Source organism: Schistocerca serialis, chromosome 1 (genome assembly GCF_023864345.2).
Source record: "Schistocerca serialis cubense isolate TAMUIC-IGC-003099 chromosome 1, iqSchSeri2.2, whole genome shotgun sequence".
Classification (NCBI taxonomy): Eukaryota; Metazoa; Arthropoda; class Insecta; order Orthoptera; family Acrididae; genus Schistocerca; species Schistocerca serialis.
In genome coordinates this window covers 490,225,463-490,729,618 of record NC_064638.1, presented here as the reverse complement: position 1 = coordinate 490,729,618, position 504,156 = coordinate 490,225,463, and the positions used below count along the sequence as shown (strand labels likewise).

Here is a 504,156-nt window from a genome sequence, read left to right as displayed (position 1 = left end):
TCTCCCAGTGAAATAAATGCCTTAACGTGTGTGATGACTACTTTTGAATTCAACCATTCGATTGTCAGGTTGTGGCGGGTGTCCGGTTTTCATTTGACTGTTCCTTATATATAGATCATCCACCGCAGGAATCGAGAAACTGGACAGTTTTTGCGTATTATCGAAGTTGATACTGGCATCATAGTGCTCCTAGGAATTGCAAGATTTTCTAGAGGGTTTTAAGTTTTTGGTTTAAATTCTTTCTGTAATTTCACATTTGCTAAGATGTGTTGACTTCGTGTGCTCTCGTCCCTATTGCGATTTCTGATAAGCCTCGACAGAAGTGTCTAGAGAAGAAAATGGTGCAGCCGATCATAGAGCTAATGTTTTCATGCAGAGGTCGAATTATTCTGTGGAACGCTAGACTGTATATTCTATGGGATATAGGAACCTGATCCCAAACAATGGGAGTGCAATCATGCGTCAGTTGCCAGTAGTATTTTGAGTTGAAACACTAAAGATGCTGTACGTTTCGTAAGCATAAACTGTAACCGCAGTAGTCGGGGCCCCATACGCCTATCACCGCTAGTTGATATAGGCACCGTTTTCACAGCGGCAGTGAACTTCATTTAATCACAGTTCAGCCAATTAGCACGAAATACTTGTCAATTAAATACAAAAACCTTCCTTATACTATATATTATTGAAAAACAGTTTAAAATCCCTACAGTAGTTCCTGAGATTCTTGAGAGACTACGAATGCAATGTAAGTTTGTAATGGTAAAAAAAAGAATTTTTATGCGATATAATTACAGTTGAATATCAGGAGTTTCCCCTTCACGTGCACTTTGAAACCTTGCTTATTGCCAGATTTCCTGATTCCAGGTCAGCAGAAAGTATCATATAAGTATCGGTAAGTGAGTTTGCGAGTATCAAAATAAGTGACATATACGGCCGTATCTTTCGATTTTATTGGAGTAGAAAATTAAATAATCTACACCGACAAGGGACCTTAGACATCAGTATGTGACACAAATTTCAACTTGATACGTCTACCCGTTCCTTTGTAAAGGGTTTCTTCACTGTCACACAGACCTGCGGCATGCATGTCCAAAGGAACTTTGCATCGTCATCAGAATAATATAGGCACTGCAATATAGTATTTATCTGCTGATACTGGGCAAGCGACTTTCAAGTACAACGTCTGACTTGTACGGGAATATACATAATGGATGTCCGAGTATCGAGTATGGTTGACGCTGTACGGAAGTTTGGGTCTGGCCGTGAGTCGTGCACGGATAGCCTAACAGTAAGGCGACCGCTTGCGATAAGTGGGAAACCCGGATTCGAGTCCCGGTCCGGCACAAATTTTCACTGTCGCCATTCCATTCTACAGCTGATGGTAGTCCCTATTCGCAACTGCGAATTCATTTCATGTGTTTTTTAATGGTTGTGGTCGCCGCAGTGCTTGTTCCTTTGGCCCTTTCGCATCGGAAAGCCACGATCAAGCTGCAGTTCGACGCTACGTACTCTAGATCCAAGGGCCACGAAGTAGAGAGATTTTTACGCGACGTGATACATGTTCACCCGAAAGAGCTGCTAGGTATCCACTTATCTATTGTCTCCAGGTTGTATATCTTAAGTTTGTAACGTCCCCTTAGAAAAATTAATGAACGATTGTGCTGATAAACCTCTTACATTATTTGATTTTCAAACAGCTGAGCAAAACTAAACGTACTCAGACATTCACTAAAGTGACACACAATATTTTTAGCGCAACGCAATCTGACTTTCAATGATCCCTACAAAAGAATGGCCCTGACTAACAATAACCTATACCTTTCATGAATCACTTACCTCACAAAAATCTTCGTTACTCGAACTACTGGAATACAGCGAACGCCATTACTGCCAGCTAAATAAAAGAGTCTAACTACTGAAGTGACTAACTACTGAGAGGCATAGTTAGCAAATGAAAGATTTTGATAAAGAACAAACAATGTATTTACCTTAATAATGTTCAAAAGACATCATATATATGTATCAGTTCATGATATCCAATAATACAAATTTACTGTCTCTGATGGACACACGTCCAGATCATTCGCTCTCAAAACTCCGCCATCTCTCTCCCCACATCCACCACTGCTGGCGCCGCTACGCGCTGCCAACAGCCAACTGCCCAACACTACAATAGCGAACAACAATGCAAACCAGCCACAGACTGCACACAGCACAGCCAGTGATTTTCATACAGAGCGCTACGTGGCGTTACCAATAAAAAAACCTAAACAGCCTACTTACAAGTTCACTGTCGATGAGGTGTGTGACAAACTTCACAGGCGCTCGACGGAAGGTTATAGGTTCTGCCACTCTGACGGAAATGTGGGTGTGGTGACGCTTGAAACTGCTGGACTAGGAATACAAAACGTGCGCGTGTTCGAGCTACCATTTGAAGTTCCAGCGGATCTGGTCACCCTTCTCTTCAACCCTATGGCACAGTCCACGGCCATACGGCCGAAAAGTGGAAGATCTTCGATACTTACCCTGTCCCTAACTCGATGCGACAGGTCCGTATTGAAGTGCACCGCCATATACCTTCGTATCTCACGATCGCTGGTTGCCGGGCGATAATTATTTACAACGGCCAGCCGAGGACCTGCTCCGGATGTGGACAGGCAGGACACGCACCAACGCAATGCCTGCAACGGCCGACCTTGTGACCGAGTGGTGCTAGGCGCTTCAGTCTGGAACCGCGCGACCGCTACGGTAGCAGGTTCGAATCCTTCCTCGGGCAAGGATGTGTGTGATGTCCTCAGGTTAGTTAGGTTTAAGTAGTTCTAAGTTCTAGGGGCTGATGACCTCAGCTGTTAAGTCCCTTAGTGCTCAGAGCCATTTGAACCATCTGCCTGCAACGCAATCTCGTGCAGACGGCCTCAGCTGGTTAGATTCGACCGCCGATAGCGACCTCTGTGCCGATTACGTATGTTGGTGCGGCGAGACGGGAGACTCCAGCTATCTATGACGACCTTTCTATATTGGTACAAGCCTTGGAGACCGCTGCAACAGTTCCTCAGGAGCCCCCACCGTCTTCCAGCGCCGATGCCTCTGCTGCCCTCTCGTCGAGCCTAGGCGCACTGCTACAACGACAAGCCAACGGTGCGGTGGAAGTTGAAGAGCAGGATGCCGCGTCCAGCCCCCTGCCCTGCGCCGGACACAGAGGCGAGACAGCGCAAACAGAAATCGCGGAAGTGTCATAAGAAACGGAGCATATCGACCGACGCAGTGCCGGCCGGTGTAGCCATGCGGTTCTAGACGCTACAGTCTGGAACCGCGCGGCCACTACTGTCGCAGCTTCGAATCCTGCCTCGGGCATGGATGTGTGTGATGTCTTTAGGTTAGTTAAGGTTAAGTAGTTCTAAGTTCTAGGGGACTGATGACCTCAGAAGTTAAGTCCCATAGTGCTCAGCGCCATTTGAAGCATTTTTTGAACCGACGCAGTAGAACGGCGCGAGGCAGCAACGATGGACATCATCCATCGTTGAGGTGCGTCAGTCGATAAACTGATCCGACACGGCCGATACTAACGTACCACACGCTTCGACGTCTTCTCCCGCTACCTGTGGATCTACGCACTGTCGGGATGCTTGAAACTCCGACCCCGGGGATGCACCCACCACTATGTCTGCCTCTAGAGATCCACTGGTACGACATTCCTGGGAGACTCGGTTCAGGAGATGGAGATGCAGGATGCGTTTCAGGAGTCTGACGATACATCGATGCCTTTGGCAGCATCTACGTTGACGGCGACAGACGCCTAGGCCGGCATGACCCACACCCGTCGCTTCCTAGCTCTATGCCCTGAAGACTCTCCACACAGCGACTACTGCCCACCTGTAATACCACGGACAACCCCCGCGACTTACTGGAACAGGCATACCGCCTCGCCACGATCAATGTCAACGGCAGTACTTCTGCTCTCAAAACCCGTATGCTGCAAGATATATTACGAGCTTCGGATCTGGATGTTGTTTTCCTTCAAGAAGTCCGATCAGGACTCTGTATCGATACTGCGGATATGACGCCTACGCTATGCCTTCAGATGTAGGCAGAGGAGGTAAGGCTATTCTGCTGAGGGATGCTGATGTATCCTATTTACCGTCGGCCCGGGGGTCGCACTCACGGTTGGTACAGTACGTCTAGTGAACTTGTATGCTTCTTCCGGCATCGATAGAAGGAGATAACGCCGCAGCTTTTCTGCTGAAGACATAGCACTGCTCTTACAGGGAAATGCCGACCACTTGTTAGTAGTAGGAGATTTCAATTGTGTACTCAGACCATCCGATCAGATGCCGCACTATATCACCTGCCCAGCACTTCAGGCGCTTTTAAAGGCTTTGTCGGAGCCTTGGTTCATACAAAACGGCGACCGAAAGGCATACAGCTACTCTACTAGTCATTCCGCGAGCCGTTTGGATCGAGTCTGCGTCACACGCGGCCTGCGATCGGCAGTTGCCGACGCTGAGATGTGGCCGGCAGCGTTCACGGACCAGTTAGCGTACGTGTGTACTCTCACCTCCCCCCCCCCCCTCCCGCCCTCCAACGTGTCCGACGAAGCAGAGGTCCGTGGCGCCTCAAAGTGGCCCTTCTAGAAGAGGTCAATTGCAGACGCGAAGTTGAGTCCACATGGAGCAGATGCCACTGGCGATTACCCGCTTACGGTCCCGTACTTCAGTGGTGGTTACGGTGTGTCAAACCCGCGTTGTGCCGCACATTAGCCAGCTATGGACGAGTTAGAACGCGCTGGTGTACCGCGACCACTGATTTCTACTACACTGCGCCCCGCGATCTGGCTGTGCAACCGCCGTCGCCGGAACGGCAATCGGCAGAACACCACATGAAGGCACAGTTGCTACGTATCACCGCCGTACGTCTCGCGGGTGTGCGGGTGCGAGCGAGGACCACTGATGATGTTAGTGGAGAACGACATTCCCTCCACCATATCATTCAAGATAGGAGAAGGCGCAAGAGGCAGCTCACTACCGAGACCGAGACGGAGGATGTACGACGAGCTGAAACGCAAATGGACATTGATCGAGAGTTCACACATATACACTTCTCTGCGAGCGAGAGTACAACATGGATGTAGGATGGGAAGTCCTATCTGCAACTTTTGTAGTCCTGTCTTTCTCAGTTGCGTGTAATATTACGGTATATTGATAATTTTTACTTATTGACCGTCTGACAGCAACTGAATAAAACACAATTTTAGTGCCATACGCATTTCGCCTTTATTTTCTGCAAGGCATCATCAGTGGCAGGTTGCGTGGACAATTTCTTACATATTACGCTCCTTTTGCATTTTTGGTGTTGTTGTTCTTCTTACGAACGCAAATTTGCGGTTTTTTCCACATTCCACAGCACTATGCACTGAACGCTTGTTGCAATTGCATTAAAACAAGCGTTCAGTGCATAGTGCTGTGGAATGTGGAAAAAACCGCAAATTTGCGTTCGTAAGAAGAACAACAACACCAAAAATGCAACAGGAGCGTAATATGTAAGAAATTGTCCACGCAACCTGCCACTGATGATGCCTTGCAGAAAATAAAGGCGAAATGCGTATGGCACTAAAATTGTGTTTTATTCAGTTGCTGTCAGACGGTCCATAAGTAAAAATTATCAATATACCGTAATAAGTCCTATCTGACCTACCCGTCTCTCGGAACCCACAAGATGATGCTACGCTCTTGTCGGAGGTGACTTTGGAAGAACTACGAGAGGCTATGTTGCACGGTGCCCCCAACAAAACGCCAGGCCCTGACGGACTCCCTCTTGAATTTTACAAAAGCCTTTTTGATCTTATGGGCCCAGTGTGGGTCAGGATGTACGGACAACGCCTGAACCCCGATTTTCACGTATCATCTGATTTCACTGAGGGTCTCTTGATTCCGGTGCCCAGATCTGGAGGAGACTGTCGCCCACTTGATTTTTGCTCATTGACAATGATAAACACCGACTACAAGCTGTTGACACGCATCCTCCGTGAAAGGCTCAAATCTATGGTAATGGTGGCCATCCACACTGATCAAACCTGCCTCGGAAGCGACAGTAATGTGTTTACGACTTTAAGCACCTATAGAGACGTGGTGGCGCTCAAGCAAACATGTCGCCTCCACGGCGCTCTTGTTGCGCTGGACTTTGACCTTGGGTCGAACGTGGTTTCCTACATGCAGCTATGAAACACATCGGTGTCCTACGCAAGACACCAAGTGATGTGCTTCGTTTGATCCATGGGGCGGTCGCGAGGATTATGGTAAACGGATATCGGTTCGCCCCTGTCCGTGTCAACAGGACCGTCAGAGAGGGTTGTCCTCTTTCTGCCATGTTATTCACCATTGCCCTCGAACTAGCTCTTCACGGACTACGGAGACGCTTGGAAGGTCTTAGCATCCGCTCCGTGACCTTTCGATGTAGCGCGTACGCCGATGATGCGATGCTCTTAGCACGGACAAGTGACGATATATGAACGACGCTTTCCTGGCTCCAAAAGTATGGGGCGGTGGCAGGCTGTGTGATCAACCTCCGGAAATCACGCTACATGGAGGTGGGACGAGGCATCCCTGCAGAGCTGGATGTACCCTGACAAAGGTCCCAATGCTCAAATGTTTAGGGATATCGCTCCATCGAGAAATACAACGTACGGTAGCCTTTATGTATCGTAAGGTCTTACGACGATTCCGCATGTTGGCTCGCCGCCACAAAAAATTCAAATCATTGGACATTTTGCAACGCGCTCAGTACGTCAATGTGTACATGGCTTCTCAACTTAACCATTACGCCTACGTATTACCAATGACAGATACGATGGCTTCCATGATACAGGCAGTGTTTGGACACGTGGTGAACGCTGGTGCAGTTTTAAAGATCCATTTCGTTACTCTTACTTTACTCTTCCACGAAGGAGGTGTTGGACTCACTCACGTCAAGCACAGAGCGATGGCGGTGTACCTTCGCTCAATGCGGAGACCCTGGCTTTCACCAACAGACAGTCTTCATGGCATCCTGATAGCAGAGGTGGCCCCATACACGCTGTGCCCACCGGTACCTGTTGGACATTCATCACCCTCACTATCATGGTTTTCCGTGGAGCACAGCTGGGACTTACACCTGAGACACGGAATCCGACAGCAAAGATATATTATAGTGTTCTCCAACGCTGGAAACTGGCTAACGACATTGTACGACGCAAACCCACGGTCGACTGGACGAGGGTTTGGCGAGCCCACGCGCCTTCCTGTCAACTTTAGTGCGGTCGACATGGTATGTTGCTATGTAGTCACTAAAGACAAAATTCCGACCCGACCAAGGCTACGTGCCATTCACCTAACTGACGACCCTATACGCCCCCGTTGCACGACAGTAGTCACGGACGAACACAGACTGAACTATGGCCCCACACGCGAGTGCTGGAAACTAATCCGCCAGATACTGGCTTCCATGCTACGCCGCCCCTATGTTTCGATTGTGCCGCTGGACCTCATTCATCCCGACGCCGTCTATTTCCCGATGACCCGGATGAATGCGGTCAGTTGGGTACAAGGAATAGCGATGCACTACATGTACCGTGACGGCGAAAAGGAAGTCCTCAAATTGTAGCAAAACATGATCGACGAATTACTGGCTTTAACGAACAGTACGCAATACTGGAACCGTTTTGCTAACTGTTTGGGATCGTCATTCATGGACCCACCGCCCAGCTGTGGTGTGAAACGTGTGAAAAGGAACTGACTTGCAGACGTGATGTTTCCACGATTCTCCTACGGCAACAGGAACAGTTTCTGACTGTGTGCAGCGGCCCCGGACGCTCCGACGATTGATGACTCGTGATGCCCATTGCAATTACGACCATCCCAGCGGGCAAGATGGCCCTTTTTAGTTCGCATTATCGGAATAATTTTTGGCGTATGGGTAATTTGTTTTTGTTGCTTATTATAAAAAAAATTAAAAAGGAAACAGAAAAAAATGTGATGGTGCGCTTCGGTGGTAGGAGGAGAGAGACATCGTGGCCAGGCCTCGGAATTCAACCCCTACCTGCCTTGCCTCCTCCAGCCTGCCGCTGACTGAGCTATTAAAAAAAATTAAAATAAAATAAACTTGATAGGCGGCGGGGTTCGATTTCCGGCCGATGTATTTGTTTTTAATTTATTGTTAAAAATGGTAAGGCGACCGCTCGCAATAAGCGGGAAATACAGATTCGAGTCCCGGTCTGACGTAAATTTTCAGCGTCGTCATTCCCTTGTACAGCTGAAGGTAGTCCTTATTCGCAACTGCGAATTCATATCGTGTGTTTCGTAATGGCTGTGGTGTCCAAAGGAACTCTGCATCGTAATAAGAATAATACAGGCTCTGCAATATCGTAGGTATATTTACGATCGCTCTCCTGCACATCGAGCATTAGGGAACCAGAGCTTCATCGTCAAACTATAGAGATGCCATGTTGCTGTCTTGCTCAGACATACGTATGAGAGAATTGAGATCATCCAGAAAAAAAGAATCTTATAAGTAGTGTCTACAGAATTTTTTAAAAAGAAAACACAGGCATACGTATACTTCCATTCCTGGGGGAAAGCCATACTTTGTTCATCAAAGAGTGGTGACGGTATATCGTCGTCACTCAATAAACGATACCGCTGACCTGCACCTCCGCCATTAGCACTGCCGGACTGACGCTTCATTTTCGCACGAAATTCGACGATAGTAATGGAAGTGAAAAGGGGCTGCTCAGGTCGTCTCATTTGCGTCTAGCACCGCCATGCATGCCCCATCCTGCTCATGCTGATATTGTAATAGTCATCTTGCTCGTATCACGTATTTCATTATCTCGACATACTCTACAAAAGAAAAAGTGCGACTGCGTATTGTTTTTTTATGGTGCGACAGCAGCCAGCACGCATACGCAAATTTAAGAACTCAAATCACCTCATCAGTGTTCTTCTTCAGTCAGCTTGCGGATAATGCATATTTAATCATTTCTACGCTTCCTGCTAGGAAAGCAGTCGGCTGTGCGTGATCTCATATACTCGGCGTTCCTTTTTCTCCAACTAATGCTCCGGCTGTGCACTTAACACGCGGTATCGGAAAGTCGATCGCGGCACAGCGCTCACATGTGGATTCGCGCAGCACGTTCAATATTTATCGTGGTGAGGCCGCCGCGTGCATTGTCAGCGCGGAGCTTGGAGAAGACAGTTCACTTACCACATGAGGAGCCTGCATGGATTCATATATTGGACGATTATCCTTTTACTGTATGCAGGGAGGCCAGCATTGGAATATGGCAGCCTGCAAGACCGTCTCCGATTTAACCGTCATATAGACGAAGTTTCGAAATTATTTTCCTCACTTTTTCAAAAGCAGCATAGGCGATGTATGTTACTTACCTGAAACCTGAAAGTGAGTAGCTGGTAAAAATGCGAAGTGAATAAATAAAAAGCTCTTTTTTTTTAAAAAAAAAGAACGAATTATTTATTGATAATAATCCGAGTCCCAGATCAAGACATTATGCGTGTTTACTTTTCCGGAGATGTGAAAAGTGGCTTAAGCGGAAAGCAAACTTCAGTAAGACACTCGTTGTTTGCATCGATTCGTTCCAACATGTTGCTACCAAACTAAGCACTTCTGGGCTTATCATCTGGCTGCAAAGCATGCAGGAGTTGCGCTTTGTATACATGTAAATGCAACAGTTTGTGTAAAATCTTCATCACCGTGCTGTGAGGTGTACCTGTATCTCTGGGAACAGGAGGTGTCGATTTCTGTGGACTGCTTTGAAATGCTATACGCACGGCATCAACGGTGTCGTCACTCACTCCAGGTCTACGGGCTCTTTGCCTGTCACCAGCCCTGCCATTCTTTTAAACTTTCCATACCATCCTTTCATACTCTTTACATTAACCAGATCTCGACCATAGGCACTGTGGAACTGTCGCTGCATTGTAACAGGCGACCGTCTTTCAAGAAACTACAAAACGTATTGCGATTTCTCCTTGAGACGGCATTGTGACGGCAGCATTCCTAGATTGGGCTGACTGTAACAAGAGATAGAGAAAAGGAGCAGACGCTGTCAGAGCACATGTAGAAGTAAATGAGAACCCCGCTTCGTAGCCTTTCCTTACATGCAGAATGTACAGAATATACGTAGAAAGCGTTACTCCAACCTACTTTGGCTGCGCTGAAACGCTAATCGTTTCCATAGACAAGTACTCGGTGCCCTTCATGCGGATTATATATTTCACGCTTGCTGCTCTCAAATGGAAGCGGCGAACCACAAAAAGTTGAGTAAGGAAACACGGATATTGAAAGCGCCTTTAATATTAAGAAAAAAAACTAACGGAAAGACTGATTTTCCTGAAAGGACGCGGAAAGGAGTGAAAGGAACAGCATCTGTCTCCTTTACACACTCACGCACCCATGGTCTGCAGACTTGTGTTCACAATCGCAGAGCTCAGGGAAATGGTAATAATGACGAGTGTACACTTGGATTTTATTTTATAGCGAATGGTGTTTATGGTGTCTTTCATGCGACGCCCAGTGTCGATGGAAAGCATCGCTTTCTTTTCTGTTATAAATACAGTGATTTTTAAAGTGGAATTTTATATGTCCATTCGGTAGAGTGATCCCAGATTAGTTTAGTGCGATAATTGTTTTATCGATATGTATTAACAGGGACAGTAAAGCTCGAAGAATAACTAGTACTCGAGTAGCGACAGTATTAGCCTGACCCGTGCTGAGGCGCTGCTGGATTGCTGTTTATTCTTCGGGTCAGTACATAGCGATAAAAAGAATATTGTGATAGACTAATCTGGGAGCGCTCTATCGGATGGGCACGTAAAATTCCGATTTAAAAATAATTTTGTTTGTAATGGAAAACAAACCGACACTTTCTGTTGATACGAGGTGTCGAATGAAAGACATAACAGAGCAGTAATTGTTTGCGTAGACTGCAGCTACACAACGCAAAAACGAAATAGGAAATATGTGCCGAAACACCAGAGAAAATACGCCTGACACTCTTAGGAAAGACACTGGGTATACTTCTCAAATTTTCGGAATATGCACCTCAAGTACTAAATTTCTCTGAAATGATATTTCCTGGACGTTATGCTACAGAGGTGCACTACCAAGTTAGCACTGAACAGGCTACACTGTGAAAAAAAAAAATTCAGTGCCCTGAAGGGCTGAGTTCACTGGCACCAGGATATTACACGTGCCGTTGTAGTCTTACTGATATAGTCGTCACGATCAGTGGCGATCACATGGCGCTCAGAAGGACTGATTCTGCAGGCAGTAACTGCGCTGATTTTACAGGTGACCAGTATTTGTAACATTCATCATAGGGTACAACCATGCCCCAGGTACGAGTACGTAATCCGATTGAACAGCTTGAAACATTTGAACGGTGCCGTATTGTGGGCCTGCGGGAAGCTGGATGGATGTACCGGCAAATTGCTGCCTGTGTTGGCCATAACATGTGGGTGGTGTATCATTGGTTTCAGAAGTGGTCTGTAGAACTTTCCCACGCCTAAAGATCCGGTTCTGGCCCCGAAGGGTAGCCGCACGGTCTAGGGCTCCTGGTCACGGGTCGCGCGGCTCCCTCCGTCGGAGGTTAGAGTCCTCCCTCGGGCATGGGTGTGTGTTGTCCTCAGCGTAAGTTAGTTTAAGCCTAGGGACCGATGGCCTCAGTAGTTTGGTCCCATAGGAATTTACCACAAATTTCCAATTCCCCGGTTCTGAACCTTCGCTTAATACAGACGCACGTCAAGATCGAGGCAATGTGCGAGCAGCTGTAGCCTACCGAATATAACCTTGGGACGAAATCCCGGCACATGTTGCGCCTGCTGTGCCATCAGGGACCACTGGGAATCGCCTGCTTGCAGTAGGATTGAGAGCAGGCGTGACTCTGGCCAGGCTACGACACTGCCAATCTTGGCTAGTCTGCTGTCGGAAGCTGACTGGAGGGTGGAAGGCGCTCTGTTCTCTCCAGCGACGAGAGTGGGTTCTGTCTGTCCGTGGACGTGCACACGTCTGGCGTAACCTGGTGAGAGACCTAGTGCAGAGTGCATTCGCCCACAGCACACAGGCTCCATCCCAGGCTTCATCTTGGAACAGGAGGATGGGTAAAGTAACCGGTGGCTACTGGTTGCTTAGTTGCACAGGCTTTTATCCTCGTGCTACTGCTATTTCTTCGATAGGAGGGTGACGTGCTTTTTCAGCAGGACAATGCACGTGCACATAAGGCTACTGCGACGCTGCTCTTCACGGTGTACAACAGCTACCCTGGCCAACAAGATTGCAAGCTCTCTCTTGCAGCGGAACTTATGCCTTCCCCAGAGTCTGCAAGAACCATTACTATATTGCAACAAATGGCGCAGGATGCTTGGGGCAATCTACGCAGGATGGCTTTCGGCACTTTTCTGATCGTTCTCATGCGAGAACACACGCCTGCGTTGCCGCCAGAGAGAGGTACACTGTGTACTGATGCGACTGTTTGGGTACTGTTACTGATCTGAATGCGTTATGATGTATCCTTACAATGTGAATTACCTGCCATCTCAGCTGTCAATAAAACGATGTCATTGAGGCTGTTGCATTTTTTTTCTGGAAATGTATTATTCTATTATTATTAGTTAATTCTCCCAATAAATGGAAATCGTTAAGCAAATAACTCAGTCATTTTTCCTTTAGGTTCTTCTTGTTGTTCCAAAAGGCTCTCATTCTTTCCGAGAAGGCTTGTTTACGTTCTTCCGGCCACTCTTCTCTGTACTGTTTTTGTTTTGCCCACTCTTTAAAACTTCCCAGTTGTCTACTTTGTGTCCGAATATGTCTCTTTCCAAAACGTCGGTTGTTCTTTTATTTGCGTTTTTGAGGTCCTTTCGAACTTGTTCAGCCAAGATGAGTTCTTAAGTGATGTTTCGTGGTCTATTACCCTTTTTGTCAATCGATTTTCTGGTAGTCTGTTGAGATGCCCAAAGAATATCATTCACCTTTTCTTAATGTCAGTTTCGACGTTTGAAAACTTTTCTGTTGTTTTGAATGATGGTTGCCTGTAACCGTCTTAACCGTCTTGGTTACGTCTTGCACCTAAAATTTTCACAATGATTTTTTTCTGTTCTTTTTTGACTTCTTTACGTTTGCGTTTCGCTTGCGTAGCGGGCTGTTAATTTTATGACTGTGTTGTCTGTCTTAACATGGATTATTTATTGTAGAGGTTTTGGACTAATCCCAAGGCTCTTTTTTTACTTTTTCTAGGCGATTTTATTCTGTGATTTTTTCAAGGCCTATTGGTTCGATGATTTCTCCGTGGTATTTAAAGTACGGGACACTGTTGATTTTACCGTAACTTGTCTTCAGTCTCACGATTTTTGCCTTTGAACGTAAGAACGTAGTTTTCTCGAATGAAATTTGTAATCCTGATTTTCCTAACCATCCTTTGAGTATTTCGAGCTGTTTGACGTACTCTCTTCGTCCATCCTAAGTATCGCAAGGTCGTCCACAAACGCGAAGTAGTATTATTATTGTTGTTTGTATTACAATCGTAGATGTCTTTGGCACTTTACAACTGAGAGTAGCGCGAAGCTAAATTTGGGGACGCGGGAGACAGAGGAAACTGCGACGCTCCCCAGAACAGAGCGAGATCCGTTGACAAGCCTTATCGAAAAAATACCGTGATGATGAGACTCGCTCAAGATGGCAGACGTGTGTAGCTGAGCATTATGACGCATCAGATGGAGCCCAGGACCACATGTACCACGAGACATGTGAGTGTACGACGACATGACGTCATCGCTATAGGGGGAGTGTCACGAGGATCGTAACTCCCAGTAAAGATCATTTTGTTAGTACCATTTATATTTCTGCATGTGTAAATTTCCCAACTTTCAAGCCAATAACGTAACATGAAACTTAGAGTTTCGAAAATGGAAAGGCATTTCACATACAAGTATTAGCTGCTCGCCTGAGGGCTAGGCGAGGTTGAAGGGCTTGTGGCCTCACCGGCTGCACAAAACATTCCAGCCAGGTAAAAGCGGCCACCCAAATGCTGACCGTACCTGCTGCCAATAATAAGTCGACACGTTAATCGGTTCACAGAAACTGAGTGAAAAAAGACAGAAAGGGAAAGAATTACCACTCACTAAAGAATAGTAGAAAGATGTTCCAAAATGTAGGCGGAAATAGGCAAAATAGTGAAATTGACCTACATACTAAAAAACAACAAGTGTAGGCGGAAATAGGTAAAACTAGTGAAATTAACCTACGTACTGAAAAACAACAAAAATATCTTGAGGGTCGTATGTGTCACACTCATCTTGTTCCCCCTAACAGAGATACTGAAGGTAGTAGGGTAAGGGCGGCATGACTCCAGTTTTGATATCAAATTGAGAAGCAAATTAATTAAATTGATAATTAATTACACACAACCACGCCACACCCACACCCACGCCCTCTCAGATGACATCATGTGTTTTTCTCAACCTGCACATGGGTCCCCGCACCTTCTCCCTCCCTACCCCTACCCCTCCCGCTTGTCTATTGGCGGGCATTTTGAATTTTGGCTGGAATTTCGAATTTTAGCTTTAGAATTCAATTCTCAATTCAGAGGACGTAGTATTAACGGAAATTGTTTGTAAAACGGGAATATGTGGTAGAAATCGACAAAAAAAAAAAAAAAAAAAAAAGAAATTCAGAGGACGGTAAATCGGTGAATTACGTTCTGAGAAGGACATAATTCGCATTTCGTAGGACATGGATACTCTTGTTTAACTTCCGATCACTTCATCGCTTCATAAACTGCGATCGCAAAGTCATTAAAATACTCCGCGGGGCGCTGCCGGGCGCGAGTGCACTAGAGGTGTGCCAGACTACATCACTTCCCCGCCTCCTTCAATACGCCGCCTCGCGGTACCTTGTGGGGGGTGGGGGAGGGATGGGGGGGGGGGGGGCTCGGTGCATCCTCCACTGGACCGCATTCATGACGGCTGCTGCAGCTGCCTCGCCTCGCGGGACATTGCCGGAGACACCTACCGCCTCCTGCCCTGCTCTGGGGGCTTGAGATGAGAGGTTGCCGAGCCACGTGTGTTCATAACTTTCTGGCAGCCTTAGATGATACAACTCGCACCACATGCGCCGCTTGGGTTGGTGTCTGGCGGTCTGCATGGTGACCACTTGCCTGCCTCCCGCACCCACACTAACAGTCCACTCCACAGCGGGGCGGCAGCCAGCAGTTGGAAATCGGCAGATGAATGTAATGTGGTAGCGGTGGTGGGAAACGGCCAAACTCGGGGCAATTGCCATGTAAGTGTTTTTTTAAAAAAGTTATGAGTTCAAATTGCAACAGTTTAAAATTTGAAAGCAAATTCTAGATTGTGATACATTTTCGCAACAAGCGGTTACAAGAGTTCTTTTTTTTTTTTCATGCTACTTCAACATTCATTGCTGAAATGTTGGAAGAAATAGAACGTCAGCTGGTAGCTGAATGTCGCCAGCAAGCTGACGAGGTTGTGCTACCACCATGTAAGTACATATCAAAATTCTGTGGTGGTAGTCTACATGTTCAGAAAACATCTCTTGAAGTATTCAAATCGTAACAAGTGCTTATAACATTTCTACTGTTGTTCTAGCATTAGAGCAACAGCAGCTGAAAGCTGAAAGTCGCCAGCAAGTTGAAGATGTTGGGCTACCATCATGTAAGTACAAATGGTTCAAATGGCTCTGAGCGCTATAGTACTTATCATCTGAGGTCATCAGTTCCCTAGACTTATAGCTACTTAAACCTAACTAACCTAAGGACATCACACACATCCATGCCCGAGGCAGGATTCGAACCTGCGACCGTAGCAGTCGTGAGGCTCCGGACTGAAGCGCCTAGAACCGCAGGGCCACCGCGACCGGCGTGTAAGTACATCTCCAAATTCCAGATTCTGTGTGATAGTTTACACGCTCAGAAAAGAGCTCTTGACGTATTCATATTGTAACAAGTGTTTATAAAATTTTTGATCTCGCTGTTGAGCATTAGGGCAGCAGCTGACAGATACTGAGCGGCTGCTGGAGGCCGAAATGCAACAAGAACGTAAGTACATTTGTAATACACTCCTGGAAATTAAAATAAGAACACCGTGAATTCATTGTCCCAGGAAGGGGAAACTTTATTGACACATTCCTGGGGTCAGATACATCACATGATCACACTGACAGAACCACAGGCACATAGACACAGGCAACAGAGCATGCACAATGTCGGCACTAGTGCAGTGTATATCCACCTTTCGCAGCAATGCAGGCTGCTATTCTCCCATGGAGACGATCGTAGAGATGCTGGATGTAGTCCTGTGGAACGGCTTGCCATGCCATTTCCACCTGGCGCCTCAGTTGGACCAGCGTTCGTGCTGGACGTGCAGACCGCGTGAGACGACACTTCATCCAGTCCCAAACATACTCAATGGGGGACAGATCCGGAGATCTTGCTGGCCAGGGTAGTTGACTTACACCTTCTAGAGCACGTTGGGTGGCACGGGATACATGCGGACGTGCATTGTCCTGTTGGAACAGCAAGTTGCCTTGCCGGTCTAGGAATGGTAGAACGATGGGTTCGATGACGGTTTGGATGTACCGTGCACTATTCAGTGTCCCCTCGACGATCACCAGTGGTGTACGGCCAGTGTAGGAGATCGCTCCCCACACCATGATGCCGGGTGTTGGCCCTGTGTGCCTCGGTCGTATGCAGTCCTGATTGTGGCGCTCACCTGCACGGCGCCAAACACGCATACGACCATCATTGGCACCAAGGCAGAAGCGACTCTCATCGCTGAAGACGACACGTCTCCATTCGTCCCTCCATTCACGCCTGTCGCGACACCACTGGAGGCGGGCTGCACGATGTTGGGGCGTGAGCGGAAGACGGCCTAACGGTGTGCGGGACCGTAGCCCAGCTTCATGGAGACGGTTGCGAATGGTCCTCGCCGATACCCCAGGAGCAACAGTGTCCCTAATTTGCTGGGAAGTGGCGGTGCGGTCCCCTACGGCACTGCGTAGGATCCTACGGTCTTAGCGTGCATCCGTGCGTCGCTGCGGTCCGGTCCCAGGTCGACGGGCACGTGCACCTTCCGCCGACCACTGGCGACAACATCGATGTACTGTGGAGACCTCACGCCCCACGTGTTGAGCAATTCGGCGGAACGTCCACCCGGCCTCCCGCATGCCCACTATACGCCCTCGCTCAAAGTCCGTCAACTGCACATACGGTTCACGTCCACGCTGTCGCGGCATGCTACCAGTGTTAAAGACTGCGATGGAGCTCCGTATGCCACGGCAAACTGGCTGACACTGACAGCGGCGGTGCACAAATGCTGCGCAGCTAGCGCCATTCGACGGCCAACACCGCGGTTCCTGGTGTGTCCGCTGTACCGTGCGTGTGATCATTGCTTGTACAGCCCTCTCGCAGTGTCCGGAGCAAGTATGGTGGGTCTGACACACCGGTGGCAATGTGTTCTTTTTTCCATTTCCAGGAGTGTATATTGCTGTTAGATTTCTTTTTTGTTTTCTTGTATACACTTATGTGAAGCATATATTATCCATATTTGTGGGCGTTGCCGCGGATCAAGAGCAGGATGAGATTTTAGTAGGGCTATGCGTCGAGAATTTTTTTTGTTTTTGTTTGAGTACACCTCAATATCGGCGACTGCTGCGCGAACAAGTTCTCCACGTACGCGTTCACCACCATTACTCTACCACGCAAACATAGGGGTGCCACTCGTCTGGTGTGAGACGTTCCCGGTGGGGCCCACTGGGGGCCGAACCGCATAATAACCCTGGGTTCGGTGTGGGGCGGCGGTAGTCTTCGTGGGGCTGTGGACCACTGCGGCTGCGGCGGGGACGGAGTCTCTCCGTCGTTTCTAGGTCCCCGGTTAACATACAATACAATACACTACACCTCAATATCTCGCTCTAGGAAATTCAGTACAAACTTTTTGTTGTTGTTATTGTTTACTATAATCAATATCTTGTTGAAGATTGAAACGCGTACGTTTCATATGTTTTCATTACCAGCGATGGCGAGGCATGACAGAATCTCTGATCAGAGAGTTGTTTATCGTTCAGTTGCGAGTTGTACTCAGTCGGAGTGGTGTGTGTGGAGTCGGCGGGCGACGACATGGGTCTCTGGTCAAGGTTCGGGACGAGGTATATTGTTAAATAAGGTAATGAAGCAGCATTGCGCACATCTGATAATGTAATGTATGTTAATTGTAATTAATTTTTTCAAGAAATGCCCCAATAATAATTTTGTATTCAAAGCAATCGTTTTTAAGAAAAGAATCATTCCAATTGAAACAATATTTCCTATGCTTTTCCTCCCAGAATCAATTTATCAGATTAATTATTGCACAGGGCCTAAGGTCAGCGCAGCTGCCCTTATAAAATTTATCAGGTTGATCTTAACGTTAATTTTGTGGGGACTTAACATTTTTGCACATTTTTATTATCATTGAGTTTTATTACTGTGGAAAGCTAACATTTGGCTCTATTTCATTATCATAGACTTTTCTTTTATTTCTGCTAGGAGGTTACGTTTAGCACGATGCCCATTCACATTTAATTATTTTCTTTTATTATATTTGCGGGGAGGTTACACTTGGCGACATCCGGTCCAGGATCGTATTTCTTTGAGAATCTTCTGAAAAGTAGTCAGATATTTGCTCTTATTTGCTTAATATAATTAGCATTTGGCGCAAAGCTTTTACTAATTTTGTGACTTTCTTTCCTCAGATCATCGGCAATTCGTTGTTCTTTGTTGTATTTGTATTTGTTGGATTTTGCATTGTCTTTGTCTTATTTGTGAATAATTGTGACTAGTGTAAAAATGCCGCGAAAGACTATTAATAGTGCATCGCGAGGTATAATGAGTGAAATAACCGAATTAAACAACTTGACCGATAGTACTTGTGACGCGCAGTGTAATGATGACAATCCTCCGTTTACTGACAATCAATACGTACCGACCACTAATAATGATTTTGATCTTTGTGCTGAACAGACGAATTCAATTGTGTCCTCTGTTAAATTGACGACAATTGATGACACGGGGCGTTCTGTTGCAATGAGCGCTGCCCAGCTTAACACAGCCGGTTTGCAAAGTTCACATGACGAACAGACAAATTTTTTTAATGATAACGAGCAGTATAATCAGAATGCGTCGGATTTATTTAATTCCGAGGTAGTATCTAATAGTACACATCCGATAAGCAAACCTTTTCGTGAATCACAGAATGACCAAATGGTCACACAAAACGTGACAATTGCAGGTACACCACTAAACAGCACAGAGAATAGAAATGCTAATTTTGACTTGGAACAAATTATGGCAAGATTGCTACAACAACAATTTATAGAAAATTCCAAACAACAGAATGAAAGGCAAGACAACAATCTCAAACAACTTAGTGAAAGTCTCAAACTTCAAATTAATGAAATTAATGAAAAACAAGATAATAATTTCAAACAACTTAATGAAAATAACGAAGATCTCAAACAACAGCTTAATGAAAATATCGAAAATCTCAAACAACAGCTTAATGAAAAATTAGACAACAATTCCAGACAGCTTAGTGAACAGATTAAAGCCGTTGCCGCCTAGTGTCATGATACTAAGGAACAGTTACGCGAGGAAATTGAGGATTGTTCAAGAAAAAGTAGCGAAGAAATTAGATCTGTTGCTCAAGAATTAAGGGATATGCAAACAGCTACAACAGAAACACTTAGAGAGGAAATTAGTACAGTCGGTAAACAATGCTCTGAAAAAGCTACACAATTACGCGACGAGTTTAAACTAATGACAGCAGAACTTTCGCGCACAATGGATGCAAAGATAGACGCGAAATTCGACCAACAGAACACTCAGATTGACGAACGTTTCAATCACCACATACAAAACAGTGATACGCGTTTCCGCAAATTTATACAGGATCAAAATAAAGTAAAACGTCAAGTCATGGAATCAATCACTGCACAGAGACAGGAAGACAAACGTAAATTGTTCGCGAAAGAAAAAACATACGTAGACAACAATATTGCTACAGTGTCCGACGAAATTAATACCATCAAACAGTCGAACACAGAATTACGTGACGAAATTTCCGATCTTAAATCGAAAACAGACACATACACAACAGACTTTCAGACAGTGATAGACAGACTCGAACAATTAGAACTAACACATGATTCTGATGTCATTAAAGCAGACGTTAAAAAATTGAACGAAACCACACGTAAAATACAAAAACAAATTAATCCTTGTGAGACTAAAACCGATGATCAGGTAAAAATACTGACTGAAAAATATGATGATTTGGCCAGTCGTATTGACGTTATAGAAAGTAATAATGACAGAAAATCAGACGATAATGCACCAGTTTCATTTAATCAAACATCTGAATTCCAAAATCTTCAACAGACAATCGATGAGATCGATTCATCTAATAATACATTACGTAGAAAGTTGTCAAGTTTACAGCAAGAAGTAACAGAGATAAAAAATATTTCAGTTAATAACACATCACAGCAGACGCCACTTTGCGAACATTTGTCAGACTCACGCAGCGCGTATGATTGGGGTAATCTACAGAGAGTACGCGACTTAGATTCCGAACAGTCACAGTCAAACAGATTCCCATACAATCCTGAACCTGTTCCGTCATACAGAGATGATAATTTTGATTACAAACATTTCCTATCAGTGAGAAAATTTAAAGTATTTAAAAATGATAGAACACAGATTCACCCTCTGGATTGGATACAACAATTCAGCTTTGCTTTTCCACCGACTTGGCCTGTAACACATAAATTTGAATTTATTTGCAGTTTTTTGGAAGGCGAACCGGCAACTCGTATGAGACCGATCGCGAGACAATGCTATTCGGTAGAAGAGTTTCAGAATGCTTTTCTGTCAGCGTATTGGTCGAAGACGACACAGCGTGATATTAAAGATCAACTAATTAGTTTACCAAATTATGAGAACACAAATTTTCCCAGTGTCACGCAATTTTTTGAACACATGGTCCAACAAAACCAATACCTAAGTGAACCATACAGTGAATCTGCACTTATTCAATTAGGTATCTCTAAATTACCACGATCATTAAGAGTGTCACTTCTAACGGGTCAGCAAAAGGAAAACATTTCGGCATTCAGAGATCTGTTACAGCTTCTGGAAGTACAGCTATCGGATTATTCCTTTATAAACAAAAATTTTTCATATAATAACCAAGGCCAGCAAACTTACAGTAATAACGATCAACCACGTAATTTCAATAGTAAAAGTAACAGACGCTTTAGGAACGACAACCACCAGAACTTTAATAGCAGACAAAATTTTAATTATCAGTATCGTCAAAATTATCAGCATCAGGAACCATATTTTAGTAACAATAGAGGTTTTTCACAACAACAGCAGCAAAACCAGCCGGTTAGCATACCTAACCAACAATGTAATGCACAAGGTCAACCAAACTTTAATGTTTCGCCGCGTGGACGTATAGTCCCTGGTACAACAAATAGTAACGCACGGCAGCAAGGAAATAACTACGTACAGAAAAGACAGTATTTCAATTCCTATCGTAATGCACCGTATAGAAATGACTATCACGACAGACGTAAAAACAATGAGCATAATTACCAACATACGTTTAATAACAGTCGGTCTTACCAGCAGCAAAATCATCCACAACAACATATTCTCATGAATGAACCCGACAGTAGATACCACCCAGAGCGTAATACGTCTGGAAGAAATAACAGAACAGTTCAAATAGTCGAAATGCCACAACATCCTCCAGAAAATAATAACACGTCAGATAGGATCTGACTAGATACTGTGCAGGTCGCATCTTCCAGTAACACAAGCACTACTTTAGACACGCAGAATGTTGTTTACGAAAATGTTATTACTTTTGACGACATCCGAGACACTCTTTTGCAGGAAAGACCAGTTGTTCAGAAAACCATTTCACATCCTGTCATCGAAATTAAAATTGTTTCATCGAAATTTTCAGCAGTAATCGATTCCGGATCACCTATGTCAGTAATAAATGAAGAAACTTTCAACGAGTGTAACAAAGAGAATATTTATCCTACATTACCATTAGGCAAAACGAAAGTGAAAGGAGCAGTATCGAGTAAAGGAGTAGATGTTAAATTACAGACGCATTTATCATTTTGTATTGCAGGTCATACTTTTCACTCAAATTTTTGGATTGTTCCTTTATTGACAACAGACGTTATTTTAGGTACTAATTTTCTGGTACAACACGACGCAGTTATTGATTTTCAAAATTCTTGTTTAATGTTGAAGGACGAGGATCTACAATTGGCTTTGGAATTTCAGCACTTATTATCTGCAGAAGAACAGACAATTAATCGCACAGAGGTCATTTCCGTATCACGTGGCATAGATTGTAATTCCACATTGTTCACGGATACGTACGTACATAACTATAATACTCCAGACGAAGCCGACTATGACGTTATACACTTGATTTCTGATAAAGTTAAACAGAGCAGTGCAAGTACAGACGACGAACGCACGCAACTACACAAAATTCTTTTACAGCAAGCTCCAGTTTTTGACAATGTTCCTGGTACGATGTCCGGTTTTATGTATGAATTTCAAGTGAAGCAGCATGATACATTTAAAGCCAAGCATTATCCCATTCCATATATTCACAGAGAACAGGTTAAGAAAGAATTGCAGGATATGCTTGACCAAGGAATTATTGAACCGGCAGTTAGTCCGTACATAAACCCGCTACATATTGTTAAGAAAAAAGATGGCTCACTTCGCCTCGTACTTGATTCACGTCACATCAATGACATAATTATTAATGAAACAGATCGACCACAGACACTAGAGGAACTTCTACAGAAATTTCATGGTACGGCTATTTATTCTACATTAGATCTGAAATCGGGATTTTGGCTAATTCAGCTCCATCCGAATTGCAGAAAATACACAGCATTTCTCTGTTTTGGTGACCGTTAAGAATTTTGTAAATTACCATTCGGTTTAACCATTTCTTCTGCAGCTTTTATTCGCGGTTTGAACACAATACTTCCGACAGAACTTAAAGACAGAATCACGACGTACGTAGACGACATTCTTATTGCAGAAGCTAACTGGTCTGAACACAATCTGATTCTTGAACAACTGATGCAAACTTTTCGTGCACAAGGACTCACAGTTAATCTCAGTAAATCGCATTTTGGTAAAACTTCTATAAAATTTCTTGGACACGTAATTTCAGCAGAAGGCATTGCGCCTGATCCGGAAAAACTTCAAGCTTTACGTGACATTACTGTTCCTACAACGAAGAAGCAACTACGCAGTTTTTTGGGCTTAATTAACTTTTTTCGTAAATTTATTCATCACTCTGCTTTAGACACACCTAGATTATGCCAATTGACAGGTAAAAACACTATTTGGTCCTGGGATAAGCAAGCACATTCTGAGTTTATGAGCCTGATACATGCTGTGTTGAATGCACCACTTTTATCGCACCCAAATCTTACCAGAAATTTTTCCATTGCCACCGACAGTTCCAACACTGCTTTAGGCGTACATATTTTTCAGGAAATTGAAGAAGATGGCTCAACAGTAATTAAAAACATCGCATTTGCAAGCCGCATTCTGTCACCTGCTGAACGAAATTATTCCGTTACAGAACTGGAAACATTATGTGTTGTATGGGCTTTTACGAGATTTCGGCATTTTCTTTATGGAAGACATACCACCGTTTACACAGACCATAGAGCAATACAATTTTTACTTTCGGCTAAATTTACACACGACAGACTCAGTAGATGGAAACTTTATCTACAGGAATTTAATTTTACAATTGTTCACATTCCCGGCACACAAAATATTATAGCAGATGCACTATCCCGTTCTCTCAGCAACAATCAGCAAGATATCGCAACCAACTTCTGCAAAGCAAATTTCAGAGTGATGTACATTCAACAAGTTGCATTCGAAAATTTTATTTCGTCGTCATTACAGGACATAGCAAAAGAGCAAAATAAAGACAACGTGTGTAAAGAAATTAAACACCTCTGGCAAGATAGGAATAATGTTACGATTAGAAACCATTACACTGTACGCAATGACATTCTGTTTCGCCGCTCTCATCCTGACAGCAACAGTTGGTTATTATGCATTCCTGACGAGCTTGTTAACAAATTAATCTGGTATACTCATTTAAGTTACACACATTACGGAGCTAGAAAATGTTTTCTTATACTGAGACAGAACTGTTATTTTGCCAACATGGAGAAACGTATACGACGAGTTTTAGCGTCATGTAAAATCTGCCAGAAAGCTAAGTCAGACACAACTTCACATATTCCTCCATTATATCCCATTGTACCTGTTAAATTAAGACATATGGCCGCTGTAGACATTTTTGGTCCGATTCCCAGAACTAATAGAGGTTTCTGCTACATCTTTGTCGCTGTTGAACTCACTTCAAAATTTGTTACTTTCACTCCGTTACGCAAAGCTACTGTTAAAACCGTTTCGAAAGCATTTGTAAAACATTTTCTATTTCATGTAGGGCATGTGTTGAAAGTAATTTCTGACAATGGATCACAATTTCGTTCTGCTATATGGACACGTATATTACGAGCTAGAAACATTTCTCCGATCTATATATCCAAGTACCACGCTTCTTCGAACCCTTGTGAACGATTAATGAAAGAAATTGGTAAACTGTGTAGAATATACTGCCACAAAAGACATACTGATTGGGACACACACATATTCTCATTCCAAGATGTAATTAATTCCATACCAAATGAATCCACTATGCTATCTCCGTCTGTTATACTGAAAAATGTTGAACCACCTAACAAAATTACAGAATTAGTATACTTTCCTACATCTCATCGATTACGACACCACGAAATAATCGACATTGCGCTGAACAATATCAAACGTGCCGCAGAGCGCCGGAGAAGACAGCAAAAACAGGTTTGTACACGCCGTGACTTTCACATTGGACAGAAAATATTAGTATGTACACACTATTTATCCAACAAAGGAAAAGGTAGATGCAATAAATTTGAACTTCTATACGCAGGTCCATATCGGATTCGCAGCATTCCTCACCCCAATGTTGTACACGTCGAAACTTTGAGAACCAGAAAATCCAAAGGCAACCACCATTGGTCAAACATCAAACCTTTTATTGAATGAAGACAATTTATGATTTAACATGCTAAAATGCCATTTGCTAATTTTTATGATCACCTATGCAATTATATTCACATGACTAATTACCAATGATTATTGTATTTTTTCTTGGCAAGTGCCCGGCAAGGTAAGGTTAGCAGGTCGCTCTTCTTGTCTTATACATCAGACCGTGCATATTTTTCCAGATGAAGTTACACATTTTATGACCACTTATGCAATTATATTTATGTGACTACTTATTGATGATTATCGTATTTTTTCTTGGTAAGTGCCCGGCAAGGTAAGGTTAGCAGGTCGCTCTTCTTGTCGTTACATATTAGACTGTGAACATTTTTTCCAGAGAAACTTACGTATCTTATGAATAATTATGCAATGTTATCTAGTGACATATTAATTTTATTAAATTTTCTCTCCATTAAAGTCTTTAATTCTCGCCTCTATTAACTACACAACATACAAGCTGAACACAACGAACGTCACATTTTTTGTCTTTCTTAGGTATATACGATTGTTTCATGTTTTGTTTGTATGCACTATGAAATAGTTAAAATATAGCAAACACCAGTTGACTTTGACTTTTGCCTTATGATATCTCAACATCGTGGCTACTTTACTGTTACATTGTGATACACTGAGTACATTTTTGCCTCTGAACACTATCCATGTTTTTTCATATATTATGTTTTTTGTCATGTTATGCTGTATGCTTAATTATGTTTCCATAAACCAGTCATTATCTAGTGAGTATATGATGTAAATGCAAGATATTAATCTTTGTTAATCAATTTCAGAAAGAAATGATGCGTGAAAGAAATAAATTAAACAAAATGGGAATTTCACCTTCGGAATGAACGAAAGAGAATGCAATACTTCGTGATGAAGAGTAAATGGATCAGGATTAACAAGCATTAACAAGAATATACTATACACATCGTAGAATAGCAGTCTTAACTAAATTTTTTTTTCAGAATACAAGGCGATTGATGCAGGCTGTCAGACAGAACTACACATCTTAGTTTTAGTGATGAAATATGGTAGAAATAAGGAATAGTTGTATAATGAGTAATGAAGTGATTTTTTTGCAGATGATAATGTGAAACGCGTACGTTTCATATGTTCTCATTGCCAGCGATGGCGAGGCATGACAGAATCTCTGACCAGAGAGTTGTTTATCGTTGCTAGTCTGCGCTTGACTGCGCGAGAGTTCAGTTGCGAGTTGTACTCAGTCGGAATGGTGTGTGTGGAGTCGGCGGTCGACGACATGGGTCTCTGGTCAAGGTTCGGGACGAGGTATATTGTTAAATAAGGTAATGAAGCAGCATTGCGCACATCTGATAATGTAATGTATATTAATTGTAATTGATTTTTTCAAGAAATGCCCCAATAATAATTTTGTTTTCAAAGCAATCGTTTTTAAGAAAAGAATCATTCCAATTGAAACAATATTTCCTATGCTTTTCCTCCCAGAATCAATTTATCAGATTAATTATTGCACAGGGCCTAAGGTCAGCGCAGCTGCCCTTATAAAATTAATCAGGTTGATCTTAACGTTAATTTTGTGGGGACTTAACATTTTTGCACATTTTTATTATCATTGAGTTTTATTACTGTGGAAAGCTAACATTTGGCTCTATTTCATTATCATAGACTTTTCTTTTATTTCTGCTGGGAGGTTACGTTTAGCACGATTCACATTTAATTATTTTCTTTTATTATATTTGCTGGGAGGTTACAAGATGACTTCCGTGAGATGAATCAGTGGCTCCACAACAACAACAACAGTTCTGCCGAGGATGAAATACCAGAGTGGGAGCATGAGACCGTGGCTGCTCAAAGGCAGTGTGAGCTCTCTCTTCTGGAAAAAGAGATGGAGATATTTGACTGGGCGAGAGAACTAGCAGGAAGATCGACTGAACTGCTCAATCCTGGGACTAAGAGTGTAAAAGGTGACTGTCATCGTTACATCGTTATTATTGTGGAATGCTGATGTACTTAATTTTTGTTATTTGTTTAGAGCATATATTTAATAAATCTTGAGCATTGTACTTAATTTTCTTCTGTTGTTCGTATGTTACAGAGATGCCACCAACACTGCCACGACAACAGCCTGCAGTGGCACGTTACGGCAGGAAAGGAAGAATGAATTGATAGTTGGTGTCAATAACGATCATCCTCCTTTACCTCCTCTGCATTACTGCAGATGACGTGTCACTGAGCACATTTGTTCTGTGCATGCAGTACACGTGAGGCCCCTCGTTGTTTCCACTGCACTGTGTGGAATACGAAGGTTCTGTTATAGTTTATTAACCTGCTGCCTTCAGGTTGATGTCCCCAGCGCAGAAAACAGCACGCAGGTCGTAGGTTCTGAATCTTGAGGCTGAAACTGACTTTTAGCGAGGTTCTGTTCTGAAATAATGTACCACTTCTTTGGGATGCCACTCGCGTATTTTAATATAGCCACACGAGAAGACTACATGATCTTAATACAACACCTTCTGATACAGCAAAGTACATGATCAAACACAGTATGTAAGAACATGTATCTTTACACTATTTGTGGTACGTGTCTGTGCCTCATGACGACCGGAGTGAATCTTTTAATATTGAATAATGGCAAACACATCCTGCCACAGACATGACTGTAAATCTCGACTGCCTAATACAGAGTGACGAACGGGAACTTAAATAAAAACTGGAAACACATCTTGCGACAGACAACATGTCTGTTCTTCTCGACTGTCTAATCCAGAGTGACGAACAGCCCGAAACACTTCGCGCGCCATACCAGAAAAGTCGTGACCCGAACGCTTCCGAAGTGCTTCGTCTGCAATTTCGTCAGTCTTTTGTTTTTGATTTAAATTGTTTTTAATAATTCTAAAATGACTGATTGATAGTCAGCTGTGCCTCCCACTGCTGGAGGCAGAGCTCCTCAAAGCCCTAGATAATCCGAGACATAATACATATCATCAAATGTAAAACAGTAGTCTGCTGCGAGTTAACTCACCCTCCCAAACAGCAGGGTGCTGCTGAGGAGAAAAGCCTGCACTACATCTGGGGTGATAATGGCGTTGTATGCCGGAGGAATCACCAAGAGGTACCGTGAATCCACCTTGGGTGCTATATTTGCCCGGTTTTACGAGATGGAAGTAAGAGGGTCAGCTAAAGCACGCAGCCAAATACCACACCTCAACCTACATATTCATCTCTATGATCCGTTAAATGCAGGGTCCAGTTTCATCAAACTCCCTGAGGATATAAAGAACAAGCAGGCTTGTAGTAACGTTCAAAATGACAAGGATAACGCCTGCTTCACAGGTAAATTCTGGCTTGCGGAAGAAATTACCATCTGAGTTACCATCCTCAGCATACAACAACATACAATGCACCAAAGAATAAAAATCCCCAGATGTTATAATTTTGATAGTATCGAGTTCCCTGTAAAGATTCAAGACATACAGAAATTTGAAGTACAGTATCTTGGAATATTGGTTCACGTTTATGACCTGAAGAAGAAGCAGAAAACATACTGTAGTTGGACCACTCCATTTTTAGCAATATACAGGTGAGCGTGATCTTTATGTAAACATGCTGCACTTCTCTGAAGGTCATAACCATTATTACATATGGATCAAATACATGTCCTGCCTCCTTTACAGCCAGTTGTCGAAAAAAGAACATAAAAAACACATTTGATTCAGGTGTCTAAACATCTTTTCACAAGAAAAGCATTTAAAAAGGCATATGGAGGACTGAGAATCCAAGGAATCGGTACGTGTTGTTATGCCTTCAGGAGAAAACCAGTTCATTAAATTAAAAAATGCTCACCACCAGGATCAATGTCCATTTGTTGTACACGCAGACTTCGAGTGTCTCCTTTCCACTATCACCCGCTGTGAAGGGAACCCACTTAAACTCACATACCACCTTCAGGTAAAAACACGTATCATGTACGGTGGCGTACCAAATTGCATGTTCATACAATTCAAGTTTTAGCCGCTATAACTCTTACGTCGTGGATAAACCTGCCGTTTGACTGCTTACTCAACTTGAAAAACTCTCAAGGATTGTTCACAGGCTTTACAGCACCAGCATCCCCAAGACCGAATGGGAGGAGGATAAAAAAATTATACAATGATGCGGTTAACTGCATATTTGCGGGCTGCCGTTAGAAAGAAAAGCTGAAACTCCCTGTAGGGACAACTGTCATCTTACAGTAAATTTGCACGGTGCAGCTCTCAATTCATGCAAGTATCAGTTACCACGACACAATCCCGTTTTCTTACATAATTTATGTGGGTATGACGCTCCTAGCTGAGCAATTGGCTAATTTCGGCTGGGGGAAAAAATCTGGTCAATGTGCCGCCTGAGAGTGTTGAGAAATATATTTCATTCACCAAGCGAATGACGACAAAAATTACTCTCCAATTCCTTGACACGCTATGTTTTGTGCAGGCGCCACTTGAGCAACTTTATGATACTCTACATCAGGAGGATATGCATATCACCCGATCTGCATACCTCAATGAGGAAAAGTTTCAGCTTGCATCTAGGAAAGGAGTTTTCCCTTATGAGTTTCTGAACAGTAAGGTGAAATTCGACGAAACCAGGCTACCCGATGTATTTGCATTTACCAGTACTCTCACAGGCGATGCCATGACTAGTGCAGATTATGAGCATGCCGTAAATGTTTGAAGGGAATTCAGCATTCCCAATTTGGGTGAATATGCAAGACTATACATGGAGACTTGCTTGCGGATGTTTTTGAAAAGTTCCAGAGTGTATGCATGGCCAAGTACTCTTTGCACCTTGCCTTTTATTACAAGACACCTAGGTTGTTCTAGAACGCAGTGCTCGAGAAACAGAGGTGTAGCATCGAACTTTTGATATGCTTCTTTTCTTTGAGCTCGGGATTCGTGGTGGACTTCGCCTGTGTGTCCATAGAAACGCCAATGTAAAAAATCGACTTATGGGAGCGGGGTTCAGCGCATCCCTCGATTCAAGCCACATTCTATATTTGGATGTAAATAACTTATACGGGCACGCCATGATGCAGCCATTGCCGGTTGACGAGTTTCAACGTGTGGTCGAAAAAGCATTAGAGGGATTAGGTAGGAAAATGTATGGTCTTGCGGCTGCTTCTGATGTAGGGTATGTGGTGGAGGCAGACCTCATATACTCTGCTAGTATGCATGAAATGACAAGCGACTTGCCGTTATGTCCAGAGCAACAAATTCCGCGAGGAAGCACTACCTCTAAACTGATTACCACGGTTGAACAGTAGCAGAGGTATGTAATTCACTATCATAATCTTCAGAAACGTCTCAGCTTAGGGATGGAGGTAGGTAGAATCCCCCGGGCCACTTCCTTCAAAACGCCCCCTGGCTGAAGCAGTATATTGAATTAAATACCGAAAAGAGGGTGGGCGACCAGTGATTTCGAAAAAGATTTTTACAAATTGATGAATAATTCCATTTTCGGTAAAACCATGTAGATGTAAGAAATGAATGCGATATTTTGGTTAGGCTCACATGGGATGAGCGTTGAGCATAAGAAAGAGCATAGCCAGAGCAAATTTTAGGCAGGTCACTATTTTCAATGAGAACTTTGTTGCTGTGGAGATGTCAAAGTTTCAGTAAAGTTTATGAAACCAATCTATTTGGGTATGCGTATACTGGACATCTTCAAACTCCACATCTACAGCTTCCACTATGAGTTTGCCAAAACTCATTTCGTGGAACCAAAGTTACTTTATATGGATAGAGATGGCTTCAACTATCGGGTGAAGAACTGCGATTCAGATGAAGTAATTAGATGTCACTGTAACGAATTCGACACATTGGGATACACAGCCAGTAATCCTTACGGTATTGTTCCACAAATAGGTAAGAAAAGGGAGGAACTATACTTCCAACTATCTAGTTTCAACTACTTTTCAAGGTCACCGACTATGCACTCTCCCTTTCCGAAATACACGCACATGGAGCATTGTATGTAGGAAATATCTTAGGATTTCTGGTACGTTAACGAATAATACAAGCAACTATTCTAATACAAAATCTTTATTAACTTTCGCATATACAGTTACATACAGAAAACAACTCTTTCCTTATTTTTGTTAAGTGTAGTTTTAATAATGTCCAATTTAATTTTTAACTTATAATTTAAATCCCCATGTGAATCATGAGTTTCTTTCTCCAGCCAGTCATCTGACAAATACAAAGAAGACATGATCTCGAATTCCAGTAGGTATTTAATTTTCGTCCTGTAAAAACCTCTTTTATGGCTCTAACAGTTATGTTCCTTCCAGCAGTTCTTCCAGACGAGAGCATACGGGAATTTTAATACTTCCTCTTATTTCCTGCCTTACACTGTTGTTATAACATTCCACATCTTCCTGGTTGTAGGCTTCCAGTTTTTCTGCTGCACATTCTTGTTGAATTTCGGTATAGAACGTTAAGTTCACAACTTTTGCAAACGAATTACCATTAAAGGTGGTTATTCCGTTGGTTTTAAGCTCTGCAAACAATTGATATGTTGCTAAGTGTACGGCATCAAGCCCACCACATTTCGATACAATGTAACCATCCATTTCAAGCACGTCCGAGGAGGAATGGAGTTTGATAAACAGCTTTTTAGTGTGTCCTTTAACATAATAAACGTGCGCCAATCCGCCGTTTTCGGCCAGTACTCCAACATATGACCACTTACCACTGCTCTTTACAGAAAATATTGTTATCTTGTATTCCCCAGTCGTAGCCAGACTTTTCCGTTCAGTGTGTTTAAAGCCATATGTAAATCTGGCTTGCACATCCGCAACAGCTTCTTCCTTTTCCATTTGCAGCTTGTATTCTTCCTTTTGTGGCAATTGTCTTTTCTGCATACTCCAGTTTTCTTTTCTTTACTTCGACGTCCTCCATACACATTAACTGTACTTAAAGGTGTAATATTTAATGGGGAATAGTTTAAGTCTGCTCGACACATTGGTTCTTTTTCTTCGAACTTGTAATATAACAGTATCTGTGACAACAAGTCCTAATTCTGCAATATCTGTATCAGAACCGGACGTTATTGTGGAGAACGATGTTCTAGGCTGATAAAAATAAGTTTTGTCATGCTTTAACATAACACTTCTGTATAATGCTTATATGCTTGGAGTCAGAGTTAAGAATCGCCACATAGTTTGTTAATAGATAATTAAAACTGTACGCAGACAGAATATAGCTGATGAGCCTTCCTCGGTCTTGTACATCCGTTAATTTTCGGGTATTCTTATCATTCCAGTACAAAACTGCAGAACGTTATTAAACACAACACAGCAACTGTTCTGTACGCTATTTGTTAACTAACGCCACAAGGAAGCAGTTGGCACAGAGTATACGGGGAATGGAAATGAAGTCCCATGCTTCTTGACAGAGCATAGGGGGAACGATGCGGGAGAGGTGGTTTTCCGTTGCCTTCCTCCGACCGTAACGGGGATAAATGATGATGATGAAGAGGACACAACAACACCCGGTCATCTCGTAGCAGGTGAAAATCCCTACTCCCGCCGGGAATCTAACCCGGGAACCCGGACTCGGGAAGCTAGAACGCTACCGCGAGACCACGAGCTGCGGACTGAGTATACGGGAGCACACTGTACATACTTTTTGTTGGCGTATAATACATGTTAACATTCTTGAACAGAGTCGATTCATTCTGTGGTTGTATATTGTAGCCTTCAGCCAGGTAATGCAGTGCTGCTTAGCCAAGAAAGATCTAAAAGTTTCTCGTCGTCGCGTGTCAGGACACTTTATAAAATCTTTAATGTGGTTACTAAAATCTCTGTTCACTCCAGGACTTGTGATTTGACATACAAATTTGTTGTATATCTTTACAGTTGAGCTTAACCACGTTAGACAGTCTATTCCAACTGTCTTATCGTTGTCCACAATCACATTGTTGTTTCCCTGGCGATCGCGTTCCAAGCAGAAGTCGTGGTTTGGCATTAAGTAGTCGCACATCTCCATTTTATTAAAAATTCCATCACAGTCTTGCGTTACGTCCAAACTCAAAAGGTAATAGTCGTCTACATGCAATTGTTGCAACATTCCAGGAAGCTCTTTCATTAGAACATCCATTTTAACGTTAGCTAATTCCACTTTATATGGTATAACAATTTCCTCGAAATAATTTCCAGTGTTTCCTTACCGATTTTTTGTTGCATCCCCCCTTGCTGTCACACTGTTGTTCCCGTATAGGAGAAAAGGTAGCTTCGGCTTGAACCATGTCTCGCAGGGACGAAATTGGAGAAATTACTACGTAGATATTAGTTAAATGAGTTACACATCTCCTTCTTTAACGTTACAGATCGTCCTCCTTCTAACTCTTCCTGACAGTCCACTTGACCACAGATTTTAACCACCATAATGTTATCACGAAACGGTTCTGTAATAGATGTAAGCACATTTACATTCTTCTCGCTAAGTGGTATGCCATTTTCTGTGTAATTTAGTTGCGAATGTCAGTAGCCAGATTATCAGGTTCTGCTGTAATAAGCAAAACCGAAGCGTTCGTCTGTTGGTCTTGTCTTTCTCCCTCATACCTGAGGAATGCTTAGCGCTTTGGAGGAATCCATGTTGACACTTTCAACTACCACGGAAGGCAGATCAGTTTCGGCTGTCAACTGAAATTCGAGAACGTACCTTCTCTGTATTTGTCAAATTACTGACTGGAGAAAGAAACAACTAATTCAGATGTGGATTTAAGTTATAATACTCCGCAGGGGAAACGCATCTCAAAAATCACCTTCAATTGTTTACGAAGTGTGATCTCCTCCGTCACCCTTTTCGCACTGAACGGAGCTCTGCATAGACCTAAGGCGTCTCAGCACCCCTAGGAACCAATCTGTAACACCATGTCGGTGCAATGGGAAACATCGTTCCTTTCGACAATATTGGCAGGGGTCTAGGTGTGCCAGGTGTCTCAAGCCCTGCGCAAGATGAGCAGATGGTGAAAATCTCTCTCGAGTCTAAACCGCGACTAGTTCGAGAACATGAAACTTCCCTATTGCTCACTTTTGATGGATCAATTTAAGGCGTGCAAGATACCACATTCTCCGAACTACACAGGTGCTTTTGCCTCAGCAAAACACATCAAATGGCTCATCGAGCATTCACAACAGCCTCACAACGTCGACGAAAGACCAAATGCTGCAGCCAGATTTGTAACCAAGGTGGGTGCTTCATCCAATTAAGGCAACATAATCTTACTTGTGCTTGCTTGTAGCACGTGGTCGACGTCTTTCATATATGAATGTTTCTTCCATCCCGCGTACTCTCCACCGTCATGAAATCATGTTACAGTTGATATTCGGCTCCAATCCACAAATTTGCCAATAATCCAGTAATCCATATGATCATTTAATTTAGTTATTTGCTTGTTTCATGGATCAGAGTTTTCGCCTGTCGATATGATGTGGATCGAGCCAGTTTTTCAATCGTAGTACACTTTCCCAATGAAAGAAAATGGCAACATTCTCATCATTAATATGACTGACAGTATTTTGTTTGCAAAACATACGCTTTTCCTAAGCTGATTACCTTATTTTAAAATTTATGCCTGAACCTGAAGCTGGTCATGATTAGATAAGAGGCGCCTATCACATGCGCCTTATACTTCAGCAAAGCATTGGACACTCAAGTTCGAAGTTTTACTTGCTAAATTTAGCATGCGAAATTTCTCGCAAAGCGCAGTGCAATGGTTTCGTTCGTACGTGACGTATCGCCACCAATGCGTGCACCATAAAGTCGTCACTGAGGCAGGTAGTATCAGGCGCCCTCACGGTTCGGCATTAGCTCCTGTGCTCTTTTCCTTGTATATCAATAACGTGTCATTAGTTTCTCCTTATTGTAAATAACCCATGTGTGCTGATGACCTCCAGTTGTGTCTACATGCAGAATCAATAAACTTGAAGACAGTTATCGAAAATATGAATACTCACCTGTGTGGACTATGAAAGTGGGAGCAGCAGCAACGGTAGCAGAAGTACTGCCACTATTAGCTTATTTGTTCTTAGTTGGTACTGTTTATTCACGTTGTCTTATATGGCTCTGAGGTCATCAGTCCTCTAGAACTTAGAACTGCTTAAACCTAACGTACCTAAGGATATCACACACATCCATGCCCGAGGCAGGTTTCGAACCTGCGACCGTAGCGGTCGTGCGGTTCCAGACTGAAATGCCTAGAACCGCTCGGCCACCTCGGCTGGCTGTCTCTATATATATCCAACGCATTTTCGATTCTCATAACGTTATTTGTCATTTTAAAAGTATTGTTATTTCTTAGGTAACTAGGAGGCAAAAAAATATGGTATGTGTGAAACCCTGGTACGATGTAAACGAGGGTCTGAAGGCCCCAAACCGAAAAGATTAAATAAATTAATTAATTAAAAGTAAACTAATTATTTTATCTCTACATAAGTTACTATCTCTCCCTTTTTTCTATGTACAGTACTCTTTTCACTCTCCCCGTCTCTCTCCCCCCCCGCCCCCCAACTTTGACTCGCACCTCTCTCACTCCACACTGTCTCTCATCCCTCTCACATCTCTCTCTCTCTCTCTCTCTCTCTCTCTCTCTCTCTGTCTGTCTCTCTCACCTGTCCTTGAACACCTCTCTCTCTCCCGCCTCTGTCTACATCCCTCCCCCTCTTTCTCTCAATCGCCACTCCCACCTGCTCCCTCTACTGACTCACTCACTCGCATACTCATAGACAGGGGATGAGTTTTCTAGCAGATACGATTTAGTTTGTGTTTGAAGTTAATTTTATTATCTATTAGATTCCTTACATCACTGGGTAAATGGTCCAAGGTAAGCACGTATAGCTTTAGAAACAGCGCGCTTGATTGTGAAAGAGGGAAGTGTGCCAAACCTTGATCGAACCTGCACGGCGGGTTAAGGGTCGCTGGTCTGATATACTGTCCGGCCTGAGTGCGGTTTTTAAGCAGTTTTACGTGCTCATTTAGCTAAATGTTTGGCCGGTCCCCAATCTCCGCCTCGGCAAATACGGAATGGAAGCGGATATATAAAATACAGTACAATGAACAAAATTTACAAGATTTACAGAAAAATGTCACACACGACTTTCCCTTCTTAGATCAGACAGCGACTTTGGCGAGAAGATGAGCATCCGGTCACAAAAGCTAAAAATATAAATTTGCCAAATCATAAAACTGCGAGCCCATTAGTTGGGTGGATGCTATTGGAAAGTGATCAGGTAGGCGGTCAAAGATTTTAAGGTCTGAATACCCCATTCATTTTTATGGCACTCTATGGTTGAACGATGAATAGCGTCATTAATTATGAACATCTGCGTTGCTTTCGAATTGTAATCGATTGTTGATAACATACAAGCGAGGCAGTTGCCACTACGCCCAGCAGTTTAAAGAGCTTTCTTCATGATGTTCTGGAGCGCACACCTCAAATTATTTTCATTACATTCTTCTGCGAAACAAAGCCTTTCTTCTTTAATGACGAGCTATTCCAGAATATGATACAATATGACAGTAGTAGATGAAAACAGGAAAGATAACTATTTTACATTTACATCTCCGTGCAACACAGAAGTTTAGATATACAGAAAGACACGTAACATGTGATGTCCAGTTCAATTTATTATCTATATATAGATATAATAACGTAGAACTAGGGGACCCGCGTGAAATTTTCGCACTTTTATAGTTTTAAATAATGACACTGTTTGGAATAAGTGTGGTCGTTGGGATAAGAGTAGTTATGGGAATGCCGCCTTTCTCTCTGAGCAAGCGTTTGAGCTGCTGCCACCCATCTAGAGCGACGCTCCTCACTGACAGCTTCAACTGTTCCTTTCCTTGGCATCGTCATTTATTATTTAGGACAGTAGCCTTTACAACACTCTGTTGTTGACAAAAGTTAATAATTAATGAGCAAATTCAAACACAAAATAAAAGATGTAAAGAAAAATAATTTACTGTTCATGACAGTATTTGACTGTCATCAACTGCCTGTAATTTATCACTGTCGGCTGTGGTATTTACATTTACCTGTTAGAGAAGTTTAATGAGAAATACGAACATAAAGTACAAACAAGTAAATAAATGTGAAATGTATAGGTTAGAACGTAGTTACCTGGTATACCCCTAATATCATAATAACCTCTATCGTAACTATTTTTAATTGCACTTCGTACTATATGCAAGCAGTAGGTAAATCACTATTCAAGGAGACAATTACAAATGTGTTTGTCGTTCCGAGAAAAATATTCGTTTAGAAAAGTCAACTTGTACGACGGGCAGAGATAATGGCGTACTGCAGTGGTCACCGTTAGTATCTATGACAATGCTGTGTACATACTGGCCGGTCCTGTGACCGAGCGGTTCTGGGCGCTTCAGTCTGGGACCGCGCGACCGCTATGGTCGCAGGTTCGAATCCTGCCTCGGGCATGGATGTGCGTGATGTCCTTAGGTTAGTTAGGTTTCAGTAGCTCTAAGTTCTAGGGTGCTGATGACCTCAGACGTTAAGTCCCGTAGTGCTCAGAGCCATTTGAAACTCTTACATTATTTGATACAGAAACAGCTGAGTAAAACTCAACGTACTCAGACAGTTTTCTCTTTACTTATTGTGATCATCACTAAACTGACACATAATATTTTTAGCGCAAAGCAATCTGACTTTCAATAATCCCTACAAAAGAATGGCCCTGACTAACAATAACCTATACCTTTCATGAATCACTTACCTCACAAAAATCTTCGTTATTCGAACTACTGCAATACGTTGTTGTTGTTGCGGTCTTCAGTCCTGAGACTGGTTTGATGCAGCTCTCCATGCTACTCTATCCTGTGCAAGCTTCTTCATCTCCAAGTACCTATTGCAACCTACATCCTTCTGAATCTGCTTGGTGTACTCATCTCTTGGTCTCCCTCTACGATTTTTACCCTCCACGCTGCCCTCCAATACTAAACTGGTGATCCCTTGATGCCTCAGAACATGTCCTACCAACCGATCCCTTCTTCTAGTCAAGTTGTGCCACAAACTTCTCTTCTCCCCAATTCTGTTCAATACCTCCTCATTAGTTATGTGATCTACCCATCTAATCTTCAGCATTCTTCTGTAGCACCACATTTCGAAAGCTTCTATTCTCTTCTCGTCTAAACTATTTATCGTCCATGTTTCACTTCCATACATGGCTACATTCCATACAAATACTTTCAGAAACGACTTCCTGACACTTAAATCTATACTCGATGTTAACAAATTTCTCTTCTTCAGAAACGCTTTCTTTCCCATTGCCAGTCTACATTTTATATCCTCCCTACTTCGACCATCATCAGTTATTTTGCTCCCCAAATAGCAAAACTCCTTCACTACTTTAAGTGCCTCTTTTCCTAATCTAATACCCTCAACATCACCCGACTTAATTCGACTACATTCCATTATCCTCGTTTTGCTTTTGTTGATGTTCATCTTATATCCTCCCTTCAAGACACTGTCCATTCCGTTCAACTGCTCTTCCAAGTCCTTTGCTGTCTCTGACAGAATTACAATGTCATCGGTGAACCTCAAAGTTTTTATTTCTTCTCCATGGATTTTAATACCTACTCCGAATTTTTCTTTTGTTTCCTTCACTGCTTGCTCAATATACAGATTGAATAACATCGGGGAGAGACTACAACCCTGTCTCACTCCCTTCCCAACCACTGCTTCCCTTTCATGCTCCTCAACTCTTATAACTGCCATTTGGTTTCTATACAAATTGTAAATAACCTTTCGCTCCCTGTATTTTACCCCTGCCACCTTCAGAATTTGAAAGAGAGTATTCCAGTCAACATTGTCAAAAGCTTTCTCTAAGTCTACAAATGCTAGAAACGTAGGTTTGCCTTTCCTTAATCTAGCTTCTAAGATAAGCCGTAGGGTCAGTATTGCCTCACGTGTTCCAGTATTTCTACGGAATCCAAACTGATCTTCCCCAAGGTCGGCTTCTACTAGTTTTTCCATTCGTCTGTAAAGAATTCGCGTTAGTATTTTGCATCCGTGACTTATTAAACTGATTGTTCGGTAATTTTCACATCTGCCAACACCTGCTTTCTTTGGGATCGGAATTATTATATTCTTCTTGAAGTGTGAGGGTATTTCGCCTGTCTCATACATGTTGCTCACCAGATGGTATAGTTTTGTCAGGACTGGCTCTCCCAAGGCCGTCAGTAGTTCTAATGGAATGTTGTCTACTCCCGGGGCCTTGTTTCAACTCAGGTCTTTCAGTGCTCTGTCAAACTCTTCAGGCAGTATCATATCTCCCATTTCATGTTCATCTACATCCTCTTCCATTTCCATAATATTGTCCTCAAGTACATCGCCCTTGTATAGACCCTCTATATACTCCTTCCACCTCTCTGCTTTCCCTTTTTTGCTTAGAACTGGGTTTCCATCTGAGCTCTTGATATTCATAAAAGTGGTTCTCTTTTCTCCAAAGGTCTCTTTAATTTTCCTGTAGGCAGTATCTATCCTACCCCTAGTGAGATAAGCCTCTACATCCTTACATTTGTCCTCTAGCCATCTTTGCTTAGACATTTTGCACCTCCTGTCGATCTCGTTTTTGAGACGTTTGTATTCCTTTTTGCCAGCTTCATTTACTGCATTTTCGTCAATTCAATATTTCTTCTGTTACCCAAGGATTTCTACTAACCCTCGTCTTTTTACCTACTTGATCCTCTGCTACCTTCACTACTTCATCCCTCAAAGCTACCCATTCTTCTTCTACTGTATTTCGTTCTCCCATTCCTGCCATTTGTTCCCTTACGCTCTCCCTGAAACTCTGTACACCCTCTGGTTTAGTCAGTTTATCCAGGTCCCATCTCCTTAAATTCCCACCTTTTTGCAGTTTCTTCAGTTTTAATCTGCAGTTCATAACCAATAGATTGTGGTCAGAGTCCACATCTGCCGCTGGAAATGTCTTACAATTTAAAACCTGGTTCCTAAATCTCTGTCTTACCATCATATAATCTATCTGATACCTTTTAGTATCTCCAGGGTTCTTCCATGTATGCAACCTTAGTTCATGATTCTTGAACCAAGTGTTAGCTATGATTAAGTTGTGCTCTGTGCAAAATTCTACCTGGCGGCTTCCTCTTTCATTTCTTAGCCCCAATCCATATTCACCTACTACGTTTCCTTCTCTCCCTTTTCCTACTACCAAATTCCGATCACCCATGACTATTAAATTTTCGTCTCCCTTCACTATCTGAATAATTTCCTTTATTTCATCATACATTTCTTCAATTTCTTCGTCATCTGCATAGCTAGTTGGCATATAAACTTGTACTACTGTAGTAGGCATGGGCTTCGTGTCTATCTTGGCCACAATAATGTGTTCACTATGCTGTTTGTAGTAGCTTACCCACATTCCTATTTTTTTATTCATTATTAAACCTACTCCTGCATTACCCCTATTTGACTTTGTATTTATAACCCTGTATTCGCCTGACCAGAAGTCTTGTTCCTCCTGCCACCGAACTTCACTAATTTCCACTATATCTAACTTTAACCTATCCATTTCTCTTTTTAAATTTTCTAACCTAACTGCCCGATTAAGGGATCTGACATTCCACGCTCCGATCCATAGAACGCCAGTTTTCTTTCTCCTGATAACGACGTCCCCCTGAGTAGTCCCCGCCCGGAGATCCGAATGGGGGACTATTTTACCTCCGGAATATTTTACCCAAGAGGACGCCATCACCATTTAACCATACAGTAAAGCTGCATGCCCTCAGGAAAAATTACGGCTGTAGTTTCCCCTTACTTTCAGCCGTTCGCAGTAGCAGCACAGCAAGGCCGTTTTGGTTAGTGCTACAAGGCCAGATCAGTCAATCATCCAGACTGTTGCCCCTGCAACTACTGAAAAGGCTGCTGCCCCTCTTCAGGAACCACATGTTTGACTGGCCTCTCAACAGATACCCCTCCGTTGTGGCTGCACCTACGGCACAGCTATCTGTGTCACTGAGGCACGCAAGCCTCCCCACCAACGGCAAGGTCCATGGTTAATGGAGGGGGGGGGGGGGGAGCGGTACTGCAATACAGCGCACGGCAATACAGCCAGCTGAATAAAAGATTCTAACAACTGAAGGCACTAACTACTGATAGTCACAATTAGCAAATGAAAGATTTTGATAGAGAACAAACAATGTATTTACCTTAATAATGATGAAAAGTCATCATACACACACACACACACACACACACACACACACACACACACACACACATATATATATATATATATATATATATATAAAACATCCATCTTTACAAATTTCCTTTTTCTGGCAGACACACGTCCAGATCGTCCGTTTATAGTAACATCTAAAAACTCTGGCATCTCTCTCTCCACATCCACCACTGCTGGCAGCTCACCTCCAACTGCACAACGCTACGCACTGTTCACATCCGATTGCCCAACACTACACAAGTGAATATTCCAACAATGAGTCCAACCAGCCACAGACTGCACACAGTGCAGTCAGTGATTTTCATACAGAGCACTACGTGGCGTTACCAACGTAAAACTCGAAACAGCCTACTTACATAACCTCCACACTCCCCACAAATAATTTTAGAAATGGTTTTGGGCAATGGCCACTCACATTTTATAAAAAAAATTTTATAGTAACGCTAATAAATATATCAAATGCACATACTCATTGATACACTGTTGGTCAAAAGCAAAAATTGTCCTCACAGTCCATAAAGACAGTGCTGATCATTTATCACAGTAGTAATCGCAGTTTATTTTCACAAAGTCTGAGCAGTAAAAGAAAATGCACATGGAAGTAGTGGATTTCCATGCAGTCTTGAAGAAGTAGTGTTGTCCTTACAATGGTGAGATAGTGCTGACTCTTGACATGGAGACAGGTAATGGGACACAACAGAGCAAATCCACAGCAGAGTCAGTCGAAGTTTTGTAGAATATTGGTAGGTACATTGAAACGTCCCCTTTTGAACAATTTATACATGACTGTGCTTAAACTGACACACAATATTTTGTTAGCGCAACGCAATCTGACTTTCAATAATCCCTACAAAAGAATGGGCCCTGACTAACATTAAACTATACCTTTCACAAATCACTTACCTCACAAAAATCTTCGCTGCTCAAGCTACTGCAATACAGTGAGCGCCACTACTGCCAGCTAAATAAAAGATTCAAACTATGGAAGGCACTAACTACTGATAGGGATAGTTAGCAAATGAAAGATATTAATAGAGAACAAACAATGTATTTACCTTGATATCATTGTATATAAATATAGCAGTTCATGACAAATTTCAAAACTCCGCCATCTCTCTCCCCACATCCACCACTGCTGGCGGCTCACCTACAACTGCACAACGCTACGCGCTGTTCACATCCAGCTGCCGCTGCCCGGCACTACAATGGCAGACAACAATGCAAACTAGACACAGACTGCACACAGCACAGCCAGTGATTTTCATACAGAGGTGGCGTTACCAATAAAAAACCTAAACAGCCTACTTACATAGCCCCCATGCTCCTCACAAAAATTTTTACAAATTGGTTTGGGCAGTGGCCAATACAGATTTGAAAAAAATTTTTCATAATTACAATAACAAAGAAATCAAATGCACACACTTATTGATACAGTGTTGGTCAAAAGCTAAAATTTTCTCACAGACCATAAAGTCAGTCCTGATCGTTCATCACAGTAAAATAGCGGTGTTTTTCTCAAAGTCTGAGCAGTAAAAGAAAATGCACACAGAAGTAGTGGATTTCCATGCTGTCTTGAAGAAGTAGTGTTGTCCTTCCAATGGAAAGACTGTGCTGACTCTTGACATGCTGACAGGTAATGGGCCACAACAAAGCAAACTCACAGCAGAGTCAATCGAAATTTTGAAGAATATTGGTAGGTCATCACAGAGCAGACCCACTGTAAGTTCTGGTAGAGATTACGGTATTGGTGGGCCACCAGAGGCGCAGACCCACTGCAGTCCTTGTAGAAATAATGGTACTGGTGAGTCAACAAAGACGCAGAACCACTGTAGTCCTTGTAGAGATAATGGTATTGGTGGGCCACCAGAGGTGCAGACCCACTGTAGTCCTTGTAGAGATGATGGTACTGGTGAGTCAGCAAAGACGCAGACCCACTGTAGTCCTTGTAGAGATAATGGTATTGGTGGGCCACCAGAGGTGCAGACCCACTGTAGTCCTTGTAGAAATAATGGTATTGATGGATCATCAAAGATGTAGACCCACTGTAGTCCTTGTAGAGATGACCAGCAGCCATCTGTTGTGACTGAAGAGCCTTGCGGATAATGTAGCAAGTCCATAAACCACCACTTGTGCACTCACAAAGTTTTCGGAACTGTCCTTAGAACCAACAATGCTGTTATCCAGTCCCTTGCTGAATTATTAACACACGTGCAAACACTAACAGTCCCTACTTCTCACATATTGTCCATATACTATGAGCAACAGAAACGTGTGCAGTGAAATGTAACTTACAAGTTAATAATAAGATGAACTGGTGTCAATTACAATTTTATAACATGAGAATACAATTACAAAGGTACAAAATACATAATTAAAGAACATAACAATACAGATAACATTTGTAGTACAGGCTTTACAAAAGAATCGAACTAACATATACATCAGTGGAATTATGACATGAGTACATACATAAAAGATCACAATAACTTTTGAAACATCAACTTCACACATGAGCATTAAAACAAAACAGAATAAATAATGTCTAAGCATATTTACAAGGTAAATAACATATTATTAATGCAAATTATATTTGAGGATAACAGTATTCCTCATCATAGTGAATGTAGCTTAATATTAAAAGAAGAAAAAATTCTATGAAACAGTACACAGAGACAGGAAGAAAACAAATACACAAGGGTACACAAACACATAGTGGGATAACACCAATAGGAAAGGACAGGGTTCGTTTTCAGTGTAACATTTGGTACTGCAGTCCAACCCAAAACTTCATATATCTTTCCTCTTATTTCATCCTTCGTTTCCACCAAAAAAATTCTATCTAAGCATGCTTTCTGTATTTATATGTTCACACATTTCTTACCTCAACATTTATTTCCAAGAAAATCCTACCTAAACCTGTTTTCTGTACTTTTTTTCTTATAACTTCTCAATGCATTTCTTCCAATTCATCGCAACTCATTCTCTTAGAGGCTACCCCCTCTTAAGCTAACTTAAATCTACTGAGCTCAGATGCTAAACTAAGGGACGAGGCAATGCAGCAGCACATAAAACAATTAATATAAACAGCAATGAAAAAAAATGGAAAATCGCAAAGCAAGCTACAGTAAATCTAAATTACCAAGCAATTCAACATTACAACTAATATGAGGCAATGCGCAGCAAACAAAAAAATAAATCTGGCTTAGCAGAGTAACACAAATTAAAGTTCAGTAGCACTATGCCTGGCAAACAGCAGCTTATATCTAAACATGACATAGCTCAAGCAGAAAAAATAGTACACTAAAGATAACAATGCAGATAAGGGAAATGTATAATCACATGTTAATGTCTAAGTAATTAAAGTGGTGCACCACAAGAAGTTATTCTACCAAAAAGTTACCAATTACTTGAAAAGAAAATTATGTATGCAGTTACTGTTACTAGTCCCTTCTTATTGTTCTTTCCTTTCCAAGTGCTCCTTTTTGGAAGAATGTGGATCACAAAATTATTATTTAATAGATCTGTTGACAGAAAGTGTTCACATTAGCAAATGCATTTAATTTTATTTTATGAAACCAATGCTGCAACACAGCTGAAAAACAGATGTCAAATGAAATAAGCAATTATGCAACCCAAAGCATAAAAACGCGAGGATAATGGCCTCCCCTTTTTTTTTCTACCTGTGCCGCTGAAAGGCTAATGGCTTTTTTACGGGCGGCTGTCGCCCAGGTGGGTGCCCGCGACGCATTACGTGCAGGTGGTCACTTAACTTTCTTACGGAAATATTTACGACAGCAATTTTCGCTACAGTGACAGTCTCATATAAAAAATTTCACAGGTCGAGAATTTGCGTTACAAATGTGTAGAAACAAAATCCTATAAATATAACAGCGTCCAAAAAATTTTCGCCAGCATTGTGATACATTGACGCATATACACACATTTCTTAACTCTTAAAGTACGATTCTTGGTTTCCAACAACCTTTTTCACAAATCAGAGTCCCTAATCACTACTCATTATTCCTTACCTTATTCGTCGACACTTCTTCAGTATTTCATCATAAGAAATACGTAGCATAATCAAACTCCTCATATAGCATCAGCTTACTGATCATAAACATACCGCAACAGCATAATACACATAGTTATCATAGTAATACCATAACACCTAAGCCAAACCTCAAAATCGTCGTAGCTTCCCCCAATAATTTCAAAACCTAAAAAAAATTCTCTGCTCATGTCAAAAGTGTCATCTGCCTCAAACGTACTTTAAAAATCGTGATCCCATACCAAATATATCATTCAAAGCTCTCATAATATCACAATGATTCCGAAAAAATATGAACAGTTTACAAAGTACAGACAAAATACAGTTTCATAAGTGTGAAGTTATCCAACTGTGTAATTGCGTAAACATCTGTCACTGACGTAGTAAAAAGAATGTTTGTTTCTCTGTCAAATAATCAGATAGCTGTGTAATTCTGTGTTAGAGAAATATGGTACCGATGTGTAAAGTTGTATAAGCAAATACCATATTAGCTAGGGCTCCTTATGCTTGCCAAACACATGGTACACAAAGTAGGCGTGTACCCCCCTGAGGATTAATGTAATTATACCCTCAGGTGTTACAGATTACAGCAATGGAATGAAATGTATCACGGAAAACTTTCTTTGTAATTCAAAACTCTTTAAAAATAAATGTTTTAAGTACAAAAATTAATGACTCAAATACGTGTACTGTAGCGCTAAATGTGCCTTTTGCTGTAAGATAATCTCTGTGGAAGTGCCGTAGTTATTGTCCTCCAAAAGCTAAGTTCTGCAGAAGTCAATGTACTTACCTCATGATAAACAAAAGTGAAATGCTTTGCGTATAGATATCTTAGTTATTACGCTTATTGCCATGATGAACTGTGCTGTAACGTATTGTTGTGCTACGGAAAAGGCAGTCTCATGTAGCTATACCACAAAAGTTACTACTAAAACATACTTTACTTTGCAGAAGAATTCAAAAAAACTGTGCAGATATAAAGCAGATACAGCACAAAAGCAACAATGTAAATTGTGTCACACATTAGTAGCGTCGTGATATAATTGTGTAGCTGTCAAAGAAACCAAGTGCTAACTCATATTTAATCCCACAAAAAGTACTTGAAATAAAGAATGTCTTTTCAAGTAAACCAAAATGTTACCTGAAAATCTCATTAGCAGTGCCGGTATATGTTCTAAGTATGTGAGCCTGATAGTTGTTACGTAATCAAGCAACTAACAAGCAAGAATGTACAAATACAACACTGTATCGTCTGTTCACTATAACAATGCAATCGTAATTTCTGTTTAAAAATGTTCCCTAGGTTCTAGACTGGATATTTAACTTCAAACATTGTTGCATGTTAACAGTTTCTTAAGTCTGACAAAGCATACTAGAAATGTGAAGTGAAAAGTTTTATGGTAAAGACAAAGTTAAAAAGCAGATTATCTCTCAATAAATGGTTTTACATGTGAAATGTGGTGTAAACCTTTACTCTTCCTAGTACGCAGAGTTTCAACTTCAACCCAATTATCATGTGGTATACGTCGGATTCTGTATGGTCCATTGTAAACTAGAAAGAATTTGTGACTCAAGTGTTTCTTCTTATGTGACAATGAATGAGCTTTAATGAGAACTTTCTGACCAATGTATAATTTCTTTGCATTTGCTTTACCGTGTAATTTTCTCTTTTTGTCTGCTGCAGATTTTATATTTTTAATAGCCAAATCAATTATGTCTTTGTGTCGAAGTTTACGTGTATTCGGGAAAGGTACAAGCTCTCTGATTCTGTTCGGTGGTTCTTCATTCTTCAGTACAAGAGTAGGTGGTAAAGCAGTGGAATCATGATGCATTTCATTCAGCACATTTTGAAATAATTGTAGATATCTGTCCCAATGCTGATGCTTTCTGTGACAATAAAGTCTGCAAAGCTTATTGATTTCTTTCATAATCCGTTCAGACGGGTTGCAATGTGGTGAGTACAATGAAATAAAAACAGGTTTGATTTTATGATTCCGAAGCGTGCGTGACCAAACAGCAGATCTAAATTGTGGTCCGTTATCTGAAATGACTTTAGCAACGTGGCCAACTTCACGTAAGAAATTTTTAACAAAGGCGTTGGATACAGATCGTCCAGTGGCTTTACGTAACGGAGTGAAAGAAACAAATTTTGAAGTAAGTTCAACAGCGACTTGAACGTACGAAAATCCATTGGATGTTTTGACAAGCGGTCCCAAGAGATCAACAGCAGCAAATTCTTTTAATTTACAAGGAATAATAGGAAACAACGGAGCACGATGTGAGACAGTAGATGGTTTCGCCTTTTGACAAAGTTTACAAATAGACGAGACTCTTCGAATTCTTTTTTCCATATTGTTAAAATAACAAGTCGTTCGAAGAATATGATAACATTTTCGTGGACCAAAATGTGCGTAGCTGAAATGAATGTACCAAATGAGCTTATTAACAAAATCGTCAGGAATGCAAAGTACCCATAGCTTGTCATCAACAGTGCAGCGTTTGAACAGTATGTTGTTTCTAACCAGATAATAATGCCGAATCTGTGTGTGTGTCTTTTCATGCCATTTGCTCTTGATGTCTTTCCAAATCGGATCTTTATCTTGTTCATGAGCAATGTCCTTTAAAGATGTGGTGATGAAGTTTTCAAAGGCGACTTTCTGAATGTAAAGAATACTGAAATTTTTCTCGAGGTTGCCTTCTGTGGTACTTTTCTCAAGCCCAGCCGGTGCGCGTGACAGTGCGTCCGCAACAATGTTCTCCTTGCCGGGAATGTAGACTATTGTGAAGCGGAATTCTTGCAGAAACAATGCCCAACGTTTTAACCTGTCATGATTTAATTTTGAAGACATAAGAAATTGTAATGCACGAAGATCACTGTATACTTTTACGTGCTTACCAGAAAGAAAGAAACGGAATTTGTTAAATGCCCAAACGATAGCTAAAGCTTCTAATTCAGTAACGGAATAATTTTTTTCAGATTTTGTTAGCACTCGGCTAGCAAAAGCAATGGTTTTCTGAATGGTAGTGTCATTTTCTATGGCTTCTTGAAATAAATGGGCACCAAGACCAACTTTAGAAGAATCCGTGCTAAGGCAGAAATCTTGTGACAGATCTGGATGAGCTAAGATTGGCGTGTGAAGTAACGCTTCTTTCAAAGAATTGAATTCCAATTGTGCTTGTTCGTCCCAGTTCCAAATAGCATTTTTTCCAGTGAGAGAACAAAGTTTTGGTGTAACAAGAATTTGCATATTCAGAAAACGACGGTAAAAATTTACGAGACCTAGAAAACTGCGGACTTGTCTTTTTGTGGATGGAACTGGAATGGCTCTGATTGCTTCTAACTTTTCAGGATCCGGCTGAATGCCTTCAGAAGAAATAATATGTCCAAAAACTTCACCTTTGTCCTACCGAATTCAGACTTTTCCAAGTTAACTGTAATTCCAGATTCTGCAAAAATACGTAACAAACTGATGAGGATGCGATTATATAGTTCCCATGAAGCTTCTGCTATTAGAATATCGTCCACATATAAGGTGATGTGACGTTTTAAGAACTCAGGTAATATGGAATTTAGCCCGCGAATGAATGCTGCTGAAGAAATGTTCAAACCAAAGGGAAGTTTCCGAAACTGATAACAAACGCCGAAACAAAGGAGAGCTGTGTATTTTCTACATTCTGGATGAAGTTCGATCTGATAAAAGCTGGATCTGAGATCAATGGAAGACAACACTTTTACACCATTAAAATTCTGAAGAAGTTCTTCCAACGTTTGCGGCCTGTCTGTTTCAGGAATAATGATCGTATTGATTTGTCTCGAATCTAAGACAAGCCTGATCGATCCATTTTTCTTCTCAACAACATGTAATGGATTGTTGTAAGAGCTTACTGCAGGCTCAATAATGCCCTCGTCAAGCATAGATTGTATTTCTGTTCTAACACGGTCCCTATAATGTGCTGGAATTACGTATGGTCTAACACAAAATTTAGTATGCTCACGAACACGAAATTGGTATTGAAATCCCTTGATTGTTCCTGTTTTGTGAGTAAAAACTGTGGAATGTTCTTGTAAAATCTCAAAAAGGTCCTGCCTATCAGTGTCATTACAATTCTCAATTGTTTGAATTTTATTCTGAATTAACTCATTAATTTCAAATATGCCGTCGATATCATCCCTGTCAGTTCTTGCAGAGTGATTGTTAGTGTCTAGTTCCGTAGAAAATTCCGAACTGTTGTCCAACAGAAGGTAAAGCCGATTGATTTCTTCGTCATGGTTTGAGAGCCAATCTTCAAATTTCAAAGCTATTGACTTACCTTCCTTCTCTAAACTTATTTCAGCATCGTGAAAGTTTAAGATTGCTTTGAATTCATTCAAAAAGTCTACTCCCAATACAATTTCCGTCGACAATAATGGAACAATAAGAAAGTTCGTAGAGAAGCTGTGGCTTTGACAAAAGAATTCTAAGTTGGTTTGTTGGCGTACATCTACACTTTTTCCAAAGATTGCACCTTGTAATTTAATCTTACGTAACGGAAGTGTGGGGCAATCGTTCGATTTGTTGCATTTGCTAAAGGCTGTTTCACTAATTACTGAGATGGGACTGCCAGAGTCAAGTACTGCCGTAAATTTTACGTCATTTACAGTAATGTGAATCACAGGATATGCAATGATGTTAAGTTTTACGTCTTGTTCCTGGAGTAAGATGTCCCTAATGTCTTCCATTTTTACGTAATTACTAGCTACGGCAGCTGCGTCATCAGTTTCATAAGTACGTTTTGTTGCTGCCAGCGGTGTGAGTCATTGCCTATTGTCTCTTTGTTGGCGCGTGTCGTTATTGGGATTTGGAGACCTAACTTCTACAAATTCACCGTGACGAGAGGGCCCTGCTCTGTTTGAATCCCGCCAGTTCTGATGCAATTCAGGTCTGTCGTTACGATCATATCGTCTGTCGTCATGTCGGTAGATTCCATAGTTTCTTTCTTGTCGGTCACATGGTGGAGAATTTCTCCCTGAATCGTAACTGCGCGCTGGTCCGTTGCGTCTAAAGTTATTCTGTCTCCCTTGATAGTATTTATTTTGGTTCCCATATTGTCTGTTTCTCTTATTGTCTCTGTGATAGTCATTACCACGGAGAGGTGATCTTTCCCTGTAGTTATTACTACTCTGCCAACGGTTGTCATACGGGTGGTGTCTGTTTTGGTCACGATTTGCGTTGTAAGAATAGACCTGTCATGTCCAGTTATTGTTTCTGTCGTCACGGAATTGTGACGGATGTGACCTGTAGTGATTGTTTTCCTGTTTTCGCATCCCGCGACTGTCTGTGTCAATTTCCAGTTCTTGTAACAGTCCCTGAAAAGCCTCAATGTCTTCTTTGCAACGTCCTGCTAAAATAATATGTCGGAAATGTTCAGGTAATTTGATTAAGCAAATGCGGATGAGTTCTGAGGGGCTGTATGGGTTTGAAAGATACTGATTCTTATGCAACATGTCTTCAAAATATTTCATAAGACTGGAAAATTCAGATTGTTCGAAACGTTTCATCATTATGATGCTATGTTTTACTCGGTCTTGTGTGGCTTGAGACCAATATGCTGAGAGGAAGGCATGGTAAAACTCTCCTTCACTGTGGCAATCGTGAATTACCGATCGCATTCTTACAGCTGGTTCATTCTCCAAGTAGCCACACATAAATTCTAATCTGTGTTCTAACGACCAGTTGGGAGGAAAACAATGCGAGAATTGATGGAGCCATGCTTGTGGATGAATGTCGTTCCCAGAATTTTTAAATGTTTTGAATTTACGTGTAGTCATGAACAGCTTATAGTCAAAATCATCATGTCGGCGAGTCGCATATTGGTCATTGTTAGGTCGTGTCGGCCGTTCCATCTCAAAATTCGGTGCATATTGCCAATTTCTTTCATAACTTCCGAAATGCCCTGTGTTATTATTTTGTGGCTGTTCCGTATTTCTGTGTCCCTCTTCCCGTATTGGGGCGCGAGTATCCTCTGAAATACGTAATTCTTGTATTACCTGTGTCAGCTGATCTTGTACTTCCCGGATTTCTCTTTTGTACTGTGTATTGATTTGATTTTGATTCTGTTTGAATTTTCTAATTTGTTCATACTCTTCTGTGTCAGTGAAGGCTACGGGTCTTGTGTCATTCAGATCATCATCTACCTTTGCAGATAAGTTAGTGACCTGATCCGAAAGTTCGGCTACTTTCTCCGATAGTGAAATTATTTCCTCTGTATGTTTTTCTGAACCAAGTTTCAGTGTATCTACTGTGTCCTTTAAGTTTTCCTGTGTTTTTGCAAGTTGCGTAACCGAATCGGTAGATGCAACTGAGTCAATTTTAGCCCACAAGGTCTCATGATTTTCATGAACAATGGTTTGCAGTTCTTTTATGGCTGCTTCGTGATTCTGTAATGCATTTTCATGCCGCGAAAAAATAGGTTGAAAATGCTCACAAATTTGTGTTTTTACGTCATTACAGACTTTTTGACATTTCGATTCAATGTTATGTAACTCAGTAGTTAAATCTTCACGTGTTTGTTCAAGTGTGGTGTCTACCTTTTGAAGATTTTGTTCCATTGTGTCTAACTGTTGCTGTGTTTGTCTCTGGTGTTGTTCCATTGTGTCTAACTTTTTAAGATTTTGTTCCACTGTGTCTAACTTTTTAAGATTTTGTCCCATTTGTCTCTGATTTTGTTCCATTTGTTGCATTAATTGCAATAATAATGTATTAGTGTCTGAATCTGTTTCTCTACGCTTTTCGGCAGTGCATTTGCACCGGCAACATTCACATTTTGACAAGCAGAAAATGTGTCTTGACTTATTTGAGAAAACGGTGATGACCCAAAACCTGAATCTACAGTATTTGCGAAATTGTGTCCTGTCATTTCGGATCCCTGAGGCGAGCTGTTGCCGACCGATCGATCGATAATGCTTCCCAGTTCACTACCTGTTTCAATGTCTACACCATTGTTTCCAGCCCGCTCCATTTCCCTATGCACAATTACCAAATTACTACTTTGAACATCAGTTAATTCATTACTCGGTGGTGCTAACACACTACTTTCATTTTCACTGTCATTTCTCAGTTTACTTTGGAGCCTAGTATTACGTTTTTCAGACGCCATTATTGTCACAGTATTTCACACGACAACACAGAAAAACACAATTTGAAGATCAAAAATAAGAGAACACATTAACATAGCACTGAAAATAATATCTAGTTAATTGCAGCTGCGAAATACTTAGTACAAATCTACATGCATGCCACAACTGTTTTACTGTACAGCAATGAAAGACTGCAACTACAAAGGAGATTTTCTCTACAATTACGCGCTAGCAATAAACAATAGCTACACTAATTACACAAACTACAAGAAAAAATCAGAAGATTCCAGTGAGGTATCCTCGGCTAAGGGTCGACATATGAAACGTCCCCTTTTGAAGAATTTATACGTGACTGTGCTTAAACTGACACACAATATTTTGTTAGCGCAACGCAATCTGACTTTCAATAATCCCTACAAAAGAATGGGCCCTGACTAACATTAAACTATACCTTTCACAAATCACTTACCTCACAAAAATCTTCGCTGCTCAAGCTACTGCAATACAGTGAGCGCCACTACTGCCAGCTAAATAAAAGATTCAAACTATGGAAGGCACTAACTACTGATAGGGATAGTTAGCAAATGAAAGATATTAATAGAGAACAAACAATGTATTTACCTTGATATCATCATATATAAATATAGCAGTTCATGACAAATTTCAAAACTCCGCCATCTCTCTCCCCACATCCACCACTGCTGGCGGCTCACCTCCAACTGCACAACGCTACGCGCTGTTCACATCCAGCTGCTGCTGCTCAACACTACAGTGGCAGACAACAATGCAAACTAGACACAGACTGCACACAGCACAGCCAGTGATTTTCATACAGAGGTGGCGTTACCAATAAAAAACCTAAACAGCCTACTTACAACATCATCACAGAGCAAACCAACTGTAGTCCTGGTAGAGATTGTCGTATTGGTGGGCCATCAGAGGTGCAGACCCACTGCAGTCCTTGTAGAGATAATGGTACTGGTGGGCCACCAAATGTGCAGACCCAATGTAGTCCTTGTAGAGAAGCCATACGTTGCAGCTGTGCAGGTGCACAATCACTATCAAAGAATTTTGCAAATAAAATAGCAAGTCCATAAACCACCACTTGTGCACTCACAAACTTTTTGGAATGTCCTTAGAACCAGCAATGCTGTAAACCAGTCCCTTGCTGAATTAACAACACATGTGCGAGCACTAACAGTCCTTTTTTTTTAGCTTCTCACATATTGTGCATACACTATGACCACCAGAAACGTGTGCAGTGAAATGAAACTTAATTTGAAGAACTGGTATCTATACAACTACAAATATACATCATGAGAATACAATCACAAAGGTACAGAAAACGTCATTAAAGAACATAATACTACAGATAACATTTGTAGTAATACAGGCTTTACAAAAGAGTAGAAATAAACATATACATCAGTGTTACAGGAATTATAACATAAATAAATAAATAAATAAATAAATGAGAATAGCATTAGAAACATTAACTTCACACATGAGCATTAAAACAGAACAGAATAAATAATATCTAAACATCTTTACAAATTAAAGAACATATTATTAATGCAAACTATACTTGAGGATAACAGTATTCCTCATCATTGTGAATGTAGCTTAGTATTATAAGAGAAAAAAAATTCCATGAAAAAGCACACAGACACAGGAAGAACATAGACACACAAGGATACACATATACACATAGCAGAATTACACAAAAGGAAAGGACAGGGTTTGTTTTCAGTATAGCATTTGGTACTGCAGTATTTATAGTATTTGATTTGCAAACAAAACTTTCTTTACTTCTTGGAGATCTCCCTTAGTTCATCATTATTCCCAAAAGTCCAATCTATGCCTGCTTTCTGTATTCTATTCATATCCTCTTTCAAAATAATTCTTCATTATTCACTACCCTATTATTTGGCCAAACCTTTTTCGCATAACTTCTCAATGCATTCTTTCCCCATTCTTCATACTTAGTTTGTTATGTAGTATTGCCCTTCTTAAGCTAACTTAAATCTACTGATCTCAGATATATAAAATTAAGGAACGAAGCAATGCAACAGCACGAACATTAACACAAACAAGAAAGAGAAAAAAAATGCAAAGTGGCAAAGCAAGCAGCAATAAATATAAATTAGCGAAACAAATGCAACATTACAACTATTATGAGTCAATGTGCAGCACCAAGAAAAATAAATCAATAGTAAAACTGGCTTAGCAGAGTAATACAAATTGAAATTCAGTAGAACTATGCCTGGGATACATCAGCAGCAAATGCATTACCTTATACCTAAACATGCAAAGCTGAAGAAGAAAAAATATTACAGTAAAGATAGCCATGTCTAATGCCTATGTCACATCCTAACACTAGAATGATGCATCATGTTACCTTACTTTACCAAACAAGTTATCAAGTCGTTGAAAAAATTATGTATGCAATTCCTGTGATGGGACATGTCTGTTTGTGCTCCCTTTTTATTTTAAGGAAGTAGATCATAAGATTATTATGTAATGCATCTGTAGACACAAAACATTTCTATTAGTACATCTATTAAATTTCATTTTAACCAATGCTGCAGTGCAGCTAGAAACTAGATATTAAACAAAATGAGCAAATATATACATAAAGCAAGGCATGAAACGTCATTCACTAGCCATATGGCGTTTCATAAGGCAGTAAAAAAATCTCTCAACATGTGTAGACATAAAATATTTCTCATCATTGCATTAGGCATTTCAGTAAATATCAGAAAGTACTAGCTCCAGACCATAATCATATGTTTTCAAGTATGTGTGTGTTATATTTGGAATGCTTTCTACAAAGAAACGTCAATAGCAGGCTAATGGGCTCTTTTTTTCTCCACCTGTGCCCCTGAAAGGCAAACACTAATGGCTTTTTTTTTTCAGGCGACTGTCACGCAGCTGGGCACCCACAACACATTACATCAAGGCCACCTACCTTCTTTACTGAAATGTTTACGACAGCAGTTTCTGCTACAGTGAAAGTTTGATACCAATAAAATTTTACAGGTCGAAAAATTACGGTAGAAATGTGTAGAAACGAAATCTCATGAATAACAGTGTTATGATACTCACATTCACGCATGTACACACATCTCATAGCTCTTAAAGTACGATTCTTGATTTCCAACATCCTTTTCACAAATCAGAGTCCCTAGCCACTACTCATTGTTCCTTATCTTATTACACATATACATGTTTGTCGACACTTCTTCAATATTTCATTACAACAAATACATAGCATAATCAAATTCCTAATATAGCATTATCTCATTGATCATAAACATACCTCAACAGCATAATACACATCGTCATCATAATAATATCATCATAGCACATCAATCAAATCTCAAAATCGTCGTAGCTTCCTCCAATAATCCCAAAACCTTTAAAAATTCTCTCTGTTCACTTCAATAGAGACATCTACCTCAAATATACTTCAAAAATCATGATCCCTTGCCAAATACATCATTCAAAGCTTTCATATTATCACTATGGTTCCAAAACAATATGAACAGTTCACAAAGTACAGACAAAATACAATTTCAAAAGTGAGAATTAATGTAACTGTGTTATTACGTAAAATTGTCACTGACATAATGTTGTCCCTCTTAAATGATCAGATAGCTAAGTAATTCTGTCTTAGAAAAATATGGTACTGATGTGTAAAACGGAATAAGCAAATACCATATTAGCTAGGCCTCCTAGCACTTGCCACACGCTTAGTACACAGAGTAAACGTGTACCCCCTGAGGATTAATGTAATTATACTCTCAGGTGATACAGATTACAGCAATGGAATGAAATGTCTCAACGAAAACCTTCTTTGTCTCTTTCTTATTTAAAAAAATCTTTCAAAAAATATGTTTCAAGTACAAAAATTAGTCACTCAAATGCGTTTTCTGTAGCGCTAAACTGTGCGTCTTGCTGTAAGATAATTTCTGTCATCACTTAACTGTAAAAATGTGCCAAGAGTCGTAGTTATCGTCGTCCATAAGCAAAGTTCCGCATGTACTTACCTCATCATAAGCAAAAGTGAAATGCTATGCGTATAGATATCGTAGTTATTACGAACATTACCTTGACCAAGAAAGTACTATACTGTAACGTACTGTTGTGCTACATAAAAGGTTGTCTCATTGTAGCTATACCACAAAAGTTACTACTAAAAACATCTTTTACTTTTCTGAAGAATACAGACAAACTGTTCAGATATAAAACAGATACAGCGTAAAGCAATAATATAAATTGTGTCACTCATTAGTAGCGTCGTGATATAATCATGTAGCTGTCAAACAAATCAAATACTAAGTCATCTGTAATCTCTCAGAAAGTGCTTTAAATAAAGAAGTAAACCAAAATGTTGCATTAAAGTCTCATTAGCAGTATATTTAGCTAAGTATGTAAGCCTTATAGTCTTTACATAATCGTGCAACCAACAAGCAAGAATGTACACACAATAACACTGTGTCGTCTGTTCACTATAACAATGCAGTCGTAATTATTGTCTAAATAAGTTCCCTAGGTTCTTGCCTGGATAGTTAACTTCAAAACATTGTTGCATGTTAAGTGTTCCTAAGTGTAACAAAGCGTACTAGTAATGTGAAGTAGAAATCTTATAGCAACGACTAATTCAGAAAGCATATTATCTCTCAATAAATGGTTTTACATGTGAAATGTGCTGCAATCCTTTACTCTTCCTAGTACGCAGAGTTTCAACTTCAACGCAATTATCATGTGGTATACGTCGGATTCTGTAAGGTCCATTGTAAATCAGAAAGAATTTGTGACTCAAGTGTTTCTTCTTATATGACAATGAATGAGCTTTAACGAGAATTTTCTGACCAATATATAGTTTCTTTGCATTTGCTTTACCGTGTAGTTTTTTCCTTTTATCTGCAGCAGAATTTATATTTTTAATAGCCAAATCTGTTATGTCTTTGTGTCGAAGTTGGGTACGTGTATTCGGAAAAGGTACAAGCCCTCTGATTCTGTTTGGTGGTTCCTCATTCTTCAGTACAAGAATAGGTGGTAAAGCAGTGAAGTCGTGAGGCTTTCATTCAGCACCTTTTGAAACAACTGTAAATATCTGTCCCTATACTGATACTTTCTGTGACAATAAAGTCTGCAAAGCTTATTGATTTCTTTCATAATGCGTTCAGACGGGTTACAATGTGGTGAGTACAATGAAATAAAAACGGGTTTGATTTTATGATTCTGAAGCATGCGTGACCAAACAGCAGTTTTGAATTTGGGGTCCGTTTCCTGAAATGGCTTTAGCAACGTGTCTAACTTCATGTAAGAAATTTTTAACAAAGGCGTTGGATACAGACCGTAATGGAGTGAAAGAAAGAAATTTTGAAGTAAGTTCAGCAGCGACTAGAACGTACGAAAATCCATTCGATGTTCTGACAAGGGGTCCCAACAGGTCAACAGCAGCAAATTCTTTTAATTTAGATGGAGTGATAGGAAACAAAGGAGCAGGATGTGAGATGGTAGATGGTTTAGCCTTTTGAAAACGTTTACAAATAGACAAGACTCATCGAATTCTCTTTTCCATATTGTTAAAATAACAAGTCGTCCGAAGAATATGATAACCTTTTTGGTGGACCAAAATGCGCGTAGCTGAAATGAATGTACCAAAAGAGCTTATTAACAAAATCGTGAGGAATGCAAAGTACCCATAAATTCTCATCAACAGCTCAAAGATTGAAGAGTCTGTTGTTTCTAACCTGATAATAATGCCGAATCTGTGTGTGTCTTTTCATGCCATATACTTTTGATGTCTTTCCACATCGGATCTTTATCTTGTCCATGAGCAATGTCCTTTAAAGATGTGGTGATGAAGTTTTCAAAGGCGACTTTCTGATTGTAAAGAATACTGAAATTATTCTCGAGGTTGCCTTCTGTGTTACTTTTCTCAAGCCCAGCCTGTGCACGTGACAGTGCGTCTGCAAAAATGTTCTCCTTGCCGGTAATGTAGACTATTGTAAAGTGGAATTCTTGCAGAAAAAATGCCCAGCGTTTTAACTTGTCATGATTTAATTTTGAAGACATAAGAAATTGCAATGCACGATGATCACTGTATACTTTTACGTGTTTACCAGAAAGAAAGAAACGGAGTTTGTTAAATGCCCAAACGATAGTTAAAGCTTCTAACTCAGTAACGGAATAATTTTTTTTCAGATTTTGTTAGCACGGGGCTAGCAAAACCAATGGTTTTCTGAACAGTAGTGTCATTTTCTATGGATACTTGAAATAAATGGGCACCAATACCGACTTTAGAAGAATCCGTGCTACTGCAGAAATCTTGTAGCAGATCTGGATGAGGTAGTATTGGCGCGTTAAGTAGCGCTCCTTTCAAAGAATTGAATTCCAACTCTGCCTGTTCGTCCCAGTTCCAAATAGTATCTTTTCCAGTGAGAGATCAAAGTTTTGGTGTAAATAGAATTTGCATATTCAGAAAACGACGGTAAAAATTTACGAGACCTAGAAAACTGTGGACTTGTTTTTTTGTGGATGGAACTGGAATGGCTCTGATTGATTATAACTTTTCAGGATCCAGCTGAAACCCTTCAGAAGAAATAATGTGTCCCAAAAACTTCACCTTTCTCCTACCGAATTCAGACTTTTCCAAGTTAACTGTAATTCAGGTTCTGCAAAAATACGTAACACTCTGTTGAGTATGCGATTATGTTGTTCCCATGAGGCTTCTGCTATTAGAATATCGTCCACATATAAGGTGATATGACGTTTTAAGAACTCAGGTAATATGGAATTTAGCCCACGAATGAATGCTGCCGAAGAAATGTTGAAACCAAAAGAAAGTTTCCGAAATTGATAACAAACGCCGAAACAAAGAAAAGGTGTGTATTTTCTACATTCTGAATGAAGTTCGATCTGATAAAAGCTGGATCTGATATCAATAGAAGACAACACTTTTACACCATTAAAATTTTGAAGAAGTTCTTCCAACGTTTGCGGTCTGTCTGTTTCAGGAATGATGATAATATTGATTTGTCTCGAACCTAAGACAAGCTTGATCGATCAATTTTGTTTCTCAACAACATGTAATGGATTGTTGTATGAGCTTACTGGAGGCTCAATAATGCCCTCGTCCAGCATAGATTGTTTCTCTGTTCTAACACGGTCACTATAATGTGCCGGAGTTACGTATGGTCTAACACAAAATTTAGTATGCTCGCTAACACGAAACTGGTATTGAAATCCCTTGATTGTTCCCGTTTTGTGAGTAATAACTGCGGAATGTTTTTGTAAAATATCAAAATGATCCTGCCTATCAGTGTCATTACAGTTCTCAATTGTTTGAATTTTATTCTGAATGAAGTAATTAGTATCTAATACGTCGTCGATGTCAACCCTGTGAATACTTGCAGACTGATTGTCAGTGTCAAGTTCCGTCGAAAGTTCCGAACTGTTGTCTAACAAGAGGTAAAGCCGATTAATTTCCTCGTCATGGGTTGAGAGCCAATCTTCAAATTTCAAAGCTATTGACTTACCTTCTTTCCCTAAACTTATTTCAGCATCGTGAATGTTCAGGATTGCTTTATATTCATTCAAAAAGTCTACTCCCAATATAATTTCCGTCGACAATAATGGAACAATAAGGAAATTCATAGAAAATCCGTGGTTTTGACAAAAGAATTCTAAGTTGGTTTGTTAGCATACATCTACACTTTTTCCAAAAATTGCACCTAGTAATTTAATCTTACGTAAAGGAAGTGTGGGGCAATTGTTCGAATTGTTGCAATTGCCTAAGTCTGTTTCACTAATTTTTGAAATGGGAGTGCCAGAGTCAAGTACTGCTGTAAATTTTACGTCATTTACTGTAATATGAATTACAGGATATGCAATGTTATTATGTTTTACGTCGTGTTCCTGGAATAAGATGTCCCTAATGTCTTCCATTTTTACGTAATTACTAGCCACGGCAGCTACGTCGTCAGCTTCATAAGTACGTTTTGTGGCTGCCAATGGTGTGAGTCATTGTCTGCTGTCTCTTTGCTAGGTAGCGACACATAAATTCTAATCTGTGCTCTGATGACCAGTTGGGAGGAAAACAAGACAGAATTGATGAAGCCATGGTTGTGGATGAATGTCGTTACCGGAATTCTTAAATGGTTTGAATTTACGTGTAGTAATGAACAGCTTATAGTCAAAGTCATCATGACGGCTAGTCGCATATCGGTCATTGTTACGACGTGTTGGCGGTTCCATCTCAAAATTCGGTGCACCTTGCCAATTTCTTTCATAATTTCCGAAATGCCCTGTGTTATTATTTTGTGGCTTTTCCGTATTTCTAAGTCCCTCTTCCCGTATTGGAGCGCGAGTGTCCTCTGAAATACGTAATTCTTGTATTACTAGTGCCAACTTATCTTGTACTTCCCGGATTTCTCTTTTGCGTTGCATAGCCTCCGTGTGTCTTTCTGAACCAAGTTTCAGAGTATCTACTGTGTCCTTTAAGTTTTCCTAAGTTTTTGCAAGTTGCGTAACCGAATCGGTAGATGCAACTGAGTCAGTTTTAGCCCGCAAGGTGTCGTGATTTTCATGAACAATGATTTGCAGTTCTTTTATGGCTGCTTCGTGGTTCTGTAATGCATTTTCATTCCGTGAAAAAATAGGTTGTAAATGCTCACAAATTTGTGTCTTTACAAACTTTTTGACATTTCGATTCGATTATAAGTAACTCAGCAGTTAAACCTTCACGTGTTTGTTGAAGTGTTTCTTTAATTGAGAATGAGATTTCTTTAATTTGCTTCTGATTTCGTTCCATTTGTTGCTGTGATTGTTTTTGATTTTGTTGTATTTGTTTCTGATTTTGTTTCATTTGTTGCAATAACTACAATAATAATATATCAGTGTCTGGAACCTGTTCCTCTATGCTTTTCAGCAGTGCATTTGCACTGGCAAAATTCGCATTTTGGAAAGCAGAAAATGTGTCTTGGCTTAATTGAGAAAAAGGTGAGGACGCAAAACCTGAATCTACAGTATTTGCAAGATTGTGTCCTGTCGTTTGGGTTCCTGGGGCGAGCTGTTGCCGACCGATCGATCGACAATACTACCCTGTTCACTAGCTGTTTCACTGTCTACACCATTATTTATTGCCTGGTCCATTTCCCTCTGCACAATTACCAAATTACTATTCTGAATATTTGTTAATTCATTACGCGGTGGCGCTAACACACTACTATCATCTTCACTGTCATTTCTCAGTTTACTTTGCAGCCTAGTGTTACGTTTTTCACACGCCATAATTTCATAATATTTCACACGATAGCACAGCAAATCACAATTTGAAGAGCAAAATAAGAAAACACATTAAAATAACACTGAAAATAATATCCAATTAATTGCAAGCGCGGCTGTGAAATACTTGGTGCAAATCTATATGCATACCAGAACTGTTTTACAGTGCAACAATAAAAAAACTACAACTACAAAGGAAATTCTCTCTACGCGCTAGCAATAAACAATAACTACACTAATTACTGAAATTAAAAGAAAAAAAATCAGAAGATTCCAGTCAGGTATCCTCGGCAAAGGGTCGACATATGAAACGTCCGCTTAGAAATATTATGAATGACTGTGCTGGTAAACTTCTACGTTGTTTGATTTTCAAACAGCTGAGCAAAACTGAATGTACTCGGACTGTTCTCTCTTTACTTATTCTGATCATCACAAAACTGACACATAATTCTTTTTTTGTTTTTTGTTTTTGATCAACGCAATCTGACTTTCAACAATCCCTACAAAAAATGGCCCTGATTAACAATAACCTATACCTTTCATGAATCACTTACCTCACAAAAACCTTCGTTACTCGAACTACTGCAATACAGCGAGCGCCAATACTGCCAGCTAAATACTAACTACTGAAGGCACTAACTATTGATAGGAATAGTTAGCTATTGAAAGGTTTGATAGAGAACAAACAATGTATTTACCTTAATAGCGTTCAAAAGTCATAACATATATACACAATTTTGTGACATCCAATTAAACAAATTTCCATTTTTCTGATGGACACACGTCCAGATCGTCCGCTTATAATAACCTCTAAAAACTCTGGCATCTCTCTCCCCACATCCTCCACTGCTGGTGGCTCTCCTCCAACTGGCCAACGCTACTCGCTGTTCACATCCAACACACCAACACTACACAAGCGAATATTGCAACAGTGTGTCCAACCAGCCACAGATTGCACACAACACAGTCAGCGATTTTCATACAGAGCACTCCGTGGCGTTACCAACTCTAAACAGCCTACTTACAATATTATTCAGTTAATAAGTACATTAAAACAAATAAAATGGTATTTGTAATAAGAGAACAAGAAAAGGGAGTCTCTTAGTCGTGATTAATAAGTTAGCAGCTGGAAATACAGGTATGAGGTCGGGCATCTTTGGTGCCCTGCTTGCCTTTGAGAGTTAAAACTCTCTTTTATGTCAAAATTTTTCTAAAGTAGTAAGCTTTAAAAAATCTTTCTAACAGCATCTCATTCGCCTTGTTCGATTGGTACGTGTTGAGAAAAAGGGATGTTGAGTTGAGAAATTATACGTGTGATACTCTGTTTTATTTATTGATTTGCCCTCCTGCATGATTTCTAAAGTTGTGTCCAGGCCTTGTGTTACGCCGAATTGCGTGTATTGTATTTTATGTAAGTTCAGTGGCAGTGCATCTTAAGAGAAACAGTTACAGACTTTTTTTAAAAATGTTTAACTTTTAAGTGTTGAAGTTTATGCTTTTAAGTTTGATTATAATATTTGCATCGTCAGCAAAAAGATTTATGCTTATTAGATATGTGATGGCAGATCATTAATACACTCCTGGAAATTGAAATAAGAACACCGTGAATTCATTGTCCCAGGAAGGGGAAACTTTATTGACACATTCCTGGGGTCAGATACATCACATGATCACACTGACAGAACCACAGGCACATAGACACAGGCAACAGAGCATGCACAATGTCGGCACTAGTACAGTGTATATCCACCTTTCGCAGCAATGCAGGCTGCTCTTCTCCCATGGAGACGATCGTAGAGATGCTGAATGTAGTCCTGTGGAACGGCTTGCCATGCCATTTCCACCTGGCGCCACAGTTGGACCAGCGTTCGTGCTGGACATGCAGACCGCGTGAGACGACGCTTCATCCAGTCCCAAACATGCTCAATAGGGGACAGATCCGGAGATCTTGCTGGCCAGGGTAGTTGACTTACACCTTCTAGAGCACGTTGGGTGGCACGGGATACATGCGGACGTGCATTGTCCTGTTGGAACAGCAAGTTCCCTTGCCGGTCTAGGAATGGTAGAACGATGGGTTCGATGACGGTTTGGACGTACCGTGCACTATTCAGTGTCCCCTCGACGATCACCAGTGGTGTACGGCCAGTGTAGGAGATCGCTCCCCATACCATGATGCCGGGTGTTGGCCCTGTGTGTCTCGGTCGTATGCAGTCCTGATTGTGGCGCTCACCTGCACGGCGCCAAACACGCATATGACATCTTTGGCACCAAGGCAGAAGCGACTCTCATCGCTGAAGACGACACGTCTCCATTCGTCCCTCCATTCACGCCTGTCGCGACACCACTGGAGGCGGGCTGCACGATGTTGGGGCGTGAGCGGAAGACGGCCTAACGGTGTGCGGGACCGTAGCCCAGCTTCATGGAGACGGTTGCGAATGGTCCTCGCCGATACCCCAGGAGCAACAGTGTCCCTAATTTGCTGGGAAGTGGCGGTGCGGTCCCCTACGGCACTGCGTAGGATCCTACGGTCTTAGCGTGCATCCGTGCGTCGCTGCGGTCCGGTCCCAGGTCGACGGGCACGTGCACCTTCCGCCGACCACTGGCGACAACATCGATGTACTGTGGAGACCTCACGCCCCACGTTTTGAGCAATTCGGCGGTACGTCCACCCGGCCTCCCGCATGCCCACTATACGCCCTCGCTCAAAGTCCGTCAACTGCACATACGGTTCACGTCCACGCTGTCGCGGCATGCTACGAGTGTTAAAGACTGCGATGGAGCTCCGTATGCCACGGCAAACTGGCTGACACTGACGGCGGCGGTGCACAAATGCTGCGCAGCTAGCGCCATTCGACGGCCAACACCGCGGTTCCTGGTGTGTCCGCTGTGCCGTGCGTGTGATCATTGCTTGTACAGCCCTCTCGCAGTGTCCGGAGCAAGTATGGTGGGTCTGACACACCGGTGTCAATGTGTTCTTTTTTCCATTTCCAGGAGTGTATATACTTCGCTAGCCACCAAGCGGTGTGTGTCGGAGGGCACAATTCGCGCCGAAGTCATATTCCCCCCCCCCCCCCCCCAACCCTCTGTTCCACTGACGGATCGCACGAGGGAAAAACGAGTATCTGTACGCCTCAGTACGAGCTCTTATTCCCCTTAGCTTTCAATGATGATCATTACGTGATTTGAAAGTTGGTGGTAATAATATATGCTCTACATCCTCGGTGAAGATTGGATTTCGGAATTTAGAGAGCAGCCCCTTCTGTTTAGTGCGTCGTCTATCTGCAAGTGTGTCCCACTTCAAACTTTTTATGAGATTTGTAACGCTCTCGCATTGGCTAAATGTACCAGTCACGAATCTTGCCACTCTTCTTTGGACCTTCTCAATCTCTTGAATCAGACCCAACTGGTAATGGTCCCATACAGACGAACAATACTATAAGACTCGACGGACTAACGTATTGTAAGCTATTTCCTTTGTTGAAGGACTGCTTCGCTTCTCCCAACAAACCGCAATCTAGAGTTCGCCTTACCCGTTACTTGTGTAATCTGATCATTCCATTTGAGATCATTTCGAATAGTCACACCCAGATACTGATCATTTATTTTGAACTCATACATCAATGGGGATTTTCGCCTTGTTATACACAGTAGATTACACTTACTAATATTGAGAGATAACTGCCAGTCATTACACCACGCATTTATTTTCTGCAAATCCTCATTGATTTGTTCACAACTTCCATGTGATACTACTTTCCTGTAGACTACAGCATCATCGGCAAACAGTCTAATAAGGCTGCTGCCAATACCATCAACCAGATCGTTTATGTAAATTGTAAAAAGCAGAGGACCTACGAGTATTACGCTGCCCTGGGGTACACCTGAAGTTACTCTTGTTTCTGTTGAAGTTACCCCGTTTAGCACGACATACTGCTCCCTGTCTGTTAGAAAACTTTCTATCCAACCGCATATATCACTGGATAGACCGTAAGGGCGCACTTTTTGCAGCAAGCGACAGTGCGGAAGTGAGTCGAACGCCTTTCGAAAGTCGAGAAATATGGCATCAACCTGGGAGCCGGTATCTAGAGCCTGTTGTGTATCATGCACAAAGAGGGCCAGCTGTGCCTCGTATGACCGCTGTTTCCTAAAACAGTGATGGTTTCTGCAGATGAGCTTCTCAGAGTCTAGAGTCTGAACACAAAATATGTTCCATGATGCTGCAACAAATCGATGTCAGTGAAATTGGCCGGTAATTATGTGCATCCGACTTTCTACCCTTTTTATACATTGCTATGACCTGGGCCTTCTTCCAGTCCTGTGGAACTTCCCGCCGTTCCAATGATCTCTGATAGATGACGGATAAGAATGGTGCTATATTTGTAGCTTAGCCAACATAAAATCTTATGCCGATACCGTCTGGGACAGAAGCCTTTCTGGCGTCTGAGGATCTTAACTGTTTTACAATCCCACATACACTAAACAATATGTCAGCCATCCTTTCGTTTGTTCGATAATGAAAGGGGGAATGGTACTGCAGTCCTCTATCGTAAACGAGTTTTTGAAAGCTCGGTTTAGAATTTCGGCCTTCTGTTTATCATCATCAGTTACATTACCCGTACTGTCAGCAAGAGAAGGTATTGAATTATTTGTAGCGTTCATAGATTTAACGCACGACGAAAATTTTTTGGGGTTATTTTTAGAATCTGCAGATAAAATATTGCTTTCAAAATCGTTAAAAGAATCTCTCATTGTCCTTCTGACAGCTGCTTGCATTTCGCATAATTTCTGTTTGTCAGTGGGGCAGTGACTGCGTTTAAAACGGCTGTGCAATATTCTCTGCTTTCTCATCAACTCTTTTTTGTACCAGCTGTAAATAAATAGTTGCCACTATTAAAGTTCCAACCCTTGTATATTGCTAATACTAAAACCTTTGGACGTCGGCAGAAATCGTAAAAACGTATGCGGACGCTACATTAAACGCCGAACACGCGAACATGTCCGCATAAATGTGGATGTGTGGTAACCCCCCCTAGAATGTTCTAACACTATCTTTAGGGTACGCCCGAAGGTATTTCACAATATATATAAATGACCTAGTAGATAGTGTTGGAAGTTCCATGCGGCTTTTCACGGATGATACTGTAGTATACAGAGAAGTTGCAGCATTAGAAAATTGCAGTGAAATGCAGAAAGATCTGCAGCGGATAGGCACTTGGTGCAGGGAGTGGCAACTGACCCTTAACATAGACAAATGTAATGTATTGCGAATACATAGAAAGAAGGATCCTTTATTGTATGATTATATGATAGCGGAACAAACACTGGTAGCAGTTACTTCTGTAAAATATCTGGGAGTATGCGTACGGAACGATTTGGAGTGGAATGATCATATAAAATTAATTGTTGGTAAGGCGGGTGCCAGGTTGAGATTCATTGGGAGAGTCCTTAGAAGTCCGCAGCTCGTGGTCGTGCGGTAGCGTTCTCGCTTCCCGCGCCCGGGTTCGATTCCCGGCGGGGTCAGGGATTTTCTCTGCCTCGTGATGACTGGGTGTTGTGTGATGTCCTTAGGTTAGTTAGGTTTAAGTAGTTCTGAGTTCTAGGGGACTGATGACCATAGTGCTCAGAGCCATTTGAACCATTTGAAGTGCTTAGAAAATGTAGTCCATCAACAAAGGAGGTGGCTTACAAAACACTCGTTCGACCTATACTTGAGTGTTGCTCGTCAGTGTGGGATCCGTGCCAGGTTGGGTTGACGGAGAAGATAGAGAAGATCCAGGGAAGAGCGGCGCGTTTCGTCACAAGGTTATTTGGTAAGCGTGATAGCGTTACGGAGATGTTTAGCAAACTCAAGTGGCAGACTCTGCAAGAGAGGCGCTCTGCGTCGCGATGTAGCTTGCTGGCCAGGTTTAGAGAGGGTGCGTTTCTGGATGAGGTATCGAATATATTGCTTCCCCCTACTTATACCTCTCGAGGAGATCACGAATGTAAAATTAGAGAGATTCGAGCGCGCACGGAGGCTTTCCGGCAGTCGTTCTTCCCGCGAACCATACGCGAGTGGAACAGGAAAGGGAGGCAAGGACAGTGGCACGTAAAGTGCCCTCCGCCACACACCGTTGGGTGGCTTGCGGAGTATAAATGTAGATGTAGATAGTACTTCTGAAATTCGCGCTTTCCACGGCTGCTGCCGAAACGTCCCGAGAAGAACCGAGCGCTCGCGCTTGCGCACAGCGCAGGAACAGCAGCGCCGCCACCGGCCGCACTCGCGCACAGCGGTCGCCGCAGCCCGCCGGCAGGCGGCAGCAGCCGCGGCGGCCGCCACGGTGGCCGCCCGCTCGCCGCTCGCCAGCTCGTCGGCGCCGTCGTTTTTTTTTCCTCCGGCAGTACCTCAGTGAGGCTTTCAAGTTTTTTCCCCCGGTTCTCTTTTTGTGGGCGCCGCTCCCTCCCCCCGCGCTGCGCACTTGCCCCCTCTCTGCGCCCTACCGCTGCCTCTGCGGCTGGCGAGTTTTTACCCTTCCTCCCCGCCCCGCGCACTTATATCTCGAGCATGAATCAGACGGCATTCCGCCGGCCGCCGGTGAGTGTGTGATGCGTGTGTGTGCGTGCACATGGACCCGCGCGAGTACATGAGCCCGGGACCCTCGGGTCTGCAGCAGCAGAAGATCCTCGGCCGCAACAACAACGGAACGCGTGAGTACCTCGGCGACAATGTTCCGCGCTGTCCGGCCGCTGTTACGGCTCCTGCGCGGCCGCCGGCGTCTGTTGCGGGCGCCGCTGTCCGAAAGTCCGGAAAAATCCTGCGCTAGTTTGCTCGCCAGGACACGCCTCCCCGGCGCACGCATTTCGTGCGTGCGTGCTCCCTGTGACAGCGCCACACGCCCCTGGCCTCGGTCCCATTATTTTCCGGGCCACGCGCGAATTCCGCGCGAAGCGTTTGTTTACGTGTCTATAAAAGCAGTCTTATCCGACTAACAGCGTGTTCAAACGACACTTCTGACTCTTTTCCATTACAACATATTTTGCTCTCGATGTCTCATGGTGAATAAAATTTTGTGACACGTTCGGTCAAGTGTAAGCAAAATTTTGTTTATATGTATACTGAATTCTTTTCTACTTGTGTCAATACGAAGGATTCTGTTTCCAAACGCATACTGTGACTTACGCACCAAAAATTTTATGTCATCCGTAAAAACGTTCTTATCCCTGTCAACGTGTTCAAATTTCATGAAGACGACGCTCTATTGCGGTTTGTCCTCTGGTTGTTGGCCGCCAACAATACAACATTATTGACGTCTTTTGCAGAAAAATTTTAACAACAGCCGAATTATATGTAATCCGACTTAAAAACGCCGCTATTAGTATAACGTTCTATGGTATGTAGTTCTGATTTCAGGCTACGTTCCTATTGTTGTTGGCACGATTTTCTTAATGTGTAGATGACAGGGTTCACTGTGCACTGCAGTCATTGTAGTACATTCTTCTTAATTTCCAAAACATAAAATTAGTTCTAAATTTTGGATTCGTTCAAACTATTTCAACTTCCGAAGATTAGAGTTCTTGACATTTGCAACTAGATGCAAATACAATTTTGCAGGAATGTAAGAATGCTAATTACTTATGTATTGAATATTGATGCATAAATACCTTTTATCCCATCCAGAAACAAATGGTGCCTTACACTTTCCATTATATTTCAAAAATTATTGTATACTCTCCATTTAGACTTTGCATCTAATGCAATATCATTAGTCTGAAGAAAAAAACGGATAAGAAATGATTACCCACTTCTAGAGGGAGACACGTACCTAGTCTCTAGATCAGGGTTTCCCAAACTGCCTGTGGAACACTGGTTTTCCGTGTGAAGTGAATAGTCCTTTACTAACAACTATTAATAACATGGCGTTTTTTGACGTTTTTCTTTCTTTTTAACATTGTATTAGAATTTCTATGTTATTAATTATGATTTAAGTTTGAAGTAATCACTGAATAAAATAAGTTTTTATCATTTTTCAAAATTATTGATTTAGTAACCTTCGAAAAGGTGTTCCATCAAAATAGCAGGATTCTCAAAGTGTTTCGTGAGTGGAAAAGTTTGGGAATCCCTGCTCAAGAACGTCAGTTACATCCTAGAACGCAGTTCACAGTAAATAGTTGTAATCTTGTCGAACGCTCGTGTTTATTTACATGTAAAAAAGTAGCCGTAGGCGTAAATTACAGGAGATGATACTGAAAACAGTGTATTGAGAATTGTGTTAAATTCCAAATTAACTACTTTTGTGGTTCGTGTATCATGTTCAGGACTTCGGAACATGTTGGAAAATAAGTTTAATATTTTTATGCTAGATTACTGGTACTGACTGGAGTTCGTATTGCGTACACCAGACGTGCGAGAAATAGAGTAATGGGAATGATCACCGAGATCGACCTATTGATATGTAGGCTTACAGAACTAGTCATCATCAGCGATATCTCTTGTTCCAGAAATACTGATGTATTGATTTTGTCACTGTATTGTACGGTTACAATCTGGCCATCCATTATGTGTTGTATCATGTTTTGAGGAACTAGTTAGATTAATTTATGAAAGATGCCGGGGAGTGGGGGTATGGAAGTAAAAGAGGAAGAAGTTATTCTCCGCCAAAGTGATCATTCTGAATCTCGTTGTGAAATACTTTATAGCCTGTTTTACGGACGGCTAGTTCTCCCATGAAGCGTATTTAGAAAATGAGATTGAAAATAATTAATTAATATCTATTGTGAAATGTCGATCTGATCTTCCAAATCTTCGGCCAAGTCATGGCTTCTCCCACTACGATTGACTGATGAAGGCTGCGCCGCTGCTCAGTCGTTAGTTGAAGCAGAGACGCTTGTCCGCAACACGATTAACGCTATTTGGTAGAAATTACTACCAATTCTCCCAGTGTGGAGGCTAATCTACACAACCGTCATTCTGTTATTGCGTTATTTTAATTGAGAAACTTTTTTTAATACGACACATACCGCAAATCAAGCATTCTTTAATTGGTTGCAGCGTAAATGTGAAACTGTGAGGACTTTTAATTTAAAAAATATTTTTGAGAAAAACGATTTTGGTCAGCGCCGCGACCAGAAATAAGTTTTTTTCTCCTCATGTACTCACTTATGTCTACGAACATAAGCGTGTGGCAGAAACGAGCATTTAACGCAACTGCTACAGGCGTTGTACTGGTCAGTTACATTAAAAATCCACTTCAACCACAACAATACACAGCGTGTCCAAGGGGAATGGTCAGTATTCAGGAATTTAATAGGAACGATCATTCGAAGTCAAAACTCTAGCAAACATGGCCTCTGAATTGTACACCTTAAAAGCCGCGAGCACTTCTTCATCTTCGATACTGTGAAACAAATCTCTTCTACTACAAGCTCTTTGTTTTCCATATACTGAAAGGTGTTAGTATGGACCAAACTAAGAAAAAAGTATCCCGTAAACATGGGCTCTAACGTGTATACCTAAGGAGCCGTGAGAACTTTTTCATCTTCGCTTCTGTGAAACTCATCTCTTCCACTGAACAAGTGCTCATAGCTCTTAAGGTATGCACTTTCGTCTGAAAAGGTTGAAAAAAATCAGCCAACCAGTAGCAAGCTTTAGAGAGACCCTGTGTACTAGACAATTTTTGCTTGTTTTGGTGCAGCACTGAAGATGAAGAAGTGCTCATATCTCGTAAGGTATGGATTTTTAGCCCATGTTTACCAGACTATTTTGCTCGGAATGATCGTTCCTGTCACATCCTCGAGTACTGGCCGTTGCTTTTGCGACACGCTGTATATGTGTCGCTCTAAGTCAGACATGAACAGTACATGAGAGTCACATTATTAGTGTTATCTTCACATAACATTCCTCGTCTAAGTCAGATTTACGTGAGAGTCACATTATTAGTGTGATATTCACATAACACTCCATCGGGTAACTAGAGGCTGCGCTCTGACGGCGTGGGAAGGAAAAATTAGTGCCCTCCGTGTGCTCGAAATTTGCCCAAGAATTCACATCATTCACAATTTTTTAAGTACCACAGTTGACTAACTTGGTATAGAAATTTTGGAAGTTAATTTCTGTTATTTTTTCCAAACACAATAAACAAATATCAACTAGAGCGTCCGTTCATTAAAGAAAATCACTTAATCGATTGTAGGATTTGTGCAGCTTTCGAACGTGGTCTAGTATTTGGGTTCGCATCGTGGCCATGCTACTGACTAAAAATACGCCTTCTTTGGGAGTACAGTATCGTATTCTCTTAGCTAACTAAGTTTTCACTACGGGTAAGGCAGCAGCCTACCTGCTCTTGATACGGGTCATGTAGTCGGAACACGGCATCATTTCCTTGCGCTCTAGATGCGTTGGACGAATAAATGCTTTGTGACCTACCTGTATCCCATTTAAACTATGTAGCACATAGATTTATAAAAGAGCTGCAACATATCCCACACATTTGTGGACATATCATTCATTAGGAATAAGCGTTATCATTTTAAATTGTCTATTGGAAGAATATCTACATCGTCAAATACGAATATGGGTGTCAGTTTCTTACGATGTCTCCGATTTGGTACTAGTGCACAATGAACCAATCGTACAACGGAAAATACAGCGAATTCGCTAAATGTCGCGCTACACAGAACAGAGAATTACGAAAGATGGACAGCAATACAGGGCAGGTCTCTTAATAATTTGCTTATAATGTTTACATGAAGAGAATGTTCAGAATGTGTAGGTTGAAATTAGACGCTACCCAAATTGTAGTGAACGGTTTGTCTAAAGCATCCACGTCGTAAATACAAATATAGGCCTCCTTTAAGAAGAGTGATCGAAGACATGTCGATTTTTTCCTATAGTTGTGACAGCAGTGCAACTCAGATGTTGTAAAGGAATGATTATTTCTGTCTATGAATGATTAGCCTTCTACAATGATATGGAACTCTGACATCGTACTCTTTTTAAAGTTATTGGCATTCGGAATGTGTCCAAACATGCTTTTCAACACTGGAAATGTTATACTACAGTTTGTTTTGACGATTCGACAGATACGACAAAAAACTGATTTTAAATCCACATTGTAGTGAAACGAGTAAACAAGAAAAAAATATAAGATAGGGTACACAGCGGCAATCTTCTATAAAAATCCTAGTGGTAACACAATAAGAAATGATAAATCGTTGTTGGTACACGTTTGGGATATATCAATTAAATCTATATGAATGACTATGTATCTAAATTATCACTAAAATGTTCTTTTGTATATCCTGTAACAGCTGTTTCAAAAACTGCTGATAGAGAATCGAATATCTGCGTAGGTCCTTGTACCATCTAGATATAACTGACAACAGTATACAAGATTCAGATTTGGGCATTATGGCCATACGTATAGATACACCAGTATTCAGTCACACACATATAGGAGGTACATACTGACATACATTTGTAGGATGAACTTTACACATCCTGCTCAGTAGTATGTGGTAATATAGTCTGTTAAGTGTAGGGAGCTATATCGAGATGTTGGCACTGTTGACGAACTCGTACAGTGTTTCATAAGTTGTTATATCGTTGGATGCTTAGAAGGTTTGGAAGCTGTCGGTGTACGATGACGATGAGCCCGAAGATTACTTGCAGGTACGTTTACGTTTTACGTGGTCCAAGGATACGTAGGAATATATGGTTTGGATCTTCCTCTCCGCAAACGCATAGAAGAGTGGTGCTTAAGTTCGCCAGACGGACGTGTTTGTTGAACTTCCATTGATTAAATGTCAGCTGTGCTATAACTGTCGTGAAGCTTCTTGATGTTTGTGTTTTATTATACCAAGGTACTCTTGGAATGATAGGACGAATTAGTGTGTAGTGTCTGTCTTTGATTTTAGATGTCCTCGACCACTACTCTTGCCCGTTCGATGACAACGGCCTTCTGAGCATGGGTATCATATCTGTGAGAGGAAATTTGTCAAATTTAATAGCTCCATGTAGAGCTGCTTGCTTTGCTGGGACATTTACTTGTTCATTTCCCGGTATACCAGAGTAGCCTTTCATCCATACCATCACGATGTTGCCATAGTTCCTTCGCACCCAAAACACAATGCCGATTAATTGTAGGAACTACGGGGTTGGTACAACTAGTATTACATAGCATTCCCAATATTACATGCACAGAAAATATAGAGAGAGCCACGAGATGATATTGTGGTGTAAACAGCAGCATCTTGTAAATTTTGCTGAGTTATTTGTGTGCTTTCAGCGAGTTATGTTTTCTGCTAATTCGCCGTAAAATATATATACATACGGAGCCCCGCGTGAGAACGTTTTCTATGATTTCTGGGCGTCCTCTGGTAAGTCAGCTTTCAGAATTTCAGTTTGTTATCGTTATTATCATTTGAAGTTTTTGAACACTTTACTGCTTAGTAACTACAGTGACTAAAGTAGTTTTCCTTCGTCCATCTGGCCCCGATGGAAGCAAACAAATGAAAATGAATGTGGAGCGAGCTATAAACGTTATTTTTCACCTTAATCTCAAATGAACATAAATAAACATTTCGCACTATTTTGTCCTATAGTAGAATTAATGCGAATTTAACAATCAATGTGATGTATTGTATGTGACATTAGGCTGTATTACACTAGCAATGGGAGTTTTTCTATTTTGGGTTTCACTCCTCTTAACGCATTTCCCTTTCTGTGCCAAATGTGTACCGCAGACTTACACCCTTGATACAAACGATTTTACGAACAAAATTTTAAAAAATCTACACAAATTCTGTTTAATATGTTGTGTGTTGGTCATAACTGTGCATTCGTCCGGTGGACGTCAGTGACAGAATATCGTGTATTAATAATTATGTATACCATATCAAGTCTAAATGTCCGTAGCTGCACTGCTAAATACGAAATTATCAGTCAGTTGCGTTTAGAACATTTGAAGCGTCACTTCACTATTAAACTGAGCCGAAGTGAGAGAGGTAGACTAATAAAAACAACCCAAAAGTTTCTTGTGTAACGATGGTTTCGTTTACGAAGATAAAAGACATTTTAAGACTCAGCAGTAATGTATGTGGTTCACAGTAATTATTCAATGCGTATATTCGAAACATTTCTAAAACACACTAAAAAGATCGACAATTTTTGAATTCACGTCTTGCGATGTGGGCAAGAATAATAGTAAAATAGAATCACTAGCATAAGATCTCAGATTTTTATGAATAACAAGAGGTATATATATATATATATATATATATATATATATATATATATATATATATATATATATATATATATATATTGTGAACTCTAAGAACACGGCATGGAACGAAGTGTCTTCACCGATCTGCAACAAAGCATTCCAGTCTTCCTTTAGAACACAGAGTATGGGCTGCTACGATCCTGGTAATCGGTAACGCTATTTTGTGTCACGCTACTAACAATGTCAGTTGTGATCGATTCTCAGATAGAGATAACTCACAGCCAAAGCATTTCATCGATTTGCAAGCGAAATTACAGTTATGTTGAGTAGTCAGCCATTGCAGGATAGGTGATTTATCAAAAATTCTACTCATACGAAATAAATTAATCTCTTTAGAAACAGCCCAACTAACAGCATTTAATTTTTACAGTGCGCTAAAGGCGCAATAGTCTTACATGTGTGTTAAGTTAATTAGATGAATAATATTATATCAGTTACAGCTGCGAAACACAATAGCCCTCAGCCACAGGTCAAGCACCGGTATATCATTTGCGGACCGAATCTTGATCTTGACTATGTAGTGACGACTTGAGTACTTATTTACCACGCATACAGCCCTCACAAACGCTCATTTATTGCAAGACCTAACAATATCACTGAAGTAGGAAACTGTATAGGTTCTGTATGTTAATGAAGTTTGTTTAAACAATCTATGTTTTTCCCTGCTGCCAAATATTCTAAATCTAACCCGTTTCCTAGGTAACAAATTGAAATTCGGGTCATTAGTTAGTTTGGGAATTCCTTTATGTAACAATGGTTTTTCTCTGACTCTTTGAGTTGTTACTCCACTGCTTACGAATATGTTAGCCAATAATAAAATGGTGCTATAGATAGGAACCATTGTATTTTTTCATATACAAAAATGCTGCTGTTTTCGCCAACGTGGCCTATTGCCTTTCACGTGACGGTCTTACCTCTTCAACTGGACGCAGAAGTAAGAGAATAGTAGAAGAACGCCTGTACGTTATCTGAAGAACGTGGGATTCAAGACACACTGTTTCCCTTATACGTTACCAGTAATAAATAGCACGTAAGGACACGAGAAACAACAACAGCGGAATAATTAAAGCACCGTAGCGATTACTTAAAGAATTAACGTATATACAGACGCTGCTGCGAAATATTCGAGATCTAGAAAAACAATGATGATTACGAACAAAGAGCACGAATTTCCGCAACCGCTTTACTACTCAATACGTTCGAATTCGTTTGTACACAGTGTAGTTGCAATGAGGTGAAGCGAAATGTTATAGAAATTAGTAGAAAATAACTCTAAAACCTCTCATCAAATGTTTATCACATCCCTGATTGACGTTCATGAAGAAAGGAGCTCCCTATCCTCGCAGAAAGGCCAAACTTCTTCAATTTTCACTATTTCTTTAATCGCTGCTGCTACAAAACATTTAGGAACTGTGATTTTATCGATATGATTTGGTGTACGGAATATCGTTGCCATCTATCAGTTTTTACGTAAATGACAGAGCTCCTGACAAAATGCGAACTGTTTTGTTACAGGAGCTTAATTTCTACATTCATATAACCATTAAAGCTCTTGTTAGCCACTACTATCTAAAGGGTGTTCTAGATTTTACTACATGTCTTAATCTCTTCATGTAAAACTATCGTATGACTGAAAAGCAAGGCGAAAAACGAATAATACACTTCAGAACACTATTGTTGCCATCAGCAGCTGATTGGCTTACCATCGTAAGTGAAGTACGCTCCACTGAACTTCGTTGTTCTGTGGTATGTGAGACATACCGTACAATACTACTATGTTCTGAACAAATGCTACTGGCTCGGAACATAACCGATCCAGGCCTAAATCGTATACGTAGGTAATTAGCTAGGAAGAATAGTTCTACAGACACAATAATGTAAGCTGAAATTCAATGCATGTTAATAATCCTTTTATAAATCAGTCTTTTTCTTGTTGCAGTGTCATATTTAATGGTCAGTCGCGTTCTACCTTTATACCTTATATTCTTATTCCTTGGATTGTGTTTCTAGAATGATGTACAGTTTTGTATTTACACGTTCTACATAAAGATTGGAAACAGTTCACACCATAATTTTTACATAAAATGTTACTATTAATAACTTGAATACAACGAATTAACGTTCCACAATAATATTTATTAGTTCCTTATAAACCGTTTCCTCTTCTTAGATCATCGTCAGATAACTTAACGTGGAACAGATAGTCTACACAACTTCACCCCGAGAATTCATAGCTGTACAAAAATACTGTACAAAGATATGTGACATTTTATGACTATATCGATACAAAACATAAGCATGTTGTAATACAGTGGATTTGGCAGGAGACTCAACAGCATTTATTTAAGATGCAAAGGAAAGCAACCTCATGAGACACAGTAATACCAGCCAGTTTCCAGTATCTCATATCACATAAACATGCAGCCTTCCACTCCAAGTTGCACCGCCTAGTATCTGTACCCCAAACCAAACCAGATTTTGAAAATAATTAAAGAAATAGCATACAGTAATTATGGTCCTACACTGATTGACAATATACTCAGGAAAATGAAGAGACAGAGGATGATAACAGCCTTCCTTTATCTACCTCAGACAGTACAAAACCACACTGATAGCAAATTGGCCCCTATGCTGTATGCGGGTAGGCCCTCACAGGTTCTTGCCAGGAAACTAAAGTCCAGGAAATATACATAGCTTTTTACAATAGGAATGCTGTTGCCCACCTGTTCAGCAGCAAAGATAACATTCTCTCTACAGGACAGAGTTGAATTTGTAGAATTTCCTGCCGTCTGTGTGACAAATTATATGAAGGTCAATCAGCTAGGGCTATAACCATTACACTGACTGAGCATGAAAGGAATTGGAGACTGAGAAAGAAAGATTCCACCTTTGCTGAACACGCTCTGAATAAATGGCATTCATGTGATGCGAAATGTGACGTCCTCCGTAAAGTAACTAAAGGGAGAAAACAAACATTGCTTGGAATTCTGGCCATTAATAAACACCAAACAAATAATCCAGGCATGGTCGTTAATAACCAAACACAGTTCCACTACTCACCCTTATTAAAGTAGCAGCCAGCTATTACTCCTCTCACTATTAGCTAATAAGCTTGTTATAACTGTTCCACACCCACAGTCCATAGACGTCATTCTTCTTCTCCCTTTTTTCGGTCTGTTCATCACCTTCACCAGTTTTTCCATATGACATAGTGGTCTGTGCCATTACTCACTTGTAGAACATATCTACTTTAAACACTCACTCAGTTTTAATATTGGAATATAAAATTTGTCCAGGGTCTCTTTATTGGTATTGGAACAAGCTTCTATTTTGTATCGATATAGTCATAAAATGTCACATACCTTTGTACAGCATTCTTTGTATAGCTATGAATTTTCGGTGTGACGTTGTGTGGACTATCTGTTCAACATTAAATTTCTGACGATGGCCTAAGAAGCCGAAAGCTGGTTCATAACGAACTAATAATATTATTGTGGAACGTTAATACGTTGTATTCAAGTTATTAATATGTCTACTTTCCTCTAAGAACCGGCGGAATATTCCATAAATTGTATAAAATGTTACTTGTAGTTACTTGGAAACACAGACGAGTGACTAACATTTTATTTATGAAAAAATATAGCATGAACTGCTTCCAAATTACGTATGTTTGCACGACAGCAAAACTGTATCATTTCAGAAAAAAATTCACTTGCTATAGCTTTAATATAAAGAAGCGGAACGTGTCTAATAATTAAATATTAAACTGCGGCAAGAAAAAGTACTTTGATTTATAAAACGTGTTTGTGTAACTGCTGCAAAAAAGGACTACTACATCAAACTTGTCGATAAATGTTGCTTTAGGCAAGTTCAAAACTGAACACATTCAAAGCCAAAAGTCAACGAGAGAATCTCTCGTAACGCGAGGACTACGCAAAGACTCGCCGTGAATTGAGCGCGTGGATTGGAATGGGCTCAACAGGGCGACGCCAAAGCCAGAAACAAGTCTTGCTTTAATCCAGAGTAAGTTACGGGATATCAAACTATTATTCCACAGCTAATATACGCTAGTATAGTTTTTCTTATGTTATTTTTTAAGTAGCCTAAAGCAGGAGCACATTCAGTGAGGTGGACTCTTAAGTTAATGTTACTACATGCAGCTCATTTCTCAGAGGAAGATAAAACACACGCGAAATTCGTGTAAAGCGATAAAAAATCAAGCCAAAGTGGGGATCAGTTGCAAAAATCTAAAAAATTATCAGTTAGGTAATAATCCTGATGGAGATCGGTCTGTAGATAATGAAGAGTCAGCAATGCAAATTTCAAAACTAAACAGTGACTTCAGCTCTTAAAATCATTACTGAGGCGCTGTTTACAGTGCTGTGGACAGACACAAAAAGCTCTAAGTTTCATCTGTGATCACGAAGTTTTATCTTTCTTTGCAAGGCAAACCTCCTAAAAATATATTCTAGAAACCTCCTAAAAATATATTCTAGGCTTTCGAGAAAAGTAATCTTAAATTGAAGTTTATAAATACGTAAAGTACATGTCATACACGGGGAAGGGAGGAATTTTGCTGTACGAAAAATTTATTTTTCTCCTAGGTGCAGAGAAATAGCTGTGTGTATAACGCTTTGTGACCAACACAAAAAAATTTAAAAAAGTTTCGCTCTGGATTTTTCCTGATTGTTAATCAATAATCATTCATTATGTTTGAAATAGTAGGATTTCTGCAAAGGCATCGTGGAATATTTGAGTTCTTAAATAATTTCCCTTTGTGCTCAGATTCATTTGCTTTAAACAAATGATATGATACACAGGTGTGAGAAAACATTGTATGCTAGTGCTGTGAATAAAGTGAAATAGAAAAGGTTCTTCAAACAAGCGGACTAACAATCTCAGGAATTCCTAGCATGTCTTCCACCGGAGGTTAACTGTTGAAGATCATAGTTCCAGTGAATTCGTTCCTTATAATACAGCCATCATGGAAGAGAGGAAAGACAGTACAGTTAATAAGACAGCAATCAAATCATAGGAGCAGATGTAGGAAAGTGTTAGGTCTCCGTATCCAGGTGCATAATTTGAGGTAAGATCTGTTGATTCTTCGTCCTTAAATTTTGGAACAAACTTTTGTTTTCTATTTATGTTTCTATTGTTTACTTGTTAAACGATCCAGTGAGACTACGAAATTATGCCTATGTTTGTTTTAATGTCTTTCTTCAATTAGGATTACATATCGTACATTTTCACTCGCTCCAGCTGTATATGGAATGCCAGGAACATGTAGCAGTATTAGAAGAAACAAATATACAAAGGCCTCTCCTTCGATATGGCACTTAGATTACAGACGTATTCCAGATGTGAATGAACAGGCGGCTCAAGAAACATTATAATGACTGTATAGTACGAACATAGCACGTTAAAAGTTTTCCACGAGTTCAACACACGTGAAATAGCTTTCAGAGAACACGTAAGAATAGAAGGAAGATATTTTCGTCTGCATCTAACGAATATGAGTGATTAAGTTACGTGACTAATATAAGGTTTTGATCGCCACCATTCCGGACGAAAACCTTTATCAAACTCACTTTCAGTTGAAGATTTATTTAGGCAATTTTGAGATTTGAGGAGACATACTAAGCTACACGTGATTCTCAAGGAATCTGCGGTAGTAACTTAACCGTATATATCTTTGAGAGTCAGTCATTCTGGCAGCGAAAAAACATAACTGAACATAGGCCTAAAATCTTGGGACTGTTAAGAGCTGACACCATAGATGCTATTGTCAAGATGCTATTGTCTAAGATGAATAGTAGAAAGAGTGACAGTCATTTTCTCTTTCGATATTAGGATATCGAATTTTGCAGCTGCGTGGAAAGTCAGAATATGTGGATGACGTTTGACAATCTCTTAAATTTTTTTAATGGAAGATGGTCATTAACAAGTGTAGTGTCTATTAAAAGGTTAACCTTGCAGTTTTAACTACATGAGTACAATTTCTATTTTAGTCAGTTACTTTCGAACTTACTCGAGTATAGATATTAATGTTTTGGGAACGTGATTGGACGGGTTGCTGTCATGTTGATTCAAAGGGAAAGTAATAAATCAGATGCTCAGTATTAATTTGGGGTTTGAAGAAATACGTTAATATTTCCACGGATCGAGGCAATAAATGATAAAGATTTGTAACATTACGGATAAAATGGTGTAGAGCGAATAAAGATACTTAAGAAATATCGAAAGTGGCGTGGACAAAAAAGGTGATATTGCTGATAGTCAACGAAGGCAGATCGGTCAATATCTCGAAAACCAAAAGGACATATCAATTTTGGTGTAAATAAGTCTTTCGATTGAATATACATGGAGTATTCTTTATGGTTATTTGCATCATTTCGTGCCGTTTCATGTTCGAGTGTGAGCTGTGCGCACGAATATGGAAAACTGTAACTATACAGTATGTTATTACGTAAGATTTTCGCGTGCAGGAATCTACATCCCTTGTTCATTTCTTTGGAATATCGTGTGTAATCAACGGGAAGAATGTGGCAGTTCATCCTTCCAAAAATCACAATAAATAAAAAAGTAAATAATTTTACTACGCATTTGACGGGACGGGTCAAAGGCCCAATCCGTGAAGGAGAGGAGATGTATTTGACCGTTTTATGTGATCGCTTCTTATGTCTGCTTCTCTCTCACTCTCGATCTGTGTCTACTCCTCGCATGGGTACACACATGCACATACAAACAAAAGCGTTTGAAAACGTGGGTTAGATGGACAAGATATGAGTTTAAATTAATCAGTAGGAATGTTAACAGAATCTTCCATCGGTACTTTGTATAACAATATTATATCTCTCTTGCTTCAGAGACATAGCAACTAGGCTGGCTGAACATGAACCCAGCTGGAGGTTGCAGAATTCTGACTCTGCAATTGCTGAGAATGTACTGCGTGAGGGTCACAACTACCAGACAGTGTCTTATGTACTTCGCTTAGCTTACAAAGACTATAAACTCAACCTGCTGGAAGCCCTGGAAATTAACAAACATCTTGCTCACAGTCCAGATCTAATCCTAAATGACCAGACACAGCTCAACACTTCCCCTCTCCTAAACTTCATACAACCATCTCTGTTGTTCATTACTTCCCACACTGTCTGTTCCTACATATTCCCATTTTCCTTCGTTCATTAAGTTCTTTTGTTTTATTGAAGTTGTCTGCGTAATCCTTGTAGACTGTAGTTTCAATTGTTAAGGCTTTCTTTTAACTGATACTTGTATTACTGTCCATGTTTAACAACTCTCGTAGTTGTCTCATCAAATATTGTTTATATTTTATTTAGTTCATTTATTTAATGCATACTGTTACATAGCCACAGTTTTGAATATAATGTTAATGTTAAAATGCAGTACCACCACACTCTCAAAGATTGCATTTACTGTATGTTCCCTCAAACTCCTCCACATTCTTGCATTTATTTATTTCTGTTTATCTTATTGATATTGCTTAAGTTCCTTCCGTCTTCTGTAGTTACATTGATAAATGTTTCTTCTTTTAATTGGTTTGTGTATTACTGTCCATGTTTTATACCTCCTGATGTAGCCTTGTCAAGTACTAATTTTATTTTATTTTATTAGTTTTGTTTATTAATGAAAACTGTTATGTAGGCATGCTGTTCCTATTTTGTGTTAAAGTTTTTCCTGTCTACTCCATTTTTACTTATTTACTGTTCAATTTTTTACTTTTTGATTCCATTACCACCACACTGTCAAAGATGTTACTTATGGTATGTTTCTGCTTCAGCCTAGACATGTTACTTCTCTTCCAATGTTGTTTTTCAAACATTGTAACTTCTGTGATGACAATACTCAGTAAATGTCTGAAGATGGCCTTGCAAGCCGAAAACCGGTTAACACAATAAAAGTGATATTGTAGAACAAAAGTAACAAATTACGTAACAACTACAGCCAAAGTGGTGCGTGTGACTGTCTGTGACAGTCGCGTTGATGTCTTAATCTGGAACAAATGTAGATCTTTTAACTTCTCGTGCACATCAAACATCACAAAATAACAATGAGAGAGATCAGACCATTATGACGGGAACTGTAAGTCCCTCTGCAAACTTCGACATAAGTAGGCTAGTTTTGCCCTGCAACAGTCATGCTGCAGTACATCAGGGTAGCTGTTTTTGCCTGCCCTACACATGAGTGCACACATGTTAAGACGTGTCCATCATTTAGTAAATGAAGTAAATAAAATTTCACCTCTGCCATAGTATATTTTGTTAATTGTGAAATTAGTTTCCGAGGATTGATCCTCGGTCTTCAGGCACCATGTTAAAGTGCCTGAAGAGGAAGGTCTGATCCTGCGAAACTAGTTGCATAATTCATAAAAGACTTTGTAGCAGAGGCGGGATTTTATTTACTGTATGTAACGTTAAAATGTCGGTCAATATGACTTCCCGTAGATGGTTTATAAGTATTGAACGAATTTGGTTTATAAGTATTGAACGAATTTGGTGGTAAATGTCTCATCACTTACAAAAGAGTGAGAGAAACAGAGGTAGAAGTAAAGACGAAGGCTTCACAAGTAGTGTCCTGCGACGAGAGTGATCCTCGAATACTTTCACTAAACGTCGAAAGACCTGACGTCAATTTCATGTCAGTATTGATGTAGATAATCGCGACACGATGTAGAAGCACAGTATCTGCCTAATCCCAATACAGCAGCAATCTGAATGAAGTCATTCGTTCCTAAATGTCGATACAAGAATGAAACAATAATTGACTAGTCACTTTTTGGTTCACTGCTCATTTCGATGGGTACACAATTGTCAATAAGTGGGTTATTTTGTCTTTTACATCAAGAATTGTAAGTGACACGCAAGTGCATTATTTTCAGCAGCCAGCGATATGTTGAGAAGTTTAACTGACGTCTTGCAGTAATAGTAAGATACGTAAAATCGGTCTAATAGGTGTTATTCTTTTCTATGGAAATATAAAACATTTATTACTGCATTGATTACTTCGTGTTTAACATTTCCAATTGAAGGGGCATGCGTTTCTGGTTACCAACGATGTGACGATAATATTAACTACTGTCTTGCACAAGCGGTGAAATACTGCTTTCCTTTTCATATGTAGTACATATCTATTAACTACATAACGTACTCGTTGTATGTCTCTCTAACGTAGCACATGTTTGTCACTGCACATTCAGCACACTAATATTTTGAAAGATATTATATTAAAAATTAATTTTTATTTTTAATGGAAAGCTGCGTTATGTACGTGTTGGCAGTGTGAACATACAAAGAATTTGTATAACCCATATTACATACGTGGAATGTTTATGACGGAGTATCGTCCGTGTTTGTTCTTACTGTTATGGTCTGTCTTACTGCAATACTGCAGCAATGCTTGGCACTATACTTTGTTAACACTACATACTGGGTGATAAGAAACAGTCCGGAAAACTTGTAAGGGTGTAGCAGGATAAGTTGTCCTGAGAAATAGTTGTTGAGAAAAAAATTCAATACGTTGCGCCATTTCCGAGTTAACTACATTTAAGCTAACCAATCAGACCGTTGCCGCAAATTCAAGCGGCGCGCCAGACACAGACGCCAAACGTCTTTCTCGTTAGGTTTCCTAAAACCGAACAAGAGAACGATACGAAAATTGGACGTAAGACGGTAGTAAGGATCGAAGCAGAGCGAAAGGCTGAGCAGCCCCGTGCACCATCATCTACGCTATGAGAACAACTCACACTAATTGTAAAAAGCGGCCCGCTTGAATTCGCGCGCGCAGCCACCTGATTGGCTAACTTCAGTGCTAATTAACTCGGAAACGGCGCGACGTATCAAGCAGTCTTCCCACAAACACGTCACAGACTTTACGAACTGATGTTTTCTGCATGGTCGTACTGCACCACTTAAGTGGACTGTGCCTTTCAATATAGACTAACCGTTTTGTGTCTAAGTGATCACACTTCGACACCTGACCTGCCGCCCAGGGGAAAATAAGCATTAATGGCTTGTCGCATGTACTTGCAGCTACTAATCAACCTAAAAACACACGACTTGTAATGACTACAATTATTAGTTTGCAAATGACGTAAATATTGATGTAAAGTTGTGCAGTACACAGTCCTCAGTCACAAATAGAAATATCTGCACGTAAACCCGTTACACCCTCTATATATACCACACTTCCCGTGACCCGTCGAAAAGCGATTCAGCTTCCAACAAGCTTGGCGGGGTATGCTGGAAACCACAACCTTCTTTGTTGTATTCTGAACCAGGTGAGCATTGTTGGATGTATGTTAGTTCCAGCGTTGCCGCCACTTGAACGTCACGGCGAAAGAACTGATAATTTACGAATCAACTCGGGGTGGTTTGTGTTGTTGGTTCTTGTAGAGTGTCGTGCAAGGGAGAGTTATGAGAAGTGATCTTCCTGGGCAAATTTACCTAAGCTGCTTTCCTCCCTAGATCCTGCGGAGCAATTTCAACTGGGACAGTTAATGTTAAGATCTGTTCTCAGCAGTTCCATTGTTTCATAAAGCCACCTTGTTCTAGAGGGATGATTTGTTAAATGACTTCTTGTATGCGATTTAGAATAAGCCTTTCTAGGAGTTTATAGATCACACTGAGCAGCGATACAAGAGAGTAGCGAGAAGCATCTTTGCCTGGTTTCAAGATTGTAATTATATTAGACTGACTGAAAAGATTTGATAATTTTCCAAATAGGCTAAGATAATTGGTACAATAGTTACGTTTTTACCTATGTAGTAATTACATGACCAACAACGAGTTGCTGTATCTCCTTTATTCAGCAGTCTTGGAAGAGTGGAATTCAGCGCTTCACGTTTTTGTTCATGTGGCAGAGAAACAATACGTTCCTGTTCGAAAAACTTGTTTTTCTCCGCTATAAGCATGTGTGTTGTGGGGATTTGGAAACAGACTATATATTTTCATTTTTTTTACAGATAGTGAGATGTGACGGTGAAGATTTCCAGGAATCATTTTACAGCGTAGGGTGTACAGAATTATTCATGGTGTTGCAGTATAATGAATATTGCAAAGTACAATTTATGCGGTATTTTCGCATTATTTTGCACGTTCAAATAACGTTACATGTTATGAAAAAGAACAATATGTAGTGAAAGTTTCGGATAATGTTCTTAGTGACTAATACTTTCTTGTGTCTGATGACCTCTTTATGTGTTTCTGGAGACGTTTTGTTTATGAGTCGCTTTGGATTTCACCTTTCCTTTTTATATGTGTTCATCTACAAAAATGTAAACGCAGTGCTTCGCACACCTAGAATACACGAAAGTACCCGCACTGTATGAACATGTGTAGATTTGGCACGAGAGACGACTACGAAAGGCAACGGAAAAGCACCTCCATTATAGTTTAGAGCGCGAGGGCAGGCGGGATTCCCGAGAATGCTCCTCGAGGCAGGCAGAACCAGTATGGGGCACGCTGTTTACCTCCTCTTTAAGAGTCAAGGTCTTTGCCCATGACGTAAATGGCCCCCTGCGACGAGCTGTCCGCATTCTCATCGGACCTTCCCTGAATCGAGCTTCGCATGATCCCTCCCATGTTGCTTGCTCTCAGGTTTCTGTCGACATCATTAAAGACGGGGCGCACTAATTATCTGCTGAAGAGAATTTGTATCAAAGTGCGAGGTTGGATTGAGAAATATGATTACACTCTGCGGAATATAAGAAAATTTTGTTGCGATGTGTGACTTCGGGACTTGTGTTCAATTTCCAGCCAGCTGCAGCTATCAATTATATTATTTAATGGCGAATGTTTTGAGTGATTCATGCCACATACTTCGTAGAATTGCATAAATGCGGATATAATGTAGTGATGAGGCACTTATCTTGAGACATATACAAACTGAAAAATCGCCCATAAGGCCTCTTCTTGGGAAAAAAAAATCGCGACAAATTTCACGATATGGCGATAGAAGTAGGACACAGAACTGGCGATACTGTCGAGATGTAGACACTTTATATATATAAAAATATGATGTCCTAAATGAAGCGTTGCACATTTAAAGAAACTCATATAGACGTATATGCCCATAAAGAGTAACAGCAGCTGCTAATGCGCTAGTAACATCACTACTGAACGCCAGTAAATCCTCAAACACACAGGCATATGCGCACGTTATTTTCAAACACTGATATGAAACGTTGTTTCTTGAAACCTTTTAATAACTCACTTTCTGTTGATAAAATTTTGTTGTCGGATTTCTCCTATACTCGATTTCACAAATAAAAAAGAAATCACAACAATTTCGATAGCTTAGAAATGCGTGCTAATGATATCAAATGGTTCAAATGGCTCTGAGCACTATGGGACTTAACATCTATGGTCATCAGTCCCCTAGAACTTAGAACTACTTAAACCTAACTAACCTAAGGACATCACACAACACCCAGTCATCACGAGGCAGAGAAAATCCCTGACCCCGCCGGGAATCGAACCCGGGAACCCGTGCGCGTGAAGCGAGAGCGCTACCGCACGACCACGAGCTGCGGATACTAATGATATCAAACTCAGAGTATATAATACACATGTTTGGGATGAACGAGAGAGCTAGGGGAGAAATGCCGCTCTGAAAACGTGTCGTGACTCCTGCAGTGGTGTGTTATTGGGGCTCACGATACGCAACTTATTTTTCCCGCGTATTGACGTTTCAGATGGACTTTTCTGCACTGACACTGAGCAAGATACATGTGACTGAAATGACTGTTAAGCTAGAGATTAGGCAGAAGACAATACGTAAATGATTACGACTACAGAACTGTATGCGATTTTTTACTTTGAAAATTGATTACTGTGAACTATAAACACGTCCTGACATGATACCATACGGGGTCGACAGACGTGTCTAGAGAAATTCGAATTCCATCTGAATCTACAAAGCATCAACAGTGACTGCTGGAGGTTTGAGATGAGCAAATTGCCGACCAACCTACTTCAGAGATGTGTGGTGGGTGGCATGTAAGACCAATAAGGGAAGCAGTGGTATTATTCAGTATTCGAAGCTAGGGCATCGTCCTGGTACACCGATGAGCCAAAACATTACGACCACCTGCTTAACAGCTTGTTTGCCTGTCTTTGGAAGGAACTACATCACTGATTCTGCATATCAGGGATCCGACAGTTTGTTGGTAGGTTTGTAGTAGTATGTGAGACTAGATGTCTAGGCACAGGTCACATAACTCGCGTAAACAACGGGCCGCTGATTGCGTACGCAGTGATGGTGTCCGATAGCGACCGAGGTGGACTTCATTGGACTTACATCAGGCGAATCTGGTCACCGAGATGACAACGTGAGTTCACAATAATGCTCCTCAAACCATTGTAGCACGGTCTTGGATGCGAGACAAGGACAATTACACTGCTGAAAGATGACATCGCCGTCGAGGAAGACATCAAGCATGATGGGATGCAAGTGGTTCGCAGTTGTCAGCGAGTCTTAGGTTACCATCATAGGCCCCATGCAAGCGCAGGAGAATGCCTCCCATATCACAATACTCCCAGTAGCCTGCGTCCGTGGCGTGCTGCACGTTTTAGAGCCACCGTTCACCTAGATGACTACGTTTGTCGAGACGACCATCGACCTGAAGTGTCAAAAATGTCATCCATAGGAAGAGCCGACACGTTTCCGTTGATCGACGGTCGAGAATGTACGATGAACGGTGTGGTCCGAAACACTTGTGCGTGCACCAGCATTGTGCTCTTTCGCCAGAAATTCCAGAGGTCACCTTCTATCCTACTTTCCAGAGCACGCAATCCTGCAACCCCCACATTCTGTGAAGAATGGTGGACGTCCAACCATTTAACGCCTAGTGGTGGTTCCTCTTTCCGTAGATGCTCACGGCAGTAGCACGTGAACATTCGACCAGCTTTGCCGTTTCCGAGACACTCGCTCAGAGGCTCTTTATAAAAATGATCTAGCCCACCCTTTGTCAGAGTCGCTTATCTCAACGGATTTCCCATTTGCAGCCCATATCTTCACTAGGGTAACCCCTCATCCGTTTCTGCTTCGCTTACATGCTTTTGTTACCGCGTTACGTGCCCTCAGCGCCACCAGGTGGCATCCATCGTCGCGGTGGGCAGTGGCAATAACTTTTTGGGTGATCATCGTACACAGTATTTGACGTGATCTGATGAGGAAGCGGTACACCAGCCCAAAAATCTCCCTGATGTAGCGATTTCTATTCAGATTACCCTCGGTGCGTGGGAGTGTGCCTCTCCAAACCATGAAACCTCTCCCGAGGTTGCTGCCATACCCGCCGACGATGATCGTCAGGGGTAGTATAGAACCGTAAGTCGTCGCTGAGCACAGTGTGACGCCATTCATTAGCAATCCACTCCAAATGGAACCGCTTGTGGTGCGGTATTAACGCCAGCCTACATACAGGACAGTATTTCCCTACTCTGGCTGCTGTTAGTCTCACGGCAGTGGTGTGGGATGATAGAATGTTGCAGCGAGTTCATTACTTGTTCTCGGATGGCAGCTGCAGATGTGAAGAGGTTAAGATATGCCTGATGCACAATATGGCGATCCTCTCTTGCGGTGATCCTACGTGATCGACCAGAACCTTGGCGACGAGTACGTCTGCTCTCAGGTTCCCATGCAGTCTAACATCGGCCCAACGTCACGTCCGAATGTCCCACAAATCTGGATATTGCACGATTCGACCAGCCGGCCGAATGGAGGCCCACAATGAGTTCCCTTTCAGTGTGTGTGTGATGTGCTGATAGCGCTCATACAAGTTCGCGGCACATCCTTCACGGTAATAACATCTGATGCTGTTCGCCCCTGTATATACTCTGCCAGACCAGGTAACGACACTAATGCGCTCTGGTTTCTGTTGTAACTCTAATTATTTACATGCTCGCTGATGCTATGATTATGTACGAAGTTACATTGACTTCCAACCAGGTTAGAGGTTGAGTGATTCTTGTGAAGCACACGGAGATGCTGCATACCTGTGTGAGGCGCGTTATCAGCACTTCACACAGTTTGAAAATGGACTCGTCGTGGGTCCATTTGGTCGGCTGGTCGAATCATGTAGTAGACAGGTTACGTGGGGCATTCGAATATGACAGTGGCCCGATGTTAGACTACATGGGAACATGAGGGCAGGCTTCACATTTCTTGCAGGCAATGTAGTTGATAGTCAGGTCGCAAAGCGCCAGCATTAGAAAAATACTACGTATAAGTACGTTCATTTCACTGTCTTGCAGCTGGGCATATTGAGCACTTCATTACGACAAGTAACAGATACCGCATGCAACCCTGAGCTGTCGTAACATTACAGAAAATTTACATCCAGTTTCAAATGTTTCATAACAGCAGGTAGCATAAGTCACCAGTTGACGCATAAGCCCACCTCAAATTCTCCGATTTCAGATCAAGTGCTTCGTCAACCATAAGAAAAGAGCAGTAACACACAAAAAAGTAAGAAAGATATCATATTGTATACAAAAGTAGTTCGAAGCGTCTACATTAGCTTCGACAAAATCATCAGACTACAGCAGGGAAAGCTTTAATTAAACGCGGCACTGCTCCATGACCAAGAATTTTTTATGTACATTATGTGGGCTGGTCATCCTCCAGTTAGACACATAGATTATTCCTTATTGCTGATTTAAGCAGGTTTTTCAAAAAAGCGACTGAATAAAGGTCACACTGTAACATGATTGAAGGAAAACAGCAAAATGAACAAAGTAAAACAGCTTCGTTGGTGATACATACAACTGCCTTGTCCTCTGCGGCTCCATGTTGCGTGTGGTGCTCCACGGACGAGCTTCAAGTGACCCAGGACGAAAAGTGCCACATGTTTTCCCACTCAGCCGTGGCCGAAAACACGTCGCCAAATATTAATGAACTTGTAGATGGAGTGTTATCACCATGTCGCAGAACCTCGTCTTCCATTTCAGGAGTTCACACTGTTCGGTGCATACTTGCTCGGAACGTGCCTGTTTCACGTAGCATTCGATGCAGACATTCGAATGTTTGGTGATGTGGAATCCGTCGGTTGGGAAAGCGCTGTCGATACGCTCTCCCCGCAGCTTGTCTATTTTTTTTTCACAGACCCGTATATGATGCATATCAGCCTTTGAGCATATGTAAACCCCTCAATATTCATTGTTGTTGTCATAAAGCGCTGATGTTGTGACTGCATTGATGTGTTTACAAGGAAGCCACCGTTGTTGTCACAAGGCGTTGATTGTTGCGAATGAATCTGTGTGATCCCATACAGACGCCAGAGCCAGGCATCCTTACACAGAGCAATTTAGCAATTTTGGATTTCTGCATACCCCAGTCTGCGATACCGACACAACAGCTTACGTCATTACCACTGACAAAATGTTTCCTAACGTATGTTCGCTATTGAAATTGTTTTGCTGTTCCCTACCTCTTAATTTGAACGAATATTTCCGGAACATCCTGTATACTCCTCAAACCACCATTCGGCGTGTGGCGGAGGGTATTTTCTGTACCAGTGTTTCTGCCCCCTTTTCCTATTCCAGTCGTGTATGGTTTGTGGGAAATACGCTTCCGTGTCGGCTCGAATTCCATTTTATCTTCATTGTCTATTTTCGAGGTATAGGTAGGTCGACACATTGTATTGGTTCACTCTTCTAGGCACGTACGTTCTCGGAACTTTCTAGACCTACATGTACATACATATTGCGTGGCGGAAGGTACCCTGTACCAACTAGTTATTTCTTTTGCTGTTCTACTCGGAAATAGAGCTAGCCGTAATCTTTCTAATATTACCTTCGTGGTCCTTACACTAAATGTACGTTGGCGGCAGTAGAATCGTTCTGCAGTCAGCCTAAAATACGGGTTTTCTCATTTTTCTCAATAGTGCTTCTCGAAAAGAACGTCGTGTTCCCTGCAGTGATTCTCATTGGTGTTCCCGAAGCATCTCCGTAATACTTGCGTGTTGTTCGAACCTACCGGTAACAAATCTAGCAGTCCGCCTCTGAATTCTTCGAGCCTTCCTGTAATCCGACCTGATACGGAACCCGAACACTCGAACAGTGCTCAACAGTGAGTCGCACTAGTCTCCTATATGCGGTCTCCTTTAAAGATGAACCACACTTTTATTAAAATTCTCCCAATAAAGTGAAGTCAACCATTCGCCTTCCCTACTACAGTCCCAACATGCTCGTTCCATTTCATATTGCTTTGAACGCTACGCGTAGATAGGTATTTAATCGACGTGACTACGTCAAGCAGCGCACTACTGGTGATGCACTGGAACATTATAAGTTTGTCTTTCCTACCCACCTTCATTAACTCGTCTTTTTCTACATTTAAAGCTTTAAGAGCAGAGCATACTATGATGCAGAATGCCTCTCTCGTGGTGGCTACCACTGGAGTTGGCTGACCATCTCCGTGAAGCTTTAGCGTCTTATCAAATGAACTTGTAACGAAACGTGCTGCTCTTCATTGGATCTTCTGTTTTTCCTCCGACGGTCTTCACGATTAGGGAAGCAGGGGAAATCAGACTATCTGACAAGAACTTCATTAGAGGTACTGGCTATTCACTTAGTAATCCACGGAAGTGTGCAGTTCATAAAGAACGATAACAGTGGGAGACGTCATAGCTTTATCGCCTGATACGAGGGGTGGCGCTGCAGGCGACGCTGGACGGCAAACAGACACGTAATAAATGGACGCGGTGGTCGCTACCTTACAAGTCATTATGAATACTCTAACCAACCAGACGCCGTCGTCTGGGCATAAAAATGGAAGCTCCACTAGCTGCACGACAGTCAGTCTTAGTCCCTAACAACTATGATGCAGGTGGTCACCGAAAGCTTGGGATTTTATCCGTCAAGCTAACCGAGAACTTGTAATCCTTATTACTTATCGCTTGTACACTTGTTCTAAATTCGGACCCATTATGCTAATCCTTCTGGGTGTTCAATTTTTTAAAATCCCAAGTGTAGTTTTAGTGGTTTTTGAAATTATTTGAGCCTCTTCCTCCGCCGTTACGGCCCACACAGCACTGCACGTTCGCACTCGCCCCGAGCCCGCTCTTTCCGCCGGCTCGCCGTAGCGTCCGGTTTATTTCGAGTTGGCGCACGCGACGGCACTCCTCCGGCACGCCGTTCTTTTTAAAGCCGGCAAAAACGCGCTCGCATTTCCTCCTTCCTCGGCCCCACATCCTTCACGAGCGCCGTACTTTTTCTTCCGGAATAGGTGCGCTGTTTGTATCCCCCTGGCTGCTCCCTCCCAAGAACCCTCCAATTCTTTTTTATTCCGTTCCTGCCGCCGACTCTTTGGCTGCATCTTTCTTCTTCTCTCATTCCTGTCCCACTCTGATGTCGGTCGTTAGTTGTGTTTTATACGGACACTGTCAGCGCCAGGGAAAATAAAACCTTTTTTGGAAAAAAAGCGGAGCCATGTCTGAAAAAGTAACCGCTTCGTGGCTCGAAGCCAGGGTGAGAAAACTGCCGTCTCTGTGTCCTGGGATGGAAGTACTGCCAACACTGTCTGCTGGTCAATAACGCTTGCATCAACTGAGGTGGTCCAGCCCTCGCATTTGGATGCACCAGGGTTCGAATTCCCACTTTCTCTGTGATTTTCTTTCCCTTTCCTCTAAACGAGCTTACACAAAAAAATTCAGTGTTTAGTGGAAGATGAGTTCAGATCTATACTACGAGTATCTGGTAGTGATGAGTGGCTACGTAACAATCCAATGCTCAAACCTCTTTTTTTTTCTGTCTTTGCCCCGCGTCGGCGCAGGGTTGCATGTTTATTAACGGATTTAGCATGCTTAAGGGCTGGCCCTTCCTGTCGTCACCCCGTTAATCCTTCCCCACTCTCCTCTCCAGCGACGGAATACGTGTACCCCAACAGTCTGCGTGTAGTGTTCCTCACGTGAAAGTGAGCGAAAGATTTCTGAATGTTTGCGTTCGTGTAACTCAGGCGGTACTTGGGTACCAGCTCCGTATTCATCTACTGAGATGTGGTAAGCCGCCTAAAAACCACATCCGGTCTGGCCAGCACAGCGACCCACGTCGTTAATCCGCCAGGCGGATTCGATTTGTGACCAGCATATCTCCCCATCCCGGAAGCGGCTCTGTAACACGCACGGCTATCTAGGCGGGTGCGACTATGTACAAAAGCCAATCACAAAATGGAAAATACACCTTCTGTTGGATCCACAACTGACATACAGAGTAACTGATGCATCGCCAATATTCTTAGTTCAATTGTAGATTCTGAAAAGAAAGTAAGTTTAGAATACGAGTGAAGCATGCATGAAGAAATTAATGTTACCACCATAAGCTGCTTTTAGCGAATAATATTTTATTGATGACTAGTTTAGGTACGTAATACCATTTTCAAGTCTACCTAAAAATACGAGGTGCATTCAAGTTCTAAGGCCTCCGATTTTTTTTCTAATTAACTACTCACCCGAAATCGATGAAACTGGCGTTACTTCTCGACGTAATCGCCCTGCAGACGTACACATTTTTCACAACGCTGACGCCATGATTCCATGGCAGCGGCGAAGGCTTCTTTAGGAGTCAGTTTTGACCACTGGAAAATCGCTGAGGCAATAGCAGAACGGCTGGTGAATGTGCGGCCACGGAGAGTGTCTTTCATTGTTGGAAAAAGCCAAAAGTCACTTGGAGCCAGGTCAGGTGAGTAGGGAGCTTGAGGAATCACTTCAAAGTTGTTATCACGAAGAAACTGTTGCGTAACGTTAGCTCGATGTGCGGGTGCGTTGTCTTGGTGAAACAGCACACGCGCAGCCCTTCCCGGACGTTTTTGTTGCAGTGCAGGAAGGAATTTGTTCTTCAAAACATTTTCGTAGGATGCACCTGTTACCGTAGTGCCCTTTGGAACGCAATGGGTAAGGATTACGCCCTCGCTGTCCCAGAACATGGACACCGTCATTTTTTTAGCACTGGCGGTTACCCGAAATTTTTTTGGTGGCGGTGAATCTGTTTGCTTCCATTGAGCTGACTGGCGCTTTGTTTCTGGATTGAAAAATGGCATCCACGTCTCATCCATTGTCACAATCGACGAAAAGAAAGCCTCATACATGCTGTCGTTGCGGTCAACATTGCTTGGCAACATGCCACACGGGCAGCCATGTGGTCATCCGTCAGCATTCGTGGCACCCACCTGGATGACACTTTTCGCATTTTCAGGTCGTCATGCAGGATTGTGTGCACAGAACCCACAGAAATGCCAACTCTGGAGGCGATCTGTTCAACAGTCATTCGGTGATCCCCCAAAACAATTCTCTCCACTTTCTCGATCATGTCGTCAGACAAGCTTGTGAGAGCCCGAGGTTGTTTCGGTTTGTTGTCACACGATGTTCTGCCTTCATTAAACTGTCGCACCCACGAACGCACTTTCGACACATCCATAACTCCATCACCACATGTCTCCTTCAACTGTCGATGAATTTCAATTGGTTTCACACCACGCAAATTCAGAAAACGAATGATTGCACGCTGTTCAAGTAAGAAAAACGTCGCGATTTTAAGTATTTAAAACAGTTCTCATTCTCGCCGTTGGCGGTAAAATTCCATCTGCCGTACGGTGCTGCCATCTCTGGGACGTATTGACAATGAACGCGGCCTCATTTTAAAACAATGCGCATGTTTCTATCTCTTTCCAGTCCGGAGAAAAAAAATCGGAGGCCTTAGAACTTGAATGTACCTCGTACATTCCAACAAAAACATTTTGGTAAGTTAGGTTAACACATAAAACGTCAGATCGAAGTTAACAGTTGTCTTTGTCAAGAAAATTTACGTCAAAACCTTGTGTACTGCTGTCATATGCTCTCCACATCACATTTGAATACAGCTCTGTCACAGTTGTATGACGTCCACAATGGGTCTACATTTAGGTTGAGACCTGTTCATATGTGTTCTTCCAAAGGGTCTCAGAAGATTTTGCAAATTTTCGAAGCGTGTGAATGAACTGCCTCTGCGCGTTGAGTATCCTATATGCGAATTAATTTGGAGATGCCACCACACATAAAGTCCAGAGGACTGTGGTCAGTTGAACGTTTAGAGTATAAAGTGGTCCTCAGGACCTCAAAAATATGCTACAATTTACCGTGTAGTAAGGCTATCAGAAGGTCGAAATCAATTGCGAAATGATTTAGACAAAATATGTGTTGAGTTGGAAAAATGGCAATTGTTTCTTAATAAGGAAAAGTGTGATGTCATAAACATGAGTATAAAAAGAAAACAGTTGAAGTTCGGTTACACAATAAATCAACCGAATTTAAAGGCCGTCAACTGAACTAAATACCTAGAAACTGCAATTACGAATGACTTAAATTGGAACGATCACATAGAAAATGTTGTGGGGAAGGCAAACCAAAGACTGCGCTTTATTGGAAGAACACTTAGAAGATGGAAGACGCAGCGAGTCTACTAAAGAGACTGCTTACACTACGCTTGTTCCTCTGCTAGAGTATTGCTGTGTAGTATGGGATCCTTATCAGATAGGACTGACAGAAAAAGTCCAAAGAAGGACAGCTCGTTTTGTATTATCGCGAAAAAAGGGAGAGAGTGTCATGGACATAATGAGCGAGTTGGTGTGGCAATCATTAAAACAAAGGCGTTTTTCTTTGCGACAGGGTCTTCTCGAGAAATTTCAGTTAGCAACTTTCTCCTCCGAATGTGGAAATTTTTATTGTCGCTAACCTGCGCAGGGAGAAATGATCATTGTAATAAATATTTTTAATGCAATTGTGCTGTTCCTCAAATCCCCGAGACACGATCAGATGTGCATGCCTTCCCCACAGACGAACAGACAATGAAGCCTGGGAGGCCGCGTGCATAATCAGCATCGCAGTGCAGGGAGGGTGCGAGTATTGGCCGTTTACCTGCGCATCGTGCGATGCTGGCTAAAGTTGTCCTCTGCGGCATGTGCTCTGAAACAAAGGCGTCACAGCTGGTGTAACTTCCCATCGCGGGAAATGTTACGTGAGACTCCACGATTTGCTTTACGGTGAATAACAGTTTCGGCAGCGATTACGTAATTATATATTGAATGTTTTGTACTCTAACAATCCATACGTATATATATTTGTCCCACATCTCCTAAACCACTGGGTCAACTAAACGTGGTGCACATATACCTTACTGTCAGACAACAATCGCTGTGAGTATAAGAACCATCTACCTATCATAGTTCAGGAAATACGACGTCGTAAACAAGGAGACGCGTGAAAAACGGCCGTATCATGCATGACGTTTAAGTGTATTACTTTTTTTCACCCGACTCTTTTCGCAACACGTTTTGCAGCAGTATACACATATGCCGCTGAATGTACCCACCAACTCTATTCGTAACATATTTCGCTGACAGTATCCAAATATGCCGGTGAATGTACTTACACAAATATATAATTGTACAATACATAGGTCAAGAGATATGACGTCATAAACATTGAGATACGTGAAAAATGTCGCTTCAGGCATGAAATTTTAATACGTTTTTTCTTCGCCAAAACACTCCTACAGTCGATTCAACATAAAGAAGACCTGACAGCTGGTAGGGCTTTTGACGGCTTTCAAGCACGAAGCGTAAAAGCTTTAGGCGAAAACGATTGCGTCTATAGAGCAATGAGGAGGCGTTGCCAAAGAGATGTTTACAAAATCACGTTGTAGACACGCGAAACAGCTGCGCCCAGCGTACAGAAACTGCCTGGGATCATATTTCTTAATTTAGACACCGTACTTATCCATTTGTGCAATATGCATAGTCCTTTGTACGACTGCTTCATAATTTCAAATGTGTATTTACGAATACATCGAAACGAATTTTCTTCGATACTTCATTTCAAAAGCAGTTTATTTTTTCCTAACAGAAAATTTGCAAAATGAATACCCGGGAAATGCCGAGTTTGTCAGCTAGTACGACTGTAAGTACGTAAGTCCATATTTGATTGACGTAAGCACGTTTAAGTGGTTTTTGGAAATAATACGTTTAGAAACTCTCGCCGATGCGTGGACTGTCTGTTCAGTCTTAAATTACCTGACGATGATCTAGAAAATCGAAAGCTGTTTCACAACAAAATGTAAAATACATATTATCGTGGAACATTAATACTTACTATGTGTTTCAGTGATGCATTCTGTAGGTCTGAAAAGGTTGATTTTCGAAGTTGATCTAAATCGGTAACGCTACTTAATCTTTTTTCATAATGACTCAATCTATGTGTTTTCTTGCTTCTTCTTTTAACGGTAAACATCGGTGCTTAGAGGAACACACACACACACTCACACACACACACACACACACACACACACACACACACACACATATATATATATATATATATATATATATATATATATATATATATATATATAACGATAAACATCGGTGCTTAGAGTAACACACACACAGACACACACATACACACACACACACATATATGTATATATATATATATATATATATATATATGAGCATTGTAAAATTACGGCTTATGTATTTCGCTTCATAGATGTATATACCAAAGTGCCCACAGTTATCAACAGAGCCCTGAGGCTTAATTACTGCTGACAAGATAAATGTTGCTTTAGGTTTTGCCGACGTGTTTGATCTATTACATACGCTTCTGTTTCATGTGAGGAAACTTGTGAATGTCCTTCAGCATTTCCTGCAGCTGCTTGGCGTGAGCTGCAGAACCAGTAGAAGCAAGATCCCCGGTGAAAATAAGTATACCGTGCATGTCACCCCAGTATACCATAAAAGGGTGTTGAAACGAACAGCGGCTTTTTCACCTGTCTGTAGTGCTTTATTTTCGCAGTGTCAGCTGTTGAGAGATAGCTGCATTAGACGCACTTCGATGACAAGAGGCCTCACGAAGTTTAAACATATTTAGACATATACTAATAACATATCACTGAGTTAGGAAAACTACCACTGCCGGAAACAGCCGCTGTGGCTGCCGATTGCCTCGAGTCAAACGTTTATCTAAATTGAGACTAAAAATATTAGTTTTAAATGCGAACATTGCCGATTGGGCTAATCACGACTATTGACGGATATCAATTTAAATTATACACAAATAACCGTAACCAGTCACTTTTATTGAACTTCCCGCTGAAGATATAGTCCTCCAAAACTCTATCCTGAATATAAGTACAACGTAATTCTAAATTACCGTTATAAAATCTTAGGACATGTGGAAAGCGCAACATTAATTGTTTCCGTACTGCATGAACAAATACGTAAATATGTTATTTTGACAATGCGATTTTCTCAGTGTTCTTGTGAATGGAATATTGCTTCCTCTATGATCTGAAGGTGGCCGAAACCAGTAATTTCTATTTGAAATTTTATGTGTTAGTGCCCCACAATAAATTATTTAAAGAAGAATTTTTGCAGCCACATATGTCTCCATCACGACTGAAACGTACTTCTTCTCAAAGGTCGGCAGCAGTTTTACTGTGAATCTGACAGTTATTACATTAAAAAAGCCATTGCGTCCCATGCTGAGGGACGAACGAAATGTATTCACATGTCACATCGTAAACGCTTTTACCTTCCATTTTGCTGAAGAGATGGACCCATCAGCTGATATAATGTTGTTGCATAGAACAGCTATTTATTCTCTCTATTTTGAAAGTAATTCGAAAGCACTGTATTTTAAGATGTTCATTTACATATAACGATCGATTTCGAATCTCTGACTGCTTCATCACTGTCTGCTCTCACATACCCATGCCTTCCAACGTCGGGCCACTCTCCCATCTGAATGCTCCACAAATCTAGATATTGCACGATTTGACCAGTCGGCCAAATGGGGACCCACAATGAGGCCCCTTAGGAACTGGTAACATCGTCTCACATTAGTGAGCGGAATGTCTGTGTCCTCTGCAGTGATCACTCGACATTGACGCTGTTCGCCCCCCTTATACAGGGCGAATCATCTAAAACTTGCTCCGCAAATACTGCGGAAACGGAAAATGCTATTTATGTGTGGTTTTCACAGAATGAGTTGGTAGTAAGCGGTTCGTATTGTCAGCCAATCAACAGATTGTAATAATTCTTATACAGTGTGTTTTTCGTGCAAACAAACACTTTTTTAAATGGAACAATGCCTATTGGCATTAACAAACTAAAAGTAGGGTGAATAAGAATGTCAGCGGTGTTTGTCGCAGGATTATAGTGTGAGTCGTTTACGAGACATCCTATTTTGAAAATTTCCCACACCGACTCCTGTACAATACCTTTGGTAGCACACACTAAAGAACAACACAAAAATGGTTCAAATGGCTCTGAGCACTATGCGACTTAACTGCTGAGGTCATCAGTCGCCTAGAACTTAGAACTAATTAAACCTAACTGACCTAAAGACATCACACACATCCATGCCCGAGGCAGAATTCGCTCCTGCGACCGTAGCGGACGCTCGGTTCCAGACTGTAGCGCCTAGAACCGCACGGCCTCTCCGGCCGGCGAACAACACAAGTACATACCCTAGTTATGTGGATTCCGACTAGTAAGGAGACAATTGACCACGACCCATAGTGTTCAAGTTGGTCACCAGCAGCGGCAATACATGCTTTGAGTCTCGTATGGAACGACTGCTGCACATGTGCTAACATTTCAGCGGAGATGTCCGAACAGACTGCAGTAAACGTCGTTGCATATCATCGGGTGTAGTTGGTATGTCCTTGTAGATAGCGTCCTTCACCATTCCCCACACGAAAAAGTCTACAAGCGTCAAAGTTGGGGAACGGGCCAGCTAAGATACAGGTTCTCCGTGTACAGTCCAACGATCTGGAAATAATTGATGGAGACATGTTGTAATACTTAGTGCACTATCGATGGGACAGCGATCATGTTGGTACCACAGGTTCCCAATAGATTGCAGGAACACGTTCTAGCAACCGTGAAAGATGGTGTGTTAGAAGGCTGCGATACTTACGCGTGTTCAGTATTCCGTCTATGAAAAATGGGCCTATAGATTGATGATTTGCTATCCCATACCACACGTTTACACTATGGACGCTGACTTTCGACATGACGAAGCCAATGGGGATGGTCAACAGACCAATAGTGCATGTTTCGGCGGTTTACCTAGCCACGATTGGTAAATGTGGCTTCATTACTAAACATCATACATCTGGCGTACCTGTCTTAATGCCCACGTACAGAAGTTAACACGATTCTCAAATAGTTTCCAAGCAGCCCTTGATGGAGAGAGATGTAGTAGGGTTGAAACCTATGTCGATGGAGAATGCGTAGGACACGTGGCTGACTCATTATCACTTCCTCATGTGATTGCGCGGAAGCTAACGTGTAGATCAACTGGAAGAGCAGCAAGAACATTAATTTCCCTCTCATCTGTCGTCACTTGTTTTCTTCTATCATGTTTTCTACACTCACACGTAACTGGTTGAAGAGCCTGTGAAATAATTGCCGAGATGTCTATATCTTACCGCATACACCGTACAAGAACGAACTGTATTCTTCCTCCAGTCATACACCATGAGCACGTCGGTTTTTTCCGGGTTGGTAAATCCCATCGTCCACTCAGGATCTTCTGCTTGGAGTGTGATGCACAAACTGACTAACAAGTCGCAATGGACTGAAGGAACACGCAAAGACACTGTAAGCAAACGTAACAACGTCGTACCTAGCAACTATGCAGGTTGAATGGCACAGACAAATGTTGGTCTGGGTACTTTTCAAAATGCGATATTCGTATATGACTCGCAGTAGGATCCTCCAAAATACACCACTGACATTATGATTTACCCTACTTTTAGTTAGTTAATGTCAAGAGGCATTGTTCCATTTAAAAAAGTGCATGTTTGCACAAAAATACAGTTTCTAAGTATCATTGGAATCTGTTAATTGGGTGACAATACGAACCCTCGGGGTTAACAATCTATTTTGTGAAAACCACACATCCATTTCCGCAATATTTGAGTACAAGTCCTGTATACCTCAACAGGCTTGTTAATAACAGTAAACACCAACAACCCCAATAAATTTTTGTGGCCGTTCTACTTCTACCTGTCACAGTGAACTGCAGATATAATGATTTTCATATCCATCAATAGTGTGTGTGTATCTTCTGGGTGTTTTACTTTTTTTGTTCTGTAGTGTTCTTGGTTGTTACGATATATAAGCTGGGAACAGATACTTAAGTCACATACATTGCTCATTCGAGATGTCGCACTGCCTCAAATATTCATTTTTGCCGTTGGTTCCTTATCTCAAAATACCCAGTTTAGGCTTCTGTAACGTCTGCACAGTTTTTACCTAAAGTTTCGAATTCCCCTGTACTTGACGGTACGCTGTTGGACTAGTATCTAGGGTACACCCTCACAGGCTTGCAGAAAATAAAACCAGAAGTATAAACAGCGCTGTGTGTGGAAACATGCCTGCATGCATTTGTGACACAATTGATTCTCTTACTTTTATTCTCCCGAGACTTTTCTCCATAGACATTTGAGGAGGCAGGTCAGAAATCTATGGACGGTTGCGTAGAGAAGACACGCCGTGTGTACAATGTGCTCCAGTAGTCAAAGAATGGACGATCTGAATCCTACCAGGTAGCAACCAGACTCAATTCGGTGGTGGTGGGAAAGAGGCCGTGTTCACTAGTTAAAATCAGATCTGATGTCTGTTATACGATAGTGTTAGGACTTCCAAAAAATGTCTGACACTCTAAAGATAGCGAATTATGTCACACAGCGTCTGTAATATCTTTTCTTATGGTTATCAGTCTTCTAGTGTTATTCTACTTATATATTCTGTAATTTTTCATTGCTTTTGCTTACTACGGACCGCATGGAATAATGTGTTTCCTTACTTTTCTCCTTTCTTTCTTTTCTGTGTTTTTCATTCCTTACCTATGTTATTCCCTTCTTTCTTCTGTCCACATCGCTCCTGTCTTTTTCTTTGTTTTCTCCTGGAAGCCGTCGAAACTTTTTACTTTTGCTCTGCATTTTCCTCTTTCCCCTATGACTTCCCCTGTTATTTCTATTTCTCTAAGGTCTACTTTAACTTCTTTGACCCACGTCACTGATATTTTTGGGCTTCTGCCAAAAAAATTAAAAAGTTTTTTGTTATCCTATCAACATCTAGCAATTTCCGTTGTCAATACAGTATAACTCTTCTCTTCCTCCTTGTGTCTGGTAATTGTTCTGCTTGTCTTAAACTTCTTTATTACTTCTTAATTTCCATTTCCCATTCTCATATTTTGGCCCAATAACTTTCCTGATTATTTTGCTTTCATTCTTTTCTGTTTCGCCTTATTATTTAGCAATAGTTTACAAAGGCATTCTGAATCAGAAAGGCATTCTGGTTTAATGACAGCGTTGTAGCGCTGGAGTTTTGCATTTGTGGAAAAAGAATTCTGTAATTTTTGTTTTTCCTTTTTACTGCTACTGTAAAGAAAGCAGCGAAATTCTCCATTCTTCATAGCAGTTACTGTTGACGTGAGAGGTAAACGAGCATCGCGTGAGAGGTGTAACTGTGTCTCTGCTCTGAAGAGCTCTACAGTTCGCTCCCAAGCGCATCCATAATGGGTCCATTCTGGTCGGCATGACTCAGCTTGAGAGAATTCATAACGGGGCTGATGCTGTAGCAGCCTTTTCCTGAATAACGACCAGTTTATTGTTCCCCACCGTTATTAAGCAGTATCCTCCAACCGGATGCAACAGTTCGTTTCGCCGTTGCACTGGATAGAGGACGTAAAACATAAGGTAGTAGCCGTCCACAGATGTGCCGACCACGAGAGTGAAGCAAATTGCATTGTGCGCTCATCCTACTCCAAACCTGTATGTGTGCTTTCAGTCATATTTTTTGTCACCGCCCGATTTTTCGTTTTTCTGACATATCTATAGCCATGTTTTTTTAGAAGAAAGCTTTGCTAGAATCCTTTGTAATGGGAGCTTGATAGAGACGAAAACCGGAACAAAGTAAACGTATTCAGGCTAAATGGACTGTATCAAGAAAGCACTGAAAATACTTACTCCACAAATAATTGTTAAAAACAAGGCGACTAATCTTTCTGCACTGCACGTTGCATTCTATCCACACGCATCGTAATCAGATCCACCAAAAGTTGCGCTTAACAGACAAGAGCCATGTCTTCGTAAAAAAAGATTTGAACACGTGTGAGCAGCAAATATGTTTCCAGTTTTGCATTTGAACTGTTCCCTTAATTTCAACAATGTGTGGGACAGAATTCGTCCTTTTCTTTTCGTATCATTTTTATCTTTATTCATGAAAAGATAATCACAGAACTCCACCTTAAAAGTATTTTAAAGTATACCTTATAGCTATCTACCAGTAACCTCCGCGCCCCCGTTGATTCTTTAAACAATAAAGCTCCCATTTATAAAACAGTTTCAAAGGTCTGATTACAAATGATTTAATGTGTTAAAATTTTGACTCTAAGCATGTAAAACCTTTGTTGTTGAAGACTCAAATCCCGATTTATGTTGGTTTTACTAGTTTCAGATGATTCGCCCGTAAATTAATGAAAAACTGTAGAAAAGGTTTGAAAATATGCTTAGAGTTTCTGGAAAGTCGCTAACTGCTCTCGTTGTCGAACACGGTATGAGTATTGTCTGGGTAATTTGCTATCCTTTTTAAGCAAAAGCTAGTTTTTCACACATATCAATGTTTATGTCGTCATGTTTATGACGCCTCCTGAACAAGAAATCGTACAATGGTACAGTTTTTCAAGTACATTCTGTAGTATACATGAATACTGTTTCCAAAATATGTGGCGAATAGAATCAGTAGTGAAATAGTAGTTAACTAAAACGTCTTGTACGATGCTGAAGTTTTATTGCATGAGCAGCGAAAACGCAGTAAGCGGTAATTTTTTTTCCTTTCGTCCCTTTGTGAGGTATGTCAGCGAAAAACAGTTTCGTAAAGGTTTGAAAATAAGTGTGAAATTTGCTGCAAGTCACCAATCGTTCTTATTCTCAAAAATTGGATGAATGTAGTCTGGATACTTGCGCGAAGGGAGTTGCACTGCGCCAAGACATGTACATAGTTTTTACCTACAGTACTCGTCTTATCTTTAACAAAATATTATAGTGGGTAATGCGTAGTTTATAAGAGCATTTTGAATTTCTAAATTCGGTCAGTAATTTTAAGAAATACCGAAAATCAAATTTTGTTTACTCTACAAACCGTTACACAGGGACTCTGCAGCTAGGACCAGTTGCCGTGAACCGGGTTATTCGCTTATTAATACAGATATTGTATAGTTGCACATGACGCATCATAGACAAGCCAGAGTCAGGCGATAGCCAACCTTCTCCACTAAAAACCCCGGGAGGTGTCCCTCTTAACTCTTTCTCCCTAAAATTCCGTTGGGCATTGAAGGTATTGTGATCTGTTTTTACACAGACGAATTTTCACAGGTGCTAAAAAAACACTGACAAGAGTTTTTCGTAAACTTTGTATGAACCTTGCTAAGGATGTAGCATGCTATGCTGATCGGCTAGCATACAGGACTTCTCGATGAAACAAATGCAATGATATAATTATTTAGCAAACTCCACACGAATTTAGGGATTTAGGGACTAAAAGTTGATTTAAACCTGTAGACCTTGTGGAGAATTGTGTCAAGTGTCATCCGGCAGTTTATGCAACGCTGAAGGATAGCGGGGGTAGGCGAGGTGGAGTATCTTGACTGAGTGCTAGAGTCCGCGAAGTTTTAAGAATTTTTTGCACCAGTCAGACCATGGACTTCTCCATTTCATATAATTTTCCATCCTGTTGTTGTTATGTAGATACTACAGATGAAAGTTACTGTTGTTAGACACATCTAAAGGCAGATTGATTCAGCTCACCTCGAGAACTACAGAAAAATCCAACTGAAAATGCGTCTTTGCTCAGTAATTTCTTGTCAGTGGAACTACACAGTTATAGCACTGCATTTGTCCACGGAGAACTTCCATTACAGAACAATAAACCACCACTGTTATGCATGGAAAAAAGTTTGAGTGAAATATTAAATTCTTGATAAGATGTAGTTGGACCAAATTTTAATATTTCACGACCACGGCCTCGCCTCCAGCTAAATTGGGAAATTATAAACTGTAAAGTAGGTTACGGAAATACGTATTTCACTATTTCACGAGACTCGTCGAGTGACGTAGAAGTCTCTCATTCGGTATGAGGGGTATTTAAATCCCCGTCCAAACGTTTAAGTTCAATCTCGAGATATTTTCTTTGCTAATACCATTGTACTTTTCCTGTTCTTGTACAATCTGAGCTGAGCTCGTACTCCTTCTCCAATGACCTCGACGTTGATGGTACGCCAAAACATGATTTTTCCTAATTTTTTCCTTTACAATTATTAGTCTAGACGAAAATTTATCGTATATCGTCAACAGATTAACTACACGAACGCATGTCTCCTCTCCTTCTTTGTGTCCAGACCTGTACCGCGATAATTGCCACGCAGCAAAAACAGAGTAAAGTTATGAAAACATGAAAAAAGTAGAGATGAGTGGAGCACTGAAGAAGGGTAGACAGGATCTAAGTTTCAAACAGGAGACTCGGCTGGACAGATTGGCTGGTCGCGGCGGCGTCTTGGACGGGAGCTGCAGCCCGGAAAACACACGCAGCCCAGAAAAAGACGTGACCCGGATCAAAGCACCGGCCGCCACGGCCGTATAAAGCTGTCCCGCAACACCTCCGCCCCTGCTAGCAGCCAGCAAGTCACGTCTCTAGTTTAATTAGTGTGTAAGACTAGGTACCGATGAACTCAGCAGTTTGGTCCCTTAGGAATTCACACACATTTGAACATTTGAATAAACACAACAGGTACAGATAACAGATACTTTAGCCATCAATAACGTATTCTCCTTCGCTAGTTACAACAGTCTGCCAACGTTGGGGTGACTTTTCGATTTCGCGACTGTAGAAATCACGTGGTTTTGAGGCGAAGAACTCGTTGAGCCGCATTCGGAGCGCATTCTCATCTGGAAAGCATGTTCCTTGAATGTTGTTCGATAGAGAGCGGAAAAGCCGAAAATCTGAGGGCGCAAGACCAGGTGGATAAGGTGTGTGAGGAATGACTTCCCAACCCAACTCCTGAATGCGGCCAGGCGTTATCGTGGGATAGCATCACTTCACGCAGTCTTGCAAGTCATTGTTTTTCGATTACGTCTGCGAGACGTCTTAGTTGTTGATAATAAATGTCAGCATTGATGGCTACACCTCGGGGAAGCAATTCGTAGTACAATACACCGTCGGTGTTCAACCATATGCAGAACATTATCTTTTGTGGAGGAGCACAGGTCTCTGTGTGGACAAATGATTCCCCAGACAATGCTAGCGAGACATCTGACAGCAGTAGTGGTAGCAGATCAGGCGACAGGGGCACGGGCGACGACAGGACAATACAGAATAAGGACTAAGAGTAAAGTAGTAGCATAGGCAAGATTTTGTAATAGAACCGCTATACTTCGTTCATCATAAGAATAAACCTGACGTAAGCAAACACGAACGTAATGATTGGTCAGCAGCTGTAACATACGTACACTAGTTGTTACGCTCATGGAAGTAGCTCACACTTACGTATTAGATATCTTTTTACTGCGCTATTGTAAATAAAACTTTAAGATATTCTAATGTATTAACAGTCATCAAAGTTATTCTTAATCATACTTTAGCTATGAAGTTTTGTTTCAAAAATCTTGTACAGTCACAGCCTGTAAAGGCTTTTTGCTTTGATTATCGTGCTGTTAATTGGTACTGGAAAAATGACTGCCGTTGCTTCCTGGCCCGTAGTGAAACAAGCGCATGGGACACGGCTAAAATGCAAGAAACAGACTGTTCTTAACGTTTTTCACGAAGTAACAGAGAAAATCAGCTTTGAAGTTTTGCGAGCAAGAGTGTTTATTATAGTTAAGGTACTTTCGTTTGAGAGTGACGCGTCGTATAATCGGTAGCGTCGCTGCTAGCTGATTGAGTGTCGAGTGGAGTGCGGGTTCGAGACTCGCTGTGTTTTTTTAGATTCTTTTCGTTCATTTCGAATATCTACATCGCATCAAATTCATCAAATATACCGGGCGATCAAAAAGTCAGTATAAATTTGAAAACTGAATAAATCACGGAATAATGTAGATAGAGAGGTACAAATTGACACACGTGCTTCGAATGACATGGGGTTTTATTAGAATCAAAAAAATACGAAAGTTCAAAAAATGTCCGACAGATGCCGCTTCATCTGGTCAGAAAAGCAATAATTAGCATAACAAAGTAAGACAAAGCAAAGATGATGTTCTTTACAGGAAATACTCAATATGTCCACGATCATTCCTCAACAGCAGCTGTAGTCGAGGAACAATGTTGTGAACAGCACTGTAAAGCATGTCTGGAGTTATGGTGAGGCATTGGCGTCGAATGTTGTCTTTCAGCATCCCCAGAGATGTCGGACGATCACGATACACTTGTGACTTCAGGTAACCCCAAAACCAATAATCGCACGGACTGAGGTCTGGGGACCTGGGAGGCCAAGCATGACGAAAGTGGCGGCTGAGCACACATCATCACCAAACGACGCGCGCAAGAGATCTTTCACGCGCCATCTGTCGGAAATTTTGTGAACTTTGTTTTTTCTTTTTTTTTTTGGTTCTAATAAAACCCCATATCATCCCAAGCATGTGTGTCAATTTTTACCTCTCTATCTACATTATTCCGTGGTTTATTAAGTTTTCAAATTTAAACTGACTTTTTGATCACCCTGTATGCTAATGAACCTATATCTAATCATAGTTTTTTATGAAAAATACAAATCTACTTGTTTCTAATTACATATCTCACGCAAAATTCCAGTTTGCATTAGAAATATAAATTCATAATTAATGGAATTTTATAAAAGATTGGTAACAAAAATTATTTAAATTAAGGAAACACTGCAAATAAATTGTTTGGGCAAAAATAAAAAATCAGATACTCGTTATTTGGACTATTTCCATTATTTTATACTGTAGATGTGGTCTCACGTGAACTAGAGTTATAAGCGTCGGAAACACGGAAAATCATAATTTTAAGGCATCGAGCACACCGTAGAAATGCTGCATTTTTGCAGCTGTCACCTTAACATTGCAATCTGAAGCCAACAGAATTGATCTGGAGCCAAGTTAAGGGATTTGTCGAGAGAAATAACAAGACAGTTAAACTGTTAGACATACTGTAACTAGTGTATGACTTCTCTCACACGTCGCTGTCGACGCTGGTGGGATGCAAAACAGCAGGCCATAAAAGAAAAGGAGAAAATCGGGCGCTTGGTTGTCTTCGCGGATTCTGTTGTTGGTCAACTCGTTGCCAACGTAGCGGACGACAGCCCTAGTACTGAAACCGGATATGGTAGGAGCTCAAAGAATAATAGACGACTGACTTCCCTTCAGTGGCTTGGAGTTCTGCATATTCACTGATTGCCCATTATTAGTAACTTGTGACCCAAGAGGCAATGCAAAATGAAACCATAGTGAGAGACTACCTTCCCAAAAGACTCTTTCCAATAGTGACACTTAGGAAACAAAGATGGTAGTAGTAGTAGTATTATTGTCTTTATTCATCCGTAGATCACTTTTTACAAGGCGCACGTAAATGTTGTAAGTGTTAAAGATCGCGAGAAAACTGAAAAAATACTGGTGACACGTGGAAAGTGTGCGTCAAGACAGAGGTAACAGGCATTCGATGCTCCATCTGCAGTTACTGGTTCCATGAAAAGTTCGCAAAAGTGTCTGTAAAATTTATAACGAATGATTCCATGTGAACATGCCAGAACTGCGTCACAGAATCATTTCAGCGCGAAATAAAAAAGGTTATAAGGGACAAAGACCAAATAATAAAGTGCTTCAAAGTGATATGGACGCTTTATACAAGAAGTATAGCACCCTAAGAGAAAAATACGAAAATTTTGAAAAGAAACTGCCACCACAAGATCGCGGACGTTTCAGTGACTGGAACTTAAGCAATGACGGTACTTGGCGCCGACTTATAGTGTCTCACTAAATGCTGTACATAATACTTGTGCAAAATCCGTAAACGTGACAATTAAATTCTCTCCTCTAGAAGTTCAAGAGCTGTACTGCGAAATTAACACTAATGAAAGTATTGTTTCCCCTACATTCAGGTGCGTGAACAATCTAAAGAAAACGCAACAAACAAAGAACATCACTTCAAATTCCTTTCTGAAAATTGCCTCAGTTTGTCGAACAAAAAAAGTGGTAGTACAAATAAACAAAAACTGATCTGTGTTACAAAGAAGAAAAAAACAAAAATCGACGCTTTGGGAGACAGTCACACCAAGGGAATTGCTCAAGAATTACAGGTCAATGGTAAATCATCAACAGTTACAGGTATGATTAAACCAGGTGCAGGTTTCAAAGAAGCGACAAAAAATATCGTGAAATATAACTATGACAGGCAGGACAGTCTCGTAGTTTTTGGTGGTGTAAAAGACGTCTACGAGAATAATGCTTTGAAAATGTATAAACAGCTCTTGAGTCTTGTACTAGTACTGTCAAATACAAGTATTGTACTTGTAAACTTTACCCGTAGGCATGATTTACCCGAACGGTTATGTGTGAATAAGGAAATTCACATAATTAAAGCCTAAACTTAAAAGTTATTGTAGGTTATTCATTAATATGAAATTAATTGACTCAAGCACACTTGATAGAGAACGTTTTACTGATCATGAGCTTCACTTAAACAGTAATGGGAAGGCCAGATTAGGAACCTTAATAAAGGAGCAATTACATGCAATTCCAAAATAACAGTCAGTGAACTGGGGTGGTATGAATTTCCAATAGCAGTAAGACCATCGCCATCAGCACAAATAACAGCAGCATTCCGACCAGCTACCCAAACAACAGTAGCAACAGAGAGACCTACCGCAGAATCGACAATAACAGCAGCAGCAGAACCAACGTCAGTAACAGTAGTTACAACAACAAACCAATCAAAATCATCGGCATTCACCGCAGCAGCACACAGCAGCAGTATTAGTAGCAGCAGTCGTCACATCAGAAGCAGACAGCCACCCTTGCGAAGCCAGGGTTTTTGCTGGCGCCAACCAGTAAACAACACCACATAACTGGGAAACAGTTAAATGTTTGCAAGCAGTGGAATCTACAACAATGTATAAGAAATTTAAATGGAGTAAAAGAGAATGTATTAACAAGTGTAATGACGTAGGGGAGTCATTTCCTTCAAATCAACTAAGTATTACGAGTCTCAATATTCAGTGTCTTAAAAATAACTACCTTGAAGTTGTGATAGCAGGCTAATAGTGACAACATCGACTGCTTATTTGTTATGGAACACTGGTGTAGTAACAATGAATAATAAACAGCGTAAATTTAAGTCAATATTATCTTGCCACTCAGTGCTGTAGACAAACTGCCAAAGATGGAAGTGTATGTATTCATCTAAATCGCAAACTTATGTTCAAATTAAAGCTAAGCCATCAAGTTTTGAAAAGGTTTTTGAAGCAGTAGCTGTTCAGTTGTGTACCTTAAAGACGAAAATAATTATTGCAGCAGTTTACAGATCGCCATCTGGGAACGCAGCTTTCTTAATTGGAAATATTGCTCAAAACTTTTTGTAATGAGAACTCTACCATAATTCTTTGTGGTGACTTTAATATTAATCTCTTGGTCCAAAGTTCCGTAAAAAAACAATTTTCTAGACATTTTAAAAAGCTTCAACGTGTTTCCCCCACATATCAGATCCCACTAGAGCAACACACTCCAGTGAAAGTTTAGTAGACAACATCTTTTCCAGTGTGGTAGCAAATGAAGTGACAGTAACAAATGTAAATATAGGATTATTAGATCATAAATCACTAACCCTTAATCTCACTGTAACTCCTAAGAAAGAAAATATAGTACAAAATGAGTACAAACGATTTTTAGCTACCGAAAATTGTAAACAGTTCAAAACGATCTTCAAAAACGAAGTTTAGTCAGAAGTCTTGGTACAAACAAACACAAACATTTACAATACATTTGCTTCCACCTTAACGAGAAATTTTGAAATGTATTTCCCAAAAAAGCTTATGAGTTACAGATCATCTGAATCCAAGGTGTCAAATTCCTGGATTACACCAGGAATTGAAAAGTCAAGTGCAAAAGTACGATTTTGAAGCTAAAAACATGTCACATTCTGCAGTTTGCTGAGTATGTGAGGTTCAACAAAAAGTAGTAGCAAAAGCAAAATAATTATTCAATGGTAGATTAATAAGGCAGGCAGGTAACATGTGGGAAATTATAAAAAAATGAAACTGGAATACATACTAAATAACAGGAAATGAATAATTAAAATAATGAAAATATCTGTATAGAAAAAGAAGTCATGGCAGACTATGTAAACAATTATTTTGTAAATGTTCACCATACTTTAAGTAGAAATTTTAAGGAACAACCAACAGTGACGGCATCAATGGTAAGTATCAGCACAATGGCAATCCCAACAAATGAACATGAAGTGCTAAAAGCTGTTAAAAGCTTGAATCCAAAATGTCATCTGGGGTGGATGAAGCATCTGTGTCAATAATTAAGAAAACTGCATCATGTATTTTTTAAGCCGATAGTGCACATAATAAACTTGTCTGTTAGTGAAGGGATATTTCCTGATAAACTTAAAATCTCTAAAGTTATAGCACTATACAAAATGGTGACAGACACAAAATAGAAAATTACTGACCTATATCACTCCTCCTGGTTTTTCCAAAAATACTTGAGACAATAACGAAAATCAGGTCACAAAATATCTAGAAAAATATACACTAATGAATAGCGGTCTACATGGTTTTTGAGCAGGGTGCAGTATAGAAACAGCCATCTTCGACTATACAACAGAAATAGTAAGAAATTTGAAGTTAAATAAACATGTTATTGGAATTAATTTAGATTTGTCCAATTTCGATAGTGTGAACCATGAAATACTACTACTACTCTTGTGGAATCCCGTAGCGATTTCTCCCCAGTCAGAACTGTCTCCGGGCTATATTGATTGAATTACAAAGCACAACTTTCAGCATTCTTTTGGTTAGGTATAACAATTGTTAATTTTAAGCATTTCCGTTTGGTAACTTGTTTAAGGTTACAATTATTTAAAGCTGTAACTCCGTTAAAATACTAAGAAACCATATAATCTTCATTTTATGTGCATGTACAGTATAATATTGTGAGAACACGACCTGTCTTACTAAGTAGCAGGTCAAATGTAAATGGCAGCAAATAAAAATAAAACAGGTCCCTAAGGGAGCGATAAGCGGGAGATTCCGCACTACATACTGATTGTTGAAAGTAGGCTTTTGCGGGACAGTAGTAGTCTGTCTGCAGGTGTGTGCCAGTTTGTAAGCACTTCCGCGACGCCCTGTCGTGGGTCAAAAAAGCTGTCACCATTCTTTGTATACGTACGCCATTTTATGTGGTACGGATCCCACACGCTTGGGCAATATTCCAGAAAGAGTCGCGCGAGACTTTTGTAAGAAATCTACTTTGGAGAACGGTATCCTACCATTGAACTAAAATCTGTCAACTGCTTTACTTACGAATGAAACTTTGTGATCGTTCCATTCAATACAAGCACGTATTGTTACGCCCAGGTATTTTTATGAGTTGACTAATTCCAAGTGTAACTTATTCGCCCTGTAGTCATAATATACTATCTTTTTTCGTTTTGTGAAGTGCAAAATTTTGGAGATCTGAATATTTGAAGCAAATTGCTAATCTTTGCACCTTGTTGAAATCATATCGAGATATAACTGAAAGTTTGCACAGCTTATTTCATTATGTATAATTAGCGCATTTGTAAAAAATCTTGGGTTACTATTAATATTGCCTCTTAGGTCATTAACATACGAGGGGAGTGCAATAAGTAATACAACACATTTTTTTCTGAAGGCAGGTTGGTTTTATTCAGGATTCCAATACATCATACTATTCCCCACTCTTCTGGCTACAAAACTCTATTTTTCAATATAATTTCCGTTCAATGCGACGGCCTTACGCCGCCTTACTGGAAGACCTGTATGACAGCATGCTACCAGTCTACTGGTCGACGTCGGAGCGAACATCTTGCTGCATGAATAATCTGTTACTCATTCACGTACTGCTTCCCGCGAAGTGCATCCTTCATTGGACCAGCAGATGGAAGTCGGAACGCGCGAGATCCGCGTTGTAGAGTGAATGAGGAAGACGTTTTGTGAGCTCCTCTCAGATGCGCAGACATGTGTGAGGCCTTGCGTCGTCATGGAGAGCGAGAAATTCATTTGCATTTTTAAGACGATGAACACGCTGAAGTCGTTTCTTCAATTTCCTGAGGATAAACAGCTGTATGCTGCCGGCTGGGACGTGGGTGATCGGGCAGGTTAGCTCGACCTTGTTGCGATGATGACAGACACATCGTGCAACGAGTCACAGTACTTTTATTCGCTGCCAGGTCCCACAGACATTCTGAAAGGGGCTATGAATATCTGCGATGTTCTGGTTTCCCGCCAAAAGAAAATTAGAGTTCTCTGCTTGGAAAGAATCTCTGTTACAGACGCCATTTTGAAGGCTATTTATAGCGCCGCCACCTACCAGAGCTTCGTGAAACTATAGGGGCTGAAACGGGGATATTCCACGATGTCCCACAACAAATTCCGGTCGTAATAGAGAAGTTAGCTCCAGTTAAAATCTGTGGCAACTGGGATGCACCTGTCAGCAGTTGTTCTGAAGTGGCTCTTTACGTCCACCGTAGTTGTCTTCTGCTAGTTCTGTTATTGGCATTACTACCCCGTGAGCCATTGGTAGCACTTCTTAACAATGCCCAAATTATGAAATTGAGGCTCGTTGACATAAGGGCAGATTTGTAGCTCGTAATCAGCAAAATTGTCACTGATTAGCTGAGTGAAACCGGAAACAATTCTAATACCTGAAATATCGTGGCTAACGAACCATTTATTATAGATGAATATTGATACACCGAGAAAACCTTCCACTAGATAACGTCACTGTTGATATTTTACACCGAGTAAGTAAGGAAGGCACGGAAATTTTAAGGTTTGCAGGTTATACTTCGCTTATGGCTGAAAGTAAGAAAAGTAGAAGTTGTATTGAATGGATGAGGCTAGCTACTTAGCACTGACTTTGGATTGTGGAAAAAGTAAAGAAAAGTAAAAGAGCTGAAGGGTTGTAAAAAGACGAAATGTCAAAATTGAGGAGAAATGATAAATGATGAATTCTGTTACACAGGAAATAAGATAATAAAACCAAGCCAAAGTAAGCTTAACATTAAAAATAAATTTCCGCAGACAACGAGAAGTCGTATGAAAGTGCAACATTAATTGCCAGAATGTCACAGATGCAGGAAATGGGAGCATTAAAAAAATCATTGGAGCACTCTTATAGGAAGGAGAGACGGGTAAGTGCAACTCGGTGTAACGAGTCCAGAAATGGTAAAGCGGGCACTGGAAGGAGCAGTAGAGGGTGGTGGTGATTAAGGGGAGTGGAGTAAAGAATGGCGATGACAGTTACAGGGCTAGAAAACATAGATTACATAATGTAGGACATTAAGCGTGGTCAGCAATAGGCTGCACACCAAGAAAGAAGACGTGAAATCAACCAGAAGATAAATTGCCGAAAAATAAATTAAAAACAGAGAGACGAATGCAGTAATTAGTCACGATTGTATTATTCAATACTGAAGGCGTGTCGAGGCTCAATATTCCATCTTCCAGAAAAGGTCATCTAGCAACGCATCGGTGTCAGTGCCCATCTAATCACTGTTTTAATGGCATCGCCTAGCGATGACAAACAGCGGGCCTTGTCTGAACGCTAAAAGAATTTCACTCAATCGGAGCCCGTCACAGATTTTTCAGCTGACGTGTACCTTCAAACGCGTCGTATAGTATTACTAAATTAAGCTAAGACAGTTTAAAGTGTAGAATCTGATATTGTTATGTTACTCTCTTACGTAGCCACGACAAAACTGATCTCTTTCGACCAAGCTATCGAGGCACGTGTTTCAGCCCGAGTGCAAAGCGAAGAGTGAAAGACTCGTTCTAGAAACCAAACCTAAGCCGTGACTTAACATACTGCCCCGTGATATTGTTTCTGCAGAGAGTGTTATCCTAGCAAGGTCTGTAAGACATCTTCTGTAATGTTTGTTAAGTTATAAGAGAGGTAGTGAAGCTGTGAAGAAAGTGCGTCAGTCGTTAATTAATACATCAGTCGGTTAGGCCGTAGCCCGCGAAAGGAAAGGTTCTGGGATCGATTCCCGATTCGGTACACAGTTTTAATCAATCAGGAAGTTTTAAATTAAAGCAATTGTCTCGAACTTAACAGCAGCACTGAGCAGAGCAGAGGTTCATCTGCACAACCAGCCCCATCGCACAGAAGACGTCACGAGCGCGTGTTTTACCGGGAAGGAGTGAGATTAGTGTCCTCGCAGGAAAGTTTCCTTGCAGAGAGGTAGGCTGCCCGTCCCCCGAGTTCCGTCATAGGACGGCTGTGTTCTTTCTGCGTAGAGACAGGCAAAGAAACCAGCGGAGCGAGACTCATCCGTCAACGCGGAGACCTTGTGGGGAGCAGGACCTCTGACAAGGGGCACATCACCCACGTCTGGAAGAATTCCCACGAGCGCGCCGCCTGTATTTGGAGTAGACGACTCAGACGTACGCAAAAAGGCTGCGCAGACGGGCCGGTGCTCCGGCAATTACGCACACGGACGCACGTACGCACAGCTCCGGGATGATCCGCAGCCGTATTTTACACGTGTCGCCGCCGCTGCGGCTCTTATGGGCCACTGTCGTTTTAATTACTCCGTCTGCCACCAAGCGGGCGTCAGCGCATCTTTAAGTTCTTCAGTAGTATCCGTTTTAGGTTCTGTCGTCTGCAGATGCGTCTCTTAACGGTTTCGATGACATTCACCTGTTTCAGTTTTTTTGTACTGATTTTAATTTACCGCTCCACTGCCTTATGAAATATTGCAATCCCAAAGTTCTACCAGCCTCCAAATAACGACTCCTGTGCTAACATTGAACTGTTATGGATAGGTAATTAGGTAATTATAGTAGTGCGTATATATTTTCAACTTACCTTAGAGATAGGGGATGAATCAAAATCGGTTTTCCTCTCCTTTCTTGTTACAAATTTATCCATATTTAGACAAACAGCACAAAAACAATAAACAGTAGCACTTATATTATTTCTTCTGTAAGTAAGACGTGAACTGATTAACAAACCGACAACTGAGCTCAAGCAAGGCCAACAGCTGGTTTTTGCTGAAATAGGGAAGCGCGATATTTCATAGTGTTATGGATGTACAGACAGTTTAAATCTATCGTTGGCGTTGCTGACTATCGACAATGCATATCCCTTTTTCGTCGTATGATTGAAAATCGAAATGTCTTTCAATTTCACTACACAGCAACTAGGTTAGTGTAATTTCAATTAGGCGATAGCTTTCCGGACCCATTCGACTCCCCCCTCCCCTCCCCCCCCCCCCCCGGCCATGTCCTTGCTCTTTATCGCGGGCTACAAAATGCCCCACGAAATTATTTAACAGCAACCCACATATGTGTACGACACACCTCCTCCTCTCCCTCTCTGTGTCAACATCATTCCTCTTCCCGTCTGTCCACCCCATCATCCTACTTCTATCTATCTACCTCTTTCTCCCCAATCTCTCTATCTCTTAATCTCCTCCTCCCCCTCTCTTTGTCAGATTCCCCTCCTTTCTGATCGTATTCTCTCACCTCCCTCTGACCATACCCTCCACCCTTTCTCTGGCTCCTCTCTTCCATTTCCACCTGATCACCACCCCTCTACACTTTCCACCTGCCTCATGGATCTCCCCATCCTCCCCTCTCTCTGTCCATTTTCTCCTCCCCCCCCCCCCCAACCTCACTCTGCTCATCTGATCCTCTGTCCATCTCATTCTATCCTCAGCCATGCTCATCTGCATATCTAGCCCCTGCAATACAATTCAGTAAAGCAGGCCAATAATGCTCCCAAAGCACACCTGTCATATAAGTCAGCCTACATATTGGGGCTCAGAAGACCAATTCTTGCCACTGAGATGTAGGCTGCCCTCAAAGGAGGTTGATTTCGTAGGCCAATACTGTTGCTACACAACATGCCTGTTGTGCAGGGCAGCCTGCATTCCAGTGTTTTTTCGCCTTTTGTTTTCTAAAATATTGTTGGTCATTCTTATTTATTTAGTAGAAGTATTATTCGCAATAGTCGATGGTATCTATTATAAATAATGCATCTGCTGCAATTCTTGTTGCAAGACCAACAAGTGGAAAGGTCCTTTACGTGACTGCCAGTCCATACATGTATTATCTCTTGGTTTTATCAACCACGTTATGTTTCTATCTTGCCAGTAAACAGCTTTTTCAGTGACAGTGAACAGCTTCGAAAATATTTGCACTCCTATTCAAACGAAACGAATCTCGATCTTGAAATCTTTGTAATGAAGTACGTTACTTCAGAGTGATGGTATTAATGCAACACCGAGAATATGGATACTATGCATGTGCAAACTGACGTTAGACCTTATACTTGAACTGTATTCAATTTAAAGGCGAAAATGGGATGAAGATTCTATTGAGTTAACGAATAACTTCTATTAGTGTGTCCGAGGGTTATTCAGAAAGTAGAGTCCGTTCGGGCACTAAATAGAAACCACAGTGAAAATCCGATGAAGCTTTGCCCAGATGTGTTGGGCAGTGTCTGTAGTATACTCGTTGATCGCGGTACGTCTCTCTTTTCAGTTCTCAGCTCATAGTGAGCACGTAAAAATGCCTAGAAAATTGTGTCTTCTTGCCACGTACGATGGCCTGGTGAGAGATTTCGCGCGGTGTCATACAACCCCACATAACGCAACTGTCATGCGTTTCCTTCTTCATGACAATTACGGCTGCACACTGCAGAGGCAATGAGATGCTCCAGGTGCGTTTTCGATGGGAAGAGTTTGAAAATCACCGTACAGCCCGACGTAAACCACTAGCTACGAAGACACCACTTTGGCACAGACAACGAGATGTAGACCAGTGTAGAGAAGTGGCGGAGAGCACAAGCGGCTGCCTTCTATGACGAGGATATAGGAAAGTTGGTACAACGCTACAAAAATGTCTAAGTTGGAGAGACGACTATGTGAAGAAGTAGCTGGAAGGTGTAGTTAACTGTTACACTTGAAATATTTTTTATTTCCATGGTGGTTTCCATTTCGTGACCGAGCAGACCTTACTTTCCGAATATCCCTCGTATCTCAAATCGTTGTACAGCATTAGTTAGTGTCCCCTACAAGCAGTTCACTGCTCAACAATCGACGAGCCCAGAATCTTCTTCGCGATTTTCTCCGCTCTACTTCGAAAATCGCTAACACAATTAATGTAGTTGTTTCAAGCGCGTCCGTTATTGGAGGGAAACTATGTTATTTACGCGCCAAATTCAGCCGGGAACTGACGCTAGAGAGCGCTGAGGTCGCAAATCACGATGAGAAGCACGTTCCGTGAGATGTAGCAGGTCGTTTCCGAGAGTGCAGCAACGACAACGGAAACCACATCTAGTTCGCTTCGCGATGAGAAACTTATTTAAACATTTCTGGTAGTCTAGCAGAGCAGAAAAAATCCAGGTTCAGCTATTAACGATTCCGATTAAACGCGCAGTTTGTCGCGCAGTTTGTGTCGCGCACTGCACGTCGCCGAAAGTGCGTTGATTCTAGACGCGACTGTGAACCGTTTCAAAATGGTTCAAATGGCTCTGAGCACTATGGGACTTGACATCTATGGTCATCAGTCCCCTAGCACTTAGAACTACTTAAACCTAACTAACCTAAGGACAGCACACAACACCCAGTCATCACGAGGCAGAGAAAATCCCTGACCCCGCCGGGAATCGAACCCGGGATCCCGGGCGTGGGAAGCGAGAACGCTACCACACGACCACGAGCTGCGGACTGAACGGTTTCGTTCGAAGTACGAACCTAAAGCCGTCGGCAGGCGGACCGTGCATACGAACGTTAAGCGTTGAGCGTGCTGAGTTTCTGACGTCATAGCCTGGAATAGCACGTTTCCGAACGTACAGAGCAATATCTGACATGTCAGATATTCTGAGCATGCGTCTGAGCGTTGACCAATGAGGTGGCACAATGCCACCTACGTCACACGCACTCCGTCTCCCTTCAGTACAAAGTTGTGAGGCGCCACATTGGCATTCGTTTTAAGCCTATATGTATATTTGCCGTTTCTGAGCACCAGAAAATTGAGAATCACTGGAATATCCGTTGTTAACTGTGTGATTCGTTCCAATACAATAATGAGAAACATCATATTCGTGGCAAAAGTATTATTGTAACTTGAGTATTATGAGAGTAGGCTACTTGAAGGCAGCGACACACTGAAGATCTACCCGAAACGCATTGTTCTTGGTACAGTTTGTTATAATTATATTGCAATTAGTAACATATCTACGATTAAGGTTTTCTCCATGAGTTAACATACTATGATCAGACAATAATTATCTGTTATTGGTGTAGCGTAATAACTAGCCTCACTACCACGACTGCACGGTCCGTGTGCCGACGGCTTAAGGAGCGTTTCATGTTTCGGTTATTGCATGTTACAGGCTTTTACTCTGTTGTGAAGGTATCTTTCACAGGAATAATTTTGCGTATTGCCGCTTCCAGATTTTTTCTCCCAACATTCGCGTTTTTATTGGGTTCTGATACTTTATTATTGGTTTAGTATAAGTATATACTATAATATTTGATGTTATGTAAATATAAGTTCACCTTTTTTTGAGGGGTGACTTTGTTCGATTGGCTTAATCTACAGGACAGCTTGCGCTACTCGTATAAAGATATTTTGGTCCTTTTCCTTTTCCGCTTCGTAATTCACATGTTGGAAAGATTCTGCTACTGGGTAGGAACAGTGATCAAGTAAGACTGACCTTGGGGTTTTATTAAAATCTGGGAAGAATGAAATAATGTTTATCTTATGCGGAGAAATATTCCAAATTTGTACCGCACTGTCTACAATGGCACTTTTATAAGCCTGTGTCCTTATTGATTGGACATGGTATTTTCCTTTTCGTGGACGATGGAGGAAATGTGCGTTTTAATGGAGCCAACGTGGGAATTTTACGCGCGCCCATTGAGTAAACAGTGTGATTTACGAACTTGAAACATCCCTCAACTGCCGCTGGAGTGCGTTGCGATCGCGTATACCACGTTGGGGCCCAGGTACCGTCGCATCGTTCCTGAGCGTTCAGCAGCACGTTGAACTTGGCACGCTCAAAGTTAACGTTCGACTGCACGGTCCGTGTGCCGAAGGCTTAAGGAGCGTTTCATGTTTCGATTATTGCATGTTACAGGCTTTTACTCTGTTGTGAAGGTATCTTTCACAGGAATAAAAGTAAGTGGGTTAACTAACCGAATATATCGTAAGTGCGCAGATGAATGCCCCATTAAGCTACGTTCGTGATGATGTCGTACGCTGTGGCCAATCGGCAGGCAGAGGCAGTGTGTGGCACCATAGAGTAAATATCTCAGGAGTGAGCATTCACATGCGCAGAACAGATTTTGTGTTGTCAACATACATTGCCGGCGTGGTCACGTGTTCTCGGGACGTCGTGTGTTTGTCCGTATAGCGCCCTGTATATTTAGAATGTCACTACATCCCTAATTCAAACGGATTCATTTCGTACGTGTCGTAGATTATGTATATATGTTGCGCAGACATTTTAACAGTATCCATTTGATACCGGGAATAAACCAGCTACGTAACTTTTAAGGGCAAATGATATTACATCCTGCTTCTTTGCGATAGGTGTCACAGTTCAGATGCACTCGATTTTTGGTAGTTTTCGGTACGATACGGCACTTTTTAGTATCACAGAGCCTGACGTACAGTATTGCAGTGATAGTCTTGCAAAACGACTTGACAGTACGCTAGTACTTTTGCAAGTGTCCGAAAAACACCGAATTTGCCACACATTAGCGATTATATCCCTGCTAATTCGTCCTTTTTCCTGCTATTTCTGCGTATTTATTTTCTCGTTTTTGCGACCTAAAGCACAATTTTTCTTACTGGTGACACTTTGAAGTATTTATTTAACGCATTTTACGTACTTGCTCCCAGTTTATTAAATAAATAGTAGACTGAGTAATCTATATACATAATCGACAAGTCACTGATAAATGCATGGAGGATAGTATTTGCTGAAACAACTAACCATTCCCTTTCCTGTTCCACTAGCAAGTTTACGAGAGGAAGCGATTGTTTGTAAGCTTTTGTACGAGCCGTAATATCTATTGTATAGTCATAAAATCGTAGAAAAATAGGTCTACAGAATCAAGCATTAATTATAATGCGTCTCGAAATTTTTAAACATATACAGTGTCTCTTACTAATATGAGTACTATAATTTGAGCTACATGGTGTGTACCCATGAAAAGTTACTATCCCTCCTTTCATATATTTTTCTTTGCATCCGTAGCAACAACAGTAATTCACCATCGCTATTACACTATCAGCAAACGGTGAAACACAACAAAAACTCTTGATATTATAAACTTCAAACGGTGCAGAAAGCACACACGCACAGCGAAGTCCCGAAAACACGTGACAGTCCTGGTTTAATGTTGACAACATGCGCAGAACGCAATGCTCACTCCAGAGATGGCACACGTGGATCTGCGCCTGACCGCCGGAAGCGGCCGCCTGCGGCCAGTGGTGGGACAGCGCGGCGCTGAGTTTTTGCGCCGCTGGCAGTGGCGCTGCAGCGTATTTCCGGTTTCCGCGGACGCCTGCAGTAAATCTCGGCCAGCGCTGGCCAGTGCGGCGCAGCTACAGGTGGCCACGCCCGCGTGCCTGCCCCCTAATCCGTCAGCGCTGTCGGCCGCTGTGCTGACGAGGCGCTCCACTATTCCGCGAGTACTGGCGCTTCTCACTGTGGCCCACCGTACTGGACATATGAGGGTCAACAGGTATCCGTCACTCGCACAGATGTCACGGGAGAACAGGTGTGGCCACCAGTTTCAGCAATCGGGGCTAAGCGTTCGTCACCAGTATTTGACAGGGTAGGAAATGAGACGTGGCGGGAAGTTCTTGCACATTAGATAGTGGGGCTGTGTCCTTGGTTAAATAGCAAACATTTTTACAAGTCCCATTATAATGACACAGCTCCCTCGGGTCGACCTAACACATTCCGTTTCTTTTTTTCCCCGCTACGAATTGCTCTCCTGTGCCAACCTCTTCGTCTTAGAGTAGCACTTTCACCGTACGTCCATAGTTGTTTGTTGGGTGAATATGCCGGCCGCGGTGGTCTCGCGCTTCTAGGCGCTCAGTCCGGAACTGCGCGACTGCTACGGTCGCAGGTTCGAATCCTGCCTCGGGCATGGATGTGTGTGATGTCCTTAGGTTAGTTAGGTTTAATTAGTTCTAAGTTTTAGGGGACTGATGACCTAAGATGTTAAGTCTCATAGTGCTCAGAACCATTTGAACCATTTTGTTGGGTGAATTTCACCCTCTGTTTTCCTCTAGTAACATGGATGTAATTGCCGGCCGCGGTGGCCGAGCGGTTCTAGGCGCTTCAGTCCGGAACCGCGCGACTGCTACGGTCGCAGCCGGCTGCAGTGACCGAGCGGTTCTAGGCGCTTCAGTTGGAACCGCTCGACTGCTACGGACGCAGGTTCGAATGCTGCCTCGGGCATGGTTGTGTGTGATGTCCTTAGGTTAGTTAGGTTTAAGTAGTTCTAAATTCTAGAGGACTGATGACCTCAGATGTTGAGTCCCATAGTGCTCAGAGCCATTTGAACCATTTTTTTGCTACGGTCTCAGCTTCGAATCCTGCCTCGGGCATGGATGTGTGTGACGTCATTAGGTTAGTTAGGTTTAAGTAGTTCTAAGTTCTAGGGGACTAATGACCTCAGATGTTAAGTTCAAATGGTTCAAATGGCTCTGAGCACTGTGGGACTAAACATCTGAGGTCATCAGCCCCCTAGAACTTAGAACTTCTTAAACCTAACTAACCTAAGGTCATCACACACATGCATGCCCGAGGCAGGATTCGAACCTTGCGACCGTAGCGGTCGCGCGATTCCAGGCTGAAGCGCCTAGGACCGCGCGGCCTTTCCGGCCGGCAGATGTTAAGTTCCATAGTGCTCAGAGCCCTGGAAGTAATTCCTTAAACATATCCTATCATTCTGTCCCTCCTTCTTGTCAGTGTTTTCTACCTGTTCATTTCTTCTCTGATTCTTCCAATAACGTCCTCATTCCTTACCCTACCAGTTCACCTAATTTTCAGCATTCATCTGCAGCACCACATCTAAAATGCTTCCTTTCTCTTCTGTTCCAGTTTTCCCACAGTTCATTTGTCACTACCATACAGTGCTGTGCTGGAAACGTACATTATCAGAAATTTCTCACTAAAAATTAACGCCGTTGTTGATACTAGTGGACTTCATTTGGCCAGGAATACCTCTTTGCTTCTACTAGTCTGCTTTTTGTGTCCTTGTTTCATGTGTCATAGATTATTTTGTTTCCATGGCAGCAGAGCTCAACTTCGTGTACTTCGTGATCACCAATTTTGCTGTTAATTTTCTCGCTCCTCTCACATTTGCTATTTCTCATTACTTTCATGTTCCTTCAATTGACTCTTAATCCACAATCTGTATTCATTATATCAGGAGCAGCCAAGAATTCGGCTTGTGGGCCGCACGGGGGCACGAGTGCCAAGTTGCTCAGCCTGGCTGGCACGTTTCCCCCACCACCACGCCACGCTGTCTGAGTGTATGGAGTGGGAAGAGGGGAAAACTGAGACCGTGTCTCATTTAAATGGCAGGCCAGGCGCACTGCATACTACTTGGTTTTATCACAAACAAAACAATTATTCAGTTAGATCCAACATGGATAAAATAACATTATTTAATCATTTTTGCTGCGCTGAAGACATAATTTTCATCTGATGCAAACTGTCGGCATACGGACAAATGGAGACCGTTTCAAATACTTTCGCACTCAAGTTCCCACGTAACCATAAGTTACTTAGTTTCTTAATCGAAAAAGGGTCTTCCACGCAAATATGTCGATCAAAATTCTGTAGTACCAGTGCTTTAGCAGCCTCACTATGAAGACTTGGAAGCTTTACCTAAGAAAAGCAATGTAAACGTCCTGGGCAGTTTTAACGTAAAAATATTTGTTATTAAAAATGGAATTAATCTTTCAGGTTAATCAATTACTCTGTTATTAAAAATGGAGTTAGCTTTGCGATTAATCAGTTACATCTGCACATGTGCAGGGGTACTTTTCACTGAAATGACAAACAGTCTCGAAAACAACTCGAAAATAGATGTAAGATTTACAGTGTCCTCAAAACCCTTATAAAACTGTCCTTGTAATTCTTTCAAGGCCACACTTCATCTTCAGACCTCGTGTTTTCTTTAACGCCAATTGACTTAGGAACCTGGACTGTCGTTGTCTGAATGTGTCCCTTCCATAACACCGATTGTTTTTTAAACGCATCCCCATTAAATCAGAAATAAGTTACCTTGTAGCGTCTTATTGCGGTCAGAGTGCAAACAAATCCACTTAAAATGCGAAGTCTGTAATCCATTCCGAGTGTTCTAATTTTCGTTTGTGCACTCCTTTTTCCTTCATAAATTCAACAATAGGGAAATCGTTTCAACCAACAACTTGACTTAACCAACATAGTTTACAGTAATAAGTAAAATCTCTGTACTCTTCCTTCAGTTCCATCGAAAACTGTTTCAACAGACAATGAAATAATGATTACGATTTCAGAAATTTTACTGTTCGTACCAACAATTTCTTCATGTGCTCCATGCCTGGAATTGTAGCATCAAGTGTTTATTGATGTACAGAAGAATGAATCCCGCCTGTCGATCGTTGTAATTTTTGGTCTTTCATTGTCAAAAATGGTTCAAATGGCTCTGAGCACTATGGGACTTAACTTCTGAGGCCATCAGTCCCCTAGAACGTAGAACTACTTAAACTTACTTAACCTAAGGACATCACACACACATCCAAGCCCGAGGCAGGATTCGAACCTGCGACCGTAGAGGTCGCGCGGTTCCAGACTGTAGCGCCTAGAAACGCTCGGCCACTCTGGTCGGCTCTTTCATTGTCAACTAAATCTTTAAATTCTTTCTGCATGGTATTGTAATGATGTTTCATAACAAATATGCAGTACCCGTCAGTTATGCGAACTGAGAATTATCATCTCTCTCTTCTGTTATTCCCATTAATTTTAATGGGTTGCGACGATAGGTCGTTAGACTGTCTCTTTTTATCCAAACAGTAATAGGGCCTGTGGACGTCCTTCATAACACGAACAAAGCACTGACACCACGAGTCTGCCGAACTGAGAGAGTTGTGCCGACTGAAAAATTCCGCATGAAACGTGGCGCTGTTGCGCGTACTTCACGAGAGGGACCGAGCGAAGCTGAGTGGCCGGTGCTTGAGCAGCCCGCGGCGCGCACACTGCACTCGTCAAGTTTGGCACGCCGCGGCTGGCGTTCCATTCAACAGATCCTATAATCCTTCTTCACCTTCACTGAGGATAGCAAAGTCATCAGCGAATCTTATCACAGGTGCCCTTTCATCCTCAACTTTAATCCCATTCTTGAACCTTTCTTTTATTTCTGTCATTGCTGCTTCGATGTAAGGCCTGAACTGTAGCATCGACATACTGCATCCCTGTCTTACATCATTTTTAATCCTTGAATTTCATTCTTGGTCTTCCAATCTTATTGTTCACTCCTGCTTCGTGTACATATTGTCTATTACCCCTTTTACACTATAGCTTACCCCTATTATTTCTCAGAATCTTGAACATCTTATTCCATTTTCACAGTCGAACGATTTTTCCATGTCGATAAATCCTGTGAGAATTTCTTGATTTTTCTGCAGTCTTCCTTCCATTATCAAGCGCAACGTCTGAATTTACTCTCTGGTGGCTGGCATATTTTTTCCACCCTGCCTCTAAACCTGAGGTCGCACTTCATCAACAATATAAAACAGGGATGAGCATCGGATGCAATAGATACGCCGCTTTTCGTAACACCAACTACTTATTTATGTAACAGTACTCTTAACTTTGGTGAAGATATTCACGACATTGGCAGTTCTATGGTTTTTTCCTCCTCAACTATACGGTTTTTTCTTCTTTAAAAAAACTGTGTTACTTTCAGCCGAGCTATCAGTCTTTGAGGACAATACATGCATCGCTGATTCAATGGTAGTTAAAGGAACATATTTGTACTCATCGTGTATGCCTCTTTCACTTTCAGAGAGACCGAGTGTATTTATAATGCCAGAGGCAGCGCCAGAGCACTGTGTTCCGTAGAAACGCATTCAGCGTATATTCCTCCATTTTTAAGTTTAAATGTAAAGACTTTTCGTATTCCCGTACGTTACACATGCAGTGGGTATCAGTGACACATGGTGTAGCTAAACAATGAGACTCAAACCTCCGACACCGAAAACCGTGTAGTAACGACGTAGAACGGTTTCGCAGCAATTACGCGGATTCCATATCGTGGCAGTTTTAAGTGGGGAGCGTTTTGATCTGCTGTTTCTTAAGGTACTGGTAGAGGACGGGCCGGTACCATGGCGTTTACAGCACTGCCAACCTTCGCCGAATGCCTCGTGTGTCTTCTACTCTTCTTTGTTTTGCTTTGTGTTGTGCTTTGCTAGTTGTTGCTTCTCTTATTTTTAATAAGATGAAGACGGTGCTCCAGGTCCGTCACGTGGCTCGGACTCGATTCGGGCGACCCCTAAAAGGATAAGGAGCTTCGTAATAAGAAGTCGTGGTCACAGAATATTGGAGTGCTGCGAGATGGAAAAGGAGAGCAAAAGCTCTTACACCATATTGCTCAGGACCACAGAAGATTTGCCGCGTAAACCGGAGCCTAGATAACATTAGAAATTTTGCCGGCTCTGCTCCAGTGAATAGCCTTGAACTTCCGGAACGGAAAAGGCAGTTTCACTTACAATTTGTACAGCAAAAGTCACAAATGTACTATAGATGAACAGCGTATGTGGAGAGGAGCTCCAATTCCTGTCCTGGTCACCAACCTTACACCCAAAATGAAGATCGTAGAGTTACTTTACAAGGGGTCAAGTATCTGTTCCTGCAATTTCAGAGCGATAACAAAAAGTAGTTTATACAAGTACGAGGCGTTTCTTTTGAATCAACGCAAAACAGACACCACAACCGTTCACGAATATAGATCAAGAAACGTTCACTCTCAATGCTGAGATGAAAATTGCAACAAACGCAACGCTTTTCTACGTCGTTAAGCACGGTTTATTAAAACACCTTCATTTCCTGTAAATTTTTGAGCTGAGCGCCATACGTGGTAGTCCTTTGTACATATTTCCATTTTTTCAGCAGTTACATCTGGAGAATTTTTTAGATAAACCGGAGGAAAATAGCCAAGGATTTAGAAAATAGAGGACACCATGCCACTAGAAAACTGAGCCACTTGTGGAAAACTGATTTCATTTCCGAACCCGGCACCAACGACACAGCAATGAACACCATTGTCGTTCTTTATAGCAAAAATCCGTTGACTGACCAAAGAATATCAATAACGACATGTTTAACTGTCTTGTTGCTGCAGGAAATGGATTGAAATGTGTGGAATTACATCATAAGGAAATTATGGCGAAAGTCCATATTACACAGCGTAGGAAATTGACATAGTTCCTGTCACAGAAAATTATAGTCATTCGGAAACAATGTATTTGCAGTTACAGTCTTGTTAATTGCAATGTCGTTTATTTAAAAAAGATGGATAGTTCTTTCCCGTACAACTATTTTCTGTGTTGTGCACCAGCAGGGGATTTATAATTTTTTTATCTTTTTTTAAATCTGTTTTATATGTTTAGCCAGAAACTTTCGTGGGTAGCATCGATGAAACCTATTCATCAACTTTTTTACGAGTTACGCTATAAATTTAATGTTGTATGGGTTAAAAGAAAAGCGAATATCGAGTTTAGCAACCGTGAGTAAGTGTCCTTTTTTGCTACATTAAGCTATGTGAAGATCGTCAATTATCTTCGTGAAAAAATCAGAGCTTTATTTCTGTTGGATGTGTTTACGCACAGGTAATAATATTACACGGCCGTTAGTCTAGCCGCAAACGGCTAGTAGCAGCTTGACACGAGTTGATCGTGGGTTATGGTACAACGCTTGAAGTAGTAAGGGGAAAAACAATGCTTTTTTTTTCCTTCAGAAAATGTGTGACCGAAGGAAACCCTAAAGTCGCACGCAACTCTGAGCCTTTGAAAGAACTGTTTTGCATACAAATTCCCTCATAACTGGCACGGGACTCGAATGCTTTTTGTGTAACTGTTGTTTCTGTAACTGACATTGCTGCTTTCTAACCCTCACATGCGTAACACGTTTTCATGTTACTGCCGATGTTTTAAAAATGCGCTTAAGAGTATATAGTTTGCAAACAAAAGCAATGATCATGGCCATCTTCTGTACTGAAGCGTCTGAATGTTCTAAATTACTGCGACATGACACACTGCCGTAAACACAAGCATGCCTAATATGCAAGACAGTTACTGGTACTGTGCACAGTATTACGATATCTATCTAATTACACTCATTGTTTGCAATCCTTGTCTCTGCGTCTGATTACGATCCCAGTGCAAGATAAACAAAGCATATGAGTCGTCTATGAAATATGCGCTTCAAGCAAATATGTAGCTTTTGAAAAAAATCCTCCAGAGATTTACCTCTGGTAACTCTAGTGTATCTGTTTCGATTTTTGGCGAGAGTATAAAATGGACGGTTGAATTCGAGAACAGTGAGTTTTCTCTACTGAAACTTTATCGTACTTACGTTATTCCATTACACACTCAATGAAATGCCAGGTTACCTACTATTATACAATTTCATTGAACAAAAATATGTACACTATTAGCCAGCATTAAAAATGGTGTAATTCCATACACCATAGCCCTGCCCAAGATTTTTCTTTAAGGATTTATCTTATTTGCAAAGCGTATACTGGAACTGTATATCTATCACTGCATATTTACCGATAAACTCCCTAAGTCCTACAACTAGTGCGCTAAAATTTGGCCAGAGTTGTTCATTATGAAAGATGCGAAATAACTAAGGTTAATGTGGTATTCCTCTTCCCTCCAGATTTAACCAACAGTATCTCACTGTGATTAACTCTTGTTAAGTCACAACATAATTGCGCATAATTGCAACTGATTTAGGAGGGAAGTTTGAGTTCTACCACCTGTGTACACAGGAAAATCAAGCTTAAAGTCGGAGTTTGGAAACTATTTTTAAATTTATTGCTGGACTCATCATCAGATTGCTAGCGTAATGAAATGTTGTCCACGTATTGTTGGTGGTAGTTTCTGATACATGATGATGTACATAAACCATTATTTCGAGGAATATAACATCTTCAAGGTGTTGGCATTACTCATAGAAATATCCAGCAGTGGAGAAGGAAAATTGGGGAAGAGGGGGGGGGGGGGGGGAGGGCGGAAGGAGGAATGATTATATTCATTTGTTTCTTCAATTTCGTGCACTACAAATGAAAACGCAAGCCACAAGGAATTATTGATAATGAGATTATTGGGGTGGGGAAAGACTTTTGTGAAAAGAAAGGTTCTCAAAATGTGAGACATAGTTAGTAACCATTTTGTACATATGCGCCTCCTTATTAGACTGCAGAGACTCATGGGGATTTTATTACATCTGCTATTATAACTGGTTGAGCTTGCTAACAGATAACATTAAAGTAATCATAAAATCAAACATCTTTTCACGAAACTCAATGAGATAGCAATACACTCCTGTTAGGAAGGTATCGTAAACACTGTACTGCACTTTATTACAGCGAATAAGCAGTTACGAGTGATATGTTGAGGAAACAATTTTCGAACAAGATTCAAGTGGAAGCCAATAAATTTTCTTATCATCATGAAATATACACATTGTAATAATTGCTAATTATGTTGCAATTGCAACGTTCGCGTTCGTCTCATCATCGGGACATCAAGAAGATAATTGGACACAACATAAACTTGAGTATGTGGACTAGATGGTTCCTAAGGTAACAGTGTGTAGGAAAGGGAAAAAAAAAAACTATATACAAAACCTAGAAACAAAAAGTTCATTTAACTTTTGCACAGGCTCCGACTTTCTGTATAGTGTTTTGCTATTTATTGCAGCATTTTATCGCACTAAATGACAGATAATGATAGTGCTTCTCGAAGTAGTGACTGCAGATTACATGCGAAATACCGGGCGAGCGTTCTTTGGCGGCTACTTCTGGCCAGTATTTCTTACAGCGATTACCCTCCTTTTTTAGCTTCTAGTTATTGGACGTAACTGTAGGGGAAATATATGCAAACCGGTGCATACGTAACTGATTTTACGTGCGGACAACGATGACAACATATCGAAAAAAGCATATTAATTCAGTGCAGCCAAAGATATTTGTAATTTGGATCTGGTACGGTCGTCAGAAAAGAGTGAGTGCACAAGTTTTCCGCCCCATAACTTCTTTTTACAGGTTTTGTAGTACGTAAGATTTCTCACCAATAGCAAAATCGGATAAGACGCGTTTTCTTGACCGTGAAGTGATGCTATAACTTTGTCCGAGAATGTATGTGCGTTGTGGGTATGAGACTCTTAAACGTTGAAGAGTTTACGTTGATTTTTCACACTCTTCACATGCATTGCTACTGTCTTGCTCTAGAAATGTCCTGAAAGTACAAAAAAGTTACGAATTTTGTATTATATTATGAACAATAATTATTAGAAAACTCTGTCAGTTAACTGAGAGTAGTAAATTACTTTTACCCGACGTTACTGTAATTTTTGTTATTTTATAGTAGAATGCCTGTGTTTACCCTCCGGAATCGGCTTAACCACGTTCTTTTTTGCGCTGAAGGAGCCAGAGCGGTCAGCTTCAGGCTGTTGTGCGGTAGAAAAGATTCTTTGGTGACTTTCTGGAGGCGCTATCGCCTTTCTTCGACCTGTGATTGATGCATTGAATAAGTAAAAGCAAACTGTGAGTGCTTATGATGATAACCTGTATGTTATAATTGGTGAGTATGGAGTGGAATTAAATCCAGACCTGGAACATTACGTATTCCTCTCGAGTAGCACTAAGGAATACGCCGTGTGTAAGGTCCTTATAGAATGGATTAGTAGTGTCACCCCATCAGTCACTGCGGGCAGATTTGGTACCTAATGGAGGACAAACTGCTAGTTATCACATGCTCATCCACTTGCTGGCCAAAGTCTTTCGATCAAAATTTCTTCTACCAACAGAATTCGAGCTGACTAACTCCCTTGTTACCGATGTTTAACGTCCTTGACTACAGAGGTCCATTAGTTTACGTCGCTCGACGACAAGTTTCCCAAGGTAACTTGCTTCACTTGTGTCAGCTAATCAAAGAGCAAAAGATATTTTGAGAAAAGCTATGCTTTGAGAAACAACCAAATAAGTAAAGAAATTGGATACACGATTCATTAAAGCTGCTTACAGTAATTACGCCTGGTGAACTATAGATAGTTCTCAGTACTATGCTCCATAGGCGAGGTGGCTCATTCGGTCATGTGTAATGACGTGTGACCTAAAGATAGCAATCTCATTGTCGCTTGTGAATAAATTTCCATCACCTGTACGTGACCCGCAAAGCTAGATTAAGTCTCAAACCTCTCTTCAGAGTCTCAAGGAGTGAAGGTGTGTGTGACAGTTGATGGTGCTCCCTTCGTCATTTGGGACACTAAATCTACGGAAACTGGCACCAAACAACGGATGCTCAACATACGGAAGAGGATTTTCTGCTGCATAATGGCGCATTTTCCGTGAGCCCACATTCTGAGACAGATACAAGCAGGCTCCATCTGAAGAAATGAAATATAATGCACCCAAATTCCCTAACCACTTATTTCAGGGACCACCGGCACAACTGAATACTCACCGGCTGATCAACAAGCTTTTAACTCATGCACAACAAAACATTTATAAGACAGAGGTGCAAGTCCTTTTTAAGAGTGTTCTCACTGACGAGCCATCATTGTCACAGGCGCAACAAAACGGCGCTGCATTTGTGTAAATCTTTTATACAGGCTATCTTTCAATTGAGCAACGGTTTCTGGTGCTCGACTGGTTTTCTAATGACTAGTTTTCTAATGACTTTGCTTGTTAGGTCACTTTGTTACGATATGTCGAAGAAAAATTTCGGGCCATTTTCACTTTGGTCCACCTTTCATTACATTGGTTTCCGCCAGCGTAGCCACAGCCTCGTCAGAAGTCGGGACAGTAGCAGCCGTGTGGGTCTATACTACAACATCTGTGTCTCCTTCTCATAAATTCCACACGTTATCACAAATGGAAACTCAATTTTTGCTAGAGTGCCATTATTTGCCACTATGTTTTCGGTGTGTAATTTAATAAATGAATTAAAATACAACAATACTTGTTAAATGTCTTGGTGTCTTCGAGCGTTTCCGGTGACTCCTGGCTACCGTCTCCTCAAATACTGCCTTGTTGCTAACCATGTCTCACTATTCACACTTCATATTGCACCATGAGCGTTGGCAGGACCCACACCTTGGTTCAGAGCACAGAGCAAGAATCTGGCGAATGCCGCGGAGACCCGAACGTACGGGAGCTAGCCTGGATGCAGCGTTCGCCCTTGGTCCAACTGAGGCGTTTTACTCTCATCGTGTTTCCTTCTTTTCTCTTCGTTGCCTTTTCTTTTCTTGTTCTGTGTGGAGTGGCGCGCCAGGAATGTGTAACTCCCGTCTCACGCGGCAATAGTATCGATCGGGCAGGCAGTGTTTCTTCGTCGTGGGTTGGGGAACGATGGGGATGGAGGTGGGGGGTGGGGGGGGGGAGAAGGGAGGCAGCTCGGCGTAGCTTAGAAGGAGGGTGCTATGTGGGCCTGCCGAGGGGCACACCCTATCTCATGACAGCGCCCGGCTTAATATCGGACTCCTAGATTATTCACAAATTCTCCGCTTCTATCCTTCAACCCTTCCTTGATATGACGAAAAAAAGAGGAAATCTTAAAATGATCACCCAAGACCAGCGCTCCTTGAAACCGAGAGCACTGAACGACTTCCAAAGTACTTTACTCTTTCAGACTTTTTAGATACTTTTTCTCGCGGGTACAAAATAATAAAAAGAAAGCAATTTATCTTTTAGTAAATGTTTGTTTCGTTATTCTGTGAGCGTATAATCCGAAACTGCTAAAAGCGACATAATTAGGGTTTTATATCTTCAGCCGTAAAAGTTTTACATACTTATCGTCAAATAATTAACATGCTAAATCAATTGAGGAATCATACATTTGAAGTTATTTCATACGGGAGCTCGATCCTTTTAAAGAATCGGGGATGGGGTGTTCCTGGTTGTAAAATAATCACACATCAAATATGTTCGAAGACTCTTTATTTACCCTTGTACTGGATAACAAATAGTAATCTTATGTAATAAAGTGGACGAAGGTTAACGTCTCATATACGATTCAGTAAAAACTAACAGCTCCATCCGTTGAGATTTAGAGGCGCACCAGGGAGGCTTCTCCGTCATAAATGCGCAGTAAATAGCGAAAATATCTTCATAGTGGACAGGAATGGAAACCTCTGTTCTGACAGAGCGACTTATCTGATAATCTGTGTAGTAAAGCAGGGCTGGCGGCGGGGGGCTTGATGTGGCATTTACTGCAGCCCGCGACATTTACGGCCGGACAGTTATCGCGCAAACAAGTTCCATCGGACGGCCCGCTCTCTTGACAGACAATCGCGTTGCCTCTCGCACGCCCTGTACTGTGGCTCGGGAACACGTGCTGAGTTCAAAGGACAGCGGCTTACGAGTAGCTACTTAGAGGTGAGATGGAATTTGGTACAGTCGAGCTGGATTGCGTCACAGAACGGGACAACTACCAGCAAAGAAATTGACGTTTGTTTTGGCGTTCACAATACTGACTAACAAGGGAAGAGCACAAGACTCCCATACATACATATATACAACGAATGCGATGCGCTTCTCAAGACAGGGACTCGAACCTTTCGTGGACGGTTGGTCTAAAGGCGTTATATATTACTCACTCCGTCCGAACATGTCTCGGAAAACCCTAACGGTACTGACCGAACGCCGTGTCATGCTCAGCCTACAGGTGTCACTGGATGCGGATATGGAGGGGCGTGTGGTCAGCACACCGCTCTCCCGGCCGTTGTCAGTTTTCGTGACCAGAGCCGCTACTTCTCAATCAAGTAGCTCCTCAATTTGCCTCACAGGGGCTGTGTGCAGTCCGCTCGCCAACAGCGCTCGACAGACCGGACGGTCGCCTATCCAAGTGCTAGCCAAGCCCGACAGCGCTTAACTTCGTTGATCTGACGGAAATTATACACTCCTGGAAATGGAAAAAAGAACACATTGACACCGGTGTGTCAGACCCACCATACTTGCTCCGGACACTGCGAGAGGGCTGTACAAGCAATGATCACACGCACGGCACAGCGGACACACCAGGAACCGCGGTGTTGGCCGTTGAATGGCGCTAGCTGCGCAGCATTTGTGCACCGCCGCCGTCAGTGTCAGCCAGTTTGCCATGGCATACGGAGCTCCATCGCAGTCTGTAACACTGGTAGCATGCCGCGACAGCGTGGACGTGAACCGTATGTGCAGTTGACGGACTTTGAGCGAGGGCGTATAGTGGGCATGCGGGAGGCCGGGTGGACGTACCGCCGAATTGCTCAACACGTGGGGCGTGAGGTCTCCACAGTACATCGATGTTGTCGCCAGTGGTCGGCGGAAGGTGCACGTGCCCGTCGACCTGGGACCGGACCGCAGCGACGCACGGATGCACGCCAAGACCGTAGGATCCTACGCAGTGCCGTAGGGGACCGCACCGCCACTTCCCAGCAAATTAGGGAAACTGTTGCTCCTGGGGTATCGGCGAGGACCATTCGCAACCGTCTCCATGAAGCTGGGCTGCGGTCCCGCACACCGTTAGGCCGTCTTCCGCTCACGCCCCAACATCGTGCAGCCCGCCTCCAGTGGTGTCGCGACAGGCGTGAATGGAGGGACGAATGGAGACATGTCGTCTTCAGCGATGAGAGTCGCTTCTGCCTTGGTGCCAATGATGGTCATATGCGTGTTTGGCGCCGTGCAGGTGAGCGCCTCAATCAGGACTGCATACGACCGAGGCACACAGGGCCAACACCCGGCATCATGGTGTGGGGAGCGATCTCCTACACTGGCCGTACACCACTGGTGATCGTCGAGGGGACACTGAATAGCGCACGGTACATCCAAACCGTCATCGAACCCATCGTTCTACCATTCCTAGACCGGCAAGGGAACTTGCTGTTCCAACAGGACAATGCACGTCCGCATGTATCCCGTGCCACCCAACGTGCTCTAGAATGTGTAAGTCAACTACCCTGGCCAGCAAGATCTCCGGATCTGTCCCCCATTGAGCATGTTTGGGACTGGATGAAGCGTCGTCTCACGCGGTCTGCACGTCCAGCACGAACGCTGGTCCAACTGAGGCGCCAGGTGGAAATGGCATGGCAAGCCGTTCCACAGGACTACATCCAGCATCTCTACGATCGTCTCCATGGGAGAATAGCAGCCTGCATTGCTGCTAAAGGTGGATATACACTGTACTAGTGCCGACATTGTGCATGCTCTGTTGCCTGTGTCTATGTGCCTGTGGTTCTGTCAGTGTGATCATGTGATGTATCTGACCCCAGGAATGTGTCAATAAAGTTTCCCCTTCCTGGGACAATGAATTCACGGTGTTCTTATTTCAATTTCCAGGAGTGTATATATATATAAAGTGGCTGACGACGTCGACTAATGGGTTATTGGCGACTGCGAGGGGATAGTGGAGGACCTAATATTATTAGGTACTCCATCATAACCTTCGCTATTGCCAATATTCCATTCGTCGACGTAGTTTGCCACTTTTTTTAATTAAGTCAAAGAAAACACGCTCTGCGAAATAATATCCAAGTAATTTAAATAAGACGCAACAAATGGCGTAAATAGAATACAGTCCTTACAGGTCTTCTTCCATTGCAGGGCATTAGGTAAACAGAGTGAGATATTTAATATGCAGTCTGTATCAGTCGTCTGGCAGTGCTATTCGCAAATAGTTCAGGAAAGTCACATTATATTTCTTATGAAATTGCCCCTTCAGTATCCAGTGTTGTTGAAGAGGTAGTATACCTTCAGTGTGCAGTAGACGCACTGTCCGGCAGTCCAAAAGTGTCTTGCAAAAGAGAACAACTTCCAATGCGGCCTTAGCACGGGTGTGATAATAATCTGTTGAGGAGTCGTCCTTGTTATCAGTGCCAACGTCGTCCCAGTCCGACTCCAAATGGGTATGGGTTCGTCACAGAGAAAGCAGCCGAAATTGTCGGGTACCTAATTCCGTGAATTATAAAATGGAATTGGTATGAGGTTTAACTTAATTTAACTTTCCTATTTTAATAGTGTTTCTGTGACGAACTGTCGAATCATTGTCGTATATTCGTGGTGAGGTGAAATCGAGACGTAATATTAAATCATTATGGAATGAACACGCAGGATGTAAGCGGCAGCTGTTTGCAATAACCAGAGGACAGTCTCCAACTACTGCACGGAAATCATTCGCAGTTACCTACAAAACCGTGGCTGTTTCGTTAAAATAGAAGGTCAAAGTTCAGCATGCAACAACTCATCAAAGGAATCCCTCTGGGATCTGTCCTGTCGCCCTTGCTCTTTATACTCCATGTGAACGACTTACCAGTGCTCCCCCAGTGCTGACCAGCGCATCACCGCACTAATCACAGAACAATGGGCGACGTCCATCCACACTGCTGAATGCTGGGAAGACTGAAGTTATCATGTTCACCAGGCGTAATCCCGGTCTGCGAGACCGCCTAATGATAGGAAATGTAGAACTTAGTTGTTCGGACGAAGTTAAGTATTTAGGTGTGATTACAGGCAAGAAGCTTCTTTTCAAGTCACATCTTCTCAAGAAGGGGACTCTTATCCTAAGGCTGCTTCATCGGCTCAATCCACTGCTCACCCGTACACATACGAGCTTCTGCACTAAACTACACTTATATCGAGTAACGATCCTACCAGCCATCGTTTGTGGTTGCAACTCAAATTTGAAGCCCATTCAGACCATAAAAGAAAGGTGTTTGAAGATGTATTTAGGAGCCCCTGTCAGATTTACATCACGAACTGCGCATAGAGACTCTTCGAGGAGCCATAGAAGCACCCACAGGGAGACTGATAAACAACGTCGACACTCTTCGACCGACATCTCGCCACTCCGTGGGATCAGTCATCACAGAAAGATGGCATCGCATTCAGGTACCTAGGGCCGTCATCGAGGTGCCCCACTGAATGCAGTCTACTAAAGTCACACCACCTCAGAAGGGCTTAAGTGCTCCAGAAGCCTGCAGTCTTTCTTACAAGTTAACAAAGAGAAAGTTACCCTTTCATCTGAAAACCAGAAATTCCAGCCGCACAGTGGTAGCACTTCTGCAGGGGGGGGGGGGAGGGGGGGGGGGGGAGAAAACTGTTTCCAATGTACCACATCGATGTAGGGGAAGTCGATACGAACAATTTGATATAGAGCGCCTGTGTTCTTTGAAGCCTGGAAACGACGTAAAACTGGCCTACAGGCATCACCTAAGACCACTTTCCGTGGACGAGGTCGCTAACGCACGCTTTTGCGGTACCACTCAACAGGGAAAGCTGGTTTGAATCCTGGTGGTGGCATGGGGAGGAGAGATGGTGGCTTAAAGTTCCTGATCACCAGACCTTGCATCAGTGTCCTGGTTTAAATACCAAACCTCTCCGTAGTGTCTCCTGCAGTTTGGACATATGACACTGTTGTGATGGTGATGTGTCCGTCGGATGGGGACCTTAAGCTTAGTGACCCCCTTGGTCCCATCATCATACAGTGTAAACATTACGCTACACTCCATACGCACACATACGCTCTCTCTCTCTCTCTCTCTCTCTCTCTCTCTCTCTCTCTCTCTCTCTTTCTCTCTCTCTCTCTCACAAACACACACACACACACACACACACACACACACACACACAAACAAAATACACTCCTGGAAATTGAAATAAGAACACCGTGAATTCATTGTCCCAGGAAGGGGAAACTTTATTGACACATTCCTGGGGTCAGATACATCACATGATCACACTGACAGAACCACAGGCACATAGACACAGGCAACAGAGCATGCACAATGTCGGCACTAGTACAGTGTATATCCACCTTTAGCAGCAATGCAGGCTGCTATTCTCCCATGGAGACGATCGTAGAGATGCTGGATGTAGTCCTGTGGAACGGCTTGCCATGCCATTTCCACCTGGCGCCTCAGTTGGACCAGCGTTCGTGCTGGACGCGCAGACCGCGTGAGACGACGCTTCATCCAGTCCCAAACATGCTCAATGGGGGACAGATCCGGAGATCTTGCTGGCCAGGGTTGTTGACTTACACCTTCTAGAGCACGTTGGGTGGCACGGGATACATGCGGACGTGCATTGTCCTGCTGGAACAGCAAGTTCCCTTGCCGGTCTAGGAATGGTAGAACGATGGGTTCGATGACGGTTTGGATGTACCGTGCACTATTCAGTGTCCCCTCGACGATCACCAGTGGTGTACGGCCAGTGTAGGAGATCGCTCCCCACACCATGATGCCGGGTGTTGGCCCTGTGTGCCTCGGTCGTATGCAGTCCTGATTGAGGCGCTCACCTGCACGGCGCCAAACACGCATACGACCATCATTGGCACCAAGGCAGAAGCGACTCTCATCGCTGAAGACGACATGTCTCCATTCGTCCCTCCATTCACGCCTGTCGCGACACCACTGGAGGCGGGCTGCACGATGTTGGGGCGTGAGCGGAAGACGGCCTAACGGTGTGCGGGACCGTAGCCCAGCTTCATGGAGACGGTTGCGAATGGTCCTCGCCGATACCCCAGGAGCAACAGTTTCCCTAATTTGCTGGGAAGTGGCGGTGCGGTCCCCTACGGCACTGCGTAGGATCCTACGGTCTTGGCGTGCATCCGTGCGTCGCTGCGGTCCGGTCCCAGGTCGACGGGCACGTGCACCTTCCGCCGACCACTGGCGACAACATCGATGTACTGTGGAGACCTCACGCCCCACGTGTTGAGCAATTCGGCGGTACGTCCACCCGGCCTCCCGCATGCCCACTATACGCCCTCGCTCAAAGTCCGTCAACTGCACATACGTTTCACGTCCACGCTGTCGCGGCATGCTACCAGTGTTAAAGACTGCGATGGAGCTCCGTATGCCACGGCAAACTGGCTGACACTGACGGCGGCGGTGCAAAAATGCTGCGCAGCTAGCGCCATTCGACGGCCAACACCGCGGTTCCTGGTGTGTCCGCTGTGCCGTGCGTGTGATCATTGCTTGTACAGCCCTCTCGCAGTGTCCGGAGCAAGTATGGTGGGTCTGACACACCGGTGTCAATGTGTTCTTTTTTCCATTTCCAGGAGTGTACATACATTTAGTGTTACACGTTTTGTTACAGAGCATGCTGCAAATAAATAAACAAAAAAAAAAAAAAAAAAAATCCGCCGAAAGCACAGCGCATGTTCGCCACGCGAAGTTTTTCTTACTAAAATCGGCCTTGAATGTTGAACACATCTGGTTCTTGCATTTAAAAACTGTAAAACCGATTTTTTGTGTGAATTTTTTTACTTATAAATTTTGAAAAATTTAACGACGAAAAAAAATTAAATCGTTTGCTTCTCTGTCCTTCTTTCTACGAGGCTACTATCCTTGTAAGAGTTAAATTTATATCGAGTTGTAAACGTAATTAGTCTTTACTTATTAGCGAAACAACAAAATTCGAAAATCTGAACGATAAAGCCGGTGATGGCTTAGGTGGTCAATTTGGATCTGTTTTCCTGCTTGATGGACCGCAGTCGTTTTGCATCAAATATTTCGCCGCGGTTTCCCCTGCGACACTGTGGCACTCTGTAATGTAAACTTATCGATTCATGTGCGTATTGCAAAATGGTGTACATTTCTAAGAGCATGAGGAACTGAAACCAATAACGATTTTAAAAATGAATTAAATATAGGAGGGCAATAAAATCTCGTAAAATTTTGAATCTCAATTCTTCAAAAACACTTGAGAAGCCGTCGCGCTAGAGCAACATTTATTACAACTAATTATGTACTACAACCGTCCTAAGGATTAGCAACCTCGTAGACTCATTGAGTGTACGCTTTCCTTGTAAGTTTCGTTCTGTCCGTCTATAATATTCACCGCAGGCGTAATTAAGTAGTTGTTAAGGTCAGGTGCCAAAGTATGAAACTCTGTGAGCTGTTTGTGTTGTTACAGAGGACTTCCATCAAGCCAGGTGGAATATTTACGAAAAAAAAACATTTAAGACTCATTATGTGGCCCGAAGTTCCTGGACAGCGCGGTCGTGGCGTTTTCGTACCTTTTGATGGATGCAGTTTCCTCGTGTTAAAATTTTACATTTGCGAATGCGCAGTGCATCGATCTCTGCATTTTGTGCCTGAAGACGGAGCTTCATGATCTCGAAAACGATAGTAATTAAATAAGAAAACGACAAATACTGCAGTTTATGTATAGAAATAAAAAAGCGATGAATTGTATTTACACTTTAAGACAAAAAAGTTGCACAACGGAGGAATTATCCGAATGGGACGGAAAACGGTAGATGTGATGTACGTACAGAAAACAAATTATTATAATTTCAGAAAATTGGATGATTTATTTAAGAGAAAGGCTTCACAAATTGAGCGAGTCAATAACGGAGTGGTCCACCTTTGGCTCTTATGCTACCAGTTATTCTGCATGGCATTAATTGATAGAGTTGTTAGAAGTCCTCTTTGGGGATATCGTGCCATATTCAATCCAACTGGCGAATTAGATCGTCAAAATACCGATCTGGTCGGATGGTCCTGACCCTTATGCTCCAAACGCTCTTAATTGAGGAGAAAGATGACGACCTTGATGGCGAAGATAGGGTTTGGCAAAAACGCATACAAACAGTAGAAACTCTCGACGTGTGCGGGCGGACATTATCTTGCTGAAATATAAGCCCAGGATAGCTTGCCATAAAGGATAACAAAACGGTGCGTATAACGTCGCCGATGGACCGCTGTGCTGTAAGGTTGCCGCGGGTGACAACCAAAGGGGTTCTGGTTTTCAGGCCGTATGGCGTGCATCAGTCAGGTGTCCAGGGCATCTGCAGACACGTCTTCGGCCTGGAATCCCATTGATTGGACTAGATCTTCAGTGGTCTGTCCGCTTCGAAGTGAGGCTCAAATGGCTCTGAGCACTATGGGACTCAACTGCTGTGGTCATAAGTCCCCTAGAACTTAGAACTACTTAAACCTAACTAACCTAAGGACAGCACACAACACCCAGCCATCACGAGGCAGAGAAAATCCCTGACCCCGCCGGGAATCGAACCCGGGAACCCGGGCGTGGGAAGCGAGAACGCTACCGCACGACCACGAGATGCGGGCGCTTCGAAGTGAGCCCCGATGACCAGCGAAGAGGTGTGTGAAGACACGGGGAAAAACTGTTCTTCAGTAGAAGACTCTCCACTTGGAGGAGCACACTTAGCCACTGACTGCAGACTTACGCCTGCCCAAAAGGAAGCGCATGGAGATGATGTCACCTCGGCCTAGTCACACTCCATCATGCATCCATGTAAAACTACGAGTACATCGGTATGAGTACAGTGAACACGGCGACGGACTGCAGACCTAGTAGCTGCAGAGTGTAGTTGGCCAGATCTCTCGCTGTCGAGCCTAGTTTAGCATTGGTTCACCATCGACATCATACGCTCTCTGGAAGTTAAAGTGACGAATAGAGCCTATTTCATTAACCTGGTGATGTTGGTGCCATGCAGCTTCGTGTCCTTGTTTTTGCTAGTGGTGCCTGGAACAAGTATTAACGCGCAGTCCAATTCGGCTCTTTTAGGAACTAGTAATATTAACTGAAGCAAAAGATGAAGTACTAGAATAGTTGTAGTATAGATGTTATGAAATAGTTACGTTAAGCTCGCATGTTTCCCAACATTTTAATCGGAAACCAGCTGTTAGGATCATGATCTCGGTCTACATTCATTGCGCAAGAAAGACATGAATTCATTCACTTGGATAAGCTGGTGAAAGACGGGACACGCTCCATCTCCTACAGTAACAAAATTTCTATAATATATACCTAGTACCGACTTACGAATTTTTCATTTATTACAAATGTAACGGATGAGAGAGATGCAGAAATATACAGCAATTTGCTTGCAGTAATGATAGTACTGGTTATGTAAATTTTTATTGGGCCTGGGAAGCGGAAGATTCATGATGCGAACTCAGACGAAATTCATGCCCCTGTTTTTGTGCTGTTAGCTCTACCTGGTGCAATAGATCTTTATTAGTGTCTGATTACTGTTAATCCAGTTAGCCAGTATAGCGGAACGTGTAGCGCTCAATTTGCCAGACGAAAAAACCTGCGTGCTAGGTCAGGCCAGAAATCTTTTACACAACTCTTTTATAAATAATGGAACAAGTAGGTTCTAGAACACAGGACCTTTGTCAGGTAGTATCACCGATCGTTTGTTCTCCACGACTGTCGTTTGTTATTCCAGCGAAGGCAGCTGGAGTTGCAATACCGCACGCGGTTTATTACGTGTACCAGACGTCGAGGACAGGACTTGAGGCAAAATACAAGGCATATTCCATCAGCTCCATTGCTCCTCACAAATGGGTTGAGGACAAGAGACATGTGTACATTTTAGGTGAATAAATGTGTCCTATGCTCCAGTGTTTGGTCCATACTGTCATAGCTCCTTCTGAGATGATATTTCCGTAGTTCACTCTGGTTAAAGGTCATTACTGATTTCTGGTAGCCACACCGCTGGTTACGATTTAGAGAACTATTCATCTTACCAACAGATTATTCAAATTTAAACAATTTCGTTGAGAAAGCCATCGAAGTGAGGCTTTCTATAACGCTTACTAGCCCGTATGACTAATAGCTTGGTTTGAATTGCTCCCACAATTATTTATATATCTTTTCTGCAAATAACGATTGAAAATTATTACGACGAATTATACTAAGAAGTATAAAAAGCTGGCTTGTTCACCACATTTTTATAGGAACTTGTTCCGAAAATGTGGGAGTAAGCTTTCTGTGAATAGCTGTTCACAGCGGAATTCCCGCTCCTTGTCGGGAGTGATCCTCTCCACTATGCACGAACAGTAATTTAAGAAACAGCTATATCACTATGACTAAACAAAATGTGATTTATAAAAAAAGATCGTGGTCAAATAGTCGGTAGCAAGTTTCTCGCTTACACCCGGGTTAATACGCCAGCATGGACTGTCTCAGGCACGCCACGATAACTTTCGTATCTTTCCCCCGAGACTCTGCCACAAAGGAAAATTGCGCGAGCTGCCCCTCTTTCGAGAGGGTTGAAAGTAACGGGGTGGCGATGACTCATTGCACCCCGCAACCAAGAAATATTTCATGGCGCGGAGACGCAGCCGTGCTTTCTCATCAGAGAAATAGCGGTCGATACTAGCGCTCCGTGCTTCTACAAAATGGCGTACCACTGCCAACACTTTTTCCTAGTTTAGAAAGTAATACAGTCAAATAAGAGTCTCATATTTAGAAATCCTTTCGTCATCACTCCAACTGTTGACACCTGGAAGCTGTCTGACACCGATGACGTATAGAAATTATAACACCGGTACTACGTTCACGTGCGGTGTAGCTGCTCTTGTTAATTTTGTACCAGATCAGAAAATGGGAGTTGCAATAGTTACAAAACCAGTCCAAATAGTGCCGCCATTGATGTGTGAAATTTTCGAAATATGCAGACAGAAGTAAAGAATTTTCCTGTCTTTCCTACCATGTAATGACTTGTAGCTTTAAAGTACGAATTTTCGCATTGCTTTAATTTGGTTATTTTCACTCTGAGAGTAGCGTCGATCTCTATGTACCCATAAATATGTTTTCCCCTCACAATATTTTGAAAACTTACCTTTAACGAAGTATTTATATGTGATTTAACGTAGCCTGCCGGAAAAAAATCAATTTTTATTGAACAATTTGTCATGTACACCTGAATCGTAAGAGTTATTCCCTACCTACGACTGTATGTTGTGAACTGGAGCTGCATCTCCACTTTTGAGAAGTTTTCTCGTCATAGAAGGTCAATGTTTTCTATATTAAGCTTCCACAGTTCAACAAACAACCGTAGGAAACTCTTGAATTGTCATTTTCACGATTTCACAACCGCGACACGATTTTGTTTATCTCCATCTTCTGAAGACAGCGCCTTGTTGTCGTAAGCACGATCCTCTATTCGTGGTAGCTACTTTGAAATCCTCGTCCATGGGGAACCCCAAGACACTTTTTATGTTGGTCAGGAAGTTGTTTTTCTGAGTCTCTCTTTCCCTTCGCTCTGGCGCCTTATTGCACTGTCTCAAGTAGAAATCAGACCCCTGCAAACATAGTCAACTCGAGTAAATAGCTTTTGCGTAAAGTAAAATGCCATATTATTATAAGAGGAGCCAATATTTCGACCGACTGGGAACGTTTACCGCGTTGAAGACCACCTCAAGTCGGCCGAAGCGCCATTTCGTCCACGCAAGTAGTTGTGACCATTTTTTTCCAAAGCTACATATCCATTACCCGGACTCCGATAACGTTTCGACTTTCTCGTTCATCCATTATCTCTTATACTCGAAATAAATATGGTCTCCACAAAATTTTTGTTTTGTATTTATGTGGTTGCTTGTAGACAGTTTCTCCCAGTCCTCCCTCTCCCCCCCCCCCCTCTCCCTGCCCCCTGGCCTCATGGGATTTTCTTGCAAGAGGCTGACTTTGGAGACCAGAAGTCGTCTTTTGTAGTAATACCAATCATATAGCTTAAACTATTCCCGTAGCTCAACCTTTATTTACCTGATACTGCATGTACTTTCGTTTCTTCAATCTTTTTAGACTCTCACTGCTGTAATCTTCTTAGATTAATTTTTAGCTTTGGGTATTGAAGGATTAAGGAGATGAGAACTTGGTCATCATGTCCGTATCTTTGGAAAAGTATACTAAGGTTATTCATTCACGACAAGGCGCCGATCCAGGGTCGGACTCTTGGGGGGTTTACAGTTTGTTACTGTCTGCTTCCCCCTGCACACACACACACACACACACACACACACACCACACACACACACACACACACACACACACACACACACACTTTTAACATCCAATAGATGCCTATGAAGTTAATAACAGTAATAGTAAAAAATATAACATGTTTTAACATAATGATAATAACAATAATAGCCATAATTTGTTGGCATCAGTACTTAGCACAACATCAAAGAAACTGCAGTTCAGATAAAAATAGCGTTTAAAAAGTATACGTCCGAGAACCTAAGCAAAACGTGTCATGAAATTAATTTGAGAATTGTAATACTAACTATCTCTAACAGCTGCGCCGCCATAATTCACTCAATATAAAATAGAAAGGTCCTTTCACCATTATCGTTATGTCACTTAGGACTACCATTGTGTACAATGGTGTGCAGACTGTGGCTATGTGAGCGCGTGTGCCCGCATCTCGTGGTCGTGCGGTAGCGTTCTCGCTTCCCACGCCCGGGTTCCCGGGTTCGATTCCCGGCGGGGTCAGGGATTTTCTCTGCCTCGTGATGGCTGGGTGTTGTGTGCTGTCCTTAGGTTAGTTAGGTTTAAGTAGTTCTAAGTTCTAGGGGACTGATGACCATAGATGTTAAGTCCCATAGTGCTCAGAGCCATTTGAACCATTTTTTTTGTGAGCGCGTAAGTGAGGGGAACGCCGTGCTTCTCAGTCGTTTCCACCTACGTTTGGGAAGTCATTCTTTTTGGGGTGGAGTGTCTTTCCCGTTATGCCTTCCTTTACTAAATTTTCTGTGGGTTGCCAGCTATAGCTGTGGACTTACGAACCGTGTCGGATTTGTTGAAGGTAGCAGGCACACTCAGTCTGGGAATGTCCGCTGTTGCCTGGCTGGCATACTACCGGTGAGGCCGGAAGTCCATACACGTGGCCAGGCCCTCGCATAAACGACTAAAATCCCGTGCCATTTTCGAGACACTTAGATTCCGTGCTACTTTATTCCCCGAAAGTTAGTTATGAAATTTAGAAATTGATACATCATACTCCGGTAAGAACAGTGACAAATTCAAAAAGGGGGCAATGCTTAAAAAAAATCGACTTAAAGAATTCTATAAAACTTATACTGTAATACTATAAGCGCAATTTAAATTTCAAGTAAGTAATTTTGGTAGTAAACTGCATTATAGAGTGTACAATAGTAATATGTAGTTCTATACTCGTCCAATGTGAGGTGTTATCAGGTAAATATTAACTGATTGTTTGAGTTTTGTCACTTTTCTTCATTTTCTAAAAACTTTTTTTTGCTTTTTTGTGATCCCTCATGCAATACTTTTGCCACTTTTCCATCCATACCAGGTGAAATTAGTATTTAAGTCAAAATAAAAAAATAGAAACAGGTTGAAATATTGCATTACAAAAATACAAAAAACAAAACTGTAATTTATGAAAAATAATAAATACAATTTGTAGGGACCATCTATCAGGTAAAATTTAAGGAACACAGTTTACGAAAACATAGAGTCACAAATAGACATACGTAATGTAGGAATACTTTTCGCCGAGAACAGGGATTCAGTATGAACTTTCTTTGTAGCAGCAATTTCCATTTTTATCCTTGTTCGCTGTAACACACGAAATTTCGTAATATTTACAACTGCTGTAATCGACAAAACAGTGCATATTCCTTCCTAATGGCATGCAGGTCTGAAGAACATTGTAATTTAATATACAGACACTGTATAAACACAGACATCGTAATAATCAACTATAATAAAAATGACATTCATCTTACCGTATACATGGAAAGTTTCATAGCTCAGAATGTGCCGCTCTTCTTGAATGACCCAAGCATACCTGCCAGCAGCAAAGATGAAAATGACTGTTCTTGCCGTGGCGAATCATGAAGTAGGCTACAATAGAACCGACAAAGGTGCCCTGAAGTCAATAAATTGCGAGATAGAGATGTGACGTTTTTCGTGCACGCTGAGGCATCTCACACGTATATTTCAGTGACTATGCCGCGCGGGATTAGCCGAGCGGTCTTGGGCGCTGCAGTCATGAACCGTGCGGCTGGTCCCGGCGGAGGTTCGAGTCCTCCCTCAGGCATGGGTGTGTGTGTTTGTCCTTAGGATAATTTAGGTTAAGTAGTGTGTAAGCTTAGGGACTGATGACCTTAGCAGTTAAGTCCCATAAGATTTCACACACATTTGAACATTTTTTTCAGTGACTACAACTGAAAACTGCCGTTTGACTTGTGTCAGTTTTCTTGCTGGTGTCCGACATGTAAAAATATAAAAGATTCTAGTGCAGTGTGTTCTGGAAGGGCAGATGGGGGTTCACATCCTCCACAACCCTTCCCTGCGTACATGCCTGTCCACGACACGTGTTCTTTGCTTCTGCCGACCGCCTTAACAAGTTACATTTGTTGGCATCCGTTGGTGTCTGTTAATTTTCGTCCCAGTGTATTGGTTTACAATATTTCATCGATATGCTGTGGCAACCCTGCATCTGATTTGTTGTTGAAACAGTTTACACCCGCTTTTCTTTCTTTCGGGCACTTCCGAGTCGCACGAGAACCAGAAAATGTCTTGTGACACAAGCAGCGTCGTTGATCGTGCTGGACAGTTACATTAAAACTGGCAGCTTTGGAAACTACGTAGCTGAGGGTGAGTGATTAACATCATTTTAATGAAATTTCTTACGAGTTCCTATAAGTCATATTGAATTATTCCGAGTAATTAATTCCAAACGAGTGGTAGATCGTTGGTTCTTGCCGAAAGAATATCTAAGAGAGATTGCACTGCTTCCTTTAATGTATAAAGGGACTGGCTAATGAAATAAGTGGCTCGCAGGGTTTGTAACCGCGATAATCCCCGGATTCCCCTAACTTTCCTTCCTCTCCCCTCTTTGCAGCCTTTGTTAATTGGCATGTTTCAACAATCGATCACAGAAATGTCACTCACAGCAATCTTTTCCGCGCACGGAAAGAACAACTCGTGACCCACGAAAGTACACGAGAAGTGGTGCTGGTTCTGAGAGCATTTCTCTATTTGTTGCCAGAAGAGTTGAATGCTTCTCGGATTCTCTTGTCCCATGACAATAATATAGCGGCAATTCTTCTTGGTGCAACTTCTCAGTGATAAACACACGAAATCGCACATTGTTTGGAACCTTAGAACCTTGGTCAACCTCGAGCATTACTTAGGGAAACTAATTACTACGAATTGTATTTCTTTTAAAAAAGGAACTGCGCTTAGACGAAAAGCTTCTGTTCTATACGTCTGTCAAAAATGTGGAATTTACAGCTGATCGTTAGTTACCTGTAGTAATAATAAATTCTGTAAAACTGTCGTGTCTATCTATATAACAATGCTTCTCCAAAACTACCATACGAATTTTTATGCAGTTTTTGCAGGTAAATTGAACATAGCTTGGGGCACCGTACAGGCATTATTTCTTCAAAATCGGACCACAGAAAAAATATTGATGCGGATAGTGGAGGTTTGCAAAGAGATTAAAAAAGCAGTGTATGAACTTATTTTATTGATTAAAATAACTAGCTTTCTTTACAACGGCTGACTTTTCACACGCCACAAAAGCAATACAAAGAATCCTACTACTGCAAAGAAGACAAAAGATAAACAGCTGCTCTCACATAAATAAACTCTATACTCTAGTGGTCAGAATATGAGCATAAACAAGAACTGCAAACACACGCAAATGCAATTATGCCAAACCTTGCCGCCCGGAGTGGCCGAGCGGTTCTAGGCGCTACAGTCTGGACCCGCGTGACCGCTACGGTCGCAGGTTCGAATGCTGCCTCGGGCATGGATGTGTGTGATGTCCTTAGGTTAGTTGGGTTAATTAGTTCTAAGTTCCAGGGGACTGATGACCTAAGAAGTTAAGTCCCATTGTGCTCAGAGCCATTTGAACCATTTTGCAAAACCTTTTCAACAAACATATTGTGATTTAAAGTTTTAGATAAAACTGTCGTAATGTCTGTTTCTCTGTTCGGATGCAAGCTTACGAAAGTGTCTGTCCTTCACATAGAATAATATCAGTTTGTACATAGAGACGTTTTCACTAGAGTGGTGCATAATTTTTTTTAAAGAAATTGTATTGGCGGCCTACCTACGTCTAATGTGTAACTCTTCCTGGCAACAAAAGTGCTTTCCATGTATAATAAAGGAGAGTTTGTTTTCTGGGGACGTACACGCCGACATCTCTCACCACATTTACGACTGGTTAAAAAAAGTGGAGTATTCCAGAAGTACTCGACTCTGTATGTCTGGTTACCTCTTGAGTTTCAAGCCAACAACAGCATTAAATAGTGATTACTTGTAAGCTGTAATTGAGCTGCAGCTTTTACAATACTTCTTTATTAACGCTACTCTTCCGTTAACACCATCCACAGAGTACTAATACAATTTCTGACGTGCGGAACATATTTCGAATTACAGCAATACCGTATAACAACGAGTTACACTTCATGAAACGCTAGAGCTATATATTTATTCCAGCCAGCGACGAGCTGTGTGATTAGATACGAGTTTCTTACGACGAATTATCCCCTTCTTGTCCAAAAACCAAACCAGTATTGTTTTCGTGTTAGTTCTCGCCTGTTTTGCTTTTTCAGTCGTGCTGATGAAGCGGTCTTCCGCTGGTTCGATTGTTGTTTAGTTCCTGCATCACATCCGTAACAGCACGTCTCTTCACCTGTTTTCTAACAAAAGCTTGCTGTTAGTACATTGTTCTGTCATGTTTTCACAACGAGCATCTGACCTCATACTTCTGCACGGATGAAGTTTGGTCAACTGACGCAGAGGTATCAAGCGGAAAAACCCGCCACTGTCTCATATCCTGCTGCCGAAAAGGACATCTAGTTATCTTAGGATCCACCGTTGTACGTATTAATATTGGCAGTTGTAAAACAAACACAAGGACTACTCCTGAGAGCCAAATTTCATTCTTACTATGCATGCTTCACCAGTTTACGTCGCTAGTGCACGTTAGTGTGGTAGCACTCGATAAGGGAGAAGCAGTTTCTGATTTTAACTATTCTATGAGACTGTGATCATTGTATGTGTCCGGAAAGGAAAGGTGATATTGTACATACCGTGAACACTGGACTGTGATTCGTCCGACCGATGGTGAGTAAGGCAGAAGGGAAATAAGCTTATGTGCTGGTACCGGCTGGAAACAAGACTTCGTTTCAGTCATATTATAATCAATAGTTATGTCATTGAAGCATACGTAAGAGGTATCCGCCAGACATTAATACACCTTTGACACACCATGTTAAAGGAAGGATGTGGGCGTCAGCATTCAGTATGCCCCACAATCACCCATAAAAATCGACTGCATTACATCGTCAGCGTAAGAACGAGTAACGTCCATTGGTAGGCCATACATTCGATGCTCGCTATGGCAAGACACTTGAAAATGTGCGCTTATGTTCCAAAAGTAACGATTTTTGAGAATAATACTATTGTAAACCCTTAAATCAAAGTGTGAGGAGAAGTGTAACAGATAACTCATTAATCTAAGAAGAGTTACACGTGCTCTACGAAACACCTTGTTTACAGTCTAGAGTAGTGGTAGCTACAAAACTACGGTTTAGTTTCATTGTTATAGCAGCAGCTAATAGTAGCTAATAGCCTACGTGTAACCTGCAGGCAGTTGTGCTGCCTCGAAGTTAGCTCAATTGCGCAATAGCCTGAGTTATTTGTAATATGTATATGTAACAGCAGACGGAATAAACAGAAAAGTAAAATTTTCATTCTGTTCGTTCGGTAAACTAATTTTCAAAACTAAGCTTCTGATGTGTTTGTAAATTAAACTTTCCAGTTAGCGTGTATTATCAAATTTTTGACGTGGTATTTAAATACGAAAAGCAATCAAAAACTGAGTTTGTTCCGTGCACAAAGTTTGATACATATTGGAATTTACCTGGATCGATAGAAAACAGACAAATGGAGCCAAGGACAAACTGGCTTCGGGCCGTCGGAGAACGGAAAACTAAGACACGTTCTCGGCAACTGACGTCAAGTATTCGGTGGTACGTGCGAGGACAAGACCTCCCATTTCAGGCAGCGGATCGGCTCGTCACGAAATTTGTGCTACAAAAGTTGTCTCTAATCTGAAAAACAAGAGAAAAACATGACAAAATGTAACAAAGAAACGTATTGCAGCTTCTACATAAGACGTTTATTATATGTATAAAAAGAAACCTGTATTACAGGCCACTGAAGATGCTTCATAAATAAAAGAAGCGAAACGAGTATGAGAAAAAAACAAACTGCCTTTCATTTAGATGCATAGACGGAACACACCTCCATGAATGTCTGATATTTTTGAAATTTTGATCTACGCTGAAGAATAAAATGTGACTAATGTGTGGTTTTGCAGCGTAACGTCCATGTGCATGACGCTACCTAAGTGAAATGAGAACAATTCTGCATGTGTGCTCTGTTCTTGCCACACAGTGTTCTGCATCAGTTGACCAAACTTTATATGTGCGGAAGTATGTGGTCAGATGCTTGTTGTGCAGACATGGCAGAACAATTTGCTGTTTAAAGACTATGTTGTCCTTGAAAATGGCTGAAAGGTCGGGATTGCAATAGTTGATTTTATAAGTACGTAATTTTTGCAGTCAGAGGCACCGATGATATCTTTCGAAAAGTTCTTGGGTGTGTTCAGTTTCTTTTCATTTTAGAGAAACCCATTCCTGGAAGTTATCGGTTGTACCCATCATAGGAACAGGTTGGAGGACGTAAAGAAAATGAAATGCAGATGTCTGTGATATGTAATTAGGCGAATAAATGTTATATCGACCTAGCATGTCATTTCCTGTATACCAAGAGATATTAATGATCTAGTCGACGCGCTATTGGAAGTGAAGTTAGAAAACATGTTAGAACAACATGGATTCTTATATATGAAGACTATAATACATTGAAAAGTCTAGAGTAGGTCTTTAGCCAGCAGAGGATGTTGGATAGCTGTGATGATACAGGACGAAAGTATTTAGACGAAACGTAGGAAGATTACTTGCAAGAAGACCTTAAGAACTGGCCGTCTTTCGTTTTGCTTCATACAGGATTTGATGTTCAGTGACCGTACATCGGTTTCGTAAAGGAGCGCAACACGATTCTCAGAAAAAAATAGAAAAATCACCTTTGAAGATCAGAAGACTTCCGAGCACTTTTAACTACACAACCATTCACACTTATTGAAAGAACTGGTGGTAACTGAGTGCGCAACATCAGAGTCTTGTATGTGAGATGTCCTTGGTTCGAATTCACTAGTTCCAACTATTATTTTTACTTTTATTTCAGTTCTATTTCTATTATCTGGTTAGCTTAATTAACAATTATTAAACCATAACTTTCAATAAAACTAACATATTTTTATTTTTAATCACTACTTGCATGAAAATAAATTAAAATTTAATGTTAAATGAAAAAAGTATATACCTCGATAAATTTAATGTCAAATGAAAAAATATTCGCAGTTTCATGTGATTATTAATTAAAATAAATCAGTTTAGTTATATTAAAAATTATGATTCAACATTTGTTAATTAACATATAGAATTATTAAGTAAAAGTAAAAAAGTTTCTACCAGAAAGAACCGAACCAAGGACCACAACAACACAATTTCAATCGATGTGAGCGGAACCATTGTAGGATAATTTTGTTGTCCGTCTTTCTTGTCCGTCTGTCTTTCTGGTCGTCTCTTAAAAACCCTCTTTTTATATTCGCAGACACACTAATCAAAAATTGTAGGTTACTTCCCGTTGGCCTAGAGTCATGAAATTTGGTAATAAGCAATGTTTCACAGGACAATTTAAGGAAAAAATTCGGAAACTGTAAATTTATAACTATATACCGCGCAAAAATAGTTTGTCATGTGTTATCCGACTCTTTGTCTGTTCGTCCGTCTGTTAAGACACCTTTTTCTCAGGAACGGGGAGAGGTATCAAGTTGAAATTTATGTCACATGTTAAGGTCTATAGCCCATGGTAGTGTAATAAATGTAAGCTTCTAAATGAATGAAACGAAAAGATACAACCATTTATGACACATATTTGCGTACTCGCAAACTCTCTCAACAAAACCTACGAGGTTCTTCCCTCTGCCGTAGAATATTGAAATTTGGCAAGAAGCAAGGTTTGAGCAGAACAGACAAAGAAATAAAATCAACAAATTGTACGTATGTAACTATACCACGCAAAAACATTTTTTTTTTTTTTCGCGCGGGATAAGCCGAGCGGTCTGGGGCGCTGCAGTCATGGACTGTGCGGCTGGTCCTGGCGGAGGTTCGAGTCCTCCCTCGGGCATGGGTGTGTGTTTTTGTCCTTAGGATACTTTAGGTTAAGTAGTGTGTAAGCTTAGGGACTGAAGACCTGAGCAGTTAAGTCCCATAAGACTTCCCACATATTTGAACATTTTTTTGTTATTTTTTTAATCCGAACTCAAATTTGAAATTAAAACGTTCTCGAAAATCTTGGACGGCCCCTCCCGCCGGAGATTCGATTCCTCCCTCTGGGATGGGTGTGTATGTTGTTATTAGCACAAGTTACTGTAAGTAGTGTGTAAGTCTAGGGACCGATGACCTAAGCAGTTTGGTACCTTAGGGATTCACACACATTTGAGCATCTTGAAAATCTTGGAATCCCTGGGGACCGATATCTTGCCAGTGCCAATGTCGATAACAGACAAAAATGTTACAGATTGTCGATCCCCGGAATGGATGAGCTGTCTATATACAAAATTAAGCACCTGGCCTTTTTTTTTTTTTTTGTTCATTTATTTATTTCTTTTTGAGAAATTGCTTGGTTGATTTGTGGGAGGGAACCAAACAGCAAGGTCATCGGATTAGGGAAGGATGGGAAAGGAAGTTGGCGTGCCCGGCATTTGCCTGAAGCGATTTAGGGAAATCACGGGAAACCTGAATCAGGATGGCCGGACGCGGGTTTGAGCCGTCGTCCCTCAAATGCGAGTCCAGTGTGCTAGTCACTGCACCACCTCGCTCGGTTTTTGAGAAATGCTTAGTACTATTTTACGAAATTTATGTTCAAATCCTATGTGTATGGAGAAAATCGAAGAGCGTCCTCTCGTTAGCGGAAGAAATGCCACTCGAGTGTGTGGGATGCTCGACAAGAGTCCAGATGAGAGACGACGGGCGAACCGCCGGCCGGCTAGAATCGGCGCGTGCATTAATGAGGGCGGGCGCCGGCAGGTGACGTTCCCACGGCCCGCGCCGGACGCTGCGCTCCTCGTGGCGGCCAGCCAGATAGCAGCGTGGTTTGATTACGCCCGCGGGCCGCGGCTGTGGCTGCGGCCGTAGAGGAAACCTGCCCACCCCACCCCGCCATGCCCCGCCACCTGCCCAGCCGGGCGGGAAAGTTCGCGCTCCCACAGATAGCGCTTCGCCGTATTCGGCTCCCATCGCTTGACCTGGAGCCAGCAGCCGCAAAAACCTCGCCGCGTCCCCATTTGGAGATCCAGGTATAATTCACTAGAGGATGATTACTCCGCAATAACGAAGAGCGCGACAGAAAAATACTCACAAGGGGAGGCCACGACGTTGGGACCACGGATTTACTTCAAACTCTGTACACCTTTCGTAGGCCATTAAAACAACATGATGTGCAAGTAGCAAGGCGCACTACTCTGCCAATTCCGAGAAAATCGCAAGCGAAGTTTACTCGTCTATTGCACTGGCCAATAAAAAGAAAATTTTTGAATGTTTCCTGCTCTTCATGAGTCAATTCTTACTAATTTTGGGTCAAAAATTACGAATGTGACAACGAAAAATTTTCCTTAACTCTACTTCCTGTGATACGCACTAGGTGAAAGTATTTGATATTAATGGATTAAGAGAAATATTAACGGATTAATAGAAAAAGATACATTTTAATTACATATGCTAACAACATTGAAAGTGCATTTGAATTTTTTAGCCGGTAGGAGTGGCCGAGCGGTTCTAGGCGCTACAGTCTGGAACCGCGCGACCGCTACGGTCCCGGGTTCGAATCCTGCCTCGGGCATGGATGTGTGTGCTGTCCTTAGGTTAGTTAGGTTTAAGTAGTTCTAAGTTCTAGGGGACTGATGACCTCAGAAGTTAAGTCCCATTGTGGTCAGAGCCATTTGAACTATTTTTGAATTTTTAAAATGATAGTTGCATTTTAGGTGTTCTAAATTTAATATAATGCGATTTCCTACCCCTACTGTCCCACAAACATAAGAAGCAGCAGTGTTGTGTGTACCCCCGCTGCGTTCCTAAGAGCATGGCAATGACTTACATAACCACAGATTTTCCATTTGTGTTCATGATATTTGATTGAGTCCAAGAGGGATGTCATATTTGCATATGTCTCCTTGAAGTGAACTGCATCACCACCGGGAATGGAAGGAAGACGGTTGCCATTGTGAAGTAACACTGCCTCCAGACTAAGTTTGGAGGAGTTTATGAATAGCCTCCATTTAATTGGATCATGGTTCAGATGTAAAGATTTCACCAAGCTATTAATGTCGCAGCAAACAACAAGATTATTTTTCTTCGCCTAAAAGGGAAGCAGTTCCATGTGAAGTTTTCTGTACTATGAGACTGTGACTTCACTTACGAGAAGATTCCATTGCTGTAGTCGGAACCCAAGAATTTCTGCTTTCTTTCTGCTTTCTCCTTTGACAGGTCAAGGTCTCTGATGAGACTCAGTCTGTGCGGTTTATCATCTTTTTCCTCAAAATCAGGGTCACGGGATGTGGAAGACTTGTTTGGGTCTTATTGAGCCACACTGTCTTCATTTTCTACTTCAAAGACTCAATTTTCTGGTGGAGTAGGATCTTGTAAACTACGGTATTTGAACGCGGAATCGGTCGATAAGCAGATCAAAGATTCGGGTACTTAACTCTTCTTCTTTTCTTCATTGACAATTCTGCCTTTGTAGGTGGATGTAGGTGGAGTCAATCAGAAATATCACTCACCTGTATGGTTTGCAGGCTCCCGCCAAAACATAGGCACAGCAAAAGCTATAGATAATTCCCTAATTTCCAGCCATTCTCGCAATGTAATAGAACAAGCGTTGCAACATGTATGTGGGGCCCAATACTTATCCTGGTACCCTACTTTCATACCGAAATAAACCTGATAGGCAGTTTTCACAAGAGGCGTCAGATTGCTTTTATGTGAGGAAAATGTTATTTCACCACATTTTCGTGTCATTTTTACGAATTTTATAGTACAAAATCACTCTCAAATCAGAAGTTCTCCTTTAATTTCAGTAGAAACTATATGAAATCCACAGTCACAGCAACACTATCTATATGACTTACAAACAGCTTACGAGCATTTGTGTTTTGTTGTTGGACAGGTGTACCAACTCCGAAAAAAAAAATTCCCCCAAACTGAATAAGTTGACTACAAAAGTGAAATGTCACTTTATATCCAAAGCAAGAGCTAATCTGTCATTTTTATGGCGATTTTTTAATTCAGCAGATGGAAATACATGGGAATTAAATATTTTTGAGCCCGAAAAATTTTCATTGTTCGTCTGTATTATGCAAGTGACGTACCTGTGCATAGGCACCAGAAGTTACAGATCATGGTGGTCTAGTACATTACCCCGAGCTCACATATTGCCCCAACACCGCTGACGGACGTCCCAGCGCCCTTTCTCTACGTGAGCCATTCCTTTCTTGAATATAGCTACATCAGAACCGTGCTTTTATCTCCACGTCTACCGACGGCGAAGATAGCGTATGCCTCGCTGCAATCGCGGCTTCCACCGAATATGATTGAAGAAAAGGTGGAATGCTGTCTGGCGGGCAGTGTACTCCCCTACCCTTACGTCGGACGTCCAGTCCATCTGGTATGTAAAAATTAATGGGAAGCAGGTCTGCCAGTCGGGTCTCCAGCGGATCCACCTGGTACCATCACCATTATGTACCCCGTGTGTCGTGCAAGACGACTGTGGCTATCGACTTGTGTGCTGCGAGTCGAGTAATGTTTGTTTTCGTCTGCCGGATGCTAGCGCACGATTCCTGACAGTATCACCCTTCCTCCAACGGGAAGGATTTCTTCGATGGTTCTTGCACCAGACTCCAACAATTTTGGGATTTCTGTCTTTAGCGAAGAAGCAGCCTTTACCAGAACTGGCATCATCAATGTACCGGGTGATCAAAAAGTCAGTATAAATTTGAAAACTTAATAAACCACGGAGTAATGTAGATAGAGAGGTAAAAATTGACACACATGCTTGGAATGACATGGGGTTTTATTAGAGCCAAAAAAAAAACAAAGTATTGCTAGACGCGCGAAAGATCTCTTGCGCGCGTCGTTTGGTGATGATCGTGTGCTTAGCCGCCACTTTCGTCATGCTTGGCCTCCCACGTCCCCAGACCTCAGTCCGTGCGATTATTGGCTTTGGGGTTACCTGAAGTCACAAGTGTATCGTGACCGACCGACATCTCTAGGGATGCTGAAAGACAACATCCGACGCCAATGCCTCACCATAACTCCGGACATGCTTTACAGTGCTGTTCACAACATTATTCCTCGACTACAGGTATTGTTGAGGAATGATGGTGGACATATTGAGCATTTCCTGTAAAGAACATCATCTTTGCTTTGTCTTACTTTGTTACGCTAATTATTGCTATTCTGATCAGATGAAGCGCCATCTGTCGGACATTTTTTGAACTTTTGTATTTTATTGGTTCTAATAAAACCCCTTGTCATTCCAAGCATGTGTGTCAATTTGTACCTCTTATCTACATTATTCCGTGATTTATTCAGTTTTCAAATTTATACTGACTATTTGATCACCCGGTACATACCCGAGGACGGTCTGTTGTTTGACAGATACTAGTCGCATTGCAAGATCATGGGTTTGGATAGTGAAATAAATAGCCCAATAGTTCCCATCAGGTGTGACATCGTGGTGGGGAGGCAGCCTGCGGTCGCCCGACCCGCTTACTGGAAAGTAGCGCGACCGCCACGTGCTCGCGCGCGGTGCTACACAAACACGGCGGGGCTGCGTGTTCCCACGGCGCGGCGCCCGTTCGACTGCGCGTGGTTTCTCCAGCACAGCCGCGACCGTGGCGGGGCGTGCCGCCTTCGTGCTGCCTGTGTCCGCTGCCTCCTCGGCAATACTGGCCGCTTCTGCGGAAGACGTTCGCTGCGCCCATTCCTCCCTTCGCAGAAGCTGCGCGTTTCTTTCTCGGTTCCCGCATTTTATCGAGTTTCGCTGAATTTTGCCCGTCCGTCAAACGGCTTGCCTCTTTTTTCCTCGAGTGAAGCTCTTTCCTTAATTAGATCCGCTACAAGCAAGCAGCGTGGAAAGTACCGGTCTTCCGGCAAGATGTTTTCAACTTGCAAAAACTCAGAGACAGGAACCAGTATGCATGATCTTCTCCCCGACGCACGTCCTCCGCACAACCGAGAAGGCGCAGTCGTAAGCCGCTGGATCCGTAATTGACAGGATGGAGGCTCAAACCACAGTCTAGCCATCCAGATTTGAGTTTTTTTCGTGATTTCCCCATATCGCCTAATGCTAATGCGAATGCTAAGATGATTCCTTTTACAGGACACGGCTCATATTCTTCATTGTTTCCGTATCTAATGACCTCATCGTCCTTCGTTAACGAATGTCTTGAACGTCTAAAAAGATACAGGGCACACCATTATTTCTTTTTACTTCATCCATATCTTTCAGTACTTGCCGTATTATCTTCAGCATGCAATTACTTAACAATTCTCGATATACAAGTATCTTTGAATCATTAATAATTCGTTTCGAATTTTAGCATTTTCAATTATACAACTGGAAACTGCGTGTGATTTCATTTTTTATCCAGAAAGACATTATCAGTCGTAGTTTTTCTGTAATTCTTACTTTTGCACATGCAATTTCGTTGTTCTTACGTTGTAACAACCTCTTTAGTAGTAGGAGGAGATTAGTGTTTAACGTCTCGGTGACAGCGAGGTCATTAGAGACGGAGCACAAGCTCGGATTAGGAAAGGATGGAGAAGGACAGCGGCTGTGCCCTTTCGAAGGAACGTCTCGGCATTTGCATTAAGCGATTTAGGGCACTCACGTAAAACATAAATCAGGATGGCCGGGCGCAGGTTTGAACCATCGTCTTCCCGAATGCGAGTCCAGTGTGCTAACCGCTCGGTAATTTGTCAGTTTATACAGGATGTCCTAGCAGGATTGGTCAATCAGTATTCAAGGATGTTACAGGAACGATTATTCGAAGCAAAAAAATTATAGTAAACATGCGCTCTAAAATCCATACCTTAGGAGCTAAGAGCACTTCTTCTTCTTTGCTAATGCGAACCGCATCCCTCCTACTGAATAAGTGCTCATAGCTCTTAAAGTATGCGTTTTGGTGCTTATGTTTACTATACAATTTTTTCTTGTTTTGGTCCATACTACCTCATCCCGAAATATGGAAGACAAAGAGCTTCCTATAGAAGAGATCTGTTTCACCATTTGTGAGATGAAGAAATGTTCATAGCTCTTGAGCTGTGCGTTTTAGATCTCATGTTTACTGCACTCTTTTGCTTCGAATAATTGTTCCTGTATTATCCCTGAATATTGACCGTTCCTCTTGGGTACCCTGTATATGCACCGGAGTACGAAGCCAAAGCTGCCGAATTTCGTACTACAGTAGGACTTTCGTACAGCGTGACTTTACTAAATGGGGTCAAACTGCAGGAAAAGGACCCTGAGAAGATAAGAATGAAAGAAGCTCATATGAGCATCTGACCGAAAATGGGTTATAAGGGAGGCACACCCAATTGAAGGAGATATAAAAATATAAAAGATTTTTGACTGTGATCGCAATATCAGCACCAGGCACGTTGCCCGCCAGTAAGGGCTAAACCAGATGACCGTGTGGAATGTTTGAAACGTCCCCTTAGAAAAATTATACATGACTGTGCTTAAACTGACACACAATATTTTTAGCGCAACGCAATCTGACTTTCAAAAATCCCTACAAAAAAATGGCCCTGACTAACATTAAACTATACGTTTCACAAATCGCTAAACTCACAAAAATCTTGGTTACTCGAACTACTGCAATACAGCAAGCGCCACTACTGCCAGCTAAATAAAAGATTCAAACTACGGTAGGCACTAACTACTGACAGGGATAGTTAGCAAATGAAAGATTTTAATAGAGAACAAACAATGTATTTACCTTAATATCATCAAAAGTCATAATATATATAGCAGTTCATGACATCCAGTCTTACAAATTTCAAAATTCCGCCATTTCTTTCCCCACATCCACCACTGCTGGCGGCTCACCTCCAACTGCCCAACGCTACGCGCTGTTCACATCCAGCTGCCGCTGCCCAACACTACAATGGCGAGTATTACAACAATGCCAACCAGCCACCGACTGCACACAGCACAGCCAGTGATTTTCATCAGAGCACTAGGTGGCGTTACCAATATAAAAACCTAAACAGCCTACTTACATAGCCCCCATGCTCCCCACAAAAGTTTTACAAATTGTTTTGGGCAGTGGCCAATACAGATTTGAAAAAAATTTTCATAATTACAATAACAAAGAAATCAAATGTACACACTTATTGATACAATGTTGGTCAAAAGCTAAAATTTTCTCACAGCCCATAAAGACAGTCCTGATCTTTCATCACAGTAAAATAGCAGTGTTTTTCTCAAAGTCTGAGCAGTAAAAGAAAATGCACACGGAGGTAGTGGGTTTCCATGCAGTCTTGAAGAAGTAGTGTTGTCCTTCCAACGGAAAGACAGTGCTAACTCTTGGCATGCAGACAGGTAATGGGCCACAACAGAGCAAACCCACAGCAGAGTCAGTCCAAGTTCAAGAATATTGGTAGGTAGGTCATCACAGAGTAGAGCCACTGTAGTCCTGGTAGAGAGTATGGTATTGGTGCGCCACCAGAGGTGCAGACCCACTGCAGTCCTTGTAGAAATAATGGTATTGGTGGGTCATCAAAGGTGCAGACCCACTGCAGTCCTTGTAGAAATAATGGTATTGGTGGGTCATCAAAGGTGCAGACCCACTGTAGTCCTTGTAGAGACGGCCAGCAGCCATCTATTGCGACTGTGCAGGTGCACAATCACCATCGAAGAGTCTTGCGGACAATATAGCAAGTCCATAAACCACCACTTGTGCACTCACAAAGTTTTTTTTTTTAATTGTCCTTAGAACCAGCAATGCTGTTAACCAGTCCCTTGCTGAATTATTAACACACGTGCAAACACTATCAGTCCCTACTTCTCACATATTGTCCATATACTATGACCAACAGTAATGTATTCAGTGAAATGTAACTTACAAGTTACTTAATTTGATGAACTGGTGTCAATTACAATTTTGTAACATAAGAATACAATAACAAAAATACAAAATACATCATTAAAAACATAATAATACAGATAACATTTGTTGTAATAGGGGCTTTACAAAGGAATAGGAATAAACATGTACATCAGTGTTACAAGAATTATGACATAAGTACATATATAAAATAATGAGAATAGTTTCGAAACATTAATTTCACACATGAGCATTAAAACAGAACACAATAAATAATGTCCAAAGATCTTTACAAAGAAAATAACTTAGTATTTGAAAAATTCTACAACATAAATCTTATTAGCTAAACACATAAAGACAGGAAAAGACAAATTCACATAGTGTAATAACACAAAAATACAGGACAGGGTTTGTTTTCAGTGTGACATTTGGTACTGCAGTCCAACCCAAAACGTCATTCCATAGATCTTTCGTCTTATCTCAACATTTGTTTCCACCAAAAAAAATCCTATCCAAGCATGCTTTCTGTATTTATATGTTCACATATTTCTTACCTCATTATTTATTTTCCATTATCTGACCTCGTCATTTATTTCCAAGAAAATCCTAACTAAACCTATTGTCACTAAACCCTAATTTTTGTTCATATCCTCTTTCAAAATCCTTTTTTGGCCAAACCATTTTCTTATAGCTTCTCAATGCATTTCATCCAATTCATCACAACTCGTTCTCATATATAGTCTACCCCCTCTTAAGCTAACTTAAATCTACTGTGCTCAGATGCTAAACTAAGGGACGAGGTAATGCAGCAGCACAAAACAATTAACACAAACAGCAATGACAAAAAATGGAAATTGGCAAAGCAATTGCAATATTACAACTAATATAAGGCACTGTGCAGCAAACAAGAAAAAAAAACCGTAGTAAAACTGGCTTAACAGAGTAATACAAAGTCAAATTCAGTAACACTATGCCTGGCAAACAGCAGCAGCAAATGCAATAACTTATATCTAAACATGACAAAGCTCAAGCAGAAAAAATATTACAGTAAAAATGGCCATGTTTAATACCTATGTCACATCTTAACACTAGGGTGATGCATCACGAGAACTTACTCTAGCAGACAAGTTGCCAAATTGTAAAAAAAAAATTATTTATGCAGTTCCTGTGAAGGGAAATGTCTATTTATGTTCCCTCGTTTTCTTGGAAGTAGATCATTTATTTTTTATTTTTTTTACTGGATCTGTAGGCATAAAATAACTATATTAGTACATCTATTAAATTTTATTTTAACCAATGCTGCAGTGCAGCTAGAAACTAGATATTAAACAAAATAGGCAAAGCAAGGCGTGAAACGTCATTCGCTAGCCATAAGGCATTTCATAATGCAGTAAACAATCTTCCAACTAGCAAGCCAATAGACATGAAATGTTTCTCATCATTTCATTTCTGTAAATATCATAAATTAAGAACTCTACAGTGTAATCATGTTTTCAAGTTTGAGGGTGTCGTATTTACGATGCTTTCTACAAAGGAATGTCAATAGCAAGGATAATGGCCTCTTTTTTTTTTCTTCTCCACCTGTGCCTCCGAAAGGCACACACTAATGCCTTTTTTCCAGGCGTCTGTCGCGCAGCTGGTTGCCCACGACACATTATGTGAAGGTGGTCATTTAACTTTCTTACTGAAATATTTACGACAGCAGTTTCCGCTACAGTGACAGTCTCATATAAAAATATTTCACAGGTCAAGAATTTGCGTTACAAATCTGTAGAAACAAAATCCTATTGATATAACAGTGTCCAAAAATTTTTCGTGGCATTGTAATACATTCACGCGTTTACATACATTTCATAACTCTTAAAGTACGATTCTTGGTTTCCAACAACCTTTTTCACAAACCAGAGTCCCTAACCACTACTCATTATTCCTTACCTTATTCGTCAACACTTTTTCACTATTTCATAATAACAGATATGTAGCATAATCAAATAACTCATATAGCATCAGCATATTGATCATAAACATGCCGCAACAGCATAATACACATACTCATCGTAATAATAACATCATAACACCTCAGTCAACTCTCAAAATCGTCGTAGCTTCCTCCAATAATTTCAAAACCTAAAAAAAATTCTCTGCTCATGTCAAAAGTGTCATCTGCCTCAAACGTACTTTAAAAATCATGATCCCATACCAAATACATCATTCAAAGCTGTCATAGTATCACAATGGTTCCGAAAAAATAAGAATATTTCACAAAGTACAGACAAAATACAGTTTCATAAATGTGAAGTTATCCAACCATGTAATTCCGTAAACATCTGTCACTGATGTAGTAAAAAAAAATGTTTGTCTCTCAGTTAAATGATCAGATAGCTGTGTAATTTATGTGTTAGAGAAATATGGTACCGATGTGTAAAGTTGTAAAAGCAAATACCATATTAGCTAGGGCTCCTTGTGCTTGCCAGACACATGGTAAACAAAGTAGGCGTGTACCCCCTGAGGATTAATGTAATTATACCCTCAGGTGTTACAGATTACAGCAATGGAATGAAATGTATCACGGAAAACCTTTGTAATTCAAAAATCTTAAAAAATAAATGGTTCAAGTACAAAATTAATCACTCAAATGCGTATCCTGTAGCGCTAAATGTAAGTCTTGTTGTAAGATAATTCTGTGGAAGTGTCGAAGTTATCGTCCTCTGTAAGCAAAGTTCTGCTGAAGTGAATGTACTTACCTCGTAATAAACGAAGTGAATTGCTTTGCGTATAGATATCTTAGTTATTACGCTTGTTGCCGTGATGAAGGAAGTACTGTGCTGTAACGTATTGTTGTGCTACGGAAAAGGCTGTCTCATTGTAGCTATACCACTAAAGTTACTACTAAAACATGTTTTACTTTCCAGAATAATTCAGAAAAACTGTGCAGATATAAAACAGATACACCGCAAAAGCAACATTGTAAATTGTCACTCATTAGTAGCGTCGTGATAAAATCGTGTAGTTGTCACATAAACTAACCACTGTGTCATCTGATATCTCACAAAAAGTACTTTAAATCCAGAATGTATCTTCAAGTAAACCAAAATGTTGCATTACAATCTCATTAGCAGTACCAGTATATGTCCTAAGTATGTAAGCCTGATAGTCGTTACGTAATTGTGCAACTAACAAGCAAGAATGTACAAATACAACACTGTGTCGTCTGTTCACTATAACAATGCATTCGTAATTTCTGTTTAAAAATTTTCCGTAGGTTCTAGACTAGATATTTAACTTCAAACATTGTTGCATGTTAACAATTTCTTAAGTCTGACAAAGCATACTAGAAATGTGAAGTGAAAAGTTTTATGGCAAAGACAAAGTTAAAAAGCAGATTATCTTTCAATAAACGGTTTTACATGAGAAATGTGGTAGAAACCTTTACTCTTCCTAGTACGCAGAGTTTCAACTTCAACGCAATTATCATGTGGTATACGTCGGATTCTGTAAGGTCCATTGTAAACTGGAAAGAATTTGTGACTCAAGTGTTTCTTCCTATGTGACAATCAATGAGCTTTAATGAGGACTTTCTGACCAATATATAATTTCTTTGCATTTGCTTTAACGTGTAGTTTTCTCCTTTTGTCTGCTGCAGATTTTATATTTTTAAGACCCAAATCAATTATGTCTTTGTGTCGAAGTTTACGTGTATTCGGGAAAGGTACAAGCTCTCTGATTCTGTTCGATGGTTCTTCATTCTTCAGTACAAGAGTAGGTGGTAAAGCAGTGGAACCATGAGGCATTTCATTCAGCACATTTTGAAATAAGTGTAAATATCTGTCCCAATGCTGATGCTTTCTGTGACAATAAAGTCTGCAAAGCTTATTGATTTCTTTCATAATCCGTTCAGACGGGTTACAATGTGGTGAGTACAATGAAATAAAAACAGGTTTGATTTTATGATTCCGAAGCATGATTTTATGATTCCGAAGCATGCGTGACCAAACAGCAGATCTGAATTGCGGTCCGTTATCTGAAATGACTTTACTAACGTGTCCAACTTCACGTAAGAAATTTGTAACAAAGGCGTTGGATACAGACCGTCCAGTGGCTTTACGTAACGGAGTGAAAGAAACAAATTTTGAAGTAAGTTCAACAGCGACTAGAACGTACGAAAATCCATTCGATGTTCTGACAAGGGGTCCCAACAGATCAACAGCAGCAAATTCTTTCAATTTAGAAGGAATGATAGGAAACAACGGAGCACGATGTGAGATAGTAGATGGTTTCGCCTTTTGACAAAGTTTACAAATAGACAAGACTCTTCGAATTCTCTATTCCATATTGTTAAAATAACAAGTCGTTCGAAGAATATGATAACATTTTCGTGGACCAAAATGTGCGTAGCTGAAATGAATGTACCAAATGAGCTTATTAACAAAATCGTCTGGAATGCAAAGTACCCATAGCTTGTCATCAACAGTGCAGCGTTTGAAGAGTATGTTGTTTCTAACCATATAATAATGCCGAATCTGAGTGTGCGGCTTTTCATGCCATTTACTTTTGATGTCTTTCCAAATCGGATCTTTATCTTGTTCATGAGCAATGTCTTTTAAAGATGTGGAGATGAAGTTCTCAAAGGCGACTTTCTGAATGTAAAGAATACTGAAATTTTTCTCGAGGTTGCCTTCTGTGTTACTTTTCTCAATCCCAGCCGGTGCGCGTGACAGTGCGTCTGCAACAATGTTTTCCATGCCGGGAATGTAGACTATTGTGAAGTGGAATTTTTGCAGAAATAATGCCCAACGTCATGATTTAATTTTGAAGACATAAGAAATTGTAATGCATGGTGATCACTGTATACTTTTACGTGCTTACCAGTAAGAAAGAAACGGAATTTGTTAAATGCCCAAACGATAGCTAAAGCTTCTAATTCAGTAACGGATTATTTTTTTTCAGATTTTGTTAGCACTCGGCTAGCAAAAGCAATGGTTTTCTGAATGGTAGTGTCATTTTCTATGGCTTCTTGAAATAAATGGGCACCAAGACCGACTTTAGAAGTATCCGTGCTACGGCAGAAATCCTGTGACAGATCTGGATGAGCTAGTATTGGCGCGTTAAGTAGCGATTCTTTCAAGGAATGAATTCCAACTGTGTTTGTTCGTCCCAGTTCCAAATAGTACTTTTTCCAGTGAGAGAACAAAGTTTTGATGTAACTAGAATTTGCATATTCAGAAAACGACGGTAAAAATTGACGAGACTAGAAAACTGCGGACTTGTCTTTTTGTGGATGGAACTGGAATGGCTCTGATTGCTTCTAACTTTTCAGGATCTGGCTGAATGCCTTCAGAAGAAATAATATGTCCCAAAAACCTCACCTTTGACCTACCAAATTCAGACTTTTCCAAGTTAACTGTAATTTCAGATTCTGCAAAAATACATAACAAACTGTTGAGTATGCGATTATGTTGTTCCCATGAGGCTTCTGCTATTAGAATATCATCCACATACAAGGTGATGTGACATTTTAAGAAATCAGGTAATATGGAATTTAGCCCGCGAATGAACGCTGCCGAAGCAGTGTTCAAACCAAAAGAAAGTTTCCGAAATTGATAACAAACACCGAAACAAAGAAAAGCTGTGTATTTTCTACATTCTGGATGAAGTTCGATCTGATAAAAGCTGGATCTGAGATCAATAGAAGACAACACTTTTACACCATTAAAATTTTGAAGAAGTTCTTCCATCGTCTGCGGCCTGTCTGTTTCAGGAATGATGATAGTATTGATTTGTATCGAATCTAAGACAAGCCTGATCGATCCATTTTTTTCTCAACAACATGTAATGGATTGTTGTATGAGCTTACTGCAGGCTCAATAATGCCCTCGTTAAGCATAGATTGTATTTCTGTTCTAACACGGTCCCTATAATGCGCCGGAATTACGTATGGTCTAACACAAAATTTAGTATGCTCACGAACACGAAATTGGTATTGAAATCCCTTGATTGTTCCTGTTTTGTGATTAAAAACTGTGGAATGTGCTTGTAAAATCTCAAAAAGATCTTGCCTATCAGTGTCATTACAATTCTCAATTGTTCGAATTTTATTCTGAATTAACTCATTAGTATCAAATATGTCGTCGATATCATCCCTGTCAGTACTTGCAGAGTGATTGTTAGTGTCTAGTTCCGTAGAAAATTCCGAACTGTTGTCTAACAGAAGGTAAAGCCGATTAATTTCCTCGTCATGGTTTGAGATCCAATCTTCAAATTTCAAAGCTATTGACTTACCTTCCTTCTCTAAACTTATTTCAGCATCGTGAAATTTTAAGGTCGCTTTGTATTCATTCAAAAAGTCTATTCCCAATATAATTTCCGTCGACAATAATGGAACAATTAGAAAGTTCATAGAGAAGCTGTGGCTTTGACAAAAGAATTCTAAGTTGGTTTGTTGGCGTACATCTACACTTTTTCCAACGATTGCACCTTGTGATTTAATCTTACGTACCGGAAGTGTGGGGCAATCGCTCGATTTGTTGCATTTGCTAAGGGCTGTTTCACTAATTACTGAAATGGGACTGCCAGAGTCAAGTACTGCCGTGAATTTTACGTCATTTACTGTAATGTGAATTACAGGATATGCAATGTTGTTATGTTTTACGTCGTGTTCCTGGTGTAAGATGTCCCTAATGTCTTCCATTTTTACGTAATTACTAGCTACGGCAGCTGCGTCGTCAGTTTCATACCTACATTTTGTGGCTGCCAGTGGTATGAGTCATTGCCTATTGTGTCTTTGTTGGCGCGTGTCGTTATTGGGATTTGGAGACCTAACTTCTACAAATTCATTTTGTCGAGAGGGCCCTGCTCAGTTTGAATCCCGCCAGTTCTGTTGCAATTCAGGTCTATCGTTACGATCATATCGTCTGTCGTCATGTCGGTAGATTCCATAGTTTCTTTCTTGTCGGTCACGTTGTGGAGAATATCTCCCTGAATCGTAACTTCGCGCTGGACCGTTGCGTCTAAAGTTATTCTGTCTCCCCTGATAATATTTATTTTGGTTCCCATGTTGTCTGTTTCTCTGTTTGCCTCTGTGATAGTCATTACTGCGGAGAGGTGATCTTTCCCTGTAATTATTACTACTCTGCCAACGGTTGTCATGCGGGTGGTGTCTGTTTTGGTCACGATTTGTGTTGCGAGAATAGCCTTGTCGTGTCCAGTTATTATTTCTTTCATCGCGGAATTGCGACGGATGTGACCTGTAATTGTTGTGTTCCTGTTTTCGCGTTCCGCGATTGTCAGTGTCAATTTCTAATTCTTGTAAGAGTCCCTGAAAAGCTTCAGTGTCGTCTTTGCAACGTCCTGCCAAAATAATATGTCGTAAATGTTCAGTTAATTTGATTAAGCAAATGCGGATGAGTTCTGAGGGGCTGTATGGGTTTGACAGGTACTGATTCTTGTGCAACATGTCTTCAAAATATTTCACAAGACTGGAAAATTCAGATTGTTCGAAATGTTTCATCATTATGATGCTATGTTTTACTGGGTCTTGTGTAGCTTGAGACCAATATGCTGAGAGGAAGGCATGGTAAAATTCTCCTTCACTGTGACAATCGTGAATGACCGATCGTATTCTTACAGCCGGTTCATTCTCTAAGTAGCCACACATAAATTCTAATCTGTGTTCTAATGACCGGTTCGGAGGAAGACAATGAGAGAATTGATGAAACCACGCCTGTGGATGAACGTCGTTGCCAGAATTCTTAAATGTTTTGAATTTACGTATAGTAATGAACAGCTTATAGTCAAAATCATCATGTCGGCGAGTCGCAAGTCGGTCATTGTTAAGTCGTTTCGGCGGTTCCATATCAAAATTCGGTGTAGCTTGCTAGTTTCTTTCATAATTTCCGAAGTGCCCTGTGTTATTATTTTGTGGCTGTTCCGTATTTCTAAGTCCCTTTTCCCGTATTGGAGCGCGAGTGTCCTCTGAAATACGTAATTCTTGTATTACTTGTGTCAGCTGATTTTGTACTTCCCGGATTTCTCTTTGGTGTTGCGTAGTAATTTGATTCAGATTTTGTTTGAATTTCCTAATTTGTTAGCACTCTTCTGTGTCATTAAAGACTACCGGTTTTGTGTCATTCGGATTATCATCTACCTTCATAGATAAATTATTTAGCTGATCTGAAAGTTCAACTACTTTCTCTGATAATGAACTAATTTCCTTCATGTGTCTTTCTGAACCAATTTTCAGAGTATCTACTGTGTCCTTTAAGTTTTCTTGAGTTTTTGCAAGTTGCGTAACCGATTCGGTAGATGCATCTGAGTCAATTTTAGCTTGCAAGGTCTCATGATTTTGATGAACAATAGTTTGCAGTTCTTTTATGGCTGCTTTGTGATTCTGTAATGCATTTTCATGCCGCGAAAAAATAGGTTGAAAATGCTCACAAATCTGTGTTTTTACGTCATTACAGACTTTTTGACATTTCGATTCAATGTTATGTAACTCAGTAGTTAAATCTTCACGTGTTTGTTCAATTGTGGTGTCTAACTTTTGAAGCTTTTGCTGTGTTTGTCTCTGATTTTGTTCCATTGTGTCTAACTGTTGCTGTGTTTTTCTCTGATTTTGTTCCATTGTGTCTAACTTTTGAAGATTTTGTTCCATTGTGTCTAACTTTTGAAGCTTTTGTCCCATTTGTTGCATTAATTGTAATAACAATGCACTGGTGTCTGAAACATGTTCCTCAGTGCTATTCGGCAATGCATTTGAACCGGAAATATTCACAGTTTGAAAAGCAGAAAATGTGTCTTGATTTATTTGAGAAAACGGCGAGGACGCAAAACCTGAATCTACAGTATTTGCAAGATTGTGTCCTGTCATTTCGGATTCCTGAGGCAAGCTGTTGCCGACCGATCGATCGATAATGCTTCCCTGTTCACTAATTGTTTCACTCTCTACACCATTGTTTGTAGCCCGCTCCATTTCCTTATGTACAATTACCAAATTACTACTTTGAACATTAGTTAATTCATTACTCGGTGGCGCTAACACACTGCTTTCATTTTCACTGTCGTTTCTCAGTTTACTTTGGAGCCTAGTATTACGTTTTTCACACGCCATTATTGTCACAATAATTCACATGATAACACAGAAAAGCACAATTTGAAGAGCAAAAATAAGAGAACACATTAACGTAGCACTGAAAATAATATCTCGTTAATTGCAAGCGCAGCTGCGAAATACTTGGTGCAAATCTACATGCATGCCACAACTGTTTTACTGTACAACAATGAAAAACTACAACTACAAAGGAAATTCTCTCTATAATTATGAACTAGCAATAAACAAAAGCTACACTAATTACACAAACTACAAGAAAAAAAATCAGAAGATTCCAGTGAGGTATCCTGGCAGGGTCGCCATATGAAACGTCCCCTCAGAAAAATTATACATGACTGTGCTTAATCTGACACACAATATTTTTAGCGCAACGCAATCTGACTTTCAAAAATCCCCACAAAAAAATGGCCCTGACTAACATCAACCTATACGTTTCACAAATCGCTTACCTCACAAAAATCTTGGTTACTCTAACTACTGCAATACAGCGAGCGCCACTACTGCCAGATAAATAAAAGATTCAAACTACGGAAGGCACTAACTACTGATGGGGATAGTTAGCAAATGAAAGATTTTAATAGACAACAAACAATGTATTTACCTTAATATCATCAAAAGTCATAATATATATAGCAGTTCATGACATCCAGTCTTACAAATTTCAAAATTCCGCCATTTCTTTCCCCACATCCACCACTGCTGGCGGCTCACCTCCAACTGCCCAACGCTACGCGCTGTTCACATCCAGCTGCCGCTGCCCAACACTACAATGGCGAGTATTACAACAATGCCAACCAGCCACTGACTGCACACAGCACAGCCAGTGATTTTCGTCAGAGCGCTACGTGGCGTTACCAGTATAAAAACCTAAACAGCTTTCTTACACGTTCTCCACGACAGGTGCTACTATCCAATATCACTTACAACGCGTGCAGCCTCTATTACCTACGGACGTGCCTCAGAGGCAACGGTTTTGTCGCAGGTTCCTCGCGCAAGCCGACATGGTGTGTGATCCATCTTAGTCACAGAAGAGTTTACCTTTACAAGAGACGGTATCGTCAACCATCACAAAATCCAACTGTGGGTTATGTAGAATCCTCATGGTATGGTGGCAGCGAACCATCAGCACCGGTTCAGGCTTAATGTGTGATTATTGGCGGCCATTTCTTGGGATCTAACATCCTTCCACTACGCTTCACAGGCGAGGCATATCTGTACTTCCTGCGGATAACGTTGTGTCCCCTGCTTGAAGACGTGCCTTTGGTAGTACGGAGGATAATGTGATTACTACTAGCTGGTGCACAAGCTCAGTTCTTTTGAGTGTGGAGCTAAAACTCTACAACACCCAGAACAATCCATCTTGCCTGGTTTGTTCTCGTGTGTGCTCTCAATCATTGTAATGTACCCTGTGAAAGATCTTTTATCTCCACTTTTAAGTGGGTGCAGCCACCTTGGAAAGCATTTCCAGCCATACGTCTGTAATACCTTCCTTGCTCCTTTTTCTTTCAGCGCTCGTTTCCAGCAGTTTGTCCCCATTTAGCAAAAGTAATAACCCTGGGCCAATAATGACTAATTATTGCAACAGAAGGTCTTAAATGTAGGCGCTGCAAATGCAGGAATTACAGAAAAAATCTCATCATTGGCATCACTTTTGAGAGTAAAAAGTGCAACTGTAAGAAAAAAGAAAAAAAGACGCACCGTGAAGGAATTATCCGAATCGATTTGATTCGCGTACATGTAGAGTCAAACAAATAATTACAATTGCAGAAATATTGAATGATTTATTCAAGAGAAAGTGCTTCATAAACTGAGCAAGTCAGTAACGCTTTGGCCCCCCTCTGGTCTTTATGCAAGCAGTTACTCAGTTTGGCATTATTTGATAGAGTTGTTGGATGTCCTCCTGAGGCTCACATTCTGTCCAATTGTCGCGTTAGATCGTCAGAATCTCGAGCTGTTAAGAGGACCATGCCCATACTGCTGCAAACGGTCTCAATGGGGAGAGATCCGGCGTCCTTGCTGGCCAATTCAGAATTTGGCAAGCACAAAGACTAGCAGTAGAAACTCACGCCGTGTGCGGGTGAGCAGTATCTTGCTGAAATGTAAGCCCAGAATGGCTTGCTATGAAGGGCAAATCCCACTGCTGTCTGGGGCGTCTCCATACACTCTTCGCTGGTCATCGGTGCTAATTTCGAAGAGGGACTCATCAATGAAGATAATCCTACTCCTGTCAATGACATTCCAGGCAAAGATGGGTCTGCAGGTGCCCCGGGCAGCGGTAGGATTCCAAGCTGCCTGTCGCCCGCCATACAGCCTGATGGTCTGGAGCCCATTTCTTTTCAGAGCAGGACCCCTTTGGTTGTCGTCCGCGACACCACTGCAGCACAGCGGTATGTCGACGATATTCTACGCCCTGTTTTGTTGCCCTTCGTGACAACCTTATACTGCAGCAAGGTAATGCCTGCCCTCCAATGGCGAGAGTTTCTAGTCCATGCCATTGTGCTTGCTAAACTCTACTTTGGCTAGCAGGGTCGCCGGATCTCTCCCCAATTGAGAACCTCTGGGGCATTATGAGCAGTGCTAGGGATTTTGACGATCTAACACGGCAATTGGACAGAATTTGGTTCGATATCCCTCAGGAGGACATTCAATAACTCTCTCAATCAATGTCAATCCGAATACATGCTTGCATAATAGCTTGGTTGGTTCATTGGGGCGAGGGGACCAAATAGCGGTGTCGTCTGTCCCATCTGGTTAGGGAAGGATGGGGAACGAAGTTGGCCGTACCCTTTCAAATAAACCATCCCGGCATTTGCCTGAAGCCATAATGCGAGAACAGTGTGCTAACCACTGCGCCACCTCGCTCGGTTGCATAATAGCCAGAGGTAGATCAAAGCATTATTGAGTTGCTCAATTGGTGACGCTCTTTCTCTTAAATAAATCATCTGTTTTTTTCCTGAAACTATAATTATTTGTTTGTCTGCGTATGTACCTCGCATCTGCCGATTTCCGTCCCGTTCGGACAATTCCTTCGTGGTGCGTCGTACTTTTTTTTAGTTGCACAGTTGAGAACTAGAAATCAACCGAATTACAATACTATTTTAATAAACCACATGTAATCTTTGTAACTCCCTTATGACGTGTCTTTGTCAGTATACTGTTGGATATATTAGCCTATGCATTTTAAGATGTATACAAATATTAACGTTAGAAAATTGTTAGAAAACGGTTTTTAACAAATATCATAAAAAGATTTTAATAACACTACAAAAATTTGCTGCTATAATGTAACGACTGTAACAGAAGGAATGTTCTTACAGCTTGTCATCTGTAGCAGCTATGTCTGGTGTTAAGGTTAAGCTGCACCATCCTCACAGAGCAGTCAGAAAAAACAACAAAACTGGAAAAAATTGACAATATACCAATGTATGAGAAAAAAATATCTTTGTCCTTCGTCATGTACAGATTCTTGTAGAATCAGTGGAAAGTATCGAAGGGTAAACAGTACAGAAATGTACGAGTAAATACATTGAACTGTTAGCTGGGATGTCCCAATGGTGGTTTCAGCCACTTGTCGGAAAGGGTGTTCTTCCTCCGCGTATATGAACCCCTCTCCTGGCGAAAACATGAGAGATGTGTTGTATGTGATTTTGTGGAATGTAGGTGAATATAGTAGATGCGTGTACAGTGTAGTGTTATTTTAGTATTGTATGGTGGCGATGAGAGAAAGGAGAATGTGAAAGCTGGAGGTATCGCATAGCCTACTACTCTCGAAAAGTACCTAGGAGACGCTAAGCTTAATGTCCTCATCCGACGGATGGATCACCATCTACATTGTCCCCGGCCTTCATCTACATCTACGTGATTACTCTGCTATTGACAATAAAGTGCGTGGCAGAGGGTTCAATGAACCACCTTCAAGCTATCTCTCTACCGTTCCACTCTCATACGGCGCGCGGGGAAAAATGAGGACTTAAATTTTTCTGTGCGAGCCCTGATTACTCTCATTTTATCGTGATGATCATTTCTCCCTATGTAGGTGGATGCCAACAGAATATTTTCGCTGTCGGAGGAGAAAACTGGTGATTGAAATGTCATGAGAAGATCCCGCCGCCACGAAAATCGCCTTTGTTTTAATGATTGCCACTCCATTTCACGTATCATGTCTGTGGCACTATCTCCCCTATTTCGCGATAATACAAAACGAGCTGCCCTTCTTTGTGCTTTTTTGATGTCATCCGTCAGTCCCATCTGATGCGGATGCCACACGGCACAGCAGTTCTCCAGAATAGGGCGTACAAGCGTGGTGTAAGCAGTCTCTTTGGTAGAGCAGTCTGTGGTTGGCTCTACCCACAACTTATCTATGTGATGGTTCCAATTTGAGTTATTTGAAATTTTAATTCCTAAGTTTCTAGCTGAATTTGCAGCCTTCGTATTTGTGTGACTTACAACGTAATCCAAATTTAGCGGATTTCTTTTAGTACTTATGTGAATACTTCACACTTACCTTTATTCAGGGTCAATTGCCACTTTTCACACCATACAGATATCTTATCTAAATCATTTTGCAATTCGTTTTGGTGATCTGATGACTTTACAGGACGGTAAATGATAGCATCATCTGCAAACAATCTAAGAGGGCTGTTCAGATTATCTCCTATGTCGTTAATATAGATCAGGAACAATAAAGGGGCTATCACACTTCCTCGGGGAACGCCGGGTATTACTTTTGGTTTACTCGATGACTTTCTTTCTATTACTACGAACTGTGACCTTTCTGACAAGAAATCAACAAGAAATCACGATTCCAGTCGCACAACTGAGGCGATATTTCATAAGCACGCAGTTTGGTTAGAAGACGCTTGTGAGGAACGTTGTAGAAAGCCCTCTGGAAATCTAAAAATGTGGAGTCAGTTCGACATCCCCTGTCGGTAGCACTCATGACTTCATGAGTATAAAGAGCTAGTTGTATTTCACAAGAACGATATTGTCTGAATCCGTGCTATGTGTCAATAAATCGTTTTCTCCGAGGTACTTCATAATATTCAAACACAATATGTGTTCCATAACCCTACTGAAAATCAACGTTAATCATATGGGCCTGTAATTCAGCGGATTATTTCTATTTCCCTTTTTGGGTATAGATGTAACTTGAGCAGTTTTCCAGTCTTTTAAGTACGGATCTTTCTGTGTGCGAGCGGTTGTATATAATTGCTAAATATGGAGCCATAGTGTCAGCATGCTCTGAAAGGAACCTGACAAGTATACAATCTGGACCGGAGGCCTTGCCTTTATTAAGTGATTTCAGCTGCTTTGCTGCACCGAGGATATCTACTTCTATGTTTCTCATGTTGGCAGTTGTTCTTGATTGGAATTCAGGAATATTTACTTCGTCTTCTTTGGTGAAGGTGTTTCGGAAAACCGTGTTTAATAAATTTTCTTTAGTGGCACTGTTATCAGTGACTTCTCCGTTGTTATCGCATAGTGAAGGTATTGATTGCGTCTTGCCACTGGTGTGCTTTCTGTATGACCAGAATCGCTTTTGGTTTTCTGCGGAGATGTTTGGAATTTAATACGGGACATTGCCACAAAGACTTTTACACCACCACCCCTCCTCCGTATGCCGCCCAAATACTGGTAGAGAAAATTTCATCCAACACTAGGATTCGTACGGGTTTATCTCCGAGTCTAGCGCCAAAGCACCAGGCGTGCGTTAGCGACTTCGACTATGGAGGAACCCAGTGTATAGAAATTTTTTCGGATTTAACACAGGGCACTGGTGCATAATAAGACTATCAGAAACAGTACTCAACCACACATCTTCACTTTTCCAGGCATTCGAGTGACGAAAACGTCTTGCATCCCTTTGATTCTAGCCGCCCATTCCGAAATGTAGCAGCAACCCAAGCGTTACTGTCCTCACCTACAGAGAGACATAGAATTGCATAAGTAATTAGTATGCATTTACCTAAACGTGATCTCACATTAAATCAGGTCAAGCTTTTCTTGGGAACAGATCCAATTCTACGAACATGAAAATGAAAAAAATACTCCAGAACTCACGTGAACGTATCAGACACACCGAGCCCTTTGTCAGACCTTGTTTCCGACAGTCTCTGAGCGCTACGAGGTAACTGGGAGGAGTGGGGAAGGCATCGGTGCATCCCGCCACGCTTTTTGGTGAGTCGGCCTGACTTGTTCCTGTGGGCGGCATCGCAGAGGTGCACAATGCGGCGCGGAACGTTACCGGCCCAGGCGCAGCTGCACCGTGGCAATGGATTCCGCACACGAGCGGTCCGTAGGCAGGTGCGCCAGAGAAAACACAGCGCTTCGCATACGAAATACGCCATTAAATTCGGGTAACATTTTTGCTATCCGCCGCTAACGACCTTAACATGTGATAAACGTCGCGCGACGGCGGCAGATGTGTCCGAGAAGGAGGAATAAAGGCGGGAAGGATTGTGTATGAAGACGTTTTGGGGATAAATCAAATTACGGGTGTCGAAAGGAGACGGCAGGTGCAGTACGGGCTTGACCACAGCTGCGTACCGACAGCCCGGCCGCCACGGGTGGAAGGACTTGGTCTACGAGACGACGTGTCCAGTTACTGGACGTTTAATATGTGCGATCAAATATTGTGCGGCACATTTGCCGCAGAGCTCTCGGTGTCGATATGGCCCCCATTGACGACTTACGGTGCAGGTCGAAGAAGTAGCAGTCAGGGGACGTCGAACAGCCCCCCTAGACTCATTCGAAAACCGTATCCAACAATGCCTACCTATTTGTACCCGGTTCCGTTTGCGTATTGAACGAAGGGCGTGGCATGGGGGGAAGGAAGTCGGTTTATAAGCCTCTGTACGCTCTTTAATATGTCTCTTGTGTAACTGTCACGCTTCCTACGCAAGATATACGACATCGGCAGCAAAACAGTTACACAGTTTTGCTTGAATATCTGTCCTCTAAATCTACACAGCAAGATTTCGCGAGAACAACGACGCTTTTCTTCGTAGTGTTCCAAATTCCTCAAGTGGCGAAATGTAACATACTCTCACATTTTTTTCTTATTTTATATTTAAAGAAATATTGTCAAGTTAGCTCAATTTGGAGGTGTAGTTTAAAAATTGGGTAGTCATAAAAGTGTTGAGGTATCACTGAAAACTCAGTAAAATGAATAAAAACATTTTTTAATGAATACAATATTAGAAACATTTTATAATGTAGTTGAAAAATAATATGACCTATTTTTATTTTTAAATCACTGTGGTTTATCAAAAAACGAGTGACATAATGTAAAACTTTCTATTCTGACAGAAGTCACTAATCACAAAATGTCTTTATCAGCCCCTGCAAATTCGTTCAATGCCCACGCATTACACGATACACGTAACCCACAGTTCTTCTTCCATGTCATAATAAAAGTTTTCTTCATAAAAAAGACATCATACGTCATCAGTGTCTCGCTTGATTCTTTTTCTGCAGAAAAATCTAAATAACTGTAATCATCAAAGACTGACGAGGCCAGTTCATCTGTCTGAGTCTCATCTGAACTATGTTCTTGGGTTTTTGGTTCATTTTCGTTTCTCTTTTCAGATTTTCTTTGATTTTTCTCAAACATCACTTGTATGGAAGGGATTTCACATTCGTCTACAAATTTCTGTTCCTTTTTCATGGCGTTTCGTTTGGGAGAATTAGTAAAGATTTTTGCTTCAGTGGCACCATTTTATAATACGATTTTTTTAGGAGTACCAGTTATCAGGACAGATTCCACGACTTTGCGTCCTTTGTTGCTCTTTACTTTGTTTGTCGTAAGGACTAAAAGCCGATGAGGTAGACCTGTTTGGCTGAGATTCCTCAATTAAGGGGGCTGACAAGTGATATATTCGCGGCTTAGGGCTATATGAAGTGGGTGGAAGGTCGTCGGAAGGTTGTTCTTGGTCATTCTGTCGTGGTACTACTTTTTGCTGCTTCATTCTGTAACTGGAGGCAGTCGGCTTCAGTAAAGATATATCCTTTTGACTCTGAAACCATTAACTGCAATTTGTTGTTTTTGTACTTTCTGCACGGAAACGGGACAGGTTAGTTATATTGGCAAAATGATCCAAAATGGAGCTATAGCCCAAATTTACACCACACAAAATTGCCCCAATTCAGATCATTACTACTACGTAATTTGTAGGTTAGTTACAAAACAACGAAAGATAGTAGGTATTAAAACTAACGATATTCTAAAAGCTAAGATTACCCTTAACGCAACATACTAGAGAAAAGACTATTCGTAAACATAGAAACTGTATGAAAAAAATAATGAATGCATACCTGTAAAAGTCGATGGTCAAAATTCCATTTGTGTTGACTAAAACCACACGTGGCAATGAACCGATGTGGCTGTTCTACCGAACAACTGGCGTGGCCTGAAGTGCTGTTTTATATTGTTTCCTTTAGGCTATAACACTTCCGATTACCAAACACAGTGATGAGCCAAAACGTTATGACCGCCTGCTTTACAACTTGTTTGTCCATCTTTGGAACGATGTGTATCAGTGATTCTGCGTATCAGGGATCCGACAGTTTGCTGGTATGGCGCCGTAATAGGTCGATAAAGTCCATACGGAAATGAAGAGGAAGTGGTCAAAATTTGGCTGGGGTCTAATTTTGGGCTATCTATATGCACTCCTCAGCCAAAACATTATGACCACTTCCCACCGCGACTCGGGATACCAGACGCTGGTGGCGTTGCGGGTACGTGACAGGACGGGGGACCCCCCAAGCGAAGATATGGGCTGCAAATGGGGAAATCCATTGAGATAAGCGACTTTGACGAAGGAGAGATTATTATTAAGCAGAGCCAGTGAACGAGTATCTCGAAAACGGAGAAGCTGGTCAGCTGGTCGAATGTTCACGTGCTGCTGTCGTGAGCATCTACGGAATGAGGTAGGACAGTGAAATTACCAACAGGCGCTAAATGGTTGGACGTCCACGACTCTTCAAAGAATGTGGGGTTCGGAGGCTTGTCTGCCCTGTAAAGTAGGATAGATGTTGATCTGTGGCACATCTGCCGAAAGAGCACAATGCTGGTACACGCGAAAGTGTATCGAATCACACAGTTCACCATACATTGTTGAGCATGGAGCTCCGCAGCGGAACAAATTCATTTGTTGACCCAACGACATCGCACAGTACGATTGCAGTAGGCACAGGACTGTCGAGATTCGGCCGTCGAACAATGGAAACGTGTCGGCTCTTCGAGTGAACCATACATTTGCTACACTAGGTCGATGGTCGTCTCCACAAACGCCGTCATCGACGTGAACGTAGGCTCGAAATGTGCAGCGCGCCACTGACACAGTATTATGCTATGGGAAATATTCCTCTAAGCTTGCATGGGACCTGTGGTAGCCATCACGCTGATCTCTGAGAACCACATGCATCCGTTCATTTTCATACTTGATGCCTTCCCCGACGACGATGTCGTCTTTCAGCTCGGAGCCAAAACCGTGGTTCAGTGATTTGAGGAGCATTATAGTGAATTCACGTTTATATCTCGGCGATCAAATTCGCCTGATGTAAATCCTATGGAACCCATCTGGTTGTTGCTCTGTAAGTAGGATTTATGACATGACGGTTTCTGGAAGAGTAATTTCTTTTCAAACTGTAGGAATGGTAGGCCTGAAAACATAAAAAAGTAAAAGGTGAAATGAGATTCAGGCAAACCAATGAGCGCGAGTAAACTGGTACACCTTACATTGGCTGGAGCTACTGGAAAATGGAGAAAACGAACCCAACTGCACTATTCGGAATGAGAAAAAGAGTTTTCTAATTTGGACGTTTTTTGTTCAAACTTTTTTCTGCGTACTTTGGATAATATCAATAAAAAACTCGTCTTGGTAGCATAGTATGCCACGCCACTCCACCGAAGCCAATGGAAACTGTTGAATCTGGAGTGAGCAGAATATCTTCCGGAGAATCCCAAGAAATACTTGTTTATTTCTGCAACACATACGTGTTTAAATGTTCAAATGTGTGTGACTTCCTAAGGGACCAAACTGCTGAGGTCATCGGTCCCTAGACTTATACACTACTTAAGCTAACTTATGCTGAGAACACCACACACGAGGGAGGACTCGAACCTCTGGCGGGAGGGGCCGCGCAATCTTTGACATGGCGCCTTAAACCGCTCGGCCATACGTGTTCATCATGCGTTAAGTGAAAATTAGTGCCAGATAAGAATCGCTTTATGTAACTGGTTTCTGAATCAAAATCTGGACTTGATGAATGTCTTACTGTGGACTGATGAAGTCACTTTCACATGTAACGGCAAGATAAATATCCACAGTACTGATTATATTAGTCAGAGGAATACCCTCACTGGTTACGCCAGTAAGAGAATCAGCATGTCAAGGTCATAAACCTCTTGTATGGACTCATCCATGATAAAGTTATAGTACTTTATTTTGTCCAGAACGGTCGCCATTGATTACTTCTTTGTTGTGCAACAAAAGCGTTGTGTATCAGTAGTACCCCACAAAGCAAGACGAGACAAAAATGTGATTCGCGAAGCATGTGGTAGCATCCTAACCAACGGAAGATCGATTATCATTTACTTTACATGGCTTCCCTCGCAGTGGGGATGGAGGAGAAATTACTTGCCAGTACGGTACCGGAAGAAATCAGGTTTGCGCTCCTTGGACACAGCGGTGAGCCGTTCTTGCTTACACCTGAGGCAGGGCAAGCGGTTGCCACCTCGCGAAAACACCCATGACTGTGTCGCAGCGGTTCATCTGACATAAGTTGGTAGCAGGTGTAGCTATCCTCTCGCTGTTCTCTGCGCTAGCGTTTCTACCGGCACGCGTCCTGTTGCGTATGTGCGCGCCATAATGCAGCTGCACTGCCCTCTTTGAGACTCGGCTGTTCCTGTAACGTAACTGATACACCAGGTTTTTGTGCGGCTTGTTGCTTGTTATTAGTGGCTATTGTGAACTGAATACTGCCCAAGGGAATTCAGGGAACTCATGAACAAATTTAAACTTATGAAATTTTTTGTGCACTTCTCGGCCTCGGATCACGCAAATCATCAGGTGATGAATTACACCCCTGGAAATTGAAATAAGAACACCGTGAATTCATTGTCCCAGGAAGGGGAAACTTTATTGACACATTCCTGGGGTCAGATACATCACATGATCACACTGACAGAACCACAGGCACATAGACACAGGCAACAGAGCATGCACAATGTCGGCACTAGTACAGTGTATATCCACCTTTCGCAGCAATGCAGGCTGCTATTCTCCCATGGAGACGACCGTAGAGATGCTGGATGTAGTCCTGTGGAACGGCTTGCCATGCCATTTCCACCTGGCGCCTCAGTTGGACCAGCGTTCGTGCTGGACGTGCAGACAGCGTGAGACGACGCTTCATCCAGTCCCAAACATGCTCAATGGGGGACAGATCCGGAGATCTTGCTGGCCAGGGTAGTTGACTTACACCTTCTAGAGCACGTTGGGTGGCACGGGATACATGCGGACGTGCATTGTCCTGTTGGAACAGCAAGTTCCCTTGCCGGTCTAGGAATGGTAGAACGATGGGTTCGATGACGGTTTGGATGTACCGTGCACTATTCAGTGTCCCCTCGACGATCACCAGTGGTGTACGGCCAGTGTAGGAGATCGCTCCCCACACCATGATGCCGGGTGTTGGCCCTGTGTGCCTCGGTCGTATGCAGTCCTGATTGTGGCGCTCACCTGCCCGGCGCCAAACACGCATACGACCATCATTGGCACCAAGGCAGAAGCGACTCTCATCGCTGAAGACGACACGTCTCCATTCGTCCCTCCATTCACGCCTGTCGCGACACCACTGGAGGCGGGCTGCACGATGTTGGGGCGTGAGCGGAAGACGGCCTAACGGTGTGCGGGACCGTAGCCCAGCTTCATGGAGACGGTTGCGAATGGTCCTCGCCGATACCCCAGGAGCAACAGTTTCCCTAATTTGCTGGGAAGTGGCGTTGCGGTCCCCTACGGCACTGCGTAGGATCCTACGGTCTTGGCGTGCATCCGTGCGTCGCTGCGGTCCGGTCCCAGGTTGACGGGCACGTTCACCTTCCGCCGACCACTGGCGACAACATCGATGTACTGTGGAGACCTCACGCCCCACGTGTTGAGCAATTCGGCGGTACGTCCACCCGGCCTCCCGCATGCCCACTATACGCCCTCGCTCAAAGTCCGTCAACTGCACATACGGTTCACGTCCACGCTGTCGCGGCATGCTACCAGTGTTAAAGACTGCGATGGAGCTCCGTATGCCACGGCAAACTGGCTGACACTGACGGCGGCGGTGCACAAATGCTGCGCAGCTAGCGCCATTCGACGGCCAACACCGCGGTTCCTGGTGTGTCCGCTGTGCCGTGCGTGTGATCATTGCTTGTACAGCCCTCTCGCAGTGTCCGGAGCAAGTATGGTGGGTCTGACACACCGGTGTCAATGTGTTCTTTTTTCCATTTCCAGGAGTGTATTAAGAGATATAAATCGGTTAGGATACTATTTGTGTGGCTAAAAAACGCAATTCAAGAATTTCGTTACGAGACGGTCACTAAGGCATTATGTCTTATGTGTCTGAATCTTAATGGCAAGACACGATTTTGAAACCAGATCTTCTAGATATACGTCCAATGGCTTGAACACTGCGCCATTTTGCTTGTAATATTGGAGTAGAATAGGCTGTGCACTGAAGTAGGATTTCATCTTCCACTTCGTTCCGTTTCCGTAAACATTCACAGTAAAAGCACTACACTGCACACGCACTTGCAGTTAATTCAGCAACACAGAAGCACACTGGATATATCAACCTAGAGAGGAGGAACGACGCTGCTTTAGTATTTCATTAAGTTCAGTATTGAAAATGTGCCACAAGGGTCAGATTCAAACAAAGTAGTAGGAGAAATATTCATTTAACGAGCCCAGTTGGCGAAACAACAGCTACTGTTCAGAATTATACGTTTAACATTCGCTCAGTGACGATGTTCTTTTACAGTTCACCTCCACGAAAAGAAGTACATAGAGTCAGTAAGCATATAACGATAAAAAGTTCCGTTTATTCACTCATCCAAGCAAGTGAGGAATTCATACTGCTTGCAGTCAAGCTCGATAGCGCACTGCCATTTCCACCGATCTCAATTCTTGGCGCAATGTAAGACTTTAAGTGGTAGCTGCAAAAGACACTTGAGTAAGCGCAGTTTTGCTGAGTTTCATGTTGGCTGTGAGCGGAAATAGCGCAATAATATAGCAGTGGCTTTCCCCTGCGGGGAGCTCGTCGCTATTCTGTGCGCCTCCATCAGAAGTGGGACGCACTTTCCAGCATTTGCTCGACTGGAGAAAAAAAAAAAAAAAGCCTCCATGTTTGGGATCGGAAGCCATTTAAATTGGTTTGGTGCAATCCATACAACGATTTTCTCTCTGTAGGAGCGTTGTCGGTGGTAGCACCGGCTCCCCCCGTCGGAGGTTCGAGTCCTCCCTCGGGCATGGGTGTGTGTGTTGTCCTTAGCGTCAGTAAGTTTAAGTTAGATTAAGTAGTGCGTAAGCCTAGCGGCCGATGACCTCAGCAGTTTGGTCCCACAGTCCTTACCACAAATTTCCACGAAAGCTGACAACGGCCGGTAGAGCGGAGTGCTGATCAGTTGCCCCTCCGTATCCGCGTCCAGTGACGCTTTTCGACCGGGGATGACACCGTCGGCACCGTTCAGCCTTCCGAGGCCTGTTCGGACGGAGAGAGAGGAACTGCAGGAATAATCTGGCTGTTTTTCAAAAGTAGACAGAGTTTCAGGCATGCAGCAGAGAGTTTCTCCGCTCGCTATTCCTAGTTTGCGTGCCTCGGGATAACTCTTATGACTCAATTGGGATAGATATAATCGAAATCTACATCTGTGACATAGAATATTCCACTCTTTACTTGAGTATCACTTTCCTTACTATTACCGCCTTTAGTTTCTGTAGCAGTTTTTGAGATGGGACAGGTAAACTAATCTGATACTTGCCGAGAACATAATGAGATATCAAATAAATGGTTCAAATGGCTCTGAGCACTATGGGACTTAACATCTATGGTCATCAGTTCCCTAGAACTTAGAACTACTTAAACCTAACTAACCTAAGGACATCACACAACTCCCAGCTATCACGAGGCAGAGAAAATCCCTGACCCCGCCGGGAATCGAACCCGGGAACCCGGGCGTGGGAAGCGAGAACGCTACCGCACGACCACGAGATGCGGGCTAATGAGATATCATCTTGGCACCTCAGTAACGTAGGGCGCGGTTTATAGGGGACTTACGGGGAACAGCATATTATTATTAATCTAGTTACCCTACTACACTACTGACCATTAAAATTGCTACAACAAGAAGAAATGCAGACGATAAACAGGTATTCATTGGACAAATATATTATACTAGAACTGACATGTGATTACATTTTCACGCAATTTGGGTGCATAGATCCTGAGAAATCAGTACCCAGAACAGCCACCTCTGGCTGTAATAACGGCCTTGATACGCCTGGGCATTGAGTCAAACAGAGCTTGGATGGCATGTACAGGTGCAGCTGCCCATGCAGCTTTAACACGATACCACTGTTCATCAAGAGTAGTGACTGGCGTATTGTGACGAATGAAGGGTAGAGCCACAGGTCATAACACATCTGAAAAGTGACGTCCACTGTTCAAAGTGCCGTCAATGCGAACAAGAGGTGACCGAGACGTGTAACCAATGGCACCCCATACCATCACGCCGGATGATACGCCAGTATGGCGATGACGAATACACGCTTCCAAAGTGCGTTCACCGCGATGTCGCCAAACACGGATGCGACCATCATGATGCTGTAAACAGAACCTGGATTCATCCGAAAAAAGGACTTTTGTCATTCGTGCACCCAGGTTCGTCGTTGAGTACACCATCGCAGGCGCTCCTGTCTGTGATGCAGCGTCAAGGGTAACCGCAGCCATGGTCTCCGAGCTGCTAGTCCATGCTTTTGCAAAGGTCGTCGAACTGTTCGTGCAGATGGTTGTTGTCTTGCAAACGTCCCCATCTGTTGACTCAGGGATCGAGACGTGGCTGTACGATCCGTTACAGCCGTGCGGTTAAGATGACTGTCATATCGACTGCTAGTGATACGAGGCCGTTGGGATTCAGCACGGCGTTCCATATTACCCTCCTGAACCCACCGATTCCATATTCTGCTAACAGTCATTGGATCTCGACCAACGCGAGCAGCAATGTCGCGATAGACTACAATCCGACCTTTATCAAAGTCGGAAACGTGATGGTACGCATTTCTCCTCCTTACATGATGCGTCACAACAACGTTTCACCAGGCAACGCCGGTCAACTGCTGTTTGTGCATGTGAAATCGGTTGGAAACTTTCCTCATGTCAGCACGTTGTAGGTGTCGCCACCGGCGCCAACCTTGTGTGAATGCTCTGAAAAGCTAATAATTTACATATCACAGAATCTTCTTCCTGTCGGCTAAATTTCGCGTCTGCAGCACGTCACATTCGTGGTGTAGCAATTCTAATAGCCAGTAGTGTATTACGCTCCTATTATTTCAAGGATATTTGCGAACGGTAGCAAGAAAGTCATCTGCATGGTCTTGGTTCCACAAACTGAGTTCGTGGTTGGTTGGATGATTCGGGGGAGGGGACCAGACAGCGAGGTCATCGGTCCCATCGGATTAGGGAAGGATGAGGAAGGAAATCGACCGTGCCCTGTCAAGGAACCATTCCGGTATTTGCTTGAAGCGATTTAGGGAGATCACGGAAAACTTCGATCGGGATGTCCGGACACGGGTTTGAACCGTGCCCTCCCGAATGCGACTCCAGTGTGCTAACCAGTGCGCCACCTTGCTCAGTCTGACATCATGTTGAAGCCAGTTGTTCTGTGGCTGACAGTCACCCTCTGTGAAGAACGGTAAAGGATAAAAAAGGGCACTAATTCTTAGGATTGTGAAGTCCTCAATGCATACTTAGTGTTACTAAACGCGTGTGATTGATTTCTACGTGTGTCCTTGACGTGCTCCTTGGCTTTCTATTTCCACTGTTACTGTACCAGTTTAACTGAATGTTTGACTAGTAGCTGATGCCACTCAACTTACTCCAGTGAAAGACATAAGGAATAAGACCTGGAATTCTTTTACTGTTGCAGCATTTTAATATGTCGTTCTAGCGTTGATCACAATAATTATACACAGCACTGTAATTATAAAGAAGACATTACAGACGAAGTAGGCTGTGTGTCCTATCGTGTTAAACTTTCTAGTTTTACTGCTATCTCAACCCAATGGAAGCACTCAAAAGACATGGGATAACCAAGTGAATGAAACTGTAAACAACAGTACAAATGGTTCAAATGGCTCTGAGCACTATGGGGCTCAACTGCTGAGGTCATTAGTCCCCTAGAACTTAGAACTAGTTAAACCTAACTAACCTAAGGACATCACAAACATCCATGCCCGAGGCAGGATTCGAACCTGCGACCGTAGCGGTCTTGCGGTTCCAGATTGCAGCGCCTTTAACCGCACGGCCACTTCGGCCGGCAAACAACAGTACAAGTAGTTGACAAAATTTGTGTGATTCGAAAGCTAAAAGTACTGTAATTGTTATTAATAATTATGTAATATCTCTTCTAAATGGTCTTAATTTGAATGTAGCTTCGAAAGAATATTAAACAAGCGATTTCCAATTGCCTTATCGACTGTCTACACGCTTAATCAATTTCTATAGCGTTAGTCTCTGATATATCAAAAGTCATGTTAATTCATTCCTGTGTGCGCACATACTGAAACTAGCATTATTCTGCGTCAAGTTTTGAGTAAACAATCAAGATTTGTGTTCGTGTATTAAACAGACGAATAAACCTCTATAGAAACCATTTTATATCACCGTATCTTTCTGGTCAAATGTCCTCTTGACGCCCATAATGATCCATGTCTCGATCGATCGAGATGCTGCTTTGGCATTTAATCAGAATGACAAGGCTTTCGTCGTCTAAGGCGCTGGGTGACGTTGGAGGTTGATATCGGTAGTTAATTTCCGTGAGGAAATAACAACCCTACGTCTTTCGATCTCTTGAAGTGCACTGAGGTAACAAGTCATGGGATAGCGATATGCACATATACAGTTAGCGTAAGTATCGCCTGCGCAGGGTATGAAAGAGCAATACGTTGGCGGAAGTGTCATTTCTACTCAGGTGATTCATGTGAAAACGTTTCCAACGTGACTATGGCCGCACGTTGGGAATTAACAGATTCTGAATGCGGAATGGTAGTTGGAGCTAGATGCATGGGACATTCCATTTTGGGTATCCTTAGGGAATTCAGTATTCCGAGATCCACAATGTCAGGAGCTTCAAAAATGGCTCTGAGCACTATGGGACTTAACATCTGAGGTCATCAGTCCGCTAGAACTTAGAACTACTGAAACCTAACCAATCTAATGACATCATACACATCCATGCCCGAGGCAGGATTCGAACCTGCGACCGTAGCAGTCGCGCGGCTCCGGACTGGAGCGCCTAGAACCGCTCGGCCACCGCGGCCGGCTGTCAGGAGTTTGCCAGGGATATCGAATTTCAGTCATTACCTCTGTGTGGTGTTAAATTTTTGCACGCTCTTGCGAAAACGTCTTATATATATATCACAGGAATCGGTGAAGAACATTGGACATTGGGAGATTTACGATTTTGTACAACTCGACTTTTATATCTAAATAAAAATGAAAAGTTAGTTCGTTCTAAATCATAAATCTACGAATGTTCTTCACCGATTCCTTTAAATTTTTTACGCAATGGTACAGTAGAATACGCGAGTGCTTTCATATACCTACCGGGTCGCAACATACAGTAGGCCTACACAATTATATATCTAATAATTATGGAGGAAATCTACATACAAACGTAAATGTTAGTTTGTTCAAAATCTTAAATCTCTGATAGTTCCTCACCGATTGCTTCGAAGTTTTGACACAACGATATATTCGAATATGCGCATGTTTTATATACGTATTTACACATTTATATACCTATTTATACATTTCAAGTTCATTTACTTATTAGTAAATAAACTTGAAATGTATGCGCCGGCCGGTGTGACCGAGCGGTTAGAAGCGTTACAGTCTGGAACCGCGCGACCGCTACGGTCGCAGGTTCGAATCCTGCCTCGGGGATGGATGTGTGAGATGTCCTTAGGTTAGTTAGGTTTAAGTAGTTCTAAGTTCTAGGGGACTGATGATCTCAGCAGTTAAGTCCCATAGTGCTCAGAGCCATTTGATTTTTTAAAAATGTATACAGGCGAGATTCTAATGAATATGAGAACGGACATAGGATATATATTTCCAGTAGATATAATATATAAACATGTATGGATATGTAACAGAGCAATGTTGTTACTAAAAATCTGAGAAAGTACTCGACCAAATTACTTCAAATTCTTACAAGTTATTGTAATAAACGTTTCGACACATATGAGCTATATATTTTAATCTATGTAATATGTTAGCAAACTGGGAAGTTGTATTTATGGCTTACCAGGCTATAACTAGAATTCTATAGCAATAACAATTGCAACAACAATAAACAAGGCTCAAGGTCAGAGAGAGCGCGGAAGTGGAGACGAGAGAAGGGCGAGAGGAAACTGGAATAGAAAGCGGGAAGGAGGAGATGATGAGAGAGAGGGGCCAGAAGCAGATGGAGTGAGAGGGGTAGGGGAAGGTAGACATAGAAAGGAGGGAGGAAGCGACGGACAGAGGGGGGGGGGAGGACAGAAGGGGCAGGAGGAGATGGAAAGAGAGAGAGGGCACGAGCAGGTGGACAGAGTGGGGGAGGGGGGGTAGGAGATGATGGACAGAGGGAGGAAAGAGGAGCAGACGGACGGGAACAGGGAGGAGAAGAAGATAAGGACATAGATCCAATTCCCATACATATTAGAAACGTGTGCTTTCGCTTGTCCTTCTCTTCCATTTCACCAGACTGAGCCACAGCAACGCGTGTCTGCGAACAGCTACCGCAGTTACCAATGATTTGCGTCCTACTGTGTGTTGACCCTGGGGTACACCGGTAAGTTAATACTTCGTTATCATGCCAAGCGCCAACGGTCTTGCCACAGTGGTTACACCGGTCCCTTTCGGATCACCAAAATTAAGCGGTGTCGGGCTTGTCTAATATTTTGATGGTTCAGCGTCCGAGTCTGCCGAGCGCCGTTTGCAAGCGCGGTGCACTCAGACCATGTGAGGCCAATTGGGGAGCCGCTTAACTGGTCACTAAAACACAACGGCTGGGAGAGCGGTGTGCTGACCACATGCCCCTTCAAATCCGCATCCAATGACGCATTTCACCGGAGGATGACACGGTAGTCGGTCGGTACCGTTGGGCCTTCCGAGGCACACTAGTGTGTGTCAGCCAGAGCGGTGCACCGAGACGTCTAGCCCTCTCGGCAGGCGCGCGCTTCGGCTGCGGGCGGGTCGAGCTGCTGGGCCGCAGTTAGCGCGCGGCTGCAGCGAAATTCCTGCCATGCGCCGCCGCTGCCCCCTCCGCCCCGCGAGCCGGCTCGGCCGTGGCACGCGTCCCGGACGTGAATCAGGCGGCCGCGGGCCCAGCTGCTAATTGTGGACCAGCCGCTGCGCTGCAGCGCCGCCGACCCGCTGCGCTACCGTCACGTGTCGCCTTCCCCGGCGTTTCCCCAGTATTTGCCAACGGCTACCAGCTCTGTGCCGTGACAGCCCCAGCCAGGGCACGCTACATTACTTAAGTGGTCATTTACACTATCCTACGAGCGCGCAATACGTGGTCAGATGCGTCACAAAGCGCACGTCGGTACTGCATGCGGCGTCGGCTGCTGGAGGGAAACCAGCAACGCTCGCTTTGTCTGCGTCTGCTGTATTACACGAAAAGGATAAAAACGGACATTACGGCAAAAAGACTGGATGATCGACGGAACCAGAGGAGAAGCTGAATATTTCTCCGAAAATAACCATTTTTTTAGAGGACGAATATTTGTTTCAAAATCAGGAAATTGGAAATTTGTGGTAAGGTGTTATGGGACCAGACTGCTGAGGTCATCGGTCCCTAAGCTTACACACTACTTAATCTAACTTAAACTAACTTACTCTAAGGACGACACACACACTCATGCCCAAGGGAGGACTCGAATCTCCGACGGGGGGATTTCAAAATTGAGAATGGGCGAATGCAGTTATCAATTCACAGTAGGTCTTCTGCAACAGTAATCAATGAAGCTTCCTTTCAGAGTATGGTGATATAACAGTTCCTTGCTTAGCAATCATATACAATCGCTTGCTAGTCGAAAGGTCCATAGGTGAAGACTGGAAATTTGCACAAGTCACTCCAGTACCCAAGAAAGGAAACAGGAGGAATTCGCTGAATTACAGACCCATATCACTAACGTCGATCTGCAGCAGAATTTTGGAACATATGCTGTTTCCGAACATTATGAATCATCTGGAAGAAAACGATTTATTGACAAATAGCCAACAAGGATTAAGAAAATATCGTCCTCGTGAAACGCGACTAGTTCAAAATGGTTCAAATGATTCTGAGCACTATGGGACTTAACTTCTCAGGTCATCACTCCCCTAGAACTTAGAACTACTTAAACCTAACTAACCTAAGGACATCACACACATCCATGCCCGAGGCAGGATTCGAACCTGCGACCGTAGCGCTCGCGCGGTTCCAGACTGTAGCGCCTAGAAACGCTCGGCCACCCTGGCCGGCCGCGACTAGTTCTTTAGTCTCATGAAGTAATAAGTGCTGTTGATAGGGGCTGTCAAATTGACCCCCTATTTTTACGTTTCCAGAAGGCTTTTCTCACAATTCCTCACAAGCAGCTTCTAATCAAATTCCGTGCCTACGGACTACCGTCTCATATGTGTGACAGGATTCGTCATGTCCTATTAGAAAGGTCACTCTTCGTAATAAATGACGGAAAGTCATCGAGTAAAACAGAAGTAACACCTGGCGTTCCCCAAGTGTTATATTCCCTCTGCTGTTCTTGATCTACATAACCGACATAGGAGGCCTCTTAGATTGTTTGCACATGATGCTGTCATTTACAGTCTTGTGAAGCCAACAGACGATGAAAACCAATTGCAAAATGATTTAAACAAGATATTTTAATGGTGCAAGAAGTGTCAACTGACTATAAATCAGCCACGTGGTTTGAGGCGCCGTGTTATGGATTGCGCGGCCGCTCCCGCCGGCGTTCGAGCCCCCCCACCCGTCATCGGTGTGTGTGTTGTTCTTAGCATAAGTTAGTTTAAGTAGCGTGTAAGTCTAGGGACCAATAACCTCGGTAGTTTGGTCCCTCAAGAATTCACACACATCTGAACATTTTGACTCTAAATCTTGAAAAGTGTGAAGTCACCCACATGAGCACTAAAAGGATTTCGCTAAATTTCAGTTAATGATAAATCACAAATCTAAAGGCCGTAAACTCAACGAAGTACTTAGGAATTACGATTACGAATAACTTAAATTGGTCGGATCACATAGATAATGTTGTGAGGAAAGCAAACCAAAGACTGCGACTTATTGGCAAAACACTTAAAAAATGCTACAGGTCTACCAAAGACACTACTCACAGTACATTGTCTGCCTTCCTCTGGAGTATTGCTGTGCGATGTGGAATCCACATCACATAAGATTGACGGAGGACATCGAAAATCTTCAAATAAGGGTAGCTTGTTATGTACTATCGCGAAACAGGGGAGAGTGTCGCGATACGATAAGCGAGTTCGGGTGGCAATAATTAAAACAAAGGCGCGTTTCGTTGCGGCTAGATCGTTCCACGAAATTTCAATCACCAACTTTTTCCTCGGGAGGAGGGAGCAGGAGATTAGTGTTTAACGTCCGTCGACAACGAGTGTATTAGAGACGGAGAATAAGCTCGGACTAGGGAAGGATGTGGAAGGAAATCGGCCGTGCCCTTTCAAAGGCACCTGACACTTGCCTGAAGCGATCTAGGGCAATCGCGGAAAATCAGCACGGCCCGACACGCATTTTAACCGTCGTCCTCCCGAATGCGAGTCCTGAATGGTAACCGCTGCGCCATCTCGCTCCGTTTTCTCCTGAGAGTGGGGAAACATTTCGTTGGCGCCCACTGACGTAGGGAGAAATGATCATCATACATTCAGAACCCGCACGGGAATATTTACGTGTTCGTCTTTCCCGCGCGCTCTTGGAGAGTGGAACGGTAGTGAAATAGTTTGAAGGTGAGGCACTTAATTGTAAGTTGCAGAGTAATCACCTAGATGCAGATACAGATTAAGTAGGATACTGATGAGGAAAGCAGTTGCTTTTTCCGAGGAGTTGAATGTGTGCGTGAATTCCTAAGGGACCAAACTGCTGAGGTCATCGGTCCCTAGACTTTTTTTTTTGGGTCATCAGTCTTCTGACTGATTTGATGCGTCCCGCCACGAATTCCTCTCCTGTGCCAACCTCTTCACTTGCAATCCACGTCCTCAGTTATTTGATGGATGTATTCCAACTTCTGTCTTCCTCTACAGTTTTTGCCCTCTACAGTTCCCTCTAGTACTAAGCAAGTCATTCATGCCTTAACAGATGTCCTATCATCCTGTCCCTTCTCCTTATCAGTGTTTTCCACATATTCCTTTCCTCTCCGATTCTGCACAGAACCACCTCATTCCTTACCTTATCAGTCCACCTGATTTTCAACATTCGTCTGTAGCACCGCATCTCAAATGTATCGATTCCCTTCTGTTCCGGTTTTTCCACAATCCATGTTTCACTACAATACAATGCTGTACTCCAGACGTACGTTCTTAGACATTTCTTTCTCAAATTCAGGCCTATGTTTGATACTACTAGACTTCTCTTCGCCAGGAATGCCCTTTTTGCCATTGCTAGTCTGCTTTTGATATCCTTCTTGCTCCGTCCGTCATTGGTTATTTTTACTGCCTGGGTAACAGAATTCCTTAACTTCATCTGTCTCGTGACCATCAAGCCAGATGTTAAGTCTCTCGCTGTTCTCATTTCTGCTGCATCTCATTACTTTCGTCTTTCTTCGATTTACTGTCAGTCCATATTCTGTGCTCATTAGATTGTTCATTCCGTTCAGCAGATCATGTAATTCTTCTTAACTTTGACTCAGGATAGCAATGTCATCAGTGAATCGTATAATTATTATCCTTTCATCCATGAATTCTAATTCCACTCCTGAACCTTTGATTTATTTTCATCATTGCTTCTTCGATGTACAGATTGAACAGCAGGGGCGAAATACTACATCCCTGTCTTACACCCTTTTTAATCCGAGCCGCGCGGGATTAGTCGAGCGGTCTCAGGCGCTGCAGTCATGGACCGTGCGGCTGGTTCCGGCGGAGGTTCGAGTTCTCCCTCGTGCGTGGGTGTGTGTGTTTGTCCTTAGGATAATTTAGATTAAGTAGTGTGTAAGCGTAGGGACTGGCAGTTAAGTCCCATACGATTTCACACACATTTGAACACTTTTTTTTTTTTTTAATCCGAGCATTTCGTTGTTGGTCGTCGACTCTTATTATTCACTCTTAGTTCTTGTACATCATGTATATTACCCGTCTCTCCCTATAGTTTACTCATATTATTCTGAGAATGTCGAACATCTTGCACTATTTTACATTGTCGAACGCTTTTTCCAGGTCGACAAATCCTATGAACGTATTTTGATTTTTCTTTAGTCTTGCTTCCATTATCAACCGCAACGTCAGAATTGCCTTTCTCGTGCCTTTACCTTGCCTAAAGCCAAACTGATCGTCATCTAGCGCATCCTCAATTTCCTTTTCCATTCTTCTCTATATTATTCTTGTCAGCAACTTGGATGAATAAGCTGTTAAGCTGATTGTGCGATAATTCTCGCACTTGTCAGCTCTTGCACTTTTCAGAATTCTGTGGATGATATTTTTCCGAAAGTCAGATGGTATGTCGCCAGAGTCATACATTCTACCACCAACGTGAACACTCGTTTTGTTGCCAATTCCCACATGAATTGTAGAAATTCTGATGGAATGTTAACTACCTCTTCTGCAATATTTGATCTTAAGTCCTTCAAAGCTCTTTTAAATTGTGATTCTTATACTGGATCCCCTATCTCTCCTAAATCGACTCCAGTTTCCTCTTCTATCCCCCCCCTCATAGAGGCTTTCAATGTATTCTTTCCATCTATCCGCTCTCTCCTCTGCATTCAGCAGTGAAATTACACACTACTTAAACTAACTTATGCTAAGAACAATACACACAGCCATGCCCAAGGGAGGACTCGAACCTCCGGCGGGAGGGTCCGCGCAATCCGTAACATGGCGCGTTCTAACCGCGCGGCCTCTCCGCGCGTCCCGAGGAGTTATCGGCTAAAAATGGTTCAAATGGCTCTGAGCACTATGGAACTTAACATCTGAGGTCATCAGTCCCCTAAAACTTAGGACTACTTAAACCTAACTAACCTAAGGACATCACACACATCCATGCCCGAGGCAGGATTCGAACCTGCGACCGTAGCAGTCGCGAGTTATCGGCTATTCCGTGCTACTGGTGAATCGAAGACACAAAACTACAGTTTTGGTGCGTACACATCCTTACTGCCAGCAAAAGTTCTCTTCAACGTCTCATTGACATGTCTTTCTCGGCAGACTGTCAATCAGAGATTTTATTCTCTTTTTAATTTTTTCCACTGTTTCCTACGGCCTACGTTCTTATAAAGTTTTTGTTTAATGCTGTATCACTTTTGTTCCTGTTGTGATAAACATTACTCCTAATCTCAAAAAGACACAGCTTCAGTTACTATTGTCACGCTTTTTGCACCAAGTTTCCATGTTCTGCTTGCTTTCTGATCGAAATCATTTTTGTCAGCGTGTCACAGAAATTGTGAAGTGCAGTACTGCAGATGGCTTCACCGCCTGAAGGCAGACATATGAAACACTTGGCCGTATCCTTGTAATATCGTATTTGCTTCATACACGGACAAAGAGTTGGCTTCGGTACTATGCAACATGCAGCAGGAGGGAGATAGCGAATTTAGGTAGTCAGGATAACTCTGCAGACTCGTGTTGTGCGCTAAAAGTAACTTGTACGTTGACACTAGTGGGATCCATTGGTGATTTATACTTCTCTATATGGCTGATATTAATTTTAAACTAAATATTTGTCCCGTTCGTGAAGTAGGAAATCACGGCACAGTTGAATTCCCATCGCACATAGCAATTGTTGCCAGCACTGGTCATGCGTTCCTGCTGCAGCAGAGAGCATTCGTACCCGCAAAGTTGGCTAGTGCAGTGCCACACTGAGGCTAGGTGTCATAATGTATGACACTGAGGAGCTAGTTGTTGTTGAGTGAAGGAAGTGACATCAACTTGAAGAGAGCGTTGTGGGCCGTGGACTGTGGCAGAGAAGGCTTCGCATATGGCACCGCGCCGTGCATGCTGCGCCAGCCGATCTCGTTTTTGGGTCGGTGCGGCTAACCCAGGGAATTTGTCGGAGATAGCGAGAATATGAAGATGGTGGAGGGGGCAGCTGCTGTAATCATCTGAGGCAGCCGTAGCAGAAGCGTGAGTGTCGATAAGGCTACTCAAGTAGGGATTTCCTAAGAGGGAGCCTGCTGGACGTGCCGAAGCCAGGAAGATCGTCCAGCAAAGCAGTGAGGAATCCTGCTCGACGCTGGGGCCTTGGTCGGTGGTGGCTTGCTGTCAACATAGGGCATCGGTTCCAGCCTGGACGAGCGGACGGTTTTGGCTTCGTGTATCCTGTAAATATGGCGCTACCAGGATAGTTATTCAAATGGTTCATATGGCTCTGAAGACTATGGGACTTAACATCTGAGGTCATCAGTCCCCTGGACTTAGAACTACTTAAACCTAACTAACATAAGGACATCACACACATCCATTCCCAAGGCAGGATTCGAACCTGCGACCGTAGCAGTCGCGCGGTTCGGACTAAAGCGCCTAGAACCGCTGGGCCACCGCGGGCGGCTACGAGTTATTATTAGCGGCAGAGTGTCTTCGTCTACGATAGTTAAGGGAGATTGTGCCGGCTGTGGTCTGTGCAAATCTTTGTAATGCAGACAATTGTGTCTGCCTTGATCAGGACGAATGAAGCAAGAGGTCACAACTACGGCGAGGCCACTGTAGGACCCAGTGCATTAATCCTTGAGAACCTGGATTTTATTTATAGTATTCATTGGATTTCCACTTCTCATTTATTTTGGCTATCATCAGCAATATCTGGCCTTTGTTGGTGTCCAACAGGAAAGACAACGATATCTGTCGCCGTGGTCATGCGGGAAAACTCGGTCATGTAATTCTAACTTGATTTTGTCCATAATGATTATGAGGTGCCATTGTAAAGATCTGTGTTAAAATTTCGGCTCTGTCGCATGTTTACTGGCTAAATAACACTAGAACTTAGGCGCTTCGAAGGCCAAGTAACCATCTTAAGAATTACTGTACAAGGAACCTCTAAGAGCGACCCATATAAAACATAAACAAGAGCAATAAAAGTAATAAAATGATGTGGCTACTTCCCTTGCAGCGGTGTATTCTTAAGATGTACCTCCACATCACAGTCAGCTGATGATTTTTTATGTGTTGACGGTGATGTGGGTGTACATCTTAAGAAGAAACGATTGCAAGGGAAGAAGCCACATTATTTTATTATCTTTATTGCTGTTGTTTGTGTTTGGTATACGTCGCTCTTAAGAGGTTTTTTGTACAGTAGTTTTGAAGCTGAAGGCTTGACCTTCGAAAAGCGTTAATTCCATTTTTTCACCCTGTAAATACGCGAGTCGAAATTTTAATGTTAACGTCCAACTAATTTTAACTGTGAGGCCTGTAGTAGAGTTAGGGAACGTAGCAAGACAAACCAATCTTTACTTGAAGTTTTGAGAAATCGCGACTGTTGAACGATTGTGGACAATATTGCTAACATCACTCTCCCACCCGACATGAAAAAGACAAATATGCGAGGACACTGCATTGCTTTTGGTGATATGTATTGTTTAGCGATAGAGCAATGGTTCGAGTCCAGTAAAAATGAAAGTTATAGTTTTACGTCTTGTCGCCATTAGAATCATTAAAGATGATGCACGTGTTCAGTTGGAGCAAGGTACGTCCTTCGCATCTTTAAGGATCCATCCTACATTCAATTGAAATGACTTAATCAGCATCTCTATTGGGTAGAAAATCTCAAGAGTAGAGTCTGCGGCTTAACCGGAAATGATTTTTGACTGTTCTTCAATTTGTCATCTTTCATTCGCGAAGTGTTAGTGTCGTTTTCAGAACCAGGAGATAGATACTGGGCCTGGATTGCTCAGTCAGCAATAGCACTGTCCGTAAAATCCAAGGTGCCGGGAACGATTACCGGTCCAACACATAACCGAAATTTTCACGCAGTTTGTGTTGCGTCTTAACTATAAAAGTTTAGTGTTGGTAGCTGTAGTAGAATATACCGTCGTATTTCAGTTATTGATGAGATTTGTGTTGCGTCTTAGCTATAGAAGTTCAGTGTTGGTAGCTGTATTAGCATATACTGTCGTATTTCAGTTGTTGATGAGACGGAGAGGGTGCAACCTGGCGCCACCATAACAGACTATCCCTCTCAAACAGCACCAAGGAGCCACCAAGCTCAGCGTCCTCACCTCACACATGTATCACATACCCTCACTCCATGTGACACTACAGAGATATTTGAGATGTAACACAAGAGATTTGTTTGTGGTCTATCGAACGGATCCTTCCGCACTTTCCTCCATCTTCATCCTTCCTCGGAACAGCATATCATGTATTAGCTACGTCAGCTACAAACCCGGGTAGGCGACTTACAGATACAAGATTTTCGAAAATTTGGGTCATGTTCCACCCAAAAGCGGAAAGAAACATAGAAAGACGTTTAGGGAAAAAAAGAAGATGACGTGGTCACTGGAGACGAAGCACAAGGATCGAGAAGGTAATCATCACTCGTGTCGTTTTGAAAGAAGGCGTCCATGTATTCGCCTTAAGCGATTTAAAAAAAAAAAAAAAAAACACAGAGTCTAAATCTGAATGACCGGACTGTGATGTGAGGCCCGTTCCCACTCCATGTGGTTTCAATGTTTCAACAACTGCGTCACTTAACTTGATGGGTTTAGTCATTGGTTTGGTTACTCTTTGAGACGCGAAAATCCCTTTCACATAGCAGGGTAATTATCGATCACTAGTCGCAAAACACGTAAACGAAACTCATGTTTCTAGTAATCATGTACAATCTCTTGCGCAGGTGAAGAAAATTAAAATTTGTTTCTGATTATTAAACAGAACTCATAAATGCTTCCGATATTAACATTCGCGTCGTAAAGTACAGAAACAAAGAAAAAAATTGGAATACAGCTAGTTAATTTCTGGAGTGCTCTTACATGAAATTCTGGAGTAAGCATGAAGTCCATACCGATAACAAGCTACCACGTGAAAGATACGTAATCCTTTGCATAAATTACCCCAACAGATCTAACGTCCTGAGGTTCTCATCCTCTGTGGCTTCCTTCCTCTGCGTTGCTTAGCGTTCCTCGCTGCGTGAATACCCAGTGCTGTACCGCCGCAGCTCAAGGAGAGCAACCTGCCTGCCAGTTATGAATGGACTAGCCGGTCCAATACGGCTTTCGGCTGTTGCCACACGGACAGAGAGGAAACTGGTAATAATGACATAACTCATCTCTGCCGCCGCGGTAATCAGTTGTGCACGGACGGAAGAGTTACGCAGAAATATTATTTTCACAAACAAGCTATATGACAACCGTATAAGTTTCAACACCCCCCCCCCCCGTCCCCCCTCCCCAGGCCATGAACCATGGACCTTGCACTTGGCGGGGAGGCTTGCGTTCCTCAGCGATACAGATAGCCGTACCGTAGGTGCAACTACAGTGGAGAGGTATCCGCTGAGAAGCCCAGACAAACGCGTAGTTCCTTAAAAGGGGCAGCAGCTTTTTCAGTAGTTACAGGGGCAAAAGTCTGCATGACTGACTGATCTGGCCCTGTAACATCAACCGAATGGGCCTTGATGAGGTGGTACTGCGAACGGCTGAAAGCAAGGGGGAACTCCCGACGCCATGCAGCTCTACTGTATGGTTAAATGTTGATGACATCCTCTTGGATAAAATATTCCGGAGGTAAAATAGTCTCCCATTCGGATCTCTGGGCGGGGACTACTCAGGTGGACGTCGCTATCAGGAGAAACAAAACTGCCGTTCTACGGATTGGACGGTCTAAGGCGCTGCAGTCATGGACTGTGCGGCTAGTCCCGGCGCAGGTTCGAGTCCTCCCTCGGGCATGGCGTCCGTCATCCTCGCAACGAGATCGCACAAACCTGTCTGATATCTCACTCGCAGGCTGGCCGCACATAGTTGTGACTCCTGCGATGGTAGAACCTGCGAACGCTCCCATTCAAAATGATCGACGGATCCCCATCAAACACCTCACTGCTCAACTGGACGTCTTTGTTGGTACTGCTGACATACACGTCCACCTTGTGGGGTACTCAAAGGTGTCTGCCCACTGGGTTCCTTGCTGCCTAACAGAAGATCATAGAGAGCAATGAAGGACGTCTGTGCCGAAATGCTTGCGCGTTACGAGGGTGAACGCGACAATTTTTAGTTGAACATCGTCATAGGCAGTTGATCATGAGTTCATCGCTTCGAACCGGAAACAAAACGGCAATCCATGGAGAGGCGCACATATTACCTATGGACGCACGTGCCGACTTCCACCTGTTTGGTTCAATGAAGGATGTACTCCGCGGGAAACAGTATATGGATGATGGGAAGGTTATTGATGCAACAACACGATTGCTCCGACGTCGATCAGTAGAGTGGTACCAAGCGTGTATACACGTCCTCTCAGTAACGTGGCGTTCGGCCGTCGCGTTGTAGCCAAAAGAGTTGGGAATAATGCGGTATGTTGGAATCTTGAATAACGCAGCCTGCTTTCAGAAAAAAAGTGTTGAATTACACCATGTGATTAAAAGTACCCGGACACCCCCAAAAACATACGTTTCCCATATTAGGTGCATTGTGCTGCCGCCTACTGCCAGGTACTCCATATCAGCGACCTCAGTAGTCATTAGACATCGTGAGAAAGCAGAATGGGGCACTCCGCGATACTCACGGACTGCGAACGTGGTCGGGTGATTGGGTGTCACTTGTGTCATACGTCTGTACGCGAGATTTCAACACTCCTAAACATTCCTACTGTTGTAGTTGACTAAAGAGCCAACACCGTTTTTACTATTGGAGACCGAAATGCACGCGTTTAGCTCACGCAGACTGGCGTGAGGAGAGAAGGACTATACTGACGTGAGGTCTGGAACATGACAAGGAATTAGAATTCAGAAAGCGCACGTAATTACTTTGATACTTAACTTTAATCCATTAATGATGAACATCGCTCTTGACGGTACATGATTCACAATATTATCTGTTCAGAAGACATATAGTAACTGAATATGGCGCCTTGCTAGGTCGTAGCAAATGACGTGGCTGAAGGCTATACTAAACTGTCGTCTCGGGAAATGAGAGCGTATGTAGTCAGTGAACCATCGCTAGCAAAGTCGGCTGTACAACTGGGGCGAGTGCTAGGGAGTCTTTCTAGACTAGACCTGCCGTGTGGCGGTGCTCGGTCTGCAATCACTGATAGTGGCGACACGCGGGTCCGACGTATACTAACGGGCCGCAGCCGATTTAAAGGCTACCACCTAGCAAGTGTGGTGTCTGGGGGTGACACCACATCTACATCCACTGTTTCCGACGTTATAGTGAAGTGGAAACGTGAAGGGACACGTACATCACACAATCGTACAGGCCGACCTCGTCTATTGACTGACTGAGACCGCCGACACTTGAAGAGGGTCGTAGTGTGTAATAGGCAGACATCTGTCCAGACCATCACACAGGAATTCCAGAGTGCATCGGGGTTCACTGCAGGTAGTATGACAGTTAGGCGGGAAGTGAGAAAACTTGGATTTCATGGTCGAGCGGCTACTCATAAGCCACACATCACGCCGGTAAATGCCAAACGATGCCTCGCTTGGTGTAAGGAGCACAAACATTGGACGACTGAACAGTGGGAAAATGTTTTGTGGAGTGACGAATTACGGTACACAATGTGGCGATCCGATTGCAAGGTGTGGGTACGGAGAATGCCCGGTGAACGTCATCTGCCAGCGTGTATAGTGCCAACAGTAAAATTCGGAGGCGGTGGTGTTATGGTGTGGCCTTGTGTTTCACGGAGGGGGCTTGCATCACTTGTTGTTTTGCGTGGCACTATCACAGCACAGGCCTACATGGATGTTTTAAGCACCTTCGTGCTTCCCACTGTTCAAGACCAATTCGGGGATGGCGATTGCATCTTTCAACACGATCGAGCACCTATTCATAATACACGGCCTGTAGCGGAGTGGTTACACGGCAAGAACATCCCTGTAATGGACTGGCCTGCGCAGAGTCCTGACTTGTATTCTACAGAATACCTTTGTGATGTTTTTCGGAACGCCGACTTCGTGCTAGGTCTCACCGACCGACATCGATATCTCTCCTCAGTGCAGCACTCCGTGAAGAATGGGCTGCGATTCCCCAAGAAACCTTCCAGCACCTGATTGAACGTATGCCTGCGAGAGTGGAAGCTGTCACAAAGGCCAAGGGTGGGCCAACACCATATTAAATTACAGCATTAGCGATGGAGGGCGCCACGAACTTGTAACTCATTTTCAGCCAGGTGTCCGGATATCTTTGGTCACGTAGTGTATGTACTGGACGCCCCTAGTACAAACGAGTAATAAGATCGGTATGGGAAAGGACTGATAATTTAAAGATGTTTTATGCAGTAGCCGAAAATGTATGAAGGTGTTCATCTGACACAATCTATTTTGTAGATCGAAGGTCGTCATAATTCTCGGACTCCTGAAAAGAGCGGTGAGACCAACAGAACACCATCCACAACACCAACAACAGAACAACATCCAGGAGGACTTTATTGAAAGTGACAGTGAAAGTAGAAACTCAGATTCGTGTGCAATATGTGCGTAGCCCACGTCATTTATACTTACTGAAACAGCTGCTGCGTCCTTCCTCTGGTGAGCTGTATGTTTATTTATGAGCACAAGCGCTGCTAGCGTGCACTTCTAGCTCGAGGCATACAGTGGATCAGGTAAATCTTCGGTTTAGCTCTTGGAGGAGAATGGATGCGTGTGTTTATTTACCTAAAAAACAATTAGGCTGCTGACTTAGCAGATGATGGAAAGGAGGGATCTAGAAACAAACTAAGCTATAAATCAGAGCAGTAAACACAGCAGCAGTTTTTAAAAAGGAATAATTCAGACTCAATGCGTACGCCCTTTAGCCAAGTTTTGAATGGCATTCACTCGAACGCTTCTATAGATTTGGCATCGAGACATAGATTTTCGTTATCAGTTTTCTCAAACGGAAAAAAACTATTTCTATTAGCAATTTCATGCTTGTGCTTTGTGATTAATGATTATTTTTCTTAGCATTTTATAAATACGGGCGCGCGCTGAGAAGTAACGCCTCCGAATTTTTTTGGTGGAAACTCTTAGAGTTTTTTAAATAAAACAAACGTCATTAACATTCTACATCTTTTTTCTTCGTGCCCGCATATTTATTTCTCAACATAGTCTCCCTGGCGACGATTACACATTTCTCCTAACGGGAGACCAGTTTGCTGATACCGTCGCTGTTGAATGTTTGACTTTGTCGACAGAAGCACAACCTTACAGTTTTTTCATTATCAAAGTAAAGTCCTCAAAGGTGTTAAAGAGCATATGAAAATCGTACGAGACGAAGTCGGAACTGTATGGAGGATGAGTGATGGCAGTGAACCCAAGACGTCGGATTGCTGAAGATGTCGCAGCTCTCGTGTGTGGTCTTATATTCTCATGCTGAAGGAGAGGGTGCTCCATGTGTGGAGGAACTCTTCGAATTCGAAACTCTTATTACAGCACGCTGTTTCTCAAGCACCGACATAGTTACCTTTACACACCACCAGGTTACACACTACAATTCGGAGCCCTCTAGCGGCACAGGGCTGCAAGTATGTAGACATGAAGAATAAAGGTCTAGGACGCTAATACCGTTTATTTTACTTAAAAAGGCCAAGAGTTTTCCTATAAAAATTCGGATGCATTACTTTTCGGCAGGCACTCGTAGGGTGAAAAACGAAGAAGGCAAAACAGAAAACGGTGTTAATATAACTGCATGTCGGATATTCAAGTCCCAAGTTGATCTTGCAACTTGTTTTCTTGCTCTTGATGTTGCTTTTTGTGATACAGCTTTCAGCGTGTCTGAGTTATGCCGAGTTTCCATCTTGATTATTCCTCATCAGGCAACAGGTTCTCCTCTCTCCGCTCAAAGGGAGGGCACGACATATCATCTCCAGAGGAATCATCTTCAGCAGTAAGCTGCAGTATTCAGTCCTCTGTGTAGCTGAAACATTTCCAAAAGCTGAGATGAATCTTTTGAAACGACCATGGCAATTTTCCTGCCCTATCCTTCGCGTCTTCGAGCTGGCGCTCCGTCTTTAACGAGTTCGACGTCGACGTACCGTCAAACGATAATCTCCTTCCCTTTCAAATATCAAAGTTTTACTGTATCTATCGCAGAAATACGTACTTGATGTTCCCTTCGATATATATGTTGCAGCTCGAATTGGAACGATCTCGTCGTACATTCCTCTCAGTTTTTGACATTTTACTGATTTAAAGAGAAGAAGAGTATATTACAACTTAGATTTCTTAATTACTACAAGTAACGCATAGTATAACATTCTCAGCATGCGAGAAGGGTCGTAAATACTCAACGAACTCTGTATCAAACACAACCTCATGATAAGTATGCAAAAGTATACTTAAAAATGTTTTTTACTATGTGTTTCCTCTTTTTTCGCGCTTTCCATGTTCTTCCCTTGGCAGCTCAGCGACTTTGCCTTCGAATCCAGAAAAAATTATTGAAGCCCTCGATATGCAGATCAAAGTCCAAATGATGACGCGAGTGAAAATATCTGCTCTTTCCGCAGACAAGTTTTTAGTTTGTGATGCTGCTTCAGAATTAGACGCATTGACATGAGTGGTCTGATAGTTGAGGAATTAATGCATATCTGAAGTTTGCTTGTAGACACGATGATGAAATTTACTGCAAGGAATTTTCTCCTGCGTCAACTTTAAACGACGAAAAACTTCATTTTCCTAGTACAAAATTTTTCTTTTACATCTCCACACAAGAGGACGAGGCTTCTCGCCATGTAAGAAGCGTATCGGTGTGTGACTTGGTACTACGTCACCATCCTGTAATAAGCTTCATCATAATCCAGCTCGACTGGCAATGGAGAAGCGGTATAAGAAAAACGTTGACTTGCTCTTCACCATAAAATGTCATTTACCAGGTCTGACACGAAAGAATTAATGTACTTATTAAATTGGTTCAGTTAGGGATGATGATCTTCAGGTTAGATCGAGGGTCCAGCAAGAAGCACAGAAGCCATATCCAGTTAAATTTAACCTTTATGCTTTTAGTACTGTTGTGCTGTTGTGTGACGATACTTGAGGTAGATCCTGCATCTACTAAAACGCACTGCGACAACTGCCTCGATTGTCTAAAACTGTTAGAACGTCTTCTATTATCATCACAGGTTTAAGGTAAGGTAGAAGCAGCGTTCAGAGTGAAATTTTCACTCTACAGCAGAGTGTGCTCCGATATGAAACTTCCTGGCAGATTAAAACTGTGTGCCGGACCGAGATTCGAACTCGGAACCTTGGCCTTTCACGGAGAAGTGCTCTATCAACCTTTTTATTTTTATCTCATTTTGTTCGTGATTGTCATTTGTTCGGGACCTACATTCCATGACACCCGTCCGAGTTCATCATTGATCCTTTCACTCAGTTTTTATTACAGAAGGCCCTCTGACCACACACGCTGAGCTACCGTACCGGCCACCAACTGAACTACCCACGCACGGCTCACGAAACGTCCTCACAGCTTTACTTCGTCCAGTACCTCGTCTCCTGTCTTCCAAACTTCACAGAAGCTCTCCTGCGAACATTGGAACACTAGCACTTCAGGAAGAAAGGATATTGCGGAAGTGTCCTGAAATTAATCTACCAGGAAGTTTTAGGAGCAGCGTGCCACTACACAGTCCAGTCACATTAATGCGACCCCCGCCTGTGTTCGACGTCAATGTGCAGTAACCACTCACAGACTGCAGATGGCGGCATTAGCAGTGGAGGGTATATAAAGCGTGTATGCGGGACACGTAAAGAAGTGCAGTGATTGTCGTATGGTGGAAACGGAACGATATCCTAAAGGGCATGTTCAAATGGTTCAAATGGCTCTAAGCACTATGGGACTTAACATCTGAGGCAATCAGTCCCCTAGACTTAAAACTACTTAAACCTAATTACCCTAAGGACAACACACACATCCATGTCGAGGCAAGATTCGAACTTGCGACCGCAGCAGCAGCGCGTTTCCAGACTGAAGCGCCTAGAACCACTCGGCCACAGCGGCCGGCATAGAGCATGTTATTTGCATATTATTTTCCGAAACGGCTACGTTTGTAAACTGTTCGACTGCCAGCGCCAAGGCAACTGTGGTGCACCAGGGGCCATAGATAACAGGGATAAACGACGGCTGCGGAGATTAGTACCGACGAACAGACGAGCAGACGAGCAGACGAACAACTGTTGAGCGACTGATCGCCCAGATTAACCAAGGGGCTACCAACAGTGTCTCCTCACCCGCCGTTCAGGGAACGTTGCTACGTATGAAACTTCCTGGCAGATTAACACTGTGTGCCGGACCGAGACTCGAACTCGGGACCTTTGCCTTTCGCGGGCAAGTGCTCTACCGACTTTTGTTCGATAATGTTCGTTGCATTTGTTTAAAAATGTTCAAATGTGTGTGAAATCTTATGGGACTTAACTGCTAAGGTCATCAGTCCCTAAGCTTACACTACTTAACCTAAATTATCCGAAGGACAAACACAGACACACACCCATGCCCGAGGGAGGACTCGAACCTCCGCCGGGTCTATTCGCACAGTCCATGCCTGCAGCACCTTAGGCCGATCCTTCACGGCCATCAACTGAGCTACCCAAGCACGACTCACGCCCTGTTCTCACAGCTTTAACTCCGCCAGTACCTCGTCTCCTACCTTCCAAACTTCACAGAAGCTCTCCTGCAAAGGTTCAGAGTCCGGCACACAGTTTTAATCTGTCAGGAAGTTTCATATCAGCGCACACTCCACTGCAGATTGAAAATCTCATTCTGGAAACCTCCCTAAGCCTGTCTCCGCAATATCCTTTCTTTCAGAAGTGCTAGTTCTTCAAGGCTCGCAGGAGAGCTTCTGTGAAGTTTGAAAGGTAGGAGACGAGGTACTGGCGGAATTAAAGCTGTGAGGACGGCGCGTGATTCGTGCTAACGTAGCTTAGTTAGTAGAGCACTTGTCCGCGAAAGGCAAAGGTCCCGAGTTCGAGTCTCGGTCCGGCACACAGTTTTAATCTGCCAGGAAGTTTCATGCTTTTTATTGCTAGCTCTTGTGTTGCTGTTTTGATATGTTACTTTACAGGGTCATCATTTTCACCGAAGTGGGAAAGTGAAACTTTTTCGGTATTTTTGAAACAGCCCTCTTTGTGACGCTACAAATCAAGAGTGGCTTGTTTCTTTTTATTTCTTTTTATTTGGTAATTTTGTTAGTAAAAGTGAGAAGGTCCAAAGACAAAGAGAAAAAGAAACATAGTGACAGAACAGCAGCAGTACTCGAGGCGTGAGAGGTAGTGAAGCGTAAGTCTGCCACAGTTCTATTAACAGTACGCGCTGGGCAGTTGTTGGCGAGCGCAGTACTAGCGCCCAGTGAGAATACTTTGCGTCGAGTAAATAGCATCACGCGGTAGGCAAGCCAACAGTGTGCCGTACTCGCGCGGATAACTGACTCGAACTAAATGCAAGTGGAGACCTCACATATTTTTTGTGACCATTAAAGAAAAATATGGCGTGCTAATTCATAGTCTCGTACACTGTTCGGTGGGAAGTTGGCTCGCAATTGTTAGTAAGTATGTGTTCCCTAGAAGACTAACTGATATGCATTTTATTAGCAAAGGAATACGGAAATTATTTGTTCGTGACTATTCTGAAAGCAGTTACACCGTTTTGCGTCCACACGCAAGAACGCTAACATACTACTTTCTCAGTGGTTCATATGCAGACTTCTTCCCGTAGAGAATTGCAATTGCAACGTATACTTCAGTAAAACAACACAGTTAAAGTGAAAAGGATATTCACAATGAGTTTAACCGATACAAGCGAACTAATAGACATACATTTTTTAAAAATTTATAAAATACTTTTCATTGTTTTAGAATATAATTTTTCTTGTTTTTATTGTTATTCCTTTCAATCCGGCATCAGTGTATTAATTTCGTGCAGTTGCTCAAGTGGCGTTTCAAACTCCACGCCTTTCGGACAATATCGAATTCTCTTCCATATTGGCCTGTGAAAAACTCGGCCAAGCCATAAAAGTGTCTGTGGCACATGATGGACTGGGCCTTTGTGTTCCGTAGCTTGGATACTTGTCATCTTTACAGCCTGTATCGAGAACGTCTCGTGCCAGTTTGCAGGAGCTTTCTTGTTGTTACAAGCTGAAGAATAATACTCTTACATTTCGTAGACGAACCGCATTTCACAAATTATTGAGTCAGATTAGATTCAATGGAAGCGTACAGCACCGCTCAGTAATTCCAATAAACCGCGACTATTGTCCGATGTTTCAAATACGAACAGAAGCAAAACTTTATTTCTCCAAAAATGTAACTATATACATTTAAACATATATAATACAAAATGAAATATTGTATTTTTCTTTCATCAAAGTATCCTCCCTTGGATTCAGTGGCTGCTCATAAACTCGAGGCATGCGGTCAACAGCCGGCCTCGGTGGCCGAGCGGTTCTAGGCGATTCAGTCCGGAACCGCGCGACTGCTACGGTCGCAGGTTCGAATCCCGCCTGGGGCACGGATGTGTGTGATGTTCTTAGGTTAGTTAGGTTTAAGTAGTTCTAAGTTCTGGGGGACTGATGACCTCAGATGTGAAGTCCCATAGTCCTCAGAGCCATTTTTGAGCCATGCGGTCAACAAGTTTTTGTAGGTATATGGTTCCACTCATCCTTGACGACGTTCAAGAGACGTTCCTTACTTTTTATGTGAACTTTCCGGATATGTCTGTTCATTTCATCCCAGACCATTTCAATAGGATTATAATCAGAGCTTTGGGACAGCCACACCAAATCTTTCAGTCTCCTCTATTTTTCATTTGGTGCAGTCTGCTACTTACATAACGCCAACCGATGTTTTAGGTCATTATCCGGTTGTAATGCGAACCCATTTCCTATTAAGCGCAATTCGCATGGTATCGTACGATACTCAAGTAACCGATGGTACTGCTTCTGGCCCATACACCCTTCTGTTTTCACAGTGTCACAAATTCTATCTCCTCCAAAACACCCCCAAACCAGAAAAGAACTCCTACCGCGTTTAACTGTAGGTAGAATTCACTGCTGGGCCACCCTTTCTTCTTCAGATCGACGAACAAATGGCCTCTTGGTACAAAAAATCTCGAATTTCGATTCATCTGTGAGCAGATTTAAGTCTCTTCTTTTTATTTACGGGCTTAGGGTCTTCTCGCTGTCACACGTTCCATTCAAGCCGGCATCTTTTTACTGTTACAACAGATATGTTTTTCGCATTAATTTCTACCAATTCTGCGCGAATTTGTGCATATTTCTCATACTAGCAATACTGAGGATTGTGTCATCAATTTTAGTTGTTTTACATGGTTGCTGTGGTAGGTCCTTATTATTACTTCTGTACCTTCAAGTGCTAAAGGGTATATTGCATTTCCCCTATAGACACGTCACATTGCTTCCCAATTTGGGGCATAGACAAACGTACTTGTCTGAGTGCTTCAATTGCAGCGTGTTTGTTTATGGATATCTCAATTCTTGGAGCATTAATAACGATGTGCTTACTGTCACTAAGGAGCTGGAGTGCAGTAATCATACAGTGCGTGTCGTACCAACCACTGCTTGAAATACATCGCCGACATCACATTACAGGTAACAACAGGACAGTATGGAGTAGGCATTAATTCGTCACACAGGTAAACAAACATACCAGTTTAGGTAACTAATTTGTATGTACATTACACTGTTCTGGATAATATTGCATATAAATGAAAACAAACACATAAGCCTGAGTACCGAGCGAGGTGGCGCAGTGGTTAGCACACTGGACTCGCATTCGGGAGGACGACGGTTCAATCCCGTCTCCGGCCATCCTGACTTAGGTTTTCCGTGATTTCCCTAAATCGCTTCAGGCAAATGCCGGGATGGTTCCTTTGAAAGGGCACGGCCGATTTCCTTCCCCATCCTTCCCTGACCCGAGCTTGCGCTCCGTCTCTAATGACCACGTTGTCGACGGGACGTTAAACACTAACCTCCTCCTCCTCCATAAGCCTGACATGTTTAACATTATTGTACCATTACTTTATTTACTCAACCTTAGCCACGTTATTATATGGTATCTGCAGGGAATTAGATGACAGTTATCATGTTTATTAAAATTTATGAGCGGTAGTGCAGTTCCTACGTGCGATGTCAGTCTTCTTTTAATATAGTATATGGTTTGATAGTTTCTCCATCTTCGAAAACAACCAATTGGTGGTCTGCACGTTCACGGGTAATAGTTATAGATAGGCTCTGCGGGGCTAAACATCTCTGAAAACTCGCAAAGGGAATGTTGCAGCATTCTAAAACTGCCTATTCTGTAGCCAGAAGGTTAAAAAGAATCGACTTAAAATTTTCTTCCAGTTGTATTTATTGCTGTAAAAATATTATATGCCATCCATCTCTAAGCTAATTCGCGCCATCAGACACCTTTATTTGCTTAAATCGAAAGAAGGAAGAAGAATAAAAATAATTCTGTATTGAAAAACTGCAGAGGAATTATATGAAGGGCTAAGGACAATAAACAATGTAAAAATCTCAAGTGAAAAGATTGGGGTTTTGTGACGGATGATGAGCTCTTCTGTGGGAAATCTTTCTTTATACACATAAAAATTTCAATCTTATTTTCCTGTTTAAAATCGATTGTTTTCGCATTTATGTAGTGTAGAGTCCCTCACAAGTCCATTGCCACATTGGTGGGGAAAGAAAGTGGATACGCAGTAAATAAGTACGTGATTGAACTGCAAAAGGGCACGGAGAAAAGGAATAATACAGAGAGGACGAAATCGTACGAAATAAAACTGCAACAAATTAATGTCTACATCTTTCGGGATGTTGAAGTAAGAAGCAAAGGAAAGGAGAGTACTTCTTCAGATACAACGACAACGCTCAGAGATGAGCCACAAAAAGCAGTCGCCGAATAAGTATTTCAACCGCGGCTGGCGTCCCTGACCGTTAGTAATACTGCTATGGGGATGCCTTCGGCAGCACAAAAACTGCCTGTATAAATTTCAGTGTGTTGTTACCGGAGAAAATAAGACACTGAAAAGCCGTTGCTAGCCGTTATGTGTGTGTAGTCGTTATTTCGAGGTAAACGAAGCAAGCCGTGAATGAAAAGAGAGCGTCTAAATACTGTCGCCGCGCGCGTGCAAGACCTCCGGAGAACAAAAAGCGGTCTCTGTTCAAGTGAGCGCGTGGCAGCGACTATACGAAGGCCATGTTGAAAAGAAATTGGTGGGACGAGAAGGGGGCGAGGGGAAGGGGCGACGGAAGGGGGTAAAAACTTTTGTCCGCACTACCCTGCAAATCCGCTGGCGATATTTAAAAAGTGGTAGTGGGGCGCGGAAGCTCGAACGTCCCCTCGTTAGGGTAGGTTAGGGAGGGGAGCCTTTTTCATTGGTCGCGGCGAACAAACCGGCAGAGACCGTCCCCCGCTATTGGCGAATGCGACGGGTGGTGGGTCGGTCGGTCCGAGGGGGCTGCGACCCCTCGGCTAGTGCGAAAAAAATGCAGCCCCCTTCCACGTCCCCCCCCCCCCCCCCCCCCAGGATGACGTGTGCGGCGTTTTTGCCTGCTGGCCACGTCGCGAAGTGCCCGACCCGGAACTCGCGATAGTTTTTTGTTTTCGGCCAGAGGGCGCGCGGGTAATTATGAATACGCGCCGCGTCTGTCCCGTGTTTCCCCTTTCTTTTATTTTTTTTTTTTTTTTTACCTCACTGGCTGCTGCCAGGTAGCGTACGCCGATATGCATATGCTCGGCCGATAATGAGAGGCCGACTGCTTTCCTCCTGCGAGGCGGGACTGTTTTTGCGGACGTCCGCCGTTGTCTTCGGACCTGTCTTCGGCCGGTCCCAGGACGACGCTCGTCCTCTCACGAGTTTTTCTAGCCGTGGCGTGCTTTTGTCCGCGTGGACCGGTGGCTGTGTTTAATTGCTGGCGCGAGAACTGCATCTTCCCACGGGGCAGTGCTCCTCATCGCCACATACTACGCCAGAGGCGTCCTTTTCTTTCGACGAGTTCCGTTTGTACCTGCCTTTGTCTGTCGTGGATAACATTCTCTGTATATGCTGCACGTACACCTGACTTGGAAAAAAAATCCTCTCCCCACATCCGTCTTTCACACTGGATAAGAGCCGTTTGTAGCCGAGGGCGATGAAGAATTCTCAAGACTTGACGTACTACTATAGCGAATACTATAACTTTTCGTAGGGACGGTTTGTTGACCAATAGGGTGGAATAGCATTTCAAAATTAAACAATGTCTGTGGTTACATAAATGGAGCGCAATGAAAAAGTAACGGGAATTTTTGGTTTGCTTAAAGAATTTTTATTTATTTATGAACATCAACTTTGTCCCCTTAAAAGTAGTCCCCCTCAGATATAGTACACTTGTGCCAACGCTTTTTTGCAATCATTTAGGCACTTCTGGAACTCGTTTTTCGTTATGGTGTTCATTACTGAAGCGACTCTGTTTTTATCTCATCAGTGGTTACAAAACAACGTTCTTTCGTGGTTCTCTTCAGCCTCGGGGATAGAAAGAAGTCGTAGGGCGCCATGGCTGGCGAATACGGTGGCTGAGGCAGCGTAACTGTTTATGTTTTTTGCCAAGAAATCACAAACAGGGATTGGGGTGCGAGTGGGAGCATTATCGTAATGCAGTTACCACGAATGGTTTTGCCACAATTCTGGTCGTTTTCTTTGGATTGCTTGACGCAGACGGCGCATAGTATTCCTTATTGACAGTAGGAGAGGAACTCATGATGCATTAGTCCATTGTAATCGTAGAAAACAGTGAGAAGAACCTTCACATGTGATCGAATTTATCGAATTTTTTTAGGTCATGGCTCTTCAGGCAATTTCCATTGGAACGTTTGGGCCTTGGTTTCGACGTCATATGCATATAACCATTTTTCGTCACCCGTTGTAACCTTCTGTAGAAGTTACCGATCATTGACGACTTCATTCAGCTATTTCTTGATGCAATAATTTACCAACAGCCGTATGTGTTGCAGAAATTTATTTTATGAACTTCTTATGTTCTACCAGTTTCGGCATTACATTGATGCCATCTTCAGGCCCCGACACTTCACAGTCGTAAAATCGCTATACACGGAAGGAGCCATATAATTGGATCCGTCAATCAAATCGTTATGCAACAGCTCTTGGTGGCCAGGCGACACAGACTGAGACGCCTCAGTCTGTGTCGCCTGGACACCAAGAGCTGTTGAATAACGATAACCGTACCAATCAGATACCGATGTTAAAACAAATTCCGGCTACCTCGCTTGATCCGAAAGCATGTTAGTGACATCTTAAGCCTGGACCATTGCCCTCATCTATGAGAGGTTTTCCGGCCGGCGTAGGAACATATGGGATGTATTTTATGCCTTACATGTCATGCATCAGGGAATCACTATGTTAGTCCCTGTTAGTTGATTTGTATGGACATTCTACGCAGCTCAAGATAGGTCTGTTGTCCTGAAACCTGGTTGTGTTTTTCTTTTATTGAAAAACAAAAATTTGTTACGATGTACCGAATGTTATCGACCATGATACAGACGTTTAACTCTCGTTAGCTTCGAAATTCATCAGTGGTGTGTGTTCCATGCCCAGTCTGCGAGCTCTCGGGAACAATATTGGCATTCAGGGAATTCTCCTAAGTTGATAACGTTTAGATTTGACACCGCTTGGTGGCACGAGTACGAATTTCGCTGCTTACTTAATCAAAAGTGTTCTGCTTTGTTCCCACGACTGGACCTCGTTTCAGACGACCCACCAAAAAATCTGGTGTGCTCACGGTATATCGGCGTCAGCGACGAGCAGTTCTAACCATCTGATCGTGGACTCAGTCTGCCATAAACATGCTTTGTTATGTGTTCTACATGTTGTGGAAGCTCCGATAGCTGAATTTTCAATGCTGTGTGTCGTTATGGGTCGCTAACGGAAGCATATGCAAGAAGGCCTCTTCGTCTCCGCATTTCGCTGAGCGCTTCACTGTGCTAGAAATCTCACTCACGGCGGAGCGCCGCTTACTGTTCAGTGCAGACAGATAGCCGTTGAGATCCGAAATGGTAACTTCTCATTCCCAATTAAATGTCCTCGGTGTCACACGCCATCTTGTAATTATTGCATATACATGAAGTTAAAGACATTCCAAGCCCTCCAGGAATTTGAATTAAAGTAGTTACTGTTAGGGTTTATGAACACAATACGTCGAACGGCTATGATTAGTCGTACACATAAAGAATGTCATAATTTACACGAAACTTTATGATTACTTTCATTGCTTCTTAGCTTCTTTTCTCAGGACGGTGTAAGTGCTATGCTTTCAATTTAAACAATTTGAAAGCTTGCATTACTGCATTGTAAGTACTCTTGGAAAAAAATACGAGTATACCTAAGAGGACAGGTAAATTGTATTTTCTCATCTTTATAGCATAAGGTCATAGAAAGCTCATTTGTATTTCATTGCAAGAGTCATTCCGGTTCTGGCAATGCAACAATAGTGTTGAAAGCTCAAGTGAGCGTTGTCGAAGACAGCGTTGTAACAAACCTAAAGCGGCTCTTAGTGACTTCTTTCATAGATCATATTTATTATAAACACAACTAAACATGTTTGCTTAAGCACTTTTTGCACATATACGCACCCATGCACGCACGCTCGCACACACGTACAAGTACACGTACACAGCCGGCCGGTGTGGCCGACCAGTTCTAGGCGCTTCAGTCTGGAACCGCGCGACCGCTACAGTCGCAGGTTCGAATCCTGCCTCGGGTAGGCTAGTTAGGTTTAAGTAGTTCTAAGTTCTAGGGGACTGATAGCCTCAGATGTTAAGTCCCATAGTGCTCAGAGCCATTTGAACCATTTTTTAACACACACACACACACACACACACACACACACAAACGCGCGCGCGCGCTCGCGTGCGCGCTTGCATGTGTCAAAGTTCATGTATAATACAAGAAGAAAACTTAAGTGTAAACATTTGAAATGGGTTTCTAATAGTGGTTCGGCTCGCTATAGTGATTTATTTCGTTGAATAGATTGGACATGAGTATGGGAGTTACAATCTATTGCAAATTGGAGCAATGCGCTGACGAATGCTTTAAACACCGATGACCTAAGAACTCATTGGTGCAGTGAGCTGGATTGTTGACAAGAATTAAGAGCTAAGACCAGAAGGTGTTGTCAGTATTAATGATTAATAAAAACAAATCCAACCAGTATGATATTTTGCAATTATTTGCTAACCCAAGCTACAAACTAATCGGAACAAAATAGCCAAGCCATCTACCTCTAGACTCCACAAGCCACATTACGATGTGAGGCGGAGGGTGTTTGTGGTGGCCACTCTCTGCCCCCTGCTTCGCTCTTCTGCTGACGAATGGCGCGTGGGAACAGTGTCTGTTGGTGAACATCCGATGTTTTCCGTCATGTTCATTTCACAAGACGTATGCGGGAGGAACTTAATTTGTTTGCCAATTCTTCCACAACGTACTCCTCGGAATTTAAATAGTAAACCTTTCCGTTGTGGACAACGACTCTGTTGTAGCATCTGTCACTGGAGTTTGTTGAGCTTCTCCCTAATTCTCTTACGCTGACAAAAACAATCGTTATCACGAAAGAATTTTGCTCTGTGTTGCATCTTGCCTGCATTAATCCAGCCCGATACGTATCCCAGACCGACGAGCAAGACTTAAGAAGCGGTCAGACAAGTGTTTTTAAGGCATTTCTTTTGTAGCTGCATTAAGTTTCCTTAAGATTCTTCCAGCGGTTCCTAGCCTGGAATTTGCTTTTGCTGGACTTCGTTTCACGCGGTCATCCCATTGGATCAGCGATCGTCAAACCGCGGCCCACGGTTTGATGCAACCAGAATCAGTTATTATTCCGGCCCGTGGTTCTCAGCCGTATTTTATAATTTTATAATAACGTGCATTAAATAACCAACAGACGAATCTACAAATGTCGAGCTTCTGCTGTTTCCTTGCCCAGCAACAAAACAAAAATAATGGAGCAGTAATAATTTAAAACGACGTTGGTGGATTCTGCGGTTTACCTCTGCGTACCGGTCAGCTGCTATGGCATATATATTGACACGAAAGTAACATGGATCCGTGAACGCGCATTATAGAGCCAATCATCTTCAAATGCGATACTCATTTGAAGCAAGGAATATGAAATTAAATCAAGGCTGTTGTAATACAATGCTATGAGTAGAAGAAGAGTGACATTCGAAACGTTTGTTAAACATCTGTGATCGTGTCTCACCTTGCATAATGCACGTTATCATTCCTATCACCGCGTAGAAAACCTTTTGCCGTCAAAACAGCTTCCAGTCGTCTCGGAAAGGATAAATACAGGTCCTGTACTGTTTTGGAGGGAATCTTATAATATTCTTGGGGCAACGGCCTTGCCTCAGTGGATACACCGGTTCCCGTCAGATCACTGAAGTTAAGCGCTGTCGGGCGTGGCCGGCACTTGGATGGGTGACCATCCGGGCCGCCATGTGCTGTTGCCATTTTTCGGGGTGCACTCACCCTCGTGATGCCAATTGAGGAGCTACTCGACCGAATAGTAGCGGCTCCGCTCACAGAAAACCATCGTAACGACCGGGAGAGCGGTGTGCTGACCACACGCCCCTCCTTTCCGCATCCTAAGTGAGGATGACACGGTGGTCGGATGGTTCCGATGGGCCACTTGTGGCCTGATGACGGAGTGCTTTTTTATAATATTCTTCCTGCTAAATAGTGGCAAGCTCAGGAAAGGATGTTGGATGTGGATAGCGATCACATGCCCTTCTCTCCAAAGCAGGCCACAAAGGCTCAACACTATTGAGATCTGGCGACTGTGGTGGTCAGGGGATTTGCGCCAGTTCACCCTCGCCATAATAAAACCAGTTCTGGAAGATGCGAGTTTAGTGAACCTGAGCCCTGTCATCTTGGAATAAAGCATCACCATTAGGGAACAAATATTGTAGCATGGAACTGATCAGCCAAAATGGTCACATAATTCTTGGCAGTCACACAACCTTGCGACCTAAGCATGGAACCTTGGAGTACTAAGCTATGGCTGCCCGGTCCTCACCGAAACCCGCTATATTTTATTCTTGGGACGTAAACTCGGCCAGAAGTTGGAAACCGTGTGGAACAAGACTCATTCGACCAAATGACTTTCTCCCTCTGTTGCGTATTCCTGGTCTTATGACTCCGGCACTACGTCTTCCTGTTAGGGACGTTTGCATCACTTATGAGTGGTTTTAGGAGTCCAGATCGCCCTGCAGTTCCATGCTTATGGAGCTCCCTTCTCGTTGCTTTGGTACTGACGTATTCGGGAATGCGACATTCAGTTCTGCAATGACTTTTGCAGCTGTAGTCACCTTATTTTTCGTCGCAATCCCCATCAATGACCGTCTGTCGCAATCATTCAGCACATACTTCCCCACGCGTTGTGGCATAGCGGATGATGTTTTTACGCTTTCCTGTATGCGGTATAAATCTCCGTTATGGTGCCTCTTGAAACAGCAAACACTTCGGGTTAGGAAACCATCCACCGTATGATCATCAACAATTTTCCCTCATTCGAATTTACTTATCTCCGACATAATGCACTCACAACTACACAGAACATTGTTCTGACTACGGCTGACATTTGCAACGTATTGAGGATATTGCGCAGGTGTCATTCGTGATCGAATACAATAGCGCAACCTTCAAGTTTGACTAGCTTCTGTATTTATATTCAAGCATATATTTCTCGCGGTGTTTCCATATTTTTATCTAACACCTGTCAGTGCAGTTAGTGTCATCAATCAATTAAACAGCCGCTCATACAGACAGCACAACAGAAGTTCGTCCGGCAATTACGGTGTCTTATATTGCTTAAGGTGGCAGCAATTTGGAAAAGAGAACAGTCTACATCTACATCTACATTTATACTAAGCAAGCCACCCAACGGTGTGTGGCGGAGGTCACTTTACGTGCCACTGTCATTACCTCCCTTTCCTGTTCCAGTCGCGTATGGTTCGCGGGAAGAACGCCTGCCGGAAAGCCTCCGTGCGCGCTCGAATCTCTCTAATTTTACATTCGTGATCTCCTCGGGAGGTATAAGTAGGGGCAACCTCATCCAGAAATGCACCCTCTCGAAACCTGGACAGCAAGCTACACCGCGATGCAGAGAGCCTGTCTTGCAGAGTCTGCCACTTGAGTTTGCTAAACATCTCCGTAACGCTATCAGGCTTACCAAATAACCCTGTGACGAAACGCGCCGCTCTTCTTTGGATCTTCTCTATCTCCTCTGTCAACCCGACCTGGTACGGATCCCACACTGATGAGCAATACTCAAGTATAGGTCGAACGAGTGTTTTGTAAGCCACCTCCTTTGTTGATGGACTACATTTTCTAAGGACTCTCCCAATCAATCTCAACCTGGCACCCGCCTTACCAACAATTAATTTTATATGATCATTCCACTTCAAATCGTTCCGTACGCATACTCACAGATATTTTACAGAAGTAACTGCTGCCAGTGTTTGTTCCGCTATCATATAATCATACAATAAAGGATCCTTCTTTCTATGTAGTCGACACGAAGTGTTTCGTTCCGGATGAGGCCGACTTTTAACGATCAGTTCTTCATGGCCGGCGACCTTACTATAGTTAGTCTACTGAGAACTCATACCATACTAATTTATGTGGTTACCAGTTAATAGTAAGATCCGTACATATGCGGCCCCAGGTGTCGCTCTACAATGTCAGTATTGGCCCTTGGACAAAAAAGTTTGACGATTATTGCTCTGGGTGGCTACTCCTAGGTGTGTTACAGTAATTACTGCTTACAGCAATTTATCCCCAATACTGTATCTGTACAGTATTTTCTCTGTTACTTTTTTTTCCAACTTTGTGTTATAAAATTGATCGATAAATTGCAGTAATAAGACAATGACCCCTTACGCCTTAGGCCATGGGTTCGAATGTCTGTTCCCTCAGTCTGGGTTACTACTGCATTTTCCTGAATCATGTCAGAAGAATACCGTGACGGTACGCCTCTCTCTTCAACGTGTAACTGAACTCTTGTCCTGCTCCTAGAGACCAGAAAATAGTTTCAAGTGACGTTGAACTCCAAATTTCCTTCCTTTATTTTTAATGAACTACGAAGGACTACTGTTAGGTGATATATGCCGGGTGATCAAAAAGTCAGTATAAATTTGAAAACTGAGTAAATCACGGAATACTGTAGATAGAGAGGTACAAATTGACACACATGCTTGGAATGACATGGGGTTTTATTAGAACCAAAAAAATACAAACGTTCAAAAAATGTCCGACAGATGGTGCTTCATCTGATCAGAATAGCAATAATCAGCATAACAACGTAAGACAAAGCAAAGATGATGTTCTTTACAGGAAATGCTCAATATGTCCACCATCATTCCTCAACAATAGCTGTAGTCGATGAATAATGTTGTGAACAGCACTCTAAAGCATGTCCGGAGTTATGGTGAGGCATTGGCGTCGGATGTCGTCTTTCAGCATCCCTAGAGATGTCGGCGATCACGATACACTTGCGACTTCAGGTAACCCCAAAGCCAATAATCGCACGGACTGAGGTCTGGGGACGTGGGATGCCAAGCATGACGAAAGTGGTGGCTGAGCACACGATCATCACCAAACGACGCGCGCAAGAGATATTTCACGCGTCTAGCAATATGGGGTGTTTTTTTTCTTGGTTCTAATAAAACGCCATGTCATTCCAAGAATGTGTGTCAAAAAAATGGCTCTGAGCACTATGGGACTTAACTTCTGAGGTCATCAGTCCCCTAGAACTTAGAACTACTTAAACCTAACTAACCTAAGGACATCACACACATCCATGCCCGAGGCAGGATTCTAACCTGCGACCGTAGCGGTCGCGCAGTTCCAGACTGTAGCGCCTAGAACCGCTCGGCCACCCCGGCCGGCGCATGTGTGTCAGTTTTTACCTCTCTTATCTACATTATTCCGTGGTTTATTAAGTTTTCAAATTTATACTGACTTTTTGATCACCCGGTACTTCCAGGTAATCTGTTATTAGCATCCAAAAGAGAATTTCGCATGCGTTCCTTTGGTTACTAGATTATTATTTTGATTCGTAACATTTGCGTTTGCAACAAGAAGGGTCTGTCCTAACTCCTGTGTCATATAAGCCACTGATACTACGGCATCTATAACTACACCTCGTGCCTTACTGATAACACAAAGAAAAGGACGCATTAATAACGGACAAAGCACAAGACAGAAAGAAAGTATTTCCCTCGCTCTGCATCTGATCCGTTGCGTAAACTTCGTGTACGAAGATTTTGGTCGCCAACATTCATTCTTCCCACGTACCGTTTGCGCATGGAACGAGGAAGAGAGGAACAGATAGTGTATCAGAAGTACCCACCGCCACACACCGTAAGGTGGTATGCGGGGTACCGTTGTAGAAAATAAATTTTTCCGCCGGCAAAAGCTCCGAAACTCCGGCCGCACCCCAGTCAAGAGTTTTGGGATGCGACGAGATTGGTGAAGCGACCGTGATGAGGTGCTGCGGTATGCAGAGAGGCGTCCTTGAGGGTCCGGCGGGCCTCACGGGGCGGTCGGGACGGCCTCCAGATTCCGTGCGCTATGCCGCCGCCGCCGCCGCCGCCTCCGGCGTTCCCATAAGCAACCGGTCGGTCGGCCCGCCACCGCCACCCGCCACCGCCACCGCTGCGGCGCCTGTCTGCCGTCTGGGCGCGTTTTTAGCGCCGCCTCTCCGCGCCACGCCGCTCTGGCCGGCCGCTTTTTGCGGTCATCACCTGCGCACAGCGAGCCGCCGCTCACCGTAATATGGCGCTGGCACTGGTGCTCTCCAGATTGCGCGCTGCGCCTCTCTAGGTCCCCACCCTGTCGCTGCGCCACTTTCCCCGTCCTGTTTCGATACTGATCCTATTCATTTTCGAGTACGACGTGCTAGGCAAACTATTCGAATTTTCATAAATTAGGGGGAAAACTGAGTTGAAACGTCCTGGCAGATTAAAACTGTGTGCCGGACCGAGACTCGAACTCGGGACCTTTGCCTCTCGCGGGCAAGTGCTCTACCATCTGAGCTACCCAAGCACGATTCGCGCCTCCTCCTCACAGCTTTACTTCTGCCAGTACCTCGCCTCCTACCTTCCAAACTTTACAGAAGCTCTCCTGCGAACCTTGCTGAACTAGCACTCCTGAAAGAAAGGATATAGCGGAGACATGGCTTAGCCACAGCTGTGAGGACGGGGCGTGAGTCGTGCTTGGGTAGCTCAGTTGGTAGAGCACTTGCCCGCGAAAGGCAAAGGTCCCGAGTTCGACTCTCGGTCCGGCACACCGTTTCAATCTGCCAGGAAGTTTCATACCAGCGCACACTCCGCTGCAGGGTGAAAATCTAATTCTAAAAACTGAGTTGAACTGAACCTACTGATACCGGATTTTGTCTTCGTCCCGCAACGTGAATACGATGTGGCATGTGATGTCATATGTGCGAAAACAGGAATAGAACAGACCACTGACAATATATTTGTTTTGTGTTTTTGGAATGCATGATGTCTCACTGAACTGTAGCGTCGCCCGATGTCTAGATTAGATTGAAACATGACAGTCTCGCTGTGAATGAGCCAAGTGGTATCGAATGCTTCAGTTAATCCAAAAATTATAATAACTTTGCAACATCCGTATTGATTTCTGTTTTATATGTGACTAGGTCATGGTGTAAGGAATGTTTCGTGCCTGATGTTTCGTCTTCTAATGCTTGAGACATGATCAGAGACTATAGAGGCGTAACTGGTTGATTTTTAAACTTAAATAAACATACCAAGCCGAGTTGTTTGCACGCAACCGCGTAAAGGTTGGATGTTACATCATGGACCTTGTACTGCGGAAGTGTTTGCGTTGTTTGCTTTATATAGAACTGACATGGTCCACAACATGTGTAATTGCAAGCCTTCTTCTTTCCTATTGCAGTCTTTTATCAAAAATATCTATTCCCTTTCTGTTCATGCTCTGAGAATTTGTTACCAGTAACTTCGATCAACACTCGACTACTACGGCAGTGCTCTATGGGAATACCTGGAGGGCTGGATTGGGTTGTTTTGGGGGAGGAGACCAGACAACGAGGTCATCGGTCTCATCGGATTAGGGAAGGACGGGGACTGAAGTCGGCTGTGCCCTTTCAAAGGAACCATCCCGGAATTTGCCTGGAGCGATTTAGGGAAATCACGGAAAACCTAAATCAGAATGGACTGACGCGGGATTGAACCATCGTCCTCCCGAATGCGAGTCCAGTGTGGAATCCCTGGAGGGAAGAAGGCCTTAAGGAAGTTTAGAGAACTGGCGTTTGAGACTGACTGAAGGACGACCCCAACAGCAGTTGTACGGAATCGACAGTCTTCAAAGGGGGATAGAAGATGAATATCAACAAAAGCAAAACAAGGATAATGGAATGTAGGCGAATTAAATCATGCGATGCTGAGGGAACTGGATTAGGAAACGAGATACTTAGAGCAGTAGACGATTTTTACTGTTTGGGCAGGAAAATAACAGATGGTGGCCGAAACAGGGACGATGTAACATGTATACTGGCAATGGTGAGAAAAGCGTTTTTTATTAAGAGAAACTTGTTAATATCGAACACAGGTTTAAGTGTTAGGAAGTGTTTTCTGAAGGTATTGGTCTGAAGTGCAGCCATGTAGGAAAGTGAAACATGGACGATAAACAGTTTAGACAGCTCGCCCTATTTGCCCAAGAAATTCACAGTGCCGTAGACACTGGCGAGCAGATTGATGCCGTATTCCTGGACTTCAGGAAGGCATTTGATACGGTTCCGCACTTACGTTTAGTGAAAAAAATACGAGCTTACGGAATATCGGACCAGGTTTGTGATTGGATTCAGGATTTCCTAGAAGAAAGAACACAACATGTCATTCTTAACGGTTCAAAATCTGCAGATGTAGAGGTAATTTCGGGAGTACCGCAGGGAAGCGTGATAGGACCTTTATTGTTTACAATATACATAAATGACTTAGTTGACAACATCGGTAGCTCCGTGAGGCTATTTGCAGATGACACGGTTGTCTACAAGAAAGTAGCAACATCAGAAGACTCGTACGTACTCCAGGAGGACCTGCAGAGGATTAATGCATGGTGCGACAGCTGGCAGCTTTCCCTAAACGTAGATAAATGTAATATAATGCGCATACATAGGGGCAGAAATCCATTCCAGTACGATTATGCCATAGGTGGTAAATCATTGGAAGCGGTAACGACCGTAAAATACTTAGGAGTTACTATCCGGAGCGATCTGAAGTGGAATGATCACATAAAACAAATAGTGGGAAAAGCAGGCGCCAGGTTGAGATTCATAGGAAGAATTCTAAGAAAGTGTGACTCATCGACGAAAGAAGTAGCTTACAAAACGTTTGTTCGTCCGATTCTTGAGTATTGCTCATCAGTATGGGACCCTTACCAGGTTGGATTAATAGAAGAGATAGACATGATCCAGCGAAAAGCAGCGCGATTCGTCATGGGGACATTTAGTCAGCGCGAGAGCGTTACGGAGATGCTGAACAAGCTCCAGTGGCGGACACTTCAAGAAAGGCGTTACGCAATACGGAGAGGTTTATTATCGAAATTACGAGAGAGCACATTCCGGGAAGAGATGGGCAACATATTACTACCGCCCACATATATCTCGCGTAATGATCACAACGAAAAGATCCGAGAAATTAGAGCAAATACGGAGACTTACAAGCAGTCGTTCTTCCCACGCACAATTCGTGAATGGAACAGGGAAGGGGGGATCAGATAGTGGCACAATAAGTACCCTCCGCCACACACCGTAAGGTGGCTCGCGGAGTATAGATGTAGATGTAGATGTAGATGTAGAAAAGAATAGAAAATTTTAAACGTGGTGCTACAGAAGAATGCTGTGGGAGTTTGGATGGACAGACCATGTAACCAATCAAGAGAATGGAGAGAAAAGAAATTTGTGGCATAACTTCATTAAAAGAAGGGATTGGTTGATAGGGCAAATTCTGAGACATCAAGGGATCGCCAGTTTAGTATTGAGGGAAGCGTGGGGAGCAAAAATCGTAGAGGCAAACCAGGAGCAGCAGATTCAAAAACTTGTAGGTTGCAGTAACTAATCAGAGATCATTCAGAGATGAAGAAGCTTGCACAGAATAGAGTAGCAATCTTCGGATTGAAGACCAAAACAATGCAAGGACGACAAAGAAGAGATAAGCGAAATCAGGAAGCGTATAGATAACTGTTTTCTCCTCGCTTCATTTGCGAGTTGACCAGGAAACGGAATAAGTAGCAGTAGTAGAAGGCACTCTCTACCGTGCACCGTATGGAGGCTTGCCTAGTATGTATGTAGATGCGGGTATGTCCAGCAGTAAGAGACAAAAAATTAGGCACGGAAACATGTGTTAGACGCCTATCTGTTGCCAATAAAACAGAAATCTTTAAGGATATAAAAACCGGCCGTGAAAGCCTGCATTCTAGAGCTTTTGGTTACGTAAATAAACAGATTACTGGGAATCAATATTACTGAGCAGACAGTGGGTCTTCTATACTGTTTGTCGACTGGGAAGTGTTGAAAAAACTTGGTACCATTTGGAAACAATTACTTAATAATTAGGTACGGCACCGTGCAAGATGCAGAATAATCAGTGTGATCATACGACTAAACTAGTAAGCCGTGCTTGACCCAGAGGCTTGCACAGTAGGTACGTCGGGAATTAAAACTGAGCTCCAGTAGAGTAGTGCCACTCCAACAGGCGCCCTTACACAGCGTAGCCAAAATTAAACTGAAGATGTTTATGTGTATGACTTGAATTAAGTTATGCTACATGTTACATACTTCTTACTAAAGATTCTCGAACGGGCCACCGTTTACGTCGATACAGCGATTGAACGATATATCGAATTTGAAGAAACGCATGAAAGATCTGTTTGAAGGATGGCGGCAATAGTATTCATAGTATTAATCGTGTCGCTCTTCTAATGTGTGGGGATGACCTGAGTACACTTGACCCTGAAACGTTCCCAGTAAACACCGCAATAAAGGGAGAGAGCAGCGTTGTCTTGGATACCAGGACATTTGTGTGTGTTTACTTCTTTCAACTGAGCGAATATTTCACTAACATCGTGCCAAAGATGTATGGGCAGTGTGTGCTGTCGGCTCCTCTCGCTGAAACACAGAATGTCCCAATTACACTGAAGATCCGAAAAACTGGTACACCTGCCTAACATAATGTAGCGCCCCTGCGAGCACGTAGAAGTGCCGCAACACCACGTCGCATGGACTCAACTAATGTCTGAAGTAGTGCTGGAGGGAATGGACACCATGAATCATGCAAGTCTGTCCATAAATCCGTAAGAGTACGACGGGGTGGAGATCTCTTCTGAGCAGCACGTTGCAAGGCATGCCAGATAATCTCAATAACGTCTGGAGAGTTTGGTGGCCAGCAGAAGTGTTTAAACTCAGAAGAGTGTTCCTGGAGACACTCTGTAGGACTTCTGGAAGTGTGGGGTGTCACATTGTCCTGTTCGAATTGTCTTAATCTGTCGGAATGCACAATTGACATGAACGGATGCAGGTGATCAGACAGGATGCTTACGTACGTGTCGCCCGTCAGAGTCGTATACAGACGTATCAGGGGTCCCACATCAATCCAAGTGCACACGCCCCACACGATTACAGAGCCTCCACCAGCTTGAACAGTCCCCTGCTTACATGCAAGGTCCATGGATTCATGGTGTTGTATCCATACCCGTACACTTCCATCCACTCGATACAATTTGAAGCGAGATTCGTCCTACCAGGCAACATGTTTCCAGTCATCAACAAACCAATGTCGGTGTTGACGGTCCCAGGCGAGGCGTAAAGTTTTGTATCGTGCAGTCATCAAGGGTAGACGAGTGGGCCTTCGGTTCCGGAAGCTCATATCGATGATGTTTCGTTGAATGGTTCGCACTCTGACACTTGAAATCTGCAGGAATTTGCGAAGGGGTTGCACTTCTTTCACGATGAAAGATGTCTTTGGTCCCCTTCTTGCAGGATCTTTTTCTGGCCGCAGCTATGTGGGAGATTTGATGTTTTAGCGGATTCTTACATTCTTGAAATGGTCGTACGGGAAAATTCCCGGTTCATCGCTACCTCGGAGATGCGGTGTCCAATCGCTCGTGAGGCGACAATTACACCACGTTCAAACTCACTTAAATCTTGATAACCAGCCATTGTAGCAGCAGTAACCGATCTCAAAACTGCGCCAGACACGGGTTGTCTTATGTAGGCGTTACCGACCGCAGCCCCATATTCTGCCTTTTTACATATCTGTTTTTTTGAATATGCATGCTTATACCAGTTTCTTTGGTGCGTCGGTGTGTTCCTAATCTGTTTCACTTACGTTGTCGTAAAATTTTAATTTTGGCCGCACTGTCTGTTTATTCCGTGTATCATGGCATACGAAATATTAATCATGTTCTGCTGTACCCAGATATGTGTTTGATTCTTAATTACATACTATTAACGGTAAATGCTCGTCCTTTCTGTGGCAGTTCTGCTGAATGAATAATGTCAGTAAGAAAGAAAACAGAAACCGAAAACTTAGGAAGTACTCTAAATTAACAATTCAAATGAAATACATCTGGCATCTGCAGGGTGCTGAGACAAATGCTTTGGTGATTTCTGCAGAAGCAGGAGTTTCGAGAAACTTCCAGAAAACACGAAGACATTACGATAGCACAAATAAAAGAGTTTTCATCGTGAGTGATAGTGTTTAATTATCCAGTCCCAGACTTCATAATACAACCACAAGAGAGTCTTTAACCAAGGAAGGAGGAAGCCAATGTATTACATATTTGTAACATAAATTTAAAAATGTTTAAGAAAAGTATGCGTACCTGTTGGTGACTTATGTTTTTCCCCGGATTTTATCTGTCCTTACAATTGCGGACAGGTACATTTAACCATTGATAAAGCTTTGCGACAGTGAAGATGTATGCTCCAGGCAGTAAGTTGCGCAATGTGGTGACACATCGCGTAGAATAGGAATGCAAGCAGCTTAAGGGGTTAAAAAAAGCTGGTAGAAGCACATATTGGCTGTGCGGATAGCCATCAGCTATATGCATCGCTGCTTAATGGACGGCTCCAGCAAGGGCTATAAGGTTCCGTAAATTAAACTGGAGCGTAACGCCGCGAGCATGTCTTCAACTTATGCCCGACGCAATACTCGACGAATACCCGAGCATATGTTTATTGTTCGTATACAGAAGCAGGCTGAAATAAGCTGTATTCTTTAGACCAAGCGATGTACGTTAGCGGTGCACGCTTTGGATGCACTTTCTGGAGACCAGCCATCAAAATTTAGATTTTTCAAGGACTTTCCGAATTCATTGCAGTAAAATCGCGAGATTGTCCTCATTTCATTTCCAAGCTTCTGCTCTGTGCTTAATGACCTTGTCATCGACAAGACGTTTTCCTCTTCTTTGTTGTAGAGTGAAACCGGATAACAGTAGCACTGAGATCATCATTGTTACCTCCGTCAGTGTGTATAATTTCAGATGCTACAAGCCAAATTAAGACTTCTCTGTTGCTGGCATCCCGTGCTTTATCTTCTATTGACGTCAGTACCTGCGTCTGTAATCTAACACTTCTTCGACTGCTTTTTGAAGTCAAAAGAATTACACAGTTTCTCTCGTATCTAACATATTCAGAAAGACAAAGGGTACATGCAGTTAACAGACAGAACGTGTGGCATAACAACGTCGAATATGTGTCATTACTTCCGCGCCCGCCGCCGAACCAATATGAGAGCTCTGCCGAGAAAGTGTTCTTTAATGATTTGATGATCAATGTTAACCATGTGTTGACAGAATTGTTGAACAATAACGACAAAAATTATGTGCTTTATTTTGCTGTACTTACGCGTCACAATAAACATACCTTGATAAAAGATACATGTTAAGTCATGTTTACGAAATATAAGCTGTAGTGTTACTTACTTCTTACAGTAGGAATTTAAGGATGCAGATGAATTAATCGTTGGCTTCTGAGTAATTACAGAAATACTTTCCTAACATGTGAAAAACATAGCAATGTAATACTTTTAATCGCCTAGTACTTATTGTCTGTAGATGTTCAGAAAACAGTTCCTTTTCTTCTCGAAGCACAATCATTACACTTCTTGCAGACAGTTGATGGACCTTTGCAGTTCGGCATTTTGCATCTGCGCCTCTTCTCAGACACTATTGGCCAGGTCTAACGTTGTCCTGACGAATAACTTCGCTCTGAATCTTAGAGAAAATTTTGGATATGGAAAACTGCTAGTACAGAAACCGTTCTAAAGAACGTAGCAGTACACACGCAGAGATAAAAGCTAATATCTTACCATCTTGATAACTGCTACATGTTGGTACCTTGTCAGTCATCTTTATTAGAGAAGACACTCGGGCGACCATCATCATTATCTCCATCATCTAAGCATGCCACTCGAGCAATTACATTCCTCTTCTGCCCTTAAAAATTATGCAAAATTGATTTGCTACAAAAACAACAGTTATTCTGCGTATACCTAAGTTGACAAATCTGGAGCGTGAAAAAATACGGTCACAAAATTTTTGAATAATGTTTACCATAATAAATTTTTTTATCCAGATAAATCTCAAAATTATTATTTACATGATATAATGTTTTTAAAAGTTTATAACATACCCTTTGTTGAATCAATAATCCATACATATTATATATATATATATATATATATATATATATATATATATATATATATATATATATGTGTGTGTGTGTGTGTGTGTGTGTGTGTGTGTGCGTGTGTATGTGAGTGTGTGACGCATCTCCTCGTAAACCACTGGACCGATTTCAACCAAACTTGGTTCACATCGCTTACTGTCGGGTAATTTAAGTTTATTACTTCTGCGCTACTAACTCTATTTGCAATGAAGTTCGCAGGTAGTATCGACATACGCTACTAAATGCACCCACAAAATTGTACCATGGTACCACACATAGTTCAGGAGAAATGACGACATGAACTGTGAGACACATGAAAAACTGCTGCATGGTGAATGACGTTTAAATTTATTACTTCTTTGCTGCTAAATCTATCCGCAAAAAAATGTGCAGGTAGAGTTCACATATGCTGCTGAATGTACCTAAAAAATTATAACATTATATGACACACAGATTATAAGGTATGACGTCATAAAGACTGAGATGCGTGAAGAAGTGCGGCATCATGCACCACATTTAAATTTATTACTTCTTTGCTACTAGCTCTAGTCGCAGAATATTTCGCAGATAGTATGCACATATGCTGCTGAATGTACCTACAGAAAACCATCACTGTACGACACATAGTTCAAGAGATATTAAATGCGCGAAAAAATGCCGCATCATGCATGACGTTTTAATACATCTTTTCTTTACTATTAAGACACTCCTACAGTCAGGTCAACTTAAGGAAATCCGTGACACCTGCCAGCGCTTTTGACAACCTTCAACTGCAGTCGAAAACTGTAGCCAACTCCAGACGTATGAAAAGGCGTTCCCATAGATACGTTTACAAAATCGCGTTGTAGATACGCGAAGCAGACGTAATTATACATTTCTACATCACGCATGTTTCTTCTAATGACTGTTCCATAATTTCAAAGACATTTTCACGAATACATGGAAACGAAATTTTTTCGATGTTACACTGCAAACTCAGTTATTTTTTGTTTCTGTTTCTAATAGAAAATTGGCAAAACGAATACTTAGGCAATGACGGGTTTGTCAGCTATTAATAAATAAAAACAGCTAAAACAAATGCTTGAACGCCATAGAGAACTATCTAGGTGGAACTGCTCAAATGGTTCAATAAGTTGTCACAGCGCGGCGCCACGACCTACATTTGTGATCTGAAGCGCTAAGATATCTTCTACGCGTGGCAGCTGCGAGAAAGTGCTTTTCGCTACACACATGCAGCAGTGTATTGGGATCGTTAGAATTCTGCTGAGATTGTTCATAGAGGGTTCACCCTGTCTCTCTTTCTCAGTCGGGCAGTCGAACAGTGGTGTCATTGCGTGAATGCTAGAAACGACTTTCAGTTAATTGCTGAGACGTTCATATTGTATCAAGGTGGGTGTAAACAAAAATTAAAGCGACGGCAACGGAAGAGAGGGGCGGAACGTGGAAGGTTGAATGCAATTTAGACACAAAGACACTGGTTGACACATTCGTGTGTCATGTAGTGGGAGCAGGACATTTTGATGCTTTTAGAGACACAAACAAGTTTATAACCGAAGTGTCCGTATGGTAGGCGTTTGGTGTGGTAAGAACATCGGTGTGCCGAGTACGGGGCGAGGTGGCACTGAGCCAGCGGCAGCCAGACGGCTCTTTTCTTAGGAGGCCAGGGGCTGCGCTGCCGGGCTGCCACTGTACGACCCCGCCCGGCGTAGCCACATTGTCCGGGCGCGCAACTTCTTGCTCGGCGCGCAATGCCAGCTGGAATTTCAGTGCGGAGATGTATTGTCTGTCATTTCTGCTGCTCTGCGTGTCCCGAATACTGGACACCAGGCCGCGGCCGACACGCCGCACTCCCTTCTGTCCGGGGCTGCAGCACAGGCGACCGCCACTGCAGTCAGACCCATCTCGCTTACACTTCTTGTCCGAGACCGTTCCATCTAAATTCCCAAATGTAAGGCAAAAAATGGCAGAGCTGTTATGCTGCAAGTGAGTCGGGAGCCACTGGGATAACTTGAACGTTGTCGTACCTCCGACAGCGTTTTTTCACTGGGGGAAGATCTACAGTTTGAAACTGAATTGCGGCAGTGACACAAAGTTTTTAGCAGAATATTCGTTTGTGTAAATCAAATTTGACAAACCATCAATCTCATAGGACTGACTGGTTTTTTCACTAAATCTTAACACACACGTAGTAGACAAAAGTCCTGTGATATAGTCTGTCTGTAAACTCAAGAGCGAGCAGCGCGTTTGGTGGGGGAAGTGGCCTTTCCATGAAGAACGCTGCCACCGGCCTACAGGGACACACAAAATCTGTTGCCCGTTACCTGTCTAGAGGTGTAAATCGGCGTGCAGTAACATACGTCGATTCTGTTCGTATGATCTTAGTTGCCAGTGTCAGTCAGTTAACTTTGTATACTTACTGATATACTTCGATTTCCGGAAGTGATGGATAATCGTCTAGCATTGCAAGAAAATGTGCAGAATACGAGGAAGAGGAGGTATTTGCGGAGTAATGAGCGTTCGATCGTCTCTAATGTTATTACATCGTGTATTAAAGAGGCGACCCAAAAAGAACTGTTGGCTAATATTACCAGTCCCAATCAAAGGGCTGCAATTTATGCAAACGTCAGCGTCGTCTAATAGGACGCATAAGTAAGGAACGAGAAAATAAGCCGCATGGTTTAGTGGAATTGCCACGAAGGAGAACTAATAATCTTGGGAGGAAGCCGATCGTTATAGACAGTTTCAAGATCACGTAACACCATTTGATGTTTATCGAGCACTAAATCTCTCATTCACTCTTCACCTGATCCTGAGACATATTGCTTGAAATTTGTGCGCAATAGCTATTCTAAACACTGCTGAAATTTTCTTCGAAACATATACGTGGATTCATCTAAGCAAAAAGCTTGACATAGGAGATGCGTTCACGTATTAATTTTTATTTTTTGGTAAGAACTTTATTAGTTAATCTACAGCAATGTTATTCCCCATTACATACTATACACTTGTGCCATTGCTTTTTCCAATTTCCGAAATTCTTTAGGAACTGTTTCTTCGGGGTAGTTTATAGGTCTCTTAACTGTGCATTTTTAATCTCATCCATGCCCGTAAAACCGCTGTCCTTTAAGGCCTGCTTTGAAATGTTTATACCACTTGTATGCCCTTGGTTCACTTACAACAGGCTCACCAAAAGCAATATTTAACATTTCTAAAAATTTCATACACTTCATTCCACTCCTATAACAAAATTTAATACAGATTCTCTGATCTATTTTTGTACAAAACAAATAATCATTGATACTACCAAAACACATGTAACCTTTTTGACAGCTGACAACAGAGTAAATACCAAATATGCATAACACTGTACACATACTTTTGAGGCATGTTTACGAAGACAATGAGAGAAAGTGGCGCAAATCGGACTAATACAACACGCAAAATTATAAATTTCTGCTTACTTTTTAAACACTCTTCGTGTTGCAAAAATTGTTAAGTTTCAACGCAGTCCTTCAAAGAAAACTTCTACCTTTTTTTAGAAACACAAAGTAAGAACAAGCCTCAAATTCTACGGATTGATTGCATTATATGGGGGTCGTTTTACGAATAGCAATAGAGGAACATACAATACATTCACATGAACAGGCATTCGGTTCTATGTTTGTAGTATAATCCTGACTTCCATTCTTATCTTAATATTATTTACTCTATAATATTGTGTTTCGGAAGAAGGTATCGTTTTTTTGTACTCCTTATGGTCTTAATACATTTGTCTAAAAATGAACGCAGCCGAGACGTATCTGTACACGGCATCGCCACAGATTTAAAGCGCACGCCGCGGCAGGGGCGGTACTACTTTGTGAAACAACCTGTAGAAGAGCCTTGTGACGTAGCTGACTTGGCAGAGTGGGGACTCGCTCGCTCGCTCTTCAGTTTACCGACAGACTACACCTCCCAATATCGTGTCGGAACTCCTTTTGCGCGGCGGAGTGCATCAGCTCGACGCAGCATGGATGCAACAAGCCATTGAAAGTCCCCTGCAGAAATATTGGGCCTTGCTGCCTCTAGAGCCGTCAATAATTGTGAAAGTGTTTGCGGTGCAGGATTTTGTGCACGAATCGATCTCTCGATTATGTCCCACACATGTTCGACTGGGGCGATCTGGGTTGCCAAATCATCCGCTAGAATTTTCCAGAATGTTCTTAAAACCAGTTGCGAACTATTGTCGCCCAGTGACATGGCACACTGTCATCCATAAAAATTTCATCGTTGTTTGAGAATATGAAGTCCATGAATGGTTGCAAATGGTCTCCAAGTAGCCGAACGTAACCATTTCCAGTCAATAATCGGTTCAGTTGGACCAGAGGATTGAGTCCATTCCATGTAAACACAGTCCACGCCTTATGGAGCCACCACCAGCTTGGGTCCATGGCTTCGTGGGGTCTGGGCCACACTCGAACCTCACCATCAGCTCTTACCGCCTGAAATCGGGACTCGACTGAGCAGGCGACGGTTTTCTAGTCGTCTAGAGTCCAAGCGATATGGTCACGAGACCAGAAGAGGCGCTACAGGTTATGTCGTACTGTTAGCAAAGGCACTCGTGTGCCATAGCCCCTTAACGCCAAATTTCGCCGCACTGACCTAACGGGTACGTTTGTCGCCCGTCCCACATTGGGGTTAGCACTCACAACTCTACGCAAACGCTGCTGCTCTCGGTCGTTAAGTGAAGGCCATCGGCCACTGCGGCATCCGTGATGAGAGGTAATGTCTGAAATCTGATATTAACGGTACACTCTTGATGCCGGCCGCGGTGGTCTAGCGGTTCTAGGCGCTCAGTCCGGAACCGCGCGACTGCTACGGTCGCAGGTTCGAATCCTGCCTCGGGCATGGATGTTTGTGACGTCCTTAGGTTAGTTAGGTTTAAGTAGTTCTAAGTTCTAGGGGACTGATGACCACAGATGTTAAGTCCCATAGTGCTCAGAGCCATTTGAACCATTTTTTGAACACTCTTGATACAGTGGATTTCGGAATATTGAATTCCCTAAAGATTTCCGAAATGGAATGACTCATGCGTCTAGTTCCAGCTACGACTCAGCGTTCAAAGACTGTTAACTCCTATCGTGCGGCCATAAGCACGCCGCAAACCTTTTCATATGAGTCACCTGTATAGAAATGACAGCTCCGCCAATGCACTGGCCGGTTATGCCTTTTGTGTGTGATACTACCGCTATTTGTTTACGTGCCTATCGCTATCCCATGACTTTTGTCTCCTCAAAATAGTTGAAAAAGTAGCGTACCCACTTTAGGATTATGTTTATTGTTATTGTTGAGTCACAAAATTTTTTCTTGTCTAAGCTAGTGACAGAGAATCTTTTAACAGTTTTAGAGGTTTTAATTAATGTGAAGCTAGAATCAGAACTTAAAGAACAGATACTAAATTCACCGCACACACCGTTATGACCTCGTCATCATCATTTTCATTACTAGTGTTCTATGGCTTGAGGTTCACATAAAGCTACCGTTAGGCCTGCTACCTACATGATGTAGACACCAAATTAAGTTGCCAACCTTAGATAAGACCTGAGCAGCGCAGAGCAATAACATTATGCCTTGTGCCTTGGGCCCATACGAAAATAAATAACCGAGAAACCGGTGAAAGCTTTTCGTGAATGTTCGTATATACAGTGCGGGGCTACGGATATAGATAAAGGTGGTTCGCCGTAAGATCAACATATATCAGGGGCAAGCAGACATGCTATGATCTAAAAATCGCTGATATTGTGCTTTAGGTCCCTATGGTCCTCAGCGCCTCAATTATTGTCTGATTTAAATTAGTCAACATTTGATTTATAAGGGCCAAAACCGCGACGAGTGGTAAGTACTGCTTGCAGTCCCCTAGCGCTCTACTCTTCGGGGCGATAGAAAAGAGATTTGAAGTATTTATCTCATACAAAAAGCGTGTGAAAAATTCGAACTTCAGGTGTGGTGTAGATCTCTGTAGAGACTTTAAGCTTGTCAAAAACCTTTTCTTAATTTTAATTGGTGCCAGAATTACGTTTCTTTTTAGAGCGCGTGTAATTTTCCTGTCCGTCACATAATATCTCGAAAACTATTGGACTCACTGAAATACTTTTTTCTCGTCATTACCAAGAAACCTCCTTCGGCAACGAATGTATTCAGAGATGCGTGTCACAGTGCGCATGATATGTGTAAGCTTCAGTAAGATTTATGTATTTTTCACTAATTAACTCGCAAAAGTATGAAGTTTAAGGTCTTTCTTCAAAACATTCTGAAATTAATGTGTGTTATGGATGTCTAAAGGATCTCCCCTATGCCCCTCTTTTGAGTAATTTCCTCGACGATAGTAAGACACACGAAAATATAAGTTACACAAATCTTGTAGTGCATCAGATCACTGAGAACTGGCAGGCTGTAAAGCTTACCGAAGCTGAAGTTAGTTTTAGGGTCCATGGATCTTTTGCACGATAAAGTGTAGTGATGTGGAACGAGTCATTTTACATTCACGGTGAAACTAACTCTTTAATTTTTTTTATTTAACACCGGCCTACAGAATTTCCCCTGACAAAGACAACTGAGTCTTAACCTATTCATTTATTACCCACTATCGGGTCTTGCCCACTCGTCGCTAATATGGTGCCTACGGGATACAGCTTTCTCGGAATGCTATACAACAATTTCAAGCAAATGACATTAGTAGTTTTATTTCCAGAAAGCAAACTGACAATACTTAACTTTCTTTACAGCAAATGTAGCTAGCGAGAGGCGACGTGAAAACTGAACAGTTCTTGGTATACACAGAGTCCAGCCGGCTGGAGTGGCCGAGCGGTTCTAGGCGCTTCAGTCTGGAACCGCGCCACTGCAACGGTCGCAGGTTCGAATCCTGCCTCGGGCATGGATGTGTGTGATGTCCTTAGGTTAGTTAGGTTTAATTAGTTCTAAGTTCTAGGCGACTGATGACCTCAGAAGTTAAGTCGCATAGTGCTCAGAGCCATTTGAACCATTTGAACCTCAGATGTTGAGTCCCATAGTGCTCAGAGCCATTTGATTTACACAGAGTCCAAGGAGACGCTTGATGCTGACAGCGTAGCACTAATCACGTTGCAGACTCGGGCCGACCGTGTGCCATGGCCAGCAGTAACTGTATTTATATGCACTTGTAGGGGGCGCGCCTCATGCGGCGCGGTCCGATTCCGCGCAACATTGACGGCTGTTTCTTCACTGCCTTCTCTGGATTTTTCGTTTCGTATCTCCATTCCGGAGTGTGTGGTTACGCCAGAATATATAATCCCAACGTAATCTGACTGCTATACATTGACAACATGACTTCCAATAATTAACACAAAAGAATGGCCCTTAATTGCAAGAAATCCTAACAATAATACAAATCCAAAAAATATGAAATTAAAGAAGTATGAAATTACCTCCAACGCTGTTCATTGCCTAAATTTATTTAGATCACGAACCTCGAGAGCCGGAAACCAATTCGTTTTCATAAGTCACTTACCTCACAGAAAATCTTCATAACACGAACTACAGCAATTACGGCAATTAGCAACAACAGCCAGCTAAATAAAAAGATTCTAACTTCTGTAGAGTCTAACTACTAGGAGGCATATGGTTAGTGAAAAGAAAGATTTTGTTGAAGAGCAAACAATGTGTTTAGAAAATTTTACCTTATTCATGTGAAATCCAGTTTTCAAAAATTATATAGTTGTCAAAAAGTCCACTATCCAAACATTTTTTTAAATGTGTGTGAAATCTTATGGGACTTAACTGCTAAGGTCATCAGTCCCTAAGCATACACACTACTTAACCTAAATTATCCTAAGGACAAACACACACACACCCATGCCCGAGGGAGGACTCGAACCTCCGCCGGGATCAGCCGCACAACCCAAACATTGTCAACAACAGTCATCATCATACATTTCCTTGCATATTTTCTTATAAACACATCATTTCATCTCACGTTACACTGTGTGTCCTACCAACACAGAGTCTCTACTAAGAATATCATGTCTATACGCTTCCCTATCCACTCGCTAACTGCTAGTCCGTCCAACCACAGAATCTCTTGCCGTGGGCGCTAAGCGCTTCAGCGATCGATATTAACAGTCTATAGCGCTGCCAAGATACAAACAGGCCACTTATAACGTCGCAAATTAATTTGTAGACATGGCTATATACTGAAGATTTATGTTTTCTGCTTTTTGCTGCTATTATCAAATATACAGATGTGAGTTAGCAATTCCCTCCCACCATTTTCTACACATTACATAACAGGTATTCTTCTATGGAATATAAAAAGTTGTCACAGAGCAACTTTTTTAGTTTGTTTTTAAATTTTACTTTGCTTTCTGATAGACGTTTTATATTCTCGGGTAAGTGATCAAAAATTTTAGTTGCAGCATTGCGAACACTTTTTGTGCTAAAGACAGCCTTAATGTGGAGTAATCAATGTCAATTTTTCTTGTGGTATTGTAAACATGTACATCATTTTTCCTTTTCAACTGCTGTGAATTATTTACAACGAACTTCATGAGGGTACTGTGAAGCAGTAGTCAGAATTCTCAGCTCCTTAAACAAATGTCTACAAGATGACCGTGGGTGAGCACTACTTATTGTTCTTGCAGTAACAGAAGTAACAACACAAAAGGTTCTAATGTGTGTGTATACCTAAGGGACCAAACTGCCTAGGTCATCAGTCCCTAGACATAGCCGGCCGGAGTGGCGAGTGGTTCTAGGCGCTACAGTCTGGAGCCTGACGTCCGCTATGGTCGCAGGTTCGAATCCTGCCTCGGGCATGGATGTGTGTGTTGTCCTTATGTTAGTTAGGTTGAAGTAGCTCTAAGTTCTAGGGCACTGATGACCTCAGTAGTTAAGTCCCATAGTTCTCAGAGCCATTTGAACTATTTGAACCCTAGACATACACAGTACTTAAACTAAGTTATGATAAGGACAAGACACACACTCACCCATGCCCGATAGAGGACTCGAACCTCCGGCGGGAGAGGCTGCGCAGTCTGACTCAAACCGCGCGGCCACTCCGCGCGGCGTAACAACACAGTCAGAGTCACTATTGCTCAACATAAAAAAATTGTAGCTCGACAGAAAATCTAAAACTCCCATCCCGAGAAAGTCATGTCAGTACTGTGTTTACTCATCAGTCTGTTAAATTATTGTTCTACTACACACAAATAATCAGTAAGTGAAATCAAATGATGTAGAAGTATTATGAAAAACCAGTTACAAGTTGAATTTTGAAACTGAAGATATTGGAAACTCACACAAATTTCCACTTTCATGACGGGTAAATTTGCTGATACGTTAAATAGACTCAGCTCATCTGCATGTAGATATAATTTTACTTGCTATCAAATTCCATATCTGAAGAACATAACTATAATATATTATACTGCACTTAAACCTATAGATTGCAAAATATTTACGAATGCTGCACAAAACACAATCTCATGTCTATCAATAACAATAACTGCAGAAAATGGCAGATGCTGATTATGGTGGTCTCTGGTGCGTATTCTCGCATTACTCTAAAATCAGTCACTGCACTGAAGTATCAACCAAAAAGCGTCGTGTGTTCCTAACTATACTATCCTCAAGGTAAAACAGTTTCCCCGTATTATGAAATGTAACAGTCAGCAGGTTTCAAAAGTGCTCCATATCTTTCCTAAATGATTACCACATATTTGCTGTTATGGAAACACAAACATTTCATAGGTGATCTAAAATGCGTCAGAATTAATTTTTTATGATAGCGTGTGAAAATAAGAGGTGTAACGGATTGTCAACGTAGAGAGCCCTTAGCTGAGCCAGTCCTCCTCACATTTCCTTTTATTTTTCTGAATTGCTCGAACGAATACTGGGCGGTTCGTCATTTGCGGTCGCAGACAGGGTTAGCTGTCCTCAGTTTGGAGATCGGTTGCAACATCGAAGTGCTTTATTGTACATGATCGCAACCCTTTAGTACGACCTTTGAACTGAGTTACCCAGTTACGAGTATATGGAGACTTATCATATAACACTGACACTTAACTGCAGTGAAAACTGGTACTTTTACATGTACAGGTCACTCACACAGGCGAAAGAAAAAAGTCCTAAGACTGACTGAAAATTTAACAACGTACCTTTGGATACGTAGTCTGAGTCTTACCTACGTCGTTAACAGGTCTCCAGGGTACCATGGCTGTAGTCTTTCAAATTCTGGTAAAAACTGTGCTTTGGTCATTTTAGTAACATGCACGTTCTTTATAACGTGAGTCCTCCTACAGCGCTGACAGTAATTCGCCTGAATCGCCTGCCTGTCTCTTTCTCGGCCAGCCTGTGGTGCGTAAATCACCGAGGAGAAAGCCAATCAGGCGTGCCGCTGGAATGTCGTCTGTGACAGAACGTGAGGACGTGGCTCGACCTGCGCTCCGGCTGCCTGCAGTGGTCTGCAATTTTCAGTAAAAAGAAAGACATTTCAAGAGTCAGTCGCGGAACTCTAAAAAAAGCCCGGGCCACATTGTTTTTATTTCCCGTCTGAACAGTGGAACTGGAGATAAAAGACGTAAACTGTCTTTCGCAGCAATAAGAGCTGATTATTGACGCAAATGGTGGATCACGTTCCCTCAAGTGTAACAGGTTTTTCACTGGCGCAATCAAAACTTCATAAGGAGAGTTGGCGCTAAAACGTTCTGATTCTCTCTTCCACACAATTTAATTTTTTAAGATTCTCCCATCTCCAGCAGCTAATCCAGTAGCTGCTTACATACGATGAAAAATATGTTTTAATGTTATGTCCCATTAAGGCGTGCTTATACTATGCAGGACTTGCTCCACGAAACAGTTGCGCAGGGCTGCTTCGCGAAACAACAGTCTCGCTCTTTCATTTACACGCAGCGAAAGCTTGCGCGAAACAGACAAGAAAAGATGAGAATTCCGTTTGAGAGAGACAACCATATCTGCACGCTCTGTCATGTCACAACCGCGTTCGCTCTCATGACGATCTACATCTACATCTACATCCATACTCCGCAAGCCACCTGACGGTGTGTGGCGAAGGGTACTTTGAGTACCTCTATCGGTTCTCCCTTCTATTCCAGTCTCGTATTGTGCGTGGAAAGAAAGATAGTCGGTATGCCTCTAAGTGGGCTCTAATACCTCTGATTTTATCCTCGTGGTCTCTTCGCGTGGTATACGTAGGAGAGAGCAATATACTGCTTGACTCCTTGGTGAAGGTATGTTCTCGAAACTTCAACAAAAGCCCGTACCGAGCTACTGAGCGTCTCTCCTGCAGATTCTTCCACTGGAGTTTATCTATCATCTCCGTAACGCTTTCGCGATTACTATATGATCCTGTAACGAAGCGCGCTGCTCTCCGTTGGATCTTCTCTATCTCTCGTATTAACCCTACCTGGTTCGGATCCCACTCTGGTGAGCAATATTCAAGCAGTGGGCGAACAAGTGTACTTTAACCTAGTTCCTTTGTTTTCGGATTGCATTTTCTTAGGATTCTTCCAATGAATCTCAGTCTGGCATCTGCTTTACCGACGATCAACTTTATATGATCATTCCATTTTAAATCACTCCTAATGCGTACTCCCAGATATTTTATGGAATTAACTGCTTCCAGTTGCTGACCTGCTATATTGTAGCTAAATGATAAAGGATCTTTCTTTCTATGTATTCCCAGCACATTACACTTGTCTACATTGAGATTCAATTGCCATTCTGCTACGGTCGCAGGTTCGAATCCTGCCTCGGGCATGGATGTGTGTGATGTCCTTAGGTTAGTTAGGTTTAAGTAGTTCTAAGTTCTAGGGGACTGATGACCACAGCTGTTAAGTCCCATAGTGCTCAGAGCCATTTTTTGAATTGCCATTCCCGGCACCATGTTGCTTTCGCCGTCTGTTATTCCTTACTTCTTATGTCCACACACACATCTCAACAAATTCAGCGCTACATAGAGAAATGTCCTTCTTCCGAAAGTTACTTTATTGGCGGCGGAACATGACAGCTTGAACAGAATAAGAGACTGATAAACGCACTGGTACTTAGGAAAAACCAGTTATAGCATCAATGTTTCACTCTGCAACAAGTCTTCACTGTTATGAGACGCGAAGGACGAGCAGGATATGGGACTGGAACTCGGATTCTCTCTTTCGCATGCATTGTGCACCAACACGGGCTTCCATTGTGCCGACAAGTTTCATGGTTTTGTGCTTTCAGTTACATTTGTTAAAACAACGTTATTTGTAGTAATGTAGCTTTGGGAACCAACGTGTTAATAAATCGTCTTAATTGCAATTAAATTCGTGTGCAGACTCCTTAATTGCTCTTATTTTCGAGCTGTTTAGTTGCGTGAGGAGAGAGGCCTCACTTGTTCATTGAAAATGAGAAATTATGAATGTAAAGAACAGTTAGAAAGGAGGGTGCTAGTAAAGGTCTTGTCTACGTGGGGGTCGTCAGAGACGGAGCGCTACCTTAAATAGAGAAGGATGGGAAATCAAGCGGCTGTTATCTCTTTAAGAACCGTCACAGAGTTCGTCGTCTGAAGTGATTTAGAGGAACTGTTGAATATAAAAATCAGAATGGACGGAAAGGAAAGAGCAACGAATTCTGTCTCTTCACTACTGTGTCTATCGCTCGGTAACCGTAGAAAATGGTTACATGTCAGAGATTAGATGTAGATTTTGTTCATCTTTGGATAATTGCTGCCAGCTGTCGGAACCAGTTTCAGTATTTCAGATTTCTGCAGTGCTTGTTAGGCAACGTGATTGTTTAGTAAATGCCTCTGACGTTACCAAAATAAAAAGAGATGGCAGACCATTGTCGTCTACTCTGATTTTCTACCACGTTACAACTGAAACTACAGAATTCTGTGAAAATTTTTGTTGCCTTTAGTCATCGGAGAGAAGTCTTCAAAAGAGTTACATTGGAAATTTTCATTGTACCAAACACTCTGTCTGATGTGTAAATAATTTTTTGAATATTTATTCTTTGTCACACTACAGACTTCTGCTGAAAAAATCACACAACACGAAACAGTAATAAACCATACTTAATGAAGAGCAAAACAAAAAATGATTCCACATATTAGATTGCAGCAGGCCAGAATTTGGCAATCTGAAAAACACTGATGTTATGCTGTATGAATTTATGCAGCCCCCCTCTCCACGCTGTAATGCCGCTCTAGTCCAAAACTGAGGCTAGCGTCACTGTTATCGTGTAATCTAGTGTCCACTCTAATCAGTACTTTAATTGAAACTTAAGAGCCTAAATGATGACTACTTAGGGCTGCTACTCGAGTAGCCAAAACAACTGCAGTTCAGACATGAGGGCCTAATGGATGGCGACCTTCAATAAAGATTACCTTGGGACAAAACAACATACTCGTAAGAGACAATACTTCGTGCCATCCTAGAATGAACCCTACATGGGCTTTAATTTAACATCATTATTACCTTCATAAACGCGAGTGCGATCGTAACTGCTAGCTAGCTCTGTATGTGTCAGTATTCGTCAGAGCACACCGTGCGCATCCAGCACTGTTAACTCTAGAAATAGCTCGTTTGTCACCAGCGGGTAGGGATTTCGCTGGTGCACTTCTGTTATGCAATGTAATGCCAGCGAAACATCAACGGACGTGTAGTAGTAAAGAAATAAACAAAACTATAAATGAATGCTATTGTGAGCGTAGTAAACTCAAAAATGGTCAACGGCGGGAAGAGGGCCTGCCTGATTTTCTTCCCTATCCTTGTCCGTGTCTGAGTTTGTTTTTCGTCTCTATTGACTTCGTCGCCGATGGGTCGATAACCACAATCTTCCTGTCTGCCTTGATACATAGGTTAGATATTAGCGGCACTGTAAAGAGTCAGCTGATGTCTGATGTGCTCCACATTTACAAAACGCGAACTCCACCCTCAAACCACGTTGCTAAAGGTAAGTTTGTTCTTCTGGCATCAGGGCATTGTGGCATGTTCGTGTGAGTGTCTCGTAAACAGATAGAAGGAAAGTATAAGTCAGTCACTTAATCTCCGAGACAGTATATCATTTTTGCAAAGAAGGGAATTGGGTGAGTGGCTCATAGGTGACCTGGAGGGAATCTCTTCCGGTGTCAAACAACTGGAAGTTTTATTCAAGCCATAGTCACTTTTGCTGCGATAGTTCTGAGAGTGCCTGAATTCTTTTATAGAAATTCCATTTAGTCGCGAATTTACCTGTTGCTAGCAAATACAGGAGGAGCTTCAGATGTTATTCCATTGATATTCCTGTTTATTGGCCGCTACATAATGTAGAATGTTATGAAGAACGATTTCGTCAAGACAGTGTAACTTTTCCAGATGTGTGGACTGAGAACAGAAAAAAATTCTTTGATGTCTCCGCCTGACTGTATTCGTACACCGGTAAAATGATTACGGCCGTATTTTACATGGAAATGTGGGCTTTAGCTACAATAGACGAAAGATATGCTTTACTGATTATTTTTTTATTGCAGTAAGTCGTCTTTCGGCGAGATTAAAACACTCGTCCGTTCCAAAGACTGCAGTGCCCAGCCTCATGGTAGAGGCCTGTTAACGGCCAGCAGGCGAAACAAAACCTCACTAGCGCTGGGAACCTTCATCAGACCCTTGTAGAGAGACCTGTTTTTGCGCTGTTGGTACTTCTTCAGCAAACCTTGAAGCCACTTGTTTCTTGCCGAGTTCGTGCACGACGAAACGTTCCGAAATAGCAACACGTTCCCGCGCCACCGTGAGTGGCAACCGTTCGTTGCCTGCCCGTAATTTTTTTCCCCCTGCAAGCTAATGTCAGTATCTGGGGAGGTTCGCAAGACCTACAGCATTTACCTGGAAAGCTGTTGCCCTCATAATGGAGCGCGTCTCCATTGACAAATTGTTCGCCACGTTTGAGTCTTTGCTATCGTTGTTCGGTGTAGGACACGAATTCTTCTCCCAAGTTTTCGTCTTCATTCGCTCAATTGTGCTTCCTCTCCCGCAATGTCTGACACGTGCTGTGCATTTAGAGCTTAATAGTGTCTTTCATTTACCAGTTCCGTTCCGACCATTCAGTTTTCAACTCAGATGCCAGAGAATAAGAAGACCTCGCTCTGTTTTGTCTAGTTTCTTTTTTATTAACTGCAGTTCCCACCCTCTTTCCGAATAGATGAACAACGGACCTGTGTCGAAGAGCAGGTCCGTAACTGCGGTAGCTACCGTTACACGCTCCGTTCCAGCACAGAATCGGTTTCGCAGTACGTGCCTTATTGCTCTGAGGTTCGTTCGTTAACTCGATTAGAGCCCAAGCGCAGGTTAACCCTAACCAAAAGACTTTTCTGCTGTCCGCAGACTCACCACCCTCAATTACACTGCTTGGCAGTCGCTAAGGAACAGAGACATTGTTGGACAGGACTAATCACAGGTAAAGATCAAATGGCTCTGAGCACTATGGGACTTAACATCTGTGGTCATCAGTCCCCTAGAACTTAGAACTACTTAAACCTAACTAACCTAAGGACATCACACACATCCATGCCCGAGGCAGGATTCGAACCTGCGACCGTATCGGTCACGCGGTTCCAGACTGAAGCGCCTAGAACCGCACGGCCACAGCGGCCAGCTAGGTAAAGATCAAGAACATGAAACGAACATGGGAAAGCAGCATAACAGACATAAGTAACTTTCATATTTGACACAGGTCAGCCTACCAACATAAATGTCGATATAATTATGACCCTCAGTAAGGAATACACCCTCCTCGGGCACTAAGGCATATTTTGCACCTGTTACCAAATGGTTGAGGAGTCCTTGGGGAATACTGTCCCATTCCCCATGAAGGCGGTTTCCAGTTCTTGCGCGGTTCAGGGAGAGGATTTTCGTTGAGAAAGACGTCTGCCTAGAGCATCCCAGACATGCTCTATACTCGCGCAAAGATATGCAGCAGTGTTCGGTCACTGAGCATAATGGCTGCCCACACCCTAACGCCTAGGCCATACTGATGACGTTCATGAACATTCTGTGTTGTGTAACGTGTTCCCCTGTCTCTCCACAGTAATTGGTGGCCAGAATCACTTGTCATAGTGAAGCAGGAGAACATCACCCTGTACCACTGTTGCTGACAACAACTAATAAGCTCCCTACAGCAAGTAACTCTTTCTCGACGATGACATGGTTGTAGGGGGATGCGTCTAACAGGCTTCTGAGCGTACAAACCAGCCTGATTTAATCGTGTCGAAATAGTTATAGTAGACACAAATAGTTATGGTAGACACACGGGTACCGCTTGCGATTGCAAAGTCTGCAGCAATCTGCCTAGGAATGAGGTGTCTGTTCCATTTCACAACTAGGACTACGTATCGGGCGTCTTGCGGTGCAACATAACATTCCCACCTTCAGCGACCTTTTTTAATTGCGAGATGACACTTTTGGGCATACCCGTTACTGTGGCCACAATAGTGACACTTTTGATCGGCTTCGAGCCGTCCAAACGCTCTTTCACGACCGTAAACATTCTGAACTTGTGGAACACGCTGTTTCTCGATTTCAACTTTTTGCAGAAAATGGTGTACAGCAAATTGAACATGTTTTGCGCCAGTCACACGGAAATTAATAATCCGATTTGATTTTGATTGATGCTTTTTATGCTGTTTTTCGCCTCAGGGCAATTAAAAACCGATGTGATTGATGCTTTTTTTTATTTTTGGCCTCAGGACAATTAAAAACCGATTTTTCCCGTCCGATGTGATATGATCTTGCCGTCGTGGATGGGCTTGCGTAACTAGCAGTGTCACATTTGTACACCCATGCACACTGAGTAGTACAGTCAAACGTACACCGTAGGCATTGTTGTATGATTCATTTGTCATTTGTAGTCGATCACTATTAAATTATAATGCTTACAGTACCATCTACTGCTCATCTTTTAACTATTTATTTTTCTTCTGCCATACATTTCTCCATTCTCCGATAATATTTCGTTGCAGTTTGGTGTCATTCTGAACTGTGGCGTTATTTCTACAGCGGTTTGAAAGTTTAACTTTATTTTTAATCATCCTGTACAACAGACACATCACATCCACTGTTTTCAGATATATGCATGTTGACACTCGGAGCTCCTGATTAAGGGTTTGAAGCGAATAAGCGTCTAAGATCATCAGTCACTTATTCAGACCGCCCACTCCTTACCAGGACGGAATCGTGTATCCCATCTGTCTGCGTCCACAGTTAATATACATCTACATCTACATACGTACTCCGCAATCCACCATACGGTGCGTGGCGGAAGGTACCTCGTACCACAACTAGCATCTTCTCTCCCTGTTCCACTCCCAAAGAGAACGAGGGAAAAATGACTGCCTATATGCCTCTGTACGAGTCCTAATCTCTCTTATCTTATCTTTGTGGTCTTTCCGCGAAATATAACTTGACGGCAGTAAAATTGTACTGCAGTCAGCCTCAAATGCTGGTTCTCTAAATTTACTCAGTAACGATTCACGAAAAGAACGCCTCCTTTCCTCCAGAGACTCCCACCCGAGTTCCTGAAGCATTTCCGTAACACTCGCGTGATGATCAAATCTACCAGTAACAAATCTAGCAGCCCGCCTCTGAATTGCTTCTATGTCCTCCCTCAATCCGACCTGATAGAGATCCCAAACGCTCGAGCAGTACTCAAGAACAGGTCGTATTAGTGTTTTATAAGCTGTCTCCTTTACAGATGAACCACATCTTCCCAAAATTCTACCAATAAACCGAAGACGACTATCCGCCTTCCCCACAACTGCTATTACATGCTTGTCCCACTTCATATCGCTCTGCAATGTTACACCTACATATTTAATTGACGTGACTGTGTCAAGCGCTACACTACTAATGGAGTATTCAAACATTACGGGATTCTTTTTCCTATTCATCTGCATTAATTTACATTTATCTATATTTAGAGTTAGCTGCCATTCTTTACACCAATCACAAATCCTGTCCAAGTCATCTTGTATCCTCTTACAGTCACTCAACGACGACACCTTCCCGTACACCACAGCATCATTAGCAACAGCCGCACATTGCTGTCCACCCTATCCAAAAGATCATTCATGCAGATAGAAAACAACAGCGGACCTACCACACTTCCCTGGAGCACTCCAGATGATACCTTCACCTCCGATGAACACTCACCATCGAGGACAACGTACCGGGTTCTATTACTTAAGAAGTCTTCGAGCCACTCACATATCTGGGCACCAGTCCTACGACCAAGTGTGAAAACATTTGTGTAGCGTATGTCTGTGGGGGTACATGGATACCAGGCTGATACTGGGATGTGGGGAACAAAACTAGAAGCAGGCTGGCCGCCTCTCCAGCCCTCGTCGTTAATCAGCGAAGCGCATTCGATCACGGTCAAGCTCGACGAGTCCCGGAAGCAGCGCGTTAACGCTCTCGACTATCGGCATGGATGTGAGCATCCCTTATACTAAAATACTCAGCAAATATCCCAAACCGGTGGGTTCACTCCGTACAAAGGAATTGTTGGTGTACACTATAGCTACGGAGTCGCCGTCGAAATCGTGGCCACCGTGCGGCGCAGAATACGCGCGGCGCCGTGGTGTGGGTGAGACGCGCCACGGAGCCGGCAGCACGTGCTGTGGGTCGCGTGCCGGCGGCAGTGTGCCGCGGGCGACGCGGCCGGTCGATACCAGCCGGCTCTGTTGCGCTAGGTCAGGCACGACGCGACGCCGCTGACGTCACCAGCCGCTGTTTACATACACGCCACGCGGCACACGCTGCGGCGATCCGTCGCTCCGGGGACACGTGGTGGGCGTAGCGTCTGTCCCGTTTCCGCAACGGAGGGCGCTCCGTGTCACGGGGACCGTTCACAACAACATACGAATACGAATACAGGGTTATTACAAATTATTGAAGCGATTTCACAGCTCTACAGTAACTTTATTATTTGAGATATTTTCACAATGCTTGGCACACACATACAAAAACTCAAAAAGTTTTTTTAGGCATTCAAAAATGTTCGATAAGTGCCCCTTTAGTGATTCGGCAGACATCAAGCCGATAATCAAGTTCCTCCCATACTCGGCGCAGCATGTCCCCATCAATGAGATCGAAAGCATCGTTGATGCGAGCTCACAGTTCAGGCACGTTTCTTGGTAGAGGAGGTTTAAACACTGAATCTTTCACATAACCCCACAGAAATAAATCGCATGGGGTTAAGTCGGGAGAGCGTGGGGGTCATGACATGAATTGCTGATCATGATCTCCACCACGACCGATCCATCGGTTTTCCAATCTCCTGTTTCAGAAATACCGAACATCTACATCTACATCTACATCCATACTCCGCAAGCCACCTGACGGTGTGTGGTGGAGGGTACTTTGAGTACCTTTATCAGTTCTCCCTTCTATTCCAGTCTCGTATTGTATGTGGAAAGAAAGATGCCTCTGTGTGGGCTCTAATCTCTCTGATTTTATCCTCATGGTCTCTTCGCAAGATATACGTAGGAGGGAGCAATATACTGCTTTACTCCTCGGTGAAGGTATGTTCTCAAAACTTCAAAAAAAGCCCATACCAAGCTACTGAGCGTCTCTCTTGCAGAGTCTTCCCCTGGAGTCTACCTATCATCTCCGTAACACTTTCGCGATTGCTAAATGATCCTGTAACGAAGCGCACTGCTCTCCGTTGGATCTTCTCTATCTCTTCCATCAACCCTATCTGGTACGGATCCCACACCACTGAGCAGTATTCAAGCAGTGGGCGAACAAGTGTACTGTAACCTACTTCCTTCATTTTCGGATTGAATTTCCTTAGATTCTTCCAATAAATCCCAGTCTGGCATCTGCTTTACCGACGATTAATTTTATATGGTCTTTCCATTTTAAATCACTCCTTATGCCCACTCCCAGATAATTTATGGAATTAACTGCTTCCAGTTGCTGACCCGCTATATTGTAGCTAAATGATAAAGAATCTTTCTTTCTATGTATTCACAGCACATTACACTTATCTACATTGAGATTCAATTGCCATTCCCTGCACCACGCATCAATTTGTTGCAGATTCTCCTGCATTTCAGTACAATTCTCCATTGTTACAACCTCTCGATATACTACAGCATCATCCGCAAAAAGCCTCAGTGAATTCCTGATGTTATCCACAAGGTAATTTATGTTGTTGTTGTGGTATTCAGTCCTGAGACTGGTTTGATGCAGCTCTCCATGCTACTCTATCCTGTGCCATTTAATTATACAATAAAGCTGCATGTCCTCGGGAAAAAATTACGGCTGTAGTTTCCCCTTGCTTTCGGCCGTTCGCAGTACCAGCACAGCAAGGCCGTTTTGGTTAATGTTACAAGGCCAGATCAGTCAATCATCCAGACTGTTGCCCCTGCAACTACTGAAAAGGCTGCTGCCCCTCTTCAGGAACCACATGTTTGTCTGGCCTCTCACAGATACCCCTCCGTTGTGGTTGCACCTACGGTACGGCCATCTGTATCGCTGAGGCACGCAAGCCTCCCCACCAACGGCAAGGTCCATGGTTCATGGGGATCATGATGGAAGTGCGGTGGAGCACCATCCTGTTGAAGGATGAAGTCGGTGCTGTCGGTCTCCAGTTGTGGCATGAGCCAATTTTCCAGCATGCCCAGATACACGTGTCTTGTAACGTTTTTTTCGCAGAAGAAAAAGGGGCCGTAAGCTTTAAACCGTGAGATTGCACAAAACACGTTAACTTTTGGTGAATTGCGAATTTGCTGCACGAATGCGTGAGGATTCTCTACCGCCCAGATTCGCACATTGTGTCTGTTCACTTCACCATTAAGAAAAAATGTTGCTTCATCACTGAAAACAAGTTTCGCACTGAACGCATCCTCTTCCATGAGCGGTTGCAACCGCGCCGAAAATTCAAAGCGTTTGACTTTGTCATCGGGTGTCAGGGTTTGTAGCAATTGTAAACGGTAAGGCTTCTGCATAGCCTTTTTCGTAAGATTTTCCTAACTGTCGGCTGTGGTACGTTTAGCTCCCTGCTTGCTTTATTCGTCGACTTCCGCGGGCTACGCGTGAAACTTGGCCGCACGCGTTCAACCGTTTCTTCGCTCACTGCAGGCCGACCCGTTGATTTCCCCTTACAGAGGCATCCAGAAGCTTTAAACTGCGCATACCATCGCCGAATAGAGTTAGCAGTTGGTGGATCTTTGTTGAACTTCGTCCTGAAGTGTCGTTGCACTGTTATGACTGACTGATGTGAGTGCATTTCAAGCACGACATACTCTTTCTCGGCTCCTGTCGCCATTTTGTCTCACTGCGTTCTCGAGCGCTCTGGCGGCAGAAACCTGAAGTGCGGCTTCAGCCGAACAAAACTTTATGAGTTTTTCTACGTAGCTGTAGTGTGTCGTGACCATATGTCAATGAATGGAGCTACAGTGAATTTATGAAATCGCTTCAATCATTTGTAATAGCCCTGTACTTCTACAGAGTAATCACAAAGTCCCATTACCCTTTATGTACCGGGTGGTTGTAATTGAAGTGCATGTGCTTAAAGAGTTCCAACGTGGGCTGTAGTTATCATATGATAGCGAAACTTGGTAGATGTTTTAATGCATTAATGCCGAACCGGTTTACACTGGAAAAATAATTAGTTTGAATTTTGGCCACCAGGTGCAAATCTGGCGCTGTGAATGCAAGAAAGACGTACAGAAATGTTTCCATATGCAGTGGATTAGAATTGGGACGTGGGCACAAACGGTCAAACAAGTGAGAAAGGCGTAACAAGTGAGAAAGGCGTAACGTTGTTTTTATCATTACCTTCAGCTCACACAATTTGTTCAAAGTAAGCAGCGTAGACGTGGATGAGATGCTGCATCTATAAGACGACGTGATTAACAGCTGCTCACAGCAGTTCCAGTGGAATCTGAGTAACGTGTTTCTTTGTATACTGGCCTTCAGATCAGATAGGGACCGAATGTGTCCCTGGTAAACGTGTTCTTTTAGATATCCCAGAGCCAAAAAGTCCCATGGATTCCGATCAGGTGATCTTGCAGGCCATATATCTGGAAAACTTTTGGAGGTAAAACGTTTGTGGAAGGTTACATTAAGTAACTGAGTAATCACACTACCTTTGAGTGGTCGTCTGACGTGATTCCACATTAATACAACGTGAGCATCTGTGAATGAACACGCGGTAGTGGATAATGGGACTTTGTTGTCACTCTGTAGAACTTGCTCTGAGCTGGAATTCAAATCACGTATCTAGCGAAAATAGCTGCTATGAAGGAAATAATGATTCCAATAAAAACTTTAATTGTTACAGTTTTTTTCGTTTCTACTTTCGGTCGGTGCTCTTTGTCAGTCAATATACGTGCAGAAGGAAGAAGTTTCTGAAATCGTACGTTTGGAGCACAGGATTGCACGGTAGTGAATCATGGGCTTTGGGAAAACCCGCAAAAGAAGCGAATCGAAATGTTTGAGACGTGGGGATATAGAGCGAAAATGAGGTGGTTCTCCGTAGAATCGGCGAGGAAAGCGACTTAGGGAAATCGCTGATAAGAAGTAATAAGATGAAGGGCATGTATTAAGACATCGGGGAATAACTTCTATAGTGCTAGAGGAAGATGTAGAGCACTTGGATAGTACTAGAATGAGTTGTAGAGGATAAAAACTGCAGAGGAAGACAGACACGTATGGGAATATACCTAAGAATTGAGGGCCGGCCGGAGTGGCCGAGAGGTTCTAGGCGCTTCAGTCTGGAACCGCGCGACCGCTACGGGTGCAGGTTCGAATCCTGCCTCGGGCATGGATGTGTGTGATGTCCTTAGGTTAGTTAGGTTTAAGTAGTTCTAAGTTCTAGGGGACTGATGACCTCAGAAGTTAAGTCCCATAGTGCTCAGAGCCATTTGAGTCATTTTTAAGATTTGAGGCTGTAGGATGCTACTCAGAGAGATGAAGAGGTCGGCACAAGAACGGAATTCGTGTTGAGGCGCATCAAACCAGTCAGAAGACTGATTACTCGCACAAGAACAAATGCATATTAAATAGTATTCCATTGCTGACTTTTGCGTTATAAAGAATTTTCGCCATATGACGTCTAGTGTGTTGGACAGTAACATTTCTTGTGTTCTCCTAGATAGATAAATATTTATTATACTCAGTTACGAGAAGAAAAATAGTTATGCTGTATATCTAAGCTCATATGGTCGGCTTTATTGCCTCGTTGTAAGGAAACATTGTCTCTGGAGAACAAGAAAATCGAAATTTGACAATGATTTTAGGTGCAAATATGAAAATGCATTGTAATAACTTTGCAAAACATGCGTGTTAGCTCGTGCTGACAACGAGGAAACTGTGTTTTCGGTATTCTTCTAGCACAATGAATTTGTACTGTGACGCCACAAAATTTCATGGATAGTAAAGACGAAAAACATCCGTAAGTGAACAGTAGCTCCTTTACTGAAACAAAAGCCTAGGAGAGACACACCACATAGTTAATGGACACTGTCTCATCGGTGACAACGTGTTTGTCTTTGGTACTGGAAAATCTCTTATGTTGTATGCGCCTCGGCCTCTATCGTCATTGAAGATAACGTACTGCTGTCGCAGTGTGCCTCGACTAAATGCACTCTTAGTCTTTTTTATCCAGTTATCTTCGACCTCTAGCTGTCGTAGATTTTTTACGACTTTATCCCACCTTTGCTTCGGGGTTACCTGGGGCCTTATCACTAGGCGCTTCAGCCTGGAATCGCGCGACCGCTACGATCGCAGGTTCGAATCCTGCCTCGGGTATGGATGTGCGTCATGTCCTTAGGTTAGTTAGGTTTAAGTAGTTCTAAGTTCTAGGGGACTGGTGACCTCAGATGTAAAGTCCCGTAGTGCTCAGAACCATTTGAACCGTATCAGTACCAAAGCCTCGTGTATGATAGCACGTCATCAAGGTTCGTCGTCGTCTGCCTTTGTCGTACTTCGAAATCCTTGTTTCATACTGTACCACTAAAACCATTGTTGCAGTTATTTTCGCTATTTACATATTGCTGGAGATAGGGCGGCAATCCGTCGACTGTTTCATACTGCTGTAAGTAGTGGGTGCGTGGATAGTTCGTCGTTTTATCTCCAGCTTTACGTTGTTGCAGTTGTGGAAGTTCGTTAGTAATAGCTCTGCCCCAGTCAATCCCAGACCCTCTACTCGGAATAGGTACACTATGCCTTAGCATTGCTTCGTTGCACGAGTTGCACGGATACAGAGGAGTCATAAAAGACGTCGGCCGTTAATCTCAGTGAGCGCCACTGTAATGGCAACACCCAAACCAGGTCACAACGTTCCATTGTTGATGTGTCCGAAAGCATAATTTCGCGGTCAGGGAGAAGACCGTTACAAATTCCCGCCTAAAGCATAAGGACCGGGCGTCCTCGTAATTTTTTTCCCGTACAAGTTTTGCTGACGCGTTATTCCGCTTCCATAGGAGCCAGCGCATCTGCGTCCACGGCGGCAGAGATTGCCGCGGGGCTCCGTAACCTCTGGTTCCCTCGCAGGCTAAAGAAAATTACAGCGACGGTGATAAAGTAAATATTCATTACGGGAAGCGGTGGGATTAGGTGGGTCGCCGGCGTCTAATCCTCGGGCCGGCGGCGCAGTTCGTGCTTTTTTCCCCGCCGCCTTTGTCTTAGGAGTGTGCGCGCGCATACCGATGGCCTAGCGCTGAGCACACAGCTATACCTGGCGGCGTTTTTGCCGCGCGCTCGCCGTATGCAAATAGGCGCTTCTTCTGCTCGCCCGCGGCCGGCAAAAAACAAAGCTCGCCTCTGTGTCTCGGCTGAAAGCGATGTTCGTCCGGTTGTTTAAGACGCGCGCGCACGCACGAAGCACCTGACACTTTTTACGCGTGGCAGTCCGGCGTCGCAGCGTTGCGCGGATGCGCCCGGCGGTTCCCACGGCAGCGCGGCCCGGCGTGCACTTCTTCTGCCGCGGCGCCGTAATGCTATTCCATTTAAGGGCGCGGCGAGCTCGCCTCTTTAGCATGCTCGCGAGTGTTTTTTCCGGGTGCGGATGAGGCTGATTAAGGCCAAGGACAAAGGCCGCTCTTTTCAGGCCCTCGGACTGTCTGCGTGATTGACGAGCCCGGGGCCTTGGGAACTGCACTGTGTGCGCTATGGGAACTGCGACCAGCCACAGCCTCCGCTTTGTCTCTAACCTCGATTTTTTCCCTTCCCTACTCCTGTCTTCTCCCGCTGGCTGGCGCTGACCGTACAACCTCGCCTCGTTTTCATTTCGAGTTCCGTTACTTCTCGCCACGGTCGCAAAAACAGTTCTTCCTTTCAATACAGGTGTCCTTCCGAGAGACAAGTTGCTGCGTGTGTAGTTTTGTGGGAAAGTGCTGCAGGTCCGGAGTACTCTCTCTGTCTCACACTCACTCAGTTAGTCGTTTACTTCTTTAACACACAGGAGTATTGTGGCATTTTACATCTATACGATTGCCCCGCAGTTAACACTTATATTGATTGGCGACTCCATGGAGTGTTCTGTGCACTACGACCAGATAATGGGTATAATTGGAAGGAGAAACAGCATTGGTCGTATTTTTTTGTTTTATTATCCGCAAAATCGATTTTCGGTCACTAAGTGACCATCCTCAGTGCTGTAATATACAATTAAAATTGGTAGGCACTGGTATAAACAAGCTTAGAGCGATCACATAAACTCGAGTAGGTATAGAAATTACTGCACAGTCACTCTAGTTCAACATACATGACAATGCAAGTCGAAAAATGAGGCGAAACATTGAAAACAGAAACTGTTTGACTAGCTCGGTTTCGGGAGATGCAGGAACAATTTTAGCACTGGTGATAATTACAGTGGGCAGATTTAGGAAAAAATACAATGAAGCTTACAGTGTGTTTGCAGATTTTGAGAAGGCTTTCCATTAATATGGGGTGCAATAAACCGTTTTTCTTTCTCAAAGAGAACACTTTTCACGCGTAGGCTATATTTAACCGTAATTACATTTGCAACTCGCCAGGCACAAAAATTATCGTAAGTGTTAAGTTGGCCTGCGAGGTGCCACAATTTTTGTATGTAGATTGATTGAGGAAACTGTTTCACTGCTCTCCAGTTGAGGTATTCCTTTAAAAAAAATAAACTTTATTTTGGCATCCCTGCATTAGTCATACTGATTACCATTGACGCTATTCAGGAGGAGGAGAAAAGAGCGCTATCTGGAATCTAGTTTAGTTAGGCACTGTAACTCTTTCTACTTAAACCATTTTTTCTGAGTGAGGTCTCAGTAATTGTGAGTAAGAGACTCGCCAATTTAGAGATAAGCTCGAATACAGCAGTGACGTTGTTAGAGACCACTTGCTCGCGAAATTCAAAAGATTTCAAGTTCGAGTCTCGGACCGGTATACTGTTTTAATATGCCAGGAAGCTTCATATCAGCGCACACTCCGTTGCAGAGTGAAAATTTCGTTCTGTAGACAATTTTCTTGTTTAGTTCCATACTACCTCCTCCCAAAGTACAGAATGCAAAGAGCTTGCAACATGTTTGTTTCACAGTATCAAAGGTGAAGAAGTGTTCATACCTCGTGAAGAATGTATTTTGGAGCCCATGGTTGCTAAGGGCATTTTGGCTTCGTTCCTGTCCTGACCATTTTTCCTGGGGCACCCTGTAAATAGAAATACAGGTTTCTTAGAGGACTGCGTCGACCGAGAACCAGATGAGTATGTTGAGTTAAATAGTACGTGCCGAAAATGGGCTGTAGGTGATGGAAAGCTCCAGCGTTGGAACGTGATAGCTGATTGGAGAATTGCGATACGATATTGTAGTGCCTGTGTTCAGAAGTACGGTGCAACGTTCCTTCGGATATGCATGCATGTCCAAAGGAACAGGCGCTGCAGCGACTACAGCTTTTATGAAATACATGAAATGTATTCGCAGCTGCGAATATGGGCAATCATCAGCTGTATAATGGAATGACGACAATGAAAATTTGTGCTGGACCAGGACTTCAACCAGGATTCCCGCTTACCGAGAGCGGTCGGGTTACCATTAGACATCCGAACACGACTCACGGTGAGATTCAAATTTCCATAAGTCATCAACAATGTGTCAACAACCTGCATTCGTACATTCATTACGTATATGCCCGTACAGGGGAGACATTTCAATTGAAAGTCGCTATCCCGGTGTCGGCGGATAAATACGATTTCGCAATGCCTTCGGACATGCATGCGTGTTAAAAATCTTTTTGAATCCATCTGATCAAACTGTATGTAGGGAAAAAAATCAGGCGTTGTATGACTGCAGTTTCAGTTACTTTGACGAGTGGCGCATAATACATGGGTGATAGGTAACTAGCACCACGATGTATTTCATAAGCCGTGGTTTTCACGTTTTACATGAAGGAGGGTAGTTTTGTTATTAGAATTAGGATTCTTTTTACCCGTGTGACTTGACTGTGTCTCACGCTCTGTATAAAAAAAAAAAAAAAAGAAATATGCACTCCTCTACTAGAATGTGTTTTCATATATGATTATTTCGTGGGAGTGGCCGAGCGGTTCTAGGCGCTACAATCTGGAAACGCGCGACTGGTACGGTCGCAGGTTGGAATGCTGCCTCGGGCATGGATGTGTGTGATGTCCTTAGGTTAGTTACGTTTAAGTAGCTCTAAGTTCTAGGGGACTGACGACCTCAGAAGTTAAGTCCCATAGTGCTCAAAGCCATTTGAACCATTATTTTATACATTTGATTGGTTATGTCACGTCTCATATTTTATGTAGTTAGTTTCTGTTAGATGTCTTTTATGTGTAATGTGTTAGTTTACCAACCAGTACGTGAACATGTACTGTTATAGTGTGGTTTGTTGGAAAATTTGACTCTGTATATTCCTTTATGTTACATTTTCTATAGTGTAGCGACCTTTGCCGACCTTGCTTTGTATCTCTATTTTTATATTGTATTACATGAACTACATTGTGTATATGTTGATGTTCTAATACGTTTGGGGCAACGGCCTTGTCGCAGTGGATACACCGGTTCGTGAGATCACCGAAGTTAAGCGCTGTCGGGCGTGGCCGGCACTTGGATGGGTGACCATCCAGCCGCCATGAGCTGTTGCCATTTTTCAGGGTGCACTCAGCCTCGTGATGCCAATTGAGGAGGTACTCGATCGAATAGTAGCGGCTCCGGTCATAGAAAACCATCATAAAGACCGGGAGAGCGGTGTGCTGACCACACGCCCCTCCTATCCGCATCCTCAATGTGGATGACACGGCGGTCGGATGGTCCCGATGGGCCACTTGTGGCCTGAAGACGGAGTGCTTTTTAATACGTTTGGGGCATGAGGATGGCGCCACTGAGTGCCGAAACTGGTAGCTTAAAGAAAAAAAATGAGAAAGGATCGAAAAAATGCGATGTGGTTTGGTTTTTGCTCTACATATAATTGTTGAAGACTGCAACATCCACAGTGAACTATAGAGCCATACGAGAAGAGGAGAGAGAAGAAGAAGTAGTAGGTTTGTATAATCTGCGTGTGAGAATTGGAAAATAGCTCTGAGAAATAATTCGCTTTAGTTGGGAACGTTTCAGAGACAGATGACCCCGCGCTTATGTTAGAAAGATACGCTGCCCCAGTTTATTTAAATAACAACAGCTTACAAGACCCCGACTGGTGCGCATGTTATTGAATCTCTCTCGCCGCAGGGTGTCCTAGGGCCCTGCAGTCCGAGCTGAGCAGCTGTTGGCGCTCCGCGGCGCGTCCGCAGCACAGCACGCCGGACGAATACTAATGGTGGGCACTTTTCACGCAGGCCGCTATGCTGATGAGGCGCCACAGGCCAGCCCGGAATGCGAGCACCTGCTAATTCTGCGAATTAGCGATTCCGGCGCGCCTCGCGGCGCTTTGTGCGCGCTCGCGCTCGCGTGTCTCAATGGGATTAGCCGCCCTGCCCTGCCTGGGGACGGCGCTTCCTTCTTACCTCGCCCAGCTCCTGTTTGTCTTACTGCCAGAGGGGGCTACGCTGTACAAACCGCGAGCGGTTCTTCTGCACAGGCCGCTTTCGAGGGCGTACGACACCGTACAGCAAAACGTATTCTGATCAACCATTGTAGTTGCCCCGTCTTTTAAACCGAGCGAAGCGCCGAAATGGTAATACACTCGACTCGTATTAGGGATGCCGGTGGTTCCAACCCCACAACCAGCCGTCCAAATTTAAGCTTTCCGTTATTCCCCCAAATCGCTGAAGGCGGTTGTCCCGTTTAAACACATGGAAAATAGGTGATTTTCGTGACTTTTTTTTCAAGTAAAATAAAAAATTATAAGGAAGGTCAGCGTTGCCCGTAATATTGATGTTATATTGATAGCAGAATCGATTTTCGATCACATAGTGATCATTTTCAGTGCTGTACAAATTAAACTCAGACACTGGTATCAAGTTATCAATAACCAAGACCAAGCGAGAACTGAATCCCCTGGGACTCCATTTGCGATTTCTGCCCAGTCACTTAAAATTTTCTACTTTTTCGACATTTTTTGAGTTAGTCAGCACATTCTTTCTTTTTTTGTGTCAGTCACCGAAATATTGTGCTGAGGACATGTTGGGTGGCCATGCAATACGAACTTTCTGGAGAACCAAGATCTCATCTATAAATTGGTTCAAATGGCTCTGAGCACTTCTGAGGTCATCAGTCGCCTAGAACTTAGAACTACTTAAACCTAACTAACCTAAGGACATCACACACATCCATGCCCGAGGCAGGATTCGAACCTGCTACCGTAGCCGTCGCGCGGTTCCAGACTGTAGCGCCTAGAACCGATCGGCGACACCGCATCTATAAATACCAGCATGGATTCCGTAAACAGAAGAGATCTTGCGAAAAGCAGCTCTCTCTTTCCGTCCATGAAATCTAGAGCGCGACAGCAATGGCGACAGGCTGATACCGTGTACTTAACTTGCGAGAGTCGTTGGATACAGTTCCGCACTACCGTTTAGTGAACAATATACTGGGTTACAAAGTATCGGACTAGATCTGTGACTAATGGGACAGAAGTCAATACGTTATTCATAATGGAATGAAATCGGCAGATGTAAAGAAAATTTGTGGAGTACTATAAAGTTTGTTATAGAGTCATTAGGGCATACTGTTTTAAGTATTTATAAATAATGTAGACAGCGCGGGAGCTCTGTGACGCTTTTTGCAGACGTTGCTGTTGTCTATAGGAAGGCTGCTACGCCAGAAGACTAGCGAACTGCAGGAAGACATGCAGTGAATGGGCGATTGATGCAAGGACTGGAATTTGACACTGAACGAAAGTAAATGTAACATGGCACGCAAATACGAGAGAAGATTCATTACTGTCCAATTACGCTACTGGTGAAAAATGAGTGGAAAGAGCAACAACCGTCATGGGTCTAAGCACTATGGGACTTAACATCTGAGGTTATCAGTCCCCTAGACTTAGAACTACTTAAACCTAACCAACCTAAGGACATCACACACATCCATGCCCGAGGCAGGACTCGAACCTGCGACTTTACAAGCAGCACGGTTCCACACTGAAGCGCATAAAACCGCTCGGCCTCAACGCCCGGCACCACATAAAACAAATAGCAGGAAAACCAGATGCCAGACCTTCATTGGGAGTAAATCTTAAGGAAATCTGTATAATTCAGCCACGAAAAAAGTAGATCACAGAAAAATTGTTCGACAGATTCTTGAATGTTGTTCAACAGTCTGGGAATCTTACCAACTGGGATTTACAGAAGAGATTGAAAATGTCCAACATAGAATGTCACTTTACGTGACAGAATCATTTAGCAGGTGTGACGGCATTGTGGAGGTGATCAACCAACTCCATTGGGAGTTGCTACAAGAGGGGCGTTCTGTATCATGGAGAAGGTTACTGTTAAAATTCCGAGAGCGTGTGTTCAAAGAAGAGTTGGTTATAATGTTATTTCCTTCCCCACACGCGTCTCGCAAAATAACCTCTACGAAATAATCAGAGAAATCTGAGCTCATACGGAAGTTTGTCCCATGCACCATCCGCGAATGGAATAGAGGAGGAGGAAAATGGGCTACCAGAGGTACCCTCTGCCAAACATAGTAAGGTGAGCTGTTTAGGATAGATGTAGATGCAGCAGGGGATCGCCATGCCGCCCGGAGAATTGGAAATATATCACTGTCATCAAAGCCAGGAGAATCATCAGACTCCACGCAGTCAACATGAATCGAATATATTAGACTTCCAGCGGCCGTCCGTGTGGAGGCAAATCACGCCGTCTGCTCCGTCCATTAGCCGGCGGAAGGTCCCGAGCGCGGCTCCGCAGCTGCGCCACGCAGAGCCTGCCCGCCGCATGTCGCGGCACGCGGGGCAGCTGGCGCCTTTTGTCCAGACACCGGCCGCGGCGAATCGCTCATCCTGCCGCCGCACCGCCCTTAATTACCCACCCGCCTTAAACTCTCGCCTTGCCTCCGGCGCCGTACCGGTTATCCTTAATCCGAGAAATCCACAGTTCCCCTTTCTTTCTTCCCTATAAATTTGTGACTGGCTCGAATGATTTTTGAATAATCTACATACACCGTCCGCCCAGAAAGGTCCGAGACTGATTTTATTCTTGCGGTATAAGCGACATGTGTGGTAACTGCGGTGGCAGCATGAACTAACAACTGTAAACCACAGTGTGAGTTCGAACAGTTGTGAGCACGCAGTGTTAAGAAGTGGACGTGCGGCCGTAGTGTGTCAACATTGTTGAGTCACAAATCAAAGTGAACCAACACATCTTAATGTAGTATGTAACATATTCTCCAGAATGTTTTGAAGAAATGAAAAGGCTTCAAAGTTCGTCCCGCACATCTTGATTCCCGAATCAAAACGACGCAAAAGCTGACAATTCTCTTCTGGAAAAAAATCATCACTGGGGACTTGTGTTATCACTACAAACCTACCACAAAACAACAAAGTGCAGAAATTCACATGCAGTTTTAAAGCTTTGGCGACATAATCGACAAACAAGTTAGCTGAAGCGGGATTGAACACCATCCCAAAGTAGGACTTTTCTGATACTTTCACGTGGATGTATGAACGTTCTGTGCCTTGTACGAGTACTCAAAAGGGCGGAGACTATGTAGAACGCCTCAAGCATTAAAACCACCATCTTTGCGTTTCCCTACATGAATTTTTTAAAGTCCAGTCTTGAAACTTTTGAAATGGTGACGTATATATCTACACCTGCATGATTACTCAGCATTTCACAGTTCAAGTGTTTTCAGAGGATTCATTGAACCATTTTCAGAGTATTTTTCGTCTTTCCACTCTCGAATAGTATCTGGGGAAAATGAAAAGCTAATTCTTTACGTACGGCTCAGATTTATTTTACTGCGATTGTTAAGTTCTCCCTGTGTAGTTGCGAGTCAACATAACTTCGTGACATTCGGAGGAGAAAGTTGGTGATTGAAATTTCGTGAAAAGATATCACTGCAATGAAATACGTCCGAGTTTAATGATTGCCAGTCCAATTCGCTCGTCACATCTGTCAAACTCTCTTCCCTATTTGGCAATAATGCAAAACGAGCAGCACGTCTTTGAACTTCGATGACCTCAGTTAACCCTATCTGGAAAGGTCCCCATAGCGTGCGTGGATTTTTTTGCATCTTCTAAGTGTTCTGCCAAGAAAACGCAGTCTTTTGTTAGCCTTACCCAAAACATATTCGATGTGGGATGTTCTAATTTACGTTGTTTGTAATTCTAATTCCTAGCTATTTAGCTAAATCGACAACCATTAAATTTTTATGATTTATCGTGTAACGGAATCTACTTAGTTCTCATTGAGATGACCTCACACGTTTTGTTGTTGAGGGTCAGTTTCTACTAACCCACTACGCAGACATCTTCTGTAAATCACTTTATAATTCTTTTTTACTTTCTGATGCCTTTAGCATATAGTACACGATGGCATTATCTGCAAACAATCTAACAGGGCTGCTCAGATTATCTCCTAAACCTTTATACAGATTAAGAAAAGCTGGGGGCCTATAAGACGTCCTTGGGAACTCCAAACACTTTGGTTTCACTTGACGACTTACTGTCAATTATTACTAACTTTTGATCTTTCTGGTGTATAAAAGTACGATTATTGCCGTCTGTCTTCCATTAAACCTCAGGTACATACAGGGTGTATTATAATTAATAGCGAAAACTGATTGGGGTTAAAGTATACGATATAGGAACAACAAATTCGAGTAAATATGGGTCTGCAAACGATTTGTGTCTAAGACAGTTCTCAGTGCGTAGCTACGAGTCCCCACCAAATTCAATAAGAAATATTGTACTAATTGGTATAAATGTAATTGAAATGTAAACTTTTTTGTTAAGTCTGTATCTAATTGCGATCATATTTCACGTTGATGTAAGGTGACGTATGACACGCTTTCTGGTTCGAGATGGATCGTTCGAGCATGGCCTCTACAGGAAGAGGGAAAGACAGTGTGTGTGTCAGTCTGCGAACAATAATGGTGGACGGTGGTGGTGCTCTTCGTTACAACGTGGCCCGCAGGCAACATTTTGACACCTTCACACGGGGAAGAACCATCGGGAAACTGGAAGAAGGACTAAATGTAACAAGTATACCCCATGCGTTTGGTATTGGTCACGGCTTTGTTTCACGTGAATGGGGAGCGATGCGAGCCAAAGGCACGGCTGCCCGAAGGTGGTCGATCACGCTTAGCTTCAGCAGCAGATGACCGCTACATTGCGCAACGGGCAAGATGGGACCCACGCCAAACAGCAGGCGCAGCTGCAACCACATTTAACGGGACTACAAGGTTTGCAATCTCACGCTCCACAGTCACAACGGCGGCTGCAGGAGGGCTGGTCTTTCTGCCCGACGACCAGTACCTTGTGTTCCTTTGACACCCGTATATCGGCGCCACCGTTTTCGATGGTACCAAGAACATAGACACTGGATCAACGAGGAGTGGTTCCGATGAGAGCAAATTCTGATTCTGAACGTGGCCTCATACGGCGAGAGGTCGTAACACGTAATACACCCAGCAGCATTGTCGAACATGGTCGTTATGGTGGGCCAGGTGTTTTGTTGTGAGGAGGCATAATGTTGCATTGGGTGTACTGATCGCGAAAATGTTTGAACAAGATACTCTCACCAGTCAACGTTATTGTGACACGTATTCTTCCCCAAGTGCTTCTTTTAAGGAACGCATTCAGCCTAACCGCATCGAGCAGCGCAGGTGCAGGAGTTCTTGGTTCTAGAGGATATTTAGCGAGTGGACAGATCTGCCCGTGCCACTGACTTAAATCCCATCGAGCACGTGTGGGATAACTTGGGGAGATGTATTGCAACACGTGCGCTTGCACTACCGACCATACAGCAGTTGCCAACCACACTGGTGGAGGAATGGAATGCCCCACCACAAAAACGCCTTATAACCTGGCAGCGTGGGAGTACGTTGCAAAGCATGCGCTGCCATCAAAGGTGATCACTCACCCTATTAAGATCCATGTCTCCTCTGTCATAAATCGCGATGATTTCACAATAATTGTGGTATTCGAATAAAAGGGTCATCCACAAGCTGCGACATGGTCACGTATCGAACAGTGATCCGAAAACTGTAGAATAAATTCCTTTATTTTCGCTTATGATTACAAAATGTTAGGTCCTCAGACTACTGGTTTCCGTCTGCAATGACCACCTTCATATCTGTTTTAAAACATGTCCTGATTTAATGGAGTCGTAGTGGCATCGTCAAAAGATAAATTTGGTGTTTATTTTTTGACGATGCCAATATGGCTTCATTATATTAGGACAAAACAGATCCGAAGATGGTCACTGCTGACCGAAACAAGTAGTTTCAGGACTTAACCTTTCGTGGTCATAGACGGAAAAAAGAATATTTATTCTAAAAGTATTATTGCATATTTCTTTTAATTACCTTAAGTACTATACCGCAGCAGCTATTTTTATGTATGGTCCACGTTTTATCATGCTGTGTTACGTAGCAGTGTCACGTCACGCAAAAGTTACATTCGTCGTTAAGTTTTGCACACCAGTGGACATATATCATTTTTTCAAATACATTTCACCACAGTTGTGACCTCTGAGAGGCTGTCTGTTTATTTCATCCGAAAATACAGTAGCAGAATACTTCTGAATATGTGGACTACATTATTACTGCTGTTTGCACTGTGTCCATACCTGTTACCTTTAAATTACCTTATGCTATTTCTGTGACTATCGCTTTCGGCCACAGATATATGATAAATGTAGTGCTTCTGCTGTAGCACTGACGTACTCAAATAGTATCTTTATCAGAAACGGAAGAAAAACGTTAATTGTGGCAAAAAAATGTTAGCATGTATCAACTTTGATGTTCTGAGTTTGTACTGCGCTTGCTCTGAGTTGTATCGGTTGGGTTATTGAATTCTTGATACGTCACAATGCAGCTTTTATGTTATTGGCGGCCTGTGGGTGTTACTCAATCGTGTATTGTGAAAGAATAGTTTGATGTAAGCTCTTAACATACACTGTGTGTGCTTTTGTTTTGAGGCTCCAATCTTTGTAGAAATATCTGGACTTGAGCAGTTAAGACTGTAATCATTCCTGTTGTGTAGTGGTTCTTTCACTCGACCTTGTACTGATTTAACAACGAGCGTTTCCTGTGCCAACGAATCGTCGACGGAGCCTTGAGATGACACTTCGCGGTACATTCAACGCCAGTGACACTGCGACTTGTGTGTGATCGGCTTCAAGGCACCTGAGGAGTCGTCTTCTTCTTCTTCTTTTCTCAAATATTAGGCAATAATGACTGTTTCGACTTCTGTTCCTTCACCCACCAGTCAGTTGGACGCTCTGCGTTTCTTTTGTCTTTAGGCTGGCAGTTTGAAGCTACTTTGGAGATCCTGCTGTCATAGATCTCTTTTACATGGCTTACCACTTCTTTTTCGTCAGCTGTCTCCAGAATACCACACAGAGACTGACTCTGATTCTTTCATGTGATTACCTGTGAGACTCCTTCCACTCATCTACGAGGGCATGATGAAAAGTAAGTCCTCTGAACATTTTATGTGAAAAGCTTTTTAAATAAAACAAACGTTATTAACATTCTACATCTCTATTCTTCATGTTTACATATTTGTAGTCCTCTGCCGCTAGAGGTCTCCGAATTGCAGCGCGTAACATGGCGCTGTGTGACTATGTCGGTGCGTGAGGGACAGCGTGTTGTAATCACTCTCCATCAACGTAACAGTGTCAGACAACACACGAGCCCTGCAACATCTGCATCAATCCGGCGCCTTGGCTTCAGTGCCCTCCTTACAGTCCCGACTTGACCTCACCCAACTTTCATCTTTTTCTAAAACTCAAAGAACACCTTCGAGGATATCATTTTGATAGTGCTGAAGAAGTGCAAGCAGAGGTAAGGCCGTGGCTCTCTCAACAAAGTCACACATTCTACAGTGACAGTATCAACACATTGGTCTCTCTTTGGGAGAAATACACTCCTGGAAATGGAAAAAAGAACACATTGACACCGGTGTGTCAGACCCACCATACTTGCTCCGGACACTGCGAGAGGGCTGTACAAGCAATGATCACACGCACGGCACAGCGGACACACCAGGAACCGCGGTGTTGGCCGTCGAATGGCGCTAGCTGCGCAGCATTTGTGCACCGCCGCCGTCAGTGTCAGCAAGTTTGCCGTGGCATACGGAGCTCCATCGCAGTCTTTAACACTGGTAGCATGCCGCGACAGCGTGGACGTGAACCGTATGTGCAGTTGACGGACTTTGAGCGAGGGCGTATAGTGGGCATGCGGGAGGCCGGGTGGACGTACCGCCGAATTGCTCAACACGTGGGGCGTGAGGTCTCCACAGTACATCGATGCTGTCGCCAGTGGTCGGCGGAAGGTGCACGTGCCCGTCGACCTGGGACCGGACCGCAGCGACGCACGGATGCACGCCAAGACCGTAGGATCCTACGCAGTGCCGTAGGGGACCGCACCGCCACTTCCCAGCAAATTAGGGACACTGTTGCTCCTGGGGTATCGGCGAGGACCATTCGCAACCGTCTCCATGAAGCTGGGCTACGGTCCCGCACACCGTTAGGCCGTCTTCCGCTCACGACCCAACATCGTGCAGCCCGCCTCCAGTGGTGTCGCGACAGGCGTGAATGGAGGGACGAATGGAGACGTGTCGTCTTCAGCGATGAGAGTCGCTTCTGCCTTGGTGCCAATGATGGTCGTATGCGTGTTTGGCGCCGTGCAGGTGAGCGCCACAATCAGGACTGCATACGACCGAGGCACACAGGGCCAACACCCGGCATCATGGTGTGGGGAGCGATCTCCTACACTGGCCGTACACCACTGGTGATCGTCGAGGGGACACTGAATAGTGCACGGTACATCCAAACCGTCATCGAACCCATCGTTCTACCATTCCTAGACCGGCAAGGGAACTTGCTGTTCCAACAGGACAATGCACGTCCGCATGTATCCCGTGCCACCCAACGTGCTCTAGAAGGTGTAAGTCAACTACCCTGGCCAGCAAGATCTCCGGATCTGTCCCCCATTGAGCATGTTTGGGACTGGATGAAGCGTCGTCTCACGCGGTCTGCACGTCCAGCACGAACGCTGGTCCAACTGAGGCGCCAGGTGGAAATGGCATGGCAAGCCGTTCCACAGGACTACATCCAGCATCTCTACGATCGTCTCCATGGGAGAATAGCAGCCTGCATTGCTGCGAAAGGTGGATATACACTGTACTAGTGCCGACATTGTGCATGCTCTGTTGCCTGTGTCTATGTGCCTGTGGTTCTGTCAGTGTGATCATGTGATGTATCTGACCCCAGGAATGTGTCAATAAAGTTTCCCCTTCCTGGGACAATGAATTCACGGTGTTCTTATTTCAATTTCCAGGAGTGTATGTTCGTCACCAGGATGACTATGTTGAGAAATAATTATGTAGACATGAAGAATAAAGATTTAGAATGTTAATAACGTTCGTTTTATTTAAAAAGCTTTAATAGTTTTCTCGTAAAAAAATAGAGGGCATTACTTCTCAGCACTGCCTCGTAAGTAATCAGATTTGGACTACTTGAACTCTTTAACTTAACATCTTGCGATGTAATGGTCAATGTTTTGCTTCCACAGAGCCCGTCGTTATTGCCTTTGCTACGCATTTGTTAGTTTCCTCCCTGGATTTATTTTTCAGTAGCGTCTACTTTGTAAAAGTGGGGTCCATATGAGCTAAGAAACATGGCTTTAATGCAGTGGTTGACGTTATCTATGAAGTGCTGCTCCTTCGAAACGCAGAAAGCATTTCCTATACTGATGGTATAGTTTCGGTTGTGACGAAATCGTGACACGCATTCGTGTAGACTTAAGTACTCGGCAGGGAATAGCAGTTCAGCCGAATATTTCAAAACCAAGTACTCGTAAAGAACATTTTGTTCTTTTTTATGGGGAGGGTGGGGGGGGGGGGGGGGCGGGGCGTGTTCATCAGTCTGCTGAATTGTTGCATGCGGTCCACCACGCTATCTCTGTCAGTCGCTTCATCTCAGAATAGCTCTTACGCACAATGTTATTAATTATTCGTTAGACATGTTGTGGTCTATGTCCTCTCCTGCAATTTTAACCCTCTATGACTTCTTCTAGTACAATGGAATTTATTTCCTGATAACTAACTCTCATTTCATCACGCTTTCCCTTCTTCTAGTTAGCGTTTCCATATATTCCTCTCTCGACCGTTTCGTCGAAAAGCTACAGCTTTTCTTATCAGTCTTTTTCAATATCCTTCGGTAACACCGTATCTCAAGCGCTCCCGTTCTCTCCTTTACCGGTTTTTCCACCGCCCATGCTTGACTTTCACACAATGCTGTGCTCTGAACGTATGTTCTTACAGCGCAACGGTTTATGATAGTGGGCATCTTTTTGCGAGGAAAGTTCTCTTTGATTGCGTTGTTCTGCTTTTTATGACCACTTTGCCTCGCCAGTTATGTGTTCTTTTGCTTCCAGGACGATAGACTTCCTTTGTCGCGAATGTCAGTTTTGTACTCCTGTGTACTTTCGTATTTCTTTGATTTACTCTCAGTCAACATTGTGTGCTCGGGTCCTGTAATTTTTTCTTTCACAGAGGGCGATACTAGCGAAATTTACGTTGATAGCCTTTCACCTAGAATTTTGATCCCACTTCTGAATACTTTTTTAATCTCCTTCATTACTTCTTCGATATACAAGCTGTCGTAAATGGGCCTAATGAGTAAGCCACGAGCGTAAGGAATAGAAGACCAACTTTGTGATTGGATTCGAGAATTCCTAGCCAACAAACTTCAGCTAGTCGTTCTGATCGGAGAGAGATGTTCAGAAGCCTCGGGAGTATCTCAAGAGAGTAACTCTGTCTGATCTTGAGAATTCTTCTGTGCCACCAAATCTTCAACCCTTATAGGCGCCCTCTATCTTGTTCACCTACTGTCGAAGTTTAATACGCGTACAGGACCAAACTCAAAACAATTGACTGCATGATCCTTTTCCTAATTTCCAGCCTGATGTTCATGCTCGTCAAACCTTTCTCATATGAAATGCTGTTTCTGCCTAATATATTCTGCTCGCAATTTCTTTCCGGCTTCTACCACCCTTTTAATCCCGCTTCCCAAATAGGTAAATTACTCTAACCGCTTGTAACGCTTCTCTACCAATTATTTGCTCTTAGAGGTTCACATTCTTCTTCAGTACTGCATACCGTCACTTCAATCTTTCTCTTTTTTGTCCTCATACCATACTGGTTACAGGAAGTCCTTTACATCTACATTTACATCCATACTCCGAAAGCTACCTGACGGTGTACTCTTATAAGGGAGGGTATTTCTGGTACCACGAACTGACCCCCCTTTTTTCTGTTAGAGGAGAAGAATAACTGTCGGTATGGCTCTGTATTGACTGTCTAATTTATCGAATTTCCTCGTTGTTGTCGTTTCGCGAGAGGTATGTGAGAGGAAGTAATATGTTCTCCGACACTTCCAGGTTAGTACGCTTTCAGAATTTCAATAGCAAACCTCTCAGTGATGTAAAATGTCCCTTTTGTACAGTCGCCGGAATTTGTTGAGCATCTCTGTAGTGCTCTCGCGCCAACTAAACTATCCCGTGACGAAACGCGCCTCTCTTCGTTTGACCTTCTCTCTCTCTTCTATCAGTCCTATCTGGTATGGGTCCCAGACTGATGAACAGTACTCAAGCATCAGCCGGACAAGCGCCTTGTAAGCCACTTCCTTAAGATACTTTCTGTGAATCTCAAATGGTTCAAATGGCTCTGAGCACTATGGGACTTAACATCTATGATCATCAGTCCCCTAGAACTTAGAACTACTTAAACCTAACTAACCTAAGGACAGCACACAACACCCAGCCATCACGAGGCAGAGAAAATCCCTGACCCCGCCGGGAATCGAACCCGGGAACCCGGGCGTGGGAAGCGAGAACGCTACCGCACGACCACGAGATGCGGGCTGTGAATCTCAGTCCGGCGTCTGTTTTATCTACTATTAATTTTATGTGGTCATTCCACTTAAGGTCGCTTCGGATTGTTATTCCTAGATATGATTGTTACTCCTAGATATTTTACAGTATATACTGTTTCCAGCAGTTTGTCATCAATGGTGAAGTTGTACAGTAGTGGATTTCATCTCGTATGTGTGCGCACTAAGTTACATTTGTTTGTGTTCAGGATCAACTGCCAGTCACTGCACCATGTGTAAATCCTCTGTAGATTCTTCTGTAAATTGTTACATTCTTGCGATATTGTTACTTTCTTATAATTAGTTATTTTCATGTTCCATTGATCATTTTTCATGATAAATCAGCCGCGGGGTCTAAGAGCGCCTTGCAACGGTTCGCGCGGCTTCCCCCGTCGGAGGTTCGAGTCCTCCCTCAGGCATGGGTGTGTGTGTGTCGTCCTTGGCGTGAGTTAGTTTACTTTAGGTTAGGTAGGGTGTAAGGCTAGGGACCAATGACCTGAACAGTTTGCTCTCATAGGAACTTACAACCACCATGATAAATCGTAATGATGCGGAACGAGTAATCTTACCAAAAAAAAAAAAAAAAAAAAAAAAAGGGGGGGGGGGTTCATATGGCTCTGAGCACTATAGGACTTAACATCTGTCGTGATCAGTCCCCTAGAACTTAGAACTACTTAAACCTAACTAACCTAAGGACACCACGCACATCCATGCCCGAGGCAGGATTCGAAACTGCGACCGTAGCGTTCACGCGGTTCCAGACTAAAGTGCCTAGTAATCTTACATTCAATAGCAAATTAATTTGTGAATATGTTTATATGCTGAAAATTTGTAACTTTATTTATTTACCTTCATCAACTGCGGATAGCCTTCAGAGATTCCGACGCATTCGACTACGCCGTTTGTATAATATGTGTTCCGACTAGAGGTACACAAAAACACTTGTTTGTATTTCAGTAACTATTAAGGTTTCTAACTTCATTTTTCCGACATTGTACACAAGAGCTCAAACATTTTTATGCATATTGGCGCCATTCAATGTCGGCACCGTTTGTAGCTCGACAGATACCGCAACGTTTCTCCACTTCTCGCCGCATGTTCACTAGCATGACAGGTGTTATGGCCTCTACTGCGACGTAGATTCGCTATCTCAAATCTGCCAGATCTCGAACCCTTATTCTGTAAACAGTGTCCTTGATAAATCCCCATACTCTGAAATAGAGGAGAGTCAGATCGGGAGACGAATGGGCCAGGCAATGGGATCACTCCCCCCTTCCAATCCGACACTCAGGAAACATCTGACGGAGAAATATGGGAACATCCTCATGATAGTTGGGTAGGCACCACCCTGCTGGAAAATGACGTCGGGAGGCATCTGTGCAACTGCCTAGTTCGCGAATATACCGAGACAGGTGTACCCTGTCAATGGCGCGTATGTGCCATTTAACTCAGCGCTCTTCATGAAATGTTGAGAATTGCGTCCTGGAAAGTGTCTCTGTCGATTGAGTATTTACCCAACAACATAAAATGTCGAGTTCTTTCGTCATAAGGATTTCCCTATGTGTGTCCACAGCCCGGACGCTGTGCGTTGTAAACAGTAACGGCCCTACCACACTTCCTTGAGGTGCCTCCGAAATTACCTGTACACCTGGAGATTTTGTTGTGTTAAAAGCGAAGTATTAAGTTCTGTGTGCAAGGAAGTCTTGAAGCCAGTCTGATAATCAATAAGCTCTCATTTTTTCAGTATATTGTGCCGAAGACCTTCTTTACAGGGTGAACATTAATAAAACCGACAAACAGCAGGGACTGATTTCTGGCTGGAAATGGAGGAAAAACGGTCCTATGAACAGTGGCCGGAAATGGACGGGGCGCGTGAACGAGAATAAATCGTCCCAGAACACAGTACAGAGTTTCACCGCATCCACGTCGCAACAGATGTTCAGCGTGGCCTCCGTGGGATGCAAAGCACGCTTTCACACGTTGCAGCATGGACGGCCGCACTCCTTCGCACGTTCCTGTCTCTCTCCGAATAGCGTCAAAGGCGTAGGGAACAAATCACGAACTGGTTCAGCATACACTGGGCTTTTCAGGTGCCCCAGAGATATAAATTCAGTAGGTTTAAATCCGGTGATCTAGCAGACCACGCTACAGGACCCTCACGTCTTATCTATCGTCCGAGGAAGATGTTGGTGAGGTCTCGTCGAACTGTAACGCGAAAGCGGGGCGGTGCTCCGTCGTGCAGAAACGACCAATCGTATTGCCAAAGGCAAATTCTCGAGCAACAGAGCCATAGTATTCCGCAGGAATTCCTTCGTCGAGGAATTGTAGAATAATAACCGGTCCAAGTATGTGGTCGACAAGAATCCGTGCCCGCACATTGATGCAGAACCGATGCTAATCAGACGCGTCAAGCATTGTCCGAGGGTTGTCTGTAGCTCGCAGATGACGATTATGGCGTGCCACAGGGGTCATTGCTTTTCACAATATATATAAATGACCTAGTAGATAGTGTCGGAAGTTCCATGCGGCTTTTCGTGGATGATGCTGTAGTATACAGAGAAGTTGTATCATTAGAAAATTGCAGCGAAATGCAGGAAGATCTGCAGCGGATAGGGACTTGGTGCAGGGAGTGGCAACTGACCCTTAACATAGATAAATGTAATGTATTGCGAAGACATAGAAAGAAGGATCCTTTATTGTATGATTATATGACAGCGGAACAAACACTGGTAGCAGTTACTTCTGTAAAATATCTGGGAGTATGCGTACGGAACAATTTGAAGTGGAATGATTATATAAAATTAATTGTTGGTAAGGCGCGTGCCAGGTTGAGATTCATTGGGAGATTCCTTAGAAAATGTAGTCCATCGACAAAGGAGGTGGCTTACAAAACACTCGTTCGACCTATACTTGAGTATCGATCATTAGTGTGGGATCCATACCAGGTCGGGTTGACGGAGGAAATAGAGAAGATCCAAAGAAGAGCGGCGCGTTTCGTCACAGGGTTATTTGGTAAGCGCGATAGCGTAACGGAGATGTTTAGCAAAATCATGTGGCAGACTCTGCAAGAGAGGCGCTCTGCATCGCGGTCTAGCTTGCTGTCCAGGTTTCGAGAGGGTGCGTTTCTGGATGAGGTATCGAATATATTTCTTGCCTCTACTAATACCACCCGAGGAGATCACGGATGTAAAATTAGAGAGATTTGAGCTTGCACGGTGGCTTTCCGGCAGTCGTTCTTCCCGCGAACCATACACGACTGGAACAGGAAAGGGAGGTAATGACAGTGGCACATAAAGTGTTCTCCGCCACACACCGTTGGGAGAATTGCGGAGTATAAATGTAGTAGATGTAGAAAGACAGAAATCCCATAATTGTTAGAGTCTGGTGCAAGAACCATCGAAAAAATGCTTCCCGTTGGAGGAAGTCCGCTGCTGATAATCCTTACACTCGTTACAGGTGACAGTAATAGAAGCGGTTGTCATGCAGGATACACACAGTTGTACCTTTGGCTTACATCATGCCACTTGCCTAGAGCTTGTACTACGGTTCGTCTCAGTATCCTGTAGAACCCGGTCCTCCAAATCTGCTGTAGGCACAGTCCACCACCTCCCTGCACGTTCATCTGTTTGAAAGGACCCATGATCACACAAACAGCCAAAAAGAGCTTGAAATGTTGTGTGACGTGGTTGGTATCTGTGAAGGTACTTTCCATCTGGTTGGCCGTACGCAAACACCGTCTTGGCTTGTTCCTGACATGAATCTCGGACCATTCTGCTGCTTACAGTACTCCACGTCAATCACGCAGCCTGCAACACAAGGATTACTCGCCACATGGTTAGACGAACTTTAGTTCGTCAACGCCATCTACTGCGGCAACGATGTATTTCCCGACATATGTTCATGTTGTTGTTGTGGTCTTCAGTCCTGAGACTGGTTTGATGCAGCTCTCCATGCTACTCTATCCTGTGCAAGCTTCTTCATCTCCCAGTATTTACTGCAACCTAGATCCTTCTAAATCTGCTTAGTGTATTCTTCTCTTGGTCTCCCTCTACGATTTTTACCCTTCACGCTGCCCTCCAATGCTAAATTTGAGACCCCTAGATGCTTCAGAACATGTCCTACCAACCGGTTCCTTCTTCTCGTCAAGTTGTGCCACAGACTCCTCTTCTCCCCAATTCCATTCAACACCTCCTCATTAGTTATGTTGAAACGTCCCCATAGAACAATTATATAAGACTGTGCTTAAACTGACACACAATATTTTTAAGCGCAACGCAATCTGACTTTTAATAATCCCTACAAAAGAATGGCCCTGACTAACATTAACCTATACGTTTCACAAATCACTTACCTCACAAAAATCTTGGTTACTCGAACTACTGAAATTCAGCGAGCGCCACTACTGCCAGCTAAATAAAAGATTCAAACTACGGAAGGCACTAACTACTGATAGGCATAGTTAGCAAATAAAAGATTTTAATAGAGAACAAACAATGTATTTACCTTAGTAGTCATCAAAAGTCATAATATATGTAGCAGTTCATGACATCCAGTCTTACAAATTTCAAAATTCCGCCATTTCTCTCCCCACATCCATCACTGCTGGCGGCTCACCTCCAACTGCGCAACGCTATGTGCTGTTAACATCCAGCTGCCCAACACTACAATGGCAGACAACAATGCAAACTAACCACAGACCGCACACAGCACAGCCAGTGATTTTCATACAGAGCGCTACGTAACATTGCCAATAAAAAAACATAAACAGCCTACTTACATAGCACCCATGCTCCCCACAAAAAATTTTACAAATTGTTTTGGGCAGTGGCCAATAATGATTTGATAAAATTTTTCGTAATTACGATAACAAAGATATCAAATGCACACACTTATTAATACAATATTGGTCAAAAGCTAAAATTTTCTCACAGTCCATAAAGACAGTCCTGATCATTCATCACAGTAACGTTCAATCACCATTGAAGAGTCTTGCGGATAATATAGCAAGTCCATAGCCACCACTTGTGCACTCACAAAGTTTTTGGAATTGTCCTTAGAACCAGCAATGCTGTTATCCAGTCCCTTACTGAATTATTAACACACGTGCAAACACTAACAGTCCCTACTTCTCACATATTGTCCATATACTATGACCAACAGAAACGTGTGCAGTGAAATGGAACTTAGAAGTTAATAATATGATGAACTGGTGTCAATTACAATTTTATAACATAAGAATACAATTACGAAGGTACAAAACAATACAGATAACATTTGTGGTACAGGCTTTACAAAAGAATCGAAATAACATATACATCAGTGTTACAGGAATTATGACATGAGTACATACATAAAAGATCAGAATAACTTTCGAAACATCAACTTCACACATGAGCATTAAAACAGAACAGAATAAATAATGTCTAAGCATCTTTACAAAGAAAATAACATATTATCAGAAAAATTCTACAACATAACTCTTATTAGCTAAACACATTAAGACAGGAAAAACACCAATTCACATAGTGTAATAACACAAAAATACAGGACAGGGTTCGTTTTCAGTGTGACATTTGGTACTGCAGTCCACCCCAAAACTTCATTCCATATATCTTTCCTCTTATTTCAACATTTGTTTCCACCAAAAAAATTCTATCCAAGCATGCTTTCAGTATTTATATGTTCACACACTTCTTACCTCATTAATTATTTTCCATTATCTTACCTCATCATTTATTTCCAAGAAAATCCTACCTAAACCTGTTGTCCCTAAACCCTACTTTTTTGGTTCATATCCTCTTTCAAAATACTTTTTTTGGCCAAACCATTTTCTTATAATTTCTCAATGCATTTCTTCCAATTCATGACAGCTTGTTCTCTTATATGGCCTACGCCATCTTAAGCTAACTTAAATTTACTGAGCTCAGATGCTAAACTAAGGGACGAGGCAATGCAGCAGCACAAAACAATTAACACAAACAGCAATGACAAAAAAATGCAAATTGGTAAAGCAAGCAGCAATATTACAACTAATATAAGGCAAACAAGACAAATAAATCAGTAGTAAAACTGGCTTAACAGAGTAATGTAAAGTGAAATTTTGTAGCACTATGCCTGGCAAACAGCAGCAGCAAATGTAATAACTTATATCTAAACACAACATAGCTCAAGCAGAAAAAATATTACAGTAAAAATGGCCATGTTTAATACCTATGTCACATCTTAACACTAGAGTGATGCCTCACAAAAACTTACTCTGCAAGAAAGTTACCAAGTCATTAAAAAAATTATTTATGCAATTGTGAAGCGAGATGTCTATTTGTGCTCTCTTTTCTAGGAAAGTACATCATAAACGTATTCTTTACTGGGTCTGTAGACAGAAAATATCTATATTAGTACATTTATAAAATTTTATTTTAACCAATGCTGCAGTGCAACTAGAAACTAGATATTAAACAAAATGAGCAAATATGTACAAAGGAAGGCATGAAACATCATTCATTAGCCATATGGCATTTCATAAGGTAGTAAAAAAAACTCTCAACTAGAAAGACAGTAGTCATAATCAGGTGTATAGACATAAAATATTTCTCGTCATTTCATTAGGCATTTCAGTAAATATCATAAATTAAGAGCTCCACAAGATTGGGCGTGTCGTATTTGTGATGCTTTCTACAAAGGAATGTCAATAGCGAGGATAATGGTCCCCTTTTTTTTCCACCTGTGCCTGTGAAAGGCACACACTAATGGCTTTTTTTCCAGGCGACTGTCGCGCAGCTGGGTGCTTACAGTGACCTACCTTCCTTACCGAAATATTTACGACATCAGTTTTCGCTACAGTGACAGTTTGATACAAATAAGATTTCACAGGTCGAAATATTTCCGTTACAAATCTGTAGAAACAAAATCTTATAACAGTGTCCAAAAAATTTTCGCCGACATTGTGATACATTCACGCGTTTACACACATTTCATAACTCTTAAAATACGATTCTTGGTTTCCAACATCCTTTTTCACAAGTCAGAGTCCCTAACCACTACTCATTATTCCTTACCTTATTACACATGTACATATTTGTTGACACTTCAATATTTCATCATAATAAATATTTAGCATAATCAAATTCCTCATATAGCATCAGCTTATTGATCATAAACATACCTCAGCAGCATAATACACATCGTCATCATAATAATATCATAAAAAATAAGCCAAATCTCAAAAACGTCGTAGCTTTCTGCAATCATTTCAAACCCTAAAAAATATTCTCTGCTCATTTCAATAGTGTCATCTACCTCAAACGTACTTTAAAAATCATGATCCCATGCCAAATACATCATTCAAAGCTCTCATACTATCACAGTGGTTCTGAAAAAAATATGAACGGTTCACAAAGTACGGACAAAATACAATTTCATAAGTGTGAAGTTACCCAACTGTACATTTGCGTAAACATGTGTCACTGATGTAGTAAAAAAATGTTTATCTCTCAGTTAAATGATCAGATAGCTGTGTAATTTGTGTGTTAGAGAAATATGGTACCGATGTGTAAAGTTGTAAAAGCAAATACCATATTAGCTAGGGCTCCTTGTGCTTGCCAGACACATGGTACACAAAGTAGGCGTGTACCCCCTGAGGATTAATGTAATTACACCCTCAGGTGTTACAGATTACAGCAATGGAATGAAATGTATCACGGAAAACCTTTGTGTCATTGTACTTCAAATATCTTTAAAAATAAATGTTTTAAGTACAAAATTAATCACTCAAATACGTGTACTGTAGCGCTAAACTGTGCGTCTTGTTGTAAGATAATCTCTGTGGAAGTGTCGTAGTTATCGTCCTCTGAAAGCTAAGTTCTGCAGAAGTCAATGTACTTACCTCATGATAAACAAAAGTGAAATGCTTTGCGTATAGATATCTTAGTTATTACGCTTATTGCCATGATGAACTGTGCTGTAACGTATTGTTGTGCTACGGAAAAGGCAGTCTCATGTAGCTATACCACAAAAGTTACTACTAAAACATATTTTACTTTGCAGAAGAATTCAAAAAAACTTTGCAGATATAAAACAGATACACCGAAAAAGCAACAATGTAAATTGTGTCACATATTAATAGCATCGTGATATAATCGTGTAGCTATCAAAGAAACCAAATGCTAAGTCATCTTTAATCTCACCGAATGTACTTCAAATAAAGAGTATCTTTTCAAGTAAACCAAAATGTTGCATTAAAATCTCATTAGCAGTATAAGTTCTAAGTATGTAAGCCTGATAGTCGTTACGTAATCATGCAACTTGTTGCAAGAATGTATAACACTGTGTCGTCTGTTCACTATAACAATGCATTCGTAATTACTTGTCTAAGTTCCCTAGGTTCTTGAATGGATAGTTAACTTTAAAACATAGTTGCATGTTAACAGTTTGTAAGTGTGACAAAGAGTACCAGTAACGTGAAGTGAAAGATTTTATGGCAAAGACTAAGTTGAAAGGCAGATTATCTCTCAGTAATTGGTTTTACATGTGAAATATGGTGTAAACCTCTACTCTTCCTAGTATGCAGAGTTTCAGTTTCAACGCAATTATCATGTGGTATACGTCGGTAAGGAATATTGGAATTTATCTCAAGGTTAGCTTATGTTATTTTTCTGAAGCTCAGCTGGCGCACGTGGCTGCCCGCGGTGCGAGTCATTGTCTGTTTCTTTGTTGGCGCGCGTCGTTATTGGGATTTGGAGACCTAACTTCTACAAATTCACGTTGTCGAGAGCGCCCTGCTCTGTTTGAATCCCGCCAGTTCTGATGCAATTCAGGTCTGTCGTTACGATCATATCGTCTGTCGTCATGTCGGTAGATTCCATAGTTTCTTTCTTGTCGGTCACGTGGTGGAGAATTTCTCCCTGAATCATAACTGCGCGCTGAACTGTTGCATCTGAAGTTATTCTGTCTCCCGTGATAATAATAGTTCTGATTGCCATATTGTCTGTTTCTATGATTGTCTCTGTCATATTCATTACTACGGAAATGCAATCTTTCTCTGTAATTATTACTACTCTGCCATCGGTTATCATACGGGTGGTGTCTGTTTTGGTCAATATTTGTGTTGTGAGAATAGCCTTGTCGTGTCCATTTATTATTTCTGTCATCATGGAATTGTGACAGATGTGATCTGTAATTGTTGCGCTCCTGTTGTCACGTTCCGCGATTGTCGGTATCAATTTCCAATTCTTGTAACAGTCCCTGAAAAGCTCCAATGTCGTCTTTGCAACGTCATGCCAAAATAATATGTCGTAAATGTTCAGGCAGTTTGATTAAGCAAATGCGGATGAGTTCTGAGGGGCTGTATGGGTTTGACAGGTACTGATTCTTGTGCAACATGTCTTCAAAATATTTCACAAGACTGGAAAATTCAGATTGTTCGAAATGTTTCATCATTATGATGCTATGTTTTACTCGGTCTTGTGTAGCTTGAGACCAATATGCTGAGGGGAAGGCATGATAAAATTCTCCTTCACTGTGACAATCGTGAATGACCGATCGCATTCTTACAGCTGGTTCATTCTCTAAGTAGCCACACATAAATTCTAACCTGTGCTCCAGTGACCAGTTGGGAGGAAAACAATGAGAGAATTGCTGGAGCCATGCTTGTGAATGAATGTCGTTGACAGAATTCTTAAATGTTTTGAATTTACGTATAGTAATGAACAGCTTATAGTCAAAATCATCATGTCGGCGAGTCGCATGTCGGTCATTATTAAGTCGTTTCGGCGGTTCCATCTCAAAATTCGGTGTACCTTGCCAATTTCTTTCATAAATTCCGAAGTGCCCCGAGTTATTATTTTGTGTCTGTTCCGTATTTCTATGTCTCTCTTCCTGTATTGGAGCGCGAGTGGCTTCTAAAATATGTAATTCCTGTATTACCTGTGTCAACTGATCCTGTACTTCCCGGATTTCTCTTTGGTGTTGCGTATTAATTTGATTCTGATTTTGTTTGACTTTCCTAATTTGTTTTCACTCTTCTGTGTCATTAAAGACTACCGGTTTTGTGTCATTCAGATTATCATCTACCTTCGTAGATAAATTATTTAGCTGATCCGAAAGTTCAACTACTTTCTCTGATAATGAACTAATTTCCTCCATGTGTCTTTCTGAACCAATTTTCAGAGTATCTACTGTGTCCTTTAAGTTTTCCTGAGTTTTTGCAAGTTGCGTAACCGAATCGGTAGATGCAACTGAGTCAATTTTAGCTTGCAAGGTGTCGTGATTTTCATGAACTATAGTTTGCAGTTCCTTTATGGCAGCTTCGTGATTCTGTAATGCATTTTCATGATGTGAAAAAATAGGTTGGAAATGCTCACAAATTTGTGTTTTTATGTCATTACAGACTTTTTGACATTTCGATTCGATTTTATGTAACTCAGTAGTTAAATCTTCACGTGTTTGTTCAAGTGTTGTGTCTAAATTTTGAGATTTTGTTCCATTGTGTGTAACTTTTGTAGCCTTTGTCAAATTTGTTGCATTAACTGTAATAACAATGCACTGGTGTCTAAAACATGTTCCTCAGTGCTTTTAGGCAGTGAAGTTGCACCGGCAACATTCACATTTTGAAAAACAGAAAATGTGTCTTGACTTATTTGAGAAAACGGTGAGGACCCAAAACCTGAATCTGCAGTATTTGCAAAATTGTGTCCTGTCATTCCTGATTCCTGAGGCGGGATGATGCCGACTGATCGATCGATAATGCTTCCCTGTTCACTAATTGTTTCACTGTCTACACCATTATTTGCCGCCCGCTCCATTTCCCGATGCACAATTACCAAATTACTACTTTGAACATTAGTTAATTCATACTCGGTGGCGCTAACACACTGCTTTCGTCTTCACTGTCATTTCTCAGTTTACTTTGGAGCCTAGTATTACGTTTTTCACACGCCATTATTGTCACAATAACACAGAAAAGCACAATTGGAAGAGTAAAATAAGAAAACACATTAACATAGCACTGAAAATAATATCTAGTTAATTGCAAGCGCAGCTGCGAAATACTTAGTGCAAATCTACATGCATGCCTTAACTGTTTTACTGTACAAGAATGAAAGACTGCAACTACAAAGGAGATTCTCTCTACAATTACGCGCTAGCAATAAACAAAATCTACACTAATTACACAAACTACAAGAAAAAATCAGAAGATTCCAGTGAGGTATCCTCGGCTAAGGGTCGACATACGAAACGTCCCCTTAGAACAATTATATAAGACTGTGCCTAAACTGACACACAATATTTTTAAGCGCAACCTCAATCTGACTTTCAATAATCCCTACAAAAGAATGGCCCTGACTAACATTAACCTATACGTTTCACAAATCACTTACCTCACAAAAATCTTGGTTACTCGAACTACTGCAATACTGCAAGCGTCACTACTGCCAGCCAAATAAAAGATTCAAACTACGGAGGGCACTAACTACTGATAGGCATAGTTAGCAAATGAAAGATTTTAATAGAGAACAAACAATGTATTTACCTTAGTAGTCATCAAAAGTCAATATATGTAGCAGTTCATGACATCCAGTCTTACAAATTTCAAAATTCCGCCATTTCTCTCCCCACATCCACCACTGCTGGCGGCTCACCTCCAACTGCGCAACGCTATGCGCTGTTAACATCCAGCTGCCCAACACTACAATGGCAGACAACAATGCAAACTAACCACAGACCGCACACAGCACGGCCAGTGATTTTCATACAGAGCGCTACGTAACGTTGCCAATAAGAAAACATAAACAGCCTACTTACAATGTGATCTACCCATCTAATCTTCAGCATTCTTCTGTAGCACCACATTTCGAAATCTTCTATTCTATTCTCTTCTCGTCTTTATCGTCCACGCTTCATTTCCATACATGGCTACACTCCATACAAATACTTTCAGAAACGACATCCTGACACTTAAATCTATAATCGATGCTAACAAATCTCTCTTCTTCAGAAACGCTTTCCTTGCCATTACCAGTCTACATTTTATATCCTCTCTACTTCGACCATCATCAGTTATTTTGCTCCCCAAATAGCAAAACTCCTTTACCACTTTAAGTGTCTCATTTCCTAATCTAATTACCTCGGCATGTTCATAGGACCTTTTTTCCCCCATTTCCACTCAGGAATCCGTCCCTGAAGTCTGTAGGGTTTATTGCTGTTCGCCTTCCTTCGTCTCCAAGAGCACAGCTGTATCTTCTGGGTATCGCAGCGTGTCTGTCTTCTGTGCATTAATGACGACCTCCAGGATGAGGAGTACGGCGCCGCTAGCGCGGCAGTGAACGCCGCCAGTACGCGCGCGCTGGCTCGTAACGAGGCGCTGCCTGGGATGGTCCTGTGCCGAGCCGTGTCCGGCTGGCGCTGGGCGCTGGGCGCTGGGCGACCCCTCACCCCAGCGGGCCGTGGGCTGTCACGCGCTCACAGCTTTTTTACCTTTTGGCCGGCCTGGCCACGCCGCGTCTCTCTGGTTTTTTTACGCACGGACCGGCCACGGCGGCGCCGGAGCCCAGCTTGCGTGGGCGAGATCCGGCCAGACCTGGACACACCTGCGCAGCGAAAAGGCAGCCGGCCGCGGCACGCTACCTGTCGTAGTAGCGCGGCTCCGAGCGGACGCCGCAGTCACACCGTTTATTTATTTTGTCAACGTTTGTCCTGGTCATACGGAGCAACATGGAGTATACAGGTACACTTGCACATCACGGTTTATTAACGGATACCTTCGGTAGGCATGCGTCTTTTATACAAGACAAATTCCAAAGTTATTGACACTAACGACTAAAATCTACAAGAAATCTGCTTCCATACGAGATGTATTCAAACAGTAATGCAACACATTTTTTCCTCACCTAATTTCAGCTGAAGAAAGCGGAATTTATTATGGGATTTCGTGGAATAATCCCGTTTCACCTCCTGCAGTTTCATGAAGTTCCAATAGGTGGCGGCACTGTATGTAGCCTTTGAAATGGCGTTTGTAGCGGAGGTACGTTGCAACACAGACTCTGTGGTTCCAAGCAGAGAGCTGTCATTGAGTTTTCTGTGGTGGAAAAACCGGAGCTTCACAGAAATTCATAGGTACTGCAAGATGTCTACAGAGACCTGGCAGTGAACAAAAGCACGGTGAATCGTGGGGCGAGGCGTTGGTCTAATCGTAACAAGGTCGTGCAAACCCGTCCGATCTGTCGCGTGCCGGCCGGCTGCATGCAGCTGTGACTCCTGCAATGTTGGGACGTGCAGACACTCTCATTCGAGGTAATCGACAGAGCACAAACTGGACGTCTCTGTTGGTGGTGCTGACACACGCGTCCGCCAGTTGGGGTACTCAAAGAATTGTGCCCGCTGGGTTTGTCGCCTCCTAACAGAACACCATAAAGAGCAACGAAGGACCATCTGTGCGCAACTGCTTGCACGTTACGAGGTTGATCACGACAGTCTTTTTTTCGAACATCATCACAGACGATGAAACATGAGTTCATCACTTCCAACCGGAAACAAAACGGCAGTCCATGGAGTGGCACCACAGTACCTCTCCTCCGAAGAAAAAGTTCAAAGTCGCAACGTCAGCTGATAAAGTCATGGCGATGGTCTTCTGTGACTCTGAAGGGGTTATTCTGTTTGACGTCTTCCCCCAGGGTGGAACGATCAACTCTGAAGTGTATTGTGCTGCCCTCAGAAAACTGAAGAAATGACTTCAGAGTGTTCGTCGCGACAAAAATGCTAACGAACTTCCTCTTCTCCATAATAACGCAAGAACTCGCACTAGTCTGTGCACCCGAAAGGAACTTACGAAGCTGTTCTTCCTCATCCAGCCTACAACCCGGATTTCGCCCCTTTCGACTTCCACCAGTCTGGCCCAATGAAGGATGCACTCCACGAGAAGCAGTAGCCGGCTGCTGTGACAGAGCGGTTCTAAGCGCTTCAGTCCGGAACCGCGCTGCTGCTACAGGCGCAGGTTCGAATCCTGCTTCGTGCACGGATGTGTCTGATGTCCTTACGTTTAAGTAGTTCTAAGTTCTAGGGGACTGATGACCTCAGATGTTAAGTCCCATAGTGCTCAGAGCCATTTTGAACCTAGAAGTTGCAGCATAAATACATCACGTAACTGGCATAAGTGCAGATATACACTCCTGGAAATTGAAATAAGAACACCGTGAATTCATTGTCCCAGGAAGGGGAAACTTTATTGACACATTCCTGGGGTCAGATACATCACATGATCACACTGACAGAACCACAGGCACATAGACACAGGCAACAGAGCATGCACAATGTCGGCACTAGTACAGTGTATATCCACCTTTCGCAGCAATGCAGGCTGCTATTCTCCCATGGAGACGATCGTAAAGATGCTGGATGTAGTCCTGTGGAAAGGCTTGCCATGCCATTTCCACCCGGCGCCTCAGTTGGACCAGCGTTCGTGCTGGACGTGCAGACCGCGTGAGACGACGCTTCATCCAGTCCCAAACATGCTCAATGGGGGACAGATCCGGAGATCTTGCTGGCCAGGGTAGTTGACTTACACCTTCTAGAGCACGTTGGGTGGCACGGGATACATGCGGACGTGCATTGTCCTGTTGGAACAGCAAGTTCCCTTGCCGGTCTAGGAATGGTAGAACGATGGGTTCGATGACGGTTTGGATGTACCGTGCACTATTCAGTGTCCCCTCGACCATCACCCGTGGTGTACGGCCAGTGTAGGAGATCGCTCCCCACACCATGATGCCGGGTGTTGGCCCTGTGTGCCTCGGTCGTATGCAGTCCTGATTGTGGCGCTCACCTGCACGGCGCCAAACACGCATACGACCATCATTGGCACCAAGGCAGAAGCGACTCTCATCGCTGAAGACGACACGTCTCCATTCGTCCCTCCATTCACGCCTGTCGCGACACCACTGGAGGCGGGCTGCACGATGTTGGGGCGTGAGCGGAAGACGGCCTAACAGTGTGCGGGACCGTAGCCCAGCTTCATGGAGACGGTTGCGAATGGTCCTCGCCGATACCCCAGGAGCAACAGTGTCCCTAATTTGCTGGGAAGTGGCGGTGCGGTCCCCTACGGCACTGCGTAGGATCCTACGGCCTTGGCGTGCATCCGTGCGTCGCTGCGGTCCGGTCCCAGGTCGGCGGGCACGTGCACCTTCCGCCGACCACTGGCGACAACATCGATGTACTGTGGAGACCTCACGCCCCACGTGTTGAGCAATTCGGCGGTACGTCCACCTGGCCTCCCGCATGCCCACTATACGCCCTTGCTCAAAGTCCGTCAACTGCACATACGGTTCACGTCCACGCTGTCGCGGCATGCTACCAGTGTTAAAGACTGCGATGGAGCTCCGTATGCCACGGCAAACTGGCTGACACTGACGGCGGCGGTGCACAAATGCTGCGCAGCTAGCGCCATTCGACGGCCAACACCGCGGTTCCTGGTGTGTCCGCTGTGCCGTGCGTGTGATCATTGCTTGTACAGCCCTCTCGCAGTGTCCGGAGCAAGTATGGTGGGTCTGACACACCGGAATCAATGTGTTCTTTTTTCCATTTGCAGGAGTGTATTTATATATGGTACCTTAATTATGTACTCACATCAGTGTGTTGGTTGTTTTTCCTCTGCGCCGAACAGACTTTCCAAAACACGTCACGTGCTTTACGATCTGAAGTTTTCTGCATGGCCATTATTTCACCGGCGACTGCCGCAGTAGGTGGACTACGCCTGTCAGTATATACTGACCGTTTTGCGACCATGTGGCTATACTTTAACACCTGACATTCTGCATGGGGGAAAATAAGCATTAATGGCTTGCCCTTGCCAGATACACTTCGAGTACTAAGCAACCTAAAAACGTACTACTCGTAACACCACAATTATGAATATCCAAATGAAGTAAATACTAGTGTATTGTTGTCCAGTACACCGTCTGCACTTATACCCATTACATCCTCTATAATACTGTATTCAACCGGCAATACAGAACTCATTTCACATGTATCATGCCAGTTTATTTCTTCTGCTTTGGACATTAAAAGCGTGTTGCAAATGATACCATAAAGTCAAAGCTTAACGTAAAATAGTGGAACTCTACAGGTATTATTTTCTATGCTATAACTACGTGACGACATTCTAGACCGCTTAAGGAACACCTGTGCCTATAAAACTTCTTCAGCAGGTTCTGAACGGCCAAACGCAATGAACAGTACTCTGCCCATTAATTGCTCGCCTACCAGTGGTTTATGGGATTTTATATGAAGACCTCAGCTATAAACAGTGGTAAGAGATAAGTCTGTTATCTTGAGAAACTTCGCCATAAAGATTCAGTAAAATCTCATAAATTGGATAATGCAAGTATATCCATTGTGATTAACTTATTCAAATAAGTCATTGTTTTCAAATATTTCTAGAGGAACGACATATTTTTAAAAAGATAAATTCTATCCAGAATTTTATTCTTCAAAATAAATCAATGGGTACTAAACGTTGTTTACTTGGAAATTTAGTGCACTTAACATGGGTAAGCATAGACTTACCACTGTTTACTTCCTAGGCCAATTAAAGAAACATTGCTATGAAACTCTACAAAAACAAAAAATTTAAAATATCCCAATTGTTTCATTTATGATACAAAGATTTGAATTTCGAATTCTTGTATCAGTGAAGCATAACAACCTCAAAAATTAAACTGTCATTCGGCACAACATAAAATTAATTTTACTGTCGCCTTTCTGTAGAACGTAAACAATGTTCGGATTGCCCTTAATATTTTATGTTATGACACTGTCACCTACATCCATATACTCTATGGTAAGGGACAAACTTGACATTATTTACTTGCTTAAATAATTATTCACTTTTATCTAATTACCAACAACTATGGAAGGACATTTGTGTTCAGTAACATATTCAGGATCTTTATCTGAGTCCTACTTATCCACATCATCCTCAGATCTGTACAAATCGTCCCGGAAAAACACTTTCTTTGCACGAACACTGTACACATTTTACTAGCACCCAGGTTTTGGGATTTTACATTTGTTTATGTGCACACATTGCGACGAGGTTGCCATTAATGAGAATCTGAAATTAGAAATAAAACTTCCCGTTCTCAGTTATCGTGGAACTATCAACTAATACGAATAAAGCACATTATGTACCATTTTTTACATGCAATGAGAAGGTTTTTCATCGACAATTCCTTACTACTGCTTACACCCGAACTCTAAGTATAACATTACGAAGGAAATAACTTTTCTGTGGCTCTTGCGGTTATGGTTGATCGTCATACAATTACATAACAGCGGCAGATTCATATTTCGTAGTTAGTGCTTCTAGAACTGCAACCGTTACAGTTAACCCTAAATCTGTTTCGTTATGTTTTACCCTAAGCAGAGGAAGATTTGTCTGGGCTATGCGTTTTGCCTGATATCTTTACATAATATGTTCTGACCCTCTCATATGTATTGCCCAAAATAAATCTGTTGATGGAAAACACGAAAGTGTAGTGGGCATCTCTTATATTCAGCAGTGTCAAACGGGTTTAGATTAGGCCGTCTCCTGTGAGCGCCTGGACTGTGCGCTCTGTCGTTCTAAGAAAAGCCGTCTGGGAAGCAACTACAGTCGTTCCGCAGTGCCAGCTGTTGGCGGGGTATTCCCTCTTGTTTTACTTAGCCGTTCCGGGTAAATGACGGAACAATCCATTCATAAAAGGCGATCACCGTTTGCTACTAGAGTCTTGGGAAGACAGCAGCTATCCAGGGGAGCGTGAAGCAGAAAAACTCAGCTGACAGACACTTCTTTGGCCGGCGCTACAATGTCGTGTATCTCGGTGCGGCGACTCGCCCAGCTTCCAGCGACCTGTGTTCCAGCCGCGTTTCTCCTAGTGTTCATTGCCTGTGTTTACAACAGCTTATTTAGAGACACGAGCAGGGATTACGGACAAAACGGCTCATTTAATGCTTCGTTAGTAGCTCTTTGTGTCGATGCGATCGTCGGTCTTTGAGCTGAGGACGAAATGACTCGATATTTGAACGTGTGCGGCGAAAATTACCGTAATGCGACTCAGTCACTTTATCGTTTTCATCTAATTGAAATATATTTCCCTATAGAAATATGAGTCTCGACTTTATCTTCGATAAAGATAGAAGCTGAAGCAATGAATTAAAGTATGTGCAATGGCCAGGATTCGAACACAGATATACTGTTTAGGAGGCACATGTGCTAGCAACTACACCACGATAACATTATCGCAATTACAGCTGCACGGACTAAGCTAGTCCTTGTCCCCCATAACACAAACTTCAGTCCATACCTTCAGCCCATTTCTTAAATCGTCAGTATCGCCGAGGCTGCCTGACAGTGGAATAGCATCCGAGCTGTGTACGTAATGGGAAAATCTTGCCTGTACCTCAGGCGTAGAAGATTTGTTGATACGGTGGAATTACATTTCCCTGTGGACATATACGTCTCAACTTTATCTCAATAAGGATAGAAACTGAAGCAATGAATTAAAATTGAGACTCATGCGTATCTAGGGAAATGTAATTCTATCAGATCACTAGATCACCTACACGTGAGATACAGGCAGGACTTCCCCATTACATACGAAGCTGGGACGCTATTCCACTGTTGGACAGTCTGGGCAATACTGACGATTTAAAAAAGGAAAAATGGGCTAAAGTTGTGCTAGGGACGGCATTCGACTACAGAAGCCTGTGAGGTATGGCAATGCCCCGGTGGTGTAATGGTTAGCACATCCGCCTACTAAACAGAGGCGGGTGTTCAGGTCCCAGCCGGGCTACGAATTTTAATTAAATGCTACAACTTCTATCGGTATTTATCATCTCCATTAGCGTTTGTGCGCCTAAGCCATTTCAGCTGCAGTCAATTATAACAAAGATGGAAAGACACTGGACTTGCTTTGGGAAGAAAAGAAGGAAGGTTGGTTCAAATGGCTCTGAGCACTATGGGACTTAACATCTGAGGTCATCAGTCCCCCAAAACTTAGAACTACTTAAACCTAACTAACCTAAGGACATCACACACACCCATGCCCGAGGCAGGATTCGAACCTGCGACCGTAGCGGTCGCGCGGTTCCAGACTGTAGCGCCTAGAACCGCTCGGCCACGCCGGCCGGCAAAGAAGGAAGGAATATTAGTTTTTAACGTCCCGTCGACAAAGAGGACATTAGAGGCTGAGCACTGGCTCGGATTAAGGAAGGCTGATGAAAGAAATCGTCCGTGCCTTTTCAAAGGAACTAGCCCGCACTTGCCTTAACCAGTCTAGGGAAAATACAGAAAACCTAAATCAGGTTGAACGGCCGGGGATCTGAACCCTCGTCTTCCTGAGTGAGAGTTCAGTATGCAAACCACTGCGCTACCTCTTCTGTTTGCTTTTGGAGGACTGCGGTTCAGATCCGCCCGTGGTCAACAACATACTGGATGTTCATTTTAATTGAAGATATGAAGTGTCTCGAAAATTACACATCATATCAAAAAAGTTATAATTTCGATTTTGTTTGTGTCCGAGGGGGACATCCAATGTCACCACTCGCGACCTCCGCCCCCCCCCCCCCTCCTCCCCTGCATGGGTGGTTGGGACAACTTTGAAATCTTCAATGGGAATCCACGTTTTTTTATTGCAGATGACAGTTCTACGGCAAAGTACAGTATACTTGCATTTTGTCTTAAGCGTTTGGTTCGTTTCGCCACAGATAGCGCTGTAGTGGGAGGGATAGAAATGGGTACACAATCGTGATTTACGGTATGCTACTCACTGGCCCTTGAATATCCAATGGTACGTGGGACCCCACCTCCATGTTGCGAGGGTAGGACAGTCCAGTATTTCATAACTTCTAATTGAAAACCCCATTCGCAACGTTGTATTCCTCCGACAGAGCGAACAGGGGACTACTCGAGGCGCCACTGCGGCCTTGTAGAGAACTACGTGTCGTAACAAGCACTACACTGCCACCGGAGCTCACGTTCTGAACCCGTGCGGATGGATGCAAAATTTTCATTCAGTTGTTCAAGGTTTCAAGTGACTAACGACTTTGCTCTTCCATTCGTAAAATATCGTTTCAGTTAATAATGATGTCTGGTAATTTAAAGTCTCATGAGCCGTTGAATTGTATTTGCGTAAGCAATATGTTATCTCGTACTCAAGTACTGGGCATCAGTTTGCTCGGTTAGCCGTGCGGTCTAACGCACGGTTTTCCGGATTGGGAAGGAGGCCCTGGTCCCCGGCACAAATCTGCCCGGCGGACTTGTGTCGAGGTCCGGTGAGTCAGTCAGTCTGTGGATGGTTTTAGGCGGTTTTCCATCTGCCTCGACGAATGCGGGATGGTTCCCTTTATTCCGCATCAGCTACACTATGTCGGCGATTACTGCGCAAACAAGTTCTCCACGTACGCGTACACCACCATTACTCTACCACGCAAACATAGGGGTTACACTCGTCTGTTGTGAGACGTTCCCTGCGGGGGTCCACCTGGGGCCGAACCGCACAATAACCCTGAAGAGTGGTTCGGTGTGGGGCGGCGAGAGGTGAAGTGGACTGCGGTAGTCGTCATGGGGTCGTGGACCACTGCGGCTACGGCAGGCACGGAGCCTCCCCGTCGTTTCTAGGCCGTCGGTTAACATACAATACAATAGAATACTGTCCGTCCCCGGCAGCTGAGTGGTCAGTGCGACAGAATGTCAATCCTAAGGGCCTGGGTTCGATTCCCGGAGATTTTCTCCGCTCAGGGACTGGGTGTTGTGTTATTCTAATCACCATCATTTCATCCCCATCGACGCGCAAGTCGCCGAAGTGGCGTCAAATCGAAAGACTTGCACACGGCGAACGGTCTACCTGAGGGGAGGCCCTAGTCACACGACATTTACATTTCAATATAATACTGGACACTGTATTACTCCGTCTTCAGGCCACGAGTGGCCTACCGGGACAATCCGACCGTCGTGTCATCCTCAGTTGAGGATGCGGATAGGAGGGGCGTGGGGTCAGCACACTGCTCTCCCGGCCGTTATGATGGTATTCTTGACCGAAGCCACTACTATTCGGTTGAGTAGCTCCTCAATTGGCATCACGAGGCTGAGTGCACCCCGAAAAATGGCAACGGCACATGGCGGCTGGATGGTCACCCATCCGAGTTTCGGCCACGCCCAATAGCGCTTTAGCTTTGGTGATCTCACGGGAACCGGTGTATCCACTGCGGCAAGGCTGTTGCCGGACGTTATATTACGTCTGTGTTAAAGTTAATCCTCTATTCGTTCCATACCTCCACATGAGTTCACTCGAGAACCATGTTCGCGAAACGTACCACATTCATTTTAATAGTTTTTAAAGCTGTGAGGAAATATCTTGCTTACAAAATTGCATGATGAAACAGAGCTGCCTCATAAAATTATTTATTTATAGCTGATTTTGGTCATAGACCATCTTCACGGTGAATGGAACACCGTTTCCTCTCAGTTTTAGGCCAAAAACGCCACAGTGTCAGAAGTATCACTCCTAGGCCACGGCGGCTACCTAAACTGCATACACGTTCCCATAAAATGAACGGGCGGGATGTCATACGGTGTTGTACGTACGAAAAACAGAAAACACTCCATGAACACCGAAAAAGGATACAAGATCCAAAGAAGCAACATATTCAGAAACTTGAAATATTTCCGAATAAGCTTTACAGCGACAACGTCACTTGACATGTCTTCAAATATAAAGGATAACATGGCAAGTCAAAATGTAAGATACATTTAACATAGTTGTTCAGTACCAGAGCAATGCATCGATGAAGATACCAATGTTAAATTCTTCTTACAATTTTACTTGATCATATCGTCCTTTATACTTTAAGTCATGTATGTCATGAGATGTTGCCTTTGTAAAATAATAATGACAATGACAATAATAATAATAATAATTGTTATTATTATGATTATTATTATTATTGTAAGTAGCTGAAGTTTTAATTCCGTTCTTTGTTTGAATCTTGTATCCTGTTTCAGTGTTCACGGTTAGTTCTTCTGGTTTGTTCGTAAGTTGTTCGTTGAAGGAACTCTAAGATCGAAACTGCTTGTAAATAAATAATTGCATCAGACAGCGTTGAATCATCATCCATTGTTCTAATTATATCGATGCTGTTAATGATTGCCTGAAAAATGTTGGAAATATCCAGCCTTGAACAGATCTTGCAGTTTCATTACGTAAAATTTTAAACTCTCCCGCTAACTTTGTGCTGCTGTTGAACGTCGGGACCCGAGGAGGAGAAGGAGGAGATTAGTGTTTAACGTTCCGTCGACAGCGAGGTGATTAGAGACGGAGCACAGGCTCGGATTAAGGATGGAGAAGGAAAGAGGGCCTGCCCTTTCGAAGGAACGTTTGTCTTAAGCGATTTAGGGAAATCATAAGAAACCCAAATCAGGACAGCCGCACGCGGGATTGAACCGTCGTCCTGCGAATGCGAGTCCAATATACTAACCACTGCGCTACCCCGCGCGGTTCGAGACTCGAGCCAGCGCAGAAGAGACCTGGGGTATAATTTCTTCTACCACGCTAGTTCAGGGTTTTAGATTATTATTAGACGACGTACAGCACGACTGCAAAGAAACTGCACTTCAAGAATTGTATCTATTGCGTTACGCATCGAGAATGCCCTTGTCACTTCGAAACTTAAATAATTTCGGACAGATAATGTTTATTCACGAATGGGTCAGATTTAATGTAAAGCAGTAACATTTCAATGCATAAAAACCAGAGTCATAGTCTCTTATAAACTCCCAAATTAAACTGTCAATATTGGGTCAGGCTTTCACGGTTTCCCTAAACAGTTTAACACATGCCATGATGATTCTTTTGGGAAGGACACGGACGGTTTTCTTCCTCATTCTAGTCTTTTCTGTGCCGACGCTCCGCCACCAGCGACCTCGACGTCGACGAAACGTTAAACGCTAATCTTCCTGCCTTCATTTCGAATCGCACTGAAACTTCTCTGGATGGGTGCGCATCCCCGTCAACAGGGCGATGTCTGACGCACGACTAACGCGTTGCAAATTGCTGCGTAATGTCCGAATCGGAAAGCGGAGACCTCCGAACGGCTTCATGTTTTATTCAGGGAACCAGGAAACCAGTCGCGAGCCCATGGAGACGCGCCACGGCCAGGCGTGCCGTCCCGCCGCCGCGTCTTAATCAGATGCCGGCTGCGTCTGCAGCTGCCGCCACTCGGACGCGAATATTCTTTATGATGCAGACGACGTGCCGTTGTTCTTCCTGCGTCCAGACGGGGACGTCTTACTAGAAAAAGGACAGATGCTCACAATCCTCGTCCCTGCGCACCTGACTTTTCCAGGGTATTTTCTCCCAGGAGATAGCCGGCCGGAGTGGCCTAGCGGTTAAAGGCGCTACAGTCTGGAACCGCACGACCGCTACGGTCGCAGGTTCGAATCCTGCCTCGGGCATGGATGTGTGTGATGTCCTTAGGTTAGTTAGGTTTAAGTAGTTCGAAGTTCTAGGCGACTGATGACCTCAGATGTTAAGTCCCATAGTGCTCAGAGCCATTTTTCAATAGACGGGTGACAGCAGCGGAGACAGCCAGAAACATTTCCTCCGTGTATGGGGATGAAACCGTTGCACACAGCACCGCAAACTTACGGTTTTTATCGTTTTAGGGAGGGTCGTTTTGACATTAGTGACTCCACGTTCAAGAAGACCTTCAGGATTTGACGAAGATCGTGTAAACGCGTTAACCCACAATGATCCAAGTCATTGTACTCGAGTACTTGCAGATGTGATGAACTGTGATCATTCCACCACCGTGCGACATTTGCATGCAGTGGAGAAAGTTCAATAATCGAGTGCACAGGTATCGCAGGCTCTAAGCCAAAATCACAAAAATCAGCGGCTGGCCTTATGTTCGTCTCTGCTTGCTCGTCATCTATTGACTCGTGAATAATCCGAACCATTCCTATGCTGTATTTATTTAATTATTTATTTATTCATTTACATTTACACGTCAACTTCCGTAGCACCAAATTGAGGAGCAAATCTCCAAGGTCATGGAACATGCCACTATATGAAATTACAACATAAAAGTAGTAACAGACAAAAACAAAATGTTTATAAACCCGAAAAAAGTCAATCCATAAGTTTAAGTAAACGCAATCAACAATACAACAAGAATCAGCTTAATTTTTCAAGGAATCCTCAACAGAGTAGAAGGAGTGACCCATGAGGAAACTCTTCAGTTTAGATTTGAAAGCGCGTGCATTACTGCTAAGATTTTTGAATTCGAGTGGTAGCTTATTGAAAACTGATGCAGTAGTATACTGCCCGCCTTTCTGTACAAGAGTTAAGGAAGTCCGATCCATATGCAGGTTTGATTTCTGCCGAATATTAACTGAGTGAAAGCTGCTTATTCTTGGGAATAAGCTAATATTGTTAAAAGAAATGACAGTAAGGAATATATACATTAAGACGCCAATGTCAGAATACCCAGACTCGTGATCAAGGGTCGAAAAGAGGTTCGTGAACTTACACCAATTATCGCCCGAACCGCTCGTTTCTGACCAAAAATATCCCTTTAGAATGGGAAGAATTACCCCAAAATATAATATCATACGACATAAGCGAATGAAAATAAGTAAAGTAGACTAATTTATGTGTCGAACGATCACTCACTTCACATACCATTCGAATAGTAAAAATGGCAGCATTAAGTCTTTCAACAAGATCCTGAACTTGGGCTTTCCACGACAGTTTACTCTCTATCTGAACACCTAGTAATCTGAACTATTAAGTGTCACTAACTATAATCCCATTCTGTGAAACTGAAACGTCAGGTTTTGTTGAATTGTGTGTTAGAAACTGTAAAAACTGAGTCTTACTGTGTTTTAGCGTTAGTTTATTTTCTACAAGCCATTAACTTAGGTCGTGAACTGCAGTATTTGGAACCGGGCCAATGTTGCACACAACATCCGTTACTACCAAGCTAGTGCCGCCAGCAAACAGAAATATTTGAGAGTTACCCGTAATACTAGAGGGCATATCATTTATTTCAATAAGGAACAGCAGTGGTCCCAACACTGATCCCTGGGGCACCCCTCACTTGACTGTACTCCACTCAGACCCCACATCACAGCCATTCTCAACATTGTGAATAATGACGCGTTGCCTTCTGTTGCTGAAGTAAGAGGTGAACCAATTGTGAGCTACTCCCCGTATTCTGTAATGGTCCAACTTCTGGACCAATATTTTATGATCAACACAAACAAACGCTTTAGTTAAATCAAAAAATATGCCTAGCGTTCGAAACATTTTGTTTAACCCATCCAGCATCTCGACAGAGAAAAGAGAATATAGCATTTTCAGTTGTTAAACGACTTCTAGAGCCGATCTGTACATTTGATAGCAAATCGTGTGATATAAAATGATCAATTATCCTTACATACACAGTCTTTGCAATAACATTAGCAAACACTGATGGCATAGAAATAGTTCTAAAATTGTCTACATTATCCTTTTCTCCCTTTTTTATAAAGCTGCTTTATTACTGAGTACTTTAATCGTTCAGTAAACTGACCATTCCTAAAGGAAAAATTACAAATATGGCTAAATACAGGGCTAACATGCGCAGCTCAGTACTTTAATATTCTATATCATGACGAGAAATGGCGTCTTTATGCTAACAGAAGGAAAAGAAAGGAATGGTTGTGCCCAAATAAAGCAGCAACTCCACGTGCAAACATCTGCTCTGCCACAAAAGATAATGTCATCCATCTGGCGGAACAGCGACGGCGTAATGTACCGCAAATTATTTTCCTGAGGTCTAACCATCACTGCTGGTTTTTTTTGTTTTTTTTTTTTTTTGGTCAACAACTGAGACGTCTTGCAAACGCAGTCCAAGAATAACGACAAGCAAGACTGCGTGTAATGATGGTACTCCACTTTTAACTCATTCCCGCATTTTCCTAGATTGACGAAAAAACACTGTATAGGAGTTGGTTTGGGAAGTACCCACCTTAATCGATTTTCGTCTTTCCATTCTCTATCGAACAACCTTCATCCACTTCCTTTGGAGATGAAAATGCGCTCTGAACGTGGCTCAACGAGTTCGTCGCCTCAAAACCATGTGATGTCTACAGTCGCACAACCGAAAAGTTATGCCAGCGTTGGCGATTGTTGTAAATAGTGGAGGAGAATATATTATTATGACAAAAATCTCTGTTATATGCATCTCTTGTATTTATTAAACTCATGGAAGAACGCTTCGAACTTCTTATTCTAAACTGAACGGCTCAATTTGTTGCATAGGTAATACAGCCGACTCTTGCTAATTGGAACCTCAGTAAATCGAACTTTTTACCATGTCTTTATAAAACACCTCTACAAATCGAACAAATCTTCTGCGTTTTGATTGTATTGAAAGTCTTAGCCCATAAGGTTCACATGTTGCTGCTCATCCCACCAGAGAAGAAAACTGTGGGACAGTGGACAATGTCTTATTCTTTATCTGGTGAGGGTTACTTCCTTTCATCGACATGGCTAGCATAAGTTTTCCATTGACGAACCACCCTTCTGTAAGATATTGAGGTCATAGCCTAGAGGGGGACTACTAACCCATTCGCAACGCCTCCTCTGACTCCTCCTTGCCTGATTTGTCGGCTTGCGTCAGTTCCATGTATTCTGACTGGTCCCAGTGTATTCTTATACTGGTTGTACAGGTGCACACGCTGGTCTATCCTGCACAAACATCTTCATCTCTAAACAACTACCGCAATCACGTCCGTTTGAAGCTGCTTACTATGGCCAAGCCTTGGTTTCCGTCTACAGTTTTAACCCCCCCCCCCCCCCCCCTTCTTGTCCTCATTTCCCTCGAATACCAACTTCACGATTCCTTGATGCGTAAGGACGTGACCTATCGACCGAGCCCTTCTTTTAGTCAAGTGGTACAGCACGTTTATTTTCTAAGCAGTTCGACTCAGTAACTTCTCAACAGTTATCCAATCTACCTATCTAATTTTCAGCATTCTTCTGTATCGCCACAATTCAATACCTTCCGTTCTTTTCTTGTCTCAATTTATTGATCACGTTTCACTTCCATAATGTGCTAAACTGCAGGCAGACACCTTGAGATAATAGTTTCTAACATTTAAATTTGTATTTGATGGTGACGAATTTCTATTTTTCAGAAATGGTTGACTTGTCAGTCTGCATTTTAACACGTACTTCGGTAATCGTCATTTTTTTCCTGTCCACGCGACATATAAAAGTCACATTGAGACAGCTGAGTGTCACGCATGTCAGAAAATACTTGACACCTGTTGCGAATCACTTTAAAAAAATGCCTTCTCTAAATCTACAAATGCTGCATACACAGGTTAGCCTTTCTTCAACCTATCTTCTAATGTGTTACAGTGTCAGTGTTGCTTCGCGTGTTCCTACATTTCTCCGGTATCTGAACTGGCCTTACCCGAGATCAGTTTCTGTCGGTCTTTCCAATCTTATGCCCAGCTACTGAGCAGAAAATCATTTCTTTGCTTTTATTTTAAGGTGTCTTGGACAGCGTCACTCGTAGGTATGGACACTGACACAAGTCGCGCATCTTGGGGACGAAGCCAAGCGGCCGGAATGTGTGTGTACTGGAGATTGCGGTGCAACGACTCTATGCTGGCCAGAGTGGCGTGGGGGTAAGTAGGCGGCAGGGTGTGGGGGTGTGGGGGGGGGGGGGGGGGGGGAGAAGGAGCGGGCTGCGGTCGACCAGCTCCCAATTTCGCCGCGGTATTAGGCGGCTAATGGTTCCGGCACGACCCGCTCCGTCGCTGGGAAGTCCTCCCAGGACCCTGGCCGGCCCTGTTAGCCAGGCCCACCCATATGCAACAAACCTACCAGCTCGATCTTCTTAAACGGTTATTCCTCTTCTCCCGACCTCCGATGAAGGCTTAGCGCCGCGTCCTGTTCCTTCCGTCGTTCGATGTCAGTTTCTGTTTTTATTTTCTGGGCGCCCTTTCAAATGTTGATCCGAAATGCACGATAACAAGCTACATTAATATGTTAAAAACTCCAGTGCCGTTTCGGACTTTGGTCGTCGGGTTTAGAAACGAGTAGAGCTGTCTCAGACTCAACACCGCTTTTCTCCTCAATTCTTCACCGTACTTACATCATGTTGGACACCTACCGAGACACTCAGGTACTTCTCCGTGCTTCCCGAATGAATATCCCCACCCAGGAATGTCTGTCTGCCTCAAGTCCATGGACTGGGGCATCTCGCTACCATTATACGAGTTACGGACCACTGTATTTTACACTAGGTGATTAATTTCTACCTATGATGACCATCATCAAGACCTTACCACAAACAATTTTGCAATCGCATCGAGTCAACATATGCAAAAATGGTGTAGCCACTCGCTACGCTAGGTACTTGGTACTTCGTTACATTGAATGACACCCTTCATTTCGCCGCCGATAACACCAGGTCGTCGCAGGCATGACCTGAACGCTCATGCTGGTCATGAAAAGTGCCGTGTCGTCGGCGTACAGCGCAATCTGTACGCATAAACACGATAGCAAACTCACTGTGCGCAGAGTGTTTGCGATTACCGACTGCAAAAAAGTACCGTCAAGTGATCACTGCTAGTACAAAAGGAACTAAAGAGGAATGGGAGGGCATACTTTTGTTCTTTGGTTGTTGCGCATACATCAGAAACAGAGGAGAAATCTATCATTCGTCCGTTTATTGCCATCGTTCTGTTGCACAGGACACACGGTCAGTTGTAAAAATAGACTTTCGAATAATAGCCTACTAACACCAGATGTACCTTCGTTTCTTAGTTAAACTGACTGATGAAACATTACTTTTACCACTGAATCACCGAGAGTGTACCTTCCAAGAACAGATAAACAAGTCACTTCCTCACACATACGTATATCTCTCGGAATGACCGCGTCGGGGAAATCACAGCGAGGCTGGCCGGCAACGGTACTTACCGCGCACTATTCGGTATTGAAGCAGGAAACGCGGAAGGTGAGCGTGGCGCCACAAGTACTGCTGTTCTAAAGACTGTAACATAAATATTGTTATTGCAAGGGTTATTGATATCCTGCGTGGGCAATTAGTGTTTCGCAGTGGGCGTGTTAATTTTGCGGTAACTGATGGTTAAGTTCAGCCCAGTCGAGGGCTTATTGTAGCTAGTGTCCGTGTCGATTTGGGCACTGATCGCTAATGTAGCAGGGACGACAGAAAATTATCTGGCACACTATGCCACACACAGTAAGATGGTTTGTGGAATACACACTACCTAATAAGAAGCGTTCCGACGCTCCTGTGTAATGCGGAATTGACCACTAGATGTCACGAGAAGTGCACGCGACAGTATAAAAGGAGACTGGGAGTATTAGTGTTGTCAGCAGAGAAATAGAAACGGCAGACTGGGTCGTTCAGGAGAGCTCAATGGCTCTGAACGTGGATTTGTCGTCGGATGTCAAGTGAGCAAAAAATCAATGAGGGACATTTCAGCCTCTCTAGAGCTGCCCAAGTCGAGTGTTGGAGATTTTATTGTGAAGTGAAAACTCGAAGGAACAACCTAACCTGAACCAACGCCAGGCACACCTCACGTACTGATGGACAGGGACAGTCGAGCACTGCGGAGTGTTGTTGTAAGAAGTCACATGATATCAAAGGAAGTAGTCACTCGTCAGTTTCAAAGTGTTACCAGTAGTACAGCTAGCACAGTTACTGTGCATAGGGGCACAGTTGTTCGGTGGCTCGTTATAAGCCATAAATTTGTGTGATCAGTTCCAAGCGACGCTTGAGGTGGTGTAACAAGCGTCGCCACTAGGCAGTGGATTACTGGAAACGAGTAATTTGGACTGATGAATCACGCTATATCTTGTAGTAGTCCGCTGGAAGGCTTTGGATTTGGCGAACGTTTGGAGAACGTTACCTGTCATGTGTGGTGCCAACAGCGAAGTACGAAGGACGTAGTGTTTTGGTATGGGGATGTTCTCCCTTATTGCGGTTAAGAAAATGTTAAATGCGGAAGGGTATGAGAACGTTTCACAGCACTGTTTACTGCGTGGTGTAGAAGATGATGATGTTTGGTTTGTGGCGCGCTCAACTGCGCGGTCATCAGCGCCCATACAAAGTCCCAATTTTGACACAGTCCAATTTTTTTTGCCCAGTCCAATTAGCCACTGTTACGAATGATGATAGTGATGAAATGATGAGGACAACACAAACACCCAGTCCCCGAACAGAGAAAATCCCCAAGCTGGCCGGGAATCTAACCTGGGACCCCGCGATCCAGAGCCACTAGACGACGAGCTGCAGACGCGTAGTGTTGGGGAACACTTCGAGACTATGATTGCATCAGCGTGACAGTGCGCCGTGTGATAAAGCAGTATCTCGGACGCAATGGTTCGGGAACAATAACGTTCTTGAAGTGAACTGGGTGGCCCAGAGTCCCGAACGCAATGGAATACCTTTGTGATGAGTTAGAACGTCGCCTTTGCTCCAGTCTCTGACATCACTACTTCTCTGGTTTCGACTCTTGATGACGAATTGGCCGTCATTCCTGCACAGACATTCAGACACTTCATTGAAGGTGTTCGCAGCAAAGTTCAAGCTATCATAAAGGCGAAGGTTGTACACACGCCATATTAATGACCACTAATATACGTCAAGATACGTCTGATCAGATAGCGTAGACTACACGAACCGACAACATCCACCGGCGTTTCCCCGCCGTCTCATTAGTTTGCATCAGCAGGGAGGTCGCGGTAACGGCTCAATATACGTTGGAACACCAGGACGCGTGGATTCAGTGATGTACTGGTGTTAACATGAGCTGTTGGTTCTACCTCGTGATTGTAACAGGTTACCACGTATTTACAGGGCTACATTTTTCAAATTCTCTCTCCCCCTCCCCGTCCTCCCTCCCCCCTCGACAATAGCGATCCTGAGAGTTACTATGCAGGATATGTGCTACCAACCTTGATGTGATCAGTGTCAGTGTAAGATTTTTGGTGACAAGCTTGCCCCAAACAATAGCTGAATAACAACAACTTAAACGTGTTTTAAAAACGTCGTTAGCAACTTCACCTATGAAGGTAGCCTGAATTTCGTTTGCATTCAATGCATAGTAATAAGGCCCTAGTAATTACCTTGGCTACGCAACACTTTTGATACTGAATAACTGGCACCCACAACAGGAAAACGCGAAACTGTGGAAAATGTGATAGCAAACATCAGCGAATGCACGTTGGAGGAAAGGGGCACCCTGGAGCGAAGCTAACACTTACGGACAGGAAATCCAACTCGTTTTCACGAGAAGCATGATCACCTCTTGACGTACCCACTATTCCGGTAGATACTGTTACGCAGCTATTCTCTGAATTCACACATATACGCGAGACGTCATTTCAAATAAGTGCTCTGCTGGTTTATGTATGGCATTATGCAAGATGTGAGGTGAAACGTTTAATTATGAGAAACTTTATTTGGTCTAAAAAGGACGGTGTAGTAGCCATACGTACCCTAGTAATCTTCGACGTCCTTTTGATCCGTGGCACACTGTGCCATCGTTTTTAGTCTGCAGTGTGGAGCGCAGCTGTAATGCTCGTGTGTAACCCGAGTGCATTGTCGTGACGTCAGCAGGGCTTAGCGCGTCATAGCACTGATGCAGCCACTGAACGGAGAGGCAGCGAGCATCAGGAGCGTCGGCAAAGCTGCCGCGCGCAGCAGTGCGTGATCCATGTGTCGCTGGCTGCGGATCGGCTCTCGACATTCGTCACTCACGACAGGTTTCTGTCTTTATGCTGGTGAGATGTGAACACTACTAAGAGCAGTGGCGTCATTTCGTTTTATTTTTGCTCGTGATACCTGATTCTGTTATTTGAATTTGTCAAATGATAGTTGAATTACTTTGTTGACATATAACAATATTCTTCCATAGGCTACAGCGTATTGTGGAAGTGTATCATCAAAGTACGAGATTTGATTTTACTTTACTCTCTTACGGCCTATAAAATTTTCCTTCGATTTCGTAGCTCCGTGATAGAAACTTAAAAAAAAGAAAAGTCCAGGAGCAAGTAGGTCTCACGCACTGAGGTTTCTGTATAAACTTAATTATAAAGGGCTATTACAAATGATTGAAGCGATTTCATAAATTCACTGTAGCTCCATTCATTGACATATGGTCACGACACACTACAGATACGTAGAAAAACGCATAAAGTTTTGTTCGGCTGAAGCCGCACTTCAGGTTTCTGCCGCCAGAGCGCTCGAGAGCGCAGTGAGGCAAAATGGCGACAGGAGCCGAGAAAGCGTATGTCGTGCTTGAAATGCACTCACATCAGTCAGTCATAACAGTGCAACGACACTTCAGGACGAAGTTCAACAAAGATCCACCAACTGCTAACTCCATTCGGCGATGGTATGCGCGGTTTAAAGCTTCTGGATGCCTCTGTAAGGGGAAATCAACGGGTCGGCCTGCAGTGAGCGAAGAAACGGTTGAACGCGTGCGGGCAAGTTTCACGCGTAGCCCGCGGAAGTTGCAACATTTTTTCTTAATGGTGAAGTGAACAGACACAATGTGCGAATCTGGGCGGTAGAGAATCCTCACGCATTCGTGCAGCAAATTCTCAATTCACCAAAAGTTAACGTGTTTTGTGCAATCTCACGGTTTAAAGTTTACGGCCTCTTTTTCTTCTGCGAAAAGAACGTTACAGGACACGTGTATCTGGACATGCTGGAAAATTGGCTCATGCCACAACTGGAGACCGACAGCGCCGACTTTATCTTTCAACAGGATGGTAAATGGAAATGTCGTGTGGCTAGGGCCTCCCGTCGGGTAGACCGTTCGCCTGGTGCAGGTCTTTCGATTTGACGCCACTTCGGCGACCTGCGCGTCGATGGGGATGAAATGATGATGATTAGGACAACACAACACCCAGTCCCTGAGCGGAGAAAATCTCCGACCCAGCCGGGAATCGAACCCGGGCCCTTAGGATTGACAGTCTTAGCTCCACCGCACTTCCATCATGATGTTCGGCATTTTTTAAAACAGGAGATTGGAAAACCGATGGATCGGTCGTGGTGGAGATCATGATCAGCAATTCATGTCATGGCCTCCACGCCCTCCCGACTTAACCCCAGGCGATTTCTTTCTGTGGGGTTATGTGAAAGATTCAGTGTTTAAACCTCCTCTACCAAGAAACGTGCCAGAACTGCGGGCTCGCATCAACGATGCTTTCGAACTCATTGATGGGGACATGCTGCGCCGAGTGTGGGAGGAACTTGATTATCGGCTTGATGTCTGCCGAATCACTAAAGGGGCACATATCGAACATTTGTGAATGCATAAAAAAACTTTTTGAGTTTTTGTATGTGTGTGCAAAGCATTGTGAAAATATCTTAAATAATAAAGTTATTGTAGAGCTGTGAAATCGCTTCAATCATTTGTAATAACCCTGTATATAGAGAGAGTCCATCCATTCCAGGGATAGAGGATGTCGACGATTTTTGTCTGTTATCGACATTAATACTGGTGTCATCAAACTGTAAGAATTAGTTCTACTATGTCTCATACAACGTACTATACCGCCTATAAAACTTTCTTTACATTTCGTAGGTCCGTTACGGAAACTTAAAAAAAAGGCCAGGTGCAACCAGGACTCGCGCACTGGGGTTTATGTACAAACTTAATTGTGCATATAGGCTGTCTATGCATTCTAGGAATAGAGGATGTCGACGATTTTTGCCTGTTGTCGACATTAATACTGGTAAAATATCGGTCCCATGGATTCCAAGACATTTGAGATGTAAAAAGATTATCACTTACTACATTTTAGCTGTTCGTGCAGTAAAATTTCAGTATCCGGCACGACGCTTTAACACCTTATTTCCTTACTACTGACTATTCGGAACAAATTTTGGAGACTGTATCCACAAGTACCACCGAATACACCCGAAAAATTGTAACACTGTACGACACATAGTTGAGGAGATATGAAGTCATAAACGTTGTGATGCTTGAAAATTAACTTCTTCTTAAAACGGAAAGCAAATTACACCGATTATACTCACCCACTGTTTCATAATGAGAGAAGTTAGCGACTTCAAACAAATTTTAAACATAAAAGTTCTCTCGCCTACAAGCTTAACGTCAATATATTAAAGATGTTCGGCCGGCCGGTGTGGCCATGCGCTTCTAGGCGCTTCAGTCTGGAACCGCGTGACCGCTACGCTCGCAGGTTCGAATCCTGTCTCGGGCATGGATGTGTGTGATGTCCTTAGGTTAGTTAGGTTTAAGTAGTTCTAAGTTCTAGGGGACTGATGACCACAGATGTTAAGTCCCATAGTGCTCAGAGCCATTTGAACCATTAAAGATGTTCAGATGTGTGCGAAATCTTATGGGACTTAACTGCTAAGGTCATCAAACCCTAAGCTTACACACTACTTAACCCAAATTATCCTAAGGACAAACACACACACCCATGCCGAGGGAGGACTCGAACCTCCGCCGGGATCAGCCGCACAGTCCATGACTGCAGCGCCTAAGACCGCTCGGCTGATCCCGCGCGGCCAATATATTTAACACATTAACTCATTTGTAAAGTAATCAGACAATTGAAGCTGTTTCATACATTGGAGTTGGATTCTTTAAGGAATCAGGGGTTTACTGGCGATCATCAGATATTTGGCTTCAGATATATGGGCAGAAGAATTAACCTAATGATCCGAAAATATAAACGCTCGTCTGTAATACAAGAGTCATTTGTAAAAGAAGAAAGACAAAGATTTACGTTCCCCTGACAATGAGTCATCAAAGAAGAATCACCACCTAACCGCGGCTTTTTGGAGAAGTTATTCCTCCATTCGACTAATGTATAAAACTGCGGGAAACGTAAATTAGGATAGTCGAACGGTGCGATTCGAATCCTCTTCATCCAGACAGCGAGGCCAGCGTGTTGATCACGGCCCCTAGCTGTGTGTAATTCCTAGATACTTGACACCTCACGGTTCTTACAAACTACAAGGGAGTGATTGTTGAGCGCAGAGATGACGCTCAACGATTGCAACTATGTCGCTCGATCAGCCAGTTGTAGCAAGTTTCAATTTCTTCACAGTACTGTGCTCTTTTTGTTCGTAGCCGAGTGTGAAACACGTGTACCTGTTTTGTTGCTGAGATATGTGACAGTTTGAGGCAGGCGGCACCTGCGCGCTTGCATGCGGGCTGGGGCAGTGCGTGGCGTGGCGTGACGCGTGTTGTGTGCCGTGTGTTGCAGTGGTGCTGACGTCGGCGCCTGGCAACGAGGCCGAGCTGCAGCTGTACCGCGTGATGCAGCGCGCCAGCCTGCTCGCCTACTACGACACGCTGCTCGAGATGGGTGAGTACCCCAGTCACAAGTCTCCTCACCATGTAGCACGACCGGAGCCATTTAAAAGATGTTGGGATGTTTTAGGACCATATAACGGGTAATGACTAGAGACCGGATTATATGCATTTGCATGTTGCATATGCATTTGAATATTTGGCTCCTTTTCACCGGTTATTTCATATTTTAACTGAAAACTAGTGATGATGCATGTTTTTGCTCTATGTTTACAATATTTTAAAAATTTAGACGTGCGGTGTCTAGCTCGATCTAGGTTTGATGTCTCACAGATTGACCGCGACCTAGAACTGCATACAATCGCTAATCGAGAGGCCACTGCCAAGCGAAGTCATTACAGAAGAGGAACAGGAACGGGCAGACAGAGTCAAAGCTCTTGCGGCCTCGCCCCCAATAATCCCCTCCGCTGTTATATCGTACGCCTCGCCAACAATTAAATTCAACTTCGCAAGCTTTTAGTCGCATGTCCACTGTTTCAGTTTAGCTGTCTATTTACTTGTACACAGTTGAACGTCTTTACGACGTGTAGTGTGTAACGTGTTGTGCACCATACCGTCCGGAAAAAAGAAACGTCATTTCGTGGATTGCTGACCATCCTGGAATATTTACATATGACGGAATTGTTTTATATAGTCGAGTCTGCGAGAAAAACGTTTCATGCAAAAAAATGTTTCAAATAGACCAGCATGTCAAGACAAATCTTCATAACGCAAGAATGCAGAAGAAAGGACCACGACAACAACTTCTGACAACAGCAAGTTGCAGTAGCAGGGATTTGTCCAAAGGTAATCAAAAAAGTCGATTTAACATGAATCTGTGTGATGACATTCATTGCAAGCAATATTACTCTTCCCAAAATTACAAACCCTATCCTCAAAGACTTCCTGCGCAAATATTGCTTAAATCAAAATGTACCACATGAATCAACATTACATAAAAATTACATACCGACAATTTCCGTAAATCTTCTGATATAAATACGCAGTGAAATCAACGACAGGACTATCTGGATTTCAGTTCACGAGACTACAGGCACTTGTGGCCGTTACAGTGCAAATTTAATTGTTGAAACTTTAAAAAAAAGAGCTTTCTTCTTCCTATTTAGTGGCCTGCAAAGAACTTGAAAAAGTAAATCAGTCTACGATCGCCAGATTTGTGAATGAGGGTATTACAAAAATATTCCCAGAATCTACTGCAGATGAAAGGGTGTTTGTGTTTATTTCAGATGCTGCTCCCTATATGACCAAAGCAGGAAAAGCCCTCCGAGTATTTCATCCCAATTTGATTCATGTCACGTTCTTTGCTCATGGAGTACATCGCCTTGCCGAAGAAGTACGTTCCACGTATGTGAATGTAAATACACTGATTTCATCCACAAAGAAAGTGTTTCTAAAGGCTCCTGCTCGCATCAAGACCTACAAAGAAAAACTACCAAATGTGCTCTTTACCTCCCGAACCAGTGGTAACTCGTTGGGGTATGTCGATCAAAGCTGTGTTGTTTTACAATGAACGTTTCGAGGCCATTAGAGGGGTAGTAAACGACTTCTATAGTGCAAAGGCTTTAGCAGCTTGCCAATGCAAGGAAGCTTTTAATGATTCCGGTATTTAAAAAGACATTGCTGTGATTAGCACTGATTTTCCCCATATACCTGCGAGTATTAAAAAAACTTGAAACTCAAAGTTTGGTGTTGAATCAATATATACAGATAATCAATAAATTATTCTAGTGAGCTCCTTATTGCCGGAGGTATTCCCAAGAAAACTTAAAGAAAAGTGTGAAAACATTTTAAACAATAACACGGGCTTTGAACCCTTGTGCCAAATTGGTAGTTTTGTTAATGGGACGGGTGGTCTTTTGCCAGAAACAATAAGCGCCAACATAGCACCCAAATTCAAATACTACTCAGTTATCTCAGTTGATGTAGAACGGTCATTTTCTGCTTATAAAAAAGTTCTGAGTGATCGAAGACGCAATCTTACTACCGAACATTTGGAACATTACTTCGTCGTTTATGTTTACAATAGCAGAAAAATGTAAAATAAATTGTCAATGATGCTTTGGTTCAAGAGTTATTAATTAAAACTTAACACTGTTGAAAAAACTTCATGGTTGTATGTTGTTTTTTAAATAAAGTATTGCGGAGTTTTTTAGCGTGCTCCTCTGCTTGCGAAATATCTCGAAGTTGGTCCCGTACATACCTGTAGTTTCGCTGCAACTCACTCGCATCGCGTCCGCTTGTTACCGACAATAGTAGCAAAGAAAGAACAATTCTTGAAATACGGTATGCGTCCCCATTTTGCAAATTTTTAGAAAATAATCCCAGAAAGGCCCCCTTCCCAACCTCTTCCAGAAAGTATTCAGAAAATGATATCGGCGTTCTAAATGTACCTTTTTTCCGCATGGCCGGCGCTCGTCCTCGTAATTGATATGCACAGGACTTTGAGATATAATGCACGCAGAACTACCATGTTTTTTTATTATTTGATCTTACATATTTAGACACTTCACTTGCATTTTTAAGTCTTTTTCATGCACATTTTAAGGTTTATATGACGCATTAACTCCGATCTCTAGTAATGACATACCACCTGGGCATCCGTGTGTGGTAAAACTTCAATTCCGGGACGGGAGGTGCTCCGGCCCCAGATCGAATCCGTACGGCTGATTAACGTTGAACGTCGGTGTGCCGGCTGACTGGATGTGGTTTTCAGGAGGTTACCCACATCCCATTGGGTGAATACCGAGCTGGTACCCAGCCAATTCTCGTCTCAGTTACGCAATTCGCAAACTTTTCGAAAACTTTCGCTCTCTTTCACACGCAGACTCTTGGGGTATACATATTCCGTTCCGGGGGGTAACAGCGTAGAGACAGGAGGAGCATCCGGCCACTCCTTAAACTAACAATGCCAAATTCGTTAATATTAGACTGATGTATAAGTTCGTAGCGTTTTTGTTTTGCATGTTGGCATTCTGGTTGCTGCGGGTCTATTTATTGACTGTCATCTTTTATTTGTAGGTCACAGTTGCTATTTGAGTCATCTGGAGATAGGGAGTAGATCTGTGCAGGGTAGAAAATGGAATGTCGAAGAAAACGGAACATTTCCGACATACTCCTCTACTTGGGTTCAATAGAGGGGGGACAGCAGCGGAGGCAGGGAGACACATTTAGGACATGTGTGGGGTAACTCCTCTGGGCAGAAAACGACAAGAATATGGTTTCCTCGTTTTAAGGAGGATCGTTTTGACATCAGTGACTCTCCACATTCAGGAAGACCGACGGGGTTTGATGAAGATGGTTTAAACGCATTAATCCACAATGATCCACGTCATTGTACTCTGGCAACTGTGATCAATCACATTGTGCGACATTTCCATGCAATGGGGAAAGTTAAAAAATCGGGTATATGTGTGTACCGCATGCTCTCAGCCAAAATCACAAAAATCAGCGGGTGGCGTTAAATACGTCTCTGCTTGCACGTCGTCAATTGGCTCGTGAATAACCCGAACCATTCCTATCCTATATCGTTACTGGTGACGAGAAATGGTGCCTTTATGTTAACAGAAGGATAAGAAAGGAATGGCTGAGCGCAAATAAAGCAGCAACTCCCCGTAAAAATAACTGCACAACCACAAAATATAATGTTATGCATCTGGTGAAACAGCGACGGTTTAGTGCTCCACAGTTCGCTTCCGCGGGGTGTAACCGTCACTGATGACATTTTTTGTCAACAACTGAGACGTCTTGCAGATGCAGTCCAAGAACGACGATCGGGAAGACAGAGTGAAATGATGCTACTCCACTTCTAACTCCCGCTCGAATTCTGCTAGACTGACAAAAAATACGGTACAGGAGTTGGTTTGAGAAGTCATAACGCACCCAACTTCTTCACCTACTCTTGCGCCCTCAGATTTTCATCTTTTCCGCACTCTAACGAACAACCTTTCAAAGAACTTCCTTTCCAGATGAAAATGCGCTCCGGACATGGGTCGATGAGTTCTTCACCTCAAAACCATATGATTTCTACAGTCGCGGAATAGGAAAATTACCCAGCGTTGGAAGAATGTTCTTAACAGCGAGGGAGAATATTTTATTGATGACTAAAGTCTCTGACATTTGTATCAGTTCGGTTTCTTAAAATTATGAAAAAAACTACGAACTTATGCAATAAGTAAGTCGACTCTGTGCAGTTGCTGGACAAAGGCACAGGGAAAAGAAGAAGAAAACAGAAGAGATGTAGGCTACCGAAACGTAGGTAAGAAGTACACCTCCCAGTGTAAATCATTAAAATTGTCATAAAGTGCGATGAAAATTATATCTTAAGAAAACTCGCGACAGCAGATGACAGCGGGTGGTGCTGACTAAGTAGACAAGGTCGCGGTGCTCATTACTACTTGACGTTCGATGAACGTAAGCATGACGAAGAGTGTACGAAAATACACGTTGACATAATGAAATATAGTTGTTCAGAATGCTGTATTATGAGACAGATTGCTGTACTCTTCAGTCCTGCCTAGCGACCACATCGAAAATAGGTACAATTTGAAAATACACCACAAAGTTTTTGCAGCGATCATTTTTAATGTGATTGCTGCTAGTGAACGACCAAACTGTCAAATTTCAGTCTAATCTATAACTCGGGCCACGCCTTAATCAGCTCGTCGCCACAGCCACTAGTCTCCTATTCACATCCGTTGTCCTCGCCAACTCACAGTCAAAATCTCACATTCCAATCTAACGTAGACGTTGGGCTACAATATAGATCAATAGGCAGGTTGTGACATTAATTCATACATAATACGCAGGAGGAGTTAAAGCAGCCCACCTCACTCCCCTCCCCCAGCTAGTGTTGCCAACTGTGCTTTTCCTCCCTCCTCCTCCTTCTTCTAACACAATACGAAGCGACCGCATCAAAATTGTTTTACATTATTTTTGTAACTTTTTGTAGGCGTTAAAAACCCTGATGACCAAACAGTACTCGAAACAAATAGCTGTGTGTTGAACTGGGACAAAATAAATAATGTAGCTGATAACGGAACAAAACAAATAATTTTCTCCATCAACTGGCAGACAGTCATAATGCAAGCAGTTTCTTTAATGGGTTAGTGGGTCCGTTGCAGCTTCTGCTTGTTGCGATCTTCAGTGCGAAGGCTGGTTTGAAGCAGCCCTCCACGATAGTCCGTCCTGAGGAAGGCCGTTCTTATCTGCAGGTCTCCCTCTGGAATTTCTCATACCCTTCCCATTCTGTCTCCCCCCCCCCCCTCTCAATTTTTTCAGTTACCATATTGACGATTGCTTTATGCCCTAGAATATGTTGTGTCAACGGACCCCTTCTTCTAGTCAAATTGTGCCATAAATTCTTTTCTCCACAGGTCGGTTCACTCCCTTCTCAATAGTTATTCAAGTTACTCCTCTAATCTTCAACATTCTTCTGCAGCATCACATTTAAAAAGCTTCTATTCTGATTCTGTCTGAACTGTTTACCGTCCACGTTTCACTACCGTACAAGACTAAACCTTCAGAGAAGACTTTCTAACACTTAAATTTACATAAGATGTCCACAGTCTATCTTTTTCAGAAATGTAATTCGTGTCGAAATAGTTCACAGGTGCACTATCATGACATGAAGTATGCTGGGAGAAGCTACAGAATCACAGTGTGATGCCGGCCGCTGTGACCGAGCGGTTCTATGCGCTTCAGTCTGGAACCGAGCGACCGCTACGGTCGCAGGTTCGAACCCTGCCTCGGGCATAGATGTGTGTGATGTCCTTAGGTTAGCTAGGTTTCAGTAGTTCTAAGTTCTAGGAGACTGATGACCTCAGATGTTAAGTCCCATAATGCTCAGTCATTTGAACCATTCTCCATCTTTCCCTAATCCGAGCTTGTGCTCCGTCTCTAATGACCTCGTTGTTGAGGGACGTTAAACACTAACCTCCCCCTTAGAATTTCACAGTATATTCCAGTCAATATTGTCAAAAGCTTTTTCTAAGACTACAGGTGCTATACATTGAGGCTTGCCTTTCTTTAATCAATCTTCTAAGACAAGTCGTAGGGTCAGTGTTGCCTCCCGCGTTCCTGCATTTCTCCAGAATCCAATATGATCTTCCTCAAGGTCGTCTTCAGTTTTTCCATTATCTTGCAAATCACTTGTGTCAGAATTTTGCAACCAAGTCTTATTAGTGTGGTCATATTGACACCTTTCGTATTCTGCCAATAAAACGCAGTCTTCGGTTCGCCTATCGTACATCATTTCCTAAATGATCGTCACAGTTCAAGTATCTCTAAAAGGTAATGTATAGACTCTTGGTTGAACATTTTGTGCCGCAGCATGATATAAACTTGGCAGGCGGGAGCCGTGAACCACACAGTGCGAGAAAACTATATTCGACGCTAAGTCGAAGACCGAAAATGCAGTAGGGAGTGAGCATTGCGACAGCACATAAAGTCAGTTCAAATTATTACAGATAAACAAAGCTAGAATCATTAACACAGAAACACACAAATTGAAATGGAGTTGTAAAAAATGCGAAGTAACCATTACATTCGAGACTTGGTGTAACAAACACTTCAGTCCCTTATATTCCCAATAGGGCTGACAGCCATCCACAAGTGACGTGTTCCTCGCTACCGCAGGGGTCGCCCTGACACAGGCAGAACTATGTGCTTTCACTTTCTTAATGTATCTCCATATGGCGGAAGTGGCGGCATATTAGACAATCGATAACCACTAGTAACAGAAATTATAGGAAATTCTTTTAGTATGCAAGTGGAACACTTCCACTAGACGGTAAATGACTTCGTCCGCGAAGAGAGAACTGTTCCGATTTCTCCTAAGTCGTTGGTACAGAAGGTTTCACAATTTCTAATACGGACTTCTATGAGTTGTAGAGAGCATTTAGTTGATAAAGCTTCGCTCAGGAACCCTTGCCCGGAAACGTACCGTTTGAATGTGAAATAAGTTTGGATGACTTGCAATCGCTTGACGGAACGCGCACAGCGGAGGCAGTGAGTGGTGAAATGGGCATGGGTAAAGTTTCGGGTCTTCATCGTCGGGTTCTCTTCTACGTGACGAAGGAAGTCATATTCAGAGTCTAGAGTGCGGTGCGTCCATGGTTCACTACAGCTATCCCTCCTAACTCCGAACGAATCAGTTTCTCGTAGCATTTTTGTAACCGAACGAAAATGATACGTGGTCTCAGAATTCAACAGGGACTGACGATGGCGCCCTTTGTTTCAGTTTTTGTGCGTATCGCGAAGCGGAATGTTTGCAAGTGATGGGATCTTCAAACTTACTTTACACCGGAACTGTACATTTCCGAATATGGGTTCCATAACTTATTCTACTAAGTCCTTTTTACAGCTGCTACAAGCCTGTAATACGAATTGTGAAAAATTGTGAAACACTCTGTATAGATTAAGTGCAGCTAAGGGACCAAGTCATTTCCTTACGGAAAGCCAGATATAACTTCTGTTTCACTAAATTAATTCGAGCCAGTTATTACTTTTACTCGTATGACAGGAAATCACACATTCACTCGATTAGCTGAGATAATATTCCATAGCCACACATTATGATTAGTAACCGCTTGTGACGAAAAATGTCCAAAACCAGCTGAAAATCCGGGAATATGGAATTATCCTTACATATCCTGTCGATAACTCTCTTTAATTCATGCGAACAGATAGCCAGTTGTGTTCCACAAGAACGATATTTTTTGAATCCGCAGGTGCATCAGACGTAAGGACCAACTTATTGCATTCCACCGTTATGCAAGGTTAATCAAGCCCACTTGTCAAGCAGGACCATGCGAACGTGAGACATGCGTTACAGTCGTGGCTTTTAATCTGGTCTTGCAATTGTGTGTGCACGTTGTTACTTGGAAACCGTTTGTACTCGCATAATGTTCAGACTATCGGCTGTATTGGTGCTTGTGTGGACATTTACAATTGAGACTTCTTTTGCTGATGAGTGGTAACACTCGAAATTTCAAAAGCAACAAATAATTTATTTATTATTTGACATTCGGAAACGGCAGTAACCATGTTTAATGAAACTAAAAAGTTCAGCGAATGGATCGATACCCAAATGGCAAAGTATGATTAAAAATTCTCTCATGTGCATACAAATGGAGAGACTTGTCGAGGAAAGCTACGTAGCGTCGGACAACCTAGACCTGTAGTCAGTATACCAACAGAGAACTGTTTCCCGAGACTCCATCAGTTACGCTAAACCTTAATCTGCATCTGAACTCTGTAAGCCACCGAAGGGTGTGCGGCTGTGTTTGCATGCTGTACTGGAACAGGTTTTTTCCCCTTCCTGTTTCATTCGCGACTGCCAGACGGGAAGGAGAGTTGCTGGTACAACTCTCTATTCGCCCAATTTTATCTAACTTATCCCACCTGTCATCACGCGAGGCTGAAGTCGATATCATGTTTCCTGACTTTCGGAAAGACTTCGACACAGATCACTGTCGTGCAAACAAATAATGTGCTTATAAGCGATTGTACCGAAGACTCCCTGACAAAGACTGGAGAGAGAGAGAGAGCATCAAAACCAAAATTAGCGTCTGCTGTGCCTCAAGATACTGAGATCTAGCGTCGCTCCCTTCCTGTTTTGAACACACATTTGCAGCTGCAGAAAATAGCTTTGTTACCGTAATGCGAGATTAGTTTTTGTTACGCGGTACCGCATAAAACGAATGCGATACTTTTTTTCATTTCCAAACACTAGACATATCTCAGAATCAGATAGTATAACTATTTTTATCTGAGAGGAGTCCACGACAGCGTAAACAGCTCCGACACCAAAAAAATTGCGCAGCCTGAGGCGAGTGTTTAGCACATCTCCCCCGCGACATCCACGTCCGCTGCCTTGAAAGTCGGCCGAGGTCAGCGAATTATTTCATCTGCAAAAGTTTTTTACGATTGCCTTGGGTTATTACTGCTTCTAAAATGACGCAGAAGTGTCTGTGGTTTCGTCCATTCTGTGCAGCAGTGGATACACCCACAAAAAGTTTCTACGACTCCAGCAAATCTTGCCGAGGAGCAGTGCAGTTTAATCTAACATCATTTAAAAGCGTGTATAGATAGTGCTAAAAACTCTCCAACACTTTTACTCATTGCCAGTAATGGTATCGAACTGAAATACGCCATGGGGCTCTCGATTTCTGCAGTGTCAAAAAACTGTCGTATATACACCGGGTGATCCATTTATCTTGATCGCCCCAAACAACCTTTTGTTCAGAAACAAAGTAAAAAAGATATATCAAACAAATGTGTAGCTGTCAGTGGGCATTTCTTGAAACTTTGTTCGTTATGAAGAAATGAACAGCAGTACGCCTTGTTAAATAGCAAACTGTATACGAGGATTTTATTCGTAAATTCGTATCCTCGCATTTGTTTTATACGAAAACCATGGAAAACGTAAATCTCGATGGCATCCTACTCCTGCCGATAGTGAGTCCAGTGTCTGCTCCGCCTCGCTCGCTGCATCGTGTATTAAATTCTGCAAAAATACGTTCTTTTAGACGTATTGTTTGTTGGCTTGTTCGGCCGATCTTTGCTTAGTGACTTTTTTTTCTGCCGTCTCCCCAGCACAAGTCGCTGGCATTGTCAGACCTACAGTTTGACAGTCGCCGCCAGAAGTGGAGGCCGAGGACCCCGAGACAAAAAGCCAACGGGCAGCACTGGTATTGTGAAATTAAGCTTGCCCTTTTCTCAAATGGTATCGTACTAACCATAGATGGAGGGTAATAGATTTCTGGAAGTCGTCTCATACTGTGCACCACTACAGGCTACTGGCGAAGGTCCGAGCATGTGGATTCCTTTCCCAGTATGTGAGTGGCTCGAAGACGTGTTCTCTATGGCGAGTGTTCATCAGTGATAAAGGTATCGTCAAGAGAGCCTCAGGGAATTATGATAGGACCATTCTTGTTCTCTACATACGTAAATGATCTGGCACACAGGGTGAAGAGCAATTTACGGATGTTTTCTGATGACGCTGTGGTGTATGGGGAGGCGTCGTCGGTGAATGACTCTAGGAGGGCACATCATCATTTACGCAGAATTTCTAGTTGATATGATGAATGACATCTCGCTCAAAATGTAGAAAAATGTAAGTCAATGCAGATGATTAGGACAAACAATCCTGTAACGTTGGAATACAACATTAATAATGTACAGCTTGACACAGTCACATCGGTTAAATGTTTAAGCGTAACGTTGCAGTGCGATTTGAAATGTAATGAAAACGTCAGGTGAGCAGTAGGGAAGGTAAATCTCGGCTTTTTTTATTTGATTGGGAGAATTTGAGGAAAGTGTAGCTCGTCTATAAACGAGACGGCGTATAGAACGCTGGTGCGAACCATTCTTGAACACTGATTGAGTGTTTGGGATCCCCACCAGGTCGGATTAAAGGAAGACACCGAGGCAAATAGGAAGCGTGCTGCTGGAATTGTTACCAATAGGTGCGATCAGCAAGCAAATACTACGGAGAGGCTTCGTGAATTCAAATAGGTATCCCTGGAGGAAAGACAACGCCATTCACGCGAGCCACTATTGTGGAAATTTAGAGAATCAGCATTTGAGGCCGACTGCAGGTCGATTCTATCGGAAGACACCGGCTCCTACTTGCTAACGGAACTACACTCCTGGAAATTGAAATAAGAACACCGTGAATTCATTGTCCCAGGAAGGGGAAACTTTATTGACACATTCCTGGGGTCAGATACATCACATGCTCACACTGACAGAACCACAGGCACATAGACACAGGCAACAGAGCATGCACAATGTCGGCACTAGTACAGTGTATATCCACCTTTCGCAGCAATGCAGGCTGCTATTCTCCCATGGAGACGATCGTAGAGATGCTGGATGTAGTCCTGTGGAACGGCTTGCCATGCCATTTCCACCTGGCGCCTCAGTTCGACCAGCGTTCGTGCTGGACGTGCAGACCGCGTGAGACGACGCTTCATCCAGTCCCAAACATGCTCAGTGGGGGACAGATCCGGAGATCTTGCTGGCCAGGGTAGTTGACTTACACCTTCTAGAGCACGTTGGGTGGCACGGGATACATGCGGACGTGCATTGTCCTGTTGGAACAGCAAGTTCCCTTGCCGGTCTAGGAATGGTAGAACGATGGGTTCGATGACGGTTTGGATGTACCGTGCACTATTCAGTGTCCCCTCGACGATCACCAGTGGTGTACGGCCAGTGTAGGAGATCGCTCCCCACACCATGATGCCGGGTGTTGGCCCTGTGTGCCTCGGTCGTATGCAGTCCTGATTGTGGCGCTCACCTGCACGGCGCCAAACACGCATACGACCATCATTGGCACCAAGGCAGAAGCGACTCTCATCGCTGAAGACGACACGTCTCCATTCGTCCCTCCATTCACGCCTGTCGCGACACCACTGGAGGCGGGCTGCACGATGTTGGGGCGTGAGCGGAAGACGGCCTAACGGTGTGCGGGACCGTAGCCCAGCTTCATGGAGACGGTTGCGAATGGTCCTCGCCGATACCCCAGGAGCAACAGTGTCCCTAATTTCTGGGAAGTGGCGGTGCGGTCCCCTACGGCACTGCGTAGGATCCTACGGTCTTGGCGTGCATCCGTGCGTCGCTGCGGTCCGGTCCCAGGTCGACGGGCACGTGCACCTTCCGCCGACCACTGGCGACAACATCGATGTACTGTGGAGACCTCACGCCCCACGCGTTGAGCAATTCGGCGGTACGTCCACCCGGCCTCCCGCATGCCCACTATACGCCCTCGCTCAAAGTCCGTCAACTGCACATACGGTTCACGTCCACGCTGTCGCGGCATGCTACCAGTGTTAAAGACTGCGATGGAGCTCCGTATGCCACGGCAAACTGGCTGACACTGACGGCGGCGGTGCACAAATGCTGCGCAGCTAGCGCCATTCGACGGCCAACACCGCGGTTCCTGGTGTGTCCGCTGTGCCGTGCGTGTGATCATTGCTTGTACAGCCCTCTCGCAGTGTCCGGAGCAAGTATGGTGGGTCTGACACACCGGTGTCAATGTGTTCTTTTTTCCATTTCCAGGAGTGTATGTGGGCGTCAGCTGCGCGTTTATTTAGGAATACTTTGAACATAATCCACACAACCCAACTCCTCTTCAGTAATCTGTGTTTTACCACGGCGCCAATCGAGCGCTATTTGCTCTCTCTATCTTGCTCTGTTCCGTGTGCTTTGGAGACAGCTTACTAATTGTAACACCAAAGCAATGCCGGTAACCTATTACAAACAAGGAGACTGTGTCTAGGTAAGTACTTAATTCGTTTCAGGAACCATAGAGTCTAGCTTTTGAAGAATTTTTTTTGCTTGGCAGCTAACCACGACTTCTTCATACAAGATGCGATATCAAAGTACAGAAAAAAATAATACATTTCTGTAGTCGAACTAGGACTTTTAGTTTTTGTTCTTGGTTTGTAAAATGTTATGTACGCAAGTGATAGGCAGAAAAGGATGATTGGAATTTATCGTCTCGTCATCGTCGAGGTAATTAGAACACTAACTCAGATGGCGAAGAACAGAGGATCAGGAGGCTGAAGCCCATTTACGAAATCACTTCATATCCGTAGTAATTAGGGCAATGCCACAAAACTTAAAACAGGATCGTCCGACATAAATTCCAGTCCCGCACCTCCCGATTACTAATCCATTGTTTTAATTCCTGTGTCACCTCGCTCGATGTAAGTGATAAGTATTTCATGACTGTTCTGTAAAATGTGAAATATAATGGCTAATGCGTGCGTCCATTAAACGCCGCAACCGTTTGCTAGCAGCTAGCATCGTAGTTTTTTTTTTTTCGTGGAAGCCTTGGAGAGAGTAATAGATGAAAAACCATAAGGAAATGGGTAATTACGAACCCTGTTCACACTTAATTACTGCAGACTCATATATTTTCACGGAAAACCTCTAGACACTGTAGGCAGCATTTGCACGAAATAGCGTTTAATAATAAGCGCTGTAAGTATTTGTACCCGTTCACTCCTGACCTTTAGGCGCAGAGGTATACCGTATTTAATGCTAAAACATCTGCGTATGCAGGTACAAGTTCTGATCCCATGCCCAAAGAAGGAGCGTCAAGGATTTCATTTGTACCCGTACAGTGCCGTGCAGCTGTATGAGAATTAACTTGCCCCGACAAGGAGTACAGCGTATTTGCGTAAGTACGTCATAGCGATAAAGAGGGGCAGTGCTCGTTGCAGTTACTCCTTTGTAGCTAAAATTCCCTGAAAACGACGTACCAAAAAAAGGAGGCACAGGGTCATATAGAGAGAAGAGTGGGATAGGTTTCTAAGAAGGAACCGCTCTGGAGCGCTACATGGGACGCCTGTCCACTCATCGATACCTACCCACCCGCACGCATTACGCACTGCAGAGTAATGCGAAACTGAGACTTCAAAACAGCCAAAATTAAAGTTGATACTGATAATGTTAAAAATGTCTCAGTTCTTAAACTTTCCAAGGTGTTTTAGGAGAAATAGTAAATACACTCTAAGGGAAAGAATTGCCGCTCAACGAAGTTATGCAAATTGGACACAAAATGAAATTTATACTGGCAGGTATCGACGGAAAATGCCAAACTATGAACTTTCGCGGCCGATGGATGAATGTGTGTCGCTTAGCGCACTGCGCAGCTGCGTGGATAGTAAAAAGAGGACATATCGACACCAGGGCATAACGCCATTGTGAGTGTCATTCCGTGTACTCAGTTGGACAGTAACTACGCCTCGCAGAGAGGCACGTTAACAACATATGCAGATGTCAGCATTTGAGAGAGGACGTGCAGTTGGACTGAAAGAAGCCGGTTGGAGTAATCGGCGAATCGCTCGAAATTTCTATGGGAGCGATGCCACTATTTGACGATGTTGGCAGGAATGTATAAACCATGGCCGAACACAGTGTCAAGAAGCAAGCAGTCGACCTAGAGGGAAGACAAAACAGTGAGCTCAAAGATAATCTGCAGGTAGTACTGTGTATTACGAAGTGGTGACGCTTGAGTTCTTTGCTCTCCATATTGGTTAACGTATATCTGTCTTCCTCCATTCAATTGTCAGTATATAGCTGATTAGCAAACAGACTAGCAAATTTTACTTTGCCGATGTCATAGGCATAATGTATCACGCTTTATGGGAAATTTGTATTTTTGACAAGCCTGATTGCTCTATCAAGCATTTATTTGCACATTAAATACCCCTACAAAATAAGCACTACTCTCTTCACATTGCCCTTTACATTAGCTGAAAAATTATTACATAAAAGTTCCTGTACCTTATGTAACTTTTATCAGCCATCAAATTACAATACCTCCATTCGAAATAAAATGCGTTATGTGCTTACAAAAAATTTAACATTCTGAGAGTTCTAGTTCTCTGTTCTACTTGCTTTTGTGGAAAGGGATGAATAAAATTTAAAAGTAAACAATATTCTGTTCAGCATTCATTTTTATTTATTATTTCTGCTAAACACTTGAAAAACAAAATGATTTTTGTCTGCTGCTGTCACACAGAACAGTTTTTTCTCTGGACTTTGCTAGTTACAGTTTTTCATTAGCTCTTAATCTAAGTCCAACATATATTGATGCAATCTCTTTAATGAGTTTTGTTTTGTGCATATCTTCCAGGCCGAATGCAGAAGTTATTGAATGCGTCTTAAAAACATTTTTTTCATTAACAGAAAAGTGGTGTCACACTGAATTCACGAACTGAGCATAAACTTATCCCAAATCTGTCAGATTTTCAACAATACGAAAATTCTTCTCACAATAAACTATAATTTTGTATTCATCTTCAGAAGAAATTTGCTGAGTAAATGCAGTTGGGTCACAGGATGGCTTTTTGCAATATGTGAGGTCACTTTCTTGAACATTTTCAAAAATTAACAAGCTACCACCATTTTAACAACAAATCCTACTATGTGATACAATATGCTGTATTATTAACATAGTTACTGAGATTTGTATCATTCAGAGCACTGCACTAATTTAAACACTGGCTCGCTGGAGCAGCATTTAAATCAGTATTTTTACTCTGAACATGATGGTATCTAAAGTGGACAAGGAAGAAAACCTAATTTGATTCAAAATCAAGAACATTTGTCTCGCATCCAAATGTTATGCTATTTTATAATAATAGAGCTTTGAGAGCTGACTGTAACTGAGTGGTGTTTGGATTGTTATTTCACGGTCGTTTAGCTCTAATACATGAAAATAATAATTCAGTTGAAATTATTGAAATTGGTCTGTCTCTCGGAAAAGAAATTCTGTACCTAACATTTCTATACCTTTGATTGACAGCAAGAAACCTAGAGCAGGTAGTGGGTGACTTTATACCCGTATAGAGGCTGTTACAAAACGATACCAACAAACTTTGGGTGAGTGCAGAGGGTGTCTTCAGGAACAAATTGAGGATAGAAACCCATGTCCGGAAATTTCATCCAACGATACTACAGAGCGTCCATACTATAGGCGCCGGAACTTGCCAGTAGGCAACCCCGTCGCCAGTAAACGTGACTGTGTACGCTGGTGCACCGTAAGCACATCTTGGCGTGTTGTTTGTTATATACTGATTGTGACTGATTGCCACGGTCACCAATGGAGAAGATGGATCTAGCTGCTGTGCAGGTGGGCCTTGTCTCCTATACAAGTGCTGCCTTGTTAAGTGCCGATTTAGGACACGTGTTTCCATCCACAGTTTATTTTTCTCGTGTATACTGAAAAACCTTGAGGGCTTTAGAGAGTTCCAGGAGAAAAATCAACTACGGATGGAAACCCGTGTCCTAAACAGTCATCCATTGAGGCAACAGAGCATCGCATTCATACGAGACAGGGACTGTCTACGCAGCAGATAGCTTCAACTTATCCACTAGCCATCGTGGCAGTCAGCCACTTTAACTAAATAGCAAATAACATTGCGCGACGTTCCGCCTACGGTCCATCGGCGTACAAAGTGGTGGCCCAGAGGCAGGAGCCAGGCCATGAACGTAGCGTCGTTGGATGACACAGTTTCCTATCCTAAATTCGTTCTTCAAGATATAATGAAGAGTTGTGGACGACACCACGCCACGGAAAATACATTGAAGTGCCAAAGAAACTGGTATAGGCATGCCTATTCAAATACAGAGACATGTAAACAGGCAAAATACGGCGATGCGGTCGGCAACGCCTATATAAGACAACAAATGTCTGGCGCAGTTGTTTGGTCTGTTACTGCTACTACAGTCACAGGTTATCAAGATTTAAGTGAGTTTGAACGTGTGTTATAGTCGGCGCACGAGCGATGGGACACAGGTAGCGATGAAATGGGGATTTTCCCGTACGACCATTTCACGAGTGTACCGTGAATATCAGGAATCAGGTAAAACATCAAATCCTCGTCATCGCTGTGACCAGAAAAGGATCCTGCAAGAATGGGACCTTCGACGACTGAAGAGAATCGTTCAACGTGATAGAAGTGCAAGCCTTACGCAAATTGCTGCAGATTTCAATAAAGGCCATCAGACAGTGTCAACCATTCAACGGAACATTATCGATATGGGCTTTCGGAACCGAAGACCCACTCGTGTACCCTTGATGACTGCACGACACAAAGCTTTTCGCCTCGCCTGGGCTGGTCAACACCAACATTGGACTCTTGATGACTGGAAACATGTTGTCTGGTCGAACGAGTCTCGTTTCAGATTGTATCGAGCGGATGGACGTGTACGGGTATGGAGACAATCTCACGAATCCATGGATCCTGCATGTCAGCAGGGGACTGTTCAAGCTGATGGAGGCTCTGTAATGGTGTGGGGCGTATGTAGTTGGAATGATATGGGACCCCTTGATACGTCTAGATACGGCTCTGGCAGGTGACACGTACTTATGCATTCTGTATCATCATCTGCATCCATTCGTGTCCACTTTGCGTTTCTACGGGCTTGGGAAATTCCAGCAAGACAATTAGACACCCCACACGTCCACAGAATTGCTGCAGAGTGTCTCCAGGAACACTCATCTGAGTTTAAACACTTCCACTGGCCACCAAACTCCCCAAACACGAACATTATTGAGCATATCTGTGATGCCTTGCAAGATCGTGTGCAGATCTCCACGCTGTCGTACTCTTACGGATTTATGGACAGCTCTGCAGGGTTCATGGTGTCAGTTCCCTCCAGCACTACTTCATACATCAGTCCAGTCCATGACACGTCGTGTTGCGGCACCTCTGCGTGCTCACGGGGGCCCTGCATGATATTAGGCAGGTGAACCAGTTTCTTTGACTCTTGAGTGTAAATATCCATATATAAGTAAATTATGTTATCCCTAATGATAGAAAGGTTTATATTTTTTACTAGAATTACGAGGCGATGGTAGTCACCTATCTCGAGAAGCTATGTACATCGGTTCGTTGATGCACTCACACAATTCAACGTTCGTAAATATTACAAAGTTCGACCTTTATCTTTTGGCTTCTTGTGTTTCCTTGTGTCGCCATTTCTTTCACAGTTACTCTCGTGTTAGCTGTAATGGAGGCGATTCGGACTCCATGCTGTTAAGTATTCTTGACTTAAAGTTACTTCATATAGTATTAGGTGATAAATAAATCGACAGACGTTCGTGTATTTTATACTGTGTATTTGCATGTGGTTTGTACACCTCACACTTTTCAGAACAAAGCAAGAGACAACCACGAAGAAGAGAGTACAAAACATGATTGTAAAACTTCACTTTCTCTCTAACATCGATTTTCTGGCAACTTCAGTGGCTATACTGTCGCAGTTACGCTTCTTCAGTAAATACATATTTCCTTTCACAAATTTTTAGAATGATCGCCTTTATTCTTTACAAAAAATTATATGACGTACTGACTAAAATCGGTATCGTTTTGTAGCACCCCGTATATATAGAGAAAGAAGAAGAAAGAAGATTTTAAAAGACATATGTTAGCTGTAAAAAGCTCGTGGTGTTAACGAATGCCTCTACACGTACTAATGAATTTGAAAATACAACCCTGAAACAAATTTGTTACGTACATAAATCACTAGGAATGAGCACTGACGCTATCATTCTGAAGACGTGTACCTGCAAACAATCAAAATATGAATTATTACGTAACTTTATGTTTTCGAAGTGCCTAATTACAGTTTTATGAGTATCGGGACAAATCATAGTAGTTCTAAAAGAGCAACATCAAAAAGTAACGAAAAATTTCGGCAGGAATCGACGCCGTAACACGTTAAGAGTCGTCCGAGCTGCAGTAACTAGGAGCCGACGCAGGAAGGGTGTATAAATTGCGAACACATCGGCGCACCGGCAGCGACGACATCAAAGCAGCGGTGTGACCTTGGTAGTCGAGGAGCATTTGTCGCAGTCGTGAATGGGAGCCAGATGAGTTATGCAGCGCAGCCCGCCACTAATGGACGCGGGGACACGGCCGAACACGTGCTCGTTGCCGGGCGTGCCCCTCGGCAGCCGCTGAGTTACTGCCGGTGCGGGTAGCGGGAAAGACATCTGCAAATCTGTCAGCGGACGCCGCGGAAACATTCTAGTGCTTTAGGACTCCCTGGAACAAAAAAAGTCGTGTAACGGATCAGAATTCAGTTTACGAGCTTCCGCGTGTAACGCTCTTTTCAACAGTGGTATCGAGACTCCCTTCACGTTCTGACTGAAAGCTTCGTTGTACATGCGGAATGCAAAGGTCCAGTCCTAATTCTCCAAACAGCTGTTCTCTGCCATGGTGCGCCATTAACCCTAAGCCGGCGTAGCGGAGTCTGTGGGACTCGAGGGAAGCATAAAATTCGCGTGACGTCCGCCTCGGTAACTCAGCGGTTGCGCGGCAGGTTGATAAGCGAAGGGGACCGGATTCGATTCACTGCCGAGTCGAAGATATTTCTTCGCTCGAGGACGGGATATTCTATTGCCCCTACATTCGTATCGTCATAACCGGCATTACTATGGAGCTGGCTGCTTGGGCATGCCCCAAAAGACACTAAATTGGAAAGAAAAAATGTTATAACTTTCGCAGTCATTGGTCACTGTACACTGCCTTCCTATGGCGGCGAGACAGGTCGCGTGCAGAGGCGACTCCAGTCGGTTATGAACTCAAGCAGTGTAAAGAACGAACTTCGAGTCCCTGGGTATCCACGATGCAGTTAGTATAATATTCTCAGTTTAGTGAATATGGCCGTGAAAAAAAAAACCCTCGAAGATACGGATCCTAAGTTAGAGGAATGTTTACAAAGATGGATTGACTGTTTATACCAAGACGGGGATCCCGAGTGCGACGTCACCATCGAAAATGCTATTCCAAGTGATCACGAAACAGCAAGGAAACTTTCTGCGATGACTCTGACGAAGATAAGGTGCAGGTTACTGAAAGTGAAGACGAAAATTGTGTGTTGAATGGAAATTTACAAGACTCTCACACATTGTCTCTAAAATGGTTCAAATGGCTCTGAGCACTATGGGACTTAACATCTGAGGTCATCAGACCCCTAGAACTTAGAACTACTTAAACCTAACTAACCTAATGACATCACACACATCCATGCCTGACTGAAGCGCCTGGAACCGCTCGGCCACACCGGCCGGCCATTGTCTCTATTTATTTCCGTGCTCGCACCGTTGTCAATATTTTATACTTTTCCTACAGAAGTAAATGTATGCTATTTTCTTATAGTTTGGACCTGAGCAAATTTTCATTCGATAAAAAAAGTATTTGTCAGTTTTTTTTTAAATAGGTACAACAGAAATTCCATGTTTATTTTTGTAATATCTTTAGTTTTAGATGTTTTCACTTTAGTTATTTTCTAAATTGGTTGTAGATAGAAACGTTTGTTTCCTTATATGTCTTTGATTCCGTATAGTCCCATAATAACGACAGAAAAATCATTAACAGATACGATACACTTTTTTGTTTTGGAGTTCCCAGAACTCCGCAAGGCATTTAGTGTTAGAATTTCCGACCACGCTGATTAAGGGTTAACTTGTACACTACCCTGTAGGCGGGAAGAGTTTTTAACTGAAAAAGAAAAAGTGCTTTCCGAGCTGAAAACGTACGAACGATTTAGCATTTAATGACGTGTTTTCCCTTTTTTCGGGCTATTAGTCTCGTGCCTAGTTTGATGTATTCCGCCACGATTTCCCCTCCTCTACCAACCTCTTCATTTCATAGCAGCTCTTGCACCCTCCGTCCTCAATTATTTGTTAATTATTTATTCCAATCTTTGTCTTCGCTTACAGCTCCCTCTACCACGACGGAAATTACTGACGGATATCTTGACAGACATCCTGTCACCCCGTCCCTTCTTCTCGTCTGTGTTCTTCATGCTCTTTTCCCCGCTGATTTCGCGGCAAATTTTCATTTCTTATTTTATCTGTCCACCTTATTTTCGATATGTTCCTATAGCACTGCTTTTCAAACTGTGCTCCGCGAAGCTCTGGGGGTTCCGGGAAACTTATGTGCCTCGTATTGTAACATTTAAAAAAATACACAAAAACAACAATATGAAATTAACGCTTCTAGGAAAATAAAAATATATTATAACAGCTAAACATAGACTGCAGATACCCATTTGGATAGTCGGTAGGCATGCGACACCGGCAGTAATTTCATCTTGTTGGGATTGTTCAAAATGGTTCAAATGGCTCTGAGCACTATGGAACTCAACATCTGAGGTCATCAGTCCCCTAGAACTTAGAACTACTTAAACCTAACTAACCTAGGACATCACACACATCCATGCCCGAGGCAGGATTCGAACCTGCGACCGTAGCAGTCGCGCGGTTCCGGACTGAAGAGCCTAGAACCGCTCGGCCACCACGGCCGGCTCTTGGGATTGTTAATTTAATTTAAATTGTTATGTAGGCACTGTTTTTCGAGTGCAAAATTAATGTTTTTCCTGATTTACTCCATGTATATTTATTTACTGTTCAACTTTTAACTTTTTAACAGCATTATCAGTTCACAGTCAAAGATGATGTTTACTCTTTGTCCGTGCCCCACTCTAGATGACTAACATCTTTTCCAGTATTGTTTACAAATATTGTAACTTCTTTGACGACAATAGTCATTCAAAGTCGGATGATGGCCTTCTAAGCCGCAAAGCAGTTAACTCAAAAAATTAGTCCTGCACAACAAGCACAATACTATGTTTTTCACTTATAATTATGCTGTTCTATCAAAAAGCGGCGGAAGAATCAGCGAACATGATTATAATATGTTTTCCGCCATAACAATGATGTCGCATCGATCCCTCTTTTAGAAAAGTGGAAACTTGATCAGTTTTCTGTAAAATTAAATTGACCTGTTTTTCAACTGAATAAACGAAATGGAAAAATCTTTTTCAAAAGAAAAAATACGCAAACAGGTATTCTGTGTGATATGCAAGTTTAATACTTCTGGTCGGATACTATTGCCTTCGACCGACACATCACAACCATTTTTTTCCATACTGTGATCACTTATTAAGCGAACGCAATGTTTATGACAGGCATTGTACGAGCGGTGACAGAATTCCCATACAGTTGCAAAAAATGTCTCCTCGACATTATCAAAAAAAATGGTTCAAATGGCTCTGAGCACTATGGGACTCAACATCTTAGGTCATAAGTCCCCTAGAACTTAGAACTACTTAAACCTAACTAACCTAAGGACATCACACACACCCATGCCCGAGGCAGGATTCGAACCTGCGACCGTAGCGGTCCCGCGGTTCCGGACTGCAGCGCCAGAACCGCACGGCCACCGCGGCCGGCCGACATTATCAACCCAGCATACAATAAATACTGTTAATTCTTGTTCACCTGATATTTACATGCCTTCAGGCGCTACACCGGGTAGTGAAAGAGTCCGTTAAGAGATGACGAAAAAGTTTAGAATATTTGTAGCTAACATTACGGAACTCTAAATGTGGCATTCTAATTATTATACAAGAAAACAAATATATTGCGTAGTTCTCACAACTATTTATTTAAAATGTCGCGCATTTCGGGTTACAAGCTCGTTTTGTAGTGTTAGTGTATGACATATGTTGTTCTTGTCTCCTGGCGTATAATCAAAGTAAGAATTTCCAACCATCAAAGAATTGTGCTAATTCGAAACAATTGAAAAAAGAATTTAAATGATTATTCAAGTGGAATTAAGTAGATTAGGGGTTCAGTATAAAATTCTCACTTTACAGTATTCTCAGTAAGGTCCTGTTTATTATTCAACAGACAATTAAAGTAGCTTCAGTAATCTTCAAAGCATTTAAACATGGATTTTTGGTTCAAGTTATACAACTCAACATCACAGGGTTAGTGGGGGAAGGGAATAAATCAAACAGGGTTTCCTTTAGGTATTGTGGCAATATCTACTAGTGGTGGCAAATCCGTTTGCCGTTCAGGTGATATTGAATCTGTCTACAGCGAAACGAATAAAAAGTTAGAGATTGTGCCAGTCTACCGTTCGCTAAAATTCTGTAATTTATGTTATTTTTAATTTATATTGGTTATTGGAAATTGAAGTTAATCGAAGCAGGGCAGATCTCTTGTTGCCGCTTTACGTTTGAGGATCAGGCATTTTTCAGCAAGTGGGCGAAATGGAATACTGCTATAAATATACCTTACGGTGTGTAGTAGTGAATCAGTCTCTACTTATTTCAGCACATATATTTTGTTTTGGTTATGTATCTTGCTGCTCCAATTCGAATTTTTATCCTATATGCTAACATCTTTCCTCGAGAAGATAGTCTCACTTAACTGAAATTCCACGAAAAGAATTAGACACAAACAAATGTTTATTAGTCATAATTTCAGGCATTTTATTGTCCGTTATCACTTTATGTTTTCATAGATAATATATTTGGAGTCAGCTAGTTTTACTAATAGGTTGCTTTCTGCTGCGGTGATGTCTTAAGTGACGACGAAATCCATAGGTCTAACAGAACAATATAAACTGTGACCTAGTTTCAAATTTGGTTTGCAATGATTTGGGAAAATAAATGAGTAAGTTGTCGCATTTCGAGCACAGCACCACTCGAGTATATTCCAGTGCTCTCACCTAAGTTCATGGCAGGTAATTTAGTAATAATAATACCAGTAATTACGAGATCTGCTCTCATAAAGCGTATGTTTGAGAAATGGTTTCGACCGTATCTATATGGAATCAGCGCGCAGGATAATGCTATCGGTCTGGTACACCTGTTAAGTCTGAGCGGAGCTTTAATAATTATTGCTCAACTGACAAAACTAATAATTACTTATTATTTCCCCATCACCGCTTCAAAAGCAAGTGAAACACGTAATCAGTTGAGCCACACGTGTATAATTTACAGATAGCGTACACGACCTTTTCTCCTAAACCAACGCGAGGTTACATCATGGCAGAACTTCTGGAAAGCACCCTGAAATAAAGCGGGAGATCACAAAGGGAAAAATATAATTATATTATTAATATACCGCAACTGCTGCCTTCACATTACACTGAAGGAAAAATCCCGCATTATCAAAAAATAATTAATGTAGAATAATGAAATTTCGAGAATACATTTGTCTTGGTAACATATTAAAGTGATTAACATTGCAAGATTACAGATTAATGTAGGTGTGTGACAAGCTGTTGCAAATACGAAATGCTGATGCATTAATAACCGGTGTAACCGTCACAACGTTGAATGCAAGCATGCAAACGTTACGCAGCGCATTTTACAGGTGCTGGATGTCAGTTTGTGGATTGGATTGGTGTTCCATGCCTTTTCCACTTGGTCGGTCAATGCAGGGACGGTTAATGCTGTTTGTGAATGACGCTGGAGTTGTCGTCCGATAACGTCTCATTTGTACTCGACTGGAGACAGAACTGGTGATCGAGCAGGCAAGGCGACATATCCACACTCAGCATGTTGGGTTACGACAGCGATATGTGGGAGAGCGCTGTGCTGTTGGATAACACCTCCCGGAATGGTGTTCACGAGTGGTAATAGAACAGGTCGGCTCACCAAATTGACGAACAAATTTGCGGTCAGAGTGCATGGGATAGTCACGAGAGTGCTCCAGCTGTCATACTAAATTGCACCCCAGACCATCACTCCAGATGTAGGTCAAGTGTGTCTAGCAGGCAGACAGATTGGTTGAAGGCTCTCGACTGGTCTCCTTCTAACCAACACATGGCCACCATTGGCACCGAGGCAGAACCAGCTTTCATCAGAAAATACAACTGATTTCCACTCTGCCCCCCCCCCCCCCCCAATGAGGTCTAATTTCTAACAGATCGAGGGAAAATATTACAAATTGTGGTTTGAAAAGCGTTATTTTCAAAGTAAATTTCCTTCTACGCAGGATGAACTATGTGCGAAAATTTACGATGAATTTCTTAAATCCCAGAGCGTTTGACTCTCATTTAAAAATCAACTCTTTGATAACAAGCCATTTAGAAAAATTTCGAGCCCATAAGATCAGAGATTTATGTTGTATTAAACGTTTTACTGGCACATTTGTGTGATGTATCTTAAAGTGCAAACGCGCAAAAAAGTTCAACATTATATGTGAAAGCTTAGCTTCTCTTGTAGCTTATTAATCTTCGCGACAAATATTATATATGAAAGCTTTGATTGTCCTGTAGCAACACTATGTATATTTATTTAAACCATTAACTTTTACTGTTTGTGTTTTTGCCCTAATTAACAGTAATGTTGCTATTGGCTGACTACATCACGTGTCCTATGTTCTGAATATCGGCTGTCATCGGCTTGCTAGATCACGTGACATGAGCTATGACTGCTTACAAAAGCGCATCGCAATGTCCATTTCAATGCTTCGGAAAGTAACATGCGGTATTTGGTGAAATTCGAATTTGTACTTTCGTAATACGAAAATATGCAACGTATATGTTGCTGCACATCAAAGAACTTTCCAAAACGTGTTTGTTTTCCCTGAGTTTCGTTTTCTAAAGCTCTGGGAAATTCTTAGCCACTGTATAAAACCATAACCATTCAAATGACTGATAAATTTTACAGTTCCGAGGGAAAATATACTGTCACTTTACACAGAAAAAGTGTATTTTCACCCGGGAGAAAGTGTTTTTCACCCGGGAGAAAGAGTTTTTCACATGGGAAAAGTGTATTTTTAACCTGGAGATCCGGGAAAAATCAGGGAGTTTTTTTTCCTTGTCCACGTATACACCCTGTATTAATCAGATTGCATGCGTATAAAGTATCGTCTCAGTTGTGTGACTTGATTCGTGATTTCCTCTCAGAGAGGTCATGGTTCGTAGTGATAGACAGTAAATCAACGAGTAGAACAAAGTGGTTCCGCAAGGTAGTGTCATAGGCCCTCTGCTGTTCCTGATTTACATAAATTATCTAGGCGATAATCCGAGTAGCCCCCTTAGATTGTTTACAGATGACGCTGTCATCTACCGTCTAGTAAAATCATCAGACGATCAAATCCAGTTACAAAATGATCTAGAGAGAATTTCTGTATGGTGCGAGAAGTGGCAATTGGCGCTAAACAAAGAAAAGTGCGAGGTCAACCACATGGGTACCAGAAGAAATCCGATAAATTTTGGGTATACGATAAGTCGCACAAATCTAAGGGCTGTCAGTTCGACTAAATACCTAGGAATTACAATTACGAGCAACTTAAATTGGGATGACCACATAGATAATATTGTGGGGAAGGCGAAACAAAGACTGCGCTTTCTTGGCAGAACACTTAAAAGATGCGACAAACCCACTTAAGAGACAGCCTACATTACACTTGTTTGTCCTCTGCTGGAATATTGCTGCTCGGTATGGGGTCCTTACCAGGTAGGATTGACAGAGGACATGGAAAAAAGTGCAAAGAAGTGCAGCTCGTTTCGTGTTATCGCGCAGTAGGTGTGAGAGTATCACTGATACGATACTCGAGTTGGGGTGGCAGTCACTGAAACAAAGGCGGTTTTCTTTGTGGCGAGATCTATTTACGAAATTTCAATCGCTAACTTTTTCTCCCGAATGCGAAAATATTTGATGACACCTACCTACGTAGGGAGAAATGATTATCATAAAAAAATAAGAGAAATCAGAGCTCGAACACAAAGATGTCATCATCATCATCATCAGCCAATTCAATCATTAAATGATGTGGCCTCTTCGAGTCGTGGATTCAGGTAGGCTTTCAGCAGTCTTCTCCAAGTGGGACGGTCTTGGGCAGTTCTCTGCCAGGTGTTACCAGCGATCTTCTTGATGTCTTTGTCCCATCTGTCTGGTGGTCTTCCTCTAGGCCTCCGGTGCTCTCTCGGACTCCACTCCAGTACTAGCTTCGTCCATCTGTTGTCTTTTCTTCTTGCGACGTGGCCAGCCCACTCCCATTTCAAGGAACCTACTGTCTCTAAGATGTCATTAACCTTCGTCAGAGACCGGATGTCATCTGCCCTTTTCCTGACCTTTCTTTTATAGCCCAGCATTGATCTCTCCATGGCTCTCTGTGCTGTCCTAAGTTTCCCTTTTGGAAATGGGTTCAGTGTCCATGTCTCGCAGCCATTCGTCATCACAGGAAGAATGCATTGATCAAATACTGATTTCTTCAAATTTACTGGCATTTTTGATCTGAATACTTTTGAATTTTTCCCAAATGCTTGCCAGCCAAGCTTGATGCGTCGATAGATTTCTGGCCTTATGTCTCCCTTCATATTTATAATCTGGCCAAGGGAGACATATTCACTGACCTCTTCTAGTAGACTGTCCTTGACTTTCACATCTCCAGCTGGGACCCATTTGTTGGACATTGCTTTTGTTTTGGAAAGGTTCATGTTCAAGCCAACCAGCTGACATTCCGATGCAAGATCTGTAACTAAGGTTTGGAGCTCTGCGAAGTCTTTGGCCAGCAAGGCAATATCATCAGCAAATCTCAAGTTGGTAAGCCTCCTTCCATTAACTTTAATTCTCTTACATTCCCAGCTCAGCTTTGACATAGCCATTTCCAATACAGCAGAGAACAGTTTTGGGGAGATGGGATCGCCTTGCTTGACACCCCTCATGATGCGGAATTCTTTAGTTGATTCGCCAATGTTAACATAAGCTGAAGAATTCTCGTAGATTTTCCTCAGCACTTCAGTGTATGCTGCTCTCACTCCTTGCTCACTCAAAGCTTGGAGGACAGCTACATGCTAACGGAGTCAAATGCCTTTTCAAAGTCAACAAAGGCAATGCAGAGAGGCAGTTGGTATTCATACGGAAAGATGTAGGTGTTCCTTTTTCCCACGCGCCATTCGAGAGTGGAATGGTAGAGAAGTAGTATGAAAATGGTTCGATAAACCCTCTGCCAGGTACTTAAGTGTGAATTGCAGAGTAACCATGTAGATGTAGATGTAGAGGTCTCGCTTGACACCACTGAAGTCTCAAATGGCGGTGGTTCGGGGTCGGTGGAAGGCACGCTACAGGGTGTCTGGCTCGGAGCTGTCCTTGAAGTAATCGATTTGTAACAGTTCGTTGTGTCACTATGGTGCCAACTGCTGCTCGAATTGCTGCTGCAGATGCAGTGTATTGTGCCAGAGCCAGACGCCGAACACGATGGGCTTCCCTCTCGGTAGTGCCACGTAGCCGTTCGGAGCCCGGTCTTCCTGCGACCGTACATTCTCGTGACCACCGCCGGCTGCAGTCATGCGAAGTGGCTAAATTCCTGCCAAGTCTTTCTGCAACATCGCAGAAGTAACAGCCAGCTTCCGTCGCCCTATTACACGACTTCGTTCTGTCTCAGTGAAGTATTGATAATGGCCTTTTTGTCACCTTAAAAGCATTCTTGACTAACATCAACTCACCACGTCCAGTCTCAAAGATAAGTAACACTCGCGACCTTACAGCGTATATTTAAAGCAAACCTGATTTGCACCCACATAGTGGCGCTTCTAGCGCCACTCTTATGCGATTGATGCGAAATTTGAATAGACATCATTTTTCATGTGTAGAAGCAGGCCTACCAACTGCTGTTTCTACATCTACATCCATACTCCACAAGCCACCTCACGGTGTGTGGCGGACGGTACCCTGAGTACCTCTATCGGTTCTCCCTTCTATTCCAGTCTCGTATTGTTCATGGAAAGAAGGATTGTCGGCATGCCTCTGTGTGGCCTCTAATCTCTCTGATTTTATCATCGTCTCTTCGCGAGATATACGTAGGAGAGAGCAATATACTGCTTGACTCCTCGGTGAAGGTATGTTCTCGAAACTTCAACAAAAGCCCGTACCGAGCTACTGAGCGTCTCTCCTGTAGAGTCTTCCACTGGAGTTTATCTATCATCTCCGTAACGCTTTCGCGATTACTAAATGATCCTGTAACGAAGCGCACTGCTCTCCGTTGGATCTTCTCTATCTCTTCTATCAACCCTAGGTACGGATCCCACACTGCTGAGCAGTATTCAAGCAGTGGGCGAACAAGCGTACTGTAACCTACTTCCTTTGTTTTCGGATTGCATTTCCCTAGGATTCTTACAATGAATCTCAGTCTGGCATCTGATTTACCGACGATCAATTTTATATGATCATTCCATTTTAAATCACTCCCAATGCGTACTCCCAGATAATTTATGGAATTAACTGCTACAAGTTGCTGACCTGCTATATTTAGCTAAATGATATGGGATCATTCTTTCTATGTATTCGCAGCACATTACACTTGTCTACATTGAGATTCAATTGCCATCCCTTCACCATGCGCCAATTCGCTGCAGATCCTCCTGCATTTCAGTACAATTTTCCATTGTTACAACCTCTTGATATACCACAGCATCATCCGCAAAAAACCTCAGCGAACTTCCGATGTCATCCACAAGGTCGTTTATGTATTTTGTGAATAGCAACGGTCCTACGATACTCCCCTGCGGCACACCTGAAATCACTTTTACTTCGGAAGACTTCTCTCCATTGAGAATGACATGCTGCGTTCTGTTATCTAGGAACTCTTCAATCCAATTACACAATTGGTCTGATAGTCCATATGCTCTTACTTTGTTCATTAAACGACTGTGGGGAACTGTATCGAACGCCTTGCGGAAGTCAAGAAACACGGCGTCTACCTGGGAACCCGTGTCTATGGCCCTCTGAGTCTCGTGGACGAATAGCGCGAGCTCGGTTTCACACGATCGTCTTTTTCGAAACAAAATGTTAAGCACCGTACAAGGTTTGAACTCAGATCCTTTTGCTTAGCAGGCACACACCTTAACCATTACGCTAACGCAGCTCATTATGTTTATGTCGCACAACTCCTTAGCAATGCGATTTTTTTCCGCCAGTGTGTTTTTGTAGCAAATGAATTACGGCCAATGTTTCTCCACCCACGTTTTTCCACTTTCTGTTACGTGAGTGAACGTGTTGCGGCGGTAATCCGCTTCTAAAGTAAACAGCGTGTAAACAGAAGAAAGGGAACGGGTGTCAGGTAGCGAGACAGGGGTGTGACAAGGTGGTGATGAAGCGAGACCGCGAGCAACTGACCAGGGGCGGCATGTGTTTACGGGACAGGAATAACGCGGCACGTGCCCGCCGCACCCCAGTAACTGGCAGACAGGGTCGGGGGGGGGGGGGGGGGCGCTGCTCCCGGAAGCTGTGGAGGAGCCGCTACCAAGCGACCGACTCCCCGCGTCGTCTCTTCTCTTTAGGAACCGAAAAAGTCCCAGCGAAAGTTTCAGGTTCCAGTCATGTTTCGGCCATCGTTGTGGATTATACACAGTGCGAATTGTCGATGTATGAGGAAGATCAACAGATAATGCTGAGAGAAATCGGAAAAGTGTGAGAATTTTTTCATGTAAAATGGTGTTTACTGAGGTATCATTACTTCTCGGTAGATCACAAACGACAAATGAGAAGAACATAACTAATTCATATGTATCGCAGGGTCTTCAGGAAGTAAGCTACTCACGTCGCCCCACTCATAGACGATGCTGATCGGGAAGGAAGGCCATCGGCTTCTACCACAGTCGCCAATGTCCAGGCAAACTCTTCAACAAGAAGAAAAAACATCTGGAGGAAAAAATTTTCGAACGAGAAGATCATTCAGTGGCTCTCGAATGGCTCTGTGATGAAAGAGCGGATTTCTACCGTCGAGAAATTCAATACTCGCTAGAAAGTCCCAGCCATTGCTAAATAAGTATTTGTGTCACTGTTAAAAGTATAGTGCAGCATTCAACGAAAGTTATCAGGCCTTTCATAATAATGTGTAACTTCCTTTTTGAAATTCCCTCGTTCATCTTTAAAACGAAGCTTGTTGGTCACAAAATGCGCGAAAATTTTCAGTTTTTTGCATTTATTTCAGTTTCAGGCCACAGTCTTCAATACCTGAGCAAACAGTTTAAGTGACATCGAAGATGTTCTTTAGTTCCAACATGCCTCTTCGTGAAGTTGGTATGTGGTACTTAAAATTTTACGTTATGACTGTACCATATCTATGTATGTTTGCTCGATGTGAATGAAAAAAATGTTTGTACCTAGGTTTTGAATGTTGAAATGTGTGTGAAATCTTATGGGACTTAACTGTTAAGGTCATCAGTCCCCAAGCGTACACACTACTTAACCTAAATTATCCTAAGGACAAACACACACACCCATGCCAGAGGGAGGACTCGAACCTCCGCCGGGACCAGCCGCACAGTCCATGACTGCAGCGCCCTGGACCGCTCGGCTAATACCGCGCGGCTAGGTTTTGAAGATTGACATCATAAATCGAAATTAGTTACCTGGCCTAAAATATTTTGTTCCGTAACTGGAATAAACATGAAAAACATTTCTCGCATCAATGTGAATTTTGGTGTGGCTATGTAGCAACACGTGAAAAAGTTTCAGTAGTGAGCCAAAGTGAAAGAGGGTCGTAGTTTAGTAAACAGCGTGCTTTCTCTGGGCTTGGCTGGCAGTGCCACTGCCGGCCATCAGTAGCAACCAGAGTGTACTGCATTATGAACCGAGAATTTCCCGTGTGGCAGCTTATTCCAACATCGGCTCTGGGCTACCTCCTCTGGCCACTGACGGTTTCCGAAGATGTTTCGTGCAAAGAAATAGCTTTGACGTGAATTATAGACTGAACTGTTGGCGAAACGAAGAAAGCGAAAATGAATTTTCGCCCGATAATAATCCATACTTTCTGCTGACATTTCCATAAGAATCTAAAAGTCGCCCTGTATCACTGTGAATTATTGTGTTTTATTAAGTACATTGCCTGCCAAAAATGTGAATTACCCACAAGGCATAGTCCGATGTCAGTGTAACTTTGTACACGTAAAATCCATCGCCAGATACAGGCTATAAATAAAGTTACAATTCCGTGTGACAGGTATGACGTCCATCAGAGTGCTTTGGTATTGTTTATGTTTAGAGTTGTTACCAGGCCAGGTAGGTTATATAATTGGCGTCAGTAGCGTCAGGTGTTGATTGATTACTTTTGAAGGACACGGAGATAGCGCGAACGCGTGTGAGAGAGCATCATCAGCACCTCTCAGAGTTTGTAAGTGGCCTCATTGTGGATCTCCGTTTGGCCAGCTAGTCGAATAGTACAATATTGAGATTTGTGGGACATTCGGATGTGACTGTGACCCAATGCTGGATTGTATTGTAACGTAAAGGCAGACATATACGTCGCCAAGTTTACGGTCGACCATCTCGGATCACCGAAAATGAGGGTCGCTGTATTGTGTTCCAATCAAATCGTAACCTTCACACCTGTGCCTGCCATCTGAGAACAAGTAATGTAGTCCATGTAATATTCTGTGTCATCCTGCACCATTGATCAGAGACTGGCAGCAGCCAGACTAAGGATTACAGTCCCAAGTGTCGGCTGTCGTCAGCATCACAACATAAACAGCTGCATTTAGCGTGGTACGTGACCGGGAAATGTGGACTGCTAATCGACAGCGTCGCATAGTGTTCAGCAATAAATCGCGGTTCTGCACTGTCCCAGATGACCATCATCTGCGAGAACTGCGGCGTCTTGGGAAGAGGTCCCATTCTTCAAACGTCTTGAAGAGGCACAACGATGTTACTCCTGGCGATTTGATGCGGGGAACCATGAAGTGTGACATCTGATCACGGCTGGTAGTGCCTGGAGGAACTCTGATGGCACAACAGTATGTCACAGACTTCCTGTCTCCTCATGCGTTACATCTCAAGCGACAATATAATGATGCATTTTTCAATGGACCAATGCTCATCCACACTTGACACGTGTCTGTGAACTGCCTGCGTGATGTTGAGGTACTCCAATTGCCAGCAAGATCCCCAGATTATGTCCCCAGTAGGCCATGTGTGGGAGAAGCTCGGATATAAACACCGTCCTAATGTCAGTGACCAATATATCAAGGACCAATTACTACAGTTGTGAACCAGCTTGCCTCAGGAGAGGATACAAGGGCTTTATGGCACCCTTCCGAACCTAGTCAGCGCATGCATCCAGGCCAGAGAGGTTGCAACGTCCTAAGGGGAGCATACTGGCAAGTTCTATGCAGATTTGACTCGATACTGTGTCCACTGTAATCGTTTCCTTTCCCTTCTCTGTCTCCTTCACTTTTTATCAGGTAGTGCATATCTTTGAGTGAACGTTAGACAGAAAACTGAAAACTTTGAAAGAGAAACAACTGAAAGCGATGGCCAAACAAAGTCGATGGCATTACATTGCTTAATAAGTTATTTGTAAAAAAAAGTATTGTATAACAGGAGTAAATCTAATGATTGTCTCTAACTAGAAGTCTGTAAATGTATGTGTATGCGAATAAGCTTATTTCAAATTGGTCTAAATTTGTAAATACTTTGACATGTAAAAAGAGATCTACAGATGAATAAAGCTACTACTACTACTACTACTACTACTACTACTACTACTACTAAGTCGACAAAACTGACCCTTATGTTAGGTGGTCTGAAGCTCGCTGCGTGCGTGAACAGCTAGAAGTAAAAAAGTCGAATTGCACGCTGTCTGCGAATCTAGTGTGATGTGTGAGGTGTCTGTACTTGTAGTGTCAAATTTAGCGAGAGTGTTTACTTACTCCAATGAGACAAGCCGTAATTCTGGCAGTCACCACAAAGTAATAACTGTGGTAGAAGCTACGGTAACTTGGCACAATTGCAAAGAGTGTCATAAACGACGTGCGATACCTAACTGGTCAAGTTACCATTAAACGTTCGATACCCTAGCACTGGTAAGTACCGTAGTGAATGACAAATTCTAGCTTCCTACAGTAAGAAGAGAGGATTTTTATTTTTCTTATTCCTCACTCATAGCATTCCTTCTACGGGGAATGTCAGGCAATGTCGAAACTGACAGTCTTAAGCCACTTCATTGTAAAATTTTACAGTTTTAATGTAAGAGATGTTTAGAAGGTAAATTATGTTTGTGATGAGATGATGGTGCTGTGATGCACATTCTCTTTCTTATGAGCATGAAATGAAGGGGCTTCTGGTGCAGACAATAAGTAACTGTGGGTAAGGATTGGGATGCGGGGAATGTTGGGGGATGTTCATATGGGGAGGAACTGACGGATTGGATGTGGGTATTAGGAGACGAATGGGCTGTCTACTGATCAATTAAAGTGTGAGTTGGAGTCTTAATTTGTGAGGCTAGGTTATGGTTGGAATAAAGAATGGATTTCATTGATCAGTTCGTGATTCGCAAATGAGAAGACAATTGAAACTACGTTGGGTGAAGATCCAGAGTTTCGAGATGAACGGAAGGTGGAATGTGTTGGTAGAGGTACTACCGCGGACGATATTTCTCAAAGGATACTGGAGACTTAAGGGTATTGGCATTTACATTTACGGTAGATGTTGAAGCATAGATGAGCCGGAGGGAGAATGCAGTGGCCAGACTTTATGTTATTGTGAGGAGAGCGGAAACTGACAATTGGATTGGCTATTGTCCGGAAGAGGAGGGCGTTGTTTAGTTTGGGCTGACACGCGTGTTTTCCCGTTACAGGAGGCGACGACGTGCAGCAGCTGTGCGACGCGGGCGAGGAGGAGTTCCTGGAGATCATGGCTCTGGTGGGCATGGCGTCCAAGCCGCTGCACGTGCGCCGGCTGCAGAAGGCGCTGCAGGAGTGGCTCTCCAACCCTGGTCAGTATGCGGCCGGCACCGCCGCCTGCTGGTGCTCTTGCTGTGTGGCCCGCTGTTTTCGTAATCCCCCTGGTGCCTCTTGATGAACTGCTACTTGTTGCTGATAACGGCTTCAGCTCTCATCGTTGTTGCCTGCAGCCGGTAACGCATCCTCGTCCGGAGGCACACGATATGGACATAGCTGGTTGGAATCCTGGTGGTAGGGAAAAAATTTGTCACCAGCATCTGGCTGCAAAGGGGAAGGGAAGTGACGACGTACAGTCGCTGATCATGAGACACTACACTAAGTTCGTGGACTAAATTCCAAACACCTACGCAGTGTCTCGGGAACGAGGGCGTGTGACACTGTTGATGCAGATCTAACCATGCGACAGCCTCGGTGCTGTGTACCGGATTCCACACTCTTCCATATCTCTCATCAACATTAACAACACAAACAAGTACACGTCAGCCACATACACTCAACACGTACCGTTACAACACAGCACTCATATTTCACGCCGGCCGCGGTGGTCTCGCGGTTCTAGGCGCTCAGTCCGGAACCGCGCGACCGCTACGGTCGCAAGTTCGAATTCTGCCTCGGGCATGGATGTGTGTGATGTCCTTAGGTTAGTTAGGTTTAAGTAGTTCTAAGTTCTAGAGGACTGAAGACCACAGATGTTAAGTCCTATAGTGCTCAGAGCCATTTGAACCAATCATATTTCACGAAGAAAAGGTGACAACATGCGCCAAGATACAAAATATTTCCAGTTAAGCGCCTGAACCTATTCATCGGCGTCTGCCGCACACAAAAGCCATCCTTGACTTTGCTCCTCGCTTTTTCCCTTGGTTTATTCGATTGAAATATCCCAGACTCGCCGACATTAAGAAAGTTTTCCAGGTATCAAGCTGGATATTTGTACATTATTTCGACGATTAACAAGTCTCTTTGAGCGCCAGTCTTGGGGCTGCCTTCAATCGGTTCTACAACCGGAATGATTCTGTTTCTACGCATCTAGTCTGCACCCGGTGTTACTATGCGTGACGTGGTTTACTGCGTGCATCACCACCGTTTCCCACTTCTCCTGTTTCATCATTCGCTGTTTGTGCACGGGCGGAGCGACTGTCAATAGAGCTTCTTAAGAGCTGGAATATGTCTGATTTTAGCATCACGGTCATCTCGCGATATATGTGCAGAAGGAAGCAAATTCATTTTTGATGCTTCTCGGGGCGCAGGCTCTCTGCATTTTACCCATAAACCGCTCAGAAATGCTCAACGACTTTTTGTAGCGTCCGCTATTGGAATTGGATTAACATCTTTATGTCGTTCTTGTTAAACAAACCCGTCACAAAATGCGGTGATCTTCTGTGTTTCTGCTCTATCACAATTAGTGATCCTACCTGTTAAGTGCAGCAGACTGACATGCAATACTCGGGAATCCATCGAACGAAGACTTTTTTCTATGCCGTCTCCTTCTTGAGTCAAGTACATTTCACTAGGATTATTTCAGTGAATTTCACTCTGGCATCCACCTTCTTCATGGGCAGAATTACGTGATCGTTTCACCCTAAGTCGCTCCGGGCAGATTCAGCTAGATAGTCGACGGCTATGACTCATTCCACTGATCGATCGCCGATCAAATAATATCGGGACTTTTCGTTCTTTCATGCATACTACATTACGTTGAGTTTTCTTCAGGGTAATGTAGATCTGAGCTGATGAATAATGTAATATTCCAGTGAAGACTAGCTAAGTTTTGGTACCCAGTTAGTGTGTTATACGGTTATACGTACTTGGGAATGCACCAGTCATGGGGGCTCGAAGTACTCCTCGTGGTGTTGAAAGTTGATATGGAGGTGCTATGAGACAGAAGTGAGGATATTGGAAGTACTATGGCATAACCTCGACGAAAGTCCTGCAAGGAGGCTCTGTCAGAAGTGAATGAACCAAACAACAGTGTCGCTCGGCGGGTGGTGTTATTCTCTGCTTGCTTGTGGCTTCAGCGCAACCTGCAACCAGTAGCACATCGTAGTAGACATACAGCATAATTGCTTACTTCACGGTAGTTGAGCCCGAAAATTGGTGCTCAAGACGAACGTTGTGGTATAGTGACCCAGTCCTAGTATTTAGAAATAAAGGCACTAAAATAAAAACAAAGCGAAAGCCCGGTTTGGGATAGGATTGGGATGGAATTAATCTCGTAGTTTCTGAAGGATCCATACCAGCATTAACTCTAATCGATTTACGAAAGCTACGGAAAACCCAAATCTTTATGGCTGTATGAAGTTTATTTTATTTGATTTTAACTTCGTATCCGGGTACCCTTATTGTCCCCACAGTTGTTTTGCCTGTTTGAATATCGTATTTTCTAAGTCGGAGTTTCGGGCCGCCATTTAAACGAGCCTGGACAACCGCCTGGAAAATCAGAAGCTGCCTGGAATGCTAGACCAGTCCACTGCGTCGATATATTTTTATTTCTTTCTTTTTGTCTTTGGGCAGCAAAGACCACACAGCCAATAGTAGTGATAAAAGTGCCATGCTAACATAACTGCAATTTCCACAGTAGAAAAATAAAAAGATTTCATCGTTTAAACACATTACTCCACATTGAGCCACGTCATTGCACTCGGGAACTGGCAAATGTCATGAACGGTGTTCGACCCACCATCGTGCAACATTTGCGTGCAGTGGGAAAGGTTCAAAAATCAGGCGTGTTGGTGCCGCATGCTCAAAGCCAAAATCACAAAAATCAGAGAGTGTCCAGAGCTGCATTTCTGCTTGCTCGTCATCAGTTGGCTCGTGAACAACACCGACCATTCCTACCCTGTGTCGTTACTGGTGATGAGAAATGGCGTCTTTATGCTAACATAAGGAAAAGAAAGGAGTGGTTGAGACTGAACAAAGCAGCAATTCCCCGTCCAAAGACCTGCACGCATCCACAAAAGATAATGTTGTGCATCAGGTGGAACATCGACGGTGTGTTGTACTACGAATTGCTTCTCCGTGGCGTGACCATCACTGCTGACCTTTATTCTCAACAACTGAGACGTATTGCAGATGCAGTCCAAGAACAACGACCTGGAAGATGGCGTGTAGTGATGCTACTCCACGAAACGTCCGCCCGCATTCTATTAGACTGACCAGAAACTCTATACAGGAGTTGGGTTGGGAAGTTATTCCGCACCCACCTTATTCACTTGATCTTGCGCCCTCATATTTCCACCTTGTTCGCTCTCTATCGAACAACTTACAAGGAATTTCCTTTCCCGTTTGCAAATGCACTCCGAACATTCCACGATCAATTCTCCGCCCCAAAATTACGCGATTTCTACAGTCGCGGAATCGAAAAGTTACCCCAGCGGTGTCAGACAGTTTGGAATAGTAAAGGAGAACATATTATTGATGACTAAAGTCTTTGTTATGTATATCTGTTGTGTAAACTTCTGGGAAGAATCACTACGAAGCAACCTAATACATTTAACCATCGTTGTACATCATAATTGTACATCACCTTTGTGACGAATGCTCAGGCCTGGTGTGGTCGAGAGGAATGTTCGATACGAGTCGTCGGCTTTGGCCAGTGACGTAATGTTAATGCTTGCATATATTCACAGGTTCCTTGTTAGTTGGCGAAGCCAAAGAATTTGAAAGAAAAAAAAACTCTTTGTGATGACGGATTGTTCTGTAGCTTAGTCCGAGGTATAGATTTTGTTGGAAGATGACAGTTTGGTTGTGATTTGGCGAAGTCAACGAATGTGAAACGAAATAAATCTGGTTGTGCTAACAGACTGATCTGTAGCTTATCGCGTCTGAAAAAATCGCCAATCACATCACTTTATAGTCACAATATTGTTGAAGGCGTTTGTCGCACGTTTCCTATGTCACTGTCCAAGCCGACGACTCGGATTGAACATTTCTCAATATCCGCGTTGGTGCTTATGGATCGTATTGGCGACGTCGGTATGACAGTTTCACGCTACGGTTTACACCAAGGTTAACAGCCTACTGCAAGGAACAGCTGCTGGTCTGCACGAGATTCGACAGTGTGGAGATTGAAATATTAACGAAATTGATTTCGATGTCGTGCAGCGATTAATGGCGACGTCTATTGAAACTTGGCAGGTGATGCATAATTTATGGACAAATACCCGCATGTGTCTGATCGGTGATAAACAACCAATCAAAAAAGGACTGCTGGTTCGTACGCTGCCACGAAGTGCGGGGCGTATGTTCTCAGCTCTTCTACTTCTCTGGCAGCAGTAGCTGATGATGATAGAGCGTGCCTAACAGTTATGTGCGTAATTGAGGATGCTGTTCTTAACTAACTCTACGCGTCTATCATTGTCAGAGTACCGTGAGATGCGTGGGGAGCGCTCTAGAGCGGTTGAAGACTGCAATTTGTTTGCATGAATATGCACAGAAGCGTGACCAACAAACGTGCAGATCGCTAACACTATACTTAAACATCACTACATGTTATCTGCGCTACTAGAGAAAACTGAATATATATGGGTAGTAAGTTGGTAATTGCTGAGCGGGTCGTAGACTTCTCTCCAGTCACTCGTTGACCACTCTCATGTGGCAATAGGAGAAAGCAAAAGAAAAAGCTAAAGTTTTAAATTCCTCGTTTGAGAAATCATTCACGCAGGAGAATCGTACAAACATACCGTCGTTTGACCGTCGCACAGACTCCCGTGTGGAAGTCATAGTAACGGGCATCCCTGGCAACTGAAGTTGAAAATAAACAAGTCTCCCAGGTCCGGATGGGTTCCCAATTAGATTTTACAGACAGTATTCTACGGCTCTGGCCCCTTACTCAGCTTGCATTTATCGCTATCTCTCACCCAGTGCAAAGTACCAAGCGCTCAAAAATAGCGCAGGTGACTCTGGGGTACAAGAAGGGTAAACGAACGGACCCGCGAACAGACCAGCATTCTTAACATCAATTTTCTGCAGAATTCTTGAACATATTCTCATTTACAATACAATCAAATCCCAGAGACGGAAAGGCTTCTGTCCACAAATCAGCACGAATTTAGAAAACATCTCTCGTGCAGAACTCAGCTTTCCCTTTTTTGAGAAGATGTCTTGCGAACCAGGGATGAAGGGCAACAGGCTGTGTATGTATAGATTGGACCATGTCACGATCTATGCGGTAATGTTCAATTACGGAGCCTTCGTGTTGTACGAAGTGAACGAGGTACCATTACGGTGGCATGTCAGGTAATACCCCTCTCTATACGGGTTTCTAGTGTAATATACCATTGCTTGTAACAGGAATAATTAAGCAAGGGGGAACCAATCTTTGAAAGGTAACTGCACTTCTGCTAAGAGTATCGCAAGGAGCGTCCTCTCTTACAGTATTGCAGAAGTGTTTGGGATCTATACCACACAGGGGATATTGAACGTATACAAAGACGAGCTGCTCGAATGGTCACTAATTTGTCTGAGTCAAAGGAGAGCGTCACGGAAATACTGAAAAATCTAAATTGGCATTCTCTTGACGACAGACGAAAACTATACGGCGAAAGTCTATTAAAAAAAAATTTCAAGAACCGATGTTCAGCGAAGACATTCGTCAGCGCCCTACATATCGTTCCTGTAGAGATCGTGGAGATAAGGTTAGACTAATTACAGCCCGCTCGTAGGCCTTTAAGCAGTCGTTATTCCAATTCAATAAACGACTGGAAACCCTGACATGTGGTACGTTTCTAAATACGCTCTCCCATGTACTTCGCAGTGGTTTACATATTATGTAGATATAAATGCAAGTTTGTGAACAAGAACATCCAACCGTTTGCTCCAATGTCATTGACACACCTTTCCATTGTACTAACTGTACTGTTATCCCACATACACCTCAGTCGACGAACGCAAAGCTTTAAGGAGGGTATCGTTTGAATGCCTTCGGCAGCGTAAGCTTCCGACTCGAATCCTACTTGACGTGTCTAGGGCGTGTTTGCAAGTACTGCAGCTGAGTAGTGTGTTGAAATGACTGGACATTACTCTTCCGAGAGGTTATTTTGCTTAGAGGCGTGCCGAAAGAGCCGCGTAGAACCACATCATTAGTCTTCATGAAGTCATTATATGCTGGTTCCTTTCTACCAATAGGCAAGACTATGTGGCCGTCAAGGGCGGCAAATAGCGAAAAATGGAGCAAATAATTAAATTAAAATCTACATTATAGTTTTAACTGAACTGTTACCTGTTGTAAAATAAGAATAACGGAATATGTAAGAATTCTTTTCTGTGTACGCCTCGAGCGCTGATTGGATACCTTTTTTCATCGAACAATTAGAAATTTAAAATGTGCTAAAACGTAAAAAAAACCTCATTGACATTTTAAAAAATTGCCTCCTTCAGCTACCCGGGTTGCCAATAGCCGCTATCGACCCCCTTGCACGATTCGCATTTTTCTCGGGTCCGCTTTCATCAATACGCCACCCGGGCCTTTTGAACGCAGTCCGACCTTGATGTTTCCATTAATTTTATTGGAATCTTACACTGTTCGGTAAATACGTTATTATAGTTTTGCACTGTAATGTACAGAATTGCCCGCATCTCGTGGTCGTGCGGTAGCGTTCTCGCTTCCCACGCCTGGGTTCCCGGGTTCGATTCCCGGCGGGGTCAGGGATTTTCCTTGCCTCGTGATGGCTGGGTGTTGTGGGATGTCCTTAGGTTAGTTAGGTTTAAGTAGTTATAAGTTCTAGGGGACTGTTGACCATAAATGTTAAGTCCCATAGTGCTCAGAGCCATTTGAACCATTTTTTTGTACAGAATTAGTCTATACGATATACAGAATTATTATTGCCATTTAGACAAACACAACATGGCACCTTAGTCTAATGATTAAAAGTATAATAGGAGATATGCATTGTTGTGCCATTGGATGTTGATGGTGGTCGTGGGGGCGGGGGGAGGGGGGAGAATCGGGAAGAGAGGGCGTCATTTTTCAGTTCTCCTCTAGGGCGGCAAAACACCTAGCAACAGCCCTGATGACATGCATCCTCGTAGCTATGTTGAGTGATGACAGTGACTCCCTCATGAGGTAATAATTATGAATGCGTCGCCTGTTTCTGGCCTGTTTTACCCAAAACTTCAAAATTTATCATATTTTGCCTCATATTGAGAGGATTACAGACTAGCTAGATCAATATTCTAGTGTACTGTATTCAAAAACATTTCTTCTTGTGTGAGACATAAGAGAGGCAGGAGACTTACCATACGTTATCTGAAAGTGTATCTTCGTGTTTATACATTACGAAATGTGTGACATTTTGTCTGGTATTGCTGTGTTCACACCAACCGCAAGTATACCGGCCCCGAATTTTCATATTCAGCACCGAGGTGGTTGCATCGCACCCGTGCTGAAGTGTTTTTCTTTTCAGTAAGAAAGAGACCGTTAAATTCCAATGGCCTGTACACAGCTCTCGTGTTACGTCCTTGGGAATGACGACCTCAACATACACTGTTTGGTGAGGTGCAGGACAAATTGTTTTCTTCGTTTACGAGCATCTTGAGCTATATTATTCCTGCAATAATGTTTACTATGGTAAAGAGACAAATACGAGGATTATGTAGAAATTCTGCGCCCTGTACAGAAATGAGGGGTGAGATCAGTTAAAACTTGTTTTTGACGTGTTGGTAGACGTTATTCATTGAAGTAAGTTATAGTGATATGTGGTACAGTTTTGTTTGTACATGTTTTTAAAGTAGTTGTGTGTGAGCGCTCGTGTGTGTGTGTGTGTGTGTGTGTGTGTGTGTGTGTGTGTGTGTGTGTGTGTGTGTGTGTGCGCGCGAGTGGGTGGGTGGGTGGATTCGCGCGAGCTCCATTTGAGGTAATCTGGAATACTTGTCATTATAAAATTGTCTTCCAGACGATTTATTCCCAATGAAAATTCATTCAGACGTGATGAACGTTTATAATGAGCCTGTTTAATATTTTTAACCGTTAATACATGTACGGTAGAATTCAAAAGTGACCGTACTTCTCTCGATCACAATGTAAGTGAAGGACATTCCAGAAATGCAAACATATATGAAAACGTTGAGAAAACACATGCTGTAATCGGTCTATCAGGCATTAAAGTTGTATGAAGCAGCTGATTTCATAAGCATATTATAGGAACGTTACGGAACAGAAGCAGTAGATATAAGTCGGAGGCATCAGGTCCTGAAGTTCCGCGCTCTGTTGCATTTGGTCGAGAGTTTGTGGGTCGTGTTGTCTGAAGCCCGCAGAGATTCGTTTTATTATCTTCCAAAATACACTCCTGGAAATTGAAATAAGAACACCGTGAATTCATTGTCCCAGGAAGGGGAAACTTTATTGACACATTCCTGGGGTCAGATACATCACATGATCACACTGACAGAACCACAGGCACATAGACACAGGCAAAAGAGCATGCACAATGTCGGCACTAGTACAGTGTATATCCACCTTTCGCAGCAATGCAGGCTGCTATTCTCCCATGGAGACGATCGTAGAGATGCTGGATGTAGTCCTGTGGAACGGCTTGCCATGCCATTTCCACCTGGCGCCTCAGTTGGACCGGCGTTCGTGCTGGACGTGCAGACCGCTAGAGACGACACTCCATCTAGTCCCAAACATGCTCAATGGGGGACAGATCCGGAGATCTTGCTGGCCAGGGTAGTTGACTTACACCTTCTAGAGCACGTTGGGTGGCACGGGATACATGCGGACGTGCATCGTCCTGTTGGAACAGCAAGTTCCCTTGCCGGTCTAGGAATGGTAGAACGATGGGTTCGATGACGGTTTGGATGTACCGTGCACTATTCAGTGTCCCCTCGACGATCACCAGTGGTGTACGGCCAGTGCAGGAGATCGCTCCCCACATCATGATGCAGGGTGTTGGCCCTGTGTGCCTCGGTCGTATGCAGTCCTGATTGTGGCGCTCACCTGCCCGGCGCCAAACACGCATACGACCATCATTGGCACCAAGGCAGAAGCGACTCTCATCGCTGAAGACGACACGTCTCCATTCGTCCCTCCATTCACGCCTGTCGCGACACCACTGGAGGCGGGCTGCACGATGTTGGGGCGTGAGCGGAAGACGGCCTAACGGTGTGTGGGACCGTAGCCCAGCTTCATGGAGACGGTTGCGAATGGTCCTCGCCGATACCCCAGGAGCAACAGTGTCCCTAATTTGCAGGGAAGTGGCGGTGCGGTCCCCTACGGCACTGCGTAGGATCCTACGGTCTTGGCGTGCATCCGTGCGTCGCTGCGGTCCGGTCCCAGGTCGACGGGCACGTGCACCTTCCGCCGACCACTGGCGACAACATCGATGTACTGTGGAGACCTCACGCCCCACGTGTTGAGCAATTCTGCGGTACGTCCACCCGGCCTCCCGCATGCCCACTATACGCCCTCGCTCAAAGTCCGTCAACTGCACATACGGTTCACGTCCACGCTGTCGCGGCATGCTACCAGTGTTAAAGACTGCGATGGAGCTCTGTATGCCACGGCAAACTGGCTGACACTGACGGCGGCGGTGCACAAATGCTGCGCAGCTAGCGCCATTCGACGGCCAACACCGCGGTTCCTGGTGTGTCCGCTGTGCCGTGCGTGTGATCATTGCTTGTACAGCCCTCTCGCAGTGTCCGGAGCAAGTATGGTGGGTCTGACACACCGGTGTCAATGTGTTCTTTTTTCCATTTCCAGGAGTGTATATTAACTGGCAAGTACAACCTACTTATGTCTTTAATAACTACGAAATGGGAAAAATGCTTATTAGAGGCTTGGATTGTAATAAATAAAATGAAAATCGTCTTTCAGTATGGAAGATATTTCCCCACGTTCAGAAAAAGCCGAACACCTCGGACAACTAGAGATAGGACATTCATATTCGCAGGACATGTACATTAGTATGTTCTGCAGAAACGATTAGCGGTTGAACCATGCTAGCTCGCGGGTTCAAGGTCAACATCGATGTCGTGGCACAACACCACCTACCAGTAAAATGTGCCTGCGGCTCTCGTTGCCGCTAAAACCGAAGGCAATGCGTCAGTGTGACTTGAACAGACGTGCAAGATGCCGCGCAGACCTATGCGCGAACCGTACCGTTTGAAAGAGAATGTGATGCATCGATCCGGGAAATTGCTGATCCTGTGTGTTTCGGCAGTGCAACGGATGTGCGCCGAATGGTTCACGTAAGGCCATAGAACACTAAGGGCTGGCCGCTGTGGCCGTGCAGTTCTGTCGCTTCAGTCCGGAACCGCGCTGCTGCTGCGGACGCAGGTTCGAGTCCTGCCTCGGGCATGAATGTGTGTGATGTCCTTAGGTTAGTTAGGTTTAAGTAGTTCTAAGTCTAGGGGTCTGATGAGCTCAGATGTTGAGTCCCATAGTGCTTAGAGCCATTTTTTTGAACACTACGAGATAGGTCAGGTCGCACCACCCAGGCCATCCCCCGAGAAAATCGAGACCTCATCCGACTGGCATTACAGAACACATATGCATTCTCCCCGGCTCTGGCGCAACAGTGGAACACTGTAACATATTGTACACCATCAAGGGTGACAGTTCGTCGCCGTTTATTACGGCATGGATTACGTGAACGTCGTCTACTTCTCTGCCTACCATTGACGAATATGCTGAAACCTGCTAGGCAACAATGATACATGGAGCGACTTCACTGAGGACAACAATGGCATCAGATAGTATTTCCAGACGAATACAAGTTCAGTTTGTTTGGAAATGATGGCCGCATTTTGGTTCCCCGCAGACAGGGGCAGCGGCATCACAGTGACTGCATCCGCACAAGACACACAGCCCCACCTCGAGGTCTTGTGGTGTGGCGTGCTTGTGGGTGCATCCACAAATCACAGTTGTTGTGTGTACAGGGGACTGTGACCAATGTGACCTACGTGAATGACATCCTGTAACCCGTAGCCATAACATTATTGCGTAGGGCCCCAGACGCCATTTTTCAGCAAGACAATGCACGACCATATGTTGTTGCACGAACACGCGCATTCTTGACGTCACAGGACGTCAGACTTTTGCCCTGGCCAGCCAGAAATCCAGACTTGTCGCCAATCCAAAATGTGTGGGTTATTGTGAACCGACGGATGCAGCAATGTGACCCAATGTCAACCACCACAGATGAACTTTGGAACCAGATGAATGCGGCATGGATGGTATACCACAGGACGCCATTCGCACCATATACACGTCGATGCCATCACGCACGGAACAACTTGTCAGGGTCTGTGCGGGTCCCTGTGCATACTAGACGACAGTACACGTGCTGAGCTGAGGTCACTGAAATGCTAATCGTTTCTGCCGAACATAGTAATGCACATGTCCTGTTGTTATGGACGTCCTGTCTCTAGTCCTTCAAGGTATTCTGTTTTCTCTGAATATGATAGCACTTGCCTATAGACAATTTTTAGGAGTTTAAAACTGGAGAATCTGAAGTACGTGTTATTTTTGTCAAATTTACGGTATTCACCAGATCCAACATCTTCTCAATGCAGCCCCACGAATGTTTAAAGGAAATCTGTGGCTCTAAAATATTTTGTTTTCAATGTAGAGGTTACGGCACTCGTATACATGTATTATGCAGACCTTTCAGAACTGCGATTCAGAAACGAAATGTGCCACAAATTTTTTTTCCAAATGTATCGTAGCTTTTACATGTTGATGAAACTAGTTTTATGGACAAGGGAAGAGAAAAAAATACGATTATCAATGCTGCAGTGTTGTAAAACATGTTGTGTTACTGGAAAATAATTGTGTGCACATAATTTTTGTAGCTGCATGTAGTTCGTCAGCCTGGTGACCGGTGCCATACGTAAGCTGTAATGAAGTCACTGACCGAGATAACGTAGCAGTGAGCTGCACACATGAAATATCACTCTGTTTCTTCTTAAATTTTCAATAGAAAGTTCAATGGCTTCTTACTTTAATAGCGCCTCAGTGCTCATTAATGTGCAGTCAGAAGGTAGTAGATTCCAGCGGCTACTTTTCGTCTGTCACATGGCACGAGAGAATAACATTTACCCGCAACTGCTGCAATAAAACATCGCGTTCCCCGACTGACGGAATGAGGTTTGCTTGTAGCCCAGCAGTAAAAACACACACAGCGAAGGTCCTTTTTCTTATCTACTCTGTAACCAAAAGAGGGAGGACAGCAGGGAATACATTGCTGGCTTCGCTGTACATGAAGAAGCGTTGAATCGTTTAAATATCTGCGTTAATGTTAGGTGCATTTTTACCGTTACTTTGAACGGTTTCTTGCGGAGATGGAGTCATATTTTCCATAGAAAGATACATTTGATGTTTTGCTGCATTTATGAAATTTTTGTGTCCACCCCACAAACAGTTTTTTCTTTCGGGTAAAGGAAGTTTTCAGCCCGTCTCATTCTGTATCGCATCCTTTAGAGGAGAGATTTTGAGTGACACTTGCCAGAACCCTATTAGTCCTGTACGAATTCTTAACATGCTACTTCAGCTTGGAAATAATAATTTGTTTCTATGATCGTTTGTCTAGTTCACCATGTTGATAGCAGCCTGAGTCATACATTAGGAGCCAAACATTATAACCAACTGCTTAATAGCGTGCCGGTGCGCCTTTGGAACGTGATACAGCAGCGTTCTGGGTACTATGGATTCGGCAAGTCCTTGATATGTTTCCAGTGGTATACGACACCAGACGCATACGTGCAGGTCACACGTTCCCCGTAAATTATGGGCAGGTGGACTGAGGGGGCTGAGCTGACGCCCGATAACGTCCCAGACGTGCTCCACCGAGTTCAAATGAGGCGAATTTCGTGGCCGAGACATCACCGTGACCTCGCTACCGTGCTTCTCAAACCGCGGTAGCACGATTCGGGCCTTGTAACACTAACTGTTGTCCTGCTGGAAGATGCCATCGCCGTCGGAGAAGACATCAAGAATGAAAAGATGCAGTTCGTTCGCAATAATGTTTACTTAATCCACAGCTGTTATGGTGTCATTGACTACAAACATTCGTCCCTTGGAAGCCATGGAGAATGCCCCGTGTGGCATAATAGCGCTTCCAATGGCCTGGGTGCACTGCATGTTTCGAGCAGTCGTTTGTCTGCATGACGGCGGATCCGGACACAACCATCCGACCTAATGTAGCAAGGAAAGTGATGCATCCAACATGCTCCACTGTCGAGGATCCCGTAACCATTGCAATCGTAACTCTCGACTTTGTTCGATGAACATGGCAACACGTAGGGGTAGGCGGCTGCAGGGCCCCATGTTCAATACGTGCTCTGAACAGTGTGCTCCTGAACACTTGTGCCGGAACCGGCTTTGTACTCCATCGTCAGATGCGCCACAGATCAGAGAGCTAAAAAGCCTCCACCTCCACTTTCTGTGTTGAGACGTGGACGTCCAATATGTTGTCGCCTAGTCGTGCTTTCACCTTCCTTCAACCACTCTCCAACGATGGTGACGACAATGGCTCGTGAACAGCTGACCAGCGTCGCTGTTGAATAGATGCTCGTTCGCAGGCGTCGGGCCACGGGGATCTGTCGTTTGTCAAAGGCGCTTATTTTAGCTTATTTCCGCATTTGAGGCCCATATTCTCAATGAACTGATTCTCCATTCGTCGCCGCTCCGTTTATATACCGGGTGGTTACAATTAAAGTGCAACAACTCACAGAAGTGCACCATGGGCTGCAATTATCGTACGGCAGCGAAACGTGGTAGACATGCTAATGCGTTAATGCGAAACTGAATTGCGCTGAAAAAAAAATTGTTTCCAATTTTGTCTACGAGATGCAAATCAGACGATGTGAATTCAAGAAGGGCGCAAACAAATGTTTATACACTACCGGCCATTGAAATTGCTACACCACGAAGATGACGTGCTAGAGACGCGAAATTTAACCGACAGGAAGAAGATGCTGTGATACGTAAATGATTAGCGTTTCAGAGCATTCACACAAGGTTGGCGCCGGTGGCGACACCTACAACGTGCTGACATCAGGAAAGTTTCCAACCGATTTCTCATACACAAACAGCAGATGACCGGCGTTGCCTGGTGAAACGTTGTTGCGATGCCTTGTGTAAGGAGGAGAAATGCGTACCACCACGTTTTCGACTTTGATAAAGGTCGGATTGTAGCCTATCGTGATTGCGGTTTATCGTATCGCGACATTGCTGCTCGTGTTGCTCAAGATCCGATGACTGTTAGCAGAATATGGAATCGATGGATTCAGGAGGGTAATACAGAACGGATCCCAACGGCCTCGTATCACTAACAGTCGAAATGACAGGCATCTTATCCGCATGGCTGTAACGGACCGTGCAGCCACGTCTCGATCCCTGAGTCAACAGATGGGGACGTTTGCAAGACAACAACTATCTGCACGAACGGTTCGACGACTTTGCATCAGCAGGGACTATCACCTCGGAGACCATGGCTGCGGTTACCCTTGACGCTGCATCACAGACAAGAGCGCCTGCGATGGTGTACTCAACGACGAACCTGGGTGCACGAATGGCACAACGTAATTTTTTCTGATGAATCCAGGTTCTGTTTACGGCATCATGATGGTCGCATCCGTGTTTGGCGACATCGCGGTGAACGCACATTGGAAGCGTATATTCGTCATCGCCATACTGGCGTATCACCCGGCGTGATGGTATGAGGTACCATTGGTTACACGTCTCTGTCACCTCTTGTTCGCACTGACGGCACTTTGAACAGTGGACGTTACATTTCGGATGTGTTACGACCCGTGGCTCTACCCTTCAATCGATCCCTGCGAAACCCTACATTTCAGCAGGATAATGCACGACCGCATGTTGTAGGTCCTGTACGGGCCTTTCTGGATATAGAAAATGTTCGACTGCTTCCCTGGCCAGCACATTCTCTACATCTCTCACCAATTGAAAACGTCTGGTCAATGGTGGCCGAGCAACTGGCTCGTCACAATATGCCAGTCACTACTCTTGATAAACTGTGGTATCGTGTTGAAGCTGCATGGGCAGCTGTACCTGTACACGCCATCCAAGCTCTGTTTGGCTCAATGCCCAGGCTTATCAAGGTCGTTATTACGGCCAGAGGTGGTTGGGTGGTTGTTCTGGGTAGTGTTTTCTGAGAATCTATGCACCCATATTGCGTGAAAATGTAATCACTTCTCAGTTCTAGTGCAATATATTTGTCCAATGAATACCCGTTTATCATCTGCATTTCTTCTTGGTGTAGCAGTTTTAATGGCCAGTAGTGTATATGTAATTTATTAGGAACAGAGTGCGGACGGAAAAGATGAAACTAGTGAGAAACGCATAATGTTGATTTTATTATTAACCACCGCTTACACAGTGTGTTCAGTATGAGCACTGGAGACGTCTACGGGATGATGACTCCGTAAGACGACGTAATCGACAGTTGCTCGCAGTAGTTCCGATGGAATCTGAGCAAAGTGTTCCTGTGAATTGGCCTTCAAGTCAGGTATATACAGAACGTGTCCCTGGTAAACGTGTTCTCTTAAATATCCCAAGAGTTAAAAGTCACATGGATTCAGATCAGATGATCTTGCAGGCTACGCAACTGGAAAACGTATGGAGATAGCACGTTGATGGAAGCTTGCGTTAAGCGGATCCTTCACTGGGCGAGCGACATGAGATGTTGCCTGATCTTGCATGAAAGTGGTGGTTTCCGCACAACTGCGCTGTTCTAAAACAGGAATCACATGCTGTAGAAGGACGTCTCGATAACGTGCAGACGTCACGGTAAACCTGACAGGCTCTCTCGGTGTACTTTCTTCAAAGAAGAAAGGACCGATAATAAAGTTGCTTGTGAATCCACACCAGACGGTCCCATACGGCGAGTGCACAACACGCGGCTTAACAGTACTCCAAATTTGGCAGTTCTGTGTATTTACTGCACCCTGTAGCGTAAAATGTTCCTCATCACTCCAGAGAATATTGCCCGGCCACAAGTCGTCAACCTCTGTCTAAGTCAGAAGACAAAGAGCAAATCGAAACGCTGCTCCGGATCATGAGCTTTCAGTTGCTCCACCATACGGAACTTGTACGCGTACCAGTGTAATACTGACGGAAAAACTTCCCGTACAGTTGACCACGGGGTGGGCAATTCTCGTGACACTGCACGAGCGCTAGGAGCACCCGGGGCCCGTGCTGCGTGGTCAGTTACAACAGCAGCCTCGTCAGTAACTTCCTCTTCCAGGTGCCACACCAATCTCACCCACGTTTTAGACTTTCCTTAATATCTTCTTAAACCATTTAATGACATCAGGCCTCTCCTCAGAGCTTTTAATGCAGCATTATAATTTCTGCCGTTCACATAAAACAGTTTCACTAACAGCGACTCTCTTCTCGATAGCCATACTATATTCTCACGTTACTGCTTGTCAAATTTCATGGATCTCATACAATGATATCAACAGTGTACAGCGCCAGATTTTCACCTGGTGGCCAAAATTAGTTCCGCATTAAAGCTTTAGCATGCCTACCAAGTTTCGGTGCCATGGCCGGCCGAAGTGGCCGTGCGGTTAAAGGCGCTGCAGTCTGGAACCGCAAGACCGCTACGGTCGCAGGTTCGAATCCTGTCTCGGGCATGGATGTTTGTGATGTCCTTAGGTTAGTTAGGTTTAACTAGTTCTAAGTTCTAGGGGACTAATGACCTGAGCAGTTGAGTCCCATAGTGCTCAGAGCCATTTGAACCATTTTTTTTTTTTTTTTTCGGTGCCATGCGATAATTACAGCCCACACTTGACATCCGTGAGTAGCTGCAGTTTAATTATATACACCCGATACTTTCCTTACCACGTCACGTGGGCGCATTGACACCAGGGACGCCATTCAGTCTCTGGGCGATGATTGTAATGTTTTGGTTCATCAATGCAACACATTAGTTGGCTGGTTAAAATGGCTCTGGGCACTATGCGACTTAACTTCTGAGGTCATCAGTCGCCTAGAACTTAGAACTAATTAAACCTAACTAACCTAAAGACATCACACACATCCATGCCCGAGGCAGGATTCGAACCTGCGACCATAGCGGTCGCTCGGCTCCAGACTGTAGCGCCCAGAACCGCACGGCCACTCCGGCCGGCGCAACACATTAGTTAAACATCCTGCGATGTTGAAGGACAAACATCATTGTAGATGTTTTAAGATACTTGTACTCTCACATCTTCAGTTTTTCAGTAAACCGTGCGTTATAATAACAATTATCCTATAAGAAATGTTGGGTACCGTTAAGGAAATTTTGCCCAATACCTGAAGAAAAGAAGAAGAAGTAATGTTAACAATGTGTGTAGAGGTCATTTCAAAACGATAAGCTGCGACTATGTGTGTAGATGTACAAACAGAAGTGAAAAGCTAATGGCCAGCCAGATTACTAAATCTGATAATGGATTTAGCTCCTAAGGGAAAGATAATCCGGTTAAAATGTAACGCCCGTAGAAGTCGAGGTATTTAGCCGTGCAGGACGAGCACTTTTTCGATGATGTCTGAAAGGAAATCGGCCGTGACCGTCCTAAAGCAACTATTCCGGCATTCACCTGCAGCGATGAGGGAAACTGTACGAAATGTAATGCACAATGAGTGAATGGGGATTAGAACCCAGTCCATTCTGAATATAACCTCATGTCTTTAACACCCTGCCAACTCGCCCATGAGATACTGAAAATATGTTCATTGATAAATACGGTTAGATGGGTTTCGAGAGTAAGTCTGATGAAGTGGATGTAATGTTTATGTTGAGCAATATGTGGAGGTAATGATTAAAAATATAAATCCATTACACTAGGTGAAGTACCTGTAACTCAAATACCCGAATGTGATGGTTAAGTTTGTGGCTAGCTACGGCTGGGAGAAAATCCTTCTTACTGATTCATGCTCGCTGTCTGTTCTTTCATATTCCCTTGTACTGTCCTACCTGGAGCAGAACAGTCTTTTACGGTGTGATTGGTTGGCCTGCCCTCGGTGTATTTGCTGAGAGCACCACCTGATGACGGCAACAGTTTTGCTTGCCGAAATATTGTGCCCGTTGTACACTGATTATCGGCTGTACATCCGTGGACTGTTCTATCAACATTTTATAGTGAAACTTCCTGGCAGATTAAAACTGTGTGCCGGACCGAGACTCGAACACGGGACCTTTGCCTTTCGCGGGCAAGTGCTCTACCAACCGAGCTACCCAAGCACGACTCACGCCCCGTCCTCACAGCGTTACTTCTGCCAGTATCTCGTCTCCTACCTTCCAAACTTTACAGAAGCTCAGTTGGTAGAGCACTTGCCCGCCAAAGGCAAAGTCCTGAGTTCGAGTCTCGGTCCGGCATACAGTTTTAATCTGCCAGGAAATTTCATATCAGCGCACACTCCGGTGCAGAGTGAAACTCTCATTCTGGAAACATTTTATGGTGTTTGCTAGGTGCAGTTTGTTGAAAGGGGTCCGTTGAATAACTTGAAAGCGGACGTTTTAGGTTTCTTTAAGTCTTATCGTTCTTTCCTTCTGTTGTAGACTCACTTTCACTGAAGGCTTGTACCTATTTTTTGTGGTAGGACGCGCCTGCTGACGGCCCAATACCATGGTTACGGGGAATAATCTGTCTGCGAACCATGTCAAACGTTCCGCATGTGTTTACTAGTTGTGTGTTTTGTTTATGAGAAGGAAGTTCAAAGCCATCCCGCCACTTTCAGAAACAGCTGCTCTTCTTGACTCTTCAACACCTGACTCATCAGACATATTAACAGCTTACCTTCCCATCCACACATTCTTGCTCTGAGAACTCATGCTAATGTTACCAATTAAAGATTTTTGTGTTACAGGCATTGCATATTTAATTTTACAGTGGTACACCAAAATGTTTCATAATACAAGGAAAATAATTATTTTCAGTATTGTTATATTTACGATATTTACCAACGCATGACTTATTCCATATCCGAGGTCCTGCAGGCAGCCTTTCACGTACCACATACCACGTTGCGGAGTACCTCGACTCGGGGAAAACTACCCCCACAGATTGAACTGTTGTGGGCGCAACATGTAAAGAACAGAAGTTACAGTGCGTAATTGGGAATTTTAACAACGCTTAGGCGGTTTCCAGTGTGGCAAATCAATCTCCAGTTGAATATTTAGACAACGACAACAAAAATTCACGAATGGCTATAAGATCCACATCATCCTCGCAGAATAAAACTGTGCACCCGGCCATATCTCGAACCCAGAAAGTTGCCTTCCGCTGGCAATGGAATCTACCGGCTGCGATATTAGGCTCGACTCAGGCCCAACCTTACCGCTCTACTTCCGTTAGAACCTCTACACCTACCTTCTAAATTTCACAGAAGTTCACCTACATGCCTTGCGGGGCTATCAGCACTCCTGAAAGAAAGGATTTGGCGGAGAAATGGCTCAGCCACAGTCTAGGTGATTGTTTCCAGAATCAGCGTTTCACCCTGCAATGGACTTTGTGCTGTTTCAGAACTTCCTGACTGATTGAGGTTTCGGGTTCGAGTCCTGGTCTGGTACAGACTTTTAATCTACCAGGGAGTTTCTGAACAGCGCACACTCGGCTGCAGATTGAAAGATTCAGCCCAGTCAACCTCCTCGCTTTAGGGTAGAGAAACCACCGGCTCTATTCTCGCCCCATGTCACAAGAGATTGGGATTATGGCGGGTGATGGAGCGCCCCAAACTGACGGTCGAAGCATGAAAAAAATCGGTTTGACTAATGAATCTGGGCACACGATGGAGTACGCCGACAGCAGGGTACGAGTTCGTAGAAAAGGCTTCACCCAGAGCTTGCCAAAGACGCACCATTCAGCTAGGTGGTGTAGATGCTTTCGTGCGAAGCAGCATCCTTACATGGGGTGAGTTAGGCCTACAAAACGTCTGCTGTCGCTCTCAGCGATGAGTGGTACAGGAACCTACTTTGTGAGCATGAGCATTCGTTTCTTCGCTTACGGCAACTCACAGGCGACCTGTACCTTCAGTAAGACATGAAACACTCTCACTCCCGAATTGTGTGAGAACGAGCATTACGATGGATGTGTGCCTTCCGCCGCCGCCAACGCCCCCCGACTCCTTTCTAGGTCATCTGACCTTAATCCTATAGAGATGAATATGTATGCGTCTGTGGCACAGCCCCAGGCAGTCACTGTCGGTTTGGATGTTGGTTGGTCGTGCATTGTTCCCGATGGTCCCAACGCTTTTAGTGTGTTGTCGAGTCCAGATCAATCTCTTTGAGTTTTAGGTGTTCGTTGAACATTCGTGGTTGAGGATGACTTCCCAATGCTTTCGGTGTGTTGTTAAGTCCAAGCTGACCTATGCGATTTGTAAGTGTCGGTTGAGCGTTTGTCGGTCAGGATCACTTACCAGTGCTTTCGGTGTGTTGTCGAGCCGAGACGAATCCCCGTGAGTTGTAGGTGTTAGTTAAGCGTTCGTGGTTCAGGATGACTTCCCAGCGCTTTCGCTGTGTTGTGGTGACCAGACGAATCTCTGTGAGCTGTTGCTGTTGGTTGAGCGTTCATGGTTCAGGATGACTGCCCATTGCTTTCGGCGTGTTGTGAAGTCTACTCCACGGTGCATTAACACTGTCTCCAAGCATAAAGAAGGTGCTGCATATTGATTTTCACTTGTCTCTACTTCAGTTGTACTTGTGTGAACAAGTATCGTGTGTCATTGTTACACTCCGATATTACGTGGCAGACCAGGTTTAGAGCGCCCGTTCCCCACGTAACAATCACACACGTCGATGACACAGCTACTGAGGTGAAGATATTACTGCTCTACTCGTATACCGTGACTGAATGAAGCAGAAAGCGTCAGACTCGAACGGAGGTTATTTTAGTTTTAAGTGAAAGTCAAGGTTAGTCCCGTACTAGGAGAGTGAGCGCCGGTGGAGGACGCACATTGGAGTCTTGGGTGAAGTCATAAATGAGGTGGATTGCTGTTGCCTTCCTCCGACCTCCTATCAAGCGTCGGGTTTGTATCTGTGTCACGTGAATGAGGATGACGAGCGCTTTTGCCGTGTAATGTTTGATTTGTGTTGTTCTGGGTGTAAGAAAGGGAGAAGGTAAAACCCGGTGCCACACATAGCGTACTCCTCTCGAATAGCATCAAGGGAGCCTCCGAGCTTAACGTCCCCATTCGAAGGACCGATCACCATCAAGAGAATCAAAGGGCCTCACTCCATGAGACACAGTGATTTGTAAGTTAATCCACGACTCTCTAGCAAAGTCTCACTACCAGGATCTGTACACCGAGCGATGTGGCGCAGTGGTTAGACACTGGACTCGCATTCGGGAGGACGACGGTTCAATCCCGCGTCGGGCCATCCTGATTTAGGTTTTACGTGATTTCCCTAAATCGCTCCAGGCAAATTCCGGGATGGTTCCTTTCAAAGGGCACGGCCGACTTCCTTCCCCGTCCTTCCCTAATCCGATGAGACCGATGACCTCGCTGTCTGGTCTCCTTCTCCAAACAACCCCCCCCCCCTGCCCCCCCCACCCCCCCATGATCTGTACAGAAGAAGGCTAGCGATGACCCAGCTAGCTCCGAGTCAAGCGACACCCTATACAGGCGTGCGTTAGCCACCTGTGATACGGAGGCGGGCTCAGTTGTAGGTCACGTATGTTGTTAATACCGTATCCGTTAAAGCGTGTGACGCCATGTCGTCCGAGAGACGCGCGCTGGGAGCTAGGTGGGAAAAACAGTGGTTCTGCTCGTTGACGTCCACAGACGTCTAGATCTGTGGGCAGGGCGTAGGGTAAGCGTTCATTAGCTTTCGAAGTAACGTGTCATCATAAACCAATTGATCTGGCGCGGCAAAAAACGGCGCAGGGTCAGGCTAGGCGGCTCCAGTCTGCGAGGGTCGGCCAGTGCTGCGTGCCTGCGCCAGCCGACTTTCCCCGCCTCTCCCGCGGCCGCTGCTGCTGCTGCTGCTGCGTATTTCCGCGTCTGCCTTTTTTGTCCGGCGGATTTTCTCTTTTATTGCGTGGTCTGCCTGCAGATGGCTCTACAGCGGCCTGAGGCTCTGCAACTGTAAAGAGTACAAGGGAATAGCCTCAGTGTTCTCTGAGAATTTCTTCCCCGTGTTGTAGGAGGGAAAAGCACGGAGATTCGTTATCACATAATCCGTCAGAGCGACGATTTAAACGAGCAGGTGGAGAATAGCGATAAAAAAGCCTGATCGCGCCCACTGAGTGGCCATCTCTGTCGGGCGATACAGGAGAGATAGTTCGATGTCAAAGAAACTAATCTGGTTGCATTACTGAGGAATTACACTATCTGATCAAAAGTATCCGGACACCCGTATATAATGCGGGATTGACCATTAGACATCAAGAGAGGCGGACTCGCCAGTATAAAAGGAGGCGGTGAACATTGTGTCCTCGGCAGAGAATCATTAACAGCAGAATGGGTCGGTCAGAAGCGCTCCGTGATCTCGAACGTGAATATTGGATGTCACCTGAGCAACAAATCCATCAGGGACAGTTAAATCCTTCGAAAACTGTCCAATTTGACTCTTGGTGATGTGATTATGAAGTGAAAACGCGAAGGAACAACGATAGCTAAATCGAGACCAGGCAGATCTCATGTACTGACGGATAGGGGCCGTCGAGCTGTGCGGAGGGTGATTGCAAAAAGTCGTATGAAATGAACGGAAGGAGTCACTAGTGAGTTCCAAAGTGCTACCAGCAGTCCAGCTAGCACAGTGACTGTGCGTTGGGAGTTACAAAGAGTGTGGGAAATTGTGGAACAGCTTTTCAGAAGCCACACATTTATGTAGTCAATGCTAAGCTATGCTTTAGGAGGTGTAAAGAGCGCCGCCATTGCACAGTGACAGTGAATGACTTGAAACGGGTGATTTGGAGTGACGGATCACGCTATACCCAGTGGCAGTCCGATCGAAGGATTTGGGTGTGGCGAATGCCTAAGGAACCTTATATGTCGTCATGTGTATTTCAAACTGTGAAGTGCAGAGGAGGTCGTTTTATGGTATGAGGGTGATTTATGTGGTTAGGGAGTGGTCTCCTTATAGCACTTAATGAAACGTTAAATGTGAAATGATACGAACACGTCCACAGCATTGTGTACTGGATGCAGTAGGGGAACATCTTAGAGACGATGCGTGACAATTGAGTCTGTCACAGAACACCATCTGTGAGACAGTATGGTTTGTGGATATCATTCCTCAGTTGGACTGACCTGCCCAGAGACCTGACCTGAAATCAATAAAACGCCTTTGGGATGAGTTAGAATGTCCATTCCGCTCCAGACTCCATCATCCAACAGCACCGCCTTCTCTGCTTCCGTATCTCGCGGAAGAAGGAGCTGCCATCTCACCACAGACTTTCAGAAAAAAAGGGCTCAAATGGCTCTAAGCACTATGGGACTTAACATCTGAGGTCATCAGCCCCTAGACTTAGAACTACTTAAACCTAACTAATCTGAGGACATCACATACACCCATGCACGAGGCAGGATTCGAACCTGAGACCGTAGCAGCAGCACGGTTCCGGACTGAAGCGCCTGGAACCGCTCGGCCACAGCGGCCGGCTACTTTCAGACACCTCACATAAAGTGTCCCCAGCAGAGCTCAAGCCGTCATAAAGGCGAAGTATGGACACACTCGGTACTAGTGTCTACTAATAGATAGCCAAATACTTTTGATCAGATAGTGTGTGTGTGTGTGTGTGTGTGTGTGTGTGTGTGTGTGTGTGTGTGTGTGTGTATGTGTGTGTGTAAAGTAAGTTCAAATGGCTCTGAACACTATGGGACTTAACATCTGAGATCATCAGTCCCCTAGAACTTAGAACTACTTAAACCTAACTAACCTAAGGACATCACACACACATCCATGCCCGAGGCAGGATTCGAACCTGCGACCGTAGCGGTCACGCGGTTCCTGACTGAAGCGCCTAGAACCGGACGGCCACCGCGGCCGGCCCTGTAAAGTAAGTTCTGTATTCTGACGCTAGACACCCCAACCTGTCCCGCTCGACCGCTGCGTCATCCTCTATCAGTGGCGTCATTCGACGTTGTATGAAGGGGCACAGTGTGTGTGCATTGGCACATTAATGCCCTTCTGGACTTCGATTGTAAACTGTTTCTTTACACTGTGATAAGATAAAAAAAAACTGATCAAGTTAGTGGCGCAACTGATAGTAACATTACATAAAGTGTTGAATAAGACCCACAATATTTTCAAATTGTTATAACTGTATTATTATGTGACTATAATAAAATGTATATTTTATACTTGCTCGTATAGCACAGCGTGGAGGGCGCTGCCTTGAACGACAGGGAGTCGAGCCAGATCCAGACCGAATCTGCGCAGCAGGTTAACGACCGTGGGTTGGACTCGGGCCTGCCAGAGTGTGGTTTTCAGGCAGTTTTACACTCTCGTTTAAATAATTCCTGTGCTGTCACTATATTCCACCTTCGAGAATACAGTACACAAACAGTTAAAGTACTATAACACACAGAACACAGTTTACACCATTTACAGACAGATGACGGATACGACTTTCCTCCCTTAGTTTACCTTGAGATCTGTGGCGTCAGGAAGGCATCGGCTACGAAGTTAAGTAATAGAATATAACTTTCTATATCCTGTATAAGCGGAGGCCGTGCTAGACCGGATAAACGCTGGGAGACAGAAGTAGAAAGAAGATTATAACACACAATTCTACATGCTAGGCGTTGAGGATTTGTTTTACATCAGTTACTTCCTCTACACGCACCAGTACTAATCACAAACTTGGCGTTGAAGGTTTATTTTACATTACACGCCCTAGTACTGAATACACATCTCCTACCCCTGTTGCGGTTACCGTGGAACATTCGTAAGTACACAGATGACTGTGGACCACAAGGTTTTAGTTGTGTCGGATAACTTCCTCCTTCCGCCACCGTCACTGGAAAATCACAAAATAATTTTCCTTCTTTCGGTGTGGATCGCCTCTGTAAATCCATCGACAAAAGAAATGATCACGTAAGCAATCGCGAGAGTTAGTTGTATGATGCGAAGGTTCACTAGTCTGCATAAAGTGAATGTGCCACATTGAGCAGTCGGTCGCGACACTTGGTCTGGCACTGTTCCCTGATATCGGTTCTGCGGAAAAGCGAAGAGCCAACTCTGGACGTTGCGGTTATCCCGCACCAGATTTGTGTCTTTGGATAACCCTGTGCCTTTTCGACGTACATAGAAGGATTCTCACTCGTCCGAAAACGACGATTATTTTGTAGTTAAGGCTAGGCGTTAGTCTGCAGATCCAAAAGTTAAGTCATCCGTCAGTAAAAGAGTTCTTTTTGTCACTTATCGTTCCTTTCAGTTCTGCTATTGACTTACATGTGAAAAGAGCCAAGCCAAGTCGCTCCGTGGTTCGGAGTCCACAAAAATGGCTCTGAGCACTATGGGACTTAACTTCTGAGGTCATCAGTCCCCTAGAACTTAGAACTACTTAAACCTAACTAACCTAAGGACATCACACACATCCATGCTCGAGGCAGGATTCGAACCTACGACTGTAGCTGTCGCGCGGTTCCAGACTGAAGCGCCTAGAATCGCTCGGCCACTCCGACCGGCTCGGAGTCCACGTTAAACTTTATAACTGCTTAACTTGGTAACTATGCTCAAATGTTGAAGGTAGCAAGATTCTTCCTGTGAATCTCAGTCTGTCATCTGCTTTTCCTACGTTTGCTTTCCTTTTTAGGTCGCTCCGGACGATTACTCCTAAGTATTTTACTGTTATTGCTGTTTATTGTGTTTTTCACCAACAGCGTAATCCAAAGATAATGGCCGTAATCGCTAGATGCAGTAAGCTACGTTTATTTGCGTTTAGTGTCAACTGCCAATCGCTGCGCCAATCAGTGATCCTTTGCAGATTATTCTGTAATTTACTCCAGTCTTTTGGTTTTTCAACCTTTCTATCGACAACATCGACTACACAACGCCTCATAGAGCTTCCGAAGGTATACTTTCTTCCGCGTATGAGCTGTCTGCGAAGTGCTACCGATTTTGTGGCTGGACGTCTGTGTGTGATGTAGATGGGTAATATTATCTTTATTTACTCACTATAAGGACTATGGCCTGTTTGTCTTTGAGCCCTTATATTATTTTGGTTCTTCTACACGTGTCATGTCATTGTGGAACTTCTATGACAGCACGAGGCCCTCTAACCCGGTAACAGTATTAGGGGTGGACAAAGCCTGTATATTCTAGACGACGAGATGTGGGACGTAAGGCCTCGATTGTATCGGTAAGTCTCTGCGTAGAGCGGCCGATGAAGTCTCGGATCGTTGGTTGATTAAGTTCGTCGTGAAGGTCGTGAGCCTTCGCCCATCTAGGTGCCCCAAGGATTAGACGGAGGCAGCGATTTTGTGTCGTTTGAATGGGCTTGAGATTTGAGATACTGGTTGTCTCCCATGTTGAGCACCCATAGACTATTGCTGGGAGGAGCGTTGGTCGGTATAGGCGAAGCTTAGTGCTTGCTTACAAGTTTGTTCCCTTAGGGTACTTCGGAAATTACCTCTACATCTGTCGACCTCATACAGTTATGAATGACGTATTGAGTTCTACCAGTTAGAAACTCGTGAATCCAGTCACAAATCTGGTCAGGTACTCGGTAAGCAAGTATTTTGTTCACTAAATGACAGTGCCGAACTGTACCACATGCCTTCCGGAAGTCAAGGAACTTCGTATCAACACAGGCGCTTTTCTCTGCGGCACTATTTCATGGACGAACTGGGCGAGTTAATGTTTCGCAAGATCTGTGTTTATGGAATCCATATTCATTTTTATGGAGGATTCTTCGTTACCAGACATGTCATAATGCGCGAGCATAAAACGTGTTCCATAACTCTACAACCCACTGACGTCAGCGATATAAGCCTGTATAAGCCTTTTCTTCCAATCCCGTATTACCTTCCGTTGTTCCAGGCACCTGCGAAAACAGCTGCATAATCTCTGTAGAATCTCAAAGGTGTCATATCCATTCCAGATGTTTTTTCACTACTGAACGATTTTAATTAATTTTCTATTCTGATATCCCTTATTTCAATATCTACGATTTATTATTACTGAAAAGCTGAAACCGATCTTACACGGTAACGCACTTTCGTAATACTAAATACAGTATTTCGACCTTTGCTCTCACTCACAGAACCCACGCAGATAGCATCACGCCGCTGCATTGCGTATCTCTTTCGCATTTATTTTGGACACTATACTTTACCCGCGACAAAGAAAAGACCCCAAGGTCCAGTGTGTCGAACGACTAACTTTTGATTGTATACATTTAGTTAGTAATAAAGTTACAGTAACTTGAAGAACGGGATGACTTATCAAGCACACTTTACGTTGATAACCACAAATGAGGATAAACTGTACAGAGATTTTCAAATACGATGATAGATATCAGTGGTCGCGTATTAAGAATGTCAAGTTACAGATATTTTTCGTGGTCTAAAAACATCTCGTGGCAGTCATCAAAGAATGCTTCCAACATACTAACTTTATTTTCGAATGGTGTTCTTTTCTCATACTATCAACATCGAATGCATCTTTATAATGATTCGTAAATAGGTGGGAGCAGTTACCTATTTTCGTTTCAAATCATTTGCCTTTCGACTGGCTTTGTGCTGCCATCATTCTTGTGCTAAACTTCCTCTTAACTACTAATTTGTTTGGCGTATTGTAGTCCATGTCGGCATCTAATATTGTCCACTTTACTCTTCCTTTCAGCGGCAAGTTAGATATTCATGCCTGCCGTTGTGGCCGAGCGATTCTAGGCGTTTCAGTCCGGAACTGCGCTGCTGCTACGGTGGCAGGTTCGAATCGTGCCTCGGGCATGGATGTGTGTGATGTTCTTAGGTTAGTTAGGTTTAAGTAGTTCTAAGGCTAGGGGACTGATGACCTCATATGCTAAGTCCCACAGTGCTTAGAGTCATTTGAACCATTTTAGATATTCATGCATGCTTTAGCAGATGTTGCGCTAACCTCCCCTTCTTTTGGTAAGGGTCTTCCATAGTTTTCTTTCCCGAACTGCCCTTTGCAGTACTTCTTCGTTTCGTATTTTATCTATCAACATAATTTTTAACATTCATCTATAGCACCACATTTCAAATGCTTCCGGTTACTTCTTCTCCGGATTGTCCGTGGTCCACATTTCGCTCCCAGGACAACGCTTTATTTTAGACGAAGACTTTCAGCATCTTGTTCCTCATGTCCGTATCAGTGTGCGGCAAAAGTTGAATCTGGGTACTGAAGCTCTCTCCGCCGTCATAATCTACTTCTGAAACTTTCTCGTTTCGCACACCCTGTGTAATCACGCTTCCTAAATGGGGAAATTCTTTTACGGCTTCGACCACTGCGTCGTTCCAAAATTCGACCTCTGGTTTGGTTCCCCTTTCTATAATCGCTGTTTGATCAAAAGTATCCGGAGATCTATTAGAGGACATTAATAAGGTGTGTGTCCACCCTTCGCTTTTGTCACGATGTGAACTCTGCTGGGGACACTTTCAATAAGGCGTCCGAGGAGGAATGTCAGTCCCTTCTTCCTCAAGGGGAGAAAGCAGAGGAGGAAGTGATATTGGACCCTGGGGTCTGGGGCGAAGGCGACATTCTAATTCATAACGTAGGTGTACCACTGGGTTCAGGTCGTCACTCAGGACAGATCAATCCATTTCAGGAATGTTACCGTCCGCAAACCGTTGCCTCACAGACGCTACATTACGACAGGATGCTTTGTCATGTTGATGCAGGCAATCATTGTCGCCGATTATTCCTCTACTTTGCACAGCGCACAATGCTGTAAAATGTTTATATTTTTTCGCATTTAACATACACTACTGGCCATTAAAATTGCTACACCAAGAAGAAATGCAGATGATAAAAGGGTATTCATAGGACAAATATATTTTACTAGAACTGACATGTGATTACGTTTTCATGCAATTTGGATGCATAGATCCTGAGAAATCAGTATCCAGAACAACCACCTATGGCCGTAATAATGGCCTTGATATGCCTGGGCATTGAGTCAAACAGAGCTTGGATGGCGTGTACAGGTACAGTTGCCCATGCAGCTTCAACACGATACCACAGTTCGTCAAGAGTAGTGACTGGCGTATTGTGACGAGCCAGTTGCTCGGCCACCATTGACCAGACGTTTTCAGTTGGTGAGAGATGTGGAGAATGTACTGGCCACGGCAGCAGTCGAACATTTTCTGTTTCCAGAAAGGCCCGTACTGGACCTGCAACATGCGGTCGTGCATTATCCTGCTGAAATGTAGGGTTTCGCAGGGATCGAATGAAGGGTAGAGCTACGGGTCGTAACACATCTGAAATGTAATGTTCACTGTTCAAAGTGCCGTCAATGCGAACAAGAGGTGACCGAGACGTGTAACCAGTGGCACCCCATACCGCCGCACCGGGTGATACGTGATCATGATCACCTGGTACCAGTTCTGCAATATTTACAGCTCTCCAGAACGAGCAGTGTGCTCTGGGAATGGAATACTAATACAGTATTTTGTCCGTTTATCTTACGTTGAACTTTGTTTGCCATTTTATTTTTTATTTTCCGTACATTGTCCACAACCAGCCTCTTTGTCCGCAGAGAATCTGGAAACACCGTGCGGTTACAGTGATGTGGGTTCTTAATTATATGAGTGTGTATTTGTATAAATATCTTTAATGGATCATAAGACCTGCTCATATACCCTTAAGTTTCACAGTAGCACATCTTTGGAAATTTTTGCCGTTATCTCACTTAGTAGAAAGCAGAACGTACATGAGGAGTAACGGAACACGATTACAGGCTCAAATTTATGGCCTTTCGATAGGTATGTTTTCTCTTCGTTTGCGGTTCGCTTCGTCTAGATCAGAGGGTCCACTGTACTCAAAATTTTCACAAATCTATTTTAGTTACCTTTGCGGCCGGATGCTCTTCCTGTCGCCGCATCAGTCAGTTACCTACGGGAAGGAATGGTGTGCGCTACCTGTCTGTGAATAAACTTAGTGCTGTGTTTGTATTTTAACTGCTTGCGTATCGTGTTTTCGGATGCAGAAAGCCGGGAACAGCCCAGTATTTGCCTGGACTAGCGTTGGAAACCGCCTGAAACCTCACTTGGACTATTCGGTGGACAGGCTCACCTCTTTCTCTCACGAGACAGCACGCTACACGTTACGCTGTGCGAGTAAATTTTCGACGGTATATATTACGTACAATAATTACAAATATCTAGAATGAATAATTTTCCAGCGCAGTGTGCGCTGTTTTCAAACTTGTTCGAACCCAGAACCTCACCATTCTCAGGCAGTGCTCTTACTGGCTGGGCTATCCTGCCACGACTCATGCCCCTCCCTCTCATCTTTACTTTTGTGGCGTGCAAGGTCTGGGATTGGATCCCGTCCGCCTCACAGTTTGAGTCTGCTCGGAAGTTCAGTTTCGAAAGTATTATCAAATACACAAGGCGTAACGGTAAGCTAGATATTTTTGTATATGGTGCCTTAATATGTACATACATCAGTGTGTGGGTTGCTTTTTCTGTGCGTCGAACACACTTACAACAAACACGGCACAAACTTTACGACCTGATGCTTCCTGCACGGTCGTAACATCTGTCAGTATACGCTAATCATTTTGCTTCAATGCGTCCACACTCAAACACCTGACCTGCTGCCCAGCGGAAAATAAGCATCAATGGCTTGCTCTTGCCACCTGTACTTGGAGGTACTAACCAACTTAAAAACATGCTGTTCCTAATAGGTCTAATTATTAGTCTGCAAATGAAGTAAATACTGATGTAAAGTTGTTCAGTACATTGTCCTCAGTCACCAAAAGCAATATCTGCACGTGTACCCGTAACACTGTGTATATGAGCAGTCCACACCTCCAATTTAAGTAACCTAATGTGAAGTTTTTGTTTATATATTAAGGAACTTTAGACATATTGGATTTATAACATGTTTGTAAAACATATTGAGAACATGTGTGCTCTGAGGTGACCTTTTTGTACCTGAGGATAGTCTGTAAGACCGAAACTAGTTGATAAAGAAAATCAGTGCAGCTAGCTATATATGTGGTGTCTGTTCTTTTGGACATGTCTTACGGTAATCGGCGAAATGCCACGAGTAATTACGATAATGGGCAAGGGGCACTACATCAGTAGTGTGTGGTTGAGTTGAGATTTTGAGTCAGACGGGAGGCAGTTGCGATGACCACTGTGTCTGGGAGGTGTAATCGTCATCTGCCTAGTAAGTAGGAGACCGAGGTTCGAATCCCAGTCCTGCACGGATTTCAACTTCCCTATGTTTTAAGTCAGTGCCCATTGGCAGTCTTTAATTCCTTTGTGTCTTAGTTCACCTAGAAGCTGTCGGCGTCTATGTATATTATGTGATTCATACAGTACTTACCAAAATCGTTCACTTGTCCACAATGTTGGAAACGCTCTCAAGAAGATAAAATTGTGTCTTGCTATCATTTTCACACCACCTACATGATCCTGACGTCATCTGAAAACTTTTGATCTCCATCAATTTCCTTCAAAACGTCGAAACAATGCCAATATGATGACGCTATACAAGAGTTCTTGGATGTTTCAACACCACGGTTTTCAAATCACTTATAAATTATATGTTCAATCGTACGAGGACGTGCTTTGTCTTGGAGGAGTGCTCTTTGTGAGAAATGTCCCCGACATTTTTAAGCTTATGTCGTGCTTAATTTCCTTGCCAGTAAGTCACTGTAGCGAGCATGATTCACAGTTTAGCCTTGCTCCAATAAAAGCATCGGTAAAGACCCCTTATGTCCGAAAATATTGTCAGCATTGCGTTGCAAGTGGGTACCTGTGCATGTTCAATACAAAATTGAAAATACTAAGCAATCATTAATATAAATGACGTTATCTGAGCAATAATTTTCATGCTATTCTGTCATTATTCCTAAAGTTTTTTTTATTTTACATAATATAATCGAGAGCGTTATATGGAATAATCTAGAATTTCAGGCAACTTGCTGCCCACACTTTGATTGGTGTGTATAGTAGGCTTTTGCAGCCGGAGTCAATTTCCATGAAAATATTCTGGATTGGTGACCACGTTATATTCTAAAACGACCCGATGTTTATGCTACCATTAAGAGTAAAATTTATCAGGGGATGTTATTTAGTAAATGTATTGTTGACTTTGTGGTAATTACTTCTTTTTAACAGAATAAATATCTGGAATATACGTGTAACTTACATCAAATAATATTTACTTAGTTACTAGGTGAATTGTAGGCAAAACCATCCATTGAATGGACGACTAGCAAGGTAGTCTAATTCCATTGCCGAAGACAGATAAGACTTGATTTCAATTGAAATTTAATGAAGGCAAATCTCTCTGAAACCTTGGAAGGCACAGAGCGCGTACTGCAGTTACTATATAGAGGAAGAAGCCATTCGTGGACCAAAAGCGAAACAGTTATCTCCGAGCATCCATATTTATAAGACGTCGGTGAACTAGTATAAGAGATGGCAATTAAGTCTTTATTATCGAGAAAGAGCGACTTATTAAATTAATTAATTTTCCTCTTCCTACCGAAGTATAATGAAGGTTGCGGCATAGTAAGAGAGACGGCAATCAGAGTTTGATTCTGATATTACGTGCCACGAAAGTACAGTGGAACCTCGTTTATGCGACCCTCATTAATACAGCTCGATTTTTTTAGTACAATAACAGTACAGTATTTCATAATCCGAAAGTAATAGCGGCAATAAGCTACGACGATAATCAATAAATTTGAACTGAGCCGCCATATGCTAATCTGCCTCAGTATCTACCAAGTTAACAGTTTTAATAGTACAGTATTGCCCCAGTTTATTGCGAATGTAAAAGAAGACGTCAGTGTTTGAACAAAACATTTGATGCCCTGTATAACACGGATAAAGGAGAAATATTGGAAAACATGGCTGGTGAATTCGCTATTTGAACTTATCAGTGTCCGATTCTGGGAGTATCTGGAAAGAAGTTGAAGAGTTGTTTCGAAATGTTGATTTCTGATGGCGAAATTATTGCTGTTTTTTCGTCTGCAGACGATGACGATGCTGATGGTGGCTTATAAGACGACGTTTGCGCCCAATCTAAGGATACTATGACACCTACAGAAGCAACAACGCAGCTGGACTACATAAGACTCATTTGGAATGTCAGGCGGAATCAGCTTCTAGCGAACTGATGTGGTGAAACGCCTGCGTGATGGTGTCAAGCAACGACGACAAACCAGTCTATTTCACACAAAACTTACCGGTTATAATACTGAATAAAAGTAACTGTTTTTAGGGTTCTGTACCTCAGTTGGTAAAAACCGATCACTTAGAGGATCACTTTTTTGTATATCTATCTGTGTGTCTCTCTGTCCGACTGTTAAAAATCCTTTTTCTAAGGAAAGGGTAGACGTATCAACTTGCCACATACTAACTCCTATGGTGCCTTGCCGATGTACAAAATTGAAGCTTTTAAGTCAATCCAGTCAAAAGATACTGACAGTTATGTCACATATTTTGATACTCGTAAACTCACTCATTAAAATCTATAGGATACTTCCCGTTGACCTGGAATCGTTAAATTTAGCTAGCAGCAAGGCTTCACCGTACAGCTAAAAGAAAAAGTCCTAAAATTGTTAATTTTTTTAATTGTATCACACGTGAAAAATTTTTCATTTGTTACCTGACTCTGTCTGCCCGTCTGTTAAGACCCTTTTTGATCAGGAACGGGTAAACGTGTGAAGTTAAAGTCCACGGTCTCTCTGCGGTGTAAAGCATTAAGCTTCTAGGAAAATGAAGTCAAAAGACAGGGCCTTTTATGTCACATGTTTTGATATCCAACCAGTATCGATATCGATAACAGACAAAAATCGTTGAAATGCTCGATTCCCAGGATTTTAGTATCAAAATCTGGTTAAAATTAATGAGAAATAATATATGATTCCTGTGTTTTCGCTCAAATAAAAATAACATGTGTTGGTATGGCATTTAACCTATGACATTTGAATTGTTTCTCAATTTCCGCATTGTCCTGGCTTTCCATAATCCGAATAACGTAAGCTCCCCAGGTAGTCCGGATAAATGAGGTTCCAATGAAGTTCAATTTTTATAAATGTCAGATGAAGGCTTAATCTAAAATCCGGAAGGCAGAAATCTCTGTTAGTATGCAGAAGCGATTTAAATAGTTTCAAACAAAATTATAAACCGTTTGGGAGGTAAGTAATACGATATTTTAAATGAGTACACTTTTACTGTAAATTCCCTCCTAAATTTGTTGGTAGAAGGAAAAAAGAACGCTTACCGAAAAGACGGGGCCTGCTGTCATGTGCATCGAATGTCTGTGGAATGTCGTTGCTGCCTCTGGATCACGGGGTTCCGAGTTCGATTCCCGGCCGAGTTGGGGACTTTCTCTGCCCAGGGACTGAGTGTTTGTGTTGTCCCCATCATATCATCATCATCATTCGTGACAGTGGCTAGAGTGGATTGTGAAAAAAATTGGACTGTGTAAAAACTGGGACCTCGTACGGGCGCTGATGACCGCGCAGTTGAGCGCCCATCATCATCATCATCTGTGGAACGTACTGTAGGTTGCTAACTATGACGATAGTATTTTCATGGAGTTAACATAATGGTTTCACTTAAGGATTCACCTTTTCCATCCTAGTCTCTGCTCCGTCTCTTAATGGCCGTATCTTCGATAGGATGTTAAATCGTAATCTTCATTTTTTCCCTAACTACTGAAACGTACTCTTTACAAATTCTGTATCCACATCCCAATGAGGCAATGCTGCTTTAATTTTGGTATGTTTCAATTAATAATTATTTCTATATTTTAATTCCCGTAAAGCCTTACCTAGTTGTTAGATTAGATATCGTGCCACACGCTAGGTACCGTGCACGTTTCCATACAATTGCGATTCTAATAATTCTCTCTCTTCTCAGTGTTAGCTCGTTCATCTCAACTCATTTGTATCATCCTTACAGTACGTTAATTAGTTTAATTCTGGCGTCTCCAAGCGTTCTCTTCATGACATCTCTGATCTTATACGCCCTATGTTGTAGCCAAACACCTTCAGACTTCATCCACTTCTCGGCCACGACTCCTATATCATGGTGTTGAACACTAGTCTAAAATTCGACTCGCAAAACATGCACACGAATATTTCTGAAATATAAGCAATGTAAAAATATTACCTGCTAAGCAAAGGGCCTGATTTTCAAGATAAGTACGCCCACTCCTAGCGATTGAAATATCGACTACGAGTAGATCGCAAGTGGATGGAGTACCAGTTTGTAGAGTTATCAAAAGGTACACACGTCGTAAAGTCCTTTCTACACGATCTATTTTTTGTTCTCAGTTGACTAGTGGTGACCAGTGAGTCTTTTGTACTGAGCCTCGCCTGACACGAGTAGTCGTTATCGATTACACATCAACGACAGAATTTCATGTGTTGTGTGGGCTATCTGCTGTGGAGCGTGGCACATCAACGGTATAAGTGTGGTTAGGTAACGTATCTTCTCAATGTATTTACATCTATCTACTCGAGGAAGTATATAGTTAAAAACATGTCAGACAACATTTACTAAGTAATAAACAGAGCCATTTTATTCAGCCTTTGTATCCTGTTTACTTCCTAAGTGCCACGTAACGTCGAAAATTATTTTTCTTGTAGCAGTTCCGACTTTTTCACTGTGTAAACTACACTGCGCAAAAGAATGAAAGGGTCACTTTTCTTCAAATCCAGTTTTTTCCCCATTGCGACGCAGAAGTATGAAAATTGTCTCAAGGTGCGTACAACATACTTCTGTAATTGTACAAAAGTGTGGCGCCTTGTGGCGTCACCCTCTGGCTCGGCGACACATGCCAAAAAAGGCCAGAGCTCCGAAGTTCGTGTGAGGTGTCAGGGGGTTAATGATGTGGCAGTGACAGCAAATTTCACTACAGTTCCGCCCAACTATGCCGTGGACGTGTCTCACGATGGGAAGGTTGTTAACTCCCTCCGCTTTACCCAAATCTCATCCCTTTGTCTTGACCCTTCCACAGTGTCGAAGAGAACCGCGATGCCCAGTGGAATACGGAGACAAACCTTCACCGATGTCCCGGTGCATGCGGGTAGGCAACCCTGTCCGACGCCCTTAGTCGAGTGGCGCAGAGCTGCTGCTCCAACGCGTACTTGGGGGTCTGCGGAATCTGAGATCTCAAAAGTTGTCAAGAATGTCGCACTGTAAACTGTCAATTACGACCGCGAAATGTGTGTAAATGAACTCCCCAAGGGAAGGAGTGGTTTCATTAACGCCGTTTGTACTACCTCCTGAGTCCCCTTCACGTGCAGTGTGTCCGAAATGTTTTCCTCGGCCATACATTAGAAAAAAGCGTGATTTGAACGCTGGGCGTCGTGGTTTCGCTCTCCATTGCGGAGGTGTCAAGAGAAGGGATGAATTATGGGTAAGGGGGAAAATGTTACAACCTTCTCATCGTGTGACACGTCCAGGGTGATGTTGGTAAGAACGGTGTTGAAATTTGGTGCCAATGTGACCTTAACCCGTCTTACACTCCACATAAACTTCAGAGCTCTGGCATCTATTTTCACATGTGTCGACACGTTGCTGTTTGAAGCGTCTCCGAGCCAGAGGGTGACGTCACAAGGCGTCACGCTTTTGCCTCATTAGAGACGAAAGCTGTAGGCACTTCCGATCCAAAGTACACACTTCCACACTTTGGGGAAAAATGACGCGGTTTAAAAAAAGTGATCCCTTAATTCCTTTGTGAAGTGCTATTTTCCTTAAAAATGGTTATCTATGTGCTCCTTCTTTAAGTTTAAAGTAGGCTTTTTCTTCATCCAGATTCCGTTTTGCTTTCAGACGTTTCACCTCTCTTGTGGGAGAACACTAGTAGGAAAGTGTATGTCACGAAAAAAGAAAAAAAAGATTAAGAAGACAAAATCTATTATAGGAGTGGGCTCACCAAGAATAGGATATCTTCCATCTTGAATTCCACGCCCGGGTTCCCGGGTTCGATTCCCGGCGGGGTCAGGGATTTTCTCTGCCTCGTGATGACTGGGTGTTGTGTGGTGTCCTTAGATTAGTTAGGTTTAAGTAGTTCTAAGTTCTAGGGGACTGATGACCATAGATGTTAAGTCCCATAGTGCTCAGAGCCATTTGAACCATTTTCCATCTTGAATTATAACCGCTTGGCTGCTGTTGTAAATAAATTACTTATTGTACGACCGGTTCCGTAGCCTAGAAACCATATCATCAGGTTTGATATGTTAAATCATGAAATTATAGCTGTGACATGGATGGGACCGAGCATCCGTCGCCTATGAATAAATGACGCTATTTAAGAACACGAATGCAGACTGAATAGCTTCCCTTGTTCCCCTGTTTAGGCGCATGCGCATTCCGCAGCATACTCGAGATTTAACAACTCTATAGTCGGCAGCAATTTGCGGTCGTTCGCTGACGATGCTGTGGTGTACGGTCAGGTGTCGAAGTTGAGTGACTGTGGGAAGATGCAGGATGACTTACACAAAATTCCTGTTTGATGTGATGGATGGCAGCTAGCTCTCAATATGGGAAAATGTAAGTTAATGCGGATGAGTAGGAAACACAAACTTGTGATGTTCGGTGACTGCTCGACTATCTGGACGTAACGTTGCAAAGCGGTATGAAATGGAACGAGCATTTGAGGACTATGGTAGGGAAGGCGAATGGCCGACTTCGGTTTATTGGGAGAATCTTAAGAAAGTGTGGTTCATCTATACAAAAGCTAACTACCAAGTTTAAGAAGGCACTCTTCAAGTGGGAAAGACCGTGATAGTAAGGAAGAGGAAGAATATCAAATAAAGAATGCATTGTAAGTTCCAAACGAAAACTTTGTATTAAGCTAAACACTATAAAAAATTTTTTGATAGGCAGATAGTTTTCGCAATTATCTCGAGCAACTAGGTCACGTTATCGATGAGGCAAAGGCCACAGCGGGCTTCAGAGACCTGAGCATGCCCGGTTCTCATACTGACACACACACACACCACACACACACACACACACACACACACACACACACACTCACAAGCGCGCGGCCTCGTAGCCGTAGTAATAGAACGCATTGTGTGGGTGTCCGCTGGTGGGGGCCCCACAGTCTGCAAAGAAGCAGCAACCGTGGCCCCGCACCTCGAAGGAGGAGGAAGAAGAAGAAGAAAAGAAAGAAAAAAGAACGGAGAAAAAGGAAGGACAGAAGAAAGGAGACGAAATAAGTAGAAGGTCGAGGGAAGGGGGAGCAGTGTGGAGAGGTGGCTCGCTAGGGCAGTCAGTATCGAACTGCCTCCGCTAGCAGCTCCCCCCCCCCCTCCCCCCCCACTCCCACCCACCGACTGCGCAGTCAAAAACGCACACAAAAACGCGCACCATCTCCTTGGAGACGCCTGACGTCAGTTATTTTATTGGCCGTTAGATGGCAGCGGTGGAGGCTAAGACGGTGGCGGCAGTGGCGGGGAGGAGGGGGAGGAAGAGGGGCTGGTGGGGTGGGGGGCAAGGAGGCGGCCAGGACGAGGGGGAGGCGGAAAAAGCGCCGTGGCGAGCGGACTGCAGTGTTTTTGCCGGGCGCAGTGGTCCGGAGAAAGAAGGCCGGAGGAACGCGGAGGAGGCGTAGAGGAGAGCGGGAGAGGTTTTTCCCGGCTCCGCCGCTGCCGCTCGGTTCGGCTGGCGCACTTTTTTCTGGCGATCGCCGCCGCCGCCGCCGTCGCTTTCTTGCGCCGCGCAGCGCGGCTGTGCCGGTGAGCCGTCCGACGCGGCGGCGGCGGCGGAGGCGGCAGGGGCGGCGGCGGCGGCTATCGAATCCCGCGCTGGGGCCGGGATGGGCCGGCGTCGTGAGTTATGGGGCCGCCGCAGCCCTTGCAGATACCGCCGGCGCTCCGACCGTGCGAGCGGTCGCTGCGGCTGTCCCGCCGTACAGGAAGTGCCTCTAATAAACACGACGCGGCTCAAACACCGTCGCTGCTGCAGCGAGGCTGCTCCTGTCCTGCTGTGCAGGTAGCGTCTTGTGTACTGTGCAGTTGTCGCCTGAGATCTCTTGTGGCTAAAGCCAGTTTTACTACGGATTTTAGATGATCATCGGTATTTACAAAATATCGATGTGGCGTTTCTAAAGGTCGATGTTTCAGTACCAATACTATAGTCTTTGTAATATCGTAACATCGATATTAAAAAAATGTCAACCTTCGACGTTAGCAGAAACATCTGGCTACTGTTGCTTTATCAAATAGGGCAACCACTTACTTTTATGCATACTTCTCTGCAAAAGTCAAGGACGAGATGGATAAAGTAACACGTTAACAAGTCGGAGGAAATGAATCAATGTGAGGGAGTATATTGCCAGAGACCATCCAGTCATTCACAGCAAGATAAACGCAGAACGATGTCATGTCAGAGGCACTATAGTGCCAAACGGGGCTGGCCCCAATACACGAATGTTTGAAAGAACGGCAAAAGACAAATGGCTCTGAGCACTATGGGACTTAACTTCTGAGGTCATCAGTCCCCTAGAACTTAGAACTACTTAAACCTAACTAAACTAAGGACATCACACACATCCATGCCCGGGGCAGGATTCGAACCTGCGACCTTAGCGGTCGCGCGGCTCCAGACTCTAGCGCCTGGAAGCGTTCGGCTACCCCGGCCGGCGGGCAAAAGACACTGCGAGTCAGTCAGAGAGCAGTTATTGTGCACTGTCGTTTGGTTCTTCATTATAACATGGCCCCCAGGCAACATTTGTATGACTTCACACGGAAAAGAACCTACGGGAAACTGGAAGAAAGACAAAGTGTGACGTGTGTAGCGCAGTAGTTTGATATTGCTCACATTTTTGCTTCACGCGCAAGGGGAGCATTTCGAACCGCTGGCATGGGTGCCCGAAGGAAAGGACGGGATCGACCACGGTCAAACACAGCAGCACATGGCCGCTACATTGTGTGACAGGTAATAAGGGACCCACTTCAAACAACTGATGCAGTTGCGACCACTTTTACCAAGTTCGCAACGCGCGCAATCTCCTGCTCCACAGTAGCTCGGCGACTTCATGGAAGTGGTCTATTTGCCTGACGACCAGTACCTTGCGTTTCAGTGACACCCATCAATCGACGGCACCGTTTGCGATGGTGTTGAGACCATCGGGACTGGAGCACCGAGGAGTAGAGTCGCGTATTCTTCTCGGATGTGAGCAATATGAATAGTGATTCAGGACGCACCGTCATATGACGACATATAATGCACCCAGGAACATCGTCGAACATAATCGTTTTGATGGTCCAGGTGGTATGGTGTGGGGAGGCATAATGTTGCATGGCGTACTGACCTCCAGATCTTTGAAAATGGTACACTCATCTGTCAACGTTATTGCGACACTGTACTCTTTCGTCATGTGCGTCTTTTCGGAGCTGCATTCGATCGTGACTTCATTTTTGTTGACGACAATGTGCGACCGCATCGAACAGCGCAGATGGACGACCTCTTGGAATGAGAAAATATTCCACGATTGGACTGGCCTGCCCGTTCCCGCAACATAAATCCTATCGAACACGTGTGGGATGCGTTGGGAAGACGCACTGCAGCGCGTCCGCGTGCAACGAGCGTGAAGCAGCTGTGAACCGCGCTGATGGAGAAATGGAAAGCCCTACCGCTGGAACTCTTTACCAACCATGTGATCAGCATGGGAGCACGTTGCGTTGCATACATTATCGTCCGTGGAGATGATACACCTCATCAAGAATCGTGTCTCGCCTTTTGTAGTATGGTTCAAATGGCTCTGAGCACTATGGGACTTAACATCTATGGTCATCAGTCCCCTAGAACTTAGAACTACTTAAACCTAACTAACCTAAGGACAGCACACAACACCCAGCCATCACGAGGCAGAGAAAATCCCTGACCCCGCCGGGAATCGAACCCGGGAACCCGGGCGTGGGAAGCGAGAACGCTACCGCACGACCACGAGATGCGGGGTTTTTGTAGTAATCGTAGTACAAATAAAAGGGCGTCTACTACCAACAGAATACGTTAGTATATCAGCCACATCAACGTTGCTTGATCCCGGATTCAAGAAAATGTATTTTCAAGATGTTTTAGCATTTTCGAAAACAATTAAAACCATCAAGGATATGCTTGCAGTTGTAGAAACGACTATCATTGAGGGCGGGCAATATATTGATAATTACAGAACAACAGAGACGCCAAATTTGATTTATGGAGTGAACATTACAAAATAGCACAGGAAAAGAGTAATTTGCGAAGTGAAACACAAAGGATCCTACCGTCACAATTCAGTTATTATCTGAAAGTTCTCCTTGTTGATCTTAAACGAGATCCATAAAACATATGGAATCTCATCGTATTTAACAATCAGCTTATGAAAGACGCTTCTCAAAAACAGGATGTTTTCTCTGTCAATAGACTGAAGAGGAAATTTGTCTCAAGGATATTTTTGCAGTCTGTATACAGAAAGTTGAGCAATATGTAATGTTCATTTTTGCTAATTCGTTGATTAATAAACATATCAAATATATTTGCACATTCTTTTTTATGCCATTCTTTAAATTCATCACGTAATATCGACGGTTGAAACACCGATGTTTTGCTGTCGATTATTGTCTGCATCGACATTTAGATATCGATGATGAAATAAAATCAACAACGCTCCTTCGGTAACATCGGACATCTCTATGTTTTATAGGAGCGACTATCCGGTCGCAGTCGACTATCCGTGGCAATTGAGAAGCCGGCAGCGCTCCAGGCGTTTTAATCCTGTGCTGAGTCTCGCCTATCACGAGCGGTTGTTTCCGTTTATACGTCAGTTCCAAAATTACCTGTTTTGTGAGAAGTGTCTGCTGTGCAACTTGACACCCGGACAATGAAGCTACGAGGATGAGAGACCATTGTTTTCACAAAAAATCGATTTTTAGCAACAGAATTATGGGAACCAGCAATATTAATAGACTTTACTAATGACCAAAGAAAAATTCATAATGGATGTTCCTGATTACAATTCTTGTGTTACATTCTCCACACTCCTGAGAACTTAAATAATACGAAACGTGACGACCAAACCTTTCAAAATGTCTACATTTATCTTCTCGAGAAAAACACGCTTACAAATATGTCAAACAGTGTATAGAAGGTAGTAAATAGTGTCTGTCTACTTCATTCTTATTGTCTTGCGTACTTTTTAAGTACCGAATAACATAGAAAATTACCACTCTCGTCAAATAATTCTATCCACTGTCGAAACGATTTTCATTGATCTTCCTTTTTCCTCGCTTTATCCAGTCTCTATACAGAGTCGGAATTTTAATCTGGATTCGGTAGTGTTAGCGATAGAAGTGCCAGCTTCGCCTAGTGTCCTATGCCTTTGGCGGACTGAAAATTCTACTGTTGCTGACCACTGTGTAGATAGCGATCACGGCATAAACTACGTGGAGACCTGTCCGTCTCGATCTTCTGGGACTATTTCTTGCTGTTAGGTAACGAAATTGTAGGTTTGGTGTGACGACCAAACCTTTCAAAATGTCTACATTTATCTTCTCGAGAAAAACACGCTTACAAATATGTCAAACAATGTATAGCATAAGCTGTAATTGTACAAATGTTAAAGCATGCGTTCTAAATAACATTATTATGTTACTTGTGCCGTTTTATATAGGAATTGTGACCTCGTATTGCTGGAGCAGCTGGTTCTCCAGCAGTCAGCATCTATACTCATCGATTCAAGAAAAGCTAAGTATAACAATTCAGTGTAACAATACGCTATGTTACTAGCTATAAGACTTCAGGCAATAAGTTACTCATTTATCGAACGCTTCACTGCATTTCAAAGTGTCACAGATAAATGACACTATTTTCCAACTTAGTCACCAAGTCTCAGTAAAAAACGATTGGACAGATCGAACAATCATTGAATTCCTCGACGATAGAAATCCGCTCGTTGGTCACGGAGCCATTCGGGAAACGCTGTGTGAACAAAAAAATGGCTCTGAGCACTATTGGACTTAACATCTGAGGTCATTAGTCCCCTAGAACTTATAACTACTTAAACCTATCTAACCTAAGGACATCACACACATCCATACCCGAGGCAGGATTCGAGCCTGCGACCGTAGCGGTCGCGCGGTTCCAGACTGTAGCGCCTAGAACCGCTAGGCCACTCAGAACGGTATCCCGTTGTAATTCTCTGTACATCCCCTCGCTAAATGCCTTACAGGTCATAACAACATTTCCTTGAAATATAAAATGATGACATAATGTTAATGAAAAGTAGATGAAATGAGGAATACGTACACCCGGATGAGAGATGACAATGTTAGATGAACATTAATACTGTACCGTCTCACATTGCCGAACGTCGAACTGAATGTTAGGCTCGCGCCAACTAGTCTTTGTTTCTGGTTTCCTTAATAACTTAAATTCTCTAGTTTTATATGGATGCTATCTGAGTTACACGTTGAAAGTATGAAAAAGCAAACAATAGTTCCTATCGAAAGGGGCGCTACACTATGTGGTCAAAAGTATCCGACACCTCCAAAAACATACGTTTTTCATATTACGTGCACTGTGCTGCCACCTCCTGCCACGTACTCTATATCAGCGACCTCAGTAGTCATTAGACATCGTGAGAGAGCAGAATGGGGCGCTCCGCGGAACTCACGGACTTTGAACGTGGTCAGGTGATTGGGTGTTACTTGTGTCATACGTCTGTAAGCGAGATTTCCACACTCCTAAACATCCTTAGGTCCACTATTTCCGATGTGATAGTCAAGTGGAAACGTGAAGGGACACGTATAGCACAAAAGCGTGCAGGCCCATCTCGCCTGTTGACAGACAGGCACTGCCGACAGTTGAAGACGGTCGTAATGTGTAACAGGCAGACATCTATTCAGACCATCACACATGAATTCCAAACTGCATCAGGGTCCACTGCAAGTGCTATGACAGATAGACGAGAGGTGAGAAAAAGTGGATTTCATGGTCGGGCGGCTGATCATAAGCTACACATCACGCCGCTAAATGCCAAATACGCCTCGCTTGTTGTAAGGAGCGTAAACATTGGACGATTGAACAGTGGAAAAACGTCGCGTGGAGTGACGAATCACGGTGCACAGTGTGGTGATCCGATGGCAGGGTGTGGGTAAGGCGAATGCCCGGTGAACGTCATCTGCCAGCGTGTGTACTGTCAACAGTAAAGTTCAGAGGCGGTGGTGTTATGTTGTGGTCCTGTTTTTCATGGAGGCGGCTTGCACCCTTGTTGTTTTGTGTGGCACTAACACAGCACAACCGTACATGGATGTTTTAAGCACCTTCTTGAGGTGTCCGGATACTTTTAATCACATAGTGTATGTATCACGTAGAGAAGGAGACTGTGACATTGCCTACTTAAGACATAGAAAAAAAAAGCGATGAGTGTACGACGTTTAGGTTGGTAGAAATTTTGCTTATATCTTGAATAATTTTAGTGCTCGCTGATATTACTAGATGACTACTTGATCATTACCTCTCGGGTGTCGGTTGCAGAATTTGACTTTTCTGACACATTTCAATATCCATTTGCCCCTTTAATAAATTCATTTGCAACCGGCGGCGCAGAATCGCTATGCGGGTTGCATAGAACGTTTGGTTAGGGGCTGCGCGTTCTCCAGGGAAACACACGGAAAAGCCAACAGACGATAACATCCTTATTACCATTTAAAAATTACAAGTCTTTCAGTTTCGTTCATTCAGTTTACACAGAACCATCGCCAATTTCATGGTTATCACTTTATTTTAAGTTACGTGACAACAATCATAACTTCAGTGAGAAGCTCTGGCATCCTATGGTTCTTGTCAAGTACTACGAGTTCGAAAGAAAAAGGTAATAGTAATTGGAAAATTTGTACAATAAAACAACAATAACACTTACGTGACTATCGGCTGACACGTTAAAGCGCTGTCGTGCATTGCAGTAGCCCGATATTAATGAAAACATGGATATCGATAATGCTTGCTTGCTTGTAAACTTCCTGACCGTACACCGACGTAAAGATGTATGGAAACCTCTAAACACATTATTTATTTCTTCCTTGATCGTGGATTCAGTAAATTCGTTGTTCCAATAAATGTAAAGACATATCCGCAGGCGTCCGCTTGACTGCAGACTTATAGAGGCGGTCTAAGAGACTAACAACCACATCAGTGGCTTCCACGATTCTGTGACAAATGACTTGTGTACCAAACACGGAACCTCTTTTACTTAGCAGCTGGTACTCTGTTACTTCGCATCTCACCTACACTAAAGTAGGTTTCGTGGGGCTGAAGTCGTTGTGCAGACTGCTTGGGGCCTTACATTAACTGAAACGTGTTTGGCAGCGAACGCTCAAGCACAGATTTTTAAGTGCCCGAGAGTAAGTAACCATGTCAATATTCGCATGGAGTTACATAGGGTAATCTACAAGCAGTCTGCTCGGACACATCCCAGCACCAGTTACATTACAAGGAAGAAGGATTATGTTCTAATGTCCCGTAGCCATCAAGGTCATTAGATACAGGGACACAGACTTGGATTGAGGAAGAATAGGGCAGGAAATTGGTCATGTCCTTTCGCAGAAACCATCACTGGATGTGCTCTGGTCAATTTAGGGAAGCCACAGTTAACGTACACCTGGGTGGCCCGACGGATATTTCAACCGCCACAGCCTCAAATACGAGTCCACTGGATTATCACTGCGGTTGCTCGCTCAGTACCAGTAATATGATGTTTTTACTTCTCCACATATTAAAATCTATTACTGTACCTCATACTGGCCTTGTAAAATACTAGTGTTGATATGAAAAGCGTATCTAGTCTGCAGCACCAATAGCTTACATGTACAGCTGTCGCTCATATTTTAAATCGTCATTCTTTTGACCGATTAGCAACCGTCCTATATTTATTTATACTAGTATAAACTTCGGTCGAATTCGATCACTTGTGTCGACGTCATACAAAGATGTGCATAACATGTAGAAGCTCCTGGACCTGATCTGTGATAAAAAATGTCGTGTATCTTAAAGTGATATACTCCACGTGAAACTATATCTGAAACTTTAGCCACAGAACTGCCCATAGTAAATGGTGTACTGCAGGTTCTCTCAAAAACACTGAAGGAGTGGAGCCTCTTCCCAGGTCGCCACCATAGTCTCCGTCGATGGTAATCCGTGGTTGGGCAGAATCGCAATTTATCGCCGAAAACAATGCGACATCATTCGTTAGTAGTCCACGCTTCCCCGTCACGACACCATTCTAAATGCAGCTGTTTTTGTTGTCATATTAACGGCAGCCTACGCATGGGATGATAATTCCTTAGTCCGCCTGGTGCTAGTCTCCCACTGATGGGCGGGATGACACAGAACGCTGCAGAGAGTCCATTCCATGCCTCGGATGGTAGGCGCGGATGTGAAGTGATGACTATGTTCTTGGTGCACAACACAGCGATCCTCGCTCGAGGTCGACAGACGTCCTTGATCGGATCCTTGATGACGAGTATACGAGTATGTCCACCCTCACGTTCCATGCATTCTCCACACATTTGGATGTTGCATAAATCCACCAGCCGGCCAAATGCACATCCACAGTGAGCTCCCTTTCAAACTCTGTTGGTGCTGATAAAGCTGCCTAACAAGAGTACGCAGCATCTTCTTGTGCCTTACAGTGATCATTAAGTATCTACTGCTGTTCACTCCAGTCCTGTAAACGAGACTAATGCACTCTAGTGCCCTTTCTAAGTGTCACAGACAACTGCAACTCTACTCAATTACTGACTCGCCGATCATGTGCATGAGTACGCAGTTACATTGGCATTCGACTATCTGCGTGCTTCACGTTTTTGTCAGGCAATGTATTTAGAGTTAATGCTAAGAAGCAATATGTAATGAGATAAACACATAGTATTTGAAGTAGGGCAAGGTGGGTGGTAGCATAGTGCCTCTGCGAGAAAACTGCGTATCAGATGCTAATCGGTCAATTCTAGAGTTACGTCCAGGTTTGCAGACGTTGTTAAAACGCGAGTGAATTAGTACTGTCTTATTTTCCAGTGTATTTGAACAAAATAATTTTCAGATAATAACTGCCGTTGGCATGCGTTTCGGCAAGAACTATTAGCAGTCCGAAATCAGAATGTTGGGTACAGTTTTTTCTTTTATAATAAAGGAGAAGTTAATGACATCCTCTACACAATGCCAATTAGAATTTCATAAAAAATGTTACTGTTGAGGATAAAATTTGTCAAGCAGATCTTTCATTATGCGAGTAGTATTTAATTCGACAACCAACTTCGTAGCCAAATGTTTAACGTCGCTGCCTGGGGAGCGGAGGTATCCGTGTTCGATTCGAGGTATATACTCAGGCTTTTTTATGAGGCAAGAACGTCTGGAAGGGGGTTCATGAGCCTCGTGAGCCAGATGAGGAGCTGCTAGAATAAATAAACAGCAGTATTATCAGGATTCATTTACTGGCAATAACAGCTGGGCGGGATTGGCGACAAAAGGATCATATGGCCCACTATCATACATGGTTCATCGCAGGCAGCCGTCGGCCAGTCGGAAGAGGCGTTACGTGCAGTTCCTCAGTGGTATTTACGTTTCTGCAATAAATATCAGTTAGAATTGGCGAATACTCTGTTCAAGAATCACAAGAGAAGGAGGTATACTTGGAAAAGCCCGGAAGACACGGAAAATTCCAGCTACATTGCATCATGGTCAAGTAGAGATTCCGAAATCAGACGTTGGACTGTAACGCGTAAGAAGAAGATATAGACTCAGATCACAGTTTAGTAATGATGAAGATAATGCTGAACTTTAGCAGACTGGTCAGGAAGAATACATGCGCAAAGAAATGGGATACGGAAGAACTAAGCAATGAAGAGATACGTTCAGAGTTCTCTGAGGCTATAAATACTGCGATTACGAATAGCTCAGTAGGCAGTTCTGTTGAAGAGGAATGGACATCTATGAAAAGGGCGATCACGGAAGTTGGAAAGAAGAACATGGGTACAAAGAAGGTACCTGTGAAGAAACCATGGGTAACAAAAAAATACTTCAGTTGATCAGTTAAAGAAGGAAGTACAAAAATGTTCAGGGAAATTCAGGAATACAGAAAGACAAGTCACTTAGGAATGAAACAAATAGGAAGTGCAGGGGAGCTAAGGCGAAATGGTTGCATGAAAAATACGAAGAAATCGAAAAAGAAATACTTGTCGGAAGGACTGACTCAGCATATAGAAAAGTCAAAGCAATCTTCGGTAACACTAGAAGCAAGGGTGGTAACATTAAGAGTATGATGTGAGTTCCGCTGTTAAATGCAGAGGAGAGAGCACATAGGCGGTAAGAATACGTAAGTTGAAGGCCTCAGTGAGGGGGGAGGACCTGTCTGATGATATGACAGAAGAAACAGGAGTCAATAGGGAAGAGAAAGGCGATGCAGTATTGGAATTTAAATGAGCTTTGGAAAACTGTACTCTTTCCGTTCGCTGAGAGCTGGCCGGGGGGAGGGGGGGGGCGTACTTCAGCATAGGGACGATATTTGTTTTTCACTTTAGGAAACGTAACTTTCCATTTTCTGGCCTGACAAATTGAGTCAGCGTCCCTCTACAATGAGTGCGCTATTGTGCTCAGATCTACGCACGAGGACCATAAGATGGGAAAGGAATGTCAACGTGGCCTGTGTGTTTTGAGTTTCATAGAATTGATGCAGCTGCAGGAGCAGGAGGACTTGATGAGAGTACGGCTTCTGAGGCGCGTATGACGGCTGGGCTGGCGGCACGCCGCAAGGAGCAGTGCACAGCACAGCGGCGAGCAGAGCAGAGCCAGGGCGACGCGAGGCGCGGGGGTTTTTGTGCGGCACGGCCGGCGGGCAGCGGCGGAGCGCACAATGCGCGTTCTGTTGCGCAGGGCGCGGGCCGCGGCGCGGCGCGATGATCCGCGCGATACAGCAGTCCCGGCCCCGCGCCATTCACATGCAAACGCCGCGCCTGTGCGGGGGGCGGTCACCGGCCGGGCAGGGGGCACTACTGACCCACACGCGAGGGGCGCAGGCCGGCTGCTCTGCTCGCTGTATGACCAGGAAAACGGTTGCCGGCGCCTCCCGTCGCCCCCCCCCCCCCCTCCCCCACCAAATCCAGTATTAATCCCATCTCTTAACCGGTTCGTAGGTGTGAAGTTCTGTGCGCAACCTGGGTCGCGGTTGGAAATTGTATTATGCCTATTCGGCGACAGTTGCACTGACTAAAAATAACGCCTTCTTCGGCTCAGGAGCGTGGGGCAGCGGCTGGTCCTCGAAATTTAATATTACCATCAACCGCTATAACGATATTACACTACTGGCCATTAAAATTGCTACACCAAGAAGAAATGCAGATGATAAACGGGTATTCATTGGACAAATATATTATACTAGAACTGACATGTGATTACATTTTCACGCAATTTGGGAGCATAGATCCTGAGAAATCAGCACACAGGGCAACCACCTCTGGCCGTAATGATGGCCTTGATACGCCTGGGCATTGAGTCAAACAGAGCTTGGAAAGCGTGTACAGGTACAGCTGCCCATGCAGCTTCAACACGATACCATAGTTCATCAAGAGTAGTGACTGGCGTATTGTGACGAGCCAGTTGCTCGGCCACCATTGACCAGACGTTTTCAATTGGTGAGAGATCTGGAGAATTTGCTGGCCAGGGCAGTAATCGAACATTTTCTGCATCCAGAAAGGCCCGTACAGGACCTGCAACATTCGGTCGCAATATCCTGCTGAAATGTAGGGTTTCGCAGGGATCGAATGAAGGGTAGAGCCACGGGTCGTAACACATATGAAATGTAACGTCCACTGTTCAAAGTGCCGTCAATACGAACAAGAGGTGACCGAGACGTGTAGCCAATGGCACCCCATACTATCATGTCGCCTGATACGCCAGTATGGCGATGACGAATACACGCTTCCAATGTGCGTTCACCGCGATGTCACCATACACGGATGCGACCATCATGCTGATGTAAACAGAACCTGGATTCATCCGAAAAAATGACGTTTTGCCATTCGTACACCCAGGTTCGTCGTTGAGTACACCATCGCAGGCGCTCCTGTCTGTGATCCATCGTCAAGGGTAACCGCAGCTATGGTCTCCGAGCTGATAGTCCGTGCTGCTGCAAACGTCGTCGAACTGTTCGTCCAGATGGTTGTTGTCTTGCAAACGTCCCCACCTGTTGACTCGGGATCGAGACGTGGCTGCACGGTCCGCTACAGCCATGCGGATTAGATGCCTGTCATCTCGACTGCTAGTGATACGAGGCCGTTGGGATCCAGCACGGCGTTTCGTATTACCCTCCTGAACCCACCGATTCCATATTCTGCTAACAGTCATTGGATGTCGACCAACGCGAGCAGCAATGTCGCGATACGATAAACCGCAATCGCGATAGGCTACAAACCGACCTTTATCAAAGTCGGAAACGTAATGGTACGCATTTCTCCTCCTTACACGAGGCATCACTACAACGTTTTACCAGGCAACGCCGGTCAACTGCTGTTTGTGTATGAGAAATCGGTTGGAAACTTTCCTAATGTCAGCACGTTGTATGTGTCGCCACCGGCCCCAATCTTGTGTGAATGCTCTGAAAAGCTAATCATTTGCATATCACAGCATCTTCTTCCTGTCGGTTAAATTTCGCGTCTGTAGCACGTCATCTTCGTGGTGTAGCAATTTTAATGGCCAGTAGTGTATTTTACTAGACAACCAGTTTCGGGGATCCAATCATGTCATCTTCAGGCCTCCCGCATGAATGACCAGTACCACTTGTGCATGTATATGATAAGGCACCAATATTCGTACCTGCTTCGTTTGACAGTTGTTGTCACGTATGTGAATAGCATACACGGTCGTGAAGTTCGGATATCTACAGAACCAGATAAAAATATTGGTGCCTTGTCTTACACATGCGCGAGTGGTACTTGATGTCATTCGTGTGACCGGCCTGAAGGTGACGTGATTGTAACGTCGAAATTAGTTGCCTAATAAAACAGATATCAAAATAACGGCTGTTGGTAGGGCATTGTCACATTTCAGTTGCAGTGAACGTCAGATTTTAGTGACGTCAGTGCAATTAACGCCACCGTTTCACCCAGGACAGACCCAGGAAAGGGTGGAGAAGGTGCAGTTGCACATTAGCTGTAGAGACTGAAAAACTCTAATGATTGGCTGCCAGTTTCTTGTATAGGCGTTATGAAAAATCATATTGCAGGATGCAGGTGTGGAAGGGGGTGGGGTAAATGAGGTCAGGACATCTGCCTACTCAGAAACACTTTAGTAGAAGCCTGTACCTTCCGTCCAAAAGATGTCCGATACTGATTTTATTCCTGGCGTATAAGCGATGTCAGCGCAGTAGCTACGGTTGCAATCTCAGCAATAAATGTGCATTAGACCAGTCATTTGACGTTACATTACTAATTAATGTCACTTTACCAATTACACAGGAGTCCTGGGACAGCGTCTGCACATAGACAAATGATAGTAGTATCGCGTACTCAAGGTATAAAAGGGCAGTGAATTGGCAGACCCGACATTTATACTTGGTCATCCATGTGGAAAGGGTTCCGACGTGATTATGGACGCACAACGGACATTAACAGACTTTGAATGCGGAATAGCAGTTGAAGCTAGATGCATGGGACACTCCATATCGGAAATCGTTAAGGAATTCTATATTCCGAGCCCACAGTGCCAAGCGTGTGTCGAGGATACCAAATTTCAGTTATTGCTTTCACCACGGACAACGCAGTGGCTGACGGCCTTCACTTAATGAACGAGAGCTGTCAGTGCTAACAGACAAACAACACTGCTGAAATAACCCCAGAAATTAATGTGGGATGTACGACGAAAGTATCCTTTAGGACAGGGCGACGAAATATGACGTGAATGGGCTGTGGCAGCGGACGATCGACACGAGTGTCTTTGCTACCGGCACGGCATCGCCTACAGCGCTCTCCTGGGCTCGTCACCATATGGGTTGGACCCTAGTGGACTGGAAAACCGTGGTCTGGTCAGAAGAGTCCCGATATCAGTTGGTAAGAATGATGGTAGGGTTCGAGTGTGGCGCAGATCCCACGAAGCCATGGACCCAAGTTGTCAACAACAAGGCACTGTGCAAACTGGTGGTGCTACTTCTGTACTGGTGCAGACTGTGTTTACATGTGACAGACTGGGTGCTGTGGTCAAATTGAACTGTTCGTTGTCTGGAAATGGTTATGTTCGGGTACCTAGAGACAGTTTGCAGCCATTCATCGATTTCACGATCCCCAAACGACTTTGGAATTTTTGTGGATGACAATGCGCCATGTCCCCGGGCCAGTTATTCGCAAATGATTTGAAGAACATTCTGGACAGTTCGAGCGAATAATTTGGCCACCCAGATTGCCCGGCATGAATCCCTTCAAACGTTTATGGCTAGTTCGTGCACAACAGTCTGCACCGGCAACACTTTCGCAATTATGGACAGCTATAGAGGCAACAATGGCTTAATATTTCTGCATGGGACTTACAACTTGTTGAGTTCATACCACAAGAAGTTGCTGCATTACACCGGGCAAAATCTCAGTGTATATGCGCGACGATACTAATTGTGTAGTATACTCAGATATACTGAGGTACGGAACTGTTTGCTAATAATGATTTCTGAATCTATATTTTATGTAATTTGGAAATAATGTACATCAAGCTACCTCTGAAGATCTGAAGATGGTCATCGTTGGCCGACGTTGATTACCTGATATAACTCCATAGGTTATATTTAATTTTAAATCTGAAAGTCGAATTTGAAAAAAGTTACAGAAGTGGACGTCTAATCCGAACGGAGCAATATATGAGGTAGTGAATAGCAAGAATATGATAATTTTCACCAAGGAAATGGAGATCTATGCAACCCAAGAATATTTGATCATGGAAACTTTCTGTTGACCCGGGACGATTTAACATAATTTTAAAGAAAATCCAAACCATTCTAATCTATCGTGTTGTGACATGTTTGTTCTGCAAAAATAAAATCATGTTATACAGATGGTGGTTCGCGCAAGACAATTTTCCTGCGGAAGTTCACAATACTCATTCATCGCTTGACGGAAAACTTTCGATCCGAATGACGTCACTCTGTTCAAGATATGAACAGGAATCGCCTACTTACAGTTCATTTAGTGAAGTGGATTCATCTCTTGGAATTCAGTAATGTTTCTGTTCTTGCTGTACCGGTTTTGCTGCCTGTGATGCCCTACGTGCATTATAAGAATGTGGTCAATCATAAAAAGACAATACGATCAGCCACTTAAGAAGATTACGCTTTACAATATTTTTGTCTGGATATCTGTTTAGTAAATAAGTTATGTTTCTGAAAGGCCGTGATTAAAACCGAGTCAAGCTTGGAGCAACGAGGATGCTGCGCAACTGAATTTCAACAATTCAGAATTTCATTCTGTTCATCTGAACTTTTCTTCCGTGAGTACTGCAGTGGAAAATGCTTTTGGATTTCGTATGGACGACTGTAGCTCTACATTTTGTGCATTCCACAAGTTTCTACGACTTTAGGTTTAAAACATCGTTCACGCCCTATCTTGATTATTCAGACACTGTCTTCTTGATTGGTTAACAGAAAAATGGATGAGATGCGCTACTATTTGAACTTAAAGGAACGCGCTTAGTCAGCACCTTCTTCTAAATAGCCGTCATGTGAGAAAGCGAGTGCCGCAGTAAGGCGTAATCGTAACCATACTCTCCTCCAAAAAGTGAAAGAAGCGTATACAATCAACAGATAATTTTACTGTGTATATCTCTGTCCGGTTAAATTTGCCTGCGAGCCCAATCATTTTCCTGCCATGAAGGTTCTTGCGTGCAAGTAACAACTCAAGATGTCCACTTTTTTTAAGCTCTTAGGAGAATATTACTAGAATTAGTCACAGGAAAAGCAACGGGAAAAATACAGGCATCCTATCAGAAGGAACATTTCTCAAGAAATTCATCTCCGTATTTGAACTTTGCTGAAACATTTCAAAAGTAATACAAGAAAAATGAACCGCATGTTGGAATTGGCATAATTTTCTTTTAGACTTCTGACTGGTTTTAGAGTAGCACTTGCAGCCAGCGTCCTCAGTTATTTACTGGATTATTCCAGTCTCTGTCTTCCATTAACAGTTTTTACGCTCTACAACTTCAAGTACCATTGAAGTTATTCTTTAATGTCTGAACAACTGTCTTTTCATCCAGTCCCTTCTTCTTGTCAATTTGTTATGAATTTCCTCTATTCGCTGATTCTACGGAGAACCTCCTCATTTCTTGTCTTATTCGTCCACGTCATTTTCAGAATCCTTCTGTTAGCTTCAAATCACAAACACTTCGATTATCTTCTTTCCCAGTTTTCCCACAACCCACGATTCGTTTTTATATAATGCTGTGCTCCAGACGTACGTTCTCCTCAAATTAAGACCAATTTTTGATGTCGGCAGACCTCTTTCTGCGAGAAATACTATTTGTGTCAGTAATTACTAGCTTTTTGAATCCTCCTTACTTCGTCCGTCACATGTAATTTTGCTTCCAAGTAGCAGAATTTCTTCACTTCACCTACTTTGTGCTACCCAATTTTGAAAAGTTTACTTCTAACCACATTTTCGCTACTCCTCATTAGCTTCGTCTTCCTTAGGTTTATTCTTAATCCATAATGTATTAACTACCCGGGTTCAAAAATCTCAAACATCACATTTTCAATAGGTGGTGCCCCACAGTTCAAAAAAATGGCTCTGAGCACTATGGGACTTAACTTCTGAGGTCATCAGTCTCCTAGAACTTAGAACTACTTAAACCTAACTAACCTAAGGACATCACACAGATCCCTGCCCGAGGCAGGATTCGAACCTGCAACCGTAGTGGTCCCGCGGTTGCAGACTGTAGCGCTTAGAACCGCTCGGCCACCCCGGCCGGCACCCCACAGTTGGTAGGTACTTATGAAATCAAAACTTACGTTAAAAGAAAGGCTAGAGTTTGACGTAACGTCAATGACGTTGTCATTGGAGACAGAGTACAAGCTGGGATTGGCGAAGAGTGGAAAACGATATCAGTCGTGCTCTCTTCCGGGGAACCTTGCAAGATGCCACTAGGCTATGGCTAAATGAAAACAGTGTATCTGATCTGTATAGAATAAAACCTCTCGACATGCATACCACACCCTCCGACCCAAAAGTGATATGACAACTGTGCACAACGGAAACGATTTGGAAGTTAATGGCTCTGACAAATGAGTAGTGGATTTTTTTTTGTTTTTCCTAAGGGACCAAACTGCTTAGGTCATCGGTCCTATACTTACACACTACTCAAACTAACGTATGCTAAGAAAAACACACACACACACACATGCCCGAGGGAGGATTCGAACCTACGGCGGGAGGGGCCGCGCAGTCCGTGACATTACTCCTCAAACCGCGCGGCTACTCAACGTGGCTGGATGTGGTCCTTGCCAGAACCAATCGTAATAAATAGAGCTGTGGGTTTCATCTGTCTACTGAAACCCAAGATATATTTATTTTGACCACAGTTTATTGATATAAAAATGCAAAAGGGAAACAAAGACATGATTTATGAATGAAACAGTATCTTCTCCAAGACCAATGGAGATAAGAGAAAATTAAAACATCAAATCCTTACAACAAATTTAATTAAATACAATCACTGAGCGGCGAAGTCCAAGGGGAAGAGTTTGAGAAAAGAATTTGGTAATTAACCCGGAGCTCTTTAAATTCAATCAAACACACGGTTCCGCATCGGATATGATGATTGCACTGATCTTTGTGGGGTGAAGGAAAACACACGAAGAAGCCCCAAATACCTGAACCACGAGTAAGCCCTCAAAAGCAACGTAATTCCTAACGAGGTCCCCTTAACTTGAGAAAAACCTACCACTGTCTCGTCACTCTCATCCCGTAGCGCCCATGGCAGTGTGAGCTTACCATTATTCTGCGTTGCGAGAAGGTGGACGGCAACTTCTGTGGAGGAAGAGACGTCTACGTGAAGTCCATCGACGTAGAGCGTCTGCAACGAGGCTAAAAAGAAGTCCTCGAAATGATGCTCCTCCGAGTTTTCCATTGAGAATCCGCCAAAAAACGTCATTTTGCCAATCAGAAAGTTAGTTAGCGGAGCTTCCAATGAGATGCAACACAGCAATCCCTGCCCTCTCTCCTCCGAAAAGTTTATTTACCCGCTAGCCAGTCTCTAATTTTTCCAAGTTAAACAAAATACTAACAAATTAGCAGCATACTACCACACCCTAAAAAAAATTTTCAGAATAATTCGAGCAAACTCACGCTTCCTATTCTTCGAAAATTGTGCCCGATCTCCCATTCTCTCTACTTTTTTTTTAGTCACCATCGAATCATCAGGTGCCCCAGTCTTTACGCCGGAAGTCGGGTCAACAATCTCCGTGCGCTGGCGACGGAAAGCCGCGCCTGCTTTTTTCAAAGGTGGACCGAACATTCCACAAGTTTTACAGTCCCACAGAGCTGGCAAGATGTTATCTACCATTTCATCCGCCTGCACACTGTTCTTTTATGACCAACGTCCGGACTCTATCCAACAAGCACTACAGGGGGGCAATTGGGTTAAATAAGACACAGCTTAAAGAAACGCACAGGTCTCCCGGAGTTCCAGATATTTATTTATTCCACAATGCTGTAAGCTATTTAGTGTGGCCCGTTCGCTGACGCCTATCCAATTTCCGTGAAAAGTCACTCTGCTTCGCTTACGCGGCGCCCGGTGCGCAATGATCAGAGAAGCTGCCTTGTGCCCGTCGTACGGTTCTTGGAGCTCGAGAAAGTCTTCCCCTGGGGGTGTTCACTCTCTGGCTAGCAGGGCGCTCGTTGCTGCGATAGCTTGCTACAACGGCTATTTCACTAGCCTAGCACATCACGTCGACCCCAGTATACAATTGATCGGAATTACATTTTTAGAGTTATGTTATGACTTACGCAGTTCTCTGTGTCCCATTTGAATATAAAATCTTGCATCACTTAAGCAAGGAATAGGAAAAAATAATAATTACTACATGATCGAAGAGTGACAGTAATAAAAAATGAAATCACAAACTGGCTGTAGCCCGACTTGCTTCAATCTTTCGGCATTTTTCTTAAGCGATTTAGGAAAAACCTGCAGAACCTGCATCTCATTGGTCGAAATGCCAAATAGGAATCAAGTCTCTCGCCACCTTCCTCAGTGCAAGTCATAACTTACCACAACCAGTTGATACGAATAACCTTTATTATTGTTAAATTGTTCAGGATTTTTTGTTTCAGGTTCTGATGTTCACTTTGAATTTGTAAGACTGTGTACAGTGCGGTTGTACGTCATGTATGTATCCACAAAAAATGTTTGCTAAACTTCTTGTGGCTGATGATGAGTTGTGACAATGGAAACTGGTTGCAGTGACAAAGGCTTTTCATAACAACTGATGGAAGTTTTTTTGGATATGTCCTCTGTGTACAGCAGAATGACATTCACAGAAAACTTTAGGGTCTGAATTAATTTGCTGTTCATCCTATACAACACTGACAGTCTACGAGAGATGACAACTTCAAAACACAGGCCAATGAGCTGGCTGGATGGTCAAATTCAGGGATGCTGATTAAAACAAAGGTGTTGATTTGAGTTGTTCTGTTGGTAGCCCCGTTTGTTGGCTTAGTAACAGCGCAGGGAGTTATAGGAAACCATGCCATTGTCTGAGTCCAAACCGGAAGAAAGTGCATCGCTTAAGAGATTTTTGACTAAATATAAAGATAGAAAATTTCGCCAGAAATGTCTTCACGTGGCAGAGAGACGGGATGACTATAGCGCATGGAAAACCCGTTTCCTTACTCGATCATTTTGGTTTACGTCTCCAGATTTCGCGACTCCCTATCGTGCAATTTCTCTTTTATGTAACCCAAAATAAATTAATCTTGTACGATTGGCTTCTTATTGCCATCCCAAATTTTCGCAATACGGGGTAACCCGACCAGGAAAAGCATTATTTGGCAATGCACATTATATGGATGCGAGTTGGTGGGTTGGTGCCCCATCGCGCATTAAATCCATGTCCACTGCTGCAAAAGTGTGCTGAACGAAGAGTTTCCACGTATGATATCACATCGTACAGTCAGATCGACATCACTGAAGTTTCTCAATTGTAATTTGGGCATTTTCTTTCGGAGGAGCCGAATACTGGCCATTGTGGTGATTGGTGAGTTCACCGTCGTGGAAGATGCCGCCGTATGACCACGCAGGGTTAATCTTTCATTTAAGGTAGTATAGGTTCGATGAACCTCTTCCCGATGTAGCATTCCTCCATCGATAGTTTTGAACAATGTGCGTTTTCCGTGGTTACTAATTTGTATCCATCATCTGTTATTACGACTCGTACGACGTTCCAAACTCCCGTTAGTATTGCACTAAAAACCTCTTCAGAATTTCTACAAACGACAAGAAAACGACAGTTCTGTGAGAAGAGTTCTCACACGTTTGTTCTACTTCTGCTTAGCTGCACGCTTGCGGTCAGATTGATGTAAGATCTGTATAGTGTTTTACTACCCAGTTTCTCGTATCCATCTACTACTCTTTTCCGTCGCCAGCATACCATTTCTGGCGACTGCCACAATTCCATTCTACCTGCAAAGCAAGCTCGACCAGATTTACTTATTGTACCACACTCTATTTTATGTGGGTAGAGCTGTCTTCACCACGAAGGTTGGTTTATACACCGCAGTGCTTACTAGGCAAGGTTCTATTGCAGATGGTTGCCCTTGTGCTTATACCCTTTCAAATGACTTATCCTGTCAGTTACAGAGGGGCCTACCGGTTAACGTGGACTCCAGAGTACGAGGCAACTTGATGTTCTTCATAAATCTGTGCCAGAATGAAAAAAAAGTGGTAGCTCTGTAAGCGACATGCTGGGTTTGAGTAACGCATTTGCTGTGAAAGTGGATCCGAATATGTCCTGGTTTAAGAAGGATGTTCTCCTGTAAACAAGGTTTCGAAACATGTGTTAAATTTAGTAACGCGACATAATTGCAAAAAAGTTTGTAGAACATTAACTAGATAGTAAACATTGTTTCAGAGCAACGATCTACGACGGCCGTAGCAAAAGGATAACTGAATTTAAGTGAACACGAGCAATCGTACCGAATTTCTCAGCAAGCAAAAAAACGGTGTAAGCCACGTTGCTTCTAACACCGTGCAAAGGAAATGGGCATGTGGTCCCACTCTCTTACAATGATACACAAATATAAAGCATCGAAGAAACACACATTCTGTAGAACAAAGCACTGTTTCTCTCCGACCTGCATCAGCACCAAAACCTATCATTTCTGATAAAAAGCATGCAAAGAAGTTAGTACTGTTGTTGACGTAAATTACAATAAGAACATCATAAAGATTCTATCAATTGCGGAAGGCAAATACTACGCATCGCATCAAGTTACCGAATTACAACTGCTGAGTGCAAGTAGGCCCCATCCGTTTGAATAGGAAAATGCTTGGCAAGGCAAATTGATTGGGAAGAAATTTGAATGTAAATTCATGTAACTAACTTCAGAAATGCGAGTAATTCACTAGGGCCCATATATTACTGGTGCGAAGTAAACATATGGCATACAGAGTTCCAAATATAAGGAAATCAAATTACATTTATTTATTTATTTAATCTGATCTGATTAGAACCATCAGGTCCTCACTTACGTCCGGCCAGGTTGTCTCAGGTACAGTACCCTTTATGTCATAGTTACCTAAGAAATAACAATTTTATTATGACAGATACTATTAAAACGATTTGAGCGTCTACAGCGACAATGTAAGTAACACTGACTGTGAACTAATGAAGTTAATACTAGCAGTACTTGTACTACTGCTGCTACTGCCACTACCACTACCAGTTATGATCATACTAATAATAATAATGACAATCCTTAAAAAGATTCACTTGTATGGAAGTGACTAAATTGACTGTAGTATCGTTCGGATTCTGTACCGAGCTTCGAAACACACTCGCCTCACAAGGACCAGATGTCACACGTGAGTCGGATGTCCAACACATGAAAGTCGCAGCAACTTCGCTAAGCAGGAACCACACGTACGTGGTGAATAATGAACAAAATCGTATTGCAAGTGGGCGCTTCCTGCACGCAGTGATACTACATCTCACCACCTTACCCTCTAGCAACCAACAAACAGCACCATTCGACAGCAAACACGATCTTCCTCAACAAGGCAGAAGACAAGAGTGCCTTCTTTATACTCGTGACCTAGGAGTCTCAGCGAGGTGGGCAGTGACCTGAGTGATCGATTCACCCGGAACTCAAAGAGGACTGGTGGATGCTTCACAGACTACCCAAAAGAAAATTAAATGGCTCTGAGCACTATGGGACTTAACATCTGTGGTCGTCAGTCCCCTAGAACTTAGAGCTACTTAAACCTAACTAACCTAAGGACATCACACACATCCATGCCCGAGGCAGGATTCGAACCTGCGACCGTAGCGGTCACGCGGCTCCAGACTGAAGCGCCCAGAACCGCACGGCCACACCGGCCGGCCAAAAGAAAATTAAGTTTTTCGTAATTGACACTAGGTACGGCAGTGCTGCTTTGAAAAATAAGCCTGCGATAACTAGCATGCGAAAATAGAAAAATAGTAAGAACATCGAATTAACTCTCAAAGTTACGATGTAACAACCAAAATATGTCAGAAAAACATGTCCTAGGACTGGCGGAATATCGGACCCCGGACTTTTGTATTTGTAGTTCCGCAATTAACCACTGAGCAGTCGAGTCGCATTTTTTAATGTTTTTATGTTCCATTCCTGAATCAGAGTTGCTGCTTCCTAACACACTTCTAAAATATGCACCGAGTTTTAAATTGTGCGGCGTGTGCTGTGAATTCATCGTGGCCTCGTGACAGGCTGGAGCCTCTGTACTCGCGCATTACCCTACCTACGTCTTGCGCAGGGCCCCTTCATCTCCAGACACAGCATCTGCTATGAGCAAACAGACCCACCCCACCCGCCCCAGCCGACGCCAGTACAGGATATGAAACGAGACACCCACCTGCGCTCTGTAACCACCGACCGGTCTTAAGCCGCAGCAACAACCACCGACCTGATATGCTAGCCCGTAACCGGATGAACTGGTAAAATAATCTTGTAAGTTAACAATCATTTAATTTTTCCTGTACTTTAAATCAGTCCATGCGATCGTCGAAAGCGTATCTTCAACCGGGCCAAGCACCATTGTACTTAATGTTCTTACTAGACGCTATTTAATCCCTTTCGCTGCGAACTTAACAGTACAAAAAAAGTTCGAGTAAAATGATTTCTCACGATACTGTGTGTACATTAAAATGCTGCGGGTAACGAAACATGTGGAAGTAACATCTCTGGATGCTGAATTATGATAATAACAATATGTGAAGATTGTAGAACTGAGAACCCGCCCCCTTTCCGTAGGAAAGAAGAGGGCTATCATGTAGCTTCCATAATATGGAAGGTGGCGGGAACACCAGGTAATGAGACTTACACGAAAAGAAATAAATACTATTTATTTTATTATTTCTTGTTTCTATATTCATTCAGCAGTGTTTATTATTTTCTAATTTAATTGTATTTTATTTCGACAACCGATTCGGCATTTTAGTTGGGTCTGGCAGTTGAACGACTTTCGATTCAGAATCCTGGAAACACCCCAAGCTGAGGCGAACCCATATCTCCGCAATATCCTTTTTTCCTGGAGTGCTAGTTCTGCAAGTTTCGCAGGAGGGTTTGTGTGAAGTTTGGATGGCAGGAGATGAGGTATCGGCGGAAGCAAAGGTGTGAGGATAGGTCGTGAGTCGTGCTTGGGTAGCTCAGTCGGTAGAACACTTGCTGGCGAAAGGCAAAGAGCCTGAGCTAGAGCCTCGCTCCGGCACATAGGTTTGATCTGCCGGAAAGCTTTATATGTTCTCGATACAGCTGATGCTAAATGGTTGAGCAGTATCGTTATGTTCTGATGAAACAATTGCGGATGTACATAGATTCCAGCACTTTCGAGGTTGAAGAAGAGTTTATGACCCTTGCGTTCTGTTTTGGAAGTTTGGTTCTTTAATTCCTTTGTTGCAACATAGTTCACACCCGTTTATTTGTTGTTTTCGTCTCTGTGAAAGGTCTATGCGGCATCTCGCCTGGTCTCATTAATCACATTCACTTGCGACGGTGCTACGGTCGCAGCTTCGAATCCTGCCTCGGGCATGGATGTGTGTGATGTCCTTAGGTTAGTTAGGCTTAAGTGGTTCTGAGTTCTAGGCGACTGATGACCTCAGAAGTTAAGTCGCATAGTGCTCAGAGCCATTTGAACCATTTGAACTTGCTACGGTAATACTGTATATTGTTACCACATGGCGCGTGCTCTATGACCAGTGTATGGTATGACAATTGTCAAGACTATACAAGGAGAACAGACACGTCAGTGAGTGGATAGAAAGCTCATAATTTTGTGAAAAAAATGGGGTACGAGGGAGATTTGAACACGAATCTCCCCCTTCGCAATCCAGCAACGTGACAACACAATCACCGTGCCGTAATTCTTGCACTTCACTCAATGTTGTACATCTTGAGCTTAGCTTGGACCGTTCACTGTTTCTATTTTGCTTCTTTTTCTTACATTTCAGTACACCTTCTTCCTATTTCCATGCTTGATCTGTGTTCAGTTTTTGACGGTCTATCCACTGGGCCATTTTACCACTAAATCTGAGAGAGGAGCGATGGGGAGTTCCCCTTGTAAGTAGTCTTCTTACGCCTAATTAAATCGAATGCATAACATGTTTTTCTTTGAACCGAGAGATTTATTGTTTTAATTACTCCATCCACAGGAAATTTCCAAACATTAGATGTCTCCGTTACACTTTCTGCGTTTCTTGAAAACTACAAGCAACAAATCGTCTGAATACACAAAATATTGCAGCTTAGAATGGAGCACAGAGGAGAGATGTTATCTGTTTCACTCTTATCATAAGGTTTCTCAGGCCGTCGACAACGAAGAGACAGGATACTAGCTTTTTCTAGCATAAAAAACTGAATCAAGTGCCACCTTTTTAAAGTCCAAACAATGAAGGTCATTCATTGGTAACAGCCATACGAGAGGACTTCAAAAAGTAAGTTGTACATTAGTACGGCAGGCCAAATAACTTTTATTGATTGCTGCTCTACGCTTCAGAGTGAATCAGATACAAGTCTCTGTAAACAACAATCGAAACGTTTTATCAGTCCTTCAATTCCTTGACGATAGAAATCCGCTCTTGGGTCACGGAGCCATAAGAGAACCGCTGTGTAAACATCCTCATCGTTCATAATTCCCCCCCCCCCCAAAAAAAAAGAAAAAAAATTTTTTCAGGTTACTGAAAAGATGGAAATCACGTGGTGGAAGATGTAGGCTTGCTGACCAGCATCCTACCTCTCTGCGGTCTTTGTCAAATTGTTGAGAGAATTTCATTGCGGCTGGACGCGACTTCGCGTTTGGTCCATATATATCGCCAGAATTTCACAGTGAATCTCTGTGAAAATGAGATATTTTGCCCACAAGAGCCATACTGTCCGGCGTACATCAACTCTGAAGTACCTAACCAGCTGCCGCGTGACGCACCTGTTATCCGTACCGCAGCAGAACTGTATCTGCAGGAAACTCGGAATAAATTTCTTGTAGCTCACCGGCCTGCTGCAAGTATTTCAACAGGGTGCCACTTCGGCGACCTACCCCACTTATACAGCCGGGGAAAGGGGGCCTACTGTTTGTAGTGGGAGGTGAACCACGTGTCGTTTCTGGCGATTCTTCACATCGTTGGGAGTTGAAGGCTAGGTTAAAACGTAAACTGAGAAATCCCAGCTCCGACCGGGATTCGATCCCGCGACCTCTTAGTCGGCAGTCAAGCGCCATTCAGTCAGGCCCGACTAGGAAACCCCGGAGAATATTCTATGCTGGCTTCTGACAGAGCGCCACTCATGTTGCGCGATGGTCTTAGTGTGGGACGACTTGCAGAAGTTCCAATGTATTTTAAAGAGAAATCTAATTGAAACTTCCTGGCAGATTAAAACTGTGTGCCGGACCGAGACTCGAACTCGGGACCTTTGCCTTTCGCGGGCAAGTGCTCTACCGACTGAGCTACCCAAGCAAGACTCACGACCCGTCCCCACAGCTTCATTTCCGGCAGTACCTCGGTAAAGCGCTTGCCCGCGAAAGGCAAAGGTCCCGAGTTCGAGTCTCTGTCCGGCACTCAGTTTTAATCTGCCAGGAAGTTTCATATCAGCGCACACTCCGCTGCAGAGTGAAAATCTCATTCTCGAAATCTAATTGACGCTGATACATCAACGTAAACATTCCACAGGAGGATGATCCATACCATTATTTTGCGATTCACAGTTAAACTCTTGGAATGTGAACTAGTAAGTTATTAATGTCTTCGCAGTGAATTACAGTGTCTTTTTAAAATGTGACTGGAACTAACAACTACAGTTCGTTAATGGTGCGAATTATTGTGTAACTCATCTTGGCTCACTACTGCTCCTCGCGTGCGCGCAGATAGAGCACGATTTGAGTGCGGAAATGCCCTCTGTCCTCTAGCAAGGCTACGTGACAGAGTCCGCTCAAGTAGGAGGCCCTCATCGGGAAGGCGCCGGGACTCACTGACGCGGGAGGAATGGGGTTCACTTCCCCATCAGATGATTACGAATTCCTGCAATAGGGGCACGGCCGATACCATTTTCAATATATATCCATTTGAGTCCCCAACTCATCTGATCGAGCCATCAATGTAGACCAGACGCTGAACTCTAACTTTCCTTGAACTCACTAACAATGGCAGCAATAGTTCGCTATTAAAGTTCTCAACTTCTTAGTCTGAGACTGTCTAAATACAAAGAAGAGTAACTTAGAGGACAGAGAAAGTGAGAGAATACTGGCGTGCGGAAGGAGATAGAAGTATCTAAACGTCACTGCGTGATATGCAAAAGCAGACATGCTTCACTTGGCTTGAATTACTCCCGATTGTTTACTAATTCACAATTTATTACTTTGGTTCCTAAGGTCGTGGCGTTTTTGTTTTGTATGTTGGTATTCCGGTTGCTTTGGGTTTATGGTTTATTGATCGATTGTCATTTTTAATTTGTAGTTCACTGTTGCTATTTGAGTTTACATATTGTCATTTTATCATTCGGAGATAGTGGGTCGAACTGCGGACGCTAGAAAATGGAGTGACAAGTGGAGAAATCGGAACATTTGAGACAAATTCCTCTGTTTGAGTTCAGTAGAGGGCTGACAGCAGCAGAGGCGGCCAGAAACAATTGCGCCGTTTATGTGGATAATGCCGTTATACGGAGCACGCCAAGAAAGTGTTTTTTTCGTTTTAAGGAAGATCAATTTCACATTAGTGACACTTCACGTTTAGGAACACCTTCGGGGTCTGATGAAGATAGTTTAAAAGCATTAATCCACGATGATCCACGTCATTGTACTCGAGAGTTGGCAATTGTGTTGAAGTGTGATCATTCCACCATCGTGCGACATATGCATGCAATAGGGGACGTTCGAAAATCGGGTACATGGGTACAGCACGCCCTAAGCGAAAATCGCAAAAATCAGCGGATGGCCATATGTGCATCTCTGATTGCTCGTCATCAATTGGCTGCTGAACGACACCGACCATTCCTATCCTTTATCGTCACTGGTCAGGAAAAACAGTCTCTTTATGCTAACATAAGGAAAAGAAAGGAATGTTTAAGACCGAACAAGACATCAGTTCCCCGTACAAAGACTTGGGCGCATCCACAAACGCTAATGTTATGCATCTGGTGAAACAGCGACGAATAGCTTGCCCGAGGTGTAGCCATCACTACTAACATTTATTGTCAACAGCTGCGACGTTTTACAGATGCAGTCCAAGAATAACGACCAGGAAGCCCACATGAAGAGATGCTGCTTCACGATAACGCCCGCCTTCTGCTAGACTGACGAAACCGCTTGGGAAGTCATTAAGCACCTACCTGATGTTGCGCACTCAGATTTTCACCTTTTCCGTACTGCAACGAACATCCTCCAGGGAACTCCCTTTCCGGATGCAAAAGCGCTCCAAACGTGGCTCGTCTAGTTCTACGCCTCAGAACCACCTGATTTCTATAGTCGCGGCAGCGGAAATTTACCCTAGTGTTGGTAGACTTATAAATAATGAAGGAAAATATGTTTTTGATGACTAAAGTCTCCGTTATCTGTACCTGTTGTATACATTGAACTTATGGAAAAAAACGCTACAAATATATGCACCAGTTCAATGCATTGATGGTGGTTGACAATTACAATTATACAGTTTGTAGCATAATTCACTTCTGAAAAGCTTTTGTATTAGTTGATCTACCACTGGTTTATCAGTTGAGCGCACATCGTTTTTTAAACGACATTTAAACGAAAACGAGACAGGTGGAAAAATGTAAGTAAGCTGTACGTTATTTCAAACGTAAGTGCCATAAGTGTTAATGCATTTATCCCATTGTGAGACGAGACGGTAAATGCATTCGTGGCAAAATGTTTGCGGTTGCCTATGGGACCATGATTGTATCCAGGAGAGCGCCTTTTTGTCCGAAGCAGATAGAGGACTACGAATATCTTTCTCCAGCACTCAAGAAATATAGAAATTGCATGGGGAGATTTTTGGACTGTATTGAGGATGTATAAGGGTTTCTCAGCGGGTGCACGTGGTGCTGCAGAAGTTTCGCTGGAAAACCCTTATACATCCTCCATACAGCCCCGATCCCTCCCCATGCGATGTCCGTATTTATGGAGCCTTGAAGAAAGACAGTCGCGGTCGTCGATTTGCTTCGGACGAAGAAGTGCAGCCGGCCGAAGTGGCCGAGCGGTTCTAGGCGCTACAGTCCGGAACCGCGCTACCGCTACGGTGCTCAGAGCCATTTGAAGAAGTACACGCCTGGTGACAACCATGGTTCCGTAGCAACCGCTAATTTTTTTCCATGAAGGCACTGTCTGTCTTGTCCCACAGTGGGATAAATTCGTGAGTTAACCAGCCATGGATAGGAAGGTAAAGTTTGCCCAGCTGTTAGTGTTCGGCTGAAACAGCCGTCTTCTGCTGACTTTAATCAGTAACTGCGCTATTTAGCTCAAGAAGTAATTGTTTGTCTTGTTAATTTAAATACAGACACTTCCTCTCGCTCGACGCTAATTTATTGGCCTTTTATGGCTGTAACCCCATAACGGTACATTTCTGACCCATGGTTATTCGGAAACCGACTCGACGTCCCCTACCCTGCTGTGACCTCCTCATCCAATTGTTTTCTCCACCTTTCATGTTGTCTATTTGTGTCTAGAGTGAACTGAAGTCTTCGTACAAGATGCTGCTCATCTGCAAGTCTCCCTGCATTTCGTAATATTTTTCCAACGATGGGCGATCCCTGAGCAGAAGCCGGCCGGAGTGGCCGAGCGGTTCTAGGCGCTACAGTCTGGAACCGCGCGACCGCACGGTCGCAGGTTCGAATCCTGCTTGAGGCATGGATGTGTGTGATGTCCTTAGGTTGGTTCGGTTTAAGTAGTTCTAAGTTCTAGGGGACTGATGACTACTGCAGTTAAGTCCCATAGTGGTCAGAGCCATTTGAACCAACCTGTGCAGAAATGCGCCATGTTCTAATAGCCACAGAGAGCTGTAAAGGTTATTTGTTTGGTTATTTTAATGAAGCGTGAACTGCAGCCTCGAGCTACATCAGATAAGAGTTTCGCTTTTGACCGCGTGTTCACTCTCTTTCTTTCTTCCTCTTTTTTCTTTTTTTTTTTTTTTTAAGAAAAGAAAGAAATTGGTACCTTTCTCCTAAGAACTCTTCAAGCCAGACGCATATCAGTTCGGATATTCCGTGAATATATTGTGATGTAAAGGTCGATGGCAGCATGTCATGACCTCACACAAATGCAGGATGCTTTTCGATTGGTACCCCAGGGATTTGCAGTGGGATGATAGGAGCTAGCACGAGCGGGGTGGTTGTAGGAATCTGGAACATTCTATAATAATTAGTACCGGAATACTTTAGTAAATAAGTTTTACTTAACTTTGTCCTGTTACTGCACTCCAGGAACATAACTAATAACAGCTATCTTTCTTGAATACAAATGATTCATTAACAGACATTAGCTGGACTATACAACAAGAAAGATAACAAAATGGTTCAAATGGCTCTGAGCACTATGGGACTTAACATCTGTGGTCATCAGTCCCCTAGAACTTAGAACTACTTAAACCTAACTAACCTAAAGACACCACACACATCCATGCCCGAGGCAGGATTCGAACCTGCGACCGTAGCGGTCGCGCGGTTCCAGACTGGAGCGCCCAGAACCTCTCGGCCACTCCGGCCGGCAGAAAGATAACAAAATTCTGGTATTACGTGCGTAATACATGCGTGAACTAGAGGCTGCGAACCTAGCAAGCTGAAGGCTATTCTAATCTGACTTCGCTCACGACCTGTTGCTGACTCGGCCGGTGCGATCTGCCAGCCTCTGACCGTGCCATACGGCGGCGCTGCAAGCGCCAGCGAGTCCAGAGAGACTGCAAGTGCTGGACCGCTGTCGATTATCGCAACCTCTAGCGTGGTGTCTAACGTTGACACCACATATTGTTTGTTTACCAGGCGGCAGTACGGAAATGTATGGGAGACTTCGCCGAACAACTTTATTACCTGCTACCTACTTCCTTCCGTATATCCCGAACGAAGAAAGCAATTTTTTCCCATGCGATACCGTGCCGATTCCTGCAGAGAAGTTTGCCTCGAGAAACATATTTATACCCGAGCACAAAATATGTTGTATAATGACTGACATCATTTTTCCCACGCTCTATACGCGTGAGGCAGATGAAATAGCGCGACCACTAAAGATAAAAAGTAGCCTACCACATGCATTGTTTCGTAGATTCTGCATCTAAATTTACATATATACTTTGCAAGCTACTGACAGTGCATAGCAAAAGAACGACTACACTTGTACGCCACTGCACGCGTCCTAATCTCTCTTATCTCATTCTCATGTGTGTCATTTCCTTTACAGATGCATTATATTTTCCCAAAACTTCTCCAACCAACCTAGGTGTTCCATTCGCCTTCCCTAATATTGTTTTTACGTGAGCGTCCCATTTTATATAGTTTATTGGTAGCCTCGTAAATACGTATAGGATGCGACATTCTCAAGACGTTCACCACTAACCTTGTAATCAGACAGTACCGCATCGTCGCATTTTGTTGTAGGCATTACCTTACACTTATCAAGATCTAAAAAGAAATGCCATTCATTATACCAAGTGGAAAATTACTCCAAATCTTTCTTCAGTCCCCGAATGATCGCCCAACAATTATAATTTCCTGTATGTTGTTTATAGTGCTATTGGTACTACCTGATAAATCTTTCTTTTATGTAGACCTAAACATTACACGTCCCATTAGACTTACCCTTCATTGTGGGACAGTTGATGTTTACATTCGTTTCTGCGTAACATCCGCCATCCAGTATAATGTACTGGTTTCTGTCAGTCAAATATTCCTCGAGTCAATCACATTTTTGCGAAGATACTGCGCACGGTCTTATTATGATTAGTAGTCAACCACGTGGCACAATTTCGGAAGCCTGTCGGGACTGTAGGAAGATGGAGTCTACCTTCTCACCTGCATCTGTTGTTTGTAAGATGTCGTGAACGTTTTCAGAAGGATAGTTTCTCCTGAAACGGTGCTGGTTGTTTCAGAGAAAATCAAATGAAACTTTATGACTCCAGAGACCTTTTTATGTCTCCGACATCTATGATGCACATATGCAAACTGAAGCGACGAATGAAAATTTGTACCGAAAGCCGGGATTAGAATCGGGGTTTCCCACGCATTGGGCAGATGGGCTAACCACTAAGCCAGCCAATGTGCCAGGGTAGCACAATGATTAGTGCATCTGCCTAGTGAGCAGGATACCCGTGTTCGAATCCTGACCTTGGTTAAAATTTTCATTCCTCACTTCAGCTTGCATGTATACATCTTTCAGAGATTAATTTCCTCAAGGTACCTCATAATATTCGAGAGTGCAATTTGCTCCGAGATACTGTAACGGACGTGCGGTAAGTGTGAAGATTGTTGTTCTTGCTGTGGTCTTCAGTCCTGAGACTGATTTGATGCAGCTCTCCATGCTACTCTATCCTGTGCAAGCTTCTTCACCTCCCAGTACTTAGTGGAAACTACATCCTTCTGAATCTGCTTTGTGTATTGATCTCTTGGTCTCCCTCTACGATTTTTACCCTCCACGCTGCCCTCCAATGCTAAATTTGTGATCCCTTGATGCCTCAGAACATGTCCTACCAACCGGTCCCTTCTTCTTGTCAAGTTGTGCCACAAACTCCTCTTCTCCCGTATTCTGTTCAATACCGCCTCATTAGTTATGTGATCTACGCATCTAATCTTTAGCATTCTTCTGTAGCTGCACACTTCGAAACCTTCTATTCTCTTCTTGTCCAAACTGTTTATCGTCCATGTTTCACTTCCACACATGGCTACACTCCATACAAATACTTTCAGAAACGACTTCCTGACACTTAAATCTATACTCGATGTTAACAAATTTCTCTTCTCCAGAAACGCTTTCCTTGCCATTGCCAGTCTACATTTTAAATCCTCTCTACTTCGGCCATCATCAGTTATTTTGCTTCCCAAATAGCAAAACTCGTTTACTATTTTAAGTGTCTCATTCCCTAATCTAATTCCCCAGCATCACCCGAGTTAACTCGACTACATTCCATTATCCTCGTTTTGCTTTTGTTGATGTTCATCTTATATCCTCCTTTCAAGACACTGTCCATTCCGTTCAACTGCTCTTTCAAGTCCTTTTTGTCGCTGATAGAATTACAATGTCATCGGCGAACCTCAAAGTTTTTATTTCTTCCCATGGATTTTAATACCTATTCTGAATTTTTCTTTTGTTTCCTTCACTGCTTGCTCAATATACAGATTGAATAACATCGGGGAGAGGCTACAACCCTGTCTCACTCCCTTTCCAACCACTGCTTCCCTTTCATGTCCCTCGACTGTTGTAACTGCCATCTGGTTTCTGTACAAATCGTAGATAGCCTTTCGCTCCCTGTATTTTACCCCTGTCACTTTTAGAATTTGAAAGAGAGCATTCCAGTCAACATTGTCAAAAGCTTTCTCTAAGTCTACAAATGCTAGAAAGATATACGCCTAGAAAGAGCGAAGGAGGGAGAGCTAACAAATTTAGTCGGAGACATTCGATGTGCTCACGCATGCAGAACCTTTCCGCATACTTTAGGCGGACGCGCTGGAAGCTTTCCCTAAAGAAGAAGGTCCTAAAGAGTGCGGGTCTTCGAAAGACACGTAGGTGGAGATCGTTTTTTTCTATTTTTATTTTGCTCCGCGAAAAGGACGGGCGCTCCTTATAAACGAGAAGCGCGAAATCCAGCACACTTTTCTTGCAGCGGTGAGCCCGAGGCGGAGGAATTTTCATCAGCGCGGCGGTGGCATGCCGCGGAGGCGGCGCAGTGGTGCGGGCGTGAAGACGCCGGCCGGGCCGCGTCCGGTGCAGCGGCGGAGGCCGGGAAGCCGCGCTCGCCGGAGGAGACGGCTTTTTGTCGGGGCGCACAAAAAGCCGGGGCGTCCACGGTCGCTAGCTGCTGGCCGGTTCTTCTTCCCAGAAGAAGACCTTGAGGCGCGCCGGGCGGCGGCACACGGGCTGCATGTTAATTGGCCGCCGCCGCCGCTGGCCGCTACAAAACGCCGAGTAATGCCCGGACGGCGGGGGGCGCACAAAAACTGGGCCACGCCGCTTTTTGCCGGCTCGCCTCGCCCCAGCTCCCCTCCCGCCCCCGCCGCCGCCACCGCGAGTACGTGGCCGCGCGCAACGAGGGCCGGCCGCCTGCCGGCCACTGCCAGCCTTCATATTCCCGCGGCTGCTCCGGGCTTCACTCTCCTGGCGGGCTTTCTGTGTCGACGTCCTCTACACTGAGGTGCCAAAAGTCACGTGACACCTCCCAATATCGTGTCGGAGCTCCTATTACGCGGTGTAGTGCAACGCGACGCGACGTGGACCCAACAAGTCTTTGGAAGTCGCCTGTAGAAATATCGAGCCATGCTGTTTCTGTAGCCGTCCATAATTGTGAAAGTGTTTCCGATGCAAGATTTTCTGTCCGGTCTCACCACTCGGTTATGTCCCGTAGTCCGCCCCCGGTAGCGGAGTGGTGCCGGCACGGTAGCTCAGCGTGTTCGGTCAGAGGGCTGCGTGCTCTATGTAATAAAAAAAAACTGAGTCGAAGAATCAACGATTAACTTGAACGGATGTCTTGTGACGTCTGCCCAGACCAAACGCAACGAAAACATATAAAAAGTTGTCAGCGCGACAGACTGTCAATCCTAAGGGCCCGGGTTCGATTCCCGACTGGGTTGGAGATTTTATCTCCTTAGGGACTGGGTGTTGTGTTGTCCTTATCATCCTCATTTCATCCCCATCGACGCGCAAGTCACCGGAGTGGCGTCAGATCGAAAGACTTGCACCAGGCGAACGGTCTACCAGACGGGAGGCCCTCGTCACACGACATTACTTTATATCCCGTAAATATTCGATGGGTCCCGTGTCGGGCGAACTGGTTGGCCAAATCATTCGCCAAAAGTGTCCAGTGCGTTCTTCAAACCAATCGTGAACCAATCGTGAATCGTGGAGCATTGTTATCCACAAAAATTCCATCGTTGAATGGCTGCTAATGGTCTCCAACTAGCCGAAGATAACCATTTCTAACTTTACATGCGAACATTTTAGGTTAGGTTTTACCGTGACTGTTATTGACATTAAATGACACAACAAGTTTACTGTTACCAGTCACCGTTTTATTAATTTCCACGACGCATTTCAAGGGTTTAAACCTCCATCATCGGGTGGATTTATACTAGTTAGTATGACATTTTGAAACGTCCCCTTAGAGAAATTTATGAATGACTGTGCTGATAAACCTCTTACATTATTTGATTTTCAATCAGCTGAGCAAAACTGAGCGTACTCAGACATTTCGCTCTTTACCTATTCTGATCAACACTAAACTGACACACAGTATTTTTAGCGCAACGCAATCTGACTTTCAAAAATCCCTACAAAAGAATGGTCCTGACTAACAATAGCCTATACCTTTCATGAATCACTTACCTCACAAAAATCTTCGTTACTCTAACTACTGCAATACAGCGAGCACCAATACTGCAAGCTAAATAAAAGATTCTAACTACTGAAGGCACCAACTACTGATAGGCATAGTCAGCAAATGAAAGATTTTGATAGAGAACAAACAATGTATTTACCTTAATAATGTTCCAAAGTCATCATATATATATCAGTACATGATATCCAATATTACAAATTTACTCTTTCTGATGGACACACGTCCAGATCGTCCGCTCTCAAAACTCCTCCATTTCTCTCCCCACATCCACCACTGCTGGCGGCTCCCCTCCAACTGCGCAACGCTATGCGCTGTTCACATCCAACTGCCCAACACTACAATAGCGAATATTACAACAATGCCAACCAGCCACAGACTGCACACAGCACAGCCGGTGATTTTCATACAGAGCACTAGGTGGCGTTACCAACATAAAAACCTAAACAGCCTACTTACAATTTGTGTGTGTGTTGTGTTACGATTTTTGGAGGAACTTGTGGCACTGCCTAGTTGAGAAACAAGACACTATTTCAGGACATGGTTTTGGATTTCTCCTGACTAAAAATTAAACTGATATCTAATGCTAAACATAAAATAAGTAAACTAGAGTACCTCCAGTGGTCACAGGTTCCTTTCGCTGTCGTAACACATCACATATATACTGTCACATTTGTAAACAAATATGGCGCCTGGAATCTGTTGGGTGCAAGGTTCGTATAGCAGAAGAAAAGACATAGTTGCAAAGTGCAAAGAATATACATCATAACAACATTATTACAGAATAATTGGGTTGGCTTGGGTTGTTTGGGGAAGGAGACCAGACAGCGAGGTCATCGGTCTCATCGGATTAGGGAAGGATGGGGAAGGAAGTCGGCCGTGCCCTTTCAGAGGAAGCATCCCCGCATTTGCCTGGAGTGATTTAGGGAAATCACGGAAAACCTAAATCAGGATGGCCGGACGCAGGATTGAACCGTCGTCCTCCCGAATGCGAGTCCAGTGTCTAACCACTGCGCCACCTCGATCGGTACAGAATAATTGTTTGGAGGTGTTTGTTTCTAGTCAATTATCCGTTCAGTCGGACCAGAAGACCTAGTTCATTCCATGTGAATACAGCAAACACCGTTACAGAGCCACCATCAGCTTGCACAGTGCTTTGTTAACAGCTTTGGTCCAAGGCTTCGTGACGTCTGCATCACACTCAAACCATACCATCAGCTCTTACCATCTGAAAAGGGGACTCAGCTGACCAGGCCTCAGTTTTCCAGTCGTGTACGGTCCAATCGATATGGTCACGAGCCCATGAGAGCCTACAGGATATGTCGTCCCGTGAGCAAAGGCACTCGCCTCGGTCGTCTCCTACCATAGCCCATTAACTCCAAATTTCGATGCACTGTCCTAAAGGATACTTTCGTCGTACGTCCCACATTGATTGCTGAGGCTATTCCTCGTAGTGTTGCTTCTCTGTTAGCACAGACAGGCCTCGTTCATCAAGTGAAGGCCGTCGGCCACTGCTGTGCCCTTAGTGAGAGGTACGGCTTGAAATCTGGTCTTCTCGACACATCTTGACGCTGTTTGCCTCGGATTATTGAATTCCCTAACGATTTCCGAAATAGAATGTCCCATGCGTTTACCTCCAGCTACCATTCCGCGTTCAAAGTCTGCCAATTCCCGTCGTGCGACCATAATATCGTAGTCACGTGGGAAACCTTTTCACACGAGTTACCTGGATACAAATGACAGCTCCACCAATGCACTGCCCTTTTGTAACTTGTATACGCGGTACTTCCGCCACCTGTATATGTGGATTTGCTGTCCCATGATTTTTTCACTTCAGTGTAAACAGCTGGCCGCCTGAATTGCAACACCAGGAAGGAAAGCTAACAAGCCCTTCACGTGCTCAATATTTATTGCACAATTATTAGTACTGTACAATAATGAGCTTACATGCTTTTTCTGGCGAGTACGATATAGATTGTCTTATCAAAAGTACGCCGACATCTACCAGCGTACATTAATATGGGATGTGTCCACCCTTCGCTCTTTCGATGGCTTGAACTCTATTGGCGACACTTTCTGTAAGGAGTCTGGATGTCTCTGGAGGAATGGCAACCCATTCTACCTCAAGAACTGAAACCAGAGAAGGCAGTAATGTTGGACGCTGCGGTCTCGTGCGATGTCGGCGTTCTGACTCATCCGAAAGGTGCTCCATTGGGTTCAGGCCAGATTTCTGGGCACAAACGAACTAACAGATCACATCTCCAAGGCAGGAAATAACATCTATAAACATGATACCTTACGGACGTCTTCAAAGAGACGACTGCGTTAGTTCAGATGAGGCCTCCAGTACTACGGACACCTTCAACACGGACACAGAGGACATAACAGACGAAGAAGAACATGTAGACAACCATGTATACGAAGATTAATCATAGATCAAACCAGAAAGATATAGGTTATCACACGATCGTTGTTGTTGTACCAGACGCCACGTTAAACCTGTTATTATAAAAACTAGGTTTTTTAACACGTAGCATAAGTTGTAACAAGAATAAACACACGATAAAACACATGAAGAGACGGACTACATGACATACACAACACATTGTTGTTGTGGTCTTCAGTCCTGAGACTGGTTTGGTGGAGCTCTCCATGCTACTCTGTCCTGTGCAAGATTCTTCATCTCCCAGTACCTAATGCAGCCTACATCCTTCTGAATCTGCTTAATGTACTCATCTCTTGGTTTCCCTCTACGATTTTTACCCTCCACGCTGCCCTCCAGTACTAAATTGGTGATCCCTTGATGCCTCAGAACATGTCCTACCAACCGATCCCTTCTTCTAGTCAAGTTGTGCCACAAACCCCTCTTCTCCCAAATTCTGTTCAAAACCTCCTCATTAGTTATGTGATCTACCCATCTAATCTTCAGCATTCTTCTGTAGCTGCACATTTCGAAACCTTCTATTCTCTTCTTGTCCAAACTGTTTATCGTCCATGTTTCACTTCCATACATGGCTACACTCCATACAAATACTTTCAGAAACGACTTCTTGACACTTAAATCATTACTCGATGTTAACAAATTTCTCTTCTTCAGAAACGAACACAACACATATAAATAGTAATCCCTTATCACATAGTATCCAGACACGACGTAGAATGTATAGTCTAGTGTGGCCGATTATTGTACCAGGCGCCAAGGTAAACCTGTAAAACACTAAGCTAGAATTAAGTGGACTATTGTCTCAACATACCTCAGTAAGTAAACCTCTGAAGGCACTCCACAGGATGTCGGCCTTGAGATCACGTTCCGACACATCTCCCTGGGCAGCGCAAGCGAAGGGACCTCTACTGCTCAATCTGCCCTGTCTTCTTTAATCGCTCTTTTTAAATCAGTTTTTGTTCTTGTTTCTGTGATTCCCTATTTCTAATACGATGTATAATAGTTTATTAAGCATAATACAGCTGCCATTCGCACAAAGGAAGAGGACAAAAGATCTCCACGGGGCACCACCTCCGCGTGGTGCTGCATCGGCAACGGAGGCCGCGGCCTCAGCTACGTAGCATGAGGGCTGCGCCGTGGGGGGCCATTTATCCTGGCTAAGTGGACTGCATGGAACACTAGGGCCAGCGCAAAACTTCTTAGACAGCGGCCCCAGTAGTCAAAATGTAGAAAAAAAAAAAGGAATCCGAAAGGTGTTACATTGCGTTCAGGTGAAACTCTGGGCAGGCCAATACATTTCTCGGATGTTACTGTCTACAAACCATTGCTGCTCTATGACAGGGTGCTTTGTCACGCTGATAATGTCGTCTCAGAACTGTTCCTCTACTGTATGCACTACACAGTACCGCAAAATGTGTTCATATCCTGCTATATTTAGCGTTTTCTTACGCACAATAAGGGGACCCCACTCTATCAACGAAAAATACCTCCGTACCCCACCTCATACATTCTTCACTGTTGGCACTGCACATCAAGACAGGTGACACTCTTCAGGCATTCGCCAAACCCGCACCGTTCCATCGTGTTGCTACAGGGTGTATCGTGATTCACCATCCCAAATCATTCGTTTACATTCGTCCGTTGTCCAGTGACATTGCTCTTTACATCACATCAAGCGTCGCCTTTACGGAAATGTATGGACTATGAGAAGCTGCTCGACCACTGTGCTGCGTTATTTTGAACCCCCACGCATAGCCATTGTGCTAGCTTAGCTGCTCGTAGCGCTTTGGGCCTCTCGAGCAACTACTTCCGCTGATTCCACACGACTTTTTTACAACCGCCCCCGCAACACTCGACGGTCCCCGTCCGCCAGTACATAAGTTCAGCATGGTCTCAGCTTAGCTGTGATTGTTCTTTCGCGTTTTCACTTCATAATCACATCATCAACAGTCAACCTGGACAGCTTTAGAAGGGTTGAAACGTCCCTGATGGATTTGTTTCTCAGGTGATATCCAAACAGTAGCGCAAGTTCGGAGTCACTGAGTTCTCTTCACCGGCCCAGTCTCCTCTTACTGCTTCTCTACTGACAAGACAGTACTTACTCCCCGCCTCTCGTGATACACAGTGATCAAATCCGCATTACATAAGGGTGTCTAGATGCTTGTGATCTGGTAGTATAAACTCATTTCGCTACGAACGAATTTCCGCAAAGAACTGAAAAATGTAAGTCTCAAAAGATCAGGAACTGGGCTCGAAGATGTATATGAAAGCACTACTTTCGTTTTTGATAAGTAAATGTCAGGTACCCCGTTGACCATAGTAGCACAGGAAACAGCAAATCACGATGTCACGACAGTAAACAGGTAAGTTTATATTTGTAGCAGTTCTCATAATTAACAAGTTAGATTATGTCAGCAAGCCAGTGAGCAAACATTTTTACTTCCTTCCATCACTTGGCAGAGTAAACACGTAAGATAATGTAAGCTTTCAGTCAGCATAATTGTTTTATTTCATTGGCAATTGTAGTTAGTGTAGAGAAGTTCGGAGAAAACAGCAAATCGATACGATAAATTACACAGTCCACTTGTTCAATTAGTTATTAGCTGTCGTTGCTGTACATGACATTGCTCCAAGTCCGTTGAAGTATTCGCAGAAAGTTTCTGAGCCTTGTGTCGCTCCTTCTGTAGAATGTCTGCTTGTGTTTTGCAAGGCAAGCAGCTCAGTCGCAAAACATGCGAGTTCCACATAATCGGATGCCGACGTATTTCCTGTATTGCAGAATCCCGGGTGTAAATATTGCGCAATAATATTGTGCTGTTCATTGTCAAGCACTTTCGCGCAATATACACTCTAAGACAAAAAAGACGCACCACGAGCGAATTATCCGAATGGAATAGAAATCGATAATTGTAATGTACATTTGCAAACAAACATGATTAGAATTTCAGAAAAAAACTGGATACACTGGATACACTGAGCAAGTCAATAATGATTTGGTCTACCTCTGACCCTTATGCAAGCCGTTATTCGGCTTGGCATCCATTGATAGAGTTGTTGGAGGTCATCATGAGGTATATAGCACCAAATTTTGACCAATTAGCCTATTAGTTTCCCATAATCCCGAGCTGCTCGAAGGACCCTGCCCATAATGCTCCTAACGTTGGGGAGAGATCCGACGATTTTGCTGCCGAAAGTAGCGCTTGGCAAGCACGAAGACAAGCAGTAAAACCTCTCGCCCTGTGCGGGCAGAAATTATCTTGCAGAAATGTAATCCCATGACAGCTTGCTACGAACGGGAAGAAAACGGGACGTAGAATATCGTCGACGTACTGCTGTGCTGCAAGGATGCCGCGAATGACAACCAAACGGCAGCATACACATACTCTAAGACACTAAGAGTGTTGAAACATTGGCATCTGTGCACACGTCGTATTGGCGAAACCACTGGTCTCCAGACCTGTTCGTTAGGATTATTTGCTTCTTCCATTTACCTTTACTCGCCTCATTTCATTTGGACCTATAACAGACGAACATCCTGTATACAAAATACACATTGCTCCATTATACTTTGTGTGGTTGCGCTGGAATGTTGATCATTTGCGTATCCGAGCGTGCGGTTTGTGTACGGCGGCTTGATGTTGTTTCAATTTCAGTGACTAGCAGTATATTTGGGCCCTCTCACCCCGCGGTCTATACCGAACGAATTTGCGGAAAATACCTGCAACAGTCGGGATTCAACAGAGTGGAGTATTCGATGTCTTGAACGCTATCTAGTGTGCTTGGAACTGGTGGAAACAGTGCGCCGTGGCAGGAACCCTCCTCATCGAGGAGTGGGACGCACTTAGAGTTGCTAGGTGTCTGGCCTTTTTCGGTCGTGTGCAGCATTACACAACGATTTTTTTTTCCACCGTGTACGTTAAGCTTCAAATGGCTCTGAGCACTATGAGATTTAACAGCTGAGGTCATCAGTCCCCTACATCGATGAGAAGATACGGAAGGAAAAAAGATCTAATGAACTTATGTCCGAAAATGCATGGTTTCCATGCTAGAGACCATTTATACAGTCATACATTGTTTCAGAGATTGTCGTCTAAAACCCTATGTACCTTGCAGGCACAGTTACAGTATGTGTTGAAAATGGTTCCCATGTGCTTCAACGAATGGGTGTACGTGCCGTAAGCATGTCCTGTCTCATACGTTCATATCGACCGTGCTGCATCCGAACAGTGTCAAAGGCAGAGTGAATACGCTGCTCCATTGTCTCCACATCTGGAAAGGGCCCTGCATACACGATACTTTTGAGACGGCCTCATCACCATAAATCTCACGGGTTGAGATCCGGTGAACGAGTGGGACAAACAATTGGACCACCTCGTCCGATCCATCGACCAGGGAAGACACGATTGAGATGCATCCGGACGTTAACGGCGAAGTGGGCTGAAGCAGCCACATAAACCTTCGAATCATCAATGGTTTTTTCCAGCGGGGGAGCAAAGTCACGCATAAGAAATGCCAATAGATCCGATCATTTAGGCGACGTGGAAGGAAGACTGGTCCCAAAATACGGCCGCCATTTATCCGGCCCACACATTCTGGCTGCACCGATGCTGATGATTCGCTGTCACCATACCATGGGGGTTCTCCATACTACCCCACAGATGACTGTTATGAAAGCTGAAGATACCACTCCACTTAAAGGTGGCCTCACCTGTGAATAGGATGGATGACACAAATTCCAGGGTCGTGGCTGTCCGGTGAAGAAACCCGTGACAAAAATGCTCCCGATGTGGAAAGTGTGTCGCTAGTAAGCCGTGCACACGCAGTCAGTGATAAGAGTAGTGACAATTGTCATGGGGTGGTCGTCTAGCTTGTCCTGTGCTGGTGGACCAGCTGCCTGGTACTGACACGGCGGTCGCCTTCCGCAATGTTAATCACATTTTCCTCCGAGTCTGGTGTCCGAACATTTCGCGTACGTCCCTCATTATTTCCTGCTACCTGAAACGATCCTGCTCAGACAAAATGCGAAACACTGTTGCAAACAACGAATGCTGTGGTGGTTGTCGGCGAGGATAGGTCTCCTGATCTATCCTTGCTGCTCGCCGCCCGTTGTCATTTGCCTTTCCGTAAGTAAACACCATGTTGGCAAGATCTCGATTCAAATACGGAGCCATTTTTTACAACGCTGTATCACATCCACTACAAGGTGAGTCAACAACAAGGTTACTACAGTCAACAAGAGATTGAATCGGACACCACATTACCAATGACTATGGCAGGAGAGGGCGCTAGGGCATGAGGTATGAGGAACAGTACCTCCCTCTAGTAGGAAACCATGCATACTGTAACTGTGGCTGCATGGTACAGTGCGTGTTACACCGCAATCTCTGTAACAAAGTATGACTGAATAAATGGACTCTAGCAACGAAACCATGCATTTTGGGACAAAAGTTCATTAGAGCTTTTTTGTTCCGTATCATCTCATCGATCAATCCCCAGAGATTGTACACGGTGGAAAAAGTTGCCCTGTATACCCAACTTCCGCCTGTCCGGATTTTTAGCGATGAAACAGAGAGCAAGCAACTAACGCCAAATCGAAGCTAAGTGCGAGGAATGAGTATAAGGAGGAATAAGGAGGGATATTTTTATCCCTGTGTCCTATTTTTATCTTCGTAGGCTGAACGAGCCTAACACATTTAACAAGAGTGACTATTTAGTTCTTGTCGTCACTACCAAATTACTGTTTAGTGAATTTTTTTGGTTTAAGCACTTTAAGGTTCAGCTCGCAAAAAAGGGATTATTAATAAACGACTGAAAATTCCAGACTGACTCGATATCTATTTAAAATAGGTAGTCCGGCTTTACGGACAAAATGTGCGGCTAAATGTGACGCTGGGTCCTGCTTTTCCATTTTTGGAGCTTCCAACTCTAGACACGCCTGAGCATCAGCGTCTATGTCCCCTCGTGAACAGCCTGCCAAGGAGGCTTCAATCACATTTCAGTGTAGTGGGTGCAGTAACACGGTACTGAGTGTTACCCAGAAGCAGATTTTAAATTTACTCGTGACAAAGACGTGCGTTTTCGAACAGACTACCTTTGCTTTGGTTATTGCTATGTTTTTGTTTTACAATAAAGTCTTTTGTTTTAGTGTCATAAGGCTTATTCCTTCAATCCTTGCTCTCCTCGAATCGAAATCCACGTCCTTGTGCAGATAACCAAGTGATGGAAAACTTTCCTTGGGCAGTTTCTTATATTGTTGTGCTTCAACTAAACAGCTAAAAAAACAGTGCAAAGCACTACATCGTGTCCCCAATAGAAACATAGAGCTAAAAAAGCAGCCGATGGGTGTATCACATATAGCAAGTGGGGCCACACTTTTAACAGAAAGTAATGGCGAAACACCTTCATTCGTGTCGCCCCGCGTCGCTCACCAAACTCTCGAACAGTGAGTGATTATATCTCCGCATTATATAAGTAGCTGCCTGAGTCTACCATAATTTGCTACTAGTTCGTCACGCACACTTCGCTAATATGTAACCTTAAAATGACTCGTAGTACCCGGCAAAATACTCTGGAACCAGATTACCTAGCGGCGGCCGAGGCTTCTAATCGCGCGTTCGCATTTCCTCAGGCGTTTATGCTTTTTACAGCGACTATAAATAGTATTTAAATTACACTAAAAACTACACATGCTGAAATTTCAAAATTGCTATACAACACTGGGTGCGAACACCATTTTATTATCATCATCATCATCCTTTTCATATCCACCCCTAGATGAAGACCCTTTTCCAGACTTAACCAATGCGCTCCGGTTTTAAGCTGTACGCGTCTACGTTGGACCTTCACGTTTTCCAGTGTCACCTCTCCACCTTCTACCAGGCCTCACAGAATAACAGCGATGTTGACAATGCCTCGTTTAAACCGCTGCACTTCAACCGCTAATGACACGTGTTGTGGCCATTCGAGACGACAAATTTCTTTATAGCGCGTAATGGGCTCTCTCCTCTTTCTACTGGATATTTGAACGTTCAAATGGTTCAAATGGCTCTGAGCACTATGGGATTTAACATCTGAGGTCATCAGTCCCCTAGAACTTAGAACTACTTAAACCTAACTAACCTAAGGACATCACACACATCCATGCCCGAGGCAGGATTCGAACCTGCGACTGTAGCGGTCGCGCGGTTCCAGACTGAAGCGCCTAGAACCGCTCGGCCACACCGGCCGGCTATTATTCTCAGAAAATACTAGTAGGTTGTGTGGGAGGCGCTGGACAGATATACTTCGAAGATGTGTCCATTTCCGAAGACTTATTATCCTCGTTCTCAAGGGAAAAACTATTGACAACGAGCACATTGCGGATGTTGTAGCTCTTGTGATTTCCGTGACTGCAAAAAAAAAAAAAAAAAAAAAAAAAAAAAAAAAAAAAAAAAAAAAAAATTAATTTTTTCTTTCGTCAATACGTGTTTCAGCATTTAATGTGCTACCTTGTATGAGTTTTTTTTTAATCTGTCTGAAGAAATCTAGTGATATGACAACCTGTTTTGAAGGTTCATATGAATATTGCGTAAAGTCATAGCTTCATAAAAAGTAATATATAATATTGTCAGTGAGATTCTAGAAGGTACAGACAGGCTAGCTCCAGTGCCGTGCATAGCTGCGCTAGGCTTCTCAGTTGAGTATCCATGGTGCATTTGCGCAATCAGGGCGGTCCCAAAGATTCTCGAGTGAGTTTTAATCCGGGCGATTTGGTGCTCCTCTAACTGCGCACTTAATTTTGCGAGCTGCATGACAAGTTGAATTGTCCTGCAGATAGATGCAATCAGGCCGAGGGGAAAAATGTGCATGTGGGCGTAGGCGTCATCCCTAAGGATACATGCATACTTGCGGTGATCCGTTGTGCATTCCAGAATGACGAGATCACACAGAGAAAGCCGCGTGAACATTCTGCAGACCACAACACTCCCTCATCCGGCCTGGACCCTTCCGATGATTTCTGCAGGATGTTTGCTTTTACGTGTTTCATGCCGTACACGCCATCGGCCGTCTGTCCGATTGAGCATAATGATGATGATCATATGGCATTGTTGGCCGGTAGGCCCTATGCGGGGGAGTTCAGTCGCCGTATTGCAAGTCCTCTTTAGTTGACGCCACATCGGCGACTTGCGAGTCATTGATAATGATAATAACACACAACACCCAGTCCCCTGCCGGGAGTCGAACCGCCCCATTACAATGACGACTACACTGTTTTTTGCGCCCGAAGGACACGCTTTGTATGCCCTCCGCACGACGACTGCACTGCTTTCCGAGTCTCCCCGACACGATTTATACGCAGACACCTTCCGCCACCAATGCTTCCACTAATGCTTCTGTGAGTGGTAATTGCACGTTGACGTCGAACTTAAGCGGTTGTCGCATTAATATGACTGGATCGTGTATGTTCATACTGTAGTGTAGAAATGATACATCGCCACACACGAGCTCCTACTCAAGCGATTATCTCCCGACTGTCATCTTTATGCGCTATAAGTTTATAAGGTGAAGTGAAAAACAGTCGGCGTAGGTTACGTTGTGTTGCCTGTAGGAAGAAGATAATTTTGAACAGTTTACCCGTAATTTTGGAAAACTATCTCCGATCTCATAAGCCTTATTTGCATTCCGTTTATAAATGGCGTTTCTAGATTTCGGAAACAAAGGATCCACTTGAAATCTATCTAGAGTGATTACTTCTGTGACTTCCTTTCCCATATCCGCTGTCTTGTTCTAACGGAATGACATAAGCAATTTCTTGCCTTCTTTTTCGCTCTAATTCGTTTACCATTTACTTTTACTTTTATCTTGCAGTAAATGCGCGCACAAAACATATAAAACATTTGCATGCCATCATCGAAGTACTAATACTATGAAAGTCTGAAGTACTCCTTCTAACTTCTCCTCTCAATTGCGTAGTGCTGCTTCCTTACTGAGATGTGAATATAACGCAACGGAATCATACCTAAGCTGTTTTGCCCATCCGCCGTTCCGGTGCTGCGCGGACAGAATAAGGAACTTTAGTTGACACACGCTCCACAGGGGCGGCAATAAAGGCAGCCGGACTGCAAGCGTACCTGTCCCCCCGAAGTGTTACGAGATTGAGGTCTACCAGTCAGCTCAGCGTGTCCCAGCCACTCCGCTTCAGGAACAGGAGCCTCAATAGAGAACCTGCTCCGCTGCCACAACACCCCTTTTTTTGAAAACCTACTCCGGCTTTTCCATTCCTCCGTACCGGCACCAAGGAGTTTTCCCCATTCTTCACGGATTACTTTCTATTAAGTGGCCTCTACATTAAAGCTCCCCTAACCAGCTTACATCTGTATCCCACAAGCCACTGTCCAAATGTAATGGAAGGTACGTTGTTAACAGAATCACGTCCTATTTCCGTCTTTGCGGTTTCTTTTGTGTATGGTACATGGGAAAAACAACTACCGTTATCCATCTGTATATACCTGTATTTCTATGATTTTACCGCTTTAGTCATGAGACGCGTTGTGTGTTCCAGAACGTAATACGTTTACTGAGTCTTCACTTTCATTTCACATCCAGAAAAACAGGAACTTAACAGCACAGCACATTTATTCGTGCGAAACCCAAAGAGATTTGACACTTCTTAACAGGTCGGAGAAAGGCAATGACAAACGATCTCCACTTAACCAGATAGACAGTGCGGGATCTTGCATGTCTCCAATGCTCATCGTCAAGTATGGAAATGAATTTGATTTGAAATACCAAAATGGTTTCTCAGGAAAATCACATTACGCTTCATCCTGGATGACGACCAATCTGAAGGATCACATCATTTGCATCATTTATGTAGAGTTCGCCGGCAATACTACCTTTTTTGTGCTAGAAATTCCTGTTTACATTGTATTTCTGTGTAACAGTCTAGTCGGCGCAGCACCATGTAGGGGCATAGGCGTGTGTGTATGTATGTGTGTGTGTATGTGTGTGTGGGGGGGGGGGGGTTGGGGGGGGGGGGTTTGTGTGTGTTTGTACACACATCAAAAAAAGTTTTGCATCACCTCGGTTCCGGAACCTGTGCACAAAATTGGAATAGAGATCAACATAAACATAATTTCCACCCTTTATATTGCTCATAAAAAAACACACATTGCATGTTGTACCACCATATAGCGAGACCTTCAGAGGTGGTGGTCCAGATTGCTGTACACACAGGTACACATCTACATCTACATTGATACTCCGCAAGCCACCCAACGGTGTGTGGCGGAGGGCACTTTACGTGCCACTGTCATTACCTCCCTTTCCTGTTCCAGTCGCGTATGGTTCGCGGGAAGAACGACTGTCTGAAAGCCTCCGTGCGCGCTCTAATCTCTCTAATTTTACATTCGTGATCTCCTCGGGAAGTATAAGTAGGGGGAAGCAATATATTCGATACCTCATCCAGAAACGCACCCTCTCGAAACCTGGCGAGCAAGCTACACCGCGATGCAGAGCGCCTCTCTTGCAGAGTCTGCCACTTGAGTTTATTAAACATCTCCGTAACGCTATCACGGTTACCAAATAACCCAGTGACGAAACGCGCCGCTCTTCTTTGGATCTTCTCTATCTCCTCCGTCAACCCGACCTGGTACGGATCCCACACTGATGAGCAATACTCAAGTATAGGTCGAACGAGTGTTTTGTAAGCCACCTCCTTTGTTGATGGACTACATTTTCTAAGCACTCTCCCAATGAATCTCAACCTGGTACCCGCCTTACCAACAATTAGTTTTATATGATCATTCCACTTCAAATCGTTCCGTACGCATACTCCCAGATATTTTACAGAAGTAACTGCTACCAGTGTTTGATCCGCTATCATATAATCATACAATAAAGGATCCTTCTTTCTATGTATTCGCAATACATTACATTTGTCTATGTTAAGGGTCAGTTGCCACTCCCTGCACCAAGTGCCTATCCGCTGCAGATCTTCCTGTATTTCGCTACAATTTTCTAATGCAGCAACTTCTCTGTATACTACAGCATCATCCGCGAAAAGCCGCATGGAACTTCCGACACTATCTACTAAGTCATTTATATATATTGTGAAAAGCAATGGTCCCATAACACTCCCCTGTGGCACGCCAGAGGTTACTTTAACGTCTGTAGACGTCTCTCCATTGATAACAACATGCACCTCTAATACCCAGTAGCACATACTCTTGCGCTGATGCATGCCTACACGTCCGTGGCATACTATACACAAGTTCATCAAGGCACTGTTGGTCCAGATTGTCCCTCTCCTCAACGGCGATTCGGCGTAGATCCCTCAGAGTGGTTGGTGGACCACGTCGTCCATAAACAGCCCTTTTCAATCTATCCCAGGCATGTTCGATAGTGTTCATGCCTGGAGAACATGCTGGGCCACTCTAGTCGAGCGATGTCGTTATCCTGAAGGAACTCATTCACAAGATGTGCACTATGGGGGCACGAATTGTCGTCCTTGAAGACGAATTCCTCGCCAATATGCTGCCGATTTGGTTGCACTATCGGTCGGAGGATGGCATTCACGTATCGTACAGCCGTTACGGCGTCTTCCATGACCACCAGCAGTGTACGTCGGCCACACATTATGCCACCCCAAAACAGCGTGGAACTTCCACCTTGCTGCACTCGCTGGAGAGTGTGTCTAAGGCGTTCAGCCTGACCGGTTTGCCTCCAAACACGTCTCCGACGACTGTCTGGTTGAAGGAATATGCGACACTCATCGGTGAAGAGAACGTGATGCCAACCCTGAGCGCTCCCTTCGACATGTTGTTGGGCCCATCTGTACCGCGCTGGATGGTGTCGTGGTTTCAGAGATGGACCTCGCCATGGTCGTTGGGAGTAAAGTTGTGCACCATGCAGCCTATTGCGCACAGTTTGAGTCGTAATACGACGTCCTGTGGCTGCAGGAAAAGCATTATCCAACATGGTGGTGTTGTTGTCAGGGTTCCTCCGAGCCATAATCTGTAGGTAGCGGTCATCCACTGCAGTAGTAGCCCTTGGGCGGCCTGAGCAAGGCAGTTCCTGTCTCTCTGTATCTCCACCACGTCCGAACAACATCGCTTTGGTTCACTCCAAGACGCCTGGACACTTTCCTTGTTGAGAGCCCTTCCTGGCACAAAGTAACAATGCGGACGCGATCGTACCGCGGTATTGACCGTCTAAGCATGGCTGAACTACAGACAACACGAGCCGTGTACTTTCTTCCTGGTGGAATGGCTGGAACTGATGGGCTGGCGGATCCCCTCCGTCTAATAGGCGCTGCTCAAGCATGGTTTTTTTACATCTTTGGGCGGGTTTAGTGACATATCTGAACAGTCAAAGGGACTTTGTCTGTGATACAACATCCACAGTCTATGTCTATTTTCAGGAGTTCTGGGAACCGGGGTGATGCACAACTTTTTTTGATGTGTGTATTTTATTGTAGCTCGTCGAAGGATAACTCCGACAGCTAGCAAGTTTTCCTTCTTTTGTGTGTGCCTGTCGACGACTGAACGCTTCTACTTTTCGGTGAGTGGTTTTCTTTAATCCTAAAGTATTTATGTTTTACAAGAACTTTCCTACATGTATAACAGTTTAGTTTCTTTTTATGCAACCCTATGCAGTTTGCCACATCGTCGCAGGCGAACGAAAAATCTACTGCTGAATCAGAGGTTTGCCGCTGACTTGCACGTCGATGAAGTATCTGAGCGTAACACGCAGAAGCAATATCTTACGAACTCTGTTGCGAACTACATCGTAGCAAATCGCACTCCGCCAATCTTTCCCATATAAACCAGAACACTAGAGTTCCTATTAGCCGTTTATTTTTATGTTCAATAGTTACAAGACCTTTAATTTTGTTCTCTGACACAACAGAAACAGAAATGAGCTATTGCTGATGCCTACGTTAAGGACGATCACACCCTCCTCCCCCCCCCCCCCCCCACCCGGACCCGCTAGGCTTAAATTACGTGAGTTTCTTAGCAACGTTAACAGTTCGATTAAAATGCTACTTTTGCTCTGTTACTCGTAAGTGTAACTTACTTTGTACGCCATGAAATTTCGATTTTCAGACTGTTTTATAGTTACAAAATTTCAGCGATGAAACCTTGCCGTTCAGTCAGATACCATCCCTGTAACATATTTCACTAACATGAAATTCGCAACAGAGTTCGTGGATTAAAATATTGCTTTCTCGTGTTGCGCTCAGATACTTCATCGATGTGCAAGTCAGCGGCAAACCTCTGATTCAGCAGTAGATTTTTCGTCGTCCTGCAGCGATGTGGCAAACTGCCACTCACTATAATAATGTGGTATTTTGGTTGCCACTATAGCTATTCAAAGGGATTAATTGTCTGCGGAACATCTGTGTAATCTGTTCTCACTGAACAAGAGGTCACTTGCAAGGTAGGACATACAAAGGGTGAAGTTACTGTCAGTGGAGGTGCAATGACTAAAGCACTGACTGGAATTGCCTTCGCGAAGAGAAGGATCGTAATCAGTATTGACCTTCCAATTTCGGTGTTCCGCAGTTTCTGTAAATCTCTTCACATTGGGATGGCCTCTTGGAAAAAGTCATGGACGATTTCCTTATCCGAGATTTTGCTCCTTATGCACCGAACTCTTCGTTAACGAGTCGAGAAACCTAATCTTACTTGTCATTCATTAGCTCTTGGGTTTCATTATGAAGTTAAATATCTCACCACGAAAAATGATGACCTTCCGATAGCAACAATTTACAAAAATCTTAAGTCTGTTGCCAGATTTTTGTTCTGACTTTTGAATTCATATCGTCATAATGTACCGCACGTATTAGATAACGCTTAGCAGAATAAGCTCACGCCATAGACATGGCAGTCTTTATGGAGATACCACAGGTTGTAGCTTCTCACATCTAAGCCAAGATGGCGAATGCACGAAAAAAAAAAAGGTTAAAGCAGCTCAGGGAGAAATAGGCAAACAATGAGGAAGCCTGACAGCTGTTGTCGCTGGCCGTTGCTAATAGCCCTCGATGTCTCGATCAGCCTGATGCTTTGCTTCGTGTCAGCGCGGGTGCGTCGCGAAGTGTTGTCGCTTCCACTGGGCGGCGGGAATTACGAGCCGATGAAAGCTAGTTATTACTGCAGACAGGCGAGCTGTCGGCAGCTTCTTGCTGTGCCCTCGGCAAAGATACGCCGGCTGCGAGCGAGGTATGCTGCCCTCGGAATCTGCAGGCCCTTCCTCGTCACGTTCATTAGGGTCAGCACATTCTTCTCCAGATGTAGCTGTCGGCAGACGAGTGACACTTTCGAACAGAAGTAACAAGAAAATTTGGAGAACACCTCAAATTGAAAGGACAAGATTGAGAGTCAAACACGATTCCCTATTAAACTTTCTGGCCGGAGTGGCCGTGCGGTTCTAGGCGCTACAGTCTGGAACCGCGAGACCGCTGCGGTCGCAGGTTCGATTCCTGCCTCCGGCATGCATGTGTGTGGTGTCCTTAGGTTAGTTAGGTTTAAGTAGTTCTAAGTTCTAGGGGACTGATGACCTCAGAAGTTAAGTCCCATAGTGCTCAGAGCCCTTTGAACCACTTGACTACGTGGTGAATCGGGACTCAGACAAGAGACCTTTGCCCTTCTTGAGAAAGTGTTCTGCCGACTGGGCACCCAAACGCAACTAGGTTCGAGGCTCTATTCGACAGACAGTCTGCCAGGAAGTTTCAAATCAGCGCACACTCCGCTGCAGAATGAAAATTCAGCCTTGAAGTGATTCTCAGTATATACACTGGTCTTCTAGCGTCGGAGGTAGTCGGTTCTAGTCCTGCTGTGGATGTATTTGCATTGCCGTCATTTGACAGGCAAGGGGAGGTGAGGTTGTGGCGTACAGTTTCAGACCTTCAAACTTAGCGCTAATATCATGGTTCAAATTCGAAACCTCTCCTCAATATCACAAACTGACGGCACGTGACATTTCGATCAGCTCAACAAATGGTGACGTTAAGCTCTACAGTAACCACTGCACTATTCAAGAGGAGTGGACTACATGCCGGCACTGGGTTTAACCATATCACGCTCTCTCTCTCACCGTCATTAGTAACACAAACTCTATTCTTCATTCTACACGCATTCATCGTTGTCACACATGTCTGACAGATACACGTTAGACACTACCCCGAAGAAATCAACAATGCCGTACGACTTTAATTTTAGTAGAGAATCGGAAATGTAAACCCTGAAGCAATGTTCCCATGGCAGTTACTCATACCCATCGAGGGATGTCACAGTAGTTAAGACACTGAACTCGCATTCGGGTAAACGGTGGCTCACATCGCAGTGGTTTCCGTAACGCACTTAGAGTTAATGCCGTGATGGCCACTGATAACCGTAGAAACAATTACTTTTTAGCACAAAAGCCTACGTCGATGTGGATATCTGAGGATAACCGCAATAATAATTGCTGGTGGTTCGAGGTTAAGAAACAGTGCCAGTGTTATGACTTCGTCCGTTTGCATGACATGCGATGGATAATTGTAACTGTTACTGACAGGCTGTTCGAGGCATTCCCGACGTAATAAATTCTTGAAAGTTTCATGGGGGTTGCCTCAGATGGTGCTGTGGGAATTAAACAATATTCAAGTTGCACATGAATATAACAATTATCTGTTTCGTAGAAATGTTGTGCAGTTCCCACAATGGCATGTGACGCACTCAGAACTGTTATTAAGACAGTATTATTGCCCATTTAGAACTAAGTGCCACTGTTGGCTTCAATATGCTGTTTACTGCAAAGGGTAGATGCGCTGTTGACATCTGCATGACCCTTTGTCCTGGTTTTTAGTACAGTTACATGTGCATCGTGTTTCCGTCACAGCAGCAACTGACTTACGTCTGAGACATTCCTGTTTCGGTTGAAGTAACAGAAGTCACTTTCCATTTACCGAAAACTACCGCAAAGCTAACTGATGAATATTCTAGGATACTCCATTCATTGTTTGTGTGTCATATACGTAACAAATAGTGTTCGCTGAAAAATCGGTGAATCTATCAATGTTCCTTTTAAATGTATTTACAAATACCCAGGGCAACGCCTATTAAATTGAGAAGTGTAGCAAGTTGACGTTATTCAGCATTATGATACATTTGATAAGTGAATTATATGACTAAGTCCAAATAGTATGCAACATATGATAACACGACACATTTGATTTTCCAATATTGCAGAAATGTCCTTTTTATTAAGCACAGTGGAAAGTTATAACGTAAGGAACTTATTAAGAATATGACAGTTTATGTTATCATGTAAATTTCATGTAAATTGAATGTGGATGAGGTGAGAAAGCAAAAGAAAGTGAAGGAACTATTGATGTAAGCTGCATCTGAATCTGCAGCGACGAGTGAAAATGTGTGCCGGACCGTAATTCGAACCTGCAATATCATAGTTACTAGACAGTTGCGCTAACCACTCCGCAGGAAAATCAGCTTCAGACTGCGTGGAGAAAGTGGGCAGGGGTCGAATCCCGAGGCCTGGCTACGATACCTCCCCCAGCCTGTCACTGTGCTTGTCCTACACATGATACTGTCCTTTTTTTAATTTTTTTATTTGTATTTATTTTCTGTCTTGAAACCTAACAACGTAGTACTCAGAAGGGAAAGAAACAGAATCGGACTTAATCCTACATGGTTCCTGCCATTGAAAAAAGAAAACAAAATCATTTCAAGTCGCGACCTGCAACAATTTTTTAATTTTTTCTTAATGAAACAAAAAAGGAAGACAAATAGGGCCACAAAAATGAAATGAACTTTCTAACAATACGCCTGAAAAGAGACCAAGACGAAAATGCCAAGAACCAGTTAATCAACACATTCTTTTTTTTGTCGAATTTACCAAAAGCAAGACAACAAGAATGAAAGATACAAACAGAAAAGGGACTCCGCATTTCATGCATCGCCATTCGAACACGATGTCTATCGCAATTGCGCGGACTACCTCGGCGCGCCTCCCGGCCGACCCACACTATCATCTAGTGCCACCTATCCGCAGTCCCTGCCAATATCCTCCATACTCGCTTCTTTGAGATTCGCGCAGAAGGTAGAACGTAACCGTGCATACACAATGAAGGTGTTGGATTCATTTCCTGTTGCCTGGAGGTCCCGGGTTCAATACCGGCTGGGTGCACGGATTTTTCCTCATTCTAATGCCTCTGGGACGGCCCAAGGTCCTCTCAGCCTGCTATCAAATGGATGCTGGGGTTCTTTCCAGGGCGATAAAAGGCGGCCGGGGCGATGGCCTTGCCACCCTCTCCGTCCCAGCGGCGGAGACAGCTGCTCTCTACCTGCAGTCAGGTCGGTAACCCGGTCATGGGTTGTGCCCCGCAGACTTGACCTTTCTGTGTTATACTACAATGTGGTCGCGATTAGCCTCTACGTCCTCTGTCAATGGAATGTAAATTGCGTAGTTGAACTTCAGCAAACGAGAATTTAGATTTAGGGCAGTCCTACCGCCAGGGCTCTGGCATACCAAACGGCTTTAAGTGGCTTACATATTTTTATTATTTATAACGAATGCGGTGCGGATTTCATTCCTCTTATCCGCGCAGACGTCAGGCCTCAAGCATCCACCAGCCGGGGTTCGGTAAAGAAGGCTGAAAATCTCAGACATTCACTAGTGTCACCAGTGCTCCAAAAACGTCGCCAGACTGTCACAACTTCTTTTGAGACGCGTTCCAATCTAGGAGAAATGTTGTAGTCGTAATGAGTGCGTTCTGTGTCTCACTTGCAGGTCCGACATCTCCAATAGGCTGCGCCACGGTTCCGGCAGGGTATATTTAGCGGACGCCGCCCTGTTCTCGCGCCACTCTGCAGTTCGCGGAATGCTATGAACCTCGCGCGGCGGACTCTCCATAACCTTATCGCCGAGTCTCGATGAAACCCGCTTCTAGTGTCAAGCGGTGAAACGGACGTCAGCTGTGTCCTAGACGGATCGCCATTCTAGGCCCCACAGCCGCAGTTCACGCCCTATGCTCATTGCACATCGTTGCAGGATCCTGTTAATGAGACGCAATTATGTTTGCGGAGTATACGCGTCAAGCAAAATGGCTCCGAAGTAGGAGAAGCTGTGCGAACTTTGTAAGAAATGGAGAGGCGGCAGTAACAAGTTCGTGTTCTGGATACGTCAGTGGGACGCTTTCGGGTGACGTACCTCGTAGTAACTCGCAACCACCGTGTTCGATTCCCGTATCGCTACACAGTTTTACCTATTCTCTTGTAAGCAGTCTCTGTTCTCCACGAATATTCTGGTATTCCACCTCCCCACAGATGATTCAAGCCCCCTTTGGGATCTGTGAAAACCTCCGCTATCTAAATGTTTTCTGAAAGAAATGACGTTCCGTTTGCGGAGACGTGATTGACTTACTGTAAAGTATTATTTTTTTTTAATTTTAATAAACGACCCAGTCACTTTTTATGATACAATCATAACCGCTTGCGGCCTTTCAAAGGCCATCTTCAGATGCTACAATAGAGGAAAGCCTTTCTGTTCTCTATTGTAGCATCTGAAGATAGCTTTTGAGGACCAAAACCGGTATGATTGTATCACCAAAATGTAACCGAACCAAAAATAAAAAAATACAAAACCGGTATGATTGTATCATAAAAATGTGGTAGAGAAAAAAAATAAAAAAGTACCTTAAAATGTTTTCTGTTTCGCGTAAGGTGGAAATTCCGAGGCGACCACCAGAGAATCGAGCACGGGAACATGGGGGCGATCTGCAAAAAGCAGGTAACCAACGATGACTTGCTGGTATTCCTTTTCTCATTTCCTGACGTAGTGCTCAGAGCAGGCTGTCTCACATTCGCCATAATGTATTCTCCGGTTTTTTCCAGACCGATCTCAGAGAGCTAGGTGTGGGGCAGAGAGGTTATGGCTGAGAATATGTGTAAGGGGTTTTCAAAGTCTGGCATTTGACTTACACCAAAGAGAAACGTTCACAAAACGCTCGTTAAAACTGGGGAGTTTGAACTACTTTTAATTGGTTTCTGGGAGAATACAACTCAGACAAAAATATAAATTATTAGTTTCTCCATGTTCGTTGCAACTACTTTTTCATTAATAAATAGGCCGCTCCAGTTGCTCTGTAGAACTTTATTTAGTCCAGTACTGGTTTCGGCTTTTTTATTAAGCCATTCTCAAGTGGATCTGAAACTGCCATACATATGATGGATGTAAACATGTATATGATACAAGATGAAAGAACAAGACTTACATATGTTTATGTACAGACAGACTACTGATATGAGCGATAATAGAGGACAGTCTTTTCATTAATTAAATACACTGTTGAGAAAACATGGAGAAACTAATAATTGAATGGCCCAGCCAGATAAGAAAAGCCATCTACAACTTCAAGAAACTACTGATAAGACTATCCCCTCTCTTATCGCTCATGTCAATAGTCTTTCTGTACATAAACATACACTGACGGAAAAATAATCGCAACAACAACAAAAAATTAATGTAGAGTAATGAAATTTCGGGAATACTTTGGTCTAGATAAGATATTTAAGTGATTAACATTGAAAAATTGCGGGTTAATGTAAGTGCAAGATAAGCCATTGCAGATGTAAAATGCGGTATGTTAATAACCGGTGTAACCTCCAGACCGCCAGAATGCTGAATGCAAGCATGCGAACATGCGTGTGTTGTGTTGTATACATGCCGGATGTCAGTTAGTCGGATGAAGTTCCATGAATGTTGCACTTGGTCGATCATTACAAGGACGGTTAATTCTGTTTGTGGTTGACACTGGAGTTGTCGTCCGATGATATCCCATATGTGCTCGATTGAAGACAGATCTGGTGGTCGAGCATGCTGAGGCAACATGCTGACACTCTATAGAGCGTGTTGGTTTAAAACAGTGGTATTGGGCGAGCGTTATCCTGTTTGAAAACACTCCTTGGAATTCTGCTCATGAATCACAGCACAACCGGTCGAATCACCAGAATGACGTACGAATTTGCTGGCACGGTGAGTGGGATGACCACTAGAATGCTCCTGCTGTCATATGAAATCTCACTCCAGGCCATAACTCCAGATGTAGGTTGGTTGATTCGGGGGAGGGGACCAAACAGCGAGGTCCATTGGTCCCATCGAATTAGGGAAGGAAAGGGGAGGAAATCGGCAGTGCCCTTTCATAGGAACCATCCCGGTATTTGCCTGAAGTGATTGAGGGAAAACACGGAAAACTTAAATCAGGTTGGCCGGACGCGAGTTTGAACCGTCGTCCTCCCGAATGCGAGTCCAGTGTCCTAACCATTACGCCATCTCGCTCGGTCCAAGTGTAAGTTCAGTGTGTCTAGCATGCAGACAAGTTGGTTGCAGGCCCCCAACTGCCCTCCTTCTAACCAACACACCCCCTTACTGGCACCGAGGCAGTACCAGCTTTCATCAGAAAACACAACAGACGTCCCCTCTGCTCTCCAATGAGCTCTCGCTTGACACCACTGAAGTCACACACAGCAATAATTTGGGGTCAGTGCAATGCACGTACAGGGCGTGTGGCTCGGAGCTGTCCTTGAAGAAACCGATTTGTAAAATTTCGTTGTATAAAGAGCTTTCGATGGTGCTGAGCCAAAGTCGTACAGTACGTTTTGAAAGAAAACGCCGCCATTTGACTATATATTACTGTATTTTTCTTCTGTACAATTTCAATTTCTGCTTTATGTCATTAGCGAGTATAATGCTAAAAGTTCTTAGACATAACACGCCATATCTGGTAAAGTCAGCCCAAATCAGGTAAACAAGACTAGCACATTCCTTGAAGTTCTTAACTTCTAGCATTGCACTCGATAATGGCATAAAACCCGAAACCTAGATTGTGCAGGAGAAAAATAAAGTAATACGCTGTTGCGTTTTCAGAAAAAAAGTTGGTTGTGACATTGCGGTGCCGGCTGTTTATCAAATTGCTGCTACGGATGTAGTACGATGTGCCAGATGGTCTTCCCTCTCGGTAATGCCACGTCGCCGTCCGGAGCCCAGTCTTCTTGCGACGGTACGTTCTCGTGACGACCGCTGCCAGCAATGAAGTATAGTGGCTGTTCCTGCCAAGCCTTTCTGCAGTATCGTAGAGGGAAAATCCAGCTTCCCCGCAGCCCTATTACACAACCTCGTTCAAACTCAATCGGGTGTTGATAACGGCGTCTTTGTCGCCTTAAAGGTGATGATGATGAGCGTTTGGCGTCATTGGCCGGGAGGCCCCTCGCGGGGCAGGTCCGGCCGCCATATCGCAGGTCTTATTACATTCGGCGCCACATTGGGCGACCTGCACGCCGGATGGGGATGAAATGATGATGAACACAACACAACACCCAGCCCCTGAGCGGAGAAAATCTCCGACCCAGCCGGGAATCGAACCCGGGCCCAGAGGACGGCAATCCGTCACGCTGACCACTCAGCTACTGGGGCGGACGCCTTAAAGGTATTCTTGGCTGACATCATGTCACCACGACCAATCTCAAAGGTGACTTAACGCTCACGACCGTGAGCATCCTTTTAGCGGCGCAACTATCGCCACTCTCACGCGACTGGCGCGGAATTGAATAGACATCATCTTACAGATGTAGAAACGCGCCTACCAATTTTCGTTTATGTCGCATACCTCCTTCTTGATGTTGCACTGTCTCCCATCAGCGTATGTAGGTAAGCATCTTTTATTCCACACGAGAATCGGTAATAAGAGTGTAACGTGTACTTGCACTTTCTCGCTTGTAAACTTGACATCATCAGTCAAGTATTCAACTGCGAGTGTGAGTTGTGTTGAAGATACTGTAGATTGAAAGTGTCACATGAAATCGAATTCTGTTAACGGCCAGTCAGTAGCTAATTTCTTTAATAAAGGCTAGCAGTAATGCCAAATTAATCTATTGGAAATATGAACGAGTGATGGAATTTGGTTGGAGAAGAAAGAGTGGAACTCTTGCTGCTTGGAATGGAGAAATGTGCAGGACATTTAAGGAGATGTGAGCTATGGATCTTCATAAGACACCGCCGGCCGGGTGCAGAACTGATGACTGGCCAGAGACAGGTGGGAGTGGGCCAAGGGGGCGCAGCACCTGGAGCTGAATTATTTAGCCCACTCGGTCCTCGCTTTATTTACAGATATGCAAAGTGGATCGCCGCATCTTAAACGAAGGCACGGGGAGGCGTTTTCATTTCTCTTGTGAATGGACTGCATAAAAGAAGGGATTCGGACTGGGAGGGCTGTCTGTATTTCTGTGGGACGTTATCGTCGCTTATCAAAGCTTCCGCTCGTCTGGAAGGCGCGGTACATCCCAAGGACTGTGCTTCACCTTAGTCGGTTGCGCTGTGTCGTGCTGCCTCAGCTCCGTCATTGCTACAGCTACCATATCGAACAAAAGCATTGCACTTAAGACTCGTCTCATTTCAACGCTAACACAGCGTACTCTCTCTAGTATACTTCCAGACGCTTCGCACCTGATCATAATGGTGCAACAATTGAAAACCGCAATGGATGAATTGTTAACACTTTTCTTTTATATAGCCCAGTTGGGTAACAAATCATACTGTTATCCCTATTCGAGGGCTATTCGGAAAGTAAGAACGATCGAAATGGGAACCACAGTGAAAATCTAAACTGTTTTACCTGCAACAGTTAGATCCACCTTTAAGCTACGTCTGTCGTAGCGCTTTACCAACTTTCCAATACCCTCGTCACAGAAGACAGACTCCTGTGCTTTCCGACAAATTTCTAAACAGATCGTTGTCTGTGTCAAAATGTTTTCTCCATAGCCAGCGGCTCATGTGAGCAGGCGTGAAACTCAGGGGGAGCCAATCGCTGGCTGTATTGGGGAATGTCAACCATTTCCCTTCGAAAACGCTGCAGCTGGGTCGTCATTGTCCCTGCAAAGTGGCGCCGAGAATTGTCATGTAGAAGGAAACACTTGACAGTTATGTTATGTGGGCTGAGTGGCATCAGGCGACATCTCACACCAGGCCATCCTACTTGGCGGGATACACTATTTTCTAGGCACTTTCAAGTGCTCACTTTGCAAACTGAGAAGAGTGACTTAAAGCAGACCTAAGGTGTACTAGAGACACTGTCCAACACGCCTGTGCAAAGCGTCCTCGGATATTCACTGTGGTTTCCATTTTGTGACCAATCGTTCCTTACTTTCCGAACAGCCGCCGTACACTCATTTATTATCACGTTGTTGACAGGTATTTGAAACAATAATCTTCGTTTGGTATGGAAGCTCTAAGAGCAGACGTGTTTCCAGACTAAATTATAGGAATTCACCTCCTCCTATTATGCAAACAACTGTTGCTTATAAATGCCCAAACCTGTTTCGACACATTCGTGCTATCGTCAGTAGGTATATCTGAACAGTTTTCATTTTACAGAACTGAATAAAAGTACCCACTGACGATGGCACCAAGGTTCCGAAACAAGTTTGGACATTAGAAAGAACAGTAGTTTGTACAATATGTGGACGTGGATTCCTTCGTATTTGAAGCCAGTGGTTGACTACAGGGCGCTTCACGTCCGAAGGTTGCCTAGTTTTGAACCATTCTGCGCATCGACAGCCGGTAGTCAATAAAATTCAATCTGCTTCGTGAGAACAGGCTTGTGGAAGGTGTCTCTCATCCCCTCGCTCCCAGCTTTCTCTCTGTTTCATCGCGTACTAGCAGAGCCATTTCTCACTACGCTTCCCCATCTTCACCTCTCTTTGCGCGACACGCCTTCGGAAGTGACGAGTACTGTTGTGCAATGCAACATAGTGTTTAACGCAATTGAGCAAACTCTCTCGGCTGACTCACATTCCCACCTAGCGCCACCTATCCACAGAGCCCGTGCTTGTCCTCCATGCTCGTTAATTTTAGATTCCCGCTGGAGGTAACTGTGCATGCGCACTGAAGGTTGTGGATTCATTGCCCATCGAGGCGAATCAATCATGTGAACACATTCATATAATTTGTATAAAGCATTTACAGACAAGGACGGTCATAGATGTGGCCTGGCCAAACGAAATATTGTCCACCCTAGGTTAGCGACACCTCTACATCGTACTCCACAAGTGTGTGTAGCGGAGGTACTTCTGGTACCACTAATTGAACCCCCTTCTCTGTTCCAGTCGCAAATGGCGCGTGGGAAGAGTGATTGTCGGTAAGCCTCTGTATTAGCTCTAATTTCTCGAATGTTCTCGTCGTGGTAATTTCAAGAGATGTGTATGGCAGGAAGAGCACTTGCCCGCGAAAGGCAAAGGTCCCGAGTTCGAGTCTCGGTCCGGCACACAGTTTTAATCTGCCAGGAAGTTTCATATCAGCGCACACTCCGCTGCAGAGTGAAAATCTCATTCTGGAAACATCCATTAGGCTGTGGCTAAGCCGTGTCTCCGCAATATCCTTTCGTTCAGGAGTGCTAGTTCTGCTAGGTTCGCAGGAGAGCTTCTGTAAAGTTTGGAAGGTAGGAGACTAGGTACTGGCAGAAGTAAAGTTGTGAGGACGGGGCGTGAGTCGTGCTTGGGTAGCTCAGTTGGTAGAGCACTTGCCCGTGAAAGGCAAAGGTCCCGAGTTCGAGTCTCGGTCCGGCACACAGTTTTAATCTGCCAGGAAATTTATAATATGTTGTCCGACATCTTCCAGAAAGTGTTCTCTCGAAATTTCAAATGTAAACCTCTCCGTGATGCACAATCTTCTCTACATACAAGAACCAGCTCCATCGGTAATACAGGTTTCCATGCCGCAGTGTTGCTGTTTGTAGCATCCACACTGTAGGAATGATGACAGCAACACTATTTCAGCCACATTATCCTTAAGTACCGAACAGCTTTCGTGGTACACCTTGCACTTTGAAAAATAATTTGTGAAGCGTGTCTGAGGAGGAGTAGCTTTGTCACTGAGGGCGGTCTGCGGACAGCTCTGTTCCAGACGCCGCTGGTGCCCGGCTTCCCGGGCGCGGTCCCCGTGCCGGTGACGGGCGCCGTGCCGGTGACCGCGGCCGTGGCCGTCGCGGCGCCGCTGCAGAACCACCACCCACACCCACACCCGCACCCCCACCACCACCACCACCACCACCACCTGCACCACACGGCCAGCTCCACGCAGCCGCAGCCGCCGCAGGCGCACCAGCAGCAGCAGCCGCAGGCGGCACACCACGGCCTGTCGTCGCCCGCGGCCGCCACCGCCACTGCCGCCGGAGCGACGCCCGCCGCCGCCACCTCCCCCGCCTCCTCCACCTCCACCCCCGTGCCCGCCCCCACCGCCACGACGGGCGTGACGCTGGTGCCCTCGGCCGCTCTCCTCGCGGCCGGCGCTCTGCCTACCACCGCGACCGGCCCCACAGCCGCCGCCGACCACTCGCCTCATTCAGTCTCCAGCGTCGCCTGCGGACTCCCGTCTCCCGGCCGCCAGGTAACACTATACATCAGTGGTCGTCAGACTTTTTTGTTCGAGAACCAATATTGATGTTCTGTAGCGCCACATCGGGTCGCACATGTACCGGTCTTATTATTAATTGGTAAAGCGTGTAAAATAGGTTTTCTTTTTGCGTCATGAGTCTTCTGACTGCTTTGACGCGGACCGCCACGAATTCCTCCCCTATGCCAACCGCTTCGTCTCCAGAGTAGCACTTGCAATCTACACCTTCGATTATTTGCTGTTTATATGGTTCAAATGGCTCTGAGCACTATGGGACTTAACTACTGAGGTCATCAGTCCCCTAGAACTTAGAACTACTTAAACCTAACCAACCTAAGGACATCACACACGTCCATGCCCGAGGCAGGATTCGAACCTGCGATCGTAGCAGTCACGCGGTTCCATACTGTAGTGCCTAGAACCGCTTGGCCACTCTGGCCGGCTTCTGTATATATTCCAATCTCTGTCTTTCTCTACAGTTTTTACCCTTTACAGCTCCCTCAACTACCATGGAAGTTATTCCCTGCTGTGTTAACAGGTGTCTTATCATCCTATCCGTTCTTCTTGGCACTATTTTCCATATATTCCTTTCCTCGTCGATTCTGCGGAGAATGTCCTCATTCCTTACCGTATCAGTCCACCTTATTTCCAACATTCTTCCGTAGCACCATATTTCGAATGCTTCGGTTCTCTTCTGTTCTGATCTTCTCTCAGTCCATATTTCACTACCACACAATGCTGTGCGTCAAACGCCCATTCTCAAAAATTTCTTCCTCACATTAAGGCCTATGTTTGGTGCTAGCAGACTTCTCTCGACCAAGAATGCCCTTTTTGCCTGTGCTAGTCTGCTGCTGATGTCCTGCTTGCTCTGCCGGCTGTAGTGGCTGAGGGGTTCAAGGCGCTTCAGTCTGGAACCGCGCAACTGCTACGGTCGCAGGTTCGAATCCTGCCTCGGGCATGGATACGTGTGACGTCCTTAGGTTAGTTAGGTTTACGCAGTTCTAAGTCTAGAGGCCGCTGCTCGTGGTCTCGCGGTAGCGTTCTCTCTTTCCGAGCACGGGGTCCCGGGTTCGATTCCCCGCGGGGTCAGCGAATTTTCCTGCCTCGAGATGACTGGGTGTTGTTGTGTCGTCTTCATCATCATCATTCATCTCCATTACGGTCGGAGGAAGGCAATGGCAAACCACCTCCACTAGGACCTTGCCTAGTACGGCGGTGCGGGTATCCCGCATCGTTCCCCTACGCTCCGTCACGGAGTATGGGACTTCATCATCATCATCATCATCAAGTCTAGGGGACTAATGACCTCAGATGTTAATTCCCTTAGTGCTTAGAGCCGTTTGAACCATTCTGAACCTGATTGTTCTGTCCGCCATGGGTTATTTTGCTACCCATGTAGCAGAATTCCTTATCTTCGTCTAATTTGCCATCCCCACTTCTGATCTTAAGTTTCTCGTTGTTCTTATTCCTGCTACTTCTTATTAGTTGCCAGCCGGGGTGGCCGAGCGGTTCTAGGCGCTACAGTGTGAAGCCGCGCGGCCGCTACGGTCGCAGGTTCGAATCCTGCCTCGGGCATGGATGTGTGTGATGTCCTTAGTTTAGTTAGGTTTAAGTAGTTCTAAGTTATAGGGGACTGATGACCTCAGCAGTTAAGTCCCATAGTGCTCAGAGCCATTTGAACCATTTCTTATTAGTTTCATTTTTCTTTTGTTTACTCCTTATCCATATTGTATGCTCATCGGATAGTTCATTCCATTCAACAGATACTGTCATCTTCTTCACTTTCACTGAGGATAGCAATATCATCACCTTGAATTTTAATTCCGCGCTTGAACCTCTCTTTTATTTCCGTCATTGCTTCTTTGATGTACAGGCTGCACAGCAGGGGCGAAAGACTACATCCCTGTCTTACACATTTTTTGATCGGAGCACTTCGTTTTTGGCCTCCTCTTTTATTGCTGTGTTAGTGTGGAATGTCCCCCACTCTTCCTCTTGTCTTAGTATGCTATGGGCCTAAAATAGACTAGCTCTAGTAAGGGCGTGATAAATTGGGCGCCGGCCACCAAGTACTTACCGTTGAAAGCCGGCACTTAGTGTCGACTGTACTCTTTCAGATTCGTACCAGCCTCAGCGACGCCAAAGTTGTGACACTGTAAATGCCTGACGAAGTGGAGTTGTATTGTCTGTTTGAGCGAATGATTGATTCTTTAATAACAGTAATTACACAGAATGAAATTTTCACTCTGCATTGGAGTAAGTGTGGGTGGAAATAAAGCTGTGACGACGGGTCGTGAGTCGTCTTTGGGTACCTCAGTCGGTAGAGGACTTGCACAATAAAAATTCCACGTCAGGCAGCATGTCTTATTAATTCGCGGTTCCCTGTTTTTCTTTTATTACAATATTTTTTAGATAAATGGGAAGTTCTAAGGACCTCTCAGCATTCCTTCGTACTCACGAAAATAGTCATTAAATTTTACTTACCACCTCGAAAAAAATAACGTCACGTAATTAATATTTTGCTTGTTTTGCAGAAACGTATCTACATTCTCGGTACACGTTGAAATCCGCGCGCCGCAATATCGAAACACGCCGCTAGAGGAACCAAAATAAAATGATGCTGCCTATTGATAAATTGGAGATGGGATGCCCATTTTGTGTTTCTCCTCTTGCTGCGTTCTGCGAAGGAATTTCAAGGTGTACCACATGTACGTGCAAACAAACAACAGATTAATTAGGTAACTTTATTTTTCTGAGGAGGAAATTAAAACCTTAGAGTCGCCCTCGTATTAGTTCCTTTCAGTGCGCGTGTAATCCAGCCTGGCTGTGTAGTTCGGCGCCTACTTGGCGGGAGACCTTTATTGACGGCACTGAGGTGGCGGACGACTTGACCCCGCGCACCTGAATTATTTCTTCGTCCGCGGCTTACAATGAGAAGCAGCGGAGGGGCGCGGCGCCAGCTGCCGACAAGTGAATGAACGCCGCCTTTTGTCGTGCTGTTTGCTTTGTCGGTATCCCGCCTCTTGCACCCGTGACAAGAGCGGGGGAAGACGTCCGCACTGAGCGCGGATCTCATCACTTTTCGAATAAAATTATCCGTATTATTTGTCCTAACTGCTCTTCACCCAGTCTTTAACAGCGTCCTCGTCAGCTCAAAATATTTAGACTCGCATTAATAAAACTGGGAAAAGCTTTTGACCACATGCTAAAAGACATGGAAAGGTTTGGCCTCCGTCAGAATAGCGGAACTGTTAAAATTACCAATTACAAAATAGTATGTGAAAATTGCAGCCCAAGGAGGAAAAACGGCTGGAATGAATGAAACCCCCGAACAGTACACGCGCAATAAGTGGTTGAGATTGTAGCAACGTGGCGTGTGGGCAGACCCATCAGTGTACTCACTTGTGTGAGCTATCAGCGTTATGACAAGCTCGAGTGGTGAACAGCCGTCATCGAAATGGAAACGTGATAGCAAGTGCCAGTATACCCTGTCAAAGTTCATAAGGGCAATATCAGTTTTTGTGTGAGTTGGAAGGGGCAGAATGATTGGCCTCCAGGACACGGATTTGTCAAAATGCAATATTTCGATTCCCACAGGGCATACAAAAAAACATTGGGGACGCTGAGCATTAGTGCTAATCGGAGATAGAGCTAATTTTGAGATAGTTCGCGCATTTTTTTTCCTTTTATATCTTCGTGATTATATCGATGACGTTACTCCATTTTCAAACATTCTACATACTAAGTTCCGCCGGTCGGGGTGGCCGAGCGGTTCTAGGCGCTACAGTCTGGAACCGCGCGACCGCTACGGTCGCAGATTCGAATCCTGCCTCGGGCATGGATGTGTGTGATGTCCTTAGGTTAGTTAGGTTTGAGTAGTTCTAAGTTCTAGGGGACTGATTACCTCAGAAGTTAAGTCCCATAGTGCTCAGAGCCATTTGATTGATTTTTACTAAGTTCCTCCAATAATTTTAAAGGTTTCAAAGGAATGTTGTCTATCCCGTCTGCCTTGCTAGTTCCGAAAATAAAAACCTCCCCTAGCGCCTTGTTCTTGCTAAAATTGGCACCTACCCTACGGCTTCTTCTCCTGACCGATGCAGACTTCAGTAGCTTCCTCTTGTATTTGTAGGCGTCATTAACTTTGGTCTCTCGCTTAATCACTGTGACTGTGATGAAATTACGAATGGAAGTTGAGAACTGGAGAGGAGATCACAAAGCTACATAAGTTAGAGTAGTTATAAGAAATAAAACCCTCAGATACACGTCCAATAAGCTCCTGATGAAAGAGACTGAAATGACTGGCAAGGCATACTTAAACTGTTCAGCGTATGCAGACTACTGGACTGGCAGGCAGTTCTCGATCAACAGAAGAAAATCACACAAAATAAATGCTTAAATACCAGAGAAAATGAAGCCGAGCGTGAGAGAAATTCTGTCAAATGATGCTACCGCGGAGAACTCTTAGCATTACGTGGATAACTCTGAGGTTCGGGTGTTGTTGCACTTTCGATATACCATCGTAAAATCTATTGATGAAGTTGACACGACAAGTGTGAAAGAGTATGCTTAAACGATTTGCCCGTTGTAAACCAAAACTTCTGAGGCTTTAACACCCAGCAACACTGCTACAACGTGGCACCTAAGCTGTTTGTCCGCGTGGTCTGGAGGCTGACTGCAGGTGTCGCGGAAACGCGTGTTAATTTCTGAAAAACGGTCCAGAAAATGAGAACCACGATTTGGGTGTTGCTGAAAACGTAGCCTCTCAAAGAAAACAGCCGACAGACAAAACTGGCGTTACTTTTTTATGACCAACCTAACTGTGTCTTTTTTTGCGTTTGTAGAAGATTTGGAAGGTTAATCTGTCAGACACAGACTTCTCCTAACGGCCAACTCTACCTTGTTAGTGTTTCTACGTGCGTAAAAACATTCAAGTTCCTACATTTGTTACCTCGCTTATTCTGGCGATAACTAACAAGTTTTTTTATGTAAGTTGGTACTGACCCATGAAAATCTGGGGAAAATAGCTCTGTACCTACGTATCAGCATTCTCTATTTATCATCTCTCTTAGCCTCTCTAGCATCAGAACTAAAAGCGATATGCAAATACGCCCACTCTAAAACACCTTAGACCTTCACGGAGGTGGAGCAATATGTGGAAACAACCTCGCCTCCCTCTCGCAGGGCTGGTAGATTACCTATGAGTTTCGCGCTTCTGCGAAAGCAGAAGTGACGACGCATGTTCATTGCGATCACCGGTCCGTTTTGGGATAGATCATGCGAATCGTGCTCGAACCCTGTAACGGACTTTGGGTCATTTAAAAATAAGAAAAGAAAACAGCGCGAAGCGCACAACACACCAGTGAGTACCCGAAGTAATGGCTACCACAACTGCTTGCTAAGGTTGGTAGTGCCATGAACGATGTAGTACGGACCAGACCTGTAGCGAAGTCAGGGGCAACCGCAAGAGATGCAAAAGGAGTCACTGCCCCCCCCCCCCCCCCTCACGCCCCTCTATGATGTGGAATGCAGAGTTTTTATTCAGCGATATCAGGGGCATCCGCCAAGAGATTCAAGAGGGACCACCTGCCACCCCCCCCCCCCCTGCCCCCCTCTCTCTTAACGCTACTCTGTAATGTGGAATGCGGAGTTTTTATTCACTACATATCTCTCATACACTTCCAGAAGTGACACTGGTAAACCCCTGGTTTAGTCCCAAATGCAGCATTACCTCTCGAAACTGATAAGATCATTTACATCCCCTGTATAAATTTCTGTGGACGCACAGTTCCACTCTCGAATGGTACGAGGGAAAATAAACAGTTAAATATTTCGGTGCTAGCTCCGACTTTTTCTTATCTCGATGGTCATTTCTCAGTATATAGATGGGAGTTACCAAAATATTTTCACATTCAGAGGAGGAAGTCGGTGATTGAAATTTTGTGAAAAGACCTCGTCGCAACGAAAACGCCGTTGTTTTTATTGGAACCCCAACTCACGTATAATATCCATGACACATTTAGTTGAATTAACAACTACTAAATATGTGTATCATCGTGCAACCGAAACTTAACGGAACATTTCTGGTAATCATGTAAAGGACATCATACTTGTTATTGTTCCGGGTCTAACTGCCAGTTTTCGCATCAAACAGATACCCTGTCTAATGGTTTTGCAATTTGTTGTAATTTACTGATTATTTTACTAGACCTAGATCTGCAAACAATCTAAGAGGACTCAGGTTGTGGGCTAAATCGTTTATACCGGTTAGGAACGCTTCATAGCGAACCCCAGATATCAAGTCTCTTTCACTCGATGACTCCCCGTGCGTTACCACAAACTGTGACCTGTCTGACAGGAAATCACGAATCCAGCGGCACAACTGTAACGATACTCCGTAAGTAATTAATCTGATTAGAAGTCGGCTGTGAGGAACGGTATCAAAAGCCTTATGGAAATGTAGAAATGTGGAACCAACTCTTCCTATCGATAGCATTCATTACTTCGTGTGAATAAAGAGCCAGTTGTATTTCAAAAGACGAAATTTTCTGTATCAGTACTGGTTATGTCTGAATAAATCGTTTTCTTCGAGGAATTTCATTCTGTACAAACACGATATACTGGGTAGTTATAAGTGAAAAAAATGGGAAATTTTTGGTAAGATCTTATGGGACCAAACTGCTGAGGTCATCGGTTCCTAAGCTTACACACTATTTTAATCTAACTTAAACTAACTTACGCTAAAGACGACACACACACCCATGCCCAAGGGAGGACTCGAACCTCCGACGGGAGGAGCCGCGCGGACCGTGACAAGGCGCCCCAGACCGCGCGGCTATAAGTGAAGTACGGCTACTCACGGAAGTCCAGCGTGGGCTGTTATTACTGTATGGCAGAAAAACTTGGTAGATATGCTAATTCGTTGAGGGTGAACGTTCATGAAATTCACTGAAACTGACAATTTTCAATTTATTTTGTATTTATTAATGGAAAGTTACAATGATGAAATCGCATCCGAAGTGCCTGGAAAATAATGAAATGTGTGACACGACCTTCCTGGCACGTCCACTTTTTGAAGCAACACTTCGACATCTACAGGCTCAGAGGGATAACAACCCCTACATTCATTTACAATGAGAGGCTTCCAAATTGGATCCTGGATGTTGTGAAGCCTACTTACAGGTTTCTGTCCGATCCTGAATTGTGTTCATGGCAAAACCCAGAATCCAAATGAGTCTCTGAATTCACTCATATGGGAAGGATGCCCTAAAATCACATTTTCATATGCTACATTTGTTGGAATTGCAACTTGCGACGCATTTCTTGTATTTAATGATGGCAACGTAGGAAGGATGGAGTTGTTAGAGAGAATGGGCTTTAAGATAGGAAATTTCTCTGAAGGCATCTTGTGAAAAATAGATTTACAACGCCTCTCCTCACCTGAAAAGTCAGTTGAAGATCTGGGAAAGAAAGAAAGGCAGAAAACAAGAAACCAGAAGAGAAGCCTTGAAGGGAAAGAGAACCCTGAGAACGAATGTGGGGCCAACTGAAGAGGTGACACAAGAAAAAAGTTAGGTTGAACTTAAAACGGCATTTCCTGTAAATTATATTTTTTGAAGTGTACGTACCTTTTTCTCAGAATCTATGAAGGCTAGAATAATGAAATTTTGTACACTTATTTCTGACCCAATAAATGTTGTGTCAAAGTTAAATTTTGAGATTCTGAGTGTAAGCTGGGAAGCTCGTAATTTTTCATGAATTTTGTATTACAATTACAAATTTATAATTTTAAAAGTATTAAAATTGTTGTATTCAATATCTGTAAAAAACCTCTTGAGAGGAGCTTGCTATATGCAAAGAGATTAAACAGAGAAAATTTTGTAGAAATGTATTGAATAGTTTCTGAGAAATAGGTACATATATTATATTTTGAAAATAAAATTTTTAATAATTATGAAAAATTTCTGAGAAATAGGTACATATATTATTTTTTGAAAATAAAATTTTTAATAATTATGAAAAATCCGCCTCGATTGCGCAAACTACCTGGTGTTTACCTAGGTTTCAGCGCGGATAACCACGCCTTCTTCAGAACAAATATAAAACAGCTTGCCTAAAGAGGCAGAGTCAAAGGCTAAAATCAACACCTATAGCGGCAAGACGCCATAAATTTTTTTTACAAATATACGGTACATATGTACCAAGTCAATGTTAGTTATCTCAACGCTGTGTGTGCTGCCTCGCCCCAGCCAACGTACGATGGTCACAGTCTAATTGACTTGGTATGTACCGTATATTTGTAAAAAAAATTTTATGGCGTCTTGCCGCTATAGGTGTTGATTTTAGCCTTTGACTATGCCTATTTATGCAAGCTGTTTTATATTTGTTCTAAAGAAGGCGTGGTTATCTACGCTGAAACCTAGGTAAAAACCAAGTACTTTGTGCAATCGAGGTGGATTTTTCATAATTATTTCTATACTTACCATTGCTGACGCGCTGCAATGCTGAAAGTTCTTAAAATTTTTAAATTCCATAAAAAGTGAAATACATATAATCCAAGGAACTTAACAGCAAATATGTTAATTTCACGTAAAGCATTAGGCAAAATTTGATTAGCACATTTTCAGAATTGTTCATGAGATATACCTTTTAAATAGTGTGTGTGTTTCATGAATGTCCCTCCTTTAACGTGCAAACAACACACGCTGGAAAAAAATTAGTTCCAATTTTGTCCACCAGGCGCAAAGCTGGCTATGTACACTATCTGTTTGACGTCTCTGGTGCTCATACTGAACAAACTGCGGTTACTAATAATATCAACATTACGTCTTTCTCACTTGTTTAGGCTTTTCTGTCCACGGCCCGTTCCCAATCCGTTACATAAGTAACATTCCAATATGTCTTTCCTGCATTCGCAGCTCCAGATTTGCTACTGCTGGCCCAAATCGGAATTAATTTTTTTTTCCAGCGTAAATCGGTTCCGCATTGTCGTTGTTGTTGTTGTCTTCAGTCCTGAGACTGGTTTGATGCAGCTCTCAATGCTACTCTATCCTGTGCAAGCTTCTTCATCTCCCAGTACCTACTGCAACCTACATCCTTCTGAATCTGTTTAGTGTAGTCATCTCTTGGTCTCCGTCTACTATTTTTACCCTCCACGCTGCTCTCCAATACTAAATTGGTGATCCCTTGATGCCTCAGAATGTGTCCTACCAACGGATCCCTTCTTCTAGTCACGTTGTCCCACAAACTCCTCTTCTCCCCAATCCTATTCAATACCTCCTCATTAGTTATGTGATCTACCCATCTAATCTTCAGCATCCTTCTGTAGCACCACATTTCGAAAGCTTCTATTCTCTTCTTGTCCAAACTATTTATCGTCCATGTTTCACTTCCATACATGACTACACTCCAAACAAATACTTTCAGAAACGACTTCCTGACACTTGAATCTATACTCGATGTTAACAAATTTCTCTTCTTCAGAAACGCTTTCCTTGCCATTGCCAGTCTACATTTTATATCCTCTCTACTTCGACCATCATCACTTATTTTGCTTCCCAAATAGCAAAACTCCTTTACTACTTTAAGTGTCTCATTTCCTAATCTAATTCCCTCAGCATCACTCGACTTAATTCGACTACATTCCATTATCCTCGTTTTGCTTTTGTTGATGTTCATCTTATGTCCTCATTTTAAGACACTATCCATTCCGTTCAACTGCTCTTCCAAGTCCTTTGCTGTCTCTGACAGAATTACAATGTCATCGACGAACCTCAAAGTTTTTTTTTTCTTCTCCATGGATTTTAATACCTACTCCGAATTTTTCTTTTGTTTCCTTCACTACTTGCTCAATATACAAATTGAATAACATCGGCGAGAGGCTACAACCCTGTCTCACTCCCTTCCCAACCACTGCTTCCCTTTCATGTCCTTCGAGTCTTATATCTGCCACCTGGTTTCTGTACAGATTGTAAATAGCCTTTCGCTCCCTGTATCTTACCCCTGCCATCTTCAGAATTTGAAAGAGAGTATTCCAGTCAACATTGTCAAAAGCTTTCTCTAAGTCTACAAATGCTAGAAACATAGGTTTGCCTTTCCTTAAACTAGCTTCTAAGATAAGTCGTAGGGTCAGTATTGCCTCACGTGTTCCAATAATTCTACGGAATCCAAACTATCTTCCCCGAGGTCGACTCCTATTAATTTTCCCATTCCGCATTAATTCATTAGAATATCTACCAAGCCTCGCGGCCATACGATAATTACAGCCCACATCGGACCTCTGTGAGTAGCTGCACTTTAATTATAGCCATGCGCTGTGTTGGAGAATCGAACTGGCAATCGATGTCAGTGGCACGGGTCGCGTCACGGAGGGTTTCTGTGCTGGGTGCAGGGCTCGGACAGCACGAGCCCGGTGCGGCAGGCGCCGTCGCCGCCGGGCTGCCCCGGCTCGGGGTCGGGCGCGGGCTCCCCGCTGCAGGTGACGCCTGTGCTGCTGGAGGCGCAGGTCTCCAGGCTGGCAGAGGCCGCCGACGCGCTGGTGCGCAGCCTGCCGCACCTCGAGCCGCGCCACCACAACCCCAAGAAGAAGGTCTGCAAGGACCTCGAGGTAACTCCACACGCGTCACTGTAGCCAACACAATGAAAGAATTTCAAATTATTTTATAATGCATTTTACTTTCTTTTGCTATTACACCACATTCCTATTTATAAGGGGAGGCCACGATGTTTCATTACAAATCTTTCCAAACGTAAAATGTTGTGAAATAATATGACTAGTGTTGAAAAATCCATAAATTAAAAAAAAGGAGTGGGACTCTGTCCAGCAATCCAGGGTTTACGGAACTCGATGCTAACCACTTGACCACCGCCAGCTCCGGCTCAGGGTGGCAATGCAACGGTACATCACTGCCGTGTAAAACTTCTGGTGCGATTTTCTCGAAATCGCCTAAGCATTGTTACACTACTGGCCATTAAAATTGCTACACCAAGAAGAAATACAGATGATAAACGGGTATTCATTGGACAAATATATTGTACCAGAACTGACATGTGATTACATTTTCACGCAATTTGGGTTCATAGATCCTGAGAAATCAGTACCCAGAACAACCATCTCTGGCCGTAATAACGGCTTTTATACGCCTGGGCATTGAGTCAAACAGAGCTTGGATGGCGTGTACATGTACAGCTGCCCATGCAGCTTCAACACGATACCACAGTTCATCAATAGTAGTGACTGGCGTATTGTGACGAGCCAGTTGCTCGGCCACCATTGACCAGACGTTTTCAATTGGTGAGAGATCTGGAGAATGTGCTGGCCAGGGCAGCAGTCGAACATTTTCTGTATCCAGAAAGGCCCGTGCAGGACCTGCAACATGCGGTCGTGCATTATCCTGCTGAAATGTAGGGTTTCGCAGGGATAGAATGAAGGGTAGAGTCACGGGTCGTAACACATCTGAAATGTAACGTCCACTGTTCAAAGTGCCGTCAATGCGAGCAAGAGGTGGCCGAGACGTGTAACCAATGGCACCCCGTACCATCACGCCGGGTGATACGCCACTATGGCGATGACGAATACACGCTTCCAATGTGCGTTCACCGCGGTGTCGCCAAACACGGATGCGACCATCATGATGCTGTAAACAGAACCTGGATTCATCCGAAAAAATGACATTTTGCCATTCGTGCACCGAGGTTCGTGGTTGAGTACACCATCGCAGGCGCTCCTGTCTGTGATGTAGCGTCACGGGTAACCACAGCCACAGTCTCCGAGCTGATAGTCCATGCTGCTGCAAACGTCGTCGAACTGTTCCTCCAGATGGTGGTTGTCTTGTAAACGTCCCCAACTGTTGACTCTGGGATCGAGACGTGGCTGCACGATCCGTTACAGCCATGCGGATAAGATGCGTGCCATCTCGACTGCTAGTGAGAAGAGGCCGTTGGGATCCAGTAAGGCGTTCTGTATTACACTCCTGAACCCACCGATTCCATATTCTGCTAACAGTCATTGGATCTCGACCAACGCAAGCAGCAATGTCGCGATACGAGAAACCGCAATCGCGATAGGCTACAATCCGACCTTTATCAAAATCGGAAACGTGATGGTGCGCATTTCTCCTCCTTACACGAGGCATCACAACAACGTTTCCCCAGGCAACGCTGGTCAACTGCTGTTTGTGTATGAGAAATCGGTTGGAAACTTTCCTCATGTCAGCACGTTGTAGGTGTCGCCACCTGCGCCACCCTTGTGTGAATGCTCTGAAAAGCTAATCATTTGCATATCACAGCATCTTCTTCCTGTCGGTTAAATTTCGCGTCTGTAGCACGTCATCTTCATGGAGTAGCAATTTTAAAGGCCAGAAGTGTACTTGCACATTATGTTGTCCGAATGGACTATTAGAAGTATACAAACTTTGAGGTAAATCCGTGGTCTGAACGTCGTGGCTTCCCATTATTAGTTTCAACTTAATTCCAAAATGTGAATATCATTTGGTCAATTTGTCTCACTGGGACGTATAACTCAGTGTGACTTAGTAATATGATATGAGAAAAAGGGTTAGAATTATACAGAAAGTAGAGGGTCTTCGAACCATTAATCGGAAATTAATATTTGAAATTGTGCAATCTCTCAAATAAGCAGTGCGCATGGGGAACGTGTTTCGAGTCCCGACTTACAGTTCGCAGTTGCCTACCCATAAGCATCCCTAAAAGCGAGAGGGATGGAAAGAGAATGCAATTGTTGCCTCCTCCATTCTGAGGTATACCTTTTCATTCATCTCAGAATTCCGGTGCATTTCTGGAAATGATTCCGTGTGATTACAAAAAATCACAAATTTAATACTGCCAAGGACAAAGGGGAACACTGTGGATTTAGCAGTCGCTACACAGTTTAACTTTATTTGGTTGTCAAACTGTTTACGACAAGTAATACAGCTTACCTAGCGCAGCAGCTGTTTCGCCACTGCAATTAAAGGAGGATACAAACCTTTTCAAACATTTCATTTCATTTATTCTCCATAGTCAAATACAGGATTTGTTTTGGATTGCGGACATCTCTTACACTTCCTATCGTAGCTTTGTGGTAACAACTACACTACTGGAAAATGAAAAAAAGAATCCCAAGAATTCGTCGATTCAATAGTTAGAGAATCATAACTATTTTATTGACGTAATCTCCTAGATGTACAACAGGTGAGTGACAAAAATAATGAGACTAAACAGTTTTTATTTTTTTCACACAACAATACTATCCCCAAGCACCTGTACAGTGCACTGGCGGAGTTGTTTCTCCCCCTCTTGGTAACAATGCTGAAAGGTTTCAACTGATAAAGCCTTTAACATGTTACTTCTCCAAAGACCCAAAATTACGTCGTTTCAAGACATTTTTGAACTTCGGGAAAAGAAATAAGTCGCAAGGACTTAGTCAGGCGAATGGGGGCCGGGGGGGGGGGGGGGGGGGGACAACAGGAATACATTTTGAGGTCAAAAATTCTGTGATGGAAGCGACCATTGGCATGGGACATTGCCATGATGCGCCATCCACTTGTTTCTAATGTCCCGTGTCACTCGATTCACCCTTTCTCTGAGCCTTTCAAGGACATCATTGTAACACACATAATCCTTTTTGTTAAACGTCTGTCTAATCTCATAAGAGCACCCACACGTTAGACATTTTCGTCAGTGTTTGCAGTTGAAGGTCTCCCTGAATGAGGTTCATATTCAAAGCATTCTCGGTCTTTCAAAAAGGATTTGTGGCTCCGAAAAATTTGTGCTCTGTACAAGAAATGTGCCCCATAGCTCCATTTCAACTTTTCAAAGTCACTCTCGCGGATTCCCCAAGTTTAATACAAAACTAGATTCCATAAAGTTTCTCTAAATTCCGCTGTTCCATGCCGTTCTCACATCACACAACAAAACACAACTTCAGTGATGGCTATCTCAAAAATCACTTGATGGAAGTACGGAGCTCAAACTCGGACTGAGCATCTGGAAGGGATGAATGGATTGATCCACACAAGTAGATCAACACAGCATTAGCAGACTTCTTGCAGGTTGTTAGTCTCATTACTTTTCTCACAGACCTCGTACAACAAACAATCGCATCGACATAGCCATATGCATCTGAGGACAGTTGACAGGGCACAGGAAGTGTCAGCGCTAGTACCCTCTGTATACCCTCCTTTTGCAGCAATACACGCTGCACTTCTTCCATCAAGACGAGTGTAGTCTTGCAGAATGGCCCACTGTACACTGCACACCTGGTGCCTCGATTCACCCAGATCTCCTACTGGTCTTGCAGACTGTGCAAGATGACGTTACGTCCAGTGCCTAATGTGCTCAATGACTTAGAGATATGGGGATAGAGCCGACCTGGGTAGTTGATATACACCTTGGAGAGCCCGTTGGGTGGCACAGGATATATGTGGGTATTCAATGTCTTGTTGTAGAGGCGTATTTCCTTGTTGGCACATGGTCACCAGAGCAGAATGGCCACTGTAAGACACTACTTTCCGTATCATGATGCCAGGTGCTGGCTCTGTCTACTTCTGTCATATACGCTCCGGATGTTGGTGCTCAACTGTGCAACACCACACACACACACACACACACACACACACACACACACACACACACACACACACACACAACCATCATTGGCACCAAGTCAGATGCAACTTCATCACTGAAAACAAACAAAATTTCCATTTGTCCTTCTATAAGCACCTCTTCTTACACCACTGGAGGCAGGCTTCACAATGTTGGGGCATTACATGCAGCATCATAGCTTCATGGAGACAGGTGTGAATGATTCTCGCTGATACCCTGGCGCAAGCATCCCTAATCTGTTGTGAAGTCATGGGGAAGTCCAATACTTCACTTTGTACGATGCAATGTCTTATTGTGCAGCTGTGCATGGCCGCTGTCAGGATTCAGGCTGATGGGCATGTGCACCTTTTGCCGAGCAGTGGTGATAACATGAAAGCACTGTGGAGACATCTCGTCCCACGTGTAGTGCAATTCTGCAATATGACCATCCAGCTTCCCATTGACCCACTATAAGTTCTTGCTCAAACTCCATCAACTGCACAAACAATTCACATCTACACTGTTGCAGCATGCTAACAGTGCAGCAGACACAGATGGATCTCTGAATGCCATGGCAAACTGGCTGCTACTGGCTCTTGAGGTGAACAACTGTTCTGAAGATTGCAACATTTCACAGCTGATAACACAGTTTCTGGTTTCTATGCAGTGCTGCACATTTGATCATCAGATTAACTGTGTGCTTGTAGTGTCCTGTGCAAGTACAGGATGCCTTAGTCACTTGCATAAAGGTTTTCTTTTTTCCATTTTCCAGTACTATATAAACAATTAAAAATCCTCTATATTATACTGGTATTTACCATTAAAAATGAAAGTATTCTACTCATTTGAAAGGAATTTCTTAACACTACAAAAAGATTTATTGGTGAATTGCCAAAATCATCCCCAATCTTCCCACTGTTGCTTTCCGATGTAGCCCTTATTGAGATGCAGAAAAGGACCAGTTCAATATCCAAGATAGAATCCAGTGGCATATGCCAGAACACTCCTCTCCTCCCTCAACAGTAAAACATATACATGGTTGTAATGTACCTGGCTGACACTATCCTCCAATTCCACAAGGACACTCCTTCCCCTTGCTACACAACTCAATCACGGTAGTGGTTCACCATTTGCCCATGGACTTATGTGACCCACTTGTTGGGGCTACATTCAGTTTTTATGTCAGAGTAATTCCAGTAAATCCTAAATGTAAACAAAAATGGCAATGTTATACTATAGATTTGCACATATATGATTCATCTGTGGGCAAAATGCAACAGATGGTACAAAAAAATGCCATTTTCTACATTATAAAGAGAAAAAGGCATGAAATTTCAAGGTGGGACAAGAATTGTCTCCAGAAATTGGCACCTTCTCCACTTCCACAGGGTGCAACCAAGCACAACTTGCAGTCATAGAGTTATGACTTTGACATCCAGTTGGCACAGCTGTATAATAAGATCTCAACTTTCAGATGGTGAAGACAGCAGGGGTGATCTAATGGCATTGTAAAACAGTTATTATGATTACATTAAAATATTTAATCATTATTATTATCAAAATCCTAGGCATATTTGACATGTTAAATGTAGGGGTAATGGCAAATTATTGAGGGTGGGGACAGATGAAGACATGGAGAGAGAGAGAGAGAGAGAGAGAGAGAGAGAGAGAGAGAGAGAGAGAGAGAGAGAATTTACTTTAGTTGTGATCGATTTTGATGTCTTTTCAAACTTCATCTATGTTACTTAGACACAGTTGTCAAATAGAAATAAATCCACAGATATACCATCATCTAATGTTGTAAGTATAACTTTGTACATTTTCACAAATTTGTTACACAATATGGGCACTAATCTGTTTCCATTATTTATGAATATGATGTGTGCATTTGGACCTGTGTGAAGCAGTAGTAGTGGGCTGTGTTGCAGCATGTGCTCAGCATGGCGGAGGATGACCCAAGGAGGATGGAAGAGATCAGGAAATACGCAGCCATATATGGCCGCTTTGACTGCAAGCGCAAGCCTGAGAAGCCTCTAACACTACATGAGGTGAGTAACCAAACTTGCTCTTGCGGTTAATACAATTTTGTTTTACACTGGGTGAGACAAAAATGAGCTTGAACATTGAGATGGCATAAAGAATTCTGGAAGAATCAGATAAAGCTTTAAAAGCACTGTGTAAGGTGTATGATGTCTATGTTGATATATTAGATTGCAGTAAGGAAATAAGTTGATATATTAGAGTACAGCAAGGAAAGTATTTCCACATCCACTGGATTTTCAATTGGACTGAACAGGTCTAACACTTATGAAGTGTGAAAGAAAGGTCAAAGCCAATATAGATGAAAGTTCTCTTAATATAATTTTTAGGGTAACGTGGCTTATTAATTTGAATTTTTTTTATTTTTGTGGACTGCTATAGAGAAGTGACAGTAAAGAATTGGGTGGAAATATGCTGATTCAGTTCCATGAAATATAAACTAAACATCATTATGAAAGAAATTAAAGATTTGGTATACACTTACTAAGAAGTGTGACTGGGAACTGAGTGGGTTAGTGTCAGTCTGCAACTGCAATGATCCATGGATCAGTTCTCAGCCAGTACTAATTTTTTTTAACTCCTGTCACTTATGATTTCTTTCAATTTTTGAAATGATTCACGTACAAGAAAAATGCCGAGTTTCTCCACTGGCATGGTACAACAAGTACATCCCTCTGTAGCTGGCTGGATAAAGCAGTTGAAAAGTCAGAGGAAGACAAGGACATACCACCTCTAGAAGGAACATGCCAAGAAAGGACCTATGGTACTTAAACCAACTTTGATCCTGATGTCAGCTGTACTTTACCCCAATATGAAAGAGAGTTGCAGTTTTCCTTAGTATGATAGGAATCACAACACTGGATTACATGACATGATGATCATTGTGTCTAATACAAGACTACTGTACATAAAAGGAAGCTACCATTACCACTTACATACATATTTGGTGTATAGGAACTGGCTGAAATGCATAGGTTAAAGACATTTATATTCATTTCAAAAGAGTCATATATTAGGCCTACATAAAACTTACGGGGATGCACGTGAATATTGACTACAAACTGACCAAAGTGGCATAGTGCATTCCAATACGGAATAACGATTATGACTTCAAAGCTTTGGCTCCAGTTGTCATAGTACACAAGTAGAAGATATGCTATTATACCATGTGCTGTAACAGATTCAGCTACAACATACCTGCAAATTCTTTAATCAATGAAGGCATTAATAGCATCTTTGGTATCATAAAGGGCCATTCAGAGGTGACCATATGAAGCTGGCTCCAATCAAGATGTTTTCTATCAAATCTGCGGTATGTGGCGCCAACAATGTGAGCACTGGAAATAGGATCGCATCATTGTTCCTTCCCAAGTGAGTCATGCTTCATAGCAAGCCACAATACTGGTTACATGAGAATGTGACAATGATCAAGTCGCTGTAACAATCCTGTCCATTTCATACTATGATAGATTAGATTTACACTTGCAGCTACAGTGTGCAACCCAACTAGTTATTGCACAAGAGCCTCTGTAGTGTATAAGGACTGTTGGTTGAAAGCCAAGTGTGACTTAAGTTTGACTCCATTGCCTTGTGTTTGCTATTTAACTGGTGCTCCAGTATCCCAAACTAAACTTAGAGTCTCATGTAAACCACTTTTTAAAATGTCAGGTATTTGCCCTTTACTGTGTATCTGTATTATGGAAACATGTTACCAAAGTTGATTTTAACCATGCTGCAGAAGTTTCACTAGAAAGCCCTTGTACCTCCTGCACACAGTCCCAATATCTCCCCATAATTTTGAAGCCCTGAAGAAAGCCCATTGATTGTTTCAGATGAAGAGGTGCATGCCTGCATACAGTCATTTTTCCATGAAGGCATTGGTCGTGTCTCACAGTGCGATAAATTTATTAATAGTTTTGGTGGTTACATTTGAAATAATAAACAGGTTACCTACATTTTCCCCATTGTCTCATTTCCATTTGACTGCCCCTTATAAGAGCAATAACTGAGGTAAAGATGTGCAGAGAATCTTTACTGTCATATATTGACCTGTGCAAAGTGGTGCAATGCTTAGTACCAGTGGACTTGCTTTCAGGAGGATGACTGCTCAAATTCGCATCCTGCCATCCCGGTTCAAGTTTCTTGTTATTTCCCAAAATCACTTAAGACAAAATGCTGGGATGCTTCCTTTGAAAGAGTATGGCTGATTTCTTTCTCCATTCTTTTCTAATCTGAGCTTGTGCTCAGTTTCTAATACCCTCACTATCAATGAGTTGTTAATCACTAGTCTTTCTTTTACTTTTGAATATCTGATGCCACAGACTGCTTATGTAGGTAAGAGGGCCAATAGAAATACAGTACCTTGGCATTCTGCAACAGGATAATGTTGCCTGCCCCCCCCCCCCCCCCCCGCACCCCCCCCCCCCCCCCCCCCCCCGCGCCCCCCCCCCCCCCCGCCCCCTCAGTGTCTGTAAAGATGATCCTCATGACACACCTTGGTCTGGCCCCGGACCTTCTGTGAGTAGGACATTATGTGGGACCAGCTAGGATGGTGAATGTTTCAGCATCAACATCCTTCAAACAATCTTACTTGTGCTGTGCTTTTGGCTTTAATAAATATTGTTTGGACTTTCATATGCAGTATTGTAGTTTCCTTGCTGGGAAACATATGTATATCGCCTGGACTGTTTCGAGATACTGGTGAGATGAATGTTGTTTCTCTGTGTGATAGGTGTCAGTGAATGAGGCAGCAGCACAGATCTGCAGGTACATGCCAGCACTGCTCACCAGGAGGGATGAGCTGTTCCCTCTGGCACGACAAGTTGTACGTGACTCTGGCTACCACTACAGCAAGGGTCACTCCAAGTAGGTCCACATACATTACTCTTTTACAAAGCATGCTCTCTGTAAAGGTATCTAAAAACTGCTCACTTTAATGATATTGTGCCTAGACTTGGGAAGAAAGTTTTTACACTCGGCCTATTTTATTTTCAATATTTTACTGATAAATTTTGTGCCAACTGGTTACATGAAAAGCACACATTTATACACAATATATAGCCAATGTTGTGTGGCTTAGTGGGTATAAATAAATAAAAAATCTAAGACTACAAACTAGAGTTGTAACACTAACTAGTCTACTAAGTGTGAGTAAGGTAGTTTTCCTAGTAGTTTTGGTCAGTTAAGGTGTACCCAGCATATTAGGTGAGTTGCATACTTATTAGGCATTACTGCATTTCGATCTCTTTGTTTGTATATGTGATCTAGCAAGATTCCTGTAGAAACAGGATGTGGTGAACTGCCTAGAAATTGAGTGAAGATATATACAAAGGGCCAGTAGCAGATGGCACATTTTTGATTTACATAGTTATCCTCCTGTCTACTACTTAAGAATAAACAGAATTTATAGCAAAATTAAAATTGCCAATGTTTAATTCAGGTTTTATTTAAAAATTGTTAACTTGTAACATGAAACAGAAGGACTTTGTAGTAAAAATAAATACAAATTTATCATACAATACTAGAAGATGCAATTTCCTCAAAATAGATAAAATAAAAAACTGTAAATATATATCAAAAATCACTTCAACACTTTGTTGAACTTATATAAAACATGTTTCCATTATTTATACAAAACTTTCACATTTACCAGTGATAAACAGGAAACTTTTGCTTTTCATCATGGTGAATGTTCTGTTCAATACAAAATAAACTGCATTTCTGAACTTCCATCAAAAGTAACTGCTGTGGTTACATAAAAACACATTTATTACATGATCAACTAACTTTTATTACTTATAAAATGCAATCTTTATTGTGTGAGGATGTAAAATACACACTGGGCTAAAATTAATGATGTGCAGTTCTAATTGTGTGCAAAACAAATGACCAGACAATCCAAAAACAAGAGAACTTGTAAGTTCCCAGTTTCTACATTCGTTTATGTTTCACTCCCTAACAATGTCACCAATACTGCTGGTAATGCTACCATTTACTACATCATTTATGTACTGTGGCCAGAGCTTATGAAACATAGTTTTGGAAGAGCACAACTCTATTACAAAAGCATCTATTGTCAATTATTCCTCTGTCATCTCTTATTTACCCTCTGATAATAAATTTGTAAATGCAAAAAAAAAAAAAAGGCAGTTTGCACTGGAATCCATGTTAACACTGCAGGCCTCTTTATAAGTGGCTGGGTAAGTCAGTTCAACAGTTGGAGGAAGGTATGAATTACAACCTCCAGTAGAGAAATTCCTATTAGAGTGCTGTGGTGTTCAAGCATACTTACAAGTTGAGGGCAGCTTTACCTTATTGAAAACTTAAAAGAGATCAGATTACTCAAAGATAAAAATACAACAAAGAGACATGTTGTTACTTGTCTGAAAGCACATATTTCATCAGTTGTTAGCCAAATATGGCTACTACCTGATTTCAGTCTGTTCTGATTTCTTCTTGAAAGTTTATTTACTATCATAACACGTGTGCTCCTGTTCGAGCAAAACTGTTCTGGTATGTGACCACCTGGTACACTTGTCCCTTAGTGGACATGTCTACGTGCCATGTCACAGTATGTGAGTAGTGACTGTTTACGTAGCTCTGAACAGCTGTAACTGCATCAGTAAATACATGTTACAGTGGGTATTGGAGGTGAATATAGGCCCTATTCTGATAAACAGCATTTTGTTTATAGCTTGGTGATTTGAAATATAAAGGAGGAATATCATTTGGTATAATAAAGATGCCCAAAATGTCAGTGTGTGGATGAAAAGTTACTGGAATGAATTTATTGTCACCTATGTGATCACAGAGCTTTTTCTCCAAATGCACAGTATAAGATGGCTGGGAAACACCAAGTCCAATGAGGAAGACACTATTCTTTCCTACTGCCATTCCTAGGTGATTCATCAGGCTACATTAACGAGTGGAAACTGTCCCAGGAACTACTTCTTTACCCAAATAATTTACAAGCATAATTCTTGTCACCTTCCAACCTTCTTATGTGATAACATTTTGTAAAAAGCACCAAATGACAAGTGTAATGAACTGGAGCTGCAATAGACACATTAATCCATTTTCTGACTAAAACTTGTATAGATATTTCTTCACATTTTTACATGGAGAATTGCTCACTATTTTGGATGAACCTGGCAATTCCTGGTTTCCAATATAAAAAGAACTTTGATGTGTGAGATGAGGCATGCAAATTCTCTGATTAGCCTGATGATTAATGACAGTCTTGTAATAGAGTCTTGGCCCTCCTGTTACACAAATAACAGCTGAAACTGTCATCGTATGGATGTATAAGTCTTCGATACATCACCAGAGGCAGGTGGCACTAGAAGACTACATTTCTGTCACACATCTCCTGTAGATTACTAGGTGATGCTCTATGGTATATAAATTCAGAGAAGGTGCTCAGTGACAATGCTGATGTGTCTGGTCGCTTTGTTATCTGGTGAATTTTGAGTCCGGGGCTTAGCACTAAAACTAAAAGGGAACTGTGCTGCTGAACCATACCATATCAAATAGTGAAAACATCAGTCATGAAAGGATGTATAATTCACCTATGCAAAGTGTGTGCCTGTAACAACAACTATTTATTTTCAGTGTAAGTATTGTTAATAAGATGCATCCGTCATCCTTAACAGTTAAGAGCCTTGTGCGTGGAACAAAGTAACAAGACCAAAGCAGCTCATTTTTAGTATTGTTGTGTGTGCATATGAGGAGGGAGAATAAGATCAGCCACACCATTTTCCATTAGCTCTTTGTATTCAACTAGCCACCACTCTTGTACACTGCAAGCAAAACAATGCAAAATGATACCTTTTTTGCCTGGCTTGGTTGAAATGTAACCAATATTAATAATACTGATGAATCTATAGCTGTAATAGTGGCTTCTTTGAGAGCCACAAGTGCTGCAGAGGCCCTGCTGAAAGCCCCCCCTGGCACAACAGTGCCACCATAGGCCTGTGTACATACAAAGGTGCATATCTTGAGCAGACATTATTTTCAAATGTCTCATGACATAACTAATGGTTCACTGCAACAGGCTGTGTAATATATATATTCTATATGTCTGCTTGTGTCTGTATATGTGTGGATGGATATGTGTGTGTGTGCGATTGTATACCCGTCCTTTTTTCCCCCTAAGGTAAGTCTTTCCGCTCCCGGGATTGGAATGACTCCTTACCCTCTCCCTTAAAACCCACTTCCTTTCGTCTTTCCCTCTCCTTCCCTCTTTCCTGATGAGGCAACAGTTTGTTGCGAAAGCTTGAATTTTGTGTGTATGTATGTGTCTGTTTGTGTTTCTATCGACCTGCCAGCGCTTTTTTTTATATATATAATTAATCTGCCATGAGGCAGCAGTGGCCTATGTAAGGGTCATCTGCCACAGAAATAAACTATGTAATATAAAATATGTAATTCTAAGATGGCTTCTCATCTCTTTGTGGTGATTTACACCAATGCTGCATGAAAGAATCTCTTAACAATAAGTTAAAGACACTGTTGCTCTGATATTCTTCCTGTGATATTCGCACTCTCTCTATGAAACATATCTCTTGATCTATTTAACATTACTAGAAGTCACTTCAAGTCAGGAATAATGTCACTATCCCATTGGTAACCATTAACAAACTATATTTGATGTATCCAGAAGGTACAGTTAATTTTTAATTGTCAGACTGATATTTCTCTTGTAAAATCTTTAATTATTCCTGGCTATCATTAATATTTCTGTAGCACCCTTTCCCAAATCTGGCCCATGAACTAGTTATCTAAATGCTAACCTGTTCCATAACATTAGTTTTGTTTTTTAAGACTATACTTCATATCATGTTTGGATATTTGCTTGTTAAATAAAGTATCTGTTTATGGCACTGTAAATTGATAAACTGGTATACATGCAAAAATGTAGTTGATATTATGGAAAAAGAATTCGTTATTTCACTTGTTTCTCATCCCTCAACATTTTCTGTGAATTCCGTATACAGGTATTGTGCTGCTAACTTTAAACCTACATGAGTTAATACTGTGTGATCTTTAATATTATTATGTATGTAATGACTAAGGAGAGCTATACACAACATGATCTTTTTGTAGCCTGTCTGCTTGTTTGCGTCCACATTCTGGTAGAACCAGCAATGGGGATGAGAACCACAGCAGCAAGAGACCTCGTTTATCACCTTCACCTGCAGATCTCTCTGACCATGATTCACAGGGCAGGCTTCGACGACAGGTACGTGATCTAAACAAACAGTAGACTTTATTGTTGAGAGACTGCCTTCTTAATTCAGCCATAAATGACACTGATCTTTCAGTCATTTCACTTACAATGTGAGGAATCTAGGGGATTGCAAATGACATGAACAGAGTAAATCATTTCAGTCTAAATTAACATGATTTCAATTTTCATTAATTAGCATGTTACTCCTAGTAACTTCTGTCATTCATTACCAATTCAGAAGTAATGGAAGCTGTAGCTGGGTGGTACATGGGTTTTCCATATTCATATCTGAAAGATGGAAAAATACCTAAATAAAACACAAATAAACAACAAACAATGGAAAGCCCAAGACAGAATAACAATGATAAGGAAAGGCTAGATTGCTCTTCACCTCACAGAAGGGGCACTGAGTTGCAGACAGGCACAACAAGAAGGTGTACTAGAAACGTTCAAGCTTTTGAACAACGATATTGCTTAGAAGTAGAGCTCACACAAATTCACACAATAATTACTCCCTCACACATAGCTGCTGTCTTCAAGCACCAAGGCCTGATGGTGACTGGATATTACATGAGCAGCAATCTGCTGGGGTGGGTAGTGGGGTAAGGAGGACACATGCGACACATAGGGGAAGAATAGCAGGAAAAGGGTGGGCAAAGTTCTGAGGATGCTGGTGGGAGCATGCAGGATGTGGTGGGGACAGGACTGGGCTGCTAGTTGCAGCATCAGGGGAATGCACTGGGGGGTGGGGTGGGGGGGGGGGGGGCAACAAGGGGGGGTGGAAGAGAAGTAGAAAAATGCTTTTATTGTAGTGGGAGCTGGATCAGGGAAGGGGATAGGCAGATGGAGGGCAGGGACAAGTGAAAGTTGAAGCTGGGGGTTTATGGAAATGAAGGATATGTAGTAGGCAGAGTTCCCACCTGTTCAGTTCTGAAAAGCCGATGTCAGTGGGAAAAATCCAGATGGCATCAGTTGTGAAGCTGTCATTAAGTCAAACCACATCACTTTGGGTGGGATGATCAGCAACTGGATGGTACAGCCATTTCTTGATGACAGTTTGGCAGTGGCCATTCATGCAAACAGACAGCTCATCAGCAGTCATGCATACCTAGAATACAGCACAGTGGTTGCAGCTAAGTTTGTAGGTCGCATGGCTGCTTTCACAGGTAGCCCTGCCTTTGATGGGATGGGAGATGCTAGTGACAGGAGTGGAGTAAGTGGCTGTGAGCAGGATGTATGATACAGATCTTACTTGCATCTAAGTCTGTTGCAGGGAGAAGAGCCATGAGGCAAGGAGCTGGGTATAGTGGTGGAGTAGGGCAGACAATTCAGTATCCTTGTCTGGTTAATGAAATAGTTTACTATGGTATAGAACATACACAATTTTGTGCTTCTCATTTATAATGAGATTCTTATCCTGATTCTATCACATTTTGTACTGTTAAATCATGAAAATAAGAATCAGTCACAGTCATTACCATAAAATCTTACCTTTTCATTCATACAGACATCAAGTGATAGGGTCATATTTAAGAGGCAAAGATGTTATAACTCATAAATTGAAGACAGATAATTTATCTGAATCTCTTTTTCTTGTTCTCCTCTCCAAAACAAATAATAATTAATGATAATCATAAATAATTCTTTTCCTTTTTTCCTTTGATTTATTAGGAGAGGTTGGAGCAAATAGCAGATGAATTAAGAAGTTTGGCAGAGCGTTCAGAAGAACTTGTTGCTGCTGCACAGCAAGTGCGTGATACAGGATCAGAAGATCATGTTGCTTTGCGCTCACTGCAGCAACAACTAGAATTAGTACAGAACAGACAAACCCAGTTGTTAGCTGAGCAGGGGGAGCTCAGTGCACGGCATCAACACAACTCATTCAGGTATGTCAGATGTATTTTGCCCTATGCTGCACACATCAAATGCTAATCAGTTCCAATTAACCTCTATTGTGGGTGGTAATATTACCATACGAAATGAGGAAAAAATTTATTTTTGTTACATTTGAGACAGAAACAACAGTCTACAGGTTAAAACCCAAAGAATTTGTAATAATTATAACACAAAAAATGCATAATGCCTGCCATTGCAGACTACACTAATGACTAATTATCATTAGTACAAGACTCAACATTCATAAAATTGTTTGATGCTGTAATTAGATGGACTGTAAATGAAAATTAAGTAGACACTTTTATACCCTTACTGATACCACAATTCCTACAACTCTGCACTTAAAAATATCCCTAATTTTGTTGACTTGCAAACAAATTTGGTAGTACATTTTGAATACGTTCTCTTCATGATTACTCACGTATAATTTTCTGAGGTAATACACTACAAATCACTGAAGCAGTTATATTACAAAAACAAACAATAAAAATGTTGTGTAGCATACAAAGCCCAGCCACTTGTAGGGTCCTCTTTGAGTTTGTTAAAGTTCTTATTTTCAATTATAGTTTGTCTTTTCTGTCATTTGTAATTCATAATACATCACTTTATGATGATAGTGCCACTTTATGATGAATAGTGCCATATAGTATAGTCATGAGGGTTAACAAATTGGGCACGAGCGTAAGATAGAAAATAAGGAATTATGAAGATAACTTTTAAGTCAGTTAACCACATTTGCATAAGCCCCTGTTTGTACAATATTGAAATAATTACTTCTCTTTTTAAAAGTGTTACTAGGTAGAAACCTCCCTTCTAATCAAACAAGATGTCTTGAGCCATTTCAAGAATTTGCAGTACACAGCAAAATATTTTAGTAATAACATACATGTACTGAACTGGTGATACTTACTTGTTAGTGTAGCATTAAGAGGTAGGTAATAATGGCTTCTCTTTTGTAATGTGTTCCTTGGCATGTATCTGAAAGTTTACCCTAATTATGACACCTGGTTGTTACATGCTTATTACTACATGTTACTGTTCCTCAGTACATATTCTTCAATTCATTGTTAACACTTGACAAGATAAGTCTTGCAGTTTCCCATACATCACTCAGTATGCCTGAATCATAGGGATAAGACTTTTGTTTCATGCATATATTGCAACTGCACTACACATGCCCAAGACTGTTCACACTTTCAAAATATAATGAATAAGAAAGGTGATTGAGACCATCCATGAAAATCAAAATTTAAACATAGTTGCCAACATTTTCAACTAAACCTAAACCAGACACAATCAGTGGTCTGGGCATTCTGGTAATTCCAGTTTTGCACACATCAGTTTGACACCTTACATAGTCATCAAAATATTTTGGGCAAAAATAAAATATTAACTTGGCTGGACACCTGAAAATGTATCATCTATCAATGGAGCCAAGAAGAACTTAGAAACAAACTAAATAATACCTGTCACAGGTATATATAGATCATTAGTCAGTAATAAGTTTCTCTTAATCTTATATATGGCAAATAATTTATTTACTTTCTCTAAATTTGAAGGATTCCTAATTTATAATAGCTCATGCTATACTTCTGGTTATGACAGGTCTTTTAGATCAAGAAGTGGGAAAGGATCATCCTGTTTTGATTCTGAACGTCCTGACACTGATGACACCGATTCTCAGTTTTCCTTCAGCAATGTTAGTTCGCCATCACAAGTAAGACAATCTTCCACAAACTATTTGTTATTTTATTCATTCCTATAGCAACTATTCATAACATCTTGCACATAAACAAATTATTGATAAGCATATAATGCTCTTTATATTATTATTACTATCTCTTGCATAAAAATTAAACATTTTATGATTTTATTGACTGCAGTACAGTCGGCTGACCTGTGCTTGCCTTCAGCAGACAAAGTTCCACCACTACTGATAGACACATATCAAAGTGAAAACACTAATTCTAGCTTTCAAAATTATTCTTTACTTCTGCATCTACATACATACTCCCACAAGTCACCATCTATACTCCTATATAAAGACAAATTGTAGTTTAACGTTGTTACCAAAAGCTCAAGATGTTCTTTACAGATTTGCATCAGATTTTTATATGTTTCTTGAGTTTATATGTGATACTCTAATAAATCTTTCAGGTGGGCATAGGCTACAATTTTTAATACATATATACAAAGGGAAAAGGTTTCTTTACCAATTATCTCAGAAAGTTAATGACCTATTTACTTCAAATTTTTACATTATACTGCTATAAACATTCAATGAAAACAGTCAATTTTTGACAATATAATGTAATTGGATAGATAAAAATCTGCTCATCAAGTGGTGGCAGAAGGGTTGAAGGGAAAGGGAGAGTGACTGGAGAGATCTCGGAAAAGGGGTAGATTTGGAAAAAGTCACCCACCCGGCAGGTAAGGGGATACTTGACAGATGGGATGAGAAGGAAAGGCTGGTTGTTGGATGACAGTCCCCAACAATCAGTCTTTTCTTCTCACCCCATCTGGTAAGTCTCTCCTCACCAGCAGTTCTGAGTGACTTATCCTAAATTTAACCCTTTTTCCTAGACTTTGGTCTTTTCCTTCACCTGTTCTTCCTTTCCTTTCAACCCCTCTGCCAGAAGAAATAGCCACTGGCTCCGAAAGCTTGCCTAATTATAACCTCCTTTTACATGCGTGTTCTGCTGCCCCTTGGTGAGTAGATTTTATATCTATCTTATAAACATTCAGATAGACATTGGCTACATACTTTTTATATGTATGGTACATGAATGTGTATATAAAATCTGTTCTTGAAAATGAAGGCAAGTTGTAGTTTAATGTTATTAACAAATACCTTGAAAAGCTATTGAGCGATTTGCTTCAAATTTTTACGTAATATTCTAATAACCGTTCAGGTGGTCATATGTCAAATATAAGACAGTATGTGTGTGTGTGTGTGTGTGTGTGTGTGTGTGTGTGTGTTTCTTCAAATTTTTTACACAATACTCCTTTTTTTAACAAAAGATGGACTTAGATAACACTTTTTTTAAGTATATGTTATATTAATATGTATACTTTATATGTATAAAGGGGAAATAATGTTAGCAAAAATCTTGAAATGTTCTTGTCCAATTTATTTCAATTTCTACACAGTACTCTAATGCACACTTGAAAAGACATAGAACATATGTTTTTTATTATATGTACGTATGTCTACACTACTATAGAAGGACAAGGCATTGTTTAACATTGTTACCATAAATCTTGAAAAGTTCCTGATGGACTAACTCAAATTTTTACATGATACTTTGCTAAACATTCAGATGGGCAGGGGCCGCATATTTTTTAAAATATATATTCTATATAAATACATGAGTAACGTATAAGGAGGAAACACTGTTATCAAAAATCTCAAAAAGTTCTTTCCTATTTACTTCAAATTTTCACATGATACTCTACTAAAATTTGGATGGTTGTGGGCTATATATTTTTTAAAACATCTATGGTATGTAAATATACATCTATACAATACAATAGGCAAATGTTGTTGGCAAAAATCTCAAAAATTCTCCATCATTTTACTTCAAATCTTTCACAATACTTTAAGGAACATTCAAAGAGACATAAGCTATATATTTTTTAAACAACATTGTACAGGTTTTATGTTAAACTGACTGTGAGAAAAAAATGCTGTGCTGTGAAAATGCATGGTTTAATTTTATTTCTCATAGTCAGTTTACATATGGTGTCATGGTATTTAAACCATCTCCTTATGTATAATTTTAAACAAAATTTGCATGCACAACAATTCTAATGGTTTGGATGACTTAAAGTGTTGAAGTATGTATGTGAACTTCCACTTCTTTTCCGAGATGACTTGAGATCCTTGGCCGACCTTCCTTGTTGGTTAGGCTGCTGCTGCAAAAACTCTTTCACTTCTTCTCCAAGGTATGCTGCTAGGTACAGGAATTTCATAAGACTCTTTCTATGTATAAAAATAAGTAGACATACCAAGTTTCATTTGCTTCAATTAACGACGTATATTTTAACATCAGACATTTTACAAATTCCACACTTCACATAAATAAATACTGTTTTGTAAGCCTCTCATGTCTCCAAGCATCAGAAACAAAATAAGTTACATATGAGAGAAAGTTGGCTTAAAAACCATGTCCATTCTCAATATGAGAACAGAATACAAGTCTTCCCTTCACCAAGGCTAAGACAAAGGTTATTAATGGTTCTTTTTCAACTGTCCACATTACTGTAACAATGGTCAAAATGCAATTAGAACAGAGTAGCATAAACACTCCATGGTTCTTCTGTCCACTTCCACTAAACTTCCATGGATCGACCAACAAGTACTTGTCGGTGCAGTTTGACCACCACATCTAAATTCTGCTTGCAACTCATTTCCAACCTGTACACTCAAACATGTGATGCGCAGTAGGTAGGATACCACTCTCTCACACTCATATCTAAAATACCATGCGTTTGAGATGGTAGAAGGCTGAGTGGTTCTAGAATTTATGCAGAAAGTCAACTCTGTGGGATAATACAGAACAACACATTGTGTAGTGATTCGACACAGTGTGTTGTTCTGTGTTATCCCTCAGATTTGGCCGGCCGAAGTGGCCGAGTGGTTCTAGGCGCTACAGTCTGGAACCGCGCGACCGCTACGGTCGCAGATTCGAATCCTGCTCAGAGCCATTTGAACCAGTTGAACCTCAGAGTTGACTTTAACACAGAACAGGAAAGTTGACTTATGGTTTATCGAACAAAGAGAGAGGAAAGGAGGAGATGAGCAGAGAGTGCAGGAGGAGTAAATGACAGAGAGAGAGAGAGAGAGAGAGAGAGAGAGAGAGAGAGAGAGAGAGGGAGAGTGGGGGAGAGAAAGACAGGAGGAGAACAACAGGGAGATTACAACATACATCCAATTCCCAAACATATGTAGAATTTGCGAAGCATTGCTAGGTTCACTAGTACTGCATGTGGTGGAAGGTACTTTGTGCCACTATTAGTCATTCCCTTTCCTGTTCCACTTGCAAATGGAGTGGGGGGAAAATGACTGTTGATATGCCTTCATAGAAGCTCTAATTTCTCTTATCTTGGTTTCATGGTTGTTATATGAAATTTATGTTGGTGACAGTAGAGTTATTCTGCTGTGAGCTGCAAGTGCTGATTCTCTAAATATTCTTGATAGTGGTCACAAAAACAGTGTTGTCTTCCCTCCAGCGTGTCACATTTGAGTTCGCGAAGCATCTCCGTAATACTCACACATTGATCCAACCTACCATTAACAAATCTATCAGCACACCTCTGAATTGCTTCAGTGTTTTTCTGTAATCCAACCTGGTTGGATCCCAAACACTTGTGCAGTATTCAAGAATGGGCCACACCAGTATTCTTCATGTGATATCCTTTATAGATGAGCTGCACTTTCCTAAAATTCTCCCAATAAACCAAAGCCAACCATTCACTTTCCCTACAACTGACCTAACATACTTGTTCCATTAAATATCACTTTGCAATGTCATGCCTACATATTTCAACAATATTACTGTGTCAAGCAGTGCACCCCTAATCCTGTTTTTGAATATTACAGGTTTGTTTTTCCTACTCACCTCCATTAACTTACATTTTTGTACGTTTAGAGCAAGCTGCCATTTATCACACCAAATAGAAATTCTCCCTAAGTCATCCTGAATACCCTTACAGTCACTCAGTGATGGGACTTTCAATGTACTATGTCATCAGCTAACAGTCGTCAATTGCCAACCCTCTATCTGTCAGATCATTTATGTATATAGAGAACAAGAGCAGTCCTGTCGCACTTCACTGGGGCGCTTTTGATAATACCTTTTCTCTGATGAACCCTCAAGGACAAAATACTCTGTTCTATTACTTACAAAGTCTTTGAGCCACTGATGTATTCGGGAACCCATTCCATATGCTAGGAACTTCTGTAGCAGTCTGCAATGGGGGCACCATGTCAACCACCTTTCAGAAACCCAGGGCTATGGAACCTGTCTGTTGCCCTTCACCTGTGGTACGCAGGGTATCACATGAGAAAAGGGCAAACTGGGGTTTGCCCAAGTCATGCCTTTCTAAATCTGTGCTGATTTATAGACAGAAGCTTTTCTGTCTCAGGGAGGAAAGAGGGATAGGTTGAAAAAGGTTAGAAAGTACTGGCAGGTCACTGGAATCCCAGTATGAGAGAGATCTGCTTGTTGTGGGGAAGCAAAGGGGAAGCAAATGTTTTATAGTTTTATCAAGTGATTTTTCCTTTTGATACACTATGTAATGAGTAATACTGTAATGTTATGCTGTACACTGCCAGTAAACTTTATATGGTTTTGTAAGCAATAAATCTGTAAAGTATATAGTTTTCTTCTTTCAGAATGCGTGAACCTCATTTTACTTGCAAATATTATTCTAATCATAATTTTTGTAGTGAAGGTTCTCTGGTGCACAAAATCACTGACTACAGGTTGACAATAGCAACAAAACTTATACATCTACCCTCCCCCTGCCCTTTTTCACGTTTGTTAAGTTTTCTAATAGAGCTTGTTAGATTGTTATATGTTTCATATCTTAGCATTAATTGATGGCCATTTATCCTCCATCTGTGGCATTTCATTTTTCTCATTCCAAAATTTACCTACATAAGGGCTTTGGAGTGCATCTTTTCCATAGAACTTTATTCTTATTTATGAAATTTCTAATAATTCATACAAAATTTACAGTGTTGTTCCTGGAAGGCCAGTGTTGTTCCTGGAAGGCTGAGGTCACTTTGTAATTTGCTTTTGTACGAGGGTTATTCCAAAAGTAAGGTCCGATTGATTGCCAAATTGAAACCACAGTGAACATCAGAAATGTTTTACTTGTAACAATTAGCTACACCTTTCAGCTACTTCTCTACGTAGTCGCCGTTCTGACTTAGACTTTTGTCATAGCGTTGTACCAACTTTTCAATAGCCTCATCATAGAAGGCAGCCGCCAGTGCTTTCCGCCAATTCTCCACGCTGGCCTACACCTCGTTGTCTGTGTCAAAATGTTGTCTTCAAAGACAGCGGTTCATGTGACCAGAGATGAAACTCAGGGGGAGACAATTGCGGACTGTATTGTGGGTAATCTAACATTTCCATTTGAAAACGATGCAGGAGCATCTTCATTGCCCCTGCAGAATGCAGCTGAGAATTGTCGTGAAGACGAAACAGCACGACAGTTATGTAATGTTGGCTGCATAGCTTCAGGCGAAATTTCTCACCAGGCCCTCGTACTTGGCGGCAGACACTATTTTCTAGACATCTTTACACACTCACTGCGAGCTCAGAAATGAGAAGAGCGACGTGATGCTAACTGGGGTTATACTAGAGACACTACCCAACACATCTGTGCAAAGCTTTATCGGATTTTCATAGTCGTTTCCATTTCGCGACCGATCGGACCTTACTTTTGGAATAACCCTCGTACATGGTGCAGCAATTTACTACCAACTTTTATATTTATGTTGTCATAATTTTCCTGCCAAGTTACCTAATGCTTTTCAACCTCATACATTATTGTTATTGACTGAATCTTTTAGTATTTGGTTTGCACTTGCACCTACTTAGTGCTAACTGAACTGAAGTAAAAAGGATATTGTAGCACGAAGAATGTGATATCTAGACATGACCCAGACTAATTGTTCAGCATTACTAAGAAAGATGTTCCATTATTAAATAATCAGTTTCACACATTTAAGGCTGTGCATTTTAGCCATTTCCATCCATTGCTATTACCTTGTGTTCAGTTTTAAGTGTTCTGTTCGTAAAATGGTTTATAGGAGGTGAGTGACTCCAGAGACTCATCCGTTCGTGAAATTGAAGGAACAGGAGGAACAGAAATTAAAACAGAAAAGAATCCATGTAAGATTTCCAAGCAGGTAAGTCCATCTGAACTTCATTGTCCACCTTTTTTGTGGCATGAAGGTTTATTCATACAGAATGAATAATGACAATTAAAGATTTATTGCTGTGTGTGAGCATGTTATGCTTATGTATTACACTGTTGACCCAGTTTTTCTCTGAGCAACTGTTTATCACACTCACTATGGACTGAAGTGTTGTAAGTAAATAGTTTTTGCTTATTATGTACCTTTCCTTGCCCATTCATCAACTCTGTAAGAAAGAGCATCATTATTACAGAGGTCATATATTAAGGCACAGAGTAATTTTAATGGCAAGTTGTTGTTGCTACAGGAAGGAAGTGCAGTCTTTTTTTACTTCTGCCACTATTGTTAGCTCTAGATACAAGAAATGCAAGAGAAATGAATCTCCCATCTCTAATTTTTGTTTATGCACTGATGGCTGTTTTCCACATATTCTTTCTTTTGCGCATTTATAACTGCTGCCAGTCACTATCGATGATGATATCAAAATACTAGGAGTTCAAATATTTTAAAGAATAATAATTTTACTATAGCAGTCAATTATAAACTAAACATTGTCTTTTCTTTTTTCTTGCCGTTATCATTCAGTGGATCCATAAACCATATCCATGCAAATAATTTAAAGAGCTTCTTCATGGAGGGAGAGTCTTAAACAGAACCATTCCCAAAATAGTTAACAACAAGCTATTTGTATTATGATAGTTATATTCACACTTGTGCATTTCTTTTTGACTCAATTACTTGTTAGTTCTATCATTTTTTACTCCCCAGTTTTCTATGTGAGTTCAAGGAGGGGTCTACAGTTCTGAAAACTGTAAATTAGTTTTCAGCAGCTGTATATTTTTGCTGGACCCTCTCAGGGTTTCTTCTGTTAGTAGTAGCTTAAGTACGAATTTTTGCACCATGTCATCTGTCTTTTTTGCATATACATATAGTGTGAACATCATTCATGATTTGGATTTTTTCTCAATAAATTCTTGTTAATTGTATCCATTTCATATTCCTTGCTTTCTTCTTTTTGTAAACAACTGTGTTCTGAGTTTATTAAATGAACCCACTGCTTCAAGTTGTGACTGTGAGTAAACTGAAACACTTGCATACTTACATCGTATGTGGTTAAACCCAAAAGTGATGAGCAACAGATACCAAGTTTTTCATTCTCTTGCACCTTGTGGTTAAAACACATTGAGATTTATCATTCATTTTGTGTCTCAGTTAAGACATGTATTCCTGAATTCCAGTTTTTCATAAAAAAAGTTTCTTTTTATTTAATAGCCTGAAAATGTTGTTTTCAAACAGTGTTAAATCAAATAAGTGCATCTTTGACAACTAATCAGAAAAATCTAAACGTTTTTGTAAACTTTGCATTGACATATAGTATCAACTTTGTAAAATAATGTTACCACAAATAAGAAGAAAAAGCTGCTTCATATAATTCCAGTTCATATCCTGCAGAACAACAGGTGATTTATATATGTTTATCAGTAATGTGTTTACTTACATAGAAGCCATAAATTTTTAAAAAAAAGTAGAAACTGGTACAAAAGAAGAAATGGAATGTTCATTCACATACACTACTTGAAACCATGTGACCATCCACAAAAAATACAAGAATGTTTTCACATCCATTTTATTTGACGACAGCATGACAAGAAAGAAAATTTGTAGTATGTTTTTAAGAAATATGGTAGTGGGTGACAAAGAAAAAGTAACAGTCTTACTTAATGGTCTCTCTTTTGTCTTCAGATTCTACAGAGGTCTCATAATCATCAATTGGACATCACTATACGAAAGCACAAATTTTCTCCCTTTTTACAGTAAACTGATTTCTCTGTCTCCTTAGCACAAATAGATTTGCTGTACAAGAAAGAAGATGAAAGAAAGAAGGATGAATATAGTTTAATACCTCATTGGTTCTTAGAACATTAGAGATGGGGCAACAGCTCTACTGGATAAGTATATTCAAGAAAGTTGGCCATACCTATCTATGTTGAGGGAATCGTCCTAGCCTTTATTTTAAGTATTTATGAGAACTGCTGAAAATCTGAATATGCCTAGGCAGATGTAAATCGGAAGCACACTCCTGCGGGATATAAGTCCAATGTCACCAGTGCACCACTTCTTTCTGTGATAATGAAAAAAAAAAAAAATAAGCATGACATATGGGAAATTAATGTTTATGTGCTCAATGCAGTTAGTCCAGTCTCCCTCATTGGAAAATGTGGGGAAGAAGCATGTAATATAATATGGACAGTGATTTGCATTATGTGTATTTAGTTGTAGATTACAGTTTCCACAATTCATTTTTTTTTGCTTATCATATGAAAACGAAGAATTCTAGCAATTTCTCAGGGGACTTATTTCCAAACATCTTCAGTCCTACACAAATGGCCCTAACCGACTTTTTACTATGCAGGAATGTAAAATCTTTTACTTGATATTTTCTGACATTTATATTCACATATAATGTATGCACTATTAATGAAATTCTTTCATAACTACACAATTTAATCTCACATTGCATCTGATGCAAACAGAATTACAGTATCTCTGATAAAACTGTAAAAGATATTCATCATATGTAATGACTGTCTGTGATCAGGACCTGATATAGACAATAGCAAAATGAAACCAAAAATATTGAACCCTGTCTTAATAGGTCCATTCACAAAGGAAAATCAAGGAATATTTTCATCTTTTAATAGTTGTTCCACTGCAAAAATGAACAGCATAGTGATAATTCCTCGGGAATGCTGAAAAGCAAGTGAAACTGCTAAAAATAAATTGGGTCCCAATATCCAACAGAGATTTTGTAAGTTTCTATACGTAATTTGGTACTGAATTAACTCCCTCTTAGCCATAACCCACCATAGATTTCTTGAGCAGGAAACTATTCCCTCTGATAGAAACAAGGCACAAGTGACATACATATACAAAATTACGCCTAGGTCAGAATAACAAAGTGACTGACAGCTAGTTATTTACAGGACAACTACCACATCAACAACCAGTCAGACCTGGTCACACTTTCTGTCCTGCCCACAACTGTCATTTTACTCTTTTACCTCAGCTGCCAGTTACCCATCAACTTCAGATGACAGTCAAGGACTGTAAACATAATCATTGTGATTGTTCTTATATGCTCGCAGTAGCATGTTTCTTTTGCAGAATGTATGAATCTAACTGTGAAATTGCATAGAAAAGTGGTAACAGTATTATAAAGCTGCCAAGAAAATTGAGTGTTCATGTTGGCAGGGAATGTACAGTGTGTTAACTGTAAGTTGGCCAGTCAGCTCCCTAGTTCTTAATCAAAGGAGGTCAGTAGAAACTGGAAAGTTACAGCAGGCACAGATTTGGTTATGGATGGAGCCAACATTATATAGCTAACAAGTAACGTGTGATGCAGCCATTATTTTCAGCTGTGTTACTGTTTTGTACTTCAATCTATTTTATACTGTTCTCTTTCCTTATGATAAGTGTACAAAATGGTTGCAATTAGGGTCTTTATTAAACATGTCAACACAGTTTCAACTATGAAAAAAATTTACATGATTTATACCTTTGTTCATGACTTCTACTTTTGCAGAAGCATGCACAAGCACAGGTTAAGGTGCCTCTGCTGCAGGAGGTGAGCAAGCCTTTTCCCTCCCACACTGTTCCTCACCCTGTGGTAGTCTATGTGGAGGCTGGACTTGCTTTCTGCACTAGCTGACAATCAGCCAATTTACACTTGAAATACTTTAAGAATATACCCAATACAGAACTCACAGCTGCTACTACCAGAGTCATACTGTGCTTGCCTGTAACAGTGAACTGATAACAATGCCCCAAGCTCAACTGTCAGTCTCTTTTGTATTCTGATCCAGGTGTATTAACAGAATTGATCAACATAACCACCATCATTTATTCTGAGCTCCATGTGAAACAGAATAGTAAGACACCTATTTTTGGTGTGAAAGTCACTATTCAAGGGTTTATGAATGACCACAAGATGCTTTAAATATTCAGGATACAAAGGAATTAAAGACATTAGCTACAATGGGCACTGATTTGTATTAATGGGCAAGCTGAAAATTTATGCTGGACCAGAACTCAAACCTGCATGTCCTGCCTATTAGGCAGATGCACTGACCACTATGTCATCTGGATATAGTGGTTACCACAGCCACATGAACAACCATAGCACGCCTCCCGTCAGACCCAAATTCTCAGCTTATACCACACTCTACTAATGTAGTGCCCCTGCTCATTAGTGTCATTATACATGATGTCTTGCTGATTCCCATAAGAGTTCAAATTTGACGTGCATCTGCACTGAAGGGGTCATTGGCCATCATCACTTTAATTATATATGTGGTTTCTGTCTTTTCAGTCATGAGTACGGGCACTACACCAGTAGCATGTGGTAAAAGTTGAGAATTTGTGTCTGATGGAAATTGGAAATTTGTGGTAAGGACTATGGGACCAAACTATGGAGGTCATTGGTCCCTAGGCTTATGCACTACTTAATCTAACTTAAACTAACTTATGCTAAGGACAACACACACACCCAAGCCCGAGAGAGGACTCGAACTTCCGACAGGGGGGAGCTGAGCAAACCGTGACAAGACGCCTCAGACTGCACTGCTACCCTGTGGGCTGTGTCTGATGGGAGGCATGCTAGGGCAGTCCATGTGGCTTTGGTGACCACTGTGTCTGGATGGTATAGTAGTCAGCACATATGCCTAGTAAGCAGAAAATCTAGGTTCAAATCCTAGTCCGACAAAATTTTCAACTTGCCACACTGATATAAATCAATGCCCACTGGCAGCTATTGTCTATAACTCCTTTGTGTCTTGATTCACTGTGACTGCAGGATCAAAATGGTGTCTGTTCTTTCAAACATATCTGAAAACATATATAGCTTTAAATATTCACAGATGTAGAGTTTTGTACTTCACAAAACAGAAAAATGTAATAGCCAATGACCATAAGATCAATGATTCACATTTAAAATCAATCAATTCATGTAAATTCTTGGATGTAACAATTTCTAGGGATATGAAATGGAATGATCGCATAGGTTAAATCATAAGTAAAGCAGGCGGTAGACAGGGAAAATGCTATAAGTCTACAAAGGAGATCGCTTACAACCTTATAATATAGTCCAAGTGTTTGGGACCCACACCACGTAAGACTAACAGGGGGCATCAAGAATGGTCAATAGTTTGTTTGACTCATGTGAGAGAGTCACTGAGGTGTAAGAAAAGCTGAATTGACAGATACTTGTTGGTAGACACCAACTATGCCTCAAAACCATGCTTACACAGTTTGAGGAAATAGTATTAAGTGATGAATCTAGGGATATACTACAACCCTTATGTATTGCTCCCACAGGTACCATGAAGACAAGATTAGACTAATTACAGTGAGCACGGAGGCACTCAAACAAACGTTCTTACCAGCTCCATGCATGAATCGAACAGGGACAAACTTTATTATATAGTAAAATGGGAAATACTCTCCACCATGGACTTCATAGTTACAGAGGGTTTCAATAGTAATGATATAGACATACATGGCACTATTGAGATGCAACATTACTATCATTTTTAAATTTGTGATCAGTTATTTTTGAAACAGTGGCAGACCTGAAATTGGCTAAGTAATTTGTTTACAGTGTTTGAAGACACAGTGTTGTGAAAAAATGGAAATTTCACATGAAGTTTAGTGTTGAATGTTTTTTTAACAATTTAATTTAGGCCTGACTTAGCAATAATGCCTACAATTACTTTAAGCAACTTTTGGTAATCAGTTTCCTCAGAAAAGATTGTCTACAGTTGCTTAGCAGGATCTGATTGTGGTCAAGGTTCCCTCAATGATGAATTTCTTGATGGTTGTTCACCGAAATCAGTTGTTATTCATAAAAACTTCAATGTTGGCCTATTGATTTGCACTATATTACCTTGACAAGGGACAGCAAGAGTTGAGGGCCAGGAAAGGGAATCAGTGGTTGAGAAGGGAGTGAGACAGGCTTGTAGCATATCCCGATGTTATTCAATCTGTATGTTGAGCAAGCAGTAAAGGAAACAAAAGAAAAATTTGGAGTAGGATTAAAATCCATGGAAAAGAAATAAAAACTTTGAGGTTTGTCGATGACATTGGAATTCATCTGATGTGTTTCATAATGGCTGTGGTTGCCGCAGTGCATCATCATCAGAATAACACATGCACTGCAATATCACATTGTAATCCTGTTAGAGACAGCAAAGGACCTGGAAGAGCAGCTGAATGGAATCAACAGTGTCTTGAAAGGAGGATACAAGATGAACCTCAATGAAAGCGAAATGAGGATAATAGAATGTAAACAAATTAAATCAGGTGATGCTGAGGGAATTAGATTAGGAAATGAGACACTTAAAGTAGCAGATGAGTTTTGTTATTTGGGAAGTAAAATAACTGGTGATGGTAAAAATAGAGAGGATATAAAATGTAGACTGGCTCTGGCAAGGAAAGCGTTTCTGAAGAAGAGAATGTTGAGTGTAAATTTAAGTGTCAGGAAGTCCTTTCTGAAAGCATTTGTATGGAGTGTTGCCATGTATGGATGTGAAATGTGGACAATAAATAGTTTAGACAAGAAGAGAATAAAAGCTTTTGAAATGTGATGCTATAGAAGAATGCTGAAGATTAGATGGGCAGGTCATGTAACTAATGAGGAGTTACTGAATAGAATTGGGGAGAAGAGAAATTCATTGCACAACTTGACAAGAAGAAGGTATCGGTTGGTAGAACACATTCTGAGGCATCAAGGCATCACCAATATAGTACTGGAGGGAAGTGTGGACTGTAAAAATCATAGGGAGAGACCAAGAGATGAATACACTAAGAAAATTCAGAAGGATGTAGGTTGTAGTAGTTACTTGAAGATGAGGCTTGCACAGGATAGAGTAGTGTAGACAACTGCTTCAAACCAGTCTCTGGACTGAAGACCACAAAAACAACATACCTTGACAAATCCTGTATCATTGTGAGATGGTCCATGGATGAATAAAGATAAACAAATATGATTGGATTGGCATTTTCACCTTACCATGAAGCCAGAAGCATCCTTGAGTATTTTGAAGACTGCAGTATTACAATTGTACATGAATCTATAGCCATGAAGAAGATTTGTCCCCCTGGATATGCATAGTTTGACTGAAACTCAAAAACAATTTTGTGTCAGTTGATGTAAGGAAATACTCAACACAAATGTGACTGATGAATTGGAAAATCCATATAATCCAGATCAAAGAACTGTTAATGGTGGCTGCTACACAATAACTGGCTTGCCACAAGTCATTCATGAAATCAGGAAAAACAACAGATAATATCAAATCATTCTGTGACAATGCTAGCTGTCACCCAATTATTTGCCAGGGAAAAACATCATATTATTTCCTCATTGTCTGCATTCACCTGATTGATTGTCTACCAACTTATTTTTGTTTCATTAGACAATGATTTTCGTTGCCATGCTGTAAAACGCTTCCAAAACCATGTTTTCGAGATACCAACAGCAAAGTGAAAAACTTTGTTCAGAACTGGTTCAGATGCATACAAATGTGTACAATTTTTAAACATGAGTGACTTGGGAAAGAGTGAAATGATTTGTCATTTTTTCATGAAAACTTTAAAGGTAGCATTTGTAAAAGCTCTCTGTTTGTGAAGGGTATCTACTCTGGTTTGTAACTGGATTTAAAACTTCTAGGCAAACAAAATTGAGCATGTTATACTAGGTGAGGAGTCAGCCACAAATAATTTCAGGTTTGCCCAAGGGAAATGTGATGGTGCAACTGCTATTCATGATGTTTATTAAAATCTTAACAGACAGTTCTAGCTATGGTTTCAGACTTTTCACAAATGAACTGATTATCTGTGAGCAATCATCACCCAGTAAACATTGTAGCACTATCCATTGTGATTTGGGCAACATACAGGGAGTAACAGGTATAAGTTTGGATATTTATACTGGTGACAGAGGACAGTGTTCTGGACAATATTGCATCAGTATTTACTTCATTTGCAGGCTAATAATTATAGATATTAGGAGTAGTACGTTTTTAGTTTCGTTAGTACCTCCAAGTACATGTGGCAAGAGCAAACCATTAATGCTTATTTTCCCCTGGATAGCAGGTCAGGTGTGGAAATGTGGATGAAAAATGGAATGTCTATACTGACATGCATAGTTACAACCATGCAGAAAACATCAGGTTTGTGAAATGTTTGTGCGAAGACTGTTCAGTATCTACATATTAAGGTACCACATACAAAAATATCTGCACTTATACCCATTATATCCTGTGTAAACCTGATACAAAGATTGGCAACCAAACTCTTAATATTGAGGGGAATAAAGTTATGCACTTTATTTTAAGTAAAAATGAAGCAGCTGTGGACTATAGCATTAATGAGACCTGACTTGATTTAGCCAAGCCATACAAATATCTGGGAGTAAAAATATCTGAGAAGAAGAAGTGTAGTGGCCACACACGTCCAGCTGTAAGTAAAGCTGACACAAGATTTTATCAAACAATGTAAAATCCAGTATGGAATAATGACAATATTATGCAAATGATAGTTCACTACTCATCATACAGGGCAGACACTGAGTCACATACAGGTGCAACGAAAAGACTGCTACATTTAAGCTTTCACCCAAAAGGCCTTCTTCTAAAGTAGAAAAAGCATAGACATTCACATGAGCACAACTCATACACACGTGACCACTGTCTGTTGCCACTGGCCAAAAGCTTAAATATATACCAGTCTTTTTGTTGTGCCTGTTTGCAACTCTATGTCTTCTCTACATGTTGTATAACAGAGGGTTTTGATATATTAGTAGGACATTTGAAATTGCAGTCTGTCTAAAAAACAGACTTATTGCCAAGTGTGTGTATAGCTCACATTAAAACACTGCTGGAATGTATATGATCCATATTGGGCCAGAATAACAGAAAACATTTAATACATAACAATAATGTCACTGCAAGTGATCATGCTTGTTTGCCGCACAGGAGATGAATAATCCTATCTTAGCAGCCATAAACTACAAAAGTTGTCAAATATCTTCCAAGAACTTACTCAGAAAGTTCCAAGAACCAGTTTTTGGGATGAAATCTATGAGTATTCTCCAACTATCTATGTGTTGCTCCTATAGAGATCTCCAGTATAATGTGAAGTTAATAGAAGCACACAGTAATATAAGAAACCATTCTTTTAGGCCCCCTACCCAGAATTGCACAGGAAGAAACCTGAATATTTAGTACAATAAGTACAATAAAAAGTATCCCTACACACTCTTTATACCAAATTGTAGAGTAAATATGAAGACAATTGTCATGGAAAAATGGCATTCCTTATTACCTTGACAAGTGGAATAATTCCTTATAGCACACAATTGTGAAATCATCAGACATTGTTATCGACATAAAAGTGATAACGATGCAAAGGTTGGGTCCAACATGAGATCTCAGGCCATTTGACCATGATTAGACTTTCAGCATCACAGGCATGAAGCACATTATTTCTGAGATTTTGTGGACAATGGGTTTATCATAGTTCACTGTGTCAGAGGTTTATCATGACAGCCTCAATTTCTTAAACCACTGCCACCAGTGTCAGCTACTGAAATTGGCAACATGTGTGTTATAAAGGGTTATTCAACATAATCTAGAAAAATGTTTGTATTGAGGAAAGGTATTATATGAATATATTTAGAGAAACAGCAACTCTAGAAGTTATTTGTGTCATAGTCATTCAGAGTCAACAAATGAACCATTAGCTACATGGCATATGGCTAGTCTGTAGTTCAATTCCGTCCACACTCGCCCTAAACTGTCCACATTGACATGAGTCACAGCTGCCTTTACAAAGGCACCTTGCTTCCATAAACTTCTGTACTCACTCATAAATGAATCGTTAAGATATATGGAGGCTTGTTAAATGTGATCCTAAACTTACAATGCACTTCAGTTATAGACTTGCTCTTGCAAAACTCCATCATACGAAATGCCTTCTACATGAAAATGACTTGTTGGGTTGTGACAGGCACAACGAAAAGACTGATACACATTTAGCTTTCGGCCAAAGCCTTCTTCAGAAAGAACACACACACATACACAAATTCACACATGCAAGCGCATCTTACACACACATGACTGCCATCTCCAACAACTCAGACTGGAGATAGCAGTAATGTCTGCATGAAGTGTGCTTGCTCATATGAATGTGTGTGTGTTTTGTTTTCTGAAGAAGGGTTTTTTTTTGCCAAAAGTTAAATGTATAATAGTCTTTTCATTGTGCCTGTCTGCATTTACTTTACAATGAGTAGCAATCTATCCTTTTCCTAATATTGTTGATACTCCAAGTTGGAATTCCTATTGTTTGAACATGACTTCTCTGCAACCAAGTTCCTTGTTGCTACACACACACACACACACACACACACACACACACACACACACACCTGGAGTTGTTGTATCCATACACATAGAGGCTCTTCTGAGGCATCAAATTTACACATTCCACTCTTCATCAATTATTATGCCTGCGAGTCATGGAATAAGTAACAATTAGAATTAAACTGAACTACAGGGCCATCAGTGGCTAGCTGAGAATGTAACAGTAGATCATTACACTAAACTACAGCAGATCACTCACTAACTTGATGCTGGGTAACAGCCAAAAAGGACCATCTATTACAAGAGCACCATCTTCTCATTATGGGTACCAAAGCCATTCTCTTTGCTAACTGCATTTACAAGTGACAGATTTTAGTACAGGCACCGTGACTCACTGGTCGGTGCACCATAGGAAAAAGTTATCTGGAGTCAGAGACCCACAGTATTTACTCACGTGAGTGTGTTAAAAATTAAACAAGTGATGGGTTCACCCCCAACTCTCCTTTGTTCTCATATTGTGTCAGGGCAAATTGAACCTGTGATGACAAAAAAAGAAAACAATGAAGTAATTAGAGATGGGCCATGAAAGCTGGGAAATCAGCAAAGCAGTTTTAAAAAGCATCACCCCAGCAGTTTAGGGAAATCATGGAAAACATAAGTCAGGATTATCAGACTCCTGCTCCTCCCAGATGTGAGCCAGTGACTTATTCAGTGTGTCAGTGCTCCTAGTTGCTCCCAGTATGGTTGCAAAATGCTTTCTCAGTCTCAACAGTTATGTAAGTAAGATGGATGTGCATGGATTGCAACAAGCCACTCTCTGAGAAATGGATTTCTGTTGCGTAGTCATCAGTCATAATGGCTCTCAAATACTTCCAGTGTCTTGTGAAGTCCTTGCAGTGATGAGAAGTCATCGTCACAGAAGAAACTGGAAGTGTTATGTATTACTAGAGTAAAGTGTCAGTTTATTCGTTACTGTATGCATGCTTCACACTTTGCCATTAACATTGAGCTCAAAGAATATTCTAAAGTTGGCAAAATAAAATTATATCTGTATTCAGATTCTGTTTGGTATGAGCATGTTGAACAATGGGAGTTTTTAGAATACTGAAACAGTTACATGAAATGACCACATGGGGCAAGATACCTACAGGAAGACTGAGGGATAGATACATTGTGGGAGTACTTTATAATAGAGCATCAAGAAGAAGTGCAGGAGGTATAAGCCCACCATAATTACTTAAGTGTTGTTGACAGGAAGAATGGGACCCACATTTTGTGGTTGTATCGAGGACTTATGAGTAGGCAGGACTAACAAAATATACGATGAGTGCTTAAATGTAATACAAAGTTCTCATGGGCATATTGATTACTTATGAAACTGTTTCCATACAAGGAAACCAAATTGTTTACCAAGAACACACCTCTAATTGTATTACTGAGTGTGGCCCAGTAATTGCTGAAACAAATTTGACGATAACTTAAGAAATCAACTCCTGGATTGGGAAATGGATGGATGTACAAGAAAGAACTTCAACAACACGCAGACTATATTGTTGTATTGAAAAAGATTGGCAGAGAAAAGCAGTATTTAGCACCAGAAGAAGGGCAGCAGGAGTGAATGGGGATAGGTAAAGGAATCCACTGATAAAAGAGCTTATTGTTAGCCTAAATATCTTATAAAAGGTGTTATGGAATTGGTTGTACTGACTGAAAACTCATGGCATATATGGAGGGTAATTGTAAAGTCCATGAAATATTTCTTAAAATTGGTACAGGTAAATGGCTAAACATAAAATAATAAATAATACGTTACATGAAAGACAAACTCCGAAAATGGTGGTAAATTGGGCAGAAAAAGCATTTTGTGTGCTAAACTTTACCTGTAGCCAATCAGTGGTGAGTGTGCAAAGAGCTTTCCACGGCAAAGACACCACCAGTCTATAACAGCATAGTGAAGTGGTACAAAAAAATTTAGGAGACTGGTTGTCTGTATGATGTATAATGTTTGAAACAGACAGCGACTCATGTGAGAGATGTAATGTTACAAAGTCCCAGAAAATCTACATATCCGGGCTGGGACAGACTGAACATTCCTCAGCCTATAGTATGGAAAATACTATACCTGAATGAAATCATACAAATTGCACTCCTGGAAGCCACAGGCCTTGATGATAAAATTGCACCATCTGCAGTTCTGCATGTGCAGAACCATCTTGAAAATGATGACATCACAAGCAAATTAATCTGGAATGATGAAGCCAATCTTTCTTTCGGGGGGTAGGTCAACTGACACAATACACACCTCTAGGAACAGAGAATTCACATGCAACTGTTGAATATGTCCATGATTCGGAGAAAGTTAACATGCTCTATGTGGTGTCTTCTTCACTGAGAGAACTGTCAGTGGTATCACCTTCCTCGACATGTGCAATTCTAGCTGACCCCAAAACTTGAAACTGATAGCAGGGATTTCATCTTCCAACACGATGGCACCTACCCATATTTCCACAATTGTGTGCAAGGTTACCTGAATGAGAAGTAGCCACGTCATTGAATAGGCAGTGTTGCGGCCACTGTCATGGTGCTACTTGAGTGGCCACCATGGTCACCAGACTTTAAGCCTACTGATTTTTACTTGTGCGCTTACACCAAGAATACCATTTATGTTCCACCTCTGCTACAGAAACTCAAAGACTTGTGACACCAATCACAGTAGCTGTACTTATTGTCTCACATGATACACTGAATTGAGCATGGACAGAATTCGACAACTGATTAGATGTGTGCCATGTGACAAAGGATGGACATGTAGAACATTCATAAATATTGTGAAAAACTTAGAGAGCTTGTCTTTAATGTACTGTATCATTTCTTAAATTGGTCTTGGCCATTTATCTGCAACAATTTTTTGAAATGTCTTGTGGACTTCATAATAACCTCCAATACTGTTGTGAGATTCAAACCAGTGAGCCATGTTACCTGAGTCAGTACACATCTGCAGGCATGGAAAGACTGAAAAATGAAAAACCTAAAACCCTAGTATGGCCAAATGAGGGTTGAGAGATGTGTGGTAGCAAACTTTGTGACTACTGCTGTCAGGGAGGCAGAAACAAGTTAGTCTTTTATGTGTCATAAACAGCTGAGTTCATAGGAGGTGGTGCACTCTTGCAAAATTTGTACAAATCATTCAACATGTATGTTTCACATTTAGAGGTTTATGAATGCCTGGTCTACTATTTAGGTTATGTGGGTTTATCATTCATTCCATGCATTGGTTTTAGAACTCATGAGGTAGTAAATGTTTTTTCAGAGATGCTTGGTTTCTATTTGATATGATAAATCCTACGTTCTATTCCACTTTTTTAAAGCCATCTTTTTACTGGTCCTTCAACATGTCCTTTCTTGGACCCCACACTGATTTTTCTTTGCAATATACCTCAATTTTTCTTTCTATCTTTCTTATTAACATTTTCCTGCCCTTTCATTTCTGTTTTTGTTTCTACTTGTATATATTTTAGCTCCAGTTCTTTTCCCATGGTTGATTCTTCTCTTATATTTGACACTTCATCTATCCTATTTGTGAAGGTGAAGATTTTAATCATGATTGTGATGTGATATTATCACCTCACTGCTCTTGTGCTCTTTAACACAAGGAGCTAAGTGAAATTTCTCCATGTATTTCTTGCAACACCTGTTTGTGTCCCATTTAGTTTTAATTTGCTACTGAAGAAACTAATCAATCCAAAAATGGCTTATAATTAACTGATGTTATGGTGCTACTTGAGTGACAAAAATGCATATGTCTTTTTATAAAATCTGAACACAGTTTATAATTTTATGACTTATTTTATTCTATTACTAACTTTAACAATGAGTTGTACACTATAGGTTAAGATTTTCAAGTCGCAGCAAGACATAGAAATTATGAACATCATTGTTCAATATTTAGTTGCCCCTCACTAAATACAATATTTTATGTCTTATGTTATACAGCAGATTGGTTCGTTCCCATTTTTGTCGAACTATTTGAGCTCCAGGACAAATACACAAGATTTCCAATTTTTTATTCATATTTAATGTAATTTACCTTTGTGTGCCTTCAGTGTCATCACAGTATTACAGTCCAACAGGATGTTAAACAGAAGTTGAAAATAATGTGTACCTCTAGTTGCAGAGCAGTCTCAGCTGCAAGAGCTGAGAAAATTAGTTGTAAAGCTATTTAAATATAAGTGAATACAACAGTGATGCCAGAACACAGGTAAAAATTTATGTGATGAAAAAATCTGTAGGCAGCTAATGGAGGAAAGTAGAAAACAACTGTAGATAGTTGAGTAGAGGATTCTACTGGTATATGGTTTGTAGTTATGGATCACAGATACCAACAAGTTTCTTCTACATCCACCATTATATAAGTATTGATGTTCTTTATGTAGGTGGTGTATGTGGCATGTTTTAGCTGGACTTTTACTCCTCCATACACATTTACCAGTAGCACTGCATAGTTCAAAATTGTCAGTCTTGCAAAATCATTTATGATATAAAGTAAGGAATATAGTATTGGATTGTAGTAACATTCTAAAGTAGATATTAAAAACTTCTGCTACAAAAAATAATAATGATTGCAAAACCATTCCCTTTGGATATCAAATACACTTTTTAAACAAATTTATGAGTATCTTCACATGCAGTACAAAGGCAAAACCTCATTCATCCCAGCCAAAAAATAGCATCGAAAGTAAAAGTGATCTCTAATGGTACAAAAATATGTGCAATGTTCATTAGTATTTGTTAATTTCCAAGACACATTTGGAGGTGCTTTGCATTCATCCTCCACTTTCTTTAATCTATTTTTTATTCTCCATCACTCTATTTCTCCTCCCACCTCCTTCCTCTCACCAATCTTTATTTTATTCATAGCAGATGACAACAAGCATACCAATTTCCTTCCACAAAACTGATTAAATTTCTCAGAGCACACAACAATTTTTCAAGGATATACTATGATTTACACTTCTAATTGTGGAATCAGTCCTGCATAGAAAAAAATGACTGGAGAATAGCAAAGGTATGGCAGGAAATTGAGACAGAAAAAAGAAATATCATCTGTTGATGATCATCCAAAATTCATATCTACTAGTTTTTTATTCAGTAGTTTAAACCAGTTATTCATGAGTGAATTAGATGGAATGGATGTGGAACTGTATATGGAGCCCACAGTGTAACATTGATTTTAAGTAAATAAATGTCTTGTGACTAGGGCCTCCCATCAGGTAGACCGTTCGTCGGGGTGCAAGTCTTTCGATTTTTTTTTTTTTTTTTTTTTTCCTGCTCGGTGCGGACGTCGTTGATCCATTAAACCAGTTTTTTTTATTACAGAGAGCAGCTAACCCTCTGACCAAACACACTGAGTTACCGTGCCGGCTGTCCACTCAGCTACCAGGGACGCACACTGATTTTAAGTGAATGATATGCTAAATTGAATGTATTTTAGAATAAAGCACCGAAAAAAGTTTCACCTGTGCAATCATCTTTCAAAAGCAGCAGTTTAGTGCCATTTGCAATCATTAGACAATGTTTCGTAAGCATGCACGAACTGAAACCATTGAAATGGAAAATAGGAGAAAATTAAATACCAGTCTCTGTGTAGCATAATCCAGTAAGGATTTAAAGGAACAAAAGTGACTTCTACAATGCAAAGCAAATGAGTTAATTATAAGATAAGTGGTATACAGAATAACTGAAATCAATGCACATGCAATGTACAAAACTTTCAAACTGAGACATAAAGTGTGTGTGCCAGGATCACATTGAAATGCTGAAGATCAAGCCCAGTGAATGCTGAAGCTTCCTGGGTTGTCAGAAATGATTCTGAGTGAGAGAAAGGCCTCAAGATTTAACACTAGTTGAGGATAAATTCAGATGGCCAATTAATGTAATAAGATCCGATGGTGAATCAATATGCTGTGCTTAATATTTCTAAACAAAAGGTTGAACAAGTTACACAAAATATAAATTACACACAATAAAGCAACATCTTAACTCTTTTTCAATGTATGCGACAAATCTAACAACACATTACTTCCACTACTGTGGCAGTTTTCTTCTGAAACGTCAGACTTATTCATCTCAATCATGTAATGGTATGACCATGATTCTTAACCAGTTGTGATTCCTTCTAAGAAACTGTGTACTTCTGCAGCTTAAAGCATTTACTAATCTTGTATGTTATCCTTTCGCTAGTCTTTCAGTTTCCTTGGCACCCAACACATGCAATGACTTCATGAAATTTTAGTCATCAGTGGCAATAATGTACACTATGATGTAACATTAATGCATCACTCTTATAACGTTTATAGACAGCTCAACTACTTGTTCTGAGCTGCCCACTCAGTGGGTATGACAAACTTGCTTTCTGTCTAAAAAATCAACTAGACATCTTTGCTATTTACTTCTGGGTGGTAGTAATATTTACAGACTCTTCGTTCACTAGTTCATTCATTCACCATGAGCTAAATCTGATTGAAAAGACAATAGCTGTAGCATAAACTTGAAACTATATATTTGTAACATCTAAATGTGGGCGCTTTTCAGTAATATGTACATTATTTAGAGAACTCCTCTAATCTCAAGACACTGTGCTCCACAGCTGTGTCCTTTTTCACAATGTACAACATCCTTTCTTAGACCATAAGAATAAAGTGACATCTATGACAAACACTAAAATTTCATTACCAGCAATGGACAAATCGACAGTCTTCCTTATGTGGTTATGTAGTGTTTCTCTTGAATTCCTTCAGTCACTTTCCTACACCAAATTTTCTTTATATTGTTCCAACCTAATTGTAGTTTACTTTATCACACAAAAGTAGTGGGTAATTGGTTGCACACATTGTAAGACAACTGTTGTTGATAAATTGGTTCTAATTCACATTCTTATTTGCAGATGGTAAATGAAACATTAATGGATGAGGGTTTGCGAGTTGTCAAGGAGATGGTTGCTAATCAAAATAAGGAAAGTGTAAATACACAGTCAACCAATTTTGAAGATCCTTATCAGGAAAGCAAAGTGCAAGTATGTTTTCAGTGAAAAATGATAGATTTGTTTAATAAAAGTAGTTAGTGGAGTTACTTTATAATTATGAAGTTATAAGTTAATATGAGAGGACAGTTACTTGTATATGTGTCCACCACCCTTCATCTTGCAGATGCTGTATTTTCTTTAAATGTTTGACTTCTTATTTCTCCTCTGTTCAACTGATTATCACTGTCAAATCATCTTATATTTTACTTAAATTAATGCCATTATATGACAAATACTGAACAAACATGGTACATTAAGATATTAATTAATTATTTTTAGGGTGTATATAAATTCTATTTTATTTACAGGTGATAGCATCCAGTGGAGGAAATATAATAGCAGTTGCGAACCCTGCACTTTCCATGTCTCCAGCCATTGCTGCTGATGCCGCTGAGGGGGCATTACTTCGTGGACCACTCATCCCTTTGTTAACACAAGAACATCAATCTGCAATATCAACTGTAACACCGGAAAAAATCACATGATGTGTGTGCCCTGTGTCATTTTCTATAGATCTCAAAGTCTTATAGTGAATGTTTAATGTCACTATTGTACTTCAGTAATATTGTATAAAAGAGGACTTGTTATTGAAAAATATCTTCTATGTGCTATAAAAACATTTTGAAGTGTTTTAATGAAAATGGTGCTTTCATTACTAAATATGGTGGCTTCATCTGTTCCTGGAATCTTTGCTTGATGAAAATTTATGAAGATGTATGTTAAAATAGTCAATCCCAACAACAAATACACTGACTTTGATCATAAGATTAATTCACGAACTGCTCAAATGCTTTCTTCTTGTACTGTTTGCTGATAAAACAGAATAATATGGTTCCTGTTTACCATGTGTTCATAAAACAAAGAAGACTATACTGGCCCTGTCTGAAGAATATTCATGTTGAAATTGACTGTTCTCAAAAGATTCACACGTTTTTGTACTAGTAATAGTTTAGTAGTATTGTGTTCAATCATTTGATATAAGTGCAGTTTTTACTTTTGTCCATATATTCATTTTGTTAGTAACTGTGTCGGTTATGTGAACAATTGTAAGAACCATCAGTGCATTGTTCACTGGCCAGAAAAACCAGTTTTCTGTGCTGGCAGTTATAAACACAACCACTGCAAACATACAATCCAAAACTAATTCATATTTATTCTTTTTTATAATGAACGCAAACAGGACATGAAGCTGTATATCAGTACCAAATTTAGTACCTTGTTCAAGATAGAAATGGACATTTCCAGATGTGAGATACATTACAGATATTAAATAATTTGAACAGAAGGTTTACTTGACTTAAAAATACCATTGTTGGGATAGTTATGATAACTGATGTACATGTCTCTGTGTGATATAAAACCGAAACCAATTTGAAAGGTATGACTTGTTCTTATGATGTGCCAGTAAAATCGTACATCAATTGCTCACATGCCTACAATCTAGCCAACTGCGGTCTCACAGAATAGTTAGCAACCAAACTGTCAATGCTAGTAATAGACATGTTTATTTCTTGCATCAGGTAAAATAAAAAAAGTGCCCATACTACATACAGTTTCTTTGACACACTGGCAAGAAATTCAGTTTGCCATCAGGTGTCAGCATATTCGTTTGTGATAGTCTAACATCACTTGAAAGGATTAAAGGTATTATTTGCTACCAGCTTTTTTTCTGTTTTGTACAGCATGCTTACTTTTGTCAACATAGCATTACATTCCCTATGTTTTCTTTACTTTGATGTGCTTTATTTGTGGACAGGTGGATGTACAGAAAACTTTATGAGGAATTCGAATGAATTTTTTTTATTTATGTACTCTCATTATAGATCTAGAAACACTTATTGATATCAATGTTTTAAGCTCTTAAGAGCTTTCAAGAAAGTTTCGGTCTGTGACTTTCAGGCTACAAGGTGTAATGATTATTATGGAAAATTTATTAGTTGAGCTTCTGAATTGGTAAAATTATAATCAGAACGTTAATATGTGGTATCACTTGCAATATGATAATCCGGGGAAAAGGCAAGCTAAATGTAGCAAGCAAGGAATGATCACAGACACCAAAAGATAACAGGCTAAATTATATGGATAAAAGGAAAACAAATAAGTAATATTTATCAATTAAAAAAATAAAATGACTGACCATCGGTGAATAATAAGCAACTTATGTTTTAATATTTCTTTCAGTCATGGAGAATTTGTACAAAAAGTTGTCTTCATTTCTGAAATGAGATACCAATGACAGTTCTGTTCTTATTTCATGCCACTCAACAGTAAAAGAAAATTGTTATGTTGCATTTAACAGAAAGTATCTGGAAATATACTGAATGAAATAAAAACAAATTGTTGTGAAGTGGTCAATAAATGATGATATTTTTGATGTAACAATAAAAGATGTTAACATATATAAAAAATGAGATCACAGAAAAAGAGAAAAAAAAACATGCTTTTAGATGCTCCATATTAAAATGAAAATTAAATATATCATGCCAGTATCCCAAAAAAATACCATTCCTTGGCCTTCCTCCACATTACTCTTTGAGTGCTACCTAGTGTTCTTTGAAACAATCATTATTGTGCAGAATGTGTTCACTGGAGTTATTAATAGTTTCCAGACTCCTATGTTCGAATCCTCCATATTGGAGCACTGATCACTTTTGTCACAAGACTGTTATATGTTTAAGTTGAAACAGAATGACAACAGAATAAAATAATCTTTCAATTACAATACTATCTTTGTGAGAGCATGGTTTTATGCACTGAAGAATTTCCTTTTGTGCCCTAACAGAAGATGTAGTAAGAAATACTGGTTTCATACTTCTGTGTCTGTTGCCTCATGGACTTTTGTCTTAAATAATCAGCAATATATTTACCAAACTAAAACCAGGTTACAACATAAAAGAAGATTTCACTCCTGATAATATCAAAGTCTTTAAAAAAATGGAAGTATCAGCAAAAGGTTCCAGTCTAAAAATAAAGCATTAAAAGTGCAATTTATTTAGATTACTTAAAGGTACATGTGTTTGGAGTCCGTTATATTAAAACTGTAAATTTATAGAAGCGTACTGCTGTTTCAAATCTTTTAGACATGGTTTCGACATTGGAGACTGATCAACACCAGTCTGATGGAAAATATTTTCTGTAAGACAGAGAATTTGTTTGAAATATCATATGTACTTAATTACATTGGCAACAGAAAAATATGTTTTGCTTCATTCATATTTTATGTTGGAAGTGTCAATATTTAAATTCAGTATTAATATATTTTCATCCCAATAGTTTGTTAGCTTCTCTTAGATATTAAAAAGAATACAAAATAAAGGAAAGTGAAAGTTAACAATGCTTTTTTGTAGTTTCAGGTGGGAATAATATCAAAATGTTCTTACATTTTAGATGAAATGATAACAATTGTAAATTCTGTCAAGTGTTCAGAAAAATATTGTGAGGGCTTCTAGTGGAATCATCATTCTAATGGAATGAATTTATATTTGTACAATATGTACATAACAAATGAAGCAAAAATCAAATATTATTTGTCAAAGCTGTGATAACTGGTAGCATAAAAATTATTATTAACTTCTGTGTATTATTGAGATACTTTGCTGTATTTTGGTTTTGCACATATGTAAATAAAACTTGTGAAATATAAACTGTCAATGATTTTTTTGTGTTTATTTGTCTATTGCATATACAATAAGTGAGAAGTATGAGTAAATGAAGGGTAGAACATAAAAAATCAACACAAAATTTGGAAACTGTTGTGCCACTTACTTTGCTTACATCCTCCACATGGAATTAACACAATTTCACAAAAGGCACACTGATTAAAACACTGGAATTGCTTTCAGAAGAACAGCTCGGCCATCCAGATTGAGGTTTTATGTGGTATCCTTAAAACACTTTAGGCAAATGCCAAGCTGTTCCTTTAAAAAGGCATGGCCAATTTCCTTCTCCCATCTGATCTTATATTCTGTGTCTCACGACATGGCCATTGTCAGGACATTAATCCCTACTGTTCGTTTATTTAGCTTCACAGAAATAAGAAAAATGGAGAAATATGTCAAAATATTTATATTCAAATAAAACATCTAGTTTCAAAGGACAGTATACTGCTTTCTTATAGGTATCAAATTTTCCTGCTGCTGTGTTCCCTTGTATATGTATTATATGAACAAGGAGATGAAAAGAATAATAGTGACAGATTAATGATATCCTAAGAAAATTATTCTCAAATGAGAAGAATTAAAATGCGTATTTGATTTCCAATCTGGATCAGTGACTACTTGGGACACAGCCTTTGAACTCAGCCCTTTAGATGGATGATAGAAGTTGGGTGCATGATATCAGGGTCTTTAGCACCCTAAAAAAGATCTTCAAAATGAGTGCAGTTAAAAGAAATCCATAACTAAGTCAAGCCAGTTCCGTAAAAATCAGTAATCAATAGCACAGTCTCTCTCTCTCTCTCTCTCTCTCTCTCTCTCTCTCTCTCTCTCTCTCACACACACACACACACACACACACACACAAACAAACAAACACAAACACACACACACACACACACACTAAAACCAGTGCAATTGTCTATTTCAAAACACAAAGAGAGAAAAGGCAATGTGACACAGTTATTTACAATAAGAAGTAATGGATGAAACTAGTATCACTATGCAATGAAATTTTAAAATAATCAACAAACTGACTTTAGATGCAACCTTAAGTATCTCTCAAACTAAAATAAATTTTAAAGAAAGGTACTTTCATACAAACTGAGTTCAAGGTTAATGAATTACAAATGGAACCACTGGAATTATGAAAAATACCTGGCAGTAAAAATACATGGGGTGCAAAGGATGCTGAAGATGGCCTGATTTGGTCAGGCAGCTTTGCTCAGTTGAGACACAGTGATAGGTCATGTGTAGGCTTGTCTTTGAACAGAACGCTTTTCAGGTCTTGGATGGCTGTGCCATGGGCCAGCCAACCATATCTGACCATCTAGTGCTGTCAAGTCAGATGGCTCCACATTCGTGCTGTGGGCTTCTAAGTGCGAAATCATAAATGAGCACATTGCTATATAGGTGTACAGAATCAAGAGCCTTACGAACTAGTAGCAAAAACAAAGGTAACAGAACATGACACTGGCGCAACAAAGGAAAAAAAGAAATTAGAGAATATCAGGACTGCCTATAAGAGCAGCAGTCCCCGGCCCTGTGGAATCCTGCATTGTGTCAATAATCATTCTCCACTGCATTCTGTCTGTTGCTGTTTCCTCCCAATTGACTACATTCAAAGCTTCCACACCTCTCTTTATGTCATCTTCCGATTATACTCCTTGGCTAGGAGTCTTTTTGTTATAATGTGTGAAATGAAAGGTTGCTTAAGAAGTCAGTTGTCCTAAAGTCCAGCTCTCTGAACCATAGAGGACAATGGAGCATATAACAGCATTGTAAATATTCATTTTGACAGAATGTGATATGGTTTTAGACTTGAAGTAATCTCTGAGGGTATATAGACATCTGGAGCTTGCAAAATTTCTTACATACACATCTAAGGGTATTTGATTAAAACAGTTGTACCAACTTCCCCGGTACTTCAGAGATCAAAGGACATGAATTTGTCTCCATAAACTGTGAACTGCTCTTGTTCATAGTTCTGACTACTTAAATATGTTCTGATTTCATCTGTTGATAAGTAGTTCTGCTTTACTTGCTGCTGCGGTGAACCTTTCATACGTCTCTCCAAGATCTAGTTCACTCTTGCTCACTAGCACTATTATCTGCATACGCAAATATCAGAAACCTGCCATCTTCCATTTGTTGTCCATTACATTCTTCAGCTTTGCTCTGTCTTATTACTTTCTCCAGGACGAGGTAAAACAGAATGCATGCCAGTGCATTCCCCAGTCTTAATCCAGTTCTTATGGCGAAAGTTCTTACTATCATTCTTGGTTCACCCATACATAATCTAATTAGTTCAATGAGTTTATATGGGATACGGAACACCTTCAAGGTTATTAGAGGCTATCTCAATGAATACTGGCATAAGCTCTTTGAAAACCTATGAACAGTACATGAATTTTTCTCTCTCTTTCTCAATATTTCTCAAGAATTTGTCTAAGAGCAACACATTGTCAGTAGTTGAGCGGTTTTGATGGAATCCAGTTTGATTTCAGCTTTTCTAAAATTACTGTAAAAAGGATCTTCTATGTCATGTTATGCAAACTGATTCCTCAGTACTTACAGCAATTTACGTAGCTTCCTTTCTCATATATTGGACAAATGACTGCTGTCTTCCAGCCTTCTGGCATCATCTCAGTCTCCCAAATGACTGAATGACTTTGCACAGCTCGGTCTGTAGTCTGCCTTTTCCATACTGCAACATTTATGTACATGCACTTCATTGCTTTTCTTCTTCCTTATGACTTTCTCAGTGGTATCCACCATTAAATAAATCTCTTGTCTCATTTGTTTCTTCTTGGTTTTCACTTAAATGTAGCTTTGTGCTAGGGCAGTCAAGAGCAGATTGTTGAAATATTCTGTCTGTTGCTCTAAGACTGATTTAGCAACAATAATGTTGCCATTTATCCACTGATGTATTGACTTCTTATGTGCAACCATTTTTTGCTGCTTTCACATGTTAGAAGAATCTCCTGTAATTCAGGTTTTGGCTATCCATTTCCATGTTTTCAAAAATTTTTATTAGTAATTTTCTTTTTTCAGTTGTCAGTACTCTTGATGTCTCTTCGCATGCCTGTAGACATTTTATCCTCTGTGTTTCATTATATGTATCCTGTAGCCGTAACTCACATGTGTTCTTTTATTTATTTTATCCTGTGTTTCATTCTCTGTATCCTGTAGCCGTAACTCACATGCATTCTTAGTTCCCTAAATTACATTTCTGCATTCCTCACTAAACCATCTTCTCTTTCCCTGACTTTTCGTCTACCCAGCACTTTATTTGGAGCATCTGTCTGTCTTTACAATGTGCTGCACTTTCTCCACATATTCTTCATGTGCATTTTGTAGCACATTGAAATGGTTATTTATATCTAATTCAAACTCTTAACATTTTTCCTCAAGCTTTAGTTTTGCCACATAAGACCCTGGGTTTCCATTTTTTTTTTTTTTTTAACAAATCTGAAATTTTCTAGGTCTAGTTTTTCTTGCACCAAGAAATGATCAGACCTACACTCTGCTCCTCTTCAGACTATGGCATCTTTCACTATTTGCGAGTTCTGCATGTCTGTCATTACATGTTGTATGTGACTGAGAGTTTTTCTATCCGGTGAGCACAACGTACCTAGATGAATTTTCTTATGTGAGAATTTTGTTGAGCTGATAACAGTGTTATCTGTAATGGCAAATGTAATTATCCTGAGTGGTTTCTTCATGCAAGTTGTGCTTTCCTATGGTCAGAGCACAGATATTTTCCTTTCCTACTTTGGCTTTAAAATCACCTAAAAGTACATTCGTCTTTCCTTTTGGAACTTCTTTGTACACACAGTCTAGTTCTTCATAAAACTGTTCTTTTTCATCATCAGTCTCGCTATCAGAAGGGGCATGGACATTAATGAAGGTGACATCATAGCTTTCCTGCTTGAATGTTATGAACGACAAACTCTTGCTGACAGCTTTAAACTCCTTTACTTGGTTTGCCATGCTCTTACTAATGGCAAAACTCATCCCAAACTGCCTTCAGGTCCTTTGTCATAAAATATTATAGCGTTTCTACTTGCTTCGCATACTCCATTGCCTATCCATCTTATTTGCTGCAAAGCCTCTACATCTACCTCATAATGTGTTATCTTCGACACTACTATTTCAGTAATCCCTGGATGGCTGAGGGTTTTGACACCCCAGTTAGCTATGATGAAATCATTTTTTCATTTTCCCTTGCCATGTTTGTCTTCCAGTTAAGCTATCTGATATCCAAGACTGATTTGTCGGCTTTTTAACTTGATTAAATTTTTCTGCTGTATGATCATCACTCCAATGACCAACTCCAACCTTGAGGACCAGGGACTCTTCTGTCAGGGTTGCCATACCCTAGTTTAAAAACCAATTTTAAGGTGTCAGTCATTCGCCCTCACCCTTTCCACCAGGGGATAGGATTTATTTCCTTCACACACAGCTACCACGTCTGCCAAAATCTTGTTTCAGCATTGATATAACCCTCAAAACTTGTGATCCAGTCATTTATTCTGCACCTTCCTCATAGAGGCTTTAGTCTGGTTATGGCCCCATCCTGCATCATCTACACAGAAGACAGCCTTTGTCTATTGACGTTGCCCAGCTCCTACACCAGTGAAGTAGATGATGGAAGGGAAATCAGGGGATGGAAATGAAAAGGGAGTGGGACATTGTGAGGCCCACTTTGTCTGGCTCCTCTGCTGAGACCTGTCCACCTAAGTTAGACCTGCCAGTAGCTATGCTACTGCTGGAAAAGAGTCTGGGCTTCATAGGAACACAGAGACTCGCCTGCCTACACAGACAGTGCTATGATAAGGAAAATGGATATAGGATTGTAAAATGAGCATTGAGATTTTGGTGTTTATTAGCAGAAATAATATTTTTTAGTCTTGGGCATTATTTTTGAAAGTATCTGTGGTGAAATTGTAGTGTCATATTTTAGATACGAACCAGTAACATCCCCCAACCCATTTCTTTAACACGTTCATGCTCAGCCAGTGGTCACACTTAACTCTAACAATTATGCTACCAGCAATACACTGATATATGATGTATTAGCCATCAGCCAGGCACAACAAACAGCTGTTAATACAATTTTGTAAGACCATTCAACAAGAGAGCTTTCTGTACATACGAGATACCACATAATTTGTGTTACTCTGGCGTAAAATAATTTTATGGATCTCCCTTTTTTTTAAATAATGGACTCCTGCTACTTTCAAAATAAAATGTCAATATATTAAAACAACAGCCTATGGCATTTCAATACCACTGCTGGCCCATTGTGAGAAACAGGAAAAGCAGCTCCACTAGATGAAGGGAAGTGTGAATATATATGCCACCCCACAGAAAGAAACACAGTTCTCAGTGCTGGTGTGAATGTTTTAAGGAATCAAACTCACAATGAAATGTTTTTGTTGTAGTGTGCTCCTGTATCAGTTGGTCTCTGCGAACTATGAACCTAAAATCTCAGTTGTGGAAGTGCATTTGGATTTGAAACTGTTGGCTTGTTAATTTATAAAAATTGTGGACACACAACATTATAATTCTTGGGCAGTGTATTCCCACAACTTCGTCTGTTAAATACAGCTGCATGGTTAAATGCTCAGTACACAATTTTGTTTGTCTGCCATTGTCATTACATTAGTAACACAGGTCTTGAGAATTCTGATAGTGTTGCTGCACAGTACACTTCACATCAGTCTTCAACATAGTACATGCTTTCAAATGACTCTACACTACTTAACTTGACTGCAGCTGAACTTTCACTAATTTATAACTGCCTTATTCCGACTCATGTCCAGCTATCTATAATCTTACCCTTTGGCAGGAATGCATCACTTCATGGTTCTAAGTGATTTATAAGAAAATTCTACAATATTTAATAGTATAAAAAGAGAGAAATTACACAGATAACAAGCCCAGATTTTTTGGACTATTTACTCTATGTACTCGGTGGTTTGTACCCTCATTCACAAGAACACAGGGCACTGTTTTTTTGTACTATGATGATGCTCAATAAAAATTCCACAGCTTCTAAGAGAGATGCCATTAATAATTTACTTAACAAAACTTTAAACTTTGACTATTTCCTTTCAAAATAAAAATATGGGAAATCTAAGAACATCACCAAGTGTGGAAATTTTCAGGCTTCAATATTATTGGAGCAGATTTTGGAAAAATTGTTGGTGCCTATAAATCATACCTTAATTAATTAAAACCAACTAGTTTGTTGGTTCTTGTTTCAATTCTAAAGCATCACAGCACAGTATACCTTCAAATCCTGAATTAATTAACTTTAAATGAAAACAATTGCACCACAATGTTTATGGGTATGTGCAGTACATCTGCAATAATAAGAATATAAAATCCTTTACCAAATGTGAATGTTGATGAATTCATTTACAGTTATGATGCAATCATTTTATATTTGTGATGATGAGGGATGTCTATAGCATGATAAACAGTTGGGTTAAATGTACTTTGTTTCAACACATATAAAACACCTTCAAATGTCTGATTATTTTACAAGCTGTTGTGTTAAATGTATGATGTTAAGCATATAAAACATTTCTGCTTGCAGATGAAAAACCATGAATACATTGGTTTTATTAGTTGGAAGTGCTCTCATTACATTGGTTCATAGTAGATTTTTTTGAAGACGCCGAAGTAGACAGTCTTTATAGATTTTAATGCAAAGAATACAAATATCATGATTAAAATTGTCTTCCAGTTCAGGGTTACAAGTAAGTCAGGACTTAACATTTCACGTATATTACTACTATAATCAATAGAATGTGGACATTATCTGAACTTAACTAGTTTATTCACACTGTTTCTTTGCCTTGCTCTTGTGGGTGGTGCCTGGAGCATTTCTCTGTAGCATCCAGCAGAAATCAGCTGACAGTAGTAATACACCCTCCTGTGTACCACTGACTGATGAGTGACATGCTGCTGGAACCACTTCCTGCGCACATCACCGAATGCACCACAGTGGGAACACAATGAAGTAGGAATAAAGGAAATGCATTTTCAGGGTCATGTTGCAGCCGTTGGCCTCATGAGCATAAACAAGTTCATCCACATTGTCCATTTAATTTTTGACTCTTCTGTTTCTCAAGAACGATGTTATTATGTTACAAAAATGATGCCTCAGATGCAGCTGATCATGGGTCAGAGTGGACTCAAAGTGTGTGGAGCTGGAATATCTGTGGACCAATGAATATCCTCTTAGTAACCTTCTCTGTGCTGAGTCATGGAAACTTCCTGCACCAACACGGAAATGCTTCTTCATTCCCGTCCAAAGCCTTAACAAATGCTGTCGTGAGTCCCAAAGTAATGTGCAGTGGTGGGAGAACAATTTTATTTGAATTCACTAGAGGTTCTTTGGCAATATCTTTTTGATCCAGGCATCAGAGCTGTTTGTGGAGGCCATCAACTGTGTGTGTAATGTTTTTCCCTTGCATGACTGTACAACTCACATAGGTAACAGCAATACTTAGTGTAACACCCATGCAAACCCAAAAGCATCACAATAGCTTTGAAATCTCCACATAACAGCTATTTGTGTTTATTGCAATGAACACAGTTTACAATTGATCTCAATATGGCAGCATATGCGACAGGGATGGATGGCCATTCATTACTATTATGTAACACTACTGCCTTCAGGCTTGTTTTTGAGTCATCTATTAAGAGTCTCCACTCTTCTGGTTTGTATGTAATGTTCAGGTCTTCCAACAATCCATCAATACCACTGCAGAATGTAATGTTGCCTTCAGTCCTGAAGTGACATTTGAGTTTCTGATGCTCCTGGAACACTGACACACACACTGTGTCAGTGAGGAGATTTCATTGTTGCAGTCATGGGGCCAAGGGTTCAGCTTTATGCTTTGAAAGATCTAA

At 42.8% G+C, this 504,156-nt stretch overlaps 1 protein-coding gene, 1 non-coding gene and 1 pseudogene across 2 annotated transcripts; all 3 read left to right on the top strand.

Annotated features, from left to right (window-relative positions):
- The first annotated feature begins 68,282 nt into the window (after nt 1–68,282).
- On the top strand, nt 68,283–496,218 carry LOC126484545 (NGFI-A-binding protein homolog). Its single transcript, XM_050108131.1, has 13 exons — nt 68,283–68,650; nt 306,089–306,190; nt 340,103–340,240; nt 440,899–441,392; nt 451,783–451,998; nt 457,907–458,026; nt 460,750–460,883; nt 465,123–465,258; nt 466,918–467,132; nt 468,748–468,859; nt 474,968–475,066; nt 492,437–492,565; nt 492,883–496,218. The coding sequence occupies exons 1-13, from the start codon at nt 68,569–68,571 to the stop codon at nt 493,057–493,059; spliced, it is 2,154 nt and encodes a 717-aa protein (XP_049964088.1). The 5' UTR covers nt 68,283–68,568; the 3' UTR covers nt 493,060–496,218.
- LOC126420952 (5S ribosomal RNA) lies at nt 217,884–218,001 on the top strand (annotated as a pseudogene).
- Trnas-uga (transfer RNA serine (anticodon UGA)) lies at nt 440,499–440,573 on the top strand. The gene has a single exon. It is a non-coding gene; the product is annotated as a tRNA-Ser (tRNA).
- Nucleotides 496,219–504,156: the final 7,938 nt, after the last annotated feature.

What these genes read in the sequence shown, in the direction of transcription:
- LOC126484545 (XM_050108131.1), top strand. Translation starts at nt 68,569, where the DNA reads ATGGACCCGCGCGAGTACATGAGCCCGGGACCCTCGGGTCTGCAGCAG. An exon ending in TACAGCAAGGGTCACTCCAA is followed by an intron (nt 460,884 to 465,122) that starts GTAGGTCCACAT and finishes ATCTTTTTGTAG; the next exon opens with CCTGTCTGCTTGTTTGCGTC. An exon ending in CATGTAAGATTTCCAAGCAG is followed by an intron (nt 475,067 to 492,436) that starts GTAAGTCCATCT and finishes TCTTATTTGCAG; the next exon opens with ATGGTAAATGAAACATTAAT.